Raw genomic sequence first — 576,716 nt, forward strand, 5'->3', positions numbered from 1 at the left:
CTAATTAAATATACTTCCAATTATTTTAACTCACAAATAAACTAGATTTTATGTAGTTTCTGATGTAATCTTAGTTTCTCTCTGTCATAAAATGCATTTTGCCAAAATCTGAGTTGTTTACAGCCCCTGACTCTGATCTTACAGTGCATGACAGATACATGTAACCTTTATACATATGAATCATGTCTAATTGAAATCTTATGATGCATGCAGCTCTTCTCTGATTGACCTCTGTTATGGACAATAGGTTAGGCCATACTTCTCATGCAGGATGAGAAACAATAAAATCTAATCTATAGGAAAATAAAGAACTGCCATATAAATGGTAACTTCTGTGGTCTAGTGAATTACCTTAAATTGAACTGATTTGAAACAAGATATTTTAGTTCAATAATCTGAAACAAATTATGTAGCTGTCGGAATGCCATTTTTTCCTTAAAAAGCAAACATTCAACTGAAATGCTCAGAATTTTCTAATTTTCCCAAAGTGTTTCATTCCATGAGAAGTACAGATGTTTTCATTCTTGCTTTTAAGATATAGAAATATTAAAGCTATCAATAAAAATCTCTGAAACATTAACACAAATGCTGGAAGTTTTCATTATCCACAGAATGGCTAATCCCTTTCTGATTGCTATGCAAGCTCTTGGCTTTTATTATCTAACTCACAAAGAAACAAATGACATTATAATTATAATTCAGGGAAACTGGCTCAGATACTGCAATTCTATCAGGATCCTCAGTTTTAGCCAGGAAGAACACTGAAAACTGAGAGCTGAGGAATAGTTTTTAACGAAGTGCAAAGGCTCTGCATTTTTGTATTTGTATTTTTGGTTTTTACTCAAATAATAAAGCTGGACATGGTTCAAAAACTGTTACACCTTTCTCAAAATTGGTATTTCTAATGCTGTTTTAGCTGATGGGACTCTCAACAGAAGCTTTTGTAGTAGATACATGAGTATGTGAGCATGAGTATATGGTGCAACAAAAGTTTAACAGAACAATATACAAGACAAGAACAGTAGAGGCTGTTAAATATCAAGGTGATACTAATATAAGAACAGGTATGTCTTTGAAAAAACACACAAAAAAGGCCAGTGTCTTGTAAAAAATCTTGTACCTTTCTTCTACCCGCTCATTTTTATGTTCTTTCCCATGGCTGTCCCTGTGAGAGCCAGAGAAATGCCCGGAGTATATTTCACAACAGCAAGAATGCACAAGATCTCTATAATGAATTTAACTGCTATTAAGAAAGAAACTCATTACATTTCATGCATAAACAAGTTTGTATGAAGCTGTAGTTACCCCCTTGGCATTAATCTGCTGCTACTAAGACAAGGACAAAGAAAGATGTCTGTGAGGTTCATAAAGCTCTAGTGGGGATGATTCCCACAGACCTCATGGTAGGGATTGCTCCTGGGACTCAGCCCTTCCTTCTCTGAAAATGACTGTTGGTTAGTGCTGACTGCTTTTCAGCCAGGTTTGCAGCTGGGTTACAGGGCTGCTTTGGTGTAGCTTTACTGAGCAAAGTGTATCTAACTCTAAACCAGAAGAAAGAAGTCTACACCACTTTTATGTTAATTTCACAGTTCATGGTGAGAAATCATTCTTGTTTTTCAAGCTCCTAGAGAGCTAAGCTGAGAAAATGAGCCTTCAGTAATTTTATTTTAATTGGGAGCCCAGCAGTACAAAGATGGCACAGGCTGGGGTATATTTTGAAATAACCTGCTGCAGTTAGCACTGTGGCAATAATTGAGCCTAGGTGTGACTAGAGTACAGTCCATCTAATGGCAATAATAGGTGCCGAAGTCTGGCGTTCTTTCATAGGTGATAAAAGGATAATTTAACACATGCTATATCTAATTCTTTTTTCAGTGGGTAACACCAGATCAGAGTTCCAGTTCCTTCTTTTCTTAACTATTATAGTATTCACCAATAACTTTGAGATTATTGCTGCCAACTTTTTCATAAGCTTTGTCCAACCTACTTTTTCCAGTTTTCTATGACTTTAAGAAATTCTCAATTATATGTGCGGATTTTTGGAAACTGTTGCTGACATGAATGTGAGTTATACAGCTGCAAGTTACAGTTTGAACATATACTTCCTCAGTTAAAACTTTTCCTTCTGTTCCTCAGCCCTTTTTACTGGCATCTTCCCCCAGTTATCCTATCAGAACACCACAGCTAAAATTTGAGGGCCCATTCAGGAAACTAAACATCCTTATCTATGCCATTTCAAATATCCTGAGTAACTGAAACACCTTCCTGGGACTGGCAGGTATGGACAGGACTATGTGAGCTTTATTTTTCTATGGAGGATCTAAAATGAAACTAGACACCAACAATTTAGGCATATAAATTGTTTCCTTGGTGTCTCTGTTTCGGGATCCTAATGAGGTATGCCTGAGGAGTTAAGTGTATGGTATTGCCCTTGACTCCAGTAGGACTCATGTACATCTCCAAGTCAAACCATGAGGACTGCAACCACTGAAATACTTGTTGTGGTATATAGATGCCTCAGTTCAATCCTGAAATCCTCAGAGCTTGCCCTCAACTGTAGTCCTACCCATGCCCCTTTGGTTCAGGAAGCAAGAAAACACTCAGACTGGACTTGAGCTAAGTTGTCTTAGACTTAATAACTCTGCGTGCCCTGTTGACAAAGCTCATGTCCACACCCTGTCTGTGCGCATACAGGAACTCTCTCCCTCTTATATTTTTGGTAGGACTATCTCATGTATGCCTTTAGATGTTTTACTCTGGATTCTGCACAAAACATGGATTTTTATCCCATGGCATTTTGGCAACAGGATAACCTCTCACTCTGCCTTCCAACAGCCCTACAGTCTTCCCTGAGATACTTACCCATGTTTTCTGCTTCTTGGGTCAAATACTGATTTCTTGGCAACCCCTTGCTGGCCTCTTCCTCTCTGTCTTCCCTTTGCTTTTCGCTCTGCAGTGCCCTACAGCCACTACCATTTGTTGTTTGGTTCCCTGAAGGCCAGATGCATAGACTGTGTTCTTGGGAAGCATCTGCCAGTGGATCTCAGGAATATTTCTCTTTGCCCATGGAAACAGCTGAAATGAATGCTTGCCTAATACCACTCTTGTTGTAGCTCTGTTTTGTCCAGTAGCTTATTACTTAGCATAGACAACCCAAATATGGAATAGGCAGGACCAGCTCCCCTCACTGCCTCACAGACTTTGAGTCTCCAACTACCACCTCCCTGATTCAGGGCTCCAGAGTTTTCTGAGATAGGACTTTTTGATTCTTTTCCGCTGAAACTGTGCCTCTTTGCATGTAATAAGTGTTCATTGACTATGAATGAATATTCATCCTGAACAAGATGAGAGAAAGCAATCTGAGCATGACTTCAGCAGCTGCAGGACTCTACTGGGAAAAGAAGGGTCCTGCTTCAATAAGTGATCATGGTGAGAATGTGTTTTATTTTGAGTATTCACAAGACATTCTTACAATAAATAACATATATAAGATGGGTGTTACATGCTGATCCTGGCATGCTCCATGAGCACCTTCAGTATCCTTTAAATGTAGACTATGGATGTCATTTTACTATAACATAGAATCACAGCACCATGGAATAGTTGAGGTAGGAAGAGACCTCTGGAGATCATCTTGCCCAGCCATATTATGTGCCACAGAGGCACATCTGTACCAGCAGGTGCGGGGAAAATCTTGGCCTTCCTTTGCACCATGGATGGGCTGAAAAACCTGAGCTGGCAACACATATGCTAACACTAGTACCAGGAGAGCTGTGGGGCACAAAGTGAAACAAGCTACCACAAACACACTGACTTCTGAAAAGCACTATAAGTGTATGTATAGGTACTGCACAGTACCTATGGGGTTATACTGCTTCTACATCTCAGCTGAAGTGTCAACATAGGCTTCAATGTTAGGTTTATTGTTCAGAACTGTACTAGCTTATGGGTCTCCCTGGTGCTGGCTGTCATTCTGTGTAAATGTGCTTAAACTTTCAGCCATGTGTTGCATAAAGCAACCTTGTTGGGGAGGACTTCTGCTGCTCTCTCTGCTTGAAAGGATCCATATTAAATTCAAATTAAAGACTTTGTCTAAGAGATTAATTATAAACAAAGGCTGTGAAGGGTAGAGTCTCATAATACAGGATCTAAAAGATACTTTTGGATCTTAATGTTACATAAGAACAGAGTACATTAAGTTTTTGCATTTCAGGAATTAATAGGAGGAATTCTGTATTCTAGGTTATGCTGGTGACCAGATTATCATACTTCACATTGGCCTTGAAATATATGAATAAATAAAAAAAATTGTTGATAAAAATAATAAAAATATCTCATCAAGACTTTAGGCTGAAATCTATTTGGCAAATTTCCAGCCCCATGTGATTTGGAGATTTTTATTTATTAAAGCATACAGTGTTGACTAAATTACGAGAGAAAATATACAAAAATTAATAGTTCAGCAAGTTTTATATTTGTTTGAATTGAAAATATCTTCAAAGAATATGAAAGCAGAGATACTTTTTCAGAGAGACAACATGCCACAGTGCCAAACCCTATTTTTTTCAATGGCAAATGTTGGCTTAATTTTCTTAGCATTCCTGAAAATCAAGCCTCACTGGGATGCATTCTTAATATTATGCATTTCTGCATTTGATGTTGGATACATTCATGGCTTTCTAAATTTTCACCTGCATTGCTATGGAGACCACTAAAATCTGGTTATCATTGCTGAAGGAAATATACAACACCACCTTACCTTGAAGAGATTAAATAATTTTACTTTTGCACACTACTTGCTCCAAAACCTGGTTAAAACTGTCAGTTTAGAACCACTCCTACTGGGGCATTTTGCTGGAAAGGCAAATGTGATTTATGACTTAAACTCCATTACTATGCACAGCAGTAAAAATTTATACCCAGCATGATATGAAATATTTAGTTTTAGAACTCTGCCCACAAGGAAACAGAAAGATACAATCTACTGTAACATCAAAGAGTCTTTCAATCTGTAGTGATTTTACCAGGCCAGGATCCTATGCAATTCTCTGAGATTGTTGCTGCTGCTGACAGGAAAAGCCAGTGAGCCAGCTAAATGGCCTCTCCAAGCCCTATGTTCCCTGTCTATAACCAAGAAAGGACTCAGCCTTCTTCTTCTGTGACTGCTTGAGGTCTGCAGATGAAAACAAATCTATAAAAACATTTTTAAAGAGGAGCTCATAAGCTCTGTGAGTGTTTTAGTCCTCCAAACTCAGTCTCTTGCAACTTCACTGAGAAAAGTGAAGGTTCACGCTCCTCAAGAAGTTTGCCCTGAGGCAATGGAGATGGGAAGAGATCTCCATTTGCAAGTCTGTGGGTTGTGCATGTGTGCATGTGCACTCATGCTCTTCATTCCTAGGAGGAGACCACTTCACTACATTTCTCTTCTCTGAAGAAACTTGTAGTTTAACGGATGAGACAAACCACACACAAAAGGGTGATATAGGTGATGGGTAAAAAGCTTGAGCTTGTCCCCTATAAAAAGACACTTTTGAAAAGTGCTATCTGAGGAAGCTGCTGGAAATTTAACATCTGCTCGAGTTCTTTGTTCCCTTGAGTAGGGAGCAGCAGCAGATGTGCTCCCTTTGTAGCTCTGCACTGCATGGGGTTTCATAGAGCTTCTCTTGTACTTAAGGTCTGATAGAGCAGTCAGCAATGTCATTAGTCTACATGGCTGCCTGCATGCAATTCCATGAGCAATGATTTTTGTCATTTTTATTATTGCCATTATTGATTATCTTCTGCTATCATGTAATGCTGTGGCATGTCTTGGATCCTCCAAAACCAGAGTGGAACAAATTATTCAGAATTAACCACATTTAAGCTGGTAGCACTCCTGGATTACTGTTTTTCTACCTTGTTAGCCTACCACAAAAATCACTCAGAACTTGCAATTCACTTACTTACAAATGATCCTCACGTAAAGGGAGAAGTATCCAAATCTGAAAGGTCACTCATCCTTGAAATCTGCACAACTGATTTTAAATAGCTTACTGTCAAAAACCACTTTTGTGTTCCTGAGACATGACTTGATACACTTGCTCTCTGAAGCCTGTTACCTTAAATAATAGTGCTCAATGAACAGATTTGTAAAACAGCATTTCATACACTGATACATTGATTACATGTAATAAGATATGTCGTCACAAACACAGTAAACCTCCCAACAGATAGTTGTCTGTAAACCTCCCTGAAAGTTGTCCTGCATAGAATTGAGAGAGAAATGTCTAGGTGTTTATTTGCTTGGTATCACATATTGCATAAAACTCTGTACTCCTGTGTTTAGTAGAGTATTGATGGAGACCAGAATACAAACGACTTTCTGTTGGAAAAAAAAAAGAAAAAAAACCCCAACCCAAATTCATCACTTCAGACACTGATTTACATGTTTTATGCACAATAATTTGTGTAACAATTACATAAATCAGAGTTTTGACTGACTAGAAAAATGAATTGTGGCATAGCTCCATTGCTAATAAGAACATATCTGTTGCATTTTGATTTGCTGTTTTTAATAGCAGTATTTTTGTAGACAAGGCAATCAAGCTATATAAGGATGGTCTAAGGGTAAATTAGAAAAAAACCCCAAACAGATAGGCTTGTATACCTGAAAGCTTTCCTATTTTTATCAATTCTACTTGTCAGTCTAAAAAGGTACCTTTCTACTAAACTTGTTTCCTATTTGTGTTTATGTATTAAAATTTCTCTTTTTTTGCAAATACTTTCTGAATGTTGTATTTGCTAAATGTTTAATTTTTTTTATATAATTCTGTCCTGTAACAAGAAAGATTAGATTAAAAAAAGAGATTAAATTAAGAAAATGTGCTTTAAAAGCTCAAGAATATTCTGAAAATAAATGTTTGTGGTCTTCACCTACTGGTCAGAGATAGTGAACATTACTTACCCTGTATGGGAATGATAAAATAACTAAAGCTGCAATAACTTTACAGAATATTCAGCCAAATTCTTTGCTGGTTTAAGACAGTGCTACCTCATTTACCTGAGAGCTGTTTAACCTATTTTCAAAATAAAAACTAGCATAATGTATAAAACCTCTTATCTATGGAGGAAGGCTAGTATAAGATAAAGTGTCCAGTTGCTGCTGGCAAAAAATCAGCCGTTCAGTAGAAGTAGTTTGAGTATGGGCTGCTGTCTAGGTTAATTTTTCTAGTGGTAGTGCCCAGTTGACATCTTGTTGTGATTACCTAGCCCTCTCCTCACAGAACAAGTGGACATTTTCTTGGAGTCTGGCATTTAGATTGTGTCAGAAGTGTAGCTGTCTCTTCTACAGTTTTCCCATCAGTGGAAGCATAGATTTACAGTTAATATAGCCACTCAAGTAAACAGACTTGAATCCCTTAAATCCCTCCCCCATCTTGTGGATTAAACAACAAGGCCAAAACTCAGAACAGTGGATTAGTTTTCCATGTGATGGTAAGTGTTGAATTCTTGGGAAGTTCAAGGAAAGTCGCCTGGAAATTTGGAGACTTAGTCCTTGAAAGGATAGTCAGAATCATGGCATTAAAGGTAGGGATGTGAAAATAAATAAATAAATATGTGGGGGAGGTTTCTTCAAAAGTAAAATGAATACAAGTGCAGCACATCCACTTTCAGTAATTTCCTCAGTCATCCCCAGGTAAGACCCTTTCAATGCTCATTCAAGTTTCAGTGCACCATTGAAGTTGCAGCCCTACCCTGGTGTATCTCCTCTGCTTCTCCACCATGTTCCACCATGTTCCTGGTGCAGTAGCTATACTAGCAACAACAATATGAGGTATCACTTCTTTTGTCTTTCAATAGCATGATAAATGTTGCAGTAACTCCTCATAGGGTGAACACCAATCACAGTTTCTGCTTAAGAATCCAGTTGGAGTAGACACCATAGGTACTAATTTAATGACTGATATCAGCAGTCACCCCAGGGATGAATTCAGTTCTTATTTTCCACAACATTAGTTGTCTCTAGTTGAGGAGAAACATTTCAAATTATCTAAAGCACAAAGCAATGGAAGAATTTTTTTTCCATATATGCATAGCTACACATCATAGATATATTCACGTATAGTAACACACCATGGATTGATAATGCAAAGGTTCTTCTCCATTACCTTAGGCTGTTAAATATACATAGCCAGGATAGTATCGGGAAGTTTTAAATGTAACCTTTAGAAACATTTTTACTTGGTTAGTTGGATTTATATGGGATGGAAGATATGGGAATTAGGTTTTCTGTTAAAATGTTATGTGATAATTGTGGGTTAATTCTGTTCACACAAGTGTGGACCAGCAATCTTTCTTTGAGAGGTTAACCACATATATATTTACTATAGCAATCCCCAAATATGTATCGATGAAAAACATCAAGCTCTTTTTGTCTCAAATGAGTCTCAAATCCCACCATTCAAAAACCAGTAACTATTTATTTCTTGTGTATTTATTTCTTAGCACCCAGTGTTTTTTCTAAGCAGTTTCTCAAGGGGTTTTCTTATCAGTTTTCCAGAGCTGGTCATTGGTGAGGGCATGGATCACCAGAACAGGGCTGCAAATGTTGTCCACAGGTGCTCTTACTTTCTCTCACGCATCCTTGTAGCCAGAACATTTCATTGGTGAGAAATGCTCAGAGCTACAGTACTAACTTGACAAGTTGTGTTCGTTTTACTTAGTGTACAGAATCTTTCCTGCATCTTTACTCATAGCCTTGGCTGGACTCTTCTTTCCCTAGGAATAGGCTATCCGTAGTCAGGTCTGTCCTTACCTGACTGTAAAGTTTGGAGGCCACTGGCTGAAAAAGACATCTTTTCTCCTAGTTTACAGTGTCCAACTGCCCTTAGCTTCATCACACATACTATCCTTCCTCTTGTGTGGGATCCTAACCATATAGAGATGCTTTTTTCTGATCTGGGGCTGTTGGTTCTGGGTGGGTTACTTTGGTGAGCTCTTACCATGGAGAGGTCCTACGAGTTTCTTTCAGAGAGGATAAAAGTATGAAGTTATGCAGACATGGAACAAGGTTACTGTCTCAGAATAAAGAATTTATGAGAAGAAAATATTTTCACTCCTTTGCTTTGGAGCTACCTTTTTGGACTCTTAAGGCAAAGAGACAGGATTCCATTACTTATGTGGAAAACTTCTCCACTCCTCTGATAATTTTGCATTACTTTTACAATGGTTTTCCCAGTAGGTTCAAAACTCAAAAATATTTGTCTTTGTCCCTAATGGCAATGAATGAGGTTCAGAATGAATCTTCATATGAGCAAATAAAAAAATTCTGGACTATAATCCTGACTACAACTTAATTGCATAATTATGTTTTCTATACTTTATTACTAATCACGCAAATGGTTAAGTATTTCTCTGTTCCAAAATATTTCTAATTTGTCCATAAAATGTTAGATTGTTAGATTGTTTGATGTTTTATGCATCTAATCCTATCCAGGATGCACCCCCTGCTTATTCTTGGCTGATTGATGCCTTAATTTCAATAATTGCCTTCATGCAGTATCATCCAACACAGAATTTAAGATTATCATAGAGAATTTTTTTTGTGATGTTTATTACATAAGGTCTTGACAAACAAGTACAGAAAATGGAATTATCTTACTTTATTACCCTTTTTCCTCTGAAAACAGATGTATTCCTTATTTAAATTTTCTAGACTACTGAAGATTCTTCTGAACATGGAAACTGGAAACTTTTGAAGTTCTCAGGCTATGTTCTCCACTAAAAAGGAATTGGAAATTACTTTAAGTGGCTACTATTTAATCTGTAGCAGGGTTCTTTTTGAATGAGGAATTGGCTCTGTATCATGCATAAGAGAAAGTTGTTTATAAAGTTCACAAACTTGAGCAAAATCTGGCATAGCTGTAACAATAAAGACAACACATTTAAAAATGTAGAAAATTACATGCCATATATAAATCACACACATTTCAAAATAGTCTTGCTTCCGAACAATTCCAATATAATTTAATAAACATTCTCATAGACTTTGGGGACCAATTTTCCTTAGTTTATCTGTAGAGCAGCACCTTGTGAATGGAATAATAAACTATGAATAAAAAATGTGCTTGAATACTGAACAAAAAATTAGAGCTGTTATTAACACAGTTTTCATAAGTTATATTCATGCTACTTTAGTGATACATGAAACTTAGAAGCTTCCAAGATTAAGAAAATGCATTCCTCAAATTTAATGAAATATCACCACTGGGCTTTCTCTTTCTCTCTCACCCCACTGAAGAATTCCGTCTTTTTAGGAAGTTTGTCACATTTTTCAGTCATTTTTTAACACAGGACTGGTCTTTAAATTTTTTAAACTATTAAAATGATAGCAGTATTTACCACATTTTTCTCCTTTTTACTTACTTAAGATAAGTACTTCATACTCTGATACCTGTGTGTTTGTTCTGCTTAGAAAGTTTGTGAAGCACAGTTGTATCAAAGAGCTTTAAATGGTATTTTTCCATGAGAGAAATATATTTTTCCTGGGAAGTTTCTTAGTCACATTGTAAGAGAATAAATTACAAAACTGAATTAGTGCATAAATCAGAGAAAATATTTATTTACAGACATGTAAAAATTATGTTACAACATTTTAAAGAAAACTGTAATGAACCATCAATCTGCTCTACATGGGCAAACCTTGAATGTATTAATTCTAACTTGCAGTGGCACCTATTAAAAATATGACTGCTTACAAGATTGTAGCTATCTACATAGTTTAAGTACAATGATTTTTCAGAACTAAAAATGGATCTACAGAGAAAACTAATAAGAACTGCAACAATATGTAATACAAGAGTTTACAAAAGTAAAAATATTTTTTCTTGACCCAAACTTTAAAGCTTTAGTAAATATTTTCCATTCATGCAGCTGCCCAGGTTTGAAACAAAGATCTGAAATACACAGAGTGTATAGATCTGTGTAGAAAATGAATTGGTTTAATTCAGGACTATCCATAAAGGATTTTATAAGACTGTTGACTATCCAAACCAATTGAAAAGATCCTTTATGTTTCCTTTTCTTCTATATTGCAAGGGATGAGCAATGTTAAAAAAACCCACAACTGATAAAACCTATGTAAAACAAATATAGGTAGTGATGACAAACCACACCAAGCATACCGCACACATGAAAAGTAGAGAACTATCAGTCTCTGTTGAAGCTACCAGCATCCTCTGTAGTAATTTGAAGCAAACATGCCATTAAAAAACTTTGCTAGTAATCAACTGCATGTCACAACAAGCTTCTGGCTTGCAAACGAAGTAGTGCCTCGTGTCTTTTTGTGTTCAAAATATATTCAGGACTTAAGCTGTGGTGTGAAACAGTGTTGACATTATGATGGTGCAATCATTTCTGTGAATATATAATCTAAGCGTAATAATTGGCAAGAGTTTGTAAAAATCTAATAGAGTGTTTTCTGTGGTTATTAGCTCATTTGGAATGGAGGTGGTGAAGAGATGATACACCTAGCTGTTTCTCATACACAGTTTATTAATACCAACTTCAGAACTGATCTCCTTGGATGACATTCTGCATCTTTTAAGTAAGCAAGCCAACATTTTACATAATTGAAATGGGCAAAATGCCTGTTGAGCTGCTAAGGTTTGAAGTTATTTTTTTTAACTGTCAGCCAAAGATAGAGATCCCAAAATGGCAATTCTTTTTCTCTTTTTTTTTTTTTTTTAATTTTTACAATTAAAATTGATCATAACCTATACAAATAGAAAGAAAGTGGAGAAATATTTCACCCTTTGATTTGACCTAACATTTCACTTACACAGAAGTAATGTTTTTTGCTGCACTTTTCTGGGAGAGGCAGCCTTGGTGGATTCTGAAGCTGTGATTCTTTATGCTCAGGTGTAACTACTTATACTATTCTTTCCTTAATTAAGTAGCTAGGTACTACTCAGCACTTAGGTAAACCATGTAACTCCACAGACAATAGACAAGCTAAATATAAGATACACAAAAATAACTGAGAGTGCTATGTGACATAGTCTCCTAGTGAAGTAAATTCCCACTCAGTTATAGATAATTAAATTCAAATATATGCTTTTCTTCCAAATGTTTGAAGAATGTCAGTCCTTTGGTGATGCTACCCTTGCTGGAAACTGATTGGAGACCTTGAGCTCCCATGTCCTCATACCCCCACTGTTTGAAGTGAACCTATCATCTCAGAAACTGCTGTTTTTTATAGAAATTGAAAGTTTGATCTATTAAAGAGTCTCCCTGATACCTTTATTTTTCTCTTGCTTTCATCCTACAGGGAACGATTGAAAGGGCAAGGCAAGGGTTCATCTTTATTGTGCTGAATGATACCAAATACCAAATACCCATGGCCATGGATATCAGTGGATATCAGGGCTGTGTGCTGCAGAGTGGCACACAGCTGGGTCTGAGCTTCACTTAACTATGTAAGGTACTTCTTAAATTAATGTCTCTTTCTCTTGGAAGGCCATAGCTATTAAATATTTTTTTCCCATGCAATCACTTTAAAGACATGTGTCTTTCTAGAGGAGTGTATCTCACATAAGGATGTAGATAAATAAATATCTACATTCACGTCATCTGCAATGCTAAGGAGGTCTAGCTTTGGGATGGTGAACAAGTTGGTACCTTCATTAGAGAAGATGACCTTGTGCCCATATCATATATGCTTTCATACCCTTAATATCTCAGTAACACAAGAGAAATAATACATCCATTCTGTTTGAAAGGAAACATGATTTATTAAGAAATTCTATACTGAGATTCCCCCTACAACATCTGTAATAATTAATTATTCCAACTGCAGGCTTTTAGGAGGGCTTTAGGGGTTCAGGAATGGAAAGACTACTGCCAGAAAATAAACCGAAAAGTAATCAGTAGGATAACTCAGGTTGTCAGATATTGGCAGTCTATAAGTAATTTATCTGGTTAGACAGCAGACTGACTGTCATGTAACCTTTCCATATGTTAACAACAAACTGCCTTTAAAGACTTGCAGGAACAGCTATAACAACTGTCTAGTGAATGGCATCGCAGAGGGTGCTTATCTGAAGAAAGGGATTTACAGGAGGATCCAATTTAGAGCTATCAAGGATTGCTCTCTCATTTTGACATTTTTATTTTTTAGCAGCTATCCCTATTAGTAAACATAATTACTTTCAATGATTAATATAATAAATTAAATAGTGGCAAATACCATACAATGTATTTAATTGTGATCTTGTTTGAATTAAGCTGTAAACAAAGAAGTGCAATATCACCTGACTCTAAATATGGTAAAACAGTAAAACATGCTAATCATAAAAATAGCTTTTAGAAATATACATTTGTATACAGTGTTTACCACACCTGTTAAATATGTCCTTCATATTATTATGATACAGTACATTGGCCTTTAAGACATCAAAATTAAAAAAATAATACCAATAATTAGCCAGAGAAAAACACATTTACAATCTAAACCATAAAAATCTGACAATTGTACAGCTTAGAACATATAAGAAATGGAATTTCTAATATTTGAACAATAACGTCCATTTTAATAAGTAAACTGAGTTTTCATACAAATTGAATCAAAGGTGTTGCTAGCCAGTAAGAAACCGCAGTTCACAATTTTCTGTGGGGGAATCAGAGTTTTTCTTCTCAGTCTTCAGGGGGTTCCCACATGACATCTCATCACTTGATCTGTAGAAACTGAGAAATGAAATGTTCACTTTAGTATGAAGGTACAGAATTTCCTCCAGCAGAACCTCAAAAGGAAGCCAAGACAACTGGAGAAAAGAGGGAAGAGGACTCTGACTTGACTTTTTCATGAATCAATCAAATATTGATATCTATCAGACTTTTCCACCTTAAACCTTTGAGTGCTAAAAGAAAAGTCATGTACCTGCAGCAGTGGACAATCAGGGCTGTGCAACACTCCTAAGTTAAGACTGCATGGCCTGAAATAACCAGGGTGAATCAAGCAAGAACCATTGAGGCTGAAGTATATTTCCCCTCAGTAATGCTATGTGAAGAACTGATGAATAATTTCTATTTTAGCAGCAGAAAATAGAAGAATGTATTTTAGCTGCTTTGCAATTAAATGCTTTATTTGCATAATAGCATTCAATCTAAATAAACTGCATGTAGGATTCTTTGCTTCAGTCCCATTGCACTATTTATATACCTTATTCCAGACCATTTACATTGACTGTGTGCTTTCAACAATGCTTATAGTCACCAGATTAATGGTTCTTTCCTCAGTGGCTTCCCTTTTGACATTGTCTATTTTATTATTGTTCCTGTGTACATGCCAGAAGCTTTAATTGCATATCCTTTGATTTCTTTTGTTGTTTTAGTAGCCACAGCATGAAATAGCAAAAATCCAGTGTCAGCCAACACTTTTGGGGGGTATTCTTCCACTGGGTTGTATCTAAAAATCCAAGAGTCCTGCTATGCAACACATTAATGCTATCAGCTTCAACTGCGTATTCATTGATGCTGCAGGGGAGCATAAAACTTACCAGCTTCACCTACCCACAGAAAAACTGACAACACTTTCCCAATCACATCTGTTTGGAAAACTGACAGTAGAAAATGTTAACAGAATTAGATGGTTTCTTTTTTTAAATGAAATTTTCAACCTAAGGGTTGTTTTTTTTTTTTTTACTTTTGACAGGAAAAATATCTTTCAGCCAATTTCTTCACTTTTTTTTCCTTTTTTGATTGTATCATTTTCTATAACTGAAACTGAAAGCAAGTGAGAAAACCTGGTGCACTTCTGATCAAAACCTGAAAAATTTTCAGATGTTCTTTACAGCCAAGTTCCCCCTCCTTCAGTGAATTTTAAGTGTGTCTTTTTCCTCCCCAGACTGAAAAAAAAAAAAAAAAAAAGGACAATCTCTGTTAAAATTTCCATTTATTGAAAACCTGTTTTCCAATGAAAAAGGTTTTATCAGAAACATCAGAGTCCCTGCAGGACTGGCCTCCTACCCTTTAAAGCAGTCAGCTATCAGATTTCCCCCTCATTGCAAAGGGAGCACCATATTTCTGGTTGTACTCTTCACAGGTATCCAGGATTAGGGAGAAAAGCGCATGTGAGAGATCCTAGAACTTACTTCTTACAGTTAAAATATCCTGAAACTATTATTCTCTGCTTGCATAGAGAAAAATCTTCATCTCCCCTATTTTTAGCTCCTGATCCCTGGACAGATTTAGCTGTATGAAAAAGATTTTTAAATCCTCCCCTTAAGTCTGAGAAAGGCCTAATGATTGTTAAATAGTTATTCATTTTACAAGAAGTAAAAATATCCCACTGTACATCCTATTAGCTTTGGAAAGAGTTCCTCTTTTCTAGCCTTTTTTTCACCTATGCTTTGCTGTTCCATTATGCCATTATAAAAAGCAATAATTATGCAAGTAAGAATAGAGACAGATTTTCAAGTTATTTATTGAAGCTTTTCCCCTGCCATAAACCTTTCAAGCATTTACCTGTCACCAACACTAAAATGCTTCATTATGTTACTATTAAGAACCGTTACTGCTAACCATCTGGATCCAAGTCTTCAATGCTGCTTTGCTGTTGTTTAGAAACAATGATAAAAATTTACCAACCCTACCAGTCCAAAATCTTGTGTTCTTCCTCCAGTACATGGTCTTGTTATTTGCCTCTTAAGGCAAATAATCTTAAAGGCTGAGAAGAAACTTTTAAATCTGAAATAGTCAAGCTTTTATTTTCCATAGAATGACAGTAACCCAGGGCTATGATTAATCTAGTGTAATGCAATACTAATTTTATTCTATTTCTTTCCTCTGAATAGTATGCAATTTATCAGCTGGCTTTATGGTAGTGCTGATGATATTAAAAAACCTCATGATGACTAATGTTTTTTTTAATCTTTTCATTTCCCTCCTGTTATATATATAAAAAACATCCTGACACAACAAGGATGAACTGAATTACATTTAAGCCAGCAATGTGGCTTTCATTTGATGTAGTTCTATCAGAAAACCACTTCAGAAAGTGTGATTTGAACATAATGCATTTTAAGAACTGAATATTCCAACTGAGCATATAGTCTTGGCAGTCGTAGACAATATCAAAGAAACAGTATATACTGTCCTAATTGCCATCATAATCTCAGAAAAAAGCTGGAGATAGGTTATGGACTATTTATTGGTTCATTTTCCACCTGAAATTATTTCTGCTGTTTTTTTCCCTATCTTGTTGGCTTTTTGAGCATGAGCTATTGGAAAGAGTCTTCTTAGGCATAACACTGTATTTCAGTCTTCCAGAAATGCTATTGCTACTGTTATTATAGTTCCAGTATGATCCTTCTAGCATTTTTACCAGACTCAAATTATACTAGATTCAATTAATTTTAACTTTACACTATTACAATGTATATAACTTTGGAAAGCCAACATTAAATATTAAACAACTCACTAAATGAAAGTGCAGCTCTGCTTAATGGGCCCCAAACTATAATCACTAAAAATGATGGAGTAAATCAGATAAAATTCAGTAAAAATCTACAGAGCTTTCCATCTTGTCTTTTAGAGGTTTAATGGTTTTATCACTTACGTCCTTTCAAAGCCTAAATAATTCCAGTCTTTACATCTATAGATCTTTAAGAATGTCCTGTATGTAAAGGGGGGACAGTCTGGCCATCAGATCACCTGCCAGATGACCATTTCCTCTAAGCTCTATGCTTTGTAGTCACTAAGCATGATGCAGTAGGAATAGTTTGCACTCTGTATTTTTCCTAAAAGCCTTTTCTGAGAAGGCAAGCTCAATATATGGTAGAGACCTGCAGACACCATTCTTTTAGAATGAGGTGGGCCACATGCCCTCTCGCCAGCCTCCCGAGGCAGCTGGAAGCTTTAACGGTGACCACCACTTCTGTGACAGGGGGGACGCTACTGGCTTTTCTAAACTAGTTCAGGTGGATTTTATTTGTCTGTGGGAGACATGAGTTTTGATCTCTGCTAGCTGGGTCCAAGCAGAGCTCAGCCTCTTCCCTGCTCTGGTATGTTTCTTCTTCCTTACAGTTCTGAAAAAGGGTAAACAAGGGATAGATCCTTGTTCCCCATAAATACCTAGTTTCCTTCTCACAGAGTTTATGGGAAAAGTGTGCTAGACTTTCTTTACCATGCTCATCTTCCAGACCTAGATATGCAGGAATAAATCTTACTATTTGAGAGTGTAAATTCAGCATATGTCCTTAGAAGGGAGTATTAGGAATGCACCATGACTAAATGACACAAAAGATATACATGATTAACATCTTTCCTTGTAGTTTAGAGAAATACCCCACAGAATAGAATTACCCCACATTATAGAATTTACTGTATGATTTACCCCACAATAATTATATGCAATAAGAGCATCCAACAAGTATATGCAAGATGTTCATCTGACAAAATGTATCTGTTTTTAAGCAATCAACTGTGCTGAATGACTTTAATGATAACATTAATCTTAGAAATTCCCCCAAAATACAGCTAAAGAGTGGATGGATAGATGACGGTGCATATATACAAACGAGCTTGAAACTCAAAGCCTCAAATATCCTTCCTCTTGCTCTCCTGTCTCTTTTTCCTTGCTAGACAAACCCATTCTCAGGACTGGAGTCCTGCATTTAGCAGCTGTAAGGGAGGCACCTGAAGCTAATTCTGACCACTGCTTGGTTTCAGGTAAAATTGCATTTCTACTTCTGTCAGGCTCCTATTGAGTAGGAGGCTTGATGCCTGATGCCTGACACCTTCCCAGGGTGCTGCTGCTGTCTGACTAGGCTTTGGCAGTGGGTTATGTGACTGCCATACATCTCTTTCTACAAAACAACTGCAAGCCCCATTGAAATGCAGCTGCTGCACTGTCCTTTCACTCACAACCCTGACTCTCATATTTTCACTACCTCAAACTGCAATTGTAGCGTGATTGCTTTGATTGCATCTGATGCTCACTCCTATACTGTTATCTGCACAACTGAGAATACTGAACCCAGGTCCATGAATGTCACTATTATGTCCTTTAGGATGGCATACTCTGTTTCATTTCTAATAATAATTTTTTCTGATTATGGAATGTACTTTCTGGACAGCCAAGAAGGTAGAAAACGGAATCTGTTTGCAGAAGAGACTTTTTTAAAAAAATACACCAAATCTTGGTTAGCCATTATTGATCCAGATATTTCCCTAAAATGAGAAAAATTAGGATGCATTACAGAAAGAGTAGTACAAATTGCCATTCTGTTTATTTTCTGTGTCTAACTCAAGACAATATCCTTCCTTTCTCTTAAACAGGCAGCTCACACTGAGTGCAAAACCCAGTAATTTATGTGTGCAAGGTACCATGGGGCATGCGCTTCTATTGTCTTTTACACAGTGTTCATCATCATGAATGGAAAACCACAAGCGACAAAGCGGGCTTACCATGGAACCTTGAATTTGTATTAGCTATCACATTAACTTCACAGCAGTGTTCATCTGAGATACACCTTGTGCTTTGTCCCTTGATTTAAAGCATGAAAACTCTGATTAAGTAACATGGTTATATAGGTGATTTAGTATAATGCCCCCATGTGATATATAAATGCTCAGTTCAGTAGCTGTTAGCAGGGGAATGTGAGTGTGTATTATGGGTTTGCTGCTGTCATTTGTAACACTTGTAAAACATGACAGACAACATGGCACTAAAGAAACTTTTTATAATGAGCTAGTGATAGAATATTCACTGAATATAACAAATAGGAAGAGTTGTACAGTTTGGTAAATATTAATAAAGAATAATTAAAGGAAACAGTTGCACCTTCTTTAAACCTTTCTTTAAATGATAAAACCTGATCATTATCTTTTGTACTCTGTCAATCATACTTTAATTGCTGAAAACACTACAGGATCGTTTTTCTGTTCAGTGAACAGTTTAATTGCTTTGAAGTGTTAGTACTTATGTGAGTACATGTGAGAATGGCTGTTTTACTCATCAGTAAAAACAAACTTGTATCCCCTTTGTATTAAAATGTTCTATTTCACTTGGAAAATCAGCAGGAAGAATGAGATAGCCCTATCAAATACTGATTTTTTCCCTAGACAGGCATATCTTTTCTTTCTCAGAGTCCTGTGTAGGCAGATCTGAGATGAATACTGTTGGGTGTAGTGGTGGAGACAGGGTCTAATATTCGGAGAGTGCCAGTGAGGACATGCTGCAGTTGAGATGATGGTTAGGTGTGATGCTGAAGGAATGATTTTGGGATTAGAGTCACCATGGTCATTTAAGAGTTTTGCTGACTGGGGCTATGAGGGCAGCAAGGAGGAGGGAAAAGGTGGATCTGTCCACCTCACTTTGCTCTGTGGGTTTTCCCTCTAGTCAACTGCTTTTTGCAGCAAACTCTTCCTCTACAAGGTCCTTTATAGCAGTAGGAGAAGACTCAGGGACTAGTAGTGTAGTTTCTGGTGACAATGGGAGGGATCTGAAGCTGGAGGCATTGGACCTTCTGCAGAGTGTGGGGTGGGCTGCAGGATCTCCAAGCACAAGAATGTAGAAGAGGTGGCAAAGTGGGAAGGTGGAGCTTTTGTAGAACTCATTGCTGTGAAGCCTTTACCCAGAATGCACTCACAAGGCTACCCCACAGTGAAGCCGTGCTCCCACCACCAACACTCTATTTCATGTTCTCTTTTGGCTGATAAAGCCAAACCAAATGCAGTAAGGCCTCACTGATGCTGTCCACAGAGTTCCCTCAGATTGTACCAGTGTGCCTTGAGAGCAACTCAACACCTTCTTGGGATCCAGTGCCAAATACAGCAAAGAGGAAAATGTCCCACTTTCCTTTAACCCTGAATATGAATGGATATTCATAGCGAATTCCCAGAGGTATGACTCATTGGAGACGACTAGGTGTTTTCTGCTTCTTGGGATTGGGCTTGTTCCATGAGAAACAAGTCTAATTGAGTCCTAGAAGGATCCATGGTAAGGGTCATTCTTTATTATTCTAAATGCTATGGTGGAGATGATTTTAGGATGCAAGGTGCTGTCAAGAAGTTTTAGAATAAAATTCCTACTGAATTATCCTCTGCTTGATGTGGGGAGTAGGAATTTCCCAGTGTGAGGCGGTGGCCCCATTAGTATTAATATGAAAGCAATTTGAAATTAGTATTAATATGAAAGCAAATTGTCCTATCAATGCCATGGGTGTGGGTTTGAACACACAGTTTAGGAACTTGTATCCTGAGGTCACTCACTATGTCCACACTTTAAGTAGTATATTTTTAAAATATATGAAAGTAGGAGCTTACTAGGAGAACTACCTTAAACTAATTACACAGAAAACACATGCTAAACTTTCTCAGTATTGCCAAATTAGAGTTTAGATTGGTATCAAAAAACAAATTGCACCCATGCAGGAAAAAGAAATTATATGCAATGATGGTAATGAGATCAGAAATGTCCTATCTAATCAACGGCAGATTTTTCAGTTACTTGAAGGCAGAAGTTTTACTCAACATAAAGACCAGGTGGAGCGAGGTAAAAAGCAAATTAATAGAAAAAGAAAGAGGAGGAGAGCTTGCTGGAGGAAGCAGTTGGAAGCATTTAATGTGAGATGGCAGAGATATTGGGAAAGCTCAGGGTAAACCATAGGAAGGAGGAGAGGGATGAGAGTAACAATGATGCACAACAGATACTTAAATGGTGACAAGACTGTACTGAATTAAGACAGTCAATTAAACATAGAGGATATAGAGTTACCTGTGAAAGACTTGCTTTGGGAATGTGATCCAGATGGAAATGACAATAAAAGCTGGTCCTATTTTAAACAGGTTTGCTTGGTATTTTCCTGCATAATACTTATTTGAATGCGAAGTGCATAGTAGTACATAACATTTTTGTTTTATGAGTATTTCAAGAGACATTCCTTTAAAAATAAAAATTATGAAACATGATGGTGGACTTGGAGTTACATTGTGGTCTGCAAATGATGCAGAATCATCTAATAGCTGAGAAGGGATTAGTATAACCCTGCAAAGAGGAAGCAGAGAAGAATTTAGCCCTTTGATTCTCTGTTTATTGGGACTGGAATACAACTTACTCTTTTTGAAGGACATTATAAAACTGCAGTGTACTTTTAGAAATCAATAGCAACAACAATTTGGAAACCCCAGATACACGTATCAGCATAACAGGCTGGCTAAGATGGCATGTGATTAACTTCCAAATCTTCATTTTGGCAGACTGAGCTTGTTTTATTCTTCACTGATTGCTCTTTTGTTGAAATGGCAATTACAGTTCTATCACCTTCTAAATAACTTCCCTTTCCAAGGTCCGTAAATGCCTATGTACAGATAAATTCAATCTGCCTTTCATGTTTTGGCATTAATCATGCAGAAAATCTTCTTAGTAACACATTTATATTTTCTCAAAAAATTCAGACCTTTTGGAATAGTTGGGTCACTAACTGCAGTGGCTCTGCAATTTGTATTGAAAAAATAAAAAAAGATTTAAAATTTGTGTCTTTTTAGATGCAAAAATAACAACCTTTTGGCTTTTCAATGTTTACCCCTCTTTACTTGCCTGAAGGCTTTTGACAGAAAAATGTTTCCTCTGAGGGTTTTTCATTCAACATTGTTGAGGCTCAAGCATACTGATAAAGCCTGTGAAATGAGCAGGTCCTGCCTGACTAACCTGATCTCCTTCTGTGACAAGGTGACCTGTATAGTGGATGAGGGAAAGGCTGTGGATGATGTCTGCCTAGACTTTAGTAAAGCCTTTGGCACCATTTCCTACAGCATTCTCCTGGAGAAACTGGCTGATCATGGCTTGGATGGGTGTATGCTTTTGTCCTGGTTTAACCAGGATAGGGTTAAGTTTCCCCAGCAGTGGGGGGGAGCTCTAGCCGGGTTATTCAGATACCATGTGGACGTCACATCCTGGCAGGTCACATTTTTCCTGGCGTGGAGCGCGGTGCACTCGTGGTTTTGTACATCGTGCTTCAAACTGCTGTATTTGGTGGCTATTTTGCTCTGTTAATTGCTATCACTATTACTGTTATTGTTATTGTTGGTTGTGTTGCTATTGCACTGTTGTATTAAACCTTTCCTTATTTCAGTCTTGGGGCTTTGTATTTCACTCCCTTTGTGGGGGAGGGGCAGCGGCCGCGTGGTCTCAGACCCTGGCAGGGGCTAAACCACCACAGCTTTGCTGAGTAAAAGACCATCTGGATGGCTGGGCCCAAAGAGTGTGGGTGAATGGAGTTAAATCCAGTTGGCATCTGTCACAAATGGTGTTCCCCAGGGCACAGTATTGGGGCCATTTCTGTTTAATATCTTTATCAATGATCTGGACAAGGGTATCGAGGGTGCCTCAGTAGGTTTGCAGACTATGCCAAGTTGGGTGGGAGGGTTGATCTGCTTGAGGCTAAGAAGGTACTACAGAGGAATCTGGACATGCTGGATTGATGACCAGAGGCCAATTGTATGAGACTTAACATGGCTAATTGCTGGCTCCCACACTTGGGTCACAACAACCCCACGAAATGCTACAGGCTTGGGGAAGAGTGGCTGGAAAGCTGCCTGGAGGAAAAGGACCTGGGGGTGTTGGTCAACAGCTGGATAAATATGATCTGGCATTGTGCCCAGGTGTCCAGGTGTCCAACAGCATCCTGGCTTGTATCAGAGATAGTAGAACTAGGGAAGTGATTGTTCCCCTGTACTCAGCACTGCTGAGGCTGCACCTCGAATACTGTGTTCAGTTTTGGGGCCCTCACTGCAAGAAAGACATTGAGGTGCTGGAGTGCATCCAAAGGTCAACAAAGCTGGTGGAGGGTCTAGAGCACAAGTCTTATAAGGAGTGGCTAAGGGAACTGGTGTTGTTTATCCTGGAGAAAGGAGGCCAAGGGGGAACCATATCACACTTTACAACTACCTAAAAGGAGGTTGTAGCGAGGTGGGTGTTGGTCTCTTCTCCCAGTCAGCAAGTGATAGGACAAGAGGAAATGGCCTCAAGTTGTGCTGGGGAATGTTTAGATTGTATATTAGGAAAAATTTCTTCACTGAAAATGTTGTCAAACATTGGAACAGACTGCCCAGGAAAGTGGTTGTCACCATCCCTGGAGGTATTTAAAGGATGTGTAGATATGTCGCTTCGGGACATGGTTTAGTGGTAAACTTGGTAGTGCTAGGTTAATGGTTGGACTCAATGATCTTAAAGATCTTTTCCAACGTAAATGATTATGATTCTATGAGTGTTTTGTAAAACTAAAGCTATTTACTTTCAAAGAGTTACACACCAGGAAAAGTGTAATGCATGGCAATTGCTCAATTTCAGTTGAATCTAAATATTTGAGGATTAAGCTGATTGGCTCAAATCCATAGCCAAAGACAGACCCAATGGCCAGCCTGAGTTGTTGCGGAGGATTTCAGTGTCCCAGTGAGAGCCTAGAAAACACCGATGTCCCCTTCCTGTTCTCTCACCACTTTCCTACTGTACCTCATACTTCTGCTTTGGTATCTATGGTGGGTTACTATTCTGATGTCTGTTCTCTCTGTGCAGGACTGGAGAATAATGAGTGAACCAAACCTAACCCAACCCAACCCAGCACCTTTCACAAGTCATCCAAAGTCTATTGGAGTCAACCAAAATACAGGGAGGTAAAAGAGAAGCGATTCCACCAGAATCAGTGAAAATTACATTGGCAAAAATATTAATGTGTGGAAACTGGAATCAATCTTTAAAGTGTTGATTTATTTCAATTAAATCTGATGTTTCTTTACCAGCCGTAAGTTACAGCAAAAAGCTTGTGATCTTTTTTATAAGCCACCATTGCCCTCCTCTGAAAAGGGATCTAGGTTTGCTTCTGTGTGGTGTTTAGTTGTCCTCGTTTCTGTACTGTACTCAGAGGTTGACTCTATGCTCATAAATTTTAGGCTAGCAAAATCTGTGGAGGTAATTCTGATTTACTTAAATAGAATAAATATAACCAGGCCACTAGTACTGAATATTAAAATCAATTACGTTATATCAGAGAGGAATTAATCTCATTTAGGCAAGTATTTTGTTTACATGTCAGAGAATTTTTGCCCTGATCTGACAACATTATTTGCCTCTGAATCAATTCACGGGTTGGTTGGTTGTTTTTTTGTTCTTTTTGTTTGTTTGGTTGGTTTGGTTTGGTTTTTTCTTTTTTTTTATTTTTATTTTTTATTGGAGGCACAACAGTTTTTTGACAGTTGAAGCTGAGCCATTAAAATTAAATATTTTGATATCTCAAAAACATCAAGCACAATGACTATCTTATTCTTGCCTAAAAAGCTTCAGATAAACATCCTACCTAGAAAAAAAAAAAAAAAAGCCCATCCCAAAATGATATCAGCACAAAAATGAATAATGAATACTAAATAATGACAAATTTGCTGACAGTGGGTCAACAAACATCAGAGTCCCCGTTCCCTCCCAAACAGAGAAAGCACAGAAGCTACCCTTTCAAATCACAGGTCCACAGGAAGGCAGTGTATGAGCTTGATGCAAAACACTTAGACAATTTTTGAAAAACATTAAAACGCATTAAGAGATACTTAAAAATTCTTTCATTTGTCACATATAGTGCAAAGATATCTCCTGTGCTAGTGTTTCCAAATAGACATATTGCCAAACTTTCACGAGTCTGTAAATCCCACATGTAAACCAGTACTCTGTATTGACAGGCACTTGCTAAATAAGTGTAATTAGGACTAGTCTCATGCATCATTGGGCTATGACCAGCCATTGTTTCAGGTTGTCTAGGGTAGTTGAAATGCCATAATTTTGTGACCAGCTCTTACAGTGGTTCTCAGGGAATAAAGCAAACTAACAAAACCCTCCGCATTTAATATTTATACTGATCTATTTTTTCTGAGAGGACGTACCCCATTTAAACTGCCGAACATAGGTGTTTTTTCTGTGCTCAGTGGGATTGACTGGGAGTAGGAGAAGAGGATGCACTTTTCCTGCTCTTGCTGTGTGTGCCTGGGCATTTTGCTGGAAATTGCTGGCAGGTTTTATTAATGTGCACCCAGTTGGGTCTTAAAGGGACCTGTCCAGACTTGCCTTGCATACAGATAGACTGCAAAAAGAGAGGCCATGCTAATAGTTCTTAGCAGAAAGTGTAGGAAGTTAAATGATGACTGAAACTTCAAGCAGGTCAAGACTGATGGCAGAGTGCAAGGAAAAAGTGAAAAAGATTCATTGGAGAGTATATTCAATGATGTTCAATGGTCAAAAATAAAATGTGCAATTTTCTTGACTGGAAAATATATCATTTTTATAAGTTTAAACCATATATTTGGGGAATGCTCCTTTCCCACATGTGGGCTGTAGGGTCAAAGGCACCTGTTGGTCTGATCTCAGGAAGAGGGTCTGAGTCTACATGCACATTTGATCTGCTGAGGCACATTGCCCACCATATTGGCTGAGTGGCAAAGCTGAGAATGGGATCCAGATTTCCTGATTCCCCATCCTTTGTTTAAAAAAGAGATTAACAGAAGAAAAAAACATTCTTTTCAAGCACTTTTGCATCGACTCTGTAAGATTATTAATTATATTATTTACATTATAAATGTTTTAAAAGTTTTATGCTTTGAGGTTTTGGTTTGTTTTAAACTGAAGACTAATAATATAGAGAAGATTCAGAGGAATAGATGTGAAAGGTAAGGAAATTATTTTGCTCATTCATTTTACAAATATGCAATTACAGGCAGGGAAGTCTAGTAGAAAGAGAGACACAAAGTGCGTGATAACAGTGCTTGCATTTTCTGCAGATTCCTGTGTGATATGTAGGGGTTAGGATGTAAATAATAATTAGAAAAATATTATGTAGTCAGTCAGGAGTAACCTGGTTAAAACCCTGAACACACTTAGGAAGTCTTCCTCTGAGAAATCAACTGTCAGGAAAAAAGGGGAGGAGGAGCTGGTAGCAAGGCCTTTCCAATGGCTCATGCAACAGCATGTGAACAATACGCCTACTGTGCTATTGCATATATTAAATATAACAAAAGGGCATGTCAGGAAGTTTCTTACAATTTTTGATTTCATGACATGCTTTTATTACTTCCTCCATTTTTTCAGTCACAGGTTATTAGATTTACTGCAGCTTTGGAAGGTACAACACATTAGTATCTGTCGGGTATGCTGCCCCTAGTGACTTTCTTAGCTTGCTCAAGTACAAACATCTTGCACTGGTATTTATCAAGTGAACACAATCTTTTACCTATTCATTTGTCTTAGGAGTGAAGAGCTTCATGTTTCCCCTGATACTGAAATCAAGATTTCAATGAATCCCAAAATGTTCAGTGCACCGAAAAGACTAAATTTTGCTTGGTCTCAACGATATTTAAAGTAATCTAAATAAGATTTCTGGCACAACATTACTTCAGCCATTACCATTAATTAGTTTTGTCCTTTTTTTTTTATAAGCAATACTTTGTATAAGTGCACTCAGCAAGCTGCAAATTGTCACAGTAGCTATTGATCTTTTTGACATGCCTAATCAGCCTAATTCTGCTCATAATTGAAGAATCATTCTGGTCTGCCCTGATGCTATTGACAGAAAAAAAGAAGTATTTAAAAGGGCAATGAAAAATCCAGTTTGATTACAATAATAAATTAAGTTCTATCAATCCTATCACACAGTCACATATTTGATCAATCTTGCTATTTGATATATGCACAATTGGGCTTAAACCACTTGAAATTCATCAGACAAATTTTTGTTCATTTCCTGTAGATCTTATTCTACTCTCTGCTGAGTATTTTCATTGTTGAATTCTCATGCAAAATAATGGAAGTAAAAAAAGCTTCAGTGTTTCATACAGACTTTCTATTAAATTAATTTCCCTTTAACTACTTATAGGAGAGGGAAACTAGTTGGTTCCATTGATTTAAATTATATTTGCATCAATTCCCACAAGAAATATAGCTATTATTATATCATAATGCTTTTACTATTGCATAATGAAACAGTGCAACAAGAGGCTTATCCTGAGTTTGTTGTCTGTAGCAGTTTCTGGACTGAAAACATACAGTACAGAGGTGGAGAAAAGGACACGAGTACAAAGGAAATATTCTTAAGAGGTAAATGTGACTGCAATATACTTAATAGAAAGGGAACTATAATTGTTGAAATAACTGCTGTAAATCTACATTTGTAACCAGAACTGGGCCTTGCACAGTCTCTGTACCTTTTGTTTCTGATATAATTTAATAAAAATGCCTCTCAAGACATCTCATTAAAGGTGACTCATTATTGTGGAACTCCCATCTAATGCTTGTGTGGCTTCATTATTTTTAGTGTAGCTACACCAGCATAAAATCACAATGCTGCAACTGTGAATATATCCTTCAAATTCCAGCCAAGCACTAAACAGAGTCTGATCTGAGTTACGACACCATAAATCTATTGTATTTGAAATCATTGGGATCACATGCTTTACCAGAAAACACTGTTTGCTCTGCTGAATGCTTAACCACTGAACCATTGCTGTGCTATTATTATTATAGTTATTTATTATGAAATGCTGACAGTTTGATAGAGGCTATTCTTCTCAGGCAATGTAATATAGATATGAGTGCTTGTGTATAACTTATTCCAATTAATTAGTTTGTTGGCATTTTATTAAGCATTAGCTGAATGTGATTTTTTTCCCCAAGTCTACAATACTTCAGGCTTTCAGCTAATTAATCGGATGTCACCTTTGTTATTTACAAGGGGATTGCGATGATAAGTTATAGTTCATTTTGAGCCAGTGCGTCCTCGATGATCTATTAGTACCATTTGAAACAAGTTTAGAGAAGTTATATGAAATGCTCTGGGCCTGCACTGGGATGCACAGCTGCTAAATCAACAGAGTAAGGAAACCACCACACACATGCTAATTCAGAAATGCTTTTCTTGCATGCTCTCAGCCATGCCACACACTGCTAATGCTACTTCTAGTAAGAAGGGGCTTGTTTTAGAGGTGCTGAGGCCAAGCTGCTTCTTAAATATCAAAACATGTTTCGGATTGTGCTGCAAAGGTGACTTTTCTGCTCTCTGCACTGCAGCCACAGGAATAAGAGGAGGTTATTGGCTTTCCTTCCCACTCCTTACAATTTAAAGCCATGGCAGGCATCTGAAAACTGCTTCATATCACTGATGACTTGTGTTCTGATGATTTTTGGCCTGTTTGTGACTTGTGTATGAGGTGAATTTAGTAAACATGAAGATCTTTCTTCATAGGAGCTTGTTTTCTGTAAGGCAAGATGGGATAGGTGTGTTTCTTTCTTCACAGCTATGTTGAGGGACAGTTTCGATTAAAAACAATAAGAGTGGATATGTTCACACTAGGAAGGAACACAAAGATTTTTAATTCACTGCAGCTAGTAACTGTTCAATGCGAGGAGTGGATAGAAAGCCTGACTCGTGGGTCCAGTAAAATCTGGGATAAACAATTATTTGTATTTTATCTAAAAGAAGCAAAGGAAACAGACCTGAAGTTTTCATCCACTCCAGCTACCTCTGATGGTCAGTTAAGTGGCATGAGTTGTAGAGTAAGCTCAGGAGATATATATTCCAAGTTAGTGATTATTTTATATATATATAGCTACAATATATTATTGCGTGCCCTTGTACAAGGGGGAGTGGAAGGCCAATGTGTCAGAGCAGGTGGGTGAGAAGCATATGACACTCTTCACTCGGCAAGTTGAAGTCAATTATTTGACATATCCATACATAGCTGGATCATATATCTCAAATCACCATTTAAAGAACTCTTCAGTATGTCAGTGCAGCAAAAGTCTTTGGGGATTATTCTAAAAAGGTCCTCAAGCCGGAGTGTCTGCAGCACTGGAGACACTCACTGAGAGACATTAGTGGGCAAACAGTTGGTACAAAAGAAACTTTCCCAAGAGGTGATGTTTAACGATCAAATGCAGCATGTATTGAATTAGAGTTCAGATGGGCAATCAAGTTATTGTGGCATAAAACTTTTTCACACTTCAGCTGAGCCATAATGACTGTTTGTGGGCATGTCTTTAGTCTATAGAAAATGACAGTGCAGGAATGAACAGCATCCTGATCTAAATGGTGGATGGAGAAGGTGTGCAGCTCTTGAATGTGATGTGGTTTTGTGTGTGCAGCCAGGCGGGTAAATGAGGAGGCTAAAGCCTCCTTAAATCCATGCCTGACTTAACTCAGACTGCAGGCTAAACTACTTCACATGTCTTTACAGTTGGTCTAGACTGAAAACAGGCATGAGGACAGCTGCCATCACTCTGTTAATCTGCAGTAACCTGTTCCTCCAAATAGACAGAGTGTGAATTTAAAGAACGGATCCTACAACCTAAACACACAGCATGCATCCTGCATAGTCCCTTCCTTTGCAAAGAAATATATTTTTGAGTCCCGTTCTGGCAGCATCTGGACTCTGACAGCCTATCTGCCTTTATTGAACACTTCCCTTTACTGACAGTCAGGGCTGGTCACAGAGGCAACAAAAAAGAGACAACAAAAAAGAGACAACAGTATTGTGTTCAGCAAAGAGAGTCCTGCAGCAAGTTTATGGCAAATGGCTTGGCAGGAGATTTACAGTTAGAGATGAAGCACTGCAAAAAAGGTTAAGAGCTAAATTTAAGTCATGTTCCTCTCTCCCTCTAATATTTTTCAGACTAGTGGACTCGCAACCAATTTTTGGTGTTGAACTGACTTCAGAACATTAACTATGCCCATTTCAAATGTTCTATTTGCTTTGCTGCTCTTAGTGATGAAAGAAAAGGGTTTTTTTGCATCATCATCCTAAATCCCTTTAGTTTTTTATTTGGAAAATATCGTAGATTTCATTAAAAAATGCCCTTTGGAGGGGTATTTCTTATTCTGAGTCTAAGGTTATGTTTTTACACATGGAAAGTTTGTCCTAATTTTTTCATATTTAACACTCTTCATGCTTAAAAAACCTTTTTTTTCCCCCTCAAATGAATCGTAACTGACTCCATTCCAAAATGACATATTTGGTGTTAGTCAGCTCTTTTTCCTAAATAACTTCATCTTCATAAAACAGGAGAACATCTGTTAGGACCTCTTGTTTTATAACAATCTTATCAATCTACTTTTCACAAAACAAGAATAATGCCAGATAGCAGGGCACAGAATGGGTAGAAGCAGACTGAAATCCCAAGTACTCCTAGTAGGGTATTCACTATATATTTAATCGTATTTTTATTGACTTTCCCATTATACAGCTATCAGTGATTGGAGTGGAAAGTAAAATTTATAGGAATTGGACATTATATCTATATGAATATGTGTCAGTATAAGTGAAAACTAAACTAAATTACAATATACATCATAAACTACCAGCTTCATATTATAACAGTACTGGCCAATATTGCTGTGTTTGGGTAAAAACTGTAGAGGGAAGATGCACAGTTCAATTTATAATTGCCTTTCTGTGGGAAACACCCATTGCCTGAGATTTTTTTTAAGTAATCCTTTGCAGAGCAATCCTTTATCCCATCCATTGCAGTTTTTCATTCACTGATCTCCCTAGGCTTTGCAAAAGAAAGTGTTATTATCCCATTGTAGCAGGGAGGAAGACTAAAGTGACGTGGCCTCTTCCAAAGCTTGAGGAAAATGGCAAGGGAGGATGAAAAGCACAAGGATTTTACAACAGTGACAATCTTGGTTCTGAGCTTTAAAGTCTACAATACTGGCAGCTTCTCAAATAGAGGATCCCAGTGTTTGGGAAGGTGGAACGCAGGAGGTTGACTGGCTCCACTGCCCTGGCACTGGGACGGGCTGTCCTTGACTGAGACAATGCACTTAAGTGCTCTTCCTTAGCCTTTCCTTGCTACCACCATGTTGGGGTTGTAGGGATATAATTCATGAGTGTTAGGGTGCAAGGCAGAGGACACCACTCTCCATGTGCAGTGAGCCACGTCCTCCTGGCACTCAAGGGGCTCAGTAATGGCATGCAGAGAAACTGGAGCTGGTACATCCTCATGCCTTAGATGTATTGTCTCAGACCTCTGAGCTCTCTCTGGAGCTGTGTCTGCAACACACCACACTTCAACTAGTTCTGTAACATAAATCTTGGAAAGGTCTTTTAACATGGAAGCAGCAATGTGCAAATTCCAGACTTTCACTGCTAATGGAGTCTTCCTGTGCTGCTCGCTTTTTAGAAACATTCCTGCTTAGGCCTTTGTTAGATTAAAAATTTATTCTACATCATGCTTCATTATATAGTGTAGATATATGCTAAATATGTCATATCCACAGGGTGAAATGACAACACTGCACAATCAAAGGCTAATATACTGTATGTTAACTTCCCCACTTAGTTGTCTGCAGTAGGGGTCTAACACCTAATTAGTGCAAAACCCACCAGTCTTGTTAAACTGTGATCACCCCTATTGCTGATATCACTTCAGCTGATCAGGTACTATCCATCGTGGGATATTATATTTACAACTATTTATTCATTACAAGATTTCAACTTCCTACAAATTCAGAGTGGCAATTTACAGACATCCCTCATATCTGTACAGGAGAATCTGTTCCTTTGGGAAAAAGTGACATCTATATCACATGTTAAAAGATGAAGGGATTCAGGTTGTAGTAGCTTCTCCTGGGCACAATGTTGTTCAGGATGTATAAATTCAAGGGCCTTGTGCTGGCTAAAGAGACACAGCCCTCAAATTAGCAGTAGGTTTAAACTGCATTTGCAGTAAGCAGTACAAAATACTGGTTATTCACATGCCCTGTTACCCCAGACTGGGCGTTGGTTCAGCTGTGCCCATTGCTGACTGACTTCTGTTGGCTTCACTGAATGATTTTGACAGTGTACACATGATCACATGTGTGTTAAAACAAGCAGGGACAGTGACACTGAGCAACAGAAGTGATTTCTACTCAAAGCAAAATATGAAAGCCTGGAAGAGAGGGAGAGTATTAGAGTCTAAAACAATGTGACTGACCCATTCTTATTAGGAATTAATAAAAAAGTATAAATCTGAATTTCAAAATAATTTTTAATTATTCATGAGAAGAACTTAGAGGTTTAAGAACATGATGGACATTTCATGAAAGGTGCAGGCTCAGGCTGAAAACCCAAATGTTACTTAGCCAAACATTTCTTAAGGAAAAATCCTTCCACTAAAAAAATCTGTAGCTGCCAACACAGCCTGCAGAAGATACACATGGAAGACAGGGATTGAGGATTATGGGTGAGCACCTGTTTACTAATGAGAAAGTTCTCCATAATGAGAAAGTTCTCTATTCTAGAATCTTATTTAATTTTGAAATACTCCAGTTAAAAAAAAAAAAAAGCACACCATATTTTCCTTTCTCATCTACATTTCAGTAAATGCAAAATAATAAATGTAAACCAATTTAAAGTACATTTAATTTACTTTCTAAAATCACCAAGTGTAATAAAATATATTTTCTTGTTTATCCTCAGAGGGCTTATGCTTAACTTATACTACAGTTTATGAAGAATGTAGGACTAGGCATAGTTACAGACCATCACAATGCTGCTGTTAGTTTGTTTTGTTAACCCAGATTGTTGTTTCTCTGTGGTTACTTGTAGCAACTGTATAGACAGATATGGCATGATTATTCCTTACCAGCTCATTGCTGCCATCCTCATCAAAATCCTCCTCTATCCCATCAGTCATATCTTCTCCATCCCCATCTGCATCTGGCCCTCCTTCAATTGGCTCTTCTGTAGAGTTATCTGCATTCTCTGATATGCATTCTTCTTGAATCAAATCAGCATTATCTTCCATTTGTTTCTTTTGAGCTTCTGTAAGGAAAACATACTCTATAGAGATTCAGTAACTTTTCCTATTGGTGGCAAAGAAAAGTGCTCTGAGGAAGAAACGTAAGCTTCCCCTCTCCAGTTGTGCTAGCTTTGCAAAAATCAGTGTGTTAATATCTAGCAGGCAAATATGATCAAAATCCTTGTTTTAAAAAAATAATGCATAAATTAACCATAGTACCAACATGCTCGTCTATCCCATGCAGTGGATGAAGGTTTGATTTACCAGCAGATCCAGCTTTTTTGATTTTCTGGACTTTGCTTTGCCTTGGGAATCCTATTGGCATAGTCACGATATATTTATCTGCAGCCAATGAGAAGTACATAAATCACTATGCTCTAAGAAGTGGAAGGCTGTTAATTGTCAATAAGTGAACAAGGTTTTGCATAAATCTGCTGTGAATATATCTCAATAACCATACAGATAATCAACAAGTCCTTCTAGACAACTGAACATTTTTTTTTACAGTAAAGTAACAGTTTCTCCCTGTTGGTATAATGTGCTGAGATAATTGGAGAATGCCCCTCTCCGATTACCGAAATATAGGCTTCCTATAATTTTTGCAAGTGGTGAAAGGAAAGACCATTTCCATGGAGGCCCAGAGGATCTGTTCTGGTTGGCTTAGTGCAGATAGCTGCATTGTGATTACGTATTGGGAGACTCCTGGATATGTTGAGAAATTTTATCCAGCCAGCAGAAATCCAGAAAATTAAAGGAGGAATGACAGAGACAGACTGTCCAGAGGAGTGGTAGAAGGGATCAGAGTCTTATTCCTATGCACATAAGGAGTTTCAATCATAGAATCATAGAAAGGTTTGTGTTGGAAGGGATCTTAAAGATCATCTAGTTCCAACCCCATGCCATGGTCAGGGACACCTTCCACTAGACCAGGTTGCTCAAAGCCCTGTCCAACCTGGCCTTGAACACTTCCAGGGAGAGAATATCTACAGCTTCTCTGGGAAACCTGTTCCACTGCCTCACCACCCTCACAGTAAATAATTTCTTCCTTATATCTAATCTAAATATACTCTTTCAGTTTAAAGCCATTACCCCTTGTCCTATCACTACATGCCCTTATAAAACGTCCCTCCCCATCTTTCCTGTAGGCCCCCTTTAGGTACTGGAAGGGCTCTAGAAGGTCTCCCCAGAGCCTTCTCTTCTCCAGTCTGAACAACCCTAACTCTCTCAGCTTGTCCTCATAAGGGAGGTGCTCCAGCCCTCTGATCATCTTCATGGCCCCCTGGACTCGCTCCAACAGGTCCACGTCCTACTTATGTTGGGGTCCCCAGAGCTGAATGCAGTACTCCAGGTGAGGTCTCACGAAAGCAGAGGAGAGGGGGAGAATCACCTTTCTTGACCTGCTGGCCATGCTTCTTTTGATGCATCCCAGGATACAATTGGCTTTCTGTGCTGTGAGCCCACATTGCCAGCTCATATTCAGGTTTTCATCCACCAACACCCCCAAGTCCTTCTCCGCAGGGCTGCTCTCAATGCACTCCTCACCCAGCCTGTATTTGTGCTTGGGATTGCCCCGACCCATGTGCAGGACCTTGCATTTGGCCTTGTTGAATTTCATGAGGTTTGCATGGGCCCACTTCTCAAACCTGTCAAGGTTCCTCTGGATGGCGTCCCTTACCTCCAGTGTGTCGACTGCACCACAGAGCTTGGTGTCATCAGTATACTTGCTGAGAAATATTTTTCATGAGAGTGATGCAAACTTAAAAAACCAAAAGGGAAATATGATAGCTTGATTTTTGTTTTGTGTAAACGAGACATAGATCCTCTCTCTGATCCCAGTTTTACTGAGGCCACACCTTCTGGCAGAGGGAGTAAGAAATAATACTGCCAAACCATAGAGAAGGAACAAAATCATCTCACATCTGACACTGTAGATGAGATAGTTCAGCTGCTGATGTGGCTTTATCTTACACAGATCTTTTAGCTGAGGAAGCCATCATCTGCAGACTAATCACCTAGGATGCATAACACTCTTCATCAGTTCAGGAGACTTAAATGGGGATCCAAGTTTACTGGTATCTCTGAGTGTTTTTTATCCTCACATCCTCTGATGAGAGGCAAGGAATATGGAGGATGGGTTCTGCACCTGACGCTTTAAAACATGAACAATTTGAAACCAGATTTTAATCTCTGAGGATATTATTCATTGTTTGTCTTCAAAAGGCATAACAGTATGATTCAATACAAATCAACGTTTTCCTCTTTGAGTTGATTTCTATTTAAATGAGTTTACTACAGTCCTTTAGCAAAAGTGAAAATTGGATATCAAAGTACAATGACATGCAGGTTGTTTTGCATAGTAATGGATTTTATATAAAAGCTCCCCAAAGTAGGGCTGTGCCATCTCAGAGCATTTCAGTACACAAGTGATTCAATGGAGTGCCTTGCAATTACATCTTCACTGATTATACCAACTTTTATCTAACTTGCATAAAGTATAAAATAGAAAATAATGAACACATATTGTGTATGGTTCTCCTGAAAGAGATAATCATGCTCTGTACTAATAGTTTACCTTAGCCTTGAAAAAAAACCCAATTAAACTTATTTTGTGTGGAAAAATATAACAGCTGAGGGATTGGTCCTTTTCCGTCAATTTAGAATGTGATTGAAATAAGAGGCAGGGGTTTTTAAAGAGCTGGTTTCGGTTATATGGTTTGTTTTTTTGTTGTTTTTTTTTTTTTTCTTTAACTTGTTATCCACAAAGTATTTTTCTGTACAGTTCTGCCCTAGTAAGACATTCATTAGAGTTATTTTTGAATGCCAGCAGGAAACTTCTGGGTTCAGAGAGATACCCCTAAAATAAGTCAAGAAATAGGATGGGTACTTGGGAGCAGGAGCGATCCAGATCTAAATACCTATTTCGCTTGTGTCAGGTTCATGAACCTCAACTGCTAATTCCCACCAATATTTTAGAGAGCCTTGATGGAACTCTCTTTATGTGTTCTGTTGGGTCTTTTTGGCTTCACATAACTGATCTGAATTAGGCAAGGGAAACAAATCTGAGTGCCCAGACATCCAGGCATCTGCAGATTCTGAGGCAGAATTTCTTTCATGTTTCACACAAAATACCTAAAAAGTTTTCATCAGAGAATGGAAGGGGGAAAAAAAAGGATCATTGAGATTTTTCATGAGATAGGGCTTCCATTTCCCCACTGGGTCTCATGAAAATCAGCTTGCTAATACTCAGGTCTTGTACAGAGATATATCATGTGATTTATAAGTAAATAACCAAAGAAATACCATAGACCATGGTAAGAACTGAGATTGCTTTCTCTATATACCATGTTGAAAATACAACCTTATAAATCCTTTATAACTGCTCAGCATGGCTTTAAAGTGCTTCCAGGTGAGAGCATTAAGCTAACAAAATGATCACTGCAATGATAGCAATAAAGATCTTGATTAAATTAAAAAGTAGTGTTGGATTTTGTTATTCCCAGTGTTTGTCTCTAAACAAAATATTTCAAGCCAGAGAGAAGCTGAACTAGAGGTGTGACTGGTTTTACAGAGCTGCCACAGTTTCATACGATAACTTCGGTTGGAAGGTATCTCTGGACTCTCCAAACCGAACCACTCTTCAAAGTTTGGTCCAGGTCCATGGGGCCTTGGCCCAATGAGTTTTGAACACCTCCAAGGATGGAGCTACTACAGTCTCTCTGGGCAACTCCTTAGTTACATCTCTTTTCTTTTTATCAAACAAGAATTTCCTTTGCGGCAACTTCTGACTATTGCCTATTGCCCAGGTAATAATTCCTGATATAGACCATCTAATAATTCTTAATGTGCATAGCACAAGCATCCCCAAGGTCCACAGCCTCTAACTTAATTCTGTCCAGTCCATTTTTTAGTGATGTTCTGTTTTCAGAACATCTAGTAAGAATATTTTATTTTCCTTTTTTTTCCTACTACAGCATAGAAAACAATTATTGAAATGATGTTGCATGCTCTGTGAAGAATATTAATTTATCTTCCCAATAATTCTACCTGAGAGTTAATTTACTTGGCGTCAGGTCTCCATTATGTAGCAAAATTTCTGGAAGACTTCCATTCTCTCTGGTCTGCCTATTTGACTGATAGCTAGGTTCTAATTTTATTAATTTGACTACAGATTGCTTTCACCTACCTGCTTCAGCTTTTTGCTGCTTTTCAATCTTTTCCAGTCTCCCTAGCAAGGAGTCAATTTTTGTTTTGATTTGGGTTAATTCCTTCTTGATTGTTTGCAACTCATCTGATTTCACTGTGGAAAGAGAGCAAAGATGCAAAACATGAAATAAACTATATTTGCAGCCCCCCCCCCCCCCATGAACAAAACTTATTCTTTTTTACTTCCCTCTGTCGCACAAAGTTGACTCTCTCATTTCTGTCAGTATTTTTAGGGATTTAACATTTAAAATGAACATTATTAGTTTAAAATGCTGAATCCTAGGAAATCACAGGATTCTAAGCCCTAATGGCAAGAGGTTATATGAGGTGTGTTGCTCTGTAATATGCATTTCAGGCAAAATATCTCAAGGGCATTCTTAGTAAATCCAAGTAACTTTTACTGAAAAACAGCCTATAGTGAAAGAATGATTCAAATATGACAGACAGTTCACAGTCTTGCAATGCTATTTTGCTGGACTATTTTGTAGTAATTGCAACAATAATAAAAAGATCCCTCACAGTAGCAGTAGGTATTTTTCAACAAGAGTGAATAGTAACATAAATGCTAGAGCAGCCAGGAATGCAATATTATGTTCCAGTCAACAATTTCGTTGCAATAGGCGTTAAGTATTATTAGTTCAAAAGCTTTCAGACCTGGTAATTTCTTGTACTTTTTCCAGCTATGGATAATATACAAAAATATTTCTTTTTATGATCACATCCAGGGACATGGAGCCAACGAATATAAATTAAGAGCTAAAGTTGCATTGCATTACTCTGCATTTATGTTCATTATTGTACTCCCATTGTGTAGCATAATAAGGAGTAACTGCTTTGGATGCACTCACGAATGACCTCATTATTATGGCATTATCAGGACATGTTTTTATGCTCAGAGAATAATCCAAACAAATCCGCTTGCCCTGTCTGTGCTGGGTTATCATGTTGAAAAGGCCAAGAGGAGAAAATGGGAACCCCATGTTAGAATAAATCCATTTATAAAGGTCAAGAGTAGGTAACACAGGTGTCACTCTTACAACTCTTGTAGGAAGAAATGGACCATCACCTTAAACTGTGAGGGACTTGCAATGGAAGAACGCTGAGCAGTATTACTCATCCATCCTTACCATTACTGAAGGAGGATGTGCATTGACTTTGGTGTGTGTATCCAGAGGGTACATAATGGGAAGGCCATTAGTGAGCCCAGCAAAAAAGATGTTCTGCCATGGAGAAGGACATGTTCCCTTTCTGTCCAAAGGGTCTCCTGACTTCATCTTGCCACATGAGTCTCATTCATTAACTCTTGGACATGTATCTCATCATGGTGTCTCATGGATATTTTTTATTGGACAGTCAAAATCTGATGATGTGTGCAGGCAAACTACTGCCTGCTTCAGTGGTAGTAAATAAGTATGTGTTTGCTTCAAAATCAGCCTTATTTCAAACATGAAGCACATTCACTGAGGTTGAAACCAGAGCTTTTTATCTTAGAGTTTGGGTCACGTGCATTATAGTTGTAACAAGTCAGATAAAGGCAGTAGGTTGCTATATGCAGTAATGAACTTGTTTAATCATGTGCTCATATTGAGAAATTGCATATTTCACATTATCATAGTCTGAAACCTCTGATCTTATATTGAATGAATGGTAGAATTTAGAGAAAAAAGTTTGAAAGTAACCTTTGTGCTAGACCCTTATATGCTATACAGTATTTGATGGAATTATTCTGTATGTATATAGATCAAGGCCTTAAAATGTTGTTAGACAAATAGCATGTCACTGTCCAGTCCCCCAGGTCTGCAATAAAATGTTAAGATTCTGACAATTGTATATGTAGAAGGTTACTGCTTCCCCAGGGGCAGTGGCTGGTCCATGCAGAGTAGTAACAAGGTGGCACAGATTCCAGGTGAAATGGTGTGAAACTGTCCAATGGGGAATGCTAAGTGTTTTCAGCAACCCGCTATGAAGCCAGCTGGCAACACACCCCATGTGTCCAAGTTGTTGTGTTAGAGGTGCTCCCTTGACTGACAAACAGCAGGCTTGCCAAGGCTACAAGATCAAAAGTCAGAAGTGATGTTACAAAGACCTAATGGTATTTGTTTCCAGTCTAAAAAGTAAAGCAGAAAACATTTGCACTTCTGAGTTTGGTAAGGAAACAGGCACACAGGTAGGGTTACTGTTCAATCCTGTCAAACCTTCTGCTTCACAGGGGCTTCCCTGTGGTGTCTCAGGGAAAAAACAGTTTGGGAAGACCACACCAGAGGAAACACAGACACAACAGTGAGGATTCAATAACAAACAAGGATGCTATAAACTACTGAGGAGCTTTATTGCTACTTTGCAGAATTCCCTTATGCCAAAACCGTTTCCTCAAGCTTTGGTCACTGAATCTACAACTTATCATTCACATTTAATGAGGTCATTCCATCATACAGTTAACCACTTCAAGTTAACACTAAAAAGGACTGAGAAAAGGGAAAAAATTTCAAGAAATCTGCACAAGTTCCAGATTTATACCCTGTTTCCAACATTGTGATGGTGTAATTATTTGAGTTGCTTTTTGTCTTAATTTGCAGAGAATTGTAAAAATCTTCAAAATCATTCTCCTGTAAAAATTCCACTGTCAGTTGTATTGGGTATTTCTGTAGTAAGCAACAATTACTAAAGAAAAATTATGAAGGGTCCTGGAGGACAACAAACTGACTATGAGCCAGTAATACACCCTTGTGACAAAGAAGGCCATCAACGTCCTGGGCTGCATTAGGAGTGTTGCCAGCAGGTCGAGGGAGATGATCCTTTCCCTTGTTTTAGTTTAATCCCAGCTGGCAACTAAGCACCACACAGCTGCTCACTCACTCCTCACCCCACCAACAGGATGGGAAAAGAGAATTGGAGGGGTAAAAGTGAGAAAACTTCTAGATTGAGATAAGAACCAGTTAAAAATTGAGAAATTATTATTATTACTATCAATAATAATAATAATAGCAACGAAAATAACAAAGACAGATAAATAAAACCCAAGAAAGACAAGTGATGCAAATGAAAACGATTGCTCACCACCAACTGAACGATGGCCAGCCAATTCCTGAGCAGTGGCCCCCCAGCCAACCTTCCCCCTAGTTTATTGCTGAGCACGATGTTATATGGCATTGAATATCCCTTTGGTCAGTTGGGGTCAGCTGTCCCAGCTGTGTCCCCTCCCAGCTTTCTGTGCACCCCCAGCCTACTCACTGGCAGGGCTGTATGAGGAGCAGAAAAGGCCTTGTCTCTGTGCAAGCACTGTTTGGCAATAACTAAAGCATCCCTGTACTACCAACACTGTTTCCAGCGCAAATCCAGAACATAGCCCCATACTAACTACTGTGAAGAAAATGAACTCTACCCCAGCCAAAACCAGTGCACTCATCTACGTAGCACTTCTGAGGCCATATCTGGAGTACTGTATCCAGTTCTGGGTTCCCCAGTACAAGAGGGAAAGAAGAAGACAAAGTCAGACTCTTCTCAGTAGTCCCCACTAACACATCAAGGACCATTGACACAAATTAGAGCATGTGAAATTCCATCTAAACACAAGAAAAAAGTTTTTTTTCTTTTTTTTTTTTTTCCTGTGAGGGTGGTCAAACAGTTGCACAGGTGGCCCAGAGAGGCTGTGAATGCTCCATCCTTGGATATATTGAAAAGCTGTATGGACACAATCCTGGGAAACTTGCTGTACGTGGCCCTGCTTGAGCAGATTGGACCAGATGATCTCCAGAGGTCCCTTCCAACTGCAACCATTCTGTGATTTTGTGATTTTTGATTTTGTGGTATAGATCTTGGGAAGAACTTTAGGATTTTTAAGCACAGTGTTATGACAAAGACAAAATGTAAAAACTGTAAATACTGTACTTCAGGTACCTGCTTTGAATATATAAATTCTCCTTTAAAGCTTCACGGATTTTTTTTTTAAATAAAGCAGTTCATAAACATGAAACCAGAGCTGCATGTGTCCAAAATATCTATTCATCTGCTTTTGAGTAATGGAATAGGAAAATAAAGTAGCTTACTGTTTTGTTTTGTTTTGTTTTGTTTTGTTTTTCCTATTAGCAAATAAGCAAAGGCCAGCAGATGACAGAAATGCATGTATTGAAAGGGAAAGAAATTACTAATGAAATTCCTCAAGAACTGCCATTAAAATGGCTAAATATCTTCAACAACTTTGATGGAAAAAAGTAAATAAACGTGAAATTTGCTGATGAGATGAAATTGGGAGGTATCATCTATTCAGAGTGAACTAGAATGGAAGGAGGATTCAGATGATTTTAAGAAATGCTACATGAGAAAAAAGATGTAATTGCACTGAAAAAATTCCTACACTTGATTGACTAATACCAGAATTTCTACTCTTAATGTTGAAGCTCATCAGCAAAAAAAGACAGTGACAGAATTATCCTTGGGTGTAGTTGTAATCTCAGGTTGACAATAGGCTATGACTATAATGCAGCCATGAGAAAGAAAATACAGTGCTAGGATGTGTCAAATAATGTATTGCTAAAGATGGGGAAGTACAATGCCATTGTACGAGGACCTGATGAGAGGTCATCTGGAATAATGTGTACAGGAACACTGAGTTCTAGTAGGTACGTGGGGAGAAGGGCCATGAAGATGACCATAAGAATGGAAAGCCTGTAGTGTGACAGAAGAGTTTTGCTTGTTTGCTTGAGACAATAATTCAGTACATATTGTAACATCTTGTCTACTCCTTAATGTCAAGCACACAGGGTATTAAAATTTTGATTAGTGTTTTCCTCCTGTTTTCATATGTGTAAAATCAAAGTGCATACTCCAAGAGCTTCAGTTTCTATATTGTCAAAAAAAAAGAGTTTTCCCTGTTCTAAATAGAAATTTGCACCTGCTGCTTCATACCATTAGCATGAAGAACTACTATGTGTAGTTTCCACACCAACATGTTTCATTTTGTGAGTTACTTCTGACAATGTGGAAAGGTTGATTTATTTTTTCCTAGTCTTTGGAGTTAAAAAGAAAACAAAATATTGCCAACTGATCCTTGAAAAATTATAAATTCAAGAAAGAAATTAAATCCTCCTAACTTATTTTGTTTTGGAAGCAAACTTAGAATACACATTACCACTTTTTGGTAGAACAAGAATTTGCTGCACTGGCAGACATTATTTTTGCAGATGTACTCATCAATAAGCAAGGCATTTTTGGTAGTATGTTTTTATAACATCTTTGCTGTGTGCCACAACAAATTTCTGTCTTTGGACTGCTAGTTTTCAGAAGTGAGTCCCTCTAATCCTGGTTATTTCACTGATTCTGATCTTCAGTACTAGATGTATGGGTTCATTTTCTGGATCCAGTCTCAGTGTTGAGAACAGCTATAAGAACAGTTATGCCTATAAGATTTCTACTTAAATCTGAAAAGTCTATTAGGGGATGTGATCTCATGAGAGTTTTGCTATTTGGGGGTGAAATCTTGCAAGCATAGGCAATATCATTTTGACATAGTTAATTCTGAACTGGTGATTAAGCTGGTTTACAGTCTTGAATTTCATTAAAACTCAAAATAACTTCCTTCTCACAAACTATGTTTCTGCTTATTGAAGAGATCCTTTATTTAACTAGCAATAAATTACAATTAGAATCAACAGTACATTAGTTCAAGGGGTTCAGATTAGCAGTGTAGAATAAGGGGGCAACAAAATATTAAATTTTTTCACCCCACAATTCAGTATAACCACTTTTCCAAGAAAATGGCAAAAGAAGCCACAAAACACACATTCTCTACTTTCCAACTTGAAGCCCCTATGGGAATGGCTCAGTTATTTCTCTGATAAACGTCTTGCAAAAAGCTGATTACATTCCTGTCCAAGTCAACAAAATCATGTTTCTACCTTTATGGTGGGTTCATTGGACTTGACAAAAAGGGAAGTAATTCTATGGGGAAATCAAGCATGAAAGTCTGTATACTGTGTGCCTGATTTTTAAAGGTGTGCTGCATGCAGAAAGAATATTTTCTGCAATTTATTCCAGCATGATAAATGGTCTCTGCAGTTGCGTTCCTATTGCAATTGTAAAGAACTGAGGGTGGAAGCCCAACAGGAGTCAAAATGTCAGCCCACATTTTTAGTGATGCATCTTGCAGCTCTCCCTTCAGTGTTAAAGAGCTGGATCCAAAGATGATCTTGTCATCTGGAGCTCTAAGACTGACATTTTTAGAATTCACATCACACCTGAATACATTGAAGGACACTTTCACCGGGGCATAACAAACATTGTCTGTTAGGATATCTACACTCCTGATTACACTTCCATTAAATAATTTACAGGTTTGGCAACATTTGCCATGTTATGCAGACAGTGTTTTGGAGGTCTTAAAGCAAGTGGCTATGGGTACTTGGACTAAGGTTGAATCCTATAATCTATATTATGCATTACTTAAATCCTGACACAGTGCTACAAAACATTTTCTGAAATGCAGAATAAATAATAAAGCAAATTTGGTGATTATTCTGAGGAACAGATATCTATATGTTAATGTAATATGGTCTGTTCCATTCACTACAATGAAAATCCAGGTTCCTGGGTGAGAGATTTTCTTGACATCTATCAGAATATACTAAGGCCCTTGGCTCTCTAGAAGAGTTTTGGAGTTATTCTTGTTCTGAACAATGAGAAATATGTATAAAAAAAACTTATCTGAAAATAATTTGTCTTCTCAAGGAAAAGTGAGTCCAAAAAGCCCATTCTTATTAGACCACACTTTAGGACAGTTAGTGAATTGAATGCACTATTACTACTAACTTTTCATATGGATAACACAACGGTAAAGGATGAACAAAGGAGATCTAATGAATGAATCTGTAAGTGTATATACTTACTGAAGCCTTGATTCACTGTGTGAAAAACCAAGGGCTGGAAAAGACTAGCAAAATAATTTAAATTCTAAGTCTACTAAAGTGAAGATCTTCAGCTGTATGTTTTCTTTTAAATTAATATACAGGGTCATAATTATTTACTTAAAGTATTGAGGAAAGACAAAAAGTACCTATGGATGAATGGATTAGTTCAAGATGTGTATGAAAATGTCCAGACTTATATTCATCCTCTAGAGAACAAAGGAAGTGTTGCTACTCACAGACATCCTCTTAGGGTGTGAGTGAGCTCCATAATATGATACCTAAATTTAGATGTCTTCCTGTGTGCTAGGTATCAAAGCTCCCTTTATTGGTAAAGGACATCTAGCCAATTCATTCACTGGAGACTTGTGCGTGATTCAACTGTACAGCCAACAGAGCCTCTCTTTTTCAGGATGTCATCCTTTCCAAGGAATGGCTTGAGCAACTTGTTCCTTGGTGTATGACTTTACCTCTAGCTCTGTTTACTACATGTCCATTCTTTCAGTCACATGCATGTTTATTACATGTTTTCTTTCAAGGTCTCTGATACCATTAGTTCATACAATAATAGGATCAAGAATGGATCTTAATGGGCTGACCAGAGATCCCTCTTCTTTGTTAGATGCTAGTGTGTGAAATATGGATATGTTATTTAACCAGATTTTATAACTGGCTCATGTTGATGCCATAATTAACCCCTCTTGCCGTAAGATATACTGTTGGTGGATTCACTTATTTCATGGTTCTGTGTAAGAGAGCATGATGCTTTGTTGGCCAGTCTGGTACTGCAAGCTTCTTAGTGAAGTCCCTTCATTCTTTCTAATATCTGATCCCTACCTGATCTTTCTCTTCCTCTTCCAGTGGCGCTTCCAAGGACAGTATCACTCCACATAAGGGGCAGGGGAAGACAGGTTGGTGCTGAAAGATGCACGAAGAGGAAGATGAAGTTCCCAGGACATACTATGGGGTGGGGAGCTTGGTGAGCATGAAGGAGGGAATGCCTATTGTTCATCAGCTCTTCTAAGGCCAACTCACCAAAGAAGGGTTGAATAACCCCAAGTTGCCAGTCCTGTTTTGGACTCCCTTTAGAACAGACAAAGACATTTTGCCTCTTTCTACCCTCAAAGGAATCTGGCAAAAAAAGCACACACAACCCAACCTCCCCATGATCCCCCAGCCCACCCCGCACCTGCTCACATATAATCCTCAAGTCTCAACAGAAATCAGTGTGCCTCTGCCTATAACAAGATTATTAACTCTGCTTTATTACCAGCTGTTCACAAGACCTCATGGTGCACAAGCAGTCAGGATGATAAGAGATTTTAAACAGGCTTCTTCTGAGGCCAAGGGAGTAGGTCAAATGTTATTGAAGGGATTTCCTTCAAAAGTTACATCAATGTGCTCTTTGAATTTCAGGAAAGGCATGGCAGCTTTGGTAATCAAACCAGTTTTTCAAGCTAAAGGCTGAGGGTAGGAAATGACTGTAACAGAGCTATATAGTGGAAGCTTCTGCTTGCAGAAATTACTAGGATAACTGTTTTGATAATATTCAGCTGATATGAGCAACTCACATTTGGATCCTGAGGAAGAAGCCCCACTTGAGGTGGATCGTGATGCTCCTTTCATGGAGAAAACCCCTTTGCCTCTGCGAGTTGTTGTCACAGCCACACGAGGACGCTTCAGTGGAATCACTGCACGGGGTGGTGGGGGTACACGGCCGTGGTAATCAAACAACCTAGAAAAGATTAAGTCAGCTGGACTCCATAAAACCTTCTGTGATTTCATGTTGTGGAAGCCTTGTCAACTAAATTTTCATGTTATCTTTGAGAAAATTACCCTTTGAAACCATAATCACTTTATATCACAGTCAAATTAGATTTCAAGGATCTATGCACATTAAGTGCCGTGTTCAGATTTCAGTCACAGAGCAGTTCACAGTTCAGATTTTTTGTGTAATTTAAATGCGGGATATGTTATGGGACTCTTATCTGCAGTATGGAAAATCCATAACCTGCTTTCCACAGGTCCACATCATTTCATTGCACACAACTAACAGCAGTACATTTTGTTGTGGTGACATTTCAGCTCCTTTATTACATGCATGGCTTAAATTCTAGTTGTCTATCTGCTATCCTTAAAGATAGAAAAAGAAATTAACTTTTCTAAAGCCAACCATCACCATAGAGATATATCCTGGAGTTTGTAAAATAGCAAAAGAGTCTTTATAGTGAGGGATCTGTATGTCCTTCTGAATGCATAGAAAAGAGGTCCCAGCATATGCTCTCTTTATTGAAGAATGAATTGATGTAGAATCACTAAAATACCCAAGCATGCTTACTAAAAAATGTTTTGCTCAAACCAAAACCACTGTAGCAAGTAGGTAGTCAGAGAATTACCATTACCGTCAGTAAGATAGTCTACAACCGAAATGAACTAACGTTCCCAAAGAGAATACCCAAATCCTAAAAACACAGTTATCAACAGCAGTTAACTAACCTATGTAGAAGAAAATAAAGGCAGTAGAAAAGGTAATCAAAGCTACAGATATGTTTAGAACATAAAATATATAGGCTCTGAATACAACAACTCAGGAGAAGAAAGCTCAGAAAATGAAGATTTCCAGTTCAGAAACTGAAGCAGAGGCACAAGCAACATTCTCACTAAGTATTTCCAAGTTTCTTTCAAATGATGCAACCAGTAATTATGAAAATTTATAACTGCATGTTTAATTTTCACAGTTCTGACTACTGTCGCCCAGCTGGGCAGATAGATACACGTTTGAAAATATACAGGAAACAGCAGTTCACTCACCACAGTGTTTAACAGCTTGCTGACCAGGAAGCAGAATCAAATTTAAGTCTTCTAGCCTGTTTTCTGGCAAGTGAACACCTAATGTTTAAATCCCAGGATCCTTACTGTTCTCTGTACTGTAATCCTACAGAAATATAACCAGCTCCTTCCTTTTCCATAGCTGCCTACAAAATGTGTCACAGAGATCCTGTCACCTCCACTGAACTTGAACTCCATCGCCTTGAATATTCTTACCGAATAAGCAGTTTTTAGCCATTGTGAGCATAACTAAATAATTGTGTATGAAGATGAACACTAAAACATTTTTGGGACTTCTAACAGAAATATTATTGTTTGTTGTCACTCCCCATTTATCATATTGGATGATCTGCAGGTTGGTCACAATCTCCTGTTTGACATTATTGGAAAAAAATGTTTCAGAAGAACTGTAAGCTATCATGCAAAAGATTATTATGCAATTATTCCTCCACAGGTAATTTTTTTCTAGCTTCCAATAGTTCGTGTTTAGATAATTTAGTGAAATGCAAAACTATGCTTCCTTTTTTGAAATATATAAAAGGACTGTTATTTAATATTACTATTCTTACTTATATTTCTGAAATTATGAAAAGCTTTAGGGCTTGGTATTTTGTTGCATCAAGTTCTACATATTTCAGTAATAAGCTTTCTTTTAAAAAATGCTTCCTTTTATCAGTTTTGAAGTACCCTGCCTCTTTTCCTTATGCTTGTAATATGATAAATGATAAACAGAAATGCTCAGTTCTAAAGCAATTATTTATCCCAATAATCACTAATGTGTATATAACAATGCCTTTTCTTTCACCCACCTTTCTAAATTATGCATTCCTGATATTGTCAATCTGTCTTCATACAGATTTTATTTTACAGCGTTAACCATACGAGGGGATCCTCAGTAAGTTTTCAAATGACACCAAGTTGGGTGGGAGTGTTGATCTGCTCGAGGGTAGGGAGGCTCTGCAGAGAGATCTGGACAGGCTGGAGCGATGGGCTAAGGCCAACTGTAGGAGTTTCAATAAGGCCAAATGCTGGGTGCTGCATTTCGGCCACAACAACCCCCAGCAGCGCTACATGTGTGGGGAGGAGTGGCTGGAGAGCTGCCAGTCAGAGAGGGACCTGGGGGTGTTGATTGACAGCCAGCTGAACATGAGCCAGCAGTGTGCCCAGGTGGCCAAGAAGGCCGATGGCATCCTGGCTTGTATCAGAAATAGCGTGGCCAGCAGGGACAGGGAAGTGATCTTACCCCTGTACTCGGCACTGGTGAGGCCGCACCTCGATTCCTGTGTTCAGTTTTGGGCCCCTCACTACAAAAAGGACATTGAATTACTCGAGTGTGTCCAGAGAAGGGCAACGAAGCTGGTGAAGGGTCTGGAGCACATGTCGTACGAGGAGCGGCTGAAGGAACTGGGGTTGTTTAGTCTGGAGAAGAGGAGGCTGAGGGGAGACTTCATCGCCCTCTACAACTACCTGAAAGGAGGCTGCAGAGAGCTGGGGATGAGTCTCTTTAATCAAGTAAAAAGCAATAGGACAAGAGGTAATGGCCTCAAGTTTCACCAGGGAAGGTTTAGACTGGATATTAGGAAGCATTTCTTTACAGAACGGGTTGTTAGGCATTGGAATGGGATGCCCAAGGAGGTGGTGGAGTCCCCATCCCTGGAGGTGTTTAAGAGTCGGGTTGACATAATACTTAGGGATACGGTGTAGTTGGGAACTGTCAATGTTAGGTTAATGGTTGGACTAGGTGATCTTCAAGGTCTTTTCCAACCTAGATGATTCTGTGGTTCTGTGATGCTTGCCACCCTTTTCTGACCCCATGACTGCTTTAGTCAAGATAAGATAGGTGTATACTCGCTTCAGGGAGGTTGAAAAATTAATGAATATTAGAAAACCTATGGTTTGGGATAAAACACAGAAATTCAGAAAGTTCAGAAGCTCAGAAATTAAAAAAAACCATGACTATATTTCTTAATTTATATTTCCCACAGTCATGTTGATAGTACATTGAACTCTCCGTGGGATTTTCTTTTCCATGCCTACCATATAGAGTTTTTCATCTTTCACTTCAATTAACTTGGATCTAGCAGACACCCTTAACTTCCTAAGGTTTTCATTGTCAACAGATCAGCATGTCCAGCCTTGTGAGACCAACCTCATATTTGGGTTTTCTACCATGAGTTCTGTCTTAATCCTGAAAAATTTCTAAATTAGAAAATTATACTATTGAATCGATTTATGGACACATTTCACTGTCACAAAACTAGTGGCCAAAATTGAATCAAACTCAGGAAAAAAAACCCACCAGAAAACATTGTATATTTTTCCTACAGTGTTCCTAAACAGAACGGTATATAACACATGATAACTTAACTTCAGGGCATAAACTACTTCCCTGTTATTGTCCATTGCTTCATATAAAAGAAATCTCAGATTAGAAGAGGATGGTGGAGCAATGCTTTGTTCCCCTTTGATTCACTTGGCCTATGCTAAATGAGGCTGCTGTAATGCAGAGACCAACACTGCTGGATCAGGAGTTGGTTATCTGTGGTCATCATCCATGTTAACCTTGTGTTGCGGTGATTCTGATACAACTGAATGAATAAATTTCCACTGTGCTGAGCTAGGCTGTACGTATGTACTCAAGGCACAAGTCTCCAATTGCTCACTTCTTTTCCTCTTATAGAAACACACACCCTGTTCAACTTGTAGTTTTGCTTCCCTCAAGGTCCTTCTAGACTTCTAAACATTCTTCGAAGACAAATTTTTTAGGAGACATTCTATATCTTTTCATACACATGGTTGAAAGACAAAGATATGAGTGTCATACTGAAGAATTTTACAGCTGCTATACGTTCCAGTGAAAGTAATCCTGAAGGAACTCTGTAGGAAGAAACACTGAGCAATTAAACTACCATTAAACTGTTCAGCACAGAAAATGCCCCAAAAGCTCTTAGAGAAGAATAAGACCAAAAGAATTGTTTAATGAGCATACATTTGGTGGTGGTAATCTTCTCTGCTTGTGATATATTCAAATAGTCTTCTGATACACAATAGAAATAATGAAATGAATAATACGCAAAATCAAAACAAACGTGTCTAACCAAACGATGTGATTACATTATAAACAAACAGTAAAAATGGTGTAGGATGTACAAAAATATAACCACACATACCGATTGTAGAAGTCATCTCTGTAGTAATCATAATCAAAGACATAACCACTGTGGAAAAACAGAAAAACAAGAATGAACTGGTTTATAGAAAAATAGACATTGATTAAAACATTTGTGGTAATATTGTCTTATTCTCACATTCCAAGCCATTCTTCAAAGTCCTTCTACTTCTTTTCTACAACCATACACTGTACATTATGTTTGTCAATGATGTTGTCAGCTATCACTGTAGTATATTTGGAAATGTGAAGTCTGGGGCATGCAGATCAGTGTAAACAGTTGACAGCACATATAGAAAGGATTTAACACAGCACGACAGATCTGTAATTAGAGGATCATTATAGTGTAATTCTCTGATCAAATGAAGTGAGCACTCTAATACTGAAACCCTCTTCTTTGCTGGGTTAACACAGCATAATCAGTGGACTAGGAAAACTGTTAAATACATGAAAGATTGGTAAATGAGAAAGCAGGTGAATGGAGATAAGACAATTAATCTGATTTATGAGAAACATGAAAAGAGTTGGACTGCTGGTCCTTGAGTTTGCCAGATCTTTTTTCATTATAAAGAGAAAAGGAAAAAAGTTAGGAAAATGAATGATGCAAGCAATAGTGTTACAGAGATGCCTTTCCTCTCAGGTTCAGAAAAGAATATACATACCAATCTGTGAAAAGACAGGCACCATCAAGGGAAACAAATATAGATAGGGAATTGCAAATGTCCAGGGGAAAACTATTTTTGAGCTGTCAATTGCAAAGTGAATCCTAGATTGATCTTCCTAGTTTTGTATTCCATTAGCAACTTTCTACCTTTATGGTGAAGAAATAACAATGAAGTCTATCTATCTCACACATCCAAAAGAATAGAACCAAAGAGCTTATAAATGATCTGCATGAAAAAGTCACAAGGGATTTGTACTCTGCTTGATGAAAGACTAGTAACACAAACCCCAGGTTTTTCACTTGCCTGAGAAGGACAATTATGAATAGTAAAGAATGAAAAGCATAAAGAAAGTATCACAAAACAGGAGAAGCTTTAAATAAGAAAGCAGAAAGGTAGAAAGAAGAGAGTAAGAAAGGACAAAGCATAGAAGAAAACATTCACTGAAAATAATGGGAGAAAAATTACGGTAGCTACATATTAATGAAATTTGTCTTCACGTGGTATGGATTGTTGTCGGGGGAGGCAGCGGGTCTGCCTCTAGTCTAACTGAAGAAGAATTTAACCTTGACGAGATTCCAGTGTATCCATGAGAGGCCAGAAAGTCCCGAGAAGTGCCATGGAAACAAGATTAGAGAACTAAGATAAGACGAACTGTCCTGACGATTCAGGCGAGAAACTATCACCCAATCGTGAACTGTTAGTTACTAAAGTATCCTGTATGAACACCTACTTTGAAGAAGGTTATAAAAAGGCTTGTTAGAACAATAAAGGTGCTTTTGCAGCCATTTTGGTCATTTTACACAATCTGATGTTTGTCGTGTCCGTCTCTACTGCGACACATGGTGACCCCGATGTGATTGGGTGAAGTGATCATTTAAAGGCAACGTATTCTGCGGCGGGGAGAGCTGCGGAGAAGTATAACGGCGGTGGGAAGAGCTGCGGAGACGGAGCCCGGTGAAGCTGAGAGCAGAGGGAATCTGCTTGGGCCGGACCTGAACTTCGACACCTAAAAAGCTGAGCCACCGGGAACTGGACTGTAATTATGGGTCAGCAATTAACAAAAGAAGAGGAGACGATTTTGTCTACCTGGAAAGCCCTATTAAAAAGAAAAGGGGTTAAAACCACAGAACAAAGCCTGAAAAAGATTTTGATATGGAGTAAGATGCAAGGCTTTGAAGCCACAACAGTTACTGCATTCAGTGTGAGTGCATGGCAAGCAGTAGGATTGAAACTATGGGATGAGGTCTCTAAAGGACAAAAAGAGGCATGTGAGTTGGCAACCACATGGCGTCTATTAAGCGAGACCCTGAAGGAATGGAAAGCAGAATGTGAGGTGAATGATGAGCAAAAGAAAGATGAGAAAACAGAAAATGTCAGGAAGGGGAGAGATTGTGACCAAGGGGCAAATGAAGCCGATGACTCAGCGTCGGCGATAGCAGGCAGGAAACCCCTCATGGGCAAAAGCAGATCACGCCCTTGCCCACCTTCTCCTCCTCCGCCATTAAATATTTTGCAGGGCGATGAGCGGCCCCTCCCGAGGAGGAAAATACGGCAAATCCGGCGAATAACACAGAGCCGGAAAGTGAGAGCGAAAATGAAAGTGAGGGAGAAGAAGCTTTAACTGCCACTATGTGAACTCTGCATATTACAGATAAACCCATAGTGAAAAAAGCCCAGCCATGGACTCTCCCTCCATCCACAATAACTGTAGTCCCAAGATCCCCTGATCGATTTTGGGAGGGAGTTAGGAAGTATGCTGCCGAAGCTGGCAACTGGGATCTGGTTGAATGCCTCAGCCCGTACTCTCCAACACCGGCATGTCCAAAGCCTGTAGATATAACAGCAGAGGCTCCTGCTGCATTCCCTGTTTACAAAGCTGCTGCAGGCACAAACAAGCACGATGAGCACAATCCAATCAGCTGGAAAGTGGTGCAGGATTTGCAGAATAAAGCACAGAAATTTGGAATCAATTCTCCTGAGGTGATGCAACTTATTCGAATAATCAGCACAGATTTGCTGTGTCCATATGACATTACACATCTCGCACAAGGGCTGTTTCAGCCTGTACAATTACAAGTGTTTCAATCTACTTGGAGGCAGATGGCATGCGCAGCCGCGCAAAATAATTTACGACTGCCACAGGATGACCCGAGGCTAGGCCTCGGAGAGGATGCTTTGCTTGGTGAGGGGCCATTTAGTAACCCTCAGCTGCAAGCTACATGGCCTCCGATTGTTCTTGAACAGGCACAACATATAGGAATTACGGCATTAGGAATTACGGCATTAAAGCGAACCATGGAAATGTCAGCTCCAAAACAAAAATACATTGCTATCCGCCAAGGCCCCAGAGAGCCCTTTTTGCAGTTTATAAAAAAAATATCTGCCACACTGGAAAAACAGGTAGAAGATGAGACATTAAGGCAAATGTTGTACAAACAGTTAGCAAAAGATAATGCTGATGAGGACTGTCAAAAGATAATACAGTCTTTACCGGGAGATCCTTCTATTCCTGACATGGTGGCTGTGTGTTCTAAGGTTGAGACAGTGGAACATAAGGTGGCTGCTCAGATGGCAGCGCAAGGGGCCGCCCTAGCTACTGCTATGAATATGAGAAATTCAGAGAAATGCTTTGGGTGTGGCAAAGAAGGGCACATGAAAGTAGTTTGGCCAAACAGAACATCACCGAGTAAACAACCGGTGAACATCCCACTGGAACTAATTGCAACAAATGCGGAAAACTGGGACATTTTGCAAAACAATGTCGTTCCAAATTTCATGTTAATGGGCAGCCACTACAGGGAAACCACAAAAAGAGCGCGAAAGGGCGCGCAAGGACAACAAATCCCCTCCTGACAGCCGGCCAACTCCCCTCTGCGAACAGCTATCAGCCGCAACAACTGGCTCAGCAGGGTTGGATGTATCCACCGCCGACACAGTAACTATAGTCACCAAAGACATTGTTAAGGTCCCTCTTGATGCGAGGGGTCCTATAGGTCGAGGACTGAGTGCATTGCTACTAGGAAGATCAAGTAGCACGTTAAATGGACTAATTGTGAATGTAGGAGTTATTGATGCTGATTTTACTGGTCAAATTTGCGCGCTGGTTTCAACCCCCTACCCACCAGTAACAATCCCAAAAGGTACTCGCATTGCTCAAGTTATTCTTTTTCCGAGTTGTGTTTCAAAAGCAGAACAGCGACTGCGATGTGATGGAGGCTTTGGCTCTACGGGACCCCCTCAAGTTTGCTGGTCACAGACTGTTTCATCATCCCGACCACATATGACGTGTACACTGTTGAATCACGGACAATTGCCGACCACAGTAAGGCTTGCGGGGCTCCTGGACACCGGAGCCGATGTGACTATTATTGCTGATTATCTGTGGCCATCCACCTGGCCAACAGAGGATGCGGGTGCGAGGGTAGTGGGGCTGGGAGGATCCGCGCAAGCAAGGACGGCAGCCACAGCAGTTCTGATTACCAATCCTGAGGGCCAACAAGCAGTCATCAAACCATATGTGACGGCAACTCCCCTCAATTTATGGGGGAGAGATTGCTTGTCACAATGGGGGGTGAGAATTACCACGGATTTTTAATGGGGGCCACTGTGCTGCAGGGTGTTAGACAGCCCACGCTTGTTTTAACTTGGTTAACGAATAACCCTGTGTGGGTGGATCAGTGGCCCCTACTAATTGAGAAATTAAAAGCCCTGCAAGAATTGGTGGCAGAACAGCTAGCTGCTGGACTCATTGAACCCTCTCAGAGCCCATGGAACACTCCAGTGTTTGTAATAAAAAAGAAATCAGGAAAATGGTGATTTTTACATGACCTGCGGCAAGTCAATGCTGTCATGGCCATGATGGGGGCTCTGCAACCAGGCATGCCTTCACCTACCATGATCCCTCAAGATTGGGAAATCATTGTCATGGACCTTAAGGACTGTTTTTTTACAATACCATTAACCTCTCAAGACAGAGAAAAATTTGCATTCTCTGTGCCTTCTGTCAATCATGCAGAACCCGCAAAAAGATATCAATGGAGAGTTCTGCCGCAGGGCATGAAAAATTCACCAACAATTTGTCAATGGTTTGTGGCACAAGCTTTGTCACCTGTAAGGGAAAAATTCCCTACCATTTATTGTTACCATTACATGGATGACATCCTGTTAGCATCACACAGCAAGGAGCAGTTGAATGACATGGAGAATTTAACCAGAGATTCGTTACAACAATATGAATTAGTTATTGCCCCTGAAAAGGTGCAGAAAGTAGAACCCTGGAAATATCTAGGAATGACAGTTACAGGTAAGCAGGTAATGCCTCAACCTGTGAAACTTAACCTTGAAGTTAAAACCCTTAATGATGTACAGAAATTAATGGAATCCCTAAATTGGATTAGGCCCTATCTCGGACTGACCAATTCGCAACTGCAACCTTTATGGGAATTATTAAAAAATTCCAATGATCCAATGGAACCCAGAATATTAACTGAGGAAGCATCAAATGTAATTCACATGGTGGAACGATCTATACACGAGAAATTTGTTTCTCGAATAGATCTGTCTCAATTGGTACAACTCTTTGTACTAATTGACAGAACTGTGCCATTTGGTGCTTTAGTGCAGTAGAATCCTGAGTGGGATGACCCATTACATATTCTGGAATAGATGTTTCTGTCATTCCGACCACGAAAAACTGCTCCTGGACTGTTTGAGCTTATTGCTGATGTAATCATAAAAGCCAGAAAACGATGTACAGAACTAACAGGGCGTGACGCAGCTACGATTGTTTTACCTGTTCAAAATTGGTATTTTTGAATGCTGTTTGGCGAATAATTATGAGCTGCAAGCAGCCATGGCAGGCTTTCAGGGACAGATATCATATCACCTGCCTTCACACCCACTTCTGAAATTTGCTCGAGAAGTACCATTTGGTCAGAAAAATTTAAGCCAACCAGAACCAGTGAACAGCCTTACTGTTTTTACAGATGACTCAGGAAAAACAGGTAAAGCAGCAGTAGTATGGTATGAAAACAACAACTGGAACAACAAAGTAATATATCAAAATGGTTCTCCACAAGTAGTAGAGCTGCATGCAATGGCTGTTGTTTTTTCTATTTTTTCCACTCCTGTAAATATTGTAACTGACTCAGTGTATGTAGCTAACTTAGTTTCTCGACTAGACAAAGTAGTTTTGACCATGTCAGACAATCGATTATTATTTGATATACTTTTAGAACTCTGGAAAAGTATTCAACTACAGACAGAACCTTATTTTATCATGCACATCCGTAGTCATACCACTTTACCAGGATTTTATACAGAAGGTAATACCAAAGCGGATACTCTTGTTTCTGCTATGACTCTGAGTACTGTTCCTAACATAAAGCAACAAGCTGTATTATCACATCAATTTTTTCACCAAAGATACCGAGCTTTACGACGGCAGTTCAGCTTGTCTCCTACTGAAACTCTTTCCATTGTAGCTGCCTGCCCTGATTGCCAAGGAACTCACACACCAGTGTATTTTGGTACTAATCCCAGAGGTATGGAGGCTTTACAGATTTAGCAAACTGATGTTACTCATATAAATGAATTTGGCAGACAGAAATATATTCATGTTTCTATTGATACTTATTCTCATACCTTAGTAGCAACAGCACATAATGGAGAAACAGGAAAAGATGTAATTTGACATTTCCAAAATGCTTTTTCTATGCTTGGGGTGCCACGCCAAATTAAAATGGACAATGGCCCAGCATATGTTTCACAGAAAGTTCAAACATTTTTTAATTTGTGGGGTGTTACTCATGTTACAGGAATTCCCCATTCCCCAACAGGACAAGCAATTGTTGAGCATGCGCATGGCACGTTAAAGCGGCAGCTTCAAAAACAAAAAGGGGGAATGATTGGGGAACCACCACAGGCATGTTTAGATAAAGCAGTTTATGTTCTTAACTTTCTCCATTATGGGGATAATTCTTCTCTACCTCCTCTTTTTCAGCCTTTCTCTTATCTTTTTTCAAAACAGGATTTGCAAAAGGGCGTCAAAGTGCATGTTAGAGATCTAATTACTGGCCAGTGGAGTGGACCATGTGAGCTATTAACCTGGGGCAGGGGTTATGCTTGTGTCTCTACAGATGCCGGCCCTCTCTGGGTTCCTGCGCGGTGTGTTTGGCCTGTGCTGGAACCTGCATCAGGGTGAAGGATGGGTAGTTCCACAACCCGAACAGAATGTCTGGGTAACTCTGCATTGAAAAAACTAACAAAGTTAGGGTGTTGGCTTAGCAAACAAACTAATGCTACCTCTTTAGCTTTAAGTGGCCTTTTAACTGATGTTGATAGTGTTAGACATGCTACTTTACAGAATAGAGCTGCTATTGACTTTTTGCTTTTAACGCAAGGACATGGATGTGAAGATTTTGATGGAATGTGTTGCATGAATTTGTCTGACCACTCAGAATCTATTTTCAAAAGCATACAGCAACTGAAGGATGGTGTCAAGCATTTAACAGAAGATGATGAATTAGATTGGTTAACAAGGATGTTTAAAGGTTGGGGACTTTCTGGATGGTTGATATCTCTGGTCAAAACTGTGGAGGTAGTGATCTTGATAATTGTGACCGTGCTTTTAATGTTGCCCTGTCTTGTCAGTCTTCTGCAAAGGGCCCTGCAGAAGACTGCTCTCACAATATTTCTAGCACAAATACAAAAAGGGGGAATTGTCGGGGGAGGCAGCGGGTCTGCCTCTAGTCTAACTGAAGTGTAGCCATGAGAGGCCAGAAAGTCCCAAGAAGTGCCATGGAAACAAGATTAGAGAACTAAGATAAGAACTGTCCTGACGATTCAGGCGAGAAATTATCACCCAATCATGAACTGTTAGTTACTAAAGTAAACCAATCCTGTATGAACACCTACTTTGAAGAAGGTTATAAAAAGGCTTGTTAGAACAATAAAGGTGCTTTTGCAGCCATTTTGGTCATTTTACACAATCTGATGTTTGTTGTGTCCGTTTCTACTGTGACAGATTGTGAATAATTTCTGATCTCGAAGATTGAGCAGAATGTCTTCAGTTGACTCAAATGACTCAAAATGAGTCAAGAATTCTGGAGTTCCTTGGGATTATTTTTCCTTATCACATAATGCCTCTTTCCCCCTTTCTTCCCTTTACTATGCTTCAGAGGTTGAACACTTAAAAGGGGGAAAAAATAGTGTTGGCAGTCTTAAATTACCTCAGTAATAATTTCATCCCAGTGTTTTGATTTTGAAGGCTTAGAATTTCCCCTGTCTGTAACTGGCAAAAACATCCATCAAAGGATTGTCAGGGGACAATTTCCACCTCTGCCACATCTGCCTCAGATGCAAGTGCCCAAGTGCCAGTGATATGTTGTACTGTCTACCCACATAATACTGGACCAGCAGTGAATATCATGAGACTCACCAGGTGAGAAAGCTGACTGTAGTCCTGATGGTAATTTATTTGAGAAAAGAAAGCCCTATATGAATTTTATGTGAAACATTTACTAAATAAAACAACCCTGAAAGACCAGAGCCCAGCAGCAGGTAAGCTGTGTGTGGCAGAGGATGCAAAATAATATTAAGTAATAATAGTTAGACCTTGTATAGTGATCATGTTTCTGTATCTTAACTCAAAACTAGCAAAATTTTCCCTATCTATATGACAGCTCTTATTTTTTCTTTCATTTTATAGCCAGTCTACTTGGAACTAAGAGGTAGCAGGTAGCAAAGCTATTATTTTATTTACAGCTGTTCTCAGTTTGCTAGTGGTTTTATTTAGCTGAACGATTAATAGCTGCAGTAAGCCCATACTTAATACTCAATTTGTGTTTTTAAGTAGAAGATAACAGACAACTTGAAGAAAAAAGATTAAATTTAAAAGGCCTGTCACATGAAACCTTTCACCTGGTGTGACATTAATTTAATTTGCATAATGACCAGATAAATTCAGTTTTTCAAGGTTGAAGACCATGAAGCTGATGAAGAATATTTCACTTTGCACCAGCTAAAGTAATGCTGAAGGGCAGCTATATTTTTCTGTGGCAACTCAGCTCTGGCCGATAAGACACAATAAGTACTGCTGGCCCTTCACTGGGCTTTCAGAGTGTGGAACTTTTCATGGACAAATGCCATGACAGAGATGGCTCAAAACTATCCCCAGGAATAGTGGCACTGATGGTGCACAGGAGGGTGAGAGATCTCAGGCAGAGATCTGAGCATGCTAATGAAAAAGTCTGTAGGCTAGAGAGAGGGTCGAGTGATTGCGAAAGGTTCACAGGTTCCTCAGATGAGGCTAGTTGCAGGCAGTGGAGGTTTTGGGTAAGGAAAATGCAGGAAAGGGTTTCTGGTGTGGCAAACGATTGTTTCTCTCCTTCCCTACCTTCTGTTCTCACTCTGCCACTGTACTGCTGAGGAGATTCTGTGACACAGCATTCTTCATGCAGAAAATTTTTATATTGTTGAAAAATGTGGCTTATCTTTTTTTTTTTTTTTTTTTAAATTTAGTGTGACATCCTGGATAATACTTCTCTTTTGAGAGAAGCAGTTTTGCATATCAGTCATTCCCTAAGAATTTAATTCTTTTGCTCTGTTGCCTGTTCAGGTAACTTCTTTCTTGAAACTGAGCTCAGTTCATGTTCCCTCAGCTTTGCAAATGACAGTTTCAACCCACATGGTGTAATGCTTATCTGTGGGACCAGAGCAGGAAAAAATAGAAGCACATTTTGGAGTCTGGTTATCACATGGCAGTGTAATCTATTAATTCTTGTAAATTTGTATCAGTTTCTTCAGAAATTTGTATTAATTTCTTCAGAAGCATCTGATACTGTTATTATGCTTTAATTTTCACCCAGAGAAATGCCAGCAGTTTCCATATAGTGTTTTACAGCTGAAGTATATCAACAGCTCTGCTACAGATGTTGCCTCTAACCTTAAAATTAAGGTGCTTTGCATTTTTATATGGTTTAGTTCAGTAGCATCCATTGCTACCAATATAAGAGGTAACTGCAGGTGTTCTGTATGTTGCATGACAGTCAGTCTCTGAAATGGGCATATACATGCCTTTAGCTGCAGCAAACATTATCCAATTTGTCCTTCTTATCCATCTCTCTGCCAAAAGGTTATTGACCCTGTGGCTGGGATATGAGATGCAAACATATTGTGGTGTCTAACAGTGCTAGTACAACTGACAAGCTAACAGTTGATTTGCTTACATTTCTAGTCTGAGTTTATTGTAAATGAAATAATCACAATTCAGCTGCATCCCTGTTAATTAAATCCCATGTCTCATGGGTGCTGGGGACTCCAGCAGGAGGTGAAGAGGGAATCTCTGCTTTTCCCACAGACCATTTTGGATCTCTGCACTGGCAAAAGGCATTTCTGTGTGGAAGTACCATTCATATGGAGTGGGAAAGAGCCAGTTCTGCACATAAAGGGACTCCTTGCCTGGGACCACTGCAAAAGATGTGGCAGCAGCTACTTGGCCCTTGAGGTAGGAATAGCACCCTTGAGGTAGGAATAGGTACTAGAGGTGGGTGGGCTGCCATGAGCTCTCAACAGAACAAGGGGCTCAATTCCTTATTCCCTTTCCCATTACTTAGTCTCCTTGAAGAAAGCTGATGGAATTCAAGTGTTGGTCACGGAGGAAAGACATTTACCCTTCTATGCTATCTATTAAAATGATGGAAGAGGAATAGTACTGTATAGTACTTATCTGTAGGTGTTGACCCTTATGGAATAAGACAAGTAAAGGAAAGTGGGTTTAAAGTTTTGGGGAATGTTGATCTGGATCCTCCTTTACATCCATGATCTGGGTCTCTTTTTCCCTCTCTGAAATTCTAGATGCAGCTGTGGCAGCACAGGCAACACAGAGGCAACATGGTGTAGCTCCTGAGGTTAACTGTCCCTCACTGTGATTGCTGAGTTAAGAGCCCAGAGACACAAGACATCATGCGAGACCCTTAGAGGTCTGGGATTTTATAAAGGCAGTTCCTAGTTCTTTTACTGTGAAGCAATTGTCCTACATGTGTACTGAAAAGACTATGAACCAGTGACAACGAAACAACCCTAAAATAGATGACCTAGGAGAAAAAAAACCTCGTTTTTCCAACTGATCTCACTCAGCTTTTTTTTTCTTATTCCTTTTTTTTTTTACTTTAAGTTGACTGATGCTGTTTCATTTGTAATAATATGTTGAAGAGGTTATACTGTGAAAGAAGGCAGTGCATCTTTCCATCTACAGCCACAGTTGTTCACATTTCTGCATACCAATGGACCAACATAAGTTTTGGTCAGTGCTGCAGTATAAAACATGAAGCAGAAAATTAGCACAGATAATCACTGGCACTGAGATCAAGGTGACTGCAGGGCTCTTAACCTCCTGAGAGTTATTCCTTAGCAACCCAACAACCTGTGTTACAGAGGCTGAAGGAAATCACTTGCACGGTGTTGAATACCAAATACTCAGCAAGTCGGAAGCAGAGAGAGGTTTAAACGAGCCTTTGAACTGGTGGAGTCAGCGGTTTCCTAATGGCACAGTAAACAGGCAGATTACTTACCCACAAACATATACCATCTCTGCAATATTAACAACAGAACTGTGCATGATGCTGCTATTAAAACAGAAGACAGTAAAAGACACTGTAATGCTCACACTGAGTCAAAGAGAACTCATCAATAAAGTGTGTTTCTATTAAGCAAAAGTCATGGTTCTTTTTTCCGACCTAGTATCATCAAGACAATCTTGTACAAGTTGTCTCTTTTAGCCTTGTTTCACTTAACACTGCACCTGCTTTACATTGTGTATACTTGAAGAATAAAGGATTCCCCAAAGACCATATTTTCACAGTTACGATGCTGCACATATTCAAATTTCTTATGCACATCAGCTGTTGCATGTGTGCAATCAGGCAAACGTAAAATTATGCTTCTGCATCTTTGAAATAACCCATGGATGTTATTATGTCTTTATTTATCTGATCATATTATATATTGAAAATATATTATTACAGTGTAATCTTTCTTGCACTCTGTGTTCTATGCCCACAAAATATTTTTATAAACTAATGATCATATCCTCTTTTAATTTACTTAGCTCCAAGCACTAGTGAGTGTAACTGACTTCAGTGGAGTTATTCTGACTTTAGGCTTGTTAATGCAGAACAGAACAGAAATAGCTTTTGTTATTTTCACAGCAACAAGAATTTCTGTCTTGCATGTAAGTCACCCTTAGCTAATATCTCTTTTTCTTTCCACAGGTACAAAGATGTATGTGTAAATCACGAATGTTGACAAACCAGGCATAATGTATCTTAATTCAATTGACAGTGCTATCACCATTTATACTGTCAATTGTTTCTCTGTTGTCAGGGCTGGATAAAAATATTAAATACAAAAGCAATATTACTTCAATCAAACTCTTTTTAGGAGGCACATATCAACCTAATGGTTGAAACTAGTATTCCAGTCACTTGTAAAATAATTTTTCTTGTCATGTAAAAAGAGTGGTAGAAATTGTTCCTGTTGAATGCAAAAGAGAATCAGTCTAAACTGACGTGATGTTAAAAAAGGAGAGTGAGTGAGGGTAACTAGATTATTGCCATTGGGAGATGGAAACTTTCCCTGTTAGAAAATCAATCAGATGGCAATGACTTTCATGAGCTATTGAAAAAAAAGGTGGAGATTTCATGCCACTTTTCAGTGGATGGTTACCTACATTCCCCAAAGACATGAATTAAATTGGTGGGCTGAATTCCACCTTTACTTTAGAGATGATTCTATTTTAGTTAAGGCTGAGAATGCTAATAGAAGTGGAAGGACAGTTCTGTTTTGCAGTTCAGGCTGTATACTCTGCAGAGAAAGAGAATATTCTCCAGAGCCTGCTTTTTGCTGACATACTTACTATCAAAAGACAAATTCTGTCAGTGACTCCTTCAACTAATATATTCTTGGTCCTTTACAGCAAAAAAGGAGGGAGCCAGAAGAGGAAAAGTAATTGCAGAAAAGTATTTTACATTCATTTACATAATGCAGTTATGAGGCAAATAGGTATAGTTAAAAACAAAAAATAATCACCAAAATCCCCAGCCACTTGTCCCAAAATGCCAAATGATTGAACGTAACCTACTATTTGTATATTTTAATTACCAATCAATTTTCATAGTCATTTTGTAACCATAAGTTAATAAAAGACTTATTCTATATGTTCATTCAATTAATAAGTGCAAGATTGATTATTTTTTATCTGAGGTGGGGGAGAAGTATGGAGTCAAGTTTTTAAAAGTACAGCAAGGAATGTAGTACTGTAAATGGAGATTTATTTTCTGCAAAACTGAAAATTTTTGGCAAATCTAATCTGAAGATGTACATTTTGTTCAAGCAAGACATATATACATAAAATAGCTGACATACAGCACTCCATTTTCCATTAAAGTATCCTCTGCAGACACTAAGCAGAATTTAGTTGCAATATGATTAGGCTGTATTTTTTTCTATCTTCAGATACAGCCCTTCTTTATCCTCATCCTCTCTCCTGAGAACTATTTTCCCAATGAAATGTATTTTGGGAAAACTGTTGAATTTACTCTCTGACCTGAATTTTAGGCAACCCTTGGACAAAATTCAAAGTTGTATACACATGATTAAGAATTAAGTCACTTAGACACTTTCACAGAATCATAGAATCATTCAGGTTGGAAAAGACCCTTGGGATCATCGAGTCCAACCATCAGCCCTACTCTACAAAGTTCTCCCCTACTCCATATCCCCCAACATCTCATCTAAATGACCCTTAAACACATCCAGGGATGGTGACTCCACCACCTCCCTGGGCAGCCTATTCCACTGTCTGACCACTCTTTCTGTGAAAAATTTTTTCCTAATGTCCAGTCTAAACCTCCCCTGTTGGAGTTTAAAGCCATTCCCCCTTGTTCTGTCACTAATCACCTGTGAGAAGAGACCAGCACCAACTTCTCTACAATGTCCTTTCAGGGAGCTGTAGAGAGTGGTGAGGTCTCCCCTTAGCCTTCTCCTCCTCAAACTGAACAGTCCCAGCTCCTTCAATTGCTCCTCATAGGATTTATTCTCCAGGCCCTTCACCAGCTTCGTTGCCCTCTGCACTCGCTCCAGCACCTTGATATCCCTCTTGTATTGAGGTGCCCAAAACTGGACACAATACTCAAGATGTGGCCTCACCAGTGCAGAGTGCAGGGGAATTATCACCTCTCTACTTCTGCTGGTCACAGTATTTCTAATACAAGCCAGGATGCTGTTGGCTTTCTTGGCCACGTGGGCACACTGTTGGCTCATGTTCAGCTGCTTGTCAATTAGAACCCCCAGACCCTTCTCTTCCAGACAGCTCTCCAGCCACACCTCACCAAGCCTGTAGTGATGCATGGGGTTGTTGTGGCCCAAGTGCAGGACCTGGCACTTGTCCTTGTTGAAGGTCATGCCGTTAACGTTGGCCCACCGATCCAATCTAACCAAGTCTCTCTGTAGAGCCTCCCTATCTTCATGCAAATTGACATTCCCGCTCAACTTGGTGTCATCTGCGAATTTACTGATAATGCACTCTATGTCCTTATCCAGATCATCAATAGAGATGTTGAACAGAAATGGTCCCAACACTGACCCTTGAAGAACACCACTCACTGTGACCAGCCGCCAGCTGGATTTAGCTCCATTGACCACTGCTCTCTGCGACTGTCCATCCAGCCAGTGCTTGATCCAGCAGACTGTTTGCTCATCCAGGCCGTGGGCAGCCAATTTTTCTATGAGAATCCTATGGGGAACTGTGTCAAATGCTTTTCGAAGATCCAGCTAGACAATATCCACAGCCTTTCCCTTGTCCAATAGTCTGGTCATCCTGTCACAGAAGGAGATCAGGTTTGTCAGGCAGGACCTGCCTTTCATAAACCCATGCTGACTAGGCCTGATCCCCTGGTTGTCCATTATATGACTTTTAATGGCACTCGAGATGACCTGCTCCATGACCTTCCTTGGTACCGAGGTCAGACTGACAGGTCTATAGTTTCCTGGATCCTCCTTTCTGACTCTTGTAGATCGGTGTTACATTTGCTACCCTTCAGTCAATGGGACCTCCCCAGTTATCCATGACTTCAGGTAAGTCATAGAAAGCGGCTTGGCAAGCACATCTGCCAACTCTTTCAGCACCCTTGGGTGTAACGCATCCGGTCCCACAGACTTGTGTGCATCCAAGCGGTGTAGCAGGTCTCTGACCACCTCCTCTTCAACTGTGCTGACCTCATTCTACTTCCCCTCCCCATCTCCCAGCTCATGAGGCTGGGTGTCCAGGGAACAGCCAGTTCCACTGCTAAAGACTGAGGCAAAGTAGGCGTTGAGCACCTCAGCCTTTTCCTCATCCTTAGTTACCATGTTTCCCTGTGCATCCGATAAAGGAGGGAGATTTTCCCTAATCCTCCTTTTGCTGTTAACGAATTTATAGAAACATTTTTTATTATCTTTAACAGCTGTAGCCAAGTTGAGCTCTAGCTGCGCTTTGGCTCTCCTAATGTTCTCCCTGCATAACTTCACTACATCTTTATAGTCTTCATGAGAGGCCTGGCCCCTCTTCCAAAGGTCATAGATTCTCCTTTTGTTCTTGAGATTGAGCCAAAGGTCCCTGTTTAGCCAGGCCGGTCTCCTTCCCCTCCTGCTTGTTTTTCGGCAGATGGGAACAGCCTGCTCCTGTGCCTTTAAGACTTCTCTCTTGAAGTATGTCCAGCCTTCCTCGACTCCCATATCCTTCAGGGCAGTCTCCCAAGGGATTTTGTCAATCAGTCTTTTGAACAGGTCAGAGTTTGCCCTCTGTAAGTCTAAGGTGGCAGTTAGTAAAACTATGTCTCTTTGTTTCTCCAAGGATCAAAAATTCAATCATCTCATGATCACTGCACCCTAGATGGCCTCCAACCTTTACTTCCCCCACAAGCTCTTTCCTGTTCACAAGAAGCAGGTCCAGGAGGGCCTGTACTCCTCCTGTAGAGGAGTAGGCAAAGCTTGTGAAGCAGAGGATAGCAAAGACATCAAGATCAATATCCAGACTCTGGGGATCAGCTGGTCTTGGAGCTGTTTATGGCAGCCAGACAGGCACAAATGATGGCAGGATTTGAAGGCAAAATTTAGCTCCAACAATTTTCTGTACAGCTAAGTATTAGAATTACTCCTAATAAAAACTGCTTACTGTGGCTGCAGGGACAGTCAATACTTAACACTGTTAGCCTGATACTTTTTAGAAACAAAATAGTAGCTTTTGTATGTAAAGAAACCTGAGTAAATCTACTTAATGTCTCCCTGACCTTTCGCCTCCTGCTGTTAAACTATTTATCTGTCATTGAAAGTAATGTCCAATTACTTATGTTTCCCATGGGAACATTTTGTAGTAATGTAGTGAAAAAGCTTTTCAGTGGCCTAACCAGTGGCCTAACCATTTCCCAAAGTGTCCTTTAATTGTACAGAGTTACTGGGAAATTCTTGATGTCCATACGGTACAGTTTTTCTTAGTACAAAAATGAGTCTTGCTTCTTAAAAATGTATTTTAAATTCAGTGTATTCAAGGTACTACTGTCAAACCATACACATGTGATTGATTATCCAATTTATTAGTAATACTGTATACATTGCAGGAGTGTCATTTAACTTGGTTTGACAAACACAGAAGATTGTCATTGACAGCTATAGGAATAAGTGATGGGTTTAGGCTTTGAAGTGTTTCTCCAGCATTTCACTGAACAGCAGATTGATAAATTAAAATCACAGTGGTAGCACTGGAGCTGAAAGACTAACCACTTAAGATTACAAAACCAGATCTCTGAAAACTTTATGTACTCTTCAGAGAAGCAGTCTTAGAAGCAGTGAATGAAACGGTAAAGCACAATTCACAAAAGATTAATCAATTATGATGTGACATTGTCAGAGTTTACGTAAAGAAAGAAAATATTTCTAGAAAATTGCAACACATGATTTCCTTTCTCCTTTTCAAACTGTCAGAAGGCTTAAATTAAATTTATTTCTGTTCTCATTTACACTGTTTACTGGTATAATTTAATTATTTTGGATTGAGCAACTCAAGGTTTAAACCAGCAAAATGAAGACATGAAAGACATCATAACTATCAGTGTCCTGATAGTGGCTTGTGAAGACAAGACATACTGCTTGTTTTTCTAAGAGTGCACTTTGCAAGTGAAGTTACAATATAAATGGAAATACCAGATACTGTGAATCTAAGAAAGTATTCTTGTACTCCTGACCTATTGTGCAATAATTTCCATGGTAAATGGAAATTGAAAGTGCATCTGATACAAAGGAAATTCTATAACTGAGCACAGGACTAAACTCAATTCCAGTCTGGTCAGAAATGAGTGGAAAGGGGAGCTGTGCATCACACAACCAGTTGTGTATGCTCTAGACCAGTGTTAACTATGCTGACTACACTTTTCTTGGTTTCTGACAAATCTCTGCCTCCTAATACTTCAGTGCTCCAGAAGGGCCTGTGTGTGTTCACTTTCTGTATACACAGTGAAGAAAACAACATTTTTTTTCTGTAAGAGAATAAAAAGTAACAAAAAAAAAAAAAAGAATACCTAAAATATCAATGGAAAGGCCTTTTGATTTACAGAAGGGTATTCAAATGTCACCACCTGAACTACCTCACTGAAAATCCAGAATAAAGCTGTTGAAATCAAGGGATCAGATATAATAATTTATCTTAAATGTATGTCTGGATTTTTCCATTATATTCATTCTCATAAAGGAAAGAGGATTTTTGACCCAGATGACTCACCTGAGTGTAGTATGTGGCAAAACAGCCTGGTGACCTTTCATGGTATTGGTATTGCAGTTTACCTATACAATTTTGGACATATGGTAGAGCTACTGATTTCTTGTCACACAGATATGATGCAAGTATGAATCATCTAGCGGAAAACTTTCTACATATCTTTTCTAATTTGCAAAGAAGTATTGTTTGACACTTATCAAAAGACCTTCTGCCCCTTAGGGAACCCCCATACAGGTTTCTTTTGCCTGCTCTACTGTCTCAGCCAAATTACAAGACTGGCCCCTTGGCCTCTGCAACTTGCTTAGACACATTTTCTGATCTGCAAGAACTGAGGTTCTGCGCCTGTCTTTTCTGGGGAATGTCTTTTTTATTTTGGGAGGGATCTTTCTCAAGTTTCCTCATATGGTTGTGCTCCTGCCTTCCTGGGCAGGGAAGACAGTGCAGTATGGGTACTCTCATGCTTTACTCTGCCTGGTACATTTCTTTATGGTTTCTTCCACACTCTAAGGGCTTACTCCACTCCCTGGTTCACTATCAGGGCACCCAACAATACGGGGTGTTAATCACTTCCTCTCTTCCTCATTCAAGATTTTTTGATGAGCATATCCAATGTAGAGTTTGATCAGGTTACATTTTTGGCTTCAGCTTTAAGTTGTTTTTCCCAACTCTAAGGTCCTTAAATACAGTAGTCACCTTTTGTAAATCACATGTAACCTCTGTCAAACATTTTGGTAGCATAACTGATGTTAATGGCCCATGGTCTGACTGTTATATTTAACAAAAAAAAAAAAAAAAAGTTTGGTGAGTTCAGTATGTATTTTATGTGATCTTCTCGTCATCTTCTCCCTTGTACTCCCTTGATGTTTCAGGACCTCTTCTGGAGACTCCTTCATATCACTCTATTAAGCTCCAAGGAAACAGTTGCACAGATTCACATTTTGACAACTTTCTTGCAGCAGGTGGGCAAGTTTCATTAGCTTATTGCTATTGTCTGTTCAGAACATAATACTAATATCTGTGCAAAAGATTGGCTATAACAATGGCTATAACATTAGAATTGAAAATATTTTTTATCCTGCTTGGGGACATATTTACAAATGTTTCTTTAGTCTTATGAACTCTGGCAAAAATGATTATATGTATATAAAAATTAAATATTAATACATTCAGACTCTCATTTAGAAAGACATTCATCACTCTTAACTAAGATATAGTAACCATCATGGTTCTTAGACAATAATCTGTATATCCATTTTTCTCTTCCTTACAGATTAATTTCATAACATTTTAGATATTAAGAAAATGGCTGTGCAAAAAAAGGGCTTGGGGATCTTTATGCTTCCATTATTTCCATTTTCTGTAACATGTGTCCCTAGACCATGTGGTCACAGTCCCTGTCAGATTAGGGCTTTGCTTGCACTGGTATGCATCAGGGCTAGTAAACATTTATAGAAAGCTTCATTTCAAGTGTTTTATCACTGTGGCAAATGCACATTAGACGTTTACAATACAGACACATCTTAGACTAAATTTGGTTTTATAGAGTCTATTGAATTAAGCTACCATAACAATTTAGAGCTGAGAATTGCCTCCAGCATCTCTTCCCAAACCACAAGATTCTGTGAAGGAATTAAAACTGTTAAGGTCTCTCTCTCTCTCCTTCTTCCCCCTCCCTTACCTTCTTGCTGAACTCCCCTCACAATTTTTGCCTTCTCCCAGCAAAACTGCATTACCATTACTCACCCTTGTATGACTTACATGACTGGAATGTTATTTTTCTGTGAATGCTCTACACACTAAGACAGTTTTATAGCCTATAAAGCATCAGCCAGAACATGAAATACACCTAACTACTGACACCAAGACAAGGTCTGCTTGAAACTAAATTGTATTTGATTCCAGGTTTGAAGTATAATTAGGATTAATATGCGTGTATGTGTATGTGAATAAAAAGATTAGTTTTGTGAGGAACCAAAGCCATATTCAATACCTCTCAGGTTCCTCCATCTCTACTAAAGAAATGTGAACATTTTGGCATAATACTGCTATATAAGCCACACTGATGACCCTCAGTTTTGCTTCACTGACTTCACTGTCTCAGAAGATGCAGCTTCCATTTCCATCCCACATCCTCTTGTACACCAAAAAAGGGTAGATCTGCAGGATGAATTACATTACTTGAGAAATGCTTGTTTCCCTCCTTTGTGTATTGGTCCCAATTTCTGTGAAGGTGTTTGCTATTATCAGGTAGTCAACAAATAGCTCATAGGAAAAATTGGTAAAAAGTTGGTAATTTTTCATTTTGTCTATTTATTGTTCATAGTGTGCCTGGAAGCCTACCTGTAGTTTCTGTCCCTTGATTCAGATGGCAAGAGAATAAACAAGACCATAACTAGTAGGTACTTTTTGCAAATAACTACTTCTGATAAAATTCCTACTTTGCTGGGACTCTGAAAGTACTTTCTGGTGGCTGTGTGGTTATGAAAATGTTGTCTTTGCATTAGAATCGGGGGGAAGGCCAACAGGGCAGAGAGGTGAATGAAATATTCTATAGGCACTTAGGAGAGATCTCACAATCGCTTGCCCTTGTACTTGTGGGAGACTAACTTCCCAGACATCTGCTGGAAATACAACACAGCAGAGAGGGACCAGTCCCGGAGATTCCTAGAATGTGTGGGAGACAACATCCTGACGCAGCTGGTGAGAGAACCGACCAGAGAAGGTGCCCTGCTGGATCTCCTCTTTGTGATCAGAGAAGGACTGGTGGATGATGTGGTGATTGGAGGCCGACTAGGGCACAGCGATCATGAAATAATAGAGTTCTCTATTCTTAGAGAGGCCAGGAGAGGGGGCAGCAGAACTGATATCCTGGACTTCCAAAGGGTTGACTTTGTCTTGTTTAGGCAACTGCTTGACAGGATCCCTTGGGAGACAGTCCTGAAGGGTAAAGGGTTCCAGGAAGGCTGGGCGCTCTTTAAGAAGAAACTCTTAATGACACAAGAGCAGGCTGTCCCCAGGTGCTGTAAGAGAAGCCGGCGACAAAGAAGACCACCCTGGCTAAACAGGGAGCATTGGCTGCAACTCAGGGAGAAAAGGAGAGTTTACAGCCTTTGGAAGAAGGGGCTAGCCACTCACAATGATTACAAAGATGCTGTGAGGCTATGCAGGGTGGAAATCAGGAGGTCTAAAGCCCAGTTAGAAATTAATCTGGCTTCAGCAATCAAGGACAACAAGAAATGTTTTTATAAGTATGTCAGTAGCAAAAGAAAGACAGGGAGAGCCTCCATCCCCTGCTAGATGCAGGAAGAAACATGGTAATAAGTGATGAGGAAAACGCTGAGGTGCTTAATGCCTTCTTTGCCTCAGTCTTTAATAACAAGACTAGTTGTACTGAGGGAAACCAGCCTCCTCAGCCAGAAGACAGAGACTGGGAGAACGACCCCCCCACAATCCAGGAGGAGATAGTCAGTGATCTACTGCATCACGTAGACATACACAAGTCTATGGGACCGGATGGGATACACCCGAGGGTGCTGAAGGAGCTGGCTGGGGTGCTTGCCAAGGCTCTTTCCATCATTTACCAGCAGTCCTGGCTGACCGGGGAGGTCCCGACAGATTGGAAATTGGCCAATGTGACGCCCCTATATAAGAAGGGTCAGAAGGATGATCTGGGAAATTACAGGTCTGTCAGCTTGACTTCAGTGCCCGGGAAGCTGCTAGAGCAGCTCATCCTGAGTACCATCATACAACACATGCAGGATAATCAGATGATCAGGCCCAGTCAGCATGGGTTTATGAAAGGCAGGTCCTGCCTGACAAACCTGATCTCCTTCTATGACAGGGCGACCTGCTTATTGGATTAGGAAAAGGCTATGGATGTTGTCTACTTTGACTTTAGTAAGGCCTTTGACACCGTTTCCCACAAGGCTCAGTTTTGGGGCCACTGCTGTTTAACATCTTTATTGATTATCTAGACGAGGGGATTGAGTGCACCCTCAGTAAGTTTGCAGATGACACCAAGTTGGGTGGGAGTGTTGATCTGCTCGAGGGTAGGGAGGCTCTGCAGAGAGATCTGGACAGGCTGGAGCGATGGGCTAAGGCCAACTGTAGGAGTTTCAATAAGGCTAAATGCTGGGTGCTGCATTTCGGCCACAACAACCCCCAGCAGCGCTACATGTGTGGGGAGGAGTGGCTGGAGAGCTGCCAGTCAGAGAGGGACCTGGGGGTGTTGATTAACAGCCGGCTGAACATGAGCCAGCAGTGTGCCCAGGTGTCCAAGAAGGCCAATGGCATCCTGGCTTGTATCAGAAATAGCGTGGCCAGCAGGGACAGGGAAGTGATCTTACCCCTGTACTCGGCACTGGTGAGGCCGCACCTCGATTCCTGTGTTCAGTTTTGGGCCCCTCACTACAAAAAGGACATTGAATTACTCGAGTGTGTCCAGAGAAGGGCAACGAAGCTGGTGAAGGGTCTGGAGCACATGTCGTACGAGGAGCGGCTGAGGGAACTGGGGTTGTTTAGTCTGGAGAAGAGGAGGCTGAGGGAAGACCTCATTGCCCTCTACAACTACCTGAAAGGAGATTGCAGAGAGGGGGGATGATTCTCTTTAACCAAGTAATAAGTGACAGGACAAGAGGGAATGGCCTCAAGTTGCACCAGGGAAGGTTTAGACTGGATATTAGGAAGCATTTCTTTACAGAACAGGTTGTTAGGCATTGGAATGGGCTGCCCAGGGAGGTAGTGGAGTCCCCATCCCTGGAGTTGTTTAAGAATCAGATTGACATAGCGCTTAGGGATATGGTGTAGTTGGGAACTGTCAATGTTAGGTTAATGGTTGGACTAGGTGATCTTCAAGGTCTTTTCCAACCTAGATGATTCTGTGATTCTCTGATATGTTTGACAAAAATAGCTAGCTACAGGACGACTGCTGATTTAGCCTCCCATCCTTATCCCTGAGAGTAAGGGCTACAGGACCCAAGTGTGAGAGAGTTCAGAAAGGTTGCTGTTTATAAAGCATCAGAGGCAACTGGAAAGAAAAAACAATCAGTAACTATATTTGTCGGAAATGGGCTTATACTTTTTAAATTAAACAAATGCTTTAACATTAGCTACAGAATCATTACCATAGCAATATAAACTGTCAGTTGCTGGTCATGCATGACAGACCCACTCTGATATTTCTGCTTGACATTTAAAGCATATCTGCACTTTTAATTTTACTCTAATGTGTGGTTGTGAAGGAATTATTTTTATTGAACAAAACTAGTCCTCACATGAATTCAGAACCAAAGCTGAAGACTTTACAAATGAAAGTAATTGAATCACAGTAATTAAACTGTTAGCAATAAAACTCAACATACTATTGGCAAGACAATTCCTATTTGGTTTCATGTACATCATCAGCAAAATTGTTACAACCACTATACCTGTGCGTTCGTCCCCATGGGAGTGTGTATGGGTGATGTTGACACAGATGCACTTTGGCTTGCAGAATGATAAGAACTATAAGAACCCAGCCTGAACCTGAGATTAAAAAAATCCCCAAACTCAATGGATAACTGCAGAGTGCTTTTGAACTGCACTTCATAATAGAACAAAGACAAAAAAACCCCACCAAAACAAACCAAAACCAGATGAAATCAAGACTCTCCTCTTTTAAATCAACATCAATTTGGGCCAAACAGAAGCTATTGAATATGATGCTAAATACTCTTGACACAGCCTTGCTCTTTTCAAATTAAGGTGTGTAAAGGCATTATACCAATGTAGTTGAAAAGTGGTTTGCAAATGAGGTCAGATCTCAGATTAAGCTAAATTTGTAGAAAACAACCTACGATATGATTAATTTTACAATTTGAGAGCTTGTATAGTATCAGGATATATCCTGATTTTGTTTTATTTTGAATGAGGGGTATATTACAGCATGCTAATGCACAGCTTAATTATCCAATAAGGCAAGATGTGAGTTGTTTTTCCTATCATACACAAGGCTATCAACAGAGCAACACAAAAGACAATGTCTCCTAGCCCGAAGCTTAATATATTTTTAAAAACCTTTAACAAACATGAGAGAGAAATAGGAGCTCCAATTTGCTCTGTGTCAGCAACACTTCTCTCTGATGTGCCCCTTTCTGCACTGCCTCTTCTCTTAACAAACTTCACACCCTGGGACAGGCCATTGTCCTGATTTCAGAGAGGGGAGTCAGAAAGTATCACTATACATGCCACACGTCCAACAGCTAATGTGGCTTCCCTGCCTATTTGTAGAGCTGTGAGACACTTCTAGTAGGTATCTGGTACAGCCTCCTACCCAACGGGTTAGACCCAGGGCTAGACCAGATCAGCTGTAGCTTTTCCTAGCTGAGACTTGGAAATCTCAGCAGATGGAGACTCTACAATCACTCTGGAGAATATCTTCCATGATCTCAGCTCTGGTGATGCAGCTCTCTGTGGGACACAACACCAGTGAAATTATCAAAGTTTGAAATGGTATAGAACCAAGAAAAAAATCCTTCCCTCTTCCTATCGCTATTCATGGTAGTAACCTTCATTGTTAGGGTTGTACATTGCCCCTCAACAGAAAACCTAAGACAGGGAAGGGAAAGGATGGTCCCATTTAAACTCAGAAAGGGTACTTACATACTGTGGTAAAAACACATGAACAGAAGGGAAAACATGCCCCTTTTTTATATGTTTCATAATTTTACATTGCAAAGAAAAATATGTATTAAGAAACCATCTAGGTAATAATATCATCTTTTTTCTACCTCCCTAATCCCTCTTTATCCTTACTCAGCCTAGCCAATTGGCCAGCATGGTTAGTGTTGTTTTACATGTGCTTTGTTCTTTGATGTGTTCCCTTTGTTTTAAAAAAACAGAAAGATAAGAAGAGAAAAATTAGGATCTGTGGCAGTGGTCTTGATGGGGCTTTATAAGAGAAAGTCAAATTTTAAAACAACCAGCCATTTTAGAAAGCTGATGTATACAGAGACTGGTGCAGAGCAATAACTTTTGAAACAAGGCCAGTTGCTGATTACTATTGTGATCATGGGTGGACAAACTTCAAAGAAGAAATCTCTTTACCAAGAAGCTGCAAATTATATTACTGCAGAAGGGTGTGAAGCAAACTTTCAAGTAAGAGCTAGCATAGCAGCACTGACTGCCTTTCTGTGGTTTGGTCTTTTAAGAATATATTTCTCTTTGCAGCCCCACCTTTCTCTTAGCACAAGTGCAAGTAACATGTTAGGTAGATGGACCAGTCTCAGATTTCACTTGCTAGTGAAAAAGATTAAGCTGATTTCAAAGGTGGAATCAGAGGGATCAGCCATCAGATCCTCTCCAAATATTTGTATAAGACCTATCATGCTAAGAACTTAAGAGTTTCTATTGTTACTATCATACAAAAGTACTAAGACCAACCAACAGAGCAAAGAGCAAGGGGAAAATACATATGGACTGGTTTGAACAGCATGACAGGGAATTTGAATTTCAAACTATAATACTTCAAAATTATTATTTCTTTCAATATATTTAACAATGAGAAGATGTAGAATTAAAACTTCTTTGTAATGATCTGGAATGCTGTGAAAATAAATAAAGTCTTTCGTATGGCCACAGCCATATGAAGGATGAAAATCTGTCTTAATTTTCAGACGTGTTGTGAGTAGGGAGCTAGGTCTCATTTATGAAATTGTTTCACGTGCCTGTTAGCCTGCTACAGTAAACTGTGCATATTCACAGAAGCCCATAGAGACTGGTGGGCCAAGATGTTATGTTGATATCTCAGAAATAGGAATATTGTGCTAACACTGACTTCTCCAAACACTTTCTATATCTCCTGGATCAGTGACTTCTGTTTGGGCAAAACACAGTGAGTTTGAAGTAAATAGTGTTGTTCCACAATGAGGTTATATACCCAGCAAATATTGTCCTTCCTTCCTCCCCCCATTTTCCCTCGTGAGAAAAAAGCTTTTTGCTTCTTTGTGTAGTCCTTTTCCCTGGACTTTCCTTTCTATTCCTATGTTCCACCATCCCTGTTTATTTCTTTTTATTTTTTTCCCCCTCTAAAATGTTTCAGCCTCCTGACTTTCCTTCAGAAACATTTTCTTGCAGATCATTTTCCCTCCTCTAGAGAACATCCTGTCTCATACATAGGTGAGACTATAGATATTCAATACTGAGGAACTGTTCATCATTAACCCAGAATGACTTGTATATGTATTGTTTTCCTAGAATTACTAATGAAAGGGTAGAAAGAAATAACAGAAAATAAATAAAAGGGAAAGGCAAATAGAATAACTAGAAGAGAAAAAAAGTGATCTCATGCTCTGTTGCCTTTCTCAATTATGAAGCACATTGTTACTAATGTTATTAAGGTCAGAGAGGGGAAAAAGAATTTATTAAGGTGTGTATTTATTTTGTTGCTAATAAAAGTTAATGGAAATAGGAAAATACTTATATTTTTTGGCCAAATATATTAGTCTGGTTTTTATGCAATATATATTTTTCTCTGTGTGTGAATGTGGAAGTGGTCTAGAATTAAAAAGATCAGGAAAATAGAGGAACCATAAAATAATTATTTAGGTTGCATATGAGTAGAAAAATCTGGGATTTTTAAACACTGAGTAATGACACAAAACCACTGACAAATGCAGGAACGGCAATGGACCAACATTATTATTACTGTGGCTTTCTTCTTCAGAGATACTGTGTCTCTTCTTCAGAGACATCTTCAAGCAAAAAAACTTCATAAATTTATGAAACAGTGATATTCATCCACTGTTTCAGAGTCCTATAATAATGGAAAACAGGCAATTATAGAAAATCTTAATCCTTGTGGGTTTTGGTAAATTGTTGAAAAAGAATTGTATCAATAATACTGCTTGAAATTAAACTGTATAGATTCTCAGTGTCTTCCACATGAAGATCCTCAGCCTTCCATATGTGTTATCATCTCCCAAATCCCTCCAGTCTCTCTGGGGACTACCCTGGCAGCCTCACCGAAGAGTCCTTGCAGTCCCCTGACTCTGCTTCTGGCCTCCAGGCTAAACCTCACACATAATTAAAGAGTTGGTTGTTTTAAAGGGTATTCTCTGCAAAGGCAGAAGACCTGCTGCTGCCTATCGAAGTTGCAGAGCCCAAGTAGTTTTAAGCATAAGAAATTACTGGCTGTCTCTAAACAGTTTAAATAATTGTCAAGTGTGCTTTGTCCTGCCATGCTTTTCATGAAAACACAGCTCCTGAATACCTGGCCTGAATGTGAATGAGAGTAGCAAGATTATGTTCAGATTGGTAGTTTTATTGGTTTCATATTAATAGTGCAAAATGCACCCTGTATCTTCTTTTTATATTTTTCCTTTGCTGAAGGAAAATAATTTTCTTAGTTATGTCTTTTCAAAAGCTGGATGGAAATAGTAGGAATAGTGTCTGCTCCTTCCACTAGTGCTATCTGATAATCAGGATGGGGGACAAGTGTTATGGTATTTGTTGTACAGAGGATGACATGTGGCTACATTCTGTTTTGTGCCCTATAACCTAATGTCTGTAAAAAAAAAAAAAAAAAACCAACCACGCAAAAACTGACTGTGAATTGAAAGAACCTGAATATTTTGGAAATGGACTGTAATATTATCCTAACAGAGCCTGCAAGGACTAGACTTTTTAAAAAAAATATCACTTCAGAATGGGATCCCTCAAACCAGTGTCTGAGTGCAGAATTTCCTATAGATCTTCTGAAAAAATGGCCTTATGAGGAAGAAAACACTACTGGGCAAGAGGAAGAAATGTGGGTGACAAATTCCAGTTGTTAGATGTTTCTCAGAACACTTCTGTCAGAAGAAAGTTAAGAAATTTTTCTTTCTGTATTTTGGAAGACCTTCCTAAAGCTGAGCCCGCCAAAATTCCTCCATCTCTTCTAGAAGTACCTGTGATTCAGAAGGTACTGTGATTAAGCTGTAATTTCAAAAACATGGCTTTTCAGTATTTTCTATTTGTCATATACTTCCTAGAAACAGGACCTCTGTGAGGAAAGTAATCATTCATACAGATCTCTAGTCTTTTGAGTGAGAATGTAAAAAAATGCAGCAATTAGTGCCAATTTTACTTGTATCTCTCTTCTTTCTCTCACGACAGACAACTGTTCATCATGTAATAAACACATACAATGGATTCATTTCACTTGTGTCTCTCTCTGGGCTTTCCACCTAAATTTATATTGTTTATAGCAAACAACTGATCTTGAAAAAAGAAAAAAAAAGAGTGAAAAAGTCAGCAGTTTGTATTGTATTTTTTTTTAAACATCTACACAAAAGAAAGAGAAATAGATTGAATCTCAGCTGACAACCAGATGTATAAAACACATGCATTTTCAAAGGCTATCTCACTGAAGAGCTATTGTCTGCTTACCCAGAAGTAATCCCATTCTCTGCAGCTGGCAACAGATGCATCTAAATTCTCACCAACCTCAGAAAAAATCAGCTCTGTTTTGTATTCTCTCTCCCTGTCTCTTCTGAATTCAGCAATATGGGACATATTATTAAATGACATCTAGCAAAGAAGACAAAGATTTTTAAAAGTTTAACAAACTTATTAGTTGCTGGATTTTCTACTACTGCATATGTTAAAATAAAGACTGGATGTTATTATGAAAGTTACATACAGTTACAGTCAGATACAAACAAGAATCAATTCAAATGATTTCTACTGTGTGAGACAGTTACAAAATAGTTATGATCTCTCTTGGCCATTTAATAATATTACAGGTCTTAAAAGATGCTTCAATGTCTGTGTCTTACAAAATGACTGTAGAATGTTAGGGCTCAGAGTGATGATAATATAGCATGACAAATCTGCATGCTGTATTATCTGGAATTTATCAAGGGCTAAACTTTAACATTCAGATAGTTACCATAAATCAGTTGCCATGAAATAGCTGGGTGAATGGTTAGTACCTGGATTATCAATCTAATCATCTAGAGATAATGATAACAGTTTTGTTGAGGGGATAATTGTACATCATAGCACAAAATGCCAAATATGGAGAGCAAGTGTGGATAATTAAAAGTTGTTGACATTTTAAATATATTTTTTAAAAATATTATGCATCCTTTGCCACAAACTGGGATGAACTTAATATGAGCTGGGTCTTAGGCTGTCCATTTTTCAGTACCCAGTTTTTTGTACCTCTTGACCTTCCTGATCTTTCTAGGTGTGAATCTTTCAAAGAATTCTGCATGAAGTTAATTTGATGCATTGTCAGTAGTCTTCACTTTGGTGGAGTTTTACCAGAACTGTTGCTTCTGATGGTAAAGTCTTCCAGGCATTCTGGCTATTTGCATGACTGTTTTTTTTATTCTAGCCCTACATGAACATGAATGTTACATAACATGAAGAGGGAAGAAAGCCCAGACAACTCTATGTCTTGTTCAGACACAAAACCTCAGCCAAGTGTGGAAATAACACATGTGGGGAGAAGCATCCTGTGCCCCTACAGGCTAACACTCAGCATTCAGCACTGTTAAGAGATGTTTCAGCTAAGGATTTTATTTTCACCTCCAAGAGACCAAGGAAGACAACATGTATCTCAAATTCAACTGTATTCTATCCCAAAATCATAACACTGAATTCAGATACACTTATCTGAATAGATCAGATACTCGATGAATTTTTGCTCCTGATTGCTACCATTAGAGAGTTGCATTAAAGAGGTTACTGTTCAGTGCCAAATTATGCCCGTCTTGCACAGGGAGTAAAGGAGCATGGATTTTTCTTCTTTGTTATGCACTTTGCATAGAAAGAAGGATAAATGGAATTTCCTTTACCAAGGGAGTACAGGATCTGTTCTCTCCTTGCATTCAAGACACAAACTATAACACCAAGAGGTGGGGTCTGCTTCTCTTTGTAGGTGACTGCTTTCTGAGAGAGGGGAAAAAATGCACCATTTTAAGAACCACTTTTCCGTTGTGGATCTCTCACGGGAATGCTGCAACACATAAATGCAGAGCTCAACAAAGTGTGGCAGTCTCGAGCTCTTAGGCTGCCACATTTCATGTTCCTTTCACCCACCAAAACAATTAACAATGGAAAAACACCAGGAAGTTGCTAGTTTAAGCACTGCAAAATGAAAAAGCAGTAGAATGAAAATGCCCCAGAAGGTAGATGAATGAAAGGCCGTTGTGCAGGACCGAGTCATCTGTAGGCAACCTAAAGTAATTTAGATAGCTGTGTTGACCAACTCTGGATGCAAGAGGCATTAAGGTCATGCATGAGTTACTCTATCTGAGGCTGAGTCAGCATTTCTTCTGCAAACATTTCCTGTATTTTAAAAGCCTAGTCGTTGCAGCTGTCGGTCTGGGTTAAAACCTTAGATATAGGTCTTGGCACAAGAAATCATCCTTTGAATAAACGAACCCCCCAGTTACTGTGGGACTAGGAGGAGCATCTCTGACTTAGTAGTAAGGAGGTGGATATTGGCTTGGGTCCCTCCTCAGAGCATGGCACTCTAACCTCTGTCCTAAGCCCTTCTTTGGGTGGAGGAAATACAGCAGTAAAAGTAACACAGAGGTGGGGACCAATTTTTATATTTCTGATCCTTATCATTATGAACTTATACATTACAGTCAAACTTCTGGGAAGTTCTGGGAATAAGCTAAGTCTATTTGCTCAAATTAGACTTCCCAAGAATTTAGCAACAAAGTCATATACCATGACTCTGTGGAGGTGATTTGGATTTACACAGTGGCCACCGATCTGCTCATCTGGAAACAAACCTAAACCCAAAATATAAATATAATGCTTCCTCCCAGGTAGACACCCCCAAATATCCTAAAATCACCAGCAAAGTTCTTAAGATCATGACAAGAACTGCAAAAGTAGGATTCATTATTTTGTGGCAATTGTTATAATCATAATTATTACCTCTGTCTTTTATTTGCTTCCTGGATTTTTATACTTTTAAGTTTGGTCCTCAGCTGCAATGACATGCAACTTCTTTTTTAATCTTAAAGTTGAGATGTTCAGGTAATCACATCATTACAAGAGTGGAGGCCTTTAAAAACCAACTCAGTAGGACAAGTTATAAAGTGGAGTAATGAAAGGCAGTAACAGAAGTGACTTAATGTGATAATGAACTTGGACATTTCAAAGCATTCAGACCATGAGCACATCCCCCATCCCACAACTTGACCAGAATTTAACTTATTTTTCAATAATTTTGAGTTGGTAGGAAGCAGAAATGACAAGCAAATAATTCAAAATATACTCAAACAAACCAAAGTTACTGTATGCTATAGAAACTGAGACATATCTCAGTCCTCCTTATGCTGGTTTGTTGAGTTTCTCTTTCAAAACTGACACAATTTGTGTGCTAACTTTAATTGGCACTTCAGAACTTGAAGTTGTTTTTTGATCTGCAGTTAATACAACAATTTGGAAGCTACCGATAATTACATTGTAGAATTAACCCTTAATTATCTATTTTGCATGGGATCTTTTGTCTGCAGTTTATGTTCTTCATAGCATGAAGCATGGTGTGAACAAAGAAAAATGAGAATGAACAGACAGAAAGAATATACAGTTCTGAAAGAAAACAGGGACTGAGAAAATTAGGAAACTTAAGAAAGTTTAAAGAAAGAATCTACAAGGAAAACAGTACATGAAAAATGAACTTCAGACTCAGAAATAAAATGCAGATACTTACCTTTAATATATATAATGTTTTACATTTTATAAAAGAATGTCACTTTTTTCTCCAGAATATGTCACATTTAAAAATAAGTTTTTAGAAAGATGAGTTAATAATTTAAATACAGAGATCATATAACTGGTTAAGTGGCTATGAGACTATGAAGACAATAGCTGTAATATGCAAACCAGTGTACTGATCTATAATTAGGCTAAAAATGTGATATTTTCTATTTTATGAATTTGATTTTATTTCTGTTATTGAAGTATCACAAAATTTTTTAATTTTAAAAGAAACTATTGATTACTTTTTTCAGGCGCTTAGACAAGTGGTATAGACAATATTTGAAATGGTTTCTGATCAGTGAAAACAAAGTAATAAACCACCTACTTTTCAAGGCAACATTTAACTCCTACATGTTTTTTAGTATAAATTTTAGTCAGTAGAGTCAAAACATATTTCTTGGTATTTTTCAAGAAGGGAGATATCTACAGCTGCTGACTTTATTGACTAATAACCACTTTTTCTAAGGTAAAATTTTCTTACGTATAATAAATAACCATAATGTTGAAACAGGGTGTTTATGCTCAACATAATCTCATAAATTACATTGCGTGGTAGTTGAATGTATAAATATCCATGGAAATATACATATTCCTACTTACCCAACAGACAGGAAAGGCTCCTTTGATTCAAGTCTGTCAAGTGAATAACAGAAGTTTTAAATATATATATATTTATTGTATTTCAAAACATTTATAGGGTGAATTTAAAACTCTCAGTATCAAATTTACGTGGTGACCAATACACAATCTAACAATAGAAAGGCCTGATTCATTATGTTAGGAACTTAACTTGGACAAAATTCTATTTACCTAACTGAACTTTAGTTTAGAAATCAAATATTTACGAAGCAGCATATCTAGGCCCTTTAAATTTCACAGGTTCAGATGACTTGTGCAGGTATTTACACAGACAGTCTAGAGTGAATAAGTAACACTTTGTCCTTTTTTTGCATTTTTCATGTAAAATGTTTTTTTCTTCATGAGCATGATATTAGGAAGATATCGAATCTTTTTTTTTTTTTTTTTTTTTAAACTTTAAACATAAAATTTATTATGGATGTAATAACTTTCCTTATTTGAGGGCTTCCACACCCATTTGTCTGCTTTCCCGTATCCTCTATTCATATGACATGGTCACTTTACTGTGGGAACTTCTGGCACATCTGCCACAATCAGCCTTGCACTGGAGCTAGATGCCACTGGTTTGGTAGAACCAGAATCATGCCTAGTTCTAAAACTAGTTGTTAAAAGCATTGTTCTCCAATTCCCTGCTGTTGCTGCTGTCTCTGTAAGGAGCTGCACCAGTTGCAAACTAGCAGAAGACCCTTCTCCTAACAGTTTCCAAGCAACCAGAGTAGATTTAAAAATCCTTGTCTATGTTATTGTACTGTATTTCTGCTCCAGTACCTGCAACTGGTTGCCCTTAATTTTGCAGTGTGTCCTGGCTGCAATGAGTTTATTAATATCAGCTGCTTATTAGGATCATTAGCACGTGACTTTAGGGTCTTTTATAAACATATTTAAAGCAAATTTACAAGTCAATTATTTTGAGAGGTTACATAACATGCAAATGATGCAAAAGTTCTCTTTGTACTAATTTTCACTGAAAATACTGTGTTAGGAAGAACAGCAAATAAAACCCCCAGGTACTTAATGTCTCTTTGTAGCCTTTGAGAAAAGTGTTTCTAACAAAGCAAAGTATGTCATATCTGGAACTGAACATTTAATTTTTTGCTGAGCTCTCCCATCTGAAACCAGTTCAGTCATACACAACAAAATATCTGAAATAGAACTGTAAACAGGACTGATTGTAAACAAAAGTACTGTAAATAATTTGTCAATGTTTTAAGAACAAACCTTTTCTGCAAGTCTTCTTTGTAGAAAAAACAAGTACATTTGCAGTTATTCATTTAGCAAAAGTTTTGTCCAAAAAACTCAAAAACCAATAGACCAGTTCAGTTACTGCCATCTATTGAGAAGGGCATTTACAAAAGATGAACCTGTCACTGTCCTTTTGAGAGGATTATATGATTGTCCTTTATTGAAAAATACTGTATGTAATCTTCTTGAAAAGTGTTTACTACTTATTTTCTAGAATCATTAATGAAAATAACTTAGGAGCCTGTCTTCATTTACAATGTCATCTTCTGATGTACTTTAAACCTAATTTCCCGGGGTTAGATTTCCAGCAATGGTAAGGACAACTTGCATAAGGCTTGAGGAGAGGCCAAAATGTATCCAAAACATAGTAACTTTTCTGTTGTCCTCATGGCTATACCTCACCTTTGCCATTTCTTTCTGGGGTTGTGAACCACATGGAAGTAAAAGAATAGAAGGGATCACTGATAGCCTTGTATGTACCTGGAAGTGCAATGAAAGTACAAAGCTGGGTATCCCCAGCTCAGGGGCACTCCAGGGCACTCCCAGTACTGTCATGAATGCTTTCCCTCCCAGACTGCCATGCCGAACACCAAAATCTTATAGCACCAAGAAAATGCTTAGCTTGTCATCCTCTGTGCTTAGGCAGTACTGCCAGAGAGCAATAAAGTGAGGGGACCCTTCATGTGCAGGTTGCATCTTTCTCCCGCAGGCTCTGTGCAGCACCACGCCAGCTTCATGGACCAGCTTTTCCTGCTGTGGATGACACCATTACAGGAAAACATCTGCATCATTTTTGCAGCTTCTCTCTGGTGTATGAGGAACAGTCCAACTAGTGTTATGGTTTTGTTTCTCATTTTTCTGCTTAATGAAATTAATCAGACCTCGGAAGTACCCAGTGTTTGGCTCAAGAGATTAACTATAAACAAAATAAGCAATGAGTGAAAGCCTCAGAACATATTTACATACTTCATAATACAGAAGTATTTTAATGAAGAGAGACCTGGCACTATCCTAATGGAAGACATTCTGGTGGATTTTACTTGCAAATGAAAAGTGTGTGATAGAATGCCCTGTGGACAAAATACTGCGATTAAAAACTCTTTGAAATCCATTCTCAAGATGGAATTCAATTTGATTTAAATAGTGATGCCCTAGGTTTGACCTCTCTCTAGTATTTGACTAAATAGTTTTAGATAATTTGCTGCATTACTTTAAATTAGTTCAAGTGTTCCTCATAGTAAAGGAATACAATTATCTGTTGGCCTTTTATTTAAATTGGTATTTCAGTATATGGCAAATTAATACAAAGGTTTTAAAACTGCAACACCATATAAAATAACATCCTATGTCATCTTGACATTTATCAATATATATTCTAGATTTTTTATAGATTTTTTTTTCCTAGCCTGTAGTACACCAAATTCTCCAGAGTTTTGAGGAGGTCTTGCATAATTAAATATGCTATTTCAAAAAGAGTAATCCTGATAAACTGTAAGAAGGGCTACCATACACCTTCAAGAAAAATGTTAAAACAGAAATTTTATTTCTTGCAAAAATATATTGAGCATGCAAGAAATACTAGGTTGGACAGTAAACAGAGAGGTTAAAGTTTTAATTATTTAGGAATAGTAATGAAGCTGGAGTGATCAGGAGTTTTCTTTCTTTCCTGAAAGCATTTTCCCATCAGAAAATTTCAGTATGTCAAAATGTCAAGGCAATATATCACTTTGAGAGGAGGGAGGCAGATTAATCAATAGGATGACTGGGACATGGCAGACTGAGGCTGTGTTTCCCTTTGATTCTGAGCTAAGGTTTTCTGAAAGATCTGGCTCTCTTATCTAGATATAATGGATAAGTTTTTGCAGGAGGAAAAAGGATTTTTATACTATGTAAATTGCTCAGTTAAATTCAGTCACTGTAAACCAAACAGGCACAGGCAATCAATTTATATCCATTGACATGCTACAGTACTGTCACAATCTGTGTTTAAAGTAAGGACCCTAGAAATTTCCCATTTAGTATTTTACCCCTTGCAACCTGTCTTGGACAGTCATTTTACAAGATCTGATTAATCTAATTGTGTATTTAATGATTTTATTTGCTGCTAAGTTTGCTTATATTAATGCCAATTATCGAAATCCCATCTTTGACATGGACTGAACATGTAGACGGACAAATTTTTCAAGGTTTGCAGACAAACATAGAAGAAAACGTGACTAGACTAAGGGCATGTGAATTCCTCTTTGACTTGTAAACAAATCATTTAAGGACAGGAAGATTCCAAAGTAAAGTCCACTTTGCTTGCATAATTGTCCTGTTAAGATTACAGACAAGATGGCTTTTTATATCTGAGGTCTGACCTGAGATACATAAATCAGTATCATTTCTTGTTAAGGAATCCTCACCTGTCCTTCCCAAAACCTATTTACAGGACAAAGTGGATAACATATCTAACAATATCAACACTGTACAGAAGCAAATGGATTTTAGCCAAGCATTCTCCAAGGTAGCTCATTATTAATCAACATATTCTTCCTCATGGTGACCATATAATGTCATCTCTAAGGAGTTAGTAAGAAAAACATGTGGAGTTTAAGGCATTTGTTAGGGTTCTTATTCTGGCTTTTTCATATAATAAAACCTCTACCCTGAATCAGGGAAAGTGATGGTCAGGAACCAAAATTTTTTTAGATGAGTCACCATTTTAGGTTACCATCTTCAAATTAGAATTCCCAAGGAGGATAACTTGAGTGTGTTGTTGACGTAATGCATTTTCTGTTTGACCGTAAAACTCATGCAGTTTTCGGGGGGATTAGGTAGTTTAATACCTCTAACAGGAATCCAGAGGATTCAAGCTTTTCTTTCCAGCCATGTAGGAAAGTCAGGCCAACTGAAAGGTGTTTTGGACTTCAGTTGCTTGATGAATTGGCTGTATAGTGTTAATGTATATATATTTTGTATGATTGATGTGACTGCCTTATTTACCTGTCAAGCATGTCTATCTCTTTGCTCTGTACAGCTCAAAGATTTAACAAAAATATGTGAAGTCAAAGAATATACAGATTTATGGCTCACCCTGTTTGTCAATGAATTTAATTTTAAAATTATAACCAAGGACAACTCAAGGGACCTTTCAAAACAAACAGAGGTAGTTTGCCATTCACAGTAATCAACCAGGGTTGCATTTTCTGTGCATGTTGGCTTCATGGTTTGAAGTCAACAGTCATTAGTAATCAGAAAATGTCTTCCTTCAGAAATTTTTAAACAGTATTGCTCACATTTTGTCCACTAATTCCTTTATTTTTAAAGCATGTGCATTATAACTTTTTGTAACTCTCAGTATTTGTACACAATGCAAGCAGGCCTAATAAAAACATGTCTTAATTTAGAGAAGAAATATTATTTCATGAAACTTCCACTATGTATTGAGACTGAAATAGCCATTGCTGGTGTATGCTAGGTAATCCATCCTTCCTTCCTTCCTTCCTTCCTTCCTTCCTTCCTTCCTTCCTTCCTTCCTTCCTTCCTCCCTCCCTCCCTCCCTCCCTCCCTCCCTCGCCATTTATAATGATTTCTGTGACGTAAAGTAATTTCAATCCAAGGCAATTTTTCTGGACATCAGTAACTGTTAGAATTAGGGAAGAAGCTTATTCTGTCTTCTGAAACATCCATAAATATCATTATAAACATTAGCAAGTTCTATTAAGAAACACTGTCATATTCTGGAATAAATAAATGTTAGACCAACTGTATAGAAGATATAACCTGTCAGAAGTGTCTCAGAAGCAGAAGGTATGGAGGAATAATTTACAGCTTTATGTCAACTTTTACAATTGTTCTTAAAGAATTTAATACATTACACTTCCAGCTGGTGGTTGACACTGCAGTTGGTGACTCTGGTTAGAAAAACAACACAAACATGTTTTCATGACTATTGTGTAATATCAAATACTTTATTAATATGAAAATATAAGAATGCCCTGGGAAGTTCTATTCCACAGAGATAAATGCTTCTCTTATTTATTGAAACATAAAAATTCTGGTACAAAATAAAATACATCACTCAAACCATGGATGGAATCTAAAGTACTGCAAACTCAAAATGTCATTTCTCAGTGCAAACTTACTCCTTTGACATGATAACTGACTTAGTGGATAGGAGACAGCCAATAGGTAAGACTTAGCCTGATTTTTAAAGCTTTTGATATTGCTTTACATGGGAGTCTCATATTCAAGCTGGGAAAATATGATCTAATTCCCTTAAATTAAATATACTTTAAGCCAAAAATACCAACATGCCCATGCACAAAGAATTATGTCAGTGGGAGAGATGGGCACATTAAATACTAGGTACACTCAGTGCTATGTTTTGTTCGGTTTTGGTTTGCATAAATGATTTGAACATCAAAATAGAGACTATGCATGTAAAATAGCTAAGAAAAAGTTGTGTTTCAAACAGTTACAATCTGAAAGTTTTCTGATAAATTGGAGAAATAGTCTCGAATCAGTGTAATGAAATTTAAGAAAGAAAAGTCTAATGAGAATTTGAGAACAAGAACTACTTTATATATATATGGAATTGAGGACAACTGGCTACATGTTGCAAAAAATACAAGTTTCAAAAGAGCAAGAACTGAGTAACAGGATACTGTTTAGTGTGGGGACATACTAAAACATCTTTCCTCAGAGCTGATGAATCCCTCTGTAGCTGCACTGTGCCAGCTTTGGGCACAGTATTTTATAACAGGGTAGGGGTAGATGGAGAGAATCAAAAGGAGAGTAATTAAGACTTTAAAAGATGAGAGGGAACTTTAGAGTGGTGGAAATGCCATATCAAGTAGAGGTTATTAGGTCCTCCATGTATCCTTTGTGAAATAGGAAGTTCAACCTTGAAAACATAGGCTGCAGCTGATGCTTTCAACTCTGGGGATTCCTGCTAGTGATCTAGAAGTCAGAGTTTCTGTCATTAAGATCTTTTCTGCTTCATGACGAGAAACCTAAAATTTCTGCATATGCAGACCTTGGGAGCTATCGGTCTGCAACAGCTCACTGGAGTCACAGAATATGAGTCTGGGACAAATACCAGATGACACAGGAGGAACCAAGTACAAAGTCTACCAGACTAAATAATCATGCCTGTAAGCTATTGATGCTTCACTCCTGAGAAATATCTTTTGCTATGTAATGTCTTGCAAGTTCCATCTAATTCCCATTTTGAAAGAAGTCTTTAGCTTACAGGAGCTAATCACTGCTTGCCAAGCAGGTCCTAAATCATACAGGTGCTTTCCAATATCTGTTTCAGGTTAACTTCCATTTCAGCCTATATTAATTACTGGCATGTCCCAACATCTTGCTTGAGGCACAACTATTATGTGAAGAACACAAGCTGATGCCATAACACCGGTACATCATATGTTACTGTAAAAACTGATGTTGCAACTCACACAGAAATACTTCAGGTTCTCCTTCATTCTCCTTTTTTGTTTAGCTTCTCTGAATCACTGAAGTGGCAATGAGCAGTGTCCTTCAATCAACACATGCTTCGTCTCTTCTACTCTCAGATCATAGTTAATTCAAATCTGATTAATGTTCACAACTGGAATACTTAACTTTACTAAAATTAGATTTTACTAATTACTGAAGAATTAATTCAATAAGTAAGCTACTACACTAGTAAGCACTCTAGGCATAAACTGAGGTTTACTTAAATATGGTTCTTATCATATCCTTAATATATAATATATCATATATATATCATATCCTTAATATATATGTGATATATATATGATATATATGTGATATATATATGATATATATCATATCCTTAATATATATATCATATATATATCATATCCTTAATATATATATAAAATATGTATTTAGTCCCTTATGAAAGTATTGGAACACATTATGCATTCTGACTGACAAAATCCCCACATTTTTTCTAATGTCTTATGATTTCTGACAAGGTTAATTATTTAACATTGAGAATAACTTAGATCACTTCTTGAAGCATCAGGTTTTCCTCAGCCCCACGAGGAAAAAAATGCACCCTAAAGAAGTTAACTTTCCAGTATATCTGTAGGTGATGTGGATCTTACACAACCTAATTTCTGGTGGTACAGAAAACTGAAATTATGGTTGGTCCCCATGAGACAGAGTGGTTGGAGCATTTTCTGTCTACAAGAGCTTGGGCTTACCCTAGGGTTTGGTGTGACTAATGCAGTTACTCTGCATTTAATATACTTCAAGACGGAGCTACCTTTACCCTTTTCAGAGTTTTGAAGTGAAAAGAATGAAATATATGGCTCAGCATATATATCATATGATTTTTAAGCATTTTATATGTCTGGACAACAAAAAGGCATGTGCAAAAAGATCAAGTTTTTTTTTTAATTTTCAATTTTTTAATTAAAATAAAAAACCTGTAAAAATCACTGACTTGATGCAGTACATTTTATTTAGCCAGTTCTACTTAACATCTATGCCCATGATAGGGTAGTGCCAGAGCACTCTGTGCGGGAAAAGGTTTTCAGGGAACACTTAACATAGGATACTGTCTACAGTACCTGATGTCAAACTGTCCAACCTAGCATGCTGTCACCACGCACTAACAACCAGATAAAATATAATGGGAGTTTTCAAAGTCAGCCCAAAATAAAACAAGGTTTGTCCTTTTTAATTTCTTCTGCCTTCGTCTATAATATAATTTTGTTACAGAGGTATGTAGCATATGACCAAATTTAGCTACTTTCCTAGCAACATCTGAATCTTGTTACATAATTTGTAGTCATCAAATTCTTGCCATAAGTACAGGTTTCAGGTGCCCCTAGGATTTATTTCATCATGAATTAATAGGACATATAATCTTTAGCCATCAGTTAGCAGAGTATGACTGAATAATCTGTCCAGAATTACCTCTAAAATTTGACAGTTGAAAAACTGAGTAAAAGGTAGCTTTCAATACAGGGAGGGAGTGCTTTAAAGTGACTACTTCTTCCTTATGCTAATTTTCACAACAGCAAGAGGCTAGGATGAAACATAAACCAACATAAGCAAAAGTGCGTTTTGATATACCAGTAAAAATGTACTTTGCCGTGTTGGATACTGAGCGCACTGCTGTTATAACACACGGGATGGGAGGGTTTGGGGTTGTGGTAGGAAAGGGAGACATGGGGAAGAACACTAAAGGAAGTAGTTTCCAATAATCCTCATTAATGTGTGGCTTAAATTTTAGGCAGTGAGAAGAGAGGAAAGCACAAGAGTTCTAAGTCATTTGAAGGCTGTATAATAATACAATATTTTCAGAGAGCCAGAACTAAAAAAATTATATCATATCCATCTAATAGTGTTTCAGTAGTTGATTATAGTTGGTACCTGACTTTAGTGTATTTTCCTATTCATAAATCGCAAAGACAACATGAACAGTGGCACGGTTTCTCATAGCTGAGATAAATATTGGTAAGTGTGTCTGAGAAAAGCTAAGTTGTGACTTGGAGAGAAATTTATTCAGACTCTACATATGAACACCTTCTTAGATAGTTACAGACTACTGATTCTTCCCACACCACCCAAGAGAATTCTCCTGAAGCCAAATGGAGTGATAAGTAAGCCTCACTGAATTTAATCTGTATACCACATCTGCATGAAGTTTCCAGTCATGTAGAAATGAATGCTGAGATTAAAGGTGAGATTCTTGCAAGAATCAAGAATAAGAACTCATTTTCCTTCAGGTAAGAACACTCCTAACTCTGATCCCCTTCCCAAACTGAAAACATGCTCAATTTGGTAACTTTATTCAAGTAAGCAAAGGAAACAAATTCTGGAGAATGAAAGTAACTCCATGACATCGCTGTCAGTTTTAATTTACTTTTCCCTGTGATATGCTAATAGTTGCTAAATTTTGCAAAAATCTATCCTCCTAAAAAAAGAAAGAATTTTGAAAACAAATATAGTGGTGTACTTCGCTATCTACCTTAAAGTTCTCTTTCTGGCAGCTTTAATCATTCTTTGCATGAAACTGATGTCACCTGACCCTCTTCTGTTTTAAATCAAAGTAAGAACATTCAGGTCAATATGTACTGGTCTAAAAATGTCTAGAGTGAGTTCATCAGGGTGGGCTGAACAAAACAGTGTTGACTGATCTAATGCACACAATCAATACTACTTTAATGCATGGCTATTTGTAGTCACAAATAGATGAAGGTTAATGCAGGCATTGCCTTTGAGGATCCCAAGGGTAGAGGCTTAATCTCCTTTTCCCTCAATGACACTACTAACACTTAAAAGTAGTTACAGGAGGGACACTGTTCTGACAATGCATGATTCATGTTTGTCATGCTGTTTCTTAGAATAATCTCACTCTTGCAAGACTGAAAAATACAACATACATTTTTATGCCAACAGATATTAGAAATTGCTCATTTCTTAGGACTCATAATAAATTTGCACGTGTACATTTGTTACTTTTCAGTAAAATTGCCAATGCTTTTGCCAGAAGTTCTGGGAATAACAGCAACATAATCTACCAGAAAGGCATGCAATTTGTAACCTATTCTTTAAAAAACAAAATCACATTTGACATTATGCACCAACAACACTATCTAAGTGTCAGTCCTGCCTGGCTGGATAAAATATTCTCATACAGTATACTCCAAGACTATCAGAATTCACCAAGAAATAAACTTGTGGGGTAATTTAATTGTTAATAATTCACTGCATATTAATATGTTGCTATTGTCCCTCTATGTTGTACGCAGCATAATCTTCCATGCTATTGTAATTGTACTTAACAATCCATTTTCTCTTAAATTAAGTATGCTTTAAATCTCTTCTTCTGATATTATTCATGAGACTTTAAAATATATGTCAAGTTACAGCCTCTCATTTATCCAGGCTTTCTTATTTATTCAAAGAATACTAAATCTATAACACATCATCATATTTCTATTGTTGTTTGTAAGTCACCTAAACTGTGCCCCTGCGTTACATCAGCAGCTCCCAGACTGAATTACATCCTTCTATACAATTAGAGGTGTTAGATTACGCGAGAACCAATGACTATTTATGAGCCCACAAAGTGGTGCTCTGAGGCACAGCCTTCCCCTACATCTCTGATTACTGCTGCAATTAAGTGTTTACTAAATTCCTGAAAATGAAGAATCCTGCTGTGCATTTGCAATGTTAGGAAAGGCCCTTCTCTATTCTGTGTCATGAACCCTATGTCCTTACTTTTAAGACCTCTGTAAAGTTAATAAGACAGTTACCAAACAGCAGTGGTTGCAAAAACAGATACCATTTCTATGATGACTGCTTCACTAAAACTCAAATGTGAAAAAATTACCATGGCATCTGTTTCTGATTCTTTTTAATATGTTGTAGGCACTATCCTTTTTAAGATGAAAACCAGCTCAGTATCTACAGAAGACATTGTCTTTCTGCTAGAACACACTGAATCCAAATTTGATTATTTCTTAAATCAAGTGCAAGAAGCCATGCAATAACAAAGGGTAGAAATCTTGCATGTAATAAGTGATAGGAACAGGATTTAGACTGTCAAGATTTAAACTGAATGAATGACTAAAAGTACTATTTCTGTTTGCCTGCAGGCAAAACCAGCAATTCTCTGGATCTTTTAGGAATTTACTTTTTGAATTATAAGCCAAAGTTTTTTCATTCATATTAGCAGCATATATTCCTGGAGAAGAAAGGAGTCATAATCATTTCAGTGCCATTAGAAAGTTGTGAATATGTTTTCTGTTCCACTGTGATATAAACAGTGATTAAAAAACATGAAAAAAAGAGTTGATTTTACAATTAGTTACTTTAGCTATAGTATATTTCTCAGGTTTCATAGGAGATGAAAAAAGTATGAAAGAAGATTAAACACCAGGAAAAAAAAAAACCAATAATAAGAGAACAGGCTATTCTTCTCCAAACTTGCTAATCTTTGAGCATGATTGTGATTATGGTGTCTGGGCTTTTGTGGAAGAAAACAACATCAGTGATGTGATATCATATATCATCTTCTGCAAGAGGAAAAGTACTGATTAGGAAAAGGGATGCTCTGTATATATGTGTAAGCTGATGTCACAGGCTTCCTCTTAACAAAGAAAAAAAAATAGACTGAGAAAAGACTGTGTTAAGTCTAAAGAATAACTTGAGGGGCAATGGGAACAAAAGCAAGTGCTAGTCTTTATGTAGGACATAGAATCATAGACTCATAGAATGGTTCAGGTTGGAAGGGATCTTAAAGATCATCTAGTTCCAACCCCCCTACCATGGGCAGGGACACCTTTCACTAGACCAGGTTGCTCAAAGCCCTGTCCAACCTGGCCTTGAACACTTCCAGGGAGGGGGCAGCCACAGCTTCTCTGGACAGCCTGTTCCAGTGTCTCACCACCCTCCCAGTGGCAAACTTCTTCCTTACATCTAATCTAAATATACTCTTTCAGTTTAAAGCCATTACCCCTTGTCCTATCACTTCATGCCCTTGTAAAACATCCCTCCCCATCTTTCCTGTAGTCCCCTTTAAGTACTGGAAGGGTCTTATAAGGTCTTCCCCTAGTCTTCTGTTCTGCAGGCTGAACAACACCAACTCTCTCAGCCTGTCCTCATAAGAGAGGTGCTCCAGCCCCCTGATCATCTTCGTGGCCTGCTCTGAACTCATTCCAACAGGTTCATACTTCAAAATGGATCTAAGTCAAGACCATAGCTTAAAAGGCCCCATTGAAGGTGAATACAAACATGAGAAAAAAGCAAGATTTAGGATATACTGATAATCTGAGAAGGAATATCTGCCCTAGTGACAGATTCTAAAAGGGAATTAGCAGTATTTTTAAAGTAGTGAAGGGGAAGATTTTAAAAAGAAAAAAAACCAGTTTTGTTGTCCTAGTTGTTATCGGAGTTACTACACAAGTTAGAAATAATATGACAGAAAGAACAAATTAAGCAAGTGTATCTGATATATTTTGGTCTTTTGAATTTTTTCTCTAACTGTGATTTGTCTCTAGAAGCAAAGGTTATCCTGAATGTTACGAAGGAACTGAGACACACTCCCCTGCCCCACCATTTTCCCCTCTCTACACTTATCAGGTGCTGCACATTCATGCTCTGGATCATGTGAAAAGGCAAACATGTCCTCGGCTGGCTCTCCCAAACCTTCCCACATGGATTTGTACTTTAAACATCTCGGGGACCCACCTGATTGCAGTTACACCAACATAATTCAGAAATGCAGAGTTGCATATGTTGCCTTCCATCAGCAGATACTTTTTTCTTATTCTTATATTAGCTATTTGACATGAGTTTTTTCCTTGGAAGAAAATAAACAAAAATTCAGACCAAACTGATTCACTAGATCTGCTGTAGCTTTGTATTTGTGCCTTTTAACATTGAGAATGTTACTTAAGTTCTTGACACAAGCAAAATTTGCATTGTTTGTTGCGAATTTTAAGTTAGAATTTCAGACTAAATGACCATTTTTTCTTTAAAATAATGACTATTTCAAATGTGATCACTGAGAACATTTTTTGTTGAAATGAATGTAAATGATATCCTACTGGACTTAAAATTATCTCCATTTAAACACGCTTAGAAATGTTTTTTTATGGAAGCTAGATCGTTTGTCAGGAGAAGAACTGTAGAGCGACACTCAGATTAATTCTATTGTACTAGAATAAAACAGCTTCATGAAGGAAGGTAATCAAAGGCATCAAGAATATACATTTCTTTACAAAAGCAGCACTTTGATTCAAGAAATATCATACTATGTAATCTTTATATGATGTATTCTTCAAAAGGCTATGTTCCGTAAGTATAATTTTTTTTTCATTCAGTATGTAGAATAAAGTAAGAGGCATAATCACAATTTAATGCAAATGTAAAGTATCAGAAAATAATTGATCAGGTTTGTTTTCTGTTGTCTGGACTGTATCTGTAGGCTCTTGTAAACCAGTTATAAAAATGGATACACAAATGCATTAAGAAAAATAAAGAATAAAGAAACCACTTGTTGAACAACTATGACAATATTCAATCAAGAAAGATCCTTATACCTGCAGTTATTTTTATTATATGCTGTAGGTTAAATCATATTGCTAATACACTGCCAATGGCACACTACAGCAGCAATTATGCAAAATACTGCAGTGTTCAAATAGAATAGTAATGCTTGTTTGGCACAGAATTTGTTGAGTTTATGTTACGCTTTCAAATTGGAGGAATGATCTCAAGAAGCCTCCTATCCTGGAAGAAGTGATCACATTGCCCATCACTGCGCCTTTCACATTTTCTCCTGAAATGAAAGGTGCCCGGGAGCGCTCAGAAAAACAACTCAAAATAATGTATGGCTCTACGGACTGAGAGGCAAACCAAACCACACCAAACTCTATAAATGGTATCTTAAAATAAATCTGAGAAGGAGAGAGCAAGTAGAGAGAGACTGTAAGCAGTTCTTTAAGCCCCTGCTGCAAAGTAAAACTGCAAAGCCAAAGTAAATGCAAGATGTGTGACATAATCCATTCATTTTTGTGACTGAGATTATAAAAGTAAAATGTACTGAGGAAACTGGTAAAGTATTTTTGTTAAAGAAAAATAAAACTTTGATATAATCATACCCTGTTGTTGTGGTTTGAGCTCAGAAGGCAAATAAGCACCACGCAGCTTCTCACTCCCCCCTTCCCCCCCAACACTGAGAAGTGGAAAATAAGCAAAGATGCTGTTCACTCCCACCTTCCCCCCAGCGCTAAGAAGGAGGGAAGCAAAAGACTCAGGAATTTGGGATAAGGACAAGGAGGGATGACGTCATCCTTTAAAGCACAGGCAAAACCCAGACTCATTAGAGGAAGTAAAAAAGAGAACATAAATTTAATACAGACATTAACAACACCACCACTTAATAGATAGAGTAGGACCATGGAGGCATTACCACATCTTGAAAACACCTTGCTCCATCCCTCCCTTCTTCCCAGGCTCAGTTTTGCTCCCAATATCTCTACCTACTCCCCATCAGTGGTGCAGGGGGCAGGGAATGGGGGTGGGGTCAGTCCTGTTGGTGGGGGAACTGCTGGTATTCTGCTGTCCCATCACGGTCCCTGTCTCACAGGAGACAGTCCTTCACATACCAACTCTGACATGAGTCATCCCACGGGCATGTGGGTAACCCCCACATGTTGCAGTCCTCCCAGCAGGAGGACTTCTTCCCACAGGATCCTGGCCTCCTTCGGGTGCAGCCACCTGGGTCAGCGTGGAGGGCCCCACAGGCTGCAAATCAGTATCTGCTCCACTGTAGATCCCCATGGGTGGCAGAGAGGGGCAGCCTTGTCAGCTCAGCACGGGATACAGGGGAGTCTCTGCTCTGGTGCATCTCCCCCCATCTTCCTTCTCCTTTCTTCCACTGACCTGTGTTCGCACAGATGTTCTCCTCACAGTAACTCCTGCAAGGGTCCCCTTCTTAAATATGTTATTGCAGAGGGGCAACGAATTGGCCTGGCCTTGGTGCAAAGGCATGTCCGACTTGGAGCCAGGGGGAGCTTTGAAAGCTTCTCACAGGGTGCCACTGCTGTAGCCCCCTCCCCTACTACTACAAAAAACCCCTGCCATTCACTAAAACCAGGACACCTGTAAATAAAAGAGCATCTCTTTCCAGTATATTAATATTAGACATTTAAATAAAATAATTTCTTCCAGAGGCCATGGGACTTATGAAATTGTAAAGTAAAGGCTTAAAGTGAAGTTTAATACAGCTAATTAGTAGCATGTGCAATCAAACATGCTGAATATACATTTTAATTGCATTACATGTAGAAGCGGTTGGGAATGGGAAATGACTGTGATATCTAATACCACTCAGGGAGTGCTGAACTGTCAGCCTGAAACTTCAGAGACCAGCTTGCAAAGAACTTGCCCTCAAGGGGATGCCTTTGCCAGGGCCACCGTGTGCTATAGACAGGCGGTGCTACAGGAACTCAACCACCACTGGGTGGAGATCCAGCCAGCCAAGATAACATGGTGAGAGATGATTTCCTGGTCTTGTTAATCCATCCACTAAATCCATTCTGCTAATGACCTCACTCCAGGACGTGCCTCAGCTGGATGGATCCTAGGCTAGGCATCTTCATGCCCAGCCAGCAATGGGAATACTGGGAGGAGTGGGTCTTGAATAACTCCTCACTGGGCCTTCAAGATGTGGCACTGGGGCAAGGCCAGTTTTGCTTATTGTGGCCTTATAAGGAAGCTTGGAGTTTGGCAAGGGTAAAAATAACCCACAGAGGGAGGCTTAGTCTTAGCTAAATCGATCTTGGAAATGTTTATAGGTCAACTACAATATTAAATTGTGGAGAGCAAAGACTGTGACTAGTTACCCTGGCAGTGCCAAGTAACTTGCCTTCCCAGTTTTCTTCCAAACCCTAGTCCCCTGCTTTCCTGCATTATACAAATATTAGTTCACTCCTGGGAGGTTCTTTGGTAAACTAGTTTTCTCAGAAAGCATATGTGGATGTGATCTGGGACAGTTTGCTCCCAACTCCTTCCTAGTTGTACCAGTATCACTGCACTAGTTTTGGCTCCCCATACCCGCCATGGTCTCCAGCAGGTCCCCACCACCACCTCATGCAGAGGGACCTGCAGTAGCCGAACTCATTTTCATGCCACTAAAACTCCCTCCATTCTACTAGCCTGTAGTACACTTTTCATTATTTCAAGAGACTTAAAAATAAGTGCCCTCCTCCCCCATTCTGCTCAAATCCCCCCATCTTTGTTACTGCTAGAGAGGGGTGCCAGAGAAGAATTTGAGCCAACCCCCACGCCAACAGCTGTACAGAGGGGACATAGTGAGTCCATCCTGAGGCAATACACGCCACAAGCAGTCTGTGCAGGTGGCTCTGCTCCGCCTGGCCTGGGGCTTCGACCCACTCCTGGAGCAACTGGGGATGGAGCCATTAGCAACCTCCAGAGTTAAGAACTAGAGAGACTTGTCCTGTTTAGTAACCCCAAAAAAGACCTATGAAGCAGAGAAAAAGCTTTTGGACATGTTTTTAACACCTCATATAGCATGGTGGTGGACTGAAATTATAAATAAATACTAAAATATTTTTTTATGATGTAGAGGAACAGAATGCCAGTCCATCAGAGTATTTGTGGTTGATTCTGCTTTGGTATGTTGGGGCATAAACACAGAGGAAAAAAACACCAAATGGACACTCATATGCTGACATAGAACTGCTTTAGTGAAATAGTGATCAAAACACCACTAAATTAAAAAGGCAAAGTGTGATCCTTTATTTTACTATAACAATGCTCCCAAAGAGTGCTTTAACACATTGGTGTCAGCACCTTTAATCTTTACCTTGTGTTTCAAAGATATGAAAATTAGCCAGTAAAGTTAACTTCTGCTTGAAGTTAGACCTAAATAACAAGATATAAAATAATTTTAAGATGCAGATTTGTCAGACATTTGGTTTTCTGCAGAAGTGCTGTGCTAAGAAAGGAAATTCACAACAATTTGGAACCTTCTGGGATTTAAGTTCCCCTTTACATACTGAACAGCAATGCAAATCAGGAGGAATGCTGCTGGAGCTAACAGCTATGTTAGATTTAAGTTGTTTCCTGAGCACTACCCTAAGCATGTCTGTAGTTTTTCAATGAGTATGCTTAAAGTTAATAATGTGTTTAGCAGCTTTCTGAAGCAAAGCCTAAATCTTTCTGTTCTCCAAGTATTTTTAAGGCCCAATCCAAACGGAAGTTTTTTTATTATGGATTGAGTGGCCTTGCAATGACATTGGCCAACTCCCACAGCACTCTAACTCCCTCCCTGTATGACTAGACCGGTGTATCTATATATCTCCCAGGCCACCTGTTTCTACTTCTACCTTTTTATGCCTTTTTTGTATGTCTTAAGTTTTTCAGGAGCTCCTTGTTCATCTGTGGAAGTCATTTGCTACCTTTGCTTGATTTCTTGTACATCAGGATGAACTGTTCTTGAACTTGAAGGAGGTGATCCTTGGAAATCAGCCAGCTATCCTGGCCCCTTCTTTTCTCTGGGACAGTGACCCATGGGATTATTCCAAGCAGTGCAAGTCTGCTCTCCAGCAGTAAAGGGTTGTGATCAGTGGGATTTTCATCTGGTAGGAATTAAGGTATTAAATTTCATTTAAGTGAGAAGAAGAAGTGGAAGTAAATTCTAGTCCAGTGAATGACAAAACTTTTTGCTGACATCATTAAGTCCATGATGCCTTTTAAATTCTCTGTATCACTTTTAGCTGCGTCCTTTTTTTCTATGAACTGTACCAAGGATGCTAGCATCAAAAATATGTGAAAAGAAATATAAATGGAATAATAAACTGGAGAATAAAGGAGAGTCTGGATATATAAATGACTGCATGTATAAATCAAAGAAAAAATGATATATGCTTATCTGTCTTGTATCTATTTATTCCTATAGCTGAAAAATGATGTGTCTCACATTTAGGCCCATGCTAAATTTCACATAGGTGAGATTAAATGAGACTATTTCCACACAGAATATAGAAATATAAAGGTTAAAAAAAAATGTATATCTTGAACTGAGGCATGACCAAGTATTCTTATACCATTCCAGGCAAAAGTGATATAATGACTTCGACACAAGCAAATTACATGGGTATAACACATCACAGACATTGCTTGCTCTGTATTAATTACTCATGTGCATATCCAGCTATAAATGTGATGCAGGTTTCTTCTCAGAGATGCAGAGTATTTTGAACAAGCTTGAAGCCTCAAGCACTTCACAATAAATAAAATCATGCAACCATGTGCAGCACTCCTACTTGCTTACCTTAAAACTGTTCTTAAATATCCAAAGATACTCTTTAAAAATCTGTAACAAAGGAGACTGAACAAACAATAGTTGTTATTTTTAATACTATGTTGTACACAGTCACTGTTTTTCTATTGGATGTCTTCCTTAAGACAATTTCTTCTAGCCAAGTTTCCTGAACATGCTTATGAAAACTCCACATGTGGTAAGTGTCAAAGCTTGTTTAAATGACCATATAGCACATCTACTGCTTCCTCTTTACCACTAAATCAGCTATCTTGTCAGAGAAGGAAATTATATTGCTTCAACTTAATTTGATCCTGATTTTTTTTACCATCTTATTATCCTCTAGGTGGTGATAAATTGATTGTTTAATGATTTGTTCTAGTATATTTCTGGGAATCAAAGCTGGGCTGACCTGATAATTTTATGGGTCCTCCTCTTTTTAAAAATAGGTATAACTCCTGCCCATACCCACTGGTTTTCTACCTTATGTGACCTCCATAAGTTTTTGAAAACAATCACTAATAGTCCACACAGCTAGTCCTTTAAACACTCTAGGGTGAATCTCATCATACCATTTCCATTGAATTCACTTATTCAAATACTGGTTAGACAATTCTTTTATTGCATACCCTCTGGTTAAAATTGATTTTCTTAAATAGCCAGTCAACTAACCTCTTTTGCTAAAGCAAAAGAGACTATTCTATATCATCTACTATCTGCTCTCCTTTCCTGCTAAGTAACAGCAGTATAAAAACGCAAAGGAAGTTACTCTAATGACCATCTTTTTGTTGCCTTTTATACTGTTATGTGCCTTAGACTTTCTGACATCCTGTTAGATGTCTCTGCTGTTCTTTTCTACTCACTTCCAGTCATGGGGTTTTGGTTCCACATTTTGTACAATTACTTTTCACTTTTCAGGATGTTAAAGAAACTTGATGCAGCGATATTATTCCTTTATTCTACTACTTCTGCTTCAGGACAATTTTCTGTTCTACCTTATGCACAGTCAATGCAAGATTTTCTGCACTCCTTTTGTCCCTAAAATTTCTTTCCAGGATAACCTGCTTACCACTTCTTTGAGCTCATTGAAGCCTGTCGTTTCTGAAATCCATTATCTTGTTTCTACTGCTCTCAGTCATCCCTTTTCACAGTGAATATTTTTTGATAACTAAATTTTTAACCAATACCTCTCTTAGTCAAAATCAACTCTAAAGTAAACACTTCCCTCTTAACATTCTCCATCTTGTGCGTTGACCCTGGCCAGCAGCTAAGCACCCACACAATCACTATCTCACTCCCCTACCATTGTCCCCTAGGATGAAGGAGAGAATAGGAAGAGCAAAAGTGAAAAAAACCTCATGAGTTAAGATAAATGCAGTGTAATGAGAAAAGAAAGGAGGGAAAAAACCAAGTGATGCAAAGACAGTTACTTTCTACATCCCACAAACAGCCCAGGCAGTCTCCAAGGAACAGCTACTTTGGAAGGAAAAACCTCCCCACTTTTTATTTCTCACCATGATGTTATATGACATAGAACATCCCTTTGGCCAGTTTGGGTCAGCTGTGTCAGCTGTATTCCTTCCCAACCTATTGTCCACCCCCAGCCTATTCATTGGGAAAGCAGAATAGGAAGAAGAGAAAGCCTTGATGCTGTGCAAACACTGTTCAGCAACAGCCAAAACATTGGTGTGTTTTAGTAACAAATTCATAACACAACACCATATGGGATCCTATGAAGAAAGTTAACTCCATCTCAGCCAGACCCAGTACAATGTCTTGAAATAAGTACATGTTCTCAATGTTGTCAAGAACTTTATAAATCTTTGATCTCCTCACATATAACAGACACTGAGATGATGAAAGTTCTCCAATACCATCAGATGAAGTCTTCTGTTAGTTGCTTAAAGAAGCCTCTCATAATCTTCTAGAGAAAAGAGTCTGTACTAGATCTGTGAAAGGACATAGCCTAAAATATTTTTTCTCTTTAAAGTTCCCGTAAAACTTTTCACAGGTCTCTGTCTTACCCCGTCTTGTTTGTAAAACAAGTATTTATGAGAAACCATTCAGAAGCTCAGAGGTGGAAGTTCATATACATGTCAGAAACCATAGAACATTTTCAAAAATCTTTTGAAATACTGACACAGGGACACAGTAGACCATGGATATCAGTAACTATAGAGTTTTACAGCTTGCAGTTGAAAGTAATGATAAAACAGGGGTACTCTTCTCCAAAAATGATATTTCTATTAGTTCAGCTAAGGGCAACTATATGATAAAACTTCACATTACTACTATGTAGCACACAGGCTCAGATCTAAAATGCTCCTGGCTGTCTCATTCTGAGATCCTACCCTTGAATTTCCATCTGAAGCTTTTAAATCAGACCAGGCTTGAGAAAGTCCTGCTCAAGTATGTCTGATTTCACTTTTGAGCTGTTGGTGCCAGAGCCAGTCTACCTGCATTTCAGCCATGGTAGAAATCAGCCCTAACTCCTTTCATGGATCTAGAGCATAAATTCTGTAGTACTTTTATGAGAAGTGAGGTTTATTGAGCAGAAATATATGTGTTCATGTTTGCCTGTCAATCCCCCTAACAACCTGTAATGCTTCACTAAGCTTAATTGATTTTGAAAAAAAAAAAAAAAGTGGGGGTTTCTTCAAGTTTGTACAAGCTGTATGAAAAAAGGCAGCTGGGAATAGGAGAAAGACACTGTCAATGTCCTCCTGAACAAGACAGAAGTCTGGTCTTGTTAGAAGCTGGTTCTCACCCTTAACACAGAATTCAATGAGAAACCAGTTCTGTTGCTGTGAAATTATTAGCTATTTCACCGATCCTTGCACATAAAAAAGTCACAAGAACAAGGCCATAGCCAAGCAATAAAACATAAGGATTAAAAATTGGAATAGCACTCAACTAAAAAAAAATAACAAAAAAATATTGATTCTAGTACTAGAAGTGGGGACATTAATAAACACTTCACAGATCACCACACCAATCTCTTTGTCAGTAGGTTTAGTAAATTACAGGTTTATAATTTTATTGTGTACTTCATTATAACTTTGTTAAACATTACACTTTTATATGGGCCTAAAGTCTGCTTCTCTTCTGTGCCTCCATTTTCACTGAGGAAGTAAAAGGAGGTGTGGAGGGAAAATTAAATTACCACTGCATAAACAAATAAATAAACAGACATCTTTTTAATGCAACTCATATTTAAAACCAAAGCTTGAATTCCAGATTGAGCACTTGGGTGGGGTCTTACAGAACTTAACATTCACCAAGCACAACCCCAGTGGCTTTAGCACCCCTGAAACAAAGGCTAAGGTGACTGCATTCTGCTACTTCAACCTAAAGGTGTGTCACTGTCAAACATCTTTTCTAATAGCTTTTTAGTACAGCAAGACTCTATGTGTAATACACTTACAGTTTATAGCTGCAACCCCTTCCTTTGGATTGTTCTTGTATTGACAAATAACATCCATGGTGTGAATACTGGGAAGGTAGAGACCAGCTTTTTGACCTCAGTAAAACATAAAGTATTTCACTACGAAATAAAGTTCTAGTCCAACTCTTTAGTTATACCTATTCTTCCAAATGCCTGCATTATCATTTAAATATCCTAAGTATTTTATTCTTTTTATAGCAAACATAAATTCTGATGTTTGTTTCCAACAAAAAGAGGGGCTTTATGTGCATATTGTGGTCATTGCATGTAAGTATCAGGCAGGAATTTTGTTTGCTGGGCTTACTCCTAGTTAACCTAAGCTAGTTTTTTAGGACAGACATTATATGGACAGTCTTTATCTCCGGAAATTAGAACAGTTTGCTCTGGAATGAGTCAACAGATACAGGTAGTGTCAGACACTACAATACCAGCTTTTTTACTCACATTCAAAAACTTCAGGTGTGTACAGGAGCTTGATTATATTTTGTACAAACATCAAAGAGTGAATGGAAAAAAATTCCTTTGTCTCATTCATGGGGTACACAGTGACATTGGTAAATGCATTTCTGGTTACCGTAATTTTTCTAATAAAAATTGAATTGTAGTAAGTTAAAATGAAATCTCACTTACCTGTAAAGTGCTGAAAGTGGTCGCTTGTTGCCAGGTTTTGGTCTGTATGGTTTTGGTTCTCCTGCCATGTTGATATCTAAAAGCAAACATTTGATGTTAATAAGCCAAATGTCTGAAAGTTAATTTGCAAAGTCACCTTCAAGACACTGAAAATGAGTAATAGACAGTGAAAACTAACAGCATACCTAAAACACCTATCTAGTTTTTACCACTCCTGAATTGATGCTATAAAACTTCCCTAAAAATTCTTACTGTAACGCATGAAGATTTTAGGCAAAATGTCAGTTATTAGTAACAGAAAGAAATAACATTTTTTAAACATACATGAGTTTTCACTCATGAAGCTGAAGCCAGTAATGCATTTCTATTACAGGAGGAGATTTAAATGGTAACTTAGATGTTGAGACAAACTATGATCTCAAGTCAAATTCTATTGTGGAGGACTATAATGGTTCTGAAGATTTCCTCTTTAGGATCTAGAGAAATGCACACTGATCTTTAACTGCCTCTTCACTATCCACTCAAAAAGAGACTTTTCAAAACCAAATAAGAGACTATCTATTTCCTACCGCAAATACATCTAAATACATCTTTTTTTTTTTTTTTTTCTTTTTGGTTCTGAGTATAGAAATGCACTGGCTTTAAAAATTGTATGGAGAAAGGGAAAATCTGTTTTTGTACATGCTTTATCTTATGCAGGTACTTATAATTCTTAACACCAGAAATATTGTTCATGCTTTTTAAAAGTTCACTTACATTATGGCTGTGTATTTATCCTTGAAATTTAAAAATATGTCAAGCTTATATAGACAGTAGTCATGCTGGTTCTCAAATTACTCACTTCTCCTGAAACATGATCAAAGGCATACCAGGAAATACATGTCCATCATTTTGATTGCTTGTAACAGTCACCCATGGAGAAAGAAACACAGACCCTTCTATGTAGAATACCTTGCTTGAGCTTAGGAAGCTGTCTATATAAACACAAACCTATATTAAAAAGCTTCCTTCCTCTGACTGAATGTTGCAAAGTTGACATTACAATAAATCACATGGATAAAGTAAAACTTCTGATTGGGAAACAAATTCCATGCCATCTGAGTGATGCTGCAGCTAAATTTCTCCTCAGTTTCACTAATATACAGAAGAGTAACATTTGACAAAATCATCAGAGTTGTTTTAGCATAAAATTGTTGTGACAGAACAACGTATCTCATTTACCGTGGAATTACCTGGTGATCAAGACTTTCAAGGAAGCACATGTTTGTGGTAAAGTCTATGTTTAACCTGAAATTGAGTGTAGTGGAGGGAAAAGAGAAGTAGAAAGCTGAGGTGTAGAATGAAGAAGCATCATTGCCCAGCGCATTGATGCTAAAATCTCAAGCATTTTTATTTAAGCTATTCTTGACCTCAAAAGCTGCCATAAAAGCCTGAAACTTACTGACTGGATACTTCTATTTCACACAAAGTGGAAAAAATAATCCATCTGACTTTTTTTAACAATCAGAAACATTGAAAATATATGTCTCTCAAATTTTTTGACAGAAAAGATTTTTCCATTGGAAATTTAATGTTTCAAACATTTAAAAGAATTTTAAACATATTTTCTATTTTGAGCTAGAAAAAACATTTATTTAAAAATATACAAGGTCCTGAAATGAAAAGTTTTTGTGTAGAACTGTTTAATAAAAAAATATAGTTTTTGGTAAAATTTTCTCCATATAAATCATTTTGGAATTAAATCTGATTGTAGTTCCTTTGGTAGAAGCTGTATTACTCTTAAATCATAGTTTTCAAAAAAATATTATATTTCATTTTTAATTGTCTCTCTGAAGTTGGATGAATATTGGAGACAGTTTTCACACCTCCTTGAAAGGCTTTTCTGCCCTTAATTTTTAGCAAGAGCTTTATTAAATATATATTAATCTTCCTCTTTCATGGTTGTTTAAAATTCAGCTATGATTCCCTTATTTAAAGAAATATAAATTCTACTAATGTTGACCCAACAAAGTAAACGTCAAGCATTTCTGAAAGCCACTGAGGACTTTTGATAGCTGTTCTGCATTTCCATTGGCTCCTGGAAGTAACAGAATTGGAATGAAATTTTTATCCTGTGACCTTTACGATAATTAGACCTTTTCACACTATTTTAATATGTCAGCTTTAAGGTCATCGACTGTATTGACTTTCACCGTCTCCTACTACAACTGGGTCAGATTTTAGGAAAAAAAGTAGAATTATAATCTGTTCTTGGGAAATACCTGAGGCTGTGTGATTCATCTTCACATATTTTTCATGTGTCTCATCTTCTCTTTCAGAGCTACAGCCCAGGTCACTATTCTTAGGCATATGAACACTAAAGGACTTCTAAAACTTTTTCACATCCTTTCGGGGTAGATCAATACTATCTTGATGATTATTCTTGTAACCCTACATTTGCAGCTCTACAACACCCACTTTTAACAAAGACAAGTAGTGTAAAAGACTAAGGGCTGTTTATTATGTGTTCCCCTTATTTTAATCAAATACTGTCAGAAAGAAAACAGAGCTGTAAAGATGTTCAGAATCAGTTAAGATTCGCTTGCACTCAAATAAATCTCTAAATGTACTAGCCAAAAACAGTGAACTATGTTATACAGACAGTAATAGCCAGAATTTCTCTTTAACACAGGAAATAGTTCATAGAAAAGCTGTGCACATGGGGCTTTTCTGTTAGTATGAAAGTGATTGAATAGCTCTGCAACTCCCCAAGCACCTTGTAGTAAGTTAAGAATGGATGTAGGAAATGGTTTGAAAAGTTAGAACAGATTTTCACCCCATTATTTTTCAGCACTATCTACTCCAACCTCAATTTTCTAACTAAGGTTAGAAGTGAACTTGTCAACATTTCACAGGATAGATTATTTCTAGCCCAACTGGAAATCTTGTGAGATAACTTGTTCTCCTGCTTCATCCATCATTAGTTTCACAGCAGACATTTACATCTACTAGGTCATAAACTGTGTCAATTAAATTTGTTGGCTGCAGCACAGAGATTTACCTGAGCTAACGATTCCACCCCAAGGAATGCAGAGAGGTATCACTCCTTATGCTGTAAAATTAGCTACTGCACTTGTACATGAATATGAACCAGACAACTTGGCAAAGGACACAGACATTCACTTTGCTTCTATGTGGGAATGGAGCAGCTCAGGGACTCTCACATTATTTTCTCTGCTCATATATCATAAATGTTTACTTAGACATCAACTTTAAGATAAATTCAACACTGAAATTCAAAATATTAAGGAATCACTGTGAATACAAAAATCACTGTGAAGAAAAAGCACACTGTAATGCAGCAGCCTGCTCTCTGTGCTTTCAAAATCAAAAGAGATTACTTCCTTTATTAGAAGAAATGCATCTTCAGTTCTGTCTATTTCTGTTAGCACAGCAGAGGTTAGTCAAGGTATGAGATCTAGATTTCATTCAAGTTTGTGTGTCAACAGCAGAATATATCTAATTTCAAACATGGTATTTTATTTCTAATTATACTGAAAATTTTCTAGCAATGAGAAAAAAATATTGACTTGAAAAAAAGAATATGCAAACCATTTAGAGAGAACAGTGATTGTATTCAGTAACTACATAAATTTGTATGAAAGAGCAGCTCAACACAGCATGATCTACCTTTCTCCCATCACTATTTCCTACTGCTGCCCACCTACCTCCTCTAGGAAGTAGAATAAGGACCAAGGAGACTCTGGTGCATGAGCTTCCCATTTTTGGGAAAGCAATATCAGCTAGTCTTGGCTTTGTTCATCGTTTCGCTGTCAAAGCAATCTGAGAATCTGGTCCTGAAGACAACAGTTGCCTTTAAACAAGATTTGTAAGTGTAAGCAACAATACCTAAAGCGTATTCATACTCCAGAATTATTTCACTACTTTTCAGTATACCTGCCCTTCAGATTCTTTAAAAAGTTTTATTGAAAAATAATCCAATCAAAACCAATCAACCATTTTGGTTCACAAAAACAAATGCCTGAAACTGGAAGCTTCGATGGACACTAACTCAACCCATGAAAACTGGGACTTTGAGGCTTTCTGCTGCAAATCCAGGAGCTGTTCCTCAGGCTACATCTATACTATAAAATTAAATAGTGCCCTTCTTAGGCTCTAGTACTCAGTCATCTCTTGTACAAAAGTGGCTTCTGGCATGACTTTCATCCCCAGTTAGTAAGTACACTCCCATGAAATGTCTAGGTATAGGTGGAGAATTGACATGAACTAGGGTAATTGATTGGCATTTTAATTGTGGCCACTCTGCTTTTCACCATAAGACCCAGTGAAAGAGAATGATTCCAAGTACCTATAATTAAGAATTACTGATGTGGCTTCTGAGCATGGGCTCCATGTCAGAAAGACTGGGAACCAAGCAAGACCTGGAGCTAGGAAAACTCTGTAGGTCAACAGATATTTTTCTAAGACATGTTTCATTAGATGCTCTTCCACCCATTCTTGTGAATGGTTGCAGAAACTGATACATTCCTTGTAAAATCCCAGAGTTGCTTGACTTAAAATTTTGGATGAGAAAGGATGTCATTGTGTACTTTCAGACCAGCTCTGCTTCAGACCAAACTTTAATGGAAGAAATTATAATTAAAACTAACATACAGAGAAAGAATTCACACAATGAATGCACAATCTATATCCAGGCAAAGTTATGGATATAGGGAGATCAGGATGCGTTCTTTACTTTTTCAGATGACCTAAAATATACAGGACAGAAGAGAAAGACCAAGAGGTAGATGCAATTTAGAGACAGCCTCTAGTCATATGATTTATAGTATAAGTGAACACCAGCAGAGCTAAACCTAATCTGTCTTTCTTTTATACTCTTCCTTCTACCAGTTCTATAAATCTCCCTGCTGTGTACTAAAGGAATTTTAATGAAGTTATATGACATTTCTTACATCATAGACTTCCTTTTTTTCTTTATATTTTACATTAATTACATGCCATTTCCTCCCTTTTCCCTGTCTCTAGCATGTGAAAAAAGTAGAGAGGAAAGGATAGTTCCCAGTTCTGTTCAATTCTGTGCCCAAACTGCACAGCTCTAAAGAAGAAACTTCCCAGAAAATTGAACACAAACTCAAATTAACTTTCAAGGCTAGTAAAATATTAAATGAAGGTCTGGGTCGCACATTTTCCTTTTCCATAATGGTATTAAAAATAATTTTCTTGTGGGGCTCTCAGCTGCATTTGGATTTTCTCTTAGCACTGAAGTAATTGGAAGCCTTTTTTTGTACAAAGATGACAGCTATTGTTAATGCTTCATACAGAAGGAGCTGCTTGTTGAATAGTATATGAAATTGCTTTGTTCAACCATCTCTTCTTTCATTAAATACTGCTAAAATGAAATGAGGCTATAGGATTATATAAGCTATCATTCTTAACACCATTCAGTAACAGGAGTGTTGTCTTGCTGGAAAGTCTCTTTCTGTTCCCCAGGGAACTGGGTTGGTGTGAGGACAGATGACAGCTAAAAGGGGAAATCCTGTCCTGTCTATACACCCATCACAAACTGTTCCTTCAGGGTACTGGCGACAACAGTCTCTCCCTTAGCTTCGGATCAGATGCTGACATGTTTCATAGCTGACATGGAGCATTGGCCTGCCTTGTTTTTTCTCTGCTTGCTGCCAACCATGCACTTCCCACCCAAGTAATGGCATAGTCACTGGGCAGACCTTCCTGGCCCCATTGGGTGTGTGACTAACAATAGTCCATGTTATGCCCTGAGAGAGGCCTCACTTCTGCCTGGGGAAGGGGAGAATGTTAATTTGTGGCCTCATGAAGACTGCTCATCAATTCCACTGTGATTGCAGAGTCTGTGGCTGAGACCTGACAAACTGCTTCTCTGCTGGTGCTTGAATCCCTGCAAATCAAGTACTGTGATGGGGCAGGAACCACACCGGGGGAAGGTAGGAGTACTGGGCTGCAGGGGAAGGGACATCACTGAGAAAAGAGCATGTCTTGTGAAGAGCTTCCTATGGGAAGAAAGCCCTGTTGCTGACAATCCTCCACACCTCCTCCTTCTCAGCACTGCGCTTGTGGCTTTCTGGAAGATTAATGCTGCTGTTTTGCAGGTGCAAGAGATTCAGACTTAGCTAGAGGGGACTATAGGGCCACAGCCACTTATCTGCAGACCAGCTGTAAGAGCTGTGGGAGTTTGGGTGTTAGCTGTGGAAACCCCTAGTTTCATTTGTACCATGGCAGCCATGAAGCTGGCTGTCATATGAGCACTTCACTCCACCAGAGCCAAACTACAGATGCAGGCAATTATAGTCTCCCTGTAAGAAGGTCCTTTTATTTTAATCAAGTTTTCAGCTGCTCTGTTTCCCACCCAGAGAACAAGATTTCTACCTGCCAAATACTTATTTAACACATGGACTGGCCAATTCTGCTCAGGCAGAAGATTAACATTGCCATGAGGATATAGGAAGGCAATGGAAAAGTACATCAGGAACTTTCTGTTACCTTCAAGAAAAAAAGACAACTGTTTTAAAGTAAGTTTAGCCAGCCAAAAAAATGTTCAAGTTGTGACTCTCATATGATCTCAATCCCTGCTTGCACTGTACCTTCTCCTTGCTGCTATTAGTGGGAAACAGAACTGATCCTTGAGTTACAGCTTTATGCAGACTGTGAGGTGTGCAAGGAGCACCTTGCTTTCTTTGCCTCCTCTTGATCATGCTGTTTACAAACAGAAAATAGAGCACCTGTCTTCTTTCAGATCAAGCACAGTCATTACAGGGCAGCAGCCAACACACTCTCTGCTGCTTTTCTTTGGTAACAAAAGATAGTTATTACCATAAGACGAAGCTTAATGTTGACTAGATGTCTGAGTATCTCAGCATTGAAATTAGCCTCAAGCAGTGACATTAAACAGTGTAGTGGGGATATAGTATGAAAGTCCCTCATCTACCTCTTTCAGATTTCAGTATGATTTATTATAGGGAACATAGCCTGAACCTCAGTAATTTTCAACTCTTCCTCAAAATATATTTTTCTTTCTCTCTTCTAATACTTGGCTACTTTGTCTGCCCCATAGCCTTTTATCTAACTCTTCTACTAATGTTAGCTTCATCCCCCAAGTAACAGTTTTTCATGACAATTGAAATCTGTAGTGTACAAATGAGTTCACTATCCCCATTGCCCCAATCTCTTTGTCGTTCTCACTATTTTTCCTGCAGATGGTTAACTTTATTAATGCAAACAGAAACAAAAAGTATTTTTCCTAAAATAACCATCACAATAACTATATTTTGCCAAAAATTACCAACATGTTTTTGACTGCATTTGTTAACCATATTTCTTGGATGTTCCAATAAAATTTGCTTACATTTGGAGTGCCTTTCCTCATGATTTTTAAAAGTGAATGTTCCCAAGGCTTTCTGTGCTTTCCAATGCACAGCTCATTCTGCACATCACAACAGACCTGGAGTCTGTCCTGGTTTGGGCAGGAGGACCCAGCAGCCCCAGGGGCATGGGGCAGAGGCAGCAGGAGATGGTGTGGGGCAGAGGATGCGGATGGGAAGTTTCAAGGTGTTGTTAGGTAGGAGGGCAAAATGTGTCTCTATGAAAGGTTGGCTACTGTACCTGTTTTTGCTCCTGGGGTTTGTTGGCATAAAAGTAATCACTGAGGGTTGGGTACATTTTTGATACCCTGAACTTTGCTACCAAAACCTTCAAAGTTAGGTCTGACCTTGAGGGTATTCCCATAGGTTGGAGGCTTTCATCCAGGCTGACAACAGATCAGAGAGGAATCACGCTGTGGATTTCACTGTGTCTTGAAAAATGACATCCACAGATCACAGGAAGCTGGCAGTGGAGACAGGAATGGACCTCTACAGCCCCAAGTGCACTTCCACCACTTTCCACTACTATTCCTTTCTAAAACACACCTGATTTTTTTCTTAATTCTTTGTTCTGAAATCCTTCCTCTATTCTTCACTGTTCTTCTCTTTGCAGTGATCTAAGCTTTCATCTTGGCTCCACCTCACCTCAACAAACTCCCTGCCCAAAACAATAACTCTCAGCTACTTCCAGCTGTTCAATTCTCCTTTCTATATATCCTATTTCTGCCCATGTTCTTCATGTTCCAGGTTTATCTGGATTAGGGGATCTATAGAGGATGTTCAAAATACAAAGCTTGAAATACACTTTGGAATTGCAGATGAGTTACAAACAAATAATATGCCAAATCCATTATTTCTGTATTAGCAATGCTTGGGTTCTAGTCACATACTAACTCTCATTACCAGTGCATGAAGTTCCCCAGTGTATTCAATTTGACAACAAAACTACAATGACATAGAAGTCTATTGCAAAGGCAGGACATATAATAATTGGAAATACTGACAAACTTCAAAATAAACAATATGTGGTGTTGCTTTATTCAGGTTTCTTTGGCATTTCTTCAAGGAAAATATAAAAATAGTTGATAGGAATAGAGAAAATACAATATCTTCTCAGACTGATGGTTCATGTACCGTAGTTTTCTGCCTCCAGCTGTCCCAGATGCTTTGGAAGGAAATGTGAGAACCTCACGCTAGTTAGGAACAAGATTATTTACCCTCCATTCTCTTATCATCTCAGCATGATTCTCCTCCTAAAATGCTAGGTAGTTTAGAATTACTCTAAATCCTAAAGCTTGATGTTTTATCTTTCCTCCTATACTGATTTCGATAATACCTAACTGGTACTAACTGGAACTGGAACTCACTACAACTTCAAATAACCTTGCTAATTACATGAATGTCCCATTGCTCTGTTATTCTTACTAATGTATCACACTGGTGTATGTTTTTAAGAAAAAAAAGTGTTTCTCAACAAGAAGTGGGCGGTGTTTTGGTGTTATAATCTCTCCACTCTTTATCCCCTCAACCCCTTTTTCAAACACTATTCATTTTATCCATCAGTAATAACAAAAATCATAGAAATCATGTCAGAAACCCTTTCTCTAAACATAAAATATCATCCTTCTCCCTGCATTTTGTCTTGCATGCTGTTGAACTTTATATGATGCTTCAGAAGTTCTCTCACAAGAGGTTTAAGGTGTACTATATATTATTAATGACATTAATTTGCATATGTCATGAAATAATACCAGGAAACATTGTAATAGGTTACTAAAAATCATATTAGGAAATAATTATTTTGAAACTCATTAAATTGAGTTGAATATCAAAGGTACTACCAAAAAGACCATATGACATATTCTATTTTATTTTTAAAGAAGTAAAAGTATAAATTACCGTGCATATTAATACACAGTGCTAGAGAAGCTCTCAAATTGGTCATTCACCATCCTCTTACATTAACTGGATCCACATTTTTCCGTGCTTCCCAGTGACATTTTCTATCTGCATTAGCTTTGCCATACAAAAAATAGATCTCCATTACCCACAAAGAAAATATGTCATTTTGGCTCAAAGACCATGGGAACCAAGAACTCTTCCACTCTGAGTTAATTCTTTTCCCTGGAAATCTATGACACCATTACATTTCCAATTTATTTCTTCAGAATGTGATTATTTTGAGCAAACTGCACATAAACACACAGCACAAATATTTGTAAAAAGGCTTCCAAAACTAATCTCTACTGCAGCTGGCATAAGAAATATATAGAGCTAGGCAAGACAATAAACACCTCTTGGACATTTTCTTCCTCGAAGGCTTTTTGGACGTATATCAGATTTCTGTAAGGAGTCCAGAATCCTCATTTTATGTCATCTCATAAGAAGCCATAGTGTTCTACAACTTGGTCATGAAATTAAAACAGATACAACCCCCACCCCAACCCTCTGAGATTAAAATTTTCACACAGGTTGCTAACCCTTACCCAAGGTTCCTGCATTTTCCTTTTCCCTCATATATTTGTACATGTATACATGTATGTGAAAATATTTGCGGTAGAAGCATGTATTTTCAACTGGAACAATTTCTGTTAACTTTTGCAATTCATCTTTATCACACAGTTTCTGAAAATAGAAGGTTGCAAAGGAACACTGAGGAATATTGAATTCTTGAATCTGGAGTTAAATTATTTCTGTTGAAGTGGATGTTGGAGTCAATTGCTTTAATATAGCAAACAAAACATTCCTTAGACTCAGAAATGTCATATCTGAAATTGTTTTCTATCATTATGGCTAAGGGAAGACTGGTGTCGTAGATCTATCTTAAACTTTGGTACCTACAGCTTTTAGAACTTTTGTTTCTTTCTTTTTTTTTTTCCCTTCCCCTCCCGCCCCCCCCCCCCCCCCCCCCCCAGTGCAATGAGAAATTCCAGTGGCTGATCAAATGAAACAGCTCTCTAAGCTCACCTGGAAACATTAATCTTCTGGACATACTGCATAAACTGCTAATCTCATGCCTGTCATTTAAAATGAGAAACGAAGTACAAGGAAAGATACAGGCAGATTTTTTAAAGCCTTAGCATTGTTATTTTAATTTGGTTTAAGTCTAAAGAAAGATCCCTAAATCTTGCATTGCAGCAAACAAAAGTGGCCAGAGAAAAACACTGGGCTGAATAATCCCTCTGAATAAAAATATATGTGATTCAACACAACACTGCTTCAGCACAGTCTCCTAATCTTTCGCTTCCTAATATTCAGCTCCTTATCAGACACTGCAGTTAACATTATGACATATTTTTTGCTTGTAAGCAGAGCCAGAGATACAACTAAACCCTAAAAATATTTATACTGGCCTGATATACGTTGGCCCAATGGTCTACAGCTAGCTGTCCATACCTTCACTCTGTTGTAACCTCAACCTTACAACACTTTCCCATAATGCCTGATACTACTTATCAATCTTATAAGCATTTATAATTGCATACTTAAAAATATTTGTAACTATTTTCCAAGCAATTAGGCCAGAATGGAAAAGCAGTGCTCATGTAAGAAAAGAGAAAACTTTGGATGAGAGTTTCAAAAGCTCTCAGTGTTACTGTAACCTTGAACTTAAGTCTGCAGTAAAACCATATTTAGGTCAGTGTTGTTACTTTTCACTCTTCAATCATGTATTCTATAATAATCAGAAGACTTGTCTTTTTTTTTTTTTTTTTTTTATTTTTAAACTTATTGAGGTGGAGTCTAGTAAACTCCAGTAAGAAGAACATTGTGAGTTTTTACATTTGTCTCTTGCTATGGCCACTGTCAACCTAAGTTGTTTTATTTTAGGGAAAAGGAAAAAGTACATCCAGCAACAAAGCCTCCCAGGGATTCATGATGTCACATCCTGTAATGCAGGTGTTCCAAAATGACAATGGGAAATTCCAGCTGATTGTATGATGTTTGCAGCTGTATTTATGGAAAAAGTGTTCTACAGAGAACGGCTGTGTGCTTGAGTGCATGGCATTGCATTATCTGTGCTGTACTGTCCAGTCAGTATGCTCCACACAGGACTGCATTGCTGTCTTAGCAGCTGCTGCCCCTCCATCTCCAGCTCATTTTCCTTTTATACAGTGATCCACAAAGAAATGAAAATAACATCGGGAAACAATAAATTGTAGTAACTCTGTTCAGTACTTCATTTTATGTTATTAAGTAGGATACTGAATCACCACCATAATGGCTCCAGGATCAATAATGACAATTAACCCTTTTTGTGGACACATTATATTATTTATTTTGGTGTTATTCCCCAGAAGTCTTTTTTTCACACTTCAAAGAGTTCTAAAGACTGAGAATAATAGAAAAAAATCCTGAATCAGGAAATGCTTCTCATCTTCAGCTCATATAAGTGGATACTGGCCAAGATCAAGCATCAGTTACCTACTAGAAACCCAGTGCTCATTTCAAGATATTCCCAAATTCTGATGTGGGAGGGATGCATCACTATTTGAAGTGGATTCATGTTTTCTTTCAGCACAGTTTTTCATTTAGGTTTGTCTGGAAATAGAGGCTGGTCTAACTGTTCTGTTTGCAGCAAGTAACGAAGAAAGGTCTCTATCTATTTTTTACTTACATTCAAATAATTAGTTTAATATTTGACTCCTCTCCTAAATGAAAACACTGTTTAAACTTACTGCACTTATGAGATCACAGCTCCCCAAACCCTGTTCAGGTATTGAAAGTCTGTAATTCTCTCTCCAAGATGTGCAAAATAAATATGCCCACAAGTTATTACATAGAATAATTAATGTATGGCTGTAGTCTCTAAATTAAAAATGTTGTGTTTTGTTTCTCTGATACGTGTTGCAGTTCTGGGAAGGTAATACAGTTGAGTATGAAGGAATATCCCTAAAGGAAAACAAAAACTACTTGCAGATAACAATGGCTCAGGCTTGGGTTCAATAGGTTCTTCAGGACATGTTACCCCTCGTGACACGTGCTGACAAGGACAGTTGTGATGGATGGTGCACAGCACATTTTTTTTCTGCTAGGATGCCAGCCAAAACTGAAATGGTATTGCTGCCACGGCAGAACAACGAGCGAGGGCAGGCACAGTAGGGATTAGTACTGTCATTACCATAGACTTCAGCTGTCAGAGAGGGATACAGCCTGCTGTATAGTAGACGGGGAACAGGAGGGCAAGTGAATTAAGACCAGCCCATTAAGAATATAATTATTCCACTCAGGTCTCATAATGTTCATAAACTGGGTACGTCCTGCTTTACTTCTGCCTTTCTCCATACTCTGATTGCTTCACAGGCAGCTCACATATGAGTCTGTGGGTTGCCTGTGAAAATTTTCTGGCATGTGTGACAGCGTATTACAGCGGTATGGATGCAGAAATTATCTACCATGGCACAGACATCCCCTAGGACTCTAAGGATGAAACTGAGGTCTTGATTTTCACAGAAGAGTGTGATGAAGTTCTATGGTGCATGCATGTAATCTTGCATTTGCAAATACCTGAATGTATATTTCATGCATTATCAAGAGAACTAACTGTTGGAGCATTTGCATATGAAAAGCCTACCCCATACACAGATTACCAGGTTCCAAGCTTTTCTAATCTAGGAAAGGTTCTAGTTATCACATCTTTAGCTGAATTCAATTCTATTTAATTCTTTTTAAATTGAGAGAAAAAATAAAAAAAGCAATCAGTGTACAAAAAACAAAGCACTGGAAAAATAACCATGCTAGAGGTGTAAATATACTTAATGTACCAATACATATTAAATAATAATATTTTAAATTTTGAATCTGTATTTGGCAAAATTTTGCAGTTTTACAGAATGCAGTATCTGCAGAATAGTATGGGATCTTTCACTAGTCTTTGTTTTTGCTGGTTCTACTGAAAGTTAAGTATGAACATTTATTCTGATATATGATAATATTGGGAAGAAGTGAATCACAGGTCTTTTGCTCATATTGTCACTTCTATAGTTCAGTCACTGTCATCCCAGCAATGAAAGGAATCTATCTAAAGTTCAAATAAAATATTACATTTATGTGTCCAAGAAAATACACCTTGGCACCAATTGTTAAAGTTTAATCTAAATTAAAAATACAGTGTTAATTTTTTAAATAAAATAATAAAATATTTTATTCTACTGTTTACTAGGTGTATTTATGTCTACTTAATAAGTTATGTCAATAGCTACTATTTTGTTCAACAATAGAAATCATACAAGAAATTTTTGGTGTTAAGTCCCTGTACTGTGAACGGCAGTAGAAAGCTAATGATCCACACTTCTGTGAAATAGGCAATAAGGAAGACATAGCACTGCTGACCAGTGGGTAGCATATCCAAAAAACTGAATTTTGGACAAAATTCTGTCAGTCATTAATCAGTATCAATTTATGCAGCAGTAGTAAAAACCTCTCAAACAACAAAACAGAACGATAGAACCAGCTGTATTTTGAGAACAGCTCAGCTTTTATTTACTTTGAAAATTCAGCTGTTTCTCCCCTTCTTTCTCTTAAACTCATATCTGAAAAAGTCAGTAGCCTTTATTTCCTTTTTTATTCCCAAGAACAAGACTCATTTTATGCCAATCGCTTTTGAAAAATCAGTCTTTTCTCTTAGTGAGCTACATAAAACCCAAGCTTTCTTACAGGCAATCCATATCGTGAAGACCGAACAGGTGTGACATAAGACTGTCATAAGCAAGGTTGTACTGGGCCACGAGCTTTCATATTTATTGTGCCACCTTGAAATACATGGTGCCTCCTTGGTAGGCACAGGACTCCACCTCTCATACCCCACACCCATTCTGACATGCTAACACTCAAGCCACATGGACCTCCGGCAGCTCCATCCCAGAGCAGTCACATGTCCCCCTGGGAACACATGTGCCACCATGGTGTCTGCTGTGTCCAGCAGTATCACACCATGTCACAGTGGGGGATTACACACTGGGGAAGTGTTGGTGCATCCATAAAACCATAGAATCATAGAACCATTCAGGTTAGAAAAGACCCTTGGGATCATCAAGCCCAACCATCAGCCCTACTCTACAAAGTTCTCCCCTACTCCATATCCCCCAGCATCTCATCTAAACGACCCTTAAACACATCCAGGGATGGTGACTCCACCACCTCCCTGGGCAGCCTATTCCACTGTCTGACCACTCTTTCTGTGAAAAATTTTTTGTTAATGTCCAGTCTAAACCTCCCTTGTTGAAGTTTAAAGCCATTCCCCCTCGTTCTGTCACTAATCACCTGTGAGAAGAGACCAGCACCAACCTCTCTACAATGTCCTTTCAGGTAGTTATAGAGATTGATGAGGTCTCCCCTCAGCCTTCTCCTCCTCAAACTGAACAGTCCCAGCTCCTTCAATTGCTCCTCATAGAATTTGTTCTCCAGGCCCTTCACCAGCTTCGTTGCCCTCCTCTGCACTCGCTCCAGCACCTTGATATCCCTCTTGTATTGAGGTGCCCAAAACTGGACACAATACTCAAGGTGTGGCCTCACCAGTGCAGAGTGCAGGGGGATTATCACCTCTCTACTTCTGCTGGTCACAGTATTTCTAATACAAGCCAGGATGCTGTTGGCTTTCTTGGCCACGTGGGCACACTGCTGGCTCATGTTCAGCTGCTTGTCAATTAGAACCCCCAGATCCTTCTCTTCCACACAGCTCTCCAGCCACACCTCCCCAAGCCTGTAGAGATGCATGGGGTTGTTGTGGCCCAAGTGCAGGACCTGGCACTTGGCCTTGTTGAAGCTCATGCCTTTAACGTTGGCCCACCGATCCAATCTATCCAAGTCTCTCTGTAGAGCCTGCCTATCTTCATACAGATCGACATTCCTGCTTAACTTGGTGTCATCTGCGAACTTACTGATGATACACTCTATGTCCTTATCAAGATCATCAATAAAGATGTTGAACAGAAATGGTCCCAACACCGAGCCCTGAGGAACACCACTTGTGACCAGGAACATTTAATACAGGTTTCTCCAATGCTAATTGAAATATTTGCTTATTGACCTTGTCACTGCATGACATGGTTCAGTAGTAAACCCAGTATTTTTCTCACAGATCAACAACAGCAGCAACTTCCTTTTACTGAAATGGCCATACCTGAGTTACAATGCAAACACAAGATGAAAGATAAGCTGTTTTAAACTATGGCATCAGAGTTATCTCTCTACAACTAGGCTGTAACTTTGTCAAAACTAAAAATACTTTTGGGAGTGACAGTTTTTATTTGTTCCAATGGTTTCATCCACTGATCAACCAAAAACTAAGATCTGTAATTTAATTTGTTAAGTATGCACATCTCTAAACTAATTACTCCAAAAGATGAATTGCCAAACCATTAAAAAACAATAATAAAAATAATAAACACCATTCTATCTTTTCCTTCACTCTTTCTTACAGCTCCATATGAAATTGGAAAACTAATCGGCAAAAAATTTGAATATTACAAATAAAATAGGTTACCATGCCCATCACTATATGATGGCACAGATAAGGTCAACATAGGTTTGTGAAAAATTCAAGGTTTTTTTCGTCCCTGGGGTGCATCTGCGGTGAGCCAGTGCTAACATGTGGGAGCTGGATAATCCAAAAGCAGGTAGGGAAGAAAGCTGAGTAGCCAAGGGTGCTCTCTTAGCTCAACTTCCAGTCCATTATGGGAGGATGTCTCTGGAGCTGCTCCTACCGTCCATTTCTGAATCTCACGGCACTTCTCTTCAGTTCTCTGGGATATATGAAATGTGTCATATGGCTTTACTCCTACAACTATGTCCCAACACTTTATTGTATAAAAGTATTCTGTGCTTTTGGATTTAAGTTCTTCCACAGCAAGGGAGACAGAGCTGGGACCAGATTTTATTTCTTTCAGCTCTAACTCCACTGAGACAAAATGGATTATTGCTACTACTTGAATTCTTTTTTGAATTATAATTGAACCAAGATAGTCTTCAGGAAAAAAGTCAAATCTGTAAACACTTTGGAAAGAAAATGGCAATTGAGATTAGGAGTTTAATAAATAACAACAAGGAGTCTATCTTTTGAAAGAGTTTCTTTAAATTTCTCATGTAGATATAATTTCTTGAAACAACATTTTGCACTCTGCCATTTTAACTAGGACTCAAGAGTTTGTTATCTTTCTTCTGGGAAGGGACTGCAGTCAAATGCTGGTCTTTATTTGGATATCAACATATGACATATATGAGTCTTCCTGCCATTTTGAAAAAAAAATAGAAACAAGATAATAAACAGAAGGCCTTGTGAACAGGAGATTAAAAAGGAAAAGTAGGAAACTTCTGTCTTACTCTTTCCCTTCTAATCATGAGCAGCCTGTTGCTAACAGTAATTATTTCTCTCATCTCACCACTGATCTCTAAATTCCATTCTAAATATACTTTTACTTTATCTGTAAACCTTAGATAATAATTGTTAGCATGGTGATGAAAGGAAAGGACAAAATCTTCCGAAATGGCACACTGAAAGTAACAAAAATCCCAAATGATAGGTGTACATTTGAGAAATTATGGATATTAATACTATAAAAGCTGAAGGGAAAATCCATTTGGCATAAGAAGCATGGGTAGCGGAGCATGTCATTTAGCAACATACTAGGAACAGAACTAGTTCAAAAGAAGAGAACAGGTTCTTCGTTTATTCCTAATATCTAAAATGCTTGTACCTGTGAAATTGAAGTTTAGCTAAGAAAGTTTTACTGTTGCTTGGTTTTCTCAAGTTTAGGCATATATTATTGTGTTAATTCTTCTGCTTAAAGAAACAGTAATAAACTAAAGGATGACTGTGTGTAGAGTTGTAAAACTGGCATAGAATTAAGAATACTGTTTCTTTAACTATCAAGAAAGAGGAAAAACACTCACCATACTGGTAATAAGATCTAAAAGCTGTAATGGTGCTGGGAAGAGACAGAGGCAGCCAAGAAAAAGAGGCAGTTCAAGTTCAAACTCATCAACTTTACTGTATACACAAGATAATAAATATGACAAAAATTATCCTATAAACTTTGTCCAGAAGTCCACATTTAGCTAGTCTTGATCTAAAATATCATGCTTCATGAACATAAAAATGGCCTTTATGTACTTTGCATATCTGTGGTATTATCAAGCACTTCAATAAACCAATTTGTGAGTACTATCCTAAATCACAAAGAGTAATTATACCTATACACTAAAATGATTACTTCTTTCTACCATCTCAGCAGTGGAGGAAAGTGGTGTATCAGGAGGAAAGAAGAATACAGTGAGTTATTGTATATGCTCTAGAAACTCCATAATGGCAAACAAGAAGAAGCAGTAAACAATCAGAGGATAAGAAATACCACAAGAACAAAGAAAGGAATAAAATATAAATATTTTTGTTATTGAGCTATATCCAGCTGCTCAAGTATATGAGCTATGAATAGCCAACACAACCTCATGCAGTAATAAACTGCCATTTCCTTCCAACTCCCTACAAAAAATGAATAACATAGATACGAAGAACACGTTTTAATTTGTCCAGTGAGTGTTAACGTGTGGATTTTGCAGCTCTGAGCTTAGTGATAAGTAATACAGTGTACTTGACCAGTGTCACTTTCTTCTAGATGTTGCCTTTTCACACTTCGACACTGCACCCAGTCCTGTCAATCCCACTTACATCACATTGAGGCTGAGCTCTGGGCATGTTCCTCCTGACTGCATGGATGCCCCTTGTGCTATGACATAGCATATTTACTAGCTGATCTCCTTTTAGGATCCTGCAAGATAAAGCCACTGACATCTAAAAACCAAGCATGACATGTTCTTAGAAGAGAAATGTCACAGTTTATATGTTGCCCTGTAATTTTCTGAGAGTAAATGAATAATTACCGACTGTAATCTTGAACATGTTACTACTAAAAATACTAAGATTTCAAAATAGTTGCATAAATACACCCAATAATTGCATATTTTACTTTATACATAACAATTAAAATGGTTAAATTATTATCTGGACATGGTTTGCATTTTCTTTTCCCAATTTTGCTTGAAAAATCTTTACATGTTAATTAATTTTCTCATGTTTAGTACCTGCCTTTGTGCATAATTCACTAGCTATGAATGTAGCAGATTTCTATCCATCTCTGATTCCTATTCAGTATAAAGAAAAATTTAAGATGATGTAGGAAAATCAAGTCGCTTGTCTCTAAATACAGGTTCATCAGGGTGAACCCTTACCTTCATCTATCACCAATAAGACCACCAGCAAAGTATGAAAATTTGGAATAAATAAATACTCTGACCATTTTTGCAGGAAATTATTATTTCTGGAAGATTTAAGATACAAGTAACATTACAGAACCTAAAATAGGAGGTTTTGAGAAGGAAACAAGGGAAGGCCTGAGCTAATCAGTCTTCACAGGGATATTTAATGGGAGGACAACTAATCTACAGAGGACAGAGAATATCCAGATACACTTGAGGTACCTTAGATCAGCTGTAACATGCTTGTCATGTTGATATGACCTTGACTGAGAGGTTGATAATTCTTTTTTCTGTTTACCATATAAAGTGTTGCTGAGTGAGAAGGAAAGAGGAAGGAGAAAAATGAAACAAGGAAGAGGGCATAGCACATGCAAACTCATAGACTGTGGCCTTGACAAACTTTCTGTAAAAGAAGTAAAGAGAATGTGATCCTGCTTGGTAAAATAATTCTTTCCTTTTTCCAAAAAATGCAAATGGGATCAACTGATTTTAGAAATAACAATTTAAAAGCAGGTATCATTCATATCATTTGTCTTACCTTAACCTGTTTTTTAGTCTTTGTATCCCTGAAATCCTGCCTGTAACTATGGAATTAAGCAATTTTGTGCATATTGCCAGAAAAAGTATCTCTCAGGAAAGAAGAAGCCAAAAGACTTAGACTGTCAAGATTGTCCATATAAAAGCTTTGACTAATGAGTTCTCTTCTGTAATATTTATTGCTTGAATATTCAAGTCCTCCCCAATAACAGCAGCAATTAATGTCAGATGATATAAATATCAAGTTTAAAGTATCCAAACTGTCATTTATTGCTATAACTTTAAAACACAAAATGAATAGATATTCAGGCTAATCTAAAACTATCTATAGTGATGGCAGAACTTGTAATGTAGGCAGAACTCAGCCTTTTAGGCATTGTATTACACAAAGCTCTTGTTGTTGCTACTACCAATTGAGTTGCTTTAGTTTACAGAAGGCAAACATTGAAAGAAATTTTTTATGTATAATATAAGCTTGTTATGCTTGCGTATTAAAAATATACAGTGATTTCAAAACCCATAAGAGTATTACTGTTCTGGTACCTTTTTTCAGTACGGTTATTTACAAAGAACATCATAAAAGCAAATATCTGTATTTTTTTTCCTGAACTTGTTCTAATATAATTTTAAAACAAGAAAAAAAATTGAAGAAGTAGTAAGAATTAATCACAGTTACAAAATCATGATCCTGAGGAAAAGCCAAGACCAATCAACTGTATGAAGTGTTGGTTGGGAGAAATTTTAAACCATGTGAAAATATTTTATTGATAGATTCTGCCCTCAGGAAAACTCGATTTTGTAAAATCACTGTAACTGTAGAGGATGGCAAACAACTTGCAATATACCAGCAATCTACCCTTCTAATGCAAATGACCTAAAGAAAGCCACATTACAGTTAATTTCTTAGTCAAAACCAATTATATCTAATTTCAAATTTCTAGCATGGTAATTAATTAAAAATGTTGCACTTTTATCTCTCAACACAAGTTGCTCTGCTAAATGAGATATCTGCTTTCTGATCACAGAAATAACAATTGTATAGTACAGACAGGAAAAAAGCTTTTGCATAGTTTGACTCCCATGCTGTTGTCAAATTACATGACTAATGTAATAACTGTGTTAGTTCTAAGCAATTTGAATCTCTGCTGGTAGGATTAAGCAAGCCAGAAGGAGCTTCTGAGACCATCAACACAACATTGACTAAAGGCAGAGCTCGGGGGAAAACAGCTGTGATCTGTGGGATACACTGTTGACTACCACCCATAAACTGAAAACAACACTTCTCCCTCTCCCACTTGATTTATGAAGTGATGCATAGGTCTTACTTTCTCATCCTTCTCCTTCCTCTTCCACGTCTTTAATACTTCCCAATAGTGCAATGAGCTTCTCAAAAGAGGAATCAAATGGTCTCCCAAACCCAAGGACAGAGGCATAGCAAATTCCTTGCCTCTGCTGCTACTCCATCTCTAATTAAATTCACAGCTGACCCAGAGCACCCATCTGTAAACACTGGTGAATTGGTAAACACTTTACTCCTGAAATAGAGACTCCTTTACCTCAAAAGGACTCCCCATGGAAACTGTCAGCATACCCCAGAAAAACTTCTGTCCTCAGAACTTCACTGGAACTTCAGAGCAGGAGAGTATTTGTTCAGAAAGAGCATCTGAGTGTGTCCGCGTGGAGATCTGATAGAGGATTTTGTCTCCTGCACAGGGTGTGTTTATCACAGGTGGCTATGTTTAAATGGGAAAAATTACACTACCCTGGAAGCACATGGCCCATGATAAACACCTTGTATGGGGATTCTGATGATAAATACTGTCAGCACATATCTGCTACAAAGAGGATATCTTAAGCCCCAGCTAGCAATCAGCTTAGTTCTGATACAGAGGGATTAATATATTCACAGGATTTTGTACCAGTCAGTGTAACTAGAAATGGCACAAACTGGATAATAAATCAGCCATAAAACATGGATATCAATATCTATATATAGCTTCATTCATTTCAAGATTTATACAACAAAAAGAACATTTCTGATCTTATTTTGTATTAACATAAAGAATGTGTTTTGCTTTAAAAAAATATACAATTTCATATTTTGGAAGTCTGGAACCAAATTTTTTAGTAATCTACAGTGGTTATTCTCAAACTTCATTTGCATCTAACATCTGAGGTGTCAGTTTGTTGAACAGTCTAGTCTGGTGTTAACCAATTTAGCACTAAGCACTGTATACAGATTTCAGGGTATGCCCCCAATAAACTGCAGTGATTTCATACTTAAAAATTTGAAATTATTAAGAATATTACCTATGACCATTTTTACAAGCAGAGAAGGATTAAGCTGCATTTACATGGGTAGTTTATCATCCAGATTAGCCTTTTGCTTCTTTGGTTAATGCTGACAGGTTTAGCATGCAAGCTTCGGTGACACTCATGGACTTCACCATATATATCCAGGGCCTGACAGTTTTACAATCTGTCATAGAGACTTGCATTCCTAAATCCAGGGGACTCACAGACTCACAGTAATAAACTTAATAGCAACACTTGTCAGGATCACGGTAAACACCAAAATTACATTTCTTAGAGGAGTTTAAACTTAAATTTTTGAAGAAACATATGTCTTCCATTGCACGAGCAGAAGTACTATCTAGCAAAGGCCACGTTCATTCAGCTTTGATTAAAACATGCATCAAGCTAATTACTCATTCACACAGGCATATCCCAAGCTTATCAATGTCCTTGTTTAATACTCTCTACTTTCCTGACTAGACCGATTCAGCAATCAAAATAATTAACCAGCTTTGTGGCAAATCAAATTTATACAGCTGTGGAAATGAAACAGGTGTGACCTGCATGTATTCTTGGTTGGTCTTTTGTCATGGGACTGCAGTCTCATTTTTTATTTAAGGACCTTGCTAGTAGTTATACATTACAAGATAAGGCTACAATTTGTGTATCAAGGAAAAAAATAATACTTGTTATGTACCACACCTGAACAATATTGTTGTACTGATAATGAATGAAAGGTGCCAGAAGAAGTAACTCATGTGTGTTGATGAAATCAGGCAGCATTAATTAGGCACACACATTTAAGACTGTGTAGCAGCCTAACATGCCATAAAATTAAGGGCATGATAAATAGCAGGTTGATTGCACATCAGGAAAAAACTGATGAAGTTATGCTCCATAATTAATGAATCTCTTCAGAGTACAACTTTCTCAGGCCTTATAAATATCACCCGAATTACTGAAGTAGCTCTGAAATCGTTCCACTGGGGAAATTAATTAAAATTTATGAAAGACATATAGGAGATATAGCTATCTTTAGTATTTCTGGGTTCACTGCAACCTGCTGAGTTTCCAGCTGTTTGAGCTATATTTCAGATAGAGAATCCCTGGTCCTTGTAGGTAAAGTTGTGAGCTGAAGAGGAACATAGCAGAAGTAATGTAGATTTATAATCTTTCATAAAGTCAGCTTGTGCTGTTCCAATTTTGTGAATATTTTTGCTACGTAAAGAGAAAAAAAAGAGGACACTGTGCAAACTACCCCCAAATCCTCTCAGTGAGCACACTGATAAAGTTGCAAGCGTGTGATCTCCTTCCAAGGAAAAAACAGGGATGCTGTTCCCTTTTCCAAGACTAGCTTCAACTTTGTTTTCAGAGTCAAGAGGGGAACTGTTACTTCTCCAAACTGCAGGTTTCTGGCCAAAATAGCATAATGCTCTCAGTGCAGAATGGAACTGAGCTCCATTTACTCTCTTTACCAATCTCTCTTTTTCCCTACACTTGACTGACTTATTGACACTTATTGACACATAACAAGAAATGCAAATTAATGCATAAAAGATCAAACAGCATTTAATTATACAGAATAGTTTTGAAGAAATAAGTGATAAATGGTTGCTTTGTTAAAGGATTATAGATAGAAACAGATTGTTACTAAGAGAATAAAATAAAAGCACGTTTGAGGTACGTGCCCTTATCTTACTGGAGTTATAAAAAAGTTGAGAAGGATGCAATTCAATGGGAGGGATGTGGGACGAGGCTTCCTCTGGTTCTGAGGTTGATCTTTAATCAGCTTGTTCTACTATTACCTTTGATCATTAAGAGTTTAGATTTAAGCCCAGAGATCACAGTCTCAGACAATATTCTATTTATATAGTCTACAACTGTGAGCCTCTCTATAGAACGTTTCAATGAGCTTTATTATTATTACTGGTGTTGTTTTTAAGAAGTTAGTAAGGACAGCAAAAGATTTTCTCTAATTTCTAGAACTTTCATTCATCATTGGGATAAATCCTTCAATATATCACACTGACTTTGCTGTGACAGCATTAAATGGAAAGAAAGATCACTACTATGTTTTGACTCTAGCATCTCCATCAAAGACCACTAAATAGTCTTTTTAAAAATCTTCACCTTGATAGGATGGTATTAAATCCTTTGAACTTCAATATAGACATGAGCTCTGTCATAAACCATTTTGTTCTTCTTTCATATTTTCTAGAGCCCAGAGCACCATGTTCATGTGCTGTCAATGAAGTGTGAAATTACATAAATTTTCTAATGTTTCTGAATAATTTATGTTTAGAAAATTTATAGTATAACAGTGAGCAGTATGGGTGTATTCTGAATGGGTTATATCTTCCCTTAAAAAAACAGTTATGGCAGGGTTTATGAATTGGCTGCTTAATTTGTATTTGCTTGAAGCACAGCCAAATATGTGGTTATTAAAAAAATCTATTTTCCTTTACTAAATGTATTTTAAACTGATTGGGCTGGTGACTTTTCAGAACTGAGAGAATGAAAATACATGCACACACTTTTCTGCTGTTTTTCTATGCCCGTTTGATAAAAGACATACAAAACTGACTTGCCAAGTTTCTTTTACCTCTATTAGGTGAAGAGGGACCAAACTGGGGGACAGATCTTTGAAGATTCAGATAATGCCCCAAAACCAACCCACATCTCTTAAAAAACATCAATCTTTTGTACAGTATATTCTTAAGGCCTAACTACATAATTTCCCAAGAGGATTGTCTAAAATATTGTATCTCATAATATACTATCAGTATTTATTTTTTGCAATGAAACAAGTTGTCTGCCAACTATGTAAATGCAACTTGGCTTCTGCAACTGTCCATGACCTGATGCTTACATGGCCTAAATTAAAGGATCCAGATGTGCTTTTGAGCACAATGCATGGTTGCTTTCTTGCCAACATCCCAACTCCCTGCTGGGGAGAGCTCCAAGGATGTCCTCACTTTTGCCCATTCCTAGACTCTGCTCTCCACAAAGGAAAACCAGAATATGGAGTTGGATGGGACCACCATGTGCTTAACTAGACTAGAACCTGGGGAGAAATGACTTCACTAATCAGTTTAAATGATGTCTTAGTGTGTATTTATAACTCTATATATGAACAATAATAACCTGGAAAATTTTTTACATACAAAGTAGATCCTGGAGTTTTTAAAAAGTCACAGGTAAGAAAATCAGATTACTTGGGAGACTAAAGTACATTTGATGGTACAACATCAAAGTTACTCCAAAGTAACTCCAAAACATTAATGGCTGTGTGGTAGCTTGTGTGCAACAAGAGTAGCTGTTCGTATTCATTTTTTCTCAGCAAACCACTACAGCAAATGGTAGTAAATTGGACACATTTGTGGAAGTTTCAACAGATGCTCCAACCAAGTGGCTGAAGAAACAGAATAAGTGGGCATTCACTTGTAAGACATTCCCTTCAAATCTGCGTTAAATCTCAAAGGAAGGGCTCCTGAGGCATGTTACATAGCTGTTTTCTGTGAATGCAGTGTGTAGGACAACATAATTACCACACTTTTCTAAGCAATAAAGCCTTGATTCAACACTATTTCAGCCAATGTGAATTTTGCCATTCATTTCAGGATTACATGGCCAATACTTTAGATTCTTATAAAACGAATCAATAAAACAAAAAGAACACCTGGAGGGGATGTTCAAAGGCACAAAATGGTGTTAAAAGTCTGCTTGCTGGAACTGACTGGCAAATTGTCACGGACATTTTTCCCTCCCACTTTCTGATGCATGTCTTAAATTCTGCAGATAGCCATGGATAGTGTATATCACTTACATGTAAGCTAGCTATGCACAGAATATCTTTGTTTTTAACTGCATTAAATGAGTCAGAAATAAGTTATAATGGGGAATTATATATATCAGCCACTTCCCTTCAGTTTTAAATTCTCAGCATATAGCACTTGTTCATCATGTTCCTGGGTTATAAATTGCTGGCAGGAAGAATGTTACATAAGGGAAATGTAAACCTCTGCAAAAATTGTAAGCCAGTTACATGCATGATTTTTCCTTTTTTTTTCCCATTTATTTGTATTTCTGTGTTTATACGTACAACTTCTTTTGAAAGTATAATTTTTTGTAGACAGTTTATGTGCTTCAAGTTGCCTATTTGAGCTAAAAGAATCTGTGGAGAGTAGCTGAGCATATAGTAAAATATAGTTAATTCTATAGTAGATATCTTTTGTTTGAATATGGACACTACATTCTGTGGAATTGGGTTTTAATTATTAATAGCATTTTTGGCTAATAAAATATTTTGATAACTGAATTCTACTAAGCATTCTGAGTAAGAATGTGCATATATATATTCAGGAAAAGGTTAAAAAAAAGATACAAATATCGATGCCAATATATTTTTATGAAAAGGATGAAAGAAATCAGATTTCATAGTGACCACACAAACATTTACAGAGTGGAAATTCATGCAGGATTTATGGGCGGGTCCATCCAACAGAACCTGCATTTCATGAGATAGTCTTCCTCATTTTTTAAAAAGACCCCGATCAAAGCATAAATCCAACTTATCGTAATAAGGCAATATAAAAGATTTTGTGTTTACTTTTCAAAAGAAAATTGCTATCACAATAGTAATTTGGAAAAAAAGATTTTTCAATTATTCACTGAAGGGATTATTCTAACATACAGGAGATACTTCATAAAAGCAGATATATTAATGTTCATACCTCTGTAGACTAGAAATAATTTATTGTCTGCGCATTTTTTGGTCAAGTATAAGCAAAATGTGTGAAAAAAGCAGGAAAATATTTACTTTGTGACAGAAATCAAAGAGAACCCAAGGATGCTTATTTTGAACATGAGTGTTTACAACAGCTTGTCTATGACAATCAAGATTTTCTAAAAATTCACTTGACATACCTGTAACATATACACTAATTTCTGCAACCATGCTCAGAAGGCTTTTTTTCCCAAATTTTATAAAAAATTAAAAATTATTGCATGTGCACAATTACTCTCAAACTGTTACAGAATGCACTGGTGACTGTATGTTATCTACTCATTGCATGCCTCTAGCTACTCACCAATGAACCTACTATAAAAAAAGTTTTCTTTCCTACTTGTGGCATCTGCACCACCTGATCACTGTCAAGTGCAATGCAGTATGTGTGGTACATCACAGGTTACATATATATCAAAATATAGATTACTGGGGACTGTGACACTGTAGCATGTTCCTCCTAGAAAGCTGATCAGATCAGTGAGTACCAAGGATGTAAGGACAACGGCAAAAAGCTTGATAGATTTTCTGCTTTCATGAAAGGGATTTGTAGACAAACATATCTTAATGCTTGAAAACTATTTAAATTTTAAGGAATGTCTGAGTAAGAAAAAAAGTGCTAGAGCTTAGATCCATGTTGGCATGAGTCCGTCTTTATAAGACATAATCCTGATCAAGTATGTTAAAGGTAACATATAGAATGATATTCATTGGGAAAGCCAATCAAATCAGTACTTAGTACATCAGAAATGCAATCATAACGTATGCTTCTGTTTCTCAGGGCAGGCATCCCATTATACAAGTGACCAGTACTAAATCACTGAGATTTTCTCTGGCTTTTTGTTCAGCCACTGAGGGCAAGCAGGAAGGTATCTCCCTTACCCTACCACTCTCTCCCTGAATTTTATTTTTTTTAAATGGTAGACTTTAAGTCAAAAAACATGGCTCATAAAGTTGAAAGACCATTTTCAGAATAATAAACAAGACTGCTGAGTGTTGAGACTCTGGCATTAAGTTTCAGTTCTGTGCTGATAACACATGCTGCCCTGCAGTAACACAATAAAAATATAGCAAAACCAAAGTGTTGCAAATAGCTGTGCAAAACCTTCAGTGAGTCCTAAGAAAATAATATCTGAACACAAGCAGTAAAATCAAGCTAGAAGGTTACAACTTGACCCAGCTTTATGACAGACCTGGAGGTGAATGAAAATCAGCAATAGAATTGCCTTTGGAAACTATTAATAAGACAGATACCAATAATTTGGAGAACAATGGGCGTTCTATTTAAAGAATTACAGTTGGATGATTTTCTAAGGCAATTTCAAACTCACCAGGGTCAAAAAAGATTATACCACAATATGTATTCATTATTTATTTATTTATTTATTTATCCATTTATTTATTTTTGGTTAAAAGCAGCACTAGGCAGACTTTATTTTGTGGGAAGCTCAAGAAAAAACAAAGAATAGTTTGTAGAGATCATGGCAAGCTTCTGCAAAGGACAATGAGGAAGAGATGCCCCCTTAATTTTAAGCAGGGGCAGAAAAATCTATAACCATAATCCACAAAATAAACTGACAATGCAGCACATTTTTCAGAATGTTTAACACAGTAATAACTGAAAAAAAACCCAGAATAAATCAGTTGGATAAATCAGAAGAAAACAGAAATTTAAGGCCAAAAAGGTAAGTTCTTCAAAACTAAAAATGTGACCCTGAATGCTCCTCAGATAGGAACTGAAGTCTAAATATTAGTCATGTGTGCTCACAGTCTTCACTGTAATGACTAATGTACCTCAGATCTCTGTCCCTTCTGGGCTGTATATGGAAGGAAGAGGGAAAATGTTTCCAAAGTAACATACAGAAAAATATTTCTGGATTTTACTGTCAAAGAACCTCAAAGATAAAACTACTGAAAAAATGTTGGAGTTTATGTAGCATTTAGGTCTTGGCTGGTGCTTCACAACCAGTAAATATACCTGTAATGGTTTATCAGATTTTGGATAATAATTTGAGAGACTTGAAAGGTATTTTTTAAAACTTTATGATTTTTTCCTTGTGAATGTGTCAATATGCACATACTCAGCTTGATCTCATCACTGGTTAAAGCTGGAGGTATGTTACTGAAACATTTATTAGAAGTCTTCTGATTTTTTTCATTTTGTATGTTTAATTTTGTAATAAAAACTTCCAGTGATTTGTTGAGAAAAGATTGCACATATTGGAAAGGTTGAGATTTCTGCCTGCCAGTAGTTTTGACTATGGGAAGAGGCAGAGACACAGGTTTTGTCTGAAGACCTATACTGAAGGTAAGATGGAGGTGTTTCCTGCTCTGTTCCTACAGAGAAAGTACATGAAAGGCAACCGAAAAAAAAATTAGGTCAGCTATGAAGAAAAAAAGTGTGCTTAAAATTAGTACTTGTACTGCTTACATATGCAGTCATGCAAGTCTTTTTAAAAAAATGTTGGTACTTTATTTGAAAGTAAACAATGGCAGATTTTCCCTTAAGAGTAAAAATTCTCTGTGTTCTGAACCCCTCAAGGATTTTTATTCTTTTTCAGAGTAGACAGGTAGATGGCACTGCTACAGAGGCATACAGAGATTTTAATAGAGGAAGGCTGGAGTGTCCTCAAGATTTCCAGAATTTTATAGGTTTTAGAGGTTTTATGACAATAATACTCTTTTAAGCTTGCACATATACTGTAAGTTCTGAATAGATACTTTGTAATCAGGTCCATAGTACATGTTTAAAGAGACCTTTTAAAATAGGTGGGAAAGCTGGATTCAAAATCTAAGTGATGGAGAGCAGAAATTGCAAGTACTTTTAATAAATTATCTCTGTGACTGATTACACTCAGAAAATTTATATTTTAACTTAACCTGCAGTCATCTAACTTTAGGTTCTAACCACTGGACTTCTGTTTGCTCAATTTAAGAGCCAGAATTGTCTTTCTATATAGATTGCTTTAGACTATGATTATCTTCAACTTGTTGTTTGTTATTTTACTAGACTTCACTTTTTAAAACTATTTTACTACTTTTCCCAGATCTCAGGTCATTACTGGAGTACAGTCTGAGAACTTGTAAGTTTTTATTCCTTTTAGAAAACTAACCAATATAGAGTAAGTGCTGTTTCACTAATGGTAAATTGTGTTATCGATGAACATAGTAACATTTGCTGCCAGCCTGAGCAGAGTTGAGAACTGGAATTCTATGTGTGTGTGAAAACCAGTATTACATTTATATTTCTGATACCTTCTTTGTTTTCAATGACCTTTCAAATACAAACTTTCAATGGTGTGGTACAATCATTTGCTAATTCCCCTGATACACTTCAAATCCCATAATCCAAATTACATGATTTGCATGTGATCATCTTTTTCAATAACTCCCTTTTTATCATCCTTAACAATAGCTGGCGTATTTTTATGAGACCTCCCTAGCTTTCCAATTATTCTTTTTGTTGAATCGTATATTGTCCACTATTCTACTAATGTACTTATGTAAAATAAAGAAGACCAACATTAAAACTGTAACTTCTTTAATGAAGCCAAAGCTGTTACTAAGGGTTTTTGCTGCCCTAAATTTCTCCTTCATAAAATTGAAGTGACAGGCTGGATTTCTTTGTTATGTTCTCCACTTGCATTTCAGGTTCTGACTTCTGCTCTCAGACATTTTTTTGAGAAGTCACTTCTGAATCTGTGCTTGCACTGTTTATTTCTTTTTCTCCCTTTTTCAAGATAGATTGTAAGTTCTTGATTCCCCAAGCTTTCCTCCTCATTTTTAATATTTCCTCCTAGCATTTACTCTACAGGGACAAAAATTCTACTTTTCTTCCCGAGGCAGACTCCCACTGAGCAGTGGGATGCATCAGATAAATTGCGCATGCAGAGTTTGGTCAGATTATTAATCTCTCAAAAGATGCTTTCTGAAATAGTTATCTTTTAACACTTTTGATTCACTTGTACAGTCTAGAAGCAGAAAAAACATGTCTGGTTTAGAAGTCTATACAGACATTTGAAAAAGTGTGGAAGGAAAAATTCTAGCTTATTTACCCTGCATGCTGCACTGAAGAACATATGTCTTGAGTTTTACTGTTTAGTAACATTGGGAAATTAATAATTTCAAACAAGCCAGCTTTCTCAGGTCACAATGAATTCCCTTCAAAGCTGTGAGAAGAGTACTACTATCCCTGAAGCCCCTGACTTGTTGAGTAGCAATTATATATATATTTTTTTTTTTTGTATAAAGATGTTATCCATGTGATGTGAATATTCAATGACATCTGTACTCCTGCAGGTCATGAGTGTCTTCTTGCTCAGCCTTATTACTGATACACTTAATTGTGCTGAACTCTACTTCCTCAAAAGGTATGCAGCAATAGAATATCCTGGGGCTATTCTAGGATAGCTTTACATGAAGAAAGCTGTCTCTATAACATGCTGAAGAGATATTCCCTTGTTGTCTGGGTCTCTGATGTTTTAAAGAAAGAGGCAGAGTTTTCTTATATGTATCTGGGTCAGTAACTACACTTGTTTTCCCCAGTGAGATTTGGTTTTCCAGTCACTAACTCCTAGCGCACACTGTATTAAAGGCTGATATTTTCTTTGAGCAGCAGCAGCCTCAGTACTGAGGGTTCTTTATTGCCCTAAGAGGAAAAAGATGGAAGTAATCATGGGCTGATCAAACTGTAATATAACAAGACTCAACAGATGCCAACTCTATTTTTTAAGGCTGAAAGTGATTATGCTATCTGTAAATGTGGACAAAGAAGATGAGAACAGCAAATCCGTGATGAAAAGATGGCAAGTGGGACCTTATCAATAAAGAAAATATAGCAGGCAATGCAATAGATCAAAGAATGCTGATAGGACAAAATACTCCTACAAACTGGAATTTCACAGAATTTCTCATTAGATGTTATCAGTACTCACAGAATTCTTTCTTCAGCAAGACAAGGATACTTGAAAAACATACATCAGGTGACACATCTGTGGACAGCACATCTCTAAATACAGCACTAGTTTAAACCAAAAATATTATGACCTTCTGTGACAGCCACATACATTCTACATTGCAGCAGCTACCTGCATAACTTCTGAAAATAATTTATTTTATGTTCATTTTATTATCACTTATTTAACCCTTTAATAAATGCACATACTACCTTCTACAGCACTCTGCATTCAGGGAAACCTAGGTCTGGACAAATGAAATTGGAGACTGAGGGCAAAGAATCATAATCTACTTGATTAGGTAAAGTTGTGACATGTCTCCTATGAGGAGAGAGAAATCTCCAGAATAAAAGGAAGTATGATGTCTCCCCTCTCATTACTCTTTTTAAAAAGCCCCTGGAATATAACTAATCATCTGTTGGTTTTAAAAGAAGCAGAATCTTCACAAGATCTGGATGATACTTTAAAAAAAAAATTACTGTTCACAGCATGTCAGCATAAAAAGTAGCAATGACTATTTCAGCTAAGCAAACTGTAATATGCAATGGAAACAGATATTTTACATGGATCTGGTAACCAAGCCATGGCAGAAGTCATTAATGCATTTGGAGCACAATTTCAAGGCCATTTGATGTTGACAGGATTCTTCATATTGTCGGGAACAAGTTTGGGATCGATGCCTTGGAATTAACCCCTTGGAAAGGGATGGGATCTATAGCTGCACTTACGATAATCTTTGACTTTATCAATGGTTCCTAATATTCTAAAGTAACTGCTCTTTGCCTCAATGGCCGTTGTGCTCTGATTGTCACTGCCAACATGAATAAAAGATCCCATGAAACACTGAAAATATGAAGCTGATGAAAGCAAAAAAAAAGCCCTATTTTCCCCCTTAATTTTTCCATCTTTGGCTTAACTTTCTGACCCCTGGTTCAGCTGTGTAGCAGGGAAGTCCCACACCAGCTTCTGCACTCCAGGCATCACTCTCCCATCTCCTCCTGCCCTCCACAAGGTGTTCCTGATTTAAGTTGTGAAGCTACACCAACCATGAATAAATAATGTGAATTTCTTAAAGTTGGTTTATAGGTGTCAGTTTTTTTCAATGTTATTGTCTTCAAGGGTAGTAGCCTGCTTTGATTCCTGTAACAATGAAGTCTACAAGAAAGACTGGTGAAAAATGGATGCCTGCTACTTGCTTCATGAGAGGAGGCTTGGAGGCATGGCACCTCTAGAAAATGTGAATGACTGCCTCTCCATGGAGAAGACCCACATGTGCACTGCAGCCTACCGCAAGGCTTATCCTGACCATCCTCAGCAGCAGCCCAAAGCAGGTCAGTCTAAGATTCAAACCTTTTATTTCAGAAAAGCTTTACCACACGTGTTAATCAGTTTTTCAGTGTTTATATGATTGCATTTTTTACAATGCTTTTCCCTCACTCAGTCATTAGGTCCATTCACTGAAATGAGAATTCAGCCTATCAGCTAGAATTGAGGATATCTTTAATTAATTAACATCCTGAATTAAGCATAAAGCATCCTTTTAATCTGGTTGTGCAGACAAATGTACACATGGAGACTCTGTGTGTGTGTGTAGGTAGGTACACAAAAGCACTCACACAGAAATAGCTTCAATCTGAATTTTGTTTATTTAGTGATGTAAGTTTCAAAATTTACTGTGATATTTATTTTTAATTCTCATTAGTTACAACCATGTATGGAATAAATAAAGTGTGTTAACTTAACATGAGTACTACTTTGACTAGAATGAAAACCAAAGTTACAATGAAAGTAAAACATTAAGACTAGTTATGAACTTAGAAGACCTGTGTATGATGCTGCAGCTGAAAAAATATATATGGAGCATTTATCCCATTCATACAGACAGGTAAGTAGACTAATTTTTTTTGCATCTACTCCTCTAGCAACAGTTTTGTACCTGGGACAGAAATTGGAACTGGGGATTCCTTTTTTTTTTTTTTATGTTAGAAAAAGGTCATCGTGTCTCTATGTTTTCTATCCTACTCTCTAATCTGATGTGTTTTTAAATTAAGTACAAAACGTCTTTATGCCCTTTGCCCTTCTTCAAACATTAAATAAAAAAATGGGTTAGGAAAGCAATGTTTACAATCCTGTTCAGAGTGTACCAAATCCAGAAGCAGAACTTCAATGAATAAGAAAAAGCCACAAATCTCACTTTTCACATGTTCATGTGTTTTATTGAGAGGTAGTGAGGAGATATAAAATCCAAGGTTTACCCTGCATATATTGAAAATTATACACTAAATATATTTTATTATTGTTTATTAAGGGCCACCAAAAATGCTTTCAAGTTTGAAATAGAACATGTATTAAATGTAATGGACAGAAAATGTAGTACTTGTCTACTGTTTAACACAGCTGCTACCATTGTCCCTTATATTTCAGAATAACAATTGCTTAGATGAAATCTATCTTTCAAAAAAGCCTTTGAATGATATGAATAGGAGCAATATGAAAATTACTCAAATTGTTTTGTTTGTCTGTTAAGACTTTTGCAGTTGCTAATTAACTAAGAAGTATTAATGAAGCATCCATGTATACAATTTGAAATATTTTTGAAATATTTTATTGATTTGGATCTTAAAATCAACAGTTGTGAAAACAAAAAAATTGCAACAGCCACCCTTATAATTACAAATTTTATTCTAATTAGGTTTCTGGTTTTTCTTTTAGTTTTTTCTCTTGACAAATCAGATTTTCCTTGGAGTCAACAGGGGTGGAGGGGAAAGGGGAATAAAGCAGGTTCTCTTCATAAAAGCATTCTTAAAAACATCTTGTGCAGTTTTCATGAATGCTATATCCCTACAACAAAAAACTAGCAACTCAGCTACCCAGTCACAAATTTTCTTATTGTACACCATAACCAGGCTTGAACAGGAGAGAATGCAAGAATGCAGCTGGCTATAGAAAGAGCTCCCGGTTTACACAATAACGGTGAGAGCAATTAGTATGTTAAAAAGAAGTAGATTAATTATAATCTGCCTGTATATAATTTTCTTTCACTGCTGCTAGAGGAAAAAAATGTATAATTTATTTTATTGAATGTGAAGCAAATGATTGATTTCTATTGCAGAGATTTTAGCAGAGATCTGTCCTGCAAACTTTCTACATGCAACACATCCATTTGTTTTAGGCAAGAAAAACTGAAGGACACCTGTACAGATTAAGCTCTAAGGTCCAGAATCTGAGGTCAGTGATACAGCTGTATATATGCCTTCAACTCTGAATAGTAACAATGCTCCTGTCCAAATAAAGTCCAAGCTTATCTTCTTTTGAATTGATACTCCTCTCCTCTTGTACTCTCCCTGAAAGCACACAGTCCCTACATGGCATTTTTCTTAGAGGAATGTCTTTTTTTCTCAGGCTCAAACATGCTCTCCATTTATAACTTGGCTTCTTGCTAGATTTCCTTACAGGAACACATACTTCAAGACCTGACCCATGGCACTTCATTTTTACTTGCCTCAGTCAGTCTTCCCTAATATTCTGGAGGAGAAAATATTGATACTGAAATTCCACTGGCTGATGCCATAGCAATTTAAAAAGTCAAACAGGTGCTTGACTGGAACCTCATGCATTTAGAAGCCAGTGAATTTTCAGAGCTGGAGTGTCTTAAATACACAACAGAGACACATGCATGCTACCCTGCTCTCCACCCCCCCCAACCCCCCACCCCACGCCACGTTCCACCCCACCCCCCCCAGGTTTTTTTTTTTGTGTTTTAAGCAAACTAGTTAATTCTTCTGAAAGTTGTGGTGAAGGAAAATAAAATAACTGACTTTAAAGTTCTGGTATCACTGGTTCCCTAAAGTGAACCACATAAAAAGTCCACCAAGTGAAAGCGTGTCAACCCTGCCAAGTCAGACTACAGCTAACCAGTCATTAAGCCCCAAATAAAGGATGTTGTTCTGAACTAAACTTATATTTGATCTCTATTTCTTTATTGATATTATAAAGCAATCACTTAGGGTTTCCATAGTAACAAGTGAGGTATTTTTTTATTTTAAAGCTCTTTCATGCACTTAACATACAGATACAGTGGGATAATTGGCAGGGAATACTGTTCCTGGTTTTATTTAACCATAGCAGGGTAAAGTAAAGCATGGTTTTTAATGAAACTGGAGATTTATTTTCCCTCCTCTGTAAGAACATTAAAAAAACTTTACAATTTACTTACATCTTTGGTTTCTGCGTTTGCTCTTGTACATAGTCATTCTGAAGAAATTCCACTTTCTAAGAAGTAAATGCCTTGAACACAGACAAAAGAGATGAGATCGTGCTTCTGCTTTGCAGTGAGACAGTTTCTCACTGACAGAAGGTAACCAGCAATCTCTCAGAGAAAGGCAGGGTAATACCATTCTCCTAAAATCCAGGGGAGATGCTACTGGCTCTAACTATTTTCTGTTACAAAGCTCAGAGACCAAATATATTTATTTCTATATTTTTTCACATGTGTTTGATACCAGCTAATAAAACCTGGAAAGCATATAGAATCATGTAATCAGACAAAACGGAGTAATGTGCTATTCAATAGTCGACATCAAGAATCCTCAAAAAAGCCCTGATATAACCAAAATTGCATAAATGACCTCATAAACTAATAAAAACTAACTTTTCATTGTGAGGTCTTAGAATTATGTGTATGAGGTCACTAAAATATTTTGGACTAAATTTTCAAGCAAAATTACTGCTAAAAAACCATCAACACATGTTGATCATTGAAATCCTGATTGCAGGTCTAAGCTCATGAATAGGTTATTCAGGAAATAACATATAAAATGCCTTTTTTTTTTTTTTTTTCTCCATGTCTATGTTTACTACTGCATTATCTTTCAATTATTTAATTTGGGGAAAGTTATTTAAGCAGCATCCTGCTGATTGCTAATTTTTATGACTGCTTCACTGCCTGTTAGTCTGCTGAATCACAAGGCCATGGGAAATAAAAGTGTCAGCATTGTATGATCTTCCACATACATGTATGTCACCATTTCAAAGAATCCAGACATCTTCCTAAAGGGAACAGGGGACAGGGGAAGGAATTCTTGCCATGTTGGGGAGATGAGAGTTATGACAACATTCAAGAAAGAAGATGCCAGTGCCATCTATGAAGCTGAAAGAGGTGGAAATTCCAGTTCATTCAGCAATAAATCTGCCTTGAGTAAAATTGTGTGAAAGTATTTCTTAATGTTTTAAGAAATTCATGTTTTGAGGTGCCCTTCATGTTCTGAGATCTTGATCCTACATACAGCAAATACAGAAGTGTCAAAGGATTAGTGATAGACGGTGCAGTAATGTAAAAATAATATAGTGACTGAAATGTTTTGAAAAGTAATAATAATAATAATAATATTCTTATTGTTGTTTAAAATACATAGATTGACAACAGCTCTCTAAACTTCTCAAAGAAATCTCAAGTTAATATCTTTGGTTTACATAAAAAAATTAACATCTGCTGCCTACAGATCATTCATGTTTCAAGAAAGTAAAAAACTCCTTTTCAAAGGCAGGAACAATTTGCAGCATGTATTGAAAAATATTGACCTACAGTAATTTTCTTAATGAAAAAAAAAAGAAACTAAAAGGAATGACTACCCTAAAATTATGCTGTTTCCATCTTTTTTTCCCCCTTAGATATTTTTTTTTTTATATATCCAGTATAATAATTTTTAGCTTTATACATAATTTAAATTTCAGTTCTTCAGTATTTACATATCCTTACAATGGCACACCCCTATCTACTGAAGTGAAATCTTTACTTTATATTGGCTCTATTCATCTACTTTTTCTCTCTCTGTCAAAATCTGACCACATATCTTTTAATTTGTTTTGGATTTGTATCAGCATATCTGAGGATAAAGTGTAGCCTGAAGAAAATGAAAGCAATGGATGCATTTTTAAAATTTATTTAGTATTTCAACTACAGTCATCTCAAAATGCCACAGTTGAAATAACACCATCTCTATTGTGGAGGTCAGCAGAAAGGTGGAAATTTATGAAGCACATCAACACTGATAGGAAGGAAAAAATTTGGTAAGTCATTGCTAAACATAGAGGCAGACAAAATGTCTGTACCATATAGAAAAATCCTGCATGCCATATACTCAAACAGCACTGTGCAGTTTATATCCATTGAAGTCAGTATTTCTGCAGCAATTTATATGTGCTGAGGATAATTCCAGATTTTCCCTGCTTTATTTTTTCCTCTTGTTATTTTCCAGCCGAATCAGGTCTGTGATCTGACTCAAACTACAGCGATCTGTGATCTCCCTTTAGATTTACTGCTTCATGTAGCAATCTTTGTTTCCTTTTCTTGCTCTTTTCCTAGTTCTACCTGAAGGCTCTCATCCATATTATTCAGTTCAAATTTTTCTTCTTTCACTGATTTGGTAAGATGTCCTCAATTTTTTAACTCAACCCACATTAGATCTTAACAACAGAACTCATTTTTTTCCCTTATCATTAAAGGCTATTTTTTTGTTAGTTTTTATCATGTTTAACCTAGATTACTAGCTCTTCATATTATATTATACATAGCACATGCAATAACATATATATTTTTCTACTGTTCTTTTGTGCATTATTCTATTACAACCATGTATTTGTATGCAAATATCTTTGAAATGTTATAAAAATATAAACTCAATGGAAATTTAATGGGACAAGAATTAATTGTTTTAAATCAGTGATCTCTGAAAACACAGTCTTTATTGGTTTATCTTTGTGTTGATTGCAACTCTGATTACTTCTTCAGTACAGTGAAATGTATTTGCTAAAAATAATGTAAATACACTCTGTTTAGTGAATCATTCTAGGTCTGTTCATAAAAAATATTGCAAAAAAAGTACTTGAATGTGCTGGGTAGCTTTGAGTGGGCACAGCAGCGTCCTGTTTCTGTGTGTTGCTGTTCTCTGTTAGGAGAGTTTAAAATTCACTCTCACACTATTACAGCTTTAAAAAAAGTCAGAATCTTGCATATGGCTGGTTAAGTGCAGCAAGCTTAGTGAGGTGGGAAGAAATGAATGGAACCTCTCATCAACAAAAGTCACCTACTCACATTACGCTTATTACTTTTCTACATCTTCTTAAATTATTACAAATGTTTAAAATATTCTTAAAACCCTCTGTTGGAATGAACTCTATCAGTTCATTGCTGCTGGTGGTAGAACAAAATAATGTCCACATCTGCACATTCCATATCACTCTCACTTTTCTGTTCTCCCCCCCTACAGGTCCCAATAAGGAGTTTTTCTTTGAATATGGCAATAAATTCCTCAAACTGTTTCCTAAGTAGAGGAAAAGAAAAAATACATATACTTTACAAATATAACTGCTGACTTGAATGTCACATATTACTCATCAATAAACACTTTGCCTGGGCTGTATCCTCAATTTTATTTTTAATTATCAACTCTTAGACAAAAAAGGAAGGTGGAGGAGGCTTAAAGCATGTTCTGTCTCTCAGTGTTGAATTCAATGCACCCAAAGAGTTTTCTTAGATAATATCCTTTTATAGCTTCCACTATGGTTATTTTCATGATGTCAGCTAAGAAAATATTATATCTATGAATATGAATTCATTTTTTTCTTGAAATAAATGATATGTGTAGGGATCAACTTTTAATCTCTTCCAAGTAATAAACACTCCTTGATACAATTATTGATGTATTAAAATTATGTAATTGACGTGTGCACCTTTTACTGTTAAAAATTTGGACAATTATCTGACAATAATGCTTTTAATACATTAAGATTTAATACATTAGATAAACAAAATTCACTTTACCAAGAAATGCCATTTAGCTATTAGGGCAGGTTTATGATACCATATTCTCTTTATGAGCTAATGAGGATAGAGCTTAAAACATTGGCCAAACTATACTCCTGACTAACACTGGTACAATACTGAACAAACTGTGGCAAGCAGAATAAGAAAGAGCAAAATTTGTAATTCTCATGCTTAGAACTGTAAGATAGAATCAAGGCGTTCCACAAATGCTTTTCAAGAGACAGCAAAGCTAGCTAGCATTCCTGAAGCCAACCAGAAATACAGACTGATGAGCGTGCCAAAGAAGGAAAATGTTATTAAAAGGTTACCTGTAAAGGACTCGGTTCAGCTGCCTAAACATTCATGTCTAGCACTACTTTGATGATTTATGGCATCTGAGACATCCACACAGGGACCTGTGGGAAACTTACAATGTTCTGGAGCACTCTGCTGAAGCCGAGGCTATCTTAAATGGCTCTGTGCAAATATTTAGGCAACAGAACCCAGTCCAAAAAGTTTATATTCTAAACTCTCTTTGATAACTGTCATTATTCTCTGGTGTTTTTATACTTAGGGTCATTGTTTCAAAGTGGTCCCCACCTGAACTCTCAGGCTTTGACCCTGTAAGAGTTGATGGATCCATGTGGAGGAGAACCCCTACAGAGATCCACTGAAATCCAGGTGGGGAACAGGAAAAAATCCTGACTGTGGCAGGACTGTGATTGATTGCAGTCAGAATTATGTGGAAAGAGAAAATGGTAAGATGTATGACTGAGAATTTTTAAATATCCTCAAAGACACCACTATTTGTTAGTACACAATCCACAGCTGATTGTGTGGATTAAAAAATTGTGTGGATTAAAAAATTGTGTGGATAAAAGCAAAATAATGCAGCATAACACTTTCAAATCAGAACTTCCATTTCCTAAAGCCAAAAAGCCTGTCAAAATGTTTTAACAGACTTCTTTTACTTCAGTTAGTTTTTACTTTGCCCAAGTTTTCATATCCAGAAGAATATAGGGTTCACAAGATTTCATGAAGACGTCAAGCATTCATCAAAAGCCGCATTAGAATGAAATCTGTTACATTCACAGCATTCTCATCATCTACTAATTTAGAAAAAAACATCAGAAAGGATTAATTTTTTCTGGAGCTGTTTGTTGTTTCTTCTCTCTATTATCCTCTATATTTCTGCTGACCTGTGTTACTTTGGTTCATTACTATCAGACAGTAATGACACTTCACCACAAAAAATTCTTTTTTAGATAGCAGGAGAAAGCCCCCAAGGTACTGGTCCTACTTTTACCATAGGCAGGTTTCTTTTTCAATGAAGCTTCTTCACTAGAATATCATTTGTCTCATTGTTATACTAGCATTTATCTTTAATCTTTAAGGAATTCATTATCAAACTTGCCTCATTAGACTGAACTCTTTTTGTCAGATGTTGTTATTTCCATTTAGTAATATGATCAGAGAGGTATGAAACAAAGCCTGCCACCTTCTTTCTCAGGTAGGAACCCATACTGGTTCTTTCTCCTGTCCCTTGCCCTGTTCACAGCACGTTCTCATTCCTCCAAGAGCATTAGAAATGTATTTGGATATTTTTCTGTGACTAACAATTTCCAAAGTTTACAGTGTCACTTCCTACAAGTGTAAGGTTGGAATTGACATCTGCATGTCTGAAAGTAAAATCTTTATCTATTAGTAACGATAGGAATTTCAAAGAATGACAGAAGATTAGAAAAAAAACCCCAACTAAGTAGAGGTACTTCATAACTTCAGTCCTTAAATACATGAAAGGTTCACACACACACAAACACACACAAAAAAAAAAAAAAAAAAAAAGGAAGAGTTAGTGAATAAGCCATTTTCTGTGTCTCTGGATGTTAGAACAGTCATGGACATACACTGTATCAACAGATATTTAAATTAGTTATTTGGAAACTAACTTTGTTATTTGTAAGGGTAGCTATACATTGCCCAAGAAGTGCTAAAGGATTTTAGAATAGGTTAAGTATCTCAGAGGAGCCTGCCTAGAAGATGGATAAGATAACATATAGTCATTTCTTCCAAGCTTTATTTGTGATACCATATGTCCAGATAAAATAGCAATAAAATTCAGCACTAGCCAAGATTCAGTCCATGTTAGTCCTTCAGCCTACTTAATATTAATGGCACGTTTCAAACAGGAGGAGACTAACATGACATGGGAGACTTGACACCAATGAGTGTGAAGCATATCATATTCTCTACCTACTTTAGGGAATTCTGGGAAACCAACCTCTGCTTTTGACACTGGAGTGGATTCTCCAACTGGGAATGAATGAGATCACCTGTTGTTGAACTCTGGTCTGAATCTTTCCAGCTACAGGCACTGGTCTGCTAACTGAATACCCTTCAGATTGCACTGTGTCCTCAACTACATTTGGGTGACTTCCACCAGATTCAGAGGAACTACAATGCAGGGATATGCTGGAAACCCGAACCTTCCACTTTGAAATTCAGAATGATGGTTTTACACAAAGAGCTGCTCTGCAACTTTGTCCCCAGTCCCAAAGATTGACAGGGGCTTTAGAGAGGTTTGATACTTTCCCAACTTTAACTTCCTTCTCATTATTTACACTGTCTAATAAACCCTTGAGTGAAACTTGGCCAATTCTATTCTATTACCAGTTCAAAAAATGATTAATATAGTTATGAATGCCTGAGAGATCTTCCTTCTTTTAAAAAAAAAGTACTGTACACATTAAGTAAAGGTCCCTTTATACCCATAGTAATAACATAAAGATTTCTGTTCCTCCATCTGAGAAATATTTAGCTATTATCTTAAACCAGGTATAATAAGATATTCCTCTCTGAAATGTCTGAAAAAACAGTTAAACTTCAGGCTCAGAGTTAGATATTCTATATGATAGATTCTACAGTGGAAAAACACATCTTTCCTTCTGCTTTGGCAAGTGGAAAAATGGTAAATCAATCTCAGATGCCATTCTGACTCGTTTCATTTGCTTTACACACTCTGTAAGATCCAAGTTTGTTCTTTCTATCTTAGATCAGTTTCTTTCCTAATCCATCTCAGTTCTTGACAAGTTTGTTCTTGGATAGTTTCCTTTTGGTTTTGAGCAATTTTAATGGTTTGTTTTGTTTTGTTTTGTTTTTCCTAAGTCCTGACTTCTTTTCATCTCATCTTTAATTTTATTTTAGCCAGGTTTTATCTAGTCCTGACAGGTTTTCATTTGTTCTGCTACATGCTTTTGTTGCTAGTTTGGCTGGGACTTTTCATCATCTTTTATTTCATCTTGATGAGGTTGTCACCATCCAGCAGCAATACTTCTTAGTTACTTCCATGCTATTTCTAAGCATCTTTTTAACAATTGAGACAGTCTTAAGAGACGTTGTGCTTCAGACTTCTCAGATTATGGGACTAAAACATGCTTCCCTTCCATTAAAAGGAGTTCAAAGGTTTGTGTCTCAAATTGTTTTCCAAATATAAACCAAGATTCCACTCAAAAACATCTTTTCTTCAGGATTTACATTAATATAATTTAGAATGCAAATGATGTATAAAGAGCTAATCTGTGTTTTTCTGATCATTAAACTAATTCTTAATAATTAAATTTATGAGCCATATTACTGGAAAATCTTCCCTATATTTCACCTTACAATAATCTTTTCAATGATCATGGTCTTTAATGATTTGCACAACATACTAAAGTTACAGTTCACAGATTTTCCTAAATACAACACAGACACAATCCTGTACTTGGAAACATATTCATTTAATGCAAAATTATACAAAAATGGCTATTAGATTTATGGTAACAATTTTTATCTGTGCTAGTTAGTAGCACGTTGAGAATTTCATTAGCCTAGGTCATTGAAACAATCCTAATGTGTCTAGAATCAGCATTTCAAAATGTAATAATTTTTATCCAGTTGGTAAATTTTTACTCCTAGTGGAAAACTGTCAGAAAGTCATTCAGTAATAGAAATTTTTTGTTCATTATTGTTGACAAATCTGAAATAAGTTGTGATGCCTGTAGCAGGCACCATTTTCCATCATCTCAGATCTGGTAGATCTTATAGGATACTGCAGATATAAAAGGGTGGACAAATACCAGACATGGAACAAAAGCAGATCTGCTGCATTAAAAAATAATATTCAGGCTTTTAATAGACTAGTATGAACTCAGTTGTGGATTTAATAAAAAATGTTCATGCATATCATTTCCATTGAAACAAAATTTTGAATATCGGTGAGTTTTCGTAAGAGATTTTAGAGACAGCTTTTTCTATCAATCTAACTTGATTCTGCTTAAGTAACAAACTCATTCCACTTCTGTATAGAAAACTGTTCTTAATGGGAATTACACCCACTGTGTCATATTCTGCAAACACATGATATCCATTTCAATTTGATTAGTGATATGCAATCCAATGCTGCCCTGTTTTCCTTTTCACATTTCTTTTAATTATCACACTGATGAGACACTTCAGCATACTAAATTTAATGGGACAAACCTTCAGCACAGAATCCATACTTGGATAATCCAAGAACGTTGCAAAACTACACCTCAAATTCATTTATCTTGATTCCGCTTAAGGGCTCAGAAGTACTTGAACACCTCAAACAGGTTTTTCAGACATAGCTATTTGAAGAAACTATTTGCTATCATCACTATTGCACTATGAGATCCTTTTTAAAAGTTTTTACATGTTTATTGAAACAGCTTTAACACATGTTCAAAATGCATTTGCAGTTCTTCACTCTAGTGAATGTTGTCTCACTTTGTCTACAAAACAAAACAGGGAGAGCTTGAGAAAGAACCTCTTGTGAACAAATGAGGCACTTAAAATGTCAGTTTAGGGCTCACAGCAATGCAAACTGATGATGTTTTATGGTACAGCCAATGAACAGCTGCTGCTTCAACCTTTCATTTCAGACTAATGCTTTTATAACAACAATCAAGAGAAAGCTGAAAATGTTCCACTTTCTTTTCTCATTGTATGGGAATGTTCTTTCTCATTGTGTAGGACTCAAGACAATTTTAGTCACAATCAATCAGTGTAATGGCTGGCTTGAGAGGGAGGATAAGGCCTTTAACAGAGACAAAAGGTAGAAGAAGAAGATTGATTTTTGGAGTGATGGAAAAAGCTGTATTATATCAATTCACCACCAGACCATGCTAAAGGATGTAACCCTAACGGCACACATACAACATCCTTTGATTTACAGGGCTCTGCTCACTTTGTGCAAAATACCAGTGTGACTCCAACTTCACAACTGCTCCTACTTTTGTTTGGGGTTTTTTTGGTTTTGTTTGGTTTTGTTTTGTTTTTTTTTTTTTTTTTTTTTAGGGCTTGTGTGCATGTGTTTGTGCCTATGTGGTGTAGCAGGGTGGGGAAAGTGCTAACGAGAAGTTACTACATTAAACTTATTAATGTATCCTATTCACTGTCTTAATTATATTGGTGGATGGCTGGAGAAGAAACACCTTTGCCTTAGTCTAAATGAGACTACATGCCTGTGGTGGGATTACATGTGCTTTGAGTCAGCTGAATTCATAGGTTCAGTTTTTAGAATATGCCAGATATATGGCAACTTCTCTAAACATTACAACTAAATCAAAGACAATTTCTGAGTCAATAGAATCCCATATAGACACAGGATATTTTCTCTATGATCATAGCTAGCGAAATTCTTTGGTTATATTTTAAGGTCAAATAAACTCAATCAAGACTGGTATTATAGCACAATAGTGCTATGTAGCATTTGACACCCTAAGCTCTACTTTTTCAGTGAAAGGATTTAAATATGTTGTTTACCTGTTTGAGAAAAGGATATCAAACTTTTGAAATACATTTTGTGTTTAAAAAATTCTGGCTAACAGCTAGAAACCCAATATTTTCAAGAAATAAAAGAATTCTTAGTAATAAAGGGCATCAGAATATCCTTTTGTATGATAAAGTACTTCTAAAGCAAACACATTCTCTAGTTAGGGATGTTTCAAAACCACAAGAAGTAAGAGGAACTTGGAAAGACTAGTACTTCTCACCTCCAGGTTTTACTACTAATTATCAGATCATACTGTGAACTAACTGCTAAAAACACACATAGCAACACTTTTCAATGGGATACTGAAGTCCAGAAAACAGAAATGTGTTCTCAATGACCTGAAAACAAATTGAAGAGAGATGTCAGTGCAGTGGAGGAAATAAAGAACATTTTTATCCCCTTTTGGAATTACCAGGAAAAACGTTTTCTCATCAAAGTGAATAGTTAAGTGACTATGTGCAAATGAGAAACAGAGGTATAGCAAGATGCTTTATTAAACTCTAGCCTAATATCTTAGGCATTGAAGAATTTAGGTGCCAAATTTTCTATTCCCTGTTCTGTGACACCTTTGAAGGGTAAACCCATTTCAGACAGCATGAGAATAGCAGCTTCTGGAGATTGCCTGCTCAGAGAAGATACCAAAACTGTAGGGATATCCAAAGTAAGTTTTGAAAAATCTGTCCCCAGATCACTTACATTCTTGAAAATTTCTGTTCTTGGTTCATTCTGTTGTTGGTTCAGCTACACCAGACAAACCATGTTTATAATTTTTAATGAAGTTTGGCTTTATAGATAAGAAAGACCCTCTATGTTGCTGTAGCAAAGTAAGAAAGAGAAGGATTTAAGAAAGGCAGTGTTATTACTCACCGTTTACCTCTAGACTGAAATTCCTGCTCAAGTCTTAGAATATAAAAGGCATAACAAATTATTTTGAAACTAATATTCATAGGATCCAGTTTAACTATTGTTGCACTGAATGCATACCTCCTTCCTGCCATTACTAAAAGAGTAAGGTAGCTTAAGAAGCTTGCACAAGATTAGTCGCAAATGTTGACTATACTGACTTCTAAAAAAGATAAGAAAAGTTACAAGTCTTCTCAAAAAGGGTTTCCTCCCTCAGAGCAATGATTTACAGAAAGGAGAATTATAATTAGAATACACTAAAATGAGAACCTTTTCTCTGAAGTATGACAAGAACATTAAACTTTGTGGGAGACTAATTAAAATCAGACAAAACCTTAAGCTGAAAATGTTTTTACACACCATTAAAAAAAAGCTATGAATGGTCCACATTTTACACTGAGTCAAAATCTTTCATTTAAGGCCACCTCCGCATTATTGCTTGAAACATAGATCCAAGCCAGTCCAGATTTAGTTTACTTTTTGTCAAATGAAAACCAGTACCATGTAATTTTGCTGTCTTCTAAATGGAAAACTTAGACTATTCCATTCACATAACAAAGTGATAAGTCCTGAACATTATTTATTCTGGAGCGATACGGTTTTTATGACCCAGATATTTAAGAAACTAAGGTTTGGAGAATAAAGGTCCTGCTGAACTTGGAATCAAATGCTAGAAAAAAGAGCATGAGAAGATTTTGTTTTGCTGTTCTGATTGGCATTGAACTTAGTCGGTTGCCTTTCCTGGTGGTTTGACACTTTCACTGTGGTTTTAAGGGTTTCATCTGAGTGGTGGCTTGGCAGAGTTAGGTTTACAGTTGGACTTGATGATCTTAAAGGTATTTTCCAGCATAAAAGATTCTATGACTAAATGAAAAAAACAATTACACTGTCAGATTTTCCCAGGGAGTAAGCAGACTTGATTCTGTCTGGCAAACATTCCCGGGTGCTTGGAAAAGGCAAAGCAGAAGCAATGTAAGTTCATGTCAGACATATAGGAAACCAAATTGGTCCAATTTTAATCTAAACCACACACAATAAAAGCTATAATTGACATTTTCAGCAATTTCCAGTAAATGCAAAAATAAATCCATGTGAAAAACTGAGGTAGGGTTAACTGATATGAAAATTATTGCAGAAAACATGACATTTTCTCCAAGCCATACTGTGGACCAGAAAACCAAATACACTGAAATATTTATTTTCAGAGTTTCATATGGCTTTTGTCAACACTCTACCTCTGAATATTTTGAACATCAGTCAAAATATAGCAGATGTGACCAAATGGGAATGGGAGGTGTTGGAAATCAGTGCACTGGATGGAAGGGTCCATTTCAGAAATATAGTCCTGCCAAGCGTATTTTTGATAAATTTTCTCACAGTTACATCCCCCCCTGCAGAACAGTGCCACAAACTCCACATTGTTCTGACAGCAACAGAACATGCGATGATTATTTTTAAAGAGATTAACATTTTTAAAGAGGCTAGCAAGACACAGGTCTATTAAACAGCCCTTACTGAGACTAATAAATGTTAGTGAAATTATATTTCAAATGTTAATAGAGGAATGACTTCTAAATAACATCAAATTAATAATTTTTAAAACACCTGACTTGGGGGAAGGGGAAAAGGATTATGTTTCTTATAAATTATCATACAGAAAACACAGGGTAAGGTTCAAGAATGCAGTATTTTTTGAAGAAAATAGTCGAATTTTCAGCTGTTGTAAATTAAAGGTTATTATATGACTTAGTTGCCTGCATTCATGGATGACTGAGTTTCATGATGTGGGAGGTTCTACGTTATGCAACATAAATCCAGGAAAATCATCACAATTATTTTAATTCAAATTAACTGAACATTTGGCTCACAATTCTTAATTTTCCAATTCAGTGAACTTAATAGCCTAATCTTTCAAATAGAGGGATAAATTTGATCTGTAACTGGTATCTCTGGCTAAACATATGACTAATCATACCATTTCACTGCCCAATCTTTTCACTTTTGGTAAAAGCATCTTATTGGAAGTAGTCTTGAAATTCTCAATGGAGTCAATATTTCCAAGGATGATTGCACTAGAATACACTAATGTGCAGGCCTTCAGAAAACTGCTGAAAAATAGTGTCTAAATTTAAGCAAAGCTTTTAGGAGATCCCTTAGTAATTGCACCTATAAAGTGATGTACCCTTAAACCATGATCTAGGATCGGTCTTGAGATACTAGCAAATATAGAGCATCACATGTTAAGCAAAATAAAAGGAAAGTAGAATTAAATTGTCATAATGACAAATACAGCTTTAAAAGTTCCTTTTGTAATTCAGGTGTATTTTCTTGTTTTGCAAAGTTATAGATGACTGAAAAAAGGGGTTTAGCATTTTAAAAGAAATGGCACCTATTGAAACATCAGCACACCTTATTACACATTGAGATGACTCCATTCCATCTAAAGAAAAATGTCATTGCATTTTAATGTCTCACCTGACTAGACATTTTGGCAGCATTTCATAATAATCCAATTAAAAAATATAGCAATTTAAAACAAATGAATTTGTCTACAAAGGCACCATTAAAAACCAGAAAGAATCCCAACCATCCAAACAAGTAAAGTATTCAGTCTCTCCCAGTAAATGTTAAGGAATTTAAATAAACGGATACTTTACTAATTAAGAGTTATCTTTATTTTTATATGCAATGTTACTTGTATCAGATAAGTGTCAGAACCAGATGCTATATAACAAACATATGCTTTTTCCAAGCTCCAAGAACCCTTCCAAACTTGATTTTACATGTCAGCTGGACCTAATCTGTACAAAACTGGAAGACATAGAGAGGTAACCTATGCTGGATTTGGACCATCCTATCCTTTGTGTAAGTGATCTGTATGATAACTCACACAAAGAAACTACTAAAACATAGGTGGAGTAGCCCATCTAACCTTTTATTTTAAAGTGATCAGTGTGGATGAATGAACAAACAGCTTTGTTCAAATAGATGTAAGATTGAAAAGGTGATTCACCATTTATATGAAAAATAAGGATGTATTTGAAACAGACATGAATTGCAAATTTAAGATACTCTAAATCAAAACCCAGTCATGACCAAGATAACGTTCCTTCCTTAAAAGACTGCAGATAATTGTAGAGACTTATCACCAATGTAGTTATAATTTCCTACCCAGATTAGCCATAAATTACTCTTGAGTGAGCCTCAACATCTGTAATCTGAACATGCTAATATGAATTTAAGGCAAATCAACCAAAAAGAAAGTAATGGTGAAAGATGATTTCCCTCCAGATTATATGTGAGTGATCATTGGCTATTTTGTTTGGACTTGATTTGTGATGTTTTCTTTAAGCTGTGGCCCATGGCCTGTTGTACAAAACCACCTAGGCAATATTCAACACTCAGTGCTCTGCATTAAATTGTTTTGCACATTTGGCCTCCTAGAGATGATATATTGTATTGATTCTCCTGCAAGTTAAGGCTGCTCTTCAACCCTAGTACTAAAGAAGTTCCCCACTTCTTTACATTAAGCTGTCCTTTCTATCCATTACACCAATTTTCCAGAATGGGTGAGATAGATGGGACTATTTATTGTCAGTAAGTGAGCTTGTTTTTTTCTCAGTTTTTACACTGAACTGTCATTCATATTCATGTATATTCTGTCAGTGATTAGATTTCACTTATTATTTCCCAGGTCAGTTTCAAAATTATCTTTTTTTCCTCACTTTATTTTCAAAATCAAAATTGATACAAAATACTATTTTCTCAGTTTATTTATCACAGAAAATTCTTCTTATATAGCTGTAAGTATTTGTCTGGCAGCTGCACCTTCACCAGCAAATTTGGCCCTTTTTTGCTCTTCCTTTCTTCTCTCACTAATATTTGCAAATCTATTGCTTTTCTTATACATGCCATGTTTCAATCATTGAAGTTGCCATAAGAAATGCCTAGTCTCTGTCTATCACATACTCTTATTCTGTTACTGTTCACTAGATGTCTTTTGCTCCTCTCTTGTCCAAGAATTTTCACTGGGAATTATTTTTCATAGCCAAATATGTAAAACTCAAATCTCTTGTAATATTTTTCCTCAATTTTCTATAAGCCATTACAAAAATTATTAAAAAAAAAGAAGAAAAAAACACCTAAGTTTTCTCCAAGCTGGGAAATATGCATGGAATGGGATTTCCACATGCATATTTAATATCCACAAAGAATCAAATAAAACAACATGCTCAAGAAAACTCTACATAACAGTAGTCTCAAGTACCAGATGTTAAAATTTAAGCATGAGACCCTGTGGAGAATCAGAGAAACTATATGAGTGCAAGGGGAAGCTGTTGGACATGATGAGCCAGAGAGAAAAGCAGGAACACTAATAGCATCCTGGATAAGATGGAGTGAGGCAGAACATCTATTTTTGTTATCAAAGTTTTAGTTAATTTTGTCAGAACAATCTGACCCAAGGCATTTTGTCTTCAGCAGTTCAGATCAACAGGAGGTACAGCTTTGAGCAAGCCTATTTCATTTAATTTTAATTCATTACTGCCTGTATAATGACTCAAATAAAGGTGGAGTCTTCTTTGGCTGTCTTCCTACATTTTAGTTTCTTTTGCTTATCCTCTAAGCCCCTGAAGGTGCAAGGACTCCCAACTTCTCTGTGAGACTCAAATGGCCCAGAGAACCTAGATATTACATGAAGTGCAGTCTAAGACCTGAGCTGGAGGGTGATGAAAAAAATAACAAACACTCAGTATCTCAGGCAAGTATCTCCAAGAAAATAAACCCAGCTTTCAGCTGGTTGTGTAGGACCCCCAGTCAGACTCTAAATCTCACAGACACTTGCGTGGTTTTGTTAAATAATAGTCAGTCTCTCCAGCAATATTTCTTCCTGATTTCCCTTCATTCCTCCTCATCAAATACCCTCTTTTTTTAAAGCAAATGTCTTTATTTCCCCAAATAACTCAAAATGTGACAAAACAAACTTTGCTTTTGCCATCTGTCTGAATTTCACCTATGGAAAATAGGTCATGAAACTGCAGTCAGTGACACTTACACGAGTGATGGGTCAGACCCAGTTTCACAAGAATTTATAATACAAGGCAGAAGAAGTGACCCTCAGCTATGACACTTTGCTCTAAGGAAACATTTAAGACGAATAAAATCTTTAAATTTAAATCTCCGAACTCTTGCTCTGAGGACCACTTCAGTCTCACAGCTGTGTCTCCAGTGCCATCTGCTGACAGGGGCTTCCATTGCAACTCCCAAAGTAAAAGTTCCCCTAGAAGCGAGTTCCTCCGAGCTTTGTGCCTGTGGTACTTGATGTAATCAGAAATTTCTTGTCTGAATTATAACTGTGATTATTTCCACTTGCTTTTTAAATTTTTGTGTTGTTCTTTGTGGGGATGTGGGGGTTTTCAGTAGATCTACCTGTTTATATTACCATCATACATTAGAAATGAAGATGTTTAGAGGATTCTGATTGTTGTTAGTGCATTAAAATGAGAAAAAAAAAAAAAAAGCTGCCATACAAAAATCTTGGAGTTATATTATAAATTAAGGTAGGCACTTTTAATTTATAATAGGGAAAAAGTAATTCTCTATAGTAGCCAGCTGCAGAATCAGTACGACTGGGTCGCTTAAATTCAAATTAATATGGCCAAATTATACCCTGGGGTTGTAATTTGACATTGCAATTGTTTTCTCTAATCTGCTGGTTTTGAGTTGGGGTACTTCTTGCCTGAAAACCCCTTACACCCACGGAAGATATTGGCTTTTAATAACACTACAGTTGAAGAGGTCTATCGTCTTAGGGTGGTGCCTCAAAGTGGGAAGGCATAAAATGCAAACGTTGCATTTTGCAGCCTGAAAAACTGGACAACACATACTGGAAAAAAGAGATTCAGAGAGCAGTTGTCTGACAAGCATTAGGACAAAAACAGCAAAGATGTTTTTTGTTCAGAATCTGAGGCAGCTCACCAGAATTTTTACACAGATCTGGTGAAGTCAGTTTTCTATTCAATCATTTTAGGGGAACCCCAAGAAATAGACAGCTCTTTCTCTTCTTCCTATCTCATGCAGAGTACAAATAAAATTCCCATTACTAATACTTTTTGCATGTCTTTGTTTCTTTAGAAGTCTTAGTTGCAAAAAGTGTTAGAACCAGTGAAATAAGAACTTGTAATAGAAACAGTTAAATGTAAAGAAAATTAATTGATTATTGGAGCCGAGAATTTCAGACAACTGTGAGCCCAGTAACAGCAGTGGGAGATACTTAAATTTGCTCAGATTTACAGCTTATATGAAAGATTTAGCATGACATATGTAGGAAAAATATTGATTCTGATAATGGCAACTGCCCATGTTAATAATGGGAAGAACAACTACACTGGTATGCCAGAGCACTCCCTGCCTTGGGGGACAAAAAGCAATTGGGGAGTTATAGAAGTTTAATATTCTGGTGATGATAAAATGAATAGGCAACTGAGTTATATTTTGAACTGCAAACATAAGAATGTCTGCAGAGAGACTTGAATGAGACTGAAATATCACAGAAACTACTGACAAGTACACTTTACTGAAATGGAAGATAATATCTGTCAGGAAACAAATGTAAAAGGCGAAGACAGTTGTTGACAGGTGCAGGTCTTTTAAATCATGTTTTCACAGAATCACAGAATCATCAAGGTTGGAAAAGACCTTGAAGATCATCCAGTCCAACCATTTCACTACAAAGTGAAATCCTTACTGCCTTTAAAGAGCAGTTCTACATCTCAAGACAGTAAGCTGTGTTCTTGATCTGCAGTTACCTGGTTATGAGCAAGAAATGTCCAAGGGATGTTTTTTCAAAGGGGGATTCCGGGCATTTCTGTGAGAGGGACTATGGCAGAAGTGGGGAAAGTTCAAAAATGCTCCTGATCTTAAACAGTGTGAAAGAGAGAGACCTGTATAGAAGCTACCTCCTAAGGAGTCAGAAAAAAAGATCAGTCAGGGCTGAAGACCAGATTTTAGACTCCATCTTTAAAACATTTATGTTCCTCTGTCCTAACATGTCACATGTTGATTTCAATGGAAACTGTACATGAATGATTGAAACCAGAGACCATTAGTCTCAATTCAAACAATCTTACAGCAGGTGATTTGTAGAATGATCATAGTAGACAAGATAAAAAAAAAGCCTCATTTGAACAAGAACTCTTTCTCAAGAATACAGTGTTACTAGCAATAGGCAAACACATTATCAATTTAAAAGCCTGGAAGAACAGAACAGCTTTATATACTAAGATCCAGGTGCACATCCCACTAAAATAAGTGAGAGTTTTTGAATAAGCTTCAATGAACTCTGCATGAAGCTAATTATTAGGAACTTCAAGGTAAATATCTCCTTGCTGAGGTTGTTTATTAAAAGTTTTCTGTAAAATGCTGCAGAAATCATGCACACTTATCTTAATAAGGCAGGAAAGTTTAAATATTGTTTAGTTCTACTTTTACAGGGATTGTGTCTGAATTTTTGGCATTTTTTTGATAGCATCAGTTCTAAAAAACAGTTTATAACTTAACACTTTCTAATTTACATTAGCCACACAATGTAACAGAACCAAGATGCAACGAATACCTGGAACATTCTGCAAGAGGTGTGCAGAAAAAAAAAAGGAGAAAGGTATTTTCTGGCTACAAGGTGTGATGGTTTAGCCCCTGCCGGGGTCTGAGTCCACGCAGCCGCTACCCCTCCCCCACAAAGGGAGTGAAATACAAAGCCCCAAGACTGAAATAAGGAAAGGTTTAATACAGCAGTGCAATAGCAACACAACAAACAACAACAATAACAATAACAGTAATAGTGATAGCAATGAACAGAGCAAAATAGCTACCAAATACAACAGTGAGAGGAGCAGATGTACAAAACCACGCGTGCACCGCGCTCCCGCGCCAGGAAATGTGACGTGCCAGGATGTGACCTCCGCATGGCATCTGAATAACCCGGCTAGAGCTCCCCCCCCACTGCTGGGGAAACTTAACCCTATCCTGGTTAAACCAGGACACAAGGTATTTTCATAATTTTCATATTTTTATTTTTTTCTGCTATGCTTCCATCACCTCTCAGGCTTTTAATGGCAATACCACAGGTTTTAGATTAATGTTCCTCCAACATGATAGTACTGTCCACTGGGCTAGCTGGATTGAAAAGCAATCTTCTCCATCTCTCTAGATGCATTAATGAGATCAGTGAACACCTATCTCAATGCAGTGTTTAAAGCATGAAGCAGTGAGTGTGGATATGTCTGTGAAGAGGGAGGCGGTGAACAAAACTGCCTGGCCTATAATGGCAGCAAAACTGTCTGCTGATAGGCTTGATTAGTGAGCAGAATTTCAGCATACAGAATCACAGAATAATCTAGGTTGGAAAATACCTTGAAGATCACCTCGTCCAACCATTAACCTAACACTGACAGTTCTCAACTACACCATATCCCTCAGCACTATGTCAACCCGACTCTTAAATACCTCCAGGAATGGGGACTCCACTACCTCCCTGGGCAGCCCATTCCAACGCCTAACAACCCGTTCTGTAAAGAAATACTTCCTACTATCCAGTCTAAACTTTCCCTGGCACAACTTCATTCTATTACCTCTTGTCCTGTCACTTGTTACTTGGTTAAAGAGATTCATCCCCAGCTCTCTGCAACCTCCTTTCAGGTAGTTGTAGAGGGCGATGAGGTCTCCCCTCAGCCTCCTCTTCTCCAGACTAAACAACCCCAGTTCCCTCAGCCGCTCCTCTTACGACATGTGCTCCAGACCCTTCACCAGCTTCGTTGCCCTTCTTTGGACACGCTCGAGTAATTCAATGTCCTTTTTGTAGTGAGGGGCCCAAAATTGAACACAGGAATCGAGGTGTGGCCTCACCAGTGCCAAGTACAGGGGTAAGATCACTTCCCTGTCCCTGCTGGCCACGCTATTTCTGATACAAGCCAGGATGCCATTGGCCTTCTTGACCACCTGGGCACACTGCTGGCTCATGTTTATCCGGCTGTCAATCAACACCCCCAGGTCCCTCTCTGACTGGCAGCTCTCCAGCCACTCCTCCCCAAGCCTGTAGCGCTGCTGGGGGTTGTTGTGGCTGAAATGCAGAACCCGGTATTTGGCCTTATTGAAACTCCTACAGTTGGCCTTAGTCCATCGCTCCAGCCTGTCCAGATCTCTCTGCAGAGCCTCCCTACCCTCGAGCAGATCAACACTCCCACCCAACTTGGTGTCATCTGCAAACTGAGGGTGCACTCGATCCCCTCATCCAGATCATCAATAAAGATGTTAAACAGGAGTGGCCCCAAAACCGAGCCCTGGGGGACACCACTTGTGACCAGCTGCCAACTGGATTTAAGTCCGTTCACCACAACTCTTTGGGCCTGGCCAACCAGCCCCAGAGTTTTTCACCCAGCAAAGCATGTGCGCATCCAAGCCGTGACCATCCAGTTTCGCCAGGAGAATGCTGTGGGAAATGGTGTCAAAGGCCTTACTAAAGTCAAGGTAGACAACATACACAGCCTTTCCCTCATCCAATAAGCACGTTGCCCTGTCATAGGAGATCAGATTTGTCAAGCAGGACCTGCCTTTCATAAACCCATGCTGACTGGGCCTGATCATCTGTTTGTCCCGCATGTGTTGTGTGATGGTACTCAGGATGAGCTGCTCCAGCAGCTTCCCGGGCACCGAAGTCAAGCTGACAGACCTGTAATTTCCCAGATCATCCTTCTGACCTTTCTTATAGATGGGCATCACATTGGCCAATTTCCAATCTGTCTGGACCTCCCTGATCAGCCAGGACTGCTGGTAAATGATGGAAAGCGCCTTGGCGAGCACCCCAGCCAGCTCCTTCAGCACCCTCAGGTGTATCCCATCCGGTCCCATAGACTTGTGTATGTCTATGTGATGCAGTAGGTCACTGACTATCTCCTCCTGGATTGTGGGGGGGTCGTTCTCCCAGTCTCTGTCTTCTGGCTGAGGAGGCTGGATTCCCTCAGTACAACTAGTCTTGTTATTAAAGACTAAGGAGAAGAAGGCATTAAGCACCTCAGTCTTTTCCTCATCACTCATTGCCATGTTTCCTCCTGTCTCTAGCAGGGGATGGAGGCTCTCCTTGGTCTTTCTTTTGCTTTTGACGTACTTATAGAAACATTTCTTGTTGTTCTTCATTGCTGAAGCCAGATTAATTTCTAACTGGGCTTTAGACCTCCTGATTTCCACCCTGCATAGCCTCACAGCCTCTTTGTAATCACTGTGAGTCACTAGCCCCTTCTTCCAAAGGCAGTAAACTCTCCCTTTCTCCCTGAGTTGCAGCCAAAGCTCCCTGTTTAGCCAGGGTGGTCTTCTCTGTCGCCGGCTTCTCTTACAGCACCTGGGGACAGCCTGCTCCTGTGCCATTAAGAGTTTCTTCTTAAAGAGTGCCCAGCCTTCCTGGACCGCTATACCTTTCAGAACCGTCTCCCAAGGGATTCTGTCAAGCAGTTGCCTAAACAATCAAAGTCAGCCCTTTGGAAGTCCAGGATGCCAAGAATAGAGCTCTATTATTTCATGATCGCTGTACCCTAGTCAGCCTCTAACTGTCACATCATCCACCAGTCCTTCTCTGATCACAAAGAGGAGATCCAGCAGGGCACCTTCTCTGGTCAGTTCACTCAGCAGCTGTGTCAGGAAGTTCTCTCCCACACATTCCAGGAATCTCCGGGACTGGTCCCGCTCTGCTGTGTTGTATTTCCAGCAGATGTCTGGGAAGTTAAAGTCTCCCACAAGAACAAGGGCAAGCAATCATGAGATTTATCCTAAGTGCCTACAGAATATAGAATACCTTCCTATGACTACGGATTTTTAGCTAATAAATGGGTATTATAGACAACATATGAGAGAATAAATTTTAAAAATTAAGAGTTAAATTTGAGTGATAATAAGGTTTTTAAATTAAATTTGAGTGAATTGCAAAAGAAAAGTCCTGCTAACTGTGACATAGTGAGAGAAAATTTAAGATAAACTCTTTGGTGAGTGCTACCTATATAGAATTTGAGAAACATTGTGTAGTTGCTAATCAAATCGATAATCTTATTATAGAAAAATATATTTTGGAAATTATTGAAATGTTTCTCAATGATGTCATGATGAAAGGATCTCAAAATCATTTAAGAAGTTGCTTAAATAATGCCATTCTTCCCGATTTTTTTTTTGTATAAAAGTACATGCTAGATTCAAAAGTTATATAACTTAATATTCATAAAAAATAGATATGTAACAGGAGAAAAGAAGGATAGAGGAGTTGTCACCCTCCCCATGAAATTCTGAGGCAAAAATAATTAAAAAAATGAATATTTTTGCAAAATTGTAGGACAACAAAGCCTCCATCTTTCTGTCATCAATTTTGCAATCAATAGATTACCTTTTTCTGTGTAAATCAAAGGAATTCTGCTGAAATGCAATATATGTTGGGCAGAATCTTGCATACATTTAGCTCCACAGAGTCTGTTAATATTCCCTTAAAAATTCTATTCTAATAACTGATTGAATTAGTATGAAAGTTTAGTTTCTGTTAAGATTTTTTTTATGTTCATAAATTATTTTCAGTAAAATAAATGTCATTATATATTGTCATCGTGTAATAAAACCATCATATTTATTTGCTTATTCACGAGACTGGAAATCCAGTAACAAAAGGACTCAGAGTCCTTATGTGTATTTCCTCCTTTGACCCTGTTTCCACCTTTTCACATCCCTTTCTTTTCCCTAAAATAGTCTTCTCGTCACAGAAGAGTGAAGAAACCTTGCCATCTTGTGGTCAACAGTAGCTATTATGCTATCAAACAAAAACACGAACCAGGCTGCAAATGCTATAGTGGTCACCATGTGAGGAGCTGCAACTCCAATGTATTTAAGGATAAAACAAAACAGAACAAAATTTTTAAGTATAAAGTGTCATACACTTTTACCCGTGCTGCAGAGACAAGAATAGAAATGGCTCGGAGCAAGAAAGAATGCAATAGGGTGGGCTGTACATTTTTTTGGATTCAGCTGCCAAACTGTTAACCAGTGGAGGTGCAGGGAATATTTTCTTTTGGCAAATAGCTGACATTTGCTGAGCAATTTTATCATCAAATTCACCAACCGTCATCAAAAATTTAAACACGAGAGCTGGGAAAAGGTTTTAAGGCTGCTATGGATCAACAAAGAAGCTGTTTTTCATATTGCTTGGGACCACAAATATGTGAAAAGTTTAAGTTACAACTCTCACAATGAACACAGAAGATAAAGGCAGCAGATTTTGCTGCCAGATGCTCCTCACAGGATATGGACAAGCTGTAGTGGCCACCTCCCTGTCTGAAGGGAGGTCCCCAAGGAGATAAAAACTCCAGGTGGTATACACTTGAAAAAGTAGCTCCTCTATCTGTCTTTTCACTTGTCATGGTAGGCAGATAAAAAGGTTCTATCTACGCTCTGGTGATTTGTGGCTGCCAAAACAGTCCACAGTTAAAATTATTTTTCTAATTTCTATAGGCAGCTAGCCTTATTCTCCCCTGGCTACCTGACCAGACCTCCCACAATAAAAGAGACATAAATTCAGATTCATTTGGCTTATACAAAGACTTGACTGACTGGTGAAGTGTGAAGGAACAATTAATTCTTCTTTTGCTTGAAGAAGTTCAGGCCGTCTCAACTGCTATGGTATTGCATTTTTTTCCCCAAGTCTTGCAACAGGTTAGGTGTTTTTTTAGCATACCATCCCATGCAGTGAATGTCACTGTTCTGTTAAGGAAGAAAAATTCTCAAAAAAAAAAAAAAAAGCCATTCTTTTTGTACACTTCAGTTGACAAGCTCTCATCTAAGCCCCCAGAGTAACGATGCTTACTGGCAGTGATGTGTGTTTGTGAATTTCTGGATGTTGAAATCCCCTTAACAACCCATAGAGGGTACTTGAAAATGAAAACCATCTAGGATTTTTCTCTTGCACTAAAGGCTATCAGGGAATAGCCCATGTATATACAATTAAACACTTTTATTCCGAGACAAGGTGGGTACATCCAGGTACTTATTAAAATGATCCTTGGATCAAGCTAATTCCCAAACCATGCCTTGGTTTTGCAAGGTAAGTGATAGTTGGCTCAAGTTAAAATCATCCCAGGGACCATTCTAACAATTTATGCTATAGATGGTTTAGGTCCTGACTCTGGGAACATTCTCTGGTTCAGTTTAATGACTATTAGGTGTAGCCAAACATTTTCACTTCCAGATTATGGCAGTGGATTTGGCTCTGAATCCTGAAGGGAAACACTGAGTTATGAATGATTTTGTTATTCATGAAAAGGGCATTATGCCCATTAATTATAATGAAGCTCCTGTCTCAAAAAAAAAAAAAAAAAAATTCACCTTATTCTCTGTTATCTACTTGAAGAAGAGAAAAAAGCCTGAGGGAATTCTGTTGAATGAGGAAAATAAATATATATGTAGTATGGTTCAAATGGTGTTGGAAAGGGTTTTTTTTCCTACTGTTGCCTTAATGCTTATCACAGCACTACAGATAGAATTAGGACATGAAACCCTGTAGACGGTATGTTGTATTTGAGTTTTCAGGTGAATTAGGAAAAAAAATAAAACTTCATGTTTGTTAATGATAGAGAACTTCTACATTAACCAAAGAAAAGACACATCACCAGTAAAATGTTCAAATAGTTCCCAATGAAAACAAGATCCATTCTACCTTACCTGGAGGCAATTGTACTTAGGGCAAGAGTATTGGGTGTGTGTGGCAGGGTTTTCGTAGCTGGAGAGGGACTAGAGGAGTGGCTCCTGTGAGAAGCTGCTAGAAGCTTCCCTGGGTCCAAGTTAGACTTGCCTCTGGGCAAGGCTGAGCCAATTAGCAACAGTGGCTGTGCCTCTGTGATAACATATTTAAGAAGGGAAACCTGAGAGTAGGAGGAGGAGTGAGGGAAATGCCTATGCAAACACTGAGGTCAGTGAAGAAAGAGGGGGAGGTGTGCGGTAGCAGAGATTCCCCTGCAGCCTGTGATGAGAGGGCAGGCTGTGCCCCTGCAGCCCATGGAGGTCACCAGTGGAGCAGATGCTGGAGAACCCCACACTGGAGCAGGTGGCTCTGCCTGAAGAAGGCTGGGACTCTGAGGGAAGCCCATGCTGGAGCAGTCAGTTGCTGGGAGGACTGCAGCCCATGGCAGGGACCCATGCTGGGGTAGTTCATGAAGAGCTGTAGCGTGTGGGAAGGACTTATATCAGAGAAGTTTGTGGAGGACTGTCTCCCATGGGAGGGATGCCATGCTGGAACAGGGGAGGAGTGTGAGGAGTCCTCCACCTGAGGAGGAAGAAGTAGCAGAAAACAGGTGATGAACTGACTGCAAACCCCATCCCCTGCCCCCCTGCACCACTGGGGGGGATGAGGTAGAAAAATCAGGAACAAAGCTGAGCCCGGGAAGAAGGGAGGAGTGGGGGGAAGGTGTTTTTAAGATGTGGTTGTATTTCTCACTGTCCTACTCTATTTGATTGGTAAATTAGTGGTGGTGGTGTTCAAGTTAAATTGATGTTCTTTTTCTTCCCCTAATGAGTCTGTCCTTTGCCCATGACCATAACCATTGAGTCATCCCTCCCTGTCCTTGCCTTGATCCCTGAGTCTTTTGTTATATTTTCTCCTCCCCATCCCACTGCGGTGAGGAGTGAGTGAGCAGCTGCATGGTGCACAGTTACCCTCTGGACTTAAATCACAACAGCAAGATCAATCTATTTCTAGGAAATTTGCATGGTTCATTAAATTTCTATTACAAAATTAAGAGAACAGTGTTGAAACTGAAGTAGAGACAATTTATTTACAATCAAAGGCAAAAATCATTACAGTGAAGTAAGTCACAAAGGATGATATGGGATATCTTTGAATTGAGGATTTAATGTCTATCTTAGCAACTAGTTTCTTTGCATGAATATTAAGAAGTAGTCTGAACCTAGGCAGCAAGATTTGAGCCTCAAAACCTGTTTTAGCTGGGATCCCACTAGTGACATATCTGAAGAATTCATTTGTAAGCTGTGAAGCTTCATTCTAAAGAAAAAAATGAAGATACTAACATAGAAATATAAACAGAAGTATATTTGGTTTGACTCACTTTTAACCATTGTTGGCTGCATATAAAAAACAGCTCCAAGGGTCCAGACAGTCTCTAGCAGTAATGTCCCTGTGGTCTTGTCTACAAACAATTTCATCATGATAAGTATTGAACAAGAAGATGACAGTTTCTGCCAGGCTACCATTTCTGTGTGGCTGGAGCAGGGGTGGGCAGATGGAATAGAAAAGAACTGGGTATGGCTTTGGTACAGTATGGACCCCTCCTCTGCCTTGTCTCACTGGAGTCCCAGGGACTCTAAGGAGCATCAGACATGTACCGAATTTAATTTATTCTGTTCCCAGGGAACAGCTCAGTGCCTGTTTATCATGGAAATAAAAGGATTTACAGCAGTCTATTCCAGAAGTATGGAACCAAAATCTCAGTTCAAGGCATGTGTTGTAACAAGATCCTGATCATAGGCAAGTTTAGGTTCTCCCTCAAGTTTTCATCCGAAAAAAAACTAATTGTAGGACAGAATTGAGTCAAGTTTGCTGATTTGGATGATTAGGATCACCATGGAATTACAAACAAGCCATGGAGTTTGACTAGACTATAGACTCACAGCCCACCTTGAAGGTGTCAGAATTGCTCGTGTCAAGAAGTTAAACAAAACTCTCCGTTTCCTCTAGTCTCAACGGATTTTAAGAAACTTTTATTCAAAGACCAGTTTCAGTAACTTATAAACTATGCTACCACATGAATAATTTACAGTTCTTTAAACAGAAACATTATGTCTGTCTTTTAAGCTAGGAAGAGTTTTGTTTGTTGCTAACAGAGAAAGTTTCCTAAAAGGAATGCATTTTATGAAAGCTCAGAAAGTTTTCCCTGAATATTACGGAGGACACTGTTATTTGAACACAGAGAAAGTAAAAGCTGAATTCAGACTGGCTAGAAATTACCATATGTGTTGATTACTACTAAACATATGTAGCAAAAATTATTTACTACTTGCTATATAGTATATACTGCAGAATGTCAGCAGAATCTTAAAAAGTCTTTGCAGCCCACTCTCTTGGAGTAGCACATGAAATTTTAGCAAAACACAACTAATAAAAACTCATTTTGATTAAGCTTATATATGTTCTTGCTATAAAGTAAACATACAGTGCAGTTAAGACATTTGATCACTGAGAAGTCAGTTGGATAACATACAGGGAAACAATTTAAAATACAATTGCCAGAATGAACAACGACTGGTTCATTCCTCATTCACCTATTTCTTCATAGTAACCTTAACTGTTTTGCTTTTGTACATATCTATGTACACTTCAGGGTTCTTCTGTACCTAGATCTCCAAAATGTTCTTCAAGTCCCTTGCTGCAACGCTACAGTAGCACACAAAGATAGACCAAACACACAGAACTGCAAGCTTCTGTACAAAACAAGTATGTTTGTGACTGGCAGGAGAGTAAAACTGCATGACTGAAAGAGATTCAGTTGTCGGACAGTCAAGAAGTAGGACTGTTGAAACACTTTTGAGATCTTCGTGTTTCTATCCATTCCATTCTCTGTAAGCCAATAGCTCAGCCTCAGCAAGAGTAACCACATAACCAACAAAAAAAGCTGAAAGATTTCAGTTCTAAGGCACTATGAATGAGGTACTTTCCTCTTGGCATTTATGGCAGTTGAACTATGATGCTGAGGTGCTTCCCAATGAAATGTCCTCTGCTGTGAAGCCTTCACTCCTCTGAAAGAGGAAAAACTTCAGAACAAAGGGAAAGGCTTGCTTGTTTTTTCATGTTTTGAAGGATGGAGTCAGGGGGTTACATGTGGGCAGACAATGTTGAAGTTATAAATTCTGCTGAGCTGATGGAAATTAATTCTATTCTTCCTTGTAGGAGATATCTTACATACATTTTACATATCATTGTTAAAGAACCCGAGAAAAGAATGCAAAGTAGCCTTAGTATAGCTACTGGGTGTCACTGTGTCTCAGCAAACCTGTCACACCAGGAGCAATGGGGGAAAAGAAGTTAAAAAAAAAAAAAAAAAGAGGTTCCCAAATAATCAATGATTGGAGAAGATTGTCAGCAGTGCATAAAAAGACTCCAATCAAGAAAAAAAAAGCAGCACTTTTTCTCTTCTCCCGTCTTTGTAAATATCACAATTAAGACCTCACACATGCCGTGACTGGAGTTTGCTACCGAATTCACCCTGTCTCAGAAAAGTGCTCCGGAACGTCAACTCTATTTTTGAAAATAAGTTGTCTGGCTCATATAACTGAAAAGGGCTAACTAATAATACTCAGTTGACTTTTCAGAGAGCTTGAAACAGTGACTCTGATAGGGGCTAATTGCCTCGATCACCACACTCAGGGCTCTCTGAACCTGCTGCTCTACAAGTTAATTATTTTTCAGTGAAAGAAAAATACAGAATTCAGTGTGGAGAGAGTTCATTCCACCGTGGCCAGATGCCAAACATCTGTTTCACTGCTCTGCTTCATCCTGTCATTTTCTGAGTTCTTTTTTTTCCACAAAAAGTACTGCTTGAATTTTATTTCCTCTTTTACTTTTCACCATTAAACCAAAAAACAGGGTTCAAAAAAGAGCAGGGACAAACATCCATTTTGTAAGCAAGGTGTAACTAGAACCACAAGTTCAGATTTGGCTGCTACATGACTCAGGGGATAGAGGACCTGCCAGAATGGAGCTGGCTGAAATGTTGAGCTACTGAGGGTCAATATAAACTTTCTGCTCTCACATCACATACAGAGTAAGGAAAGGACACATCACTTAAGGGTAAAGCAGTCTGGGTTATAATTGAGTTGATGTTTTAAAGTTACCAAAAAAAAAAAAATTATTCACATTTGGAATTTAAAAAACAAACTCTTGTGGAATAAATGACTTTCCTTGGGTGTTATATTTGAGTGCTGCAGACTTAACTCAGAGGATTACTGTTTCCTACCATGGAACATCTTAGGTGTCCAATATACTTGAAAAACAGATCAATTCTTTGTATAACTAGACAGTAATTCAAGAACCTACTTTTAACCCTGACTTTTAAAGATCACAGACTATATTAAAAGATGTGACTTGAAGAGGTCATGGAGTACCAGAAGCTTTAACACTGTACTGGGTCTGGCTGAGCCAGAATTGGTTTTCCCCTATAGCAGCCCTCATGGTGCTGTGTTTTATGTTGGGAGCTGGCAAGGTGTTGATAGCACACTGGTGTTGTGGCTACTGCTGAGTAGTGCTTACACAGCATCAAGGCTCTTTCCAACATTTTCCCCCTGCAGTGGGACGGGGTGGGCAAGGTCTTGGGAGGGGACACAACCAGGACAGCTGACCCGAACTGACCAAAGGGATATTCCATACCATATGACGTCTGCTCAAGTATAAAGCTGGGAAAAAGGAGGAAGGGGGTGGGGTCACCCTTGGTCCTCCGAGGCAGCCACTACGCGTATCGGAGCCCTGCTTCCTGAGAAGGCCCGGCATCACCTGTTAATGGGAAGTAGAGAATAAATCTGTTCTCTTTTTTTTGCTTCCGCATGTGGACCTTTGCTTTGCTTATATTAAAACTGTTTTTGTTTTACCCACAAGGGTTGGGTTTTTTTCCTATCTTATTTTCTTTCCCCTCTTTGCCCTGTTGAGAAAAAAAAGGGGGAAGGCGGGGGAAGTGATAGAGCGACTTGGTGGGTACCTGGCACTTGTGGCAACCACCACAAACACAAATTATGTAAATAGTCTCAACCATTGCATTAAAGTCCCTAGTACAACTCGGCCCATAAATGTCTTATTCTTTCCTGATATCTTCAGCAGGAGGAGTCCTGTCTGCAGGTTGTCTCAGTCTTTCCTGGTATTTGGTAATGCTTGAAAGGAGAAGGCATATTTTCTGAAGCTGCTCACCTGAGGAGGCAGCTGATACTACATGTCCCACCTTCTGGGAAATATCTAACTTCCTCTAATCATTTATGCCAGAGAAAAAGTAAGGTGATTGCTTGTGCACAAAGCCGCACCTTAATCCAGAATCTGTTGTAGGATCTGAAGCCTGAGATCTGAGTAACATCTAAGATGGAAATTGGGATCCTCACTCTAGTGTTTTTTCTTGGTTAGCCTCCATAATCCTCATCTGGCTTCTGAGGGTGTGTGACTCTCTTTCTGACAACCCAGGCTATTCATTGGAAAGGCATCTAACTTGGGAATTATCACAAATTTAATTTTTGAATCTCACTTCAACATACATTTGTACTAACGGAGCATCCATAGATTCCTTCATAGATCTGGGCTTTCTTAACTCCTGAAGTTCTCAGTACTAGGCAATATATGAGCAAATGTAATTGAATATTATATCAGATGGTGGCAGCAAAGGACCTTCCAATGTTTGGACCTCAGCAGTGTGCATCCAGAATACTTCCTGCTCATCCTGTGTTTTGTTTTCAAGTACCACCTATGATTAGGAGTAAAGATTACACTGCATTTGTTTCAGCAAGAGGAAATAGCAAGCACATGGTTAATTACTTGCTTCTCAGAAAAAAACCGTTGAAATTGGATGTAACTCTCATAACACAGTCAAATAAAATAGAAGAAAAAATAAATGGGTAAATAAAAGCAAACAAAACACACAAGTAAATAAAAGAATGATGAAATAACTCTGTAATCCCCCAGACAGGGAGATTCCTATTCCTTGGATAGTTTTGTCTAGGTGTTAGAAGAAATTCTAACATAGACTAACATAATAAGTATTATTTTCATAACTAACATTATTCTCTGTATCGACATAAAAACGATTACACTGACAAACAGGCAGGTCTCTTTTTGTGCACTTGCTAGCTCTCAGTTGCAAGTAAAGAATCAAATCTGAATCTAGAACCTGTAGGGCATAGAAGATTTTCATTATTTGTAGATGAGATTTCATAATTTAAGAGGCTGAAGATGGATGGCCCTGTTTGGTACTATTGCTCTGTATTCTGCTACAGCTCCATTAGCACAACTGTGAGCAAATAATTAACAACAAAGTCAGATATTGCCTAGAAGAGACTTGAAAGTAGATACAGGAGAAGAGAAAAGCTAAAAGAAAAGCTGCATTAAATTAGAGTTGAAAAATTAATAGAGAGGAAAAGAAAAAAAGAGAAGAAAAACACCACTGAAAGCTGCTAGCTAGCCTGAAAACTGAATACAGTTCATATCATACTGCGCTAACTTGCACCAAGCTAGCTTTGAGCTTTCTTTTCCAGTCACTATGCAGATCACTGACTTACCATTAGCTGAGTTTAGTTGAATCCTATTGGGTATGGGACTGAAGTTTAGATTTAAACTTCAGAAAAAATCTCTGATTCTGTGAATGGCTTTCCTGTGGCTGGACATAGGTGTTGGCACAGAGCTTTAAGGACTTCAGGAGGAGTGTGTGAGATTCCCACTGGTCATGCAGAAGAAGCTGGATGACTGAGACAGTGTATCCTAATCAATCAAGAAACTGTGTATATCTTTTCCCATTACACCCCCTGTTTACCTGCACTCAGCAAATTCCACTCAGTTATTGATAAAGGGTCAAAAGACATTGTCGCCTCCATAGGCTGAACTAACTCTATCCATCAGTGGTTGCCTGCATTCCTCTGTCTTCTAATTTTTCATCCCAAGTACACACACTACCTCTTTCCTGCCTCACATCCTCTGCATTTTAAGGATGTATTGACACTCTCCACACATGCTCTTGATGAAGGCTCTGTGCTGTCTCATTCCCAAGACCTCTGCTGCTCTAATACTACCAATATCCATTTCTAGGACCACCATCTCTTTACTTTCTCTACCTCATGCATATTTTTGCCTGTCCATTCCATCCATAATATTGTCCCTATCTCTTCCATCATACTGTATCTCAGGCTATGGCAGGATTTTAGCGAGTTTCTGCAATTCTTACCTTTTTTTTTTTTTTTTTTTTTTTTCCCCAGTGGAAACTGTCATATGAGGTATCAGCCCAGACAACTGTTCTGAGAGCACTGAGATAATGAAAAGTGTTAATTATCTTTATCTTGGACATGCAGGACTGCCAACAGTTCATTCCTTGGTCTATGGGCAATGACACCAAAACATCTAATCACAGTAGTTGTTGGGTCTTGTAAGTCAATTCAAGACAAAAATGATTCCTTATGGTCTTCTCTTTGTATTTTATATTTTTTTCAGATCAGCAAGGTCCTTCCCACTGTAGCTCAGGTCACTCCCATATGCCTTGGAGTTGGTGAGGAATACAAATATTCATAAGGGACATCCAAACAGAAGGATGCATTCAAATTATTGAAAACTGACTTTGTTTGTCTAGTGATGCACCTGTCCTATGTCTGAAAGTCTGCATAGGTGTCTGCATAGATCCATTCAATTGAATAGAATCAAATATAATCTCTCTGTAGCTTATAGGTGGGCAGCTCTAAACTGCTACCATGCAATCCCTTCCATGGAAAATGCTACCTTGAGTTCTGATTCAGACAATGTCTTCTTTGAGCTCTAAGTAGTCTATCCAAACCATTTTATTCTTCCCTTTAAACTCATGCAGCTTTAATAACCTGTGCACCGTGACTTCTAATAGCCAATATGTTGAGAAGAAACATCCCCATCCTCTATCTCCATTTTCCCACTCGTTCTCCATCTGCACAGGAAGCATTTGTGCTCCCTGCACAAGCCACCTTTGATATGCTTAGGGCACCTGGGATAACTTCCACCTAAACTTTATATAAGGCAACTCTGCTGAAAATCAATAATTAGTGAAGAAGCAAGCTACTCTGAACACAAATAACAAGTTTAAAATCACAGTGATGAAAGGTGCCAATCTTTCTTTATCAATATGCCTAACTGTAAAAGAAACATTTGAAAATCAAACAAAAAACATTCTTGTTATCCTACTGATTTATCAAAGACCTCAGTCAGACTAAATAAATCTTCCTAAATAATAGCAACACAGAACATTTCATGGGATTTTATTAAGAAAATATACATGAACAGTGTTACTTATCATATTACATCCAGACTCAGTGAAAATCAATAAACACCAAGGACAATATGTTTTACATCTTAATGTTTCTTATTTCACCAGCTTATTTAATTTTATTTTGCATATGCTACTAGATTGGGCTGCACAAGCAATCATACTTTTTCTTGAATTCTAAATGTAGGCTATGCATATGTAGTTCATACCATGAAAAAACCAAGATTTAATTAAATTGTAAAAGAGCTATGAGGAAATAATGGCACTAAAAATAAAATATGCATGTATTTTTAAATATCATGGACAGAAAATAATTGTAAAGTATACTAAACAGAAACCAGAAATGGAAGTTAGTAACACAGTCAGTACCTGGAACAACTCAGACAGAAAAGAACCAAAGTGTTTCAGATAGCTACAGTTAAAACACTTCAGATACCCTGGAGAAATCCCAGAACAGAGCCACAACTAATGGAGTCCAATGATGCAATTTTACATGGTTCAAAAAAATGTTGCATCTGGGATCTCTGAAGTCTTGCACCTGGATGATGCAGTGTAACCCATTACTGTATGGGTTGTTTTATGTACCAGGGGTGGGGCTGGGGGAGGGGGGAAGAAAGCTTAAAATCTGATAGATACCTAAAAATAGAACTAATCTAGAGTTCCTAAATTAGGCCATATGGCTTTAGAAATAATTAGGCTAAATAGTGTCATAAAACACCATAAAAAACATACAAGTCTGTATGTCACTAAGAATTATCAAAAGAAATCGGCAAAGATTTGTAAGGTAATAATTAAATTCCAACCCGAGAATGACCTGAGAGTCATTAAACTCTCTACAGCAATAGGCACTGCTGAGAATATTTGCAGATAGTGACTAATAGGGATAAAAAAATTCTTTGCAAGAATCTAGGATGATTTCAAGCTGCCCTCCACAGGAAAGAAAGTCAGGAAGGAAGAGAACAACATCCTTTCTTTCTTTTTGAAATCTGCTGTGCTTTCAGTAAACATTTTTTTTTTTTTTTTTTTTTTTTGGCCCTGCATGTTCCATCTTTCTCAATCTTAGCATCATTGCAGAGACAGTGCAAGAATGGAAAACGTTTTCTACACAAGAAACTAAATGTTTGCTTTCTGTTGGCAAAGGAAGACAACTCAGTGGTGTGGCATAATTATAAGCTTTCTATTTTTGAAGATTTGAAGGAAATTTCAGATTTTTCTTAGTTAAGGAGCAGAGTCTGTAATAGGACTGTGACAAATTTCCCACAGCTGCAGTGAGAAAAATATGCATAGCTCTGAAGTATTACAGACCAAATCTTGTGCATGATTTTAAGGTCATATGTTTTGAATGAGATTTTCCTTTGTCTTTGTCACAATATATATGTATATGTATATGTATATGTACAAAGTAAGGGAATTCTAACCTACATTATCTCAGTGACAAATTTATATAAAATATTTTTGATCAATAAACTTCAAAGTTGTTAAAGGAGGGATTATTAAAATTGTTAGAGCAGTGTGAAACTTGCATGGTGCTTTCTGTCAAGACATTGAAATACTCATTACTTCTTTCAGCCTTTGCCATTAGCTCTTACCAGAAATAAGTCAACTCAAGACATCCTTATTTTATCAGCAAAATCCTAACACTGGTAACTTGAAGTTCGAATGGCAAGATTATTTATCTATTTAATTATCTATTTTTTGAACCTCATCTTCAGGCAAGGTAAACTTAAAAAAGATATTAAGGAAGGTTTGACAGTGGAAATCCTGAAGACCCTAAAATCTGTGCTGTGAAGAAACAGAACACACAACTGTTGTTTTCAAACCAAAGTGGCAGCTTATGATTCACAGAGCTATATTAGCGATATTTATTCCTCTGAGACTGGAGGGCGTTTTAGCTCTCTGCCCACTCCCTAAGAGACTACCAAGTACTGACTTGTCGGCCATGAGTGAGACATACATGAGGCATTATTGTCAGCAATGGGTGTAAATAACACTGCATCTAATAGTAGCCTTCCATACTTTACATAAAGTAATTTTCTGTCATCTACAAGATACACAGTTAAGACTATTATACCTTTATAAATCTGAAAAGGCTTCTGCAGAGGTGTTCATGATTTTAAACTTGATCAGTTCTGCACAGGGAGATAATGAGCCTTCTCTGTCCTCGTCAGAATAGCAAATAGCCCCAGGTGACACTGAAAATGAGTCTCCTCTACATAGCATGGATAGTGCAACCTTGATCATGTAGATAAAGTGTGAAGAAAGGACATTCCTTCCTCCAACAATGCTCTAAGAAAGATGCTGACCTTCATCTGGCTCAGAAAGAAACAACCAGGGTGCAGAAGGACGGAGTTCTCGCTGGAGGAAATGTCTTTGGTAACTCTGAGTGAAGTACTGAATCTCCCAGGAAAGGCAGATTTAAGATCTGTGCCTCTCCCTGATATTAACAGTGGGTTAACTTAGACATTCCCCAGCACAGGATGCCAGCTGCTATAAATCCCTTTGCAATGCACTTAACTTTATCTCTAAGTTGTAGAGGAATGTTAGGTGCCCAAGTCAGCACTATAGAGTCCCCATGGGAGTCAGCTGAAATGAAGGTATTGCAAACTTTCCTTGTTGCTCCCACTCTTTCTGTGAATCTGGCTCCTATGTTATCTAAGCCCAATTCATTCATTTTTGAAGGTAGCTGCATTCCTGTTTCCGCTGAATAAGAAACTAAATGCACTAAGGATTGCAGATTATTTGAAAGCCGGAGTAATACATAGTCATATAAGTGCTTTGGCTACAAAGCAAGAAAAGACAGGGAAAAGCAATCAGTTCCTGATGCAAACAGTACCCATCAAATGTGTTATAAGATATGTAGTGCTTTATGCTAAACAATTCAGCAGGAGAAAGTGTGGGGCAAGAAACCATGGGGATAGTCTACTAATTAGAGAGTAATTAATTCAGAGTGTAATCTGCTCCCACTGAGAACAATGTACTTGTCTCAGTAGGACTTTTAGAAAAATAGGAAATAATAGACTCTCATAATTGCAATAGGTAGGTATCCACCTTGGTGCTCAAATGCTTAATTACTTTCCTGCTTTTCTGGTATTAAATCTATACCTAGGCAGCTCAGAAACTTCCTCCAGTCTGAAGCCATCACAGCAACTGTCAGTACTTGATAGGCAGTTCTGAAGTGGGTGCTCTGCACACCTGGGGTCTGCAAACATGGAGGGCACCATCCCTTGAGCCAAAATTTCAGTTTTAATGGGAAGAGAGCAGCTTGGAAAGGTTTCTGTCATTGAGAGGAAGAAAGACTAGCTGACAGCAGTGGTAGGAATTGGTGTTGCTCTGCCTGCCTGTTCTTTCAGAAAGAAGTAGAGATTGTAGGAAAGGGTGAGTGTTCACAGCTGGATGGAAAATGAATAGTGTCTGGGAAATATACACACATATTTTGGGCATCTTTGGGCAAAAAAGTTTGGAAACACAGTTGTTCGCTAGCAAGACAACTGTAGCAAGTGAACTCACACACAAGCACACTGAAATAATATTATCAGTAAGTTACAGCCAATTAATCTGCAGATTTCTAATGCCATCATATCAGTATATACATAGGTCCCAGCCTTGCAAGTTTGTTTCCTTCCAGAATTTAAACATTCTCAAGAAGCTCTCACATCTCCTCCAAGCTTGGAGGGAGGATGGTGTGGCTATGAATTGTAATATGAAAAATATAACTTTTTTCTTGGAAAAATTGTGTGATAATTTACATTGTCAGAAAATGATGAAACCATCTATTTGATTTGAAAACACATCTATTAAAAATATTTGAGTCTGTATTTAGTAGGGTCATGGAGTGACCTTCCCACTGCATGGGAGGCTTCACATATAGCGCTGTATGGGGGCTCTCAGAATAGTAATGTAAAGGAAAAAAACCTGTTTGGAAACACAAGTGTACACACATGATGCTGAGCAAAATGCAGTACCTGATACTAAGGATGTGAACAACTGGGAAAGGCCATGGAGTTGGGTTTTTTTTTTTTTTGGGGGGGGGGGGGGGGAGATGGCTGGTTAAATGGTAGCCTAGTTTGTTGGCTCTTCTGAAGGAGTCGACACTTTTTCCAGTTGTGTCCATGTGCTTCACAGAGCTGCTTCAGAAGCATTTAAACAGACTCCTGCTGAGTCGCAGCTTTGAAATGCCCTAAATGCAAAAGCTCTTTATGAGTCCCAAAAAAAACTTTCGTAAGAAAGGAGGTCAGGCTGAGACAACCTAGCAAAGGTTTTCATCAGACTTAGATGAAATACGTTATTGCACATTTAACAGGCTGTGTTTTATTTCTGCCCTTCTGGCTTAGGTTAAGTGTAAACACTTCTCTAATAAAGTCAGTAAAGGTCATCTTGGAGATATCATCCTCATGGAAAAAGTACAAGCAGTGACAATGTGTCTGAGCTTGCTAAATCTAAAGTAACACTGTAACACTTTTGGGCCTACCCGATATTTCTGAGTACTAATCCATAGGTATCTTGTAGGAAATCATTTTAGACCATTGAAATTGATTTTCCCTTGTTATTGTGATAGTTGCCAGAGTTAAACTCATTTTTATTATATCATTCCATGCAGCTGGTTGATTGGCAATCTGTAGCATAAACAAAGCTCTTTGACAAATATTCCTTAAGGATAACATTGCAAAAGGCTAGCTGTTGTGAAGAACTGATATTTTCTGTTGTAAACAACTCATATGGCAGTGATAGGACTGATCACATGGGATTTGCATGAGAAGGTAAGTTCTAGGCAATAATAATAAGTTCGAGAGGTTGAGAAACACATTTTAAAAATTTTCTAATGATATTCAATATTGCTTCTTTAAATGTCACATATGAAGACAAAATTTTTGAGGAAGTTTGTACATATTATTCCTTTGTAGTAGTCAGCAGTCTGGCATCTACTAGGATAGCATCCACTTTTGGGGTACTATAGCAAAACACAGGGAAGAACACAAAAATGATCCAAAGGTTAGAAAATATGATGTATTGAGAAATACTGAAAGATCTATGTCTTTAGTTTAGAAAAATAGAAAGAAAGAAGGGGACATTAAAAACTCCAAATATTAAAAATGAAAATGATCAGTTGCTATTTAATCTGCATAAAATATAAAAGGAAGTAAACATTTTAATGTACATAAAGAGATTCTTGTATTACATATTTAGGCTTGTTTATTGTCAAATGCATTTCCTATGGAGATTATGGTATTCCCCTTACTGGAAGTTTGAGACTTGAACCGGATGGCTGCCAAAGATGAACCAAAAGTACTGATCCAGACTCAGAGTAGGAAAATGGACCTCCTGAGAATCCTCCCAGTCCCAGAGTTGTGATCACAGTAGTTAAGAGAATCCATTTAAACCGAGACACTTCTTTTCCTATGGTCTGGGATTCCCTCTGGGACCTACCCATCTGTAACTTATTACTGCTCTGATCTGCTTTAGCCTTTTTCTTGGGAAAGAAGCTGTCTTCTTCAGGCATTAATAGAAAAAAGAAGGGTGCACAGACTATCTCCATCCCATTAGTCTCCCACCTGCTAGAGAAACTGAACGGGAAGGTAGTGGAATCAGACTGCATTGCGATCTTTGTAAAACAAAGCACCACATAAGAATATGTGATATTACTATAATTGAGCAGTGTACCACTTCTCAGCCAAATCACTCATGTGGCATTTCATCCTTCCTCTCTTTGAGTCCTGTTTTGCATTTAAGGAATATACCAGGATTAATCTGATGACTTGGAGTTTTAGACCAATTTTTGGTTTTGGACACTAAAACTCTTAATTACAAATGGAAGATTCATGTGTATGAGACAGACTTCTTAAAGATCACTCTTTCACCACAGAAAACTTCCATAAGAACTCAGGATAATCAGAAATTTCATAGATTTCCATTCCAACTACAAAAAAGGTCTTGTTTTCAATAATAGCAAAGTATGGCAGTATGTTTATAAAGAAACAATCAGCTCTCAAAGTATGGTACCCTGCTTGCACATTCAGTTTTCCTTTAAGAAGGTGAAATTAGAAAGAGGGAACCACATGGAACAGAAATTAGCCACAGAACTCACTGCTGTACTGGAAGTGCTTTAACAGTACAGTGATGTGCTGTTAAACATAAGTGCTAAAATAGAACTATTCACAGTGAGCCCAAACTTTGAAGTGACAGGTACTGATGATTTAATTGCTATTGATTTCAGCTGGAATTATTGAACTTATCATCTACTAGAAAAGATTGACTTTTGTGAAGCAGGGAAGCATAGATTAAAATGAGATCTTAATTTTAAAAGAAATTACCTTTTCTATTAAGAACTACAACCTCATAGTCAAATCAATGAGGAAGTAATGACATCCTTGGTACACCGTACACTGAAATGTACAAGACTTAGGGAAAAATATAATGTAAGGTTGTGGGTCCCTTTCACATACTCGTTAACACAGCCTCATCATCAGGATGTTATTGCCTTGAGCACACGAGAACTGAATTTGCCTAATTTTAACCCTCAAAGTAAATGTAATGGTCTTGTTATTACCGTACTCTTCAACTTATTGTGGAGTTGTAAGTGAACGTTATTTCAATTATTTTGTTCTTCACAAACAGTCTTTTTTTTTTTTCTGTGAAATAATTTTAAATTTTTTCAAACACAGGGAGACTGATATTTTCACCATCTCTCTCACACTGCTATGTATTTTAACATATAGGAACCAGATATCATAACAATGATTGCTCAGTCTTCCAGCTCTAAGTGTTGTCTACTTGTAAATACCCAGGTTAATAAAAAAGTGTGCATGTAAGGTCATGTTCCAAACAAAGACATTTCATCCTATTTGAAAGCTAGTTTTAATGATTTACTTCTGCATGAATAAAATACATTGGTTACAGTCTGTAATTTTGGATCTGGAGATGAACAGACTGGAAACTTGCATGAAAAGGGTTATAGGAGCAACTAATAAAGCCAGAAGGCTAATTTTTCAGTGTGACCCAGAAGCCCTATTGGTGCCACTTTCTCTTGATTAAATTGTTATTTGTGACAGGCCTGGAGACATGTGGTTTTGGTCACAGTGTTTCTATTGTCTTTACTTTCAAACTCTATTCCATTTTGCCAATTGATTTCTGCTGCTAATGTACATTGCCATGTGATAAATAGGTATAAAAAAATAGATCTTGAAGGCACTAAGTAATTCAATATTAAATAAAAATTACTGCTCTGAAAAGCCAAGGATTCATATACAGATTATGTTCAATGTAAAGCTTCACCAATTTGGCTATGGTATGGCTAAAATGTCTATCAATCTGGTGACTACATACAAAGACATATGCACATTATGCAAGCCCATATTTACAAAGTACCTAATAGAGTATTATACAATGCATTTGTTTTGGATAACCTTGGATAGATGTATACTGAAGGTAATATAATTGCAGATTTAAAGACTGCAACAGAGAAAGAAAGGTTAGTTAAGGTTGCACATTTTTTTCTTAATGACAATGCAAACAGGTTTAGGTGTTCATTACATTGTAATATTCCATTGCTGTAGCTGAGCTTTTTGTTAGTCTTTAAAAGGAAAAAAATTCCTATTTTATAACCAACGGTTGTTAGCCAACCATGGTCAAACTACTGAAATTAAATGGCTCCTTTTTTTTCTTTTTTCTTTTTTTTTTTCCTTTTGAACAAAACAGCTTTTGAGATGTACTGACCAATTCAGCAGAGAACATTACAGGCAGAGAGCATTACAGCCTTACATAACATACACATTTTGTGCAAGCAGTATTAAAAAGTCACAACCATTCTTAAGTGAAAAGGCTTCAGATCTTATTCTAAATTCCTAGCTCTTGATTACATTGAAACTCTTCTAACTCTCCAAATTTATTGTCATTTACAGATTGATGTTTCATGCCTAGAAACACTTCTGTATGTGCTTGGAGGAACCTGTCCCTTGAAAGGGCCCCTTGATACACTGTGTGGTGGCACCATTTAATCCCTTTTTTAAACTAATCAAACTCCTGTCCAGAAACTTATTGGATAACTGTGAAAATACAAAGATTAAATACTGAAGGTCAGTGTAAGTGATGACTGATCATAAAAACATGGGATGAGTCTTGGATAAAGAAACCTCAATACTGAAGCTTCTGTTTGAATTGAGAGTAACAGATTTACAAAATGGCATCCTTCAGTGACTTATGTTATTTGTGGTGGGTTTTTTTAAATTTTCAGTTTAAGTTTCATACTCTTCTTTTCCCAGGACAAGCAAGAAAGTACTTTAAGGCCAGGGCAAATTCTCTTCTTTTTTTTTTTTTTTTTTTTTTAGACAGGATGCATTATTGTAAACCCGGCCTCCTCATGATGTTCAAGTCACCCAAAAACTTGTTCTGCTTTTAAACCTGTAGAGTAGTAGTGCAAATCCACTTTTTAGCACTAGGGGGCTATGCCACTTTTTTGTGATCTTTGGTTTAATCAGGAGGATTCATCACACAACCAATTTTGTTTCTGTAATGAAAAAGCAAACGCGTGCAGTTTTTTTGTCTCATGGGATAGTGGCTTTTCTCTCCTAGTTCATCCTTTCACACACTTCCATATCAGAAAACACATGTTATTTTAAAATAAACTCCATAGTGTAGTTATTCACTAACTATAATCTTCTATATGTCTTTATTTTCTTTCTCATGTGACACTTGAACAATAAGCACTCTCTTTAATGAAGATGGTGAACCACAAAACCTTCTGAAGTATACCAGGTAAAACTGTATTTGGGACTACAAAAAACAGAAGTGGGTGTTTCTGCACTTACTCTGAACTGAATATTGCTGAGCTTTGCAGTTGAAAAAGAAATACTGTAGCTACATTGCAACATCTTATATTTTGAAAGTAATACATCAGCAAAGCATCAGTATACTAATGAATGTTTCACAGCTGCAGTATTATAACTGAAGAGGCAAGAAATACATTAGAAAGACACATGGCTGAATAAGGATGTCTCTGTAAGGAGGCATTTAGCTGTATGAGGATCCAGTTCTCCTATACCTAATATATACAGTCTTTGAAGAAGCTGTGACAGAAATTAGGGGATATTCAAATTTTATTTATTACTTATCATTTAAATATCTTTTAAAACATGCATACATGGACAAATGTTTAAAAAAGACTTTCCCCTGAAGTTAAAGACAAATCTGTAATAATGGTCAATAACAGCTGCTTATTTTATATGAGTATCTTTTAATTTCCTCTCTCCTGAAAGCTATTTTTTTTTTTTGCAGGTTAGTGTCTAAAACATCAGAAGACTCAAAACTGTATTGAATGACAGTGAGGAGCTGGGGATGGGAGAAGAAAGAGCAAAAAGGAGAGTGATGGCTCTGTTATGGTGTAACACAATAAATACTATGAGAGTTCTGACAGGCTATGACCAACAAAAAAGTTCCCAGCTGAAGATAAGAGTATATAAGGCTTACTAGGTTCTCCAAGACCCATATTATATCTGGCCCAGGTGCTTAAACCCAGGTTCTTGCTTAGTTGCATTCTTATTCTGGATCAAAGTTACACCAACGCACATACTTTAAAGCTTTTATTTTAGTCCTCCTCTGGGAAAAGTGATGAGTTTGGAGAGGAAAAATCACTGGAACTCATTTTTTAAGATGAATCCCACTGGCTTGTCACAAAGATATTGTGATGGAGAGAAAATTGCAGGTAACCTGAGAACTGCAGCAAGCATAACAACATGGCCAGTCTGTCATCTATAACTGGAAATACTGTCCTAGAGATATCCTTCTGGAGTGCCATCCTTTGCTCCAGCTAAAGCAGTACAGATTCCTGATCAAAAACTTGCTTGTCCACTTCAGAACATGAGTGACACACAGCACCCCATCTTCTGACCCGGTGTTCACAGTTACATCCCTCACCTGACACAGGAGCATCTGGTGGTTCCTCAGGAAAGGTACCATATGTTTTAATGATGGGCCACATCTAAGTGCTATAGGCTGAACAAAACCAGTGTTTGCACCTTATAAACAGTCTTTCCAAAAGGCTTATTCCTTTTTCTCTTATCCCTACTCCCACACTCATGCCTATTCCTAGTAAAGCAATATTTCCTAAATCCCATTGAGTGTGTTCCTTTAAAACCTCATAAATTATTGAATACCAGACCATGACTGGTTGAACATTAGACTCAGTTCTTGGATGTGAATTGTCCTATTTGTAGCTGACTGTTCCGAACCTGGTACATTTAAAACATTCCAGGAATTAATACTATTCGGCACAAAGTTGTTGAGCAGCAATCAGTAAAGATCATTGCCACAGCATCACTTCCAAATGGCAACAAGAAAGAGCTTCATAAATTTTCTTTTCAAAGAATATCCTGGGACATACATGTTGAAACACACAACTCAGTCTGGTCTGTACTCTTTCACCTTTTCACATCTTAGAGAAAGCTTTTATGTCAGGTTATTTAGTATGACCTTATTATTAAGATTGTTTACTTCCGTTTTTCTAAATTTCTGAATTCAGCACAGCATTACATACATTGAGGAACAATATAAAGTCACTAACTAATTCTGAAAAATATGTATAGAAATACAGATACTTTGTAAAGTACTCTCTTGGTTTTTTGTTCTTGATTGCTCACTGATGCAGCTGACCAGTGTACGAACAGTTGTATTTCTGTTACTCTGCCTTCTTCCTCTCCATTCCCACACAATTGTCTCTACCCATTGCACCCCATTAGAAAACTAGTCCTTTTTTCTTCCACATGGTACTGTGTGATCTTACCACCCTACTGGACTGTAAGAGTCAGAAGCCTAAACATAATAATTGTAATTATTTTTAATGCCAGTAGTTATCTTGTTATAACTACTGACATATGAAAGAGTTCATATTTTATAACATTTTTAGAAGTAACTCACTTTCTCATTTAGCAGGCAAACAATATAGTGCATAGTGATTTGCTATAGAGCTGTGTTAGATAACTTACAAAAATACTTAGGTAAGAGGCTTCTACCTTGCTATTTTTAACCTTTGTCTGCTTTTCTGCTGCCACATTTTAGGGATGAAAAATAAATGGTCTGTCCTGGGTAATTCAGAAAAATTCACATAAGCTGATTTCAAGTTGCTTAATATTTTTAACCTTTTCCTGCTTTTCCAGTGCCATTTTATTAAGAATAAAAAAATTAATGACCTGACCTCTTCTCAAAGTCACGAATGTAGAAAGGCATGTGTACAAATGAAGAACAGAAGTTTCCAAATCAGAGAGAAATGTATAATATTAATAATAATCTATAGCTTTTGGAGCCAAAGCTTTTATGCTGCATGCCCTCTTCATTTCTCCATGTGATTAGTTTCTCTCATTAGAATGAAAACCATTTATCATCCTCAATGTACAGATAATATGATGATTGATGGCTTTGCAACCAGCTGTATAATATGCAAATATGTGACTTTTTAATATTTTATGAAACACGGCATGCGTGCATGGTTGTTTTAATCCCTTTAACGTTCACATTATAAGCATGCCCTGTAACATTATCACAGTAGGGCCACTGGACCCTCTCTTATCAAAACAGACATGATTTCAATAACAATCCAGCATAAAGCTTTTTTTTTTTTTTCTGTTGACATTTTTGTAGTACACTTGGATAACAGTTCTATAAATGTAATCATTTTGTCTCCAGCACCGATGCACAACATTATCGTTACTATGAGTAGGTTCATTAAAATGTTCCATGTTATTAAGACCCTACATATTTACATTTACTAAGGACCAGAAAAATCCTGTCACCAGCTAGGGGAGATGTTATATTTCCTTCTCACCTTACTTTTGCTGGTGTTTTTTATGACATAGAGCAATGTGATGAACAGGTGCAAAGACTGTATGGAGCCAGTGAAATGAAGTCTGCAGCTCATGAGAGCCAGCCACTGCCCCCAACACAGGGAAGGGCTATAGATAATGCATGCTTCACTCTTAAGAAAGGAAGGAAGAGGCGGATGACTTTATAGAGCCCAGCACTTAGGAAACTTGGTAATTTTCATTGGGATCAGGAACTGGTGAGAAAACAAGAAGGTAGAAAAGCTGGAGAGCTCTCTTTCACATTTGTCACATCTTTGAGATCCAGTAGAGGGGTCCCAGAGACAAATGGTCTAGTCATGAGGACATGTGTCTTATGACAGACAAAAACATGTGCCATAGCCTAGCAGACCTTCAGCTTTGGAGAAAGAAGTCAGGATATTCATCCTGGTTCCTTTCCATTTTACCTAGCATGGTACATTCAAGATATTTCAAGACAAAATTAAGAAGAAAAAAATTAGCACCATAGACTAGATGTAAACATGGCTCCTGATGAATTACTCCCTTCTCCTCTTTTCCTTCCTTTTTTTTTTTTTTTTTAATTTTTTTTATTCAAACTCAGCAGCACCTGACATGCACAGTCAAAGTGATTTTGTTTGTGGAAACAACAAGAGTTGTATAGATCGATTTTACTAAGGTCTGCCGCAGACCTTCTTCTGAGCCTTCAAGATTCTCTATGTATTTTTAAGGTTTTTAGACTGCCCTTTTCTTCAAGGATTTCTTCATGACTTCTAGCTTTTTGTCTAAGAGGGAAAGATTAATATCTCTTACAAGATGATGAACACTGCTTTTTAAACAGTTGGACATTTTGCCATTGACTGATACTATAAACTTCACTGTGACATTTTCTAGAGCATCCATGTCTTGAGACAGATACAAACTTGCAGTTACAAGGGAGCAGGGGATTGGAGGGGCTCCCATGTGACTGAGCACTTTCAAAGACCCATTCCCTCACTGCAGCAAGATTCTACTTGAAATGATATTTTGACACAAATATATCCCCAAATGTATATGTTGTACAAGAACACCTTCAAATTCTTTCAAATTGGCATGAATATGACTTTCAAAACTGTCAGTTATGTCCTCAAAAAAATATCTGCCTCACATCCTCTGTTGCTCCTGTCAGAGAACACACTGGGGAGACTGGAAAATAGTATGCTTAAGACCATTTTATCCCTCAAGGCTGTGACTCAACCACCCTGTTTTTCTGTCCAGTGGCAATACAGTTACATTCAACAAAACATTTGAAAAGTTATTGCCCAGAGTCGTCCAGGTGGGGTCTGGCTGGAGTCTTCTCTTAAAAGAAGACTAAGCAGGGAGCTGCCTGTCACCAGAGGTTGGTTGAGATGGCTCTTGTCACCTCTGGGTACTGAGAATTTCTTAGTTCCTGCATGCGTGTGATGAATAGCTAGCTTTGATATCAAAGGATTATTCACTGGCACTGCATTCTTTGTGAAGGTTGTGGTAGATGGTTATAGTGTCTGTAAAATGGTCAGCTGGCCCTGTATCTTGCAGCCCAGCTGCGAGTCTGTGCACCTGGACCTGTAACTTCAGACACTTACCTCAGTGTCTGGATCCATTCTTACCTCTCACCAACACTGTCTTGATCTGCTGCTTTCTGGAGAAGATGAAAAAAGTGAAGAGGAATGAACGGAGCAATACAAGAATCTACTATTTTCATATTTTTCCAAGTAAAATGTCTGTATTTCACTATCAGGACAGTGACATCGCAGAGTTGTCCATCTTTCCCTATCCCTTTTCTGAAATCAGTGTGTTTATGCTTCAGGTTTCCTGCAATGGTTTACTGGGTCCCTTGTGTGGTGTGTACTCCAGGTAGCAAAGACCTAATATTTAATACCATGTCTTTCTCTTAGAAGGCTAACGTGGCCTTCTTGGAGAAAAAAAAAAAAAAAAAAGGAAAAAAGAAAAAAAGAAAGAGACTCGCAAACAGACAAAGCAACTTAGGGTTGAACATTTTAACTAAACATTTCTTCTTCTGGAAGATATTCAGCAATTCTGATTTGTCTGTGTTGCAAGGAAAGGTTGCTCTACATACCCCCTTCGCTTTCAAAATTAGCATGTACTCTGTATACTACACTTGCAGTCTGGGAATTGCATCATCCAAACCCTTCTTCTACACTGATTTTGTACTAGATCATGTAATTCTAAAAATAAGAACAGCAATATGACATCTTTATATATTCCTTGTTCTTCCCATTCACCTTCTGATAGTGATGGTCAATTAGTATAATTTTGCAATATTTTATGTTTTATTTAGCACTAGCACCTATGGACTTAGCAGATCATCAGAATTTAATTTTTTATTCTCCCTTTTCCTTATAAGAAGAAATGACTGGATATATGCATATTTAAAAAAAAACCACCAACCAACCAACCAATCAAACAATGAAATAATAAATGGGAAAAAAACCACAGCAAAACACCAACCCTCTCATGTTTTTTTTTATTTTATCTGGGACATTTCTGAATAAGCATATTACTGTATCCTTATATTTTAGAGGATAGAGCAGAGGCCCTTCATTCTTTGAACTAAGGCTTCAGGGGTGAAACAGAATCATAGAATGGTTTGGGTTGGAAAGGTCCTAAAGATCATCTACTCCACCCTCCCTTCCATGGGCAGGGAGACCTTCCACTAGACCAGGTTGCTCAAAGCCCCGTCCATCCTGGCCTTGAAAACTTCCAGGGAGGGGGCAGCCACAGCTTCTCTGGGTGACCTGTTCCAGTGTCTCACCATGCTCACAGTGAAGAATTTCTTCCTTACATCTAATCTAAATCTACCCTCTTTCAGTTTAGAAGCCATTACCCCTTGTCCTATCACTACACTCCCCAGTAAAGAGTCCCTCCCCATCTTTCTTTTGGGTCCCCTTTAGGTACTGGAAGGCTGCTATAAGGTTTCTGTGGAGCCTTCTCTTCTCTAGGCTGAACAACCCCAACTCTCTCAGCCTGTTCTCATAGGAGAGGTGCTCTAGCCCTCTGATCATCTTCATGGCCCTCTATTATACACCTGTATAACAATTCAGCACATGCTGCCTGAAGGATGGTGCACTGAAATAATACTGATGAGACTGCCTTACTAAGCAGAATGACTTACTGAAGAGTAATAGGTAAAAGGCCATGTGATTTCTCTCTTTTTCTGTATAAAACAGAGATGTAGCTTTTGTTGTAAAATACACTGCATCCTAAGACAAAGCATTGTATAAAAACTAATTTCTTATAGAGGCATCACTACCAACTAATGTGATTTCAGGATGTTGTTTTCTTAGAAAAGTCTTTTCACTATTTTATGATACAAAATCACAAACCGCATCTACTCCCATTCCATCATTTTTCTGCTCACTGGAAGAGCAGAACTTCTTCCCTTATGCAAGAAACATTCTTATAATACATAAATATAAGATGGTGTTTTCCAGGAATAAAATTTTTAGAATACTGAGCATTAATTGGCATACCTTTTTTTAACTGCCAGCTCTAAACATAAAAATATTTACAGTGAGGGTAGCAGCACAATGTGAGGTAGGAATTACAGAGACGAAATGAAACTACAGAATCCTCCATGAAGAGAGTCCCAAGAATGGTGAGGAAAGGCTGGACTGCAAACTCACAGCCCTGCACCTGGGACACAGCTGTTGTCTTTGGTCCCTGTGTACAGGAGAGGGAAGGCAGCAGCAACAACAAGGTACTGAAAACAAGGCAAGGAGTTGAAAGATGGAAACAGTTTTAAGGGAAGAAAAACTGGGCAGAGGACAGCACTAGCTCATGTTCCGCAAGTGCTATAACCTATCTGGGTCTTACCAAGATCAATAACTCTCATATGGAAGAGGCCTAAAAATTTTTGTTACAAACATGGATTAAAAAAACCCAAACTCAAACCATATAATGACTTAAAGTATCATTGATTGATAAAGGTAAATGCACAATTTATCTTCTTTATAGCCCAAGTTAAATGTATCATTAACTAATTATATAGTAACAACATATTTGTAATATCATAATTAAAGCCTGCTAAAAGATCTGAACCTCAGAGAAGGATGAGCTTGCCCTTCTTAGTCATTAACATCACAGAATCCCGTCACCCTTCTCCTGTATCTTCCTCACATACTCCCATCTTCTTGATTTTCATCATAAGCTACAAGTAACTACTACTCTGACCAAACTAAAAAGGAAAGGTAAAACATGCAGAAATGTGTGTAAAATCAGGTTTTTATAGAGATCATTTTATTCTGTGAACTTTAGGTCATGAAACTGAAAAATATTTAAGTATGATGGCTCAGACAAACATTTTATTTACTAATATTAGTGTGATAAAAGAGTCTTCCCTCCTTGACTCGAGATAAATGACAATTACAATAAATGCATTTCACCTTTGACCATGATTTGAGATCATTCATTAATCTACACACACTGTTTAATCTCAGCTGAGATTAGATTTTAAATTCAATTATTGTTTTAATATATATAACATTTAAATTTCCATCAGAATTCTGTTATTTAATAACTAGTAACACAATATTTTTATCTCCTGCTTGAGCCTCAGAATACTCAGTTTCATAATTCAGCATTATTTCTAATTGGAGCTGTTGATAAATGATGAGCTTTCTTAAATTCTCCCACTATCTTCTATAAATTTTTTCATATGGGCAGTGTAGAGTGCTGGGACTTTCTTCCTTTTTTCATCAGCTTATGAAATAAAATACTGGATATTAAAAAGAATTTGGGTCAGATTCAGAAACATACTTAATTTTAGGTTAAACTAAAATCCTGAACTTAAGGTATGCAATGCTTACTTTTTAAGCAGCTCCCACTCTTCCTCTCCTTCCCAAAGTGGATAAATTCACTTTCAGCACCAATTGTCCTGATGTGAAGTATTAGTGGTCAAAATATCTGCATGTAGAATAGGGAGAGACCTTCAGGAAGCACGTTCAGCATGGTGGTGTTTGAAGCTCATGGTACATACATTTAAAATTCTAACCTTTACTTTTAAATATCTATTATTCTGTTAGACCTGACTCTCTACATACTTGTATTAGTCTGTCACTCTTCATTAATGGTGAGAAACCAGTATGACAATAAGAAAACTGGCCTGAAAGGGACCTTGTGCAGATTGGATTAGGCCACCTCTAAGATACAAATTAGGGAAAAGCTAATAATTCAGACCATTTCTATATTTAGTTAGATGCAGCCATGATTAGTATTTAGCATAACAATAAACCTTCACTTTCTGTATATAGAATTCAAACTCCCTGGAACTTTAAAGAGCTTTGGTTAATACATAATAAAATAATGAAAGAGCTAAAAAGAAAAGTAAATTTCTAAAAAAGCACATCTTACAAAATCTAATTAGCAGGTAAAGTTGTGTCTTCTCAGAAAATTAATTTTAAATTCCAACAGCAAATGCAACTGCTTTGGGGGAACAATAACCAGCGGAATTCCTCACTCTTGTCTGAAAGTTCAATAGTGAGACAAGTATTAGGTGTTCACACTGTATTAGGTGAAGCATTTCTGTTCTCCATCCCAGAAACCAGACTACCAATTTGAAATTCTTCAAGTTGTGTCTTATCTCAAATTGTAGGATTATACCATCTTTCTGGGTTTGAAACTACCATCTCTTATTCCTAGCTAAAGTCACTGAAGTTCATGGGATTATTATAATGATTAAAGTTTAATCTTTCAAGGACCAAATCTCTAAATTATTAATCATACAAGTATTAATTTCTTATACTAATTTTTACTCTTTTTCTTATTCTGATACTTAGTATGGACACTCTTTCAACTTCAAGGACAGCTTAAAGAACAATAAATTATATGAAAATGTTTGAAAATAATACTAAAACAAGAGCTATAGAAGTATGGATAAAACCTTAAAACAAAATAAGAAAGAAAGAGTATTTGTGTTCTGATTACTAGAGTTGTTGATATTGACATTGACACTTCTTCTTAAAGCTTCTGAGAATCAGCCCAACAGCTTACATTACAACTATAAACACCTCTGTTAAGCGTTAAAATCTCTTAAAGTGTCTATACATACTTTTAATGCCAAGATGCACATGCCTATGCACATATAGCACCTGAAGAAAGTCATTCCCCTGATGTGTTTGTCTTTCTATTGGAATGAAGAGAAAAACAGATTACCATTTTGGGGTTGACCATGTCAATTAAAAGTATCTGTGATGCCGTTATCCTTCTCTAGGTAATAAGGAGAAAGTATCCAGAGATTTACCTCATTCCTTTCTCCATCCCAAATACACACCAAATACAAGCAGTAGGAAAGTAGAGTGTTTGTCGCAAGGTAAATTCCTAGCTACCTTCGGTTCAGTGATGAGTTTTGTAAAGCATGTGCTCCTCACTGAAAAGCAATCTGCTGGGCAAATCTTCCCTTCTTTTCCCTAAAACTACCCTATACTGAGGAAAATAATTGCTGGAATTCTAAACTTTGATTTTGTCTAACGGTGGTTTCACCTTAGACTGTGGAAGTCTGCTGTTGCTATTAGTGTTGATCTTCTGCTTTTATATGTGTATATTTAAAGTGTAGACATCCTCATGGAAGTAAAACCTGTCTTTTGCTGCACTGAAAATAACTCAAAGTTCTGAAAGCTGGAATTTTCTTTTCTTTTTTCTTTAGAGACTAATGAAACAAAAGAAATTTCTTTCATCTTTTAAAGAATTTTTCCCATTCTCCTAATCAACACTTTCTCATTTTTTTTTTGTCACTGCTTTTGATGTTTATATAGACTGTTAAAATAATTAAGGTTAAAAGGAACATCTTGAGGTTATCTAATCCTATCCTCTACTCGAAGAAAGGACAAATAGTTCATGTTGCTTGGGGCCTTATTCAGTCAAGTTTTGAATATCTCCAAAGAAGAACTCACAGCCCTCTGGACAACCTATTCCATGGTTTGAACACTTTTATGGTGGTAAGTTTTTTCCTTATATCTGGTTATGATTTCTGATGTGGAAACTTTGTCCATTGCCTCCCCTCTGTGTGCACCTCTGGGAAGAAAGTAGCTATGTCTTCTTTATGCCCTCCCATTAGGTAGCTGACTGAATAAGACCTAACTGAATCCTCTCTTCAGGCTGAACAAACACAGCTTCCTCAGTCTGTTTTTGTATGCTATGTGCTGTCATGTATGTTGCGTGCCCATAACTTTCCTGATGGCCCTTCACTAGGCACTCTCTGGTATGTCAATATCTTTCTTGTACCAGCAAGCCCCAAACTGCACCCAAATAGTATTCTGGATGTCATCTCATAAATGCCAGATAGAAAGGAAAAAACACTGCCTTCTGCCTGCTGCCTACACTTTCCCTAATATAGCCCAGTATGCCATGAGCCTTCTTTGTCACAGAGGCACAATTTAGTCATGGGGACCTCCAGATCGTTTCTCAGAAAACTCCTGTCTAAGTAGTTGGCCTGTACTGTTGCATGGGTATATACAGGTACAGGATACAGGATTTCATTGTCCCTTTTGCTGAACTTCATGAGGTTCCTGCCAGACCGTTTCTCCGTGCTGTCCAGGTCCATCAGAATAACAGCCTTGGCCTCCAGTGTATCAACTACCCCAGACTGTCAGTTTGGTGCCATCTGCAAGGTTGCTGAGAAGGCAGTCCTCTCCATCATCTGGGACACAAATAAAAGCATGAACACTGTTGATTGCTGAGATACATCACTAGTAACCAAACAGTACTTGGACTTTGTACCACTGTTCACAATCCTTTGAGCCTGGCAATTTAGGCAACTTTCCACCCACTTTATACTTCATTTATGCAGATGCCACCAATTTGGATATATAGGTATACTGTGGGAGATCATGCTGTAAGACTTGTGAATATATTGCATCCTTTGTGCATTTTCCTGCATACTACTAAAATGTGTCCCACTCATGCAGTCAGTTTTATTCTAACACTGAACTGCTGTTGAAATCACCTTTCCTTAGTTTAAAAAGGCTGAAAAATCTTCAGCAGGATAGATCTAACTATATAGGTCCTATTCTCTAACAATTCCAAAGTTCTTAATGCTTTTAATGAAATTCAACAGTTAATTTAATGGTTGATTTTAAAAGCAGAACTGATTAAAGCCAGTATAAAGGTTTTAAAAAATAACCCTTTGTAGCACTACTGCCATCCTTCTTTCTGTCTCTCATCACTCTCCCATCATTCTACATTCCAGACTTCACTTCATCTGCCAGGCTCTTACGGAGCTGCTGCAAAGAGTCTGACATTTAGCCTTTTCTGCTTAGCTTTTGTCAGTCAACACTATTCCTTGTCTGAACTCCCCGAATGCACTTTGCAAATAGTTGGGTAGTGTCAGGCATACTACAATTGTGAGATTGACTGTTTCTTTCCCTCCAGAAAGCCTGCAATTGTGCCAAGTGTAACTGTTTGCTTACTTGTCTTATAGCCTATCTATCACTTGCTTGGTATGGGATGACCTGAAAACTGTCAGATAATGGCTGAGCCAGGGCATTTGTATCACCTCTGGGAAAACACCTGTCAGCTGTTATGTACAGCCCAAAGTTCAGTAAACAAGACGACAAGGAAGGCAATAGAATCAAGAGAAGAAAAGTAGTGACTGTCAGAAAGCAGGTTCGGCAGAAATCATTGCTAGATATGCCAACCAGTGTCTCAGCTGGCAGTTGTTTAGTGTTTGGACTGTTCAGATGCATCTCACTGGTAGACTGGGGTATGTTCTGTGAGTTGAGTGACTTCAATCACATTTTTGCTGCTGTACTGTCATTTGTAGGAACATCGTTTCCAAGAATGAATGGGTGAGAAATGACAAAACATTACTGGGCAGTTTGGAAATCCTAACGAGCAGATGGGTATTTTGCTACCTGTATAACTGAGCACTCTATCTGCTTTATTAAAAAGAGGATAAAAGACTTTAAAAGAGAACAAAAGGCAGCTTAAATTAGAGTAAATAGACATAAGAAAGGATTCATATTCACAGAACTCAGAAAATTAGGATATGGTTTTACTGGGATGAAACAAAATGGTCAAAATTTAAACAATGCTTTTATCTCTTTTGCATTAAAAAGATAAACCTAAATAAATGATGTGGAATTTATATCCAGAAGTTTCGGAAATTTTTTTCTGAAATTAAACTTTGGGCATGGTCTTAGTTCTGCAGAAGATTCTATATAAGAGAAAGTTATTTGCTAACTATGGCATACATGAAGAACACACACTGATGAATAAAACCTTTCCAGTTCATTACAAGATCATCTAAGGCACTACAAAACCACTTACGCAGAGACAATAGTTCAGAAAGGGAAAACTATATTGCTAAGTAATTCTTACAGAAATTAATTTTCATCTGAGGTTGACTACTCACTTATCTAGACTACAGGAACAAATAAAATTATGGTCTTTACTCAAAGTAGTTCAGGGTCTGTTAAGGGCATAGAAAAAGTAGAAGGGAGACAGCCACTTCCCCAGAATCACCCCACTGATAAGAGGCAGAGGGAGGATTATAACCATGACTTAAACAGCCTTTTCAAGTCACTAAAACTCTTTCCCAGAACAACCACAATCTGGAGTACAACACTTAGCCAGATGTTGTGGAAGCATGGATAATGACTGTAAAAATGGGCTGCTAATAAGCTGAGCATGAGCTTTTCTGACAAATGAGCTGTTAGGAAGCAGTAAGCTTGCAGCAGGTGAAGCTTTCTTGAACTGAACTTGAGGTAGCCTAAGTGCTCTGTAAGTAAGAAATAGTTACTCTGTGTAGAATGAGATACCTAGGACTCTAATGTAATGATGCACATTGGTAAATGAAGGCTTGGTGTGATAGCAGAGGCTTTGAGAAGTGGGGACATAGGAAACCATGCAGAGGAGATAGGCATGAGATCATAAGAGATGGGGCAGAGGGTAACCAATGGTCAGATAAAGAAATGCAGATCTGGAGCTGGACAAATCTGATTTTAGGGGGAATAAAGTGAACAATGAAATAGCGTCTAACATAGTTCAAAGGCACCCTATGTATCACATTTGGATGTAACATACAGTTGCAGACCAATGAAGAAATATCAAAGGTGTAAAAGTGTTTTAGCAAACATAAAAATGAGCCATGGTGAAAACAAAAAACAATTCTATGATTAGACTTGAGATTTCAGTTCAGTTATGCTAAAAACGAATTCTTGGTTTCATAAACAAGTTATATATCTTTTTTTTTCCCGCAAACAAGGTTGTACAAACAGTTGCACAACAAGTACTCTTAAGTATCTGTAGGTCTCAGGCTCTTTAGTCAAAGACCATTTCCCTCGATGTGCTTGCTCAGAAGTATCAGCATTAGCACTACAGAAGTACCACTTCAGACTGTGTGCTGTCATCAGGCAAGTTAAAAAGCAACATTCCTTCCACCCCTAGTGGGAATGTGGCCATAAATGGGAGAACCTTCACAGGCTACTCAGGACTTTAAATTTAGTAGGCTTCACTGGAATGCCATAGGAAACCAGTCTATCCCAAAAACCAATAAATGTTATGCTGAAGACAAATCTTCAAATCAAATACTGCCACCCCCATATCTAACAGTGAATAAAGAGCAGCAAATTACACAATGCCTCCCATGGAGTCATCCTTTTTTTAATACCTTCCGTAGCACTGGGAAAAAAACATGAGTATCCTTTCCCTGGAAAACGGTTCAGCTGCACAGATTCCACCTGAAGACACTGTAAATGTGTCTAACCCTGTGCATGCCCAAATATGCCTATGGACAATCACACAAAGGAGAGAAACCCATAGCAGTCATGGCTTTGCTATCTGAGGACTCCTAGGAGTTTATACTGTACCATACTTCTTTTAAAGTACACCAAATAAGCATACCTTACACAATGCATTATAAGAAAATGACTATGAGAAACTTTGTCAAGCAAGGAAAGTCAACTGGAAGTGATGGTGGAAATCCACATTATAAACTGGTGGGCAGAGTTTCAGACCTCTGTTCACTAGACAACCCTGGTATTTGCCTTGGGGAACAGTCTCATACCCAAATAGAGCTATTAGAAGTTGCTGAACAACCTTGAAACTGGAAATATTTGAAGACATCCCTGTATTTTCTTTTCCTGCATCTATCAAAAAAATTTAGAGTATTTGTCTCTCTCTGGCTGAAACAGAATCAGCATATTTCAGGCTGCAGAACTCATTTTCATCTTCCCTCAGCCATCAGCTTACACTGGCCTGTCACAAATTTCCCTATCAGCCCCCCTGACTGATTAATGGCAAGGAGCAGATGTCCAAGTCTGTATCTATCACAGCAGACAGCTCGCTCTGTTATTTACCTGCATGACAAGCGTGGCCCTTCCTTGTGCTGGAGAGCCCAGCACTAGAAGGGAGAGCATGATATTGACCAAGCTGTCTGCCTACATCTGCATACTGAAAGTGCACATCCGTTGCTGCAGCTGCAAGGAAGTAACTAATTATAGACTGGCACTAGTGCCTGGAAAACTGCAGAAAAACTGCCGCCGTGAAAAAGGATGATGGGTTCTTGTGGAAACAAATTCAGGTTTACCTTTCTTTTCAGAAATACTATATATCTTGTATAGATATTTCCATGTGTTTCAATCTATATTGAGTGAGAAATACATTGTGCATAGTTTCCACAGACCTTTAAACATTCCAAAACTGAAAATGTACTCTAAATTAGTGAGGGTAGATAAAATCTATGGAGAAAACTAGGCAGTAACAACCATTTCCAACCTGGGGAGAGGAAAGCACAAAGAAAAAAACGATACGTTGGAAACAAATATGTTGAATTATGCTTCCATAATCTCTAACTTGCAATAATTGTTGGCAGAAATCAGTTTTTGCCCTTTGCTTTCCTGGCTATGCAGGGTCAACAGCTCTCAGGAGATCCTGAAGAAGAAGTATTCATCTAGTTCTAATTGGAAAAAGTCCTCTTATTCAACAACGTCTAGAAAATATTTTTAGTTAATCACAAAAATATCTGGGGAGCTTGTTTTCAAGATTTTGTTTTTATTAAGCAAATAAGGGCAACTCCAACTAGTATGAAAACTAGTGACCCAAGTAACTGCTGCACTCAAACAGGATAAACACTCCTGTATAAAGTCTTATTTAATCCAAATACATTTTTGATTTAAAATGTTTTTTGTGATTTATTTGAAAGGAGTTTTTAGTCACATGCTCTCAGAGAAAGTGCATCTCTAGAGCTGAAAGGTTCAAGGACTGATTTCCAGTTTTTTCTCAACCTCATTTAGAATGATTAAGGATCAAAAGTTATGAACCTCCTCTTTGACCCAGCGGAAGCAGAGATTTGAACTAGGATCGGCCAGTATCTTTTATACTAAAAGTTATAAACCTTTTGTACTGCACAAAAGTATAACTTTAAAACCTGACATCAGAACTGTAATTGTCTTCTGGTGAATTCTGGTAAGGCTGTTGAAACAATGTTTACACCTATGCTTCCTACACCTATATATTTAATTTTGGTAAGTGAATGCTAATTCAATCTATTTTTGCAATCTGTTTTTTAATAGATTTAAAACATTTGAGTACCCTTCTAAATTATGTGCACAGAACTGGTAAACCTGCATGATGTGTATAATACGTTTATCCTTGGGCTCAGACTGGAGATAACTGGTTGAGCTCATCAGCAAGTTTCTAGAGCAACAGTCTTCTGGCTACAGCAGCATAACTGTTAATTTATGAACCTTTTGCAGTTAGAGTCTATGTGTGAAGATGAAGAGGTTGTGTATATATAATCTTCTTCTAAAGGGCAAGGACAGAACTAGCTCCCAAGGAAGTTAAGTGGGAGGTGGTAGGGACCATCATTGAAAGAATATCTCCACTTTCCTGCTAGGGACAATACTGGTTGACTGATAGGCTAGAAGAAGGCAGTTTTATACATGAAAAGTCAACTGATGATCATTTTCAAAGGACAAAGTCTTCCAAAGTTTTTTGTTGGTTGACCAAGGAAGTGGAAGTCTATCTCATCACACCTCATCCAGTCATAAACTCATAGGATGTTGCCTTGAGACTTTTTAGAGCACCTATTAAGTAGAGACTAATTTTTTAAACAATAACTGGCTTTTCTTCATGTTCTAGACACTTTACAGGTGGAGAATTGAAACGATGCTTTGGGGCAGTGATCATGTATAAGAAAGGTAATTCATACTTAAATCAACTCTTGCTGAGAAAACATGACTCTCAGAAAACATCCCTCTGCTGCCCACTCTTAACTCTGTCAAATCATTAAAGATGTCTAGGATTAGCTTAGAATGACCTAAAAGTAAGTCTTATGAATAATCCAGTATTACAAATCTTGCCTTAGGGCTGAAAGGGTAATTAGACAAGCTCTTGTCATGCTTTCCCACTTTATGAGATCCTAAGGCTAGTAAACACTGTCTCTTCAGATTCTCTATTTTGCTAATAACTATTAGCTAATAACTATTAACATAATCCAATGGTGAAGATGTGTCCTGCTATGTGACTTTAAGAAGAAACAGTCTGGTGTTTCGAAAAACACATAAAAGTTCACTATTAAATAGTTTCTCAATTCTGACCCACTAGGCGTGAATCTATTGTGTTACAGAAAACATACTTCTAAATATGAACCCTTCTAAAAGTTAAAAGGATGATGATTTACTTATTTTTTTCTAAATCAGGAAATGCAGAAGACTTTTACTGGAATCTGTATTTTAATTTATTTAGGGAGGAGTTTATGTTAATCAGAGGAGTTGAATGAGGCAAAGACAGCTTAGCTTGCTAACTGTTACACCCTTAGCCCAAAATATAGTCCATGCCAACTTGTGTAGCAGCCCATGCTATCAGGTGAAATTTTGAGCCAGAAAGTGTCTTCTGTTCTGCTGGGCATACTTTCCCTGTTACTGCACAGTGCTAAGACACACTAAGCTTTGTACTACATGCTGTACATCTATGCTATCGTGCAGACAGCAGAGCACTGTTACAAGATCTTCAAGAGAAGACTCAGTGATGTTAGAGTCAAGAAATTCCCTGGCCACACTTTGGCAGACCCTCCTCTCGTCAGGAAAGGAAAGCACTCATCCAGCTCTAATGTAGGAATATCTTGCATGTAAAATATTTAATGCAACAGTCTAGCATGACAACATATGTTGTCAATGAGGTCTGAATGCAGTAACTGAGTTTTTGAAGTGACCTTTCTCAAGAAACTGATTTGTTCCTCATTTGGCCAGACATATAATACCTAATTCATCTGGCTTTCAGTCACTTGTTAACAAGCCTAGTCTTCTTTAGATGTTACAGTATAATTCAGAATTAGTTAATAGGTACTGTGATATTACCTTAGTTTGGAAACATTCTAAAGTAGGTGGCCAGTCATCATTAATTCATGTGGTTTTCACTATAACATTAATCATGATAAATTAATTCTCTTTACAGCTATGGGTGATATGTAACTCAATTTACGAGAATTGCTCGGTAATTTTGCAATTAAAATGCCATTATCTTAAAATGTTACCTAGTATCTAATCCATTTTTTTAACTTTATTAAAATATTTTTTGCATAAAGAGATCAGAAAAATTCTTAGTTAAAAATGCCATGTAAGCAGAAGCACTTGTGCTAGGGCATGCTAATCAAGTTCTAAGAGCAGAAACCAGGGAAACACTTCTGCAAGGCAACTCAGTAGTCAAGCAAGCATAAAAACATTTAAGGAATCTATTCCACTGATAATGCTCATCCAATGCACCATTAGCATGTGTTTTCCACCATACAGTTCTATTCTGGAGTGCTGGAGCAAGGTGGGAACAACATACAATTGAAGATGTAGCAAAACATTTATTACAAAATATTTCAGTTAAGATGAGGTTAAATATGAAGTTTTTGATTAACCTCTATAGCTGCTGAAATGCTGTCTGTATTCATTTTTTACCAACCTAACATTTCATCTTAATAAAAATAAATTACTAGCACCACTTAAAACATGACCTAAATGAATATTCTATATAGTATCAGGGTCTGGCTGGGACATTTTTCTTACTTCCTCTCATACATTTATGTTTCATGAGTCTTACCTCTAGCCACCTAAGTCTGCAATAGATGTAATGGAATTAGAAGCAATGGAGTTGTGGAAGTAATATATAAACATACAGACAATGTACATGCTAATACTTATGAATTGTATATATGTGTGATTTGCTTATCTTCATATTTAGATACAAGAATTCTTAAGGAACGCAAAACAGTAACATGACTAGAAGGAATTTTAACACAACCAGTTTCATAACAAAATACAGGGTTTTCTTGTAAGTGATGTTATACTGCATCTAGCAACAAAAAAAAAAGTAACTTGTTCACTGATGAAATGAGCAAGAAACCAGCATGAGATAGCAAGTAAATCCTGAATTGCATAATTTCCTGGTAACAACTATTGTTACTAGTGCCCCAACAGCACTTACTTTTTTTCCCTCAGGACTGCAGTTACTTTTTATAAAAAATGTAAAATGATGGACTCATACATGCCGATACAAAATTACAGAAAGAAGTGCTGTCCCTCACCCATCCAAGGAATACTAGAAAGTCTTTAGCCTACATTACCTTGAGTAGAGAACTTAGTTCAGATCCTCAAAAAAAGAATAAATTCCTCCTTGTATAGAAGACTCTTGAACATCTGGTTTGCAATCAAATCCTATGTAAAATTTGAGATTCAATTTCAACTGGGATTGTGTGTAGTTCTATACCAATAGTACTGACAACAACTGTTTATGAATTTTTAGTAGGTTAATATCAAAGACTATATACTTTGTTAAAAACTGGGGTGGGGAAAAGAAGACAGAACAATCCTCCTTTCAAACCCTAAATATCTATCTACCTAAATTTCTACTAGCTTCCTTCTGTTCATTAAATAATAATAATAATAATAAAAACCCAGAAGCATTTGAGTCTCTAAGGCTAAAAATCAGGGAAAAAAGATTCAGAAAAGATGAAATGGGTATAAAGATTTTTCCGCCATGGGAATAGGTAAATACAGTCCCTGACTGAAGAAGTAGGTAAGAAGATGGACTCCCTGAAGTCAAATGCATGACTAAGTACTAAACAACAAAATAGTTCTTCCCCAAGCCTTGTAATCTCATTTCTGGAGAGCTAAAAGAACACAATGTCCTCCAACACAATGTCCTCCAAATACAAGGCACAAATATTTAAAAATCTGTCTGGGTACGGGTGATTTTTCCATCCTTTCCCAGGAGAAGTGTGAGTAGGAATTCCACTGGTTTTGAGTTGTTACTATATTTGTCTAATGTTTTTCTCCTTCTTTGATTATAGAAAAATACCTTATTGCAAGATTCTCTCCTGTCCCACTACTGCAGTTTTTATTATAAATGAGTAAAAGCTGGTTTTTTTTCAGGACTGTCCCCTGGTGCTCACGAGTTTCAGTGTCTGTCTGCAAATCAACCTGGAGACACAAAATCCTCAAATGCATAGACACCATCCTGATATAATAGTTCTTTCCCAGGTCCTATTGAACTCGACAGAAAAACTAATGACTTGGATCTCATATTGTTTATTTTATTGTATGCCTCATTGAAACTAATTTCTCTCACTCAGAAATAATGAATAAAGTGTCGAAGACAGTACTGGAGATACCCAAAGAGCAGTCAATAGGTGAACTTGAACCAGAGAAAGTTTCTATAACAGAGCAGTTGGTTTCTTCCCCTTAAAATTTCTGAATAGAGTCTCTCCCACCTTGCCTAGTGATGAAAAAATAATAATATGACAAGAGGGCATTTCAAACAAAAATGTAACAAGATCCAGCAGCTGGAATTTGACACTGCACAAAACTCAGGCTTGAGAAACACGTGCAAAGAACATGGTAGAACTTATTGATTCAATGGGTGTCTAACCTCAAGGTTTTTGGTTTGGTGTTTGTTTTTTTTTTTTCTAATTAAAGGGGCATGTTTATTAGAAAAGATGTGCTCTGTGGCTAGTCAAAGTTGTCAGGCTTATGTCAGGAATTATTTCTAGAAAGTCTTATAGTCTATATTATTTAGAGATCTGCCTAAATTATTGTAGTGGACCCTTCTCTCCTTAAAATATGTGGAAAGTGGAATTCGTTTTTTTGAGTTAGTATATTCTCAATTTGTTTCTGTAATTTGCTGTTTTCCAATCCTAAACAAATAATTTCTTTAGCATCCAGATTTCTATACTTACCAATTAACACAGAAAATACATATTTATAAGTGTTCCTCTTTTTGTTTGTTTCAGAGATTAGACATGTTTAAATGTGAAAGTTCTGGCATATTAGTGCATGTGAATAGTAAGGGTCCATCTTTCACTCTTTCTTTCAGTACTCCATTACAAGCAACAGAAGTTGAATGCATTTTTAAAAAGTTTTTCTGTCAAGACCAAATGTATAAAGTTCAAATGGTAATACAGTTTACTAGAACTGCAGTAAAAAATAATTATTTTTTTCGTTCTTTTCCTCCTTTCTGGTTTAACACCTATTTCTATCTCTTTCTGATACCCTACATCTTCAAGATCCTGACCAATCTATTGCAAGAGATAGAAGTTCAAAGCAGGATATTATTTTTAATGGTCCTTGATTTAAATGCTGGAATACAAACCAAACACACACACAAAAATGCAAAACAAAATGAACCCTTAAAACCTTCTAGTGAATTATATTGAAATGCCACGGTAGAAAAGATATTCAGATAATTTTGTTCTCTACCTTTCTGTCATATTTGAGGTTGTGGTGGTTGGGTCTTTTTCTTTTTCTTATTTTTTTTTTAATTGACTGAAAAACAACATGTCATTCCATTTCAGTATTGTAAAAATTGTTTGCATTTCAAAATCCATAATAGGAATCGGACACTTTCTCTAATGAAAAGGAGTGAATCTGAATGCAGAGAAGCTAACAGCCTTGTAATTAGGGCATTTGCTTGAAAATTGAGAAAGCCAGATTCAGGTCTCTATTGTATCAGCCTGATCAGGGACTTCAATCCAGGTCAGTGCCCTAAATAGCAGACTTTGTTGCTTTGCAGCATGAGTCTCTTTTTCTTCCCAAAATGGGTGTGTCTCCGATTTCAGGGGCAATGGGGGGTGGTGAAGCTGGTAGCTGAGAACCTGTCTAGATCCAAGGTGACCTTTATGGAGAAAATTTCATTGCAGCTCTTACAATTCTGCAGAAAAGCAATTGCAATTGAAAAAAACCACAACAAATTTTCAGAGTAACTTCTTAGCTTTCCACAGTCTCTTCTGGGTCAATGACTGTGTGGAGGTATAAACTAAGAAAATAGTATGATATTAGAACTACAGATTTTGATATAAAGCACACTGAGTTCATGCATACTACCTTTTTGTTCAAGTGTGGATCTTGTGCAGCTAAATACCACTTCTGTGTAAACATGTAGTAATGCAACAATACATAAGGTAGGTCTCTCGTTTCTTGTTCTGTAAATCCATGTTTAAAAATCTACATTAAAACGTAGTGGCCAAGACAAACACAATTTTACCTGTAAAGTTCTCCCCATTCCACCCCACAAACATGCAAACAAGTTGTCTACTAAAATATTTGACCATTTCCAAATCAAATGCTATAGTAAAAACAGTCTGTAAGTAGCTAGATTGACAGCCCTTTTTCCTGATTCCTAGGAAATAGCTCTTTAGAACCCTTTAAATATGAGCCCTGCAGAGTTACAGCTTTTAGTACAGAAGAAATATGTTGAGCAGCAGTCAATTTTCAGACTAAATGAGATATAAAGGTCGTGAAGAATGAAAAAAGTCTAAAGCTGCTTTTATCTAAATAAAGATCTGAATCGAGTACAGTCAAATGACATAGTTGGCAGTACAGGTAGAGTAAGATATTTCACCAGGAATTACTTTAGCAAATATTTATTTTAACTTGTATGGATAGCCTAATTACACTTATTTTGGACTAATCACATCAGAATACCTCTTGAAAGTTAAATTTCTCTATTTAACTGCAGTTGCATCCTGCAAGATTACCTCAACTCAATGGTGGCATCATTTCACATATGAATAGAGATAAGGTTGTGCACAGCAGCTGCTCCCCCCGCCCCGCTTCAGATATTGTTCATGAAGGTTTCAAGGACTACATTTTTTTGTGTGTGGCTGTCCTTACCGCTGGTTTAAAAAAGTAGATTGTGTAACTATTCCAAAGCAGAAAAGCCACAAAGGTGTGCAAAAAGGGATTATAGCTCCTGTGTGATTTCAAACACTTCTTATTTTTTCATTTGTGGGGTTAAGTGACACAATATCTGAGAATGTTTGGTGTAATCAGGTTTATTCCTGACCTCCCTGAAATAAATGTGATTTTGCTAAGCAGATTGACCTGATAATGTTAAAACACATTCACAATTCTGCAGATGTGAAAGGAAGGTCGATTCTCATGTGAATGAGTTTTGTAATCCAGAGATGCCTTCTGTTACAAAATATTTTTTAATCAACCACATGTACTAAAATGTAGAAAATAAACATTAGTAATCATCAGCTCTAGCTGTACGTTAAAAGATAAAACTAATTATCTAGAACAAAATACAGATTTGGTGTTTTTTCTAATTTAAATGATTCACCAGTCAAAAAACGATACAAACTTCTTTGCTTTGATTCCTGTATTTGGTGTTTCAAATAAGAACTGGAGTTGATTGATTTTGATAGAAACTTTGAACTATTCTTTACTCAGAGGCAGTGGCTGAAACATTCAAAATGTCCAGAAAACATATTTCATTTGCTACATTATTTGCCAACATTACAAGAATAGCTAAAGTGACTACACTACCTGTATTATGGTGTAGAGAGGTAACTGTTGGGACTTTCTAAATCTCCAGTCAATGTTCTTAAACAGGCTCCTAAAAAATTTCAAACACCAGAGAAAACAGTTTGCAATCTGCCTGACACAGGTTTTTTTATGATTCAGGAAAAGAAAAAGCCTTGCTTGCTGATAAGAATGGAACAAATCCTACTCACTGTTCCTAAAACACATCTGGATTAAGGAATAGAAATAAATTTATTTTTACACATAATTGCATGTAATATTAAATATCAACAATAAACCAGAATTATAGCACCTGGTGCAAAATCAGAAATAAATAAATTAATAAATTAAGACAAATTAAGTTTTGTATGGCAGGTTTAAGAATGAATAAAATCTAGAACGTGATACAGAAATATTTCCTGCCCTCAATACTTACAATGAAAAAATATTTATCAAATCTGTCCAGTCCTATGCTCGTTAAATGGGAAACCCTTTCAGCAAATTAAAGTTATATAAGATCAAGAGATATATTCTGTCAGATGTCTGCAAGTTTAGATGGGCTATATTTATTCCTGGGAGAGAGCGTGTGTAATGAGTCTGATGTGTGTGGGATGTATCAGCCCACCTTTATTTGTGTTTCACAGATGGTTCTACGATAAAACCAAATGACTTAGTACTTTTACCATTCAGGCAGAATGTCCCTTGCGGAGTGTATGCATAATTCTGAATGTTCCCAGATGTGTTGGATTTTGTGCACACATGCTGTCAATTTTTCTTCTATCACTGTCTTGACAATGCTTTGAACTTTAAACAGGTACGGAAACTAATGCAACAGCTACCTTGACCAGAACAGCACCACTGAGGCAGTAATCTGAAGTAAAACAAACAAGTAACATCTATCACAAACATAGAAACCACAATAAAATATGAATAGATTCAGGCACTTTGTCTGGACATGATGGTAGCATACCATACCATACAGCTGGTCAAATTTGACAATGCTAGTAGATGGTCTTGCCTTACTTTATTTATGTATGTATGTATGTATGTATGTTTAGTAATATCTCTAAGCATTGTTCAACTTCCCTTTTTTTCAAGTAACTCCAAGATCCTGTGTCACCCTTCCTAAAAAGCAATTATTTTGAAGGCATGCTTGAATAAGGGAGTCAGACAGGATGATGTCAGGACAATTTTGTGATCCTGTGATTCTGTGGGATATTCTGACCAAGATGCGGTATTTGCATTCTGTTCTGTTGGAGAATCACTGACACACAGATCTCCTCTTCAACTAGGCTTCTCAGCCTATCTTTGAAACACTCACCTCCTAAGCATATGCATGTCTCAATCTAATCATCCCGTTGCTTCAGTGAGCTCTAACATTGGAGGAGGATCCAATTACCTAAAAAAAGTAAGTGGTGCTAAAGAAGACCCTGATGAGGATAAAGCTTTCTCTCTTTGTGAGGAGCATGAGCAGAGAGCAGAACCACACTGTGATGTGCTCTTTGTCAAGTTTGAACCATCTAGAACACATATTTTTGCGTGGTGATTTCATTCATAGGTGCAACATTTAATCATGCCTGCAGGTCACAGAGGTGTGCATCACTGTGGATAAGTTTAAATCTAATGTGACAAAGTAGAGTACCCTTCCAAGCATAGTGGGAAATAAATGCTTTTTGGATCCCTGCCTATTTCAGTGTCCAAAAGTAACAATAACTCTTGAAGCAGCAGAAGTTCAGTGAAATAGAAAGTCTGCCGCCTGTCTCTATCATCTAAAGGCAGATGTGTTCAGTAGATAATGAAATCTCAAGGTTATGAATTCTTAAAAGTCTTTCCTTTTTGCCCGCATCAACCTTCTCTTCACTGTTAAAAAGTTCATCTTCACTCACTTGCTGATCTTTCATAAGACCTTGAACTGAGGAGAAAGATTATTTAGTGCTATTTGAGAGCAATACTGGGTGCAGTAACACTAGACATTGGCCATATATGTTTGGTGGTACTCTCCTTCAGCGATATTGTTGGACTTCATAAAGAATGGAGAAGGAGGACAGGTCCAGCTGTGAAATCAGAGTTTTTGGAAGAAGTTAACATGTTTTAATATGACAGAAAATTTAAATGAGTCTTAACAACCTTGTGAATCCTTAATATCTCTCTCAGAGCAAAGTATTCCTAAACTGAAAGGGTTTAAGTGTTGCCTATCATCATTCAGCTTTATGTCTGTTGTTCTGGATCACACAATTGCCTGAAACTCACCAAGGAAGAGCAAATAACAACACTATTGAGATGTAGTTAGTGCCTGCCAGCTGTTCGATTAGTTTTTCTAAAGCATACTGTTTTGAAAATATTTCCCCCTCATTTTCATCACAGATCTAATATTTGCAATGTCATGCCCTGTTTTCAGCAATATCTTCTGGTTCCTTTTACAGCTACCTCCCGGTGATCCATGCAATCCCAGTTTCCTCAAGGACTGCCTTGCTTTTCTCCATTTCCCATTCTAGAAAGAAACCAAGATTTGAGATCCCTGTGCTTTTGCCCCAGCTGCATTCACATGTCTTTCCTAGTGCCCCATGTCCCCATTTCCCCTGTTTCTCTTTGCTCCACTCTTCTCCAAGCACAACTGACCATCCTCCCTGGCTCATGCGCCTCACATCCCTGCTACCCACAAACAGTTCAACTCTTTCTCACCTCCCAGTCTGCCTAAGACTCTACTGCCTTCTTGGCTTCCCTCCAGCTTCTCCAAGTTGCCACCACAGGAGGGAAAGGACCAATTTTCAGGTGTGATCTGCCAGCAGCTCCCCACATTGTATCTGGTCTCTTACTGCTTTCCTTGGAAGCCATGTCTGGTTTCCCACACAAAGCACTAGTCTCAGGGTAGCCTCCAGCAGCCAGCAAGGCTTCCTCTGCTTCTAACTTACAAAACAAACAATAAGCTTCTTCAGGTAGAAACACTTTTTTTTTTTTTTTTTTTTTGTCTGTGTCAGTCAGTCATCTATTTCAGCTTCATGGACTGTATTTGATCCAGAAGCCACATACTGAACAAGCCAGATTTTAAATATTGTCTATAGGGAAGGATATACTCTACAGAAATCTCCTACACTTATATGAAATAAGTTTTCTGGAGGGGAATCTAAGGGAAATAAAAGATCCATGTATATTGTTGGGATTCAAGGATATCTATGACTTGAGTTATTTTTCCCTCTTAAAATAAGAAGGACCATCTCTGATGCCAGAGTGGACCACACAGAGAAGAAAAGGGAAAACAGATTCTTAATACATGAATGTTATCTAGTAGCAAAACCAGCAAAGAGTACTTGATGAATCAGAAAAAAAAGTATTCTTTTTTTGAAAATTAAAATAAGCAATCAGTTTTCTGTGAATGGTGCAGATTTAGCAAAATCAATTACTGAGTTGCACAATATTAATGGAGCTGAACACCTGGATTTTCATATATACGTTTCAGGTCTCTGTTTCTATGACTGTGTAAGGAGGAAAACGAGATAAAGAAGAGACAGCATATCAAGCTAAGGCAGAAAAATGTCTGTTCTCTCCCATCCCCATCAAATTGTCTTGGCAGTAGTTTTTAATATATATTTTCACTGCTCTTTAAAAATATCTCAGTGACCTGCCCTGGCCGTGCAAGTCATGGCCAAACACTGCCCTGTTCCTGCTGTACTGCTTCAGAATCCATGGAAGAAATATGTATCTCTCAGTGAGGGACAGAGGAATGCTTTGAAGGTGTTGATTCAGCCCCAGGGGCATAAAGACAATACAACAGTGATAGGTAGCAGTTAATAAAAAACTTAGGTAAGCTACATTTTAAAGCTTGAGTTTATAGTCACAAGGGGACCCTTGGCAGGCCTACCCTTCTTATGTCAGAACAAACACAAATGGATATAAATATTCAACATATAAAGACTGTTGCAGAGAAAAAGTAGGTATATTCCCCTTGCAAACTTAAAATCCATAACTACTTTGTGGCAAGCACATTTTAAATTTAATGAACAGAAGGATGATGTACGGTGCACCTAAAGGGGCCTAGAAATGCCGTACAAGTAATGGAAGCCATACAGAAGGATTTAAAGTTGTTCTAGAAGCTAGGTAAAAAGGAAAGACAGAAGAAAAATGTTAAATATTTTAGTCAGGTTAGCGTGCTGCTCCTTGGTGTATTGACCTTATTCAGCCAAGGGGTGCGCTGGGAAAGAAGCCATACTTTCAGTTCCCTCCTACTCCTTTCCTGCAACCATGAGTTTGACCTTTGTACTGACAGTAAAGGTAAAAGGAAAATCTTTGGAAAGCCTCACCTTTCCTGAAAACCTCACTGAATAAAATTAATTGCCAGCTAAAATTTGTAATCTAGTCCAAGACCACTCTGATGGACATGTGACATGAACAACTGTTTTCCCCCAAGTGCAAAGGGTTTAGTTTCACATAGACCATAATAAATAAATAAATAAACAAACAAGGTAAACCTTCTGTAAAAGGGTTGATGTAAAATAGTCAGGAATACCTCATCCACTATTTTTCTCCAGCCACCGCTTAGAGTCTGCCTTTTGTATATGTCTTTTCACCACCTTGCAACATTTTCATTCCCTATACTTAAGCAAGTGCCATTCAGCCTGAACCAATGTCTGGATCACGGTTTGAATGTGTAGATCATTTGAGGCTGACTGAAGTTTTTGGTCCCAAGTATGACTGCAGATGGGCCTGTGGGATGTGGGGAAGGATCAAACTAAAAAGTTAAGATTCTCCCACCTTTTCTGAGTGTGAAATCAATGGGCTACTCTCATAACACCTTCCGTATGTGGCACGGTCAGAACCCACACTTTTGGACAAAATGTGCTAGGAACAGGAGCTAAATAACACCAAATCAAATGAATACATGTCAATAGCGGCAATGTGCAAGCATTTCTATTCATTTCACAAGAGGGATGGGGAAAAAAGGAAAGAGGACAAAAAATTAGTTATACCACTCTCCTCTCACAGTCCTTGGACAGTCAGCAATATGGCTGCTCAGGTTTTATCCTGCCAACCCCAAAACTTCAGACCTTGATGGGCTACAGCAAGAGCAGGGAGTTCCTAGAGATCTCTGCTGACTGGCAAAATGGCTGAGAGGCCTCTTCAGCTATGGAAAAAGAAGAGGGTGTGTTTTCAGCCAGATGTGGGGCTGGGAGAGGTGCAAAACTCTCTGGAGGGCACAAAATGATTGATGTGGGGCTGGGAAGCATATAATTAATTGATGTTGCTATACTAAGAATGTATAATAAATTGCTGTAGGTCTGGAGGGACACAGATTAATTAATTGGGACTTAGGGAGAAACTGGTGCTCTTAGTACCACTGGGCAATATTTTATGCAAATATGTGTAATGTTATGCAAATTAAAAATCCACTGGGGTTTTTATGCCATAAGATATTGGAAGAGATGTGTCTGCATTGTAAAACAAATTCCCTCTGCAGCTACAGCCTGACTGGAATTGGGTGAAGAAGGTAAAGAAAAAATATTTTCAACTATTATATTGTTTGTAAAATTCCATATTAAAAATAGTTTTTACTCAGATGCATAAAAAAGCATATTTTTTTCCAAATATGCTTTCATAAACGTGTATTGGGCTAAATAGCTAACTGAAAAAAATACAGTAATGAAACTTCAAATTATTCTAAGACCTCTGTGTGGCTGAGCTCTCATCTGGCAAGATGTGCTGCTTGGGAAGAGAAATTACAGGATGCCCATGAGGGGAACAGCATTTCAGGGTAATGTGAGAGGGCTGTAATTGCTACACTCTGATATAAGAGAAAGAGAAAGAATCCTGGCTGCAACTACTAAAATAAGGATCTGAAATATGAGGGCAGTAAAACCCTAATCTTTTCTGACCTGGTGTCTGCCCAGACACACAATAAAGAACCATCAGGGATTAATCATTTGAGGAAGGAATTCGAGAAGACTTATCGTATTCTCTGCTAAATTTTGCAAGACTTCTCTGAAGAGAAAACATTCGGGAATGTGGTGGATGTGTGATCATCATTTGACGTACTGTGGTAATTTAAAGTAGAACATAGCTATAGAAGAAGAATGAGATCACTAATGGAAGTTTCAAGAAGCAGCAATCCTAGCAAGAGCAGTGCACTTTCTTCAAACAAATTTGATTGTAGCCCTTTGCACTGGGGTTAATTTCATCTTAAGAAAAAAAACACTTAAGACATTAAGATGGTATTAAGCTAATGACATTATTATGTTGTCTGTCTTTTTTTTCCTAAGTACAAATAACTTTATGGCTACAATGGTTGGAAAGTTGGGTGCAAATATGTCTCTGCTTGTCTGGAATGAAAAAGTAGGTTGCAATAAAATAAAAGTTATGGACCTGATGGGGAAATCTTTTGCTTCCGTAGCCCAGAAAGCTAAAGCAAGATTGATCCTATTCACAATTTTTAAATTTTCTTCCAGATTATTACCAGTCCTGTTGATATCTACCTAAATGTAAAAAAGACCTTGTAACTAATATATAAAAAGAGACATTCAGTGGTGTAGAAAGCTCAGTTTTCTAAATTCCATTCACTCCCTCGTTTGTTTAATTGTAAATGTCACTGGGAAAAAGCTACTTATTTCTGTTGGCTAAATTAAGCCAAGCTTGTCGTTAGGTGGATATTGCTAATCTAATTTCCAAAGGTGCTGACACAACAAGACCATTTGTGTAATTTCTATAGATTTGTTATTAATAGCAGACTTAAATCACTAGAGACCTTAATAAAATTAGAAGCTTTTCTTTTATTTTTTTTTTTTCTTTATTTACTGTATTTATCCAAAGAGACTGCAGAATCTCTGTCTTTGGAGGTTTCCATGGCTGGTCCAGACAAAAATTTCCAGTCTGGTTTTGTATAACAGACCACAGAACTTCCTTGATTTAATTCTGAGCTGAGCTAGGGCATATCCTTTATGATAATATCCAATGCTTACTTTAGAAATTTTGACTGAAACTTTTAGTAAACTGTTCCTAATGGCCTCACTGTTAAAAATGTGTTCTATTTTGAGGTTTGCTTTTTCTCACTTCAGTTTCCAGCCTTCAGATTTTGTTACACCTTTCTCTCCCATGCTGAAGAGTTGATCATCATGTTAGATGTTATACTTAGTGCAGTCACACTTTCACTCTTCCTCCCATTTTGGTATTTATTTTCTATTTTGATATCAATGTCCTGTTTTCTTCATCATTCATGAACCCAAGCAACTTTGTGCCATCTACAGAATTTATCAGTGATTTTTGTTGTCTTTCTGACTGGGTAAAAGAATGATTAAAAAACTGATTCTACCATGAACTGCACAAAAGACACACATCTGCTCTACAATTACTTCCCATTTACCAGTCTTTTGAGACTAGTTTTTAATCCATTTGGCATGCACCATACCTATGTCATAAGACAGTTTCTTAATCAGATTTCCACTTGGAATGAATCAAGTGCCTTGCAGAAGTATGTTACATGAGTTCAGCCTTACTATATGGTGTTAAAATATAAAAAAGGATACATATTTAATTTCTCAAGCACTATTTTCAGTAAAGTCATGCTGACTTTAGTAACATTATCCCCATGTTCATTCTTGATCAGTCAAGCCCCACAGCAGCAATTTCACTATTTTTCCCTGCAATTTAAAACAATTATGACAGGACTAATGTTACACAGCTTGGTCCTTTTACCATTTTTAATTACTTATATAATGTTCATTTTTTTTCTAGTGGGTGTGCTCGCAGGGCCCACCCTTGGCAAATAGGCCAGGATAACTGCAGCCAACAAGACAGGAGCGAGTGTAAGGATGTGGGATGTCCAAACAACCTGAGACAGCATTTACCCAAAACTGATCATGGTAAAGAGGAAAATAATAATTGACTGGATTAAACAGTAACTGGGGAATTACCAGAAGTTTTTTGGAAAAAAAAAAGTCAGCTAAACAGAAATGCAAGTGAAACACAAATTTGTAGTGGGCAGAAGAGAGGATTAGGGCAGTGGGCGTGTTGAGTGAGCCTGTCATGGCCCCCATGGCCCAGGGGCTTTGCCTGGACCTGGCAGGATGGCCTTCCCATGGGCACCCCCAGCTGCTGCCTCTATCTCACCCACAGCCAAGATGGGGGTACCCTGGGACCTGCAACCCAGGAGCTCATGATCACCTCCCAAGGGCTGCCATCCACCCCTGGGTGATAGCAGGGGGGAAGGTGGGGCATGCATCTCCCACAACAGGGATGTGTTCTGTTGGGATTAATTCTAGAGGGGGATTTCAAACTGTTGGTAACATTTCTTAAAATTTTACAAGTGCCTAGCATTGAGGTTGATCTCTTGCTATTGATATGGATCATGAGTTCCAATTAATTCTGTGTTGTTAATAAATCAATAAGCCACTTCACTCCTGATTTGTTTTAAAATATGTGAACTGAACATTTTTTCCCTGTGAAAATTCTACCTTTCTGAAACTCTTACTCCATTTCAAGACTTACTGAAGATAACTCTCCAAATATTAGCAGCTGAGAATCTCCCTGGAGAACATCCCTGTTAGTTCTTTAGAAATTCAGGGATGAAGATTACTTTTCAGAATTTGAAGATAACTTTTTTATACCTCTGTAATGAATTCTGGAATGGAAACTATGTCACCATCATTGTGTGATCTGAATGTATCTGGCAATTGCCAAATACAGGGGAAGAAAAACCTTACATATACATCTATATTGAAACTAAAATAAATACCCCACATTTCTTCTCAGCAATGCATTGATACACTTCTTTCAAATTCTCTTTGTTCTTTATACTTATAATACTCATAGATCTAATCTAATTTAGTTTTTCTACATATTTTATTGTTTCAGTTACCTACAGCTTTCTCAGACTGTGAGTTTTTTATAGTTTCAAGCAGACCAGTTTCTTTTCAAGATTATTTCTCTTTTGGCAACAATTAAAATATTTTAATTGTTTCTGTTCGTATTTGCCCATTTCAGCTCTTTCTCTAAATTGAACTTGCTCATGTCTTCTTTCAAGGTTTATAAAATCGACCTTTATGAGCAGCAAATGTACTAAATAAGAGCAGCTTGTGACCATTTGTACCTAATCAACCAGTGCATTTTTGTAACATAATTGGTTCTTCTCTATCTATCAATACTGATTTCTTCTGCAACAGGCTTTGGAATTAGGAAATTGTATTTTGTAATAGATAGACATTTGGCTTGCATTCAAATTAAGCACAAGAAGTCTCAGTGAAGTATCTATTTTCTTTTTACACATATTTGGTACCCTTCTCTCTTTCCCATTATTTTATTTGAAAAAATAAAAATCTAAGTTAAATTTCTAGATTCTTGAAGGACACTAAGACATTCTCTTCTTACCAAGATGCCAAGAGCATAATGGCATGTATTCTGAAGGAAGCTTTATTGAAGTGAATAAACTGGGATCTGAATGCCATACTATGGAACTTGCTGTATTTTTTTCTCTTGCTGTTCTCATTCTAGATATATTAGGATGGGTGCCAAGCAATCATTAGTAAGCACTTCCCATGTCTTTGTATTTCAGAAAATGCTGACTTGATGAAAGGTTAGGTGACTAGCCTTCATTTCTGTAGACATAAAGAAATCATATGCCAAAATGAGTACAAAATATGGAAGCCATCATTTTTCTGGGATTTTCATTGTCTCAGCTCATGAATTTTATACCTTCTTATAAATTCTAAGAACAATTTGACATTTTCTGCTAGTATCACAAAGCCAGAGGATCCCTGTGAATACTAATGAACTTTTACTGGAATAAATATATTGTATACAGTGGTGATGCAGTTCATTGTCAAAGTATCTCACTATAGATATACTGCATATCATCAAAATTTAAAACAGATGGCTTGGAAGACTACTGGCAATTTTACATAATCACTAAAAAGAAAAAAAACAATTACATTCCCTGTGAATTACTATCCCCAGACTGCCCTTTCACAAAATTCATGTAGCATATTGACCGGGACTGGGAGAATACTTAACTCTTGAAGGAGTTAAAGCTGCTGTCTTGCTACTGAGACTGTGGTTAAATCCATCAGTATCTGTGACACTAGGCCAGGCCCTGAACCAATTACCCTTTCAGGCATTGCTTCCAAGGTAGTGTACAATTTCACAGAGAAAAGACATGAAGTTACAATAAATTACAATGCTTCACCTTTCTGCTCTGTGTATTATTCCACTTAACTGAATATTAATCATGGTGAGATCAACTCCTGTGATTTGGCTTTTTACAAAACATTCTTGCCCAGTAGCTTATGCGCTTTAGCCGTATAGTCTGAACACACCCGAATGAACCACATCTTTGCTTTTGTAAAATGATAGTACTTATGACGCTGTTACTATGAGAAAATTGGATTTAATGTGTCTTTTGTCATGTTTTGAGTAAGTCAGTCAATGAGGAACTGCCAATCTTTTTGTTTTTCATGAAAAAGTGTGGTGGGAACCTGCATCAGAGCTTTTGCCATACCTGGTATGACCATGCAGTCCTGCACCTCCATCCTTACAGGGATGCTGACCCCTCAATGGGAACTGAAAGTGTACGGGATTAACAAAGCTCCCTGTTAGAAGCTGAAGGGAACAGATCTGAGGAACAAGGCAAATAACAAGGGAGCAAGAGCTGTTGGTTAAATAGATACTTGCAAGGGTAAGAAAAAGAAGAAAGTAGATTTTTCGGGGAGAGGTAAATAAAAACTGGAAATGCAGGAATTTTACTGAAAGAGTCAAAATATGGTTTTGGACTGAGTGAATGATGAGCAAAATGATGATATCAGTGTAAAGAAGCAAAGAAGTTATTCTTCATAAGTATAGTAAGTGTTAATAAAAATCAAGGATGTCAGGATGAAAAGCAAAAGAGAAAGGTGAAAGGGTGATATAATGGGAACATTCTGTTTAAAAAACAGTTTTGTTGTTATTAATGGATTTCTGTTCTGTTGGTAGAAAAAAAGAGAGCAGGATTTTGTGGTGAAGCTGATATTGTTATTGTCCACTATATTATGGTCAATATGTTCCTTATGGAAATAGTGTCTTTCTTGTTATTTTTCTCTTTTTTTTTTTTTTTTTTTTTTTTTGGAAGACTTTCTTATACACAGAGACTTTGTCTAGGATCAAAATAGTTTTAAAATTCCAGCAGATTAGACTGAAATTGTTACCTCATGTAGCACATTATACCAAAGAAAATATTCATAACCACTTTGATTATTTACATCTAAAAAAATCCCGTTTTTCTGCCTTTTCTTCCTTGTCTGCCTGTAGATATAAATACATCAAAACCAAAATTTAAGACTAGATAACAAATAAAGCAGCAGTAAGTGCCAATTAACAAAAAATAAAGACCTCTAAAGTCAGGCTGTAAAAATTCACAACTGCTTTTCCAGCTGCTGCAATTAGTATGAGTGCTGATTTTATCTTACTGTAATTTTATTGTTTGCATTTAACTTTTCTCTAATAATTTTGAACAAACCTGGCCAAGAATCAAAATGAACCCTCAGAAAGCAAAAATCTAGAACAGCAACTACCCTTTTACCCACAAAACTAGTCTGGCTTCCACAAAAGTGGTGACATGGAAGTGTTTCCATAAACTCCTTTTTCATGCTCTTTTGAAAACATTATTAGAATTGAATTTTAACAGGTGAGGATGGCTTAAGCTTCAGCAGAGTTCACTTTGGGGTCTTCATACATAGTTGCTTCAAAATTAAAAGTTGGGGCATAATGTTATTATACACATGGTTTATATAGAAAAACCACATTCAGTTTCACTGTTAAGGTTTTGCTAATACAATTTTTTAAATAATCGTTCTTGGAATAATATTTTTTTAAGTTTTAAAAAAATCTAAAATAGTTATTTTTTTGCAATTAAGAAACCCCAATCCAAACCAAAATAACTCCATGTGGTTTCTAACGTCAATAATTTGCCTAAGACATAGATGTGGTTTTATTTACACAATTGTCAAATTTCATTGCTGCAAGTCAAGATATAACTAGGTCCCTTCAATTGAAACTCCTAGAACTGCAGCAAGATCATCTAGCACTGAGCTTGTTTTTCAAAGGTGGGCAAAGGCAAATAGTAATTTTCCCACTAGGTATATCAGTTAGGAGTGACTCTTTGACACTCTAGAACGGTAATTTGTCCCATCTGTCAGATGCACTAAAGTATATTAGGTAAAAAACCCAACCCAAACCAAACCCAAAGAAACTAACAAGAAACCCAAACAGAAAACAAAATCAAAACCAAAACCAAAACCAAAACAAAACCCCACACTTTTGCTAGATTTCTGAATTTCTAAAATGGCATCTGTTTAAAGTATCCTCTTAATTGTTCTAATCAATATTGTAATTGTGCCTTTTAAGGTGCATTTTTAGATAAGGAGTTCCAATTCAAAGTAAATCTTTCACCTTACATAAATATTTATCTCATTCCAAATCTATCTAATTTATATCTAGTAATTCTTGTTTCTATAATATATTCTTTCATTTCTTTTAACTGACCTGTTTCACTAGTGAAGAAAAGGAACATCCTACCTACTACCCCTATAGCCCAGCTTCATAAGGTTCCAAAATACCAATCATTAACATTGCACAGATTTGCAGAGCACCATTGCATACTCCTTTCCTGTATTTTCTTCTACTCTTTTCAGGAGAACTGTTCCCTTTATGGATACCATCCAGATCATCTGCTGGAGTCACTGTAACCTCAAAGGTCTTTATCATCTATTTCTTTGTGGTTCACTTAGAAAACAAAATGCTTTTGAAATCAGATTTAAATTCACAATCTTGTTACTCTTGTCTTGACTAAAAATAAAAGTAAGCAATATTCTTTTTGTGGAAAATGGAAAACACCAAGGAATTTACTGATTTTGTTAAAAGCTAGTGTGACATCTGTTTTTCTTTGCATAGTGAAGGGCTGAAATATAAATACCTATTATTAAAATAATTATCAACCCCCCTATGACACTTCACAAAACGCAATCAGGGGCAGTAAGAGAACTGGCTGATACTGTTGTGGGGCTGCTCTTTATCGCCTTTAAATGGCTGGAGACATCAAGAGAGCTCCCTGATGACTGGAAAAAGGCAAATGTCACACCCATCTTCAAAGAACGCAAGAAATAGGGGAATTGCAGGAATAATTAACATCACTTCACTTCATTGGAATTGTTAAGTTTTGCATGCAGATGGCTAATCCCCACCTCTGGCATCACTAAAAGGTAGTAACGTGAACATGGCAAAATGTTACAGATTTAAAAAACAAGGGCAGGGTTTTATGACCTTAACAGAATTCATGAATAACAGAGACATTTCTAGGACAATCTTTCATAAATACCAAATAAATTTGTAAAGTTAAGAAAACCAGGAAAAATGAGTTAGAGGTAGATAGGAGCAGACTTTTTTAGGAGCTAAAGGGGCAGAACTTGGAAAAGTTGAGGGTGAAAAAGGAATGTGAAGAGAAGCAAATCATGTCCTCAAGGTTTTTGGGAGCCCTGTGCCTGACCTATGCAGCTTGGAGCAGGACAATAAATCTGTTGCTGTTCCAACATGTATGTCAGATCTACTTGTGTGGTCAGGATGGCTTTTAGTTTTGAAGAGGGACCAAACAGATAAGACAGACTGGACAATTACAAGCAAATCATCCTGGGAGCCATGTCCAGCCTCATAAGGACAAGATGGCTAGGAGCAGCCAGTACACTTGCTGGGGCAAATTATGCTTGACCGGCCCAATGAGCTTTCTACAATGGGATGAATGATTTAGTGGATGAGGGAAGAGGTAGTGTAAGTGCTCTTCACCTTGACTTTAGCAAGGTCTTTGACACAATCTCCCATAGCATCCTTGCAGCCAAGACTGGGAGGTATGACCTGCGTGGGTGCATTATAAAGTGGCTGAAAACAAATCTGGACTGTCACTGCTTTGAGTCAGCCCTGTTTTGAGCAGGAAGTTGGGCTAGATGAACTTTAGAAGTCCCTTCCAACCTAAATTATTCTATAATTCAACAATTCTATGACAGTGTCAAATCAAGGGATAATGTTTAGCTGAAGAAATAATTAAAAGTAAGTATTTTGAAGTGTTTCTTTAAAATTTAAGATGTTGAATTATCACCTAGAGTACAACTGTGAAGTGAATTACATCCTGAAATGGCTTCAGATTTTGCCAAATACAGGTTTTCTTGTCATTTAGTATCTGTTTGTTATCTACTCTTTGTTTCACATTTGCTTTTTTCAGTCAAATATTGTGTGCTACACCTGAAAGACTAAGTAAACAGACATAGATTTCATGAAGTGAGAAGTGACCTTGAGTCCAGAAAACTTAAGGTAATAGAACTAGAAAACATTATACACTTCCCAAATTTGTTTCAAGACTTCAAACTCACTAAGTTCTGTTCCTCTCTCTTTCATATTTGTATGAAGTATCAGGAGCGGACTGAAAGAAAGCACAAGAGACTTAAAATTTTCCATTTAACTGCAAACAGTAGGAGAGCTGGGACAGATGTCTACAACAAATTACCTCAGCAGTCAATTGGAAATGCTCTCTTTTCAATGAGATTTTAACAACACATAGGAATGACTATGATCATAACAAAAGTGTCTTTGGATAACGTCAATCAGTGAAACCTTACATCAGGGAGAAGACTAGATAAATAAGCAACTGAAATAGAGTAAAAAAAATAATTAAAATGCTGAGATTAACGCAAAGGAAAACAAAATATATTAAGTGTTTAAGCACACCACCTCACACTTAAAAAAAAAAAAAAAAAAAAAGAAAAAGGAAAGAGATGGATCTTATCATAGCAGAGACATTCAAGCAAGTCCTGTCCAGCTTTTATAGATACATAAAATTAAATTTGTCCTTTTTTTTTTTGTTACAGTGTGATAAAAGACATGTCTGTGCTGTGCAATAGAGTGGGGCATAAAGAAAGCTAGCTGTCATCAAGCTAATTAGGAAATATGAAGCAGGATAGCTTTATTGGTAGCTGGGAGACATGTTTTAGCTAGCACTAGTGAGGATTAGTTGTGGAAATGTTTGTACTTCTTTCTGGAACAATCTAGCGCATGTTCTCAGCTTTCTGTTATCTGGCTGTTATCATCTGGTGGGAGAAAACTCAGGACTCATAAATCTAAGTTTACATATATGTCAAATTAGAAATTCCAGGCTGGGTTTGAACTTCAACAGTGTCTTCTTACAGATACATTATAATTTTTTAAGTAAGTAATACGGGGTATTCTGCAAGGTATAGAGGGACTCTACACAACTTAAAACAGATGTGAAAATATCCAGCTTTATACTAAAACCCAGACTAATTCTTTTTCAGTTGGCCTTTTGAAAATTACAGGTCTTGCAATGGAAAAAGGTCTGATTCAGCTGCCATTAATTTTCTAGAAGAGACTAAAGTCATTTAAAGAGTTGTAACGATCAAGAACATGAACAGTGTTCAGTTCTGAGTCATTAAATACCTAGAAACTGAGTTTTACTCAGAACTTTGTAAGCCCGTGTTGGAGCTCAGTAAAACTGAGATTTCTCTGGGGTTTCTCTGGGGAAGGAAGGAGCAGTAGTATAGAATCTGAGCACCTTGTTTGTCATATCTCCCCTTTTTTTTTTGTCTGTGAATTTCACTTTGTGGGTATGAAGTGCTGAAAAATAATTGAGTTGCTAATAAAGTGTTAATATTTTTTTTCCCCAATATACATGATTTACACAGTTTTGTTGATGAAGTTGTTTATTGTTGGAGGAATTGTAGGATTAAATGTGAAACCTGAGATAGACCCTTGATGAGACAGAAACAGATATCTTCTGTTGTATTTTCCTTAGGTGTGAAATGAAAGTAGGCTTAAGACATGAATTCAAATCTGAGATAGCCAATATGCCTTCACAAGCATTTCTTGTCTTAGTTAAGCTAAACAGAAAAAGAACATTTACATTTTAGCTGACCTTGCTGTTAAGAAGGGAAAGAAAGAGAGAAGGGCTGATCCTAAAAGTTCATTATGCTGCAGAGCTGCCTCCATGAACTGAGACTATGATCAGGTGAAGGATTTTTGTCTGCTACATCAGTATTGTAGTAGGAGGAATATTTCCTATATTTTCTCCTCCAAACAGCTGAGTGATGTCTTGGGAGGGAAAGCTATTTCATGGGTTTAGCAGTCATAGTCCAAAAGACAAATAGCAGGGCTGGGATTTGCCTGGATTCTGCAGTACACTAAAATAGCATTACTCTATCCTGTCACCCATTCAGTGCGGAATACCTGTTAAAACCCCCCCATACTTCCAATTGCAGATTAGAAAGACAAATATTGGCAAGTCAGATTTAGATGAGAAATCATCTGACCTGTGCTCTTTCCATACACCCTGGAACAGATATTAATTTCTCTGTATGCCTTTTGGAAGAAGGTCAGCAAGTGAAATGTTTTAACAACAGAATAAGAAAATGTGGAGATGTGGCAGGCACACATATAAAATCATGATAAAGACATATTAGCAGCACTAACTCTATCAGTATATGATGAAATAGTGAAGAAAGTATTGTCAAATGATCAAATAGAAAATATCAGACTCAGTCCAGATGAGATTGTGTTTAAGTGAATTAAGCCAAATGCATGGAAGTTGAATCAAGCTAGATCAAGCAAAGAAGTGAAGCTGTAGACTTCCTAGGACAATACCAAAGATTGCAGAGCACCCTTGAGATAATTTTTTTTTATACAGTACATCCCACATGAGACACTGAAATGAAAGTTATGAGAGAATCTATCATGACAGTGTTTTTATCACCGCATGATGTTATGACAGTTCAGAATGAAACTTTATAGACTAACTATACAAATTTTCATGATCCCAGCAGTCACTAATCAAAACATTACATATTTAAGAAAATGTAAAGGATTTTGTCTGCCACAAAGGAAAACAATTTCTCTAATTTCTTATAGACCTGCAACAGAAATAAAACAAAGTTCTGTTCAAATCAAGAAGGAACTACTAGATAACTGTTTACTAAAAAAATCTCATCAAGATATCATGGAGTAAAGGCAGAAGTACTGGGAAATTTGAGGTAACGCCATCTAAAGGTTTTGAAAAGAACTTACAACATTACAATGGATATATCAGACTCATGAACAGGTAAATATTTGTTTGTGAGCAGATTTGAGGGATTTAAAGTGTAGCATGTTATGAAACCCAAGGATGAAGTGAAAAAAGTAACATTTAATGTAGATGAAATCCTGTGCTATATACAGATATGTCAAGCAGCAGAGAAAGACACAGAAAGATCCCATAACACCATCTTGTCCATGATTTTAAAGATGAACTGGCCATGCAGAAGACTAAGTGAATCCTTATATGCATCTGTATACAGCCTTGAAGGAAAGTTTTTCTCACAAAAACACCTGCTGATGGCAAGCGATCAGATCATTATTCTTTGCATTATGACGGAGGAAATATTTAACATTTGCATGAACTGACATCAGGCTGTTCGGAGTACACAATCTTGTGTCAGGCACAACTTTTCAAATTTTAGTTTATCATAGTTTAGGAATATATGAAGAATTTCACAGGACGAGACCCCAAGCAATCAAAAAGTAAAGCTTTGCTCTCATGAGTTCACCTCATAGCTAATCTATTTTCTTAATATGCACTTGTACTTTTCTGAACATGAAAAGCTTTTAGTTCTGCCAGAAAGTCAGATCTAAATTGCAGTTTCTTGAAATGGTTCATGTCAATGTGACTACAGGATGATAAAACACTGATTAAAAACACACAGAACAAACAGGACTATGGAATGACAACAAGAGTTAATCATCTTCTTAGGTTCAAGAGCATAAGGAAAGAAACTGTGTTGTAGTGCTGTAGCATAGTCTGCTGTTATGGCTGTAGACTATAGCCACAATGAACCTTACTGATTCAACAACAGAAAGTATCAAAATGTGTAATGGGAATGGACATATGGAAATTATCCAATATCAGAAGACCCCTATGAGCAATGATCCCCTACAGTGAGACTTGACAAGTCTGCTGTTACACAGGCCGCACCAAGACCACAAGGACATGGGTGGTCATCAAGAAGGTGGAGACCTATGAGCTAGATTTAGACAGGGTCCCTGTTCTTGCATGCAGGAGTAGACTGAAACAGGATTACACTGGTTCCCAAATATGGGAACAGATTGAAATAGGATTAAAGAGTCAGTTCTAGTGGGTAAAATTTAACAACCACAGAACTAAGCTGTGGAAGGTTAATTAATAATTTTTGAGAAGTTCTGTAATATTCTGTTCATGCCTGAGGGCTGGACGATGAGGACACTGACTAAGAAGTGATTTAGTGGAAAAGACTTTAACAAAGACAGCACAGGTTTAAGTTGATATCCTTAGTTTCAGTCTAGGTTCCTGAGACATTGAAGACATTATTTTCGTCATGACTACATATACATAATTCTTGTGGATTTTGATTGTTTGTTTTTGCCATGGTTTAACCCCAGCCAGAAACTAAGCACCATGCAGTTGTTCGCTCACTCCTCCCCACTACTCTGGTGGGATGGGGAGGAGAACTGAGAACAAGTAAAACTCATGAGTTGAGATAAAAACAGTCTAATAATTGAAATAAAATATAAAATAATAATAACTATAATGAAAAGGAAGATAACAAAAAGAGAGTGAAATAAAACCCACGAAAGACAAGTGATGCACAATGCGATTGCTCACCACCCGCTGACTGATGCTCAGCAAGTTCCCCTAGCAGCGACCTGGCCCTCCCAGCCAAATCGCCCGAGTTTATATACTGGGCATGATGTGACATGGTACAGAATATTCCTTTGGCCAGTTTGGGTCAGCTGTCCTGGCTGTGTCCCATCACAGACTCTTGTGCTCCTCCAGCATTCTTGCTGGCAGGACATGAGAAGCTGAAAAAACCTTAACTTAGTATAAACACTACTTAGCAACAACTAAAACCATCTGTGTGTTATCAACATCGTTCTCATACTAAATCCAAAACACATTATATCAGCTACCAGGAAGAAAAGTAACTCCATCCCAGCTGAAACCAAGAACGTTTGTTTGTTTGTTTTTGTAAGAACACCACTTGGTATTTAAATTTATTCTTTATCATTACTTTATGTTTTGTTCAACATAAAAATATTGGATCACATAAACTTTCTCAAAACTTGGCCCTCATGTTGACAGCTATTTTACAATAGTAATTGATTCCATTTGGGGAAGTATTCTGCACATAGTTATATGAGTTCAGCAAATGTAAAAGTCATCCCCACAATAAGTCAAGCTCTATGACATCTCCCAGGTTTTACAGGTTTGTGGATAAGTTTATGGATTAATATTTTCTGCTGATTCAAGTATTTGCTTATTTAAACATATTTTTTTTTGTTTAAACTCACATGATAATTATATACAGCATTTCACAAGTGTATTAAACATTTAAGTGCTTAAACACTATTCAGAAAAGTCAGGATTATTATACCAGAAGAATAAAATATTCTTTGAGGTACAACATTTAAATGTTGAAAAACATACAATGTATAGTTATTATTGCTTATCAGAACTTAAATAGCAGTCTAAGTCTCACTTGATAGACAATTACATGCATATTACTGAGTTACAGTCCTCAGATTATTTACTCATGGTGCAATGCTGGTAAGTGCAAAACATTAGAATGTACATCTACAAAAGTTACAATGGGACAAAGGATCTTCTGTAAAGTGTATCACCATTTCTGGGCCAGTAATATGAACATGCAATATCCTATCTCCTAAAAGTGTAAGACTTGAAATATAGTTTGAATATATCATGAATTATTTTATGTATGTAAAGTTTGCTATTTTTAAGGTCTCATTAAAATATACATTAAAATACCAAAACATGCCCACTTTTTCATTGTAGCAGTACAATGTCTGGGATTTCTCTAAGACAGCCATTGTTGTTGTCTAGAATGTTTTGACCCACATTAAAACTTAAGTGTTTATAGATTTGCCAGAAGCAAAATAAGAAACATTTTCAGTTGCTCTTCCACCATACACTTTAAAACAAGACAGCATTGCTTTCCTGTTATCCTGCACAGGTTTATCCTGCCATTATGGTAGCTGGAGGTAGGTGAGTAGGAATAACAAGACTGCTTCAATAAGTCATGAGTTATGTTGGTACAAATGAATGATTGCTGTATTTAAGTGTTACTGACTGAAGGCTGATGGCAAAGTCAAAACTGAATAATCACTAATTCAGTTTTTAATTTCCTTTCTCAGTGTACCACTGGTTCAAAGAAAACTTAGTCATGAAGAAAATTTGGATAAATGTGTCATTTTTAAAGCCAAAGTGCATTTTTCACATATGAGTTCACTAAAACAGCGTAAGTTTTGGGATTTGTTTTTTTGTTTTTTTGTTTTTTTTTTTTTTTAATACAAATATTCATGACATAATTAATGTTGTCTGGATTTCGGACTGAGGTGAAAAATTAATTCACTCTGGATAATCCTAGTTCTGCAAATTTGTATTTAAATCTCTCAGTGTTGCTAGACATTATAAGTATAAAATAGAGAGGATCTGTTTTGAGTAGAGACAAGGGAAACAAAAGGAAAACCAGCCCTATTGTCACGTCAATTCAATTTACAATAAAGGTATATGTCAAGTCTCTCTAAAAGCTCTCCTTATTACCTGCTCTCCTCCTTGGATGTTTTCTACTAGGTAGTCATTGTTTAGAAAGCCCCTGCAGGGCTTCTATGCTTCTCAAAAGGATGTGCAATAGAGTATGTCACCCAAAATAATTATCTGCAACCACTATCTTGCCTTAGACTACATGTCAATATGCACTCACTTGGTACTCAGAGACTGCATCTAATTTAGACCTGAAGGCAGACATACGTGAATAATACTTACAGCAACAAAACAGGATTGAAGATAGAGTGGAAATAATTTATTAGTTAAAAAGGGCATCAACTGAAGAACTACAGTGTCTTTCATACTCTTGGTACTGTAATCTTTTTCCTTTTTATTAGCCTCCAAGAATGAAATTGCATAGTATGTTAAAGAAAGCAACCGAAGACACCAAAAGTACTAGCCTTGCAGCATTTAATTTGCTTTCTCAAGGTGCCTGTGTGTTGGTCAGGCTCTTATTCTGGGGTAAATTAAAACATATTCTGAGGTTAAAGGAATTATTCTGATTTAAAATTGTGCATGAAAGAGGAAAAAAAAATTAGGTCATATAATTATAAAACATAAGACTTTGAACTATAAACCAAGCAAATCAAGGAGACATTATGATGTAGAAGTTGCTGTGATAGCTATACCAGAATTTTAGATGGAAGCTGTTACATATATTTGTCAACTGCACAGGGTAAACAGGAATATATAGCATAAAGTTACAGAACATTAAATGTATTTTACGTGGTATTTGACTTCACAGAATTCATGTGTGCTGGAATGGATAAAGAAGTTAAAATAGCGTCGTTGTGACCCTTATGAAAAACTATGAAAGCAGGAGAAAATATTAGGTGAAGAACTGTATTCTCCATCATGTACCCCAAAGTTTCATTCTTGCTGCAGCTTGTTCAACCCACAGCTGCAGTGAGGGTCTTGCACCATTTGCTTTGGAAGAAGCAGGTCTCTAGTTCTCTCACTACAGAGGGGTGAAATCACCCTTGCTAAAGCTCATGGACAGGCTTAGTATTTCCTCAGAAGAATTCCTCTTCACCCTGTCTCTTTGCCTCATGTGGCAAAGAGGCGAATATGGGCAAATGTTGTCTAACTCAGATGTGTTTAAACTTTTGAGGTGATACAGCAGAGAGGATTATGTGGGTGTGTTCCCACAGCTGGGAACATAACTTGTAGTTTAGTTTTGTCCTAGACCAACTTGAACATGTTCTTGGTTCCAGCTTGAAGAAATTCACAAAATAACCATTGTGAAGCAGACTCCTGTGCCCAATACTGACCTCTCCCTGCCCTGTGAGCAGGAAAACAAGCTATTTCCATGAAGATTATAATATCACTTCAAGAAACTACACTGAACTTCACAATAATACCAATAAATTTCTTAAGCATGTTTTTTGTGTTCTTTTATGATCTCTTCCCCACAGCTTTTCAGAACATGTTGTTCTTCATGGAACAGAAAACTTGGAAATAATCACACAGCTCATGAAATCCACTTCCCTGAAGTTATAATATCCACAGCATAGCCATTGCATATCATTGGCCACCAAACACATCAGTAGAAGCTTGAGAGTTGTTCAGAGGCCAGCAGGCCAATTATGATGACCCACAGGAAGCTGGCAAGATGGAGGGCACTACCAGTGCTTTAGATTTGTACTTCTGAGGAATTTGTCAAACAAAATGTCTTTTATGTACCTGTGGAGCCTAAGACTTTGGGACTCCACCTCAGAAGAAGCATTGGCAGGATCTTCAGTGAATTGTGCAGCATTGTATACAACTATAGGAATTTACAAGTTCAATTTTTAATTTCAGTTACAAATATGTGAACATTTTCTGACTTGCAGGTAAAGCTGCTGTAGAGGATATCATAATTTTGAACAGCAGGACTCCATAGAAGACAGGAGCTAACATAAATGGTCAGTTTGCCAAAACCATGAAAGAACTAATGTAGATTAATAATGAGGTCTAAATTAAATTATTCCTTCCTTTGTGAGGTACTGAGTACTAGAGTGCATAGTACTATCAGGCATATACTATAGGATAATGTTTTTCAAACATTCTTTTGTTCAAACAGCTTTCCACAACTGACTACCATCCAGGTCACATTATATTACTCCTATACTCTAATTCCATTTAAAAGAAAATTCAGCTATTCTAATCAAGTTTATTTGTACATCTGTAAAAGGCTTTTCTTGTCCCTTTTCCATTCCTTGATTGTTGATATAAAATGATAAGTTCTGTTTATTTCAGAATGCAAGGCTCTCAGGACAGAGAAGAAAGTAATTTTTCATTGAGTAATGAGTCTACATGTTACCTTCTTTCATTCAAATGCAGTTTTCACATAAGTTTTTCTTCTGGGTCATAATGCCAAGGGAATTCTATCAGATCCTCATTATTCTGAGGTGACTGTTAATGTCTACTGATATTAAAAAGAATTTATGGAAACAGTTTGTCTAATGTGAAATACCACTTTTAAAAAGACATTCTCTTTGTCAAACAATACCAATGACAACCGTATTTCATATACAAAAAGAGTAAATGAAGTTTGGAACAGCTAAAAAAAGATTTTGCCTTGCTTATTCTTCATATTCCTTGATACATCAGGAATTGAGGCATGAAATATGCCATCACAAGACTTTGCAGAAAAGCAAAGTATTTTAAGATTATACAGTTGAAATTTAGTATTGAATAAACTGTCTGTTATTATTAAAAGATTTGAACAATTCAAGCAATTATTGATCTCTTAATTTCTTTTACAACAACTTCACTTACCTTCTATACAAAGCACAAAAGTACTCTGAGAAGAGCATCTCTTTCTACAAAGCACTTGGCATATTATAGATGCCACAAGAAATAGCAAAACAGACTAGCAACAGTAGTCATAGTAATAACAGATCTATTGCCTTAGGAAAACACAGTTTAAAAAATCTGGTCAGACCAGTGTGCAAGGAGCTGTAAATAATGCACTGATGGCATTACATGGCCTATTGCTCGGAGACCGCTGCTCCAGGAAACATCTTCTAATAATGCCATCCCACAGACTGACTTTGCTGCCTTGCATTTATCACTTGAGACCTTTTATTTCACTCATATATATAACTTTTCCTAAAAAACTTGCAAAGTAATCTCCCCTAAAATGTAATTGGATTTATTTAATCTGTTTTTCTTTTGAACCCAAAATACAGGGGTTATAAAACTTTAAATTACTGCTGAGCAGCTGTGACAAAACACAACCCATCTAACACAAATGCCCCAATTTTTACAAATAATCAGAAAAATAGATTTCCACAGCCTGAGAAATTGAAAATGAATAAGCTGTATCCATTCTTTATGACTTGTTAAAGCCAAAGCAGTAGCTACACTTCACCTTTTCTTGACATAGCCATTACACACATGGGTTTGGATATGAGCAATATCGTTCAGAGGTCTAGTGAAAGATCTCTGGCTCCTACCAAACATCTTGTTGTACTGTCCATCATTACTATGTATATTACAGATGGGGTTAGTACTGTACCCCACATGTTTTTATCATTCACATCCTCCATATCTAATTGCAAATAGCTTTCAGAGGTAACACTTGCAATAAGAAACGATGAAATCTCAAGTAAGCATTCATGACAAAGCATTGGAAAACAAAAATATTACACTTTTTTAAAAATTTGGCGACAATATTGTGTGGGAATAACTACAACATAGATTCATTCAACCAATTCATTTAGAGAAGTTTTTAAGTTTTTAACAATAAAAGTTCCAAAGTTTTAAACAATAAACTTCTGTAAATGAATAACATCATTGCAGTTTGATTTGGTACAATTTCAAGGACTGACAAAACTCTTCTTTTTACTTCTGTGTAAAAACTGACACTCCACTGGGCTGGATATTATTTTAGATTCATTAAATGCAAGATAATCATATCTATTAGACATTTCTTCTTATATCACATTAAATTTACTAACTAGAGTCTAAGAGAAAATGCTTACATTTTCCTCACATGAGTAATCGTGTTCATAACAATGAGATTACACACAGAAGTACAAATAAGTCAGAAGTGATGTATTTAATAAATCAGCAGTTTATAGCACTAAATATTTTGTAATATCCAGGTAACATCTAACACTTTGAAAATTGTGCCAGGTCCAACATCCTGGAAATAGACTTAGATGGAACAATGGCAAAACAAACTTACTATTTCCCAAGGCACCATGAGCAGATGATATTTCAAATAGAAAAGAAGGAGAAAACAATATTCCAATGATATGAACAAACTCTTACCTAGAGGCTGCCCTGCGATGATCCTGGCATTCTCTCCTGCCACTGCAGCCCTTGCGTGCCTCTCGCTCATGTACTGTACAAATGCATAACCTTTGTGCACTGAGCAGCCAACTATTTTCCCATACTTTGCAAAGATCGCTTCGATATCACCTTTCTTGACAATGGCTGTGTTCAGATTGCCAATGAAGACTCTGGAGTTGATGGATTTTGGGTCATTCTTATTGGTGACATTGCTGGTCTGTGTTTTGCCGGTCATGGTTGGATGACTTGTCTTTAACCCTTAAATAAAGAATGAAGAGAATTATGTTTCAAATCATACAGTTACCCTGACTTTGGATGATTTTTCCAGCAATAATTCGCTTTTCATTTTTCACTTAGAGTGGATCTAAACTCAGAACAGTTACACCTTCTAAAAATTATTTTCAATAAAACCAAGATAGCAAATTTAAAATACTGCTCGTAAGTAAAACTAAAATTTTTTATTTTATAGATATAAAATATACCAATACATCTCTTAATACAATGCTGTGATAGTGGAGCTTTACTGTAATCATATGTGGATTTGTGCTTAGAAATTCAGTATTGACTTTTTAAGCACCTAGCCATCTAGAAACTGCAAAACAAGAGAATGAATCATTATCTTATGTCAAAGAAATGAATATTCAAGGCCATATAGAGAACAAACTAAAAATGAAAGACAACTCTGCTTTTGTTTGGTGTCAGCCAGAGCACATTTCTCACTAGTTAAATATCACTGACCATCATGAGGATTGCAGAGGGGGTAACATACAGTTCTTTACTGCAGTCAGTATGTTTCTATCAGAACACTTTTGCCTATTAATTCAGTACAAAAAAGAAAAGAGAAAGGACAAGGGAAGCACAGGTGGCTTATGTTTCTGGAATTAAAAAGTATGAAAACAAACTTTCTTAATTATAGGAACACAGATTTGCTTGCTGCTTTGCTCTTTCCTCTGTCACAAGACTAAATGCATCCTAGCATATCTCAAACAGAAATATCCACGTTATTTCTGGAAAAGTTTTGGCAAAATAAAAAAAACCCAACACTTTTTGTGTTCATTTAGCTTCACACTTCTGAAGTGTACATGATTTTCTTAATATGTACGCAAATTCCACCTGCCAGCAGGTCCCTCCATTTACATCCATTTAATTAGATGGAGGTAAAATGAAAAAAAGTTGTCCCATGTCTCTGCTGGGTTTTCTTTGGCTATATTAGACAACAGAAATGTCAAAAATATGCATACCTCTAAGTAGTGAAATCTTATTTTGTAAGAAGGAGGTCATTTAGACAGTAGTCAAATATAGGCCATGTCCTACAGCTAAGAATTATGTTACTATTTTTTAACCTGTTCATACTTTTGATCATATCACAGCAACAGTTCAGACAGGAAGAGAATCCAGTTAAATACTGCTCACAGTCTAAGCTCAGCTCATTTCTCAGGATGAAAAGGAATAATGACGTCTATTCTGGACACCTAAATCTTGATACTAACTAGCAGAAGTTTCATATTTTAAATCAACAGCTACCATATATTAAGCTAGACTGATGAAAAAAGAAACCATTGTTACTGGACTCTGCACAATTCCTAGTGAACAAAATGGCCATGACCACAGCCATCAGCACTTTGACCATCTCCATCACACAGGATCCAAATCCTACCCTTCAGGTAAGAATGTGCAATGGAGATGTGTGGGCAGTCCTCCCAAGTCCTAGTAAACAGTCTGCTTTATTATATAAATGCATGCAGCGGAGGTATCAGTCAAATAGCTTTCACTTGCTTAACAATATGACAGTTTACTTCATATTACAGCATTTAGAGAAAACACTCTAGAAAACAAGAAAAAAAATGGTTTTTTGTAAGCTTATTAATTCTAAATACATTCTGGAAACACAAGATACTGTATACATGCACAAATTTCATCATGGAAAACCAGGAAAATTGCCTTGATGAAAAGCCTCTGAGCTTTATCATACGATAGACTCAATACTGTATATTTCTAGATTGCTGTGCAGATCATGCATGTTGAAGTCATTTTTATATATAGCTAACTTGAATATAGAGAACAGTCATAATAGTATGCTTGGTACCATAATAGTTTGAAGGCAAACCATCTACAAAACATAAATATAATGCACATTGAACTCCATGCTGCCATAAAGTAGATTGCTGATATTATCTGAGAACTAGCAAGCTTAAACCCATCTTAGATAAACCTGTATTTATACAGCAGTCAAAATTACAATAACTTAGCCATGTTAACTTAAAGAGCCCTAATGACCCAAACTGAAGAGGTAACATGGCTGAATAGCCAGTCATAAAGATAAAAGTTAATGCATTCTAGTAGCTGGTGAACAGGGAACCACTGGTATTCCCTGAGGTGCCAAGATGCACAACACTTCAGTGTGTAAATACCACTTCTGTTGGGAAAAGTTAACATGGACAATACTGTGTTCACTTTTGTGAAGATTCAGAAAAAAAAGCTGTATCTGTCCCTATATAATTCTTAGCATCTTGTTAATGTTGTCTGTGTATGTTTATCAGCTGTGTGGCTGAACTGGTTTTACTAAACTCACAGAGGTAGTGTCTCACAAGTAAGACCACTGGTCTAGAAAGCAGTAGACATGACTGATAGACCCGTCTCTTCCACTAGCCTACTGTATGACTCTCAGTAAGACACTTTTTTGTGTCTCTGTTTCTACTTTTCAGACTTCAGACTTGCATTTTTTTGACTAAGAGATGTCTCAATCTATTTTTATAAATCTTCTAACAGAATGATGTGACCTCAGCTGGTATGTTTTGGCACAACCGATACTCTGATAATAAAAATGACAAGGGGACAAAATCTACAGAAAATCTTCTGCCAGACAAGACTTTCATGAAAATTTTACACAATGACACTCTTCAGTTATTACCATCAGAACTGTTTTCAAAACACCAGAGTACTACAGTCTGTATTTCCTTCATTGTTCAGCCATTTAACATGGGATTTAGTGAACTAGTCCTTTTTTTATTTGATAGAAACCTTCATTTTATTTTTTCCCAGTTTTACTATGCACTAAATTAAATAGGCTTTGACTAGGAATTGAATATTTCTCTCTTGTAGTTGTTCTTTGCAATGCAAATTTAAAATATTTTTATAACACAAAGAAAAGAAGTTGTCTGATGGGTTCTCTCATATTCAAATGAGCAGTCAGGAAAACATGCTGCAGAAATTCAAAGCGTGAAAATAATATTAACATGTGAATAATTGAGATTTGATTGCCTCACTCATTGACGTACAATAGTATTGTGACCATTTCATAAAAATTAAAGATACATGGGATCTTCATTATAATGAGAAAGAACTTATGGTACGTTTTACACCTCACTTACAATATGCATCTCTGAATACTGAATTATACCTATCTTCTCTGAGCTATCAGTAAAATCAGAAACATTGTAACTCATAGAACCACAGAAATAAATTAAGAAGTGAGAGAAACATATCTGAAATAATCTTATTTCTTTGCAGCCTTTAATAAGGTATCTTGTTAATTTCCTATTACTGCAGTGACCCTTTCTGGTAATTAATATCTTCTATATGCCAAATATGTCTCTTAAATGCTTTATGAATAACATCTAGCTGTCAATATACTTCATCATATTTATTTATTGACTACACCTTACTATATGCTACATCATTTTAGTGGTTGATTTAATTATTTTACCCAAAATTAACTAGTTTAAGTCTTGGTGTACTTGAATCTAAAAGTTATAAATGAGACCATTTCCATTACTATATAGATCTCTGATTCAAAGAGTAAAGTTTGCAAACCTGTATTAAACATTAAAATTTCTAACATGTTAAACAGGAATGAAAATACAAATTACTAAAATGAGATTCCTATTGTCCAGCACACACATGGGACGAGTCTAAACCAGTCAATTTGAAGGGGGACAGATTTTAAGCCCTGGCTTCCTTCACTTTTCCAACATTTTCTGATGAAGGTCAGTTAAGCACCAGCATGACAAAGCATTGCTGTGTGGCTGTGAAACTCATCTTTAGACCATAAGATGAACATTTGAACCCACATCTCCCACTCATATATGTTCCTCCTATGGCTCAGAATAGTGAAAAACAGTGATCCTTTTTACAGTTGTGCTGTATCCCAGGGCATGGAAGAGCACAGGACTTGAAGCAAAGGAAAAGGGAACAAGTTGTCAAATTCTACATCCCAGTATCTCCCAGGCATTCCTATTGGGGGTATTGAAGGGTCCATGATAGTCTTATTGGATCACTGCTCCCTCTGCTGCTTACGCATTTTACCAATGACTCTTCACAGCAAAATGCAAAATGTGTCTTTGAAGAGACAGCATTTTGGTCAAACTGCAAAACAATTTGGGACAGGTGGAGACTTGAGGACCTAAGCTGTTTATAGGGATTTTGAGAGCAATCCACTTCAGCATCTTCCTAGTTGTACAACAGTTTCTCATCTTAAAAGACTGATGGGAACTCATTAGCTCAGTTAAATTTCTACTGAATACTGAAAATTTGTCTCTGAAATTTTCCTATGCTGGATAGACCAATGAGGCTCACCTGTAACAATTCTGTTAGAATTAAATTTCTTTAAAAGAGGTTAGAAAAGATTTACATTGATTTTTCTTTTTTTTTTTTTGTAAAATCTATATTCAGTTTCACTTTAAAAAAAATTGCATTCAACAAATTTAGCAATACTTTCAGGAGTTTCTGCATATTTACATGCTTTTATCTTGGAGCTTTTTTTTTTTTTCTTTTGTAAATAAACCATTTGCTTCTTTTAAGCAAATAGAAAAAAAATTATATAACTTTTCAATGAAGTAAATATTACTTTCAGTGACTTTAGGAAAATAGAGTCTACCAAGGAAAAAATGAAACAAGAAAACTGAAAAGCTTTAAAGAAAACTTAAGCGCTTTCTGAAAATAGTTAGAACCGTGGTACTTACACTGAGAGAGATTTAATATCAAACTTCTATGTACTTATTACATTTACAAAGAAAATGTTAGGAGAAATGAAATACCCTTTAATTCCCGCCCCCCCCAAAATTCAGTTTTAGATCATATGTAGAGCTAGGAAATAATCAACACTCTTTATCAGGTTTGTGTGATAGCAAAAGACTAATTCTATGGAGAAAGATTTTTAAATATGAAAATTCCAATCATTCACAGTTTATTCTAAGCACCACTAAATTCCAAATCTTAATTTTTACTATTTACAATAATAAAGTTTTCACAGTAAGATGCATAGACACATTTGATAATTGCGAATACTTCCAAGACAGAGAAAGACCTAAACAGATATGTGGTTGGGCAATGATATCTGTCACCACAATGAAATCCACAATAAAAAGTACAGCCTGTAAAAAAATATTTGTTAGGATGTTTGGGGGTCAAACTGAACATGGGCATTCTGGCAAATATCAAACATGTTCTAGAAGGACAAAATGTAACACTGTGACACATGGTCAGTCCCTGACCCAAAACACACGGTACTCTCTTCAGCATTTCCAAGCAATTTCTCTCTGCCCTTCTATTATCCAGCCACAGTTAATAGCTGAACTTCTGTAAATATCAAGATTCAATTATTGCTTTAACAGTTGAGCTTTTCTGTGATTTAGTATCTTTAAGGTTTAAGAATCAGTAAATATTAAAATGTTTAATAAGAAAAAAAATTAAGTCCATAATATATTTTCTCTCCTTTTGAATTACTTTTTAGCAACAGTGACAACATTAATACTTTTGCACTGTTGCAGATGAATTTAAGATTTTTAAACATTGGAAGTGTCCTTCTGTGGGTGAAATGTCCTACAGCATAGATTTATCTTGCACCGATACTAATATTTCATGGAGAAAATTCAATATTCATGCTAATTCCTTTAATAAGCAGTCATTTAAAACTATTTTATCTCAGTTAAATCAGTCCCCTGTAAAATTTTACATACCTGTTGGAAGTAAGAATATCAGATATTTCATGGTGGGGAGAAGGGATAGAAGGAGGGAAGAGAGAGAACAGAAAACTATCAGATAAAATATATTTTGCCTTGGAGCATCCTTTCTTCTTTATATTTTAAATTCATTTTTAATGAATTACTATATCTAGGTCACACAAATAAAGAAAAAAGTTATTCATAAGATGGTTAGTTAAATCCAAATCAAAATATTCTGGGCTTTTCCAGTCCTCATTAAAGTCAAAGAATCTGCTTTTCCTCTCTCTCCAAGATAACCTGCCTTTTTATTTTTATTTTATTTTTTTATGGTTTAGCTTTAAGTTTCCCTTTCAATTATTTTTAAGAAGAGGTTGACACATCACGTCTATAACACAGACAACATTCCCTTCAAGTCGGAATTTCTGGAGCCGTATAAATGACAAAATGCATCAATACTTGCTATGCCACATCTTGTAGAAAACGAACGACTGAAAAATAAAATGATGTAACAGATCACACTTCATCTCCTGTTGTCACTCTTCTCAAAGAGATAAATACTCTCTCTTTGGGGAGGGTGAATAAAATATAATTAAAAAAATAAAATAACTACGTATTTATGATACCATACAGACAAATATCATAAACCACTTTTAGGAATACATTATTTTGGGTTAGTTGTTTAAACATTTGAAAGACTAAGGGGGAGATGTGCACTCTGTCTCAGGAGCACCACCACCTCCAAGGAGGGAGAGGAAAGAGGAGAAGGTCTGAGGTCTGTACAGGTGGACAGAATATACATCTTCTTATTACCCCACATTAGCTCATGGTGCTGGGACCTTCTCCCTTACAAATGGGCAGAAGAAAACACAATCTGTCAGCAGAGTTATAGGGATTTTCCCTCCCATTCACATACTCTTTGTTCTCAGCATATAGAAAATGATCTTTGCATAATCATGTAAAGAAATACAATTCCATAATATAATTTTTTTGAGGAGCACTCAGATATGGGTGCCTTTCCCCCATCATATTTAACCCCTGTTAAATACAAGGATTTCTCTACTTATCAACTGCAAAATCAAACTATAATCCTGTTGGCTAAGATAAGAAAATAATGATGATAGCACACACCAGTATATCTATGTAAATAATACAGTGAATTTAGGGGAAAAGTATTAAAACCAAATCTAAAAAACCACATTAGACTTATTTGGGATTCTAAGCAAAGTGGTGTTTAAAATAGGGTAAAGATGTTACCTTACCTGTCTAATCACATAAAGAAATATGCCTTTCCAGGGAATACTTGAGAGACCTGGACATTGAGGTCAATTAGCAAATTCCAGAATGGGACCTTTGGTATTATCCCTCAGGTAATGCCTCAGCTTTTAAAATATCACCAGAAAAGAGAGTGCAATCAGGATATTTTGACACTAATGCAAGGCAGACAAATAAAGGGTTAACTTTTATACTGCTCTTTAACATATCTTGATTGCGATCTATGCGTTGGATATGTCTATCCAAGAAACTAATAATGAAATCTTTTCATCTTGGGATGTGCTGCCTTTATGTGCTGTTAGTCAGGCTTTTGGAGATAGAACTGAACATGACTTTTTTGTTGGTTTGGGGGGTTTTTTGGGTTTTTTTGGGTTTTTTTTAAAGAAAAAGGCAGACAAAAGTTGGTGACTTTTCCCTTCACTTCCAATATTTTGACCAGATCTATTTGTAGCCAGCTATCTCATCTCCTCTGAGTCATCGTTTATCATTTATACAGCAAGTTATTTTAATCTTCCCTCATCAGTCATTTCTGCTGGCTTCTTAATAATTTTTAATGCATTTCTGAATTTCTGCAGTTTCTGTGGCCTAAATCTGTTTTCAATCTTCAGTTTTAGGTATAGTGACAGTAAGTGGTGCACGACTGCTGTCTTCCTCTTCACTTGGTGTCTTGGTGATACTATGGATTGCCTAAAAACAATCTTAGCTATATTTGCTGTCATATAACATACAAGCCAATCTCATGTTCACTGAGATTGTTTGGTCTCATTTCGCAGTCTTGCTTCCTCTGTGTTTTTGCTTGATCTTCAGCTTCATATCACTGTTAGGATTAAATGAGCCTTGGCAAGTAAGACAGTCACCTACTATAGTTTTTTATATTTCTAACCTTACTAATAGACTTCACCAGTTTTCTCTGCCCTCAAAGGAGTTTACAGTCCCAAAATACATCTGAAATTTTAATCAGTGGATTTTTTAATGCTTTAGAATTTAAAGCCATTATTTCAAACCAGGTCTAATAAGGATACCCATGGCATGCTTAGATGTTTCCCCTACAAAACAGTTCTCATTACAAACCTTCTCCATTACCTACTAAGCTGTTTTTCAGGACATGTGACATTAAACATAGCTGGGCCAATATAAATTAATTTTTTAAATGATTCTTAAGGCAAGAAGATTCTTTTGGTAAATTTGTCATGTTTTTTTAAAGTAACACCTGATCTTTATTGATTCTGGAATTGCTATAAATGATTCATGGATGGACTATTTCAGCCAATTTTATTCTACTGAAGCCTCCAAGAAAAATTTCAGTAACACTATTTTTACTAGAATTTTACTCCTTTATGTTTCCTCTATTATTTTATAAAAGTTTGAAATTGGGTTTGTGGAATGTCACAGTCTAGGCTGCTGAATACCAAACAAGAAGTCAAGAGCTTCCAAACTGTAATCCTAGCTCTGGTACAGACTTGATAAGGAGCCTTATGCAAGCCACTTAATATCTCCACCTTGTCCTCTTTCTTCAGAAACTGGCAATAATACTGATGATGTTTCAGCTCAGTGGGTTGTTGCATGAATGAAATGAAAGAATGCAAAACACCACAAAAATTCTGTGGCACTAGGAACTTTAATAGAAAATACACAGTTTAATTGAAAACATAGGACTTTGTTTTAAGGATTAGTGATATCTTTGTTTTTCCTGTCCATACCACTTACATCTGTATATTTCTAAGTATTTTTATTCATGAGTATTTTTTATAATTTTTCTCCCATATTAGTTGACCAAAATAATTATTTGTCTTTCATAATGGAGAGAGGTATTTAAGAGTACTTGAATTTCACAATCAGAGGCAAAATAAAATCACATTTACTGTTGTATTTACTCCATAATGTCTCTCTCAGAAGTCTATCTTGGGAATTTATGCCAGGTGACCATATTATGCGTCTGACTTACAGGTAGAAAAGCTAGCACTGACAACCAAGAAATTCTCATATCTGACTCTAGTTTTGCCAGTAACTTTCCCAAAATGATGCAGTAAATCACTGACATATTGTGCTTTTGTTTTATCCATCCCATTATTTTACCCCATTTATTCAGTCTGGCTAGATTTTTGTGTCAATCATGTATAAACTGTGTCTTTAAAACACAAGCACATCTGCAGGCAACATATGGTAGACTACCACATCCCTGCAGAGCCTTGGTTTTATTTCTTAGCCTATACAGTACATCCTGAGTCAGGAACCCAAGACAATAGGCTATCATTCACCACAAAGCACCTGAATGACTTTCTAGTCTATCTAGAAAGTTTAGTCTATCTTTACACATGCTGAATATCATGTGCATATATCACAGTTTATGATTATAAAGGTAGTCCAGAAACAAGACATACTCTCTCTCACCACTGAGGTTAAGCAACAAGACACCTGAAATTCCTTTCCTTGATAAACTTCAGAGTACATTGCATCCACAATGTGGCAATGGAATCTTCTGCATGGGATTATGAAAATTCCCATCATCTATATATACAGCATACAGGCATCTGATGAAGAAAAACTGAAAGAAAATCTGAATATAGATCTAATTATGATGTTGGTAGAATCTTAAAGTCAGTCTTGTATTCGGATCTGACTTCAGCTCCTTTTTCCTCTACAGTCATGCAACCATGAGCAAAATCCTTACAAACTAGATCCATAGACTCTCCTGGGCTTCTACCATTTCATAAACACAACTTCAAAGCTACCTGTGGAACTCTTCTTCCTCTATCATCTAATCCTGAAGGTATCTGAAGTTTAATTGCATGTTGGTTTCTGACATTTAAGCTCACAAATAGTCTAATGTTCTGCAGAGATCTCTTTAAAATTTTTCAGGACTGAGTGGCTTGATATATATAGCGTGTCTAAATCTGCACAAATTCATTCATTGATCTGTCTTACCCGCAGAGACTATTTCAGTAATTTTCCTCTGTCATGACTATTGAGGACACAAAACCTATTTGTGGTGCCTTTCCCTGTGTTTTAACTGATAGTTCAACATTTAGGACATTCACTGAAACAATGGAAAGCTTCATTCAATTCTTTGTTGCTGAAAATTAGAATGTTCATTCTTGGTCTCCTGAGCGTGTGCCTTGGCTCTCTTAGTAGTCACTGTAGTGTGGTTGCTTCAGGGTCTCACCCTTACATGTCCCTTCCTAGACTATCTTCAAACGTTTAACATTTACTTCGTAGTTAAATCAATGGGAATTTTCATGCCAAAGCCTTACTAGGCATTTACCTTTTAATGCAAAAAAAAATTATATCTGGATGTTTGCTTTTCAGTTCTGTGCTGAGACATGGGAATTAAATGAAACCTAGCATAGTAACATTTTCATTGTTACTGAGAGATCACAAAGCCTGCAGTTCCTACACTGTGCCCCATACCATATGATAAATCTGCTAGATAGTTAAGGAACGTATTAAAATCAATGTGTTCAAATACTGTGTGTATTATTGAGAACTTTAATTTTTCTCTTTAAAATGCATTATATATACTCACAAGTCTTATCTATTCCTTTTTTAACATTTTGTGAAAAGCCAAACAAAAATTAGATGAGAAATTTTTTCCAATATTTCTTAATTGTTATAATCTCAGCAGTAAGCATTTGCTGCAGCAAGTAGATACATATGAGATTTTAGTTTAGTTTGGGATACTACTAAGTCTTAGTGAAGCTGTGATTTTACTCTAGAAGACATCTGATGCCCAAACACAATAATAATAGTCCCTACTCAGATAATTTTTTTATTTATTTAATGCTCTTTTAGAGACTCATTTAAGCAAACACAATGAAATAACACTATGCCAAAGACATTTTCTTAAAAATATTATCTGAACATTAATCAACTACATTAATACAGACTTTTTGATGCAAACCATACAAACCTTGTTGTCAATGTATCTTTTCTAGCAGTGTTATTTGAGCAAATGGTGATTTTCCAGGACAGCACCTAATAATTTAATGTCAGCAGGTAACTCCGCCTCTGGGATCCAAATCTGTATACACTTGAATGCTCTAGAATTTGGTGCTGGCTGCATATTCCTGGTTTTGGTTAACCCTTTGCAAAGAGACAGCTCAGAAAAAAATCAGTTTATATTCAGGTGTAAGTCTAAAGTGTCATTCTCTATTCTTATACTGACTTGTTGTATCATAAATGTCATATTTTCATTACCTTACTCCTTTATGACCTGTCTCATATATTCATTGCTTCTTCCCATGTCTACCTTACTCTGCTCAAATCCAATCACACCATTTCTTCCTTGAGTACACTTTGTTTCTTCCATTCCTCTGAGTCCTTCCTACAGATTTTCCTCCTCCTCAACCTTACAAGAGTGACGCTGGTATGATGTTTGTCACACTGGTTTTGGTTTTGTTACCTATGGGCCTGTCCAGTAACTGGCTAGTTTATTTATATCAGAACCTCTTTTTTTTTACTCGATATTACTCTACATTGTGCCTAAAAGAGTGTGGTCTTGTAAGCACTGGGACCAATAACACCTGAAGTGAACATAATCTGTCATTCTCTATCAGGAGCTGACTATATTAATGCTCTGAGTGAAACTGTGGCCCTGCCAAAGTCAATGGCAAACAAGTAGGATTTTAACTGCAATTAAACTGAATTTTTGCGTCTTAATGTGCTTCAGAAGGAACAGCACTAGATTTTTCAGTTGTATAGCATTTTTAAAGACTATAAAATAATTATTCTAGTAACACAGTATGCAGTATATTGTTTTTTCTCTTTCCACACTATAGATACATATAGGACAGGACAACAAAAAAAAAAAAAAAGAAAAAGGAAAATATTTCCACTAAATTTTCAAGATGCAAAGTGAATTATGATTTATTTTTAAGACAAAAAAATACACGGCTGTAAAGACAATTTTTTGAAACCTCGGTAGAAATCATTAAAATCCAGAATATTTAACATAAATGTACTTCATGTTATCTCCCTGGTATTGCAGGAGATTGGACAAATTTGAGTATAAAGAAGCCTCCCTATGAATCTTACATTTAAATAATTTATTCTATTGATTATACTCAATCTCCAACATCATGCTGTAAAGCTGTAAAGTATCTGATAAGAGTGCAGTAAAAACTGGTTAGAGCAAATAATTTACAATGAATAATTTATCCCTCAAATTTTCTACCCTATAAAGATTTTTCTATAGCTCTTGCTGTCACATTATCTAACCTCTGGTCTAATGGATGATATTATTAGAAGGACTCATTATTAAAGTAACTCTGCTTTAAACCACAGCATAGCTTTCATTGACTTAACTGGGACAGGAAAAGTTTTAAATTGAAAGGAGAGGGGTTTTGCTGTTGTTTTTATGTTAAGTGAATCTGAACAGATGTGCTTTCAGTTTTCTTATTCAACAGCTTGCACTGAATAGGGATATTTTTTATTGTAAATATAGATCAGTTACAAACAGCTCTTTGATAGCATTTGAATTTCAATATTAAATATTCTAAATATTCTTTAATTTTATCCAGTTTATCTAGATTTAGTTTGATCTAGTATGTCCAATGTGATCATTTGCTTCCAATTGACTTTCAGTGTGTTTCTTCCACCAAGTTTGCTCAGGAAGCTCTCAAATAAATGTTCAAAAATATTCATACCAATGAAACTTGGCTACTCAGAGCTGAAATGGATGAGATGTTGGGGGATATGGCGTAGGGGAGAACTTTGTAGAGTAGGGCTGATGGTTGGACTTGATCTTTTCCAACCTGAATGATTCTGTGATAGCAGGAAAAGCTAATTATAAGTGTGTATGAAATCTATGAAAGAAAGTTGCTTGTGTTTTTTAACTTAGCTTAAGTGATCAGCTTTGGCAGCTCACATTGATTATTTTCAGTCCATATTATCTTAACATCCCAACTAATTACAACTCATGAGATGCTGCATGCACTTAACTTGGTCTTGTCAACAAATATTTAATTATTTGACAGAGATAATTATTTTGAAACTAAAACATACTCAGCAGGGACCACACTGGTCATTTAACATGCAGGTCTCAGTTCCCCGACCACATTGCATACAACATACAGTCTTTGATTTTCATTAATACTGCTAGTTATTCTCCTAATGAGATTATGTATTCTTATAGTCCTTTTGGAAAAAAAAAAAATCCCACTGAAGAGCATTTTATTCCTTTTCAAAAGAGTATTGCTGCTTTGTTAGCAGTATAACACCAATTCCTACATATCTCGTTTGTGTAAGTGATGAGAACTGTCATGTAAGGATGGAACTGCTTGTCAATTCTTGCACATGTTATATCAATCGCTTTGAAGAAAAACATCACTGAAATTATTTTAAATTCTAAAAGTAAGCTGTAGCTGAGTAACATCACTGTCATCATTATTAAATTGTGCCACTTAAAATAGCCTTTTATTATTATTATCCATTCTTGCCATGTTTCTCTAAAAGTGATTTTATGTCAATTACAGATGTTCTGATAAGTTATTCAACTCTTGATTATTTGGAAAATTTACCAGAAGTTGTGGAGTAAGAAGCCACAATGTCAGATCAATAGGTACAGTTAACATTTAGAAGAGAAAGTGGAATGCACCTGCTTCTGGAAATTAAAACTTTAAAATTAGCCCACCTTCAATTTATGTCAGAACTTGCTTTTAAAATTATTTGTATATTTATATCAGAAAGGTACTGATTTAATGCTTTTTACTGTTCTATTTTTATATTTTTGTTGTAGAAAGAGCTAGGACCCTTAAGAAGAAAAGGTGTTTGATGAAGTGGTTACTAGTCCCTTATTTCTTTCACTTTAATCAATAAGTTACTTTCACCCCTATCTTTAATATTTACATAAAGGAAAGTTAAGTGTTATCAGCTTCTATAAAAGGAAAAGTACCTTCACAACAAAAATATTTATCATGGTTAGGAGAAGGATCTGGACAAAATTTCACTATATAAGTGATTTCCTTAGACGTTTCCAGTAGTTTTTATTGAGCTATTTCTTTTTCTGTCTGTCAACTCCTCTAAAGGGTATAATAAAAAAGAGTGTAAAGAAACGCATTTAAGAAAGAGTGGAAAATTGCAGCCATTTCTGGGCTTTATATATAGGTAATCTAAAAATAACAACTTACTGTATGATGCATTTTCCTGTCTTCCGAATATTTGGAAAATGCTCTGAACAAGCCACTCATTCTGAAATGCTGAAGTTCTTTTGGAAATTGAGGCCTTTACTACCAGTCTAAGATGAATTAGGAGTTCTGTGTGTGCACACATCTTCAGAACAGCAACAAATTATGTAGGTCTGCACTAATTCTTGCTTTCCTTGCTGCAGAAGTACACCAGAGACCTGTGAAATGCTGTGACTTATACGAAAGGTAAAGTATAGACTGTAGGATCTAAGGACAGTAAAGATGTCTGACAGAGCCAAAACCCTTGTTTTCCTCTTGTTTGTTGCTGTCTGACCTATAAATTCTCAGGTGTATAACTTACATGTTTGGACTGTTTGACATGAGTATGAAGGGATACATTAATCTACATGAAAGTATGAGTAACACAGGCAGTCTTGTTACAATAGCTAAAGCAGAGATTTGAAATAACCTTGTCCAGAAGAACAATTGCTTTGCAAAGTGTAAAGATTTAGAAGTGTTTCTGCACAGTTCAGTCTCTGGCTACCAAGACAATCCCTCCAAGAAGTTCCATAGAAAAATGGGAAAATATCTAATGTAACATTGTCAATCTGTTCATATATTGGACATATAAAATTATCTCCCACCCCCAGATCTTGTCTTGGAAAGAGAACAACAACATAAAATTTTGAGACAAGGCCTATTCTTTACCGAAGGCAGAACTTGGCAGATCTCCCCAAATGGAGAAAATACAATCCACTCGCTCTAAGACTAACCTGTTAAATTATGGTTTAATTTTAAACACCATACAAAATAGCTTTAAAAATATAATGTCCTGAACCTCCTATAATTAAATTTATTCCTTGACCACCAGAGGTCTGTGAAAGTGCATCACACCTTTTTTGGGTTTTTTTGTCTCTCTAATATCATTCCCCACCTAAATTTAAATGCACTGACAACCGAAGATAAATACCTTCAAAACAGTAGAAACTATGTCTTTAGTTGTGTCCATGGTTTAGGAAGAAAGGCAGTTTGAAGTATTCAGAAACAATTCATATTCTAATCTCATTGATGTGAAATCCTAAAATACTGAAATACTGAAGGATTTGGTATAGCAAAATATAGTGGGATTAAATGGAAAGTACTGTTATTAACAATGGCATTTTGGAAAATGAAGCTTTTTCCTCACATACTGAAGAATTAGAGAATGAGTCATTTCCACATGCCTTTTGCCAGGAACGTTTTATTTTTGGGAAACATGGTAGGAGGGAGGAATTGTAAATAATAATTAAGAACAGAGAAACAACCCTTGACAACTTAAAGGGTGATAGCTACAACACAGGGTCAGAATGTAAAGTCTAATCATCTTTCTTATCTGTATATGTACTGTTCTATCTTTGCAAAATATGCAGAAGTAGTTCCCTCTATTTTACTTGCAGGGTTTTTAAAAAATATTTTAATTCTGTAAAGTTTAGGATAAATAGGATGGGAGTATCAGACTTCTCATTTTAAAATGTATTTCTAAATAAGATTCCATCAATATTTAATGAAGTGATGTTGACATCCTAAAATATCCTATCATGATCTATATCTAATACATAAAAATAGACATTTATATATCTTTCGCAGGGACTCAACCAGGGTGTTGCAATTCACCTCTGCAAGGGAAAGGTACACTGCTTTTTCATTTAAAGGAACTCTGACTGAGAGGGAAAAGTAGGCCTTTAATTCTGGGGTAGTTACAGTTTCTAAATTCATATTTTATATGTAAAAATGTGTTGCAGCACAAAGTCAACCAGATGTTTGCTTCCAAGTTCTGGTACATTGCACATTAGAAACTTAACCTGAAATAACAATGTGCAAATAGAAGCATGCCAACCACCATAAGCAAAGCATGACTCTGTGCTTGTTAAAATAGTCTAGACAGACTAAAAAAGAAAGACTATGATTAAAACAAATGAGATGCCCTTATTACATTTGTGTTTGAGAGAGCTGAATGAATCTGCCAAGATTTTATAACTCACAGGATTTGTAATGCTACTGAAAAAAAGCTGTAGACATCGTCTATTTGTATAGGTGTCTGTTTCAGACAAAGGACTTCCCTTAGCTTTCCTGGCAAGCCAGGCTGATGCATCTAGCAGCATATGCAATGCAAGACTGAAGTTAATATGAGGAATTCAGGTTCCATTTAACCAAATTTTATGAAACATTTTCTAGAATTCAAAGAGATTCTTTCTAAAGTGTATTTTCATTGTAATCACTAAGCTATTATATTATAGTTTTACTTTTAGCCTTGGATTTTCACAAGTCAAAAGAATATAGGTTTTATTCAGGCGGATTTTGTACTGATTTCAAATGTGTTCAATGATTTCCTCCAATTTTTTTAAACAATACTATATTTCTTCTACTGCTGACAATGTAACTTTTAGCCTACAGTTAAGGTGATTTATCATATGATCATTTACATACTTTTATAGAATTACCTATGTCTATATTAAACTGTATTTGGTTTCTCAGGAAACTGGGCATTTCTACTAACTTGCCTCCCTAAGGTATCATAGAAGTTAGAAGAACATTTACCTCTGCCTCTGTATTTCTGTTTGTATGAAAAGTTCTACTTTATAAAAGTTATCATAAGTTAAGTTTGATGATGGAATTTCTTATTAACTGTATAATGAACTTTTCACAAAGTATCATTGACAAAAACATGCCATATATGTATAAAAATCATCTCCTGATTTTTGGTGTTAGTGTTACCATAAATACTTTCATGGTTTTTGCCTTCATCCTTACACTTCAGTAAGTAAAGCATGAAGAAATAGATCCACATGTAGTCAGAATTTTCCGTAATCCAAACTGTCCAAAAATAGAAGAGAAAAGCATATTTCCATGCTGCCTATATGAACAACTATCTAGCTACCTTTTCAGAAAGATCTCAAGACTTTTTTGGTTTTTTTCCTTCTCTGTGCTACAAATTCACTAAATCTTTAAGGTAAATAGCAGAAAAATTCTGCTGAGAATCTGAAAATATTAGCACTCTCTCAGAGAACTCAGCTGTAAGGATTATAAAGCAACTGCTACGAGCTTGGTTAATGATCCTCTAAATTCAAATATACATCCTCCTTCTCTCTCTATATATATAGTTTATGAAGTCAAATATACTTTAAAGTGTTTACTATACAAATGTTGAAGAGATGCATAACAAACTTTTTTCCAGCTAGTAATATCTAAAGAATCTTTAGAAACTAAAAATTTGCAAATTGTGGTACGTTTTTAATTAGTTTGTAATTATAGAATCAACTAAATGACATAAAGGGTGCCAGAGAATACCTGTTCCACCTGTTCTTAACAGAATATACTTCAGGAAAAGCTATGGAGTAGACTTTTCAATTTCCTGCCCATTGAAGTGCAAAAATAAATGTTTCATGTTAATTAAAACCAAAAATATTTTCCTCCTCTCAAACCAAAGTGAAAAACTGGGGGAAATATATTGTCTTGAGTAAAAGCTAGAAGACAAAACAAGACAGGAAGACAGACATTTTAAAACATCAGTGTGTGGAAAAATTCAAAGCTATTTTAGGAAGCGTCCATCTAAAATGCTTTGATTTTTATTCTCTCTCCATTTTTTACACTGAAATAATATGATAAATTTGACATAATGTTAAGCGCACGTGCCTGAAAATTTTGTAGTTTTTCAGTAATTGCTCCACATTCACCAAGCGTCATCATCTCACAAACATTAATCAATTTGCTTTCACAATGTCTCCTACTGGGAAAGAGGTTCTCTCCCCAGTATAACAACAAACTAGCAAAGTTCTAAAATTTAAATAATTTTCTGAAAATACCTTTATAGACACATGGACTCAGCCTTAAATCCCGATCAAGTATTTATACACACATGTAATTCCATTTGAAATACAGCCAAAATGGCTAACAGAAAGACTTAAATGAAAATGGAGAACACTATAATGACATTCCATTACAACTTCTTGCAAAATCTCTCTTATGAATATTTTGGTTTACTCCTTTTTAATATCTGTTAGCTAAAGTTGTCACCAAGATTTTTTATTATTTCTCAAAGAACGAGAATGTCCACAATGATAGGGAAATTTTAAAAGGATGCACACAATGTCACCTACACTTGGATGAACCTTATTCCATTCTGACCTTCTTCTGCATGTTTCAACAAAAAATTTTTTTTATAGAAGAGTCTGTTGAATCCTCCCCAGCATTTATATAGTTTATAGTTGCACAGTATGTACTGTGGGTATTTCCAGATGCTGTGAGTTTATATAGCATTTCAAAATAAATACTGCAGGCACCATACCAATTGGAGGCTTACAGATGGCTGATTGTGAAAAGTCATTAGAAAGTCTGAGTCCATGTGGCAGCAATTTCTGACTGAAATAGTGCAATGAATTGTACCCACTGCTTATTTCATTTTGGATTTTTTTTCATTCTAACAGCACTCAGTACAGCAAACAGCCTCCCTGTTCCCTGTCACAACCTTTCATGACAGACCAGTGGGGAAAAACTAAAAAGTAGAAAACACATCTACATGACTTTCCTCATTGTCCAGCTTCTCCCAAGTTCCAAGTGAATTATTTTCCTGCCAATGTTTCCACCAATGTTTTCAGAGAATGTTTGTGATTGCATGACGCTGATATTGCCAAATATGTCATTTAGGGGATATAAGATAGAGAAAACATTGAAAATGAGTCCACTTGAGCATGCACCTACAGTGCAGAAGGAAGTTCTAACATAATTGCTCTACAGGCAAAAAATATCCACTGATATTTTGGGCTCTAATTCCCTCTTTTCATTCCCCTTGCCTGTTCTGACAGAGAAGAGCAGAGCAGGAGCGTTTCATAACCCCAAGAGCACAGTGTTAGCTGTGGGTACCCAGAATAAAAAGGTTGTTCTTTGAAGTTATAGTGGGGCAGTTTCCTTATGCCCAAAGCTCTGATTGATTTCTGTAATGGCTTAGGTAAGTAGAAAAGAATTAAAATAAGCACAGAGAAACATAGCCATATTTGAAAAAAATTATTTGGTTTAACAGGATTTCTGGAAGTGAAATAAGATTAAACATTTTGATCTCTCATTAGCACTTCTGACCTTCCTTCACCATGTTTTTAACAGATGTAATAGCTTCTTTCTCTAATTTTCCTTTATGATCTCTATTCTCCTGTTGGAAATGGTCAGAACCTCTTTATCTAAAGGTGTTTTCCCCCTCAGTTGACTGCCACCCTGAGACCCAGGTAAACAAAATAGACTGAATTCAAGCTTTGAAACACTAGGGGTCTAACTTTGAAAGGAAACAGAATGCTCAATGCTGGGAGTATCAAAATGGTTAAAAAGCGCAGTGGAAAAACAAGTTGAATTCAGAAAAAAACATTTATAGATGGAGTAATTTTTCTCTCAGGAGTGTGAAAACAAGAAATGCCTCTCACAACAAGATTCTTAGGTGTTCTCTCCCTGCCTAAGAAAAAGTTATTTTAATAGCTTCAGAAGCTTCACTTTATATCTATGGTGATAAATATTACCTATTTGTAAACATTCATTATGTGCAAACAAAATCCTAAGTTAGAAAAGCAGTAAAGATACTAAAACCACAGCTTCATTTGCATAGAGTGCATTGCATGCATCTGTGGTTGAGTGAATCAGGTTTTATAATAAAAGTAATTGCTTTTGTGATTCTTTTCTCCTTTGCTGGAGCTGGCAACATAAATAAGAGGCTGCAGTATGAGTGTGGACACTCAGAATAAAAGTAATGACACTCCAGAAAATCTATTTCTTCCCCCTCTTCCTGTTCCATTGTGATGCAAAATGTGGTACTTAAGCCAAATTTCTCTTGGAACATTTCTCTGTGTCTCATTTCAAATACAGTAAAGTTCAGGCTTGTCCTAAGTAACTGGTGACCTGATGGGCTTTTGTGCTGAAGAGTTTTTCCTCCTTGTCCAACATACCGGCAAAATGAAGAAACTAGTCCTGTATGCCTCAAATTTTGACTCGAAATCAGCAATGGTTCTGATCTCTAATATTTCTTCAACTCTGTTTCCCTAGGAAAACAGAATAATGTCTTCCCCCAGCAATATGGCATGAGAACTCAGTTAATATAGTGGCCAGTGCCATCAGAAAGCTCATGAGGAAATGAAAAGTTCTATATGCAAAACATGTTTTGAATGCAAAAGAGCTACCTTTTCATCAAATTAGAAAAACCTATTGATTACTGATAATTAATTGAACGCTGTCATCTATCCAGGGAACTGAATGAAGCAGTGATCCTGTGGAAAAAAGTCTGTGTATAATAATTTAATCCAAAATCTGCCTGATGGCCCATAGCCCAAAGCAGGGCAATTACAATTAAAAGAGTACAGTGAAAAAGCTGTCATTTCCCAACTTCTGAAGTTGACTTTACATCCTGATAAAGCAAACAAACAAACAAACAAACTTTTGTTTGACGAAGAAACACTAATAAAAAAATTGAATCAACACCGCTGCCCCCTCCCCCCCTCCAAACAAAAGCTATTTATCACACTGCCACTGCCACAGATATGAATATTTAACAAGTATAGAATCCATCACACATGCCAGGAACATTTTGTGGCATGGTCCTCTTCTCTGGTAGATCTCTGAAGACACAATTACTTCAAGCAATAGCACTGAAGCACTGATACCAATTCTTTACAAAATAGATACGTTCTCAGAGTTTCTCACCGGCAGCTGTACTTCACAATTTATTCTAGATATTTTCTATAGGCATATATGGTTTGTAATCACATACAAACATTTTTTGAAAATTTTCACTAAGACTGAAGTTGGGCAGGATTTCTTAAAAGTGATCTTATTTAAACCTTTGTGTAGATAACACCATCTCTAGTACCCAAAGATGAGTAATATAAACATGTTTTGCATAGGCAAATCCTGACCGATATTTACAGTACATCTCTACAAGAAGAATTCTGCATTTCTGAAATCAAATTATTTTTTATTTTTTGGTTTGTATTAATGGTTTTGGATAAAACTGCTTATTCCAACAGGGTTTAAAAGGTATGACACCTACAAGGATCCAAGTTTTCTGAGCTGTCGCTAAAAAGAAATTATTTAAATATTAAAGTTCCTTTAAACATTTTAGAATCCCAGAGTCTGAAACTTTACAATTTGCAATTTAAATTTTGGTTGATTCTCATGGGTTTGTTGTTGTTGGCTGGTTGGTTGTTGTTTTTTTTTCTCCCCCTTAATATGTAGGACTGGAAACTTAGATTAAGGGAAAAAAAAAAAGTCGAAAGAAAAAGTCAATGTTTTCATATAATCATATCACACTGTAAGATGAGGTACAAAGAAAAAAAAATGAGTCTTTAAGAACATATTATTAAACTTTTGATGGCTTATGTATGCTAACAGGGTCAAAATAAACCTTCTTAGTTTGAAAAAGCTATGTAGTGGACTTTGACCTTTCTCTGGTAATTAATAAAAACTAAGTAAATTTAGTGTTCATCATAGATATTGGACAGAAAATCTTCAAAATTCATAATGCTTTCACAAAGGACAGAAGAGTTGCACTGCAGCGAGATGAAGATTTAGGGAATCAAGTTGCATAGTAACAAAATTATTTTTAATCTTCACTTATCTACCTAAACCTCCCTGATATTCCTTTCATAAGCTCAGTCTATAACTCCTTCTGTGTTCTTATCTCTTCTACCTCTTGTTCCACAGAGAAATAAAGCAAAACATGTACAAGAGATCTGGCCAGCACTTACAAAGCAGTGTCCCTGAAATACTTTTAGTTTATATTTTTATTTTTAGTTTACATCACTGGAAAATGAGACTGAGATGGAAAGACACTCAAGAAGTTCTGTATCAGTGCAATGGGAAGAAGGATGTGTTCATGAAAGCATCAGAAAAGTTTTCACCATAGAGGCAGGTATTTTACAAACACCTTGGTGTGATTTTTGAATATAGGTCCTAAACAAGTTCCCTCAAATTTTGATATTATTCATAATTCCTTTCTCCTGAAAAAGCATCCTTGATTTGTGCTCTAGACTCCGACTTCTATCAGTTGCATCATTGGAAAAACAGCAAACTACAGAAATAACTGTTTAAAATCATATAAAAAACATAACTAGCTTTAGAGTTTATTCTTCTGAGAATGGCCAACAGAAGCAAAGCACAGAGAATAATCCACAATATGCCTTTTACATCTGTTGCCTTCATAAGGCATAAAATAGCTTATTACGTGTACAAATTCGACACACTGAATAAAACCAAATTCAGAGGATGACAATCGAGACTAAAATGAGTGATTACATTGAAATGTATATGAAAGAATGAAATATCCCTTGTTGATCTGCACCTCTTTGAAATGAGTCCCAGCCTAGCTACTTGGAGCTGAGCAGAAAATGCCCTGCCAGTCCAAGGACTTCAGAGGTAACCGATGTCAGGTAGTAGGGCAGGAAGATTGGGCTCCCAGGATAGATCACATAGTTTAGGACAGGCAATTGCTTCTTCACAAACTACACTTTTGTACTGCAGATTAGAATAATGACAGAGGCAGTTTAAATTCTAATTTAGTTCACACTTTCAAATGTCACCTTATGGGAAGTTGAAAACTGTTCACAATTTGACTTTAGACCCCAGTCAGTCACATTCATATTCTCAGTCACATAAAAAATCACTTGCACAATTATTCTTACTGATTTCGTACCTTTGGTGTTCACTACATTTTAGTGGTAACAGAATTGGGTTCAAAAATTAATACACAGTTTAGATTGCAGGCATGAATATTAATGAATTTCTCATTTTTGTTACTTAAAAAAGTAAAAAAAATTGAAGATCCTTATTTCAGAATAATCCCTATTATTGGGAAACTTACCCTGCAGGTAAGGGAAAGTGGAAATTGGAAAAGAATAAAGTGTATACTCTCTCTAAGACATTTCTGGAACTGGCTAGAGCTGCTTACATGTAATTGGAAGAAAGTCCACTTATTCTTAATGTGCTTTTGCATCTGTATCTGAAGTTATACCAAATTTACATATACATACCTTGATGATAAAAACACTGCTTCTTAGGTATTCCTCAAAATCATAGAAGTCATCACAGAAAGTACTTTGTTTTTCATCTGTGCTAATTTTATACTCCAAAAGGAAGGGAATGGAATTCCCTTCAACTAGCGTCATTGTTTATATCAGATAAATAGGGGAAATAGAAATAATTTGGAGTTTAGAGTGTTAAAAAGGTAAAGTAATGGACACAAACGCATATGTATGTATGTGTGTAAACAGAATGATACCTGCAAAGCTGTAGAAGAACTATTACAATGTTTTTATAAAAAAAGAATGGAGACAGATTACAAAAACACAGCTATGCAGTCACAAACAAATAATCTCCTAGACCTGCCAGTAGTGCCTGCTCTGGAGAGATTGTTGCCTATCTCATGCTGTGACCACAGGGCAGCTACAATGGGACAACGACTGAAACCAGCTGACATGATCACAGGTGCCATCATTCCTTTGAGCAACAGAGTGTGGATTAAAGCTCTCTTCCAAAAGATCCAGTCTCTCTTCAGCCTGTTGTACAGTGATCTAATTGCTTTTCCTGGGTGACAGCAATACCACCCTCCCCTACTTTAAACATAGTCTCAGTCTCAGGTTAAGTGTCCCAAATTGATATTACAAGTACCAAATTCTACCTGCAAGTAACAAGGGATAATAAAAACTTCTATAGGCTACCACTAAATCCAGTACATCCATAGATGAATTTGCCTCTCCCATAAAAACCAGGAGATCCACTTTGTTACCTTCAGTCAGGCTGAATCAAAGCTCACTGCACAAGTAATCCCTGTTATTTCAATGGGACCACAAAGTATCATGGTATTTAAACTGGCTACAAGCTGCAGGATCTAGTTAAATTACTTAAGTCTAAGAAATGGAGCTGGGTAGTAGAGGATAAAAGGAAGGTGAAATAATATTTCTTTTGGTTAAAACATGTAAGATCCTATGCAGAGTTATGGCAACAGAAAATACAGAACAGCCACAACATAATGACAACCTAGAATTCTCAAAATTTACAAAAATCAAGTTGTTCTTTCATAAAGTTGTATTAATATAATCTTGCTTTTTCAAAACTGGATGAAAAACAGTTATCTTTTTGTGATCATTGTCCATCAAAAAACCTTCATAAATATATGTATGAATATGCACTGGTCTGAGGATCTTTGCTGGCAGTGTAGAGCACCCTGCTCAGAAATTGCTCAGGGATCTGGGGGATAGTCAGTAGCAAACACAACAGGATGTGACTACTGTAAGCAATTTAAAAAGCAAATAGTCAGTTACAAACAACAAACTTCAAGTTGCAGAGGGAGGATTTCCATAGTGATTCACAAACTGCAATAAATAATTTGGACTGTTCTGTATCATATGTGAACACAGAGATCACAGAAAAAAGCAAAATTATACTTTTGACATTGATAATTTCTGAAGATCAAGGCAGAGATGAAATTATTAATAAATTACATTTATTATACTGACATTATTCAACTAATGGTACTGGATCTATAAATATAAAAAATAAAAACTTCAAATCCAAAGAAAATATGTTATTTGTAGCAAATGGGATAGCTAGTCAGGACATCTAGTTTACACAAGGATCTGAAAAGAACTGGCAATTTGGTATAACATTCTGTTCTACACTGCTTTTATTAGAAGGCTACTTCTGGTAGGAACCTTCTGTTGCTTACTTTTAAACAGCCATTTAAATCACATTTAATCATAATTATACAACTAGCAGTGCTAATTATTCTGGATAATGCATTTTAACACATCCTATCGCATAAGCAGCTCAATTCCTTGGTTCCTGGCACTCACAAAGACTGGAGAGATATAACCCACTTACTCCCATATAGAGCAGAGAAGTCAGTGTCTGAGAAGAAGAAAGACTAACTTGTTTCAGACATGTCTAGCTGAAAATATATGAAACTTGTTGTCATAATAGAAATAATAAAGAAAAAAAAATAACCTGAAAGACCTAGATAGTTTACTGAATTGTCTTATTTTAGACTTCCCATTTCAGTTAAATTGTTGTTGGATTACTACATTAAAGAAAACTAGAATATGGATACATATAATCTGAGACAATTTATGAATTATGATCTGCTATATATGAAAGTAAGATTACATAACACAGCAAGGCATTTGAGTCTCAAGGTTTAACATTGTATTGGGTACGTTTTCCAGTTTTGAGGTTTATTTTTTTGTAAACAGTAATGACTGTGAGCAGGTTGACATAGCCATGCAAACAAAAAGACAGGAGATATGGTGTGGTCTGTACAGTTGCCTTACATTTGCCTCTTGCGGGCCAAATTCTTAACAGCCAGCATACATCGTATTTCATGTATTATTCCTGTTATCTGATTTGTTCATTCAATCATAGCATTATTCTAATGCTTATTGGTTAGCTCTACTCAAACCAACACTTTGCTTTCAGCTCCATTTTTACTACCCAGAGATGCTGGTTTTCTATTCAGAACTTAATTCCCAGAAAAAAAGCACCCACTCTTCTTTATACTGTACTGTAATTCATTATTTTTCTATTATTAAAACAGGTTAATGAAATTTCTCTTTTAAATATAATTTGGAATAACCTAAGGAAATATTTCTAATGCTAGAGCTACTGACACAGCTTGCGGCACTGATCTCCAACCTACATTCCAGACATCATCTTAAAATGAAAATGTTCTTGAAAAATCAGCATCCAAAAATTTGTATTCCTTCCAAAACTGCAACACAAGAGTGTGTTCCAAAAAAATACAGACAATAATTTTTATCGCTCTGACACTTTCTCTAACACCATACAGTTTATCTTTCCATACTTCAGCAATCCTGGATTTGTGCACAATCAAAACAAGGAGCCTGTGGGTCGTGGCTACAGGCAGTCCTCTCACCGAGATCTATTTCTGCTTCCTAATTATGTCATCATTAGAATATAACCAGTAGCATGTCTTCCAGAGGGGTAACCATTCATTAATGCAGACAGATAAGACTGTGGTCCATTGAAAGTAATGAAGTGGAAACATCCACATTAGTTCTAAAGCCCTTGAGACCATGCCCGTGATATCCTCTGTAGTTCACAAAGCACTGTCAGGCACCTTCTATTGTAAATGTGCAAGAGAAACAATTACCCATACAGTTTGTGGCTTTGGAGTTTGATGAGTCAGAAGGAAAATTTCAGTGTCTCACCTGTTATCTTTACACTGCCTAGCCTAATTTTTACCTCTCCTAACAAGCTGGGTTTTTTTGGTTTTGTCTTTTTTTAAGCATCATGGGTTTTTTATTTGCTATTTGCACTTAATTCACAGTCAAAGGAGACCACCAAGTCAAAAGATGGTCAGACTTTAAATACATAAAAGGTTTCTGCTTTTATAGCAGAAAGAATGTAGTCTCTATATCCATATAGCAGGAAATAATATACTCGCCATATCCCTGATAGAAAGGACAAAAAATGTTAAGTTAAATTACAGCAAGGAATGCAGGTAAAAACAGTAACAAAATGTACATAGTAGAGACAATAGAAATGTACACTAAAGCCCCTGAAGATACCTGTCTTGAGAGGTTGTGGGATCCCCATCACTGGAAGTCTTTAAGGTTGGACATATATCAATATCATTCTTGAAAGACATATTTTAACCTTGTTTCAGAGCAAGGAACAGATTATATGGTCTCAAAATCCCCTCTGGATCTATTTTCCATACTTTGGTGACTATTTGCTATGCTATGGCAAGATCAGAAAACTCTGTTAAAGTTCAGCACCCCAAAGTGCTAATCACTGTACAAGTGCTATTTTAAGAGACAAATCCTTCCTTGGAGAATTTATGATCTCATTTCAGATAAGACACAAGGAGAGGTTATAACAGTTGAAGGAATGGCGGATGGCACAACAGTGACAGACAATAACTTTACAGTTTGTTATTTTCAAAGTGCAATTTATGCTTTCAATCATGTAAAAGCTGTTAAAAAAGATGGTTCTATGAAATAGACAGCCATTGATCTGCCAACCATGTACCTCTGAGTGATGGGTTACTCTGGTAAAATTCGTGCAAGTAGCACCTATTCAGATAAATAGACCCGTTAGCTTGAGGAGTGTGAAGCACCAGGAGGGAGTAATTTCCATTCAGTCTCTGATGTAATATCACAATAGGCAGAAATGTGTCTGCTCTTTCCACACATCTGTACCTTACATATCTCACTGGTCTCCCCAAGATCCTTACTCAGTCCTGAGGGCAGCTCGGATCAAGAAGCTCAATTGCAATGCTTCAAATTGCTCTCTGGAGTGGACTCTACCTCTCCATAGATAAGTCAGGGAAACTAAATGGACAAACTAAGAGAATGACAATGAGATTTTCAGTATTTGTTAAAGTTCTACTTCAAGAAGGTTGCTCTTTCCCAGGTTGTAATTAAAGCCATGTGAACTGTACATTTTGTTAAAAAGTATTTTTACTTAGTAAAGGTCTGTTCCTTTGCAGTTTCCTTCTGTTATATAAGACTTGCCACCATGACTCACATTTCTTGTATAGAAAGGATCCTGCAGCAAGTACTGTACAAATAGGAACCTGATTCCAGAAAGCTGGCCCAAAACGCTTTCTACCACCTATACATCTACATTGCAGGAGTATTATACTTACTTCTGATAGGCTTGTGAGTCTTGTTTTTATAAAGCTAAAGCTAATAATTTTACCTGGTAAGAAAAGCTTTTTCGAAAGATGTCCCCAAATCAAGACTAAAAAGAGCTTTTTATATGTTTCTAGACTGATTTTCAACCATTTGCTACAAGCATTTTCATCCTTCAATATCTTCACACTCTTGGCTGTAAAGATACAGGTACTGTTAGATTTCTTTTCCTGGCTGATCTAAACTTTCCCTCTTCTTTGGCTAAGAACTCACTTAATTGTCAAACCTCCATTTTCTAAAGCTCCAATTCTTTTAGTCATCTTTGTGGTTACAGTGGTAGCATGGGCAATAATCCAATTAGCCAGGAAGGAAATAGACCAATTCTTCATGCTGCTAAGAACACTCACAATAAAACAATTTTATGATGTAACCCATAATATCAGAATCTCTAATTTCCCAAAATAGGTTAGTCACTTGCAACAACAGTAACGAGAATTTCTTGTGACAAGATCCATTTCTTTTCTCATGCTATCTTACAAGGCTTTGCATTAATTTTTTTCTTAATATAAAAAGCCTGAAAACTTTCCTGGGAAAAAGACTGGTTTGCATAATATGTAGATTATTTCAGTTGCTTGATCACTGTAATAAATGCCAGAGAAGATAAACAAGCACTCCTTGCAAATGAAGCATTGCATGCAAATTTCATTTTTATTGGAATGACACTTGGTGACCTATTCTGGAACCTTAAATTGATGAGATTTTCCTAACCAGGCATGGTTTCTAATATTCAGTTAATGAATATAAAAAAATCCTCCATGATTTTTATTTAAAAAATACATACATAAGAAACCTCATTAAAAACTTGGGATGGAGAATATCACATTAAAAATGCTTGAATAGACAGAGATTATTACAAAGCGCAGAAGAGCAACATTTCATGAATAAATCAAAAGGTATTAAGATTAAACAAACATGTAAAGTTTGAAAATTAAAGGAGGTCAATTAATGAAAGCAACAAATTAATTCAATTTTCATTCAAGCACTTGACATTAAACTTGCTGCTGTACAAATAAACTCAATTTCAAGGTGTTTGATGCAGAAACCCATGTTGTGAGAAGGTCAGAATTTGTCTCAAAACTTCAATTCCCTGATTGCTGAGGTAAGACAATCTTTGTCCTGAGTGGTATGAGGGTGCTGGATTCAAATTATACTATATTCAATATCACCCCTCATTTCAGATCAAAGAAATCAAGATGAACATTGAGCACAACAGAGAAAGTACATGCCTATTGCAAGTGGAAAAGCAGCTACATATGACATGGACTATATTCTTTGTAGACAACTATGTGGATACTACACCTTATCTGAAATGAAATGAAGGTGTACTTCTGATGATCAGTGCTATAAAGAATAATCTGAAAGCATATCAGCTCTGGGAAACAACAGAAGTATGTTTTTTCTTGTATGTTGCCTTGTACTGTGTCACTGTATTGAGGCAAAAGCCCCTGAATCATATATGTAACATGGCTGGAATGTGGATTTCATCAGTAAGGCCTCTGTGACAACTTAAGAATCATACGATATAGAGGACCAGGAATCACAGCTTCTCAGTAATTGTGATTTTTTGGTGCACACATAGCGCTCCAGAACAAAAAGAGGTTTTTGTGTCTATGTAGAAAACATGTACAGCAGCAAGAATCTTTGTCTTTTGTCTTTTGCTCACACCCTGGCCTTTCAGAGAATCCTTTTCTACAGTGTAAGAATTCAGCTTTTCTGCATGTAGTCACTTTAAACCTTTGCAAAACACATGTTTTCAGAGAAATACAGGATTTTGTAAATTGTATTGTCATATTGTATCAAACATTTCATCATTCTTATTAAAAATCCTTGCTTAGGGGCTTGGCACTGATGGTAAGATTCATTCTACTCTTTGATAGACAGTATTTGAGTTTTTATTTAGGTCAGTAGCACTTGAAAAAATAGTTATTTATTTTATAGCTTGTTGAAAATCACCAGACCTTAGGACACTCAGCCAGCAAACATGGGACCTTCTCAAATTACCATTACTGATCAAGCTTGCCAAGGTTTTCTTAAGTCAAATATGTACATATTTTAACTTACTTACTAGTTTTAATCAAGACAACTTCTTGTTTATATTGGGTTTTTTCTTCCTTTTTGTATTCAATCTGGGTTGTACGGTTAAATTCTTCATTTTCAGTAGAAAAAAAAAAAAAAGTGTTTTTATTTGCATGAGCTGCTACAGCTGTACAGTATTCATGTGTTCTTCCTAAGTGTCTGAGAGGGTATCAAACCCAGCAAATACTGTTCAGCGTTACAGAAGAGAAGCAGTGTTGAAAAGCATAACAAAGTCCTCTCTGGGATACATCAACAATGTCTGAGTTGGGTAGCTTGAAATGCTAACAACATGCCATCTGTGTTTTAGTGAGGGTTAGCTACTGCTTAAATGATTGTGATTAACAGCCAGAGCTTTATACACTAACAAGCCAAGTTTGATTGTAATTCTTTGGAGAGTAATCATCACTCTACCCTGCAATTATACACAATGTGTGTTGAATTAGAAGCGAAGAAAAAGAACATGAAATAACTTTCAGACTTGGAAAAGCAGGCTATTGAATGCAAGCCAAAGGTGAGATGATTGGTGAGAACTGTGACTCATTGTAATATTGCTGATATACCTTAAAAAGATCAAAGGAAATGACAATTTGAAGAGTTACTGGGAAAAAATGAAGGAGCGTAATTTACGTTAAATAGGCAGGCAAGACGCATATAATTTCAGAAAAAACATAAACATGTGATTTTACAACAGAATTGTCAACTATAGAAAAATTTTGACTTTACCTTGTGCCTTATTTCTTTTGCTGACAGCTAAAAGTTGAATGACTATTTTCATTCGTGCCCACTCAACAGATGTGCTCTTGCCTTCACTTTCAACTTGATCTAAAGCTGCAATAAGCAAGGCTTAAAAACTATATAATGTTCCATTGAAATCTTTAAGTCCAGGTTAATTTGTTGAGAAAGAAGGAAGAAGAATACTAATGGCCAAAAAGCAGGTTTTTCAAGAGAAAATTAATCTTGCTTACAATGAATACACAAGGGGATGTCTTTAAAAGGTGTGAGACAGCAAAAAGATTAATTATTAAATTAACACACTGGATTAATCTGTTTAAAGAATGCTTAAGAAACAGATGTCGGTATCTCATAATTGTTAATAATTTCTATTTCTTTGTGACAAGCAACTTATAACTTAGGTCATAGCACACACAAACTAGAAACCATACATGTAACTCCTGGAGGTGACATGGAATCATTAAAGGACTAGTAAAATATATTTGTCAATTTTCTTCTGAGTTTTCAAAGCAAACAGTGCAGTCAAACTTACTTTTGAAGAATTTAAGGAAAAGAGTGGAATATTTAGCCTAGGAGAGCGAAAATGTTCCCCCTGAAGCGTACTTTTCTTCTCAATCCCAAAGTAGGGCTATTGCTCATTTGACAATCATTCTGCTTCCAGTTTTACAACTCCATTTTCAACAGTTTCCCATTCTGTATCTCATATCAAATTTGTTTTTCTCCCCCATCCTTTCATTCTGCAAGACCCAGATCAAGTCAATGTTGAATTTTGCTGCCTCAGGGACAGGCCTTGCTGCTGCTGTCCTGAGAAAGAAAAGAAGCTGAAGATGAGATGCAGCAAGGCAGGAAAGTATGGTGTGAGACGTGGAGTCTGGTTTGCTACACCCACTGCTAGCAGAGTAGGTGGGACAGGGAGGAATCTCCCTCCTGGATTTGCAACCTCCTCCGTATTTCCTGCCTCTGACTGTCACCAGGCTGTCTTAGCACGGCTTTGCCACAGGGAAGACAAGCAGCTCGGCCAGAGTTGCTGCTGCTCATTGCAGAGTGCCACTCAAAGCAGCTCCTCACTCCACACAGGCCTGGAGCATACCCCATCTCTGCTCCTTCCAGCAACACTCAGCTCCCTTCTGTCTCAGAGCCATTTCACGCTCATGCCATCGTGACTTGCTCTCCTATCCAGTGCACCTACAGTCTTGCTGGTTTGTATCAAATAGGAGCTTTAAAGAAGTGGCCATTTATAGGCCACATCTGCTCTCTAGCCCCCTTCTCCAGCAACATAAGCAGCTTTTGCCTAGGTCCCTAATCATCCATAATCTTCTCCTTCCTGCCTGATTAGCTTCTATTCTGCCAATTTGCTGCATTTCTTGAACACCCACTCCATCACTCCCTGCTTCTCTAACAGCCTGTGGAGAAAAATACTTCTCCATTTCTTTTTAAATTTTTTTCCCCTTTAATCTCTCTTGCTAGTTCAACACTTCCCTCTTCATACTCCTCACCCAAAAATACACATTCTTCTTTAGAATATTTATTAACTTCAGGAAAGGGAGCTAAACCTCTGACCAGCTTTTTCTTTTTTCTTTTTTTTTCTTTTTTTTTTTTTTAACTTGCAAAAATACTAACCCTAAAACAGTAGTTTCCCAGCACCACCACATATACACACACATCAAAAGGAAAAACATTCCACAGTCATCCAAAATAAATTCATCAGATCAGCACCTGTGCCCCTTATCTTGGAATAACTAACTATCCAATCCTGCTAATACTTATCTCCAGTGGCAGGACAAAGATTTTGCAGCACTCTTGTTTTGGGGGGACATAACATTAACTTGAATTTACATGTGGCAACTATTATGAAAGTTGATTTTGAAATGCAAAACAAACAAAATTAACTTAATTTACATATCTGTCAGCTACCTCATTTTTTAAAATCCAAAGTTTTGTTCAATTGATAAGTTTCATTCATTTATAAAATGAATGTGTTGGAACTGGAAGGTTATCTTTATCTCTTTTCATCCATTGGTATGACTAAGAGATTTTTATTACCATACAAAAAATATTTGCTTTTTCACTGCCTTTTTCACAATCTCTCTGGTAGCTGGCATGATGATATGTCAGCAACTCTGATCCCTGTAGAGGCCCTGAGGTTTCTGAGATGCATTGTTCATCTTCAACAGGCTTTACTATACATTCTTTTTATTTAGGATTATTCTCTTCAAAAATCATATGGAATACTCCAAAACCACCACCACGCATCAAAATGTATCAGTACAAACACATCAAGAAAACAGGGATTTTAACTGCTGTTTCAAAAAGGGTGATGAAAACTCATGTTTTGATGAATGTCATGCTCACATTTATTGCATGGTCACAGCAATTCTGATTCTGAACCATGGACTAGGCTCCCACCAAGCTCTGCATGTTTGGCAGAACTAGGGAGCACCAGTGAGCCATGAGACGTTGCTCAGTACCCTAGACAGCCCTGTCAGGAAACTTCTGTCAGAGCAGCATTACCCTTGTTGCTAGACTGGATATAGAAATGGTTTCCAAAGTGGCCACATGTTGATGCTCACACTCAAAAAATGTCTGGATAAGAATCAAAACCAATATGAGATAATTCAGATACTGTCCCTGAGAACAGGGAAACTCAGAAGGAAAATGCCTTTCATTGAACATAACAGCAGTCCCATGGGGTGAACCAGAAAACTGCCAGTTTATTTACTGGAATTGCTTAAAGGAATCACAGAAAAGCTGCCAAGAAGAGAGAACTGTGAACATGTGGCAGAGAAGGAAAAGTATTTTGCCTTTTTAACACCTTGCTCCCCCTCGAGTACAGCTACATAGTTGAGCTTCACCTGGGTCACTAGATCAGGTTGGTAGACACAGGCAGGCAGCCCTATTTCCATAAAAATATGAGAGAGATTCGATTTGCATTTCAGTACGGAGTCCTGGTATTATGAAGTCTTTAGAGCTGACATGCTAAAATATTAGCCTTTTACAAAGGTGTTTTCCAAAGTAAAGAACTTTTCCTGAATTACTGCAACTAAAAAACAATAACCAACAAAGTGTTGTTATATATATATGAATACTAAATATATATGTTAAATATATACATTTAGTTATATGCACTGACATTAAAATACTATAACCAAAGAAGTCTTTGCAATCTGTGTTTGCCAGACATTTTGACTGTTAGTTTCTCTTCTATATAAAAGCTGGTCAGTCCCAGGCTTCAAACTGTATTTTTATAGAGTGGTATCATCTTCTCAGATATAGCTATCAAGTTTACAGGGATCCACTGATTTCATTATTATCAAATTCCATAAAAGAAGACCACCCAGCAGATAAGAACACAATTATTTTTAAGCCTATGCAGTATAAATTGTAGGATGGTTCTATATCTTTTATACACGCAATTTATAAATGTGGACTATTTGAACTTGTATTTTAAGATATTTGGGGTTATTTGGCCCTAAACCAGAAAAGAGAGAGAGATTTAGCAGTTCAAAGTAGAAATGCATAATCTGTATGAATAAACTCTGAAATTAATTTGAAAATAAAAATGATAGCAATTGTCATTAAAAGCTTTACTTTCTAACAGAGTTTTTCATAATCTATTTAGAACAAAGACAAACCATGTTCATTTTCCAATTAAGGGTACAGAATTGAGTGTACTGGACATAATTTTTCTTTAATTCATTTGGAACAATATCTACACATACAGTCAGCACAATGAATTCTTTTTCCATTGTAGGAAAGGGAGAAAAATGGTTACATAGCTGTATCTCTGGAGTTCCCATAACCTATGGTAGGATCTATTTGAAGGACTGTTACTGATTCATACATTCATACCTTTTGACAAGTTAGACACCTTAGAGAAGGGTTAATCAGATTAAAAGAAGAAAAGTCCTGTGAAAAAGAATAAAACTGGTAAATTTTATTTTTAAGATTACTCATTACCATCATATCTGAGTCTCTAGGGAAAAGAAAAAGAAAAAATTGCAATTATGAGTTGCAGTTAATATTTGTCATATTTCACTTTCCATTTTGGAAAAGATGATCCCCCCTAAACAGGTCCTGATAAGAAGAACCGGCATATAAAAAAAATAGTCCACTCAGGAAGACTCAGCTGTTTGTAAACTCAAATGGGACAAGATGCAACCCAAGTCCAGGCTGACGTTTTGTGCAATGGACCTGTACAGGCAGGAGGATGACGTTATCCATCTTCAGTGATAGACAAAGTACTAGCATAGTGGGGATATTGCTGCAACTGGTATGTAGTATTAACCGGGAGGCAATCTTCAAATTTTTCAGAACAAGTTTACTTAAATACGATAGTGGAGGAAGATATTCTATTTCACTACTAATAAAAATACATACATTTGTTACTAATTTAATGTATATTATTTAATGTATATGATAAATTGTATTAAAAGCTCCAGAAATACTTTAGAACATATCTATTTTATTTACTTTCTGTATTGGATCACAAGATCATGTGTTCAAGATTGGTTTTCCTGAACAGAGAATGAAAGTAGCTGTGTTTTTATTTTCCTGTTGGCTTGTTTTAAATAGAAGGTTAAATTCTAGTGAATCTCTAATGTAGTAAGTCATGTGCACATGGGTGTGCATGTGGTTTTTTGCATATAGATGTATAAATGCATACTACAATCAATCAGAAGGTATATTAAAAAATTAGAAAAGCTTGCATTGTTAGAAGTATTAACTGAAAATGTCTTTGACTTTTACCAAGTCTGAAACACGTTTGATTTAGGGTCCAAAGAGTTGTATCCAAAAGCAACAAGCAGAGCAAATTCTGCCTGAAATTCTGCATTAAATTAAGACAAAAAGAGAGAGTGAAAAGATCTATAACTTAAATCTTTCTTATGGGGAGAGGTGATGTACGTGACCATCTCTCAAATGTCAGTGATAACTCTAATAGAAATAAATTTTATTTTATTTTAAATTTTAATTTATTTTATTTTATTTCAATTAAAATTTTATTCCATTTATCTTTTTTTATACAGTATTCATCTTAAAGCCAGCAGTTAAATTCCAGGCTGGCTTGTTTAAGTTTACATTGTAAACATCCCATCATTATTGGCTTAGAAACTGGCAGTTAATGTGCAGTAATCAATGTCTAAAGTAGAGCCTTGCTAGAAATAATATTGTGCCTACGTTTCTCAGATACTTTTATAAAGGGAAAAAAGGAAGACCTGGGGAACTACAGGCCAGTCAGTTTCACCTCTGTGCTCAGCAAGATCATGGCGTAGATCCTCCTGAAAAATATGCTAGGGCACATGGAAGATAAGGAAATGGTTAGTGACAGCCAACATGGCTTCTCTACGGGCAGATCATGCCTGACGAATTTGATGGCCTTCTACAATGGGGTTACTGTGCTGGTGGACAAGAGAAGAAAGAGCAACTGACATCATCTACCTGGACTTGTGCAAAGCATTTCACACTGTCCTGCATGACATCTTCATCTCTAAATTGGAGACACATGGATTTGATGGATGGACCACTTGGTGAATAGGAGTTGTCTGGATGGTCACACTCAAAGAGTTGCCATCAATGGTTCAATGTCCAAGTGGAGAGCAGTGATGAGTGATGTTCCTCAGGGGTTGGTATTGGGACAGGCACTGTTCAACATCTTTGTCGGCAACATGAACAGTGGGATTGGGTGCACCCTCAGCAAATTTGCCAAAGCCACCAAGCTGTGTCGTGTGGTCAACACGCTGGAGGAAAGGGATGTCATCCAGAGGGACTTTGACAGTCTTGAGAGGTGGGCCTGTGCAAATCTCACGAAGTTCTACAAGGCCAAGTGCTTGGTCAGGACAATCCCAAGCACAAATACAGGCTGGGCAGAGAATGCATTGAGAGCAGCCCTGAGGAGGAGGACTTGGGGGTGTTGTTTGATGAGAAGCTCAGCATGACCCGGCAATGTGTACTTGCAGCCCAGAAAGCCAGCCATATCCTGGGCTGCATCAAAAGAAACATGGCCGGCAGATTGAGGGAGGGGATTCTTCCCCTCTACTCTGCTTCCATGAGACCCCACCAGGAGTACTATGTTCAGCTCTGGGTTGACCAACATAAGAAGGACATGGACCTTCGGAGTGAGTCCAGAAGAGGCCACGAAGATGATCAGGGGTATGGAGCACCTCCCCTATGAGGACAATCTGAGAGACTTGGGGTTGTTCAGCCTAGAGAAGAGAAGGCTCCACGGAAACCTTACAGCAGCCTTCCAGTACCTAAAGGGGACCCAAAAGAAAGATGGGGAGGGACTTTTTACAAGGGCATGTAGTGATAGGACAAGGGGTAATGGCTTTAAACTGAAAGAGGGTAGATTTAGATTAGATGTAAGGAAGAAGTTCTTCACTGTGAGGGTGGTGAGACACTGGCACAGGTTGCCCAGAGAAGCTGTGGCTGCCCCCTCCCTGGAAGTGTTCAAGGCCAGGTTGGATGAGGTTTTGAGCAACCTGGTCTAGTGGAAGGTGTCCCTGGCCCTGGCAGGGAGGTTGGAACTAGATGATCTTTAAGATCCCTTCCAACCCAAACTGTTCTATGAGTTTATGATTCTATGATATAATTATTTTTAGATAAATATGAGTTTGTGGATTTTTCTAATAAGAAAGGTGTTTTCATGTCTTTGCTTTGGGAATGTGTTTGAAGAAATTAAACTCTGCTCTTTTGGGAGCTTCATAACTAAAAGATGCATAAGATTAAATGCACCTACATAAGCAAAATTCTGTGTTCTTGTAGAGAGACATTTGATAAGTGAATCCATTTTCTGTATGTCATCTTTGAATGGGGATAGCATTTTCTTTTAACATGTGAATTAAAGAACAAAGCATGTAAAAACTTTCCCAGGCACAGATTCCACCATTGTAGTTTGCACTGTTAATTGGACACTAGTGGAAAGAAGTACCCATTCAAACTCCTTGCCTGAAGGATGTAGAGATATAACCATTTAAAATCCAATCATGGTCTCAGAGCAATCCTCAGTCCTGTATGAGAACCTTATGCCAATGGAAACTGGATGGCAGAGAACCTATCAATCAGATCAGATGTAAAATATCTCTGTTCACAGGAGTCTTCAGACATTAAATTAATTTGCTGATGATTAAATAGAAAGTCTCTAACAACAATCTTCTGACATGTTTCAGAATGTAAATCTACTAGACTTGAAGTTGGCAACAGAAAAAGTCCCAGCTTTGCCCTGCTTGTCTTAGTACAATGGGCTCAGGTTAAGGACATCACCAGTATCCATAGTTCAGCAGGTTGGTTTCTTCTGTCTGTATTAGAAAATTACAGCGAGAGAATAATTTACTGCATAAAATACAGTTTAAGTGGTTCCACACTGGGTCACTAAATCCCCCCAAAATGACAAAATGGGCACTGCAATTATTGCATAAAGAGAAACTTAAAACTGGGGTGGTACAGACCTCTGCTTTTGAGAATCACCACATTTACAGTCCCAGTCATTGGTACAGTTAAGATGAGCATCCAGGATGTAGAATCACACCAAGCACAGATGTATCCACAGCACATGACATGAAACCTGTACCTTGGATGTTCCCCGTCCTCAGTAGAAGGACTATGCTTTACTGCAGCTGGGAGAACACCCTCCACTTGGGCTTCAGAGGACAAGAATTTTAAATTTAATGTAAATTCCCTATCTTTTGTCCAGGTTTGTTCCATGTGACTGGCACCCTTCCTGCAAAAGGTGATCTTTAACTTCTGATTGAAGTTCCTTGATATTAGTGCTTGCTTACTGAACCTTTACCATGAAATAAAATAAATAGTGACTTTACTGCCTTTTTTCCTTCTGTAATTTTTACATTACTTTCCATTTTTTGCCAGCCCTCTCCTTTTGCTCCCTTCCATGATGTAAACGAAGAAGGAACAAACAGTTCTAATTCCCAAAATCAAATGTCAGACCAAAATGTGCTTCCAGCTGAATTCACTCTAATTCTTAGTAATTCAAAATAATTCCAGTTTAGTTAAATTCCAAACCATTTCTTCCTTTTTGTATTTTTTAAAATACTTTTAGCAAAATGTCACTGCACGGTAGTTTTTCTCTCTCACACACACAGAGACACACACATACAAATATCACTGGCTATAAACTGTGTGCAATAAAGATGTAATAAAGATAAATGTAGATTCTTTTTCCACTGTACCTTTCATTTTTCCAAAAGACTGGTCTGCTGACAGACTGACTTATAAGAGATTTTATTTGAAATCATAAATAACTTGTATTCACTGATCTAAATTAAATGAATATTGTAGAGATAGTGCCACAAGTAAAAATATAATGAAGAATAATGTAGGTAGAAAAAAGGAAAGTTTGAAATATTCATCATATAAAAAAAATTATCATTCCATTTTACATTCTTAGAGTAATTGACATTGAAAAACAAATGCCCTTAAGAGTTGTGCTTAGAAAATAAAATCTTTGAATCAATGTTAAACCCATCTCTGTTATCGCTCAGAGATTATATATGTTGAAAGTGTATTCTGTTATTGATGTAACAACAACATCAATTAATTTCACGTTTCTTTTCATTGCCATTTACACAATCCTGAAACACTCACTAAACCAGACCTGTCTGATTCCCAAGAAGAGCTGAGACATCATGAAAGGCTGTATGATTCCGTTACCCACTGGTGAATCCAAAAATGCCTCAGCAGACCTGATGTCAGAAGCTTTCCCTGTGAGCTCTTTCCAACTATTTTCGGCATATTATGGAACAAAGGTACCGCAAATGCAAACAGTCTTTTGAGAGCATGAAGAGAACAGTTTAGCTGAACAAAGAGGGCACATACACTAATTCAATTTTGCAGACATGTAAGTGGGCATCTTACATAGGCCTCTGAGGTTGAAGCATCCCTGTTCTGCAGGATAACACAGAACACTGCCATTTTTTCTTATACCTCTCTTTTATCTTATCTCTGACCCAATTCCTCCTCAGGCCCTGATCCTTCAGACTAATTGTTTTTCCCTACTCCCTGCCACTGGGGTGAGAATGTCCCCATGTGCCAAGTAGGACCACAAAGGCAGTTCTGGTGCTGCTGCTGCATGTCAGTGGACACTCACAACAGCAAGGGGAGCAGCACAGAGCTCCAAGCTGTAATCCTCGGAGAGCCCTCTCCATGGGGCTTGTTTATTATCCACAAAGCAACAGCAAGTCAACCACAAAACACATGGCAATGATCCCCAGATCTTTCTGAGCTCCAGTCAGCCAGGACAGAGTGTCACGCTCTTCCCTCTCATTTCAGTCTTTTTTTTCCCTCTTGCTCCAGCAGCCATATGACCAGCCAGGATCACTTTAACACCTTACTGGTTGTGTTTACTTTTTACTACAATGTTTGCATCTAAACTCAACAGGAGGAAATTGAAATTCAGTGGAATTCTGACTGTGAAAAAAATTTCTCAGCATTAGATGTTCATGGCAAACATTTTAATGGCCATAAAATTAGGGTTTTTGTTCCCACAGCTAAAAGAAAATAGACTATCAATACAAAGGCTTTTTCCAAGACAATAACTGAAAACATTTTCAATCTAAGTATTCTGTATGCCGGCTGACTTACTGGGATACTTTACACAATCCCTGGCAATGTTTATTTGATTGGGCCACTGCCAAAAAATAAAATAATTTGGAATTCAACACAGGTTACTCAGAACCACCAGCTTTATCTATTGCTATGCAACCTCCTACTATAAGCATGGCAAAAGAAAAAAACAACAGAATTTTGAAGCCTGCCTCTATCACATTACTTCCCCCCCCCCCCCTAATTTGCATTTTTCTTTAGAAGCAGTCCAGAGCCACATGACTCAGAAAACAGAATTTACAAATGATATATGAGTTTCAGCACAAAACTGCAGTAGAAAAATCGCATCCCACATTCTAAAAAGGTTCTCTCTTTGGCTTGAAAAGCTATGCCTATATTAGCCCAGCAACACATCTTGAGAAAGCTTTCTTACTTGTTTCTACTCTAGAATAACATAAGCAAATTACAGAAACACCAATTCCTTTGTGCTGCAGTACTCCTATAGTACCCTTTTAGAAGGCACTGAAAACGCACAGGAGAGTTCTTAGTTTAAATGAAGGGGTGCTTATTTCTACACCAACCTAGCTATGACCCAGAGTTCACACAAAACTGGCACCATGAGGCAAGTCCATGCTCAGACATGTATGCCAGGCAAGTATAACAGTATAGACATAGTCATGAATCCAAATTATAACTGAGCCTCAAGGACAGCATACTAAAGCAATCATGTAACTTGTCAGCTACAGAAATATCTTTCAGAGTAATAATTAATTCTTGCATCCATATAAGTACAGAAAAATCAAAGATTTGTTATTTGTCCAGTTACAGTGACCTCTAATCTAATTATTACAGTTTATTCCTCATAGTGACAGAATTGAAGATGATATGCACAAAGTTACCCATTTCTCTGGTGTTTTATCTGACTTCCTTTTTGACTCAAAGTATGGTGGTTCTCTGTAAAGTTTTGCCTTTGGAGCATGTCCAGAACTGCCAGAGCATGTGTATCTAAATCACTCACTTTCAGCGGATCAGGGTGCAGTGCACCTCTGAAGACAAGTTTAACCACCAGGTTATATAGCCACCACTCCAGTGGAGGTAGTATCCAGCGTCATTGTAATGATTATTCTCCAAATATGAAACATCAAGAACATTGTTTTTCAGCTGAGATACCAGCAAACAAAACACTTTCTCATGTAATGAAGAGGGTTACCAAGTGTATAGACATAACCCAAAATGAAGGCTGTAGTCCTAGAAATCATAGTTCACTAGTTTCTGTGGGCTTTTTTGTAGAATAAAACATTATTACCTTTTTGCAGGAATGAATCAACAATATCTTTAAGTATGAGTCAGGAGTATGGAAGTATCTTTAAATGTTTTGACATTTTACCACCTTAGGTTTGCTGTGCACCAGCTTGACTTTACTTTTATGGCTGCTCTAAATTTCATTGCCCATCAAAAGTTTCTAAGGTGCTACTACAATACTGGGAAGGAACATCCATATAGAATCATGGAATCACAGAATGGTTTGAGTTGGAAGAGACCCTTAAAGATCATCTAGTCCAACCCCCTCTGCCATGGGCAGGGTCATCTTCCACCACATCACGCACAAAACCGCATCCGACCTGACCTTGAACAATTCCAATGATATGGCATCCACAACTTCTCTTGGCAACCTGTTCCAGTGTCTCACCACCCTCACTGTAAAAAATTTCTTCCTTATGTCCAATCTAAATCTACCTGTATCATGTTTCCCAAGCTGCTTTTGCCCACAGGATCCTCAGAATGCAGAACTAGCCCTAGTTGCTTTACCTTCTCCCTCCCCATCACAGAAAATATGGAGTGGATGTAGTTTTCGACACACTATTTGGGTGCTTTCATCTGGCAATGTGGCACCAACAAGGAAAATTCCAATTGTACTACTTGTGTATACATTTATTCTCATGCAATATTCATGTCTAGCAGCAGACAGCTAACAGAAAAAGCAGACGGATAGGCTGTTATGACCATGAAAGTGAAAATCTCTGCCAGGTAGAAAGAATTTAAACAGTTGCTCCAAAGTTGGAAAGGTCAAGATGATGCTGTGACAGCTTGCTTTACCAGGAACAGCCTCTTCTTTGTGCAACTGGTAATGGAAAAGAGTCACTACATTCAGTCTGTAGGGAACTACTTATTAAATGGGTCGGAGAATACATATTTCAAAAGTTAGACTGTTGGCCGTAAAGGGTGCAGTTTAATTCTATAATAAACACAAGCTTGATGTTCACAGAAATAACGGTGTCAGAGTTGCCCTTTATAACATTGATCCAGTGCTGGTAAACATCAGGAAGAGGACAGAAAGCTTGCTGCAAGTACAAGCCACAGACATTATGTTATCGAATTGCAGTGAAAACAAAATAACATGAATAAAGCAAGCTTGATAAACTCATAATGCCAAATATTTTTCTCAGTAATACAGTACCTGCAAACAATCTGCACTGCTGCCCATAAGGAAAAACTCATTTTAATAATCTAAATATTTGCCCGCTAGTCCCAACTGATTTGTCTGTAACAGTGTTAATGTGCTAGGAATGGTAATGCAATGATTTTGAACACACTTTTATGCTTCCTTTGATATTCCAAGTATCTCAGTTGCTGTCCCTGAACAAGAAAATCACATAATTACTTCTGCAAAGAGGCTTGTCATAATCCAATGTTTAGTACAGACCTCTTCTTTCTTTGGAATGTGAACTCTGAAATGCTAAACTCAATATGAAACAGCCAACAAATGCACACATTTTTCAATAAAAATGGTCTTGTGCTGACAAAATCATAGCCTGCTAATGCACCTCTTAGATTGATAAATGTGAATGTGAAAGCTGAACAATGTGACTTTCCTATCAAGTTTTTCATTTGCATAGGTTACCTCAAGGTCTCCATTCAAATTATTTGGTCTCTTCTATGAAATCAACAAACATGAACCACTCCATTTCTCAGCACCAATTTCCTGTTTCACTACTTGCTCCTTCCAAGCTCTTTACCTCCCACAAAGCACGAAACCTCGTGAGACCAAAATGTGATACAGCACGTGGATATTCCCATTATATAGTAAAGGTGAAGAAAGGGATTCACATAACAGAAAAAAGGCCAGACAATAAAAAAGATTTTGAGATGAGATAAGATTCATTTGTTTATAACCACCATTTTTGCTCATGAGAACAAGTACCCCAACATTACAAAGAATTTACTCTGTGCACAAAAAATGAAGAATACATTGACAAATCCTGTGCAAGCACATGTTTTTGCCAGTTTTACCTCTTGCTTAAAGAAGTGCTGGTTAGAGCTATATTAAAATTACAGGTTGCCAAGGCTTGCCTTCTGACCTTAAAGAAGAGAGGCGCTGCACAGTTTTCATCCACCTGGCTAAACTCCTGCCTTCCTTTTCTTCCCTTCCCAAAATGAAGCATCTATGTTCAGACCAGGCCTGCTTTGTGGTGCTTGCAGACTGCACCCTGCAATGAGGTGCTGGTTAACACAGGACACAGCACAGCACGGCACATGCCGTTGACTAAGCAGTCCTGACTGTTTTGTGACTGTGCTTGAGACTCTGCCATGGCCCTGTGTTTGGCTCCTTGGACATTGTGGGAGGAAAACTCAAAAACCAGTGGTCTCTTTGAGAAGTAGGACCTCACAGGTCAAGTTCAAGGATGTCTTTCCTGAACTGCCTCTGAAGGTTAACCAACATTGCTCTGTAAAGAAAGCTGTTCCTCAAAAGAGGAGACCTGGCCCTGAAATCTGCATCCAAAGGATGACAAAACGCCATTGAAATATAACACCACTGGGTACAAGAAAAGCTTTGCTAATTTCCTCCAAGGCCAGGAGAAGGCATTGAATTTTTTTCACCCTTTGAAAAAAGAAGATGTGCATCCTACAGAGCCATCTTTCATTTCTCTATACACTTATTCCTTAACTAGCACAGAGATTAACAGGAAATTTAAGAGCAAACTTGCTTCATTCAATCTGGTTCTCTTGGTAGAGAAAGAAAAATGATCATTACAAAAAAGAGATATACAGGAGGAAAAGCAGAAAAAACTGTCTGCTGAAGTGAAGCAGCAGCAGTTTACTTACAACTAAGGTGACTGTAACAAGAGAGGGAGCAACAGCAACTAAAGATTGCTGAGATCTCTGAAAAAGCAGAGATTTCAGCCATGCAAAACTATATGTGCTTTTGAGTACACTTTCTTTGTTCTTTTCGTTGGCTCCTTGGTCCCTCCCTCTATTTAGTCCACATGCCATGTTACCCACAGCACCTTTGCTGCTGCTGTGTTACACCCAGTTGGATAAGTCATGCAGCTTCCCCATGACTCAGTTGCTGCCCCTTCCATACCTCAGAACAAATCTTATACTTACCTAGTCTATGTAGATTGAAAGTATCTTGGGTAAACTGCCTGTTACTTTATGAACTGCTCCACACAGGATAGCCTCATTTTAAGTAGTCCCTAGGCACTACCAGACTATGTCTCTCCAAAGACACAGGAGAAAAGAGTATAGAAAGATTTTTAAAACAAAAAAAAAAGAAAAACAAGAAAAAAAAAAAAAAAGGATCAGACTGTGTCCTGTCTATATTTAAGATTTTATTATGCTATTTGAAATATGATCAAAATAAACTTATGGATAATAAGTGATGGTGTGTATCAAACACAGGTAGGCCTGTTCATAAGAAGGGAGGAAACAGTCACACAAATCTCACACAAAGTCACATAATGACAAAAGAATAGTATTTTGGTTAAATCAGCAAAGCAAAATTGAGGTTTAAAACATTTTACAAATAATTAAAATATGACCTTGATCCTTACTGGTACTTAGATACACATCTTCCATTGGCAGTCCAAATTACTATGTGGTAGCTTTATTAGAAAAACAACACAGCTCACAAATTACCAAATATATATCTCTGAATACCTATTAGAATTAGCTTTCATGCTTGAGTGAACTAAGAAGTAGTTGATTTTATAAGAAATATAAAGCTATTTGTGAAAACTGCTGAACTTTTTAAATCCCACCAACCAATACACTAAGAGCCACATTCTCAATGTCACCAATTGCAGTCTGTACCTTCCTTATATAGAAGAATCAATCCTTGTAAGCAAAACAATCGGGGAGTGCAGAAACATCTGTGCAATTGCAAAAACAATGCAAAAAATAAACTTACTTTATCCCAAGGGTCTAATCCTGGCAACAGTCATACACAGGAGTAGTTTTATTCCAGTCTGAGCAGAGACAATGAGCAACTTTACTACAGAAAATATTCCTGTACAAGTGTTTCCAGGATCCGTTCCCAAATCTATAAAGAAACCATGTTAAGAGCTCAGGTACAGTTGTTGTCTACACTTATATAGTTTACATTGGAATAAAGTTACATAAAAATATGTAATTTAACATTAAAGCTATGCTAGGAAATTGAAAGAATTGCTTGTTTTTTCCCCTCCATCAGCTATCAAAAAAGCAATTTGAAATTGAATAAAAAGGGAGATATTATCTGAACTGTAGGTGTTGTGAAAACTGTGCAGTGAAAATTAAAATACTAGTTTGTGCTGCAGCCATAAATTACTAAACTAATTATCTAGTAGCAGGCAAAACTGAATCATTCAAAGGGGTAATTAGCAATCAGACATAATGAGTACTGCTACTATTTCTTGTCATACTGTATTTAGCTTCTGTGCAGCCTAGAGGAACTGAATTATTTCCTATCCTTCTCAGAGGGCATTACTGCTATATTGAGTGCATCAGCCCATATTATTACTCCCAGTAGTTTAATTCTTCACTGGACTGCACACTTCTGATTTCTCCTGTCAAAGTTTTGCCTGATCTCCTGGGTCCTTTTAAGCAGGTATCATCCTCACAGTTTCCTCCTTGGCCTTAGCATAAATGTAAACTGCAACGTAATCAAATTACATGGCTCTTTTATTATTTTTATTGTATTCCTGTCCGTGAACATATGCTGCATCTTATAGATAGTTCATGTTTTCTATAGCATTTGGACATTATACACAGCGTAAAATGGAAGACTTGCATAAAACTGTATATCCAGAGTGCATAGAGGGGAATTAGACTGTTAATGCTGACTTTTCGGATAAGAATGTGCAAACCCACATATGTTGTTGATCAAAGGTACTTTGGAGAAAACTCATCTTTTTTCCAATTAGTTTAACATCCACACTTCACAACAAGGAATAAAAACTACAAAACATCAAGCAAGTGTTGCTTTTATTTGGAAAAAAGATAGCGCAGAAAATCCAGATTCCTTAGTTAATACATTCTGTTGGGGGTCTCTCTTAACTTTGAATACAAAAGTTTATTTTCAGCCAGACAATGTCTTATTGTCATAAGCTTCACATTACTGGTGGCCTCTTATTTTGCGCAAAGTTTTTGTACATGCACATACTCAAGAATATATCACAGACTTCAACAGAACATCTCTTTATGAAAGCCAGATTTTACCGATATATTTGCATTTTTGCAGCACAGTCCAAGGACCATCTGGTAATATGTATCAGCAGAGAAGCTGATGACCTATGAAAACTGGTGAAAGTAGAATGCTTTAGTGAAGGACTACTACTCTGATATAAAAACTCTAGAGATTTAAATATTTTCAATTTATTATATTATGTTAATATTAGACATAATGATAAATAATATTCACTAATAAGTGATTAGGTATCCATGTTCAAATTTTCTTTCATCATTTGCAGCTTCAGGCAAAGTTTTCCTCTGCTGTCCACCAACTGTCAAGGGCTCTGGCTGTTTACCAGGTTTTTATGGAGTGACGTAGGGATCTGGGCTAATACTAAGCTACCAAGGTTGAATTCTTTTCAATGAGTTGATGCAATAGAGCAACAATGTAGAAAACATTGGAAATATTTTCAAGAAGATATCTCCTCACTAAATATAGTATAACTTACATATCAGCATGAGTAGAATCCCCTTCCACCCACACCAATTTTTTTCTTATGAAACTTGCAGTGACACTAAAGTTTACTGTTGTGGTGGAAAGAAAGAGAGAATTGCAGTGCAGGGTTATTGACCAGCCTGCTCTTCATCACATCATTTGCTTGCTTACATTTGTGCTTCTACAAAGGCCAGGATTTGGCACATAATAGTTTGGCCCACATTCCCAAAACCAGATTAACATAATTTAGTGCCAAATTAGCATTCGTGGCTGAGCAAACACTGGCTGCAGCATCAGGGCTGGTCCATTTCAAAAACAGAACAGAGATTTTTATGAGTTGCATCTACTTTTTAGTCAGTATCCATGTGTCAGTAGTAGTTCCTCTCTGAATAGACTGATAAGGTGTCTGCTTGAGTCAAATCTGAGTCTGTTCCACTAGTTTCCAGAATCTGTTACTTTTATTTGAAACTGCTTACTCCTAAGCATCTAAATGTGCATATCACTATGGTAGGCTGAAAAGAGTTGATTGTATATTTTTTTTTGTCAAGTACTCCTGCAGATGTATTGCTTTTGAACTAAGGTCTTCAGGAGTTATGACAACATCTTTCTCGCACGCTACTACCAGTTTCATGGCCTTGAACTGTAGATTTACACTGGTCTTTGTATTTAGATTGGATCTAGGATGCTAGTGTCCCAGTCCTGAATACGTTCATTGAGGCTAAACAGATGCATATACAGAGTTCGGATTATTAGCTATCTTCATGGAACAAATACATTACATTTCAGAAAGCACATATTTTTAACTGGGTTTTTATTAGTCATAGAAAGAAGGAACTTTAAATTCACATAATTTTTCTTCAGTCTCCTTAAAAAACATTTATGTGATTTTTAGCAGTTTACTGTAATTTCTCTTTAGTAAGATGCTGCAAATAATAACCCAAGTTTAGGATTGTGAACTACTGTATCATTTTTATTTGGAATAATTATGACTTCCATATTGCCAATCACATCTTTGGGGAACATTACAAATTCAACCTCACCTGTATATTTTTGCTTATTGAAGTTCCCAAAATCCAAATATTGCTCTCTGTTTAAAAAACACATTAACAAGGTAGAATTAGTAAATGATTAGGTTAAGGCAGATGTCCAGAAACAAGTTTCAAATGGATCACAGATTAAATATGTGATTATACTTGTACTAATTCTCCTTACTGGACAATTTTTTTGAATTGAAAGCTATGAAAGTCAATCCTTTATTCTCACTGCAATTTCATCTTTATGTAATCCTTCCATGGAATGATCTATAGCATTCTTCTTTGATGTCAAGTGGTCACTATGAAAGCTAATATTCTTTCAAGAAATACGAAGCTCCCTGTTTTCTTTTTTCTTCATCTCCTCACTTCATCCTGCCTTCTCTTTTTGTTATCAAAAGGAGAATTAGGGCATTTTGATTCAAAATGCACATCACACAGATGGGTTAAAGCTTTTCCACTTTGATCTCCTAAAAACCTCTCAAACCTCTTGATCAAAGAACTCCTTCCTAAGATCTGAGTCCTGCAGCCATTGGCTGTTTCACTGAAATTGGTGAGAATAGGACCATTCCTGGCTGGCCTTGAACAAATGGAGGTAGAGCGCTAACATTCACTAGCTGCATTCAGATTTCCTCTTTCTTGATGGTTGGTGCTTCCTCATTATGAGCTCTTCCATATCTTTGGCAATTTCCCTGTTTCTATTATGTAAAATCTACATGTTTTCACATTCTGCAAGTATCAAGATTTAATCAGTCTGTATCTTCATTTATTCTACACATTTTCCATTAAAATTATTTTCATTTCAATCAACTGATAGTAGATTTCATACCTGACAGCTATGTCACAACACATTTCTAATCAATAGCTATTTTTCCCCACTTGAATTTATTCATTTAAGAAGGTCAGTCTTGGTTACATTAAGAAGAAACACTTACTTGCAATTTAAATTTGGACAAGTAGTACCCTGAAATAAAGTTTAAAAAGGCATTATGCGCACCCTTATTTGCAAAATGTGTACACACAAACACAAATCCGCCGAAGTTAAGAAAGTTTTTATGTTTTAACCATTTTAGTAGAAGCAAGTTCATGTAGAAATACTCTAGAATATGGAAATGTATAAGCTCTAGTTCTGGTTCTACTCCTGTGGTTTCATTAGAATTGTGTGAGGCTTGACTGACACCTCTGCATTCAGTCTGGTCCTGCCGGCAAGATACTCTCCCTTAATTGTTCTGTAGCCTGTGGCCTCTCTTCATCCTGGAAAGCATCAAATTACTATAGTTTATTGCACTCTAAATGCATCTTTGTATAAAGTAGCCAGAGAGGGCGTAAATGGAAGTAAATGTTTCTTCTTAAATATTGTTCCTAAGTGTGAACTTCATTTTATACACTATCATTTAAAGCACAGCCATAACCTTTATTCTAATATCAAACTGAACTTTGAGATTTATTAAGGCTGAACAAGAGAAATGTTTCTTGCTTTCCATTTCCACACTGCCAGGAGTTGTTTTTTCTAACCTGACACGGAATTGGGCTAAATTTCATGTTGAAACCACAGGTTCTCTTACCCACTTCCTTATGCCACCATAATTACAGCAAAATATTACTGTGATAAAACCAGCTGTCACAATTCCCAAGGTTATCAGTCTTTAATAATCAGTCTTTAAATGACTAATCAGTCTTTAAATGTTATTTCAGTCACTGACCACTCAGGTCTGTTGGTAACCATTTTCTCATCTCTTTACATGCATTTAACAATTTTTTACATAAATATGTAAACCTCAGGTGATAAGATGCTCATCTTTTCATTGAGACCAAATCTGATCTTTTTGGGTGTTTTGACACCCAAGAGCTCTGGGTACATGAAACTTATGATTACATTGCTTTAAGAGAAATGTACTATAACTTATGGGAACAATCTTGGAAGTGTAATTCCTACTAAGTGATGTTCCCACTGGTTTTTAAATCTTTGGGTGAGGTAAAAAAAAAAAAAAAAAGGCAGAATTTATGTCTTTTAGATGCAGCTTGTTGTGTCCCATTGCTTTCTGGGAGCAGGAAGGGAAAAGGAAGAAAACCATATTCTTCTTCGAAGGGGATGGAAATGTTCTGGAGATAGAGACCTTGAGTTATCCTATACTGAGTCTTGAAATCATACATTATACATGGTTACAAAGAAAAGGTTCTTATAGAACAGAAGTGAGATAAAAGAACTACATATTAACTTTTTGAGATTAAAATAATTGACAGAAAACAATTTTAGTTTAGAAAACTTGACTACTTTGATGACAGATTTTAAGACACATTTTCAGAGTCCCAAAGTTTCTGTAGAAATCTTTTCTAACTGTTGTCAGGTTTTAGTCTTTGTCTAAAACTGGTACATGCCACATCTAGTTTATCTCCCAGCACAGCAAAATAATGAAATGAACAACAAAAGGCACTTTTAGAAGCACACTTTTAAAAGCATCTGTATTCCTAAAGTCCCCTCCTGGACTAAATTTAGCTACATGATTGCAACTGAAAGCAGAATTCCTCCCAGGTTTTAAACATGTAGTTCCAATGACAAACACTTAAGGCAGAAATTATGCCCTCAGATACACTTCAGCAGCTGGAGTCCAGTACAAGTTTTGAAGGCAGAATTTGACCTTAAGAAGTAAAATAAAGGACAGTCTCATAACCTTTAAGGGGGTAACACCTAAATGTGACTCCAAGGGGGCACAGTACCAAAGCTAACAGCAGCAGCTGTATTTAGTAGATTAGAATCCAGCTTGTTAAAGTATTTTTAATATGAATATATATTGCATATAACATAAAATGCAACAAAAGCTTTTCTCTAGTAGTGTAGATAAAGCTGATAAATTTCCTTTCCTATATTGGAGGTCAATAGCACTTATTTTTATCATTCTGCACTGCTCATAATTTTTGAGTTAGTAAAGACAGATTATGGATGAAATTTTCAGCTATGAAGCATACCAATGTTCAAATCTATAGATAACTATTGCTCTTCATGCTATTTTTACTTTATAAAAGTATCAACAGCTTAAAATACCATTTTTTTTCCCACAATGATTTGTTTTGGAAGAATTTAAGCAGACTATTCTCACTAAGAGGTCTAGAAATTACAACCATGCTACCAAACTTTCATATTCTCATCATCCAAACATAATATTTGTTATGCAAAAACTCTGAAGTTTCTAACTTTGTTCCTCCTAGCACTGTAATTGTGCCCTTTTCTAGGCTGGTTTTAAAATCTTTATAGATTATGATCTATTGTCTTTAGAAATGAAGATTCACTTATATTCCATATAAAACCTAATTTCATTTGATTTCAAGTGCTACTTAAACAAAATACACCAATTTATCTGCTATTTATATCTTAATTTGAAGAAACAGAAAAGCTTACATAAAGACTTCAGTTATTGTCATTTTATGATAGACACTACATTTGCTTTAGAACACACCTAAATCCACCTCTGAACTTAGTTATTATTATTATTCCAAGCATCATGATGGCAGCATTGCTTCAAAGACTGACATCTACTTTCTTAAATTCAACATTTGACTGCACATTCATTTGGTTGAACAATTATCCTTCAAAAGTTGTAATGTATCCATTTTCTAACGACAACATGCTGCAGTATCAGCGACTGCAGCAAAGCTCAGTATACTTCTTTGAAATGTTTTCTTTCAACACCATTTCCAACTTCAAAATACTTCAAAGAAACATCTTTGCATACCTGCTTCATTTCAAAATGGATGATCACAATAAAAAATAGACACAAGCACTTTAATCTCTTAAAGTCCTATTAGAGTTTGATTTCACAGCATTCATTTTTCAAGTTTTAGAAAATAAATATTCACTTCATATACTAAATACAGAACAAAGACACAGAAACAAAGTTAGTAAGACTTCTAAATACAACTACTTATTTGTTAGTACCTCAGATTCCTATAGTGCTAGTAGAAACATTATAGGCAAAATGATAAGGTGAAACCCAAAGACAAGTAATGTTTGTTTTGTTGTTGGGATTTTTTGGGTTTTTTTGAGCATATTCCATAAAAGAGAAGATGGAATTTCAGTTAAATTCTTAGAAAGTGCATGCCCCTAAATGGAGAACTGTTCTTAGTTAACTTTACTAGTTTATGAAGTTTTCACTTATGAACAGGACCAGAACTATGAAGCTTTCTGTGTTAGGGAATTTTGATAAAATCTTATTTCAAAGGGTTAGACAAAACCAGCACAGTATTCATAGAAAAAACATTGAATAGCTTTGAACTACTGACATGTACATCAACTTGCAGTTCAGTGTACTGTTGTAACTGTGTATTTCAGTGGCCACCTACCTTTATGGGATCTATGGTTTCCCTGTTTAGGTTTAGCACAAACTTATCAGAAATTTGCAACATCAGCATTAGCACTGTACAATTTCTTCCCATGTCTCTGCCTTCATCAAGAGCATTCCAGATTGGATAAAAGCCTGTACAAGCAAGCTATTTTCAGAGAAGCCAGTTCGGTATAAATCAAGGAAGCAGTCTCCAAGACAGTAAGGCTTGCTGGCAGAGATAGCCATCTTGTATCTAGTCTAGCATGGGCAAACATCACTGTATTAAAGCTTCTGGAGACAAGTGTTATAACGGCTGTCTGTAACATTAACTGCTGACAAAAAAAAAAAAAAAAAGAATACAAAAGGAAGAAAAATCCAAATATTTTTCTAAGTAAGTAATCAATGTCAAACATGAGCAGTGAGTAATTATGCTTTTATTAATAGAATTAGATTATCCTAAAAACACCAGACAACTTCTCTCTTGGAAAGATACATTGCATTTCATTTCTGATAAGGGGAAAAATGTTGAGATGTCTTCCCCAAAGGAGAAAAAGGTTTGTATACAACTTGACCTACCAGACGTTTTGAAAACGATGGATTGTCTACTTGTCCTTGACCATAGCCTCAGACTCCTGTCTCCTGTGAACACTTCAATGTTCATAACAATCGGTCTTACAGTGGATTTTAAAAAGAATAGCTAAAGAGTGGCTATCATTAGAATTTGAATTTAATTTTGCATAAAGTTCAAGTACCAGATTCAACAAGCTGAAAAAGATCATTGCATTACAAGGCCCAGATCATTGCATTTGGTAGTTCTGGAATAACAAATATCTGTGAAAAAACAACTAAAATATCAGTGTAGTTTTAGTTTTAAGAACTGAGGAATTAGTGAAAATTTCATATATCTATGAACTTTAGTTACAGAACTGGGAATTGACATGCATGAGACACACTTGCAGGACTTCTTTCTGAAGAAAATTCCTCTTCATTTCATCCCCACATACACAAACAAACAAACATATGTGTGTGTATCAACTTAATACTGCACCATTCTACTGAACTACAATGAAGTTTCAGTTTGGGTTTGGCTTTTTTTAATTTTTTTTTTTTTTTAATAACTAGCTCTATGATAGTATGTAAAGCAGGTTACAAAGAAATAGATAACACGACTAAGGCTGAAAATCAACTGAAGAATTCTCCTCCAAAACAAATTGACTACTTTCATTTTCCATCTCTGACCAAATCACTATAGTTTAATTGAAATAGATGGAAAGATAGAAAGAGGAGTAATATTCATAAAAATTAATACACCAACCACAATTTTCAGAAGTTTGTTACTCAAAAATACTCAAATCACAGAATATTAGATACAGACAGTTTACTGGAAAATCATGACATTTGAATTATTGAGATTTGCCTACCTTCATGAGCCATTGACAATCACATTTTTTTTAATCAAAAGTCTTACTGATGTTTTTAGGTCTCATGGCTGAAAGGAAATATCTGCAAGTTGAAAATTCTGGAAAAGTAGCAGTTAAAGTTACACAATTTGAGTATATCTAATATTTTGAGTGTTTAAGTCAGGCAAAACTGCAGTTTTGCTTCACACTAATTCATTTTTCTAATCCCATATTAAGCAGAGCACAGACATCATTCATGAAGGTTGTAATCATTCAAGGTCTGACTCCTATTTGGGGTGACCTACAGAGCTTTTTCACTCCCTGTTCTCTTTTATTAGTAACTGTACACAGAATATTCAGAAGATTCACCTCTCCCCACCTAGCATTTCTAGTCATATGCTAAAACAAGAAGGAAACCTTACAGCACTAGACAATATTCAATTTACAACCTGTTGCTATTTCTAACTACTGGGAGGGTTTAGCTGTTACTTTGAACAAGAAAAACCATATCAATTATATTTCTGATGCATGTTTCAAGTGGCATTTAAGTTACTTACAATTTTTCCTCCAAGACAACACTAGCAGAATGGCAATGGATGCGTAAAGAACTTCAGCAACCTGAAGTCCAAGGGGTAGCTTATAGCTGAATAAAAAGCATACCTATGTTTTCAAGGACTGAATCAACTAATTAGAACATAGATTAGTTAAGAAACACCATATGCCAACTACAAAGCACGTTTTGAAGGCCTTGTGAAGAACACTCTCTATAATCATTATTAGTATTATTATTATTCAATCACGCAATAGAAAAGCATATAGGTCAGTATCACAGAGCAGAAACTAACACAAGTCTAGAGGTCAGCCTGCTTACAAAGGAGATGATTCTGAAATCATACGTTGCAGACATCACTGAAGTCACAGCTAAAAGGCATATGTGGATTTCTCCTCTCAGAGTAAGTGCAACACTTTGAGAAGTGCAAAATGGGCATTTTGAGAAGGGTAAGATGTCACTCATTTAATACTTACAGAATCCCAAAGTAAGCAGGGAAGCATAAATATTACAGGATAAGTTTTAAGTCTGTTACCTTTGTAACTGTTCTAACAATGATCATTACTCCAATGTTACTTAAGGAGTTGAAATAGCTGCAATCTTTCAGAAACAATTCAGTGAGTTAAATTTACCATTAAATAATAGACTGAGAATGTACAAATAGTTAATTGCATTACTTCAGCTGACTCTCTTTCGTCCCCTTTTATATGAAGACAGCCCCCCCCCCCCCCCCCAGCAGAATACCAAATCCTCAGAACTGCAAAAATTAGCAGTCTCTCAGGCTCAGCACACACACCTGTTGGTTTACACAGCTAGAGAATAATTTGGAGTGCAATAGCTCATTTGTAAGCAATATTGTAGCTTGCTTTTCTAGAAAAGTTGTGTAACTCTTCATGATATATACTTCAGCTACTCACATAAGCCAGTGGTGTACCTGTGAGGATTGCAGAAAAATTGTTACAATTTCTATGGGATTGACATCAAGTATATAACCTAATGCCCATTAGTAGGCAGACTGCCCTCCCTTTTCCTCCCCTTCTCGGCTCCAGATGACATAACCACTACTTAATATTAAACATGGAGTATCAGAGTAATATTTGTTACTCATATATTAACATTTACTTCTTAATTTAACTTTTTTTTGATCATTACACAGATGGATTTAAAAATTTTTTTTTATAAGCATTAATTAGGTGAGAATGTTGGTGCTGAGATAGACCAGAGCAGAGCTGTCTGTCAAACACAGCTCCAATTCAGTTCCAGGACTGGAGCAGTTCACAGTCTCCTCCAGAGCTAATACAGTATTTGATCAGTATCAATGTACACAGCAGATTAATGCACACAAGTAGCCTGACTGTGGGAGGGACCAGCCGAGTAAAGCATTCTAATGAGGATTCATGGAGCATTATTTTGTCATTAGGCCCTAAATCTTTATCCTGAAAGAAATAAAAACTATGAAGTAATGGTCTGAAAGCTTTGTTCCCTTGAGATCAACACAAAGACCTCAGCTGAGATGGAAATGAATATTCAATAAAGAAGAAAGCACTGAAATCTTAACAGCTGAAACTAATTATTAGAAAGTTTTTTGCTATGGATTATAACAGAGTTGGAACCCGTTATAGAAGCACTAAAACCTCCAATATTAATAAACTAAGCAATATTTTCCAACTTATATCCTTAGAACTTAGAGTCTGATTACCTCATTTACTTTTCACATCAGAACTAAGACCATCTAAAACCTGTAAAAACTAGAATAGGACCCACTGAGAATTAAATTATTTTGTAAATATAAAATAGCCCTGATGAAGGCCTGTGCTCTATTTAAATCATGGTTTGAAAAAGACTTCTGAAAATGTGCAGAAGTGTCAAGTACTTAAAAGTTTTGGGGAGGTTGTGTTTGTTTTTTTTAACAAAAGGAAACTTCTTATAAACTTTCACAATCATTCACGAAGATATAAAATAAGACTACAAGTATGTTTCAGTACTGAACAAACAGCATAGAATAGGATTTCTACATGCATTTTCTCATTTTGTATTAAAAGTTTAAGTGTGTTTTTTACATAATCAGAAATTTAAGGTATTTTTATATTTTTGAATTTAAAGGCACATGAAACAATTTAGTAACTCAACTGCTTGAGTTGAATAGAAGCAAGAAAAAGCAGTGTTGGAAAACAATTAATTTCAAAGTATTCAAAGTTCTCTAAATCTCAGATAAAACAGTACACGTTGAGTCATATTTACACAGTTCCCTATGTAAGTAAATAAAAGCAAAACAAGAAACAGCATCTGCAGAATCATGCTCATTGACCAAGTGGCAAAGTGATATAAAAACAATACCTTGAAGTTATTGTTAACAATCTGTGATTGTCCTGCTTTATGAAGAGATCAGGAGCTGAGTCCAGGCTCAATGGGCATCAGGAGGGCTGTCATAACAATTCAGACAGCTCTCTGTTCCTTACACCTTTTCTCACCTCCCAGAAAAAAACAAGGGCATTTACAGTCCAAATATTTTCCAGTGAACTTGAACAGGTCTTTGGTAAAGTTATTGCTAATTTCTAAATATTCCATCTCATAAAAGAAACATTGCCTATAAATTATAGGTGAGGCTGTTCCTTCAAGTTCTCCACCTTTCTATACTCCTTCACACCATGTCAGTGAACATAATCTGCAAGTCTGAGAAGCTGTGGCAGCAGTATTAGCTTCCCTGCTTGTACTTCAGATACTTCAAAACTTTTTGGATAATGATAGGTTGCCCCTTGCTCATGAATAGCTCTTCCTTTCTTGTATTGGGCATGCAACAGAAAGAGTCTAAACACTGTATTGAATCATTCCTCCGCTTGTTTGTACTTATAATACTTCTCACCATCCCCCAGAGTCCCTGGGCTGCATGCCCAGACTTTGATCACCTGTTCACAAGAGCACAGAGCACTTTAAAAGAAGTGTTTATCGCATTGTGATGGAGCTAGACTTACTTTACCCTAATTTGCCAAAACTGAGTGGATACACTAAACATCCACACTGAACATAGCAAATCCTGGCCAAACAGGGAATTTCCATAAGGAGACTACTGTGTAATTCTTGATATCCTTTTAATCTAAGTAACTGAAACATTCTTAGAAAGAATGTACTTTGTTATCATAATTATGGTTTCTAGAAAAAACATGTGGTGGCACCTCTCAGAATTGAAACTTCACAAAAACTTGTTAGCATCTAGGCAATGAGCAACTATATAAAGAAAATAAACATTTGAAACCCACAGAGCTACCTAGATGCATGCTTTCACAGAATACTAAAATATGAGTCACAAACACCCAGAGTTTACACAACAGGCACTCATATTCTGGAGAGCTGGTTGTTCCTACAACCCACCAAGAGCGCTTGCTACTTAATATATTCCATCTCCTCATGCAGGAAAGGAAGCAATGGGTTCCAAAAACCAAATAAATAACAAGAGTTCTGCTCAAAATACAGCAAATGCATGCTAAGGTATGAGTCTCCTCTTCTCACAATATCACAATTAAAAAATTAAAAAAAAAAAAACCTGTCAAGAAGATAGTTCAGCATCTTAAGGATATTAAGAATGTTCTAATTCTTGTTATATCTGAGATATGAGCATATCATCCTCTTCTGGTGCTAGTCCTGACTTAAATACCCCACAAGTTAACCCACTTAAAAAATTAGGTGCTCATTTATTGCTGTTATTTTTCACTTATTCAAGTCAACCTAAGATACTTTGTTAGAGTTGAAGCGCAGCTGACCTTCAGACCTCCTCTCCAAATGCTAAACTTAACCACCACGTTGTTCATAATTGCAGCAGATGGTTATAGGCTTAATATGCACATGTGAACTTTATAAGGTCTGTTTGCATCTCTGAAGAAGAGACATGGAAATGTATCAAGGTCATCAAAACCTTCCCTTTGCTCTCCAGCTGAAGGTGCGAAGGGAAGGGGAGGAGAAGAGAAAGGCAGAAAAAAACCCCATCCTTGCCATGGTGGTCCAGTCTTTCTGTAGGGCTGAGTTTGTGTTGGCACCTAATGCAAATTGAGACACTCTGCTTGTTCCAGTACTTTGTCTTTTATTTATTTTAAAGGCTAATCCACCTCTGCCTCTATGATAAGTAGCTTCTAAATTTCATCAGAAGAATTTAATAATTGATAGTGATTACTATTGCTGCCAGTAATCATCATCAACTGTCTCCATTTCTACTCAGTAAAAAGTTCCTTTGATTTAGCACATGCAATGCAGCAGCTTAGCCTCAAACAGTTAAAATTAATTTAAAAAAAACATGTTACCTTCCTTCAAGTAGTTTTTATTTTTCACCTAACCCCTAACAGGATTTCTTCTAAATATATTTTTTAATGTTTCATTTGCACATTAACTTTCCCAGCTTATGGAGATGTTTGAATATAAACCTGTGAATATATTAATGAATACAAATCACTCTCTGCACTGGATAATGAGCACTATACTGACTACTATAGTATGCCTCATCATTATAACAAATGATTAAATACCCATTTACAGTCAGCATTAATGTTTCTTGATTTTCTTCTCTATTTCAGAGCTATGTTAAGAGAAGCCTGGCTTGTGCTTACTACCTGTTGGCAAATTTAAGAAAACAAAAGACAAGTTTAAAGCAGGTGATTTTCTCAAATATCCTTACAGCACAAGTGTAAATGAAGACCTGTACAGGTGCAATGTGCAATGGCATAGGCACAAGAAACAGAGTCATAGAAGAGGGGATTTGTCACGTTGATTATATCAATGGTATATGAAGTGTTGTTATCCTCTTTTCAACATTGGCTAATATTAGCTGCTTCCAGGCAAATTCTGAACTGCTGTATCAGACAGTTTTATGGAAAAAAACACTTATTAGATAAGTGTATTCCTAATCCTGCAAAGTCACCAAATGCCTGGAAGCATGACAGCTGATATTTCTTTCAGTTTTTTAATCCAATTTGGAACAGTTGAAATCAGCTTAAGGAATGAGTTAATAGAAAACAGCAGAATAATTACCTTCAGTTTCAGTATAAGTATCCTGTTAAAATAGTGATTAAAAGGGAAAAAATGGGGAAAAAATCCTCACACAAAAATCAAGCATGTTGAGAAGGAAAGCCTAATACCTAGGAAAGAAGGGGGTTTTAAACTCTAGGAGGAGAGAAAGTAGAAGAAATTTGAGGAGCTTCTGTCCCACTGAAGAAAAATACAAGTCAAAAACATTGCATGTAGCCTCCCACAAGCCTGTTCAAAAGTTTGAAGTTGAAGAGCAATTTTATTTCTCTTCAGGTAAGGGAAAAAACAAATTTGGACAGATTCTATGATTCTATGATACACTGATATTTGCAGACCAAAGTCTAGGCAGCAGAAAACAAAAGAGGAAATAAGAGGACTTTGGAAGTTAAGTCAGACAGAAAAACAAGTAAGAACAAAATATCCTCACTCTTTGTTCCTCTTTGATCTATCATCTACAAAGTCTCCCTCATAACTCAGCCATTGGTCATGAATCAAATTAACACAGCTGCTCCAAAGAATCAAAATTTTCAAATGTTGATGTGACAGCTAGTTTGGTGAAAATAAAAACAGGATGATGACAAAAGAGAGGAAATAACAGAACTCACATCCCCAGAAGGTAAACCAAAACTTCTGAGAAGCCCCTTCCAAAACATGACTATTTCTTTTGGTCCTCTGGTAGACAAACAGCAGTGATGGAGAAACATTTTCACCACCACGCTTGAGTGAGAGTTGGAACCTTATTGTGAAGTACTCCCAATTGCACGGGCATATGGTCATAGTAACTACTGCCTTGAGCTTAAAGTATTGTAGAATACATGGGACTATGCTTAGAGACATGGACAGCTGAAACGTCATCACTTATGTGAAGATTTTTCTTGCTTAAACATTAAACCATAGAGAGAATACATCACATCAGCCATCAACGCTGTGTGGAAGCTGCCAGTAACAACCCTGATAGACCTTCAGATTTCAGTTTTCTTTCAACTCTGTTGCCCCTCAGGGCTGCCCCTCCTGATGGCTTTACCACACTATCAGCTGATGTTTTCAAGGACTAACATACACTGACAGTGTCCATTTAGGCTGTCATGACTATTAGGAGAGCAGCTTCTAGCAGACAGAATATGAACAGCTCACATGTTTAGATGAACTTCTATCACCCTCTACCAGAGCTAATGCAAAATTTCCACTCTTTCTCAGCTGAGCCTAGCAGCAATCTGTTTTGACACAGTGGGAAAGGAAGAAGAAATTTTAGCTTTGTCTTTCAGGAGTAATGCGCTTTCCCCTTGTCTCTCCAGAACATATACACATACTTTTTATTATTTTTCAGGCTGGTGCACAGACCGAAGATGAGCGATGCTAGGGGAATAGGCAACTATTTAAGTCGGACTGGGCTACTTATCTAGTTGGGAAGGGAATGAAACTGTATTCCAAAGACTTTTCATACTTCTAGTACCTTGGCAAAAAAAAAAAAAAAAGCATGATGTCTTCAGTTAATTTGAATGACCGATTGATCCTAAACCAAATTGGAGGGCTTCTGGAATACCATTTTAGTTTTTTTCTTTTGGGTTTTACTGAAAATAATTTTCTATTGTTCTTGTTACAGTTTTATGGATTAGTGTATTGAGTTTACATGGCAAGTTTTTGGTTGTGGGAGGGGGCTGCAAGGGTGGCTTCTGTGAAAAGGCACCAGAAGCTGCCCCCATGTTGGACAGACCCAGTTCCAGATGGCTTCAAGATGGACAAGAAGGGCGGGGGGCGGGGGGGCGGGGGGGGGGGGGGCAATGGTGTATTTAGATTTGTTCATATTTCTCATTATCTTACTATGTTGTTAGCTGGTGATAACTTAAATTAATCTTCCCCAAGTCAACTGTGTTTTGCCTATGACAGTGATTACTGAGTGCTCTCCTTGTCCTTATCTCAACCCATGAGATTTTAATTATATTTTCTCACCCTATACTCTTGATGGAGGTAGAGTGATAGATCCTGTTGGTGAGCACCTTACAACAAGACAAGATCAACACACCACAGTCAACCACTTAAACAAAGGACTTCTTAAAACAAGATCAAATTAATAGAAAAAAGTTATTCATTTTAATATAAGCATATCTGCTCCAGACAAAAATCTTCCTAAGAAGTTTGATACAGGCCAAGCAACTAAGACATTAAACCTGACAAACTATCTTCCCCCAGGGATGTGTGAAAGGACTCAGGGGTAGCTACTAACTCACATCCTGAATCCCAGGTATCACCTCATAACTGAGCTTTGGTCATCTCAGCAATGTTGTTATTTGATATTTTTTATCTGGATTTACTGAAGAATCTGGAATAAAGTTGCCTGCAATCAGTTATAGGGGAGAATGGAGGCAAGGATGTAAAAACATGTTTTAGCTGGGTGATAAATTTGGGATTGGCTAAATCCACGTCCTGGAGTAGAAATCTCCCTACAGGAAAGTAAGGGAAGAATTAGGCTGACGTACACACTGGAAGACTGACTTGAACCAAAAAATGCTTTGAATGAAAAAAATAAATGAACACAGACATTTTGTTTTGTTGGATCAGTGCATTCTTTTGCTAGGTCTGAGGGCAGAGGCCTTTTTTGCTTTGTATGTGTTCTTGAAGAGGTGAACTCTAAATGAACTTCTTACAGAGTTGGAGTCTTGGCAGTGGTTATATCTTGGCAACATGTACCTGGGGGATGGAGGGGCAGAAATCAGTGCTGCATGACTTGGACTGATGGAACATGAGGTTATGAGACCATAAAATAACAACAGAAATACTGCTAGTGGGGTTTTGCAGTGCTTCAGGTACAGTATGCTGGGACTGTCACAGTACTGGCTCCCCAAATGTGATTCTCACACCTTCCCTTGTGAAAGTCCTGATACTCATGTGGTTGCATACAAGGACATTTCAGAAGCTAATTCAAGGAAAATGGTGGTTTGACCTTTCAATCATATCTTTCTGAAGCAGCTCATTGCTTGGTGGTGCAGAATCAGTATCTGTAGGAGCTAAAACCAGAATTGCCTGAGCAAGAGAAGTAGAAAGCATGGGACTACAGCAGTTCCTGCTTTGGTGAGCTTGTGCTGATGGATAACCAATACCTCGTACCCTACCTTTCACACAGACCAAGGCAGTGAGAAATCCGTAGCCACTACTCTTTTTGCCATACAAAGGATGCTTAAATGACCCAAGCATCCTGGACCTAGATACCATAATTCAGTGTCTGGGTGAAAATTGCTCATCATTAGCAGCACCAGTGCTTGGATATTTTATAACAGAGCAGAGTGAGATTTTTCCACAGTGCTGTCACTAATAGCTGTGACTCCCAGTGATATTTTTTAGACTCCTCAAGTGATATAGCTCAAATCCATTTAGAGACTTCATATTTCATGAAGTCTGGTGTCTTAGCACTTCAACAGGCCATAAAATATCTTTATGAAGTTTGGCAACAGTGTTATGCACAAACTGAAAGGTAGAGAGTTTCACTTTGTCAGATTCAGTGATGTGGCAGATTTATGGACAGAAGAAAAAAAGGACAGCTGCTAGCTTTCTCTCTGTATAATATTGTTTATTAAACAATATCAACACATGTGCATGGACTCCCCTCAACAGCCAGTTTGCATTGTTCTCTGACTCAGAGGAAAAATAAGTCTATATATATGGACTTAGAAATGAGAGTTTTCTCATTCCCACAAGAATAACTCAATTCATCCCATATCTTTTTGCTCCCTTTTTATACATGACAAAAGTCAGGAATTAAGGCAGAATATACCTGTATAAGCTCTATTCCTTTCATGTTGTACTAAAATATACTTGCTTTATTTCATTGGTTTATGTCTTTAAAACATTTAAATAAGCATCTCTGTGCTATAATTTATTATAGTCAGGAGATAGGGGAGAAGTTAAATACATACAGAAAGTAACCTAATCTGAAGGACATCAGCTCTCACCTTGCTTCTGTATCGCAGTATCCTAATAATATAGTTTCATTGATTTAGACCACTGACTTGCCTGCTCCAGTAGCCAAGACTAGCAAATAGCAGATGTTTCTGAAATATATTAAAATACATCATTATAGTATGCTACTCATATTTCTGTTGAATTGAGTCATTCCAGAAAATACTCTAGTTGGAAATATTTTCAGTATCCCCCAATGTGTGCCATGTCTTTAACCTGGAATACTTATTGATCAGACCAATATATCGTAAAGGAAAAATTCTGTTTAAAAGAAATTGTTACATAAAATGAAAATTATGAATCTTATTTTCTAGCCCTCGCCTTTAAACAGAAAGTCACAGAATGGTTGAGGGTGGGAAGGACCTTTGGAGTTCATCTTGTCCATGCCCCCAATGTAAGATTATTACACAGTGAAAAAGAAGGATTTGTTTCCTCCTTATATGAGTTTTCTTTCTCCTTTATCTCTTTCTCCTATCTCTTTTCTCCCTCATCTCCCTTCTCTCCTGTGAAGTGAGAAAAACCATCAAAACATAGTAACATGTCTTCTTCTTCTGTCTTAGATAAAGTGAAATACTTCCTCTAATAAATACCATGACTTCGTGGCAATTTAAGCTCAAGGTCCTCTCTTGTTCCTCTTCCTCTGCAAAGAATGTTCATATCTCTTATGACTGTCTCAGTAACTTCCATGGTGACTATAAATTATTAGTCAAAAATTAGGTTTTTCTAAGTGTGCCTTTCTAAATCCCTTGACTTTTTTCTACTTAATAGAATTCATCCTCCAAATATACTGAGCTTATTTAGGATCAATAAAATGAAGATAAAAATATAAGAGGTCATTATATTAATTTCTCTCCTCCTGCCCTAGAACTGGCTAATCCTAGAAATGGGAAATAAACAAAAATGCCTAAGGCTTTAGTTACATTCACTCTGTGGAAATTAAGTCATTTGTTAAAACCATTTTATTACATTGGTTTCTTTCTACTCTGTATTGCATAGGAAGGCTGAGACCAGTCATGTTTTTTGTATTCTTAGAGTCTGAATAAATATACAACATATATCTTTATGCAATTAATCTTGTACCATGGATAAGACTACACAACTTAATGACAGTATTTTAGGATCAAACTTCTATTCCATCATACTTTCTTGTTTTGTTTGAGAGCAGTAGATAGAAGTGAAAAGTGTCTGGGAAAAATAATTTATTCCTTACATCTATGGTCCAGACATTACACAGAAGGCATGCAGGACAGATTTATGCTGAAATTTATCCTCTCCTTCTCTCTCAGCACAGTCAGACATCTAACTGCTGGGGATTTTTTTCTTTTTCTTTTTTTTTCTTTGTGCAAGAGGACTTGGACCCCTGAAGAAGCAAACAATTCCCTAGAACCATTTTGCAGTAATAGATTTTCTCAATTATGCTTGAACAGGAAGATTTATTTTTTAAATAAAAAGCAGTAAATTATTGGCAAATTAATCATTTACTAGGCATGGCATAATTGATTTTTCTTATGCTATATGAATATTTTGCTAATTTTATTTTCCATGAAGGATCTGTGACAATACACAAGCTTTCCTTTAAGCTATGAAAAACTACATTTTTCCACTTTCTATTAGTACAGGTTATAACAGTAACAAAGAGTAGAGTTTCTATTTGAAAATTTGCCACAGGCAAATGTTGCTCTGCCAGTGATTTTAACTTCTCACTAGTTGTGAGTTTCTGTCTTCTGTAACCTACACACAACCTTATTAGGTTGATCTAGTTTAATAGACCTTAACATTTTCAAGTTTTTTATTTTCTCTCATTAAAGAACGTGAATTCGGCAAGGTCAGGTCAAAGACCTAAGTGAGGTCAATAAGGACTTTTGTGTGTTTCATAGCATTTTTCATGGAAGAAGTGGGGATTTTTAAATTAGTCCAAAGAGGTAAAAATGCAACAGCAATCACAGGTATTTAGAATTGCTTTCTTAGCACAATGGGAAAGTAAATCCCTAAGTCAAATGTCCACCAGTTTTTATTAATTTGGAGGAAGAAATTATTGCATTAACCTCTTTGTAAACTATACCACATACACAAGACTATCAAGGTAAACAAGCAGACCAGCAGCCATAGCTTCTAGATGATTAGCCTATGTGGATGGACTCTCTTCCTCAATATATTGTGTTTTGTGATGATGATGATGATGGCTATTGGTTTTGCAGTGCATTATACTTCTAAGCAAATACTTTGAAAACTGCTAAGAGAGATATGAGCTTCCTAAAATGTCTGCTGTTCTTGAAATACCCATTCACATAATAGAAGATAGCTTGGTTGTTAAGGTACTAAAGTCTGGAGAAAAAAAAACAAACATCAGAAAAAACAATCATTTCTAGTTGAACAGAATCCCGTGATCTAAAAATGTGCACACATGAATGGCCATAAGGACAGATACAGAAATCCATAGAGGTTACCAATCAATGCATAACAAAATATCAGTCATGATATACTTCCTGACTCATTTTGAAAGGTAAACATACCAAAGCATAGATGATGCCTTCATGAGGATATTTAAGCAACTATTACATTTCTGTTGGTATAGAAAAAGGACCATGCCCTGGGCTAGCTTCCCTACACCTGTTCTGAAGGATTGTTTTGTCACTGTGGAAACCGATTCTGGAAGGCAGCAATGCTGAGGATCCCCTCCCTCAGAAAAATGGTCACATGCTGGCCTGCACAGTCTTGCACACACTATGACATTTGTGCTATTGACATACAAACAACAGTATGAGCAATTCTTTATTATCTTTGGCCTCTTAACAGCTCCACACAAAAATTTGTAACTAATAGGTAAATAATTAAGTTCTGTTTTCCTAACGGTTATGTGTTCAGGTTTTGGCTTGACTGATCATGGTAGGACAGCCTGGGGTGCGTCATCCAAAACAATGGCCACTAATATCTTGTTGGTTAAAATGTCATTAACCAGCAATGTCTTGTACAAATGTCTGAGTATGATACCTAATTTCATCTATCCTTTGTGGCCCCCAAAGCATGCAGAATTTAGAGAGCAGTACTCACATCATACTTGATCAATTACCTCAGAACAAGCTATGGAGGGATAGTGTATGAGTTTTCTTAGAATAACTCAAAATCTCACTGTTATAAAAGATGTTTATTATTCTGGTGTATTAGCTCATTTTCTCAGCCTGTGCCACTTAAAAACTACATCCCAATTTCTCTAGATTGGCCTAAAAGTTTGCTTTCTTCACTGCAATGATGAACAGTCTGGGGGAAGTAGTTTTGTGTACACAGCAGCCTGTTTCTGGAAGCTTGTATTGTGACACAGGAAAAGTTTGCTCACACAAATCCAAAAAGGTCTGTTCTGTATAAGAAAGTTCTTGTTACACAGATCAGGTATGACCTCACTGAGAAGCACTTGTTCTCCTGCTCCAAAACCATGCCTTCAGGTCTAGAGGTTTGCTCATTAGCTGCAGCACTTCAGTCAGAAGCTTTTGTAGAGATGGAGCATCTCTGATTTCCATGTCAGAGAACTCTCAGAAGCCATGAAGTCCAAGTGGCTTCCAGGTAGCAGAGATAGATTTCTGCTAACAGAAATAGCTCAATGCAAATGTGGTTGTTATAAAAGCATAGCAAGAAGCTTATAGAACCAGAAAAGCCTCAGGTACATGTCATAGTATTCCCCAGTTCTCATTTTAGCTCACAAAGGTGTGTGAATGGGTTGTTCTGAGATACCCAAATGTAAGGAATACCGGGGAACATCAGCCCAAAATTGACAGTTTATACCAATACTGATGATTGCTATCTCTGGAGAGTTTTATCTTCTCTTAAAAAAGTACTGTGAATGAGGGAGGAAAAAGATGGTAAAAAAAATTCAGAACCAGGGTTGTGTATGCAGATATTTATTTTTTGGATTGAAGGAATTCTGCAATGAATTTTTAAAGCTCGTATCTGCACAACTGAAATATACAGTCAAAGCAAGTTAGTCACACTGAGCAAAGTGGCATATGATCAGTGCTGAAAGTTCTGAAAAGTCACTGTGCAAGTCAAAGGACTGTTAATTTTAACCACAGCTTACAGTTTGATGGTCCAAGGTTATCTAACCTAAAATGAGAAATAGGTATAGGTAGTTTTAAAAACAAGCAAGAAAATTATGAGATCTTCGAAGAAATAGCCTGTAGCTACAAGACCTTGGGCTGTGAGCTCATTAGATTTCAAAGTTTCAGAGGCAGCCAGGATCAATACTTGAGTGACACATGAACATGGAAAATTTTTTGGACATTTCAGAAGTGTGCTGGTGTTTCAACTTCAGATAAGATTTAAAACTGATTCTAAAATAGAACATACCATAATTTAAAACAGATATTCTCACCGTCTCTATAAGTGATACCACCTTCTTTCATTCCAAAGATCGTTAGCATTAATAGATGTCTTTAGGTAGCTTGAAAATAGTATTTTACACTTAACCCTCAAGGACTGAGAGATTTCAGGTCTAAAACCTAAAGAGGACTGGAAGTAATTAATACCGTTGGTATGGGAAGTTGTAGATTCCCAGTAGAAGTAATTTCTGCACTGACTTTCCCAAGAACAATCAGTATTAAAAAAAATACATAATAAAATAGTCTTAAATTAAAAAAAAAATCATAATTTAGACAATTTGTTTAGACTTAAGATCATGTTTTATTTTCCAGAAGCTTGAATTTACTTAAGGAGTCATAATTACTCTAACAAGCCCATAGGGACAGAAAGTACGCTACTTTTTCCACTTTTTAAAATTTTGGCATCTAAATACACAATAACAAAGGTAACACATGGTAAACATAACAGTCAACTAAGAAAGAACTTTCAGCCTTAAATAACAGCTTATGCTAAAGCAGATGCAACTGCCACATCTCTTGAGTACAGCGTCTCTTGACCAGATCTCTTGAGTACAGCAGCTTATGCTCCACAAAGGTTTATCAGAAATCATAAAGCAGTAAATTAATTGTGCCTTGCACCAATTAAAATTATGTGACTAACCCAATAAATGTAAGGCAGACCAGTGTATCTCATTATGAATACATACATAGGCTATTACATTTTACATACACATATTCAAGATGCAAGTTTGACACATATTTGCAAGAACAAATATCTTTTAATTTAATAAGGCTTCAACCAGAGATGGGTCTTATCTAGGGTACAGTGGTTTCAATCCCCCCTAAAACCTCATAAACCCTGCTAAAATTTGTTCTGCGGAATGATGAAGAATGACAATTACCTTGAAAGGACCTTGCAACGTTCTCCTAATTGTCTCCAGAGATAATTGTGAAATGCAGGTATCACAACATGCAACAAGTTTCATATTTGAATCTCTGTATAATCCTGAGCAGTAGCCTTCAGTGGTGATTTCACTGGCTATATCCAAGCCTGCAAAAACAGCCATGGGGCAAACAAGACTGGCTTGGAAAGAAACATATAGGAGAAGTCTACAAGGTATTGATCATTTTTTATCTTTACCTGTGTAGAGCACTTACTTATTCTTCTGTAGTTAGTTTTAGCTTGATGAATAACATATGCTATTTCTTTTTTGTACTGTTAAACCTCCATTGGATTATACACATTTGCATACTCACATCTACCATAACATTTTCTGTTGATATCTCTGCCAGCTAAAAAACATCAAAGCTGCCACTGGCTTGAACACAATTCATTAATTTCATTGTTCCACCGAACAACTACAAGGAAGTAAATCAGATGTTTTGAGGTAACATAGCAATGCCTGTTAACATGACAATGCTGCAGTTTCTTATGAACAACATGATATAGTGTAATTCAAGAAGACAGAAAACACAAATGATAAAAAACCCAATTACTGGCTGATAAAAATATGTAAATACTCTCTTCATACTGACAGTCCATAAAACTGCCTTATAGCTAACTGCAAGATGAAGCTTAGGTCTCAGACATTTGATATATGACAAAGTTTCTTAAATTCTTCTGATCTGAGCCCTGTAATGATCCCCCCAAGGTTGCAGGCTTTATATCTGACAGATCATTGTTTTATAGTTTAATACATTTTCTTCCAGCAAAGCAGTGCATAAACAAGCGCTTTAGCAATTAAACAAATGTTGCAGGGGCATGTAATGGTACCCATACCTCATTTCTATGAGCTTGGTTATCTGTATAATAGAGTTAATTGCTCCCACAGTGAGGGACAGCATGGACTTCTGCCAGCCCTATTTAAAGGAGCCTTCTACTGTGTGTGACCAGCATGAAAACCAAACAAAACCGCTCTGCACCTACAGAGACCATCAACTTCTCTGCCCCCTAGACAGGGTGAAACAGCAACAGTGGCACATCTGGACTGTCACAACAGGCAGAGGGAATAAGTTTATCAAAGGCAGACTCATCTGAGTAAAACCTATGATTTTTGTGATAATTCACGGGACTAAGAGTCCTTCATCAGGAAACCTTCTTAAGCCCATGCAGACATTTTTCCCTTCCTCTGTGAAGCCAGAAACTAGCCACAATCACAAACAACTTCAAAAGACAGTATACATGGACAAGGGAAGTGCAGTCACTTACATGAATGGAATCCTGAATAAATCAAGACTTCTTGAGCAAAAGAGATGGTGATTTTTACAGCTTCATTGGCTAGCTAAGGGTGTTATATGAGCTGGTTCTTACAACAGCAGCAAGGGACTAGACTTTGTTAGCTCAGAGATCCTTCCATTTCTGTGTTTCTAAGCTGACAGAGTAAAAATAATTTTTAATAACAATCAAAGAGAAAAAAGAAGGATCTAATAATCTAAAATAAATTTCAAGCAAAAAAGGAACTGAAAGAGTAATGAGTAAGAGAAATGTCAGGTACCTCTGTGGTCAACAGCATCAGGCAATGGGAACCTTCTGTAGAATTATGTGGAGACTTCAGAGGAATTTCATCAGGTTGATAGAGAAAATGAGTGAAGTGTTAGTAGTTAAGTGAAGTGGGTAGCTTCCATTACTTGAAACAGAAATTGGATGAGCATTTTTTGTTGTTCTGGTGCAAAAAAATATCATTATTGCTTAAGATATGAAAATCCTGTTAACCATACATTTCAGGAAATTGGGAAAATTAACATTTAAACTCAATTATGGCATATGGGAATAAAAGTTCTTAGATTTAAATGCTTCAGTAACAGAAGATAAAGAAGGCGGTAGAAAAAAGAGGAGTATCTAAATAAACGAATGAATAGCAATCTTAAACTGCACGAGCCAAAACCATTAGTGAACAGGCAGTTATCAAGGCATCTATCTTTAGCTTAAGCTTATATTAGTTGGGACAGAGCTGGCCATATAAAACATCAGTGATTTCTTGAGTTTCAGTAAGAAAACAGCAATAGTTTTTGTAATGGTTGTATCCTTTCCTGCCGTACACTGGGAAGTATAACAGTGCCTTTTTTTTTTTGCTTCTCAGAAAACTTGCTTAGAAACTACCAGCCACTAACATGCTAACAGTTCTCAGGCCTTCTTCCCTAGATTACTGCATCATCCCTTTGGGGAATACAGAGATGAAAGGAGATTGGACAATGATGTCTTCTGAACATCGCTAAGTTAACAGTGAGATAGCAGCCACAGGTCCTCAGCCAAATAGAAACTAGACTGCTGAAAATAAATTGAAAGCATACTATTAATACATATGTACATACATATCTGTGTGTTTATATGTGAATATATGCATCTCTACATAAATATATACTCATGCATACATTTCAGAGAGGATAGAAGGGAACAGCATGTTACCTAATTTGGACATATAAAAAATAAAAAGAGAAATAACTGGAGGCTGACATCTTTTGCTCTGAGCTTTCTGTTCTGCAGTATGTACCATGTGGTTAAGCCTGTTGATTCAAGTGGGTTCAGAGTGTGGCCTGAGTGTCTCAGTGAAGGCTGGGGGCCTGCAGTAGTGTGATGCTTACATAAAACATTCTTTCATTATACCAATCAACTTTTATTACTGAACAAAATCAGTTCAGTTGCAAAAAGCATTTGGTGTGTCAGCAAAATAATTTTCTGTTCAGCCTTTAAGTTTTCCAAAGAAAGGGCAGTCAACTTGTTTCTTGCCAGCAAATCAAAATGAAAAGCCATTACATTTTTGTAGCAGTTTCAAAGGCAAACTGCCGTAAAAGATTTTAAGCAAAGTCCCTGAAATCTGTTTTTGTGTTGTTAAAGCAGGCTAATGTAATTTGAGAAGTATGAGCTCAGCAAACAGCAGTATTCTCATGGGCTGCAGAACACTGAGCAATCCAAAGGCACTGGTGTAGAAAGTCTACCAGCAACTTCTAGATACATAAATAGTTAATTCTAAAGATTGTTTTATGGCGGTAAAATGAAAATTTTTGATCACTATTTTCAGTAACAATGGACAATCAAGAATAAAAAGTGAGCTCTTTTAATTGGAAACAGTCTAAAATTTGTGGGAAGGAGAGTAGTAGAGATAAGGTTTGTGAGATTTTTCATTAGTGTCACCCTGCTATGAACTTGAAAAAGGGATAGCAGTGGTTTGCAAACTGCTGAGAAGCGGCCTAGGCACCACACATGTTGTACACCAGAATGTAACTCATCACAGGATTACTCCATAATGTTTGCTAAAGTATGGTGCGGAGATGCCCAGTGATGATAGGTAAGGTAGAGTCCCTGGGGAGCCGTCCCTTCTTGTGCAGTGATACTCACTCACACCCAGGATACCACAGCAGCCTTAGGACCATACACAACCAAATTAAAGGATGACTCCTATCCGTAGAAATTATCAGCAGAACTTAGGCATAGTACTGTGCTGAGGAGAAAACACTCCTTAACCAGGGAGGTGTATCAGCTGACATTGCTCAATGCTGCGCTCCACTGCAGGAAGTTCACCTTTTGACAGTATCACCAACTGGCTTTATTTGAGCTTTCCTCTAATGAACATTAAGTCTCAACAGAAAGCTACTACAACAATGACTAACACAATTCCTCAATATAGAGAGCAGAAATTTTCAGGCAGGATGACTCTGTGTATAACACTGAGACAACAGTCTATACTATATTCAGTTTTTACACTTAAGAAATGGAAAATTTGAAAGAGGTTAGAGTTAACTTGTCATGCACAAGGATTTGGTTTTGACCTGACAAAATGTCCAAGTGACATGAATATAGTACACAGTACTACTTGCAACTAGAATAAACTATTTTTCTTATGTCTAAGAAACAGCTATGAAAGTCATGAGTAGGTGTTAGACTCCCAGCTGAACACTTGATAAACATGTAATCAATGAAGGTTAAAGGATGTGGAAAACTCTCCGTTGTTAGATATATTGTTTCCTGTAAATTGATCCAGGATACCTTTTAATCACAGCTTACTCAGCTGGATAGAGGGATGACTGAGGGAGTAATTCTGTGGGCTGTTATATAGCACTGTACCAGAAATACTAATAGTCCCTCTGACATTCAGGTCCATGAATTTCTGGAAGAGATCTTAAAATGTGAGAGGGACATGCTCATTTTTCTTTTCTATAGAGAAAGGTTGTCCTGGCCATGAAATCCACATAGTTTTGCTGCACCAGGAGCAGGGTTTATAATCCTCACAGGGGAGGTAATGCTGGTAAAAAGAATTGAAAGCACTGCATGGGATGAGATATGGCTGAAGAGACAATGCTCAGAAGAATGCAGGCTGACAGAAAGGAGCCAAGAGGAAAAATAGGATTTGATGAGGCTGACGTGGCACAAGGGAAACATAAGCAGCCACAGAAGCCTTGTGGACCAAATGAAGTTAATGTCGCCAAGCTAGTCTAGGTACTTAGCTCCCAGCATGCTGTATGGGACCCAAAAGCTGAAATGAAAAGGATGGGGGAATAGGAAAAACAGCCTTTGTATGAGTAGAATACTTTTAGAAATCAAATCATGTGCAGAAAAATAAAGAAACAAAGTCTGCCTACTATTAGGCAGATTCACATGACCCACAATACAGATGAGCAAATTTCTGTCTCTGGATTGCTGTAGTTATTCTCTAAGGCAGTAAAAGATTCAGTATCACTTGCATGTTTCTCCAAAGAGCTAGTCAGCGCACAGGCAGGGATTTGAATAATTTACAGTGGAATGTCATTAATCCTACCACTCCAGAACCTTATCAAAGTGCAGATTAATGAGAGGTCATATAACTTCAATGTGCTACTGCTAACACAAGCAATCACTCTGCCACGGAACTATTATACTTCCTTACTGAACATGAGCACTTTAATGAAAACAACAACTTTAAGTGTCTGTATAGGAAAAGAAACTTTCTAGCAGAGATAGCAGTGACTTAACTTTGGCCTACAATCTCTTAGATTAATTAGATCTGGAACACTTATGTTCCACTGTGTGAAATTTAAGAAGCAGCATTAAATAAATACATAAACAAATAAATCTGTCAACACTGTCCTCAGTGATCTCCTGCCTTTTCAGGAGTCTCCATTCCACAGACTAAAGAATTGAAAGTGTAATCTGCATTGCTCCAAAGTGAGCGGTAATACCTTGAACTGAGTGAATCCAGCTCTTTCCCCTCCACCCAGGCTGGCTGGCACAGCAGAGAGCTCCTAGCACCACTCCACCAGAGTGGGGTTTTAGTGCACAGCACAGAAGTAGGTTGGTACTAACATATCCAGCTGAAGTGGTGTTACTGCCAGTTCATGGGGAGTAACTGGCTCTTTCATAACTCTGACTCCATTGCTGTGTATTAGCAATTGAAGGCATGCAGCCAGTACATGCAGGCTGTGCTGCCTGGCAAGCAAATCAAGTGATTTTAATGGACTTCATTAATGCTAACAACTCCACCTGTAAAAACATTGTAAGTTCAACTGACTGCACAAATGTACTGACTAAAGTCTATATAAGACTGTATATAGCAATATGTAATAAACAAAATGCTCTCTGATGGTTAAAGCATTCAGTCAACCAGTGCAAGAACAGAAACTCAAATTCAATGAACTGACATCCTACAGTATGTACAGTTTCTGAACTGACCCTTTATATCGGGGCTAGGTGCCCAGATGAAAGAAGGCAATCAACATTTAAAAGAGTTTGCTTTGCTGCGCTGAGCTAATACTGACTACTGGACTGCAGGCATATGGCAAAACCAGACACATAGAAACTGCCAGTCTTCCATTTCAGTTTTTTCCAGGAGGTAACACTAATGTGATACTACACAGAAGTGGACAAAGGAGACAAAGAACAGACAGCATCCTTTGGTGCAGTAGCCAAATAGAGTTGGCCTGCCCAGCCTGCTAGTAGGAAAAGACAGTATTCCTCTTTACATGAGGAGAATTAATAAAATTAATTTTGCTGAAACTGCATCTCTTCTAGATGAATGAAGCTAAAGGTCATCTCAGTGAAATCATCACAACTTTGAAGCGAAAACATTAAGAACTGTATTTGGGGAGGTATATAAAATTTTAGAAAATAATGATGATTAATAACATGATGACAGGGTTAAATAAAAAGGGAAACTTTAAAGCTTGTAAAACCAAAAATGTTCTGTTAACTCAGAAGTGGATTAGAGTGTTCAAAGTGCTTCAGGACTTGACACCATGTAAAGGCTGATTTATACTCCAGGCATCATAATGCCTACCTACTTCAGAATGACAAATAGCACCGCACTGAGATCTCAATGGCAGCCCCAGAGCACTAACGGCAAATGTCTTCCATCTTAATAGCTGAGCCTCTGCAATTCTCCTCACTTAAAATTCTGAGCGTTTAACACTTCTCGTTGCATCTAAATCCAGATACAAAAACCTTCAAATCAAACTATTTACCTCAAGTGAAATCTACCCTGAATAATTCATAAGCAGCAAGGAGCTGGAAGTAAAGGAACTAAAGAGTGTTTTAATGAAGTCTAAAGTTTAAAATATAATGGTATGAAAGCTATTATGGATCTTTTCTAACCTTATAAGAAAGAATATCAGTCTCTGTAACAATGAAAGATCCCAATGAACAGGAAAAGAAACACAGTTCAGGTGTCTTGTTGTCAGTGACTGATGCTGCTAACAGAATCGCAGATTACTGCAGAGAAAGGGCTGCTATTTGAAGCAATTCCTGACGAAAGATCTGAAGTGTTCAGATTGATTCTTATTCATCCTGTCCCTGTGAAGGAGTATTGATTCTTAAAATAGCTATAATAAGCTGCAATTCAATTAGAATAAAGTATGAAAGTCAAGAAAATGTACAGAATGCAGGGCTAGTGTTATGATGGCACTTACCTAACAAGAATTTTTCAGCTTTTAAAGACCAGGCAAAAAATCATTTATTATGTATCATAGCTGGTCATTTCACTGTGGGAATCAAGGTTTTGTATGTTCCTGTTACAGCAAATCCTCTTTATAAAATAGATACTCCTAAAATGCATGGTTGATTTGTCTGGGATGTCGGTGACAAGCCAGCACTGTCATCAAATAGCATCTGCCTTCTAAGCCAGCTGCTGACTTATTCTGAATGTAGTTCATTTTAACCACTTATCCACAAATATGTGAAGAGGAGAGAGAGAGGATATGAATTAAAAATTCAGCAATAGCACCAACTTTCACAAATTTAGGAAAACTGGTGTCTTTAATCAAAGATCTTCTGTGTTGCTGGTAAACAATGAGTCCATTCTTTTGTGTTACTGATTAACAACATGAGTGCATGGGCACTCTGATATATGATAAACTAATCGGAATAAATCATTTAAGTTTTGTTGTGTAGGACCACATACTTGAGATGGTTTATGCAGCAATTTTTTTTTTCCTGTTCTACACAATGAAAAAACATAATTCCTTCATAAATTGGATAGATAAGTAAATGTACATTTCTATCTCAATAATAAGAGCATAAATCTTACTTTTGTAGAGTAGTAGACCTGTGATAAAAGTCTCTTAGAAAAAGGTATTCTCATAGACAACACTAATGAAGGTATAGATATATAGTACTACTTACTGCAAAGGCATACTGGAGAAGAATTTTTCAGTTTTGAAGTACATATTATCTGAATCTGACTCAACTGTAGTAAAGCAAAGTAGTTAATACTTGTATACATTTAGAGTATTTACGTATGAAAGCTGCTCCCTGATTAGTGTCGCAATTTGAAGCCAAAGTACGTGCAGAAGTCTGCGTTATTCTGAAGAAAGAGGACAAGTGTCTGCATAAGACATCTCAGGCTCGGGATATCTAAAATTTTCAGATAAAAGATTTTCATAAGGCAAGTCACTTAATTTTTTCAGGTCTTATTTCCTCACTCTTATGTTGATTTCTCAGAATGCTGAAAGGTTAAGGAGTCTTTCCATACATCTGTTAACAGGGACTACAGATACATTTGAGAAAAATTCACATAGCTTCCATAGTAAATATTGCTGTTCAGAGACAAGCATTTTAAACACAGAAAGGCTATGAAATTATTCAGTACCAGATACAAAGAACAACTATTTGGCAAAACATTCCTTTCTAGCACCAAGGTGATATTTTGTAACACATCTTAGAGCTATCTATGGATTAACATAGTTATTTTAAGTGAATTTTAGGAACTTTTACCCTGTACTTTTGAGACATTTGGGTAGAATTAACATTACATACACAAAATTGAAACATGTCTCTGCTCCCTCTGCTGATATGGTAGAAGTTACTTGGCAATGCTAGAGCCAAAGACAGAGAGGGGTACCCTTTCTCTAGGACTGCAGTGTAAGAAAAGTAGTGGAATTCATCTTGACTGAAGAATAACTACAAGATGTGGATGCACCAAAAATGCATCTGTCCCCACACATGTTAAAATCTGCAAGTCCTGTGCCTTATATGCCAATGTAAGCAAACCATCTGCTCAAAAAATAAGGCCCCAAACCCCCCTCATTTATTACACAAAAGTTTCATCCATGTCGGTGCAGGCCAAGAAAAATGAACATCAGTGCTGACACGAAAAAGTTTCACATTGAGAATCTGGTCTATGCTTTGAGGTCTATCAAATGGAGAACTAAATGTAATTCTATGAGATGGAAATGTCAGACAGCTGAGGAAGGACTGAATCTCTGTTTTGCTTATTCTACTATACTGAAGGAGTCATCACCGTTTCCTTTCCCATCCTCCATGATTGACTCCCAAGATAAATGGATTCCTAGTAGCAACCAAATCCCATGCTGAATATGGTCAGAACACCATGAAGAGGGCAGGGGATGCATGATGTCCTCCTTCAACTTTGCTTGGGAGAAAGGGGAGGAAGAAAAAATTCTGACTAACTTCTGGTAATTATGACTTCTAATTTGATGCCCACACCTCTGCTTCCCACACACACACCACTTTTCTCCTTTAAAATAAAAGCACAGCCACTCAAATTATCCAGCCTGTGCTAGTAATTTCTATCTCCCATGGTACGGTGATTAAGGATGCATTTGTGAATCTACCTTGCATTCTAGTAGGATATGCTTACTCATGTACCCTTTATAAGCCAATTCAGAAAATACTCTGCTTACTGTTACTTTTCACTCTTTCCTGTCCAGTTTGTGATATGGGAAATCTCTCATGTCCTGGATTGAACTCTTGTAAAGGGAGGTTCCTGCCACATCTTGCTCTGGGCAGAGAGGCAAACATAACTCAGCAAGTAGCTATGATTTAAGGGCCAAGGGCACCAAGCTACCTAAAAAGACTGTTGTGCTCAAAATTATGTTAAAGAACTTAAAATGCCTTCAGAGACCAAGGAAAAGCCTAAGTTAACAAAAGCAGAAAACCAATTCCATCCACCCTCCATTCATAGCTCTTTTTCTTCTGGAAAACTACAGCATAATAAAAGAAAAAGAAAAAGAAAAAGAAAAAGAAAAAGAAAAAGAAAAAGAAAAAGAAAAAGAAAAAGAAAAAGAAAAAGAAAAAGAAAAAGAAAAAGAAAAAGAAAAAGAAAAAGAAAAAGAAAAAGAAAAAGAAAAAGAAAAAGAAAAAGAAAAAGAAAAAGAAAGACTTCACTATCACCAGTTGTGTTTATATTGTTCTTTTTCTTTTGAAGTAATTTGTGCTAGAGAAAGTTTCAAAACTTTCTTTACCCATCTGTTAGTAAAATAGGAGTCTTTCCCCATGAAAGATGAATAATTTTGCTGACTGTTAGCTTTCAATGTTTACTGGTTTTTTGTCGTATTGCTTTTGCTGTAGATACAGAATTAAAGATTGCTTGGTGGTCACAACGCACCTCCTTTGTTAATGCTCTAAGTGATCACTGAAATGCATTTCAAGATTTTGCTTCTGCATCTTCAGTCCATGTTATTTAACAAATAAAAAAATGGATTAGAAATAACTTTAGAAAATTTTCATTAAGTCACTGACATGAAAGAAGAGAATTCTCTAATAGTCTATGCAATTGGTACAAAATCCATGCTCCTCTCCAATTATTGCATACACTTCACATCAGTAATATAAATAACAATTACCCTTTTGTGGATACCCAGTTTATCAGTCTGTTTTGCCTGGAATAAGTGTAAATAAGCCAAGGAGCCAGTTTTATCACCTTTACACCCCTTGTTTCTGGAAACTGCTTCCCAAACTGCTCTTCTACATGTAGACACTTTTGCAACTGCAGCCACACTTTAAGCCAACTACAGAAGGCATCTGCTGGGCTTCACAGGAATACACAAGGAATGACATGGCACAATAACACCAGTTTTATGCCAGTTGACTGGCACAGACTATTTTAATGGCTAGAAAAACCAAGGAAGCATGCAAAAATCCTATTCCAGATTCAATACGGCAAAGCAAACATCAACACCTGAAAGGATTAGAATACCAAATGAAATTGCCTTAGAAACAAAGATCACTTTCAAGCGGATAACAGTATAATCCATTTATGAAAGTGCTTCAACACAAAGCACTTTCCCCTCTGAAACATTCCTTCTTCTCCCCCCTCAACACTTCACATGAATGACTTGTGCTGTAAAAACCTTCAGGGCAGAAATCTTCTATCCATACATATAGGTGAGTAATTCAAAGCAAGAGATGTTAATTTGCTCTGATTTCCTGCAAATCTGTCCCACTGTCCTGATCTCAGGGTTACTATTGTGAAACGAATTCCAGTAGTGATGATATTCTACTTCTGCATTCAAGTTTAATAATGATTTTACTATATTTTATTTTTGAGTTTTCTAAAAAGAATTTGATCTTTTACTAATCCAAAGTAAAACACACTGCTTAAATATTACAGTTCTTGCATATTTCATGGTTTAGTTGATTTAAACCTATATTTTAAAAAAATGTTTTGTCTCATCAGCTGTAGTTTCAGAAGATCCATAACAATTATTTTTCTACCCATGTGTATTAGGAAATCTATGATTCGCTGGGAGACCACTGATTTTGAAATGCATTAAGGTGAACTGGTAATTCTTCTAATGTAAAGCTGCATGTACATTTTACCTTCTTATATTTTATTATTCACTAAGAATCCAAATAAATTATGTATGATTCATGTGATAACTCTTAAATTCAGTATCACTGAAAATCTGAGTTTACAGATGTTGCTAATTCTATCCATTTCAGGGTGATCTGCCTCATTAATGTATTCTCTCTGTTCATCTGTATGCATGATGTATGGGGTTTGGCAAATTGAAAACTTTTCATATGATAAATTGTGAAATAGAAAACCTTTACCATCATGGAAATAGTGCTTTTTGAAGATGCTGTGAACACCACTAATGTTCTTATGTTTATCTAAAACACTTTATAGCTAATTTGTGTAATGAAAAATTAGATCATTGTAATTTCATGTATTACCTGATATTATTAAAAACTAGAATCTAACCTCTTAAGCATTTGAAGAATGAAGAGCCCAAGTATTTGTAAAACCTTATATTTCACTGATCTTGCTGCTTAGTTATATTTTGGACCAAAACACCAAAAACCCCCATCTGTTTGTCACCCCAATGACTATAAAACCTGTAAAGATTTTATTCACTCCTTGTAATGATTTTTCGCTTTTTAAGTTTCAAGTATAACCTAATTTTTTAAAAGATGCTCCTTGGTCTCTGATAATCTGTCCAATCAACCTTAGTGACATAGAAATTTAGGTTTCCTATGTGGTGATCAGTATCTGTCAGTTTTGGAGAAAATAGTGCTCGGTGGGAAGGGAGGAGTTAGGGTGAAACGCTGGACAGACCAGACGTACAAGCTTCCCGTTCACTTTGACACAGAATACATTATGTTTCCCAATCAAAATATAAAGATTGCAATCACAACTATAGTGTTATGGTTGTTTGAGGAAGACTTATACAGCCACTTTTATTTTTACCATCTTCTGTCTGCTCCCTTCTTGCTCTTTCCAGGCTTTTAGATTATATTTCAAATTATGACTTAAACAGGTTGCATATGGACCTGCCAATACAGTCAATTCAGTAACCTCTATACATGGCTTTAAGTCAATAACAGGAACTTGTCTGTTCATCCTAAAGTTTAAACAGATTAAATACTAAAGATTAAATAATAGTTATTGTTGTGATACTTATTAAACAAATACACCCTAAAGTTTAATAGCTTAAATTAAAAACTGCTAGCTGAAATAGACATTGTCTTTTCCTCTCATCTGCAAAAGATGTACATATTTTATAAGGCTGTCTATGCATGCCAAACAACTTCAGAGCTGGCTTTCTGTTTTCAAACACAGTGAATTTGCAACCACAGCTTATCAAATAAGGCCATCCATGTAGTAAGAAATTTATAATGCTAGCCAGAATTTTTTGCCTAGTAAATATCAGCATTTATTAAAACCTAATCAGTTTTCCCATTTCATTGGGAAGAGGGAACATTTTCATGGCTACTATATCTCATCAGTTTTCCTAGCATCAAAGTTATTTGAAGAGTGCTTTTGAGTGTATTTTTATTTTTACCTCCTATTCCTCCTTACATAGGTTTTATTTTTGATTGGGTTTTTTGAAAGTAACTGTCCTCAGACTAGTGACCTAAATATATTTCAGACCTTACTATGCCTCCAGCAAGAACACTGGCAAGATATGAAGATAGCAAACTTCCCACTTTCTGCGGTACCCTTCAGTATATTTATAAGGAAGCTCAGAGACATTAAGTGACAAGCCATTGTTTGCAGTCAGATCCTATCTGTTTTTCTGTAGAGGAAAGCTGGGAATGCAAACAACATTTGCAGAATAAGATTTCACTTTGAAGGAGAAGGATCATGAGAGAACAGTTGTTGAAAGATGTAAAACCAACATTAAACAGAGGGGAAGATAAGTCAGCCAATGGATATCAATTAAAGTTAGGATTCAGGCTATTTGCAGTGTAGCATGGGAAATAGTTGAATACTTGTTCATCTGAGCACAGAGGATGACTGATATGGACACTGCAGGTAAAAGGTGTTCTTCTTAGGACCAAAATCCCAGCTATTTTTTGTATTACCAGTGCTGTAGCCATGAGCTTTGTGTTCTTCAAGACTGGTTCTGTGCTCTTAAAAGGGCACAGCTCAAGCTCTGCAGACTTGTTTTAAAAGAGAGTAAGAAACTTGTCAAACAATGTATGTTAATGTACTGCTTGCAGTTCCAAAGTTGAAAATGTCAGACAATTTGGCTCACTGGCTTCTTTTTCTTTAATACAGACTAAAGAAATGAAAACCTTTACCTGCTGGAACCAATGGGATACTTCCTATCAACTTCAATAGTATCAGAATTTTATCCAGTAGTTCTTCATATATGGAGAGATGGACAGCACTGAAACGTATACCACATCTGATGTTGCAGGAAAAACTGCATACAAAATTCTTTTAGAAACCTTAAGAGATTTGTAAGAAGCTATTCCTTCAACTGGAAAACTCAGTAGCTGTAGAAGATCCTCAATTTAAAGTGTGAAATACAGATCTATGTGAATTTCTCTCTTATATAAGTTAAAAATCCTCTATATGCCTTCAAGTCTGCCAGGTCTTACAAACCGAGGTCCAGCAACAAAGATTGTTGATTACAGTTCTCTGCATGGACCATTCTATGTGCTTACACTGTTTTTTTGTGCCCTGAGATAAGCAGAAAGTGTATATATCTTTTAGGTCCTCTGAACTTCAGTTGAAACAGCTTTCCCAAAGTCATGACACTATTCACTGAAAGTACTGTTGTATTTTTTAAACGCCGTCCATTTACAGATAACAAGGAAACTTTTACACTCATATTCTTAACTGGATCTTAATAACAACTTCCAATAAAAGGTTTAGTTCCAGACAGCAATTAGTCAGTTTATCCCTAAAATCAAATAAATTGAGGAGGTTATGGCTCAGTTGCATCGTTAGTTACTCTACTTCCTGGACAATTCCTTAAACCACTAATTCATAGCTATTCTAAGTTGTGCTTTCTGCCTTCCACAGCTATCCTTCTACCTTCTGCCTATCCATGAGTCAAGTGTTTCAGGAATGGCAAGTATTAAAATACATACACATATACATACATACACACATATTTATATACACATACATGTATGTGCATGTATGTGCATCTTTCAATTCCAGGCTGCTACCAGAGCACTTTCTTCCTAACACAGATTTGCCCAAACAAAGCTTTCCACCTTCCAGTTGGAAATATGAGGAGTGACAGGATAAAATACAGAGGAGATAGATAGACTAGCATGAAGAATTCTGCAGTGTAGTGAGAGATATTACAGCAAGAAAGGCTAAAAGCATTAAAATAAAACTCTCTCCAACATTTGTGGGTTGCTACCTGAAGCACAAAGTGACAAGCTACTTCTTTCTCACATTTTCTTATTGTATGAACCATAAGACATATTGGTATCCAAGCCACAGGATGCTGACCTCACTCCTTTTTGGTCATATAGCTCCCAGTTGCTTCTCAGCCATCTTTTTCAGGCTGAACATATAAAAAAAGATTTTGTTCACTTTACTACATATCATCTTAGAGCAAAACCCAATAAAGCTATTTTCTTGGCATGAATTCTTCAGACTGGTGGTATCTTACTGGAGTTACTTTAACAATTACATTCCACCAAAACCAAACCTTCTTCTTCTTTAAAAAACTAGAAACTTTAGTAAGTGGAGATAACTATAATATCATATGTTTCTGTGGATTTTTTAAATTTTCTCCTGTTAAAGTAATTATTATTACAAGAGTAGACCAACATTGTTTGCTGGGTAATATAAGATAGATTTAAATTCAAGAAGGTATACACCAGCTGATAAACAAAGATGGGTATTTACAAGTGAGTGAAGATAATTTATGCTGTTTGCACAGTACTAGCATCATTTTTGACATGAACCACCTAACTAGATTTGAATAACATAATATCTAAGTGGCAACCAACAAGGAATGTTATGCATAAACAGGGTATTGGAATCCAGTCACCAAATATAAATGGAATTGGAACAGGTTGCCAATGACACTGATACTTACCTTTTGTTATATTCATATTGGTTAAACTGACATATACTCAAGATCAAATCTAGCTAATAATGAGGTGTATGAAAAATATTAAGAAAACATAACCTAACACCCCAGAGTTTAAAAAAACCCCACAGGTTTATTATGTAGATTAAATATTAATCATAAATCCTGATCCTAATTTTGTTAAGATTAGGAAAAAAAATAAGAGTAATTAAAAAAGAAAAATCCACCTAATGAAAATTGCATCCACTCAAAGTTTTTTTAAAATGATTCTATGAATTTTTAAAGAAGAACAGAAAGTCATTTGGATGAATCAAAATTAGGAGTTTTTCCTTTAAAATCTTTATGTTCTGACATGATTGAAAGACACAGTAAAATAAAAAATCTTGTCAATTCTACCCATTTAATTGTCTGGAATTACTGTTGGTTTAAGTTTTGAGAAAGGGATGCACAATATTTTGTCCTTTCACACACACACACATATATGTACGGGAAAATTTGAAAACTAATACTTTGTTTCAAGTGGCTCCAGGGCCTTCAAGATGCTGTTTGTGTCATTTTGGTTCTGTTGTCTTTTTCTTCATAAAGGAAAGCACGTGCTGAACAGACTACTATTTATTCTATGTAAGGTTTTTAAAAATATCTGTACAGTGACGTTCTTTACTGGACATTATAATTCCAGTACATTTATTCAACATATTTCTGATTCAAATTAATTCAGAGCTAAATTATTTGCTTTAAGTGCATCATATGCATTACTATTCACCAAAGTGAAATCCAGCATCCCTTTCCTTGTTATTTCACATTTTCTGAATATCTGACCTGCTTTCATTAATCTCCAGAATGGGCACCACAGCAAAACACATCAACAAATGAAAGGGAAATCTGATAACCTATAGTTATCAAAAAGTTAAATACCTGGCCCATTTTTGACCCAGGTAAAGTGTTTGTTCCTGTCCATAGCTGTATGTCCAGCAACAGGCTAAATCTATGCGTACTTTGCATAATGATTTGTGTTATTCAAGTGTTCCAAAAAGATGAGACAGTTTTCTCTAAGAAGACTTTGATTCAGCAGAACAATGATACATGTTAATATTCCACAAGAACATGGCTAGGTGGAATTGATTAAAATATATATTAACATCGAACTCTGTTTTAAATAAATCTTTTTAAAAGAGATTTTACATTGTTGAACTAACCACATAATATTAAAAAGCTCTTCAGAAATTCCACCTAAAATAGTACAGGTCAACTGCTTCTGCCTTAGTTACGCAGACAAAAATATCATTTTTTTAACTAACTGGAAATGCCAATATAGTATATTTTACAGGCATCTATAATGCTGATATAGAAGCAAGGACAGTGTTCTGGGAAAAAATCAGTGCTCTCCAAAAGGATTTAAGTACTAGCCCTGATCTTTGAGATGACTGTAACACTTATAACTTTTTATTTCCATAGATAGTGTATGTATATGCACGTGTGTGCAGATGTGTGAATGCATGTGGTGGCACATGAAAACTTTAGTTTATATAATTTTATATAAGTTTAGCTGGCATGTGGGAAAGAATATCTTCTTCAGGTGAAAGTGTTTATTCCAACTACAATATAATATATTTTCCTGGTCATTTGAAAACAGTAGTGTATTCAGTTCTAGCACTATATTATGCTACAATACACTGTTTTAAAACGGTTTTATTTTTATAGCTGCTTAATAAAAATAACCATTACTATAGAAAATTAAAAATTGATTATTTAAGGTAAGATATATTTCATTATGATTTAAATTAGTGCTTAGCATTGGGATTTTAAATTCATCCTATAATGCATAGCCCTGAAGATGAAGGCACATAAAAAGTGAATCCTTGGACACATAAAGGTCTTGTGTCCCACTTTTGGAGCTTTACAGAAGCAAAGCAGCTGAATTCCAAAAGCAGATCCATTCTGAACACCCTACAGACATGGGAGAGTACAGCTCTCTGCCCGAGCTTACAGAACCACTTTGGGTTTGGCAGTGCCTCATATTTAGCCAGTTCAGAGTGCAGGGCAGCACTTGCTCATCCAGCACCATTCACGCAGAGCTACCAGAAATACAGCAGGAAATCAGAGAAACTCAGCTCTACCATGTTATCCCTGAAACAGAAACAACAAGGGAAGGGACCCATCAGAAAAGCCTGTTTCACATACATTGCAGTAAGGTCACACAACCTTGTAACTGAGTAGTGCATCCCTTAAATGTTCATCTCAAAGATTAATGTGAAAATCTTGTAAGTTCTGTTGTAATCACATAAAAGATATCTGAAGAGATCTAAAATTACGATATGCCAAATGAGTGTGATGTTGAAAATTGGGGTATCTACATTTCCTTGAATTTGGAGAAATAAAAGTATTTTAAGATAAAATAGAACATGACATAACACTCAACCTTCAATAAATTATGGATAAATTGTTAGGACAGAACTGAATCTCTCTATCCTTCTGTTTGAAGTTCTGCTATTAGAATTTTATTGTAATTTACTGAATAATGTATCGTTTAGGAAGGAAAAAAGAATTCATATGAACTGAAGAGAGGAGCAAGAGATTTCCTTTGGACAACAACCTAACGTGATAGAAATATAAGAGCCCTTAACTGTTAATATTTAAGACAGAGTTTTATTAAAGCAAATTTCATTTTCATCAATGACATCGTGCAGAACTGAATTCCTCCCTAATGAATGACACAGATACTTCTGTGGAAATAACTAATGGGAACAGAACCTGCATCTTATTCACGGTGGTGCTAAAAGTGTTACAAATGCTGTCAGTTCAAGTTTGTAAACTGTCAGTCTACATTAAGTCTTTTAAAATTGCAATAAAAAGATTAAGACTTTGTTATAATTAAGATTTTTGAATCAGCAATGGTCAGACCTTTGCAGAAAATTGCTGCAGTAACAGTCCATTAAGAAAGACAAGTTGTAGGAACTAGTTTTTTCCACTGACATCACATGAACAGTTTTTGCTGCATTGTCTAGCTATGTACAAACCCCTAAAATATCCTTTCTTTTTTTTTTTTTTTTTTTTTTTTTTTCCCCTGGGAAAAAAATCCTTAAAAATAAGCATTTATTTTTGATGAATAATTTCAGAATATATTTCCCCCACATTTTACAGACATTCTCCATACATAGAAATTTTACTAGTGAAAAATGTTTTGTCAGCTCCACATAGATTACTTCTATGACCAATGTGTGCATTCAATTAGTTGTTGTTAATCACATATTCTCCAAATTAAGTTTACCACCCCTCATCTCCACAAAAAAACCCCAACAAAAACCCCCAAACCACAATAACAGGGAATTCCATCTTTCCTTGAAATGTCATTCTTTTATATCAGAAACTCTAATTTGTTGTTCCAGATTTGGTTTGAGCCTTTTAAATTAGACAGAGTTACAGTAACTGCTTTGGCCCCAAAGACTTAAACTTTGTTAATCTCTCTAAAATACGGGGTAGTGTATTTAAGGTATGCAAAGATGATGATTCAAAGATGTGTATAGTGTCCCAAGGCACAGATTCTTCTTTCAAGCTACCATGTCATAGCAAGATCAGACCATCAAAATCATTATGGGAAATGGATGGTCTTTGTTGCATGTCTAGACAGTTTGTATTTTGGGATATAAACATTGATCCATGTTTGTGTTGTGGAACTTGGAGTAAGAAAAGAGAAAGGAGAAGAAGGAAGAATTCCTCCCCTCTTTCGGTTACTGGCTTATTATGATGTCTTTTGGAGAAAAACCTTATGGCAAGTAAACTTCCTATGTTCCCCCCTTGACTCTGCAACTCCAGACCAAGATTGTCCATGGCTCAACCTTCCAACACTGAAGCACCTTCTCTCCAGTTACAATCACGGTAAAGGTGTTGTACAGGCAGTCAGACCAACAAATATTACATGTGTTGTACAGTCATCTTCCCTTCAAGTGTATCAAGTCTTTTTCCATCACTCCTTTGATCTAATCCTCACTCAAAAAGGTCTGGTTTAGAATCAAGTTTTACTTTTAAAATCTTAACGTTCTGAAGAAAAGTATTGCAAGTTATTATCAAATGCTACTGATTTTTAGCTACTGTTTTGAAGACCTTCTTAAGCTCTTAGTGGCAAGACCACAGTAAGAACAAGGCAAGACTATAGCATTCTTTCCCTAAATGAAAGTGTTTTCATGATTACTGAATTGCTTTACTATTCACACTCCTGAATACATTCTGAATGCACAATTATCTTGTACAACAAAAGGTTATCCAGTGGAAATCTTCAACATGAGCCAAAAGCAGCAGAAGGTATTCTGTTGGGAACCCCAATGCTAAAATATTTCTAGGTCTGAGGTCCAAAATATAAAGTAAAAATTATACTAATTTTGGTAAGACTACTTGATTATCTGTTACTGTCATCTATAAACGGTTCTTTATGCAGTAAGCCAAAAAGTTTAAGCTATTTATAGCAGTAAAGCAGCATTTAAGGTACCACCAAATGTCTAACAAAAGAAGAAGGAGCCAGAGTTATTAAATATTCATGAGAATGACAAGTGTCAACAGAGAACAAACATTAGTTACATCGGGGTTTGGCAGGTCAGCAGTGCTAGGGGCAAATCTATAGCAAATGTCACTATGACAAAACCTGCATTAGCTGAAGATCTGTTCAAAGATGTGGAGCTTTAGTGTATAGCTGTTCATCCTAAGGGACCTTAGTGCTTCCTGACTGCCCTGGGCTACACATGGTCAGAGCCACCTCTGACTGCAGCAGCCGGCCATTTCTCCCCCACACTACTTCTGAGATGTGCCCCTTCCAAAAACTGACCATGTCACCTTGTTTTAAGTGACTGAAACTGCTTTGCTCACAAGAATGTTTTTCAGGAAGCCACAATGGCCATTTGAAATAATTAATGGAGAAAATGGGTATTCTTTCCTATCATGATCATCTTGAGAAGTTTCTTAAGTTCCCTTCAAATCATGTTTTTCTAGGCATGTATTTCCCCAGTAAGAGTTATAACACAGCATAACTGAATCTAGAGATTCAGAAACATTGTGCAGCCTGCTTTTCCATTCAGACAGTGTAGATTGTACTTTTCAGTATTAAAGTAATACAGTCTATATTGTGCCAATAAGTATTGTATGGAAAAGCATATCAGCAGTATATATTTAGGTCCTCAACATGTCTAAGTTATCAAAAAATATCAGTAACCTCTCATATTAATTAAATGTGCAAGACAATCTGAAATTTGACAGAAGTTAATGGAAAGACTCACATTAGCATTAATGGGTATTGTATCAGGCCCTTAAAATCAAGTGCTTCTTGTAAGAGGTAGCTGTAATGTTTGCTTGTAAAGAAAAAAGAAAAATCTCAGTGGGAATGTAAGTATATTTAATATTTGGCTTTTGTAATGACTAGCTATGAACCACTTCTGGAGGTTATTGGTAAGTAACAGTGAAAAGCAGAAAAATGTATAGGACTACTTGACTTGGTCCTTTTTCTGAAGGTTATGCATGGCTACTTTTGACCAAAAAACCTTTTGTTTAAAAAAATCCCAAAAGTAATAACAAATTTTTAAATTTAGTTTTCTGTTTTCACATTTACATGTGTCCAATATTCCAAAAAATCACATTAAATCATTATGTAATAAGACATAATAGCTGGAGATGTTAGTGTTATTTCTAGATACTACCTAGAAATAAAACCTAGGTGGAATATTATTTGCAGGTTATTTATGTACATGCTGGGGGAAAACACTTAATTAAAAAAAGAGTGAGACTAAGTAGTAAAATAGGTGTTAAAGGGTACTATTATGAACTGTGGAAGTCTGTTTACTAATTAAACTGCAGAGGAGATAAGTTGACATGTTTAAATAAGTAGTCCCAATGTGACAGTGAAGTCAGCTAAACACTGAGTTGTGATATCCCTTGAAAAATAATTTCTTTGTTATACCTGTTCTGAGACAAGGATTGAAAGATGGGCAAGCAGGGACCATCTGAGAAAAGTCTTACAACAAGTCACTAGACCTGCTATACCAATACTGCCCCTTTCACCACCTCAAGTTTAGAAAGACTTCCCCATTTCAGACTTCTAACTTCAGTGAGTTATGTGTTTAATTCCAGCAATAGTTCATATCTAATAAGCGTTCCTGGAAAGTACTTATGTCTGTGGTCAGACATATTCAGCTCTCCCTGTTGTTACTAGTGTCCTAATCTTCCACCCAATACATTACTTTTCCCCAAAACCCCGCAGCTAAGACAAACATCCACGTTCCACTGAAAAGAACAGAAGACATTTAAAACATATTTTGCAGTACTAACTATATTCACTTTTCTAAAATTTTATTTAAATAAGCAAGTGTGGAAGCCAATGCATCAGTAATGATAATATTGCTGTCAGATTAAAACAAAGGTCCATATCCCTACACTTCATTGTTTTTTATTCTCCTAGTAAGAATGCTCGACTCTGTTAGGAACAATTTCTTGGTCCACTTGAGTCAGAGGTTAACACTGCAAAACTGCAAGTATCGTTTAAGAGCCTTACCTATTATTATCTCTAATGATACTACCACCATATGTCACAAGTTACTAATTGGTAATAACACCAGTATCAGTTACATCCAGATTTCAGACTAATGATCTCAAAATAGATTCTTCTTATAACTCTTAATAAGAATAAGGGTTACATATTGAATTTATTTAACACTTCAGTTGTCTAGGTACTTCATAATCTTTCTAGAGAATAATTTATCTATTGTCTTGCCTAGCTCTCATTTGAAGCAGTACTTGATTGCAACTTCTTTCCATTCATTATTCAGGTAGTCATACAAGCATTTCAGAATTACTTAAAAGGAAAAAAATATTTTTATCGCCCCCAGAGAAGGCCAAGGATATTAAATTATACTCAAGTATTAGATTTGAGGAGGGGGGTGTTTTGGGGAGTTTTGGTTGGTTGGTTGGTTTTGTTTGTTAGTTTTGTTAAAGCTAGGCATAGATAATAATTTACTTTTGCCTGAAAACTCCAAAGGTATCTGTCTACAAAACTAGAAATTATTTTTGGTCCCCTATATAACAAGAAATTCTATACAAAGCAAATTGGCCGATATTAGGTGAAATGACTCTGATGGTCAAACACATTTTTCAAATAAAAACCTTTCTTTTCTAGAAAATCAGTAAAACAAACATTTTGTAATACATCCCAAACCTTTTGAACAAAATGTAATCCAGCTAAATCCACAGAAAGCCTTGAACCCAGCCCTCCTAAATGGAAATGCTCTAAACAGTGTCTATCCAAAAGTTAACTGCTTATTTGATTAGGGAGAGTTATATAAGCTCTGTGGCTTTAGGATATCTATTCCTCAAATCTTCAGAGTAATTCTATATTGTACTGATATTAAATAGCTTCTCAGGGCTCTTAAGCACAGGTAAAGATACCTGAATGCCTAACTTCCAAGAATGCACAGGGTTACTTTATGGTCTGATAGTACTAGGCAATAAGCACAACTGTGGTAGAAGCTCCCAAAGAAGGCTCAATCATGCCCAGCTAACAGCCAAGACATGCTGCCCAGTACAGGAGGTACTCAAATATCTTCAGTGATGTAGAACTTGGTCTTTGTATCATCTATTTATTATCTGTTCTATTTGTATTTGTGCACAACTTTAAAACATCAACTATTTGGTTATGTCAATGTGTTGCTGATTTTGTGAAATCATCTTTTCACATTTACTGAGATAGTATTTGTCAACACCAACACATGGAATTTTTTCTTTGCAATCTTTAGTCAATATTGCTATCTTGGACTTGAAAACTTCTGATTTCTATTTGATATGTATTGGAGTTGCACATCCTTTTCACTTTGTGTGCCTCTATCTTATTTATCAGAGAATCAGTAGCAATTTAGTGATAAAAAAAAAGTACATTACCTTCTGTTTTCTCTAATACTTACTCAATTGCAGATGATTGTCTCATACAAGTTAGATTTTTAAAGCTGGATGAAAGTTACCTGGAGAGTGGAAAAGTTCAATACACAACCCTGACCATAGGGCAGAATCCCTGCGTACATGCTTAGTAAGGACAGCTGATGAGGAGTTCCTGCTCCCTAGGGCCAGGGCTAGAGCTATGCTGCACCCCGGGACCGGGCAAGGTTGACCCATGCTGAGCTCCCAGCTGCTTGCATCCTTGCTAGCTAATGTGAAGTTACTTCAGTTCTCCTGTCATTCCCCCAGCAACAGTGACAGGAGCATAAGCATATCCTGAGTGCGAGAGGAGAGAGAACAGATGGATGCAGACAGGGGAGCACACAGAAACTGTGGGACCATATTGGCAGTAGTCATAACACATCACCAGGCTAACTGTCGGCACGATCCCTGAAGGCATCAGAGCAAAGGGGAGTCAAGCAGGGATTTGAAGAGGATAATGAAGTAGCCCAACAGGCATTTACAAAAATCTCTTCTCAAGCATGAGAGGTGGTGCAAGAGAAAGGAGGGTTTGCTGAAACACATAGCAGAAAGCAGGGACGATGCTGACATTGGGAGCCGTTTGGGAGCAGGAGTGAGGAATTTGACACCGAGTGGGAAATAAGCAGGGAGGAATGATATTGTGAAGGGCCTTGAAAGCAGAGACAATTTAACATCTGATGCAGCAAAGGGAAAGCAATATTGTCAGAATGACTGGCTAGCAAAGTGGTGTTTGCAGCAGCAGTCTCTATGCATATCAACACAGTAATGAAGGTTGGGTAAGACCATCAAAACAGAAAGGTTTATTTTTTTGCTGCACTGGAATTAATTTCAAAAAACCTGCATTTGTCATAAAATAGAAACATTGCAATATAAGCAAAAATAAGATTGTCTAATAAGAAAACCAATTGGTAGAATCTGGCCAGTTACATTTCACTGCATAATACCACCATTAATTCTAGCAATATTACCAGTGGAACAGGCTGAAATTGTCATTTCCAACAGAAAAAATATTTTGGAAGACAACCAAATCTATGATGGATGTAGGCAGGCAAAAATCCATTTAAATCAGTGGTGCAGCACCCGTTTCTGTCAGCTGCAATAGTCTCCCTTGATGTTTCATGAAGTTTATGACAAACAAATTACAGTACGTGGAGAAAGCAAAACTTGCTATGTACCACACTGAGAAATAAATATGGCACAAGAGTTACTTATCAAAACATGCATGTTCCACTCCATACAACTTCAGTCAGATAGGACCTCACAGAAAAAACTGTACTGAGATAATATAGGCATAAAATATAAAGTTTCTGAGAAAAAGATAACACTCTAAACAACCGATTATTTTACCGTATACTTAAACTGCCACTCATAGCTTTTTAACCCTCAATTATTTCAAACTAGACATTTGCAATTCATATTCCTGCAAGAAAGGTTAGTCTCTCAAAGACTCAAAGTGATAATTATGTAACTTTAAAAAATTATATTTGTCCTCTTTAGTATCTAAAATGGTTTTAAGATTTTTCTATCTACTTTCAATAACTTGTCTTTTATATAGTTAAATAAGAAATAAATCTTACTTAATAAGAAAGAATTCTGTACAGTGAACAAGTTGTTCTGAAACACCATGAAATACAGGGAAGCTAAGTAAATTAACCATATATGCTAGAATAAAATTCCACATGAACACAGGAGAAAATTAACTAATAATTGCCATATTGTTTTCCAGTATCACTTGGTCTTCTATAGAACTGTGAGTATAATTACTAGCAAAATTGTCTTGGCTTCCCAATCACTTTCATAGACCTCAACTTCTCATTTTCATTTTCATCTTTTCCCAGAAAGATACATTAAACATTCACAGGTTGTTTTTCTCCTTCCCTGATTTTTCAGAAGTCAAAGCAAACAAAATTTAATTTTAGGGAGTAAAAAGATCCACTTAACTGCCTAATGGGAAGAGAATTTGAGTCTCCCATGAATTTTCCCCATCACACCACACAAGATGGCAATTTCTTTTCCTCTTTTGGAAGGCTTTCTCCTTCTTTGCTATAGCATAATACTAAAAAAACCCATATAAAAACCTCATAAACTACATAGTATCATCTTTTGGTGATAACTAAATTAGGATGTAAAATTGTTTATAATCTCTTCCTTGGCCAAAGGGAAGGACTCACAGCTCTATAGAAAAGGAAGGGTCAAGAACTGCCTCCTATAGAAAGCAGTAGCAGGGTTTCCTTAGAAAAACCAAAGAGCCCACATCTCATGTTAAAACTCACCCTATCTTTATTCCAATATATTGACTTTTGTTTCCACAGCGCTGACAAGAAAAAGAAACACAACAGTCAATTGCTTTATTTTTGTTTTCATATTGAACTATTTTCAGCAGAGGAACTGCGACATTATGATGGATATCTATAGAAAAGAGGAAGCCAATGAAACTTTGCTCATTACACTAATGTACCACTGAATGCTTTCAGAAAAAGAAATATTCATAAGCTTGGTATTTTATAGAATAAGAGGCTAAAAATCTGAGTGACTTCATACAATGTTTCCTTGAAGAGTAGCCTGATATTACTTTAAAGTTGCTAAACAGCACAGAGACACCTAAGAAGCCCAGTTCCAATTGCAAGGGACAGTTTAGTTTAGGAGTAAACAAACTACCTGCACTCAGTACATCATAAGGTTTCATTCATCCCCAAAACTTAATCTTTGCTATGAAATCTTTTATTATGCATATATTTTTAGAGAAATACATTAAAATTTAGTATTAGTTAAATTTAGTAACAAAGACAAGGACAAAGACAGATAATATGCCTTCAATTTAAGTAAAATATTTAATACACATTATTAGTATATCCAGGTTTTAGGACTTAATGACTGTCAGGTAATTTAATATTCTGGATCTCTGATACAGCATCATAGGGACTGCAAAGCACCGGTGGAGCTGAAGAGACAGCTTATCTATTTATTGCTTTCTCATGCTTCCAGGCGTGGTGGTAGATGTATAAATATATTCAGTTCCACAGATCTATCAAATCTGGTAATTAGGAAAAATTCTGAAGCAAGCAGAAATACTGTTACAATTAGAAGCAAACAAATGCTGCAGTTTGAGACCAAGAGAAATTAGCATCTCTGGGCAGACCTAATGACATTAAGAATTTATAAGCTTTTAATGCACATTTCACTTATGTATTTTATTTTAATCACAATAAGTGTATATTCACACTACCCTTAATATAGTGTGATTTGTGTATTTAAGCATATCTTTGCAAAAGAGATCAGCTAACATTTTTGTCCAGCATAGAGTGTGCAAGAGTATAAGATTAATGCCTAGTTTTCATGTTTATACAGGAGACACTTGCAAGAAAGTGGTATAAATTATTGACATTTCCAATCATTACTTTCAGTGGTTTAGCAGAATTCAAAAACCTCTTATCTGCTACTTATCACAAATAAAAATTATTACCTAGAAGACACTCTGAAGAAAGTTAATGAAATAAAGGTTCTGTTGTGAAAACAGCTAGAAATAAAACACCACCCTATCTTTTAAAATAAACAAAAAATTATGTTGTGGAACGGTGTATTGGAAAACTGGTTTACAAAGTTATGTCAGAAGTGTGGAAACAGTACAGTACACATTAACCATAGCATCTCAGAAACTCACTCTGCCTTCTGATTGAGGCAGGGCAAGCTAGCTTTTAGTCATCCCCCAAAAACAGGAGTCCCAAGGGTGTACCTGAATGAATGTAGCAGACACTCAGTGCTTTCATATTACCTAATGAATGCAATTAAATGGATCCTTACCTCACCACAAACAAACCTTTCCACTGTCATATACAGCTTTGTTTCCACATTATTTCATTCTACAAGGCTCCTTAGATACTCAGCTTATCAATTAAAAAGGACTAAGACAAATCTGACCTCTGAAGTCAGCAGAAGTCCGAGTCTTTCCTCATAAGAAGGAATAGAGTTAGGACACCTCAGCACTGTAAGTGCCTCTGTAAGTGTCTCCAGACCCCAGTTTGTCTTGCAATATGCTGACAGTCCTGTGGAATTCAGGAAAAATATATACACCTAAGGGTCAGAGCAATTCTAGCATTCTCTTGTTTCTTTGTAGAAAAGATCCCATGAAAGCCTTGCAGCAGATATTCTCTCCCTGCTCATTCAGCCACTTGCTGCCCCTTAGAAGGGTGCAAAATTTTTCTACAGTGGAGTTCTTCAGTTCTGTCAGCATCACATAAAATCCCCCCAGGACATAACTCTGGTAGCAGATACATTTCCAGGAAATGTGACACGAATTCTACCTGTTGTCAGTAGTTGCAAAATTGCCAAGAGCCAGTTAGGGAAGACAGCTTAGAGGCTCTTACATGCTGGACCTCAGTCATTAGCAAGATTTTGCTCAACCTAGTCTTTTAGTTCCCCAGTAATTTGATGCATTCCAAGTAGTTATTGAACCGTTCATGATTTGTTCAAGCAAGTTCTCTAAATATGAAAAGCCGGAGATCTTACACTAAGCAATGTTTATCTATGGTAATTATTTTAGGAAAGGGAGAACAGCACAAAGTCTGAAGTCCATTTTAGAGCAATACCCATCCATTGGACATCACTGGAAATACAGTAAAAAGAAATCACATTCATTGACCATGTAGGGCTAGATCCTTAAGTGTGGTGAAACCATTCTGTGCTTCAATAGCACTTATATATGAAGCATATGTATCCATACAAAGTTTTTGTTACCCATGCCACAATAGTGCCCTTTTTTCCAAATCCCTTCTTTTCCCAAACTGGTTCCGGTTGATCTCTGGGGAAAAAAAAAAAAAAAAAAAAAAAAAAAAATTCCTACTTGTGTTTGTATAGTTCTGGTGCTCTCTTCAGCTTGAAAAAACAAAACTCTTCCCCCAGTTAAGAGAACTTCCCAGCCGTATGACCAGTTCTGTGGCATCTGGGCACCACAGCACTTCTGTTCATGCATATGGGTGTAGTACAGTGACAGCTTTACTGGGCATTAGTCATGCATCATGTAGCACATTTCTTGACAGAGGCAAAAGCAGTTTATGACTTGAAGCAAATAATTTTATCCCAGGGGCTTCTCAGAGCCAGGCAAAAGGCCAGGGCTTAGGTCAACAACTCAGGAGTTTGGCAACTCTTTTCTATCATTACTTTCTTTGCTAGGGTCTGTTACCTGATCATGTTGAAGAATGTGACCCTATGTTATGACAAAGAAGGCACTTTGAGACAACTCATAAGGAGCTGCAGTGGCCGTGAGCATGGGTTATTCAATCACAGAATGCCTGAAGTTGGAAGTGACATCTTAAGATCATCTTGTCCACACCTCACCTCTTACTCAGGAACAACTAGAGTCAGTTGCTCAGGATACGTCGATATGGCTTTTGAATATCTCCAAAGATGGAGAAACCACAACCTTTTTGGGCAACCTACCTGGGCAGTCGATCACTTGCTGCCAAAGTCCCTGAGGAAACAGGTCTACCAGAAGGAGACAACATCAATATAAGCTGCCATCTACAGACCTATACAGGCTGCAGGTTAAGCATCCTGAATGAGGCCACCCACTAAAGGTAAGGGCAATTTCATGCAGTAACACAGACACTTTATCTGCCCCAAAATTATACCATGACCCCCAAGCTAGCACTGAACAAGCTACCCCCCATAACCCCATCACCCTGTTGTTTTCACAGGGCAAGGGAAAGCATGTACAAATATGCAATGCTTTGTCCAGACAGCACACTTCCAAGTTGCCCATAGAGAGGATGGCTTAGAAACCACTGAAATAATTCCTTAAACCATCATTTTTCAATATAAGCATACCTCTGATTTCCCTGGAAGTTTTAAAGGTAAAACAAACCTGGTAATTTAAAAAGAAGTTAAGCAGCTTAGTGATCGACAGATAAAGGCCAATCTTACTATGATAGACTCCACAGTGTATTAGAAGACTGTATAATATAATACAGAAAAAAACAATCACAGATTAACAGATTCCGGCTCATAGACGTGTAATTCAGGTTTTACAGTAAGAAACTCCATACCTATTCAACTGCCTCTTCACTGACAGGAATATATTATATCCCACTATAGTTATCCAGCAAGTGCAGGAATATTAAAAATGCTTTACAAATACTTCATTCTTCTAAGTCAAGCATTTCTTAGAGAAATAAAAAATCCTGCTGGCTCCACTCTAAAGGTCATGCCAACTATAAAGTCTAATAAAAAATTTCCAGATGGCAGCAGCCAATTTCCAATAAGATTTAATTTGGTTAATTGACTGTCTTATTTACTAATTTATAGGAGTATGCAGTTCATTTAAATTAACCTCAATTGCTGTCATGATTTAAGCAAGGTTAAACAACTTGAGTTAAAAAAAAAAAAAAAAAGAAAAAAAGAAAGTTGCATGTGTGGGAAATGTCAAAGAGGATATTTTCCTATTTGACATAGTAATACAGTCATCAGGACTTCAGAGTCTCTCACTTTTGTTTAGAACAAGGAAAAATAGGAAATACTGACTAAATTAAGTTAGCGTAAGACTTATATTAGCACAGAACATTCTTGCTACAACTCCTTTAATCATTTAAAAAAACCCAACAAACCTCTGGGTGAGATAGGAAAACATAAACCAACTAATGGGAATAAGGGACTGACATCAGCCTAGAGGGTCAAAAAGTTCTCCAACAGACACAGTCCTCAGAGCACTTAAACTGTAGCACCAATTCCTCCCACCTTGATTCTGCAAAAAGTTAATTCACAATATCAGTTTTTTAGTACTGAAAAACTAATTTTTCTACTATCTTTCCACACTCACATGAAGAATCCTTTTCTTCAACCAATGCCCTGGTGACAATTGCGTACTTCTCAAAAGAATAAAAAGAAAAAAAGGTGGTACTAGATTGTAATAAGGTATTTGTGGATTTATCCAGTTCTGATTGCTTATTGGATTCATCTGGTACAGTGCTTTGTTTAATCCTGAATGAGCTTAGTAAGGAAGAAAAATTTCCACTGGAGAAAGAAGTTAGTCCTTGAATATATATATCTTCTGGGTTCCTACAGATTGTTTTTATTGAAGGTTTTGTCTGAAAACTGAAACTTGCTTTGGAGGAAAAAATTGCAAAGACCTGAGTGAGATGCCTTTTCTTCCTTACTTGGAAAAACAAGAGAGCTTTAGCCTGAGAAGCCTGCAAAGATGGGGCTGGATGTGTGTCAGCTCCTGTGCCCCAGGCATCTCTGTCCCACTTGGGCTACTCCTGGCTGTGGCACAGATCAAAGGTTGGGGAGAGCGTTGGACAGTTCTCTGAATTCTTGAATAGCACAAAGTTAGAGGAGCAACCTTATGTCTGTGCTCACAGCATGTTGATCAGTGTTCAGTGAGCATGTCCTTGCTTGCAAGGTATTTAAATTTCAGAAAAGTTTGGGGGTTTTTTTATTGTTTTGTCACTGGATTTTAAGTTTATTCTCTGCTGTTTTCAATTCTCCAGAGGAGGAGGGATGTTTTTTTTCAGTAGTGAAACCTAAGGAGTATGAATTAATATGAATGAAAGATCTGAAGCTTGAATAAAAAAGTTCTACAAATTACAAAACTCTTGCTTTAAAGTCCCTGACAGTGACAACTCTCAGGAATATCTATGCTAGTTCTCCCATCTACTGCATAAAACTTTATTCATAATCAAAAAAATCTAATACACCTATAAACAGTACAGCTGGCTTCCTTGTTAATGGAGCTTGATATATCTCCACACTAGAGAGCTGTTTCAGACAGAAATGTTTTTGTGAAATGTTGGCAAGAAACACACATGCCACAATGAAAATGAACTGCAAGATGACTTCTTGTAAGGTCAAGCATTGATGTGACCATGCTCTGCTCACTACAGTTGTTCTCAAGTTTTCCTGACATTCATCACAATTTCCATCTTTAAAAGGCAATTTTCCCCAAAAATCAAATCTAAAATCCCCTGAATATGTACAGAAAGAAGACTGTGCATCAACACAAAGTAGGAGAGGCTCTGTTCACATTAGCATATCTGCTGTAAACTCAGAGTGCTATAAACACAGATATGACAAGATTGCTAAATAGCTCATTTGTACCTGATACTGCAGAGGTACTTGGTGCTCAAAAGCAGGAAAGAGCTGGCTAGGATGTTGAATGTCCTTTGCCCTCATCACCTGATAAGTCTCATAAAAGCAATGGTGATTTCAGAAAGTAATGGTTTTCTTATTTTAAGCAGTGGGAAGTCTACATGGGGATCTAAGCTAAGATAGCTCACTTAGAAGCATTTCTAATGGGCAAGTAACAAAGCAATTCTGTGTACAGAAATTGGTAGATTATTTTTCCTGAAACTTTTTATACAGCTTTCTTATTTTCAACTAATGCCAAATTACTGAGAAATAAGAAGTGATAATTTCCAAACTATGATTCAGGGAAAGGCCTCTGCAGTGTGTTAATGAACAACTAAGAGAGGAACAAGTGACTACTGATGAAGAAGGCTCCTTCTCAGGCTTCCTGTATGAAGCAAACACTCCCCAGCTTTTGAATGAGGATTGGCAGCATAGTGAAAACACCAAGAAAAGATATTAAGAAAAAGTAACACTTTTAGAGTAAATGTCATGCAGCTCTGCCTAAAACACATGCTTGTTACCATCTGTTGTATACAACCTGTGTGCCTCAGCTGTGCTCTGAGCACATTACTGTTCCTTGGGGCATCACTGGGAGCTTTCTCACTCAGAAAATGTTGGACATGGAATTGGTTTGGTGGTATATTGAGCTAATTCAGAGTGTAGCACATTTATCTGATTAATTTGAAAATAATCTCTGCTTTGGAGACAAAAGAAAAGTCATTTAGCACCCTGCTAGACAGATTTCGCACACATGGGTAGTTTTAGCCAGGCTCAGATTTCAACCTGTGCAGAACTGGCACTCTAAGCTAGACATGACAGTGATTTTTTTGATTGTTCTTCTGTTCTTATTTTACTTCCATTATTTCCAACAATAAGACAGTTAAAAAAGCATATTGCTTCAAGACACGATATAGCTGAAGCTCTCTTCAGGAACTTTGTGCAGTAAGGAAAGAAGTCTCTCTTGATTGATCTGTAACCAAAGAAGTGGTATTCTGAAACAACCACACTAGTTCAATAGCTAAAATATATGATCTGAAATACGTATTGCCAGGCAAAGCAATGTAGGATTAGAAGTGCTTTTTGTAAGGATTCTCCCTCTGTTTCCTCCTAGTAGATATTTATCAGTCTTTTAAACTCTTAGATTGGAAATTTTCCTGTTGTCTTAAACCGTCTGAATGAATGTTCAGATTGCAACATTTATTTCAGCTATCTCATTTCCTTGAACTCCAGTGGTAATTTTCTTGCTAAGACATACAAGCTAAGACTGTCAGAGTGTATTTGGAAAATACCAGTGACTCCCATTTCGAATAACTAAAGATGTGTTAAAAGGATCTGAGATACATATAGTGCTTACTATTATTAAGAGGTCATTAATGTGTATCCACTTGGACACCTGAAAATGAAAGATCCAGAACTTTTTTTTAGCAGTACTCCGCTATATTTTCTTCACTGCTTTCCAACCTATGGCAGATAACTTCAACAGTCTTTGCGATTTTATGTTTTTTACCATTTCATGTTCAGAGGTTTTTTTCCCTACTATTTGCAATGGTAAAGTTTCCCATTTGTTAGTTTTGACTCTATCTACCTCTGTCAGTCATGTTATTTTTACATTTTGGATTGGCATGAGCTGCAATCATTTTATATATTTACTATTTAATATGGAAAAGAACATATACAAACATTAAAAACAGTGCCAAAAAGCAACTAGCTCTCTGACAACCTTGACATAAATACCACAAAGTCTTCTGTTCTTGTCAATGGTAATTTCTCTATTGACTTGTTTAGTTTTCATCTATTCACTTTCTATGTGATTAGTCTCTTCCTATGGTCAGCACCTTCTTCAGCTCATTTGTTTTAACATCCTAGCTCATCTCTCTACAGATCTCCTCAGGTTCTAATCTTTTTAATATATTCCTGCTTCAGCTCAGTCATAACACTTCCTTTTTGTTCTTAGCCAAGAAAGATAAGTATAGGTTCTTCTAAAGTATCCACCATTCCTTGTTTGCTTATTCTACTTGTTTTCCTACACTCTTACAAACTCTGTGAGTGGAACCCTAGACACAAAGTATTTATAGGCACCATCTACTGTTGTCTCAGAAAAAGCTGACAATAACAATGACTGCATGCACTCTCTTTAGGCTCTTTCAGTCCCTTCATTTTTGTTTTTTTTTTAATACTATTTTTACCTGTGGCAAACCATAAACTTGTATGAGAGTATCCTATCAAAGAAAATCTGTAAGTAAATTATTTGCCTATCATCTTTCTATGTTGCTACAGAAATCAGTAAAAAAATCCTAACTTCACCTGCATCAGAAATGGACACCTTGAGCCAAGACTCGATTTAAATATCTTTTTTGGTCTTTTAGATCTAATTTTAATATTAGCTACTTGTGAGCATTTTCACAGAAGTAAAACATACAGATAAATCCATTTAAAAAGTTCAGTGAATCCCTTACATCAATTTTGGAGAGGGGTTGATCTGATCAAGTAGAGTAAAGGCTTATTTTACCTCTTCAGTCCAAGCACTGTTTGTTTTTTTAAGGGCAATTAAATGTGTAATAATTTTTATTTGCTGTCTTAACTCAGACTCCGTGTTTATATTTGTAGTACAGACCTTTGTCATTATCTTGACTATAAACTTCCCTCTCAAATCTTTAGTATACTATTCACAATCTTCCTGATAGCCTCTCCTACTACAGGGATTTGTCTCCACTCTACAAAATAGTGATTTCATATCTATTTTTGGTATGTTATTTATTTGTCATTCTGTGACATCAGTACTGCCTACCTATTAAGTTATTTTAGTTTTGTCCTGGGCCCCTAGATGAATCTGTTATGACTTGTGATGACAGAGGTTCATGGCAAGCCATCTTGTAATTCACTTAAATCTTAGTAAAGTTTAACCTGTTTCCACATAATCTGCTATAGTTGGTCTTCTGCAACTTAATGCAAAACATATAAAATCTGATAGTAATTTTACACTGACTTCATTATTGTTGGATCAGTCTTTCTCATCAGCCTTTCTCATCAGCATAAAATAATTATGCATAGAGAAGTAAGGAAAAACACTATTTGGAATCAAATTATAGTTTGGATCTTCTTTTTACAGCTTCAAAATGAGAATATTCTAAAATCTCTGAATATATACCTTGACTGAAATGCATATGATACATGTAAGTGGAAATGCAACTTCCAGGTGTCAGTGCACATCCGGGACATTTATTTCTACATAAACAGAATCAGAACATATGACCAACTAATAACAGTATATCAGAAAGCACATTTTACTTCTGAGACCATGCCTTGAAGAGAATGTACTATCGTATGCCCCCTCTAGATATTGATTCTTGTCCCTGTTCAGCTGTCTAGGCACAAAAAGAATGGGGAGCTTCTTAGAGAAATATTGTTGATTTGAGTGTCAAACTACTAAACCTTGAAATATGTATTGTGTTCATATATTGTGTTCATATATATTCAATATACTGTGATTGTGTTCAAAAGAAAAAAGATGTTGTTTTGTGCTGAGAAAAAATTTTACTCTTCCCCATATCTCCTCTATAATTTGACTTCCATCATTTAAGCTACTTAAGAATAGCATGATGCCTTAAACTTCTGTTACAGAAAAGAGAAAAATTATCAGCACTGCACTATATCAGCATTGCTTTTTCTGTTAAAAAGTAAAATTCTAAAAGCTATAAGGATGTGATTTTCATGCTCTGAAAGCCAAAGTAAAGGTTTATTTGTCATAACAGAAAAATTTGACTGAAATATTTCATAATATTTATTTCTGAAGGAACTTTAAAAAAAGCCCCAACAGATCATTTTAGAATAATAATCGTTATCTCACATTCAAAATTAGGCCAGCTAGCCTCACAAATGATTAATTGGTAGATATAAAAGATGGTGATAAGCAGAATATGATGCAAATACAGTTATTATGGTAAGACTGCAATAGCAAAGAAAATATTTCATATTTTTCAGATTTTATTAGAGGGAAAAAAATTTGGTGGCAGCCAGAGAAATATCTACATTTTAAACAAACTACTTAAAATATAAACCTCATTCTTAAAGTATTCTATTTATGAATCTACCAAGCAAAATAAAGAAGAATGCACTCCCAGTTTTTAAGGCAATGAGTGGGAAAAGCAGCACCTGTTAAAAAGACATTGTTTAATTTCTGTATCTGAAAAATACTTTTCTAACCCCTATTTATGCCTGTCAGAAATCAGCTCTTTTGGCTGGCAGTTCGATGTACTAGCAGTAGTCCATCTGGTTGGAAACCCTGAGGAGGATCTACGTTTTTGCAGATAAAACAGGCAGGGTTGCAGTCAAGTTAATAGTCTCAGGCAAAATGACATTGTGAACTTTCCTTTTCAAATGATTGGCTATGACATAAAGATGTGGAAAGTAGAACACACAGAGGAAAAAATAAAGGACTGGATTAAATTCTATTTGAGGATGTCTATTTCAATGCATAAATAAATTAGAATACAAAGAAAACTATTGCCATAATATTTTAAGAGTATATCTGTGAAATGACAGTTTGACCGTAAGAAGTAACCCAAACACCAGTACCTGGTTCATTCTAACCATGACCCTATTGAAAGGTGAGTGTTAATGTATTCAGAATTATGTATATATGTTTTTTTCATCTGTTTAGTCATTCATAATTACTGACTAGCTAGGAGCTGATTTACTAGGTTTTAGTGTCATGTAGAATGCCATCATCAGTTTCCCTGACTAATGGATCCAGAAGAAAAAGTTAGTGAGTGTACAACGTAAGCATATCAAATAATTTTTAAAAATTCTGGAAATCAGTTTTCATTTCTATCCTTACAAAATTTGATACCATATATATGCCTTCCTAACAGGATTCACAAAATTGTAGGCTATGGGACTGAGACATTCTTTCTCAGTGTGTATTGCTGTAACTCTTAAGACACTTCTGTTAAAAAACATAAGAAATACAGGAAGAGAGAGGATACAGTGATTGTGTAACTTTTTTCAAGGGAAATATGTAGGGAAAAATGTTGACTATTATATTTCTTACTAACTTCAGCCAAAATATGAGGAGCACAGCACTATGCAGGTTTGGGATCACACAATCATTCTGAGCACAGCATAACATTTTCAAATTTCTAAGATTTATCCAGCATAACAGCAGAAAGTTTGAAATTTTCAGAGATGAAATTTCAAAATTCATACAATGGATTTTAATTAGCATGGACTTTGTGACTGGACAAAAAATTGTACTGAATACAATTGCAAACTACATTATTTGAAACTGAGACTCTATCTTCCTAATGAAATTATCTTTAAAAATATAACAATTCTGATAAACACATGTACTGCTAAATATATTAATTAATTATGTAAGTTTTTGAGTGTAAGTAACCAAAATAAATTATTATTACATACCTAACATTCATTTAAGATCTTTTTATCTCATAAGAATGTTGAAATCCTTTTAATCAATAGTCTAGGTGTTGTTCTCATCATTATAATTCACAATATACTCTTTGAAAATATTACTACTTTCCTAGTTTTGATCTTTGCTTCATAAAACACTAAATGCAAGTAGTACTAAAATCATTAGTTATTTATTTGCTTGTACAACCAGAAAGTGTTTTCCTACAGCACAGTTCCAAAGTTAATGTGATAAAGCCAAAGAGGTACCACAAACTGCCTCATCTGGAATCTGCCAGCCTCCTAAAGTGCAAATGTTCCCAAACAGTGCAGCACTGCCGTATGACTTAATTTTACGATGTGTGTCACAATATATGGTGTTTTTCTTAAAACCTGCAACACAAAGATCTGCAAATTACTGGAATATTTTGTTTTCAGTTTGAATAGCTATTAGATATCTGAAGTTTATGATTACAGTTTGTGGCTGAGCTGTAAGCAAAATATATGCTACAAACTCACATCAAGAGACTAATCAAAACATTCAATATTTATTAATTTAAAAAAATTTTGTTACTTTGAAGCCTGATTTGTGATTTTGTTTTAGAAAACACAGCTTTAGAAATTTTATTATAATCGAGGCTATGCTACAGCAGATTCTTGAGATTCATTAAAACTCATATATTTCACCTTTCAGTCTGCAACTGTGTTCTGTAACCCGCTGAGGTCCGTCAAATCAGTGTTCGGAAATAGAAAAATTATTGCTTTTACTTATTTATCTGCGTTCATTTGAGGAGCAGAATCAAATATTTATGCTCTTTAAACCTTGTTAAAATAGAGCTATTGATACAGTAATTAAAATTGCATTTGTAATTTTTACTGTCTCTTCTATATTTATAGCAGAAACCTGTAAAATCTTCATAGCTTTACCATTTGTTTAAAAAATGAATCTGGGTTAGACATGCATAATGCTTGAAGAGATGTTAGACTTGGAAAATAATTACCTGTACTCATCAACTCCTGTAGAGGTTTACTAAAACCTTTCCCTATAGGTAGATATAAGCCAGGTCTTCATGGGGTGGAACTGTGCCCATTAATCAGACCATATTTAAAAATGCAATAAACTTTTAGATGGTGTCTCTGTTCATCGCAAGGAAGCTCTCAGTCTTAGAAATTAAATTCAGTGTTGTGGTATTAACAAATCATTTTCATTGTTATCCTCATCAGAGATGAGGAAAGGTGTCCACTGCTTTTTCTTGTCCTTAACACCTTTGTGAAGATGTAGAAGGTGGAGAGAAATTTCACCTAAATTAAACTGAGACTAAGACAATTAAAGCAATCATGTTTGTTTGTTTGTTTTTTTTTTTAAATTTCAGATGAGAGGGAAAGTTTTGTAAGGTATAAAGATTTCAGATTTGTAGCAACCTGGACTGGTAGTTAGCAAGTTTAAAGCATGTATGTTTTCCATTTATTGCTATATTAGGTCCTAAATCAGAAATGAGATCCTGAGAGCTTGCATTCACCTATCACGTTCTTATGTTGTGGTTTCAGTCACAGACCTGATGGTTACTAAGGTACTATTCTGCTTTCAGCACTTTTTAAGTCCCATGACTCTTTCAGACTCCAGGATTTTTCCTGTGTGTTATGTTGGCAATTCTTATGATGGTGTTATTATTAATAAGGCCATTGCATGTTTGGGTTTTTCACTGTTGAATTTCATCCAAGTTCTTTTACTCCAGTGTTCAAGGACATCCAGTTTTTTCCTGCATAACTGAGTCTCCTGCATTTTTATAGTACCTGCTAATTTTTGTTTTTAGCACATGAATCCCTTTATCACATTTTTTTTCATTTACAGTTCTCCTAATAATTACATTGTAACAAATACTTTTCTGTGTAACATTTTATGAAGTTTAGAGAAATGAGAAGTACAACAATTCCTTTGTCTAGAAAACCAGAATAAATTCTTCAAAATACCTTCAGTTAATTCCATTGGAGTTTGGCACCGCAGAACCTCAAACCTAGCAGCTGGTTATTTACCAGTGTCCTACTGTGACCATCACTCATCATACAATAATCCTGAATTCATTTGGTAGAATGTGGATACCTACATATTATTATGGTTTCATACTTGGAAGTCAGGAGCATGACATTTTCATCAAATTTTTACTTTTCCAGTTTCCACCAGCAGTGTTGATAAATCAGTTTACAGATGCCTAGCCTTTTCTTCCATTGCTTCTATTGGGATTTTCTAGACTGTTTTGTAGGTTCACCATCAGAAAAAGAAATTCAAAGCCTTAGGCCCCTGGTACAGGTAAGGATGGCAAGATTAATTTTATATGCTAGTGTGTGTGCAAGGAACCATGACTCACAATTAAAAAACATTAAAAACCCCAAGAACTGTATGGTGAGACATGACAGCTCACTCACTGACCTCAAGCAGATCTAGTCAAAATCATATATGCATCTGACTGATGCAACTGTGGATGGCTTTATAATCATCTTCCTAAACATGCGTATGAACAGTCATAGTTTCTTTATATTCTTTTCACAGTGCAATCAAGCAATCAAAGGTACTAATCCTGCTTATGTGGGTTAATAACATTAAATATTTGAATAATCCCTCTGACTTCTCTCTGAAACTTCTAAGGAGCCAACAGCTAATTTCTTGTATCATTACAACTTGTTTTTTCAATAACAACAATACAGACTCAATAAAATAAATACGGCAGCTAAAAGTTTTATGGAAGGGGAAATCCTAGTCATTCACTAAAGGTAAATGTTCCTAAATTGTTGATCAGATTCTAGGTCTACTTACTTTTTGTAAGATGTGTATTTTATTTCCTGCTCCTTTAGAGAAAGGTTCATGTTTTATATTATTTTGAATAGATTTTTCTATTTGTTTTTACCTATACTTTTTCTAGCTATTCTATTTATATGTACCCATATATTTGTTGCACAGCTTCATAATCCATGGCCAAATTAGGTCACTAGCAGGTAATGAAACTAAGAATTTTTTCTTCTCTTCACAGGTAAATGTATCCATTATCCACTATTCTGAGACACGTATCACGCACTCATCAAAAAAACCTGAGAACTGTCAATTTGATGAAGTACAACTCACATCTCATTAATGTTGAGCACAGAAGCAATATTCCACATCAAAAATGACTGCTAAAATATTCACAATTACCAGCTGTTCAGCATCCATTTTATATAGATAAAAAACATGTCAAATTTAATTTATCAGATATTTTCTGCTGTCATACTTCTTTTTCATCCAATGTACTGAAAAGTTATCAGAAAACCCTTACTCTTATTCTAGACAGGTATCATATAGGCAAAAAGAATAACATAAATGTTGTGTATCCAGGTATAATACCTACATAGATGGATAATCTTCAGAAAGTTTCTTCACTTTAAAAGCTGTATGAACTATTTTATCTTTAAGTGTTTGTCTTTTCTGGAAGGAGGGTCAAAATTTTGTTAGTTTTAGTTTGTTCATTTTGGATACTGCTAGCACAGGCAAAATAAAGAAAGAATTAATAGTATCTCAGTATACATTATTTGCTAGCTTTCCTGGAGAAAAAAATAAAATAAAAAAAGATTTCTTGTATACAGAAGACATAAAGCACACCCTCATTTGAGTATGTGGGGCAGCATGGGGAGTGCTTATTTAGAACTTCAGTGATGTTGTGGAGAGAATTTGGCTTCTTAGTCTTGAAGAGATCACAGAGGAAGAGAGGGCCTGAAGCATTCTCAAGGCAAAAACTAGTAGTTTAAAAAAAAAATTACTCAATATGTGGGTGAGGAAAGCTTTTGTTGCATTTTGAAGACCTCTAGGGTTCTGGGAACAACTTAAATTTCCCTCTGAGGCTAAGTTGCAGAAGGCAGCAACAAAGTTATACCAGTTCAGATAAGGTCCTGTTTTACACTGATGTTTGCAGGAGGTAAATGGAGGTGATTATTCCCCTTTATTCTGTGCTTGTAAAGCTGCATCTGGAGTACCACATACAACTTGGGGTCCCCTAGTACAAACTGGAGCAATCAAACTGGAACGAGCTGTGTGGAGAGCTGGAAGGATGGTTTGGGGCAATATAAGAGGCTGAGGGACCTGGATTTTTTCAGTCTGAAGAGATGTCTGTAACCTTGTGGCTCTGGAGCAGCCCATCTGATGTCATCTGCCAAGGGTCCTCAGATCCACTGCAGCTATGCATCAGTTATGCATCCCTTAAAGGATGGAGTAAACTAATCTGATTTTGGAAATGTATGCTTCAACATTTGTAAGTAACCTGTCTTAGAAGTTAAAATGTAACAGAAATCAAAACCAAAAAGGAGGGGGGAGGGGGGGGGGGGGGGAAGGGGAAGGGGAAGATTCCATTTAATTTGAACTGAGACTGGATTAAAACAATTCTAAATCGAAACCTCATTTTTTTCAGACAATTCACATGAAAGGTCTTTTATTATTTTGCTCCATCTGACAGACAGGAATACTAAGGAAAAACCCACTGTCCAAGAAACTACAAGGCTGTTAATAAATAGCCTTTATTTGTTGGTATCCTTAGCTATTATTTTCCCAATCCATTTTCTTTTCCTTTTCCATCAATAAGGTTTTTGTTATAGACTGAGAGCTCACAAGAGGAGAAACCATTATCTTTCATGAGTGCCCAGCAGAGATATTTAGTTTTTCCAGGTTTCCAAGTGAAGGTTGAAGCACATTTATTGATTAAATTTATAGGGGATCGTCCATCTATTTTCACCATAGCCATTTTTGTTACTGACTCCTAGCAGAAAGGTTATAGTTTATTTTGATTTCATAAAACAAAGTACGCATAAATGATGACTCCCCGCCATCATGTCACTTTAAACCAGTTCTGGTGGGACTGGGAAATTCAGTCCTTTGCTCAGACTATTTTTTAAATACTAGAATGAAGGCTGTAGCAACTAAACCAAATCTCAGCTCAGAAAGTTTCCAGTTTGTTGTAGCTAATTTGATAGAGATCTGTTTGAAATAAAAAACAATGAACTCACTTCTTTTTAATATGTCTCCACTTGGCTATAAACTAGAATTCAAATGTTTAGCATTTTCTCTTTATCTTAGGTCTCATTCCAGTGTAAAACTGGTGGTACATCTACAAATATCCCAGTAATACGACTTGTAGCTTCAGACCTTCTCCTGTAGTTCAGCATTCATGTTTCACCATGATTTACCTTTCTGTAGCTAGAGACAATGTTGTAAAAAGACGTTTCTCCACATCTTTGCAATTGACTTTGTCCCTCTTTGTACTCTGATTATCATTATTATTTATTTAGTATTAACACTGGCTATGTGCCTAGAATGTGAGGAAAACTTTTTGACCTAAAAGATTGCAAACTAAATTGTAAAGCTGATTTATTCACAAAAAAACCCCAAATCACACAGAAAACCCCCAAACAACCCCCAAACTGACAATGATACCTTTTCTTTTTGTCAATAAAGCATTGCAAAATATGGCCCAGTTACTGTACATGTTGTGTGGTCATAGCAGCAAGTATTCAGTAAATAACAGAAAATATTTTCATCTTCGAGGTCATTGAGTATCATTCAGTTCAACTTTTTGTGGTCATTAAATTGTGTGATTGGTCTCCTTAGGCATATTACACTGTGCCTTCAGTGAATGATTAAAACTTTTTTAAAAAGGAGTGACAAATGATGAGCAATGGATAGCAAATATGCTTGTTCCCTCTAATGCATGTGTTTGCATGCACATAAGATTACAAATTCAAATAAACCTTCCCAAAAGGCATATGCAAGACAAGTCACATTCACATGGATGCTCGTAAATAGTGAGCACACTGGTGGGTATTGATTCAGCTGGTATTTTGAATTGTAACAAATGCTTACAAACACTGTGTTAGAAATATCTCATGTATACATAGATGAGAATGGAAGACATTTCTTTGCTTTAAATCTACATGTAGCACTACCTTCTTACTATTTTCATTCTTATAACAAGTCTTATCTGGACACAGTTTACTTTGAATGAATAAAGAAACTCTTAAACACCCTTTTCTCTGCTCCTGATAATGGCTTTTTGTGTCTTTTTTCCTAAAGTAACTGAAGAAAATCTCCCATATTCCAGACATACTATAATTTATTTCCTAACCGTGGTAAGACCTTGCCCCATTTACCAGCTCCTTGACAACATCTCTGTCTAACAGTCAGGGCAGATGTGATTCATAAGCCACATTAAGTCTTGATTGCTTGTATTTTCTGGGTGGGATGTGAGCACACCGTATGATCCTATTAGCATCTTGGGTTTCTGCCCTGCATTGTATCTGGGTTTTCTTCTGACATTCAAGGATATAAATTCAGTATAAATATAGGTCCACCAGTCTATGCAAACTAGATGCCCATATAATAACCTTTTTGTGTGGCAACTATTACAAATATCAGCACATAGGCAGTTGTAGCTATGATATCAAAGAATGAAGATTCATGAAAAAAAAGTCCATGTTTTTGACATTTCCCTATTTTAGATGCCAAGTCAGCTGCCTCGGATCTCAGGATGTACCTTTCTCTCTTTCTCTTTTCTCCATATGGTTCTAGACTGAGCCCCTCTGCATCACACTTGAATTAGGTGGTCCCAGAAGCCTGGAGGGAAGTGTGTCATTACTCTCCCGAACTCCCATTTCCAGAGAGATGACTGTGGTTGATCTCAAGTATATTCAACTACATGGATAAGCAAATTTTTCTGAAAGCAAAGCCTCTTTAGAATTTGACAGGTTTTGGTGTCCTCTGCATGGGTATTTCCCACATGAAAGATCATCTAGCTCTTAATTCTTCAGAGCTAACTGATGGATTAAATATATTATACTAGAAAAAAATGTATTCTTTACATTCAAGATGTCTGGCTTAAGTGTTTTTGTTTCATCTAGATTTCTGCTGATGTGAAATGTTCTTAACAGCCCCCATATCCTTCACCTCCTTTATGATTAGTAGACACAATATGCTAAAATTCTTCAGTTCCATAATATACTCTGCATATTTAAAATAACATTCAGAAAAATATAGCCCCCAGAAAAATATTACTCATGGTCTCCAAATCAAAAAATCACACGGCATTTTCAGTTGCTCACAGCCTTTAAAGTGAAAATAAAGAAGAAAAACTAAGCTTCAAGAAAACTCCTGGGTCATGGAGACTCTTACTAAATATTTTATAGAAGTTGTTACTGTCTAGACAGAAATCTGATGTAAGGGCTGCATACCAGTAGCCACAAATAATCAATATGACAATTTTGGCATAGAAGCATAAAGTTGGCTGCAACAAAATCAATAAAAGCATGAATCATCATGTCCTAGTATGCTAATTATGCTTCTAACATTAACCATTAGTACCTGAATGAAATATAAGTTAAGAATATATCCTCTACAGCTGTCCTTAGTAGTTAAGTGCTGACAACTAATTATCAACCTTTTCTAAAAGTGCTAGATGTTTTATTAATGCGCTGCATTGGTAGATTTCATGAGTAGATAAAAAGTAATTATCTTTTAAAAAAATCCCTTCATAACTTAAAATCTGATAAGGTCTTAATAATGAGCTTATATATATATATATATGCCTTAACCATCTTATACAGAAGGTTGATACCCATTTTAGCTTATTCAGTATTCTGTTCTTCGGCTCGTTGTCAGCTTAAGGCATTTCAATACAAGTTATCATACAAGAAATTGTTCGGAAACTCTTCCAGCTGCCTGAAATACACCACTGATAGGGTGGGGACAGACACAGACAAACAAGTAATTTATGTTCCTATGTAGTTAATATTTGAGTAAAACAGTCTAGGAAAAAAAAATCTCTGGAAACCCTAGATAATAAAAAATAAAACTTGTACTGGTGATGTATAAAGCAGTCACTCAGCTGCTGAAAGAGCTATCTCATAATCTCACCGTTTATGACTTTGAATATGCTATGGTTCAAAAGCAAGTTTCCCCTATGGTTGTTTCTGGAGTTTTAACCTGAATTCAGTGTATACAAGAAAAAAAATACTTTATTCATTCTCATAAGTATAATCACATATGTTTAAAAAAGTCATCATTTTGTTTGTTAGAAGATTATAACTATGGTTTGAGATGGTTCTGGTAGTCTGGAGCAGTGTTTGTCTTGCAGATTTTTTTTTAAATTGACAGGTAGCAGTTACCTGTTTTCCCCTATTTCAAGGACAGCATGTTAGGTCTATAACTACTGATGCTCTGTTTTCTAGAGACCTACTATGTGATGCATGTGGCTGAGCTGAACAAGAACAAAAGATCAGCTCTAGGGAGTTGGAGCAGATGATGAATTATTTGTGGAAAAGTAGGTATGTAGTAGTGCAACATAAAATGACCTAGAAGTTATACTGGCCCACAAACTTCATATTGGTCAAATAATACCAACACACTATTGCTTCAAGAGAAAACAATGTCACTCTGACAGGTTTAAAGAGAAATGTTTTATGAAGAACAGAGGGGTGCTATGTCATTCTGCTATATCATTCTGCTAGATGTTGGTGAAGATTCAGCCAGGAGATGGGTCCCAGTATGCCCAAAGACAAATGGGAGGGATCTGGGAGGTTAATACTAAGCATAGGTGTATGAAATTATCAAAAGTTTATAAAACATGACCTGTGAATAAAAACTGAATAAATTGGAAATGTCCACTGTGAAGGAGATGAAGTGGTGACATGAAAAAAGTTGTCTAGCAAGTTTACTGACAAGTTTTATTATTACATCAAAATACAGATCAGTTGTCCTCTATGCCCCACTGGGAATAGCACAACAAGATTTCTAATTTGTAGAGGTATAAGATATTAGGAAAGGCTTTCTGCCTGTAAAAATAATGAAATGCTGTATCAAAATAACTAGAGAGTTTATTGGTTCACTTTCACTTCATATTTTTAATAATATTTATAAAAGTCTGTCATGGATGATGCAGACACACTTGATTTGTCTTTGTGAGTAAAGCAAATGAAAACAAGGATCTAAAAAAATAATTCAGAGCATGCTTGCAGATCCTGAAAAATGCACAGGATCCACAGCTAACAGAATGCTAAACATCTGTATGATGAAATACATGAGCAGTGGCATTGACACCGGAAATTTTTATCAAAATTATTGCATTTGAGGCAATCTGGCAAAAAGTGTTAGGTGTATCTTCAAAAAGGCATATTATTGAGTAGTTCTTTTAACATATTAGAGTGAAATATATATTTATAAATATCTACACATTTGTTCCAAATCACCAACAAACATCAACATCTTGTTTGCTATGAAAAAAACCCCCAACCAAATCTGTTAGCTAGTGTGAGAAACACATACACAAAAAATTATAATGGACTGTCCATTTGGTTCATATAAGTAAGCTAAGGGGCCTCCAACAAATTCATGAAGCTCTTGAAGTAAATAAAATCCTAATACTATAAAGACATTATCTTTCGAGTACATATTTGCTAAGAGTAACCTTTTTCCATACCTGCAATTATCTTACTCTAAACTGATTGTTGTTGACATATGTAATTAATGCTTACAAAAGGACAAACCAGGAATTAAGGCAGGCAACAATTATTTGAAGTGCAATGTCTGCCAGATTAATGTTGCTGTAATGAATGTTCATTGTGTATTAAAACTGCATGACAGCTACAAGAAGAGCCATTGAAAAGCTGGTTCAGAGGAAAAAATTAAGATTATTTATATCTAATAAAAAAACAGACTGAAGAGGCTGCAACCCACAAGTTAATTTTTAGTTCTCATCTAAGGATTATTTGGACCTTGTATATCAAAATGTCTCTTTGCCAAAAGACTTCTCTCTATTTGTTTAGATAGTGCTGCACAAGGACTTGATATATGTCTACTGAAGTCAGTGGAAGGACTTGCTTTTACTGGACAGGATTTAGACTCACACTTCTAGTAAGTTCTTGCTGGCTGCATAAAAAATGAAGGTTTAAAGAAAACTGTTTCAGATCATTGACACATATGAACAGTACATAACAGTAGCATATACTGCTACCACCCACCCCCTCTGCCCGTGGGCACAGGGGTTTTGTTCATGTTCCTGCCTGGACACCCAGACCTGCCTTGAGTTAAGTTGTATGTGTCCTGAGCCCAGACCTGTCTCCTGCTGTCCTGGTTTATGGGTTTCCTGAGTAGACCTTACACCTATGCTGTAGGCAGCCTTGTCTCCAGCTATGCCTATTACCCTTCCTGAAGGGATCCTTGGGCTCACCTTGGACTTGACTCATTATCTCATCTTGCTGGGCACTGTCAGTGGACCCTGTCTCTCTCACTACCCAGCACTGATGCATCATCAGGGAGGGCACTGTCCTACTCATGCCATACCTGCTCTCAAATCCCAGCTCATCTTCCCTCATGGCTTCTTGCTGCTCCCTGGCACAGACATGCATGTGGGTGCCTTTTAAAAACTGCAAACTTCAGATTAGTATTGTTTGTCATCACCTTGCACTCATATCATTGAAGTTTCAAGACAAATACTTCCATGTATCTCAGCTGCTTGTAAAGCCTACAGAGACACGTGGCTTCACAAGCAAGCAAGTTTTCAGATGTGACTAGGATGGAAATACAATGAAATACCTTCTGCATGGTTGTTGTGATGCAGCAGTCCCAAGCAAGTACTCACTGAACTCCTTCAGAAACTTGAAGCTCCACAGCTCACAGCTGCTTTATCATAGCATGGAGTTCAGAATTGTTGAGGTTGAAAGGGACCTCCTGAGATCATCTAGTCCACCCCCACTACTCAAGAAGGGCCAGCTAGACTGTTTGCCCAGATCAATGTCCAGATATCATTTGAATATCTCCAAGGATAGAGACTCCACAACCTCTCTGGGCAACCTCTGCCAGTGTTTAACAACCTTCACAATAGAAAGGTTTTTTTCTAGTAATAGGACAAGGGGTAATGGATTTAAACTGAAACAGAGTAGATTCAAATTAGATGTAAGGAAGAAGCTTTTTACTGTAAGGGTGGTGAGACCCTGGAACAGGCTGCCCAGAGAAGCTGTGGCTGCCCCCTTCCTGGAAGTGTTCAAGGCCAGGTTGGATGGGGCTTTGAGCAACCTGGTCTAGTGGAAGGTGTCCCTGCCCATGGCAGGGGGGTTGGAACTAGATGGTCTTTAAGGTCCCTTCCAACCCAAACCATTCTATGATTCTATGATTCTTGTGTTCAGATGAAATTTCATATTTCTTAACCTGTGTCCATTTCGCTTGTCTTGTCCGTGGGCACCGCTGAGAAGAGTCTGGCATGAATGAAACATGCAGTATGCAGTCTGTCACACAGGTATCATGCATGGAAGAATTCCTTTGAAAAGAGCCCAGGCAGAACTGCCTGGAGCATAACAGGTGTTTGTTTCCATAAGCAGAGACTAAGAAATGAACTGTTTTGAACTTTAAATTGATTGTTCTTATGTTATTGATTTTTTTTTTTTTTTTAAATTAAGACATATTGTCAAGAAGCTTGGATGTTAGTTGGACTCCACAGAAACCAACAAGCTTTTCAAAAATCAATCAGAGTGTACAATACACAGAAAAATAGTTCTCTGACAAGTAAAAAAGATCAAATGTACGAATTAGTTTGGCGTGTTTATAGTTTTGAGTATCATTATCAATGCTGGAACTTACTCAGCAAATGATTGTCTATAAGTCAACACTAAGAGTACAATACCCAACAGAAATATTTCTTTAAGCTACTTACATACTGTGAAACTAAAACTCTCCAAATGATAACTATTAAAGTGGAAACATTAATTATATCAGCTCCCATAATCACGCTGTTCTTTCTTCACCATTTAAGACTGTGATAATTTGTCATGTAGCACTGATCTGATACAATATCTTTGATGCAACTGTAAGCTCCATGCTGTTCCCTCTTAATAGACCTCAGAAGCATCTCTGTGGGTATTCAGCTGAGCTTTCTCAGCTTAATGGAGGACAGGGGTTTAATAGCCAAAAATCAGTTTTTCTATGCAGCATCATATTTATCTCAGTTCAGTGCATGGTAACTGGGCCAAAGTTAATGCTGTTTAAGCAGTATTAACAATGTGTTGTGGAGTCTTCCGAGCAGCAGCTGCTGAACAGTCCTGAAGTTGGACTGGAACAGCCTCAGGACCACCTGTACACAAAGTGCTGCTTCTGCTGTCCCTGCATTTCTTGTTGAGCAGATTGGAGAGGGGAATGAGATTCTTTTTATTTTTACACTTCAGTATTCTTCTCTCACCTGGCAAGCAACATATGAAATTGCATTAAGTATAGATCATTAAGAGCTGTTTGACTAAATGAACAGGTTGTTACTTTTTCTGAACATGCAGCCTACATCATTACTGAAACTGTTTCTTTTTCATTCTGCTCTTCCTCACTATTAAATCTTTGCAAAACAGGCACAAATTGCAAATAGATATTTGTCTAAAAATCCCATTGAGCAAAGAAATTTATTTGAATACTTAAAATTCAGTAGTTTGAGGAGTTAGGGTATAATTCAGTTGTTCAGGCATAGACTGAAGAATTTTAATTTCTCAAGTCTAATAAATTTTGAATTAATCTGCTTTTAGTGGGTTATTTTTACCTTAAATAAAAGATAGCACAATTTTCCAGAGACTACGGAGTTACTAGTAACTATCATATTGAGAAAAACTGTTCATCAATAAATCCACTTCTGCAATTAAAACCAGACATACATGAATTCACTCTTGCAGAGCTATCTAATCTATGTACGCATCTACTATCAGGGACAAGAATCCTGGGGTAGATTTGAAATTAAACTATGCAATACTAGAAAATTTTTTGTAAAGTGTGGGCTTGCAGTGTTGGAAATCAACTAATCCTGACATTTCCAAGGATACGGAACATCATCTTTGAAATGCTTTTGGCAAATAGAGAGAGGCAATGTTACCCTGCTACTGTCTGTGCCACTGGAGACTCCAGGAACTGTTTGTTCTTGGCTGTTTGTACCATTTGCTGAAGTACTCATGTTACTGTCGCCTCCGCGTGCTCCCTAAGTGGCACAAGGGAGAGCAGAAAGTCATTGGCTTCTCAAATGTCTAACTAGGAATGTAGTTGGTTTAAGGTTGGGAAAAAAAAAGTTTGATTACCAGTTTAAAATGATTTGAGGCTGGCTATAATTAAATGTTGGAGCTTTATTAAGTAACACATTTATTTGTCTATTTTAAGCTGGTAGCTTTGAAGAGCTTCAGTAAAGTTAAGGGAACTAATGACATGTTCTTTCAGATAACACCGAGCATCTTAGACCAGCACTTAGACAAATATACTATTTTTCAACTTTTCAGAATATCGCTTAGTGCATGATCACATTGCATCAAGAAATGAAGTGTATAGCAGGTTTGAAAATCAATGTGTTGGATAGATGCCTTTCTAGAAAACAGTTATTGAGCCATAGCAATAATATGATAAAATGTTCATCCACATCCCAGTTGTTATTTTGATTTTTTCTAAAGTCCCCTTGTCTCTAGGTTTATATTATTAAGAGTTGGGACCTGGTGTTGACTCTAAGTAGACCTATTAAATTAATCCTCTATATCCAATGACTCTGGAGAGCCTGATGCTAATATATAATCTCTTCCTGTATTGTGAAAACTCTTGGTGCTTACAATAAATGGTGATTTGGATGTACTGGCTACTCAGGAGAACAAATGACTACTGCAAGTTATTTTTACTCATCGGTCTGTAGTTAGGGTTTGCAACAGGATTATAGTTATATTGCACTGACTATTGTATTATATGTCCCCAAACTACTACAAGATCTGGCTATGCAAGTCATGCAAATAATATCAAGTAAATCTGGCAGTCCTCCAATTTTCAGATTCTATTACTAGTTATTCTTAAATTTCCACAGTTTCTCTTTTTATTTGTCAGACTGCAATGCCATCACTTTTTTGCATTCTTTGTGTTCTACCAACAAAATGTTTTAGCAGACTGCTGTACACTTTTTGAAAAGTCAACACATATTTTGTGCTTCTTCTGGAGATGCTTAATTTTCTTCAAAGATAGGATTGTAAGATGTTCCTTCTCTAGTTCTACTAATCAGAATCATGATTCTTTTGACGTAAAATAGAAGTAGCTAAAAATACTGTGTAGTGGTAATATTTCCTGAGTTTGTTTTGCTCCATGTTCCATGTTCAGCTATGTTTATTTGAATGTAAGTTTACAGTATTTATGGAATTATTATTCCCGCTCATATTAAAGTAGAAATAGATGAGGAAATAAAGCCAGTAGAGGTATTCACTGGAAACATCTTAACTTCACTTGTGTTGCTATAAGCAAATGGGAATGGCCAAGCATTTTTATTTTAAGGGTTACTGACTTCAGTATAATAAAATTTTAGTCTGAATGTGATTTCAAATAATAAAATAACCCCTAGATTAGTAAAATTATTAACTTGTCAATACAGAGGAGTTACCCATCCTGGCTATGTCCTTTAATGGGAATACTTAGCAAAATGGTTAATTTTTATCACTGAAACAAAAAGTCAGAATGAAATCTGAATTCTTAGTGGCTTCAGTAGCAAAAACACTTCAGGAAAAAGTATGACTCGAGACAAAAAAGCATCATTAAACAACTTAAGGAGTTTTGAAGTCATGAATTATCTTGATATTATCTTATGACTGATTTCAGAACTTCAGGCAAAATATTGGTGAGTGATAAATAGCTGGTAGAGCCTCTTTCAAGCACTAGGTTCAGACATGCTCTCTTCCAAGTTTATTCTTTTTTTAAATGGTGATTGATGCAGGAATCAATATTTTAGTAGTAATACTCTATTATTAAAGAGTGTATAGATGAACTTGTATATATGTTGCATTAGAAAAAAATTAAATGTTCATATATATGTGTAAGTTAATCATAGGCTGATATATTTGTTGAGAATAAAAATGATGCATGAATTTTCTGACAACATTTAAGATGGTCCTTATTTCAAAGTCTCATTTGTGACAAATTATTTTTAGTAAAGAATTTTAAAAACTTTTTTTTCTCCCCCCTCCCCTTTTTTTTTTTTATTCACTGACTTCTATTAAAGTGCTGTCTTGGTTCAGTGTCCTTTGAGTATAAATGTGAGATTGATTACTAATCGTATCTTCACATCTCTCCTGCCTACACATACAATAGGAGCCTTCAACAGCATTGCTCTGATGTCATATTAAACAGCTGTGGGTAACATGGCAGAGCAGTTTCTCAGATAATAAAGACACACTTTTGAGTGTGGACTCTTAAGCATATATTGGGAAAAGGGCTAAAAAACATGCATTAAACTTTTGCAGATCTCTGCTAATGTGCAGAGCTTTCCTGATCATCTTTCAAAAAGTAATTGTAAAAAGTACACTGAACCCCTGGTAAAACTATCAGGGGTCACTCTGATAGTAAGGCTTGAATTCTATGTAAACAGTTATGCAGCAATGAATGTTCTTTCCTATATTAACATCAAATACTTCAATATAACATGAGAATAATTTCTTTCTGAATGGGTCTATGGTTCATTTCTATTATGAGGACACACGTGGAAAAGAGGGTTTTTTTAGATTTTAATAGCATGAGAAGTAGTTATTAATATCTAATTATAAATATGGAATGCCTACCCTTAGGTCAATGCTTAGACAGCCAGACTATTCTTATTCATGGTATTAGTATTATTATGGGTAGAGCTCTGTCATACCTTTTACACCAAGCACTTTGTTTTATAAAGCAGATTTAATAAGCCCAAATAATGTGAATTTGCATCAGTTACGCTGAGCTATACATTAAGGAGTATCTCAGAAAATTTATAACTGTAATATCAAGATTTTCATCCAAAAACATTTGGATTTTTTAGTTTGAAACTTTTTTTTTCTCAACATTTTCTGTACTTTTATTAAAGATAAACACTTGTTACCACTTTAAAAGAACCAATTTAAAAGAATTTTGTTTTTGTCAAAACAAAACATTGTGTTAGCTTAAACTGTTTTTAAATTTCTGAGACAGATACCACCCTCCACAGTCCATTATTTACCCAGCTTCATCAGTGATGTATAAAGTTCCCTACTAAGAATATTGACATTTACTTGATTTTATTTTTGTGACAGAGAAATCCCTAGAGGTTGTTATTGTGAGCAAAACCCTTTTTATTCTGAGGTTAAAGTCTACTTTAGCAAACAATAGTGTAGAAGGAAGAGGAAAAAAGATCTTTGCACTATCATTTGGAAAACTAAGAAAGCCTTCTTTCCAGTTACTTTTTGGAGGATGAGTCAGCATACCAGCTTCCCTCAAACTAATTTCACATTATATAGAGAGTATTGCGACACCAACATTGCACCCTATATCATGATTCAAACTAGTTCAGTTCAGTGGGGTTAATTTATTTCTTCAAATCACACAGCTGCTCCACAATTTTGTGCTCAGAGTAAGACACAGCAAGAGATGCTTAAACACTTGCATCTGTCCCTGATTAGCTATCTTGGAAACTAATTAAGCAATCAATAAACAGAACAAGTACAAGTCAATGGCATCTCTGATAAGCATGCATGATCTTAAACGTAAAGCAACATAGTTGTCAGCAATTACAAGGAAAACTATACCATCCTAAGGTTCATTAAGATACACTTGTACAGCTATTAAATGTCCATCTACTAATAGATTTTGTACAATACATAAGGCAGGGATGGGGGCTGTCTTTAGCTTCACTGGTGTATAGAGTAAATTTCGCTTAATCATCAATAAGAAATACTAGATGTACTTGCATATATATATATGAAGCATAAACAAAAACCTTTTTTCTTAATAATCATTGAACATTCCTGTTAAAGTTATGTCTGTAGTTCTCAAGGCTTAGACTTGATGTATTTAATGTGTTGCTATGGAAGCATTATGTCTCTTTCCATTGCAAAAATTATATGCCTGAACGTGAAACAGAATCTGATTTCAGTCTTTGAAGAAGTCCTGACACATGAGTTTGATGGTGAGATTTTAAATTATCTGCTTATCTGAAAACATGTACATTTGTTATTTTAAGCTAAGCAAAAATGCAGAATTTATCACAGGACTTAGTCTTATCAAGGATATTATATGTAATTACAGGGCAAAACAAGGAAAAAACAATCCTGTCCTAATTGGAGCCCTATTACTGAAATAATGGCAATGATCTAGCTGTACTTTGCCATTCCTCCTGTAAGATCCCATGGTGCTTTCATGAACCATTGTAGCTGCTGCTGCTTGAGCTCTGGGACTGCTGGAGCTGTACATTACAATATCAGCTTGCACATATGCATTATCCTTTCCACTGACAGTTACCTTATTGCTCAAAAAGACTTACGTTCTGTTTCAACATGACTGTCTTTAAAGAGTTAAGGAAGTACTAATCACTTGCCTTTGCAATTGAGGTATTTGTGGAGGGTTTCAACATTATTCTAAATCAGCTCAAAGTTCAGTGTTGGCAGCAGAACAATTAAGTAATTTGAGCTTTTAAAATTCTCATCCTTCCTCTTTATAAATAAAAAATGTGATTTGTATATCTGCAACTCAAAGTTGATGGGATTTTGCAGGTGACTAAAACTGTTCAAGTACTCAACTGTTGAAAGGAAGAGCATCTTACATATGTGTTTAAATGTGTTTCACAGAATACAATAAAAGTTTATTACAATAGATGTATCATTAATACAAGAAACCTAGCATGTCACTTTCCTGAGTTATTAGCTTCTGAATCTGGATGTTATGTGTAATACTTTGTTGTATATTATATAGAAGTTAAATTGCCATCCCACTTATTAAAAATGGGACATATATTTAATAGAGTTAATAGATGAATCAGGGTGACAATTCAGCAAGGTAGATAAGCATGTGATGGATTTAGCACCACGCTCCAGGTTAGACACATGTCTAATATCTAGGACAGTAGGTGAAAAACAGGACTGGCTTTTTGAAATAGAAGAGACTATTGTCAGTAGGCAGAATGTAATTTTCCACATTGGAATTTGGCCAACACAGTGGGTGCTTTACATTGCAACTCTTCCAAAAAGTATCTTCTTCTCTTTAATGACTACAAGCCGTCAGAAGGTTGGTTTTATGTTTTATCTGAAATTTGGCAGCAAGCTCATATGAGCGCTCATCCAAAACACTACAATCTTTCTGAAAGTTTCAAATGACCCAGATGTCCTTGTAAGAAATCATCTTTAATTACAAATATTATCATTAATACTAGCAACATTATTAATATTAAAAATAAAAAAAAAGATGTCATATTGCCAAATATTCAACCTTGAAAACAGTGCCTTTGACAAGGCAATATCATGATTAATTTTCTATCATTTATGTACAATTGTGATTTAAATAAATTTCTCCTTTTGTTGTTGGTAGGGTATTGGCCTGATCTTATTGTCAAGGCATATTGAAATGTAACACTATTATTTCATTATTTGACTTTCAGGACATCAGCTATAACTACCAACACTGTCAGCTGAATGGTGATATAAAACCTTTTTTTATATTTCATATTTGCCTTTTATTTTTTTTTTATTCTAGTGAAATATAACCAAAACATTGGTTTAAAAAAGCCCAACAAAGCACAGAAATCCAGTCCAAGACAACTTGAAAGGTGATTATCACAGAATCACAGATGGTTTGGGTCAGAAGGGACCTTTAAAGATCATCTGGTCCAACCCCCCTGCCATGGGCAGGGACACCTTCCACTAGACCAGGTTGCTCAAAGCCCCGTCCAACCTGACCTTGAACACTTCCAGGGAGGGGGCAGCCACAGCTTCTCCATGTTCCAGTATCTCACCACTCTCATTGTAAAAAATTTCTTCCTCTTGCTAAACTACCTACCCTCTTTCAGTTTAAAAGCATTGTCCCTTGTCCTGTCACTACAGGCCATGGTAAAAAGTCTCACTCTGTGTTTGAGTGAAGGGTTTATTCCATAATACGAAATGTCCTTTTCATTAGCACTCAGATTTCTTCTCTCACCCACTGCTGGACCTGAGGAGGGACAGCAAGCATGGGGGGAGGAACACAAGTGCAGTCTGTCTTCTGAAATGGATTCTTCAGAGAAAAGAGGAGAAATTTTTAAGAGAGGTCTTGGAAGGGTTTAAGGGCAGCATGAGAAGCAAGACAGCAGGTGTGCATATGGGTTGTTTGGGTGTGCCATGCAGGAGTTGCACTGGATGGGCTGGCTTGTTAAATGTTGATTCAGATTTATCGGCATCTTTACAAGTACACTTTTGAGGTGAAGCATCCCCTTGTGAATTCGTGATCCCCTTGTGAATGTGATTAGTATAGATCTCATCTTTCTACTTCCTCTCTTTCTTGTTTTCATGTTCTTCCCTTTCTTACCCCAGTCTTCTCTTCTGTTTCTTGATTTTCTTCATATTTTTCTTATTATTCACTCCTGCTCCTTCTTCACTGCATCTCTGCTCCCAGACTTTCTTTTCCTCCTTCCCTTCCTCACCTACTTTCTATGACCTTTTCAAGTTGCTCATTTACAATTACTAAGAATCTTTTGCTAATCCAGAAAGCAAATGAAGAACTACTAAAAAATCAATAATATTAATTCTGTGGTGTTCTGTGTGATTTCTTAATTAGACTAGATGATTGAGGTTTATATTAAAAACCTATTACCTTACCTGTTTGTACAACACCCAGAAAAATACTGAACACCATGAACTTTTGTTTACATAACTGCAAAGTGAAAGTATCTCCACCAGTGATGTGAATGGAATAATCCTGGTGTAAAATTAGAATAAAACCTAAAGTTTCACTATTACTGTACCACCTCCAAAGACTTTGCAATCTCATGTGAACTCTCAAAAAAGCTTGCAAATGCAAGAGACTACTCACATGGGCAGTCAAACTTGCTTGATTGTGGCTGCTGGCATTTGTAAAGCTGCTCACCTATGCAAATATTTGACTGATTGGGATTTAATACATGTCATGATGACATGGCATGTTGACAGGGGCTAAAAAAATAGAAGGGGACAGCATAAAGTAGGAAAATTATTGCAAAAACAAGACCACTTAGAGATTGAATTCACATCTGTTCCCACCTTGATGAACTGGTTCTTTTGCTTCTGACATATAAAACCCTATACTTATCAGTGCCTTTTACACACTGTATTAGAAACAAAATTTGAAAAACTTTATTCCCCAAATTGTCCTGAATTTTCTTACTTTTAGTAAATTGCTTTTCTATGTGTCCTTAACATTAGAATTCTTAATTATTAATTTGGCTACTAACAGTGAAGAGGCTACTTGAAGAAAATGTTTTAACACCAGCATGGTAAGACCTAATATGTAGGTTCTGGTCCCAGAATCTGTAATGACACAAGCTAGATACCAAACACTATCTATAATAGCAAACTGGAGAGTGGCAGGACATGGGCTTAAGCTCCATCCCACAGTTGTCTGTGTTATTTAATTATTAGCACACTCCCTGACATGGCTTTGGCCTTGGCAAACTAGCACTTTCCCAACAATGTCAAACATGGTTTGGGAGATAATGTATTGAAGGAACAAGTCAGTATGGGTGAGACTTGTTTGAGGACAAAGCTTAGACCTGTTTCAGGAGAAAATCTAGTCCTAGAGATGCAAACTGTGTTGTGCTGTGCTGTGTGCCTATCAGGCCAGAGAGAATTTACCAGAACTGGCAAATTTTCAGGCTACCAGAGTGTACATGGGCAGAGTTTTTTTCCCAACAACTAGCCACTGAATGCTAGGGTGCTGAAGTGACCCAACAGGATAGGATGTGCAAACAAGCCTTTTCATTCTGAACAATATTAAGGTGCAAATTGTTGATGGCTTTGAAAACCCTTTCAGGGCCATAACTCTGTTTCTGTTAAAGAGCTGCTCTTCCTCCCCAAAAGACAGAACATTACAGAACAGTTTCACACTTGGTATCATCTAGGAAGGTGTCATGTTTTAAACCCAGCTGGCAGCCAAACACCATGCAGCCGCTCACTCACCTTCCCCAGCCCCCGAAGAATGGGAGAGAGAGTTGGAGGCATGAGTGTAAGGAGACTCACATGTTGAGATAAAAACAATTTAATAGTTGAAATAAAGTAAAATTAAAATAATGATGATAATAATAATAGTGATAATAAAAAATACAAATGAGTAATGTACAATGATTGCTCACCACCTGCTGAACAATGCCCAGTCTGTTCCTGGCTAGTGATCCCAGAGAAGAGAGAATCCTGAAACCACACTCCCAGAAGCCAGAGTGAGCTTCCCGATCAACCCTTATTGGGTTATATAAGCACATATACTTAGCATGACAATATATGATGATGTGAGAGACGAGAAACCAGGCCTGCGAGAAACTAAGAAAAACAGCTTGAGAAAGCAAAAGGGACGTGACAGATACAGAACATTCCGTTAGCCAGTTTGGGTCCGTTGTTTTGGCTGTGCTCCCTCCCAGCTTCTCGTGTACCTGCATACTAGCAGGACATGGAAAGTTGAAAAGTCCTTGATTTCTTAGCAACAACTGAAAACATCAGTACATTATCAGTAGTCCTCTTGTATCAAATCCCATACTGAATCGAAAACAAAGCACATTCTAGATGCTAAGAAGGAAATTAAAAAAACCAAACCAAAACTCTATCCAAACCAAAACTCTATCCCAACCAAAACCAGGACAAAAGGAAAGGCCAGAATTACATTTTCTTTGCAGACAGGGAGAGATTTCAAGTCACATCTCTGTTTTATAAAGAGTGCATTAGTAATCATCTATAGGTTGCTCCAGAAATGGAAAGGTGATGGAAAAGTTTTCTTTCCCATTAAGGATTCACTCTCCATGCTATAATTAAAGATTTCTTGTACCAGGAAGAACAACAATGGAGAATAACTACAGTATGCTGATTAGACTTTGACTTTCAGAGGAAAAAACAACAATAGTAAGTTGTAACCCAAATCCAAGCCCTGTTTCAAATGATCCTTAAAACTGGGACAATAATTCATGTTTTCCCCCCTTGAAAGTGCCCTAAGCACTAACCTAAAGTGTCATGGTCACAGGGAAAGATATTCCTCCTATATTTGGGTGCCTGCTTTTTGAACCATAAGCACATTTTTATCATGCATATTCACCATACAATCTGTCATTAATTTTAATTATTTTCAGTATTAAAGGCCCATGACACTATTAGCTGACCATTAAAAGTCATCTATAGCTCATTATCAGTGATTAATTACCTGCTGTCTTATAATTAATGTTTATTAGGGGAACAGCAGTTTAATAGTTGTTCCATATTTTCTGTGCTAGTCAAGAAAACTTAAAAGACAGTTATAGTGGACTCTCAAAAATTTCAAATGGCATTTTATGACATTGACTTTTACATCTCAAGAAATAAACTGTTATTGAGAATTAAATTTACTAGCTGAAAAAGGCATGAAAGGAAACCATATTAAAGACTTAATTTACCCTAATGATAGTCACTGAAGCTTTAATGGACTATTTTCCATTTGCTGAGACTACTTAAATTTCCAGATATGTGAGTCTAGCAATGCCAGGATCAGCTTGCCATATTCAGCTAACAAGCCTGTAAACATTTTTCAGTATCGTGCATTCTCTTTTGTTACAGATCTTGCTGGAAGAAGGAACTTTGATACTGACAGTCTCAATTAAAAATTAGAGTAATCTTTCACTCATATCTTTTTCTATTTTTATTTAGAACCATTCAGTTACTCCCCCCCCCCCCCCCCCTTTTTTTTTTAAAAAAAAAAAAGGCAAATATTTATTTCTGCAAATTTATACTTTTGGTTGTGTCGTAGATGAAAGGATGAACCACTGAAGTAATGGAATTAAATATCACTTCACAGTTTTTATTTATAGACTTAGCTGTAGCTGTTCAGATGTTCAGAAACTAAGTTCAGCATTGGACAGTATAGGTCTTTCTGAAAAAACTAATTTTAAAGAATTGGCAATTTTTCAGTGCAGTTATGAATCTTGTTAGATAAAAAGGGCTGTGATAGGTAAAGTGACCTCATCTGCTGAGATTTAGTCTCCATCTGCTATCTTGAATCTCTGGGATTTGGGAAATCAGTATGCTACCACTATGGTAGCAGATGTTTAACTTTGGAGGACTTCTGAACCCACTGGAACAGTGCAGTATCACCAGCTTGCAAAATACTATGAAAATAATCTATGTTTGATACTATGAGGAAAGCAAATAAGAAATTTCAGTCTTAGCCTGCTTGACCTTCACAGAAATTTCTTCTGAACCCCTATTAAAGCATACAAGTAACTATCCGAAGGGATACATAATATACTGATTTTGTCATCTGCTGATGAATTCCCCACCTTTTTGTTCCCACATTGATATGAAAATGGCTGAGCCCCAGCTTCCCCAAAGCACATCCAGCTTCCTGCTGGTCACAAGAGAAAACAAGTGCCATCCCTCACAGATGCCAACTCTAGCACTGTGAGAGTAGTTAAGGGTTTTTTTCTTCCACTACTTCTGGGGAGTGTTTTCAGAACCCCAGTGCTTTAATGATCCAGTATCCAACTTCCCATCAGAATTTATTCGGGCACATTCTAGATGCATTTCTTCTACTGCTCAGAATAAATTATATTTCAGATGGTTTGGGTTTTTTTTTTCTTCTTTCCTTAGAGTTTACATGTACTCTTCTACCTACACAAAGCAATTCTCTCTCTTCTCAGCCTCAGGTTAAATGAAACGATCCCTTTCACACTTACCTGGTATCATAGATTCTGTCTCCCTATCATTAATTTTGCAATCCTTCTCTGCACTTATTCAAGTTTGAAATCACATTTTCTAAACAAAAGTATTGTATTTGAGATGAGGCCTTGCCTGTGGCTGGTCAGCAAGTATAGCTATACCCTTGTTCTGTTGAAAACATCTCTGATAAATTTTAGTTACACACTTGTCTTTTCCATGGCTGCAAAATATTTGTGCCTGATAGTATTTCTGGGATGATCCTGAAGGCCCTCTCTTTCTCAGTGATCTATTACTGATAAGCACTTAATTTTTAATTAGAGGTTTCATTAAGTAACCCCACATTCCTGGCCTTGCCTTTTTACACGATTATACTTCAGGCCATTTCTATTACTCCAATCTTTGATGACATTCATCTCATTTATGATGTATTCCTTTGAGTTAAAATGATAAAGGATAGCCTTATGCTGTTAGTAATCTCTATCAGATCTCAGCTTTTGTACAAGGATTGTGGACTGGAACATTAATTAAAGCTGATTCTGGAGAACTCCCTGTGGGCTGCTCACCAGTTTCCTTTCCTACACTGTCTTACCTCTGTCCTATTCGTTTTACCTTGGAAACCCTAGTCCTCTTCTTCTCTCATTAACATTTTTCACATGACACCAGTAACTTTGAGCAAACAACTTTAAGCAAACACCTAAATTTCATAACAAATAATCAACTCAATACAGTTGCAGTATTCACACATTGAAAGGAATTTTCACATTTGGAGCAGAGCCCAAATTGCTACACGATAATGACAGACTTCCCATTGTTTCAGCAGTTTTGGGAATAAATCTGCAGGGATCTGTGTTGCAGATTCTCCTAACCATCATGTGCAAGAAGTCTTAGCTGCCAAATGTATACTTAACTACAGTCTGGTTTAATGGCTTTTTCTCAGTTAAAAGCTTCTTAAGTAAGAGCACTCATTGAGAGAATTCCTTTAGGTCAGAGAAAGGAGGAATACCACTTCTTAACAAATATCCTGAAGATGCTGATAAATTATTAGCTGCTGGTTAGTTATCATTTTCATTTCAAGAGACACGCAGTTTAAATAGCAATAGTATCACCTTGCATACCAAAAAACCAACTTCTGTCTTAAAAATATGTGCATAGAATTTTTGGTCTTGATAGACAGTTTTGAAATCAGTAAGAATGAAATTCTAATGTATTTATAAAGAACTGATATCACTGCTCTTCTACTTTAAATATAGAAAGTCCAAGACTAATCTGATGAACTAAGTAATATGAAACTTGTGACTTCTGCTGACTGATATGTACACAACAAATTGTATGGAAGTTTGCCTGGAATATGGTCTATGGGTCAAACTGGTGATATTCCTTAATGAAGTAATATATATCTAATAAAAGCCTTCATATTAGAGTGAACATCTGGTTCTCTCTACATACCTTGTTATCAAGATCATTGTTTCCGGCCACCACAGTTAAGATGTCCCTTCCTTACAATACAGTGACCTGGAAAATGTGAAGTAGAATCTTTTCTGAATCAGAGGAGGAATTTCAACTATCATAGCACAAGGACATGGTTTGTCAAGCCCTTTTGGTGGATGCCAGGATGCTGTCAAATGCAATTGTTACCTTTCACAGGCAGAAGCAAGTTTATAGCCCTCTGCACCCTTCAGCTCCCACAAAGCAGACAAAGCTAAAAATAAAAGGGGAAAAAGTAATTCAGTTTTATGATACTTTTCACTCTTCTTTCCCTCTGTTTTCTCCTAGCTTGCACAGAAAATGATCAGTTAAAGACAGAAACCTTTCTAGCTATCTGAAGTCTTAAATTGGGATTAAGGTTGGGAGACATCTGAGATTTCCAAGTTTTGCCCACTGACTTTTTCCTTTGAAGTAAACTCAAGGCAAGATGAGAAATGTCAGGTGGTTGCTAAAGGTTATTTTTGCTATGAAATGCTAAACATTGTGGGTTTTTCTCCCAAACTCTTATTGATTCTATACAGAGGTTTAATAACAGAAGTAATTAAAAAATTGTGAAGAACTATAAATTTATATGAGGCTATAATCATACAAATAAATCTGCATTGCATTGTTTTGCCTCTGATATTTATTGTGTTTGAATTTAATTTATCTTGAAATAGAAAGGAATTGTTAGCCCCAGTAGATAGGAGATTCTGCTTAATCTTGAGCATAAAGGGAGGTCTAGGGGTTTAATAGAGAAGATGCATTTATTTGGGAGCTAATGCTGCTCCCAAGTCAGTGTTAAGAACATTTTGACTCCGGGAGTAAGCCTCAGGAAAGCTCTGTGCTGACACAAAACCAGAAAGCTGAAGGGAAACTATTGACCCCATCACTTTAATTAGAAAAAGAGTTTAAATCTAGCTACCCATGTATATTTATGAAGTAAGTAAAGCACACCGTTATGGCTTCTAAAATTATAATATCATGGATTAAGGCCATAATACATTTATTGTACAAATTATATTTCATACTTAGTAGGGAGGATGAGAGAACAATGTAACATAAAAAACAGTAACAAGAACAAAAACTTCATATTTTCATAGTCCTTTAGCTGTTCATAGTCATCTGTGATTACTAGTCAAGTCACCATTGCAACAATTTTAAAGAGGAATAAAAAAAGATCAGGCCTTCACTGTAAAAACAGGGAAACTGAAGCAAAGGAATGCTATGACCTCTGACTTCTATAGACACAAGTCTCATACTACATGAGTATCCCAGTTAAGACTGATTTTTCAGTTGCATATCTAAGCACTTAAAGAAGTACCCCATAATTTTCTTGACTCATTGCTATATTAGAATAATGGTTAATGTATTTTGCCTTTCTGTCCTACTAAAAGTCATGACAAGATGAGGAGCAGAATTAACCATTCTGCCAGTTTCTGTACTCTGCTGTTCCTGTGGGCCAGGGGGCTGCTTGCAATGGACACAGTGTTATTATTATCCTGAGGAGATTTTAGGTGTAAAAAGTCAGAGTCGGTAAAATTTTCCTTGGGGATTTCTCTTGCTCTGATAGACCCTTCTTGTCCACTTTGACCAGCTCTTGAAGATGGTTATTAACAAGTTAGTCTATTCACCTTTTCAAGGTGATATTCTAGTTTCAGAACAATTTTCATTTCATGACAGAAATACAAATAATTCCCAGTTCTTCAAATAACATAGTGGTAACTCTCTGTGCTAAAACACTGCTCTCTGTTTGTAGAAGAGAACTCTTATTTCAGGAATTAAACTTCCAGCAAATGCCAAAAAGGGTCAGTTAAAAAAAAAAAAAAATCCATTTCTTCTTCAAAAAGGCAGACTTTCTTTATCCGTGTAATTATATTCAGGACCAACTCTTTGCTGAATAAAAAGACAACGATTAAAATTCTACCCTTCTCATTAATCTTTGTATCAGTCCATTCTTTATTATGAAGTGGGTTGAATACATCGTCTATCACAAGTTCACATATTTCCCGTAATTGAAAGAAATCATATATGTAGAATTACTTTTTCATCCTCAACATGTGACTGCCAGTCATGTTTTACGACACAGGTTTCTGGTATTTCTGTTCTTTTCCAGACAAAGTAAAATTTCAACACTAGAATAGAATAAGTCTAAGCTGATGCAGATTCAGTACCAATCTTTATACCACCATCTACATTGTTCGATTCTTAAAAGCTTTTGAAGATTTTTTTAATTTGGATATCTGTGGCTTATAAAAATCTGAAAATGTTAGACAGGAATTTGCTCTACCTGAGCAGTCCCTGCAATGTTTTAGAAAGAAAAGCTACTTCATAGATCTATAAGCACTGGCCAACATGGTGTCACTATTCCAGTCAGGGAAATTATCGGAAAGTGATAGGTGAACTTTTTAACAAATATTTTATTGAAATTTCTCCCTATTTTATATTTCTAAATTTAAAATTTTTAAAATTATATATTTTAAAAACTCTTTTGTTGTGGTGTGGACTACTTCAATTTTTGATTTAAGAGCAAGAGAAGGGAAAATTTGGATTAGTGGTTAATGATAGCAATAAAAACAGCCAGTTATATTCAATAAGAAAATCTATTCCAAACCAAAAAAACTAATCAGAACGAATTATCAAGAGGAAAACCTTGGTCATTTCTATAGCAGTATCAAGAGGCACAGTAATATTCAAAGCAAAAGCAGGTATGAAACAGCTGGTAGCACTAGAACATCCACACCCTGAAAGTCTCTCACCCTGCTTTTCCATGTCCATATTGTCCTGTAAATTTATGATCTTTATAACCAACATGAGACAATACAACTGTTGTATATTGCTTAACCAGGTGCCAAAATCCCATATTTGACCTAATTCTTATTATTTTAATGACATAGTCTTTTGGAAATTTATGACTGGATATGAGAAATGATCCTTTGAAGTGATAACATTAAAAGTGAATCTGTAAGAGACTTGTCCAAGATTCTGTGTGTTGCCCTTGAGATTAATCTTCTTGTATCTTAGTAAATCTACCACAGGATGTGTGCCTAAGTACTGTACTGAGCCTGAAGCCATGTTACCTAAGATTCGCTGGGCCTGCACAACATGAAAAAGGGAAATTGTTACTAAAGATAAGGTTATTGAGCAATGATTCAGTCAGGGGAACAAAGCAGCTCCACTGCTGCAAATGTTGCCCTTTGGGTATTATTTAGATGTGTTTGCCAGACCAGGGAGAAACAGGAAGAGTCCAGACCATTTTTGCCACTTTGTCACTTTGAACATTTGTTCTAGTTTCAGTTCTTTGAACATCCATGACTTTCAGTTCTAGTTTTCTAGCACCAAAGCAGAAGAAGAAATAGGATGAGCTAGTGAGAAGTACCTCAAAACAGGCGCTGTCTTGTTGTTCACTGGGAAACCCAAACTTGGGTGTTTTCATCCTGACATTCTAAGGTAGCCACAAACATAGATTTTGATTAGCTATATCTAAGGCTACTACCCTCAGCCTTGTGGCAAATGTTAGCCCCTCTCCCTTTCATCCAGTGAATATTAGAGTACTTTTATAAAGTATAACAGTTTCCAGAAAGAGAGAGAAAATGTATATCCACAAGAAAGATGTTTTATTAATACAAAATTATGCTACAGTGGCAAATTGTTCTTATTGACTGCATTTTGTATCAATCGTACTTTGCCTTTGTATTTAAAAAAAAAAAAAAAAGAGTTTTTAGTGCACTATAGGTAGTGTTGTTTTTTTTTATGCACAGGTGTATTCATGCTGGATCATGCTTTAACCTCCATACTGACTAGAACAGAAATCTGGGGTATGGCTGAGACCTAAGTAAGAATCAGTCATTTACTATGCAAGCTGAGGGTTGAAGCACTGATCTGTGACATGAGATGCCCAGAAATGTGTCTGTTTGCAAGATATCTGGAATGGAAAATGAGAGTCTGAACTGAGCAGCTGTGAAACATTCATTTAATTCTCCTGTATTTTGTGTGAAATCAAACTTTCCAGCCAGTTGACTGGGGTCTCTTGTTGTGCATTTCCCAAACCCCAGAAATTTCCTGACATCATTTTTTATAAGCATCATTACATTCTCCCAGTTTTCTTCACTTGTAAGAAGCTGTTGATAAAATGGTTCATTCAGAAAAATCTATCACTGTAAATAAGAAGCCTTGCACCCTTATTCTCCCCACATAAAAATCAGAGGTCATTTAGCATTGGATTTGAGCTCACACTTACATAAAAAATGTATATTGAACTTGATGTAATTTTTTTCTCTTTGATTTTTTAATCCAAATGAAGCCCACGAACATTATCTGAATTTCACATTCAACTAATAAAATCAAGTCACTGGGCCTCTATTAAATTGGTGGATATCTGTTAGATATGGAGATTTTTTTATATCTGTAATATGTTAAATCCTTTTTATCTATGTCATTGAAATCTTGAATTTCACATTCTGATATAAACAACACTTTATATAAATCTCCATAGATAAAGAGTAGGATTCAGCTCAAAAATTAAGACACTTAAGTTAGGTGCCTACATGTAGGTGCTTGTTTATGTACTAGCTAAGTACCCATCATACAGAGACAGCAGAGCTTACATATATATTAGCATCACCTTACATTTTGTCAATGATTGCATCACCGTGAGATATAATGATGGTTTAGTTTTTTATGCAGACACCTAGTGAAAGATACCATACCCGTCTTCACTCTTACACTAGTTGTCTTTTTTTGTTTGGTTGACATAAGTCATCTGAGTCATTTAAGATAAGCCCATGACATAAGCACAAACAACCAAGTGAGACTATATCCAGTCCTTTGTACATTCAAAGGGTTATAAGGAGCAGGAAAACACAGTGCACTTTCTTGTAAGAAGGAAGTGTTTCAGGTTTGGGGATTTTTTTGCTATGCAGTGTTGTATTTAGGGTACTTTTAAAGTGCTTTTATTTATTTTTAAATTATTTTATTTTTCTTGTTTTCTTACATATTGATATGGCTTGTAATGGTTTGGGTGATTAATAGGAGGGCTTAGTTTTTTTAACATCTTTGCTGTAAAATCTCCAACATTTATTTCTACTGCTTGAAACAAGGTAGAGAGTTCTATGGATCTGAAATTCCCAGTGGCTGTGTATGATGTTATACTTCAAAACTCCATTTAGAGGACAGAAAAACACAGGAAATTAGAGTCCTCTTTACTGGTCCCTAAGTATCTCTTAAGCATTTGTTTTGTAATCTGAACAGTTCATTTATTTTGTTCATTTTTTATTTTTAAATGGGGGGCTGTTTTACAAAATGCCAAGGTCAGTATTACAATAATAATAAGAAATGAGTTTTACTGCTTCTAACAGCATTTAGTTCCTCCTGTACTGCAGAGAATATGACATTATACACCCAAAAAAATCTCATTCACACAGACATTTTCTGCTTTACTGCTTGACTTTCTGTGAATAAGTAACCTTTCACATTGCAAAAAATTTTGTGGCAAATTATCTTTCTAAATAGAGTTTATACATACTACATTTCATGCTACAAAACCAAAAGCGAATAAGAGGGAGAGAGATTGCAACCTGTCTTGTAAAGGTTTATCAGTAGGGAAAAAAAATTGTATATTTCTTATTGCAGTTCATTATCATTGCTGTATTACCACTGGTGAATGTTGTTATGCATTAAATATTAAAGTCTGGAGATTGTATTTCTATTAATCTAAGATACTGTTGAATCTCTTTTTTAAGTGTAAAACTTGCCTTCTCTATATGGAAAGTTCAGCAGACATTTTTCTTTTTTTTCCATATGCAGAGTAGCATCTGCAGGGTTGTTTCCCATGCTTAGGTAGAGAGCTATTGCAGCACATATACTTTCATGACAAAGAAGAATACCATCTTAACATATAATTAACTCATGGAACACTACCACAAGATAATATCGACATCAAATGCCTAGCATGATTACAAAGAAAACTAGACCTTCACAATTCAAAATGAAACTGAACTGTCAGCGTTAGTATGCTTTGAAAGCAACTCTCCCTATGTGCAGCCTGGTTCTTCAAAGTTTCTTGACTGCCACATCAGCATGATTTCTTAAACTAAGGTAAAATATTAAAGAAAAACAAGGGAGATGTACAGTCAAACTAGAATTATCCAAGCACCCACAGATGAAATTAGATACATAATAGTATGTAAGGGTCAGCTGACATGGGTTGAACACAAGTGGAAATTAGAAATGTAATATAATCAGATATTCTGAGCATTCTACTATTGGTCTCACTTTGTCTAAGTGCTTTCAAAAATGAAGTCCTTGAACATTTTTAATCTAAATTGCATCTGAAAGAGGATGTGACAGCCAGATCCAGAAGAGGGCTTACAATGTGAATATGACAGAACATAATATATCTATACTCAAAGCAGTGGTCAAGCCTTGATTGCTGCTTCTCAGTTACTCAAGAACTGCTGTAACTAGATCTGGTTTCAACATGAAAACCACCATAAATACCTACAGCTCTCACATACCCCACACATATGCAACCAGCAAGCATACTTCCCCTTGTTCCCAGAAACTCTATCAAAAGTAACTCCTTTGTTTTAGAAGGAGAAATTAAATTCCTCAACAACAAAAAAAAATCAACAATAATATGGGTTTAATAATAATTATGATTATTCCCATGTACATATGGCCAGTGCCCTTAGATAGGGTGAGGTAGGTACGAATTCCCTGCTAGTATTGGGCCAATATCTAGATGCCCTTTCCCATGAAAGTTTGGACCAGAGGATCTTTCAAGGTGCCTTCCAATCTGAACTATTCTATTCTATTCTATTCTATTCTATTCTATTCTATTCTATTCTATTCTATTCTATTCTATTCTATTCTATTCTATTCTATTCTATTCTATTCCTATGCTACGCTATTCTAGATTCTAGATTCTAGATTCAAGATTCTAGATTCTAGATTCTAGATTCTAGATTCTAGATTCTAGATTCTAGATTCTAGATTCTAGATTCTAGATTCTAGATTAGTGTTTCATGTCAAAAGTTATTGAATAAAATGCATTACCAGTGTTTTTTCTAACCTGCAATTCCTGAATTCAGAGAGTGCCTACCTACAATTCTGAATGAGGCCTAGGAGGGAAATAAAATGTAAGACAAATGCCTCTATCTTCATTTCTGCTCCAGTGGAAAGCCCTGCAGAGCAAGAAACGTTTGTCTGGAATGGTTTTCATGTGTCCCTCCTTGAAACATTTAACCAGGGTGAGCTGTGAGACCTGCAGCTCTCCATCATTGACATCCAGTGTCCTATACTGGGGAAGAAGCTGCGCTGCTCTTCTTTCTTTGGCTGTATTCACTGTGTTTACCCAAACACTGTCTAAAGAACATTTACCCAGTGCATGATATTTTTACACAATGGATCTTGTCTCAGTCACTTAGTCCATGTCTACATGGTAAGCCATGGACCTTCAGCACTTGGATGAATTGCAAGTGTCCTGCTCACAGATCTGACTGATTGTGCAGTGGCTCAGTGTGGTGTAGCCCATATGTGCAGATTCCTTCTCGACACACCAGTGCACTGGAGGGTGCCCGTACACAGCCAAGCCTCACAGGGGCACTGAGCCAAGAGCTGTTCACACAATTCATACTTACACCCAGCCTTAGGGAGTTAGAAAACGTTGGCCATCAGGGTCCATTTCATGTTCTTCCCTTTGTTTTACTACCATGTCATTTCCTCCAAGAATAAGCCAGAGGTATGGCTTATTCTTGGATAACAATGTCTCATATCTTATGCTAACTCTGGTAGCAGAATATTTCTGGAAGTTATGGTGGCAGGGCCTAGAGGCTGAGGAATTGGAACCATAAACAACCAATAATAAAAAGTGATACATGACTGCTGGTAATAAAATATAAGAACAGAACTCTAAGCATTCTAAACCTTATAAAGTTATTTCAGGTGTTATTCCTCTTGCACTTTACGGCACCAGTTAAATGGAAAGGAACTTATTTCCAGAAAAGATTTTTTTTTTCTTTCCTGCAGAGTGCATTTCAGTTTCACAGAAATCTCAAATAGCTTCAAGTTGTGAATTCCTAATCATTAAATCCAATGTTTTTCAATCATAACTGTAAATGAGAACTCAGATTATTTTGGTGGTTATAGTATGCTGTGTTGCAGGGAACATAATCACAGAAGGCAGGTACACTCTTACTCTGGGTCTGAATTTTAATAAATTATTTCAACAAAAACATATTCATTACTGTGATAGCTGTTTTCCCTTCTCTACATTTAACTCCAAAACTGAACTATTAAATAAGTCAGTTTATTGAAATACTGAATTTATCCTACATTAAGTCAAAAATGTTAATTGCTCACCAAACTAAGTATTTTATAAAGTCTTGTTTCCCTATAAAGAGATTTCCCATAAATTTAACAGACTACTTTATTCTCATCACAAGAGCACACTAGAGGAGAGAGTCACAAAATAAAGGTGACTTTTATTGTTGTTTTTAGCTAGCTGTAAAATTATAATATTACCTCTCTATTAATATACTAGACAGTAAACAGCTTCCACAAATATTCTAAAAGATTTTATACAACAGCCATTACCACCAAAATTTAGAAGAATATAAATTATAATATAATTTTGTAACAGATTGGTAATATAATGAAAGAATCTTCACAACTAAAATTTGTTAGATTGAGATCTATAAAATACAATAACTTCAGATACATGTGATAGACATAACACGTATTTCCTCTTAAATAATATTTTGATCTCCCCTGGAGAAATCTTACATCCACAGACACTGAAAAGCTGAAATAATATGAGTATAGGTTGTGTCTGTGAGACTTTTAAGTTGAATTCTGAACACATTTATTCATTTGTCAGACTTCTAAAAAGTTTAAAGAAGTCACTTAAGATTAAAGAAGTCACTTTGATGGTATTCAGCCACTGCTAATCAGTCTGTGCTATTAATTAAAACTTAATGACGTGAATCTTTGTGTTATTGAGAAAGTGTGGTTTATAATTACACAAGAATTTAAATAACATGGCTAAAGTAATGCTAAAAGGGCAAAACCTCAACAGTTTGCTTACAGAATGAAGTAAGATTTCATAACTAAGCTTGTCCATTGAATTAATAACAAACTTGGTAAGTTTTCCCTTTGCTTGATAAAGTTGATCACTTTATATACTTTCGTAAATCAATCCAGCACAAATATTCTGTGGAATTTTAGTCTATATGTTGCAGATACAATGGAGAGTGTTTTATAAGTCAGCACTTAAATGACCACCAGGTCATAAATTTCAATTCAATTAGCTTTTTAATGTAATACATTAAGTCTTGCAGGTCTAGTCTTAATGTGAAATAACATAAGTATTTTACATCTTAATTATATTGTTTCTATTAGAGAAAATCAGGAGATACTGCCCTTGAAAACAGCTGTTTGCCACTACTCTAGTCAATAGTATAATGTTTAAGTCAAGATTTTTTTTTCTAGTTCTACACTGAATCTGAAGAATAAGAAATTGTTTCCATTGGGTCCTGCATTTTCACTACATAAACATCTTCAGGGTCTGCTCCTATGATGTGTGAGGAGCCAAACTGAGAAGGACCTCAAGTCCCCTACCCATGACCTTCAGTACATCTTATTCCTGTCATTTGAAATGTTATCACTCCCCTCTTTCAGATTCTACCTCAAAGACAGAAGAACCGATGGCAACGCTTTGTCACAGAGGGACAGGGCTGGGCAAGGGTGCAAGTTGCCCAGGGAGGCTGTGCTGGCTCCATCCTCAGAGGTTTCCAAGCCCCAACATGATGCAGCCCTGAGCAGCCTGGTCTGAGCTCACAGCTCTGAAAATCAGTTTGGACTAAGTGATTTTCTGAGCTCCTTACTTGGGCTGTTTGGATACTAACAGGTTCCATCCTCTCCCACCATTTTTTTTGTTGTTTGTTTTGTTTTATTTTCCAAAGTATATATATAAAAAAATCTTTCCTGTATTTTTCTCCCTCTATTTGTCCTTCAGCTTCAAATGAATGTGTCTAAATGAAAAAACATTTGCTTTCATCTTATTTATTAGATAAATCCAAACCAGTGAAGACATAGAAAAGTCTCACTGAAGAAAGACATTAGTTATAAGTTAAAAAATTGTTAATTCTGAGGTTTTTTGCTGCTGTAAAGTACGAAAATAAAAATACTGAATATGTTGGGTTTATTCTGTTTTTGAATGTAATTAAATTAGTAATACCTGATTTTCATTTAAATAAAAAATGTAAATAAATAGTTTTTAGCCAGAAATGTAACTATCAAGATCAAATTTCATTTTAAACAGATTAATTTTAAATTGTATATATTCATGGATATATGCATATGATGTTGATTAAAAAAAAAAAAAAGAAAAGCAATCACCTTTTAAAATCTAGGCTTCAGGGAAAGATATTTACTAGAGCTAAGAGCAACACGAGTAACTTTTACTGTTACTCAAGTAGACTGAGTAACAGTCTGTCAGCACTACTGAAACAAGTACTACTTAACTGCTTGCAAATAATTCACAATTTTTAAACCATGTATTCCTGTGCAAATTGCAATCTCTGTGTTAGTACTTGGCCTTCTGTGACTCTTGCTGCAGATTCAACTGGACATGGTACCTTTTCTTCCTATTACAGACTTTTTGTTCAGAGTTAACTCAAACTGTTTATTTAGAGATACTACTTCAGGTTTAGGTGTGTTTTCTATGACCAGGGAAATCATTCTTGCCTGTGCTATGTGGCTTTTGAAATATTTCTGGGAAAAGTAATGTGGCAATATCAAGTACTATTTTAGGGTTAGATTCCTGTAGACAGCCCCACTCTTGACAGAAAACTGGCTAACAGGTGTAGGCAATTGTAGATGGCTCTTGACTTATTTCCACACCTTCTACTTTTTCTTCCAGATTTCACAAAAGGCAGATCAAAACATGAGCCTGATCCATTATTTATTTTGATAAAGTAAGAATAAAATCCATGCAACTCCTCACGTCCTATAGAATGCATAAAACCAAGAAAGTTTGTGAAAGGTTCCAGGAAGGGAAAAACTGAACTTGCAAATTTATACACAAAAAACAATGAAAAGAAAAAACAGCTAACAATAACTAGAACAATGATCAAAAGAGACGCATTAGAAGATAAACTTTCTAGAGCACCCAACAGAAAAAGCTTTAAAATTGATAGGTTTTTTTCTCCAATTAAATTCGTCCAAGAAAATCCATTATATAGGTATTTTAATTTATAGTGTTTTCTTTACTATTTATTTATTGGTCTTCTAGAAAATATTTACTTGAAATTTTGCTCCAACAATTCACTTTTATAAGATGAGGGTTTTTTCATGAGCTTAAATAGTGACATTAAGAAAAGGATAAAACCCCACACATTAAAACATTTTCTTCCTATTTATTAGAAGCATTAATTAAATTCTGTCATTGTTCATTGCTCTAAGTACTGCTATTCATCTATAGTCAATTCTGTTATGTATTGGTGTTTTATGACAACAAAATATAAAATTATGATAGAATAATTTTAAGAGGACATAATGCATATTTAAGGATATATGGGCAAAATATTATTAATGAGTTGGGCAATGTATTATTAATGGGTTAATAAATAAACACCCTTACCGAAAATACACACATTGGAAGAGAAAAATAAAGCCACTGTAAATACCAAATGTCAGCATTTTTCACTTACTCAGTTAGAAGACACTCCCTCAAGACATGTGAGAAATGCAAAAATATCTGTATGATAGCACCACTGTATATCTGACAATTTTTATCATGTGTTGTGTTTGAGATAACCCATACATTATAAGCAATCTCTAGTTAAATAGATATAAAATTAAAAATAACATTTTCCATTGTATAATTCAGTCAGTCATATTTAATGTTGAAAAGATACTCAGCTTCTTATTAAATCTTATAAAAATATTTATCCCAAGTTTCAAGAAAAAATATATACCCCAAGTTTCAAGCTCCTTTCCTTAAAATATATTAGAAATTTGAGCATGGAGGGATGGTGGAACATTCCTAATACTTCAAGAGTATCAAATATTTCCGAGTCATTAAATGAAAGCAATGAATCATTACATGTTCTGGCATTGCTTATTAATACATCACTGAAGCCGAGATTTATCCTTACGTTGTAGGACCTAGAATAGAAATATCCTTCATAATTAATTAATTGAAAGACATATAATGTTGGATTGTTAATCTGCAAGTAACAGTTATTCTCAACAAAATATTTTTTAATTGGGTTAGAAATGAAAACTGAATCTGCTAGCAAAAGTGACATATGTTTCCTACAATAGAGTTACTCTCTTTGGCATATAGTTTCAAATAATTGTTTTAATGACACAGTTAGTTTTGCTTCTATCTCCATGCATATTTATGCGTTGAAAAAATTAGATGCTAGAACAGAGGAGAGGCTACCTAATCTCTCTGAAGGTCTGGACATTTGAAACCACTCCTATAGCAGGAAAGTGCAGCCTCATAGCACAGGGTGAGGGTCATCCTGGGGTCTTTTCAAAAAATGTTCAGCATTTATTAAGTCTTTTAAATTAAAAATCCAGGCTGCTTACAGGAAGCTCAAAAGGTACAAAAATCTAGGCAAGGTGTTCATTTTAGTGTTGCTAATTTTCTCCCTCCCAGAGGCTCAGAGGAAGCAATTGCCACTAATTTGCATTATCTGCTAGCTACGGAAGGTGGGTTCCAAACACTTTTACGTTGGTTTTTATGATTTTTTTTATTTTTATACCAAGTATTTAATTGACTTTCACTGTTTATGAAAATCCTGTTCAGAGAAATCTTTGCTACAGAGACTTTTCAAGTAGCTTTGACATTTCCCAGTTAATTCTATAGTTCAGACGTGAGATGAAATTTTTCATTAACACCAGAGACAAGTTGTCAGAGCTCATTGTAAACAAGAAACATTCAAATGGCTTCCATGAAGGTGTGGAGCCCTTTTATACAATTTTAAACTGGGGCCATGCAACAGGTGAAAAACTAATCTCGGGTCACTCATTATCATTCATTTGCAGTTCACTTTGCCAAAATTCTGCTCTATGTTCCTGAAAGGTGGCAAGACTCAGGGATACCACTGCTCCATTACAAGAATCCAGAAAATTTGGTTTGAGTATACAAGCATTGAATGTCTGGATGATTATATATGCTTATTTCTAGTACCACCAGCAGAAGGAAGTTTGCCTTCTGCAGTTATCAGTTTCAGATTGTACAGGTTGCATGAGATGGAGCAGAATTCATTAAATTTCAACGTCAGACATGCCCTTTATAATCAAACTGAACTATTTTGTAATGTCAGAGTTATCATACAGAAATAAGTCTTGTCATCCCTTTTACCATATTTCCTGCCAATTTAAACCAATTAATCAGTAAAATATAATTAAAATTATCCAAATCTTAAGCAGAAACATCAACTACAGAAAATAAAAAAGTATTGAGATTTGTTAAGAACAAAACAAGTTTTTCTTTTGACTGTCTGATGCCCCTTAAAACCTTTGCTAGTGGTTGTATATGACTTTGAAGAATTCAATGCACAAAAAACCACATCTTTCTTCCCGGCTTTCTAAAACGGACTTTCAATTCATTCTCATCTCTACAAAAGAGAGGATAATATTATTACTGCCTTGACTGTCTTCTTTTTCTTTCACATCTAACTCCAGTTTGTGTTTCCTGTACTGGTTCCTTTGGAAAATGAATGGTGACTTCCAAGAAACACAAAGCAATCTTTATATACAGTAATTTTCATTCTATTTTTCAAGAAACATTTAGGGAAATCAGAGAGACAAAATGTCTTTATGACCAACTTCTTTGCTAAATCTTTAGAAAATCCCACTCTAGCTGATTTTTCTTAGAGCAATAGATATACTTCTTGAATATTTATTTCAAAACAATCAGGTTCCACTCATCCAAAATTATTTTCTCATTTTATGCACAATTCTTACTAATTGGATATAAATTATTGGATATAAATTATCCGATTACCTCAAGAAATATATTTTTGAGAAATATAGTTGTCCAAGTGATGACAAATAATTATGTTAATTATCCTTCTGTTTCTCCTGATTATTCCTGTCCATTTCCCAGCTCTCTTCTTTCTCCCCTCTGTGATTTTCCTTCTTAGCCCTGAGCAGAAAGCAGAAAAACAGTCCTCTGGCAGCACGGAAAATTCACTGTTGACGTAGAGAGGGAGGGTTGTTTTCAGAAACTCTATCTAGGTGTCTATTTGAGAACCACAGGAAAACAGCTTTTGACATCATCATGAAATTTCTTCATGAATTCCAGATCACTTCATGAAAGCTGGCATGCTCCTTCCATCCAAAAATATTTTATAGAATACTTTTTAAGTTGTATGATTCATGAAGCTTTTGGAATTGATAGTTGTCTTCTTCCAGTGAAATAAGGTAGGAGACCTTATTTAACATTTGACTAGTTTTCTGTTCATTTTGTCATTTCTTTATAATTTCCAAAAGTTACTCTTCACCTCCATAACAGCCTTGAAAATTCTTTATCTAGCATTTTGTTAAATGCACCTCACCTCAGCAAATCAGGTTTTTCTTTCTCTTGCAGTGTGTGACATGTTTTCTCTCTTGTGAACATGAAGAGTACAGCTGTTAAGGCTCACAAGCAAAAGGAAGGTTTTGGGGCCAGAGACTTGTGAACTCTTTCAGTATAGATAACATTTAGATCAATCTCATCCATTAACAGCCTCAGGATAAATAGGTTTTCCCTAGTCCTGCACCTTCAGGGGTCTGTCTCCTTCCTGTATTAATGCCTTGTGATGTGTCTTTATGATGGGCCAAGCTAGATTAAATTAATTGGTATGCCTAGGAGCCTGATGTCTTTGGGCAGGCACAACCTGAACTTCATCCTCTCATGGAGAAAAGAAACTGTCTGGCTGATCAGTGGGTGCAAGGAGGATTTAAAAGCAGCTTCTCTTCGGAAGGTGGTGTCTACAGACGTAGTCGTGGAGAGATCTGTAGTGCTATTTTTGAGCTGAGACAACACCTGGCACTTGTCCTGTGTGATCAACACTAAGAGGGAAAGGCTATTGTCTTTAGCATATCTGCAACTCACTTGTAATTGCAGTAACATTGATACCAAAGATTAAAAATATGTATCTATTCACAGGTATGAATAAATTTATATTCTTCCTGAGCTATTCAATAATTCCATGAACTCTCCTGTCTCTTTCCATGTGTTTCTGCAGACACTCCATAACCTTATTCTTTGCACAATATGCATCTTTCTTTATAATTTTAGTGAAACTGCAAAATCAAACGAGTTAAACATTGAAACAGAAAGGATTTGGAAGCTACTACTATTCAAAAAATCTGCTCTTCCATAAAAGGTTAAAATATTTCCATTACTAATGTGGTAAATGGAAATTAGTTCTCATCTGGCTCTGGTTTGAAGATATTTAATACAAGCTCATGTTATTTTAGTACATGCAACAGATAGAGCCTAGACAGAGATGTATTAGATTTATACATATTTTTCCTTCATCTGAGTTTTTTCTTAAAAAAAAAATGCCAGTATAGCTTTCATTTTCAGGGTTTTATACTGTTGTGCTAATGAGGTAGGAAAAATATGCTATTTTTGTATGCATATTAAAACTAGGAATGACATGGGTTGATGTCAAGAAGACAGAATGTAACTATCTAAAGATGCTTGTAGGAAGAACTGTTGTCACTTTTGTATTCTTTTACTGTCACAGCCACAACAATTCTACCATTTAATAAGCTATTAGAAAGGACACTTATCTATGAATTAATATAACCTTCATTTTGTTAATGTGGATGACTGTAATATGTTGATTTTGCTAAAAGTGTTGATTTCTTTGATTTTTGGCAAAGACACTGATTTCTACAATGGGTTGCATTCTAGCATGACAGTTTTAACATCATATAGCACATGGTTTTCAACAAAACACTTGCTAAGGCTGGGAACAGGCAGCATTACAATCCCTGCTAAGACTGTAATGATTTAAGCTACCAGCAGAAGAATTCTTTCGCAAAACTTCACCAAAGTGCAGTGGAGCACTGAGCGAGATATTACAGTGCCTGTGAGTTGATGCTTTCTAGAAAAAAGGCTTGGGACTACTTCAGCTGAAAGTACTTTAACAAGCAAAACCTCTGCAGTCTCTTCACAAAGATTTTCTGTGCAGAAAAACAGCTGTCTGAGGGAACATTTCCCGTATCATCACGTACCTCACAATTTCCACTACATGGTTCTTCATCCTTCTCCTACTAACAGACATGGACCAGGAAATACAGCTTAATAACCAACAACAATTGTCTCACATTATCAAGGATGACTTTGCTCTCTACCAACAAGACCAAAAAAACACCCCACCAAACCATTCATAGTAGAACGCAGTTCAAAATATGTCATTTTAATGTGTTTTCAGTGCTTTGGTGATTTTGATGTCTTTGATGAAGTCAGTGAAATGTTCATAATCTGTGTAGTGTTACATTTATGTATACACTTGCATATAATTATTCTTCTTTGCTTATTATAATGCCTTTGTAATATGTTAGTAATATAGTAAAAGAGATACAGAATAATTTATCACTAAATTACATGCTATGGCTTTACAGACTAAACTAATACTTTTTTTAAAAAAATTCTGTGGCAGAAAATAAGGCACAATGCTGTATTTAATCAATGACATTTATCAAAACTCATTAAGCAACAAGGTAGGCATATAATTGTGTTTTCACACAGAGATCTTAAGACATGAGCAAGAAAAAGGCTCACTATGAAAATCTGTTTACTGAAAACCGCTTGAAAGTCTTTAATCCTTCACCATGAAGCAGACATGCAGTTCTGGTCCTGAGGAAGGACGTGACAAGGGCAGAGGACAAGGGCTTTTGCCCTGTAAAGATCCAGAGTTGAATGGAGACGTAGAATGCAAAAAAGCATGTCGTGGTGGTGGAGTGAAAGACTGGATCAAAATGAATACACACCTGGGGTGATAATTCAGGTTGCCTGAGTAACCTTAGTTCAGGTGTTTCATAATTTCTGGGTTCCTCAGTTGCAGCCTTAGTGTTTCTTTGGCACAGTTCGGAGGCAGTGTAATAATAAGCCTTTACAAAAAAATTAACCATATAAAGCTGCTGAAAGAAGCTGATCTCTTTGGGGTACTCAGCAAGGATAGTCATGCTGAAGTTTCTGCAAGTACTTGAACCAGTGATGACACTGGTAACACTGCTAGCCTCCAGCTGGTCCTACCTTTCAGGGAATTAAGGCACACTTAAATTTCTCTGCTATTTTCTAAATAAGGGAAAGCAGACATTCATGAATGATAGAATTCATTGCTATCTCTTTAAAAAAATAATAAAATTACTAAATTCTGGGGGTTTAAAACACTTCTGCACCGAGTTCCCTGTGAGTCTTTCCCTCATCCTGGCCTCCTATTTAGTTCTTTTCCTACTACATCTCCCAAATTCATTTCCTCAGCCAGCTCCTCTCTGCCTCTTCCTATGTTGCCCCACAGCTTACTCCTCTCTCTTACCCCATGTAAGCCCTCATCCTATCCCTTAGCATAGGTGCTGTTATTCCCCCCTATTCAATTTCTTGAATCTTCCTCAGGAACATTTATTTCAGCTCTATCTATACTCTTCCCGTTAACATCTTTCTTTACCACAGTCCCTCTTGCTCCTGTCCTGTCCACATACAGACCCATTCCTGGCCTCCAGACATTTCCTTTCTCCCCTTCATCCTTCCTACATGGCATGAGAGGGCAAAGCTGGAGGGACAGGTTTTCTATTCTTAAGCTTTCTTAAGAAAAAGATCATTTTAATGAAAACTTTAACAAAATATCTGAGGGATATATTCAGCACAGAGTATTAGAGGCACAATGGTTTACTTTTGGCAGAGCTATCAGTAACTGAAAACGGAGGCTTATGATTGAAAGCCTCTGGCAGCCTCACTTATTGGCATCAGAACTCTGCCACCTATTACAACATGCTGTTTATTTAACAGTTTCTGTTAAATTAAATTACTTATCTTTAATCATGGCAGATATATTTATATCTGTTTTAAATAGCCCTCCAAATGTTTCTTTTAATTCTTGCACATAAATTCTAGTGTAATGAGGTAATGCTGCTGCATTTTCATGAGTATAATAAACCTCTTATGGTTTGGCCCAAGTTGAATATATCAAGGAAGAGAAAAAGGGAAGGAGGAGTTGGTATAATCAGAAATTAAGTCCCATTTAATATGTTAAGTTTTAGAAGTACCAAGGAAGTCCACAGTGTAAGGAAGATGAAACTGACAGGGAAAAGGACAGTACCTTCATTTGTACAAATATTAAAATATAGGGTTTAACTTTGTGAGTCTAATTCTGCTGTTATTTATGCTGATAAATCTTGTTTACTCTCCATGTAGAAGGAGTCATGAAATCAATAAAGTCAGTGGAGATAACCAGAAGTAAAACTAGAATCAGACTCCCCCCAAATGTAAATGAACAGCATAGAAAAAGAAAGATGATCTTTTGGACAGTGCTGGGGTGCTTATGTAGGAAAGCTCCCATAATGAAAAGTTAATGAAGTTTAAGGATATAAAATGATTAGAAGGGTAAAATAACAAAAGTATTTGTCAATATATTACTTTCTACCTGTGAGAACTACTTAAAAATGTCACTTGCTTATGTACAGTAATACTTTAATACCTTACACAAGATTCTACTGAAAAAAACTTAGATTTGGCTGGGACAGCATTAAGATCAACTTGTATTGAAAACACCATCTACATTTTATCAAAATTTTTTTTCTGATTCCAAATACAATGTAACCAAACACACACACCCCCATTGCCACAAACTATTAGTGATTCACAGAAACATAAGCAGTACAAAGGAAGACTAGAACCAAAAAGGTTAATTGTACAATCTTGCAATAAACTTACCAGCACTTGTAGTTTTTTTATTAGGTGTATAACATGGCACTGTATAAAATGCTTTTTCTTTACTCTCTTACCAGCGTTGTTCATGTGAATGTGAAAGTCTTACAGGCTGAATCCTACTGACAACAAGTTTAATAGCTCTGTTGTATAGCTTCTTTCTTCCTGAAATGATTTTCACTACAAATTTATGAGTTTTTCAATATATAAAGACTCTCATCTTTATTGTTCTTTAAATAAAGATTACAAATCAAATTAAATGCTGGAAAGTGAGAATGAGGATAAGTGAGAGCAATCATGTTCAAAAAGGTGATTTTAGTATATTTCCTTCTACTGACCAAAAAGTCATGATGCCTGGAATTGAATTATACAGTAACTCGAGGGTGAAAAAATGTCAGAAAACTGCAGAGTAGCGTGTGTTTAAAAAGTATTTCCTAACAGTGCAATATATCTACTATTTTTCTTACTCCTTCCCATCAAGAAGACCAATGCAAGCCTTACAGAAGACCACATCAGTCATTTGTTCCCATCTGCATCCAAGCACAAAGCTCTGGGTTGTGAAAAATGGCAGCCCAGCCCCAGACACTAGTCCTGAATGGAACGAAGCATCTGACTCTCTGCCTTGCCATGGGCTCTGCTCATCTTTCCAGGAGCAATTACAGCATTTTCTTTGTAAGTTTGCATATAGGCCAATGAAGAAACATTGCTCCAGTTAATACACAAGTGGGGGCTGTTTTAGACAGTCTGTTCCAACACATACTAAACTATTGACTACTGCACTATAGGAAAGACTAGATTTATTTCAGGTGCGAAATGGCTCTCCATGAGCTTCTCAGGAAGACCCACAGCAGAGAATCTGTATCTAGATGAGGTTAATAATTACAGGTAATATGTCTAATATATTAGAGAAAAAGTTCCTTAAGCACATCACAAAGAATAAAATTATTCTCCATTTTTAAGTAAAGTATTACCAGTTAAATGATAGCATCTTGTCACAGTCTTTTTATGTTCATTTTAAATGTTTCTTGCTATTATCCTTCTTGATACTTCCTTTGTTTATAAGTGATTTTAAAAAAATAATCCATCCTTTTCATTTTCTAAGCAATTATTTGTCATGTTAGAGATGTAACATATATAGATCTAGGCTGATAACTATCATAGCAGTGCTGCTGCAAGCTTTCTGCCAAGCATACCTAACATCACAAATGATTTCTACTGATGGGCTAATTCAGTGATATTGAGGTGCTATTTCCTTATATTTTATCCTCGTCCTATCCATGTATTGTTCCAAAAACAGTTCCCTGCCAAAGACATTAAGCTAATTAAAATAATAAAGCCCTATTTAGCTGAAACAAAGACTGTACTGAAAATTCTCAAGAGCAAAGGCAAATGAGCTCACTTATGATGTTTTGCCTTACACGTACCATTTTCCTTGTGTATATTTAGCTGGAATGTCATAGTCTCCCTCATAGTCCACTGAAACTTGTGATTTATAGTGTATTTTCCCATCTCCACTCACATTGCCAAATATAGTCTTATTAACATCTTGGGATTTTTCTACCATGGTCATCAAATAAGTTAAGAGAAAAAAAGAAAGTATTTCCTCACAACAAAATCTAAACTAAATCATTATATATGATCATCCACTCAATTAAATTCAAGTATCCTTTAACCAAGATCTTAATAACTGAAACCTATATAAATTGATAGCACTGTTAGATACTAAATGGCATGTATCTGTATCACAGGCACATTAAATGATAGTTAACTTTTCTAGGAGTCTTATCCAATAGTCAAGAGCTGACCACAGATTAGGCAAAATCTATCCTCTGTGTGTTGTCTCCCAAACAGCAGATGTGTTGAGAGACACTTGTAACCCATGTACTTTTTTGTAAATCAACTGGAAACTTCAGTATTTTTAGTGCATGCTAGAGTTCAATTAACACATTAATTGAAAATCCTCAAAGGAAAATAAAAGTCCAATAAACTTGTTACCAAACTTAATTTTAAGGAAAATTTCCTGGTTGAAAAAAACTAAACAAAGTTCTATTCAAACACATATATTTATTACAGAAAGTTGGCTTCAGCCTGAAATAAATTTAATTTTTGCAAATTAGTATCGTAAATGACAATAGAATATCCAATATCAGCCAAAGATGCAACCCAAGCTAGGGAAATGAGATTTACAAACAAGCAAGGAAACAAAAACCAGATAAATTCCTTTACATCAGTTTATACAGTCTGTTTCACAACACTCATAAAGATATCCTTTTTATTTCAGGAGTATACCTGAAATGGCTAGGATACATGTTAATATCATACCCCACTTTATTTTCTCACCGACATAATATTAAAGATATGTCACTAAGCTGAATTAATAATGGAGGTAAAAAATCCATTTTAAAGGATAGGCTTTATTCTATCTCAACTGCAGCCAGTGAGGCAAAATATCTCAAAATAATCACCTCAGCTAACGGTCTTTGTATTATATAAGGTCTGTGACCTTATTAGATAGCAAGACTGGATGCTCAGAGAGCATGAATGTAGTTTATTAACAAAGCATCAATGAAACCTGATAATCAAACTATAAGAACAAAGAATGGCAAGTAGACTAAGCCATAGATATATTGGCAGAGGACAGAATTACTGTTTTCTGAAGAACATCAAAGGAAATATACCACTCAAATGAAAACAAAAAATAGATTGTTAGAAGGGTTTATTAAAGAAGAGAGGAGGACAAAACACTAATCACAGTATTTGAGGGACTGACTGTTATTAATAGTTATAACCTCTATTAGCTAAAAGCTCTACTTACAGACCTGCACTGTGCTGTGCTAAATTCTATGTATTGTGTTTTCCCTATTCCTGCATATAGTAGAGATGCCAGGCCCTTCTCTTGATTCATCATCTTTGAGAATACAGGTGGGTGATGGAGGGAGAGTTAATTAGTTCTCCATATCCTAGACAAACTCTTAATGCATGGTCTCAAGTATGGCTGAGAATGCATTGTACCTGCTTGAAACACCAGTAGCTGGCAGTGTGATGGGCTCTACAATATTGTACCTGCAGCACCCCATGTGCTTGAGCCCTGAGGACAGCACATGGGATCCTTTGGAGGACCAGAAGTGAATTCACAGGCATGAGATTTGCAAAGCTAATCTCAGTGATGGCCTTGGGAACCCTCACGGGGATGTTAGAGTGCAGCTCACATTGTCAGTTCACTCTAAAATGCCTCTAATGACAAGTTTCCCCTCAGCACCTTAGCTGAAAAAGTTGATGCCTAAACTTCCTTAGTTTCTTCCTTAGATCTCAGATCAGCTGGCATGTTTTTTTATTTGTTCTTTTTTTGTTTTTTGTTTTTTTTTTTTTCATTTAGTGACCTCCTAAAACATGGCAGATAAACTCAACAGCAAGAAAAAATGTAATCATCACTATTATTGCCGGTCTTTGACATGCAGATTTTTATAGCTCTGGTTTATTAACTGCATAAGTGGATTTAGAGTGTGTTTCTGCAGGAGGAGACATAGGTGCTAGACAAAGAATCCACCAGGACTTTGCCATGCCAGAGAAGGAGTGGGCTAGCATTTTGTTAATAAAGCCAGCTCCCAAGTAAGCTGTGGATATGGACTGCATACGAAGTACTGATTTTTTTCAGAGCCAATGAGAAAGCTGCCTTTTAACTGGACTAAATTAGCTCTTTCATGGGAGAGCAACAAACCAGAGCAAATTGCTCAACAGTATCCCTCTTAAAATGTCAAAAGTACTTTGTCAAGCAGAATCATTATTTATATCATACAGACTTTCTGCATCTGCTTTTACTCTTATCATGGCCCAGTTCAGAAGTATTCACAGAAAGCATCACCTACAAAGAAATAAAGATAAATGGTGTAGTTCACAAAACAGAACAACATCATTCCATCAGAAACTTATATTTTGCAGAGCTCTGGGTTTTTACTCAGCTCAGATTTCTTGCTATCTGTGAAAGATTAAACCTCTAGAGAGCTACTGAATCTGCTGTTTGCAGGTAGAAATTTTCGTCTATTTTATCTAAGAGAGTGTGATAGTCAGGAGAAATCATTATTACAAATCCCTGGAACAGTCTATTTTTTTCAGATGTTCTCACTATTTCTAAATCTGCTTTCATTTTGCATGAGGACCTTGTCACATTTCAAGGAAGATTAGATAATGGAGGAGAGGGAGGAAATGCTTTTCTTTTCCTGTTTTCCTATTTAGGTCAGATTTTGTGTGTGTGTAAATCAACATAATTACACTGGTTTCAACAGAACTTCAATAATTACCCTGTATGAACACATAAACCTTTGTGAAAACAAAGAACTTTCTGTAGTTAGCCCTATTCTCTATGAAATTGGGATGCTTTCATTTTATGTTTATTGTCCAATTTGTCCATACCACTATAACACCTTGCTTTTCCATTACTTTATCTGTCCATCATGCTCTCATATCCCTTGATCCTGCATGATGCTGAGGAATTCACTACATAATGTAGCAAATGTGTGATAAATTGCTTCAAAATCCTTGAGCACAATCACCCTCTCAGTTGTTTAATCAACATTCTGTTTCCGCTGAAACTGGGTGGTGCAATGGATGTGGAAGGGGGAGACATTAGTGGAGGTCTCATTCGTCCCCATTTCCTCATTTGTTCCCAGATGTAATGCTGGCAATCATTCCTGTGTACAATTGTGTTGTACTCAGGCTTTCCTTATGATGCTCCTGTCAGTCATAATTAATCAGCCCTTTTATTGATTGCATTAAGTACATTGGCTTCTAGACCAGAAAAAATTAAGTGAATAAACATCTCTCCTGAATGTTGTCTTGCACTGGGACTTCATCACCTGGTCCAACACAGAAACCATTCCCACTGCATTACAAAGGTAAGACATTCTAGATGTTAAGTACATCATGCTTCCTGGGCTAGTCAGGTTCTCTCCATCTTTTGACTGCAGGGATGCATATACCCTATTCAGAGAAAGCTCTACATCCTGTATCATAAACTCTACAGGTGGATACAGCAACAGGACTGATATCAAAACTTACCACTTATTGCTTCCTGAAGAAAGGGAAACACTTACAGGAAGAATTTACTTCACTCCAATTCAAGGCTTATCTAAAAAGCAATTCTCGAATAGTACAGTATAAAAAAAAGACTTCAGAGTTCTCTTCTGGGCTTAAAGTTAGGTACTTCTATACTATGAAGTCCATGTTTACTTGGGTTATCCTATGATTTGGTGTGCTTCAAAAAGTACTCCATACAATTGAGGTTCTCAGCTTGTAGTCATCCTAGTCTGATATCTATAGCTTTTCCAAATCATTTTATTATTGACACATTCACTTATATTTTCCACAGGCATAATGTTCAAGCCATAACTCTGATAATACTAAAACATTTCTTAATTGTTTTTAACTTCTATAGTTACTCCACAGCCTGTACTTTTACTGAGAATTTTGTTTTTTCTGGGGGCGAGCAGAGCAATATTTAAAAAGAGAAATAAGTTACTATGCTGGATCTGTTGTCTGTGGTGCAAAATGAGGCAAAAGGAGTGAGAGAACAAGGAGCAGACCTATAACTTGCTGCAGGATTCTTGAGGCCTAATGGTCTAACTGAACAAGAATGAGAGAAGATGAAGGGAAAATAGTGACAAGACAGTCAAAAGATGCCACAAAGAAGCATAAGGAGATTCACACGTCTTAGCCTGGTAGTAAACACCATGTCCTAACACTTAAGATATTTCTGTGTTTTTTCTTTCTCATCTGTCATAGACAGCTCATTCAGACATGTTGTTAGAAGATGATCTAAGAAAGGGAAAAAGCATTTCAGAATCACATAACATCTCTGCCTTTAGCTAATCACAGGCATGCCTCAACTGCAGGGTGAACTGATAAACATAATTTCATAAATGATTTCTCATTAATGTGATGTTACACATGAATGTGACATTAAAACTTCAGCAAAACCAAAACTTTTGGAGCTGATGATCACCCTTAACTCTGCCCAAAGTGCCTCATGCCACATGTACCTGTGGCACATGTATCCTCACTTCTTCATACTGAAATGGGTAAGAGCTGCCTGCTCTGGTTGTCTAGTACCCATCTCAGGGATGAAGGTTAGGGCATTGTACCTTGGTGTGCACCCTAACTCCACATCCCTGATTTTCAAGGTTTCTGTTTTTAGAAACTTCATATTCAGAAAGACACAAATGTAACACTTTTGTCTTCTGTGGGGGGACACAAATTTCCTTTTCCAATTGTGTGGTGGGTTAGATTAATTGTTCTGGTATCTCAACCCAGATTCCCAATGCTGCTGCTCATATGCATTAAATGAAGAGGGAGAATCCATTGTGTGCAGTCCCAAGTGCAATGAGTCCATGAAGCCCATGCAATGTGAAAGGCCAGGTACCATGTGGCGAGTAATGCTCCTGGATCCTTTCCAGTGCTTCTGTGCTTAACTGTGGGAGAACAGTCACATGTATAACACATTCTGCTATCCCTGTGCCACCAGCTATTAGAGATATATCCTAAAAGGATATACAAACAGTAATGACATTCCTAGTTATCATAATTTGTCACTGAGCAGTTCTCCAAAAAAATTTTCTTTTCCTTTTAAGCTCCTGTATTAAAACTTAATGTGTATTAGCCATCTATTTCATGGCCCTATCCATGACTTATACCTTGTTTTAAAGATTTAAATAGACCATTGTTAACATATGGGATTTGCATGTAGGAACCAGCTTTTTCATTTGATTAGTCATTCAATGTTATAACATGAGAATGATAACAAGCTACAAAAGAGACCATCACAAGTAAAGATCTGAACCTGTAAGGCATTAACTTTTGTTTTCAAAAGGTTATCCTTTTGTTCAGATGTACTACTTTATACAGATAAAAATAAGACAAGCAAATATTAAATCATTTTTATTGGCTAGAAGCCAGAAAACCCAGGTTCACTAAAGTCTAACTATACACTGTAATTAAGCTGCCAAAGTTTTTCTGTTAAATAATTAAATACAGTGTCAAACCCAACATTAATAAATCGGGTGTATCATGTCTTTTCCTGGACAATTTGACTGAGAAGGCTTTGAACCATGTTTTCAATTTCTCTTATTCAATGAACTGGTTTTCCTTCTCATCCTGTCATCAGATGAATTAATATTATTAGTCAGTGCAGATGGCAAACTATATATATATATGGTATTATGACTTCACAGCTATTGTGAGTCATGAAGATAATCTTGCAATGCTTCTGAACTGCTCCACATACTAGTATTAAAGACTCAATAAAAATCTGATGAAGGTCAGATTTATCAGTCGATCCAGTGTTTTTCAGTTCACCATATCACCATAGTATGTTAACTGAAAATAAAAAAACCAACCCGAGTCAAAAAATAATAACGGCTATTGCAAGTAGTAAAACAGAAATTATGGAAAGATGATCACAAAGTCTATGCTTTGAGAGTAGTTTTCCATTTCTAAATTAGTTGTACGTTTTTTCTATAATATATATTGCAGAGCCTTGCTGCTTTGTATGAACTGGGAACTAAGATGAACAAGTGACAGAAAAACTCAAAGAAATCTAAAAAAACAATAAACAAATAAGACCCATTTGTAAACACACAGATTACAAACTGTATCTTGTCTATTATGAAATTAAGATTGTCATTTCATCTACAAGTACTAAACGGGTCCTGTTGGGTACGTTTCCACTCTAGATTCTGGTTTTCTGGAATGAATTATGTCAACCACCAGAGGAAGGAGTGGAACCTTGGATCTGCTCCTGGGAACAACCTCATGCCCTGGGTCTTCTGTGAAGTGAACACATTCAGCCTGGATGGTGACTGCAGCCCATGGACTGTAATATCAGTTCCTGAGCAGACCTCAGTGGTAGCTCTTGCTAGGTGGATTGCATTTAAACAGTATGTCCTGGCAGCATTTTTTCTCTGTTGTTAGCTGCTTAGGTACACACGTACCTTCCCAGGGCTTCTTTTGCTGAGAACATGATTTTGGTGCCATTGTGCAACATTCATCACAACACAAATACGTCTGCACATCACTGACACATCAGAGCCTGGATAGCTGGCATGAGTCTACTTTTACACTAACCCTGTGTGAGGATTTAAGCTTCTAAGCCACACAGTGTTTTCCATCAGCTTCTACATGACACTGAGTAGCTGTAATTTCTATTGTTACACACTGCAATTCTCAAAGCAGCAGATTCAATAATATTTCAGCACAGAGCTCTGCTTCTGTCCTTGCAAAACTTGATCAATAAACTGGACCTACACTGCCAGAAAACACAGGAATGTCTATCTATTAAGATGAAAAATAACTCAGCACTTCTGATTTGTATAACCAAAAAAGTTATAATTAGTATAGAAAACTTTTCCATTTTAAGCTCTGCATTTCTTTGCCCAGATCAGTGAAATATTAGATTTACATCGAATCCACAAAGAGGCTTTGCAATATCTTACAATGCTCAGGGGTTTAATAAAGCTATTTCTGCAGATTGTCTTAAGGATTCTACTTAATTAATTAACTTAATTAATAATGCTATATGAAGACTTTTAGGGAGAACACACACTCTGGTTAATATAAGGTTGCCAATCTACAAGAAATCCTACTGAAAGCAGTACTCAGGAAAGGAGCACCACTGATAACAACACCTTATTTTGCCAATTTGAACTGATCTGGGCTTCCTGAGGTCTGCCTAGCTTCTGACTTAGTCTGGGTGGGCACAGAAGAACCATCTTACCTCCCTACTTATTTCTGCTACCTCCATTAGAAGTTAGGTACAACTGAAATCTTAACACTTAACGACATCAAAGAAAGTAAAATTGCACAGCATTGTCCTGGCAGTCAAACTTATTCTCCTTACACCAACACTACTAGCACACAAATTAGTTTTGAATCAGGCCATAACTGTTGTCTTTTTCAAAGTAAAAGCTAAACTCAGTATAGTGTCATGCTAGAGAAAACACCCTTGTTAGCATATTTTTTAACATAATCAGTCCTCTGTTGCAGAAAAGGTGCCCATGCCAAGCACTTTCAGCTTCCAGAGATTTTGGCAATGCTTTAGGCAGTATTTGATGTTGTCCCTCAAGTACTCATAAAAATGTTCACGTGTACAAATATGCATGATTATAACTGATTAAGCTACAATAGTACAAACAAATTAGTGAGAAAGTTTGATCTCAAGCAAAGCTCTAAAGATCAATGATATATTTTTCATATATCTAGATGTAAGGTGTCATTTCATAATTTTGAAGATGGCTACCTATGTAGAAGTCAAGAAAACATTATCTTTTTATTTTCTGATGGATTCTGAAATATACTTAAAACAGTTAAATAAAATGAAAATATGAAAATGTAATACGCAATTGTTCTTTTAATCACTGCATTTGGGAGATACACATATATATATCTCCTTTTGTTACACTGGATTTCTAGTATTATTACTTGCATTTTAATATAAATGTTATAATAAATTGCATTATATTTCCCCTACAATATTAATTTATGAAACCATATTGTGGTTGATGGTAGCAGCTGAACCCCTCAATGGAATTAATTAAAGGATAATCTCCATTGCTTTGTAGCATACAAACCAATAAATGGCTGCTGAGATTAATAGCTGAAGCGAAGCTAAAATGTTTAAGGAATTTCAAACCCCATTTATTACACACACCCTACAAAGCAGGAGAGATTATAGCTGTACAGCAAACTGGAACATCAAAAAGACCAAAAACAAAAATAAAAAGAAGCCCACACAAGGGAAACATCATTTCCTTCCCTTGTGAATATTTGAAAGTGATGCTTCTTTGTTCGACAATTCTGTGGCATACAGATGAACTTGGCTACAATGAAAAAGAAACAGGGATGAAGCTAAAAATGTGTGCTGGCTTTTTTGATTGTTCATCTAAGACAAGGAGTACCCAGGGAAAACTCTCACAAAAAATTAGAACGGGATATTATTGGTGAAAAAATAAGTAGATTTTTTAAAGAGAGTTCATTTGCAAAAGCTTGAATTTTTATATTCAAGACAGCATTTCCCAAACACAAACTAGGAAATTATAAGGCTTGCAAGTCATTTGGAGAATGTTTTCTTTAGATCAGCAACTGTGCTATCCTCTGGATGAAATTGTTTCTGCATCTTCACCAAATCAATTTAGCTGACAGAAATGAGATTTTGTGTGATATTCAGGCTTCCTTTAGGCTTTGGTAGGAGCAAATGGGGTATAGGTGTGTGCTACAGCAGATAGGATGTTGTGCTTTGAAAGTTTGCCAAGTGACAATTTTTCAATGCCATTTTCAAAGAAGTTGTATAAACCTTCTTTGACAGTAAACAGTTTATTCTGGTTTTTATTAAGAGAATTGAAGGCTGGTTGTAAGTACCAAAACACACTACTTTGTCTCATTCTCTTTGTATCAAATATCCTTAGCTTTGATTTCTTCCTGAATATAAGTAAGTGTAATAAGCACTCCCTATAAACATTTTATTTAATTCTTTTTTTCATTTTATTCTTCACAAAAAATCACTGGCAAATTCTGAAATTTCAGTTTTTAAAGAGGTTTTCACTTTTTTTTCCTGCCTATAGAAAATTAATGAAGTTTAAAGTTAATGAGGTATAGGGGGTGGGTGAAACTCACCCTACCCACCATGCATCTTTAAAGCTGATGATGGCTCAGCATTCTAAATAAAATATATTAATTGTCATCTGAGGACAAAGACTTGATTCAGGATAACAAATGTATTTAACAGAAAGGAAAAAAAAAAAAAGTGAAGTGTATGCATCACTGCTTGGTCTGCTAGCATCTGGTCTGGTTTCATGTCTGCCCGAGAAACCTGCCTCAAGAGCACCTCTCTCTCTCAACCCATCTGCACAAGAGGGAAAGGGAAAGAAACAGAATTCTCACAGGATGTGTGGCTACTTTATGATTCCTTCTAAGCTTAACCCTTTGGAGAGCAATAGGAAACACCAAGTCTGGAAGGGAAGAAGCAGAATACAAAGAATCTCACTTGTGTTAGCCAGTAGTGTTTTGAAGGTAATACAGCTACACTAATCAGCTGAGTTAGAATTATAACCAATAATGTTAGGTCCAAAGATATATTTGTAATAATGAGCTGAAAAGGTCATTCATTGTATTCTCTTGAATATTGCTTTCTCAGCACTAAATTCAGGAGTAAATTTACTTCAGCGTCTTTTTCTTTAGCCCTTAATTACATGCGTGGAATTTTATTGCATTACTGCAAATTATTCCTAGACCTTCAGTAGAAATGTTCTTGCTGGTCTTGCTTTAGTCTTCTTTGAAACCATACTGCTCTAACCTGACTTTATAAGCCTTTTTTTGTATAAAAGCCTACCATAATGCAAATAATTTGTCAAACAGGAATACAGAACTAAACCAGGAAACATAAAGATGAAAAGTACCAAACTGTTCAAAAGTCACAAAAATGATGAGGTTTGGGTAGTTTCTTTATTAGCTGGATCCTAATTTAATCTGAACTGTGAAAAAAATCTCAACTTAATTTTTTAACAAATTTTAGCTTTCTTCTTTTATTTAAAATTTTTAAAATTTTCCAGAAATCATTCTTTAAAGTCCTACATTAAAATGAATACTCAGAGTTGAATCTGGTGAGGCACAGAGAGTTTCCACCTCTTTCAGCAGAGCTGAGGCCTCTTTCCTACTTTACCAAATGAGGTCTTTCTCCTTCTAAAGATGATATTTAGTCCATAATTCTCACATAAATTTCAGTGTATCCACTAACCAACATAAGATTGACACTGACTCATATTGAAAAGTCTGTTTCATCACCAGTGATAACAGTTTGTAAAGCATTTTTAGACAGCTCAACTGAAGTGTATCAGGTATTATATACTACTATACTTTGATAAATGTATAATATTTGTTATCATTTATATTTTATCATTATCATGTGAGTCCAAACTCTAGTAAATTCCTTCCACTGCTGTAAACACAACGTCTATTTGATCTGAAGATTATTGATCTCTGACACAAGTATTTCCCTCTATCCTTTTCATATATGTAACTTTAATGTATTCTTAGTATGTGACAGAGCATAGCTGAGAATTTTTTTTATTCATTATGAGAATATAGCTTACTTGCAACATGACTTTTTGCAGTTCCAACGCTCAACCTATGCTGTGCACTGTTTCTGAGCCAGGCAGGATTCATCCCAGTTTTGGCATTTATTGGACAAGAATCTTTAAACAGGCTGCATAGGGCTAACCTGTAGCAACCAAGAGAGTGAGATGGGAAAAATAAACCTCTTCCTCAGCAGGACCTTGGGTGACTGTTCAGCAGCAAGACACCCCATGGTACCACACACCACTCCAGACACAGTCACCTACTCCTATTTCTCCAGGCCAGTGTATTACAGCTGCAGAGGACCTGCCACCTACCTGGCTGGCACTGAAGAGCACAGACTGATGCCTTCACATTTATGTGTTGCTAAACACGAAGCTTCCACCGATTTCTGTGCATTCTTATACCCCAAATCAAAATCACAGTGATTGTTCTGGAAATGGTGATGCAGAGCCTTCTCTTTCTTGACTATTTGGGCTTATAGCTTCTCTTTGACCTATTACTCTTCTCCGTCTCAGACAATTTTATAGATTGGCACCTGTAATATACTTCTGTGCATTGTCTTTAACAAACAAGATTGCTGGTTTCACTTCTGAGTGCTGAACTAGAATCAGGTGAATAACTAATGCTAAAACAATTTTCTATTGCTACCTTTTACTAAGAAGCACCATTCCTAGGAGACTGAGACAGTTTCTAAACAGAGCTTCAACACTGCTGCCTATTCAATCAGATAAAATAATAAAAAATAGTAGGGAAAACATACTTTAAATATTTTCATGCATTATTTATATTTGGTGCTTCAATTTTGTAATAGTTACACAAATATGTAGGGCAAATTTCTTGCTTCTGATAAACATTGCAAACCCCTGTAGTTCCAAATGCTTATATTCCATGCAAAATTCTCTTTAGTGGCCAATAAGAAAAAAATAAAAAAATGGTTTACACGTTTACAGGACCTTTCATGCAAGAGTCTCCAAGGGACTGCAAAGATATGTTCACAGAAACATTTTCATCTTGCAGCTAAGGATATCAAAGGCTAGAAAGATTAAAGCCCAAACCTTTAAAGATGCCTTTGGAATTAATTGGAGACCTGAAAATCTTTCAGGATCTGCATCTAAGTGACTTGTCCAAAGATGCATGCTGCACACAACTGGAAAATAAAATACAGGTGTCATGAATTCCTTTTTCATTATTTCAAGGCCACTAAAAAGGAATTATGCATATAGAATGGGCGTAGCTAAATGACTTCATGCAATTCATAGAACAGAGATTACTCCATCAAATAGTCCTGCAGTACTCATACAACACTCCAAATAAGTTTCTTGCCACATGACAGCAGATATAGACAATCACTGTATATAAATATATACAGTCTAAGATGTAATGCACAGTCTTCTCATCCATTGCATTTGGAGGGACATCTAAACATGCAGGAATTGCTATCACAGGTCATGATCACGAGTGTGTGGGCATGTGAGTGTGTATGTGCACATGCATTCAGCCCCAGAGGGTTGCTTACATAGTGGAGGGTAGTCAGCTTATGAAGATTTTGACTATTTAAACTTAGAAGACTAACTTTCCTATCTAGACAGCAGAAAAAGGGCTGCTTCCTTCAAAAGGTAGTCAGAGTCCAGAAAGGAGTTGTCTGAAGTTGGATGATGTGAATATATCCCTCAAGAGATCCACATCGTGAATCAGGTCCAGCTGTTTAGATACTTCATTTATGTTCCATGCTGATACACAGGGAATCATATCAGCAAAAAGGGAGGGGAAGGAGGAATCAGGTTTGAGTAGGTTAATATTTTTTCAGTATTTTACAGAAATTTAGAAAACTTCTGTATGTCATAGCATGCTGACATGCCATTGACTAAGATGTGATCCTTCTTCTGGTGAAATCATCACTATTTTCAATGGTATAAGATTGGATTTTAAAGGCATTTATATATTTTATTTAACATTCTGATATCAAATATTCTGCTAATCAACTCAAATGCTTACAAGATGAATTAAACTCATTCAACATCTGAGGTCCTCTCTGGACTGTTTGTATTTTGCATGTATAATATACATGTTGCAATACAGAATTTTATAGGATTAAGTAAAAATATTTTTATTATTAAATGTTTGCATATGTTTTCAGGATTTGTTTAATATCTGAAATGTTAACATTTCTCAGCTTGGTGCTTTGAAGAAAACATTGACGTAAAACAGTACAGCATGCTTTGAAAATTACAGGTATGAAGAAAATTGGAATGAAAAAGAAACCTCGTGGGTGAGATTATTCACCAGAAAACACAGAAACACTAAATAGATCATAGTTTTTGAAAGAGGAAGAACCCTGGAGCAGGTGAGATTTGCATACTAATTAGAGACAACGTTTATTCAGACTCACAGGCTAATCTATCTTCCATCACAAGACAGCATCTGTTTTAGAAGACTCAACTCCTTTTAGGTTGGCTGCTGGTGTTATAAAAGCTGAAATATTTTTCAGCTTTCATTATATATTTTTGCTTTTGGGGGTTTACAATTCAGTGAGTATGACTTTTTCATGTTTAGGTAATTCTGTTTAGAAGCTATTTTTATTGAAAAAATAATTTCACCATTTTCTAGTTGTGTTAACAAAAAAAAAAAAATCACACCCCTAAGGGGTGTGATTTTCAAAATAGTTAAAAACCAACCAGAGGCAGCACAAAATATAAACTATCCAAAATTAATAAGAGCTAAAATATACAGGACTGGAAGGGATCTTATGCTGAAAAATGATAATAAGTGGCCCTCACTTAATATTTAACTGCATTTCTATTAGCCCAATCCTAAAGGCTACTCACCTTCTCCTATATGATATCCCACTCTTCCTCTGTATTATTGATGCCATTCTGCCTGATATGAGTAAATTTCACCGGCACACTCCCAGTATTTACCAATATCAATAGTGAAATTATTAAAAAAAAAATCTCAGAATTATTTCCATAAAGTTCCGGTTGTAAACTCCCTGCAGCACAATACATCCCAATTTGACACTGCTGTCATCTGCTTATTTGCAAATTCCTTACCCTCTTTATGATTCTTTTCACTAAGCCCCATGTTTTCCTTTCTAATTATTTCCAGCGCAGCGCTGTACTCAACATATATATTAGTTTCCATAACAATTTTAATATCTAAAAATATTCATTAATTTGGGTAATCTGCATTTCTAGATATCTATCTTGATTTGATTGTAATGAAAACATTTAAATGAAAATATGGTTTCAAATGTTTCAAAGTGAATGTGTATAAAATCTGAGGTACCTAATACCTTGTGAACTCAACTGAAAACTTGTGCTTAGTCCCACAGGGAGAAAGTACATGAGAAAATACAAAAGAATGAAAGGAGTTATGGTGTCAGTTATTTTAATTAATCATTATTAAAATGAAACATGGTATACAGGAATGTATACCACTACTAGCATGGATTCCTTTCCCAGATGACAACTTAGTCACCTACAAAAAAATACTGGCAATTCTTTCTTAGTCATAAACCACTTTTTTTTTACTGAGAAAATTAGTTTAATCAGTCATATACATATGTACAAGATCCACCTGAAATAGTTGTCTGATCGGTCCTCCAATTTTAAACAAACATGATGTCTAGGGCTATCATGCTGCTGCTTCTCCTAGATGGGCTTTCTGTTTCTACCTGAATTTTTTTCCTGATGACATTTGAAGGCTATGGTCTTCATTCATGGTTCCCATCTGTTCACTCACAGACAAATGACAGCTCTAATTTGAGCATATTTGGCAAATTTACTCGAGTCCTGCATGCTTCCTTGGAGATGATGATAACTCTTTTGCACCCAGTCTTAGTAAACATAACCTTCTCAACTGCTGATGAGAATGAAAAACACCTCCCCTTGTCTCATCTAAAAACAGGGATTATAGCAGGACTACTGTAATCTCATATTCTGTCAAAGCAGTTGTTGCCTTTACTGGATTTGTATTCTGACCCAGAAAAGCAATAGTAATAATGGGTTTGGTGGAGCCATTCAATCTGTCAGCTTACCTTGCCTTCATACAGCTGACTTCATGGCCAAAAAACTACTGTGCAGTCTGCCCTGTCCCCTCTTGAAGAACAGTTTCATCAAATACAGGTTATTTCATTCAGTCAAATCTCTGTTTAAAGCTAAAGGGAGGTTCACTCTAGTAAGACTTGAGACTCCAGTCTTCCTCAACTATTGAAATGAAATGCTATATTATTGAACCAGTTATTAAAAGACATATAAGAATGCTGTACTCCAGAAAACACAGATCTGAACAAGAAAATATAAGCTTTTGCAGCATGAAAGGGAATGACAATCAGTTCAGTAGAGCTAATATGGAAAATGTTCCCTCTTTACAAAGCAATGTGTTTTGAGAGAGCTGTAGCAATTCATGCTGAGACTCGATGTTATTCCCCAAACTGCTTGCAGGAGTCTTTTGTAGATCTTATTTACTTTGGTTCTGCATAAGCAAAACAAATTTGTCCAATGGATCTGTCACTACGTAGACTGATCCCAGTATGTCTGTCTAGAAGAGAAGCAGCTTCGGGCAGGGAGATCCTTGCAATGCAGCCAATCATGGGCTTGCAGGTGTTAATGGAAACCTTGCCTTTAACTACCTCAGAATGAGGATTTAACTCTCTCTCTCAGGTTTAACACTTGTCTTTACCAGGCTTATTTTACAGCTGTGAATAAATGTTCACCTACAACCAACAGACAGGCTTCAGAGCACTGCAGTTGCTCCACAGCATGCTAAAGGCAGAAAGCGGGATGCAGGGGTGATGAGCACAGTGTGGAGAGATCCCGCAGTGATGCCAAGGCTCCAGAGTAAGGGCCACAAAATTTCCCTTCCTCGCAACTAGTACAGAGAATGGCCAGGGGAAATAGGACAGGATTCAGCCTTCCTAGCAGTCTCTGAATGTGGTAATAACTCCTTAGCTACCGGCAGCAAAGGGAATTTTTGAGCAGCCCTCCGGCACAGAGAACCACTTTAAGGAGTGCAAAGATAACCATATGCCCTTTTACACAAATAATATCACACAAAGCTGTTGTGAATGAATGCCAGGTATGAAGCAAAATGTTTTCTCATGACTGTGTATTACATGTCTTCCTCAGTTTGCAAACTAGTCCCTGTTTAGTCTCCATTTTTAACAGAGTTTTTTCCGTTGCTGTACAATCTTCATGAGATAACCATAAAGACACTGTTTCCCCTTTAATGTATTCAAGTATATGATTAGTGAATCAAATTCCATTATTTCAAATGGAACAGAAAACTATACACTCCAAACTTTACATATAATTAACAACAAAATGCCTGCTCAAGATATACATATATTCATTTATTTCATAACACTGCCATGATGTTCAAAGGCATAACTGAATTACACATTGCCACAAATGCTGAATTTTGGGACAACAGGGTTTCAGCTCTTTTAATCACAAACTAATTTTTCCTTGATGAGAAATACTCATATTCTTGATGGCAAAATTTAATTAATGCTGTCTTAGGTTCCTGAGTGTAATATTAGCTGGTATTGTTGCTGTTATGAAGTGAAACAACTAACACTGATAACATTCTGTAATTAACTCTATCCCAGCCAAAACCAGGACACTAATCCTTTACAAAAGAGTGAATTCTAAAAGGACAGAAGAAAAAATAAACAGAATAGACAAATATATAACAGATAAAATATAAACATGGTCATATACTGTTGAATTTTAACAGGGGCTGCCTATAATCTTTCACAAACATGAAAATGCATTGTATTATTCATTACTCAATTAATTACAGAAACATGAAAGCGAATTAGAAGAGACCTCAAAAAGTTATCCAGTCTATGCCTTGACATGTGATGTCTAATCTGGTGAGTAGTCTCAATATGTAATCAATCAGCTTTGCAAACTGAAGAACACAGTTTTCCTTATATTACTAACAAAAATCTGTCTTGATCAAAAGTGTGACAAAAAATACCATAGGACAACTTCATATTTTAAGTATGGAAACCCACATTTGCTTGTGCACAAATGGCAGCTGGCCATGATTCATAATGCGCTTTTATGCAGGATAAATTACCTTGCTTCAGCTTTCTCACCCAATGATATAAACTGCTGTATGACCTAATTAATATATTCTGTACAATAATAGTTCTAGGTATTAAATAGAGGCTATAGCAATTTATAATAAATGAGGTATCATAGATAGAAAGCAAATTAAAAGAAGTATTAGTTATTAACCAGAGAAAACAGTATAACAATTAAAGAGATTACAATAGCCAGTTTACTTACCTTAGAAACAGATGTTCTGCTAAAAAGGAAAAAAGTCATACAAGATGCAGTCTGTATTTTTTTTTACTTGACTGAAAATTATTACTGAGTTTAATGGATATTTTTCATGAGGATTGGGCTGACTGATATTAAATGAGGGCAATTACCTTGACGAAGTATTAAGTAAAGAATTTCAAATGCATGATGCCAGGAATTGAGAAAGTGCATTCACAATAATATTAACATGATCGTTTTTATAATGTAACATATTTTAATTTCCACTTGAATTATTTCCTGATTTTTTAGAGATAATGAGCACTATCAGCTGCAAGTAAAGTCAATAGCATCATAGTTATCATTTCTGAAAGTCTGACTCTTCATCTATACCAGAGAATTTACTCTGTGGTTAATTCCACACCCAGCACTGGAATCCACAGCATTTGCACCACCTAATAATCCCAATAGTGCAACAGAATGCATGGATAAGCACAAGACATACTGAATTAGGTTTAAGAAACAATTTCTGAACAGCCTTCCCTATTTATTGTCAATGTTTCAATAGCAGAGAGCTGTAGTGATGTCTACTAGTAGTTCTGTGCTTTCCCAAGATATACTTACAAAATATTTAAAGCATGATACTAAGTGGTTTATCCTACATTATTAAATGTGAATAATCTATACCAAATTAATGTAGAAAGTATATTTCTGAAAGATCATACTTGCTGCAATTTTCATTTATAATCCCCAATTCACAAGAGGTGTCCTAATCATTTATGCAAATTAGTAGTTGTAATCAGTGGTGTAACTTTAGAAATGAACTTGTTTTATAAATTAGACAAAATGAAATGCAAAACTCAGTCCTGAGCTTATAAATGTCAAGTGTAATTTTGTTGCATGTAAGACACAACTACACATTCTATGTATGTAAAGAATTTGCCATGAACATAATCCACTTTTGTGGTTGTGGAAAATGTAATGATGTTCAGTACTAATAAATAAATACATTACAAAATACAGTTATATTAAATTTAGTTTCCACAGTGGGCCAGATCTAGCACAGGAATAAATCAATAGAACTCTACAGAAGCTAAACTATTTCTGACAATTTGCTCTGGATCTGGCCCTCTATGTCTCACTGAAATAATTTTTTTAAATGATTAAGTAAAGTACTGCACATATAAGGCATTGATTTTTAACATTGATTTTGTGCTGGCATTTGAGCCAAGCCTCAAAAAGCTTGAGCATTTTATGTATTTACAGCTGTCTGTTGGCAAGGAATAATTCATTCACTCCAAATGAAACATGGTGCTGAAGCTTATAAAAACAGCATTTTTCTAGACTAGATTTACAAACAGCTTCTTCGAATAAAAAGTTAGAAAAAATACTTTAAATCACTGAAACAAAAGCAGAAGTCTGCTTCTTGATTTTTTTTGGCTTGTCAAACAAATAAGACAGATATAGATTATATTTTTCTCCCAAGAGAGCTGTTCCATTGGCAGAGAGCAAAGTTCAGTGATGAATCATCATCCCATAACAAAATGTTTCCAGTGACAAAATGAAGCGTATTGTTTAGTATTTTTGGTTAAATATGTATGTAGGAAATTTTTGGTTGGCTGTCACTGTGTTTTTTCCTAACCAGACAAATCCATCCATCATTTCACAGGGATGCCTTTCCTTTTTGGCTGATCAGAGGCAATTTCAGACAGAGGTCCGGCATGAGTAGAACCTACCTCTGATTCATTTCAAAGCCTCTCTTGTGTCACATTCTAACACAACAAAAAAAGCTATTACCTATATGCAAGATAATATCACCTTCACAGAGGCCACTGCCTATTCATTTAAACCACTCAGCTCTCCCAGGTCTCAACAGGTTAATGTGTTATTCCAGAAGAAAAAACTCTTTCAGAACATGTGTCCACCAGTGCTAATGTAGAGAATACTGCTAGCTACAAGGGCTTTGCCAAAAAGGAAACAATGAGTGGTAAAGACAGTTATTCCACACCTTCCAGCCATATATTTTCTCTTTCTACCAGTCTGAGTGAGTTTTAGCTGAGCACAACACCCAGAATAGATTGTAGGTTTACTAGTATTGTGGGCTACCTTTTCGACATATCTATAGACAACTTTGTGACAGTGGTTGAAAACACAGCTGCTAAAATATTTGCTTTTAAATCTTACACAGTGATGGATAACTCAATATATGAATCATCAACAATAATTTTGATGATGAAGGGTTTTACTCCCATTTCAATGTTGGGAAAAAATAAGCTGAGTTTCAGAGAGATTAAGTTAAGTAGCATATATTAACGATGGGTCATTACACATACCAATGGAAAAAAATAATATTGGTTCTAAAACACAGAAGAGAAAAAAAGTGTTACAGTAATGACTTTTTCAACTTATGGATATTTTTCTCTTTATCAAAAGAGAGAGAGAACATCTTTTTTTCTCAAAAGATCTGATCCTATAGTTAAAATTGTGTCTTGCATGGCATGATCCTTTAACCCCTCTCAGCTATACTGGCGCCAAATCATACTTCCCGAAGCAAATTGCAATTCTTGATCCAAAGCAAAGCAATCAGAAAAATGGTGTTTTGACAGCTGAACATCTGAAAACTGTATCACTTGAACCCTTCTGTTATTTAACCCTTCTCAAGATTTAATATAATAACATGCTCCATTGTATCTCCAATAATCCATCTAAAAACCGGGCTATTGAATGATGGCACATTTATACTTTACATTTAAGTGAGCCTAATTAATGACAAAATTTCTAGGATTTATTAATACACTCTCTTTGTCAATGCAGTTTGTGCTAAGAAGGGCATACTTTAGTCTATGTAAAATGTCTGATTGATTATAATCAATACACTATTCAAAGCACAAGACAGATTTTTCTGCAGTAGCGTGTAGCATAAAATGGCTAAAAAATATGCAAGCTCGTGCCCACCACCCTTCATCAGAAACAACTGACTTTCTAACTATTCTTTCTCTATGAATAATGCATTCTTCTAAATCCTCTCAAAATGCAAAGGAGAGGCTCTAGAGTTAAATAGCTTTCACTAAAAAGATGGTTTCCAAGTTCATAGTTTCTGTGCTCAGGTTTCATGTGCATCACATTTTCCCCCACCCTCCACATACAGCACACATATGCAATACCTCAACATTTTTAAAGCTCCATTAGTCACTCTGCAATAAGACCGAAATTATCTTCCCAGTATAGAACTAATCATCCTATTTTCCACAACTTATCACTAAAAGGAAGCAAATCCCATTACATTTGCTATGAACAAGTTATGAGCATGGAATCAGGTAATCAATTCTCCATTGATTTAATGAAGACATGCTGCCAATTTATACTAGCTGCAAATATTGGTCACTATGTCTAAAAATGTCCAGGCCACAGTATTTTTAAAATTTTAGCTTAACTTAAAAAAAACATTAGCTTTGGTAGCCTTTTTGTCTTTTACTATTTGCTTATGGGATTATTTGCATTTAATTTTACAGGACTGGTGGAAAGATTTCAGATATGTTAGTAGCTCTGTAGAGGGACGTATACAATTGACAGAAGGATGCTTCCATGTGAAACTGAAATCCTAAAGGGAGGAAAGGAGAAGGGTGGAGGGGAATCATAGTGTACATCCAGGCATTAATTGTTTCTGTTGAGCATGCACATCCTTCTGTTAGATAATATGCTCTTCCCTCTGTCCAGTACCTTTGCAGATTCTACATGTTTTTTTTCTTTCTTACAGCATTCTCCTATATATCAGGAGGGAAGACTCCTCAATGTGTCCCATAAAATGTAACTATACTCTCATGGGTGGTCAAAGGTTGAAGCCCACCACTGGATTAGTTTGTTTAGCTCAAAGAAGGTTAACTGCGGTGTATGTATGCAGAAGAAATGAGCCATAATAAATGGACAATTTACAGGAACAGGGAAATTATTTTAATATTCTCAGCTTTCTGTAAAGAAAATATGATATCCCATATTTGCACTCCAATGATTTTTTTATTTCTGTGCTCTTAAACAAACTAATACCAGTGTTTATTTTGAAAGTGCAATCAATATAACCTTCAGCCCTCATAATCATAAGAAAGAAATTAATAGGGAAGTCCCCACTAGATGAATTAATTAATATATGTTCAGTAAAAGAAACAGGTGTTGCTGATCAGCCTCCTGTTTTCCAGCAAATGCCCTTCATTCTAGTTCAATGGACGAGGAAATTCTCTTTCTTTATGCTGTAACTTCCTACTGGAAAAACTGTGCCTACAGTCCAAAACACTGATCCTTTGCAAGGGGTTTAGGGAGTACTTGTTTAGACAGAAGATTTTACAGAGGACTGAGCTGAAAAAAGAAGTTTGAACTGCAGGTTTGAGGTCGCACTAACCCAGCCTTGAATTTGACCTAATAAACCATACCCAGAGTCTCCTGAAAGTCACATAAACACTCCAAGATCTTAGAGACATTGAAGCTGCAGTGGGCAGAGGGACTGCACAAGTGTCTACATTGTAAATGTGTCCTCAAAAAAAAAAGGCTGGGAAAATGTGTTTGGGAAAAATGTGGCCTAAAAGGAGCCTAGAAACTGAATGACAAAGTTCTCTCCCATTGCCTGCCTTCCGCTGTGTACAAGAAAACTTCTCGTTGTTCATTTTTCTAAATAAACATGACTTTGTAAAAATAATCAATTTCATTAAGAATATTATCTAAAACCAGAAAGAACCTATGTAACCCCAAATATTCAAATAATTTTTTTTTTTTTTGCTGACATGTTTTTGAAAATTACTGGTTTGGATTATAATTCTTTCCTATACACACAATATCACCACAGTCCAAAATACTCTAATTTATAAACAACTTTTATAGTAAGATGGGGAAAATTCGTTGTGTTGGGATTTGACAAAGGACAAGTGTTTTACATCAATAAAAAATCAGACGATGGCAACATTCCTCCAGGTCTTTATAGAAAAAAAAATTACAGAATTCTGGCTTAATTTATTTTGCAACAAGATTTCATTTTAAACTGCACCCTAAATGTTACAAAATTTTGCCTATGGTTGACATATAAAAAGTGGCAATTGTAGATGTCCTATAGCAGACATTTGAATCTAGAATCTCAAAAAAATTTTACTGTCTAGTTAAGTCTGACTTTAGTAATTGGATGAGAATCTGACTAAAGAAAACATCAATACTGATTTACAAGAAATCACACTTTATCTTATCTGGTGCTACAGCGGTTTTCAATATAGTGATGTAGAATAAGGTATTATGAAGGGAATTTTCCCCCAAGACACAACACTTGCATTTCAACTGCACAGTAATTTTTGTCTACAAAATATCTATATATTATTCCTAGACAAACTGGTGAGTTGTAGGAGTTGACCATATTTAATTATGTGATCATGTAAAGTATAAACTTAAAATATGAAACTTTAAAAGACGTCCATGTTTGCTGGTCGGCAGGAGAGCAGTCCTTACCTACACAACCAAGGGGAATCATGTCTAAAGCCAAAAGTCACATCACTCCCTGCCCTACCACAGGCCTTGCGTGCTTTGCATCAGCTAGATGGAGACTAAACGTGCAAATGAAACTTCGTGTTTAAGCCAGACTATTAGGTCATGCAATATCTTTCTATTAATTCATATCAACTAACATTTGGTTTCACTGAAAGAAAATTATTTCTTTTAGTTTTGCTTCTCAAAACAAGTATCTTCCTTTTTAATGATTCAGTTGTGGTCTAATACATTGTTCTTGGCAAAAAACCAAACTGACTCTGCTGTAAATAAACAGAAATTTACATCTTATCTTACACCATACATCATACAAGATAAGATCATGTAAGATAGAGGATATATTATATATATATATTTATATGGTATATGAAGGAACAACTTCAGCAGCTTCTCATAGATTCTCTTTAACTGTTGGAATGTAACTACTTCCACATAAGTCAGCTCATTTAAAAATGAAAATTTCGTTGTGATAATTTCACTATTTTTTAACTTGGCTTTGATGTCTCTTTCTGCTTCACCTGCTCTGAAATATTCTGTTATTATTCTATTAATAAAAACACTTTTTTATTTTCCTTTTTTTTAGGCTGAACTTTGTTAAAAGGTGTTGAGAAAGACAGTAACATAAAAAAATCTCTAAGTGAAAGAACTATCTGGGGACTTATAAAAATGATACAAGGACAATGGTACCATATCTCTAGTATAGCAGAAGGCTTATGTACAAAATATATAGCATGAAAGAAAAATTGCTAATCTCGAGGGAAGTAATTCTCCCTCTCTACTCCGCTGTTCTGAGACCCCACCTGCAGTACTGTTTCCAGCTATGGGGCCCCCAACATAAGAAGGACATGGACCTGCTCGAGCGAGTCCAGAGGAGGCCATGAAGATGCTCAGGGGGCTGGAGCACCTCACTTGTGAGGACAGGCTGAGACAGTTGGGGTTGTTCAGCCTGGAGAAGGGAAGGCTCTGGGGAGACCTTATAGTGGCCTTCCAGCACTTAAAGGGGGCTACAGGAAAGATGGGGAGGGACTCTTTATAAGGGAGTGTAGTGATAGGACGAGGGGTCACGGTTTTAAACTGAAAGAAGGAAGATTTAGATTAGATATGTGGAAGAAATTCTTGACTGTGAGGGTGGTGAGGCACTGGAACAGGTTGTTCCAGTGAGGTTGTGGATGGCCCCTCTCAGGAAGTATTCAAGGCCAGGTTGGATGGGGCTTTGAGTAACCTGGTCTAGTGGAAGGTGTCCCTGCCCATGTCAGGGGGGTTGGAACTAGATGATCTTTAAGGTCCCTTCCAACCCAAACCATTCTGTGATTCTATGATATTTTTGAATGGGTAAGGATATTTTCTCTGAATATATTTGCAATATACTGCTGTGAGAGGTTGTGACTGAATGAGTTCAGAAGAGGTAATGCATGCAAATACTTCAGATGATTTCACATTGAAAAGAATTTAAATATTTACATTGTGTGTATTATTTTGAAGAAATAATTGTTATTATTGAATACATACCCTACTGCAGAATCCTGAGCACTCATGGTGAGTTGCAAGCTGCATATAAATCATATGGTTTTGAGGTTGAAACTCACCCTCTATTTTTTTAATAAGCTTCTAGTCTTGTTTCATGCCTGGGTTCCTATGCACTTTGGCAACACAAATCAATAAAGTTTTCTTATGTTATCATTACTTAAATGATAAGCATTTGTAAAGCACAAAGGCTTTAAAATTCTCAGATAAAATTTGACTAATAAAGTAAATCCTTAAAGAAATGTTACTGCTCTAAATGTAAATAGGTGAACACATATTGGAAGCTGAAGTTCACAAAAACCAGAGGACCTCCTCCCAGAGTTTCTGCTGAGATACAGATATGACCAAGCTTGAGTGGTCTGCTCTGTTCATTAAAGCACGCTTCTACTTCACAATCTTACTGTTTTTACTTCTTCATACAATGGTGCAAACAGAAAATATGGGAAACTCAAATTTATAGCTTCAGTAAAAAGCTACAAGGAGGCAATGCTCCAAAACAATTTTCATAAGTAATTGTCTTTTTATGCTATGATTGCTACATATTTCATAATGAAACTTCACACATATGTGTCTAGACATGTAATCTCCCTCAATATAGTAAATATAGACTGTACACATATACATTCAAAAAACACTACATTGAAAAAAAGTTAAGTAGGTTGGCAAAGTCAAGGAATACAAAGTTAGGAAATGACAGAATTTAGGAAATTACAAACTCCTATTATTTGAAATTACTTCAGGAGTTTGATCTGAGTTGCAATACTAATCTAATAATGTATTCCTACATTATCTTGCAAATATATTGTAAATGTATATTTATTTTTTAATTTTAAAAAATGTGTTTCTGCTTTAAGCATACTTTCTACAGTGTATTTTGAGGTCTTGTTTTTCTACAGAATATGAAGTTGCTGTTAATTGATATGATCATTAATAGATATTATATTTACTCTGTTTGGTAAGATAATGTGATCTGTCCTGATATGTATCTAATTGTACAAGGTATCAATTTCTGTATCAATTTACTAATATTGATGAACTATAAAATAAACTATAAACTATAGGCCAGTATAGTTTATTCTTGCATTATTATTCTGGTATTCTATATATTCTACTAGAAAGTAACCTCTTGCGAGAATGTAATTTTTTTCTTATTCTTTGCTACCATCAGAAACAGAACAATGAGCTAGCTGGACCTTGAGTTTGACCCACTACATCAGCTCTTTTTCACTTTCAGTATACCAGAAAAAAATATATACCAACTCATTTACTAGGAAAAACAACATTGCATTTTTTATATTAAATCAGATCTTTATTATGCCATTATCAGAATCCCTGATTCAACAGGTACCAGACTGTCTGTTCTATTGAGTTAATGCCCTGTTCCACATTTATATCAGAAATGCAGCCTATTGCATTGAAAACAGAAGCCTGGTCTTGCTCCCAATGAAATCAATAACAAAGTTGTTATAGACTTAATTACAAGACAGGGAGTATCCTTGGATATAGTTACATAGGTACACCTTCTACATAACATGGTACACTCTGTACTATTCAAAATACATGAGACTGGAAAAGATAGACTTTTATGAGGAAATTTCATACACAATTTCTCATCTTTAATATTAAAAAAAAAAATCAAAATAAGAAATTATGTTCTCAGATAAAAATCTATTGTGGTGGAATCCAAATGGGTTCACGCCCAAACTGTTGCAAAACTGCAAGTCAGAGCAGTACCTGACTCCCAGTTTCTAGGTGGGCTCAGTCTTGCTACAAGTTACACATAGAAAGCCACACATTTTATGTTCAAAGTGCACCTGATATACCTTTTCCTTGGCATATTTACTTAAATTATCTTTCATATATGAATTATCTTATTGATGATGATGGCAACTTTCATTCAGCCTTGTTTCCACCATAATTCTGTTTTCTGGGCCAAATAGAGATTGCCATCATATACAGTAATCTATATTCTGCACACAGTAAATCTTTACCATAAAGATGCTGAGGTAAGTCAGGCCTTTAATTCTGTATTTAGTAGAGCTGGCCAAAATTCTCTTGACTTTCAAAAGTACTTATGCTTGTTGCTCTGTGTGAGCAGCAGTTAACAGGCAAATCTTGCTTTGAATTTCACAGATGAAGTCTAATACCAGACGATTAATGTAATTTATTTCAAAACTTACACGTTACATGTAGCATCCAATACCATGAGATACATTTTATATCACATGTATTTAAGTATCATATGTCACAAAGTATTTCATTTGAAAGAGGGGAGTTTATAAACATATGTAAAGAGTACTACCCTTTCAAGAAAGGATCAAAGCTTTCCAAGTTTTCAGTAGGAAGTTCCTAGATTCAAAGGTGCCAACTCTATTACTCCACTTCTATAAAGATACTTTATTGACGCACTGCAAGGCTGTAAAAAATAATAGCAAACAGCTGGTCATAAAAGAAATTGATGATTATGGATTATACTGTAGTTACACTTTGAAGTGAAATAGCAATTGCTACATGAAATTATTTTTTCGCACTCTGAAGAAGATAAAAGTTGCAAAGCAAACTACAAAGTTAAAATACATATTTGTGGCAGAGATGATAGGATGGTAGAACTGAGGAAAGGCAAAGGATTTGAGTCAGTCCAAGGAAGTCTGATTTGAAAAATATTTGCTTCAGATCCATTTCCACAGCTCCTTCTTCATCTTACTTGTGTGGGCAGTCTTACTGACCTCACCAGCACCAGTGGCTTCAAAATATCTACTTACGGGAGGAAAAAAGTCAAATTTCTCCCCTTTGCAAATGACTCTAAATTCTGAAGCATGAAATGGATTGCATTATATTTCAATGGCAGTTGAGGATGAGTTTCAAATTGCACAACTTCTGTTGTATTATCAGCTAAAGTTACCTAAAGTTAAGGTAGGCTTCCCTTAATTGACCTTAAATAAGACTTAAGGCTGGAAAACATAGTCTAAATTTCAAAGACATATGCAGATTTCTGCACCAGTGTTACCTGCCTTAAAAAAAATAAGCTCCACCTCAGACCATAAGTTCCTGAAGGTCCAGGGAAGTCTTCAGTGAACCCTCCCCTTTAACAAACTGCAGGGGAGTGATGTGCCAAAAGTAATTACCTGGTTCAAGCAGCCACAGATCTCAGTATGGGAAATATGTGTACCTCACCAAGTTGTCCCAAAGGGCTCCTTCAAGGTGCCCACTTTTCGTAGAGACTGCTCAGAGACCCGAAGTACCAAGTTTAGGGGCTCTGAGTATCCTGCTGAAAACAGAAACCTACTATTCAAGTGTGTGACTTAAGTAAATTGGGCACAAATAAACAAAATCTAAACAAACTATAAGAACAATACCTCAGGCAGACTTCAATACCAACTAACATTTAAGGTTTCTAGTCAGGTAGTAAGACAACAGTCAATTGCATCAGTTTAGAGTGTATCTTTCGAGAAAATGTAAAATTAAGCTGTCCTACATGTTAACAAAATTTAACATATCCTTAAACATAAAATCCCTGAAAGAAGTAATTGTTTTCTTGCAGTTTTATGTACTGTATTTTTATTTAATAGCATGTTCCCATTTGACCTATTGCATTTAGATTTGCACAATACCTAATAATTTTGTCTATAGTACTTTTTTAAAAAGTCTTTTTAGGATATAAAATTTATTTCAGCCTTTTGGACCTGATTGTTCTGCTCTGGACCTGTTTCACCAGCATCTGTATATCTGAATACCTGTTCCATCCAGAATCTGTTGAAATCTAACACCTTTCTTCACTCAATTACCATTGATTATAGTACATAATAAGTATTTGGGAATTCCTAGTATTTGCCATTTAAAAATTAAGTCTGGACTTTTTACGTACTGGCTTAGTGGCTTTGTTGTATGAGTCAGATTGGTATAGGGGAGCCATAGGACCAATTTAAGCTCTATATTTAAGAAATACCTTCTTAGAAAGACCAATTACTGGACCTGCCCTTTCTATTAACACTCTGAAAACAACCTTGTCAGGTAGATGGGATTCCTGGTGGGAACGGCTGTGAGGTGGCAGGTATATATAAGGAATGAAAAGACGTTTGGCTAAAGAGTCCTTTTAATCTGAGTGCTTTTCCACCTTCACAGTGGCTGGCCTTCCAGCTGGGAAGAAAAGCCAGATGCCAGGACCAAGCCAAGTGCCAGACCCTCATTGAGTAGTGCAGTCCCTGTTCCTTGTCTGTCTGATAGTCACACTGCACAGAAAAAAATCAGATTGCATTTTTTACCCTGGTGGGAGTATTTGGTCTACAAAGCTGAATAATACACTGCAAATTTCAAACTAACTGAAAGAATTAGGAATAGTTTTTAATTTATACTCTTACTAAGATGATGAGGAGAAAGAAGGACCCCTGGAAGTAAAGCGTTGAAAGAAGGGAAGGTAAAAAATAAACAAATAAAGACCAGTAGAAAGTCTGGTTTTGGATCTAGATGAATAAAACTGAAACAAATTCATGTGCACGCTGATGTAAAGGGCTCACCTTGGCTATAAAAGGAATGAGAAACCTAACCCTTTATTTTGTCTCACTCATGAAGTATGAAACCATTCCATACTTTCATAGTTAAAGAAGGAAATCTGCTTTACTAGGAGGAAAATAACACTACTTCAAGGACAAGTTACATGAATAGCATCATGTTATAATATGTGAGAAGAGGGCTACATTTTGTTGTTTGCAAGATTTTAATTGTTCTGGTTTCATTCCTTAATTAAAAATAGAAATGAGTAGTGAAATATCTGTAGTGCTGATGAAAGTTAAGGTGGTGGAGAGGGAGAGTGGCCTGAGCCTGAGGTGAAGGTGAGGAGGAGCGGGGACTGCAAACATCCCCATTGTCTGGAGCCTTAACTGAACCGCTGGGGATTGTTTTCTCCATTTCTATTGCTGTCCCTCCTCCTTCTCTTTCTACTCCTCTCCCCTCTTCCATCCCTCTCCTACTGCTTCCTTTTCTTTCATCCTTCTGAGCTGTGCCGACGCCAGGGGAGAGGTCCAGAGCAGGAGGGAAGGTCCAGCAAGTCTGAAATAAAAAAAATTACAAATAAAAGATAAAAAGGATCCAGAAATTCAAAGGAACACACCCCACATTTTAAAATATACTTTCTTCTGTCACTGCAAACCAGTGTGACATGGGTCTCTATGGCAGGGCTGATTTTGATCTTAAAAGGTCTGAAAGTGAAAAGTAGCCAGTCTTATTCTGATTATAATGAATATTTACAACATTCATTAATATTTGTGACCAAGTATCAGGAATTTCTGAACCCATTTTAAAAATTCTGAGATGAAATGTCACACTATATAGGATGTTAACAAACCAAAAAAATAAAGTGGCATTCCTGAAATAGCTTATTTCCTTAAACAAAACTGTAATTATTTTTCTTGTAATCTCTCCTTTCACAAGCATGTTCCTGAACATGTATTCTCATTCAGGGTCCCTGGACCACCTACTCACCCAGAGCAGCTGGCAGAGTTAGACCCAGCTATATCAAATAGCAGAGTTTGGCTTATATGCCCTACTCTCATTGAGAAATCTAGTTGTGTTCATCTATGTCCTGATACTGTATGGTCATGAGAACATTATATTCCTGTGGCAACACTGTGCTCCTAACTCTGAGCTGAGACTGAAAAAGTGAGTGAAAAAGGAAACGTTATGGTGCATAAATGAAACAGGGAAAAGAGGAAAAACCTTCATCAAGTCAGTAAAGGGTTTTATCCTTGTAAATCTGTTTTATGTGAATACTGCTCAGAAAATGCATTTTTTAGGGACAGTACAAAAACCTAAGGTAGAAATATAGATACATTGCGAGGAACAAAGATGAAGGCCAAGTGGTGGTGAAGTGTATAACATGTGCTATGATTCTATGATCCTATGACACAGTAGCTGCAGCTAACAATTTATAGTCCCCAGAGCATATTACTACACTTATCTGAAGCAGTGATTTCAGAGTGCTGAGAACTCCAACTTCTTAAGTCCTCAATTCTCACAAGTCCGTAAGATTTCTGAATCTGTACAAACCATTATAATGTGGCTGTTAGAGCTCATAGCTGCATCTTACTTCATCATAGTAGTAACACTATGGTATTTGTCCAATTAACTCTTACTACACCGAGTTCTGTGCTTATTCCTATTATACCAAACAGTTAATTTCTAATTTTGATTCAGTTTTTTTTCAGTTTCATACTATGCTGTCAGTGAAAAATATGGCCTTTGTGAGCAGCTTTGATGACATTTGTCCAGGCACTCAGATAATGCTGCTCTGAGAATAAGACAAACCCCATGGTGGAAATATATACACTATGTTCACATATTTCAGTACCTGTACAAAATCTTACAGAAAGCCCAAACACATATTGAAAGAAATAGCAGAATTCGAAGTTTGTGGAAAAAGAGGATAATATCATAGCATACTGGGAAGTGACACAAATTGGCTCATGCTTTTACATCCTGCTACTCACAGTGACTTGGGATGGATCTAAAGGAAGTCACTGAAGTAAACTGTTTAGGAGCTGATTTATACAAAGCTTAACACTCAGTGTTATAAAATTCCAATCTTCTCTAGAAAATTACCTGAGACAGGGAAAAATAAAAAATTTCCCTGGATTTGAACATCTGGATATTCAAAACCACGGGTTTTACTGGAATCTTTTTTAACAAGCATGTACATGAGGATATTAGCAGCATGCCACTAATAGCTAAATATTTAACCTACGTTGCCTGTATCACCTCAGTTCACAAACTTGATCAAGTTGTAGGATTATATTATAAACAGAAAACTGGGTGAAGCAATGGAAAAGAAGTGTGACATCTTGGCCCCAACAGAAATCTTTGGGAATTTTATCATAGTCTAGAACTGATTCAAAATGTTTAGAAAGACATTTGCATTTCTGTAAAAAATTACTGCAGAAGTTGAAAAGAAATTCAAGTAAAAACTTAAAGCCATGAAGATTTTCGTGGACAAAAAATAAGTTTTCATCCAAATATTTTATTAAGAAATTAGTATTTCAACAGATGGGGTGGGAAGAATGAGATTCATCTCCTCTAACTTCATCCATTAAAAAGTTAGTAATCTAGTTTAAATGTCCCATCTAGGTTCTCTCTCATGAGTGAAAAGAGAGAGGCATTTTATGAAGGTTGTTCATCTCAGCTATCCATAGATGCCTCTCATGGGATATAATCTGTAATTCTCTGAAGGTGTCTATATATCTCCATTGACTACAAAGCCTTGAGCGACTGTGTTAGACTTCAATGACTAACTTTTAGATGGCTAAAATGATGACTAGCTTAGCTCTGAAAACCTATTTTTTAAACAGCAAGGTTAAGTGAGATGAATTGAGCCTTTTGTGTGAATCACTTTATCAAAAATCTACAGGAAAAAAATATTTTGACAGGAAAATTTGACCAGTATATGTATCACTGATTTTAATAGGACCATGGTTTAATTTTGCACCTTTCTGTTTCTACATCACCCACCACAGCTGGTACATGCTGATGAATGGTAACACAGCATGCTTTTCTCATAAAATAATAAACAATAAAAATGGCATCAATGTCCTGATGAACTATTCCCCGAAAGCAAAAGTGACATAACATCAAAATTTAAATGTAGCGTCTCTTTTAATTGTGCATAATATACACTAATTGTCTACAACTTACAATTGCACAACTAGAAGATGCTAACCTCTTCAGAGCCAATCTTGCAGTTGTCCCATTTACAGAGCTCCCATTTAACTGGAAGTTGTATATGCAGGAATAAAACATAATTACATCCTTCTTCTTCTGCAGTTTGAAAAAAAAAAAAAGTGGATGTGAATTTATACAGTAGAGAGTACACTGTAGAAAGTACATTAGAAAACTGACCTACTGTGAAACATCTCAAGTGTTGAGTTCTACCCTGTGAAATCAGTGGCAAATACAAGATGAGAAATGAGATAACAGCACTGATATTTTTGTTACTTAGAACACAGTATAATTAATTCCATTCATCAGTACCAAAACAGGAAGTTTTGTTTTAATTATACCTTCAGGGTATCTATTTCATAGACACTGCATGACAGTTTGCACAGCACATTTTTAAATGTTATATAACTCCTATCCCAATATTTATTGGGTGAAGGATCTTTTGATAAAATATTGTAACTAGGTAGAATTCCTTTTCTTTTATAAAAAGTAACTCTGCATTACGGATAAAGCTTAGAAGCATGATGTTGTAATTACTAAAAGCACAGTGTTTCATTGTAAAATGTCAGCGAGTTACTATAACTCCCTCTACCCACGGAAGAGCTGTTAGCATTTGGTAACCCCTGAGTGCAGGCCTGGCATGCAAAAATGCACAAAACTATTTTTGTTACATGAATGCATTTTGATTTTTTGCATTTGATTAATTCATATTGTTCTAATAAAGAGGATGCCTAGGGTAGTGCAAACATTTTAGTACTTTTGAACTCCATTATAACACAACCAAACAGAAAGAACGACCAGCATTGTCAATATCATGCAAACATAATTCTTTGAGACTGAAACTCCATCTCTTAAGTCAACCTAAATATACCACATGCAAGTAATACATGTGCAGTTCCTCTTCCAAATAGTAAAGTTACCACTATTTACCAATATGTGTCTTGTATCTATTTGACACAGATGCTGTTCAGCTTCTCTGCAAGACTCTCAGCAAAAATGGAGGCACCTTTTTACTGAATGAAATGTGTTAGTGCAATGTTTTTGTACAGAACAAATTTAGCCTTGCTTCAGTCAGGTGAAGAATTCCATTAATATTTGATTTGTGCCATATAGCCCCTTTTTGTTGACCCTGCACAACACAAAGCACATGCCTGACCTAAGGGAGGATCTTAACTAAAGCAACCAATGTGACTGAACAGGCTCAAATAAAGGCTGTTGGTATGGGGCGCAGTTGGAAGACTGAGACCTGACTTTCACCAAGTCATTTAATAATTATTAAGGTCAAATAATTATGCTTGGATCCTTTATAGTTTCTTGGTCTTTAAATAATAATAATGGCCTGTACTGCCTTTGATAAGCTATGGCTGTCTAAGGGACCGTAAGCAGTTCTCAGAGAACCACAGAACTGCCCATGCAAAGTCTCAGCTGTTTTCAGAGCTTCCCATTGACTTGGTTGCTCAGAGACTGCACATCAGTAGAGCCAATAATCACTGACATCAGGAGAAGGCCACCTGGGAAGGGCCACTGATATAAACCAAATTTACTCAGAGCTTTAGGTATTTTGGGAGAAAGACTCATGAGTGTGCAAAGGAAAAATAAAGAGCCTGGTGAGTGTCATTCATATTCCACCATGTTCATACCTACTGTTGGTCATCACTCATATGAAAGCCACCTCTGCTTCTTCAAACCTCTACCAGCCAAGTCAGAGTAGAAATTATTGTTTGCTACCATAACCATGAACGAACTACACCAGAGCAAAAAACTCTGTTCCTGAAACTGAAATGTAATTGCAGAAAGGTTAAGCCCTGACATCCTGGCAGACCAGCCAGCACGCAAGGAGTCTGGGTTGGATGCTGGGGAGACACTCGGAGGAGTATCATGGAGGCAATGTAACTCTGTAGCTTTTGTCAAGTGGCAGTAGCTAATATCGGCGTGTACAAATTTACTACACAGGGAAAGTTAAACTGTTCATTCTTAAACAAAATTTTTGGTTCAGCCCTAAAAGATAATTAATGAATGTAAGATTTCCGCTAGTTCTCTATCACACTAAAAACATCTCCAAAAATATCTATCTATATGATTCTATCTATTCATCTACCTATCTTTCTATCACAGAATATCATAATGATAGAAACAAATTAATTGTATTTACACTAAGCAACCTGAGATTCACTTAATAATTTGAAGGTCTACTTGATTTTTTGTTTTAATTGTTGGCAGATGATTCATTGAGATGGAAAAACACACTTCATTGTGCAAAAATAAATTTTCTTAGAAAATACTTCCAAAACCTCAGTATAAATGCTTTTGAAGGATTAAATACATTATAGAGATTAGAGTGTCATTTTGAAACAGGAAAGAGTAAAGACAAGAAAAAAAATGGTACAAATTATTCTAATGTGTGTATATGCAAAGCAACAATCTTCAAGCCATTTTACTTCCTTAACTGTTCAAAGACCATAAAATAATACTGGTACCTTACAAAGGTGAAAATGTTACATTGTAATCTTCATACCATTTAAAAGTAGCATTTTGTTTTCTTCTGTCAGTCTAGATGGGAGCTTAAGGAAGTTACAAACTGAATGACTATGTAGACAGTGTCACAGAACACATAATTTTTCATCAGGAAATAGTCATCTTTAGCCTGCTGTTCAGAAATTCTATAAGTACTTAAAACATAAAGGATTCAGCTCCCGAATTTGACAGAGCACCACATCCTCTAAGAAGACCAAGGGAAGTTAAAAACATTCATCTGGGGGCAGAACTATCAGTCTTTACAATCCTACACTTTAAACACTACTAAGCTTTTTTATCTTTTTATCTTTTGAAACCCAGAAGGCAGGGAATGAAGAAAATAGGAAAAATTACACTGTAAAAGAGAAATAAACTGCTTTTAGAATAATGCTTTAGAAGACTAGAGCACTAAGGTATAAGCAATCTGGGAAGAAACTAATAAGGAAAAGCTATTTTAAAAAGCATTGTAGCCAACTTTCACATTTATTCCTGATAGAAGACAGTCCCCGATACAGCATTGCCTCAAGCCCATTCAGGTTCCCCTGGCTGATATGAATACAAAATACTAAAACAATAAGTAGAAGATTCTTGGGAGTTTAACATCAGAGTGTTGCAGGAGAAATTCCTCAGAGTACTTTGCCATTACGTTCTAGCAAGAGAAATTGAGATTGGTTAGGCAGAGCAAAGGGAAGGTCTGCACAGTGCAAAGCCTGTTCCAACAGCAGAAGGCATGTCCACAAGCACAACTCCGGGTAGAAACATTCCGGCTGATGTGAGAGCCACAAACCAGACTGCCATGTTTGCAACTGAAAGCAGAACAGACCAGCTTGGGCAGAAGAGGATTTGAATGCCGCTGCCTTGTTTCTGCTGCAGCATGACTTTGGTCAGAGCCAGTGCTGGCCACACGATCGGGAACCTCTCCCAGTAAGCCCAGCAAACATGAGTGAAAAGGGGCTGTGACTGCTCTCTAGAAATATACTCTGAAGAGGAGCAGACGTGGAGAAGGAACCTTACTGTTTAGGGACAGCACTGACACAAAAATAAAGGAGCGTAAACTGTCTGAGAATAAATTTAGGATGGCAATGAGGTTTCTAACAGCCTGAATAGTGAGGCTCTGCCTAACCTTCAAAGAGGTGCAGTGGGAGTGATGCCCCAGCTAAATTTAAACCAGAGCTTGCTGAATCTGAACAAAATAAGACGACCAGTCTAGCATCACAGCAAAACAGGGTTGATGACTCCACAGGCCCCTCTAGTCCTATTTTCTATGTAGAAAATGTGAGAAGATATGCTTCTGTTGCCAGTTCAGGCCACTACATCAGCTAAAAACCTGTATTTATGAGTCAGCGCTCTGGGCACTATAAAGTTAGTAACTTCTGTTCACCTGTTCATTCTTATTTGCTAGTAAGTGTTGTTAATAGCAGTTAGTTATGAAGAAAGAAAAGAAAAATTGCTTTCCAAAGCTTTCAGTTTACAAACCTTTACAAAGGTATCTTAAATTCCTAAGCTCCCCTGAATATCGGAACAGATGTAAAGAAAAATACATGTCATTTAAGTCCGGATACTCATCTCTTTCAGGAGTTATGGTAGTACAAGTCCATCTCACACTAAAGATAAGAAATGTAATTGTATCATCACTTGTAGAAACAGTGCTGCAATTCTTAGACAAAATTTTTATTAACCTCAAAAGTACAAAAGGGCAATTGTCTTTTACATTAACTATGGCTTTCCAAACATGCTTTCAACAGCATTAGTCATAGCATAACTATTGAAACACCAAGCTGGAACAGATTCCACCAACCCAAATCCTATTGTGCTCACATACTGCAGGAGGGAGAGGTATCCTCTTTCAAAATTAGCTCCTTTATTCCTATCTTAAGGTCCCTAGGCCGTTTGATATATACGAAATCACACCTCAGATCGCTGCAAATGAAATGTATGTATATTAATTACCATGCAGCTCAGACAACAGGTGTTTTGTAGATGAAATCTGGGTGCTGAAAACAGTGCACTCCTAAAACTTTCTCAGACTTCAAAATAAGACTAGGTGAGCAGGACTAGATCTTCAGTCAGCAACTATCTGTACAAAATTACTCACACAACACACCTGCAATATTAAAAGAAAGGACAAAAGGAACGTAATTCTGGAAACTGCTAGCCTAGTTACTTTATTTCAGTGCTTTAGCAATATCAAAAATATTTTGCTTACCGGCAGTTCCACATAATTTAATGAAAAACTTTAAATTAAAAATAAGGAGGGATGGAAATAAAAAGAGGGATGGAGAATAAAGTTTCAATCACTCTTGTATTTTAATGGCTTGTTTCAAATTAAAGAATATAAAAATAAGCAGGCTGAGTCTTCTTGAAATGTGGAGCACTGACACAACAGATCGTCGCTATTTCAGAGAAGTCATCATAATCTATCATGCAAATATCTAGACAGTGTTTTCTAGACACATGGATTATTGACCCCAATATACTGCCAAAAGTATTCCATCATGTCAAAGCAGAAGTAGTGCATAAATATGTTAAACATTTTTATTACATTTAAGCTGGAAAAAGCCACTGTAAATACTTAATAGTTGTGTTTCTACAGAGACAAATGAATGTATTTATTTTTCAACATGACTAATTGCACGAGAGAATGCTGAAGACTTCTTATCCACACTTTCTACTTTAAAGGAAGCTGTTAAGTTGCAAGAATGTAAATATAAGTGTTCGAAGCCTCAAACTTCCAAATGCATTTGTAGTTCTACGAATTATTTTTGCTTATACCACAGTGAGAAAAGAAATATATCCCCTGTAACTTACTTTAGTTTCCGCATCTGAATACACAGCCTATCTTTATAGTCAGTTATAGATCCCAAAAAGCTGTTTATATAAAATACATTAAGCAATCTCATCACAATAAAGTAAACAACAGAGAACACTGCAGATCCAAGCATTCAGCACTTCAACCTTCGCATAATATTGTACTATATCTCTTTCTGGGAAAAAAAAAAAAATACGAAAAGAAACCTGTTAACTGGAAAAATCTTTCCAAATTGTATTTTAGATAACCAATATCCTGTCTCTACATCAGGGGCAGCCTCTGTTAAGCGTTTAAGTGCTCTCAATGAAAAGTAACAGTTTCTTCTCCAATCCTGAACTCTCAGTGACCGTCACGGAAAGTAACAGTTTCCCATTCCCTGTCAGCCAGTGGCATTAATAATCATCAAAACAAAACGAAACACCTTCAAGCAAATATCTGCTTCTGATTAATCTCCATCCCAATGAATTAAATTCATAAGAGGCAACCTGCTGCCTTGTTTATGCCTTTTTAATATGAGGAGCAGAAGTTGGATATAAGGGTTTTGCTGCCCTTAGGGCTACGAAATATGCCTCATGTGGCAGTGAGCCAGCTCTCCAAGGGAGCCTTCTTTGCTGTTTCTCTCACAGCTATTTTCTAATGGATAATTTTTAAACAGACACACACAAACACACGAGTTATCACGATACAGGGCCAGGGTTTTTGGTTTTGTCTAAAGTCCTGTAAGTATTTGTACTCATAATGAGGATCTCAAGGTTTCATCAGTTTCGGTTTGGGGTTTAGTTTTTTTTTTTTTTTAAACGGGAAAGGTTGGGGGGGGGTGGGGGGACGGGGGGGTGGGTGTCTGGATATTTTTTCCCCAGCTGCCTTCCCCTCTATACAGTACAGCACATAAAACACCTCTCTTCAGCTTAACCGACCTAGGCTCAATTAGTGCAACATTTTGCACACATCCAAGCAATCACGAGGCAGAGATATTTAGTTCAGTCCTCATGTGTATTGCACAGAAACCTTTAGTTATGGGTGGAAAGAGATTTCTTTTTTAAAAAAAAAAAAAATAAAAATCTCACAATGTAATTTACACAGCGTGGAAACGCCTACAAGGAGATGAAGTACCTGCACTGGGGAGATGTTCAGTTGTTCACTTCATCTTCCGTTGACAAGGAAACCAAACCGCACTTCATTCTCCAGGAAAACCTTCCACTGCCATCATTTGAAAATGTATTTATTTGTATATATGTATATATCTATCATCATCATCATCATCATGATAATAATAACCATCATAAAATACTGCTGGCAAAAGAATAAAAAAGTCAAGGTGCAAAATATGCAAAAGTAAGGATCATCTCTTTGGCTTTCTGTTTTGCTTTGTTATCTTTAAGGAGGAAAAAAGTATTTAAAAATGATAACTGTAACATGCTGCAAGAAAAGTTTCACATTATAAACAGGCATCAAAAACTGAAAAAGAAGAAAAAAAACCCCTGCTGATTGCACTGAGTGTCAAAAAAAAAGGAAACAATAACAAAAATAATAAAATTAACATCTTGCTCTGTGGCTTCCACCAGTATTGCAAGATTACAAACTCTGTGTAAACACTGCTGTGAAATGCATTTGCAATTCCCATCTCTTTACAAAAAAGAACCCCTTAAAAAACACCCAAAAATAAAAATAAAACAACACCAGAGAAAATACTCTGCAAAAAGAGTTAGAAACATGCCTTTTCTCTTATCTTTAAAAAATAAGCATCATATTTCACATCGCTTTTCCGTGCCACAACAAAACCAGTTGCATATATAGATATATAGCTACTAAATGTATATCAGTTGTTGCTGGACTGGCAAGTCTGTATTATTAATATTATCATTTTTCATTCCCAGTGACTCCCGGCCCCAGCAGCACCTTTTGCTCACAGTTTAGTAACCATCGCATGCTAGGAAAAAAAACTTGTCATCAGCAAAAGATCAAATCCATTTAAACAATAATCAAAGAGGAAGAAAAAAAAAAAAAAAAGAAGAAAAAACCAAAAAAAAACCCCCAAAAAAACCAAAAGGAAGAAAAAAAAAAACAGGACAAAAAAAGGAGGACAAGAATGTCAGCGGAAAGGTACTCACCGAGCGGGAGTAAAAGGGAGGAATAAAAATGAGAGTTACTATAAAATACAGTATGGCGGTGGAAGAAGGAATGAGGCGCTTTTTTTTTTCTCTCCTCTCTAGTCTCTGCCTCCGGCAACCGCCACGTGATCCGGAGCCGGGCGGACTCGCAGCCGGGAGGGCGCAGCGGCGGCGGCGGCGCCGGGCGCGGACCCTGCGCGGACCCAGCCCGCCCGAGCCCGCCGCCTCCCTCCTGCGCTCCGCACCCGCGGCACGGCGGCGGCCCGGCCTCGGCAGGTGCCACTCGCACACGCACTCGCACACTCACTCACTCACTCACTCGCACCCAGGCGCGGGCACGCAGCCGGCTGCGCGGGCGAGGTGCGGAGGCGGGCGCGTCTTGCGCGGCAGCGCAACTTGCTCGCCGGCGCTGCGCGAAGTTGCCGCCCGGCGCCGCCCGCCTGTTGCCCTCGGGCCGGGGCGGCCCCGCCGCCGCCCTCTGCCCCGCCGGCCCCGCCGGTGCGGCGCCGCTCGCCCCCGGGACTGGGGCGGCCGGCGGGCGGAGCGCGGAGCGGAGCGGGGCCGGGGTCTGCCCGGGGGGGGCGGTGTGCCGTGCCCCGGCCCCGGTCCAGCGCCGCGCTCCGTGGTGTGTGCGCTCGGGTTACCCCCTCCTGCCGCTCCGGCGGGGAGGGGGGGGGGGGGGCGGGGGGGGCTGTGCCGGGGTGTGCCCCGTGTGCGCGCACGCCGAGGGGGAGCCCCGCCGCCCAGCCCGCCGTCTGCAGGGGGTGCCCGCCGCGATGCCCCGCGTGTGCACGGGGGTGCCCTCTTGCAGCTCCGGCTCAGCGTGCGCGCGCGCGCGGGGGTACCCCGGCAGGCCGGCAAGGCGCGGAGCGGGGACCCCCTCCCGCCGCTCCGGCCCAGGGTTTGCTCACAGGGGCGCCGCTCCCGCCGCTGCGGCTGGAAGGGGGGGGGGGGGGGTGTCGTGCGTCGGGGCTCCCGTGCTGCCACTCGTGCTCCGCGTGTGTGCGCCGCTCGGAGCGGGTCCGTGCCGTGCACTGGGGCGGGGTCGCTGTGCCACCCGTCACGCCTGAGCAGGACCTGTGCCCCCCCGTCCCCTGCCGGATAGCGTTTCACGTCTGGGGCTGGGGAGAGAGGGACAGGTGCCAGCTGTCCCATCCATTATGTCCCTCGTTTCTTGGCCTCTGCCCTGCTTCATGGCCGCTCCCTCCTCCCGTCCTCCCAGTGGCAGGGCTGTTGCTCCCCATAACAAAGTTATTGGCCGAGGTGGGAAGGAAACAAGTGTTTTAGGAGGGGGGCACACCCGGGGGCGCGCTCCCGGCAGCAGTCCGCAGTGGCAAGCAGCGTGGCGCAGGGCAGGGGGCTCTGCGGCTGGGTGACCCCGGTGGCACCCTCCCAGGGCACCACAGGCACCTGCCCGCAGCCTCCTCATCGCGGTGGAAGTATTTGGGGCTGGGCCCCAACGCACACAGGGGCGGCCCTGAAGCAGCTCTAGGTTTGGGCTGGTGGCAGCTCTCTCCGCTTGCCTTTAACAGACAAGAAATCTACTGGAGCAGGCTGTATGCTACTGTTGCTGAGAGTTTCCTCAAGATGCTCGCTTTTCCCTTTTTAGCTCTCCTCGCCTGTCTCCTTATTAACAAACACAGCAGTCGCAGAGAGCGGCGGCTGGGGCTGCGAGCAGCTTCGCTCTGGCTCCAGCTGAAGCAAGACCTGCGCACAGCACTGCCAGGCCCCAGCCCGCTGCCTCGGCTCGGCCGGCAAACGCTGTGGCCTCACTCCACTGGCCCCCAAAATGTTCACAGCTAACAATCTCCCCAAAAAATTTACTTAATCACTGCTTCAGTAGTAGAAGGAAGAGCAGCCAGAGGCATCTGTATGAGATAAATTAATAGAGGACTAGAAGTGTGCATCCATAAACCAGGTGCTGTGATGGGAGGGAACGATGTAGGCAATACTTCCCCACTCCCTCCTCCCCCCTTCTTCCTCACTCACTTTTTTTTTAGAGCCCCTCTCTTTTCATCCGGGTCAGGAGGCAGGAGATACAGTCAGGTTATTACTCTATAAAAATTACTCTGGCCAGTGAGAGGATGCCCTGCTATATAAAAGACTGGTGAGGGCACCAGCCTGCCTTCTTCACATCCTCACACAGCGCTTTTTCCCTTGCCCTGACCATTTCTTTCTTTCTTTCTTTCTTTCTTTCCTGTCCTTTATCTCTTCCCCAGTGTTTCCAGTAAATGAAAAGAAATGCTCCCTTTCTTCTTTACTCTCAACTTCTTTTATGAAGTTTGAAAAGAACACTGGCCGAAGTTTAAAAAATATATATAAACAGTTACATTTTCTTACTTGCTTTTTATTTTGGCACTGGGCTTGTTCTGGCATTTCATGCCAGTTCTAGTTGTTCTCCTCCTGCTAAGTTTGACTCTCAGGAGTAGAGGTGCACATCTGAGAAGGTTTAAAACAAACAAACAAACACAAAGGAAGTCCTTAAAGATTCAAAATCTACAAGAAATTAAAATGGTTGGTGTCAAAACTAACCAACTGAACTGTACGATGTACATACGTATGACAATGAACTCATATTGTCATGATGGTATCACAAACTATCATGTCTTGAAATTTCAGGTGTGGGAGATGTATTTCCTTGGATGGTGCACTCTGATTTTGAATAGCATTAGGTACTGCATGCAGAAATACAGTTCAATGTCCAAGGTATTTTTTAAACGATACTTAAGTATCAAAACATGTTTGCAGAATTGAGGCCTAAATAACAATCCTGTATTGTGTTGCTTTTTAGTTTTCATTACTGTTTGTGTAATTTTGAGCACATATGTCTTCCTAAAATAACAACAACAACAAAAGTGAAAGGATGATGTTTTAATAATGCAAAGTGGTATAATAGATCTGACTTGTAAATTTGGATCATGTTGACACATATATAGGAAACTGGATACATACATTTTAGACAATATATTTTAAGTATTGTTTACTCATTAGATTCCAAGAACTAGGAATAAGGTAAACATGCAGGTATATATGTTTTCCTTTTCAATGTGTATATACTGATTTCTTATACTATAAATGAGTTAAAAAGTCATGATGATACATTGGGTAATCTTGGACATAAACAGTTAAAGGTGCAGGGCTTAGGGGTGGCTTTAAATCCCAGGGGCAGTGCACTGAGCTGTCCCAGACCAGGTCTAGAGACAGAGCTGAGGGGGATTCGGGCTCAGAAATTGTGACAAAATCACTTCCTGCTATAGTTAGCATTGTAAATATTGTCAAAATGAACTGGTTCCTAAGGACTTAACCTTAGGTTTACATAAGGAATCACCAAAATATGCTTCTGTTACTTTTCTGCTTACAATTCATTAAGGTGAAGTAAACATTAGGGAGTAAGAGCTGCAAGAAGTTTGGCAAGAATACGTGTTTGGAATAGGTTGCAAGCAAGCAAGTAAGAGCTTGGGAGAATGCTGTTTTCACAGAATCACAGGAAGCCTTTATTCATCAGTGTCTACTTTATGGCTACTCCTGCTGGAAGTTTCCTCCAAGAGCAGTTGTACGCCAAAATGAGGGAAAGTTCAGCACATTGCACACATTATAGCTTGGTTATGTGCAGTGCTCAACAAAGTATACAGTAAAAGAATGCAGTTGAAAAAGAAGGAAAAGGAGTGCCACTTCGATCGTTTCGAGGGCATAAGTGTTCATGTGCAATCCAATTCATGCAAATAAAGTGCCTGCTGGCATTTTTTTAGGCTTTCCATTTCTCATTCTGCAGCACAGCAGCTGAGCTCCATTGCAACATGACTAAGAGTTATCCTTAAAAGTAACCAAGAATTCTGGGCAGAAAGTGTCTGAACCAGCACTTCTGTGCCTCTGCCTTGGCTACCAGCAAGAGAGATGCTTCCTAAGGTTCCCAAGCATTGTACTTCACAGCCAGTGCTCTGTGGCTTATGCTGGGCTTGCTGTTCTTGTTAGTCATGCCGTACAATCCAAGTATTTCACATGCCTTTCCTGCACCTCTGCAGTACCACTCCCTTCCCCCCTCCCGCCCCCTCGTAGGAGCAGAAATAAGTACATGCTAACTTTATCTCATTGCCTATAATCTGTTTTTCTTGATTGCATTTAAACATCTATGCTCTCAGCACAGGGCTGCTGCTGTATATACACCTTGCTTTGGCAATTTTCTTCCCTTTGCTAGTATTGGAGAAGCACACAGTTTGGGGGTTTTTTACATCACTTTCACTGCACTTACACTTTCCTAAAACAAAAAAGCTTCACCTTGCAGGTAGTAAGCAATTAGTTGGAGTCCAGCACTAACATACTGGCTTTGCACAGATCCATCAGCATGACTCAGCAGCCTGCAAGCCTGAGCTCAAGTTGCAGTTACTAGGATTTCCTATTGCACTGGCAGAAGTCAGCCAAAACATCAGATGCAATAATAACAACTGTAATAATAACAATGATAAAACAAATAGTGGTCCTTTTTGCAGATACAGCGGCCTGACCCTGCTTTAATGGCTACTTTGTATGTAATCCCTTCGAGACATTCCAGTATAACTATAGGGTTATAAGGCTGTGGGGTATTTTGTTTGTATGTGTTGTTTGTGTCTACCACGACAACAGGAAAGGGAAAACTAGTTGACTGGCAATAAAAGCTAAATGAAAGAACTACTTGAAGTTAGCCAAGATATTACATTGTTAAACTGTTAAAGCAAGAGACAACTCAGCATTTCTCAAACTGTCAAATTAATATAGAGTTAGCTATCATCATTTAAATCCATTTATGTCTTGGTATTGTTTTGATTAAATTGCTATACCTTAGAGAGAATCAGAGAATACCTTAGAGAACTACTTCACATGTTAAAAATCAAGTCCAGTCCATGTTGATAAATATGGGATATTACTTTAGACTGAAACATATTTTTAAAAGACTTTTTCTTCATCTGTTTTTCTCTGCATGTTTTCATTGTTGTTCTTTTTTCTACAGAATCGTCAAATTTCACAAAATTCTGCACTTTTTCTCCTTCTACTTCTCTTATAGTGCTTTTAAGACACTGTATTTATCTATATAGTGGAGCTAACTCACTTCTATTACAAGCTTTTCAGCTGAAATTTCCAAGTGGCAGAGCACAATGCAGGTAAAAAAGTCCAGTAATAAATGACAGAAGAAATAAGAGCAAATAAAGTAAAATACAAATAAAGTACCTGAATGTTACACCCACTATGTAGCGGAATGGAATAAAAAGTAGGAAATCTTCAACACTTTCATGGTACCCTTTTTAGCTTCTTTTGTTAGGTCAGAGGGGTTTTCAAGAGGAGGAGTTTTTAACTATTGAACACTTTGTACTCTGGAAAGTTAGATCTTTCAGCCTTTGTGTACTATGCTTTTTGAAACAGTCATGGTCAGAGCACACAGCATGCAAGCTTTATGTCCTCAAAATTACTACTTTCACATGCTATTTTATATAAATGAATTAAGTGACATCTACATTAAAAATCAGTGAGAATCTTGTGTACCCCAAACATCTTCCTAGTTTCAAAATTGTTGCCTTTTGCTCTTTTAATTTGCTCTTTTCTTGAAAGGGTTAATTAATGAGTACAACTTATAATAAGCATGTCTCGTTTTGTGAGTTTTGCAATAAATAAGTCTGAGAACAGTATGAGATAAGGCAGCTTATGATCAAATTCACTGGTCTGCACCATCTGTTCTTATGCATTAATTTTCTATATGACAATCTTTCTATATAAAGAGAATTCAAAACATACTTTCAGGGTTGCTTGTTTTTTGGTTTTGTATGGGTTTTTTGGGGGTGTGTGTTTGTTTGGTGGGTTGGATTTTTGTTTTGTTTGTTTGTTTGTTTTAATTGTGGTGTATCAACCAGAATTAAATGATGGCTAATGACTGGCACTTATGGTTGAACGTAACGACACTGAAAGCTGAGAGGGTGCATTTATAGGTTCATCAGACACAACATTGGAAAGTGTGCCTTTGCAAGAACAAGTAGTAACTCAAGAAGAAAATTATATGTGTTGTAGAAGATTAAAAAGAGAAAAAAAGAACATTAAAAATTTCTGGCAATATGAGAAATGGAGTTGGAGAGTTTTTTAAAAAATGACTTCTAAACTGAGAAACCTGGCTTTGGTAGAAACAATGGGAAAGAAAGAGCTTTGTCGTCTGTGAATCAGATCCCACATGCTCAAGTTGGACACCCATAATATGGACAAACATACATTAAATTAAACTTTCTAAGTCTAGTTTCAGTGACTCAGCAACCATAACGTGCTTCTGTGTCAGTTAGAACTCAGTTTACCAGCCAAGCATTCATCTCCCTAAACTTGCAACAATCATTGTTCTTGCTTTCAGCTGCTTCAGTTTTCAGAGATGTGAATAAGATATGAGGTACACACAGTGTTCTCCTTTACTACAGGGCACTGTTTTCCATCCTGAGTACCATTTGTGAGTATTGCATAAGGCAAGGATAGATGAAGAAATAAGTATGTGACTATACAGCTGGTCTTGATCATAATAATTGTGCACTAAGAGGTAAAATAAGGTTGTATAGGCAATTCTAATCTAGGAATTTCCTGAAAAAAAATAGTTATTAGTGTTCCACTGTTCATAAGCACCATTTTGCATGCAGGAAATGCACATATATCCATACATAGGTCTGCCTGCATCACATAACCTGCTTTACCATTTTCTTTTTTTGACCCTGCATTCTAGTTATGAACAAGAGCTAATCTTAGCTAGCTAACGAGTTCTGACAGGATCGTAGTCCGTAGCAGTATGGCTGGAGGATAGAGGATTTTTATGTATGTTGTTTTATTCATGTGTTGTCCTGGAGAGGACTGGAAACATCACGTAAGAGTGCTAAGCACTCAGTGTCAGCCTCTAGGCAAAATACAGGTAAAGGACTCCTTCAAAAAAAATTATATTAAACTTTTTTTTTTGTTTTTTTAAAGTGGAAAGACAATTTGTAATAGAGCGTGTCTGACTAACCTCATCTGCCGTGCATAAACGCAGAGAATTTCTAGACAGGAGAAGACTTACTCTATAATTATATCAGGTAAGTTGAGGTCAGTAATTTTGAAAACATACATCGGCATGCTGAGTAACATTTATTAATTTATCTTCTCTTATTTTTATCCTGAAAAACACAAGCTCTCTTTCACAATCACAATTTCTTTTCTCCATCTCCTACTTATCAAGTATTATGTTCTAGGACAGCATCCCACTGTTCCTTGGAGGTAAATCATTAGCCTGTGAGACCATCTAGCAAATCTGCACAAGACAGATTTCCCTTTCCCCCCACCTTTGTCAATGCAGCTGCATTAAGATTTTTTGGGTTTTGTGTTTGGCTCTCTCATATAGCTGAATCTCTCTGCACTGCTGCAGCTCTTTGAGCGCCTTGCAGCTTGTAAATGACTCATGCGGCACACTCCCTTCCCTCTAGCCAACACGGAGAAAGCCTGGAAAACTGTGCTTGGGAACGATCCTCCTTCTGGCTTACATCACAAATTACTTCCATTACAGGATAATGCCCAAAGGCACAATCCAGCCTGAAATACATAGTCATCATGAAACATACAAATACAATTGCTCTTAACAGAAGTTATATACCTAGAATCATTTACAATTCTAAACTCAAATCTCTTTCAAGTCTACCTTTTCAAACTTTAGACTTTGTTATCTTTTTTGGTGGATGCCAATTACTGGCAGTTATTGTGTTTGATGTGAATTGACTATGTGTATTGGGTCTGGCTGGGATGGAGTTAACTTTCCCCATAGCAGCCCTCATAGTGCTGTGCTTTGTATTGGTGGCTGGAAAGGTGTTGATAACACACCAGTGTTTTGGCTACTGCTGAGCAGTGCTCCCACAGCATCAAGGCTGTCTCAACATTTCCCTCCTCACCAGTAGGCTGGGGCTGGGCAAGATCTTGGGAGGGGGCATAGCCAGGACAACTGACCCAAACTGACCAAAGGGATATTCCTTACTATATGATGTCATGCTCAGCAATAAAAGCTAAGAGAAAGGAGAAGGAATGAGGGCATTCATTATTTATGACCTTTGTCTTCCAGAGCAACTGCTATGCATACTGAAGCCCTGCTTCCTGGGAAGTGGCCAGACATTGCTTGCTGATGGGAAGTAGAGAGTAAAATCTTTTGTCTTCTTTTGCTTCTGCATGCGGCTTTTGCTTTATTAAACTGCCTTTGTCTTGACCCATGAGGTTTTTTTTCATCTTATTTTCTCCCACTCTGTCCTGCTGAGGAGGGGAGTGAGAGAGCGGCTGAGTGGGCACCTGATGTCCAGCCAAGGTCAACCCACCACACTACGTTACAAGCAAATGGGGAGAAGATATACAAAGCCATCCAAACAAATCCCATTATTTTCTATGAGATTAAAGCAGGAGTTTCAGCACAAATAAATCTTGGAAAAGATCAAGATTCTTCAAATCTGCCAGCTCCTTTAGGTAGGTAATTGCTGCAAAGACCACTGATACCCAATTCAATCTATACTCTGCTTACCAACACCATCACCATCTCCCTCAAAAGAAAGAAATCTCCAAATTTGCATGTGTGTTCCATTAAAAAAAAAAAAAAAAAAAGAAAAACAAAACCATAAATTGTCCATGAAATTACCATTTATGTAAGAACTTGGTGTAGTCTGATCTTCAGAAACTCCAAGTAACCATTAAATTGTTGTTATGGGTACCCAAATGTTTTGACAATCAAGCCCATGCTACTCAAGAGCATTACCAATTTAGATATCGAAAAAGCTTCCACTTTTCTGTTAAAATACACCTCACTGTGAAAGAGAGACAAATTTGTGTTCACCCTGTAATGGGTAGCTTTGCTATTGTAGTAACAGCCAAAGAAACAAGCACTTAGTTGCCATTGTGTTTGTGTATGGTTACTTTGACAGCGTTTCCATTCCAGAGAACAAAATTTCTTGTAGAAGATACAGCATATACCTGTTTAAAAAATAGAGTAGCTCACATGTGTTAAAACTTCGCTTTCCCCCACCACTCCAGCAGTTTTAGCATCTGTTTCTTTTTTTTCTACATGCTAAACCATTTCCCCAGTTTCACACACTGAATGAGAACTTTTGAACTGGATAGACTTAAAGCAAACTCCAGAAATGTGTTGAATAAAAGCCTAATCACCAAAGTAATAGTAAGAGAATCAAGTATTCAGGTGAATGCTTTCTGCACCCTACAACTGCTGGTGCATGACACCCACTACACCCAGTGCTACTGCGCTGTAGGAACAGTTCCACTTTCAACGACAGCTCAAGATCTAAGTCTCTGCCAGGAAATGAAACAATGCTAGGGAATATTTATAGCTCAAACACCCATATTGTTGAATTATTAGCCTAATTTTTGGCTCACACTAGACAAACACTTGCAAACTCCCAGAGACCTGGTTCTGGGGCACCTTTAGTGGAACAGAATGTGTGCATTCACATGCATTCATGCAGGAGGACAATGTTAGTCTAGTACTAGCAGTGATTAGTACCTGTAGAGAAAAGGGAGGACTTAAGGTGGAATGGGCTGTATCTACCCTACTGCTTACACAGACCAAATGGTGCTGGCCACTGCTTTAGTCTGGTCACTGACCTGTTAGCAGAAGCTCAGTCTCCAGAATCCCAAATGAAATGTCACATGCTGAGGGAACACGATTCTACCTCTTTGCCTTCCAGGTTCCTCAGTTCTTACAGCACTTTCGTCAGATGGAAGTCCTTGATCAAAAAGTAATGTAAAATATAAAGCAAGTGAGGAAAGCCTGCATGCCAGCACTAACTCATTAGGATATCATAAACCTATTGCTAGTGATGTATGATATTCATTACTAGCAAATTTTTGAAGCCCGTATTTTCCTACTTAAATTGGGAAATGCCTTGCAACTGTAATAGAAAATTTTAGATAATTTTTATGTCTATTAGAATACAAGACAGAACATCAGTACAAAGGGAGGAACATCACAGGTTATTTCTAGAGAAGGTATTGTTTTTCCCTAGAACTTCATTTAAAGAAAAATCCTTCCTCCTGTGGCTTTTGAAACTCTTAACATGCAGCATTTTTCTCAGAAGCAGACCTGCTCAAGTACAAAGGCATGTCTATCAGAAAACTTTGGAAAGTGTCACTAGGAGAACTTTTTCTTCATTTCTGAAAATACATACGGGAAATACAAGTATCAAGGCGACTTTGGAGGAAACAACTGTTGATTGCCTTGTTTTTAGAAGTTTCCAAAAGGAACAATTAGAGATCTCTCAAGGTAGAATTATAACTTTTACAGGAATGCTAGTTCTTAGCCAACATCTACCATATCAAGAAAGTCACCTGCAGTGCAATTGGTAATGCTAATAACATAGCAATCCTACAGTGAAACATTAAATCACTATCAATGATTTGCTGATATTAGCTATACAAAGGGAAGGTAGAAGTAAGAAAGTAGCCTAGTAATATTTTTTTTTTACTTTCTCACACTTGCCTAATATTTTTTCCCTCTGTATTCTACAACATGACTGCATGTTGGATTAAAATGCATTTCTATTCATATATTCCTCTCTCATCTACAGACTGTCTTACTTATCTGTTCAAGAAGGAAGTATATATTCTTGGTTTATAGTGATGCTGATAGGGAGTTGCACTGCAGCTCAGAAAGAATGATATAAACCCAGGAGAAACCAGTGGGTTCTGGTGACCATTTTTATGAATGAGAATGACAAAAATAGAGGAAGGATAAAAGGAGGAGATCAGGAAAAAATGAACCAGTCTGAAGATTGCCAAATGTAATACTGTTGATAATGTAAGCAATTTGTAGAAATACTGATTTTTTTATGGTTTCTAGAACCATAATTAGAATATAGGCATTCATATAATTTGTAGCAACAAATAAATCTGTGCTTTGTAAATATTACGTTCATTTGTCACAACAAAATAAGATTTCCACCCCCTGTCAAAATGTTGTAATTGTCTGCATGTAAGAAGCATATTCTGTGATTGTTATCTGATATTAAAATATTCCAATTATAAAAAAGCTGTACATCAACATGAAAAACAATTTAACTTTGAATATAAGCAGCACATACATTTTTACATGTCCATTTTCTTCATATGAGTTAAAATAATGTACATACAGATAATATACACAGAGAAGAAAACATACCATTTAAATAATTTAAATCTGTAGGAAACCAAGGTTCTTAAAAAAACCCAGGAGTCTCTGTGTTGCAAGTATTCATTTAAATGATCTTCATACAAGTAGAAGTATTGATTTGAGGTGAATGATTTTGTGACTAAACAGTACTTATATTATTAAAAATTTGTAGGAAAGGTTTCCAAGTCAGTGGAGATCCCTTTTGGCCTCACCACCACTTCAAGCTGTGGGAGGAATTTTTTACAATGTGGATTGCCATTAACATTTTAAAGCTGAAAATACTCTTGTAGCTTCATTAATATGTAAGATAATTGCTTATGCTTTAGAAAGAGTGAAGTTTCAGAAGGAAATAATGATGGAGTAGAGGGATAAAGAAGTGAGCAAAGGCTTTGTGATGATACATTTTGTTTATCCCTCCTTTTTTTATTTAGTTTTGTTTCTCTGAGGGTGAGACTGGGAGTTAAAGAATTGGACTACTGGTCATGCTACTCTGACTTCACCCTAGCCAGGGTAACCAGCCCACCCTCATGGCTATTTATCTTTGCTCCCCCACCTCTCTCCTGCTAGAGGTTTCTCAAATAAAGTGACATAACTGTATATGCAGTTGATCTGGTTTTGTCAAAATTATCCAGATTTTTTAAAAAAGAGACAATGTTAAAGTGTTTAAGTGGATAAGGATCACTAAATACTAGCTATACTTGGTGTTATGCTGGGAAGTCTGAAGTGATGGTACCAGCTAATCAGGAGCAGTGGTGACAAGCAATCATCTTGTAAGTGGAAACCTTCGCATTGTGTAGCCAGACATATAAATTCACATTGTTTTCCAAAAAAAAGCTTCCAATACATAATGTAACCTACAGACTCAAGAAATCCAAAGAAAATTTGGAGAAGGTTAAGGACTAGAGGAAGAGCTTTGAATTTGGGTAATAAACCAGCAAATAACCTGCAAAATGGTTTAGAAGATAAGTAAGGTGTATTTTTTTCAACCTCTTTTTGAACATTCTTGAGAGGGAGAGAGAAAATAAACCAAGTAATAGAGGTTAGAGAGAAGCTGCAGGAGATATAGGTGAAATCTGTAAGAATTAGAGGAAAAAGGATAGAGAATTAAAGCCAAGAGTTAGTCATGAATACAAATATGGAAGTGCTTGAGAAAGTAAAAGGAGTAAAAAAATTAGTGCTTGGGTTAGAAATTGCCTGAAGTAGGAGAAGTGAAAAATTTTAGGTCAGGCCATAGGTAGTTCTAGTAAAGTGAGTATGGTAAGGAATTTTTTGAATTCAAAATTGCAGTAACATAAAAAAAAAGTTGGTAATCAGAGAAACTATGTGAAAGTTTTAAGAAGATAAGCAGTGCTGTGGAGGATATTGACCTGATAATAAAAATGGAGCATGCCTCACAGCAGTAATATTCCTCTTGATAATTTCTCAGAGATTGCCTGTTGGCATTTTTGGAAAAGTAAAGTAGGAAGTCATAGGTTGTGAGGCATTCATCTGTGTCTGCTGAGATTTTATATGGTCTCAGAACGTGCATAGTGCTTAATAGACTTGGTCAGGAGACAGGACAGCTGGCAACAGGATAGCAGTCAGGAACACAAGTTGCCTCAGTAATGTCTCTGTTGTGTAGCTATAAGTCATTGAATTGGCAAATGGAAGAGTAAAGAGAATTTCATTTTATTTGATTTATGAATCAGTAACTCCTTACCATGGCAGCCGAATCCCTTAAAATATTTAGATTTGCTTTTGTAATCTGTTGAAAGACTAAAGCTCTCTATTGTCTCCCCTTTTCCAAAGACAATGAACAATCATAAAGTATGTCTCAGGAGTATCTATAATTCCCAGAGTTTGAGCCTGCATAAATGAGAGTAAAAAGCTTTCTTCAGTCTGATAGAATCCCCTCTGAATCCATTGCCTGAATGCAAAATAGGCATGCATGGAGAAAGGACCACTCTTTAACTGTCTTTTCAGTGAGGACTGCATTCTGGCTCACAATCTGTTGGCTTCGCAAGTAATTTTGGCTATTTATGCATAGATGAATATACGTTTACAGAGAAAGAGAAATTTACAGAGCATGTCTTTGCAGCGCATGTCCTGTATGTGTGAACAAATTCAATAGCTCCTTTTTGTTAGTGTGCAATTCTTTAAGAATGTTTACTGTAATTAGGTCTGTGCAAATCTTCATTGCACAGAAAAGTGTGCAATACATTTCTATAACCTGCCAATGCATTGTATGAAAAGTTAGAGGTATTGGAAGATTATTAGATCATTAGAACAGGATGAAGAACACAGCATAGAGATGATGTTCAGGTGCTTCTCTCTGTTTCCACATACCAGTTTTCCTTACTCAAATGAGCTATAATCTCTCCTGTAAGAGACATACACGTTGGTTGCAACAAATGTGGTCAAGAGAAATAGCATCTCCAGTGTTTTCTACTTCGACTAACACATGTTTGTCACAATGGAAATACTTTCCTATTTGGCTTTTTCCTACTAAGTGGACTGGAATCACATGTGGTAATATACGCTAATGGAAAGCAGTGGATGTACAGCCCAGGAAACTGTTTACTTCCTCAGGAATAATCAAGGGACCTTGGGACTAGTAGCTTTTGTGTTTGTAAATAGGACTCTTCAATATCTACATGTAAGATCTACAGGTAATATGGTGATTCTTCTCATAGAGACAAACAACCGTGTTTTCTAAATTTGAAATATTGAAGGTACGGCTGCCCTACACTGTATTTGAAAATGGATCCTCTAAAATAGGTAATGCTACATTGTTCCTTGCTTTGTCATGAACATTGGCTAGGGACTCTCAAAGATTATAGAAACTGTAGCCTTTAGTTAAATTTGTGCGTAGATACTAAGCACAGAACTTGAAGACATGAAATACATACATATCAATATTATGCATTAAAGCACTTTCTGTACTGGCAGTACCCTAGTTTCCCTTTATGGGAAATAGTGTGGAGTAAGCTGGAGACAAGGGGAGTTTGACAGAAGCCAGGACAAATCCTGTGTCTTCCCCCCAGAAAGGGGATGTGACAAACAAACAACACTCTACTGTGTATTTCCCTTCCTTGAAAAGCAGAGAAACCCCACCATGATACTTTGCTTGAGCAAGAAAAGGTAAGACTGCATGTGAGGTATAGTCAATGTCTTTAAAGACAGATGTCTTTGGAGTGCCAGTCTTATTAATGGGAGAACACACCCTGATAAACACTGTACCTCTGCAAGAGTGTATAAAGGGAATAGACTTTTCAACCAGACTTGCAATTCTTACTGAAATCTTGCTAGGTTTTTTTTTTTTGTAGACCCGTGTAGTTCATCAATTGTGTATAACACTACAGCAATGTTTTTCTTTACTTTTGATCAGTGGCAGGGATGCTGCCCGCCTTTGGGAGCCCTCCCTGTATGTGCTAACTTTACAGCTCTCCTTTATGTGAACTTGTTCAGCTGAACCAACATAATGACAGCTTCTACAGAAGGGCAGAGAGGAAGGTGTCACATCCAAATCCTCACTTGTCCAAAGGTGCTGTCAAAACTTGGAATTTAATCTTTGAGATTAGTGCTTAAAAACTCAGAGTTCTAGAGTCAGGATATAGGCTTCGTAAAAGTCAAACTATGTAATTATTTGAAAGCTCAGTGGTCAAACCCAACAAGCTCAGACTTCAGCTGAGTGCAGCTTTTAATAATGTTAGATTGTCATTCCTACAAATGCACAATAACATATATATATAGTATGGTTACTGACTGAATGGGTATATTTTCCTGATGATAAGAACTGATTAAGTCAGTTAAATGCATTAGCATGTTTTATAAAACTTTTGAATGATGTTATTAATGAGACAACTGCCTAGCCTCTGTGTGCAGAATATGCTTGTGACAAGAAGGAGTGATCAAAGCCAACTCAGATATGTATAGATCAATGCTTGAAGTTCCTGACTGTAATGAAGAGTCTCTGAGAAACTGAGCACTGTGGAGAAAAACAAATGAGTTCAGGCTTATTTATATACATTTGAGTTCTTAAAAATTTTAATGAAAGATGGGTTTGTTTGGATTCCTTCTTTAAATTTTATCAGGAGTTTTAATAAGCACACATTCGTTTTGCTTTTTGGAAAAGAAGCAACAGCTTGTGCTCCTTGATTGGCATACTTTTTAAGATGGAATGTCAGAATTGGATAATAATTCCTCTAAATGTGTTTATCAAGTCTTTACAGATGCTTTTTTTCAGACAGCTTGTATTATGAAAATAAAGCCAGATGTTTGAAAGTGTCAGTAAACCTTTGCTTCTTGTGGGATGTTTTCAGATTGCTGGAATTTTGTTGACTGAATTTTGTTGTGATGTCTTGAATCAGCGATGATGGACATATGTACTCAAACAGCTGAAATTGAATATTTTGAAAAATATAATTTCATAAAAACACTAGACTATATGGTTAAATAATTTGAACTGTTTTTCAGTACATTTATGAAACTTTGCAACCACTGATCAGGTCTTAAATCCAAGGAAAAAAGATGTTTTCTGTTCTATACAGTTACTTGCTTGCTTATACCCACTTTTTGATTCTCTTTACTTTAGCTGTCTGTATGAGATAGCTGCTGATTCATAAAATGCCTTGTGTGTAAACTTAATCTTTGGTTTTATTACTGTTTCTGCAAAATGTGATGTTGAATATTTGGCTATACTGTGTTTTAATAAATAGTATAGAAAAGCTTTCCACCACAATTGAAATTGTATTTGGTCTGGTGTAAATACAAGCAGAAGCTGGGTTGTTTCATGCAAACAAATCTCTTGTTTTCTAGTGTTATACTGATCTATTAAACCTATGTAAAGTATTTACTGTCTTCTATACTGAGTTCACTTTCACAGACTATTAGCTTCTAACACACTACTAATTCTTAGATCTTGACATTCATGGTGACATTACTGGATTCAAGAGGGGAAAATATTAGGAGAGAAGGAGGTGAACCATGAGATTTACATCATGTGGAACTTTTTTTTTTGAATGTGGCGCCGATATGTCTCATTATAGCTACACCAAGATCTTTTAAAATAGGAACTTTTATATATTAGTCTTCCTACATGCATATTTAAATGCTTGAATAAGTGAAATGGTTTAGTAACTGCTGACTACTTTAGAGTTCATTCAATTCACTTCATTCTAGTCGAAACGAAATTCAGTCAACCAAAGTTCTATATTCCTATTCAGAGCTTTTTGGTTTTTTGTTTATGGAATGATGCAACTGTGCAAATACCATAATGTTAAAACTACATTGCTTTATATAGAGAGAAATCGTTATTTAGAGTATTCTCATTTTAAAGATTCTCACTATAATTCTTTTCTCTCTTCTACTCAAGGTCTGAATCACAATAGATTAAATCTAACTTGCATGAGCAAGATTCATTGGATCACTTCATTATTTTTTTATCATAATACATTTGTTAATGTAAGTTAATGGTAATATTAATGGTATGTTAATGTCTATAAAATCACACAGATGGTGATCAAAAACTGTTAAGGTTTTTGACATAAGCTGTTGGAGTTAGATTTAGGTTCTTTGTAACTACTGTGATAGACTGTCTAGTTCATCAATACTCAGTAGAGAAGTGAAAGAGAACAGATTAAAACAGAACAAATTGCTGAAACATTAAAACAAAAAAGAGTTAAAACAAAAAAGTTAAAACACAAGTGCTTGCATTGCTGAAGGCAAGATAGGATTTAACATGTCCTTCTTAAGAAGCATTTTCCTAAAACATAGTGTCCTTGAATAGTTGTGATTAAAAATCATTGTTTATTACATGTAATTTCCACATGGAACTTTTCTTAACATCAAGTGATTTAGAAAAACAATGTTCTTCAGATGCTGTGGCTTAGAGGAGACTGCAAAGAACATGTTTGAGAGAAATGATTTTTTGATTTTTGAAAGAGATCTATAGATGAGATGGTGATTATGATGATTATGATTATTATTGTAGATCCTTTAAAGAAGAGAACCAAAGTAACACTGCTCTTAACATTTTATGAATTTGACAGTGTTTCCATGAAGTCCTCCTAAAAAGGAGGAACCTATCATAAAAAATTATTGAAGTTAACCTGGAAATCCTTTTGGGTAGGAATAACTTATTGAATAGCACTTGAACAACTTTTTCTCTTTTACAATTCTGCATTCTGTTGGGAAAAAGGCCACACTTCTAACTTTCCATCTGGCAAGTCCTTGTTCATTTGGCCAGTCTCTGCCGGATTCCTGTGGAGAGGAACAGCAGTGTTCAGGGTTTTCTAAGAGAGCCTTGACTGCCTAATTCCTACCAGACCTTCACATATTGCCCCTGTGTCTTTTAAATCTAGATAGATTCTTACAGTTAAAAGCGGAACAGAAAATAAGATTGAGAAATGTAGGTGTTAAAAAGATACAGCAGAAATGAAGTTTCCTTACCACTGCATGATGGGTATCACATAAAGATTCAATCCCTCACTTTTTTATTTTATTTCATGCAGAATCCTGACCATAACAGAGCACACAGCAGTAATGCAACCAGGCAAAATAATTTGCGATGAACATTCATTTTGAAGGGAGAAGGTGGAACTCTTCTGGATTATTGAGAAGGGCAGAGTGATCAAACACACTTTTTCTAAGGAAGTCTTATCACTTCTGTTCTACTTTCAGAGTCTCATTTTATTTCATCATGAATACTTTGCATTTGTAAAGTGCCTACCACTGTGGTATGTGAAGCCATGAAAATAGCAATTGGATTAAAACTGTGAAAGGCTCAGGCAAATCAAAGAGTTTAAGTAACATGATTCATACACCCAAACTCAAGAGATTGTCCCTCGAGGAAGAAAATTTTTTTAGCACTGAATTATTTATGTCATTTCTCTTTATTTCTGAATTTCACCTGTGTGTCTTGGGGGTGTTTGAAGCCATAGAGCATTAGATAGAGACATCAGGTGGCTTTATGCTTGCTATAGGTAATGTCCTGGTCTACTAGGTTGTGGAAGGTCTCCTGTGTCTTCTGCTTCCCCCATCTCCATTTTCTTCAGATCTGTGGGACAAGTCCTCTCACAGTCCTCCCCTTCAGCAATTCATTATTCAGCATCCCCAGTCCACACAATCTCCTCAACCACATGTCTGCCCACCACCTAGAGTGAGACACAGTCAAAACACTGATGGCCTAATTTCTTTCTATGGGATGAATGGAAGAGGAGGAGGAGGTACAGTGGGTGGTAGGGGGAAAAGAAAAGACACAACTCTTCTTGTGCTGCGATTTTAGTGAGGGGATGAAAGTTCTACCAACACAGGGACTAGCATTGCAGAGAGATAAAAAGATCTGCATGCTCACTCACAGCTCCCAGAGCTTCACTGAGCCCTCACCATTCAGAGAAATATTGATATAATATCATGATATTTGATGATACTGTACTTTTGGGTATCAGCATCATGAAAGATTCAAACAGTAACATCCAGAACTGCTAACAATAAAAATGCTTATGAATCCCTCTAGTTCTTTGTTTGGCCTTGAAAGCAAACTGTGTGGGAACATTTATGGCATTGATTCCCAAACCAAAGTATTCTCAGATACTGGCTACAGTATTCCAACTTGCTCATTGTGAAAGTAGGTACTCAGTGACCTCCACATAGCAACTTGTTCAGTGCATTTACAAATCAGCATAATATTGTTATTTTTTTATTTATTCAGAATATAGGAAAAGGAGGAAGGTATTGTGAATTTAAGTGAGATTAAGGAATGGAATCTCTCTTGACTTCCCCGACACTAGATTTTTTTCAAGCAAACTTTACAAAAGCTGTTAACTTCATTTGATTAAAAATTGAGTCAATGGGAGTAACTGCACAAAAATTGGAGAGCAATGTTCTACCTTAAGTGCAAGGATACATTTTTAACAAATGGTGATTACAAATGCAAAATAAATATTGAAATTAACTTGACATAAAAAGTCCATGTTAAAGAGATATTGTTATATAATCAGGACATGTGAGAGAAAAAAGCTGAAAATTAATTTCAACATGCGTAATGAAGCAAAGAATCTTAGAAGAAATCCCCCCAACTCACTCACAAAGAAAACAATTGCTCTTCCAGGTATGTCAGCTGTGCTTTGTACACTTGATAATGATCTTGTTTTACAAATGCAAAGACTAGCAGTTGTATTTTTCTAAAGTTCTGATGGATTTCATTATATTTAGTAAAACCCTCTTCTGCGTATAAAGCCAGAATAATCTCTCTACATACGTTCCTTCCTCACTTTCCTCATATATTTATTTATTTTTGTGATTTCCAATTTGAACTATGGGAAGGGAATTAAGGGCATGACCACATGCCTAGAAAAACATCATTCCGTACTGCAGCTCCTACCATAGTAGTTGTGATTGATTTATTGCAGGGTGTGAGGGGAGCATAGGGAGGTTCTGGAATCTTACAAAGAGCTCCTGTTTTGCAAAAACACACTTGGGACATTAAACTAAAATTAAACTCAAAATTCTAAGTTTGGAGAAGTTGTTCTCAAAAGTCTCTTACCTAAAGTCAGTAGGACTTCAATGGTAGAATTCTTTTGTGCTATAACTCCTTTCATCTTGCTGAATATCCTGTGACAGGAGCATTCAGGCTTCTCTACTAGAAGCATATTTCCTTGTATATAGGGAACATTTCAAAGCAAATAAAAAAGTAAGATATTCTTGAATTGGTGCTTCTAGACATTTCAGAATACTTGTTCAGGATCTTTAGAAGACAGCAGGAATAAACATCATCATGTTAAAAATTCCTTTCTGGAGCGAAGGACGGGGGAAATTTCAGTTCAGTTCACTGTTTGCAGTCAAACCTGGGAAATGCAGGTCATTATTCTTAAATTCAATTTCTGCTAGAACACTAAGGTACAAAGCAGGTTCATTCTGCCTGAAATCTGCACATTTAGAAGGTATCTTCTATGTATATTCACTTTTTTTTTTTTTTTCCTTCAAGCCTTAGTAATGAATTACTAGTTTCATTAGTATGGCAAAAACACTTCAGACAAAACATAGGCCAAAATACATTTCTTTCTATGACTATCCATAAGAGTCTTTGCTACTTTTTTGCAGATGAGTTGCATGGTGATGTTGACAAATTTTAAAATAATCTTCTTAAGGGAAGAAAATTCCTCAAGCCACAGATTTTGTATACCAATCTGTATTGTTTTGTTGGCAGTAATTAAGAAGACAATAACAAATTGAGTACAGAATTCTGAATTAACTTTGATAAAAAATAAATCTACAACATCAAAGCACTGAATGTTTTTCCAGTATTTTCAGATGGAGAATACAACTTCACACACACAAAGTCTTTTCTGTGATTATTTCACATTTCACTTATTTGACAGATTTTTTTTTGCCTTATCGTCAGTTACAGTTTGTTGTTCTGAAAGTTACCTGTTTCTCTTAATTCATACACTGGATTTTGAGTATAAAAAAGGTTAGAATGGCCATGCTACAACAGATCAAAGGCCTATCTAACTTCATATTATTTCTGAAAGTGGTCAAAAGCAAGTGTAAAGGTAAGAGTATAAGAACATAAGAATATATTATACTTTCTCTTACATCACTCTTCTAACCTTCAAGCACTTTTATCTCAAGAACTGCCAGAGTTGAATATACTTTATGTCTCTTTAGTAGCCCTCAACAGATCTCACGAGCAAAGCAATAGCTTACGTAAACTTCTAACATCCTTTCACAAAATATTTCATAGCTCAGCTACCTTTTGCATAAAGAAATGCATCCTGGTGTTTGTTTTGAATTTACTTAGCATCTTTATAGTGTCATCCAGTTCCCCTGGTAGCACAGTCTTAGGATACCAAATGGTGCCAGGGATTTTTGGCAAGAATATTCTCAAAAACTTACACTTCAATTGAAACTGGGGTTGGCCGGAGTGCCAATAAGTACCATGGAAGTTTACAGAGTACTTCAACCTGGATTTTATAAAACTGCTTACATTGGGGGAGTTGGTAGTTTTTATTTTTGATACAGGAACTACCTGATAACATTCCAAGAAATCCAGTAGCTGAACTTGCTCTGGTATTGTCAGCTGTAAATTTATCCTTACTTCCTCCTCCCTTCATAAAGAGGTGGTTGTATACACTGAACTGCTTCACTGGTGAAGTCTCTAGGTCTTTTCTTGCCTCCTTTGCCAGACATATATCTATTCTTCTAATGTTTTATTCCTCTTATCTGTTTCATCTTGTTATAAGGTCTGGAAGATATAAGAACATGCTTCTTCAGTTTAGCCCATAGCACTTCAGACTCTGCTCATTTCTGGACCAGTGTAGAGTCACTTTTAAGATAGGACCCTGACTGTCTTTCAAAATGGATAATGTGATCATAAGAAATCTTTGAGCAGATCTCTCTTAACTTAATAACATTTGGCAGTCTGTGTGAAGTCCCCTGATTTGTTCTGAACCTACTCCTTAACTTCAAGAAAATATCTGTTGGACATTAATTTTTTCATCTGTGGATCTTTGGGAAGTATGTGAGAAGAAATTTTCTTTATAGGATGTGAAAAGTTAGATTAATTTTCTTGTTTGGTTATCTTTTGTTGTGGAAGTTAAAATTAAATTGCTGGTTTTATAATTAATACATGATTGCTTGTTAACTATATGGCAAGGATGCCTAGAGCTTGAGATAAGAGCTTTTGAATATTATGTACAGATCAAAAGCAAACAAACTAATCAAATTAAACAAAACCAAGGGAATAAGGCCCTTGCAGAGGACTGGAAGCAAAACAACCTTAATTCCCGCAAAACTAGCTTCTTGATAATATGGAAGTTAATTTTTCCTCTTTTAAATATGAAACCTGAGGGTTACTAATATGTGAATCAAAAGCCAGGAACTAAAACTAACCTCATATTTTAACTTGGGGATATTTTCAAGATTTCTGTCAGGGACCACAGGAAGATTACCTCAGAATATCTGAATGGATTTAATGTATTTAGCTGCTTAGTACTGGTAAGCCACGTTGCTCTGATCTGCTGTAGCAGGGGGCAGTGTGCAGGCAGAGCACTGGTAGGGCTCTTAACGAAACCCCAGGAGATATTCTTGTTTTCCCAGGTCTGCTGGGAAATGCTGACTCATTCAGGGCAATCTACTTCTCTGGGTATCTCAGGTTTTGCTAGCTATGAGATAGGACTAATAATATTAGAGGTGGCAGATCTGTTTTAAAAAATACTAAATTCACCAGAAATATGCAGATTTGGAGGACTCAAACTACTCACAAAATTGGGTAGAATTCTGCTAAGTCTCAGCCAGAAAAATATTTTATATTATAAAAAATAAAGCAATATATTATTAAAAACAAAACCAATATAACTCAGCAATTAATTGCAGTCTAAAATAAAGAAGGCATAGCATGTCTGCATTTACAATGAAATTGTAGATTTCAATTTGACACAAAATTTAATTGGTTGTGCTTTGTTTTTCTGTTTGGGGTCACTCACCTCCTCTTCCCTTGATTTTTGGTTCAGCAACTAAACAAAACCATCTGTTATTCCCTGAGTTCTATCTAAATTATTTTGCAAAGGAGGTAAATATTGAGGGTTTTTTTAAATTATAATTTGCATAGGAAATGAATGTATTACTATTACTGCCTCTGGCTGAACTGGAAATGGGAATGGGCTTTATGGCATGAGTGTGGGAGAGTGGGGAATGAAATGTCCCTGTCTCGGGGGGGTTCTTTATCTCCCCAGTATATAATATTTCAGGTTAGGAGATTCTCAAGGCTTAACTAGACTTCTCACTAAAATTTAGCAGAAGGCTTTGTTTGCAGGAAGTTTATGAATATTAGGTCATTTTTCAGAATGTGAGTTGACCTTTTAGGTATGCAGGGCTTTGAGGACCCCACATAGGAAAGTATGTATAGGGGTAAGATGGTAGCTCAAGTAAGGACTATTCACTGATTAACAACTTGAAATGTATTGTCATATTGTCTTGGTTTTTTTCTTCCTAACTAATTTATTAGTTTCAGTGCAGTAGTGTTTGCAGAGATTGAAATGAGTTATTGAAGAAATAACACTGCATGAGCTAAATCCTGAAATCCTATTCAATTTTATGCAGATGGAACTCCTACACTAGCATGATTTTTATACAGTATCTGCACTTTGTCAGCAATAGATTTGCCATATCTGTTGATAATAGCTTTTAGTAACTTTGGAGTTGTTATTGTTCTAGAAGTATGTATTACTCATTAGGAATCTTTGAACTGTTAAACTGCTTTTTATCTCATAGCTTAATTTAAAAATTCTTTGAACATGTTCAGTTACTTACTTTTATCCAGCAAGGGAAGCATTTCTTACACAAAGTAAAATGTTCTTATAAATGTCTATTAATTTCCTTGGAGAATCATGGTTGCTCACAGACTTCTGTTCCTTTGATTTTCTCCTTGTATGATTTAGTGTATGCTCTTTCCTTACTATTAAAAATAATCAGTGTAGTTGGAACCATTATGATATTTTTCTATGTGGCAGCAAAAAATGCTTTCTACTTTTCTGCAGGACTTAAGTTCATTTATTGCACTGCTTAATATTTACAAGGCAGTAGCAGCTCTGAGTATCATTACAAATCAATTGATAATGTTCCACAGTAGGTTTTTGGAGTGTGGAGTGAACTCCATCAAAGAAGGGTGATAAATCAATAAAAGTCTATGGTTTTTATATGAAATTTTTAGAATGACCTCACTGCAAATAGCTAGAATATCAATTCCTAACTACAATGACAAATTAATGTAATGTAAATTTATGGACACTTAATTTCAGTATCAGATTACAAAGAAAAATAGTGTTGTCTGACATCTATAAAGACAACATCACAAGTGCAAAACATGTTTAGTGTAACTATACTGAGTGCATTTTATAATCATAGTTTCAGACTGAAACATAGAAATGGGTTACATCGTCTGTGATGCAAGAACTGCAGCATGGATCATCAGGTGGGCAAGAAAGGCAGTACCACACTGGTGAAAAAAACACTAAAAAAGACTTCAAAATTTTAGAAACATTTAGAAACAATTTAGAAAATTTTAGAACAACACACTGTGGCCAGTCCAGTTAATTTACAATTGCGGTCACATGTTGAGAGGAACATTAATGGATAAGCTGAGGAGTATCATTTAAGTCCTTCTGACCTCTCAGCAGAATCCTGTGCCCTTTTCTCAGACTATCAGGAATTCACTTGATAATATATGGACATCCCATTCTGAGCCAGTCACCATAGACTCCTACTGTAACTAGTAAAAATCTGACTGATAAGAGTCAGTGAAGCCTTAGGCACAATTCAGAAAATTTTTGGATGACCTTCAAAAAAGTCTACCAAATTGTGCCTATTTCCAGTTTGGGTGGTAAGAATGAGTTTAGCATGACCACCTCAAAAGTTAGATGAATGTACCTACCTTATTGTCTGGGCTTTCCTCCAAACTCTACCAATTGTTTCTTAGAAAGGTACTAAGCCACAGACATCAACAAAAGCATTTTCATTGACTTTTGAGACATTGTGAAGTTGCTACAGCCTCTAATCTTAAACCCAACAGTTAAGTTACGTACTCTTTTGTATTACCTATCCAAGTTTAAGTATTAACAACTGTCTCTTTCTAGGAGGCCCTGAGTCTGGGTAGGACTGATGAAAATTTTGGTGTCTGAGAGCTGGGGAGCAAATGTGATTATTAAGGAAATCTTTGGGGAAACACAGTAAAGAGCAACTGTCTTTAAACCTTTGATAAAACAGAGTAACTTTCAGTGACCAACCAATATTTATTCTAAGATTTGTTTGACTAGTGTCATACTCAGACTGCTGTAAACATTAAGTGCAAATACCTCCATATTTGTGGGAAATATGAATTGCCCTTCATGTTATAAATGCTTACCCTATGTCTGGTTTCCATCTGTTTAGCATTAATATCAAACAACTGAAGTAACATAACTTGCATCATTGCCATTTAAATGAAAGGGAAGATTCAAATGTTGTCTGAGACTTGAAACAAACAATGCAGAATTGAAACATATCTTTCTCTTTATTAGAGCCAAAGCACTTCTAAATTAAAGTATTTCTGTTGTAATGCTGTTGTATTTATACACATTGACACTTTTATTATAGTCTAGTTATCCATACAAAGAGATGCATTATCACGAAAATCTCAGTTTCCCCTATTACAGACTGTAAGGAGTGCAGATATACATACCAACAAATAAGTTTACTGCTATGTTCAAAGTCCTCTTCAAAAATAAAATGCTATTTTATATGATTTCTATAGTTCATTGTTGGCATTATCATTTCCATGATACACTAAGCTGACTTTTTGGTATTTTTTCTTTATTGGACACCTTTACATATATAATTAACACAAAAATTGCTTTTTAACTTTGCGAAAGAGGATTCAAGAATGTTGAGGAAATTATGTGATTAATTTAGTCACAGGTATACTTTCTGCAGAAAATAAATGGTTACATATTTGATTGTTAAGTAGTCTCTCTCCTTAACTTGCTAAATTAGGAAGCCTTGATGTTCATATATTTTGCAAAAAATATGGATAGGTGTTTTATTAACTTGGAAAGAGCTTATTGGTGTTAAGTGATCACTCATTTATATTTTTCTTTGAATTTCAAAAGGTTTGTTCAAATACTTTAATATATTAATTGTAACACACTTTAGAAGGGCAATAGGCAAAATATCATATTAAAGAAAAATATTTTGTAAAATTAAATACAGAGCTTTCACTGATCCATTTTAAAAATGTATCACATTTTTGTTTACATACTCTAGACCTTATTTTTTTGAAAGAAGGAGCACTTTGTAAAATCTGTATGTCTGTGCCCTTTATTGGCATCTATCATGGTTTAACTCCGACTGGCAACTAAGCCCCACACAGCTGCTCGCTCAGTCCCCCCTGGTGGGATGAGGGAGAGAATCAGAAGAGTAAAAGTGAGAAAACTTGTGGGTTGATATAAAGACAGTTTAATAGGTAAAGCAAAAATTGCGTGCACAAGCAAAGCAAAACAAGGAATTCATTCAATACTTCCCATGGGCAGGCAGGTGTTTGGCCATCTCCAGGAAAGCAGGGCTCCATCACGTGTAATGGTTACTTGGGAAGACAAGTGCCATCGCTCCAACATCCCCCCTTCCTTCTTCTTCCCTAAGTTTTATACTGCTGAGCGTGACGTCACACGGTATGGAATATCCCTTTGGTCAGTTGGGGTCAGCTGTCCCGGCTGTATCCCCTCCCAACTCCTTGTGCACCCCCAGCCTACTCGCTGGTGGAGTGGGGTGAGAAGCAAAAAAGGCCTTGACTCTGTGTAAACACTGCTCAGCAGTAAGGAAAATGTCCGGGTATTATCAACACTGTTTCCAGCACAAATACAAAACATAGCCTCATACCAGCTACTGCGAAGAAAATTAACTCTATCCCAACCAAAACCAGCACAGCATCTCACAGTCAGTCACTTATGATAGGTCTGGCATGAGACAGGTGACACTGAAACATCCTAAGTTTTGCAGGGCTCTAGTTTCCTATTAATGTTTAATGTTTGCCCATACTTGTTGTCTAAGAATGTCATATTATCTCTAAGTTCAATAGCACAACCTTTGAAAACCTGCCTTTCTATCATATTTGGGGAAAAAAACCCCAACAAACCAACAAAAATCAAAACACAAGAAAAGGGAAAGACAACCTTTGGAACCAAATTTTCAACACTTGATCTTAAAATTAAATGCATGAAACCAGAGCTAAAGTCTCAAGAATTTCAGCTAGTTGGAAGATAATGTTTTTTTCTTTCAGACAGAGGACATCAGTTTACCAAAAGTGAAGCAAATTGTGAAAAAGTTTATCTTGCAACGGTTTAGAAACATACATTATAAAAGGACCCCAAAATGGGATTCCAGCATTTTTAAAGTAGAAATTTAGTATTACTCTTAACATGGAAAATTGGAAAGTTAAAAAAAAAAAGAAAAAAAACAACCACGAAAAGTGAGCTTCTGTAATGCTGTAATAAATTAGAAATACCCACACTGAAAAAATTATCACCTTGAGCCATACTGCATATTTTTGGTTTGTTTTTTACTGAGACTTTGCACCTCATTTACAAGAGGGATTTTTTATTTTAATTTTTCAGACCTTGAAAAGTAAAAAAGCAGCTCTGCAGTGCTTTCATGAGGCTCTACTGAACACAAGTGAAGTATTTGCTAAAGGGAATGAAGCCCATAACTCCTACTGCCTAAAAGTTGGAAAGTTATTAAAATTGAATGTCAGTCAAGAGATATTTCTTAAAAACTGTAATTCTGGGGAACAATATTATCAGTTCATATTCTGAGAAATCACTCTGTCAAATGCTATAGGAGGAGATAAATAACTTTCTGGAAAAAGGCTTCCTGAACACACGAATGGCTTGAGAACTTCTGTATCATAGTAAAGAGGTATGTGTTCAGCTTTCAGAAGAAAAGAGTGAAAATTTCACGCTTATCTAATATCTCAAGAATCTTTGGAGTTCTGGAACATAATCTTTTCTTTCATATTATTATTTAAATTTCCAGGATGGCATAATGGTCTACAGAGCTGCCACACAGTCAGAAATAAATAAGGCAAAACAAAATAGATAAATAAAATGGTACATTTTTTTTTTTTTTCTTTTATGTGATGTACTTTGAATTTGGGATAAGGATGGAATATTGCATTTCTTACATTATTTATAACTAAAGAGAGCTCTAAATAAGAATTCTAGATATGAATTCCCCAAAATTGTAAAAAGTTGGACTGAGATGGGAACCTTGTGTCTGTCCCCCCCCGGTACTGATGTGTGTCCAGTTAGAGTGTTATATGCTACTACCACGTGACGCAGTCTTAAAACACTTCAGTATTTTATTCAAACTGTATAGGCAGATCATCCTCCTCTTATGTTTTCCACCTCTGCTCTAGTGAGACTGAATGTCTTTTGGCTTGTTGTTGCTATTCTGGGAAGCCTGTCTGAAGGAATGTGTTTTGCCTACTGCTCTGGGCTGCGGCTGTTCATAATCATACTTCTCAAAGCCATTCCTGAGACTGTCGAGTATTTCTGCATTGTGTATTTATAAGTCTGTCTTTGCTACCGAAGCACCTATGGGATGCTGTGGTATGTAAGGAAGAGCAGACCCGGAGATAATTTCAGCCAAGAACACTAACAAGGAGGGTGAAATCTTGCAGCTTTTTTTTTTTTTTTTTTTTTTTTCTAGGAGAAGAAGGTAAAGACTGGAGCTAATTTTTTTTTTAATTATTATATTTATATTCTGATTCACCTGTAGCTACTCAGAGTGAATGAATCAACTCATTTTAGGCCTTGATTTTGCAACTAATATGTGCCTGGATGAGATTGCAAATTCCCACATGCAGAAAAATTATTTAAACAAATACAAGCTGTGAATTATTATTTTGAATTTATGACACAATAGGATACTTCTTTAGCTAATAGATTTTTTAGTATAATCTGAATGACCCCATTTATTAACACTTTATCATATTCTAGAAAGTGTTCTTTTCCCTAAGACTTTCATACTCCCTGTCCATTTTGAAATGTGTATTGTTGTTTCTTCAGCTCATACTTTCTAATGACTTCCAAGATTCAGCTATCTTTCAATATATTAACATTTTTTACCTTAACAGAGATATGAAAATATTATATTAAGCAGTCACTCATTCCTGATTTTTCAGACCAGACCTATGACGTATTTCATGTACCTGGATGAGGCAGCAGACTATTAATTTTGCTTTATTTCATCTCAGATGAATTTTCATCACACCTATTCCAAATTCCTTTTTGTTCTTAAAGATATTGATGGATACTCTTAAACTTTATGATTCTGCTTTCAGATTAACAGTTTTAATGATAAACTTAAAACAATGTTGATCAAGTAGACTGCAGTGGAAGGATGGACAGAAATGGCTTATTAACTATACATAATTTGTTACTTGAACATTTGCATTTCTGTAGTGGATCATCACAAAACCGCCGTATGCTTTTTTTGTCTTTTAAAAATGGAGAAAGTTCTGTATCAATCACTGGAGAGCTTGTGGCAGGTGCACCTGCCCAATGAAAACAGAGCTTCTTGGCTGCTGAGGTGTGGCAGCTCCTGACTGCGTTTGTTCTCAGGGCTTCCCGGTAGTTGGGGCCTTTGGCCAATTGGAGCCGCTATTGACTACAGGTCAGATTCGGCCTCGGTATAAATGCAGTCTCCTGGGGAGCCATTTGGAGCTTGTCCTCTGGAGCAGCACGCTGCGGGTGAGGATTCTTCCCTTGGGTCAGGACGCTGCCCAAGGAAACTCCTCGAGGGACCTTGGGTCGGGACGCTGCCCTGAGCAGGTCCTTGAGGTTGAGAGCCCTCACTTGTCAGGTGAGTGATAAAGCGTTTTGGGTTGGCGTTAAACCCTAGGGAGGGGGGCTGTGTTCTGCATTTTGGGTTGCCGTTAAACCCTAGAAAGTTGTTCTGTTCTCTCACTGACATTTGAACCTGTAATTTACGGAGAGCTAGTTAATTGTGTTAATTATAAATTTTTAATTTTTGGTGGTTTATTTAAGAGCCTCTGTAATAGGGCTCTGAAAGTTTGTAATATTAAATATAATGAGATTATTATTATCTAAATATCTAAATAAATTCTAGCTGTCCCATAGGGTCTTGTCCTTCTTCAGGTGGAGTCACATGTTCTGGTGTGGGGCCCCCCACATGCTGCAACTCAGTATCTGCTCCACCATAGACCTCCATGGGTGGCGAGGGGGGCAGCCCTGCCATCTCACCATGGGCTGCAGGGGGCGTGCACTGGTGCACCTCCCCTGCCTTCTCCTCCTTTCTTCCACTGACCTCAGTGTTCACACAGATGTTTTCCTCACAACTACTCCTCACAACTCCTCCCAGGTTCCCCTTAAATACGTTATCACAGAGGTGTAGATAATTGGCCCAGCCTAGGTGCAAAGGTGGGTCCTACTTGGAGCTGGGGAAGCTTTGAGAAGTTTCTCACAGGGACCACTGCTGTAGCCCCCTTCCCTGCTACCAAAAAACCCCTGCCACTCACTCAAACCAGGATACTGATGATATAGAATCTGATCATTTTTGATTTTAGTTTTCTCTAAAAGTGAGTTTTTCTTTCTTGCTTATTTGTATAGATCTGTTTTTATATTTATGATGATATGTCTGTTTAAAAATATATTTTTGCTATGTTACATTTCAACTTCAGAGGTTATGCACATATCTTAGCTTTGACCAAACTGTCATGGGTACATGTCAAGACATGAACACTAAAATACCCTATTTATATGCAAGGGAATTCTGATATTACATTCTATATAGATACAGTAAGAGTATACAGCATTACTATACTTCCTAATCTGGCATTTTTTAGAACAGCAGAGACTCTTTTTTGGCTGTTCTATTGGAATTCAAGACTCCCAGTTACAGAGATCTATTTCTAATTGGGTAACTGGTTCAGAATTAGAGTCTGTTGGTGGACAGTGCTTTTATAGCCCTCCAGTTAGAAGTCAATGCAAAGCCTTTCCTTTTTTGGCATGAAATGTATGATGCAGCAGCAACAGGTCTGATATATTTGGCACTGCTGAAATCTCTGATTGTTTTTCTGCCTCAAACTGTCTTGCAGTTACCTTTTATTTCCTCATTTGTCTGTTGCCTTTTTGAAGTGCTGTTTTCTTTTGTGCTTGTCTAATATTGTCTACAGTGGTGTTTTGGTCTCTGACTGGAGTGGTAGATGTTACAGCAGCAAACAGCAATGAAATCTCAAAGACTGTTCTACCATCTGGATCTTATTAGAGCTCAATATCATTCTTCCCAAAAGCAGACTATATCAGTTTGTGAAGTTGGTTACAGCAGTCCAAAGTTACCTGCAGATGCCCAGGCAAACATGAGATTACTTTAACAAGTGAAACTAATAACATGATAAAAACATTGCATGCTGCTCCTACTTGCCTAAATAGAAAACAATAATACAAAAAGGCTGGCTATATTACCTGGCATTTCATGTAGTCTGTGAACGAGTTAATAACTTTTGATTTTTTAACTTTACTTATTGATCTGTGGGGATCTGTTTCCCATGCTGTTCTCAGTTCAATTCATCTGGGATTAGTTCTTAGTCATGTTTTCATTACTCATTTTGTATAAGGCTAAATGATCTAACCCACTGTTTTAAACCCAGCTCTTAAATGATATTGATATTGTCCCAGTTTTTTATAATTATCCTGTTCTCTGTCCAACCCTTTTTATTCCTTGGAAATAAAAGAATATTCATCAAAAAAAAAATCAATGAAAGAGGGTGAAATCTCGGTGATATTAACTTTATGTGAATCAGAAGTTTTATCTTACCTTGCATTACATTTACAAGGAAAACTTGAAGCTGCTTGTCTGAAAATATAACAAGTCCGGAGATGCACTCAAATTATGTAATCAATATAACATATTTACACTGAAATTTCTATGGATTAAACCACGTGATAGATTAGTTTTTGCTAATTATGATTTCTAATTTTACATTGAACAAAAGAATACAGTGTTGATTGCTATGTAATTGCATTGACTGGTGTTCAGTTCATAATTTTGGCAACTAGTCTTTACTAGGTAGCCACTTTGGGAAGAAATGAACTACCATCAGATCAAAGTCCTCAGCCCTTTTTCTCAACCAGAGTGGTAGCCAAAGTAGCAAACTTTCTGTACACACATAACTTGTAGTTGGATAATATTGGGATGGCAGAATCAGAACCATTACAAAACTTCTTACTTTTATATGTGGAAAATATATGCAAGCCTGCTTTTTTAAAGGGTACGTTCAAGTCTCTCACACATCCCAATCCATAAATTCATTTGTCTAGGATTCAAAAGTCTTTCACACACAGAATATTCCTATGAAACTTTATCAAAATGATGTATGAACAATGTAGCGCAAGGCCACTTTTGTCCCAGAATTAATATTTGGAGAAAAAAACAATATATCAGACAGCTCTAGTCATAAAGTATTTTAGAATGATTGACCCTTCAGAAAAACAGGACCTGTGATACTGTCATGGATCAGTGTTCTAGTTGATACTTCAGAGAAGATGCTAATGAAATATGTGTTACAGATCATCAGTTTGTAAGACAAGATGAGCATTTCTTAAATTTCTATCCATATTACATACAGAGTTACACTTTTTATATTTTATCACAGATAGCTCAAATGCTAAGACTCTATTATCTATTGAAACTTCGAGTTTTCTACAAAAGAAACCAGAAAAGGGTAGTAATACCAATTCGAACTCAGGAAAGTCTCATTGATTGCTGCCCTAAAAATGATGGTTTTCTTAGATGTTGTTTATTATGTTATATGAAAAATGTAGCATAGTCCCAGCCACAATGCTGCTTTCACAGAAGGTGGCTCTTTTATTTTAAAGCTAACTCTCTTAAGAGAGAATGTGGTCATTAAAAACCTAACAAAAATAACAAATGGGAAAATATCTGGGAGCATAAGTAAGTTAAAAGTGTTCATGAAAACCAGTCTATGGTTAGGATCTATTTCCTTTACTAAGGACATGGATAGAGTACAGACATGTGAAATTCTAACAATTTTATCACTATTAGCATAGATAAAGCTGATAGTTTACAATAACTCAAAACAGTCTTAAGCAGTCAAAATAAATTCCCACTTAGTATTTGGAAGGAAGAGCAGATACAGTTGTTACCAAGGGGTTCATTGAGGAACAACTGATAAATATTTATAACATAAAAGTCAAGGATTACCAGAAGTGAAAACTACTGAAAAATCTGTCAATGAATCTGATGAGCTCTCTGAAACCGTGAGTACTATTTATTATCACTAAGTAGCAAGCTAGTAAGTTGTCTCAGGCTTGATGGACCAACTAGAAAAACCTGTACCACTACTTGAGCAAAAAAACCAGATCTGGGTGATGTAATTCACTTTAGGATGGTTACCAACAACTAGACAATGCAAAAAGTGAAACAGGGAACAATAAGTGCAGAATTAAAGGAACATAACCAAACTGACTATAAACAGGGTAGTTTTATGGCCCAGAAGTGAGTAACAAACCCAATACATTTTTAAAATGATATTATGGGTTTGGTTGATAAGTGCATTTAATGAAGTTTTTATAGTATTTTCATTGAAAATAGAAGCACAATTAAAAATAAAATAAATTCTACCTAAATTAAATTAATAAAAAAATACCACATAGATAAAAAACATTTAGAAATGGAAACATTATTTTATAGAGATTAAGTATGACACATAGATCTAGTATTGGCCTGAATTATTCTTATAATTTATTGATGATTTGTGGAAAAATGTAAAATCACTGCTTACAGTATTTTCAGATCATACTTAAATGTGGTGTTTGTGGGCATAAATAGTTTTGTGAACCTGTCATTTATACTGACTAATCAAATTTGAGCCTTTTTTCTATTTGCAACCTTCCCACAGCAGCAAAGGACAGCTTTATAGGCATAAGACTTACTGTAATCCTGGAAGGCACCTTTGTTCTTGAAGCCTATGCACAATGCACAGTATGTTTGTTGCTGATGTAGGCAGCCATGTTTATGCTCCTTCTGCACCATTTTCTCATTATATTCCTATAGAGTTTAAAATTAAAATATGTTGCTATAATCAGATTTTAAAGTTGTGAGTGATACAGGCCCTGTGAATAGCAGTGATTTAACTCAAGGTTAAATAACATATATTGTCAGCTCTAAGTAAAGGCAGTACATAGTTTGCCAAATAGCCCAAATAACATAACAGTAACCAAATTGTGACTCAGGCAATCACAGCTTGATGTTTATTTTTCAGAAAGAAAGGAAGTCCTAAAGCTTTTGCCTCCATGTTAGTTTAATTGTGACAGCCACAGCCTGTGATATGAGAATTATTCTCTGCATTTGCAGGCTACTATGGTAGGAAAGAAGAATCATCCTAATAACATCAGTATTCAACACCTAAAGAAGCAGACTGTGAATTTTGACCTGTCCATCAGTGAATTCCCATTTGTCTGATAGAGTGATTTGAGGAGGAGATAACATCATGTGCTAGAATGAAAAAAGATGACACTCTTCTTACAGTGAACTTCAGGATGTGCAGTTTGCTGTCCCTGAATCTCTTTTTAGCTAAGAAATCAAGGGAATTTTAACTTACACAGTAACTGATGCATTACCTTTATCCAGTCTAGATCTGTCTCATTGATTTTTAACTGCATAATTTTTAAGTATTGAAAGTCAGAATGTCTGGTATATCATACCTTCTTCTGAAAGTCAGGTATTCAAGCCCTACTACCTCTTTTTCATTCATACTAGTTTTGATTGTTTGATAAATCAGTTCATTTTCCTCTGTCTCACTTCTTATTTGCTTATCATGCCTAAATCTCCTACTATAGTATTGTGAAGATATGTTTCTGCACAAACTTTATGAATAGATTTCAGTTCTTCAAAAGCAATACATATGCTAAAATTTCAGAGGCTTATAGGAGACGAGATTTTATATTTTTATTTCATTTTAATTTGCTTCTATGAGTCTGAGTAATACCAAATTTATCTATCAGTCATTAGTTATCAGTTTTCAGTTCCTTGGAAGGCTGTAATGCCACTGAAATACAGTTCTTAATGTGTTTATGTAGAATTGTCTTCAAATTTATGCCCTATAAACAGACACAACCATTTCAATGTAACAATTGCTTTAATCAGTATTTCAGAATGGCAACTTAGAATTATCCTATTAACTTTGTTATTGCAGCATTTATAGCCTTTGCAATAGATAGCCATTTGGATGCTATCACTGTATAACTTCATTTGAAGAAAGGAGTGAAAAGAGATAAATGCACAACTTTAGTATGTGGTGCAAGAATGTCCTTTTATATCTTGCAAATGTCAATATTTGTAGGTCATTACTTAATAATGCTGCTAGTTGGAGAATGCCCTATGAACTACTTGTGTTCTTGAACATATTACTATACCACCATTAACCATAAAAAGATGATACATTTTAATGGTAATACAATTTTAAATCTTTATTTTTCAACTAAATGAAACTGTTCTATAAATTCAGAAAACAGCCAGAAAGATATTTTTCCATTATGTCCCCTTGACGACCTTTATACAGCTATCTCATCAGACTCTCTTGGCTATAAAAGCACAGTGTCATAAGGAAACAAGAATACATTGGACTTGTGATACATTTTATCAAAATGTAAGATAACAATGTAAAGAAATGACAACCTCTAGACAGATCCTTTAAGTAAATACATTTCAGTAGCATCTTTAAGTACTGTTATTTGGTGGCTTGTGCCTGAGAAAATGAATGGTACCGTAGTTTAAGGATCCATATACATGCCTGCACTTTGAAAATCCAGCTGACAAGAAATCCCTTTTCAGCTAAAGTGAAAACTAGTTGAACTGCTGCAGACAATTAACTTTTAAGACTTGGATCCTTTCCCTCTGCTACCTTCCTTACTGGTCTTGCCCTTTCATGTGATATATTTAATAAGCATTTTTCAGTAAATTTGTGATTTCTTAAAAAATAGTATTTTTGTAGCAAATGTCTTTAGTCCCACCCACACATCAAAAAAAAAAAAAAAGAGTAAAGAACTGCCAGGGGCAATGGAGGCCAAGCTATCTCCAATACAGAAAGAAAAAAAGTATATATTTCATAGTTAGAGTGGCTTTACCCCTCTGTTATTCTGCTTTCAGGACTGTAATACATGAGTTGATGTTAACTTGATTGAGTTTCAGTTCAGTGCCATGCATGTAGATCTCGCCCTGCATAACTTTTTTGGAACTCAAGTTGCCTATTCTCCTTTAATTTTGTTCCTTTATTTAAGTTCATGTTGATTCTATTAACTACGTCATTGAACATTTATGCATTTGTGCTATTTCTGAATTCCTGTTTCCAGGGAGTCATCAAGTTCCCACCTTTCAATCAAATCCTTTATTCAGACTGTGCCTCACAATTCTGTTTGTTTACTTCCCCATTTTCCTGCCTGTTTCCCTTCTGCCTCCCACGTTCTTTCCCATCTCTGTCTTCTACCAGATCTGTCAGCTGGTCTTTCAACATTCAGAGGAAATGGTTTTCTCTACTATGAATGGGAACTGAAAGAATCAGAAGGTTCTTCATTCTGGTGATTTGGCTGGTATTAATTTGTTCAGAATTTGTAAAGGAAAACTGAGTCTGAGACCAAAATATAGTGGAATAGTCTCACTTGAGCAAGAATCTTCAAAAGTGTTAGCTTCAGGATTTTAACATGTACCAACAGATAATATTGTATTTTCCTGGAGAAAGCAAATGGCAAAATGTTGAGACATGGTTATCTTGATTGATCATCAGGATGCAATAGTTAACCAAATAAAAGTACAAAGCTATATAAAGAAAATAAGCACAGAAATATGTCTTTGGAAGTACTGCAGCATTCATGAAAAAGTACTGACTTGATAAACCTGTTTGTTAGAGAATTGAGTCTATTGTTATTAAAATATGTCAACAGGTGATTTTTCTTCTCCTTTTTACACTGTAAATCTGTTCAAATCACTAATTTTGGGGTTTCTGCTCGATTATTTTGTAAGTGAAAGCAGAGACTTCTTCTTTCTTATAAAATTAAGGTGAACATGGTCCAAAAGAAAGCAAATACTACATCTTCTAGAAGAACAATCATGTGATGCCAACCTGTGTTATATTTGCTTTCAAATCCCAGAAGACAATCACTCTTATTTGACATGAAACTTGTCCCCTTCAGATTTTTCTTAGGAGATTGCAAGAAACAACTCTTCTAGCCAGGTCATTAAATTTTGTATAAACAAAGATCAGATAGTTAATCTATGTAATGATACTCTCCATAAAAGAGAAAGACTCAGTAAAATTCTATCTCTTAATTGAGTCACTAAACAGTGAAAATCTCAGTAAGAACAGGCAAACATTTCTTGAATTTTAACTCTAAACAACATGAAGGAAAAGGTCTTTAAAGGTACAATATTCAAGAACTAGGAACACAAAGCACATTACCAGACTAAGGCATTCACTGGCTGAATAGTGAATCCAAGAGATTAATGTCTAAAATGTCATCAGTTGAACTGTATCTGTATCTCAAAAAAATGTGACTGCAAAATCTGTAGTGACAATTACAGTTTTAGATAGATTATCTAACTCATTTTGCTTAATATAAATAATGATCTGTGTTATCAACATAGAGAATCTCTAGCCTTTCTGAAGCAGATAAATGCAGTCATCACTGCTAAAATTCTGACAATTAGGGTATAAAAACAAGGGGAAGGATAACATACTTCTGTTTATTTGTGACAAATATGACTTAGTTCTTAAACAGCAGTACATCTCAGGGTATAAGTGAATAATATGGCACATATAGTAAGGGCACCAACAGGTTGTATTGCTCTGACCCAAAATTTGCTTAACAGTCTCAGTAACCTGAGACTTCACTACAGACACTCTGCTATAAAATACTTGCTCAGATATGAGGAAAGGCTGATGGATTTTATATGTGAATGAGAAGCTAGGAGAATTAGTATTTTTTTAAAAAAAAAGGTGAATGTTTAATGTATTAGCAGCCAGGCATATCCTGTGCTCTTCAGATTTTGGAAACATCTCAAATACTGTCATTACAGAGAAGCTGCTCTTAAATTGAGTCTTGTTTTCCATATTAATGCATTGAAAATGTGAAAGATGTCTTCTGAATTTTGAACCTTTAGAGTTCATTTCCACATCCATCTAAAATACAATCTTGATAATACCCATGACAAATCCCCCTCATTACAGACAGTACCTCAAAAACCCTTTTAAAGAGGGTTTTAATAAATAATAATGTTTGAAGGTTTCCAGTTAGACTTATTTCTAGCTCTTACTCTGACCTAAACCAATGTAAACTAATAATTTAGAACAATGCAGAATGACTAAATGACTAAAACACCTAGAAATTGATCACTATCACTCTTCATTTGTATGGTCTTACTGTACTGTAGAGTTCAATCCCCAGCTAGACACTTAGGTAGATATGTCCTATACAGTCTAGAAAAAAAGATATGAGCTTCTATGGCCATCTGGAAAACTCCTGCATTGAACTAGTTAACTACAGCTAACCAAGATGAAGCACTGAATACAGATAACATCTTAACTTTTTCTTTTTCCATGACTAATTGAAAAAAAAAATTATAAATGTATTTTTGAAAGGTCTAATGGTATGTGTTAGGAGACCTTTGAATACAGTTACTGCATCAAGATCCTAAAAAAATGTAGGCACTACTTCACTTTGTACTCCAGTTCCCCATAGGCAGTAGCAGTGCAGAAGTGGTACAGCATTAATTTAAATAAAACTAAAAGGTAGCTCCCAGGTTAGTGGGACAATTATTTCTTTGGAATATATTTTGGGTGTAGATAATAGTCCTGTAACTCTCACTTAAAGATGTTTGTTTACCTCGTGGATATCAACAGCTGAACTAGTTTGCTAGAGTCCTTTTCTGGCCAGTGGAAATGCAGTTACTCACCTATTTATTTCAGATACCTCTTTTAACATAAAATGAACTGCACCCTAGAAGTAGCTGGCTATAAAGGAATGGATAAGAAGGTGGATGGATAAGTTGCCCATATTCTTGGTCCATCGAAAGACCTCTAAGAATTAATTTATTAAATAAAAGTACATCTCCTCTGTAAATCCATTTTCTTTCCTCCCAGTTTCTCTCCTTTTCTCTCCTCTTTCTTCTTCCCCAAAGGAAATCTACTTAAGCAATTTCACAAGTTTGGTTTAAATCCAGTTTTGGGATGAAAAAGACAGTAGTTCCTCATAAACTTATTTACCAATCTTTTTTTCTGACTGCTTGAAAGTGATAGCATAATTTGGCTTCATAATTTTACTTAAGGTAGACTGAAACAATTAATAATTCCATTCTTAATTTGATGACATGCAATTCTGCCCCTAATTTTTGACAGTGTAAATTAATCAAGGCAGATCACCACACTAAAGTAGCTACACTAATTCTAATACCTAAATTATAATTTTCAAAGATAGCTTGGATTATCTTTGCACTCCTTTGTTCTGTGTGAAAGAACAAGTTTCTCTCAAACCTACTGGACACTGCAGAAATAAAGCTTCTACATACCTCAAACCAAAATAAAATTATTATATCTCCTCTGAAGAGTGGCTAAATAGAAGATAAAGTGTGTTTTTAAAAAGTCATTAATAGTATATTTATTTCTGCATTGATGAAATTGCTGAAACGTATGCTATTAGCATGATTTTCAGCAATTGAGCTGGTGTGAATTGTTAGTAAATCAGGCCTGTAATCTTCAAACATACTCCCTAGGCCTTGAATCTAAAACCATCTGGACAGTGTGACAGTGTTCTATTTATTACATACAACTGCTTGGATACTGCCAATGCATAAACAGTAATTAAGCACACAAGCCAACCATGCATGCCAGATTTGCTAGAACTATCCTTTGAGTATCTTAGAGTTTCCATGCCAGTGAGCTTATTGAGGCATTGGCTGGTGATTAAACATTAATGATTTATGCTGCAAGCAGGGTTCATTTACTGCTTACTGAAATATGTTAGACAATATCTTTGTGATTTTTTTAAGAGATAATGCTTTCAAAGATATTTTTCCTGACTCATTTTCTATAGTGTTTTCAGTAAGAATGTGATATAGAATCTCACAGGATAGTTTCTTGTATGTGTGGTTCTCTTGCTGTTGTATAATTTGCAAAAAGAAAATGGATTAAGTGCAGCAGGAATTGGTAACTGTAACAAAATGTTCTTTTTCCTCAGTTTGAGGGAGCTTTCTAAAAATTAATTCCAAAGTCCAATACTGCAAACTATTAATATTGAACTGTGCAGCTATACAGGTGGATTTTTCCATTGGTGTTTTACTTATCCCAGCTCCACGTTACCTTCCTAAGATCTGTATTTGGGATCCAACACACTTTCCACAGGGACATAAAAAAATTGTATATTTTGGTAGTCTGTATACAGATCATGAGAAAAGCCTGACACAAACCAGGGACCAAATGTTCAACTGATCAGAGAAAATACCCTGTACTGCAAGTGAGAGATAGTGAAACGCCATCATTAAGGAACTATCTGTCATTACTCAATGCCAGGGACTATTGTCTAATGTATCATGTTTATGTGCATAGCAGAAATATTTTTGGTGACCACAACCATAAGTTTGGAACTGTGCTTGTGATGTTTTTCTGGAAATTATATGGGACTAGAGACTTGTTATTGTACAGTTTCAACATTTATACCAGTAGATAACTGCTCATGTGTGTCAGTGTCAGATGTTTCCCCTTTCACCACACCAATCCTGATTTACTAGTATTCCAAATTCCTCTAGGGAGCTAGGAAAGCTAATTTCAAATTTGCACACCCAGTCATGGAAAGAGAGGTATGATTCACTGGCTTGACAACACATGAGAGTGTTGATCAGGGATTCCTCAGGTTTTAATCTTAACTCTGACATCAAACAGATCTTGGCCAGAAAAAAATCCGAAACTCTCCAACTGAACAAGTATTTTGTAGAGAATCCTTTAATGCATGTTTTGGTAACTTCTGTGGTTGTATTGAGTAAGGTATAGTTCAATGCCAGTTCTTGTATTAGTCTCAGATTTCAGTATGGAGATGTTAGTATTATAAAATACACAAAATACAGAGTTTTGTAGAGTTGTTACCTTCCAGTAACACCCTACAATCTGGGTCTAGGGACAGATACTGACTTTCCATTTGGATTACCTCCAAATTTCATTATCCATCCACAAAGATTACAAGAAAAACTGAACCCCCAAAATAAGGTGGTATGGAAATTTTCCACCGTGAGGACAGGCTAACACAAGTTAAGAAACTAAGCCCTACATAGGACTGAACCTGTCAAATAAACAATAAGCTGTCTTGGCTTTCTCAGACATATGGTCCCAGATGCAAACTGTAGAAAGATTCCTGAAACAGCTCTGCAATATTTAGCTCAGATATTGGAAGCAATATAGCAATGTTAGTGTCATGCCCCAGATAATAATCTCTGCTGAGAGACAAGGGTAAATTAACCTGGAAACAAAATCAAATTAATGTGGTTAATACCACTTCCAGGATGCAAGCAAATATTTTCTTTCAGTGCTGTACTTTGCCACATGAATACACAAACTCTTTCAGGACTATCTAAGGTAGATTTTATGTGGGATACCATTCCCCCTGTGTAAATGTTGTGAAAGTCTGCACCCCTGCTAACAATACAGGGCTATCCTACTGCTCCAGAGTAGGAGGCAAAGAGTGATCACCCCACACGCTCAGTAATTCTGTCAATGACACTACTTTACCTGTGAGATTCTGGTCTGAAAAATGTCTTCATTTTACAAAAACCATTGCCAAAGGTGGAATCTGAAAAAATTGCCCTAGAATTTTCTCTTGTAATTAGATTGATTAGCATAATTTGGTTATTTGAAGAATAAAAGAAAATTGTCTGTAACCACACAGCAACAGAAGTCCTGGCTTCCCCATGGTTTTCTGCCAGTTTCATTCCAGGACTTGGAGGAACTTACCTTGAAGGGTAGGATATAAACTGCCTGCTGCAGTTGTGAACTTGAAGTCTCATATGCTGACACCACACCAGAAGGCTATAGCTGAAGCTATACTCAGCCACCAACACACTGGATGGGAAATATCATCTTATTTTCCCCTTCAGGCTTGCAGATAGCCTCTGGCTAACTATCCATTAGCTGCTACCCACCACAGGCTACAACCTTGAGTGACTATCTGCCCGAGATTTACTTTGCCCTCTGCTTTAACTAATTTGAAGTAATGTCCTTCTGTGTTTATGTTCTTTAAAGATACTTTTGAACACTGACAATTTTTCTTTTGGGTTTTTTGCAGTTAATATTATCTTTAAAGAAAAAAATATCTGCACAGACCATAGTGGTGCAGGATCACTAAGCAAATCGAATTCAATTATGCTGATCTCTATTTAACATGGTTCTCTCCTTTCTGCCCACCTCATCCTCTGCTGGCAGACTGTTCGGTAAATATTTTCTCTGCAGGTTCATGAGTCATCCTTGTAGTAAGTCACAGCCAGAGACTCAGTGATAATTGGGAAGTGGGTCAGTGCATTAGTCTTGTCTCTGGGGATCAGGGTTAAAAATTTCACCCAGAGCACAAGGCTAGTGGTCTCATACTGTTACCATGTGTTTACACCCCTGAGCTGCTACCACTGTAGGCCTGGTGCCTTCTGTAAGGAAAATCAGTCTCTCAAAGCAGAATTCAGAGTTTGAGTGTCTGCCTGCACAGTGCCTTTGGGTAACTGACAGACTTACATTCTTAGACAAATTGTTTTCATTTTTAACATGGAAGGCTCATTCTTTGTATAAATAAGATATCTGTAGACAGAGTCTCCTCTGAGGTCAGCTGGCCCAACATCCTGCTGAAAGCAGGAGAGTTACTGTTGTGACTAATATGAGAGCTACCGTAGGCAGCGCAGGGCCCTGTCCGGATGCTCTCTGAACACAGAAACATAAAATCATAGAATTGTTTAGGTTGGAGAAGACCTTTAAGTTCACCAAGTCCAACCACAAACCTACCACTGCCAAGTCCACCACTAAACCATGCCCCTAAGTGACACATCTACACATCTTTAAATACCTCCAGGGATGGCAACTCAACCACTTCCCTGGGCAGCCTGTTCCAATGCTTGGCAACCCTTTCGGTGAAGAAACTTTTCCTCATATCTAATCTAAATCTCCCCTGGAGTAACTTGAAGCCATTTCCTCTTGTCCTATCGCTTGATACTTGGGAGAAGAGACCGACACCCACCTTGCTACAACCTTATTTCAGGCAGTTGTAGAGAGCGATAAAGGTCTCCCCTGAGCCTCCTTTTCTCCAGGTTAAACAACCCCCGTCCCCTCAGCTGGTCCTCATAAGACTTGTGCTCTAGACCCTTCAACAGCTTTGTTGCTCTTCTTTGGACACACTCCAGCACCTCAGTGACTTTCTTGTAGTGAGAGGCCCAAAACTGAACACAGTATTTGAGGTGCGGCCTCATCACTGCTGAGTACAGGGGGATGATCACATCCCTAGTCCTGCTGGCCACATTATTTCTGATACAAGCCAGGATACCACTGGCCTTCTTGACCAGCTGGGCACACTGCTGGCTCATATTCAGCTGGCTGTTGACCAACACTCCCAGGTCCTTTCCTGCTTGGCAGCTTTCCAGCCACTCTTCCCCAAGCCTGTAGCGCTGCTGGGGGTTGTTGTGACTGTATCATCAGTAAGTTCACAGATGACACCAAGTTAAGCAGGAGTGTCGATCTGCATGAAGATAGGGAGGCACTACAGGGAGACTTGGATAGATTGGATCGGTGGGCCAACATTAATGGGAGGAGCTTCAACAAGGACAAGTGCCAGGTCCTGCACTTGGACCACAACAACCCCATGCATCGCTACAGGCTTGGGGAGGTGTGGCTGGAGAGCTGTCTGGAAGAGAAGGATCTGGGGGTACTAACTGACAAACAGCTGAACATGAGCCAGCAGTGTGCCCAGGTGGCCAAGAAAGCCAACAGCATCCTGGCTTGTATTAGAAATAGTGTGACCAGCAGAAGTAGGGAGGTGATAGTCCCCCTGTACTCTGCACTGGTGAGGCCACACCTTGAGTATTGTGTCCAGTTTTGGGCACCTCAATACAAGAGGGATATTGAGGTGCTGGAGCAAGTGCAGAGGAGGGCAACGAAGCTGGTGAAGGGCCTGGAGAACAAATTCTATGAGGAGCGATTGAAGGAGCTGGGACTGTTCAGTTTGAGGAAGAGAAGGCTAAGGGGAGACCTCATCACTCTACACCTACCTGAAAGGACATTGTAGAGAGGTTGGTGCTAGTCTCTTCTCACAGGTAATTAGCAATAGAACAAGAGGGAATGGCTTTAAACTGCAACAGGGGAGGTTCAGACTGGACATTAGGAAAAAAATTTTCACAGAAAGAGTGGTCAGACAGTGGAATAGGCTGCCCAGGGAGGTGGTGGAGTCACCATCCTTGGATGTGTTTAAGGGTTGTTTAGATGAGATGCTGGGGGATATGGTGTAGGGAAGAACTTTGTAGAGTAGGGCTGATGGTTGGACTTGATGATCCCAAGGGTCTTTTCCAACCTGAATGATTCTATGTGATTCTGTGATTCTGTGAAGTGCATCTCAAGGTGGAGCACCCACCACCTCTCCAAGTGACCTGTTCCACTCTTTGTCCATCCTCATCATAAAGAATTTGTTCGTTTTACCTAATTGAAATACCCCTTGCTGCAACTTGTGTCCACTGACTCCTATCCTTTTACTGTGCACCTCTGCAGAAATTGAGCCCTGCTTTCTCTACCCATGAGGCAGTTGAAGAAAGCAATTAAGACTCTATCCGTTTTCCCTTTTCCTCTTCATGCTGCACTACCCATTTTCATTCACTTCCAGCCTTGTTTTGTTAAATACACATTAATTTGTTATTAATGAACAAGATATATACCATTTTTACAAGATAAAGCACTAACATCAGTTTCCCTGCATGAAAGATAGCGATCTGTCTTTTCCTTCTTGTCTAAGGAAATATTACTGCTTTTTTTTTTCAGGACAGGGTTGTATTAACATTACTGATGTCTGTTAGGAAACTAGATGGTTTCTCTGACCATTGTAATATATTATTCTCAGTGTCTCCTCCCCTCTAGTCCCTCTGATTTATGGTGTTCTGAAGATATCCATATCAGCAGCCATAGGTCCACATCATCACCAAGGTGCAAACTTTTTCCTTGGTACATCATTTAACAGCAGCTTCCAGTGTCTTATGCATCTCTTGCAGACACAGCCTTCACAAGAATCTCTTTATAAAGGATTTTATCACATCTTTCTCTAGCAAGAGTGGTACATCATCCTAATGTAAACTGCTTTTTTTTCATTCACTATGGTTTGAGGCAAATACAGATCTATCCCAACCCTATTGTGATATTTTCCACCATATTTCTGTGCTACAGCATAAATCATCGCAGACTTAAAAATGTAAGCACTGGGGTGGTCTGGGCATTCAACTTCATCAGTTTAGATATCCTCCTTCCTGAAGTAGATATCCTTTCTCCATCAAGAGAAACAATAAAAACTCCTGTAACTAGGATAGCTTTCCTTATTTTCCCCTTCTTGAAAGAGCCACACTTTTTTTTGTGCTTTAGATGACCATCTGTCTTGATTGCTCCAAGTTTGAAACAATATAGTTACCCTTCCTAGAGCAACATTAAGCAATGCAATGCTTGATTAAACCTTGTTTTCAGTGCAGAATTCAGCCTAAAGAAACTTAATCTTTTAGTACAGTTTACCAAAGAGATGAGAAGAAAAGAAAGAAAAAAGTTTTTTCTTTTATGTATCCTAAGCCTGCACTGAATTTCACAGCTGAGATAAAATTACCGGATGTTACTTTGTATTTTGAACTGTGTGCTAAAGTACTCTATTTCCAAAGGTCTTCTGCACTTTCAGTTCAAATAAAGAAATTATGTATAGATAGTAAAATTAATGTGACTTTTATGGTAATTTAAGTAAGAAATGCTTCTCCTATACAGGAACTGTATACTTTATTACAAAGTTTCACTGAATATTGGATTTTGTTCAGATTTGAAACCGTAGAAGGAGAACTGTCAGGCTAGAGGCTTTACAAGACCCTTCTGGAAATATTTACCCAGATTCAGTAGCCTGTAAGTAGAGTAAGACTAAAATCTCTAAAGAGTTTTTCATAATTCATAATATTGAAATGGCACTAAAAAAGAGCTTCAGAGCTATGTGAGAAAACCAGACAAGTACTTGTGGAATAGTGTAGAAGAGAGGTGAGGTGGAAAATGACTTTAAAATCTGTGATACTCACATTATAACATGCTACTCTTTGAAGTCTGAGGAACCAGGCCAAGGTGAGGTGAGGAATTAGGAACAACCAAGAGAAGGTCTGTTACTACTGACACACTCTCAACGGCTAAATGGGTGACTAAACCTGAGCTATCTTTGCTGACATCTTCTTCATATCCCCCCAATCCCTTGTCATTTGGAATCAAGTCCTGTATATCTTATCTTAAAATACAGTCATCTGAATGTTGATGGTGCCATTAAAACCAAATTTTTTTTTTTAAATCTATTAATAATATACAAAAGGATAGATTTTAAATGCGTTTCAGAATATCCAGCATACACCAAAAACTGCAGTGAGGGTTACTCTGTGCTCAGGTTTTTATTATTTAAAGAGGATCTTAAAATGTGTATTTCTCATAACCTATATATTGGTTTCATGGAGCATAGAACCTGGAACTGGTTGATCTAGTACATAGTAGATTCAAAGCAGCAGAATGATCACATTAATTCAGAATTTTCAGATGTTAGCTATATTCCCCCCAATATTGTTATTGCAAGTGTGATGGTAACAACCTAAAAACTTATTTTGTCAAAGAACTGTAGACCAGCAAGGACTGTGGTCTTGAACCTGGGAAGTACCAAGGAGGCTTTTGAATAAGGCATGGAAGATCACTCAGAAAAACAAAGCAAACAAAAGATGGATGTGATGCAATGCAGTACATGAGTGGTCATTTTAATAAGTCTTTCTCTAGAAGAGATTGATTGTGAATGGCTGAAGCTTTACTCTCTTATTTGTTCCTTTTCTTTAACTGCTTTTCCCTGTCTTGCAATTTTTTGTTTATTTCTGTTCAACTTTGGTTTTCTCTTGCTCATTTCACTATTTGTCAATATTTTCAATGATTTTCTTTATAAAAAAGCATTAAATAGAAACCAAGAACTCCTCCATTTCTTTTAATGCAATCTTTTAACTAAGTGATATCATGACAGGTAAGATTCTGTGTGAGTTAGTAGAAGGCATACTCAGTAAGGACTGTTCTTCCATTCTTACTCAAGGTTAGTATAACCTTTCCTTACACATAATTTCATTCATGTCAGTGGAGATTTTAATGAAATTTTGCTCAGTTGTATAAAGAAGAAATCTTTTGCTGATTCTATTTTAAAAACACTAAAAAAATCATTAGACCAAATAAAAATAGGCATAATGGAAAGCATGCACACACACACTAAGAAAAAAAAAATGTAGGAATCACTGTTAAAAATAGACAGCTCCAAAATCTACAAATTCTCTAAGTAAAGATCATCAATTATCTTTACTTGGCAAATGAAAGGCAATAACAGTAAAATGCGTATAAGCGCCAACTGTGATGTGAAATTTAAGGCTCTAAAACTTCATTAAAATCAGACTGGTAATGATGTACCATATGCACTGGGCTGCGTTTGCCTGAGGATCTCCAACCTGTGGCTCATTTCTTCTGTCACACCACCTCTTTATAAGAATGACTCAGAGTGCTTTGTTGAAGTGCTTAGGGGCTGACAAGCAGGGTAGGTGTTTCAGAAATAATCATTTGCTTCATTATACCCTGGTGGATTATAGACATTTTCTGTTTATAGGAGAATCTTAGGCTTTCATTTCTAAAGTTAACTGAAGACATGAAACAAGGCTGTTAACAAGTATTCTGACAATTTATGCTTTCTGAATAGGCAACTGATTTTTTTATAGCAAATAAAAAGGATTGTTTTTAATAGCCTTTTACAGAAATAACATAATGAATTTGGATAGTACATTTCAGAGGGATTACAGAAATATATTAATCAGGTAAGATAGTTGGGTAGACATCATAGGTGAAGGGCTGCATATTTCATTACCAGCTTTTGAGCAATTTAGTCCCTATGTGCTTATTTTATTATTCTGGTACTTTAGTCACTTATTTGTAGCTCACCTTTATAAATTATTCAGAGCCTTTTCCTTTTTCAATACTTTCATATATAGCTCCCATTAATGCCAGAGCAAGCTATGGCTATATGTGGAAAGTAAAGTAAGTGCTTTTATATGAACCTTCAGCTTATTATGATTAAATATAAAAGAAAGCCCATGCCAAAGCAACATTAAGCTAAATTCTTTAAATGTCAAGAAAGATGAAAAGTTGACAGTACCTGAGAGAGATATTAATTAAGCTGAAATTCATTTGATACCTGGTCATACCCTAGACATTAAAAATTAAACTTCTGAACATATGTGGAAGCACCTCTAAGCACTGACATTTAGCAGAGGTGTCCAGGTTCTCACAAGAGGCAGTCTGGTGGGGATGCTTAAACTGTCTTCAGCATGTCTGGCCGTCACAGATACTCAGAAATGCAGACAAAAGAAAGCAGTAGTGGTTCCTGCGTTGTCTGGTTGGTTTATTTCCTTTCAACATAAGAAACCTGCTGACCAGGCTATTTACCTGGAGTAGGAAAGCCTGTGTTTAATTCCATTTTCTGAACAAGAAAGTGGCTTAGCCACTTAAAGAAAAGCCTGGGAAGAGTGCATGCTACTGGCCTTGTAGTGCAGTAAGAGAAGAAAACGTGACCTTAATAGCTAACACACTCACTTAAGGAAGTATAGAGCCTTATTGGACATAAGACCATCTATAAGATCACCTTTCCTTTTTCATTAAGTAAAATGATTAGTGAATACATTTTATTGTTGAAGAAGTATTTTCCCACGTTTCAAGTATTTTTAATATTATAAGAATTTAAACATAGTTTTCATGAGTTTTTTGGGTTTTTTTTCAGGTTGTATGTGGTACCATTTCAATGAATAAAATCCAACTTTTACTGAAAAAATAAATTTCAGATTAAGTTTTGAAACCTTTGTGATCACTTGGCATAAAAGGAACACCACAGGTGAATAATAACTCAATATACAGTATAGTGTTGCTAGGGTCTGACCTTGTACTTTGAACTGAATAACCACTGGTAAAAAAAAAAAATATCTTATACTATAGGATGACAGTAAAGAATCATTGGACTATTTATTTTCCAGTTATAGTTTTTCAGCCTTCTAGAAAAATCCTTACCAGAAAGGGTTTATTAAAAGTTAATATATTTGTCATTCTGAAATATTTTAATTAAGCCTTTGAGTATCTTCATATTTTCTTATACCTTTCTGCATCAGTTCATAGTTTGGAGAAAATAATGAGGGAGCACAGAACATTCATATTTTATTAAGAAGCACATGCAAACAATGGTGGAATGCTTTTTGCATTTGACTCTATTAGCTAGTTAAAAGTGAACAAGCTGGTCAAAGAAAAAAAAATCAGTAATGAGTATTTATATTTCAACTACATTCACAAAACTTTTAGAAACTGAAATTAAACAAGTTCTATAAATGAAAATCAAATTTTCATCATAGTCCGTGCCTTGTGATTGCTGCCATGGAGTCTAGCATTACCCAGCTGTCTAGAAACCCAGCCAAATAGAAATCCGGAGCTCAGACTGAAGGACCTCTATTCTGAGTACAGTTAGGTTGGATACTGAGAGACTACATTTCTGTATTTGCTTGTAAACACAGAATTACCCCAAATGGAGTTCAGTTAAAACAGGAAGAGAGGTTGTTCCTAAAAGCTGGTTATATGGTGAAGGTAGATAACATCATACAGTTCTTGATAGTAATATAGTGAAAAAGTAGAAGTTCACTCATGACTGAAATCTTTAATTTCTTTGCTTGGAATATCCAAGATGCTAGTTTAAATAGTCAATAAATGAATAACCATCATAATCTAGATTTAGATTCTTTGATTGGAAAAATGGTAAGTATGGTGAAATTCTAGTTTCACTGCCAGTTACCAGCTGAGCTCTTAGGTACAGGAAAAAAACACTGCAGTTGTAAATGTACTATGGATTAATATTTGTATAGCACAAGGTTAAGTGTTCATGTTCATTGACTTGAGCAAGACCATCGTCCTCAGTGCTGCCACTTGATTTCCCTGGATTAAGCACACGTAAATTGATGACTGGCTGTTTTCAAGATGCAATAATGTTTATAGGCTGGTTTTATATCCTTTAGAAAACAAAGTAGGTGTTATCTATTTCTCAGTATACTGAAGACTGAAGAATAGAATATTCTCAATTTGTTTGATGCTCCATTTTTATCCAACACTGTGTCTTTTTAAACTTGTGCACTTCTATGAAATGTAGTTTCATGTTAAGTCATATGAAATCAATAATAATGCTTCTTTTTTTAATCACGATGATTTGGTAGTCTTATCGGATTACAGATTCACCTTTTCTCTGTTTCGTATTTCCAAGTTAAAAAATAAAGGGCTTCTGATATTTTTCCTCTGGTGTTGATTCCACAATCCTAGTAAAGATTTGGCAATGAGTTCTGTTGGAGACAGGGTGTCATAACAGCTAGACCTGGAGTTTGATCCAGAGTAATGAATACTTGGTTTCCAGGCTCTGTGACAGACAGCATGAGTAAATGCAAGCCAGCATCAAATAAAACTGCACCTCTGGGAATATTAGTAAAAAAGTTGTATATGACATTATTTCTGACAGAAAAAGAAAAAAAATTTTTGAAATAGTTAAAGTAAGAATGAAGATAACACTTTCCTTTATTTGGTCTTCCTTTTCTTAATGAATTTAACAGGATTGCTCAGTTGTAAAGAAACATAATCCTTCTAAAAACGTTATTTTCTTAATGACTTAATAACATTGTTCAGTTGCTAATAGACAACATTATGACAGAGTTTCTATATGTATTAAAAGTCCTGGTAATGTACACTTTTACTGTATACATATAATGGCTTAAATGACAACATCTTAAAGAGAAAATTACTGGAGGCAAATTTTAAAAACATCTCATGGCAGAGTTTCTATTACTTATAGCATATCCATCATTTAACAAGTGCAGAGGAAATATTCATTAATTCTTCAATTAATTGATTAACTTTCAAACACAGGATCCATTTCTGAGCAGCTACACACTATAGAAGTATTGATCCCATGACTAAAACAATTCTGCTTGAAGCAAATAATCTTGAAATAGAATCACTGTTGGTTTTTTTTTCTGACAATAATCTATGATCTCAGGGAAAAATACATTAACTCGCATATCTGCTGTAACCAGATATTTTAGTTTTTGTCATGCATTTGAAATGCTGAAGAAGTTTAATGACTGAATAGGTAATCAAAGAACATCTCTTTGGGGCTGCAAAACATTCTATGAAACATTAAATATTATTAATAAAACATGTAAGCTAACTCTTGACGGATATATCATTAAATGCCCTGGTAGTATTTTAAATAGTAAATTTCTAAAATTTGAATATTTTGATGGGTTGACCCTGGCTAGGTGCCACGTCCCTACCAAAGCCACTCTATCATTCCCCTCCTCAGCTGTACAGGGGAGAGAAAATATAATGAAAGGCTCGTGGGTCAAGATAAGGGCAGGGAGATCACTCAGCAATTATTGTAACGGGCAAAACAGAATCCACTTGGAAAAATATTCATCTGTTAACAATCAAATCAGAGTAGGATAATGAGAAATAAAATGAAACCTCCCTTCTTCCTGGGCTTAATTTTATTCCCAATTTTCTCTCCCTCCTCCCTCCAGCAGCACAGGGGGTCATGGAATGGGTGTTGTGGTCAGTTCAACACACACTGTCTCTGCTGCTCCTTCCTCCTCAAGCACAGGACTCCACAAACTCTTCCCTTGCTCCAGCATGGGGTCCCTCCCACAGGAGACAGTCCTCCCTGAACTTCACCAACATGGGTCCTTCTCAGTTGCTGCAGTTCTTCATGAACTGCTCCAGCATGGGTCCCTTCCACAGGGTGCAGTCGTTCAGGAACAGACTGCTCCAGCATGGGTCCCCCATGGGGTCACAGATCCTGCCAGCAAACCTGCTCCAGCGTGAGATTCCTATGTGGTCACAGCCTCCTTCAGGCATCCACCTGCTCCAGTGTGGGGTCCTCCACAGGCTGCAGGTGGAGATCTGCTCCACCATTAACCTCCATGGGCTGCAGGGGCACAGCCTGCCTCACCATGGTCATCATCACGGGCTGCAGAGGAATCTATGCTCCGGTGCCTGAAGCACCTCTTCCTCCTCCTTGTTCACTGACCTTGGTGTCTGAGGAGTTGTTTCTCTCATATATTCACTTTTTTCTCTGGCTGCAATTCCTGTCGTACATCAACATTTCCCCCTTCTTACATATGTTCTCACAGAGGCCCTACCACTATTGCTGATGGACTCGGCCTTGGCCAGCGGTGGATCCAACTTGGAGTCATCTGGCATTGGCTCTGTTGGACACAGAAGCTTCTGGCAGCTTCTCACAGAAGCCACCCCTGTATCCTCCCCAGCTACCAAAACCTTGCCACACAAACCCAATACAAATAGGTAGGTCAATATGCAATTGAGATTGGGATCCATCTGGGATCCATCCAGTGAGGTCTATCTGTGTAACTATGTGGCAACATCTTTCTTGGGAGAAGCCCTGCCTAGCAAAGAATGGTGAATTTTTCAACTCATATATCATTTGACAATAAACACTACAGATTGCCTCAAGTTGCAAACTTCACATCCAGATATGGAACTGCATCTCACCAGTTTTGGAAAACTCATATTTCTTATTTTTTTCCTGCTTATTATAAGCAGAAAAGCAACCTCTATATAAAATATAGTTTGTATTAAATGACCAAAGTATGAAGCTGTTTAGTTTCATCTTTTTTGTTCATTTACTTCTCAAATATAAAATCAACAACCACTATCCCTATGAACTAATGTCACTTCAGAATGTAGCACAAATCACTGATGCTTATCCATTGCCTCTTGTGGCATATTATTAGGTCTTGGGGGCAGCACAAATCAGAGCTTCTTTTCTCTAGGATGTGAAAGGTAGACTTACACTGTGTGTCACCAATTCAGAAAAAAAGATAGTTTGATGAGCTGAGGGAAAATATATTTACCTAGTAAATACAACTTCATAGGCAGATCTTCAATGCTATCTACTTTAAAATGAGGACCCAAAGAATATCTGTCCCCCAACAATCAGATGTCAAGAGGAACCAATAGATTTTTTTTTTTTTTCACCTCTTGTAGATAACAGGCCAACCAGGTTCACTCAGTTGTGCCTGCAGAGTCTAATAACTTTTGTTGGATAAAAACTTCTCCCTCAGTCTCGTTCCCAATCCAAATGGCATACATCATGGTACAGAGGATCCTCTGCTTCTCGGTACTGTTTTTTTCAAGTGTTAATTATTCTCACTGTTCTCTCTCAATATTAAAATAGAAAATAAGGTTATAAAATTCTGGCTTATTTCTAGATGAAATTTTTTTAGCTTTGCCCCTAGACATTAGTTTGTTTGTTAAACTGTATTTTCTTTGCTAGACCAAAATGCCCATTAGAACACAGTTTTTCTTCTGCAACTGTCCTTACTTGGGATAGTCAATTTACATGTCATTCCTTTGGATAAAGTAAATAGGTTGGGTTCTCTTAAGCTTATTATGGTATGGTAAGGTATTTTCTCCAGACCCTGAAATGTTCTGTGTACTTCTTTCACAGACCCTAGGTTTTCAATATGTTATTAAATGTAAACCAAAACTGGATATTATTCTCTCATTAACATTACCAGTGCCAAAACCAGACGTAAATTCAATCCCCTAATTCTACATCCCTGTTGTGCCTCATTCTGCCCACCCCTGTCACAGTACCACACTGGAAGTTGATAATCAATTGCTTATTTGCTATGACTTTCAAACAAAAGAAAAAAGACATGAAATGAATTGTGTCTTGCAACCACCTCATCAGTTGATCTGCATCCTCAGCCTCTTCTCTGATGCAGTAGAAAATAACTTTATATATTGATCTTCCTAACTTATAAAAGCTTTCCCAGTATGGCAACTACTATGACATGTATTTGCAGTTGTTGCATGTATCAAAGGTTGAGTGAGTCATGGGTAGCTTTAGAGCAGCACAAACATGGCAAGAAATGTGACAGCTGTCTTCATCCAGGCAAAGGTCAGCTCAGCTTTACTAGATCTTTGAATGATACACAGTACACAGTTAAACAAAAAACAGCAAAACCTGATATTTTTCCAGGCATTCATTGTTCTTTCCACCTTCTTGCAACAGCTGTGATCAGTTTAACACAGTAAAAGGAAAGAGGCTTAGATAAGCAATTTCTTAGGAAAGCCATGAATATTATTCTTAGGATATAAAACCTCAAAAGATAAATGTTTACAACTGCCATGGTTTTGTGCTTATTGTGGCATCAATATGGCACAAAACTCCCTGTTTTCTCCTTCTCTCTGAAGCACATTTGGGCACACCTACTTTTTCTCCCAGGATCCACTGCACACTTGATTGGATAATATAAGCAAGTGCATCCACTTTACCTTTGAAAAGATTGATGCATACTGTTATTAATGATTGTGTGCATCTGTATAATTGCAAGCAATCTGTAACCAGTGTATAGAAGACCCCAGATTTTTATAGCATGATTTTCCCCACCTTCAGTTTCCCCATGCATTTCTCCTAAAATTCACCAGAATAATGGATAGTACTTAGGCAAGTAGAAGACTCACAGGAATACAGAAAAAAAAAAAAAAAAAAAAGCTGCTTAGATTTTAAGGCTTAGATATTTTTCAAAAACATACAAATGAAAATGACTTTTATAGACTAGTTTTTCTTTCATTTTCCAGTGCAATCTGAATGACACTTTCATAAACATAAACTCGTTAAAAGCTCTATTATATATTTGTGTCTAGGGTGTCTCTAAATGTGACTAAAATGTACTTCATAACAAGGGTAAGTTTGATTTGGCTGGTCATTTCTATCTGGATAGATACTAGAGATAACAGAGAATGAGAGCAAGATGGAGAATTAAAATTGTTCATTTATTGTTAAAACAAGATTCATTATATATCATTCCATCCTTTGGATGGATTCACACATTGGCTTTCATTGTACAAAATTATCTGAACATTGTACAGTAAACTAACTAAACAGCCCACATAGACACCCACAAGCAAGATTAATAATATCTCCCCTAACCTTCCTGTCTTCCCTTTCAGAGAGAATCTAAAAAAAATCCTAGATATTCTTCAGTGCTTCTTTGAGAGCCTCACAGAAAGATTCAGTCTGAGACAGGGTGGACAAGCAGGTGAAGACTAACTTGCTACATTCTCAGTGGCCAGGGTTCTCTAAACAGCACAGTATCTTTCCATGGGCATAGACATCTTGCCATCAAGTCCTACCACCTCCCCTTACCAACTCCAGCCTTTGTGCAATCCTTACACTAACGCGGGTCTGGGGAATCCAGCAGTGTGGTTCCTGCACCTGGAAGGTTTACCTGCAGCTTAACAGTTGTAACAGTTGTAAGCAGATGTAACAGCTGAAGCACAGATAAAGGGTCTAGTGAACTCCTGATAACCAAACCCATCAGTTGCATATTGTATTTGTAAAACTCGTGTGATGATTGGTCAAAAAAGAGGTGGCACTGCTTAAAACACACACACATATATGGGTGTTCATGTGGGCATTACTAAGTATGTCCTGATGAAGGAGATATCAGACCTCTGGATGATGACTGAACTATACAACAAGACTAGAAGACAAACTAAAGCAGAATATAATTTCTGTATTGACTCCTGATTTCATCCATTTCATTTTATACAGATCTATGTGTTATCTATCTTTTAGGAGGCTCTAAGTAGTCATAATATTTATATTTTGATTTAACTTCTATGTGCTGACATCAGCTGATTGAATTGTCTTTTTTTAAAACAAACTTTATAGATGATGCCTTAAATTAAAATCTAAGATTCAACTGCATAGCACTGCAGAAAACTGATTTAATGATTCCTCTCATTAAGGAGGAGAGGTACCAGTTTTGGAGGGGAAGTAGCAGTTTGGAGAGCTCTTAGATGTTGGAGATACTAGGTCAATTGTCACCATGGCATGTCAGAGGCAATTAAGAGACAAGTGAGGGAAGGAGCTGTAAATTAGAGATAAGAATGAGCCCAGCTCCACAGTACAAATCTCTTAGCAAGAGCTGGCATGCCCTAAACTACAATAGCTCATGCTGATCCCAGTACTTCTTGTTTTCTTGGAAAGAAATGTATTGTACATTTAATGGGAAGGTGATCCTGCTCTTGAAGAGACTCACTCAGGTGTATATTTGTGAGATTATAAGAAGTCTATGATCCCAGACCCCATACACAAGATGATGATTTAAAATCACCTAGTCCTTCATATAAAAAAGCATTTCTTCAATTCAGTTAGAAAAAAACAACGCACATTCTAGGTTTATGGAAAAGGAGCTAGCTGCCTTGGGTGGCATGCCAAGGGTAAAAAATATTCCTGGTCTTTGATCTTTTCTTTGTCATGGAAATAAAAATGCACAGTATGTAGTGCAATGGCTAATACTGATGAAGAAGGGGATAGATAGGTCCTCTGGAAAATGGTAGTTGACATCCTTTGCTCTTCCATGCATGTCCAACAGCAAGTCCATCCTTCATGGATCTCCACAATCCTTTCTCTGTTTTTTTCTGTTCTAATTTTACTTCTTTAGCCTTTCCATGGTAGCTGCAGTCAGATATTTGATCCTTATCCAAGGGAAGGTAAAATTAGTCCATCTGGCTAAGAAGTCTCAGGCCAGCCCTGATGAAAGTTTCATGTTCTATTACAATTCAACATCAAAACACCATGCCTATTATTTTCTCATATGCTACAATTGTATTTTCTCATCTGAGCCTAAGGAAATATTTTCTTGAAATCCCATGAAAAATAAGCAAACAAAATTGGTGCAGAAACTGATCATACTGTGAGTGGCCAAGAGTAATTTGCTTTTATATCATTGTTTCATAACATAATTTTGTTTTATAACAGATAATAGCTTGCTGTGTTTTACTGAAGCAAGTATTCAGATTAAAAGGATGATAGAATAGCATCTATGCTTACACTAGGCTGGATAAAATTTGAGGGTTATCAAACTTGCTTCTAGGAGATATACAGTGATAATCAGCTAACATCAAGCACAGATGCTGAAACAAAGAATCACACACTGCAATATCTGAGGTACTGTGCATCCACAGTGAAACAGTGAACAGAAATGTATACAGAAAGCACATGAGCTCATATACACACCAAATACGCTTTATTGTGAAGCATTTTGCCCAGGCTTCTCTAAGGGAGAGAGAATCAGTTTACAAAGAGCACACTGACACATACTGTGCTTTCATATTTCAGGAGTTAAGTTCCCTTTATAATGCAGTGATATCTCACTCTCCTCTTTTTATTCAGAAATGCTGGCTAAAAGTTGCTGCAGGCGTGAGACTTAACAGGCTGTTCATAATGACTGACAAGTTCCAGCTGGAACACAGAAAAAGGTAACGAAGCACAAACATAATAAGCCTTAAGTAAAGAAATAACTTGCCTTTATTGAGATTAGAGTGGGTGAGGTGGTTAGTGCTTTGAAAATGAAATGAGACAGTTAATGTAAAATAGAATCTTATGATATTTTTATTTTGTTTTTCATTACAAGACAGAAAAGCAATAAATATATCCATATGAATCTGTCATTTGGTCACTAGCAACTAAACACAAATTTTGAACTTTAAAGGAAAAGGAACATACATTTTTATCAAGGGTAACTTCCACTGAAATTAGTTCTTTTGGACTCAAATCTCTATCTCTTCCTCAGTAAATGTAACTTCATCTTTACTTCTGTGATATTTTTTTATGAAAAGCTATTTTTTATATTTACAGTCCTTTGCAAACAAAAGAGCTTTCAGCTCTTATAAATCTGATGACTGCTTTTATCCTCTTCATCCAGATTTTTCTGAAGGAAGTTAATAGAGGTCATCTAGATAAATTATTACCCTGCAGAATTGGAGGACCTTTTGATCAGTAAATAAAACTTCAGAGAGAGAGATGTTATAGGGAATTCTAGCCAGATTGTGGAACTTTGTTAATCAGGAGACAACATCCTGTGTGGCTCTGGCCTGAACCATAGCTTTTCCACAAACTTTGTGTAAAAACAGTGCATAGATTAACTACTCCAGGAACACATAATAGCTTGAGCTGAAACTACAAGAGTCATCTAATTTCTTTTAGCTACAAAGAGATCTTCGAGCTGCATACTTACAATTGAACATGCCTTCAAAATATGTATGCAGATTACTCCTAGTTTCTTTGCCTGAATCTTACCAACTGCTATTTCAAAAGCAAGATATTCAGAACATGCTGGTCAGGAAAAAAAACCCTGAAAACTCACCAAAGATTACTTTTATTTTGGTAAAAAAAAAAAAAAAAAAAAAAAGAAGAAAATATTTTCATTAAGGTCTGGAGAAAACGTTTATTTAACGTTGCTTGAAGTATGCATACAAACTGTGTAAACAATGCTCATACCATGTGCATGGGGCAGAAAAAGAGGAGAAAGTGTAGATAACCCAAACCAAATATTAGTCAGATAAATAAAATGTTACTGGAAAATGCTTAGACACAGTCATTAATGATGGTTATGCATGTTAAGACTCCTCTTCTACCAAGCTGAACCACACACAATGATAGGACAGCTTTATGCAGGGAGCTAACACAGGGGACTAAGAATTTCCATCTCATCTTGTGTGTTCAGTCATTAATAAAGTCTCAATCAAGTGCTCAAAGTGTTTCAGGAACTATGAAGAATATTTCATAACAGCTAGTTCTGATGAAATCTCATTAATTTTGAAGGTACTGCTTATTAGAGCTATGTGCTGTGTCCCAAATGTATATCCTCTGTACAGCAGGTTTAGGATCATTCATCTACCATTTTATATAGAGAGGCAGACATCTCATGTTATAAGGATGAGAAAGGCAGTTCTTTCACTTCGCTTGGAAAATGCATTCTGTTCTTGGCATTTCAATACAATAAAGATGATTGAAGACTGATAGAATTTCAGAGGAAAACAAATATGACTAAGGGATTTCCCCATTTCCAGTGAGGAAATACTAGAACTAAATATGTCTAATTTGGTCAAATGATGACACAGTGAAAAAAAACGTATTAGTTGTGTTTAAGTTTTTGGAATTAAAAATTCCAGTTGGAAAGAAATACTGCCTATACTATTAGAAGGGAAATAAAATAACTAAAGTTATTGGGATGTCAATAAGAAAAATTCAGGAAAAAAGAAAATTTAAATATAAAGACAAATTTCATTAAAAAACTTCTAGTCAGTTACAAAATTATCACCCTACAGAGCAAACTCTAGTATCTATAGTTAACCAAGACTGAAAAAAAAGGTCCACAAAAGTACAAAAAATGGTTGCTATTTGGAGTTTAATTTTTAAAAATTTTAAAAACCAGAAAGGCAAATGGATGTTAATATTTTCCTTAGCTTTATTCAAAACTAGTTATCTAATATATTAATTTTGAAATGTGGTAAAGAGAAAGAGGTTTTATTATTTGAACGGCCAGGCTTTTCATCACCAATATTTGCATGTGTTCAAGAAACAGAGGCTGCTGAATTTGCAGTCCAGTTTGGTGCCTATCTGGCTACAGGCATAGGATGACTTCAGTGGTGTTCTCATGCCTATGAAACTACTAAACTATGGAGAAGAGAAAGCAATGGTGAAAAAAGCTAAATGAAGATCCAGAACTTCACATGCAACTTCACTGACAACTCTGTACTGTAAAAGGAAATGAAAAAATATGGTATTAACATATACAAAATTTTGTGAAACATGTAAACTGCAGGTGTGACAGTACTCCTTTTATAGGACTTTGACATACGTAGAACGTAGTTACACAGAAACATATTTGTCTTTGGGAATGCTGTAATCGGATGGTCTGGATTGGAACACAGATAAAATGAAGCTATGGTTATTCAGAAAGAGATCTGCTTGCTGCATGTGGACAAGCACACAGATCACACAGATTACTTAGAAAAAGATTTGCTATCCAAAGTAGTTCTGTTCCCTGTTTCTCCATTTGAGAAACGTCTGAAGGATGAAATCCTGACTTGTGGAAGTATTGTCTTCTACAAGTAGAGTTTTAGTTGCCCTTCCAGAGCAGAGGTTTAGTTAAAGGCATACAAGAATATGCAGTACTGCAAAATATATGCATCCCACAGAACACATTGCATGATACTGATATTTCAATATTAGGAGCAGTCTAGCTGCAGTAACACGGGTCCCTCTGAGGGTAAATTTATCCTACAGATAAATTAACCATTACAGAAAGCATCACCATCACTGCAAGCTTCAGAGAGCTGAGCCGGCTAGGTGTGATTAAACTAAACCTATGCTTGAATGAAAAGTTGCAATATTCTTCATTCTTTGAGGGAGATATTTCAGAACATTTTCTGTGTCATTTAACACCAGGAATGACTTGTTTGGGTTGCTTTTTCTTTTGTGGAAAAGACCTGAAAAGTTTCTGATCCGTGGTACTGATTATTTTACTTGCTTTGAAATACAGGCTAACAAAATGGGGTAAAAGATACCTTAAAATGCTGCCTTTTGCCCTTCCTAAAGCACATTAAGTAAGTAGCAAGATTCAATTTGTATTCAGATATCGATATGCTTAGTAGCAGTGTGAAAACATAAATATTCTAATTAGAATTTCCTGTGCCTATTTATCTTCTGTTCTTTTTCTTACAGTATTGGAATGTGAAAAAATATCTAAAAATTTTAACATGGAATGATGGATAATTTTATCATTATTATTCATGGTACTAAATATTTAATTTCTGTTTCTGTATTGCAATTAATTTCTGTTTGAACTTTGTAATTTATAGGTATTACAAGCTTTCTATAAATCTATGAAATTCTGTAAGAATACATTAGCTTCTTAAAGTGAAGTTATATATACTCTTTAATACTATTCAGTGGTTTTTTTTCAGAATAAACAGCATGTATTTTAGAGCATCAAGAAATAATTTTTGTTAAATTTACATTTATAATAAAATACTTCATTTCTTAATTTTATATTGTCAGAAACTATTCCAGTGGTTTCTGAGGAAAAAACTCATGTAAGTTTCAGTCTGATTCTGGAACAGACACTTTAAATATCTTCTATTTACATTAAATTTACACAAAATAAATATCTTGAAAAATTGTATGAAGAAAAGATTCTGATTAGAGCTGCCTACAAAACATATTTGAAAGTCAGTGCATTTAAAGAACTAACTTTCAAAAGCCCATAAAGATTATTAAACTGCAAAAATCTCCATTGGTGTTCAGAAAAAGCTACTCTTTCTTGACTTACTAAATGGTATTTTTTCTCCCTGGTGTGCTGACATTATATCAAATTAACTTCAGTTTGCCAAAGGTTCTGCAACTGATGTTCTAAAATACATCCAAAAATCATTCTACTACTGATTTCTTGTTCTTTAGGCAAATTTGCCACAGCACTGAATTAAACATAACAGGCTTTATTGCATATTTGCTGTTTGTTTTTTCATATAAATAGAAAACTGGCCAGCTTGGGGCTAGCCTGCATGGAGATGATATGAAACATTAATGTGAAGCAGTGGAAGGCATGATGATACAGTCTGTAAGTTAGTTAGGTTAACGCTATCACTTCTAACCATGAGTGCTTTTAGTTAGAAATAGTCATATAAGAATACTATATCTTAATTATTCTCCTCTTTTTATGTGTGTGGGGGGTGTACAAGAGGTTTAACTTAATTTCCAAGAACATTCTATTCCATTTAATTTCCATGCACAGTCAAATCCTAAATTCCTTAAGAAAACCAAGGCAGGTCACTTTTGTCACATTTAAAATTTTCTATTTGCAAAAGCAGCCTCCGCTGGCAAAGAAGAGATTAAAATTCTATCCATCACAGCTGGTTTATGGCTGGAATATAAATGTGTTGCTTATGTGTGTTCCTTGCAATCCGTTGAAGAGTAATGTAAAAGCTGCTATCATACCTGGCCTGTATTATAGAGGTCCATTCACAAACTTACAAAGACTGAGTTGGGATCCTCTATAAAAGTATTTTTCCAATAAATTTGGAATGTAAGTAATTGTAAATGGAACATCATTACAAAAATATTTGGTTTTATGTTTCATATATTTAAAATGCAAAGTGAAATGTAGTGGATTAAGACGTTATTGAACTTGGAAAACTCTGACAATGACCTACCACCCTATGATTTCGAGAGAACTGACTGGCTGGCAATTACTTTCTAATACAGTCTTGTTTTTGTAGTAAATTGAAAATAAACACATAAAAAAAAAAGTGAGTGAGCATGACAGCTGAAGTGTGAATATATGCACATAATAAGGTAGGCTAAAGTTGGTTTTTTGTAGACATAGAAGTAGTATGTATAACAAAATGAGGAATTTATTAGTTAAGTGTCTGGATGTATTGTCTATTGTTATCAATTTCTATGTAAATGTTTACATAGAAGCAAGAATAAGTAGGGTATTTGGGGATCAATCTTACTTTTACTGCATTTCATAAAACCTATATTATTTTCAAATGAATGCAAAATCAGGTTCTGGAAAAATCACAGAATCACAGAATCATCTAGGTTGGAAAAGACCTTGAAGATCACCTAGTCTAACCATTAACCTAACAATGACAGTTCCCAAATACATCATATCCCTAAGCGCTATGTCAACCTGACTCTTAAACACCTCCAGGGATGGGGATTCCACCACTGCCCTGGGCAGCCCATTCTAATGCCTAACAACCCGTTCTGTAAAGAAATACTTCCTAATATCCAGTCTAAGTCTTCCCTGGTGCAGCTTGAGGCCGTTCCCTCTTGTCCTATTGCTTGTTACTTGGTTAAAGAGACTCATCCCCAGCTCTCTGCAACTCCCTTTCAAGTAGCAGTAGACAGCAGTGAGGTCTCCCCTCAGCCTCCTCTTCTCCAGACTAAACAACCCCAGTTCCCTCAGCCACTCCTCGTACGACATGTGCTCCAGACCCTTCACCAGCTTCGTTGCCCTTCTTTGGACACACTCGAGTAATTCAATGTCCTTTTTGTAGTGAGGGGCCCAAAACTGAACACAGGAATCGAGGTGTGGCCTCACCAGTGCCGAGTACAGGGGTAAGATCACTTCCCTGTCCCTGCTGGCCACGCTATTTCTGATACAAGCCAGGATAACATTGGCCTTCTTGGCCACCTGGGCACACTGCTGGCTCATGTTCAGCTGGCTGTCAATCAACACCCCCAGGTCCCTCTCTGACTGGCAGCTCTCCAGCCACTCCTCCCCAAGCCTGTAGCACTGCTGGGGGTTGTTGTGTCTGAAGTTCGGCACCCGGGATTTGGCCTTATTGAAACTCCTACAGTTGGCCTTAGCCCATCGCTCCAGCCTGTCCAGATCTCTCTGCAGAGCCTCCCTACCCTCGAGCAGATCAACACTCCCACCCAACTTGGTATCGTCTGCAAACTTACTGAGGGTGCACTTGATCCCCTCGTCTAGATCATCAATAAAGCTGTTAAACAGGAGTGGCCCCAAAACTGAGCACTGGGGACACCACTCGTGACCAGTAATACTAAAATACCAGTAAAGCATCCAGCATGTCCAACCAGAAAAAAGTTATGCAGTTTCAGGGCTACGATCCTGTTGGGATCACGGAGACATGGTGGGATGGTTTACGTCCCAGATCAGAGTACTGCAATAACAGCATGCAATACAGGCTCATTAGGAAACATAGAAGGGCATCAAGCAATACAGGAGGTTCCTGGAGAGCATAAGGGACAACTTCCTTACCCAAGAGACAGAGGATCCAACAAGAAGAGGACCTCTGCTGGAGCATGCACAGATGTGGTTAGGAAAGCCACAGCACAACTGGAATTGCATTTGGTGAGGGATGTCAAAGGCAACAAGAATAGCTTCTGTAAGTGTATCAGTGGCAAAATGAAGATTTGAGAAAATGCAGTCCTGCTGCTGAATGGTGCAGGGGCCCTGCTGATAGAAGACATTGAAAAGGCTGAGATGCTGAAGACCTTCTTCACCTCTATCTTTAATAGTTAAGATCAGCCTTCAGAAATCAAAGGATGGAGAGGCCAGGGAGAAAATATGGAGCAAGGAAGACATACTGTTGCAAGAGAATCGGGTGACAGATTATTTAAACAAATTTGTCATACTTAAGTCCATGGGCCCTCATGGGATGCACCCACAAGTGCTGAGGGAGCTGGCTGATGTCGTTTTCAGGCTACTCTTCATAATCTTTGAATGAACAAGGTGATTGAAAGAGGTGTCTGAAAACTGGAGGAAAGAAAATGTCACTCCTATCCTCAAAAAGGCCAAGAAGCAGGACATAGGGAACTACAGGCAGGTCAGCTTCACCTCAATCCCTGCAAAGGTGACAGAACTAATCCTGGAAGCCATTGCCAGGTACATGAAGGTGATTGGAAGTAGTCAGAAGGGATTCACAAAGGGGAAGTCATGCTTGACCTGTCTGATAACCTTCTATGATGAAATGACTGGTCTGGTAGATGAGGGGACAGCAGTAGATATTGTCTATCTTGACTTCATAGGGCTTTTAACAGTCTCCCGTAAGATCCTCATAGAAAAGCAGTTGAAGTATGAGCTGGATGAGCAGACAGTGAAGTGGATTGAAAACTGGCTGAAAGGCCAGGCCCAGAGGGTGGTGATCAGTGGTACAAAGTCTTGTTGGAGGCCAGTAACTAGTAGTTCCACCCAGGGGACGATACTTGGTCCAAGCCTCTTCAACACCTTCATTAATTATCTGGAAGCTGGGGCAGAGTGTAGCTTCAGCAAGTTTGCTGATGACACAAAACTCTGAGGAGTGGCTGGTATGCCAGAGGATTGTGCTGTTATCCAGAGGGGCCTTGACAGGCTGGAGAAATGGGCTGACAGGAAGCTCATGCAGTTTAACAAAGGGATGTGCAAAGTCCTGCTCCAGAGGAGGAACAACCCCATGCACCAATATATGCTAGGGGCCACCCAGCTGGAAAGCAGCTTTGCAGAAAAGACCCTGAGAGTCCTGGTGTGGACACCAAGTGGAACACAAGCCAGAAATGCACGCCTGTGCCAAAGAAGAACATCAACATGCTGAGCTGCATTAGGAGCAGTGTTGCCAGCAGATCAAGGGAGGTGGTCATGCCCCTCTACTCAGCCCTTGGTGAGACCACAACTGGACTACTGTGTCCAGTTCTGGGTTCCCCGGTACAAGAGAGACATGGGCATCCTGGAGAGAGTCCAGCAAAGGGACACCAAGATGATTAAGGGATTGAAGAACCTCACATGTGAGGAGAAACTGAGAGAGCTGAGACTGTTCAGCATGGAGAAGAAAGGCTCAGGGGAGATGTCATCAATGTATATAGATACTTGAAGGGAAGGTGCAAAGAAGATGAAGGCAGGCTCTTTTTGGTGGTGCCCAGTGACAGAACAAGAAGCAATGGGCACAAACTGAAACACAAGGTTCCATCTGAACACCATGAAACACTTTTTGACTGTGAGAGTGACCAAACACTGGCACAGATTTCCCAGAGGGGCTGTGGAATCTCCATCCTCAGAGATATTCAAAAGCAGTCTGGACATGGTCCTGTGCAACTGGCTCTGTGTGGCCCTGCTTGAGCAGGGGGTTGGACCAGATAACCTCCAGAGGTCCCTTCCAACTTCAATCTTTCTGTGATTTTGTTATGCTCTTCTTGACAGTCATGAGCATCTCTGAAGCCAGAGATACAGGGACAAGGTTTGGTCCTTATCAAGCACAGAGCAGGGGTGACAACCTGTTTATTGAGAGATTTATTTAAAAATTATTAGTCAGAATAGTCAATGGAATATTTAGACAATTTTGTGAGAGTTGAATCTGTAAAAGAAGAGTTATACAATATATTGGTCACATTAGGGTATATAAAGTAAACTTTGCTATGTAAAATGAACAAAGAACTAACTAGACAAGCAGACCACTTGAAAAGATTGGTAAATCAAAGATAAAACCAAGCTTTTCATCATCACTAAAATATAAGAAAAAGTTTTAAAATTTCAACCACATCACTGAAAAAAATTTTAGCAAAAGAGTTGGACTGCAGAATGAAATTGTACAGAAAATAGAAGAGAAGGGAGATTGAAAGAAACAGATACAAGGCAGCTACCAAGGTGTGCATACATATAAAGTAATACATGCAATACAGAAGGATTCAAATATGCCAGATAATGGAACCAAAGGAAGTACAAAATGATTGTCCATACATATTCAAAAGAAAAACAGCATTGTGAAAAGACAGAAACTGTAGGAAAATGTAGTAGGGAAGAAGTAAATAAGAAACTCAAAAGACTGAATTTTTACATAGGTATTTTAACTTGCTTTTTCTCTTTAAAAAGGATGAAGAAATGAAATAATATTATGCAAGAAGCAGAAACAGTGATTAATGATAATAGCTGGAGAGACTGAGACCAAAGAATAAACAGAGTATCTGACCACATGCTGTTTGAACAGTGAATAATTCATAGAGAACAATCACGATCCCACTGCTATGAAAATTATTTTAGGATCCACCTCTTGCAGTAGGATATTGCCCCAGTAGCTAATTTTTCAAGTAAGTTTACAGTTCTCTTGGACAGAAAAGATGTCAGAAATAGTGTAAAAGAAATACAGTGAGTGGTAAAATTACAGGACCAGTAGGACTGAGAGGTGTAAATTGCTCTGCTCCTCACTCCTTTCAGAGTGAGAACGCTGAAAACTAAGCCAGGTATGTTAAATGCCAGCTCTTAACTATTCAGATGCTGAAGTTTTTGAAGTTTCTTTTAGTTGTTACATCCAATTAATGTGACTACACAGTCCTGAAACATTTGTCCATAGAGCATCCACTGCTGAGGGGTCATCAGCAACTAAAACTTCAACTTTCTCATTATAAACAATCTATGAAAAAAGTTCTGTGTGGCAGATACAAAGAAAGAATGTGAAACTGAAGACAAATCTATGTGACAAATTTCTGTGGCATAGTTTTTTGAAGAGTGACATGAGAATATTTGATTGACATCTTTCAGAAAGTCTTCATGTAGCTTTTCTTATACACACAGACATATATATGTATATATACATTCATATTTATGCATACACACTGCTTTCGCTTTCATACTAGCACACCCCTATAAAGTTTTACTAGCAAAGTTGTCCAGCTATAGATCTGCTTTGACTAATGACATTAAAGCATAGAAGAGTCTAACTTATATTAGAACACAGAGCTGTGGTTCAAGAGTCATGAAAATCTTTAAACAAAACAATCCCACTCTGCCATTCAGCAAGGTGACTTATAAAAAAACCAAAAGGCTGAGTCTATTGATTTCACTAGTGCCTGCATCTCTTCTTAGAGAAGCATTCCTTTTTGGTTTATTCTTTTATCTATGATAGCCTTTTTATAGGGGTTCCTTTATTTCAAAATCTAAACAACAAGGAGAAGAAAAGTATAGGCATCTTTCTTGATGCATGATACTAGATCTACCCCTCTCCAGGAAAAATATGAAATGTTAATTTACAATTCAACAATTTATTTATTGGTGAATAAAACCAGAAACTATGCAGTGTTTCAATAGCACATTGGATGATTAACATTTAATCTAATCTCATTTTAAATCATTCATATAGATTAGTTTATGTGAGATTCATTCACCTGCCCTTATGCTAGTCATTTTAAAAATAACTTGCTGCTTGTCACTCTGCTAACTAATGAATTCTCATCAGTTCTGTATTCCTTTGAGAGTTATTTTGAAATGCAATCTGTTATGTGAAATACATGTTCCTGATTGAAAAAAAAAATGCACATGAGAATATGAATTCTAAAATCATGGTGTCAGTTTTTAGAATCAAGCCTTGCAAAACTTTTCCTGCCACCAGTGGGTAGTCAGCTGGCCTTTCCAGGTTTCTTGTGGTCCTGCCCATTCCCCCAGACCTCTTGCCAGGTAGTTGCCAACACCTGGCTCAAGCATATTTCCTCTCTGTTCGGTGCTCTCTTTCCTCCCATCATTTAGCCCTTGCTACATGTAGCTCTGAACATACTTTGTCTGTGAACAAAGCTATACATCTTGAAGAATCTCCAGGTGTTACAGACCCAGGAGAGCACTGCTTCAGAAGACAGTGTCCTCACTAATCCTGCTTTTATTTGAAAACAGACTAATTGAGGCTTTTTATCATCTAGTTGCTTATGGCCTGAAATATAAAGAATTGAACATGTTATTTAATAATTTGAAAATTCCAGAGTAGAGAAGGACACAGTCACTTGGATGCTAAGGGTTTCAGCTATGAGCAGCGAACATGAGAAGGTCCTGCTCATTTTTCAGACTTCACCTGTATTGTCTGACAAATGTAAATTGGGCAAGCAATGAAGAACTGCTTGATAAACTGCCTGCAGAAAAGAAGAGGCAGCTGAACACATCAAACTCTGGTGCATTGTGGAAGCACCAGAAAAACTACATTAGAGTTTAGTGTTAATTTTTCACTATTACCATTGTAAGAAACAGGAAAAATCTCATAAAATAGCCATGCCTCTTTTATAAATTGTCAGGCCCAAGTTTAGGTCAGGCATCAGTAAATTTGATTCCCAGATGTCCAGAGAAAACAAAGAGAAGTTTCAGTGTCCCAGGTCTGCAAAGTTTTAAAATCTTGATTTAGTCCTAAGAGGCCAAAGAATTCTCCCAATTAAAAGTGTATTAAATTTAGGATGCTGAAGCTATTAACAGTTGATTTTCACATTATAATCCAGATCACAGATGCTTTAGCCAGAAAGCAGACCTATTGTTTTTTAGTAAATTATTCTTTTAATAATTTCTTTAATTCTGATTTTTGTTTGGATCAGTCCTAGCCTACCCTTTTTCATTGTTTGATTCACTTCATATTTCAGATTCCCAAGTCAGACTCCTTGTGATAATCACACAGAGGGCTGCAGCTGACCTAAAGTAATATGCATTTACTGAAGGCAGCACAGGTATGCTACTTTGCATCAATTACAGGTCAGATCCTGTGTTCAGAAGACAGTGAATATGCACTCATTCATGAAATTACCTTCAATGTATTAACATAAAGGCAACTGACTGGGATGTAAGTACTGCTCTGAACACTCAGTGTAACTGTCCTTATCCACTCTGATTTCCCAGGCCTGCACACTGTGGGTTTCACATTGGTTTAAACTGAGACTACTGTAGCAATCAGTACTCTTCTTGCCCTTATAGCTTCATCTCTAATTATGTGGTCATAAACCTTTCCTATATGTAACTGGAGTCATTTATTTGACCCCTTTGTGAAGCTCATCATAACCAAGGAGAAGACTAATCCAGCAACAAAACAAGTGTCTTCCTACTGGCTCAGTGAGCTGAGCTCACTCATCAAAGAGTGAGATATGTTCTGGTGTTGACACAAGTAAGGAAGAAGGCATTTAGTGAGGAGGCACATCAGAATCATATGCGGAGATTACAATGTATCAATACACATAATTTTTTTTAGTAAACTATATAAAGATTAGCTCAATATAACCATTTATGCAAACGCATTTCACATGATCATTTCATGTACTCAGTGATTAAATTTGTTTGTTCATCAGTTTAATGCTTTGTATTTTCTACATGTAATCATCCTAATTTCATTGGTTATTTTACCTGTGTGATGCACACATCCAGAGGGAAAGCATTTTGGTGGAGACAGACTACATTTTGGAGAGTAACAGACTACATGGGGACACCTGCTTTCTTTATTTTATTTTTACTTCATTTTTCTGGATTGTCTGTTTCAAAAATCCTGCCACCTTCAAAAGTAAGGGAAACATCTTTCTGTAATCAGGAAAGTACTGTTACACTACTAAGAGAGAGACCTGAACATGTAACCTTGATAGTAACAGATTCTATCATGGTCAAGTGTCTGAAATATTTGAAATAAAACCTTCCTACTTAAAACCTTCAATCTTAATAAACCAAAGGGAAAATAATTTAATTTACTGGATGTAAAAAGTAGAAATAAAAAAACCCAATTGTTAATCAATTATTTAATCATTTCTAAGTTATTTCAGGATTAAAAAAGGTAGCTTTGACATAAAAGATAAAAAGCACAAATGGGAAAAAAAATTTACTTTCAGAGAAACATCCACTACTGGCTTTACGTTATGGATCATCTGCTTGATATTGGTTACTGGCCCCTATAACACTAAGCTGGATGAAACCTCTCATTGAATCATGAGTCTTTTTATATTTTAGAAGAGAAATTTTCCTCAGCTCTCTCAGTAGACAGAAGCGGGAGTTCAAATAGTTACCCTTACTAAAAATAGAGCTGAAAAAGATGCTGGAGTGAATGTATATATCTGCCTGTCATGAATACAATTGTATGAGCAAGCAGTTGAAAAGGAGACAATGCTCAGACCTGTTTCATTACCAGAAACAACCACAATTCAACTGTTAATGCACTCTCATCATACAGCAAGGAATGGTTAATATTGGTGAAGATATGCTATGAACAGAGAGTAAACATCCTACATCTGCACCAGTGCAGGCCATATGGTGTAGGAGTCTGGGCCGCGCTGGGAGAAAGTTAGTGCAGACAGAAGAATGCAAGGACGAAGACAAGGCCAGTAAAATAAGGCTGGCAAAAACACACAAGATAGCAGATAAGTGAGAAACACCTGTGGTCAGCAAAAGCACACAACTCTGAGCAAAACAGGGTATGAGATAAGGGAGTTTTGGCAAGTTTTGGGCTTTACGTGCTAATTGCAATTAACCAATGCAAATGCTTGTAGAGGCGCGTGAACAGCGCGTGTAGATGACCTGTAGCCTATTAGAAGATAGACGAGTGCGTGTACGGAACTTAGTAGAATATAAATGTAACCAGAAAAGGAATAATAAAAAAAAGATGGACGACCTGATCATCACATTGGTGTTGCGTCGTTTCTGTTCCCGCACGGAGAAATAAGGACCCCGGCTAATGGTGACCCCGACAATATGGCATCATCCTGAACTTGTACCTAGTTACTGCTTCTGAGCTCACTGATATTTGCCCAACATTTATACCAGCAAGGTCTAGCAATGTTTTGTTTCTTATGTCTGCCAAAGGCAAGATAAGAATAATAAGGTTTTAAACTCATCAATGTATCTGAAAGCTGTAACCCTGGTATCTGAAAACAAAAATCTTAGTTCAGAATCTGCCAGTCAAGCAACCAATATAGCAACCTCTTAGACTAGATATTAGGAAGTATTTCTTTTCAGAACGGGTTGTTAGGCGTTGGAATGGGCTGCCCAGGGAGGTGGTGGAGTCCCCATCCCTGGAGGTGTTTAAGAGTCGGGTTGACATAGCGCTTAGGGATATGGTGTAGTTGGGAACTGTCAGTGCTAGGTTAACGGTTGGACTAGATGATCTTCAAGGTCCCTTCCAACCTAGGTGATTCTGTGATTCTGTGATTCAATATGTTCAGAAAATGGTCAGTATAAAATACACCAAGAGTAACATAACATTCAATAGACAGGCTTTGTTACCAGTCCCATCACATTAAACTATCCTCTGTTCTCACTAGCTGGGGGTCCTTCTGCAGCACAATCCATCCTTAAATTAAATGAGACTTCTATGAAAAATGACTTAAGAGTAGTTGATAAAAATGGAATAGATATTAAAGAATGCTGTCATAAAGGATTAGTTTTATTATCACAAAACCAGAGAACCCCCCTCCCCCAAACAAATAAAGTATATTTAATTTTGAATTTTACCTGGGACATTAGCACTACAGGTAGAAGAAAGTTTTGCTGAAGCAGCCATTAGCGGAACACATTGGATTTTAATTGCCTAAGAGAGTGAAGTCAAAATGAAAAGTACATATGGATAAAATGATGTTTTGATAGGCAACAGGTAGATAGAAACATGCTAATGAAAGCACTTAAGAAAAGTAAATTCTTGTTTATTTCTGTTTTTGTGGCTGCCTATCTAAGGAATCTGGATGATCCATATTGTCCTAAAACTTTCCAGTTATACAAAACAAAGAAAGAAAATGTAAAAATCGTGTTCATTTGAGAAGCCATAATCAAGAATTCCTCAAGTGGACAGTTAAATTGAGAAAAAGAATAAACAGACAACAAAGAAATAGGGCTCAATTCTCCTAGTGCTCACTTCTCACAATTTCCTTACTCAGTTTAATTTATGTGTCTATATCAACAGGCCTCAAAAAGCCAAATATGAGAATAAACCATTTGATTACCTCATTCAATACAAAGCAAAACTGGGATTTTCTGAGCACAACAAATTTCATACAGAAATACATAACACTTACACACAGCTCTTTGTTAACTCTCTCTGACTCAAGCGAGCATGAAGAGCACAGTGCCAGAAAAACGATTTAACATCTAAATCCAAGAGGTCCCCAAACTGACCTCTGTATTGATGATGTTGCACCCTGAAGTGGGAGCATTTTGTAATTCATATTTAACTACTATATACAGAAGTGAGCAAGTGGGTGCAAATGCAGAGGAAAGAGTGCTTGAGAGCCATTCACTGCTGGGACAGTTGGAAGGCTGGATGATGAATGAAGGGACTGAGTTGGGATTACACACAGACCAGTATCTCAGTCCCTCTCTACTAACACTGAGTCGTAAGTTTTGAAGGGCTCTTGGTAAAACCAAAATCTGCAACACAGAAAGGTCTGTTTTGTTTCCCCACCATTCTGTTCTCCCAGATAACCTAAGCATGGTCAATGTATTTCATGACAGTTACAGTGATGTAAATTCATATGCCATGAACTCACCTTGCTCTCCTCCAACTTTCCCCTCCATTGCTGTGTGTTTCTGTCTTCTCCAGGACTGTTGGCAATACAAGTATGAGGTGAGTTGTTCAGGGAGCTGAACTGGAAACTTGATCAAAAATCTCATAGGTTGTTCTCTTAAGATTTCTTAAGAGAATCTCTTCGGAACGACTAACTCATGCAAATACGATTTTTTGCCCGGTCCAACAATTTAAACTGTGACATGTCTTGTTCAAGGATTTTGTTTTTCATGCATCTGTTCTGCAAATAAAATGGAAATTGGTAAATGCAAAATGGGGAGAGAGAAGTGACTCTTAACTTGGATAGCCATAGGCTGCCTGCTCAGCATTCCTCTGACCTGGGACAGGACATACTGAAAGGAAACAGCTGTTCCCTCAGGTAAGGAAATCACAGTAATGTGCTAGTCAGTTGAGAAAAAAATTCACTTTAAATGCCTAACTGTCTTTTTTGACATTTATGAATGCTGTTCCTTTGCTACAAAAGTTTCTTTTTTTTTTCTGCCTGCTGACCAGAACTAGTCTTTCTGTAAGGTAGAATGCTCCTTACAATAGCTGGGAAGAAAGAAAAAGGTACTCTACTTTGGATGGGTTGTTACAATCTGAAAATTACACAGTCTGCTATTGTCTGATAGTTCTAACTTTAGCAGAAGTGGCCTCTCTGTTGGTCCTGCCATTCCTCTTTTCTTAGTGGCAGCATGACCTTTCTGCTGAGGAGTCTGGCTTCCCACGCACTAGTTTCTGTGACCTTTATGGGAGCCTCAGTAGAATGACTTAGAGGCATAATCAGCATACTTCATTCTTATACTCAGATATATAACAAAACATTTTTGTAGAACACTTTGTATTTGCAGCAATAAAACAAGTAGAGCAATAAGTAAAACTAAGGATTATTTCTAAGTGGAAAATCTGAAAAAGTTAAAATAAAAACAACTTGAATAAAAATACGTATGATAAAGTCACAAAAGTTATATGCCACTGTTTGATCAATGCATGGTTCAAATACTTTTTTCTTTCCTTATTTGGTAACAAGGTTATTTGAATTTTTCCCCTGACTATTAACCATGAAATATCGTATCTTCCTCACCTACTACCAAGATTTGACAAGGACTTGCTTTCACCTTGAAACATCCTAGTATAAATTCAGTTTGAGCCTTGCTTTTCTAGTAGGCTATACTAAGAAGCACTAAAAATCTCTTTTCTGGTTCTCCAGAGACAAGCTGAACATAAGAAAAGGATTTCTTGATATTCCTTCTTTATCTATGAATACTTTTATTTTAGTTTATTTATTATTACAAGTGAGCTTTTACCTAAAAATAATTTTTTAAAAAGTCACAGGCAGTAGAATAATGTCAATGATTATTTTTTAATGTAAAATAACATCAAAAATTCAAATGAATAGAGGAAAGAAAACTTGGTGGAAATCCTTTGTTAATGTTAAATACAGAAGCCAAGAGAGGACTGAAAAGGATACTGGAGAAAGTCAGGAAAACTCAGTGAAGACACTCACTCTGCTCTGATTGTTAGACATTTGGTCAAAATGACTAATTCATTCATATAGCTACCTATTTGTTTAAACTAAAATTATTCTTGTAGCTCCTGAAAATAATAAGAATGGAGTAGCTAAGACTCTTTTAATTTAAATGTGCTTTGCATATAGAAATTGTTCAGAACATTAGTGGTGTTGGAAGCACCAAATTCAGTCCTAGGTTTCTGTAGGTATATTCAGAAGAGTTCAGTTTCTTTATTCCTCTGAAATAATTTTGATTTAAACACTCTGCAGACTTGTTTATAAAGATGTATGTGTACAGAAATATATGACCCATTCATAAAATACTTCTAAGTCTTTCTGGAAAATTAAATAAGCTTGTAATAAAAATTTTTAAAGTTCCAAGTTTTCTTAAAACAATACAGCACAGGTCTGCATTTCAATTTCTCTTGGTCATGAATGTCTTTTAAAATATGCCAAACTGGATGAAGCAATAGTAATCTAAATAGTGGATAAATAAAACATTCAGCTTAAGTTCAAATGAAAGGAACAAGTGGATCAATAAAAGTGGAAAAACTCTTAAAACCACAGTACAAGAGAATATGAAAGGACATTAGTGAATCAAAAAATAAAGAGGCTTATGAAACAAAAAATAAGAACAAATATAAACAGTATTTGCTACTAGGTGGGATTTTCAAAAGCAGGCTGCATGCAGGCTTTATTGTGCTTACACTGAAGCCAGTAATAAGACTCCCACTGAATTATCAAGGAACAGATCTACGCCAACACTGAGCACTTCCAAGATCCCCCCACTAACCATGCACTAAACCATCAAATGATGAAAGAAAGCTTTCATATTTCTTCAGATAGCAAATTACAATCTTACTACATTATTCTCTGAGAACCTAGTAAGTTCAGAGATTACTTCAAGTGTATTTAATACATAAAACACCAAAGTTCAATATGCTCAGTAGCAGATTTCCTGTATATTGTTAAAAACAATAGCCTGCAGGGTAATTGTGAAAACATTTTTGGGACTGAAGTCAAGAAATATGGCTAGAATGAACATTAGCAGCAGCTGTCACAATAGATGTGGTGGCAAGGATTTTGTCATAAATTGTCATGACAGGTTACTAGGAAGACCACAGTCTACCTAAGAGTTGGGTTCCAGCCTCTCTGAGAATTCATAACATTGGTCAACTATTTGTAAGACAGTGTCTAGAACACAGCTCCTTTCACAGAAACAATTTTAAGGTGTCGGTATTTCAAGTCATTTTTAGCAAGAGAGAAACCTAGTGTCCTAAAACAGTAAAGATCCTGTTGCCCATATGGGTTTTGGGAAGCAAGGACCTGAATATATTTCAAACCAATACCTTTACAACATGGACATAACTCTCTCTCTCTCTCAGCCTCCTTACTGAAGCTGTTCTGGTTTCTATAAATCATTAATTAGAAATTAAGTAAAAGATTCTATTTGAAAATGACTGATCATCACAGTATGTTTCCACAAAACACCAGCCAATAATGAGAAGACGACATGAAATCATAGGAGTAACATAACAAAGATGACATAGTCTCTTGTGTTAACTGGTTAACTTGAACAGATCCAAGGACAGATCTACCAGGTGTTGGTTGATGTGTACCGGCAGGCAAGAAAGCAAAACTATGTTTTGGAAGGACAAACATTTTGGGTCACCAGCTTGGGACCTTCACAGGCTGGGAAGATGGGCTGACAGGACCCTCATGATGTTCAACAAAGGGAAGTGTAAAGTTCTGCACCTGTTGAGGAAAAACACAGTGCACCAATACATTCTGGGAGCCACCCAGCTGGAAAGAAGCTTTGCAGGAAAGGCCCTGAGGGTCCTGGTAGACGCCAAGTTGAACATGAGCCAGCAATGTGCCCTTGCAGAAAAGGAGGTCATCAACATGCCGGGCTTCATTCAGCAGAATACTGCCAACAGATCCTTCCCCTCCACTCAGCCCTGGTGAGGCACATCTGGAGCACTGTGTCCCGTTCTGGAAACCCTAGTACAAAAGACATGAACATACTGGAGAGAGTCCAGCAAAGTGCCATGAACATGATTAATGGCTTGAATCATGTCTCCTATAAGAAGAGGTTGAGGGATCTGAGAATGCTCAGCCTGGAGAAGGGAAGGGTCAGGGGGATCTTATCAATATATTAATACATGAAGGGAAGGTGAAAAGAATGGAGCCAGGCTCTCTTCAGTGGTGCCCAGTGACAGGGTAAGAGGCAATGGGAAAAAATGGAAATACAGGAAATTCCATTCAAATATAAGAATTTTCTTTCCTGTGAGGGTGGTTCAACACTGACACAGGTTTCCCAGAGAAGCTGTGCAGTCTCCATTCATGGGGATATTTGAAACCCAGCTGTACATGGCCCTAAGCAACCTGCTCTAGCTGACCCTGCTTTGAGCAGTGGGCTAGACTAGATGATCTCCAGAGTTGCCATCCAACCTCAACACTTCTGTGATGTTGTGTTTCTATGGTATTATAATATCTGTGGAAGAAAGCTTGATAAGAATATGTTAAAAATATGTATTCTGATTTTTTGGTTAGAAAGTATATCTTGAAGTTCTTTAGTATAGTCATTCTTCTGTAAAAAAACAGTAGAATATCAATGAGTATTGATTCAATGAGAATATCCCATGAGTATTATTTCCTACTGTGGGATCTGAATCAGGTCCTGAAGGATGAGACATATAGAAGAACTTTGGTGAGGGAGGTATTCTAAGGACTAGCAACATTCAAAGATAAAATCAATAACAACTGGAAAAATACACACCTACAAATAAAGAACACTTTACAGGAAGCAAATTAAAAGATAGAGGTTTGGGTTTTTTTTAAAAAAAAAGACCAATCAATTTAATTATGAAGCAATTTTAAACCTGGAGAGCTAATTTACAGATTACATAATTAGCATATGTAGGTAATTGCTATGAGATATTATCTAATCCTGAGATTAATAGGATTAATAAAAATGAAAAACATGAATATGCACAGCTAGATAGAGTATAATTGTAATAAATGTCCCTTGTGTTAAGAGACCAAATTAAGAAAGAAAGTCAATCAGGTTCCAGTAAAATACATTCCAAGTACTATACCAGAAGTGTCAAGTAATGACATATTTTTTTTCTGTTTTTGAAGCACCTGATACTGACCTTTCTGTCACTTGCCTGGGATTTTCGTCTGAATAATCATAAGGCTCAAAAAACCCCCCAAGATGTAGTCTATCCTAAGGAAGGAAAAGCTGTCATTTCCTTTATGCACTTCTATCAGATGACCTCAGTCCTCCTTGGATAGTTATCTGTATTCGTACACCAAAGACTAAAGATCTGATCCCCTGGTCTGGAAGGCTGACTACAGTTTTGGGATTCTGATATATTTTAGTGTCATAACTGAAAAAACTAATAGATGCAAGTTACTCCAATATGGATAACAGTTAAATTATATATCAATCCGCCACTATTAGGCAGTTTGCCATTCAAAATAAGGATGGCATATTAACCATCTCTGAGGCAGTAACTTCTTCAGTAACTTCAATTTAATACTATACCAAGGGCAATTTTTCATCCCAAGTAGTCAGTGCACTGAAAATTATAAAATAATGAATTCTGAAAAATTATCACATAGAATGTAGTGGATCCAGTATACATGGATTTACAGAACTTGTGATATATAAAAATCAAGATAAGAATTTCATTTAAGATGATAAAAAATAGTAGACATAAAGAATGATGCTACTTGTTTCTTTAACATGAAAGGGTCAAGTATTTTTCAAAGAATGAATACAGAGGGAGGAAAGACACATGTAGAAGCTGAAGAAGCATGAGAACAAATAAAAGCCTACAGGAAAATGTTCATAGGACGTTACAGAAGTAAGCATAGATTTACGAAAGCTAAATGTAATAGGGATGCAAACTGTGTAGAAAGAATGAGATAATCTTAAATACCAGATTTCAGACCTGACCTTCCAGAGGGTATTTTCTGATATAAAAGATCAGTTTGGTAGTGTTGTAGGTAGAGGGCAAAATAAATATTCCAACTACACATTTAGTGTAAATTAAGTAAATTAAGTTACAGAGGTTTGCCAAGGTATTTAGCTTACTAAATATATTTTCAGTCAGTAGAAACCTCAACCTCACTGTTTTTTAAAGGAATTTATCAAAAGGCTCACTTAAAACTCTCAGGAAATAAAAATCTTTTCTTCTATCTCAGAATTCACTGAACAACTTCTGGTTCTGGTTTAGAATCATACCATAAATTATAATTGTTGATCATGATCTGCCTCTGGCTTAAAAAGGACTTGTCAAGTTAAGGTATGCACCTTATGTGTAGACCTCAACATACAGTGGAGTAATTTAGCTATTATTTTCAGTTACTTCTGACTCCTCAGTGCAAACAGCCAAGCATGATTAACATGCCTGGACTTTCAAGCCTATGAAACTGATCAAATATGCAGGAAATAATATCAAAACCAATCAGAGGTATTTTTATTCAGCTATAGGTCACAGACTAAAAGGCAAAGCATCTTTAACTTGTAGAAGACCATCTCTCTGTACCAAACATAATTTATCACCTTCTCCACAATCAGCAAATCAATGAGAGAAGAATACAATGCAGAGGCAAGGAAGAGAGCGTGAGCTAAGAGGTTCTCCCATGGGTGGCTGTAAAAAAAGAAAAAAGCCAAACAAAAAAACCAAACCCAAAAGCCCTACAAAACTAAAAAGAAATAAAAGCATACTGAAATGCAAGGAAGGAGCAGAACTGCCTGAAAAATACTTTTCACTTCATGTAACTTCATTTAAAATGCAGTGCAAGTGAAGACTGCTCTGATATTAGCTGCCAGAGCGGCAAGCAAAGTGATGGGTACAGCTAGATAAGCATTCACGTTTCCAGACTGTTTAATCAAAGTTTAAAGGATGTCCATTAGTAAATCAAGCCCCTGTCCCATGGAAAACCTGTTCAGTTTATGTAGTTTAAACCAAATCAGGATTGAGGTGGTTTTACTGATTTATTAATGAGGTGTAATTAACTGAGAATCAGTGAACTATATATTCAGGATCAATATTAGCAATAAGACAGAAAAACCACAATACTACTGCAAATGTTAATAAGCAACAAAGTGTTTTCTAAATACCTTCTACAATGCCAATAAATCTTAATCCCTGTTATTATACCCAACATAGTGATACATGCAGACGCACCCCTTCAGAGGTCATGGGTGGTTCAGGCCACCCTCATCTGGGTGTGTGAGACACCCTGCCTGCACCCCGTCCTCTGGGAGATGTGAGTGCACCCGCTGCCTCCCGTCCTCCCAGAGGTGGGTCACCCCACACCCCCAGGCTGCAAGTGTCCGAATGCCCCTGTGACAGCTGTGGGTGAGCTGGAGGCAGTGGCTGAGGGCAGAGGCAGGAGCCCATGGGGGTACTGTGCTGCCAGGCCCAGGCAAACCACCTGGTGTCATGGGGCCACATCTGGCAGGGTGACACCAGAGCCATTGCTGTCCTGCTCCCCTCTTCTCCTGTCCACTACAAATCCTTGTGTTTCACTTGTGTATCTGTTTAGATGACTTCTTTTACCCAAAGGTCTCTTAATTCCCCAGTTACTGTTTAATTGGACGGATGGTTGTTTATCTCTTTACTAAGATCAGTTTTGCGCAAATGCCCACTCAGTGAGATATGGATATGCCACTCATGCACACTCTCACATACACATTCCTCTCTTGCTGGCTGCTGTTATTCTGAACTCTTCGCCAAGGCTGGGCTCACCAGGTACTGGTAACACATCAAGCTATTAATCATAGAAATATACGATGAAGATTAGAAGTGGCAATGGGACAGAGCTGTTATGCATCTAACAATTTCTATGCTATTGTTGTATTTGCACAAATAAATTCCATGTCTGCAGCTACAGAAAAGAAGTAGCAAATCTTTTTACCAAAATATAGCATCTTCTTTTTTCTATCTTGCTATGACTTAGGGTTCTTGAACAACAAGTATCTGTAGTTATGGCTGACCTTTACATTCTGAAAGCATGTGAGCAACTAGATTCAGGTTTTTTAAATGGATGCTTTTCTGTCATTTTATAAATATTTTAACAGTTCTGAGGGAGAACTGAAATAACACTTTTTGAACAGAAAAAAGTATGACTGCAGAAATTCAGAAAATATTTACAGCTGTACTGAAATCCTAAAGATAAAGACTACATAATACAAGTCACAACTTTGAGATTGCAAAAGAAATGAAGCAGTTATGATGCCACTACAGAGAAATGAAAAGTATAACAAGTTTAGTTATTATCGAGGAGAAATTGACAATTCCTTCCCTTTGTACAAGCTCTAGTGGAGAATCAGTAAACATATTGATGCTCTATGCTTTGTTAACAGCTGTATATATTTGTTGAGCTTCTGCAAAATCCCAAACTACCCAAATTAAAGGTAGCTTGATGCATGTGAACATCTGTGTAAAGAAAAAAAAAAATCCATTTAAAGCAAATAATTATTTTTCAGGATGGTTTGAATGAAAAAAAGCAATTTTTGCTTCACTGCTCAGAATGTCTAAGTTCTTGCCCTCTTAGCTCTGAAACCATTGGACTCTGAAAGCAACAATGGAGGAATGTGACAGTCTAAAACAAACCCAGTGACACTGTTGATTCACTTCTTGCTTGATAAACTGAGGAATCACAATTACATATGTGCATGAGAATAGAATATACCTATACCTTTTAGTATATGCATGGTTAAGCAAAGTAGCTTTATAAATTTAAACTGTAGTTACATGAACACAGTAAGTGAGCAATCTAATAAATCTTACAGTGCAAAGAATCAAACAAACAGTTACTGCTGGATAATTCTGCACTTACACCATTTTATAGCTTGAAACATTAGGCTATATTTTCCTCTAGTGGTAAGAATATTTTCCCCAATTTCATATACATTTCATTAAACTAATGTGTATTCCCACAAAACAAACAAACTAATAGAAACTCCAATTTATAGTTGCTGACATATTATTCTGAAAAATATTTTTTAAAACCTTAAATTTTAAATGCCATCTTTAGACTTTTGATGTTATATTTGCAATCACATTTCCAGTACCCTTATGTCTGCGAACCTTCCACCTGCTGGAGTTCACTCTAATTTTTTGCCTCACAAAATTTAAAATTATATTGGTATATTTATGAATTGTAAACCTATTCAAGGTATTCAAACCATTCCTGTATATATTTGGTACACAACATTTCTTTTGTTCATCAGGTTGGTGTCAGGGCAAATAGCAGGGAAAGTTTGTAGATGGATCCATCTATCCATTCTGTGTAATTTCTAATAGCAGAAATATCATAGATGACTGATGATAGCCAATTGCCTTTCATGTATTTTTGGCAAGCTTTCAGAGAAACAGAAGAAAGCATCCACAGTGCTGTTCTGCTATATTAACTAGGAGACAGTGGGAGTGTGTGAGGACCCTCCTTGTCACCCCTCTAATGAATGCAGCAAGCACTGGGAAAGGTTATATACTGTAACTCTCCTTTCTGTATGTACCTAAAATTCACATCTGTTAACATCTGTTGGGCTTGCTTCTAATTTTCTAGTACTTGCTTCTGGTCAATGCAGCTCTGTAGCTCCAGAGTATGTGCCTACCTGCAGAGGAGACCAAAATCCTGGAACTCAAGGTAAGCGACATTAAGAGAAATATTTGCGCATGGACCGTATGTAGAAGATAATATGTTTTAGCACAACAGTGCCAGATTAATATTTTACTGGTGCTAAACTGGTTAGCAGACACAAGGAGACAAACATAAAGAAATTACAAAGTAGGTAGTTCAACATCAACTTGGAAAGTTTTTAAAACCCTCAAATCAAAGTGGAAGAGATACATGAGAAAAACAGTCTGATTATGGGTTGTCAGCGTGGTTCAGGAAAGGATCAAGATCACACCTGACTAGTTTGCTGAAATCCTTTGAAACAATTACCACCAAGGTAGACAAGGTGACACAGTGGGAGCTCTCATTCCAAGCTTCTCATTAAACGCTCTGCAGCAACTTCAGGGGAGTCTTGTTAAACAATGTATTTATTTTAAAATTGAAGCCAGACATACATACAAGGCTAGCGAGAAGTTGAACACTAGGAAAAAAATTCAAGAAACACCCTGTTTAGTCCTGAGATTTGCCAGGCAGCTTTCAGTGCCACCATTTAAATCCGCAGTCTGGACTGACTGCTCCCCAAGAGGCAGATGAGCAGCCTTGGACTGCATGCTGCCTCAGAGGATCAAATATCCCAGGGAACTAAGTGCTGCTGGCCCTTTTACCCTCCGAAGGGCAACTTCTTGCAGATTCACCTCTGCAAATGGATGCTGAGTTGCTTTAGAGGGGATACATCTCTCTGTAGCAAGGTGCTGGCAGTGGGGACTGCAGGCCAGAGGAGGCTGGGGCCTGCCTTGTGCCAGTCACAGCCGGTTCCAGCTGGTTCCAGCTGGTACCAATGGACCCACTGCAGGGCACAGCTGAGCACCTCAGCCTAGCAGGAGCTGCTTCTGGGAAAATATATTTTTAAAAAGGGCAGTAAAACGCTGAAAGAAAAAGGATCAATGATGTGAGAGTATATGAGGTGCTCCATGATAGAGTTGGCAAGGCCCACAGAGGGGTTGCAGACCATGGAGGACTCACAGCAGAGACACCAGAGAGGAGGAAACAAGCATGAAGGACAGAGCAGTGGCAGAATAAGGCACAAGAAGCAGCAGGAAACACTGCTGTGCCCTGACTCCAACCCCCTGCCCCATGTGTCTCCTCACCAAAGGCTATAACCCGTGGCAATAACAAGGTGGGAGGAGAGGTTTGCAGTGAAGGTGAGCTGAGGAAAGGGGGAGGAAAAGTGGTTTATACAAGTGTTTAAATGTTTGTTTTCTTTGTTTCCCAATACCCAAATCGGCTATTAAATGTTTTAAATTGTTAAATTCCCCAGACTCAATCTGAGTTGAGTCTGCTTGGCTTGTGACAGTAATTGCTGCATGATTTCCCTGCTTTTATTTCGACCCACAGGTTTTCTCACTCTTGTTCTTCCCCATCCTGCTTGCAGGGTGGGGGAGAGTGAGCGAGCAGCTGCGTGGGTGCTTGGCTGCCAGCCGAGGCCAATCCACCACACTCACTCAGCCTCAGCTAAAACTTTAGTTATCAAGTTACCTAGACTACTTCCATAAGTACTACTCACAAAGAGAGATTCGTGTAATTTAAGATAATGATCAGGGAAATGGCCTCAACATTATAAAAACGTTCTAATGTATAGCTCCTTTTCAAGGCAGTGATCTAGCTGGCTTAATACAGTGTGTTTTGTGAAAACATAGGTTTTGTAATCTGCTGCCCAATAATGAGAACTATCCTCTTATAGCAGGAAAACTCGTCACTCAAAACTTTGTCTATTTTAATCTTTAATAAATCAAGCTTATCCCTGAAATATGTCCAAGACTGTTGCAGTTTAGAGTAAGCAGAAAAACAGACCTGGAAGTGCATGCTATAATTAAATGCATTGGTAAAAACTTGGCATCAAAGTATGCATGGATTTGTAGATTATCCTCTTCAATGGGCATGAATCCCACTTTAGATACCTGCATACTTTATACATGAAAACATAGAACTCCAGCTTGCAGCAAGAGTACATGTCCTTGCTTATGGAAATTGAGGGGTTGGGGGTTATCTTATGAAATAAACCACTTAAATTCTGTACCTCATTGTCAGTATCTTCATATGAGCCATGTGTCTAAACTCACACTATATTTGATTTGGTCAATGGAGTCTGTTGAGATAATCAGCTGAACAACAAATGCGCATCTACTGTAGGGGTGAAGTCAGTAGTTTTCCATACTCTTTTTACCGTATTGACCATATATTAATTGATTGTAAGGGGAGATTAGGCAGCAAGGGCTTGATTCAGGTGTCCAAATTTAGGCAGCACATACCATTTAAGCTATCCTGGGATGTTCATTTCTCCCTGGAGATGATAGACACAGTATTTTTGGGACTTACACCCTTGTTATGCACTTCAGGAGCAGCAACTAGACACCAGCAGGGACAGCAGGCTATCCTACTGTCTCAAATGGCGATAGATACCTGTGTTTGGGCATCTTAAATGAACTCTTGGTTGACCTGGAAACAAAGGTGTCTTTACCAGGTACTGGATCCTATACTACGCACCTATAACCATAATCAAGAATGGACGTATCTCTAAAACAAATGGATGTGAAGGAAGAGGCTGCATAATCATGCAGTCATGTGGTACTGTGTAGAAACATGTGATATACCAGCCATGTGATTCAGGAGGTGAATTTCCAACTAAGTCCATGCTGGTAAATCCACATCTGGTCATAATAATATATTCAGTAATATGGAGTCAGTTGCCTTTGAGAATTTGGCCTATGTCTTTTAGAGGATTTAAGAACTTATTTCTTGGTCAGTTATTTTTAATTCAACTGTTATTTTAGCTTTGAATACATGCAATGGAAAGTAAGAAAGAGGTATATATGACATTAAGCAAAGGCTGAAAATGTTTGTACTGCTTTTGAGGGAGTGCTGCAAGGGAGATAACATAACAACTGAATATTCCATCAATATTTGAAAAGCTATTGTGCTGCACATACAGTTTCCAAGATAGCAATGAGATAAATATGCAAGAAAAGCTGTTTGTGCTTGTGATATGAAGCAGTGTTACTATAGATCCCAACCTGAGAGCATCTGAAAAGCAGGCCCAGGGGAATGCTGCAGGCAGCTAGCTGATGCAAGACTGTCAAAATTCAAGGACTTTCAGGGCATTTTCTTAGATGAAAAAGAGACTGAAAATTGCAAATTTACTTCTTTGAAGCACTTCTGTTTCATCTGTGGTGATTACTAGGGTGTTTTGCTTTGCCTAAAGATTTCTCTGAACTTAAAATAGCACAGACTAAATTCTTCCTCTCCTGTTTAGACTTGAAGTACTTGGATATCCTTACAGTAAATGGACAGCAATTTGGGAGGATATGCAGAAAATAAATTTTTTTCATATTTTAGTTTTAAAGGCTATGCTGGTTCAAAATTTAAAATAATAACTACTTTTTCTGATGGTCATTTGTTTGCAAAGAATGAAAAATATTGTTATTGGAATGTTTTCAACTGTGGTTTTTGAGTCACTGTAAGTAGCTCTTTTAGAACAGCTTAGATTGCTCACTGTGTATCAAGGAAAACAAAATTCATAGCACAGAAAAGTGTGAATCTGGGTCATGTTTGCTCAGCTATGCCTCTCGCATGTCTGAAGTCAAAACCCTATTTTCAGACTGAATATAAAGAAGTGAGTTGTCATTTTGAGACTGTTCTTCACTTAGTCATTAACAGAAACTGAACGGCCAGATTCATTCTCACTACTAAAATTACATCATGTCATTTACACTACCAAGCTCTTGCTGTAAACTTGTAGCAGGGAGCTGAACATGATGCAAAGGCAGGACATCAGAGATTCAACTACGCAGCTCAAGAAATGTTGAATCCCTCTTTGCAAAGGTTTTTTTGTCCTTAGTATAACTCTATTTTGGAGGGGCTGTGTAGGATTTCTGGTGAGTCTCTCCACCTCTCCTACTTGTTCAGTTCTTTTTTTCTCTTGATTTCTCCTTGTCAACTGTCAAAACATGAAGTCCTAGCTAATTCTTTTCCCTTGTCTTACCCGGTAATAGGCATTACTCTGACTTACCTCTTAGCAAAGAAATGATGGAAAAAAATGTTTCCTAGTTTTATACTGTTACAACTGTCCATTTGCAGTAGCTGGCAGACCAGTGGGAACAATGCAGAGACCGCAGCTCATCTTAGTAAAGTGTTCTTTCTTTTGGAAATTTTTGTAACCTTAGTTCAAGGACTTTTTCTACTTCTTTTCACGATTTTACTGTCTTAAAAATTTCTGTCTCTTTTCCTTATGCCTAGATTGAACTGACATTTTAAAGATCTTATTTTTAAACACAGTAATTTGCATACACAAATGCAAAAATTTATCCTCTCTAATGACAGTCTATTGTCTTCTTTGAGTAAGTTTACTAAATACATTCAAAATGTTCAGAATTCAGGCAAGAAACATTATCCCGTTCTCATGTGAGGAATCTTGTATTAATCCATATTTTACCACTTTTAAGCATATGCTCTTACCCAGACATAAAATATTCAATATTCTGATAAGTCAGTACTTGTATAAAATATAGTGAGTTTAACATCTTGTCCTAGATTTTAAGAAATGGTCTTTTTGTGTATTCAACTTTGCATATACAAATAAGTGAGCTTGAATTTCTGCATGCATAATTCATAACAGGTGCAAATATTCTTTGGGTGATTAGATAACAGCTAATATTTGTGCTCACATTCACTTTAGGCACATGAATTCAGGTCAGTGATTTATGAGCACAAAATTGCCTCAAACTGTGAAGGCAGGGAGACACATGTAAATCAGGTCTTGATTTTGCTGACTGATAGAGGGTAGATTTGTTACTGCAAGGTGCTGAGAACTTTTAAGAAATTTTGAGAATCTGCTATTGCTCTTGTGACGGTTAGAAGTGCAGAGTGATCAGCACCTTGCAGGACTGGGAACTATGACGTCCCAAAAACATCCTTTGTGAACAGACTCACTTTCAGGCTACAATTCAGATAGCATATGTTTAACTTAAAGGGCAAGTGAAGTGTCAATGTAATGAATGGACTCACTTATGTGCTTTAAATTAACTGCATATTTAAGTACCTTGGTAAATCATGACAGTTTATTAAAAGGTTTGTAATGGGGGAACAAGCCCATTAACATCAAAAAGGCACAGGACATTCAGGAGAACTTAAGAGAAATTAACCATTGCACACTTGCTACAGAGCATTAAAGCTTTGTATGGATGCTTTAATTCAGATGTAGAGTGGTCTTGGGTCACTTAATCTTAATCCTCCTTGAGTTAGTGAAGAAAGGTCACTTCTGAATGAAGGAAATCACAGAGTGTTTTAATATGCTTTAATTTGTAGCTATTTTTAAGAAAATTACAGTTCATTGGCTGCAAAATATTTCGTATGGATCCTCTCAGACTCTGACAGGAGGCTCAGCTGAACACACCAGCCCCTGTAACCCTGAGGTGCTGAACCAAGGGCTGAAGGTCCCAAGAGCCACAGTTCTAGCTAAAGATCAACTCCCCAGCTCTGTGAGAAAGAAAGGAGAGACAGAAAGCCTGGTTGAAGCCAGCACTGTCAGAGTTTCATAAACCCTGCTGCAGAGCCCAAACTAGGCTGAATTCCTAAAACATTTACTTGGGTAACAACCAAACCAAAATAAAATAAAAATTAAACTCCTCTCCTTAACCTGTTCTATTCCTCACCATTCTTGCAGACTTATTTTAAAGACCCTTCTAGAGAGAGTCTATTTGCTCAGAAAATCAGAAGGTGGAGACTGGTAACAATAAGAGATTCTTGAGTTTGTTTGGGCTTTTTTTCAGACTGAGTTCTATATATCTCAGTTATATTTATAATAGCCTATTATATATAATTAGATATGCATATAAATATTCCATTATCTGTTATATATACACATCAGTTATATCTATAATTAAAAGAAGATTACTACAAAGACTGATAACACAGAAGACATTTTAGGTGTGATCAGCAGAGGATTAATTCCTGTGGTTGAATATTCACCAACTTGACATGGAAGAACAAAAGAAAATTCCTTAATGAATAATAACCTTTAATATGCCAAATATACCATAAAATCAAATTGGGATAAAATGTGTAGATCGGGAACTTAATTAAAAATGTTGTAGTTGATTATTGTGGAAGGATGTCTAATTAGAAGAATGCCATAATGTCCTTCATACTCATGACAAGTTCTCACATGTGAACCCAGTGCCTCCTAGAGAATATAAATTAAATTTCTACAAAGAGGGAGAGGCCTGGCATCCATGCTCTGACCCTACACAGATGTCAGGCACTCAGTGGGTTGCTTTGGAGCAGAGCGCTGAGTTTGCAGCCTCCTAAGGTTGTATCCCTTCTTAACAGGCACCTAGTCAGAGATCCCAAGTGTTACTGTTATTGTGCAGTATAATTGAGTTTACATTCATACTATTAGGCAGGAGTCTTCACGCTTAGCTAGCATACAGCAGTTTGTGTTTGTTACTGCTGACTTGTTTTTGCTGGTGTTATTCTCAGGCATAATTATTAGTAAAAAAGGAATCTACTACTGCTGTAAATACAAAGTAAAATGATTTCACCAAACTGCATAGAACTCCATCCTGAACTTCAGTAGTTATGAAAGAAAATAGACAGGCCTTCTAGGAGGCAGAAGAAGAGGAAGAGATCCAAACCACATAGTATAAGGCGACATTGGCACCTGCCTCTCACTGGTTAACCTCAGAAAATCTGGGCTTCTGTCCAGAGAAGAAGGAACTGTAGAACCTCTTTAAAAAGCATAGTGGAAGAAAGCTAAGCCCTTCATTATTAATATGGTCTAGCTAGAAAAAGTCTCAGTGTTACAATACTGTGTTCAGCATATTAAACTGTTCATTTTTTCTTAAATGGAGGTCTGTGGAGGTCCTTGATTCTAATGAATATCTCTACATCTACTTACGTATCATAAGCAGCTGCAGGGAACCCTTTTGCAATGCAACTGGAGACATTTTCTTTCCACAACAGCTATTAGTGAAGGGCCCTTTGATTGTCTCTGAAAACTGTATCTTTGAAGATGTTCCAGGAGTGCTGATTGTAACAGACCAGATCAGACCAGATACCCTGCTTCAAAGTCTGACTCACCTGCTCCACTGAAATTTCTACTACTTCAGCTGAGTGAATGTCAAATTAGATTTTTCATCCTTGGATGCATACATGTGGATTTAATTTCTTTTCTTTCTTACCACTTCTGAATTTGTCAGATTTCTCTTACACCAGCAATAAACTGGATTGCTTTACTAGATTTAAATTATGCTTTGTAAACTTTATAAAATATAAAGAAGCGGTGTGATTTTTGTAAAGCTCTATAATGCAAAGAATGCCAGTGAGTCCTATATGAGCGCATTGAGCTCATCAGGATGATTGAAACATAATCTTAGCTCAGAAGATCTTTTAAGGCCTTCTTGTGCTGCTAGAGTTGGACAAAGAAAATTTGAATTACTTAATTCAGCTGCTGAGGAGCTCACTACAACACAGGAGAGTTCTCAGCTGGTGCATGTAGGCAAGACTTGCTACACATAAGCTACATCTGGTCTTAGCTGCTTAGAGGAAGTTTCAAAGACAGTGGAAGGCAAGAGGAAGAAAAATGAAGTCACACATTGTGGTAATCCTGATGTAGGAAATGTTCACTGCTTGTAAAAATGAATTAGGGAAGTCCTGCAATTTTTGGGGTTAGTTCCTGGAAATGAAAGACTAGGATATGTGGAAGTGTGATATAAACACCTATAGTCTCTTTTCCTTATACCTGTGAAATTAATATATGCTTTTTTAGAGAGACCTGTGTGTATTTTGAGGGGGAAAGTGCTTTGGTACTGCTTCTATTAACTTCTAAAGTAGGATTTCTCATAAAGGATAGTCTTGTAGAGAGGAATCGTGTGTCCCTAGCAAAATACATATAGTATATATGTATTATTTGAGAATAATACATATTCAGAATATATTGTTTCAGAATAATAGCCCTTAACTAAGCATTTTTATTTGCTATGCACCTAAATATCTCATTTTGCCTTGTGACTTGGAGGTGTAGCTAGCTGTGTTCAAGACACTGTATAGCCTCTGGAATACAGTGGGGAGAGAGTATATACAGGAAGAAGAAAGAGAAAACTTCTGTCAAACCACAAAACCATACAATGTGATTAATCTAATGTATGTTGATTACAAACATGAATTTGATGGGTCTTAACAATAAAATACACAACTAGGAACCCATGATTACTGTTGTGGGTTTTTTTAATGGTCTGTTGTTCTGATATTTATTATAATTCATTGTAGTCATTTAACCTATTTATTATGACTACTCATAGCAGGGAAATGTAACATACTGATTCACCTATGAAGAATACAGTAAAGCAGGTGAAAAAGAATCCACTCCTTCCAGACACTGGCAGAAAATACATACTACAGAGAGAAAAATACTCAGACCAAACCATTATCATTAAAGAATGGCATTATACTATGTGTTATGTGGCTGTGGAAAGATTCCTGAAAGAAAACTCAGTGATATTAATATATTTTCCCTTCAAAATGGTTGACTAATACCAAACCATGAATTTCATCTCACCCTTAGCTTAATTTCTCATGTAACTTGAGTACATACAGAGGTCTTGATTGTGTGTGTGATGGGAAGGGACCAGAGTTCAGATGACCTGAGAGAAGCATCTCTTAATCTCTTTATCAAAATGCTGGAACTACAACATATTTTAACTTTTTTTTTTTCACTCAGACTGGCAAAGGCTTAGCTTTTGAAGCTGCTGACCTGACACTATAATAGCATGAGTTCCCCTATTTGCTTTTTTTATATGAGCTGCCTGAATAATTTGGAACCAGTCACTTCAAGTCTTTGTGCCTTGTTCTCCCTACTTTTTTGAATGGGTTTGATATTGGCCTATTTTATATAAAGTGCTATCTCATAGATAGGAACTATTAATTCTTTTTGCTGTATTCAGAAACAGAATGGTCCGTTATCACGAAGTAGTAAGAAAAACTGAGGATGAAGTTAGACACGTATTTTTCCTTATTTGTTTTGGCTCCTGGTGAATTCAGTGGTAAAGCACCAACTGGCAAATAGCTAAAGAACAGTATAGTCACCATGCAGTGTATCAGATGCTGAAATGTGATGCTATGTGGCAGAGCTTTCTCACTAAACAGCACTGTCACACAGCATACACTGATGCATGAATTGAAGGGGGCCCAGAGAACCTAAGCTAGCAGGAGCAATACATTTAACTTAATTTGGACCGCTTGTAAGTAAGACAAGTATTTTTAATCATGAACATTTCTGTTGCCTCTTTTAGAGCAAACATTGCATTTTCATTTGCAGACTTAGCTTTGATTCCATTAAAAACACTGGAAATTCTATCATAATCTTAATGGATCTTTGATTTCTAACATGTAAGTGATTTTAAGACTGATTAATTAAAGTCTCTATTCAACAGCTCTTAATTTTATGAGTAACTCATACTCATAAAGGTAAATATATTGATGCTAATGTGATTATTCCATATATAAGAGCTCTGGATAACATTATTAAAGTGTCTAAGACAAGTAAAAATTAATCCTCACTGTTTTCCATCAAGGTTAGATACTCAATAGAAGGTCTTATTAGGGTTTAATCTCCTTGTCTTCATGTTTAAATGCATTTCCAAATCTCTCTCTGCAGCAGTAAGACTTACAGCAATACAATTTGGTATCACAGTCCTGACATTTATTTTCAGATGATCATATAAATATGTGATCCTTTTGTTTTCATAGCTATTTTCAGAAAGGAAGTTGTTATTTTCATTATGTGTATGGATTAGCCTTTGAATTCAATCTGTTGACCCTCCACAAAAGCCTTGAGAATGCCTCTGCCTGCACTCTTTTCTGTAAGGATGTCAGAGTGTGAATTAAATGTTCTAATTTGTTTTAATAGCTGTAAAAGGCTGAATGGAAGTAGACTTTGTACTTTTTTTATGACTAATGTGGGAAACTAGCCAAAGAGAGTTCTGAAAGGTTAGAATGACTTTGATAGTGTTGGTGCCTAATCATTGCACAGAATATTAATGTGACAGACAGGTGCTTTGTAAAGTCCGCTTTTAAAGGAGGTAGGGACTTACTAGAAGGAAAAGGTATTTCAAAGTCTGAGTCTAAATAATTCTACTGTTTATAAATCCTTGCCATTGGTTTACAAAGGCAATGATTACATTTCATTGTAATATTTTGCAAACAGTAGTTTTATAGATATTTTACAAGATATGTTACCAGTGTGCATAAACACTAAACTGTGATTGAACTAATTTTGATTTTGATTTAATTTGACATGTTGGGATCCTTGTCTCAACACATGTTACTGTGTAATCATTTAACCAGTGTCAGTTGAATCCAAAAGCCAATATTATACCTGCACTAAAACCTTGACTGTGCAACAGAACTTAGATACTGGTGCAATTATTTCATTTTGGTTTTAGTGACAAATTAAAGCTGACAAAGGAGAAAGAAAATTAACAAACTTTGAAATGGAAGCATGTACAGTCTAATGGATTAATCTCTAAATTCACTTGCCATCTTTCTGTTTCTGTAATAATCCTGGGGAAAAAGAACTAATGAAGTAAGATGAACACAGAAGATTTCCACAGGACTCAAGCACAATGGCATATTTAAGATTCTACGAGTTTTCCCAGTGTTAGCTCATTGGAAAGGTACAGTTTAGCTACAAAGTTAAAATGCAGTCTCCAAACACCCATGCCAGTCATAGGTTTTTAAAGGTTAATTACTTGAAGAATTATGGAGCTTATTAAATAAAATCACTGACTTATATCACAAGCTATAGGTTACATTAGCTAATGTGAGAAAGAATAATTTGTTTAGGTACCATTGATGCTGGTTTTTTATTTTGTAGACATAAAAAATTAAGCACAGTGTGGCTATAAGTGCAATGAATTTCATGATTAACATAAACATCCTTATCAATAACATTGTGTAGGGACACAATGTCACTGCAGGTCCTTGCTTTTCTTGGGAAGTTTCCAACTCCAGATGAAATTCTTACTTGTCTCTGTGGTTGCAGAGAGATGTATGCTCTCATATGTTTGTCTCACTTGCTCTTTTAATTTACATGAAGTATTCCATATTCTACTGAAACACTTGATTTTTGGTACCTATTCGTTTTGGTATTTTGCTCCTCTGTTTGCCTTTTATCTCAGTCTTTCACTTTCATCATACTCTAGTGATACCAGCTTTAGAGTCAATTACCAATCCTTTACATAAAGATCTACCTTTCTTTTTTTCTTGAGAAAATGAAAAGTGATTAGCAAGGTGATTGCCAATGTTCCTCATTTTCTAATTTGCTCCTGGAAGTGAAGTGTGTCATTCCATCATAATTCCAGTTCTCTAGACTTAAAAGCAGCATTATGAAGTAGTGCTTAGTTGTGCAGTGCTCAGGCATTCAGTCAGAGGCTTTTCCCTGACATTCCCTTAACACTGCCTTTTAAAAATAGTTCAATTATCTTCTGGAAAATGTGCCGCTTCACTAGATAGACACACTCATGCAGATCACAGTTATATGACTGGCTTTCTAAACAGGTTAAGGAAAAAATAACTTCATGAGCAATGAAGTAGTAACAAAGAGGAGAAGCTCTAAAACAGAAAGGGAAACCCTAGGATAAAGTAAGAAGCTGTGGGTTGCCCAGCAAACTTCAACTGACTGATAAGTGTTGAATGCTGCTAAATTTCCACAAAATGAACAGTGAAGATTTGCACATGGTGCATTCAAATTATAGTTTTGCATGTAGACATAAATGTGTATGTCAGCATGAAACTTAAGTTACACTTTAATTGCAGCATTACTGTATAGTGACACCCAGCAAGTTTATTTGCTTGCCATTAATGTATCATATTTTAATGTAAAGTTACTGGTATCCCTGAAGTAAGATATCTTGAACTTTTCCCTATATTCTGGTTGGCTAATTTATTTTTTTGTTGTTGTTTAAGCACTAGATTAATTGATTAAAAAACCAACCCCCTATGCCATTTTATAATTCTAAAAGCAGTTACTTTGGGTTTTTTTATTTGTTTTGTTTATTTTAATTCTTGATTAGCCTAAGTATTTGATACAAATTCAAATTTCATTGTCTGGTAATGGTAACAACTGATAGTTTTTCATCTAGAATGACAGTACTCTGCTTTACAGCAAGCTGCACATTTTAATTACGTATCAGTCTGGCAATTCAAGTCATGAACAACAAAAATAAATCACACTCCTGCTTAGGCAAGACATTGTCATTTTGTTGTAATAAATATGTGTTTGCTATCATTGTACTGGAAATAAAAAAGCAATAACTACATCAAGAGTAATGAGCAGTCAAGGTAATCTGAATTTGTTAGTATATAAGGGCTGTGTAGCTGGATCAGAAGGCACAGAAGCACAGTAAGTTCAAAGTTGTCAGTACTCTACGTTGGTCATGGTCCTGTGAAAAGGTATGCAGATATCTCAGATTTGATGATTCCGTTGCTGATTCAAGTGGCACATTAGCAATATACCTAACACATGCAGGCAGACCTAGGTTCCTTCCAAAAAGCTGCTCCTGCTGCTGAAGGATAAAAAGAAGTTGTCTATTAGTCCCACTGTTGAAATGCTTTGTCCAGGAAGTGAGACTGCTTTGTTTTGCTTGGCCTAGAAATCTTAAAGCCTATGGCTTTTGCATCTCAGGAGAACACCTGATTGGGATTGAAGCTAGATTACCCTGCAGAGATTATGATCTCTTAAACATGTTGTACATATATTTTGCATGGATATTCTGTTGAGAGACTTCTTCATCTGCCTTATCAATTCAAATGCCTATTTTTCTCCATTTTATGGAGAAAAAAAACATTGTTCTTTGCAGAAGTTCACACCAAGACAAAGAAGAACCTTGCAATATTTGGGACAACCTTAATAGTTTCTTCTTTGGTTCATTGTTTGTAATGTTCTTTCCAGGTATGCAAGGCTTGGATGACTAAACCAGGCATTTAAGTCTATATAAATCACAGATTAATCACAATCAGGTTCATTTTATAAGAAAAATAAGACCCATTTTCTCTTCCTTTCTAATATATTACCAATGGCTCTTCTGTTTTCAATGTCCTTCTCAGACTTTAGAGACAATTTTTCCCTATGTTTTTCAAAGCAGCTGTTTTCATTTAAAAATTTGTTGCGTTTAGTTTTTTATAGTATTGCTTATGTAATTTTCATGGCCAGCATGACACAACCTATTCCTGCTTATCTGATATAAGGTGATCTCTATGATCTTATTCTGAAAACCAACTTGAAAGCCAACATACTGCATGATCAAAGCTGTTCAGGATCGGTTATGTCCCAGTCAATAGTGTGCCCAACATAGAAATCCTACTCAGTTGTATCTTTCCAGCTTTCTTATTCAAATGTTTTTTTTAAGTAAATCATCATCCCTGTAAGGTTGGTATTGACATCAGGGTCAACTATTGCCCTGGGCAATAGAAATTGGAGGGGGCAAGTAAGCAGAGGAATGGTAGACGCTGGAATTAGTAGATGACCTGTGCTCTCCAACTTGCAAGTTAAAGTTTTGTAACCTGGTCTCATGACAAATGAAAACCAGGTTTAGCAGAAGATCTATCCAGATTAGCATTCCAGCAGTTCCCTGGTGAAGATGATTAAGGAAAGTTTTGGGGAAAATACAGAAAAATAAACAACTTCTGTTGTCTTCTCCCAGCTTCCAGAAACAGAGGTATAACACACACATACCACTAGCCTCATATCCAAGAAAGGAAGAGGTAATTTACTAACTTTTTGATTAGAAGGTATCTCTAAATTTTATATTAATTTCAGGTCTTTGCACAAGAGAAGACCATTAAATAACTTAACTTATTGAAAAATATGTCATAAAATGTCATCAAGTGATATCTTTTATGTCTTTTAAAAGCTTTGATCTTGATTTCAACTATAAATCCAATACACATTCCACTGATCCTCATGTGTATATGTACATATTAATGACTACTTACTTATATACTAGAATTGTTAATTTTCATGCCCTTATTTAGACAAACTTCACACTCACACTGGCACCTGATTTCATTCTTTCCCTGTAAATCCAGGAGTCAATTGTAGTATCCACCACTGGCTTTGGACTCACAGTTTTCCCTTTTCTTTATATTTCTTTCTCTTCAAACCCACCTTCCACAATTTTGCTATTTTACCATCTTTGCTTCAGATTCTATGCTCTGTCTTCTATCTCATGATCTTTGCTCCCTAATGTTTTCCAAGAATATACACTTTCCTTCCTTGCCATCTTAGTAGAAACACTGTGAGACAGGTTGCTGTTGCAGTTTCTAATGGCACAATTAGCTTGGAGCATCTGTTGAAGGTAAAAATTGTTCAGGTTTGAAACCCTGAACTGAAGAAAGCTCAGAATGTTTGGAAACATAGTGGCCAAAGTTGTTCAGATTTCTTCTGAGCAAAAACTGCCATGTTTTAAGTGGCTGGATTTATTTACTGGATCTTAAGTTTCTGGAACCTTCAGGTCTTAATGAAAGAAAATATTGTTTTAATTAAAAAAACCAAAACAACCCTTTGCTTTAAAATGATTCAGTGAAAATTATGCCAAAAGATTCATATTAGGGAAGTGGGTAGCTTCAGGAACAACTGAAGGTAGTGGGGAAACACATCTTCCTTTCTCAATAGCAGAACAGAATTGGTGCATTGCTGTGGCAGTTCACACACTGAAGTAAATTTCCAGAGTCCTAGCAGACTGACACTGGAGAGATCAGGTTTGGGAGGTTTTTTGTTGCTAATCTTCTGGCTCAGATCCATATCCTGAATGCTACCCTTCCTGAACACACAGGACTTTCTTGACAGAACACTCTCTGCCTACGCAAAACCTAGGGCAGACCATGTCTGTGACTCAGAGGTACAGAAGCAGGAAAGGTTAATGACAGGGAGCAGTGAGCAGGAAACTAATAAAAGCTTCTTTTTCTTTATTTTTTTTTTCAGCAACTGCAATAGAAATTAAATCAGTGTCCACCCCTAATTTAATGAATATCAAGTGCAATAATCTTTTAATTAAAGCAATGTTTACCTATGTTTCAAACAGCTAATAGAAATGATAAAAACCTACAGATAGGTCAGACAGGACAGCTGTATGAGATTTTCTCTAAGCTAAACTATCTGGAGTATTGTTCTATTGTAAAATGAGGACATTGTTATACTATGGAATGCAATTTTATGCTGGAAATACCTGAGTTTTTTTGTGAATGAGCTGATAGGAAGAACAGTATTTACAGTTAATGAACAGGTACCCCCTGTTCAGACAGCTGCTTGTTGTGGATCCCATTCTAAGGCTGCTCAGCCTCGCCCACCCAACTAGAAAGAATTTAGATGCTTAGCCCAGGCCTCTGAGTTAACCAGGTTCCCAAGATTTAGGTATTATGGTACACAACATTTTAGTTTTAAAGTACCTTTGTGAATTTTGCTTACAGCCTTGAAGCTGTGTAAGAGTTAGGAGTTTCTCCAGGAAACATATTCACCATTCTGGTTTCAGTTTTGAATCTGCCAGTTCCTAATGGTAGAATAGCTCAAATAGTGGAACAAGGTATTTAGTGTTATGAATAGAAGTGGTTAATTGAAACAGGGCACCTGTAACAAAAATCAGAAACTGAACAGACAAGCTTATGTTTGTCAAAGGAAATTCTTAAATGAGCTAGATCACTTAAAGCCACCCAAATACTGGTGGATGCAGGTTCTCTGAAGCTATCTGAAGATCACATCTAATTGAACAAGCAGTAGAAACACCCACCTGAGCACATGTTGGTCTCTGCATGTGAAAGCCAATAGTAGGTGACACCAGACTGAGGAGGATGCATCAACCTGTATTTTCACTGGTCTGTTTTCAAAAATTTAATGTAAGTTTGCATTTAAGAATTTCAAGACACAGTTTCTTAGAATGACAGAATGAGGTCTTTTGTGGGTATTTCAAATGGAGATTCATGAGAAATCCATTCAGTCTTATTTATTTTCAAGATTAGGAAGTTTTATTTCATAATCTGAATTTCAGACATGATTCTGTGTTATTGCAACCTGTGGCCATTACTTCTTATTCTGTCTAACACAGACATGAAAAAAGAAACTAAACTCTTACTATTTGTGCTGTATTTGTAGACTGCAATAATTTTCATCTTTCACTTCCACCTTGACCCTTTTTAATTTTTAGGACTTTTTAAAAATCTGTGCTATGTCAGTAAAAGTCTTTAAAATAGTCCTGACATAAGACAGCCAGAGGTATGCTGTATTCTCAAAGTGGTAACAGCTTCATGTTGAACTCCCTCTCCTCCATCAACAACTCTGTTGTCTATTTTTTGTGGCTATAGCCAGTATCCACAAATCACCTCTGATGGCAGCCGTAATCTAATTTGAGGTCTTAAGAAGTTCATAGGAATTTTTCTGGCCTTCTGAGTTAAAGTGAGCTTTACCTCATTCTGAGGAACCATTAGTATTCTTTCTTATTTTTCTTTTATCATATGAATGTGAAAATTTACTCCTTCTTGACTGAAAATTAAGAACAACTACTATACCCATTGTAAGTAATTTAAAATTAGTTGTTTGACTAAATCTTATGAGTGGGCATAGTAAGGTGAAGGATTTAATAAATTGTCGCTGATTCACATTTTCATTTAGTGTTCAGGACATAAAGTCAGAGAAGTTTGACTTTAGTATTTACTCTGAAAATCTGCTTTTAATAGTAAAGACTCAAGTCTTGAAAGAAATAAAAGGCTTAGTTTTCTAGGACTGCCTAGTGGTTCTGCCTGTCCAACTTTGTTGACAATTGAACTACTTTCATTTTCAGTAAACCTTCAAATATTGTCTCTTTCAAAGTTATCCAAATTGACTGTCCAGTATCACTAACAATTAATGGGAGTTAGGGAAAACATTTTCAAAGTATTTAAGTAACTTAAGAATTCCGTTGGTTTAGATGCTGAAGTCCCCTGATGATCTGAGTCAGGCTTAACAAAACTATTTTTCAAATATTCAGATAGGTACTTAGTAATATGACAAATAAAATATACTAAGCACCTGGCAACTCCTTAAGGAAATTTGAAAATTCTCCTAGTAGCTAATGTATCTTTAGATGATTGAATGTTGCCCCCTCCCTGAAGTGTTCGAGGCCAGGTTGGATGGGGCTTTGAGCAACCTGGTCTGGTGGAAGGTGTCCCTGCCCATGGCAGGGGGGGTTGGAACTAGATGATCTTTAAGGTCCTTTCAGACCTAGACCATTCTGTGATTTTATGATATGAAACAGCAAATGCTGCTGCCATTCAAAGTGGGCCTTTACGGGACACTGATATTTCTAAATATTAGAAAATACATTTTGCAACAGAATGTGAAAAACATTGGCGAAAGCAGACTTCTGAAATTATAATTTATAACTATAATCTCCTATATAATTATATAGGAAGCACTTTATGACAGTAAGCGCTTAGTAATTTTTTTCCTTCCTTATCTCTGCTAATCTTGCTTTTTCTATGTGCTAGAATATGCTTTAGTCACATCACTGAGCTCTCCATGTCTCCTTTGACACACATCTTTTTAATGGCTGTTTCAGGATTTTTGGTACCTATTTTAACAATATGAGCAAGAAATGTGAGAACTGACAAGTCACTTCTTTCTAGAACAGAGAGGTCATCAAATGTCTAGATAGTGGCTAGCAATCACGGTGTCTTTGTCTATGAACAGATAGGAAGGAAATGTTTGAGGAAGAGCTTCTGCCACAGATTGAGTTCATATATTTTCAAGGTAGAAGTCTTTAAATGAATAATGGTCAATCTTAATGGGGTTTAGGGCCTCATCATTTTTAAAAGTGCTCTGCAGTTTTCCAGACACCTTAGTTATATTTTTCATCTGTGGTGTACTGTATTCTCATAGTAAGGTGGAAGTTAACATTAAGAACTTCAGAAAGACATTTAATTTCACTCTATGTCAAGATATTTATGTCCTGAAAGATTCCATTTTTTTTCTTTTCATTTTCAATATGCTTTTTACTCTTTTTCAAAAGTATCACCCTTCTGAGATAGGGGTTTTTTTGGAGTATTACCTGAGTAGTATTGGAAATAGTTAACAGTCTTCTGCCTGCAAAATGAGTTCTTTATAAATTTTATTTCTGAAAAGTATGTAATGTCACTCTTAACAATAACTGTTAATATTATTAAAAAAAAACCCACACCAAAACAAGACATATCAAAAAGTCTTATTTTATCTAGTTCCTTGAATTCTATTCATTAATTTAAACAGTTTGAGTTTTATCCCATGAATTAGATAGAAAGCAATAGGAAATGACATTTTAAACCATAGTTTCAAATTTCTGTTTTCACTCAGCAATGGTCCTGTTTTGCTATAAACACTGAAAATGCCAAATGAGATCTAAATCCTTTTGGGTACTAGGTCACTGCTTACTGTGATGCTGATTTATCACTTTAGAATGCTACAGAGCTCAGTCATTTTTATGCACAGAAAAAACCTCCACGCTTTACTAACACACAGGTTAAGTTATAAATGCCCCACCAAGCTCTGTGCTGCTTGCATTTTCATGAGATGTGAGAACTATATAGAAAGAAAAAAATGGGAAAAAATGAAAAAGCAAAAGCTCAGTTCTAGGAAATTAAGAATTCCAGAGACCATCTCTTCATAATCTTCACTTTGCTCAGTCTGATCTCAATCTTAAGAAATCCCCGAGCAAGCTCTTTCCATAACAGTGGTGAAACAGGTAAGTTTTCAAGGGTCCATTAGAGATATGAGCAGGAGTACTCATCTGGAATGGAGATGGTAGTAGGCAAAGAGGCAGTTCCAATATGGATGAGTGAGGTTATACAACATTCTTCTTGGCTCCTGGCATCCCCTTGTGGGAAGCAGTTCTGATGAATGGAAAAGCATGATTTATCTGTATTTCCTTTTTTTCTGACAGATTTGATTATATGGAATGTAGAGTAATAGAATCATAGAATATCCTGAGTTGGCAGGGACCAACGAGTATCATCGAGTTCAACTCCTGAAATGTACATTTTGAAATCATTAGATTTCCAAATGGGTGGATTTGTTTGTCATGACTAAAAGTTTCCATGCAGTACTAAGATTTACAAGAATATTTAAGGACAAAGGATTTTTATATGCACATACTTTTTGTATGTATCTAGATAGACAGGTTAATAAAGCTCTAATAGAAAATTGTGTCACTGTCCTACATTTTTAACATGTATATAAGATAACAAAACCCCACTATTCTGTTCAGGAAGTAAGGCATTATTTATACAAATAATGGAGTTTGCCCAATTAAAAAGATCTTAAGAGTTTTAATTTTAAAAATACACATATATGTGCCTATCTCATTTACATCAGCTCAGCCTCTCTGGTTAATTACTTTTCTTTGCCATATGTGTTTCAGTCTTACAGGATACCAGGAGGACTTAGGTGTTTCAAATCCGTATCACACATAAATTACAAAGTACAGAGATCATACTAATAGAAACTTTTAAGGCTTTTTCAGGCTCTTTTCTACAACTGGATGCTTTCCTTCAAGCAACAGAGTAATGTTCTGCTAAATTCCTAGGAGCATTTATTTAAGTATGAATATTTCAGGATTTTAAAAAAATGAAAGAATTATCTATTAACATGGCCTACTACAGAAATGCAAAAGCACAGGTGTTGAATCACATGAGAAGCATCTGCTGGACCAGCTGTTGCCACCATTTCAGAGCAAGTTGGTGCCCAGGAGTATTTTCTCCTGCAGTTTTGTTTGTTCATTTGGGGAGAATGATAGGTGATTGACTGCCAAGTTGAGATGTGATTATTGTATTAAAGAGTGATTTGGTTGACCTCAGGTGTACCGTCTTGTTAGTGACTCCCATGATTGGACTGCTGCCAAGACATATTTGCTGGGGAGTGGACAGATTTATTGTGTGGGACAAGAGGGAAAATAATGTCTGTTGTAGTGGAGAATCTGTATGAGCTGTTAACCAAGATATTATAGCAGAGAGGACTAAATATTCATGAAATAGCCAAAAAATAATAATAATGACTAACCTTTGGGTTAATGTTAATTCACTGAGTGAAAAAAGCACATAAACAGTACTTTCTTTTTAGCTAAGAAGGCTGAAATGAAATAGAATCTGATTTGTCTGAACCGTTAGGCATCTCCAGCTTGCCTTGGAATGCAGTTACACAGGTATATGAATAGCACTTCTGAAAATCAGGCACTTGGTGATTTTATTTCTGTTCCTAGGAAGCTGTGACAGAAAGGCATGTCTGAGACACTTGGGATACATGAAAAGTGTTCAAGAGCATCAGGTTCCTTACAGAGTGATGCAGGGAGATATCATAAGCTTCAAGTGATTATGCAGGAAATAAGCCACAGATTGATAACCAGTCAGAACTTCTTGTAAACTAACAATTTATGAACTATAGAGACAAAAAACCTTAGTTATTACAATACTTGGTGTGGCAGTGCCTTATTTTTAGGTATTTTCTACTGCATTGGGAAATCCATCTCTTCTAGTATATTTCAAAATTTATACCTTAAACCGGTATCTTTTCATTATACAATCCCAATCCTGCAAAGAAACTCTAAAGTAGTGTAAGATTTTGTATTCCACATCATCTTGCAGGATCAGACGTTCATAATTAAACTCCACTTACACATCACCTTTTTTCAGTTTATACAAAGAAGTCAGTTTTGCAGGTGTAAGATAAAACCATCTCCATGGGTTTATGTGTTCTCACAGGCTGTTACCACTGAGTTTTGTATTGCTTAGACTTAAGTTTCCATTAGTATCAATAATTTCAATAGCATGAGGACTATGGATTATGTTGCTGTAAAGATATGTTTTGCAAACAGCTAGCCAGTGAGGTCATGAAATTAATTTTGCAACAGCTTACTCAAGCAACTGATGAGGCCAATAGTTTAGCTCTTCTTATTAGTGTTGGATATAAACCTTTGCCACCAACAGCAAAAGATAAATTATTAATTTAAACAGATACCCAATTCCCTTTATTAATGGATTTCTAGTATATATTTGTAATGCTCTATTTAGCGTTATGTTATTTTTGCAGATGCATTCTCCACACTTGGCTGTTAGAAGTTTTAATATCTTCAATAAAATATTCTATAAGCATCGTTACTAAAATGCAAGTCTGATAGCAAACTGCAAGGGAAGTTTTTACACTATCAATCAAGGTCATAGTCTAAACAATTTATAACAGCTGTGAATATTTAATATGGGTGGGTGTGTGAACATACACTCAAGACTGTTCACAGTTTTGTTTCAACTTTTTCAGTAGAATTATTTCCTTCAAAATTGTTTCTTCTAGGACAAGATTTCGCACGGACTATACCCGCTACAGCATTGCTTACCTATACCTCTGTTGTGCTCAACGTATGTTGTTTCTTAATGGTTATTACATCAGACCTATTAAGGTCACATAGAAACAAAGGTTTTTTTCAAGTCCTTCAGTGGTCAGTCTCAGTCTGCAATCTGAGTCACCGTGCATTGTATGCCATGGCATGAAAAAATCTAATTGGAAAATACAAGCTTCTTTCTCCCTTGCCTCTGCTGTCTGGAATGGGAACAGGCACTGTTACCATACAGGTGTATTTTGACAACTGCCAGGAATATAGAACTCCAAATAATGTAGGAGATGAAAACTCAGCTTCCTGGAAGGTAGCAGAAGTTTTATCATTAGCTACATCAGAGTCAGAGGTTCACCCACGGATATAAGTTTTGATGTAATTGACATTGTTTTCACATTGTTAAATTCATGCTAATGGTATTTCAAGTATAGCTTATTCTATCCGGGCAATAAAGGTGAAACTAGGAACTATCCTTCTATTTCACAAAATCACAGGATCATCTAGGTTGGAAAAGACCTTGAAGATCACCTAGTCCAACCATTAACCTAACACTGACAGTTCTCAACTACACCATATCCCTCAGCGCTATGTCAACCCTACTCTTAAACACCTTCAGGGATGGGGACTCCACCACCTCCCTGGGCAGCCCATTCCAATGCCTAACAACCTGTTCTGTAAAGAAATGCTTCCTAATATCTAGTCTAAACCTTCTCTGGTGCAACTTGAGGCCATTACCTCTTGTCTTATCACTTGTTACTTGGTTAAAGAGACTCATCCCCAGTTCTCTGCAACCTCCTTTCAGGTAGTTGTAGAGGGCGATGAGGTCTCCCCTCAGCCTCCTCTTCTCCAGACTAAACAACCCCAGTTCCCTCAGCTGCTTCTCGTACGACATGTGCTCCAGACCCTTCACCAGCTTCGTTGCCGTTCTCTGGACACGCTCGAGTAATTCGATGTCCTTTTTGTAGTGAGGGGCCCAAAACTGAACACAGTAATCGAGGTGCGGCCTCACCAGTGCCGAGTACAGGGGTAAGATCCCTTCCCTGTCCCTGCTGGCCACGCTATTTCTGATGCAAGCCAGGATGCCATTGGCCTTCTTGGCCACCTGGACACACTGCTGACTCATGTTCAGCTGGCTGTCAATCAACACCCCCAGGTCCCTCTCTGACTGGCAGCTCTCCAGCCACTCCTCCCCAAGCCTGTATCGCTGCTGGGGGTTGTTGTGTCTGAAGTTCGGCACCCAGGATTTGGCCTTATTGAAACTCCTACAGTTGGCCTTAGCCCATCGCTCCAGATCTCTCTGCAGAGCCTCCCTACCCTCGAGCAGATCAACACTCCCACCCAACTTGGTGTCGTCTGCAAACTTACTGAGGGTGCACTTGATCCCCTCGTCTAGATCATCAATAAAGCTGTTAAACAGGAGTGGCCCCAAAACTGAGCCCTGGGGGACACCACTCGTGACCGGCCACCAACTGGATTTAATTCTGTTCACCACAACTCTTTGGGTCCAGCCATCCAGCCATTTTTTTACCCAGCAAAGCGTGTGCCCATACAAGCCACGAGCAGCCAGTTTTGCCAGGAGAATGATGTAGGAAACGGTGTCAAAGGCCTTACTAAAGTCAAGGTAAACAACATCCACAGCCTTTCCCTCATCCAATAAGCACGTCGCCCTGTCGAGGAAGGAGATCAGGTTTGTCAAGCAGGACCTGCCTTTCATAAACCCATGCTGACTGGGCCTGATCATCTGGTTGTCCCGCATGTGCTGTATGATGGTACTCAGGATGAGCTGCTCCATCAGCTTCCCGGGCACTGCAGTCAAGCTGACAGGCCTGTAATTTCCCGGATCATCCTTCCGACCCTTCTTATATATGGACGTCACATTGGCCAATTTCCAATCTATCTTTCCTCATACATAATGGCTAAGATATATACATTGAACTTTCAATCAAATATTGATCATTCATATATCAGACTTCCATTCATCATATATAGTCTCCATTGCATGTCTGACCCTCAGCCTAACAAATGATACCTGATTATTATCCATTCACTGCACATTTGATGGCTACTGAAAGCACCTTTAAACTTACTAACTTTTTACCTGTGTATTATTAACTGCCAAAAATATTCAGCAGTTAAAAAATTTCTGTCATATAAACCACCCTGCAATGCTTTTCAAAATGGATATTGAATTACTGTACTGTAGAAGTTTTTCCCAGCTATTCCTGGAGGTGTGAAGTGTCAGTCAAAAAACATACCTACCCTTAGTTCTGTAACTATTTCTGTGACCTCAGTGTAAAGTTTTTTTAACTTACACTAACAAAGTGTTGTTTTGTCTTTCTCCAGTGGAGTATCTCCATCATCACTAGAGATTCTAAGATATCCACTATGTCTCCATTGTACATACTTTATAAGCTATGGTCTCCTTCAGCTTCATGGGACACCCACCAGGTCTCTGGATAAGACATTGACTTAAAGCAACTGTTTATCTATGTAGGTACACTGGGAGTAGTACTAGTGTTCTTTACAGTTTCTCTCATGCTTCAGGCTTTTTGAACAGTGACATTTTCATAATATTAACAAAATAAATAATGATTGCTTTGGACAGATTTGTACCCTATGGAATTTACCAGTGTAGATTTATATAAGCCAAGCATAGCAAACAGAACATTTTTTTAGCACAGGTCTGTGGAACATTTCTCAGTCCTGACCTAAGAACACATCTTTCAGAAATACAGATGTGATGTCTTGCTGCAACCACAGTGGTTTGATAAGTCTTCTGGAAATAAAGTGAAGTAATATCAATTTCATTTATTGTGAAGGGCTGGGCTAGTTATTTGTCCATATCCAGTGTCTCTATTGCACTGTTTTCGTATTCAGTAGCTAAAATTGGAGTTATGGCTGTAGTCTAAATTTCACTAGGTCCATCCTTCAGATCAGCAGGCATTTTTTCCTGAGATGTTCTGGGCTGTATGTGTTCTCTGTCAAGCGTACTGTTTTCATTTCTTTTCTTCTAAATGACATTCTTAGGCTACCATTTATTTTAGTCTGTTTGGATGAAACACTTGCCCCATCCCCAGCAATTATAATTATTAAAGAAATATGTCATGTACTTTATCAGTTTTAGATTTAGTCTGATATGATAATCTGTAAGGCACCGTACCTAGTATCCTATTTATTACTCAATGTACAGAGCAGGAGAATTCAACGTCCAGTTTTACTTGTCAGTACTGATATTCATACCTAGAATAACAAAATCAGTCTGTCTGCCAACTGGCTGTGAATGTCCGTAGTCATAGAGTATTTCTGCTTATCAATGAGTTTAGCTACTTCTTGCCTGTTTTCTTTAGAACCTACTAAGCTATTGAGTAGGAACAATTGCTTTCTTAAAGGTGATTAAGAGAAAAAAAAGGAAAAAGTTATTGTTTTCTTCTCCTATAGAAGGAATCTGAAAAAACTTGTATACTGTAAACAGTTACTCTTGAAACATATTTTAAAGGGAAAAAAAAAAAATCAGGAATTTCCAGTCTTGATTTTTCTGTATTTGTCAAATAAGGTGTCTATTCTGAAAAAATCTAGGAATCTTTTTAATCTTTGAGTTAAGGAGCTGAGTTAAACATTGAGTTAAATATTTATAAGGATTCTTCTTTCAGTTGTAACTGGGATGCTACTAGGTATTAAACAGGTGCAACATGAGTGTAAAAGGATATCCAAAAAAAGTTATTATTCCTTTGCCTTTTAATTTATCATGGTTTTTCTGTTAAACATTCTATGAGTGGTGTTATTAGGAGTTTTCTAGCCACTGATAGCTTTTCAGGTGAAAGAGTCAAGGTAGGAGAGACTTGAGCTTCCCAGAGTCATCTTCTTTATTTCTCTTAGCAAAAGCACTATTTCTTTTTACTTTTATGTCTAAGACTATACAGCCTAAAACTGGATAAAAATAAGTATGCTTTCATTCATAAAGGAAATGTTTATCATTTAACATGCTGTAGGATAATTTTGTACATAGTGTGTTTCACTTGTTGTCTTATAGTTTCCATAGCATTTTCCATATGAGGCATATCAGACTCTGTAAACCTGTTCACTTATCATCTTCAGGACATAAGCAAAAACCTGTCTCTCCTGCCATTGGCAGTGTGAAGTGGATGAGAGGACTTGAGTGACATTTCCTGTCCTGCTTACTTTTCCCATTCTTCTCTATTTTTTCCTGTATAATTACTTCAGAAAAATATTTTGATATAATGGAAAATAAATCTTAACAGAGGTTCATAGAATAACTACAGTTAGAAAGGACTGCTGAAGGTCAGCTAGTCTCAACCCACTGCTCAGAGGAGGTCTAATTAGAGTACATTGCCCAGGGTGGTGTCCAGTTGAGTCTCAGACAGCACCAAGGATAGAGCTTTCATCTTGTTCCAGCATGTGTTCATTGCCTCTTGTTCTATCACCATGTACATTCAAGAAGAATCTGGCTCCATCTTCTATTTTCCAATCAGTTGTCAACACTGTTTGACCATCCTCACAGTGAAAAAGTGTTTCCTGATGTTCAGAGGGAACCTCCTGTGTTTCAGTGTGTGCCAATTCCCTCTGGTCCTGTCACTGGGCACCACTGAGAAGAGCCTGGCTCCATCCTCTTTGCACTATCCTTCAGGTATTTATATATTGATGAAGTCCTCGCTGAGACTTCACTTCTCCAGGCTGAACAGTCCCAGCTCTCTCATCCTTTCCTTTCCTGAATTTGGTGTCATCTGCAAACTTGCTGAAAATGCCCTCCACTATAGGTAGTTAATGAAAACATTAAACAGTATTGGTCCCAACATGGATCCCTGAGGGATACTATTAGTTGCTGCCTGCCAGCTGGACTCTGCACCACTGATCACAACACTTTAAGCCCAGCAATCAAGACAGTGTTCCAACCCACCTTTACCATGCAGTTACGCAGCCAGTATCTCACCAGTTTGGTGATAAGGATCCTACAGAAGACTTTTATCAAAGACCTTACTAAAGTTAAGGTGCAAAGACAGTTATCTCATCATATAAGGCAATCAGGTTAGTCAGACATGATTTGTTCTTGCTAAACCCGTGCTGGCTGTTCCTAACCATCTTCTTGTTCTTTATGTGCATAGAAATACCTCTCTAAGAGGATTCACTCTATAACCTTCCCAGGGACCTGGTGACTCAGGGCTGTGACCAAGGCACAGGGAAAGCCGCTGCTGGCCTGGCCCCAGGAGAGGCAACAACACTTTCTCCAGCCCCAGACCTGGACAGACGTGTCCTCCCCAACAGAAATCTCCCCTGTGCCACAGATGTTTGCACTAGTCAATGACAGAGAACATGTTGTACTGAGACCATCACTACCCTATCTTCAAGAATCCTCACGCAGTCATCAGCAGAGGTGCTGTGCCTTGCTGTGTGACTGCTGTGTCTCTGCTAGCTCAGTCTTTCTGTTGGCCTCAAAGTGTATTACAGAGTGGTCAGAAATTCAAAAGCTTTGCAAAAAAACCCACCCCTAACTGAGAAAAGAAAAGCTTGAGCACAATCTTGCCTGTATCTGAGAACTATAGAGATTAGTGCTATTTCATGACAGAACATTTTTCCAGTGTATAAGCAGATGAGGATATTTAATGATCTGTATCTTAATTTATTCCCCTGCTCCTTGTCTCCCATAATCCCTGCCTACTTGGATTAGGATCCCAGATTTCTTTCTCCCAGAAAGCAATATGAGTAACTGTGGTGAATTTGCCATAAGTCTGATAATTTCCTAAAAATGTTATATTTACTGTGTATGCATAAATCAACACTTGTGAAAAAAAAATCAGATGTTTTCAGGAAGTGTCAAAACTGCTGCACTTGTACTCTGCTGTTCAGCACTGTGTACTCTGACAATTTCCAAAAGTATGACAGCTTAGTCAGAATTAGTTTCATAGCTCTGACACAAGCATCTGGTACCCTCTAACAGCTTAAAGAAGAAAAATCTTTAAATTTTATTTTGACAAAATTTACAGGTGGAAAAGGAGATACACCTGCCACAGTCTTGATATATATTAGCCTTATACTTGGAGATTGCATAGGCAGTACTGTTTGAGAATCTGCAATCTGTTCTTGACATTTACTTTTCTAATAGTCATGATATATTATGTGCTTAATTTGTTACTGTCTATTCTGGGGAGCCAGAGAAAAATGCTATTTCATATCAACAGTATGGTAATCAACAGCAATTTTAAGGAATGAAAGGGGTTTTCTGATTGGAATTCATTGATTAAAGGAATATGATCAAATGTAAAAGGTGATATTAGCAAAAACTTGATAAGCTAACGGATGATTTGTGAAGGGAATATTTCCATTTTTATTACTGTATGCTAACCTCGGACTGTGGTTAGAAATATGTATTATTCTGCTTGTACATGTTGACATCATTAGTAGTTCTGTCTGGTTATTAACTTCTTTGCTTTTTCTGTACCCCCATGTTATGGAATGTTTTCCACTTGCTTTGTGGATTTAGATACCTGAACAATCAAAAGAGTTGACGAGAATATTACTTAAAAATTAATATTTCTTGATATGATGATTGAAGCTTATCTCTGTGACAGTAATGTTCCTTATATCTTTCGTATCAAATTGTCAGCACGATCATTGCCTAATAAAGAGGTGAATCTTGTCCAGTACAAGTAGAAATCATAATGATTTAAAAATACTTATAGTAGTTACTAAATAGCATTCCAGCCATAATCAGTTCACAGTGATTTAGTCAGAATTTTAAAAGCCTCTATTCAAAGATGAAATTTGACTATCTTTAAGCTACTAAGGAAGGGCAACCAACTCTGGGATGTTTCCTTATTTGTAAGAACTAAAAATATTCGAAGAAAGCAAAAATTGTGAAATGCAAATTTAATTACATTTAGAAGGAATATTTTGTTTTCAAGAACTTAAAGAACAGGCCATCCCTACCAAGAAAGCTCATGCAGAACCTAAGGAATTCCCTTCAAACTCTATCACCTCTATCAACTGCAAACATTTACATGAGACTCAGGACTTTCTCCCCAAAACACTAGCATTCAAATGTAAGATCAGTGGATTTGGTCTGTCCCTTATCTCTTTGGAAGTCCCTCCAGATTCTACAGAAACGTAGTTCACAAAATATGTATAATAAGAAGGTGAGGCACTAATTCATAATAGATTTTCTACCTTACAGGAATTCAAGATAAAGATCAGATTATGTCATTCTGCATTTATAGTCTCCTAACTGTTCCTCACTTGTGAACTTTTTCAGGTATTCAGGAGTGGTGTATTGTATGTGGCTGCCTCAACAAAGGCATCTATTACCATTTTCAATGTCTTATTGTAATCAGCCCTTTTTCATGGGTTTGGAGATTGACAGGTTTTTCATTGGTTCTGTGCAATTCTGTAGTGATGTAAACCAGGTGAGATATACTTGGATTCCTGAAATTGTACTAAATGCTTACCTGCATCCCACTCAAAAAGCTTTCTAGTTTTTCTGGGAGTGTTTTAGATTGTACTAATGACCAGATCCCTGACTTTTTTCCTTGTGTAGTGAATTAGCTTGTACAGACAGTAAAATAAAAATTAAGTTCTATTTTTACATAAGTATGTAGTCTGGCCATGGAGGTTGGAGAATTATAGCTTGGTATTTTATTGCCAATTATTGATCCTGCTTGTAGAATTTATAGTACTGCATCATACAAATTATATGGAAATTGATTTGTTGTTGGCATGATTGCTCATTATATAGCAGGCTTAATCGGTTTTCTCCTGAATTAAAAGAAAAAGTGTACATATATATACACACACACTTTTTTAAAACCATATTCATATAAAGGATACAAAAATTCTTGACTTACAGTTAATTATCTAGGCTTTCATATCAACATTAGTTGATAGAAAAACTAGTCTGCTGAAGAGTGATATAGTGAGACTCAATTAATTAATGCTAATAGAAAGTGCTGATTTGCTTGGAAGAAAACTACAAACACATTTGAATTTAATTTACAGTGAAGAATACCAAACTACAGGAAGGAGTCCAGACTTTAGACAAAACTACTAATCTGGAGCTTGGAAAACTCTTAAATAACAGAAAGGTCTTAATGTGTGTGTGAATTTCTCACTGGGGATGGTAAAACTTTGTCTCAGGACCAGCTGTGATGAGATGACAAAAAAGAAAGCATTCTTCAGATATATGAGCAAGAAGCAGAAGGACAGGGGAAACACAGGCCCGTTACTAAACAGGCCATGGAAACTAGTTACTAATAAATAATGCTGACAAGGCAGAGGTTCTCAATACCTCTTAGCCTCTGCCTTTACTGGCATAGCTGGCCCCCAGATCACAGGATCAAGTAGCTATGGCAACACATGTTAACCCAGCAGTAGTGGAGAAAGGGCTGGTCTGAGGCCTCTTTTACAAAGAGTTCAATCCACATAAGTCTGGCCCGGACAGAATCCACGCCACGGTGTTAAGAGAACTGGATAATATTGTTGCAAGGATATTGTCTATAATCTTTGAAAATTTGTGGAGATTAGGGGATGTCCCTCACGAGTGGAAGGGACAGATGTCATACCCAACTGTAAGAAGGGCCCAAAAGAGGACCCAAGAAACTACAGTCTCATTACTCTTCAGTCCCTGGGAAAGTAATGGAATGAGTCTTCCTAGAAACTATCACAAACCAAATGAAGCAGGTGATTGGGAAAGCCAGCACAGATCTACCTGTAAGGAATTGAAAAAAGTAATGCCTCAAACATTCATCGACACAGAAAATCTCAAGGACAAGCTGTGGCCTTTGAATTAGTCTAAGGAATGTCACCCAAGCAAGCAGGAGTGTATCGAAGGATGTACACCCCACTCCCTTGTGGTTGCATTGACAGACTCCTTAGATAAGCCTCAGAGGGGCAGATGGACTGAGTGAAACCAGGTTGTTTCCCCTCAAGCACAAGTACCACTAAGCCCCATACTTTGTGGCTGTATTGTGCAAGCCAGACACCATGCTTGCCTTGCTAATGACTTGCTAATGACTAATGGCCTTAGCCATTGAAGTGGTAACAAGAACTGATAAGAGGGGATCATTTCTGGGATGACTGATAAGATCTCTGGGAACAGAGGAAAAACCAAAGCTGGACAACGACCACCACCTACTCGACTGGAATCCATGCTCCACCTTTTTCCTCATCTCTCATGGAAATGAATTTGTGGAATACCTGTCCCTTCTCAGCTAATAAGCTAATCAGCTAATAAGATGAATTTAAAAGGGCAACAGAAACTTTGCTGTGTGTGCACCCAGGATTACCGGACCTGAGACAACGCTGGATCCAGGGGTGGTGATCCGGATTTCTTTGACTCTTTCTCTCCTTTTTTCTTTCCTTTCCTTTCTTTTCTTTCTTACAGATTTATAAGAGACCACATTGCTTATTATCCTTTTCCAAGTTTAAGTTGTTCTCTATTGCAAGTAGAACATTTTAACCAGTCGTTTGGTGTCGTTTCACCTTAATTTAACCCAAGAGGATCACAGAACCGTTGTGATTCTCTGGGCTCTTCCAGTTTGGGTTGTGACACTACCAAGGGCAAATCATGCCAGACTAACCTGATCACATTCTACAGCAAAATAACATCTTCTGTTGACATAGGGAGAGCAGTGGATGTTGTTTACCTGGACTTCAGTGAAGTGTTCTACACTGTTTCCCATATCCTTCTCCTGGATAAACTGACAAGATACAAACTGGACAGATGGTCTGCAAGATGGGTGGAAAATTGGCTGACAGGCTGCGCTCAGAGGGGTGGTGATCAATGGTTTTGACTCTAACTGGCAGCCTGTCACAACTGGGGTCCCCTAAGGAATGATACTGGGTCCCACGCTGTTCAACATCTTCATAATGACCTGGGTGATGGGATTGACAGCACCCTCACCAAGGTTGCTGATGACACTAAACTAGGCGGTGAGGTGAACATGTCAGAAGGGAGAGCCATCTTAGAGAGAGACCTGGACAGGCAGAAGAGTGGGCTGGCAAGAACAGTATGAAGTTTAAGAAAGACAAGTGCTAAGTCGTGCACCTGGGACAGAATAACTGGTACTGGTTTGGTCTGGGATAGAGTTAATTTTCTTCATAGTAGCTAGTATGGGACTATGTTTTGGATATGTGATGAAAACAGTGTTGATAACACACTGATGTTTTAGTTACTGCTGAATAGTGTTTACACAGCAACAAGGCCTTTTCTGCTACTCAAACTGCCCTGACAGTGAGTAAGCTGGGAGTTCACAAGATGTTGGGAGGGGACACATCTGGGACAGCTGACCCCAGCTGACTTAAAGGGATATTCCAATACCATATGACATGATGTTCAGCAATAAAAGCTGCAGGGAAGAAGGAGAAAGGAGGGACATTTGGGTTTATGGCATTTGTCTTCCCAAGTAACCGCTACGCGTGATGAAGCCCTCCTTTCCTGAAGATAGCTAAACATCTGCCTGCCAATGGGAAGTAGTGAGAATTCCTTATTTTACTTTGCTTGCACATACATATTTTGCTTTACCTGTTAAACTGTCTTATCTCAACCATGAGATTTTTCACTTTTACCCTTCTGATTCTCTTTCCCTTCCTGCTGTGGGGGAGTGAGTGAGCAGCTGTGTGGCACTTAGTTGCCTACCAGGGTTAAACCACAACACTTCCTTTAAAGTCAAGGATTTGAATTAGAAAAGTAAGAGCATAAATTAAATGAACAAATATCAAACAAGCAAAAATTACAATGGAAAACAATGCCTTCAAAGTCCTAAGGAGAGAAATGTACTGAAAATGATCTAATCTTATGAAGTAAATTCCAGTGATTGATGTGATCTTTCTGCTGTCATAGCCAGGAAAAAAAAGAAACTCCATGTGGCAGTCAGTTCTGCTTGTGCAGCTGGGTAGCTAGTGGGTATGTTTTACAAATTACACTAAATCACCCTCCATTGATATTAGAAATGTAGACATCTACAGCACAAACAAACACTTACATTTAGATGTCTAAATCTGGAGGATAGTCTTTCTATTAGAATGTTGTGTTTTGTTTAATAACTTCACCCATTGAATGTTCAAAGCAACAGGGCTGCCCAAGGTGTTACAAAAGTACAGTCATAGGGCCATATCTATATGTTTCCACAGGTGTAGACCATGTTGCTAACATACTTGGAGTATGAATGTTTAGAGACTGTGTAAAGACATTAAATACCTTTGTAGTGAGTTACATTTTTGCAGAACAGAAACCCTGACGGAGGTGTATTATGAAATGCATCAATGATACATTTATGAAGAGGGCTAGAACACAGGAAACAACAAACTGATTTGGGCTTTTAAAACAAAAATAAACCTTGATGAATGATAAAGTAAATTTGTTAAAGTGAAGGTGTGCTTCTTCATTGACAATAAACATTACACATCATTCAGTGCTAAGAATTCCAATTTTGAGAGAAACTTTTCCCAGTATATATAGAATCAGAGTTCATAAATATAAAGTACTCCAGAATATGAAACAGTGACTATTAGGTTTAGACCTAAAGGGTGCAATAAATGTGAATAAAATACAGCTCCCTCTCTTTCTCTATAGCTAGACTAAATAGCATGTAACATTTTAGACAACTGTACTTCTTTATCAAACTCACTATAGATTTTCTGCAGGACCAACACAACACAAAGAATTTTCTGTTTTGAAACCTAGGGAAATACTAATATACAAAATAGTTTTAAATGTAGACCTGCTGTTGCCTAAATTCAACCTGAACTTGGAAATCTAGTGTTACATAATTTATGGTGAACATTGCAAGAAAGGAAAACAAAAAAAAATACTTAGATTTTTTCCTTTTGTATTGCTGGTTAGTAGCCCCAAAAGTGATAATTTGTACTTTGAGTGGGACAAAATACAGACTAGCTTTGAGTTAGAATATCAAAATGTATTAAGAGGAATAGATAAAGTTTTAAATAGATGCTAAAATTATAGAAAAGTAAATTATCTGAGTCATTTTCATCTGTTGCTCAGAGTCTGTCAGAAGATTCCATTAAGCTGGAACAGAGACAGCAGAGGAAAGACAGCAGTTTGTCTAAAGCCCTGATTCTGCATTTTAATGGGGCTCCAGACATACACTGTAGAATGGCTATTAATGCATGGTTTGAATAGACTTCTTACTAGCTGTGTGTATGCAGAAATTTAGCATTGCTTAAAAGAGTATTTGCTCTAGAACTGCTACTATTTTAAATAAAACTAAGTGGGGATTTCTGACTATCAACTAGAACTTCATATTCAGACATTTCAAAATTTCATTGGCAATTTTTCCATCTTTTTACATTTTTCCAATTCTGATAAAACCTCAGTATGACTTATATGTTGAATGTGTTTACCAAAAAAAATACCTGTGTGTTTTTATGTGCAGTAGTTTTTATTCAGTTATCCGTATGAAAAAAAGGTGAAGTATTTAAAACTCCAGTATACTTCACTTTTCTTTTAGCTCTTCATTCTCATTTTTTGGCTTGCAAAAGCAGCAGGAGCATATTCGTGTTTCGTGGTATGGCTAGCTGAGAATCCTAGTGTTTCATGAGTTCTTTTAGGGCAACAGCAGCAGCAGTGGTAGGCAGTCTGCTACTCCCACCTATGGGAAAGGGGAACCTGGCAAAGCCAGCATCTTTGGGTTTATGTCATGTATGAGACTGAGTGTAGTAGATGCTAGTAGGGGTTGGGCTTTACTGACTTGCAGGGGTTAAAACCATAAGCATTCAAAAAGCAGAACAGGTAGAAAAAATTTCAGTCAGAGTTATTCAGCAGAAAAACACTAATTTGATTCATTCCTTTTACATCAATTAGTCACTGAGTAAAATATACAATTGTCTTGAGAAAGAAAGCTTGGTGCTCTGGCCCATTGAGTCACAAGGCTTCAGTCATGCTCCATGGACACTTTCCTTGACAGGAACACAGCTTTGACAAAAGAGGTTAAAGAGGTATATGGTTTCTTTTCCTCCTCCCCCCTTTTCAATGAAACCAGCCTACTGCACCTTAAATGGTTCATTTGTGTCAGCTGTGGTTGCAGGGAGCTTGGTATCTCTTACATACAAATAAAAACCTGGGTTTTCCTGTCCTGGCATGAGTGCTTTAATTACAATCTGACATGTCACCTTCCATTTTCTTCTAGCAATATTTGAAAGAAAATGGAAGCAGTAAATGCCTTTTGTAAATCCCTACTGGTATGAAATAGATGAGGCTGGAAACATATATCATGTTGAGGTTCTCAAACTAAATGGCCACATTCTTCTTACCAAGGAAACTGAGACATGAAGGAGGACCACAGCAAAGCTGAAGATCTTCTCCCTTTTATTAAGGTGCCACCACAGTTCTGCAGTAGCTAAGCAGGGATTTTCGGTGTCCTTAACTTGGACAGAAGGTCTTAACATTTGTTCTGATCACTGTATAGCTATTTAGGTTGTATTTTGGTAGTTCTGTATTTTCATACATAGGACAGATCACACTTTGGACATACTGGCTTGTTGCTCTGTTTTTCAAAAATTTGGTCAGTAAGCAGAAATTTCAAAGGAAGCAGAAATTTAGATGGGGAAGAGGTAGAGAATTCAAACCAAGACTGTCCTGGTTTCGGCCAGGATAGAGTTGACTTTCCTTGGGCTGAGAGGGAGCACATCTAGAGGGCCGGGCCCAGGTCAGTCATTGGAGTATTCCATATCATGTGGCGTCATGCTCAGTATATAAAGGAGATGTGTAGTCTCTCATTTCCATTTTCCACTCAGTCCAGTGGGATTTCTGGTGTGGTCGGGATCACTGCTGTGTACCAGTTGCTGGTTGGTGAGCAACTGCTGTATATTACCCATTTGGACTTACATTGTTACTGTTGTTCTGTTACTATTACTAAATTTTTTTTTTATTCAACCTACAAATTTATTTTTTTCGTCCCAACCCTGATTCACTGGGGAGTGGGGGGGAAAGTAAACGACTGGTCATGTTGTGATTGGCTACCGGCCAAGTTCAAACCATGACAGTCTTCTGGCGCTCAACATAGGGCTTGAGGTTTGAGATAATGACAGATCGGGTCATAATGTCTATTGCTTGGCTCCTTAAGATTTTATCACCTCACTTGCTGTATGTATTTCCCATGCTGCTGCTAGTGAGAGTTGGGTTAAGATTTTGGTTTTGGTGTACTATGTGATGCTCATCTATGGTACGATGCAGTTGATGCAGTCGTCGGTCCTGGGGCTACTTACAATTGTGTTTGAGAAATTCAGGAATTTCAAATATCCTTGGAATGTTGACATTAACATGATCATCTTACTGCTAGGAGACAGTGTGTTCCTGCATGTGGTTCAGGTTTTGTTCAGGGTTAAGCAACTATTTAAGACTATCACCTGGAGATCTACCTCAAGGTTGGAGAACTATGGGTGGCTGGGCATGTGGAGTAGCATGGGCAAGTACCTAGAACAGTGGGCACCTCCAGTGTATTGGAGCTTCACTCCCGAACAGGTGCAGAATCCTGAAGAACTGGTAAAATATTTGGAAAAAGTATGTTGTCACACAGGTAATTCCATAGAGGCACAGCTCAATGCAACATGCTGGGGCCTAGCCCACCCCTACCGAGTGCTATTAAACACTGTTCAGCACCCTCAAAAGGAAGAGAAGGGCTCTGGATCTGGTAACAAAATGACAGACATTGCAAGCACTCCACCACAGAAACTGTAGCCACTACAAGCCCGAGGACAGGTGCTGCAGCTGAACCAGAGAACCAACCCATGACAGTGTCAGTTGCTCCCATACAGAAGAAGAAATACACAAGAAAATCCCCTCGTGGCGTACAGGGTGACGACGAACAAGGCCCATCACAAGAACAGGAGGAGGAGGCAGAGCCAGTGATAGTCACCTGATCCTTATCCCTGAACGAGCTGTGAGACATGCAAAAAGATTTCAGCTGCCATCCAGGTGAGCAACAGGTGGCTGCTCCGGTGCTGGGATAGCAGGGCCAGTAGCGTGGAACTAGAGGGTAGGGAGGCCAGGCAGCTGGGATCCCTGTCTAGGGAAGGGGTCATTGACAAAGCCATTGGAAAGAAGACACAAAATCTCAGTCTCCGGAGGCGACTTCTGTCAAGTGTGAGGGAGAGGTATCCCTTCAAGGAAGATTTTGTATGTCATCCAAGTAAGTGGACTGCTATGGAAAGAGGCATTCAATACTTGAGGGAGCTAGACGTGCAGGAGGTGATTTACTATGACCCAGATAACGCACGGCTATCCGCAGATCCAGATGAAGTCCAATGCACCCAGCCCATGTAGAGGAAGTCTGTACGGAGCACACCACCGTCATATGCCAGTGCATTAGCACTAATGGACTGGAGAGACGAAGAGGGACCAACAGTGGATGAATTGGCTTGCTGACTATGGCAATATGAAGAAAGTCTCTCTTCCTCCCTCGTCGCAGCTGTGGAGAAATTATTTCAAGAATTCCAGCAGTTTAAAGAGGACATGTCCTACTCCCCACCTGCACAGACTAGGATCTCGGCTATTAGTAGCAGTCATTTCCTTACTTGAGAGAACTGGTATACACCATGGGGGAACCTGTGGAATCACCTACGGGACTATGGAGAAGACATGGAGAAATGGGATGGAAAACCTACCTACCTCCTAGAAGAGCAGGTACGTGAGTTGGAAGGAAGCACAAGTACAAAACACCGTTCTTTTAGGAGAAATGCTGCTCCGGTTTCCAGTAATCAGGTGCCCAAACAGAGCAGAAGGGTTGACTTTGCTCATGATCTTATGAGAAGAACTTCTGATTTGTATTCACAAGAAGTTAGTGATCAAGATAAGGCTGAAACCCGTGCACACCACACTAACCTATTTGTTGTTAGCAAGTATTATGACCAACATTAGAGGGGCCCTGCCTCCAGCCAGGCGGAGGACAGGGACAACTGAGTTTATTGGACTGTGTGGATTCGATGGCCTGGCACATCTGACCCCGAGCCATATAAGGTTTTAGTGGGCACTGGTGCTAAATGAACCTTAATGCTGTCAAATTTTAAAGGGGTAGAATCCATTTGTATTTCAGGAGTGACAGGGGGGGTCTCAACAGTTGACTGTGTAGGAGGCTGAAGTGAGCCTAATGGGAAAAGAGTAGGAAAAACACCCCATTGTGACTGGCCCAGACCCTCCCTGTATTCTTGGTATAGATTATCTCAGGAGAGGGTATTATAAGGACCCAAAAGGATATCGGTGGGCTTTTGGTATAGCTGCCTTGGAAACAGAAGAAATTAAACAGCTGTCTGTGTTACCTGGTCTCTCAGAGGATCCTTCTGTTGTGGGATTGCTGAGGGTCGAAGAACAACAGGTGCCAACTGCCACTACAACAGTGCACTGACAGCAGTATCTCACCAATCAAGACTCTGTAATCCCTATCCATAAACTGATTCGTCAACTAGAGAGCCAAGGAGTCATCAGCAAGACGTGCTTCCCCTTTAACATCCCCATATGGCCAGTGCGAAAGTCTAATGGAGAGTGGAGATTGACAGTAGACTATCATGGCCTGAATGAAGTCACGTCACCGCTGAGTGCTGCCGTGCCAGACATGCTAGAACTTCAGTATGAACTAGAGTCGAAGGCAGCCAAGTGGTACACCACGACTGATATTGCCAACGCATTTTTCTCCATCCCTCTGGCAGCAGAATGCAGGCCACAGTTTGCTTTTACCTGGAGGGGTGTCCAATACACCTGGAATCGACTGCCCCAGGGGTGGAAACACAGCCCCACCATTTGCCATGGACTGATCCAGGCTGCACTGGAACAGGGTGAAGCCCCAGAACACTTACAGTACATTGATGACATCATTGTATGGGGTAATACAGCAGAAGAAGTTTTTGAGAAAGGGGAGAAAATAATCCAAATTCTTCTGAGAGCCGGTTTTGCCATAAAGCATGGTAAGGTCAAAGGACCTGCACAAGAGATTCAGTTTTTAGGGTAAAATGGCAAGATGGACGTCGTCAGATTCCAATGGAGGTGATTAATAAAATAACAGCTATGTCCCCACCAACTAACAAAAAGGAAACACAAGCTTTCTTAGGTGGTGTGGGTTTCTGGAGACTGTACATTCCAAATTACAGTCAGATTGTAAGCCCTCTCTATCAAGTGACCCGGAAAAAGAATGATTTTATATGGGACCAGAGCAATGACAAGCTTTTGAACAAATTAAACAGGAAATAGTTCATGCAGTAGCTCTTGGGCCAGTTCGTGCAGGACAAGATGTTAAAAATGTGCTCTACACTGCAGCCGGTAAGAATGGCCCCACCTGGAGGCTCTGGCAGAGAGCACCAGGGGAGACCCAGGGTCAGCTCCTGGGGTTTTGGAGTCCAGGATACAGAGGATCAGAAGACCGCTATACTCCATCTGAAAAGGAGATACTGGCAGCATATGAAGTGGTCTGAGATGCTTCAGAGGTGATCAGGACTGAAGCACAGCTCCTCCTGGCACCCCGACTGCCAGTGCTGGGCTGGATGTTCAAGGGGAGTGTCCCCTCTACACACCATGCGACTGATGCCACGTGGAGTAAATGGGTTGCATTAATCACACAGTGGGCTCACTGTGTGATTAAGATTTTGGAATGGTGCCAGAGGAAGAGGTAACGCATGCTGAAGAGGCCCCACCATATAATAAACTACCGGATAATGAGAAGCGATATGCCCTGTTTACCGATGGGTCCTGTCGCATTGTGGGGAAACGTTGAAGGTGGAAAGCAGCTGTATGGAGCCCCACACGACGGGTCACTGAAGCTGCTGAAGAAGAAGGTGAATCGAGTCAGTTTGCACTGGTGAAAGCCATCCAGCTTGCCTTGGATATTGCTGAGCAAGAAAAGCGGCCAGTGCTCTACCTCTATACTGACTCATGGATGGTGACAAATGTGCTGTGGGGGTGGTTACAACAGTGGAAACGGAGCAACTGGCAGCGTGGAGGCAAACCTATCTGGGCTGATAAATTATGGCAAGATATTGCTGCTAGGGTAGAGAATCTTGTTGTGAAAGTACGCCATGGAGACACTCATGTACCCAAGAGCTGGGCCACTGAAGAACATCAGAACAACCAACAGGCAGATCAAGCTACAAAGATTAAGGTGGCTCAAGTAGATCTGGACTGGCAACATAAGGGTGAACAATTTATGGCTCACTGGGCCTATGACTCCTCAGGTCGTCAGGGAAGAGATGGAACATATAGATGGGCTCGTGACTGAGAGGTGGACTTAACCATGGATGTTATTGCACAGGTAATCCATGAATGTGAGATATGTGCTATGATCAAGCAAGCCAAACGGTTAGAACCCATTTGGTGTGGAGGATGATGGTTAATATATAAATATGGGGAGGCCTGGCAGATTGGTTATATCACGCTTCCACGAACTCAGCATGGCAAACACTATGTGCTTACAATGGTTAGAAGCAGCTACCAGGTGGTTGGAAACTTATGCCGTGCCCCGTGCCACTGCCTGGAACACCATTTTAGGCCTTGAGGAGAAAGTCTTATGGCGGCATGGCATGCCAGAAAGAACTGAGTCAGATAATGGGACACATTTCTGAAACAACCTCATAGACGCCTGGGCCAAAGAACATGGTATTGAGTGGATATATCACATTCCCTACCATGCACCAGCCTCTGGGAAAATTGAGCGATATAATGGGTTGCTAAAAACTACACTGAGAGCAATGGGTGGTGGAACTTTCAAACACTGGGACGTGCATTTAGCAAAAGCCACCTGGTTAGTCAATACCAGAGGATCTGCCAAGCAAGCTGGCCCTGCTCAGTCAAACCTCCTATGTACTGTAGATGGGGACAAGGTCCCCATAGTGTGCATTAAAAATATGCTGGGGAAGACAGTCTGGGTTATTCCTGCATTGGGTAACAGTAAACCAGTGTGTGGGATTACTTTTGCCCAAGGACTGAGATGCACTTGGTGGGTAATGCAGAAGGACAGAGGAGTCTGATGTGTGCCTCAAGGAGATTTGATTTTAGGTGAGTATAGCCAATGAACCGAACTGTCAGATAACCCTGTTATTGCAATTGGTGCTTTGCAACATCCTCCTGCCACATCCAAAGCCTCCTGCTCCACCGACTGAGCCAACTCCACCTCATTCCTCCAGGCTTAAAGACTGTTATGACACTTGGAACTCAAAGTTATGGACTAAATGAACTCATTTTGGAAGGATGGCTTGTAGACTAGGAGAAATCTCACAATTGCTTGCCCTTGTTCTTGTGAGAGACTTTAATTTCCCAGACATCTGCTGGAAACACAGTACAGCAGAGCAGGACCAGTCCCGGAGATTCCTGGAATGTGTGGGAGACAACTTCCTCACACAGCTGGTGAGTGAACCGACCAGAGAAGGTGCCCTGCTGGATCTCCTCTTTGTGAACAGAGAAGGACTGGTGGATGATGTGGCGGTTGGAGGCTGACTAGGGCACAGCGATCGTGAAATAATAGAGTTCTCTATTCTGAGAAAGGCCAGGAGAGGGGGCAGCAGAACTGACATTCTGGACTTCCAAAGGGCTGACTTTGACTTGTTTAGGCAACTGCTTGACAGAATCCCTTGGGAGGCAGTTCTGAAGGGTATAGGGGTCCAGGAAGGCTGGACACTCTTTAAGAAGGAAGTGTTAATGGCACAGGAGCAGGCTGTCCCCAGGTGCTATAGAGAAGCCAGCAGCAGAGAAGACCACCCTGGCTGAACAGGAAGCTCTGGCTGCAACTCAGGGAGAAAAGGAGAGCTTATGGCTTTTGGAAAAGGGGCTAGCCACTCACAATGATTACAAAGATGCTATGAGGCTATTCAGGTTGAATATTAAGAGCTCTAAAGCCCAGCTAGAAATTAATCTGGTTTCAGCAGTCAAGGATAACAAGAAATGTTTCTGTAACTACGTCAACAGCAAAAGAAAGACCAGGGAGAGGCTCCATCCTCTGCTAGACGCAGGAGGAAACATGGTAACAAGTGATGAGGAAAAGACTGAGGTGCTTAGTGCCTTTGCCTCAGTCTTTAATAACAAGACTAGTCGTACCGAGGGAATCCAGCCTCCTCAGCCAGAAGACAGAGACTGGGAGAATGATCCGCCCACAATCCAGGAGGAGATAGTCAGTGACCTACTGCATCACATAGACACACAAGTCTATGGGACCAGATGGGATACACCCGAGGGTGCTGAAGGAGGTGGCTGGGGTGCTCACCAAACAGCTTTCCATCATTTACCAGCAGTCCTGGCTGATCAGGGAGGTCCCAACAGATTGGAAATTGGCCAATGTGATGCCCATCTATAAGAAGGGTAGAAGGATGATCCGGGAAATTACAGGCTTGTCAGCTTGACTTTGGTGCCCGGGAAGCTGATGGAGCAGCTCATCCTGCGTACCATCACACAATACATGCGGGACAACTAGATGATCAGGCCCAGTCAGCATGGTTTTATGAAAGGCAGGTCCTGCTTGACAAACCTGATCTCCTTCTACGACAGGGTGACCTGCTTACTGGATGAGGGAAAGGCTGTGGATCTTGTTTACCTTGATTTTAGTAAGGCCTTTGACACCGTTTCCCACAGCATTCTCCTGGCAAAACTGGCTGCTTAAGGCTTGGATGTGCACATGCTTTGCTGGGTAAAAAACTCTGGGGCTGGATGGCCGGACCCAAAGAGTTGTGGTGAATGGAGTTAAATCCAGTTGGCGGCCGGTCACGAGTGGTGTCCCCCAGGGCTCAGTTTTGGGGCTACTCCTGTTTAACATCTTTACTGATGATCTAGATGAGGGGATCGAGTGCACCCTCAGTAAGTTTGCAGATGACACCAAGGTGGGTGGAGTGTTGATCGGCTCGAGGGTAGGGAGGCTCTGCAGAGAGATCTGGACAGGCTGGAGCGATGGGCTAAGGCCAACTGTATGAGCTTCAATAAGGCCAAATGCCGGGTGCTGCACTTCAGCCACAACAACCCCCAGCAGCGCTACAGGCTTGGGGAGGAGTGGCTGGAGAGCTGCCAGTCAGAGAGGGACCTGGGGGTGTTGATTGACAGCCAGCTGAACATGAGCCAGCAGTGTGCCCAGGTGGCCACGAAGGCCAATGTTATCCTGGCTTGTATCAGAAATAGCGTGGCCAGCAGGGACAGGGAAGTGATCTTACCCCTGTACTTGGCACTGGTGAGGCTGCACCTCGATTACTATGTTCAGTTTTGGGCCCCTCACTACAAAAAGGACATGGAATTACTCGAGCGTGTCCAGAGAACGGCAACGAAGCTGGTGAAGGGTCTGGAGCACATGTCGTACGAGGAGCGGCTGAGGGAACTGGGGTTGTTTAGTCTGGAGAAGAGGAGGCTGAGGGGAGACCTCATCGTCCTCTAGAACTGCCTGAAAGGAGGTTGCAGAGAACTGGGGATGAGTCTCTTTAACCAAGTAACAAGCGATAAGACAAGAGGTAATGGCCTCAAGTTGCATCAGGGAAGGTTTAGACTGGATATTAGGAAGCATTTCTTTACAGAACGGGTTGTTAGGCGTTGGAATGGGCTGCCCAGGGAGGTGGTGGAGTCCCCATCCCTGGAGGTGTTTAAGAGTAGGGCTGACATATCGCTTAGGGATATGGTGTAGTTGAGAACTGTCAGTGTTAGGTTAATGGTTGGACTAGGTGATGTTCAAGGTGTTTTCTAACCCAGATGATTGTGTGATTCTGTGACTAAGGGAAAGATACCTGTGAGACCCAGGAGAGGTGTGGTGATTCCTTGGAATGTGTTGCAACCTGAGCATAACATAAATGTTATGGAATAAGGGGTGGAGACTGTCCTGAATTTGTCCAGGATAGATTTAATTTTCCTTGGGCTGAGAGTGAGCACAGGTAGAGGGCCAGGCCTGGGTCAGTCCTTGGAGTAGTCCATATCATGTGACATCATGGTTAGTATATAAGGAGATCCATGCTCTCTCATTTTCCGTTTTGGTTTCGGTTTCTAGGTCAGTTGGCAGCTGGATTTCTGGTGTGATCTGGATCACTCCTGGGTGCAGGCTGCATACCGATTGCCGGTTGGTGAGCAACTGCTGTATATTACCTGTTTGGACTTACTATTGTTCCTGTTGTTTTGTTACTAATTTTTTTTTTTATTCAACCTGCAAATTTCTTTTTTTTTGCCTCCCCTATTTCATCAGGGAGTGTGGGGAGTGTGTGCGGGGGAAAGTAAATGACTGGCCACATGGTGATTGGCTACCGGCCAAGTTCAAACCATGACAAATCCTAAGATATTTTTCCACAATTTTTGCCATCTGCTTTTAAGGAATAAATAAAGAACGCAACCATAACAAAATGGTGGAAAGAAATGAGATGTCATGTTTAAAGCAAATAGCAAAGAATTATTATTTCCCTTTATAGCCAAAGAATACTCCATCTGCTTTTACCAATTTTTCATTCTCACATCTTAGTTACAGGGTACATATGTCTGAATTTATGTTTTTTTCTTATTTGTTTTTTTGACAGCTGTTAAACTGTTTTTAATAAAAAGAAAGCAAAAGGCTTTCAATCTACAGGGATGATCCATAGTGTTACTGAAAACAATCAATCTCTGAATCTATTATTGTTGTCATTTAGACCCGATTTTCTGAGACCTTCATCCACATTTAACACAACTTAATTCTCAAGGTAGTTGTATATTATTTAAAAGTAAGGTCAAGATTTTAAAAGTTGGTCAATAACTCAGCATTGTTAATTTTACAAAATGTAGCTGTATGTGATGTAGCACTAGTCTAAAGAGCAAATATTTAAAAATGTGTTCCTTTACCTTGCATTTAATTAAGAATGAAGATTTTTGGGAACACTGATCCCAGCTACAGTTACTGAGCACATCACAATCTGGCTGTCTGAATACCTTTTAATATCCTGGTTTCTTTGGGTTACAATTTAAATTGAATGCCGGTGAATACATTCATTGAATTAATTCCCTTGGTCATTCTGTATGACTGTATCTGATGACTTATCCAGGCCTCTGTGCAGATTTTACACTATTTTCTCACTCAAACGTGGTTCCCTTTGTTCAGTTTTGTAAAAATAGTGATTAGGACTGGGACGTGGGAGGATAAAAAAAAAAAACAAAACAGACAACAAATGTGTTGTGGAAACCCTCACAAAATTTAATTGAACCATTAATATCCGATGTTTCAAGGAAACATCATATACTGGCTTAAATTTTGTACAGTTTCTTCAGTCAGTAGTTGGTTGCATACAATTTCCACATGAAAACAGATGGAAGTTAAAGGTCTTGCAAAATTTGTAAATTCTGTTGCAATGGGGGGAAAAAAGAAAAAAGAAAACCCTCTTAGAAACCATGAAATGTGTTTTGTCTGAATGTCTGACTAAGGTTTGCAGAATTTTCAGTTGACTGATGATGAATCAAGTCATCTTGGGCTGGTATTTTTTGTTTCTGGAAGACAGGAAAATTTACTCATTCTACTTGAGATTTCTCTGAGTTTTTTAGGTTTTTTAGCACCCAGTGCTCACGGAGAAATTGAACACATGGAAACCCACATATTTGGCCTGAAGAAAACTGTCGTTATTGACAAAGTAAACAAGCTACTAGTTTCTACAGTGTTATGGTTATTAATACTATTCCTTTAGAAGAAACAAGCTTGCTACCAAAGAGCAAGTTAAGGTTTCTTAACAGAAGTTTCTGAGATGATCACGCATGCCAAGCAAACAATGACATTTTATTTTGCAGATTTATGAGAAGCGAACAAGTACACCCTGAACATTATTGGTAAATACTGGGGTGGAGAAGCAGAAAAAAATCCTTATAGGAGTTATGTCTCAACAGACTTTCAGACAGATTAATTGCAGAGCATTTATCTGAGCTATTTAAAACTCACTTTTTTAAAGAGAGAAGAAAAATCTGCATTGGTAGGATAACATACTAGGTGGTTTAACGAGTTGGTAATCTTTGTGATTTGAATCTTTCTGCGAACACACTTTGGATTTTGGATAGTGCTTTCTTTATTCCAGGATCCTAATAATTTCGACTAAATGTGCTTACTTGCATTCACAGACATAAGAAATATAGATCATGACATGCTGTCATGGTTTAAGCCCAGAGGGCAACTGAGCACCTTCCCTCACTCCTTCCTCCTCAGGGATGGGGAGGAGAAAATAGAACAAAAGGCTCTAGAACTGAGGCAAGGACAGGGAGGAATGATTCACCCATTAGAATCATAGGCAAAAGAAAGGCTCATTTAGGGAAGAAAAGAACATCAATTTAATTTGAACACCACCACCAACACTTAATTTACCAATCAAACAGAGTAGGACAGGGAGAAATGCAACCTCATCTTAAGAACACCTTCCCCCCACCCCTCCCTTCTTCCTGGGCTTAACTTCACTCCTGATTTCTCTACCTCCTTCCCCCCAGCAGCACAGGGGGACAGGGAATGGGGATTGCAGTCAGTTATCACTTGTTGTCTCTGCTCCTCCTTCCTCCTCAGGGACAGGACTCCTCACACTCCTCCCCAGTTCCAGCGTGGGGCCCCTCCCAGGGGAGACAGTCCTCCATGAGAACGTCTCCAATGTGAGTCCTTCCCACAGACTGCAGCTCTTCATGAACTGCTCCAGGGTGGGTCCCTGCCGTAGTGGGCTGGTCTTCCCAGCAACAGACTGCTCCAGAGCAGGCTTCCCTCAAAAGTCCCGGCCTTCTTTGGGAACATCCACCTGCTCCAGTGCGGGATCCTCCACAGGTTGCAGGTGGGCATCTGCTCCACTGTGGACCTCCCCCCTTCCTCCTCCTTTCTTCAGCTGACTTCAGCATTTGCACAGGTATTTCCCTCACAATTCCCACTCCACCTCCCAGGTTCCCCTTCTTAAATACGTTATCACAGAGGCGCAACCACCATCACTAATTGGCTTGGCCTTGGCCAGAGGCGAGTTTGACTTGGTGCCGGGGGATCTTCGAGAAGCTTCTCACAGGAGCCACCTCTGTAGTTCCTCCCCTGTTACCAACACCCCGCCACACACAAACCCAATACACATACAACAGATATTACATAGTTGTGGATATTCTTGGTAAAAATTTACTGCATTTTTAAAATAGGTGACCTCCAGTGAAGCTGTGAAAAGTCAGTATCTTAAAAATTCATGAACATCACAATGACTATGTGTGTTTTCATAGTTCTATTGTTCAGAGTATGTTATCTCAACATTCTGTGCAATATATCTACTGCTCAAAATTTTCAACTAGTTAGAGAAAAAATTGCTTTCTTTCATTCTAAAGCATAGCATTTAATGAGAAAAATACATTAACCCATAGGTAAGATGATCAGGAGAGCATGGGCTACCAGGGTTACCATGGTTATCTTCCTTAGTGTTTAACAGTGATATGCTGTAGTCCTCCAAACAACCCAAAGACCAGTCCTCCAACAACCACTATTTCAGATCTCTGAAGACACTGAAAACATTCAAATAATATCACTGGCAAAATGTCTTAATAAATTAATAAAGTAATCTCAAATTCTGCTGTAATCTGATGCTTCTAAAGCAAAAGGAGATATGTACAAAGAAGAAAAATTTGAAACCTATAGCAGTTTCTCAGTAATCTCCCAGGCCTTTCCAGAATCTATGGGATTTAAGATGCTCAGGGCAAGTCTATTAAAAAAAAAAAAAAAAAAAAAAAGTGTGCCAAAATATTGTATGAGAATAATATTAAAAATCTCAGCCAAGGGGTTTATTAAACTTTTATTACAAAATTATGGCAGCATTTTGGGGGTGATAATACTCATAAAGAATAAGGGGACTTTGAGCCTTTGCTTTGGGGATTTTTTGATGCTCAACACAATATGCTCATTCAATATAGATACCAAAAGGCAAAAAAGTATATGTGCACTGAAAGCATTGGAGACCTCTAATGCATTGACTAACAAATGATAAATGTTTTTCAAGTAAGATATAAGTGCAATAGAATTTAAACTAAAAATACTATGAAAAATGATCTGTTAAACTGTGAGGTACTTCAGCGTACTTAGCAGGAAAGAGATTAGGGAGTTGTTATGATTAAAAAAATAAAAAACCCCACAAAACATAAAGCTTTCAACCTAATATGTTGCTGCAATGAAGAGGGCAAACAGGACATTAACTTTTATAGGAAGAAGAATACAGTTTAAATCAAGGAAGGGGATAGTAACCCACTGCTTATATTTTGTGTCAAATACCATGTAAAACATAGTTCAAAAAGTGCTTCATGAAAGATAAAGAAAGTGCACTGCACAGCAGCTAAAGAAATACCCAGTTTCAAGGGTGTAAGAAACAGAGAAGTGCTGGGAAAATTGAATCTGAGGTGGTGCAGAGTTGGTAATGACTTGGTATGTACAAGGATTCATCCTGTTTTTCCTGACCACACAAGCCTTCATCCTGAAAATAAGGGTGCTTTTACAAAAATGAGATGAACATTCCAGCCCCGTGATATAATGGAAGTGATTTAATAATCTTGTTTTAAAAGAAATGTTCAGTTTTTCTCTCTGGTGTGTTTGAAGGATTTTTGTAGGTAAAAAGTCACAGAACATATGATTTGGGCACAAATGAATGGGGAAGATGAGAGATATGTCCTCACTAACCATTTTCAATCAGTCTGAGGTATTATTGCTGTAAAAAAGCTGCTTCAATGTCTCATCAGTATTTTCACATAGGTAATAACTTTTTAAATCTTTTATTTTTTTTAGTTTGTGGTGATTTATTTCAGAAAAATTATATGTCCCTCTAATGTATTTAGTACAAGATTACGGATGCTTGTAGCATTTGCTGTTGTCTAGATACAATTATTGCTAATCTGATAGTAGCAATGGTTTTATTTCAAGGAGATTGAATTAAATAATCTCCTAATTTCCTCCCAACTAGCATTTCTAAGATTACTTTGAATTTAAAGAGAACCTAAAAATTTGTGTTTTCTTTTTTCCTGAAAATCTGGGATTAAAAGTGACTGCCACTAAAGCCCTATAAGTATACAAATAGGTGTAGGTATACAGATGGGTGTAGACATACAATTATACCGTGAATATTGTAAGTAGCAGTGCATTTGCTGAAGTGAAACCTCTGAATCATTTTAAACATTGTAATGTCAAAAAGGAGGTGAGGAAGTCAACTAAAAACTGTGAAGGAAGTTTTCTTTACAGAAATTAATTTTAAAATACAGTATTATATGACATGCCATACTCAGAGGTCCAGAGCTGCAAGGTATATTCATAAAGAAGTGAGAAAGAAAGAAAATAAGGTAGATAAATTCCTAATCAAAGAGAATAAAGAAAAGCACAGGTAGAAGAATGAACATGACAAGTGAAAAAGGAAAATGTGAACCTCAGTAACATATTTTGGTTTTATTACTACAGCTGTAATTTTTAACTTGCTTAATTTAAGTATATTTTACTAGGATTCACCTTGACTAATAGGTATCCTCGCACATGAAGAAACTGCCAAGAATAAGATAGATATATAGATGCAGTTCAAAATATGAAGGGTATAGATACATATTTATGGATAGAATCCTTCCTCCCTTCATTTTGTATCAAAAAATCAGTATGACAAAAAATGCTAAAAGATACTGATGTCTTTTCTCAACTTCAAAACCATAGCCAAATATGCCATGCTATTGTCTCTGAAGCAAAAGAAATGCCTGATTTAGACAATGAAAATTTTCCAACAACATTATCCTAAATGCTACGTTAGCACATGAGTTTCTACTGTTTCTAAAAAGCTGTCACTACATTTCCAAGTCACCACTTTAAGTTTTTAGACCTAGAGAAAATGTCATGGCCTTCTGATTAGTTAAAATACGAATTATAACTGATATTAATGTATTTCAGAGGCATTTATTCCTATTTGTTTAGCCACAGTCACATAGCACTTTAAATAAAAGACTGTAGATACTGTAGAGCAGGGCTTTTCAGTCTGCTTAATGAGCTCTTAAACAAATACAGAAAATATTGGCTTTTTTCAAACCTCTAGCTGTTTAGTCTGTGACATGAGGAATACAGGGCATGGTGGTGACTAATAGGTCTCTGTGCGCTTTAAGTCTGAGGTAGTACAAAAGTTCATCTGCTTTCGATAATTCTATTTATCAACTTTTAATTAGATCCTTTGCAGCTACATGTCCTTTGATCTGATCTAATTGATCATGCATTGTGTTTTTAATAGGTTTCATAATAATAATGTTTGGCACTAATATAACGCCTTAGATTTTCAAAGTGCTATACAAACATTAACTAATTAACCCACAGAAAGCCCTTTGGGAGTTAAGAACAGTAAGTAAATATTTTATTCATTTTATAAAAGGGGAATCTGAGAGACACGAAGTGATTTGCCAAGATCAGGGAGTGAGATGAGAGAAGGCTCCTCAAACAGAATGCAGGAGAAGCTGGTAAAGTGAGTTGAAAGTCAATATTTGCATTTAGCTAGAAATGTTGATAATTTGAAACATGTTTTATTTCCAGTTTTGAACTAAATCATGGTTTCGTTTCTGAAAGTAGACTAAAACTAGAATAAAAAAACATATATTTGACTTAAATCTTAAATATATATGCTAATTAAAAACATATTTAAATTAATATTAACTTTTATCTTTTTAACATGTCTTTATTATAAAACTGGTTCTCATATAATGCTGTTATTCATGACACATCTGTAGCTTTAAAGTATTCTGTTAAGTTGTGATAGAACATGTGATAGTAGTAAAACTATTAAATAATTCTGGTTATATTAAAAAGTAAGAAAGGAAGCTGCTACAGAAGGAAATATTTTATTTCCGTGGGACACTTAGTTGAAAATAATATCATTTTTAAAAGTTACAGAAAAGCAACATTTTTTTGGTTTAATTAAAAAACCACTTTAACAGTGAAGTTCCATTATAGGTTCACAGTATCTTGATGTCAGTCAGAAAAGTTAGCATTTAATGAAATTCAGGGACAAACAGGTTCAAGATAGTTACCCTTACCAAAAAAAAGTTGTTCTTAACCTTTTTTTTTTTTTTTCCTTATGTGATTTTTTAAAAAACATATATATTTACTGGTCACAGTTTACAGATTAGGGACCCCTATATTTCAAAAACTGAGACAACAGGAACCATTTAAGTCAAACTGCCATGCTATCTTTATCCTGAGAATTCCTCTGTAGTTGCTGGACAAAGGGATTTTTTATACCATTCATATCAATGTACAGTTCTTAGCTCAGTTGGCTAATCATTATTTCTCCTGACTACTCATATCTTCTTTTACACAAAATCAATTATTGGTCTGTAATTAACTATAGTGTTTCAGGTTGTGCATAGTATTCTAGAGCAAAGGCTTTATTTGCTGGAATATACACTTGAGACTCACAATTTTATGCAGTGTTGTTCAAATAGTGTGATAAAGGCTGCCTGTCAAAAAAAGCTGAGAAAGGTGAGTCCCAGGGTTATGAACTCTTTGCTCCCTAAAACACCAGGTAAAGATGAGCTCTTATAGATCTGATATAGCTAAATCATCATTTTGTAACAGAAAATATCTATACAATGCTTTAGTATTGTATTGCATTGTAAAGATTTTGTGTATCTGTTCTAGAAGTGAATGTGAACAAATAATACGTGATGTGTATAGTGTATTTCTGAAAGTTAATGTGAATATATAACTAAACTTCAACATTTATTTCTTATTGAAAAGTCATGATAAAAATCAGGGTTGAATTTTGATTGCTGATGCTTATCCTTCATTAGTCTTTTATTTCAGCTTCTGTCTCCCATTCTTCCTGTCCCCATTGCAGCTGATCCATATGAATTTCAGTGTTGGAAGACTTCCAGTTTATAACTGGAGGCTGTAATGAGAGTTGGGTGATAAAAAATGTGAGAGCAGGGAAGGAGATAACAGCTGAAACAACTAGAAATTAAAACCTGACAGTCAAGGCTAAAGAGCCATTGTGGCTCGTCCTGAGGAGAGCAGCAAGGCAAAAAAAAATCAATGTTTATTGCTATTTAACAATTAAAATCTTACCCTTTTATAGCTTATTAAAACAGATCATATAGAACTAATGGCTATTGAACTCCCAATGAGAATTGCACAGTACTTAAAGCAACAAAGGTTTTTGTTAGGAAACAATAAAGTCTGTATCAAGATTCTTTGCTCTGTTCTGGGTTTCCTAACAAGAGATCTGACCTCTGCCTTGATATGCCACTCCAGAAGTGAACCTAGCAGCATTTCAGATCACAAAATTGACTTGAAGAAGTAGGGTCTGATATCAGTGAAACAGGCTGGCATCTTGTATTAGTGGTTTTATAGAATCTACACTGTCAGAAAAAAAACATGGCAGAGACATCATTTCTGTTGCCCAGGACTGGCAGCAGCTGAGATGGTGAAGATGACTCTATGAAAATAGTGGTGACGTCTCTTCATGGGAGTAAGAGGAATGAGTTTCAGAATATATGGTAAAAACCTTATGGAGCCATTTTTAGTACTCCTTGACTATATTCCTGAGGCAGTTTAAGGCCTAGAGGGAGTTGTTAATAAGTTCCGAGCAAAACAGGCAACCAAGACTACTCATATTTCCCACTCCCCATTCTTTAGGTTTTCCCAGTTCAGTTTATTATTGAAACCAACGTTCTTCCTATCAAAACTTCTGTATTCCCACAGCTGTCAAAGCGTTAAATTAAGAAGGAAATTATCATATGAATGATCACATTGTAGTTAAGTTGAAGGTTGCTAATGCTTGGGAATGGACGGGTTTTGAGAAGCAGAAGCAAGCCAAACTCTTTTTTAATTTTTACTTGAAACCCATAGTGACAATTCCAAGTACGGGTATGTAAAGAGTAAAATTTGCAAGTCTAACAGACAGCCTGTGTAGAAATTACATCTGCTGAATCCTAGTTTCTAACTTTCTGCTGACTCTCAAATATTGACATTTCTTTTGCTCATGATTTTGATATCTGCAAAATTATTATTTTATTTACTTTTCATAACTATTTCTCCTAAAATCCTTTATTACTGGAAAATAAAAGAAAGGGAAACCCCAGCATAAATACATTAAGCTTAGTTTCCTTCGCTTAGTGTCCAATGTATGATTTCTGAGTACGCATCATCTGTTATTCTATTTGTCTTCGTATTTGACTCCAGGCATCCTCTAAGTTAAGGAAGAAAAATTTGTTGGCTTTTTAGCCTGCAGCTTTGTAAGATGCTGCAAGAAGCATCAAAGACAAATCACCTAGAAGTGCAAGGATCAATTGATGGGAAGGGAATAGCTTATCTTCCACATTATCACAGACCCCCTCATTAGGCATGCTGTGAGAGCGCTGACAGGCTGTGATAGATCAGCATGCTCTGTCACACCAAGCTGCGTGGGAAATCCAGCCACAGCTGCAGTTACTGTCAGCATCTACTAGACAATGTACAGCAGGAAACAGCACAATGCCACGCAGGCTTCATAAACCACAACGGCACCTCATATTGAAATGTGGTGCTTACCGCCATTTGCTAAAGTTAGCCAACATCGACAGAGTGGAAATGTTTACATGAAGTGACACTGCAGTGATGTACTCGGGAAGTGAAGCCTTTCAGAACGTAAACCAGTAGTGAGAACAGCAAAGAGGCTTTATGATCAACGTTGTAATGCCCATTTCTGAAGCCTTCTGCTGGTTTTGTAGCACACATGGCATAGTACTGGGTTCCCAGGAGGATATTTTTCAGCCAGATCTGTGCTTGGATATGGTTCATGGCATGACCATAGAAAAAGTTATGCTGACATATTTACCATGCTGACATACATATCACATGAGAAGCAAGAAGATGGATCAGCTTCTACCAGTTTAGGCAGAATCACTACAAAATGAAGATGTAACAGTGTCCTCCACCTCTGCAAAAGTCCAACTGTCCATAGTTATCCACAGCTATCAGCTGTGGTATTAGATTTGATATTATTACTACCTGCTGCTCCATTTGTGCTCAGCTGGTGTGGAAAGAAGAGAGATTTTTAGCTCTGGTAGCTGGCAGGGCTTGACTTGTTACAGCGAGAGTCCCACAGCAGACACAAGCATGCCAGCAAAGCCTTCAGTGTTGATGCTTCTTTTGCTCAGTTATTAGCAACACCAGTAGTTTAATCCTAAAGGTACAGTGCACAGTTTAGTTGTCAAGGAGGGAGAAACAGTAACTTGATCATTGACAGCAATTCCTTCACAGTAATTTTTTTCTGACAATCCATAAAGAAAAGGTACAAGGGTATCTTATGTAAAGCTGAAGCCAGTAAACTGAGATTGTAAAAATAAATTAATGGAAGAAGTTTCCTAGCAATGAAGGTCATTTTATATTATTGAAAAAAAGATTGAAACAGATGCAGAAGTTATATATGTGGTATAGAATTTACTGGAGTGAGATCTTTGGCCTACATTAGAAATGAAAATAAAAATCAAAAATATCCCATTTTCCTTAAAAGTATCCTTATGTGCCTTGAATTCATCTGTAGAATCTGTTAAATTTTCTATTAGCACAATCTCCTGTTTATGTATCTAAGTATATGTTGAGGGAAAGAGAGAGGGAGGAGAAACATCTCTCTATCCTAATATAAACGTGTAACCTGTAAAGGACGTAATGTTTATCAAAGAAAATATCAATATTCCATCACAGAAATAAGGGGTTTTTTTCAAATATATTGAAGCTGTGCAATATCAGAAAGTGTAAATATTTCTCATAACTGGGTTTATTAAGCTCATATACTAATTTTTTTGTGAAGATTGAGTGAATTATTATCTATACAGTAAAGAATTCTATTTTCCCCCAAGGTTATTCACATTCAGGACATCAAGTAAGAAAACATGCATTTGTTTATGATGAGTTACATTCAAACTTTTTATCAAAAATAGAAGACTCTGATTTGATAATAATTGTGACTCATAAGTAACAATAAATTAAATTTTTTGAAAACACTCCTGCCTGTAATTTAATGAAAATACTCCTCTCCTATTAAGTTTGGGACAATGCAAAAGATTTCAGAGACTACAGTAATAAGGTATGTTAAATCAGAGAGCACAGAGAAGGATGACTACAAGCAGGCATCATACTATCTTTTAAATGGATCAAAATAACAATCAAATCAGATAATCTTGATTTACATATATATCCTCTTTAGTTTCAGAATAAATTATCAGGGACTATGTTTATACTGGTATTTTGTACCAGATTACCTGGTCAGCTTCTGAGATCCCACAGTTTTAACTTACTTCCTGTTGCACAATCCTAAAAAACTACATTTTACTTTTCTTAAAAGTTAGTACTGGAATTAATACAGTTATCACATTTTAATTCTCACGGAAACTGGCAGTGGTAAACAGACTGTAATAGTTTACTACTGTCTTATTTTATCTCCTCCTTTCATACCATATTCAGACTTCTGGTGGAAAAAATTTTGCATTTGGAAGGACACGCTTTCATTCAGAACCGATCAATTCCCAAAATTCACACATACATACAAACATATGCATATGCATATATAGAAGTATAGATAATGTTCCTTTTGCTAGGAGATTATTAGTACCATGGAGATATTTACTGCAAAATATGATACTAGTTTTAGAGTGTGCTAACAAGAATGTTAAGATGATTCTGAAATTCATGGTAGCTAAGCCAACAAGATGAGAATTTGTAACAGATTATTATAATTAACATGGGGCACCTTTAGTATAGGACTGATATTTTAATTTTTTTAGGTCCTGGAAGAACACTCTCAAAAGGGCCAAGAGCTATCCTTTAAATTTTTGCTGTGCCCTTAGAGAAATGTGGCATAGCCTTTATAATAAAATTTTGTCCATCATCTTGAAAATCACTGTGTGGTTCTCTCAGTTCTTGTCCGACATGACAGGACAAAGCAATATAAAAATTGGGCAAGAGGAAGATTATTATGAAGCAATGCAAAATTGATCAGCAGAGTTTCATTGTCCAAGATGGATGAAATGTTAAAAGTGAATCAATAGTTTAAATAATGAAATCTAAATTATGTGTTTAAAAAGCTTTGTTTTACTGGTTTGCTGTGAGCAATGCAAGTTAAGGACTTGCTGAAATATAGACCTCTGTCTTGATTATGGTACTTTAAATTAACAGTATTGCAGCTGGTGTCAAAAGGAAAATGATGGTTGGACAGACTCTGCCAGAGATGAAGTAAAACCCTAAATCCAAGCTGAAATTAATAGTCCTCTGGTGAGACTGTATTTTTTGTCAGAGCCAGTTGTTGGAAACGTGATTCAAAATTCAATTGAAGAAAAGATGCTTTCCTTCTGAAAAAGATAGATTTATATTTCTTAATTGACAAAAAAGAATTCATCCTGTTCCCAGGGAAAGACATCAAATTTATTCAGAAAAAAAGAATCATAAATTGATAGTTTCCTAATAAATCAAAAGATTGCAAACTAAAGCTTTCTTAATATCTATTTCAATCCAATACTTTTCTTCCCCAGCCACTTTCTGTTTTGTTTGTTATCTAGAAATTTAAAAAGATGCTCTTATGGCTCTAGGTTTTATAACAAGATGCTCTTGGAAAATATATTCTGCTACAGATTTTGGCAGAACAAGTGACAGGAGTCTACGCAAAAGATGAATGTCCAACATCAGATGCAAAATTGTTGCATTGCCCTTACAGCTGCAACTGTCCAGCAACAAGCAGAGTTAACTGATTTAGTGAAAGGAAGGATGGCTTTTAATAAAGAAAGTAGTCATCATCCATCATAAAATCTGCAAGCTAAGGTGGAACCCAAAACTTTCTGATTAGCATTTAGTTAGACACTCTTTTTTACTTCCTAAATATATGGTTGTGATTTTTAAAGGCTACAGCACATAGCTTGTTTCCCAGAATGACAAGAGCCTGAAGACAGTAAACAAGCCTCCTCTTCTGTTAAAATAGTCTCCAAGCTTAGAAATGTCCAAAAGAGATTAACTGGCTATGATTGATGCTGTGGTTGTCCTCACCCACAGCCAAGACTCTGTGCATCAGCTGCTGGAACCACCAGCCTTTTCTGTAAAGAGTGGAGATGGGCAAAACCTCAGGCAGCCGTGGGTTAGGGAGAGAGCAGCCTGCCAGAAAAATATTCTTCCTCCTGTGCCCAGAAGATCATAGTGCCTTTTTAAGTCAATTATGAGAAAACAGAATTACCAGTGTTCCTCTGCCTCTCCTGCTGTGTAATCCTACCGTAATCCCAGTTTTTACCAGTGCCACATGGGCAATGCAAAACAACAGCAGGCAGCTTTCTTTTTCAAATACCTTCTTCCATTTGACTGCAGTTTACCCTTCTCAGGCATAACTGCATAGTGGATGTTCCCTAAGATATTGATATATGCCATAATCATATACTTTGACGTACAGTGGAAACTTTTCACATGCACTCAGTCTCCCTGTTTATGCATTTGTCTTCTTAGGAAATTTTACCACAGGTAAAATGTCTTATCTCCAACAAACTCATGTTTGTCTGTCTCCCTACAGATCTCTGCTATTGAGGGACAATGTCAGCTCTCTAGAATTGGAACTATTTTGAAATAGTAGTAATTTGAGCACTGGTAATGGAGCTCCATACATTCATATACAGACCTGCTGTAAGCATATGAGTGGTATTAAAGTAAATCAATCCCTTCTCTATAGTTTCCCTATTAAATGTTTTCTTATAAACCCATGATAAAAAAATGCCTATTGAGGTATAAAACAAAAACATGTATTGAGGTTATAAGAAATACCTAGTATACCTTATTAAGGAGAGGCAATCCCTTATGCTTTTTCTGTCACCAAGGTATCACAAAGGCATTGAGAAAAATTGTAGGAGAGTTTGGTAGAAGATTCCAGGCCCTCACAAACTGTATCATATTATGAGGTGCTTCTCTCTTTTTGCAGTTGTCCAGACTATCCTTTTAGGAAAGCTCTCCAGTTTTTGCTCAAGTTGGATTTGTCTAGGCCTAGAAGGACTAGATTCTTCTTCCTCATCACTATCTGCAGAGTGCACTCCTGCAGCCCCAGACAATAATCTTCTTTCTCTTTTTTGCTCTCCTCATTGGTTCTAAGAATTTCAGAGGCTAACAGTTATGGGTTTTTGAGGTTAATAGTTACTTCTTGTCAGTGTGGGAAAGCCAGCAGTTTGTTCTTTTTCTCTTACTGGTCTTTTTCCTCTTTTGAAATATATAAATATGTTTAATATGATGTAATATGGTATGCAAAATACAAAGGGGCAAACAGACACTTGTGGGACACTTGTAGAACCAGAGTACAGGAAAACATGTGCAAGTAGAAAAAGAATGTGCAAAATAAAAACACAGGATGGAAAACAAGCAGGAAAGATGCCCAAAGAAACCAAAGTAATCCATAGGATAAGCAACACAGTGACTTGCAGAAACAGAACCAGTCCCTGTTCCTGAAACAGTATGAATTATATGAGGAGTATATGAGATCATTTTCCTTACGGGAAGGGAGGTGAGGAGTGTAAACCCATCAGTGATGAGAGAGGAAAAATGAGAAAGAAGAGAGCCACCCAAGTGGATTTTAGCTTCCTTCATGAAAGAGCTCTGAAACCTAATCATCCACATCAAAGACTGTAAGCATCATCACTATGCGGCATCAGCTCCATGGTGTTGTTATGTATTGCAATATACTATTATTCTACACTCACAGGTAATGTAGGATAAGATTGTTAAGGAACTACAGTGTGAATATCCAGTGATAATGACTGATAATGAGTAAGAACTACCCATTGGTAAAGTGTGCTGTTAAAGAATGTCATTCTGGAAAAGTGTTGTTCTGAAGTTTTTTAAACACCCATCACAGTGGTCTCTAATTTCCTGCATACTCCTATATATACAGCCAGTTGCAAGCCTTTTAAAACATTTGAGAGCTGCTCACCAGTATTAGACTTTTAAGAGAACTGTATTATCTTTAATTTTTCCAGAGTTAGATGACTATATGGCAATCGACATTTTGACAAACAGCAGGAAGTGAATGAGAAAACTTTCAGAGCTAAGAGTGAATATGAATGGCTCGCTGTAGGGAGCTAGGACCTAGTGCTGAGATCATATCCTTTGTAAATCAACAAAGGAAGGGGACATAGCCACACAAGAAGGAATTTCAATTATACTGGTTTTAACTCTGCTACTGATTAGCTTTTGATTTGATTCATTTAACCTCCTGTTATTTGTAAAACAGGCTTATTTAATCTGTAAAATCAGTATTTTTCTTAGCTTGGCTTAAAGATAGATATTTTTTAGTTAAAAAAATAGATTTTGATCTGAGATCTGCCTTCAGATCATCAGATGTAGCAGCTAACCAATGCCTGTTTCTGAAAAAATCCCCAAATGCTTTACAAGGAGTAAAAAAGTTGTACCATAATAATTGATTAATCCAAAACCTGAAATGCTGTCTAGTAAAACATGATGCTTACATAATGATGCATAACATTTCTGCAGAGTAACTTAGGTTAGAAAAAAAACAGACACAGAATGAATATTTCCTTATCCATCCCTCAGGTATTGTGAAATCTGGTTGCTTAGCTGGTTGGATCAACACTGTATTGTCAGTCTGTCTATACTGTGAACTTGCTGAAGTTATGGACACATTTGCTACTGATTGTAATAGGACCAAGATCTGTTCTAATTATAGACCAATAAGACCTGGGTCTGATTACTTCTTGTCCATGAATAACTTTATAAGATCATTGGGAAAAAAGGTTTCCTGCTTATAAAATTAATTTGAAGATGTTTCTTCCCCCTCCCCCCCCCCCCCCCCCCCCCCTTTCTCTTAGAGTTCTCTTTTTTTTTGAAGTTTATAATCCCTTTCTAGGGATTTTGTTAGTGCTGGGGAAAGTATTACAGAACTGGATTTGGGACCAGTCCAAAAGCAGCATCTTAGACCATTAGATCAGTTTCAATTGAGAGAACTAATTGTTCCCAAGTAATGTTTTAAGCATCTTTGGGGAATATCTTGTCATCATATTTCATAAGAGCCAGAAAAAAATCTCATTCAATAAATGTAGTGGTTGAATCAGGAGCCAGACATGGAAATCTTATCCTGACTAAAGAGCATAGCACCATACAAGGGACACAGTACTCATTCCTATCCCTGAAAGAAGAGAAAAATAACTACTTGATTCTGCCTTCATGTTTGAAAAGCTGAAAGAATTTTGAAGATGAACTAACAAATAATAAGAATTTCCATAGAAAAATTGACTTAGTTTTAAACCTCTTAATTTTGCAAACACTTAGTAGATGGTCTTTCTCCAAGTAGAAGATTGGCTTTTATAAAGGTTATTTACCACATGGTAAACTGACTCACCATTTTCCCACACTGATTGGGACCTTGCTATCTTGAGATTTTTCTCAACAGTCTGGCAATGAAGCTATGGAGAAGGACAGCAGGCATACCACCTGAAAACGCACTGATAATGAGCAAGTTGAAAGCTTACATTTCCCTTCTCTTGAAACAAGTTTTTGATAATCTGCTTATACCCTCAGTACATCACTACATTTATTTGAATCTCTTTCCTTTTTTAGGATGAAAAAAAATTATATGTATAAAAATATATATAAATTAATATATAAAAATATATATAAATTAATATATATTTAAATATACAATTTATAGATATAATAAAATATTTAAATCTCTGCAGTGAAAAGTTTTAATTTTTCTGCAACTTTGATATAAAAAAGATACTTATTAATTTTGAAAGAGCTGAAATTTTATGGACATGCTTCATTTGTACCCAGGATGCTTTATGTTTCTTTAATATTGTAAATGATTGCAGCAGAGATTGCATTAAGACTGCTTTCAGTCAGTGTCCATAAGAGGTATTACAAATGCCATAATATTAACAGTAAAGGTGGCAATAGCAGTTCTACTACCCAAGCTTCAGATCCTAGTTCGCTACAGCAGCAGTATCTAAATTAAACAATGTTTCTTTTGTGAGACTAATCAAGGTGTCATGATTGTTTCTCTCCATTGACTGTGTAGGTTATGTGTCTATGTAACATCCTGAATCACTTTTGACTTGAATTTACTTTATTATCTGTACATTTCACCTACTCACATCACCACTGTAAAATAAAAAAAGATCATTTTCTCCTTTTATGCAGACAGGCAGCTAAGGAACTGATGACTTGTATTATTTCAGGTCAATGTATAGATTGTAATGACTTGAGTAGGCTTCTGATCACCCCCAAAGAGTTTAAATATTCAGAATCCTACTGGTTGCCTATATCAGATCTAGAAATTAAACCCAGGTACATAAAGCCATCTTCCTCTTTCTGACACAACAGTTCCTAAGTGAAACTTATTAAAACAATATGAAATTTTACTTAAGTAAAAGTTATTTTACTAGTTATTTTACTAATTTATGCTAGAAATGTAAACTGTAGTGAATATATGCAGAATCTGAGCTCCCTTAAGATAGGGAAATTAAAAGACTTTTTTAAAAGGAAAACTCTCTATGTACACCTGTTTTTTAAATGATCACACAGTGGAGCAATGTATTTTTTATTTTACCTTGCTTAAATGTTCAAATGAAGCCCTATATCCTTGTAACTCTATGAGAAAATAAGTGAATATGACATGCATCTAAGCAATTACACTTGTAAAACACCCTTATGTGTGAAAATATGATAACAGCTAAGATTCATTACAACAGACTTGCTACTCGTGGCCTGGTTTTGCAGCTACATTTAGTGATGGGATGACCTCATCAATTCTAATGACTCTACAATAGCTAAGGGTTGTATTTTACCAGCATTTAATATAAGCTATAAATAAAATACATCTTTCATCTACTTTGAGAGTGGGCCATGAAACAAAGGTGAATTCCAGGCCATAAACAGAACCAGCATGTCAGGTAGGTATATGCAGTACTTTTAATCTACATAAGCTTGTTGGTTTCGTCCAGAGATTTATTCCAGTTACTCTTACCTACTCCTGCAGTTGCAGAATACTGGTGTTGTAGGTATTACAGGTTAAGAGGACACTCTTTGTTTTACATACAATGATATTTTACTAATTGTAAAGGATCACTCAAGTATATTTTTTAACTTACGCAGATATTTTTCTAAAATTCCTCTGCTGATTGTAGCATATAGACTACTAATAACATACTGACTGAGTACAAAATTAGACTTTGTTGTAACAAACTTCAATGTGAAATAAGACACGCTGACCTATACCCAGGCTGAATTTGTCCTACTTTCTATTTATGGATGGAGAGGGAGATAAAAGTTACCGTGTAACCTGAGCACACCAGACTTCCCTAAGTGTTCATTGTGTTGATATATTTAAAAGGTTTCTTTCAGTAGGAATGGAAAAGCAATTCAATTTTACCACTAGTCAGGGTTTTAAATAGATGTAGGAACAGTCTGTGTTCTCTGCTTTCTAGCATGTTCAGCTAAGTTTAGGTTCAGATAGGTGTTCTTACGTGATTCATTTCTTGGTACTGAAGAGAACACAAATGAGTAGCTCTTAGGTTTTATAGTCCACATTTCATATTTTCTTCTTTATTTTTCCTATGTCACTTTAATACTTTCTTTGCAAATTTATTGTTTTTGAAGGGTGTACATATGTATGTCAGATTTATAAACTTGGGCATGTGAATTTTAACAAAGTGGTAGGATGTATGGCATTATTTGCATATGCAAGCAATGTAAGCTTGCTGATGAAGTCAGTGGTGTACTGTGGGCCTACAGTTAAGTTATAGAAGATACAAGAAGTAACAACCACTCAATTTTTTTTTTTAAAAAAACCAAAATCTTCACCTGGCCCCATTCATTGTATGCACATGCATTATCCATTACACCCACAGTAGATTTGCTACATGAGCTTTGCTTCCATACGAATCTTAGTTGTCTTGTTACAGTAGTGCCTAAAGGTTCATATGCAATTGCAACCCAAATTATTTCAGGTAAATTGAATGAAGTGTCTGTGAGATTAAAATCTCTGGTATGAAAATGTTTCTGACACTCTGCCTTATGTAAATTGCTCAATCCAGCACTTATTCTGCTTCTTGGACAGGTTTCATTCTGAGCTTCATGCTGGGGTGGTTTCACCATCACTGGCATCTGCATGGTTCACCTGGGAAAAAGCAGCCAGCAGGACAGGAACGTGTGTCACAATGTGGGTGGGTGGGACACCAAACTGCCTGCAAGGACATTTCACCCCAGACTGATAATGCTGAAGAGGAATATGACCATCAGCTGGATTAAAAACTATGCAAGGAGCTACAGAGACTTTTGAAACAGAGGAATCAGCAAAAACAAGTAAAACAAGGATTTTTATTGGGTGAAAGATGACGGGATCAGGGAAGCAAAGAGGCCGGTGTAACCCTGCCAGAAGTGGTCCCACAGCACTGTGGGCTCTGCCTGGGCCTGGGAGCACAGCACCCCCCCAGGTATCCCCAGCTGCTGCCTCAGCTCTCCGGTCACCTCCCGGAGGCTGTCGCCCACCCCTGGGCGGGCAGCCAGGCCACTCAGGTCTACTAGAGCAGGTGTGTGCAGGAAGAGGGTCCCACATGCCCAGATGGGGGGGGGGGGCCTGCACCCCCCCCATGACCTGTGGATGAGGGAAGCACTTGTTTGGGATTAGTAATACAAGGGGTTTTAGAAATCATAGAATCATAGAGTACAATGTTGTAAGGGACCTCAAGGATCATCGGGTCCAACCTCTCTTGGCAAAAACACGGTCTAGACAAGGTGGCCCAGCATCCTGTCCAGTTGAATCTTAAAAGTGTCCAATATTGGGGAATCCACCACTTCCCTGGGGAGATTATTCCAACATCTGATTGTTCTCATCGTGAAAAATATTCCTCTTGTGTCCAAATGGAAACTCCCCAGGAATAACTTGTACCCATTACCCCTCGTTTTTTCCATGTGACTCCTTGTGAAAAGGGAGTCTCCATCTTCTTTGCAGCCACCTTTTAAATACTGGAACGTGTTGATAAGTATTTATTTATGTGTATAACATTTTGCAACTGTCTGGTAATGTGCTATATCTGTTACATTGATTATATTGATCCTAAACTTATTGTTCATTGATTGTTGATTAATTATATGTTGATAATAAATCAGAAAACCACTTTGATCCTTGGATCTGTGTGAATTGGACATTTTTTCCCAGTGACAATGTTCAAGCTATCTGGCTTAAGACTAGCTTGCATGAATCATCCTAGCTGTGGAAGTATCTCAGCTGCATTGCAGATATTTCTAGTTGGAAGGACTAGAAATACAGTGTCACCAAAATTAAAATAAAACAAATATTTGAAATTTATGGTTATATTAATTTATATAAAATATGGCATATAGAGACCAAAGAGTGGAAATATGTATTATAGAGAATTTATTAATATTTATCTAAGATGATGTTGGTAATTTAATTTGTTTCTTCAGACAGAAGACATATAGATATCCCATAGTTACATTGCATTGCCCTATATGTCACACAAGAAGATGTACTTCCCCTCAATGAGGTTGGTATTTTGAAGACACTTAAGAATTATTGATGCAGAAATCCAATTCAGTCTAACAGACTTGTGCATTTGTATCTCCTTAAGTTTAAGAATTACAGAAATATATACACTGTGCTAAAGGACTGATTTTGTAAAAACATGCAATAGGAAATTCAAAGCAGATGGCTAAATTCATGCATCTCCTGTAGTTCAGCCCTTGAAGCCTACTGTGGATTCAACCTAATGAAGACTGTCAGTGTCACATTGTAATGCTACTCTTCTCTACTCTCTTATCATTGTTGTTTTTAACATTCTTATGACATATTAACACTTGTTCACTTGCCAGAATGTTCTTTTGAACTTTAAGATCCTGAATCTGGCATCCTGAAGAATGCAGTTTCACTGCAGCTTGTGGATACTACAGATGATGTAATGGAAAGAGAAGGGCAGAAAGAAAAGCTGTCATGTTTTTGTGCCTCCGTTAAAACACACTGCATTATTTACAATACTAACGTAATTTAGCTTGGAACATGATCAAAATTAAACTGTATGTTTTAAATAAAAACTTAGGTTTTGGTCATGTTCCAAACAAATCTGCATTAGTAGGGTGCTGTAAATACTGCAGTAAATTTTAAAGGAGGCACTAAAACATGATGGCTTGTTCTTCTCTGCGCTGAGCTGTGCTTCTCTCCTATAGCATCATGGTTTCTCCCAACCTCAAAGTCACAGTCTGGATGAGAATAATGACATTTCAAAAGAGTTAATTGATGACAAAAACACTGTTAACAATAATATCCAGGAAATGAACTATGAAAAGCTCTTTTGTTTTGGTTGAAATGTTGAATTCTAAAGGTGCAATCAGTAATGAATTGATGAGGAAGTGTTGCGACTTCTGAAAAAAGATCTCGCGGGTACCAATGTCATAGCACATTTCAGGGAAATGGGAGACATAGCCATTTTCTCCTTCTCTTTCTAACTGCTTTCGCTTCCTTTATTCCAGTAACAGTACCCTGCCTGTGCAGCAGATCTGGCCTTGTCATCTTTCCCTCACATTGCATATAAAGGAATCGGATTAATCAGGGAAAAAACCAAAAATTGTCAATGCTCTATTTTTTTTAATCTTTTTAGGGGTTTTTTTTTGTACAGGGTGTCAAGTGATTTCCATTGGAACTGATTGGAATTTTTTTGTCAAATTGTTGTTTTTGAAAGTGCCAATTTGTGAAATCACAGCAAAAGACCACATAAAATAAAACAGAGTGATATCAACATACATATGTATTTCCCAGTACAGCTTGAAGGCTGATGGTCAGGCAGCCACCTGGGTATACAAGTATTTCAATATGAATAGCTTACCTGCCTTATTCCTTCCTTTATCAGCTGGATAGACCTGGGCAGAGCTTTACTTTCTCTCCTCACTTTTGCACACCTTCTCTCTCCTCCTTTCTGTCCTTACCCATATGTTCCTCTGCACTTATTCTCCTGTTGTTTCATGTGAAAATCTTGGACAGCAGTTTGTTTCGTACTAATAAGGCCATGTACTGATGTTGGAAACATACTGATACTGACTTTTTCTCATCACCTTGGGCAAGAATAATTTGGAATAATGGTTTTAAGTATTTAACCTTCTGAAGATTGGTAAAATTTATAACTTAATCATTGAAAGGATGTTCCTGAATATAATTATTTTCATATCATCGTTAGAGAAGAGGCTTATATTATTTTTTCATCTCAGTTTAATATAAAACAATATCTTTTAAAACGTTACTATACAACCTTTATATTATACTTCTGAATTTAATGAAGTTGTGATTAAATTTATGGAAATTGTCAAATCTCGTGTCAAAATGTGAAAATATTGTAATATGAAGTCACAGGACTAAAGGCAATTTTATTATAACACTTTAAAAAATATTTATTTAATACTTCATACACAATGAAACCTCATATCTAGATGAGTCTTAAAATGTACAAAGTATGATGATATTTCACTTAGTGCTCTATAACATTTAAGTAATAGAAAACAAAACGAAACAAATCCATCCGTTAGTAAAACAGACTGTGCATTTACCAAAGCTATATCCTTTCCTATCCTTTCATTCCCTTCTCCTCTGGTGTCTCATAGTGTAAGTGCAAGAAAAATTGGTCTGGATGTAAGGCAATGAACATTAACAAGAGATTTGTTTTAGCTCACTTATCTCAAAACCCTCCAAATGCTGACATTTCCTCAATTTCAAGTGGTGTTCAGAGTTTTAGGTTAGCTTTATGAATTGCATTGAAAGGTTGGATAAAACCTGTTGTTAGTGGAAGGTCACATTTGTTTTTAAGCATTCAATGGTATTATAGTAGTTACAATTCATAGATAGTTTCAGAAGTAAATTGTTACGGTCAAAAGCAAATGGTATAGCCATTTCAGAAAAAGAAACAATTTCTTTTTGTACATAATCTGAGGGCCAGGCTCTTAACTTGACATAAATACAAGATCTTAAATAAAGGTGCAGAGATTAATTATATCTAATGGCCTAATCAAATTTATATTTGTGGGTTTTGGCAGTGACACAGGGCATTATAGCATGCCTGTGCAGCAGGCTGCACAGCTCTTAACACACAGAGTGAGCAGTTACCTGCTACCAATAAACCACCCTGATCTATGTAATCAAATGGTATAAATGGGATAAATAATGATAGGGCTACCTGAAATTATCTTCTACTCTGAAAATGGGTGTATTTCAATGAAATATTAATAACATTTTTTCTTTCTTTTTAAAATATGACCTACATATGACAAATGCTTCCATAGACTAAGGACTAATACTTCTATGCTAAGTACAAGAATGATTTACAAAAAAGAAAAAAAAAGTAAACCATGGGTAAAAACCCACCCACTGCAATTCATTTTAAGCAAAAGCAGTAGTGGGTAGTAAATTGTCACATGTAGATTTCTTTTAATCAGTAAGAACTGTTTTGTTCTGTTTAACATGGTATAGACAGAAAAAAATAAGGCAGTGACATGAAGAATGTGCATTGTAATGTCTTGTAGTACAGTTTTAACAAGTAGTACTTCAGTATTTTCCTTTATGCATACTTTGTGGTGAAACCAGAATCTTTTCTATGTCCAGTAAACAAACAAACAAACCCAAACCAGAAAGAAAACCAAAACCCCCAAACCAACACATTTTTTATTCTGTGCATAGTCTGTGGAGAACAGACTGCAATCTGGTCATAAAAGATGCAGCAGAACAGAGTAACTTCAGTGGCTAAAAAGAATTCCTTTAAACAAGATGAATTATTTTGATTTTAAGAACTCTGTTGGAAGCTAAAACAATAGACTCAGTAACTCAGTAGAGTTAAATACATTAAAATGACTGTCATTTACACAGAATTTTTACTCAAAGATGAAGGTTATTTTCCTCTCTGTCAGTTCCACTGCACCAGTCGAGGGGAGAGGCTGGCCCTGGTACCCATGGCAATTGCCAAACTGTGGTGAGGGGTGGCTGGCAGCGCCCACCAGTGTGGATGGAGGGAACCAGGTGCTGCTGGTTCTACTGTCTTCACAAAATTTATGTTCTAAAACCAGTCTTGTTTCCAAGAACTGTCTTTTCAGTTGAGACGTCTGTCCCCTCTGAACGTAGCTGACTATCTATGTACAAAAAGCAACTTATTTTTAATTTGACTGTCATTCTAGAGCTTTTATTCTTTAAATAAGTAGATTCTCTTGGTGATGTCCATGTCTGGATGGCAATACATGGGTTGATAAGGGTGTATTTTTGATTTTTCAGTACAAAAAGTGGTTATTTCACTGTTAAATTATGACATATTTTGCCAGTCTTGTTATGGACTGAAGTGAATAGTTGTCGATGTTATCAATTTTCCTGGGTATGAGGGAGATTCCTTTGTTTAAGGAGAAAAGACAAATTAAGAGTAAGAAAGAAAGCATGCATGTTTTAAAGTCGGTGGGTAATCTCAGCCAACTTCAGCTGTCTAAAAATTAGGCAGAGAGTCTCAATTGGTTTATTTTCCATGACAAGTTAATGGAGAGAACCTCTAGGCACTTCCTAAATATATATATATTTGCTGTCCTGGGATGGAATGACTCATCATCTGGAATCACCTATTTCCTCTCTTGTCTATGGAGACTAAACTACTAACTTAAATTAAACCAAATTTTGGATAGCCAGATAGTGAGATAAATCCCATCCTCTGAGTGAGAATATTAGCAGATATGCATCGATACATGAATGGCCACTCTATCTTAAAATTGTTTGTTATCAGTCAGGACTGTTTTGTACTTCCTTTGTGTTAGCTTAAACATTTCATTTCTAATAAAATGGATAATAAACATATATAAACTGCTACAATTTTTTTTTTTCATTTCATAGCACACATAACACCTATAGTTTTAAAGAAGGGTTTCCACATAATAGTCCTCCCATGAGTAAATTATTGAAAAATCCCTTGACATTCCAACATGAAAGTTTGACTCCAGCAGGTGGGATGATAGTAACTATCATATCAACACTGAAAATTCTATCAGGGCAAGAAAAAGTTATCAACATATGCAAATGTAGTGATTCAAAATTTTTCACTGGAGTAAAGCTATCCCTGCTCTGTATGATAAACCTCAAGAAGAAAGTTGTCTTGTTTATGCAATTGGAAGTTTTCCTCATGTGCACAAAAAATAATTCAGTAACAAGGGATTCCCTTTTGCTAACTTCTCTGAACATTTCTTTTAATTAAATTGGATACTGAAAAAAGGCTATTGTGACTAAAAACTAAAAATGATATAAGCAAACATAAACAAAAGCATAAATTTAGCACTAAAACTTGTGTGCTAAACAAGAGAGTGGTATGGGGTGACCTTGGCCCTAGACCAAATGCTGTGGACTGGCTTGCAGCCCCACTGATTAGGTCTGGTTATGTTTTTAGTGGACTAGTTGCATACACAGCATAGAAATTGCTCTGGGGTCTTCTCTGTGACCTCCACATATAATTTAAGTGGTTTAGACACATTTGCCTCTGCTTAAATTATATGAAGAAATGCAAAGTCTCTGTTGAAGTTTTTATAGTGTGAAATTACAGTGCATATAGTGTGCTCTGTGGAATGGTAGGAGAACAGGTGGAACATTTGGATGTGTAAATTCTGCTGTGTGAGCTGGAGGGAGCCAAACCTGGCCCAGCCTCGTGCTGTCTGCTCTTTGGGAGTGGTTCATGATGAAAATCTCCCAGACAATGTTTGTTTCATCACTGAGAGTGCAAGCTGAGGTGGTCTAAAACACAGCTAACAGTTCAGCAGCATGAACAGTCAAAAGCACAAGTTATTTATTGCCTTTTTGTCTTTAGCAGTGTAAACATACTCAGTTTAGTTCTCCTAAAGCTTAAAGAAACAAGCATTCATTGGTCCATGAAATTTCAGTTGGTTTCCATTTGGTGCTTGGGGCATCACCATCACAGTGAGAAAATGATACAGGTCTGAGCAAGTTCTTGATCCTTCCTCAGCATCCCACTTTTCTCCAGGAGTTCCCAGACAATGTCTATGTGTATTAAAAAAACCCAAACAAAACCAACAACATTTTCCCTGCAGGCTACACAACATCCTCACTTAAAGCAGATGTGAAAGCTCTTGTGTTTACACAGCATTTCTACAAAGCTTTGCTTAGAGGTTTGCCAAAACTAGCATTATAAGGCAGAACTATTACATAGAATTTTTAACAAGAATGTGATACTTAAATGGTCTACAATGAAGTTTAGAAGAATGTCTTTTACATAGCATTGTGCAACCTGTTGACATAAGCTGTAAACTGCTCTTGTTTGACATATATGGTTATGTCCAAAACTAAGTTTGGTTTATTTTAGTTCATATTTAGATCATTCAAAATGACAGCTACTGTTCAATTTTAAAAGAAACCTTGTCATTAAAAGTACATTGGCTTTGCTTAACACAAGCGAATTCCAAAAGATAAAGTAAATAACTTAAGCGGAAAAATATTCAGTCGTATGTGCCTACATTTAGAAGGTCTTAGATAAAATATTTTTTAGTTCTGCCTTCAAAATGACAGCTTCTTTTCAAGATATGATTCACGCTTGCAGGCAAACTGGACATTGTGTCTGGCAAAGGTGTACCTAAGATCTGGGTGTGTTGAAGGACTGTTCGTGTATCATAAAGAAACAAAACCCCAGACCTGAAATAAGACTTATTGTAGACGTATACTGATAGACATATACTGATAGACATATACTGATAAATAAAAGACCAACTGTTTTACTAACATAAACAGCAAACAGTTAATGTGTGCTAAAGTCCAGAGCGTGTTCTACCACATCACTCACTGAAGAAATGAGCGAGAGTGCAGCTAAGTCTGAAGGCTCTCACTGCTTTTTCTCTGATGACCCTTCCTGATTCACCTTTCTGCTACTTCTTAGGGCAGACAGAATATTGCTGTTTGTTCTTAAATATCTGTTACACCACAAACTTTTTATGACACCACAGTCCAACAAATGATTGTCCATCTTCAGCTGTTTCACCTTCTGTTCCTCTGAGGGAAGACAAGGCACATCTCAGCCTGAATTTCAGTTTCATCAACTAACTCTGAGGTTCTTATATCCAGTAATACCCATATGATAGCACTACAGACTCTATTTCCCCAGCTTTTCACTCCCCAAACACTGTGTGCCAGCAGTCAGAACCTCAAGTATGAGACCAGAATCTAATAGAGAATCAGCTGCTCCTCCCAAAATGAATGTGGAAGGATTTGTTTCAAAATATGGACAGATAAATTAAAACCATACATGTAGGCATATACTTGCATACACATGTATGCCTGATATTCAGTTTCTCATTACAATCACTGTTTAGGCAACTGAACTGAGATCCTGATCAACACAGTTAATGGAGTCTAGAGACTGCTTCATCTAACCAGCCAGTCAAAGCACAATTTAACAGTGTACAATACCAACAGGTATTCAAGACATCTTCATGGATCTGGCAGCTATGCCATGGATCTATGTATGAACCTATGCCTCAGACTATAGATAACCCCAGGATGTCTCACATGTCACTAGATGTTTATGTTTAGGTAGCAGGATCAAGTCTTATTTCAGAGTGAGCTTTAGATTCTGCTTTCAACTGAGTTAAGTAAGCCCCCAGCTTCCATTGCCTGCAGACTCTGTATTTAGTGACAATATTGAGTCTCAGTACTGATTTTTGTGGACTACAGTGGGACTCCAGATATGTAACATGCAGGTTGATGTCTTACCCAGACATTTTAGGTGTCTTAACAAACAAATGGAAAGCCTCAGGGAATATTTGCCACCTGGGAATCATTGAGAAATAATATCAGCAGGATTAAAGAAGACAGAGACAGAGAACGACCCCCCCCACAATCCAGGAGGAGATAGTCAGTGACCTACTGCATCACACAGACATACACAAGTCTATGGGACCAGATGGGATACACCTGAGGGTGCTGAAGGAGCTGGCTGGGGTGCTCGCCAAGCCGCTTTCCATCATTTACCAGCAGTCCTGGCTGACCGGGGAGGTCCCAACAGATTGGAAATTGGCCAATGTGATGCCCATCTATAAGAAGGGTAGAAGGATGATCCGGGAAATTACAGGCCAGTCGGCTTCACTTCGGTGCCCAGGAAGCTGATGGAGCAGCTCATCCTGAGTAACATCACACAACATGTGTGGGACAACCAGATGATCAGGCCCAGTCAGCATGGGTTTATGAAAGGCAGGTCCTGCTTGACAAACCTGATCTCCTTCTACGACAGGGCGACCTGCTTACTGGATGAGGGAAAGGCTGTGGATGTTATCTACCTTGACTTTAGTAAGGCCTTTGACACCGTTTCCCACAGCATTCTCCTGGAGAAACTGGTTGCTCGTGGCTTGGCTGTTCGCACACTTTGCTGGGTAAAAAACACTGGGGCTGGACGGCCGGACCCAAAGAGTTGTGGTGAATGGAGTTAAATCCAGTTGGCAGCTGGTCACGAGTGGTGTCCCCCAGGGCTCAGTTTTGGGGCCACTCCTGTTTAACGTCTTTATTGATGATCTAGATGAGGGGATCGAGTGCACCCTCAGTAAGTTTGCAGATGACACCAAGTTGGGTGGGAGTGTTGATCTGCTCGAGGGTAGGGAGGCTCTGCAGAGAGATCTGGACAGGCTGGAGCGATGGGCTAAGGCCAACTGTAGGAGTTTCAATAAGGCCAAATGTCGGGTGCTGCACTTCAGCCACAACAACCCCCAGCAGTGCTACAGGCTTGGGGAGGAGTGGCTGGAGAGCTGCCAGTCAGAGAGGGACCTGGGGATGTTGATTGACAGATGGCTGAACATGAGCCAGAAGTGGGCCCAGGTGGCCAAGAAGGCCAATGGCATCCTGGTTTGTATCAGAAATAGTGTGGCCAGCAGGGACAGGGCAGTGATCTTACCCCTGTACTCGGCACTGGTGAGGCCGCACCTCGATTCCTGTGTTCAGTTTTGGGCCCCTCACTACAAAAAGGACATTGAGTTACTTGAGCGTGTCCAGAGAAGGGCAACGAAGCTGGTGAAGGGTCTGGAGCACATGTCGTACGAGGAGCGGCTGAGGGAACTGGGGGTGTTTAGTCTGGAGAAGAGGACGCTGAGGAGAGACCTCATCGCCCTCTACAACTACCTGAAAGGAGGTTGCAGAGAACTGGGGATGAGTCTCTTTAACCAAGTAACAAGTGATAGGACAAGAGGGAATGGCCTCAAGTTGCATCAGGGAAGGTTTAGACTGGATATTAGGAAGTATTTCTTTTCAGAACGGGTAGTTAGGCGTTGGAATGGGCTGCCCAGGGAGGTGGTGGAGTCCCCATCCCTGGAGGTGTTTAAGGGTAGGGCTGACATGGTGCTTAGGGATATGGTGTAGTTGGGATCTGTCAGTGTTGGGTTAATGGTTGGACTAGATGATCTTCAAGGTCCTTTCCAACCTAGATGATTCTGTGATTCTGTGAAGATATTCAGATCTTTTCCAGTATGTTATTGGTCCTAATAAATCAGAGTTACTAATAGTATTAAAAGTAATACTGCTCTGCCAGAGAGATAAGACTCACAGCATGGTTAAGACTGCTGATATGATACCGATTATGTATATACACATATATATAAAAGATATTTATATATACATACATACATTTATGTATTTATGTTTGATTAAATGTGTCAGAGTTTCCACCAGGTGATTAAGATATAATAGATGATTCTAAGAAAAGTACCTCCATGACATGTCAAACACTGTATACCAAAAAATCATCACGAATACTTAAAGCTTTTTATTCATCCATTAGACATCTAAATTTATCTCCCCATAAAAGGAGAATCCAACACCAGTTTACAATCACATTAATAAACACTTCAGACCTGGGAAGAGCAGTGGAATGGCAATATTGCTATTCTGTAGGTCATGAGTACAGTTAGACTAACACAGTTGTCTATCTCTAGTCAAAATATACTGCTTCAAAGAACAGAAAAAATTTTCTTCAGTACAGAAGACAAGTTGAGAACATGTAAGGGGGACATTTGTCAAAGGTAAATCATTTGGACTATCCATGACAGGATTTATTTGATACAAATATCAATTATATGAATTGCATGTCACACCCACTAAAACATTAAAATAATATGTAGCTATCAGATTTCATTAACTCCTACAAGATTTTGGATTAGTGTACAGAGATCAAACTTCTAGCCATATGCTCTGGGCACAAGATAGAAAGCTAGTGTGAGCACAGGTTGACCTTAAATTATTTTTCTGCTCTTTTACATTCTTGAATTTTTTGAGAGCAGCAAATTAAGCAGTTTAAATATCAAATTATAATTCCAATAAGAAAGTGGTGGCAATGAAATGAAATGGGAGAAAATATTTTTTCTTAGCCATTCATCAAAGTTGCTAGTGTTTGCTCAGGAGCAAGCTTTAGTAAAACATTATTTTATATTTTATTTCTGCTTAAATTGTATTTTCCATAGAAATATTATTTTTCATAAAATGTTGATTGAGAAAGTCCAGAATGAAATTTTGATAAAAATTGTTATAAAATTTCCTTAAACACACAAATAATCCAACAATCAGGACACAGGTGGAAATGTGGCACAGGTTATTCCATATCCTTTTTTTCAAGCATTCCGAATAAGAGGCATGGGATGATCAACTCTTGTCTTTCCTGGCTTAATTTACTAGATTATATAAAGAATTATATATTAAGAAAGGGACAGAAAACCAACTGTTGAATTCCCTAACCATCAAGCTGAGTGATCACATGCCTGCAAGAATAAATAAGACTTTTCTATCTTGGAAAGTACAACAGACATCTATGAAATAACTTGTGATATAGAGAAGTGGTATGGGGAATGATTTTGTAATTTTCTTCAGAATGTAAGCTCTTTCACATGTGTACAAATAATATGGCAACAAAAAGTCTAAGGTCAATCAAAAGAGATTTCATAGCCCTGGGAAGTGTGCTAAAAAATTCAGGAGCACAGGTAGTGTTTTCTTCAATCCTCCCAGTAATGGCGGAAGACTTTGGAAGAAACAGATGAGCCCAGGATATCAATACCTGGCTCCAGGACTGCTCTCTGTGCCAAAACTTTGGGGTTTTAAATCATGGAAGAGCCTTTGAGACACAAGATATGTTGGGGTCTGACAAGATCCACCTGTCCTGATGGGGAGAATGTGTCTTTTTGTGTAAACTGGCAGGGCTGATCAAGAGATCTTTAAAGTCAAATCGATGGAGGAAGAGGATACCAACAGGATTGCAGTATGTAAGCCAAGGGTCGGCATGGCATTGCCAGAGGTTGGCAATCCTAGTGGGAACATTTACACTGCTCATGGGAGCATGGAAGGCTCAGGAGCGTGTCTGAAATGCTTATACACCAATGCACTCAGTCTGAGAAACAAACAGGATGAACCGGAAACGTTGGTCAGTTCCCAGAGCTATGATATTGTTGGTATTATTGAGATTTGGTGGAAGGAGTCCCACAGCTAGAATGCTGGGATGGAGAGCTACAGGCTGTTCAGGAGGGGTAGGCAGGGCAGGTGAGGTGGAGGTATCACACTATATGTTAGGGAGAGGTTTGATTGTACAGTCCTTACAATTAGTAATGATGTGGCTGAGAGTCTCTGGGTGAGGATTAGGGGGATGGAAAACAACGAAGATGTTGTAGTGGGTGTCTACTACCCATCGCCCAGCCAGGATGTAAGCACCAATGAGTTATTCTATAGGCAATTAGGAGAAATTTCAGGATCAGTAGGCCTCGTTCTTATGGGAGATTTCAACTTCCCAGACATCAGCTGGGAATATCATACTGTTGAGACAAGCAGGTCTTGGAAATTCTTGAAGTCTGTAGGAGATAACTTCTTGTCACAGGTACTCAGTGAGCCAACTAGGCAGATGCCCTCCTGGACTTGCTATTTGTGAATAGAGAAGGACTCATGGGGAATGTGATGGTAGGTAACTGTTTTGGCCGCAGTGATCATTAAGTGGTTGAGTTTAAAATTTTCAGTGTAATGAGAAAAAAGGACAGCAAAGTTGATACCCTGGACTTCTGGAAAGCAAACTTTATGCTATTGAGGGAGCTACTTAGCAGAGTACCCTGGGCATCTGCTTTTGAGGGTTTAGGAGTACATGAGTGCTGGTCAGTCTTTAAGAATGACCTTTTAGAAGCACAAGAGCAGGCAATTCCAGTGTGTCCTAAGTCAAGCAAGCGGGGCAGGAGACCAGCTTGGCTGAACAGGGAACAGCTTGTAGAGCTCAAGAGGAAAAGAAATTGCACGATCTCTGGAAACCAGGTCAGTCATTCACAGGAAGATTACAGAGCCGTGGTTTGTATATATAGGGAGACAACACAAAAGACCAAAGCCTAGTTAGAGTTGAAACTGGCCAGTGTTGTGTCCAATAACAAGAAGAGCTTTTTAAAGTATGTTAATAGCAAGAAAACACTGGATCAGTATTTGTTGAATATAGTCAACTGACTGATAGGGATGAAAAAATGCTTTTTTGCCTCTGAGTCGGATGACAATGAGTGTAGGAGCAGTGAATTTCCATTTGTGAGCACTGTAATTGTAAGGGACTGGCTGTATCAGCTGAATGTTTACGAGTACATGGGGTCTGAAGGGACTCATCCCAGAGTACTGAAGGAGCTAGCAGATGTTATGGCAGGACCCCTCTTGATCACCTACTAAATGTCTTGGGAGTTTGAGGAGGTCCCTGTTGACTGGAAGCTAGATAATGTTATTCCAATCTACAAAAAGGGTGTGAGGGAAGACCCAGGAAACTACAGACCTGTTAGTCTAACCTCAGTTCCTGGAAAAATTATGGAGAAATCATACTGGGTATTATTGAAAGGCATTTAAAGAATAATGCAAAAGGAAGGTCCTGTTTAACTAATTTAATACTCTTCTATAAGCTCACCCGCTTAGTGGATGAAGGGAAGGCAGTGAATTTGATATTGTCCCTCACAACATCCTTCTGGACAAGTTCTCCAACTGTGGGATGAGATGCCCCAAGCCTGTCAGTGTTTAAGAGTCATTTGGACAATACCCTTAACAACATGCTTTAACTTGGTCAGACCAGAATTGCTCAGGCAGTTGGACTAGATGATCATTGTAGGTCCCTTCCAACTGAAATTTCTTTTTTCTTTTCTTTTCTTTTCTTTTCTTTTCTTTTCTTTTCTTTTCTTTTCTTTTCTTTTCTTTTCTTTTCTTTTCTTTTCTTTTCTTTTCTTTTCTTTTCTTTTCTTTTCTTTTCTTTTCTTTTCTTTTCTTTTCTTTTCTTTTCTTTTCTTTTCTTTCCTTTCCTTTCTTTTCTTTTCTTTTCTTTTCTTTTCTTTT

General features: G+C 37.1%; 1 protein-coding gene across 10 annotated transcripts; it reads right to left on the reverse strand.

Moving 5' to 3' along the window:
* Window positions 1–10,572: 10,572 nt before the first annotated feature.
* RALYL (RALY RNA binding protein like) lies at window positions 10,573–418,843 on the reverse strand. Of its 10 annotated transcripts, XM_074816683.1 has the most exons (13): window positions 418,216–418,843; window positions 417,218–417,304; window positions 276,543–276,589; window positions 273,766–273,897; window positions 228,144–228,422; window positions 103,870–103,945; window positions 81,710–81,742; window positions 49,893–49,940; window positions 45,465–45,628; window positions 44,731–44,811; window positions 36,975–37,088; window positions 32,636–32,814; window positions 10,573–13,722 (listed from the first exon to the last, which is right to left on the reverse strand). In XM_074816683.1, the coding sequence occupies exons 5-13, from the start codon at window positions 228,397–228,399 to the stop codon at window positions 13,705–13,707; spliced, it is 969 nt and encodes a 322-aa protein (XP_074672784.1). In that variant the 5' UTR covers window positions 228,400–228,422; window positions 273,766–273,897; window positions 276,543–276,589; window positions 417,218–417,304; window positions 418,216–418,843; the 3' UTR covers window positions 10,573–13,704. The 10 variants fall into 10 exon arrangements, with proteins under 10 accessions (XP_074672784.1, XP_074672759.1, XP_074672775.1 ...); XM_074816658.1 differs by having other exon boundaries at window positions 417,218–418,843; XM_074816674.1 differs by lacking the exons at window positions 273,766–273,897; window positions 276,543–276,589.
* Window positions 418,844–576,716: the final 157,873 nt, after the last annotated feature.

The sequence above is a fragment of the Strix aluco genome, chromosome 1, assembly GCF_031877795.1.
Source record: "Strix aluco isolate bStrAlu1 chromosome 1, bStrAlu1.hap1, whole genome shotgun sequence".
Classification (NCBI taxonomy): domain Eukaryota; kingdom Metazoa; phylum Chordata; class Aves; order Strigiformes; family Strigidae; genus Strix; species Strix aluco.

Excerpts from the sequence above, each read along its gene's own strand:
- RALYL (XM_074816694.1), bottom strand. The coding sequence starts at position 228,399 with ATGACCGGCAAAACACAGACCAGCAATGTCACCAATAAGAATGACCCA. Across the intron at positions 103,946-228,143 it reads CATCGCAGGGCAGCCTCTAG|ATATCAACATGGCAGGAGAA; the intron begins GTAAGAGTTTGT and ends GTTTGCTTTTAG. Across the intron at positions 44,812-45,464 it reads TTCTTCCTCAGGATCCAAAT|CACCAACCTGTCTTCCCCTG; the intron begins GTGAGTTGCTCA and ends TGCATCTTTCAG.